The sequence below is a fragment of the Rattus norvegicus genome, chromosome 10, assembly GCF_036323735.1.
Source record: "Rattus norvegicus strain BN/NHsdMcwi chromosome 10, GRCr8, whole genome shotgun sequence".
In the NCBI taxonomy this organism is placed as follows: Eukaryota; Metazoa; Chordata; class Mammalia; order Rodentia; family Muridae; genus Rattus; species Rattus norvegicus.
In genome coordinates this window covers 61,540,249-62,022,500 of record NC_086028.1, presented here as the reverse complement: position 1 = coordinate 62,022,500, position 482,252 = coordinate 61,540,249, and the positions used below count along the sequence as shown (strand labels likewise).

At 47.6% G+C, this 482,252-nt stretch overlaps 10 protein-coding genes, 2 long non-coding RNA genes and 1 other non-coding gene across 39 annotated transcripts in view; 4 read left to right on the top strand and 9 right to left on the bottom strand.

The window, feature by feature from the left end:
• Window positions 1-3,220, bottom strand: part of Trarg1 (trafficking regulator of GLUT4 (SLC2A4) 1) — a 20,386-nt gene extending 17,166 nt beyond the window's left edge. Inside the window, exon 1 of the mRNA NM_001039163.2 lies at window positions 2,409-3,220. Within this exon, the coding sequence (NP_001034252.1) occupies window positions 2,409-2,786 (378 nt within the window). The 5' untranslated portion in view covers window positions 2,787-3,220. The remainder of the gene's footprint in view (window positions 1-2,408) is intronic.
• Window positions 3,221-9,592: 6,372 nt separating this feature from the next.
• On the bottom strand, window positions 9,593-10,714 carry Bhlha9 (basic helix-loop-helix family, member a9). Its single transcript, NM_001398811.1, has one exon. The coding sequence runs from the start codon at window positions 10,712-10,714 to the stop codon at window positions 10,022-10,024; it is 693 nt and encodes a 230-aa protein (NP_001385740.1). The 3' UTR covers window positions 9,593-10,021.
• A 34,664-nt stretch (window positions 10,715-45,378) lies between these two features.
• LOC120095144 (uncharacterized) lies at window positions 45,379-62,812 on the bottom strand. The gene is made up of 3 exons (XR_005490367.2): window positions 61,928-62,812; window positions 59,848-59,923; window positions 45,379-45,546 (listed from the first exon to the last, which is right to left on the bottom strand). It is a non-coding gene; the product is annotated as an uncharacterized LOC120095144 (long non-coding RNA).
• A 162-nt stretch (window positions 62,813-62,974) lies between these two features.
• Abr (ABR activator of RhoGEF and GTPase) lies at window positions 62,975-261,758 on the top strand. Of its 10 annotated transcripts, none has more exons than XM_039085523.2 (24): window positions 62,975-63,111; window positions 63,194-64,353; window positions 170,101-170,285; window positions 192,338-192,436; window positions 200,118-200,303; window positions 206,549-206,656; window positions 210,228-210,288; window positions 214,436-214,488; window positions 215,021-215,161; window positions 217,462-217,583; window positions 219,637-219,802; window positions 222,008-222,130; window positions 222,500-222,575; window positions 223,004-223,108; window positions 224,092-224,166; window positions 226,168-226,265; window positions 226,612-226,743; window positions 253,174-253,233; window positions 253,476-253,585; window positions 254,347-254,486; window positions 255,275-255,409; window positions 256,129-256,234; window positions 258,641-258,788; window positions 259,324-261,758. In XM_039085523.2, exons 2-24 carry the CDS (start codon window positions 63,315-63,317, stop codon window positions 259,411-259,413), a joined length of 3,558 nt encoding a protein of 1,185 aa, XP_038941451.1. In that variant the 5' UTR covers window positions 62,975-63,111; window positions 63,194-63,314; the 3' UTR covers window positions 259,414-261,758. The 10 variants fall into 10 exon arrangements, with proteins under 10 accessions (XP_038941451.1, XP_038941452.1, XP_038941456.1 ...); XM_039085524.2 differs by lacking the exon at window positions 62,975-63,111 and adding an exon at window positions 173,187-173,259 and having other exon boundaries at window positions 64,060-64,353; XM_039085528.2 differs by lacking the exons at window positions 62,975-63,111; window positions 63,194-64,353 and adding exons at window positions 64,988-65,011; window positions 173,187-173,259.
• On the bottom strand, window positions 216,095-216,176 carry Trnaa-ugc11 (transfer RNA alanine (anticodon UGC) 11). Its single transcript has one exon. It is a non-coding gene; the product is annotated as a tRNA-Ala (tRNA).
• Window positions 261,759-263,056: 1,298 nt separating the features above from the next.
• Window positions 263,057-270,815, bottom strand: Timm22 (translocase of inner mitochondrial membrane 22). Its single transcript, NM_032618.1, has 4 exons — window positions 270,572-270,815; window positions 268,070-268,266; window positions 266,899-266,971; window positions 263,057-264,343 (listed from the first exon to the last, which is right to left on the bottom strand). The coding sequence occupies exons 1-4, from the start codon at window positions 270,801-270,803 to the stop codon at window positions 264,267-264,269; spliced, it is 579 nt and encodes a 192-aa protein (NP_116007.1). The 5' UTR covers window positions 270,804-270,815; the 3' UTR covers window positions 263,057-264,266.
• Window positions 270,816-276,693: 5,878 nt separating this feature from the next.
• On the top strand, window positions 276,694-414,944 carry Nxn (nucleoredoxin). The gene is made up of 8 exons (NM_001399571.1): window positions 276,694-277,164; window positions 394,858-394,975; window positions 398,222-398,355; window positions 398,773-398,873; window positions 400,563-400,669; window positions 409,004-409,183; window positions 410,613-410,737; window positions 413,471-414,944. The coding sequence occupies exons 1-8, from the start codon at window positions 276,805-276,807 to the stop codon at window positions 413,651-413,653; spliced, it is 1,308 nt and encodes a 435-aa protein (NP_001386500.1). The 5' UTR covers window positions 276,694-276,804; the 3' UTR covers window positions 413,654-414,944.
• Window positions 301,335-308,790, bottom strand: LOC120095143 (uncharacterized). 3 transcript variants are annotated; one of them, XR_010055685.1, is made up of 3 exons: window positions 308,633-308,777; window positions 307,983-308,132; window positions 301,335-301,398 (listed from the first exon to the last, which is right to left on the bottom strand). It is a non-coding gene; the product is annotated as an uncharacterized LOC120095143 (long non-coding RNA). The 3 variants fall into 3 exon arrangements; XR_010055684.1 differs by lacking the exon at window positions 301,335-301,398 and having other exon boundaries at window positions 301,614-308,132; window positions 308,545-308,790; XR_005490366.2 differs by lacking the exon at window positions 301,335-301,398 and having other exon boundaries at window positions 301,614-308,132.
• Window positions 398,842-428,346, bottom strand: Mrm3 (mitochondrial rRNA methyltransferase 3). 8 transcript variants are annotated; one of them, XM_039086330.2, is made up of 5 exons: window positions 427,990-428,346; window positions 427,538-427,782; window positions 424,762-424,929; window positions 402,881-402,952; window positions 398,842-399,063 (listed from the first exon to the last, which is right to left on the bottom strand). In XM_039086330.2, the coding sequence occupies exons 1-5, from the start codon at window positions 428,301-428,303 to the stop codon at window positions 399,047-399,049; spliced, it is 816 nt and encodes a 271-aa protein (XP_038942258.1). In that variant the 5' UTR covers window positions 428,304-428,346; the 3' UTR covers window positions 398,842-399,046. The 8 variants fall into 8 exon arrangements, with proteins under 8 accessions (XP_038942258.1, XP_038942260.1, XP_038942255.1 ...); XM_039086329.2 differs by lacking the exons at window positions 398,842-399,063; window positions 402,881-402,952 and adding exons at window positions 414,528-414,916; window positions 417,344-417,477; XM_039086332.2 differs by lacking the exon at window positions 402,881-402,952 and having other exon boundaries at window positions 427,990-428,345.
• A 43-nt stretch (window positions 428,347-428,389) lies between these two features.
• On the top strand, window positions 428,390-446,731 carry Glod4 (glyoxalase domain containing 4). The gene is given in 9 exon segments (NM_001014227.1): window positions 428,390-428,514; window positions 431,190-431,239; window positions 432,465-432,585; window positions 434,140-434,284; window positions 437,762-437,898; window positions 438,286-438,372; window positions 438,965-439,078; window positions 439,162-439,248; window positions 446,173-446,731. Coding segments are annotated over 9 exon segments (897 nt in total). The 5' UTR covers window positions 428,390-428,424; the 3' UTR covers window positions 446,239-446,731.
• Window positions 446,732-449,714: 2,983 nt separating this feature from the next.
• Dbil5 (diazepam binding inhibitor-like 5) lies at window positions 449,715-450,727 on the bottom strand. The gene is given in 2 exon segments (NM_021596.2): window positions 449,715-450,156; window positions 450,608-450,727. A coding segment is annotated over 1 exon segment (264 nt). The 5' UTR covers window positions 450,111-450,156; window positions 450,608-450,727; the 3' UTR covers window positions 449,715-449,846.
• Window positions 450,728-450,735: 8 nt separating this feature from the next.
• On the top strand, window positions 450,736-462,329 carry Gemin4 (gem (nuclear organelle) associated protein 4). 3 transcript variants are annotated; one of them, XR_005489914.2, is made up of 4 exons: window positions 450,736-450,871; window positions 454,493-457,797; window positions 458,712-458,811; window positions 461,142-462,329. XR_005489914.2 is itself a non-coding variant. In NM_001109037.1 (2 exons), the coding sequence occupies exons 1-2, from the start codon at window positions 450,862-450,864 to the stop codon at window positions 457,657-457,659; spliced, it is 3,177 nt and encodes a 1,058-aa protein (NP_001102507.1). In that variant the 5' UTR covers window positions 450,837-450,861; the 3' UTR covers window positions 457,660-457,844. The 3 variants fall into 3 exon arrangements, 1 of the variants encoding a protein (NP_001102507.1); XR_005489913.2 differs by having other exon boundaries at window positions 458,712-462,329; NM_001109037.1 differs by lacking the exons at window positions 458,712-458,811; window positions 461,142-462,329 and having other exon boundaries at window positions 450,837-450,871; window positions 454,493-457,844.
• Window positions 458,972-466,308, bottom strand: Tlcd3a (TLC domain containing 3A). Of its 7 annotated transcripts, NM_001399011.2 has the most exons (5): window positions 466,057-466,220; window positions 465,682-465,765; window positions 463,002-463,203; window positions 461,186-461,281; window positions 458,972-460,534 (listed from the first exon to the last, which is right to left on the bottom strand). In NM_001399011.2, the coding sequence occupies exons 1-5, from the start codon at window positions 466,176-466,178 to the stop codon at window positions 460,265-460,267; spliced, it is 774 nt and encodes a 257-aa protein (NP_001385940.1). In that variant the 5' UTR covers window positions 466,179-466,220; the 3' UTR covers window positions 458,972-460,264. The 7 variants fall into 7 exon arrangements, with proteins under 7 accessions (NP_001385940.1, XP_038943275.1, XP_063124303.1 ...); XM_039087347.2 differs by lacking the exons at window positions 465,682-465,765; window positions 466,057-466,220 and adding an exon at window positions 463,960-465,130; XM_063268233.1 differs by lacking the exons at window positions 465,682-465,765; window positions 466,057-466,220 and adding an exon at window positions 464,261-465,130.
• Between the last annotated feature and the right edge of the window lie 15,944 nt (window positions 466,309-482,252).

Below are 482,252 nucleotides of genomic sequence, written 5' to 3'. Positions count from 1 at the left end.
AGGTCCTCATCTTGCAAGGAAAACACTATGCACCGAGCTTTCTATACATTTTTAAAAATTAGGAAAAAGTTTCTACCATAAGGAAAGGATCAATGGTTGAAGAGATATCTATGTTTAACCCAACTTAAATGGGACAAAGTGTAGAATATATGGAAACAGCATGTGGCATCTTATCCATGTGTGTAATTCTTGTGTGTTGTTTTGTTTTATTTGCTTGTATGTTAAGATGGGGTCTCACCATATAACTCTGGCTGGACTAGAACTCACTATGTAGACCAGGCTGGCCTTTAATTCACAGAGATCCTCCTGCCTCTGCTCCCTGCATGCTGGGATTAGAGGTGTGCACAAACACAGCTGGCTGGTTTCTGCTTTTCACTTGGGAGGGAGAGGCAGGCACATCGCTGAGTTCGAGGCCAATCTGGTTTACACAGCAAGTTCCAGGCTAGCCAGAGCTACATATGAGATAGAAGAAGGGGGCGGAGACCCATTAAACCATACACTTTAGAAGGGTGAGTTATATGATATTTGAATTACATTAATAAAGCTATTTAAAAAACCCATTAGAAGATAAATGGTGTATTAGCACACTCTTGTCGTTATAGCACTTGGGAGGCTGAAGTAGAAATAATGTGAGTCTGAGGCCAGCCTGGGCTATATTGCAAGACAGTGTCTCAAAAATTCAAAATTCAATAAATAAATCCCACAGTGGCTTCCCATCCCCCAGATGGGAAGTTCCCTGCAGCACTTAGTGTGACCGCAGAACACACTTAGGTTGGGCTGGGTCCTGCTCTTAAGCACCTGGTAAGGCCTCATCTTAGCCCCACTCCACTCTCTAATGCAGGCCTTGCGCTTCTGCCTGCCTCGCAGATGGATAAATGGGTGGGAGGCTGAGCCACTTGCTCCGGATGACTTAATCCCCTTGTGTTTGTGTCTAGCCTGGGCACTTCTTGCAGGATGTCGTAAGCGCCTGTTTAGAGGCGTCTCTGCCTGGAATGCAGCCCCCAGGGACTCAGTCCTAGTGTTGGGTTTAAAGTTGTACCCTTCCTCCTGGCCCTTCAGAGAAAGAAGAACCAGAGATCCAGTGGTCTCACAGTCTTCGACCCAGCTTCTTTTGGACAAGGACAACTTATTCCATCCCCAATTCCCAGGAGATAATTCTAGAATCTGTTTTCTCCTGAGCCCTTATGTGATTTCCCTTCTGTCTCTCTTCCTGGGGCCTTTCTCTGTAACCAACAACTCTGAAGTCAGCCCAGCCCAGAGCCATTAGCTACACCCTTGAGCCTGGCAAGGTTCCTGAGGGCAGTAGGCAGCATGGGGAGTTTAGATGGGCCCTGCCCAGGACCTGCCTAACCTTGTCTCTCAAATTAAGCCTCTTATACCTGAGAAGTTGCTACTGTCAGGTGGCTCTGGACCACATGGGAACCTAATGGCATGGACAGAGGTGTCTGAAGAAGGATAGGAGGAGTGACCACAGCTCCTAGTGTCAGGATAATCAGTCACTCAGTGGTAGTGACACTCCAAAGGAGACAGATAGTGTCACCCCACTCAGGTCTCTCCATCTGACTGGCCTGGTTTCTCCCCCTGGCCCTGTCCTATCCAGCCCTGTCCATCAGCACACATTCTCTGTAAGATCTTCTGTAAGTAGCCCTACCCAATGGCGTGACTTGAGGACAATGGAAGACAAACTGTTCAGAGTCCTTCAGAAGTGAGGACTAGCACGCATGCACCTCCTTGGCCAGGATGGTCATGTGACTTGTGTCCAGACCTCCAACAAAAGCCAGATAGTGAAATCTGGAAAATCGAGAGATTCATTGTGCATGTCCCAACCCCCAGCCTGACAACTCCCTCCCTTTCCCTCCCCATGTGCCCCAAGGGAAGCCAGGCCCCAGGGCTCCCAGGCAAGCAAGCAGGCTGCTGTGGTTCTTGGAAACAGAGGCTGGTAGAATGCCCAGGTGGCCTAGGAGGCCTGGCTCTCCTTGGGGCATTTGGAACCCTTGGCCCTGTTCGGCTAGTATTCTCTGTTGATACAGAACTACACTTAAACAGTCCCCCACCCCATCCCCACAGTTCAAAAAACAAAAAAAGCAATCAAGACAGCCCTTCCACAGACACACACCATGTTGGCTGTCACTCTCTTCTGCAGAATTTCACTCCGGAAGTACCCCTGAATCCTTCTGCCAGCAGGGGCAGCAAGAAGTCGACGAGTGGTACCCAGAGGCAGACACGAAGAAGGAGCAAACAGAGCTGAGCCTTAGGCTCCCTCTGGAAGGGAAGTCGGGAGATGAGAAAGGATTCCTGCCAAGGCTCCAACACCCGAGGCGTCTCAGCACTTTAAGCCCCTTCCCCGAGGACATGCCTGCCGCACTAAGGTGCCCAAACCCCTTCCCTGAACAAAGCATCGGGCTTACCATGATGGAAAAGATGAGGGGGATGAGGTTGAGGGGCCAGACGGGGCAGAAGCAAGAGGCAATGGCAAGGACCAGGTAATCTTTGGGGGCTTCTTGGTCCTGGGCGTAGGAGGTGGTGACGACGGAGGATGCTCGCCGAGAGCTGGCCCGGGAAGGGGAACCAGAAAGGGAAGGTTGGCGGTGCCCCTCGGAGATGACCTTGAAGGGTAGGCTGTGACCATTCTGCTCCAGATCCAGAGCCCCTGACAGAGACTTGGACAGATTCAAGGCTTGGTCATCCTTGTTCTCCACTTTGGTGAGAAGCTTCTCCATCTCGGGCAGATCCAAGGGTGAGGTGGAGCCTGGGTCTTGAAGCTGAGGCTGCACTGGGTTGGCCATGTTGACTTGGGCCTTGGGTTTTTTCAAGTCCCGATAAGGATAACGTGCTCCAGAGGGTCCTCAGCACCCCATCCGCCAGTCCAGATTTCAAACCTCTGGGTGTGTTTTGCAGAGGGCTAGGGGCTAGCTGGGTGCTGGAAGATTCAGAAGAGCTTCTCAAGGATCTCGGAGTCCACCGCTGGAGCCTGGAGCCGCCTGCTGCTGCTGCTGCCGCCGCTGCTGCTGCTGCCACTGCCACTGCCACCACAACCACCACCTTGGAGCTCTGAGGAAGCTAGAGGCTTCAGCTCCGTTTAAGTTTGAGGCCAACTTTGCTGGAGCTGCTGACTGCACAGATGGGCGGGGAAGCAAGAGAAAGCAGGGAGAGCAAAGAGAAGATTGCTCCTTTCCTCTGCTCTCCAGTGAGTGAGTGTGAAGACGCAGGGAAGCTCAGTGTGTGTGTGTGTGTGTGTGTGTGTGTGTGTGTGTGTGTGTGTGTGTGTGTGTGTGTGTGTGTGTGTGTGTATGCCACACAGCCTCCGTCCCTCTCCCTCCTCCTGGAAATATTTCTCTTTTTCAATTCCCTTCTCCCCAGAGAATCATCCCAGCAGCATCCCGCCTCTGCCCTGGCCCAGCCTAGCTGAGACCATAGGGATCTGGGCCAGCCTCTGGTTTCCTCTGCAGCCTAAGACCTGCTCTTCTGGGCCAAAAGCTTAGATGGTGTAAAAAACAGTAATCACAATAAAGCCTTCTGTTCCTCCTTAGGTGTGTGCTTTCTATCATCTGATAGCAATGCTGGTCCCTGTCCCCTCCAGATCCCACAGAGCCCTTCGCCCTCAACACTTGGGGGTCGAGGGGTTGGGGAGAAGAGACCTGAGGGCATGAGGTTCCTGGGACCTAGTAGGGCTCCCTGCCTGGGTTCCTAATCAGCTCACCAAGGCTGAGGAGGAGGTCTGCGGGGCAAATGCCTCTCTGTCTCTCTCCCGCCCGGCCTTATGGTGCTAAGCTGTGGGCAGAGACCCTCTTGGGATTCCTCCAACAGATGCCAGCTCTGAAGTGCCAGAGGCTCTGCCTGTCTCTCTTCTGTTTCTCATTCCTCCTCTGTTTCTGCCTCCTCGAGTCTCTTCATCTCGCTCTTTCCCTTACCTGTCTCCTTGTTTTGTTTTTCCAGAGTGACCTAAAGCCACTAAGGGGACACAGAGGAGTATGACTTGAACTGAGCACCACGGAACCACTGAAAATCCCAGGATCATGGAGGACGTGGGAAACCAGAGCGGGAAGAGTCAGAGACCATGGAGCTCAAATCTGATGTGTTTGTAAAAAGAAACAGGTCCAGGTTGGAAAGAAACATTAATCCCAGAATGTCATCTCAGAGAGCAATCCGTGGCCTATGTCCTGGGGCTGGTGTGGAGTAAAGCCGGCCATGTTAGTGTGTGTGTGTGTGTGTGTGTGTGTGTGTGTGTGTGTGTGTGTGTGTGTTTGGTTGGTTTTAAGTTTATTTCAGAAATGCTGCTTCTACCAAAGGTAGAAAGGGAGTTTGACTTCACTGTGAGCTGGCTGAAGGGAGGGAGAGACCCCCGTGCAGGACTGCCTGAAGGGGGGACTGCCTGAAGGGGAACTGAAAGCACACTTGGGAACTAGTGAGTTTAAAAAATGTTGGAGAGTTTAAGATGGCTTAGTGGGTAAAATTATGAGGTGTGGCACTCAGACTCACAACACCCACATAAATGTTGGGAGGAATGGAGGCCCACCTGTACCCCCAGCCCTCAGGAGTCAGAAATGGAGGATCCCCAGACTGTGAATCCTGGTTCAGAAAGAGACTCTGACTTATGATAGAAGGTGGAGTGTAACTGAAGAAAACACCCACCCACTGTCAACCTCTGGCCTTCACAACATACACACAGGCATGTATGTGCACCAGCACACATGAGCTCTCCCACAACACTCATGCTACCCCACCCCACATGCAAACACATAAAAAAGAATGCTTATTCAGTAAGGAAAACCATTATTTGCAAAAGGCAGCCAGTCCCCTTTTCTCCATCTCAGATTTCAGGGTAGCTCTCTCTATCTTTTTTTTTCCTTTTTTCTTTTTTTCGGAGCTGGGGACCGAACCCAGGGCCTTGCGCTTGCTAGGCAAACGCTCTACCGCTGAGCTAAATCCCCAACCCCCAGCTCTCTCTATCTTAAGCCATGAGGATGGCCAGGGAAGTAATCTCATGGGTGTCTTTGCCTGGGGACACTTAGCCTAGAAAATATGTTAATGCATTTCAAGTAGAACAAAAGCCTTCCAAGGCAAGGAAATTAGGAATCCCGACCATGCTGCAGGCTCTCATCAGTACACAGGTGCACAGATGTCCCTTAGATGAAGGACCAACCCAGTCTGAGATTTTCTAGCCAACTGTGGCTCTGAGCACTTGAAATGTGACTAGTCCAAATGAAAACGTGCTGGCGGGGTTGGGGATTTAGCTCAGTGGTAGAGCGCTTGCCTACCAAGCGTATAGGCCCTGGGTTTGGTCCCCAGCTCCGAGAAAAAAAAGAAGAAGAAGAAGAAGAAAATGTGCTGGCAAAAATATTTTGAGTAAATAAATATCAGAGGGAACCGGATATAAAGAGGCCCTTTTTACTTAATAAGAGATGAAAGAAAGAAAGAAAGAAAGAAAGAAAGAAAGAAAGAAAGAGGGCTGGAGAGATGGCTCAGCGGTTAAGAGCACCCGACTGCTCTTTCAGAGGTCATGAGTTCAATTCCCAGCAACCACATGGTGGCTCACAACCATCTGTAAAGAGATCCGATGCCCTCTTCTGGTGTATCTGAAGACAGCTACAGTGTACTTATATATAATAAATAAATAAATCTTTAAAAAAGAAAGAAAGAAAGAAAGAAAGAGAAGGGAGGGTAAGAGAGGGAGGAGGGGAGGGAGAGAGAGAGAGAGAGAGAGAGAGAGAGAGAGAGAGAGAGAGAGAGAGAGAGAGAGTCAAGCGGCTCCCACACTGGTCTGGGCAGTAGCAGGATGGTGCCTTGGATAGGCTGGGATTAAGGGAACCACCAAGTCAGGTTGACCAGACCAATGTAAAATTCTGGGTTTGTAGTGCCACCTAGTGGGTGATAGTGATAGGTGCATGACCACAGAAGTAGATGTCCCGGGTTTCCCACACTTAGTCCAAGAAATCCAACCTGAATGGTGGTACTGCATGCTGGTACACTGTGCTGTAGTCCCAGATAGGGTCCCATCCAGGTTGTACATGGAGGCTCATAGACTCTATTTACTCTACAAGGTGGACTTGGCCTACACAGTTGTGTGCGTGTGAGTGTAGAAGCCAGACACTGATATCGAGTATCTTCCTCAATCATTCTCAATCTTTTTTGAGCCAGAGTCCTTCACTGAACCTGTAAAGTGCTCATTGGCTAGACAAATGTACAGCAAGCTCCGGGATCTTCCTGTTTCTCCCTCCCCCATGCTATGATTACAGGGGTGTGAACACCTGCTTTACATGAGTGCTGGGCTCAGATTCCCCGGTGTTCACTAAGGCATCTCCCCAGCTTCTTTTTTTAAAAAAAGATTTATTTATTATATATGAGTACACTGTAGCTGTCTTCAGACACACCAGAAGAGGGCATCGAATCTCATTACAGATGGTTGTGAGCCACCATGTGGGTGCTGGGATTTGAACTCAGGACCTCAGAAAGAGCAGTTGGTGCTCTTAACCACTGAGCCCATCTCTCCAGCCCCTCTCCCCAGCTTCTAACACATGGTGGGTTTCTTCCTTACCCATCCCCATACCCTTCTATTCTTAAATTTATTTTTTATTACATGTATTTATTTGGTTGGGAGAACGGAGTGCATGTATGTGCCTCAAGAGTGTGGAAGTCAGAGCAACTTGCCGGAGTTGGTCCTTTTCTTCCATTACGGAAGTTTCAGAGACAAAACTCGGGTTGTTGGGCTGAAGATGTGAAGAGTACTGCAACGTTTTCATTCTCTGCCATTAGAAGGTAGCATCTGACAGGCTGAGTGATCTCTGAGGCAGGAGGATGGTGGGTTTCTGCACACCTTGGGCTATACAAGCAGGCACTAAAACCATTTAAAAAGTGGGCATGGTGGTGTGAAATTTAATCCCAGCAATCTGGAGGCAGAGGTAGAGGCAGGTGGATCTCTGTAAATTGAAGGCCAACCTTGTCTACAAAACAAATTTCAGGGGGCTGGGGATTTAGCTCAGTGGTAGAGCGCTTACCTAGGAAGCGCAAGGCCCTGGGTTCGGTCCCCAGCTCCGAAAAAAAGAACCAAAAAAAAAAAAAAAAAAAAAAAAGAACGCGCTAAAAAAACAAATTTCAGGCCAGACAGACTACACACACACACACACACACACACACACACACTCTAACAGGCTGGAGAAATGGCTCAGCAGTTAAGAACACTTGTTGCTCTAGTGCATATGGTGGGTTCATTTAGTCCTAGGGGATCTATGGACAGCAAACACGGACATGGTGGGCATACATGCATGCAGGCAAAACACTCATACAAAAAATGGATAAATTTAAAAAATACAAACAAACCATATGTGGGCTGGAGAGCATGTGCAGACTTGCAGAGGTCACCAAATTCAGTTCCCAGCACCCAAATTAGGTGACTCACAGCTACACTTAATTCTAGCTCCAGGGGATATAGCCCTCTGTTCTGGATTCTGAGGGAACCTGAACTCATGTGCTATACCCGCTTCACACACACACATAATTAAAACTCTTTAAAAATCCAGGCAAAAATTTAAAAGTACCAAAACTTCTGCTGCTACTAATAATAATAATTATATAAAAATATTTTAAAAACACAGGAGTCTCTTTGAATTTTTTTTCTAATCTTGCATAAATAAAGAACTTTGTGCATTTTTATATCTTTTTGACACAACTGCACTAATATGCATTTTAAATCATGCCATTGTCCCCCCCCCCCCTTTGCTACGTTTGAACAAATCCATTTGGTCTTAGTTGATAACCTCCATCTCTTTAATAACCTCAGATTTATCTTTCTTTTACAGGAATCACTCATCTAGGGGGATGGATAGGATTTGGGGAATCTCTTTCTTTTCTCAAAACTTGTGCAAGGTTTGTAGAAAACCTTTGTAGAAATATCATTCAGGCACACAACTGAGCTCCCTAAAGCTTCGGGGAGAGGAGGGGACTCCTTTTAGGTTGGTACATACATCACATGCATATATATTCATGCAGCCCATACATGTACGTAAGTATATGTATGTAATATGTATGTGCCAGAAGACCTCATGATAGCCAAATGCATATCATCATGACGACACTCAAACATACAGAGTCCTGATAAAGCCATAAAATGAACTGTGTTGCAGACTCCATGGCTTCCAAACACCTTTCATACAGTCTCTTAAAACAACCTTGTGAACAGGCTGATTAAATGGCTTTCAGTGAGTGCTTATGGAGGAGCTAAACACTCTGCCAAGTGCTTTAAATGTGTGCCTCATTTGGTCTGTACAGCAGCTCGTGATGTAACAACCCCGACAGTAGCCCATTATACAGAAAAGAACACAAAGGGGGCTGGGGATTTAGCTCAGTGGTAGAGCGCTTACCTAGGAAGCGCAAGGCCCTGGGTTCGGTCCCCAGCTCCGAAAAAAAGAACCAAAAAAAAAAAAAAAAAAAGAAAAGAAAAGAACACAAAGGTTCAAAGGTTAGCTGATTTGCTCACGGTCACTCAACTGCTAAGCTAGGAGGCAGGCCTGATTCAGCTCCTTCCTGTGCTGCATATCCTAATTCTACCCACAGGGGGAGCCATTGCTTTCCTCGGGTAAAGAATGTGATTGGGTGAGAAAATGTTTATCTTAGAATTTAGAAAAATAAGATTTGCTAGTTATTCATCATACTTCCAAGATCCCTGAAGGTAAAGATAAAGATGAAGTCTTGTCTAGGCTCCCCAAACATAGAAGTGGAGTATTTAAAAAGTTAACAGTTTATAAACAATTGCTGGGAATTCTCTCAGCTGAGGTGGCATCATTAGCCACACCAGAGGTGAAGTGGCAGGGAGGTCGCATCCCAGGCAGTCCCAGGTTCTCTCCTTTTCAGCGTCCATGTACTTAGGAGCCAGACCAAAGCTGGCGGGAGTCTCACTCCTGTTTAGACCAGAGTGGAAGCCTTTCTGCCAGCTGTTTCACAGCCTGACTGTGCAAACAGACAGGAGACATAAGGCTGTGACTGTAGACAGGATGTCAGAGAGCAGATAGCTTCAATTGTGGCCTTGAGCCTCATCTCGACTGTGCTGAGAAACCCTCACTCTCCCCGGAGTCCGTGCCTGTGGTGTCTGTCTGTCCAGTTTCCATACAGGGGTAAGCCACAGCCCAGCAAACACTGCCTTCAGTATTAGCACCCCCCAGAAACCCATCCTAAATGCTGGCCAGTTCTCCATAATTCTCAGGGAAGGTGTTCTGGCCCCTCCCTTGGCCTTGGCCTTGGCCTAAAACCACACCTCAAAATCTCTCCGTATTTCTAGTGTACCTCTCTACTGGAAACCCTGGTGCTCAATTGGCTGAGAGCTCTGCCTAGCACTGGGGGGTCCCGGACCCCCATCCTTGACCCTGCTCTTAACTTTTCTCCATGCAGCTGGCCCAGCCACACTTCCGGCAGCCTCCGATGCCACCATTAGCTTTCTTCAAATAGTGTCTCCAGCACACAGAGGCGTGTCTAGCCATTCCTAGGTCTTGCTATAAACCAGTGCCCGGTCCCTACCTGGCAGCTGTAGGCCCTATCCATCCTTCCTGGTTCTGAGGCTTTTCTGTCATACTAGGACACCGAACTCATTGGAGTCCTGATAACAGACGGAGAAGACATTTTTATTTGGTCATTTTCCAGGCCTCTCTCAGTTCAGCAGCAGCCCAAACAGGGGAAGAGGGCCACCGCATGGGCCTCAGATCATAGCAGCTGTCTACCCACCCAATCTCACAAGTCCCACTTTCCAAAAGCAGCAAGGGAAAAGAGCGTTCAGAAGCACAGGAAAGCAAAGGCCACTTTCCAGGAACTGGAGGTCGACCAAGTCCAGACTGAAAATCTCCCTCCTTTTTCACCACCCCAGACTGGGGTATGTGGAAGCTGCCCTGGGACCTGGAGTTCCTTCCCGAGGTAAGACAGCTTCCTCTGCCACGCAAGTCACAACCCCATTCAATTTTGTTCTATCCAGAATGACTTTTGCAATCTTCTCTTTTGTAGTCATCCGGCCAACCCCTCTTCCCCATGGGTGGCGCGGTCAGGAGTGTTGGTAGCCCAGCCCAGAGCCCCACCGCCACTGAATCGATCCAACAGGGGCAGCCCCAGGACATCGACGCCAGCTTCCCCCAGAGGCTTGGGCCAAACTGGGCACTTCGGCCATCATCCTGGGCCGCCCCAAGTGTGCGTTCGGGGAGCACGAAGCGCAGCGCGGTGCCGGCGGCACTAAGGGGCTGGCGGTGTCCCTGCGCGCTAAACTAGGCGCTGCAGGAGACAGCACAGACCTCGGAACACTGAAGCCGGAGTCCCCGGCGCTCGAGCCGTGGGCTGCCTGGCCATGACACTCCAGATGGCCGCAGGGCCAGCGGGGCGCCGGACTGGCGCGCAGGACCAGGGAGAGCGCGGTGATGCGGTGGATGGCTCTGCGCAGCGTGGCGATCTTGGAGAGCCTCTTGCCGCCCAGGTCGTGCTGCAGCGCCCGGCGCAGAGCATTAAACGCTTCGTTGTAATCCAGGATGCGCTTGCGCTCCCGCACGTTGGCCGCCATGCGCCGAGCCTTGGACCGTGCGGGCCGCTCACGCTTTCTGCCAGCTACCTCTTCTTCCTCGGCTAGACTACGCCTCAGCACTCCAAAATTCCTGCCAGCCTCCGGACAGGAGTGCCCCAAGTCCCCCACAGAATCCTCACCCCGTTTCAGACCCCTCAGGCCTAGTCCTGGCGTGCCTCGGAGCATGGCCTATGTCCTGGTCCTGAAGCTTCAACTATTCGGGTCCAAAAGGCTGCAGGTCCACTGACTGATGGCTCTTGCTGGCTGGACACTCTCTGGACAGGCCCTCTCTAGCTGGGCTTTATGGCACCACGTGGCTCCCTGCCCTCCCAGTCCATCCATCTCCCTCCTCCTGCTTTATTACCTGCCCCCAGGTAAGATGGTGAGGGGGGACCTGAGAGGAAGGAAGCAGGCAAGCAAGGAAGCATGCAGATTCTTGTACACAGGACCAGTTGGGCAGCCTGGCCACGCCCTGGGCGATGCTCCAGTTGTCACTTGCTGTGCTGCACGGACCCTCTCGGGTAACTGGGTTCTGTTTTCCCTACTCCTGACCCCAGATAGAATGCCACATTTGACCCTTGGCAAGACAGCAGATAGGCTTACAGAAGGATAGCAACTGCCGGTTTAGTGAGTTTTGAAAACCTCGAGTGCCTGAGAGATGTCTGACTGAGCACCTGCTGCCGAGCTCCATCCTGAACTGTGAGCAGCCAGAGTTGACCCTAAGGTAAAGCACGGCCACCACAGAAGAATCCAGAAAGGAGGTGCCTGCCGGCCCTGCAGGTGCTACAAGTAACCTTTCAGTTACCACCTTGAGGTTGGTCTGGATTCTAGGCTAGGGTTTGGATTGAGCCCAGCACTCCCCCTACTTTCTTTTGGCTCCCCTTTCTTCAGGCAGAGCCGGGCTGAGTCAGAAGAAAAGAGTGGTGAAGACTTTTATTTCCCTCACAATACCCATCAGGGAGCAACCCCTAACGTCCAGGGCCTTTGAGCAGCCCCATCCCACTACAGGGTACAGTCGGGTAAGGAATCCAGGGGACGATCCCCCTTGCCATCTCTGGGGACTGGAATTCCAAACAAGAGCAAGAAAGGGAAGGAAGGAGAAGAAAAAGAAGGAAAGAGAGAAGAAAGAAAGAAAGGAAGGAAGGAAAAAAGGAAGAGAGAAAGAAAGGAAGGAAGGAAGGAAGAGAGAGAGAGAAAGAAAAGAAGGAAGGAAGGAAGGAAGGAAGGAAGGAAGGAAGGAAGGAAGTTTTCCTGCAGAGGAAAAGAACAGGACACTGGGAAACAAACTGCATGCATTTACTCAGGGAATAACCTAAAGGCTGTGTTGGTCAGGACGGATTTCTCCAACATGTTCAATACATGTGGAATAGAAAAGAACTAGGGGTTGGGGATTTAGCTCAGTGGTAGAGCGCTTGCCTAGGAAGTGCAAGGCCCTGGGTTCGGTCCCCAGCTCCGAAAAAAAGACCAAAAAAAAAAAAAAAAAAAAAAGAAAAGAACTAAACCCTGCACGTTGGCGCAGGCCTGTAAGCCCAGCACTCGGGAGGTGGAGGAAGATGCCAGCCTCAGCTACATAATAGTTTGAGGCCAGCCTGGGCTACATGAGACCTCACCTCAAAACCAAAACAGAACACAAAGTTTAAAAAGTAGCTAGGAGGGTTGGGGATTTAGCTCAGTGGTAGAGCGCTTGCCTAGCATGCGCAAGGCCCTGGGTTCAGTCCCCAGCTCCGAAAAAAAGAAAAAAGAAAAAAAAAAAAAAAAAAAGCTAGGCGTGGTGACCCATGCTTACCGTCTCAGCACTCTGGAAGGCTGAGCCAAGAAGATCCTGCGTTTGAGGCCAGTCTGGACTGCTTATGGAGAGAGACCTTGTTTTAGGAGAGACAGGAGAGGGTGGGAGTGTAGCTCAGTGTGAGTGTCAATGCATAAAGCCCCAGGTTACAGGCCTAGCACTACAAAACAAAAACAACCAAACGAAGAAATGAACCAATATTCCCAGTGTCTGAACACTACTGCCTACCCTCATGACCAACGGGATGCCAGTTTAGATGGATCTCAGAATGGAAGACAGGGCAGGCTATAAAGCCTAGGCATTGGGTGCCTGAGTGTCACCTTCCGTGGCTACTCTGCAGTGTCTTTTAGGCTGTTGACGTCATGGTAGAGGCTGCTGAGTCACGGCCCTGTCCATCCAGGAGGACACTGGGACTCTGGGCCTCACCCAGCCTCTAAGAAAAGCCTGGCGGGGTTGGGGATTTAGCTCAGTGGTAGAGCGCTTGCCTAGCAAGCCCAAGGCCCTGGGTTCGGTCCCCAACTCCGAAAAAAAGAAAAAAAAAAAAAAAAAAAAAAAAAAAAGAAAGAAAAGCCTGGCTCCAGGGTGAGACACCAGAGCAGTTTGGTACCAAAGGAAGCTTGATGGTGGGAGTGCTCTTCCTCCCACTCACTGCAGCCAGCAGCTGTGAAGTCTGTCAGTCATCTCATCTCCAAGTCTAGGTTTCTTTTGTTTCATGTAGAAGAAGCTTTCTCTGTGAGAGTTTAGCCTGGGGGCTGGTGAGATGGTTCAGTCCGCAAAGTGCCTCCTGTACAAACAGGAAGACCTGTTCAGACCCTCGGCTCGCACAGAAAAGCTGGGCATAGCATCTGTAGAATCCCAGAGCTGGTTAGATGGAGACAGGTGGACCCTGGGAGCTTACTGGCAAGCCGGCCTAGCTATACTGATGAACTCGGGTTCAGTGAAGGAGCACATCTCAAAAGGTGGAGAACAACTGAGAAAATCACTTTGTTGAATTGGGGTGAGTGGAGGTGATATGGAAGTAAAAGAGAGCAGACGGCATCTCCAGAAGCAGAATTGTTCTTTTCATCACAACAACTAAAGGACCATGGTTTCTCCTCCATAGTAGAGACTGTTTACATAAGGCACAAGGAGTTTGGTGGTGGTGTGTGTGTGTGTGTGTGTGTGTGTGTGTGTCTGTGTGTGTTACAGGGTAGAAAGGGATTGAATGAAATATTCCATCTACAAAGCTGTTCCCCTGCAGTCTCAAGGTAGTAGATACCCACAACAGGTACATACTTTTAATCCCAGCACTTGGGAAGCAGAGGCAGAACTCTGTGAGTTCAAGGTCAGCCTGGTCTACATAGAGAATTCCAGGACAGTCAGGACTACCTAGAGAAACTCTATCTCAAAACAAACAAAATCGGTGAACAGGACGGACAGTGGTCTGTGGATCCTCTTTTGAGCCTAACAGCTCACAGGTGTTCTGAATCAAGTCAACCCTTCCTGTCCTGAGCGTCTCAGTCCACCTGGACTTTCAGGTCCTTAACCCTTCACACCTGGTGTCACCCTCTAACCTCTGCTTGTATACACACACGTGTGTGCATACTCTTGCCCACACACTAATATAGTATACACAGTCACACGGGGGGGGGGGGAAGAGAGAGAGAGAAGAGAGAGAGAGAGAGAGAGAGAGAGAGAGAGAGAGAGAGAGAAGACAGGACTATGTCCCTTGCCAGGCCAAGTGTGAAGCCAAATAAAAAGGTAGAGAGCCCTTGTTCAAAGTTATTAGGAACGTGAAGATGGAGACAGACAGCTTTTAACCAAACCCTGGTGTTTGAAGCACTGCATAGTTCCCAGACCCATGAGGATATGAAAAAGCTCCAGCACTGGGCTCATCTGGATATGTAATGTAACCTTCACTACAGCCAAAGACCGTGAGCCCTGCACTCCCATCACTGTGGACTGATGGAGAAGACCTAGCCAAGTCCTCCTTCCTCCTCCATCTCCAGGGAGCTTCCAGGAAGCAAGGGGAAGGTGCCAGTGGGCGATAAATAAGCCTAAATGGCTTCTGACGCCTCCCTTCCTCCAGTGACTCAGCATTTTAGAACTCACACTCCTCTATGGACACTATGCAGCCCTAGTAATAATTAATCATAAAAATAATAATCGTAATAGTACTGACACTGACTTCTGCGAAGTGTTTATTGTAGCCAAGGCATCGAACTAAGTGCTTTTAAGCATACATTATCTTAGCCTTACAACAATCCTATACGAAAGGTCTATTATTACAGTACCCATTTTACAGACTGCAAACTGAGACTCTGAGAGTCAAGGAACTTATGCCAAGCCAGTGAGCTGACCTGCATTGCACCTCCTGTTCCAACACTAAGGTCTTAACCTACTGGGCTGGGGCTGCACTGGGGCACTGTCTCAGGAAGTCCCCAAAGACCACCTGTGGCTATTAGAAGCACTTATTTGTCTTTTGAAATAAAAGCCAATAAAGAATTGGGGCTGGGGGGGTTGGGGATTTAGCTCAGTGGTAGAGTGCTTGCCTAGGAAGCGCAAGGCCCTGGGTTCGGTCCCCAGCTCCGGAAAAAAAAAAAAAGAATAGAAAAAAAAAAAGAATTGGGGTTGGGGGGGCTGGAGAGATGGCTCAGCGGTTAAGAGCACCCAACTGCTCTTCCAGAGGTCCTGAGTTCAATTCCCAGCAACTACATGGTGGCTCACAACCATCTGTAAGGAGATCCGATGCCCTCTTCTGGTGTATCTGAAGACAGCTACAGTGTACTCATATATAATAAATAAATTTAAAAAAAAGAATTGGGGCTGGGACTGGGTGGCAGGACACTTGCTTATCACATGCAAGGGCCTTGGATTCCATTCCCAGCAAGGAAATGGCCTAGGGCATGAAGGGACTAAATAGTTCCCTCTGGCCTGACAACACATACCTGCAATCTCAGCACTAGAAAGGCCAAGGCAGGAAGATTGAGAGTTCAAGGCCAGCCTGGGATACTGTGAGAGCTTGTCTCAATTTATTTATTTTATTAAGGACTTGTTGCTGTTTTGTTTTTTGAGACAGGGTCTCTCCGTGTGGCCTTGGCTGTCCTGGAGCTCACTCTGTTGATCAGGTTGGCCTCGAAATCACATAGATCCACCTGCCCCTGCCTCCCAAGTGCTGGGATTAAAGGCACCCTGGGCTACCACCACCCAGCTAAGATTCTCAACCACCAGGGGTTGGGGATTTAGCTCAGTGGTAGAGCACTTGCCTAGCAAGCACAAGGCCCTGGGTTCGGTCCCCAGCTCCAAAAAAAAAAAAAAAAAAGATTCTCAACCACCAGCTCCAGAGGCAGCCGACCTCTGAGAGCACCTGCATCACAGCAACCGTTTGAATGCTCAGAAAAGATTTGTTTAGAGTATGGGGGCAGGAGAGATGGTTCAGCAGTGCGTGAGTGTGAGTGTGAGTGTGAGTGTGTGTGTGTGTGTGTGTGTGTGTGTGTGTGTGTGTGTGACCCCAGCTCCACCGGAGGCCGAGGCTGAGTTCTAACTTTCATAATCAGGAATGGTGAAGCACACCTGGACTCCCAACACCCCAAAGTCAGAGACTTTGCCGCATGTCTGAATTTTGTTTGGTCCGCATAGCAAGTTTCAGGTCAGCCAGGGCTACACAGTGAGACTTCGTCACAAGCACATCAAAGTTTACCTTGCATGAAAATATTGTTCAGAGATGAGCATGGTGACTTTCGCCTATAATCCGACAGTCCAGTAAACTGAGACAGAGTATTGTGCAGCCAGCCTGGGCAATTTGGTAGAACCCTGCCTGTCTCCAAAGGAAAAGGAACGGGGGGGGGGGGTTCGGGAGGGGGCGTCAGTGGGGGGAGAGAAAGGAAAAGAAGAGACTGCAGCTGCACATCTGTAGCTCTTGGGACAACGCTTTCTTGATCACTATTGGCTACTGGGCGAGCACGTAGGGATCCTCGCAGACCACGGGGATCTTCAAAGCGCTTCTGCGGCACCTGCGGCTCTGGTCCCTGACGCCGCCCTTGCCCGAAGCTCTGCAGCTCCCCCAAGCCGCGGAGGAGGAGCCGCGGCTGGTGATTTAGGGCCGGGCGGTTCCGCTGGCGGCCGCGAAGGTGCCTATTATCGCCCAGGCCGTCCTGGATTTCAGAAATTCCTGCTGTTCTCTGGCGTTGTTCCCCCAGGGGAGCACAGGATCACACCTTGGAAGAAAACCGGGAAGCACATTTAGGAGTTGAGAGAAGGCGGCTGTGTCTCTGCCCTTCCAGATCAAGGCTCTCGCCTTGCCACCGAGACCATGGCTTATTATGGGACAACAACCCAGGCTCTGCTGCTTCATGCTCTCATTCAACAACAGGGGAAAACAAATTCACTACGAAGCCAGAGCACTCTACTACCACTGACCTATACTTCTGTCCCTGCCCCCGCTGCCAACAACAAGAACAAACTATTTTCAAAGGACCCAAGTTTGAGTCCCAAGACAAGGAGGCTGACTCACAACCATCTGTAATTCCAGGTCCAGAGGGTCTGAAACCCTCCTCTGGCCTATATTGAATAGACATACGTAAATGCAGACAAAACCCATACACAAAATAATAATTTTTAAAACTTTTTAGAAACTACTGGGTGCCTACTGGGGTTGTTACAGGTGGTTTAGAGAAGTGACTGGAATGTCCAAAAATATCCCATGGGAATTTGGAGAGCAAACAATAAGTAACTTGTGAATTGTGGGCGGGGGACGTAGCTCAGTTGAATGCTTACCTAGCATTCAGGAGGCCCAGGCTTCCATTCTTAGCACTACATAGACCAGAGAGAGAGCGAGAGAGCGAGAGAGCGAGAGAGCGAGAGAGCGAGAGAGAGAGAGAGAGAGAGAGAGAGCAGAGAGACAGAGAGACAGAGACAGAGATAGAGAGACAGGGAGAGAGAGACAGAGACAGAGAGTGTTCAACTAGAAAAAAAAAGTTAGTAGCTTTTTTTAAACCTAATCTTTAGCCTGTAGGGGTAGACGTTTTTATCCAGAGCTCAAGAGACAGAGGAAGGTGGATCTGTGCCTTAGTGGGTCCATGCTGAGGCATCCCCCATCCCCAAGTATAAAATGAAGTATTTAGTATAAAATGAAGTTTATTTGGGACATGGGTAGAGGGTCTGGGAAGGGAGGAAGCCAAGAAAGAAAGATGATAGAGAAGGTCAGAAAGAGAGGAGAAAGGGATGAGGCTGGACAGGAACATGTGGGGAGAGAGGAGAAAATGGAGATGGGGAGAGAAGTGGGTGGAGGACCCCTTTATATGTGAACCAGGCTCTTTACCTGGCTGTTGCCAGGTAACTGTTGGGTGGAGCCTAGAGGAAATGCTAATGGGACCACTGTGAGTTCAAGACCAGCCTGGTCTACATATTGAATTTCAGACCAGCAAACTACCTCATAAGACCCTGCCTCAAAGGCCAACAAAACACCACCACCACCATCACCAACAATAACAACAATACACACAATTAAACCATTATCTATTAAATAAGTATTGTCTAAACCAGCATAGTGGCACATAACTGCAATCCCTGCACCCAGGAGGCTGAGGCAGGAGGATCTCTTTGAGCTTAGTATCCTTCCTCCCTAGGACTCCTGCTTGAACTGCCTCCTCTGAGTCCTGCCTCTACTCCATGTCCACTGTGGACCTACAAGTCAGTCACCCTCCCTGGGACCTACAGCTCTCCTGCCACTGGCTCCTGCCCTGGGGGTGTAAACACACAGCGCAGACTGCTTTCTCTGAACAACTCCTCCTTTCTGCTATCCCCCTGCCTCAATTCTCAGCCCTTCTGAACCCTGAAAGTCTGGTTCTTGCAACCTCCAAACACCCCCCTCCCCACTCTCCTGAGACTTTATTTTCTGTCATTCACCAGCATTTCCTGACCCATTTAGTTGGTCACTGGGCCTTTAATTTCTGCCAGGACTTAGGTTAGGTAAAGAAGAAACATGGTGCATACTGTCCCTGCGTCCCTGAGCTAGCCATGAGTGGGAACAGCTGTGGTAAGTTCATCATGGCAGTAAGATTTGGAACCAATGCAGAGGACGGGAGAAGCTCTAAGGAGGCAGGGCAATGTTTTGGCAGGAAAGAAAAGCTGGAACCAGATTTCAAAGGATGAACTGAGGGATTGCAAAACAGTGACTGGAAGGGAGTGAAAAGGCATTAAATATTAAAAGAAAAATATGTACCCCATTCTAGCAGTATATGTCATGGTACAATAGTGTAGAAAAGAATACAGCTAATTGGTTTTACCAAACTGTGGAGAGGCCCAGGGATAGTATGAGGATGGGAATCTCTAGGGACAGGGTTGTGTGTGTGTGTGTGTGTGTGTGTGTGTGTGTGTGTGCATGACCCTTAGTTTTTGTTCTGTGGACAGCCACAGATTACATGCCTACTGAACTCATGGATAGCTCAGATTTACGGAATGATCCCAGCACTCTAGAGGTTGAGGCAAGACTTCAAGTTCTAGGCTAGCCTACGCCACATATTCAGAGCTTGCTAAATAAATAAACCAAGGCATGTTGTGTAATACTGAACCATAGCTGAGGACCTTTGAACAGCGGAGAATGGGTTGAACACAAATTTCTTAGGAAAAAGGGTTCAGGAGGAAGGGATGTCTACATGAGGCAGGGGAGGAGACAGGGCATTGGAGTTGGTGTCTGGTAAGAAAACAGAACTGCTAAGTGGTGCTAACAGAAGGGCTGCCTTAGCTCCACACTGTCCCTCAAAACTGGAGGCTCACCCCAGTGAGGTGGCACACACCTTTAATCCCAGCACTCAAGAGGCAGAGGCAGGCAGATCTCTGTGAGTTCCAGGCCAGCCTGGTCTACAAAGTGAGTTCAAGGCAGTCAGGGCTATGACACACAGAAACTCTGTCTCAAAAAACCAAACCAACCAATCAAACAAACCTGGAGGCTCCCGGCTTTTGAAGAAGTTGTAGCAGTCAGATCTCTGAAGTAGGGACGTGGGCATCTTTTCCTAGACGTCTGGGTGACCTCAGCATCACAGGTTCGTATGACAAACTTTCTAGGGTTAAGAGCCCTTGCTGCTCTTCCAGAAGACAAGAGTTCAGTTCCCAGCACTCACATGGCTGCTGACAACCATCTGTAATTCCAGGCCTGGGGGGATCCGATGCCCCTCTTCTGGCCTCCAAGAGCACCAGGCACACACATGGTATACAGACATGTATGCGGGCAAAACCCTCATACACACAAAAAATACAAATAAATACGTCTTCGACAAAATACTTCTTTTGTCCTCTTTCCAATGGATTGGCTGTCTGCATTCCAAGACTGCCAACTTCATGCCCACATTTGGCTCTGGCTACCAAGCCCATTTCCAGCCAACACAGCATCGCCCTTCAATGGGTCGCCACCTCTGAAGCCTCCATTCACTGCTTCTCTGGCTCAATGGTCTCCAACCATGGGGTGAGTTAGTCTTTCCCCTTCATTCAGCTCTACCATGCCCACCACTAGCTGATTTGGTCATTTTTTTCCCCAGCTCTACAGCCTTGGACGAGATGCTTTTTATCCACTTCAGGCTTCTGTTTCCTTGTCTGTCAAATAGGCAAAGGTAACATCACTGCCTCATCAGAATTCTTGTTAGAATTACATAGATGCTAATGGATCCGTGCTAATGAAGGGCTGAGTCCCCTCCCAGAGGTGTTCAGGGACACTGACTCTTCCTCCTCCTGAGTTTCCCCCTCCCTGACAGGCTGTAAATCACCCACCAGGAGCAGCTCCCTGCCCTACCAGCCCAGCACTCCTCACGCCCTCCACCCATTAATGACTGACAGAGCCCTTGGCTCCACCCACTAATGACAGAGCCCTTGGCTCCACCCACTAATGACAGAGCCATTGGCTCCTCGTTAAGTAAATGACAAAGAGGCCTCTGTGTTCAGCTGGGTTCCAATTTCCAGACCTGTCCTAGTAAGTGGGGATTAAGGCAGGAATGTCAGGTCTTAGGGAGCCCGCCTGGTGAGGAAGGAGGGCTCTGTCTCCAGAGAGAAGCAAAGGCTGCCCTGGCCAGGGCAGAAGAAGGTCGGAACCCTCTGGAAAGGATTCTGCTCTTTTCCCTGGCTCAGAAAACTGAGAGCCAGGCTTAGGCTCAAAGATGGTGACTTTTGCCCTCCTGAAGTCTGTCAAATGGCTAATGCTTACTTCCTAGGGTTAAGGTGAGCACAAAGGGAGGCGTGACTCAGGCCTTCATGAGTGGTGCTGGAAACCAGGTATCATTCTCTCAGCTCCATTTGCTGTCTAGTTCACTCTGTCTCCACAGGTGTCCAGTGCCATAGCACTCCATGTCACCATGCCTGTGCGTAGGTCATGGCCAGCTTTGTTCTTCAGAATTGTCTTTGGATAATTCTTGGCCCTTTACACTCTTGATGTTATATGTATATACATATATATTTATATTGTGTATTTATGATTTATATGTAAATATGTATCGCTGTATATTATATAATTATATGTTTGTAAAATATATTATGTAAATATACACAAATATATGTGTAATTAAAACTTCAGGATGGGGAGATGACTCAACACTTAGGAACACTGGCTGTCCTTCCAGAGGTCCAGGGGCTCGTCTCCCAGCATCCACGTGGTGCCTCTCGATCACTGCCTCCAGGTGAGCTGACATCCTCTTTGGGCTCTGAGGGCACTACGAGCTTGTGATGCACAGATATACATGCAGGCAAAACACCCATACACGTAAAATACATTTATAATGAAAACTTCACTGTAAAGAACCTTCGAGGAAAAAACATGCTAAGCAGACCCAAAGTCTATACATCTCAGTAGGCTTCTATAGAGTTAGAACAACCATTCTGAAGCTGAGGAAGCGCGCCCTGAATTTTACACTTTCTCTAACAATTATGTTTATATGTACTTATCAATGTTCGCGTGTGCATATGCGCATGCACACACAAATACACACACACACACACACACACACACACACACACACACACACACACGGAAACCTCTGTGACAGAGTAAAAACTAGAAAGCTAATTAACTTTCTATCCTCCTTTCTGACTCAAGTGTCCATCACCTGGACTCCGTTCTTCCTTATCCCTTATGGTTGACACCTTTAGACAGTCGAAGGAATGTAAGAATCAGTTCCATGACTACTGTGTGATTTTTAAAAGTTAATTTATTTATTATGTATACAGCATGATATCCCTGCAGTGTATGCCTGCAGGCCAGAAGAGGGCACCAGATCTCATTATAGATAGCTGTGAGCCACCACGTGGTTGCTGGGGATTGAACTCAGAACCTCTGAAAGACAGTGCTCTTAACCTTTGAGCCATCTCTCCAGCCCCATTGTGTGATTTAAAAATAAATAAAAAACTAAAAAGTTACTTGCTTAGTGTGCATACATGTCTCACAGGATAGCTAGTGGGGGTTGGTTTTCTCCTTTCACTGGGTGGGTCCCAAGGATCAAATTCAGGTCATCTATCAGATTTGGTAGCAAGCCCTGTTGAGTTCTCTCACTGTCCCTGTTCTGGGGTTTCTCTTTAAAGCCACTCCTATGTGGCTTTCTTTTTCAAGACAACTTCTCTAGTGTTGAGGAAAAGCCACAGAAATTCTAAAGTTCACATGCATACTCCAACATGCACCAAAGAGAAAAACCCAGCATCCACCCTCCCCCCTAAAATCTTGGCCCATAGAGCTAATGTGATTTTTTTTAAAAAACAACATTTACTTTTTTTTATTTTCTGTACATGAGTGTTTTGGCTGCATGTATGTCTGTGTACCACATGAGTAGTGCTGAGAAAGGCCAGAAGAAGACATTGGATCCCTTGGAACTATGAGCCAGCATGAGGATGTTGGGAATTGAACTCAGGTCCTCTGTCCTCAAGACAAGCCAGCACTCTGAACCACTGAGCCATCTCCCTGACCTCTTGTTGCTTTTTGTTTGTTAAGATGGGGTTTTGTGTAAATCTCCTACCTCTGTCTTGGAGTGTGGAGATGACAGGTGCACAAACATGCTAGACTTGCTTTAAACCTTTAGGTTTGGCAAAAGATGGCGAATCAAGTTTTCATTTTCCAGCCTTCTCTGCAGTTGACTGGCACATCTAGTGTGAGCAGAATCAATGGGTTCCTCCCTCCCCCATTCCCCTTCCTCCTCCCCTCCCTCCACACATACACTAGCTTCCCCTCTAGCTCCTTCCCTTTCAAAGCCACCAGCCATGCCACCCCAGCCAGCAACAGGAGCCACGGGCTAGAAATGACAGATCTACCAGACTGTGAAGTTCCAATTTCTTTTTTCTTTTTTTTTTTTGGTTCTTTTTTTCGGAGCTGGGGACCGAACCCAGGGCCTTGCGCTTCCTAGGCAAGCGCTCTACCACTGAGCTAAATCTCCAACCCCGAAGTCCCAATTTCTTGATGCCTGGAAGAGAATTGCCCAGGAGGAATTCCTGGCTAAAAACACTCATATTGGAGACTTAGCTATCACAGCACCTAAAATTCCTTGAACAAGGAAAATTTTTAAATGTTTCCCCTAAATTTGATCCTAGCCTCCTGTAATAGGTGAGCCAGCATTTGCCCAAGGGTACTCAGCCCACGGCTGGAGGATCCATGGAGGAAAAGGGAGCAAAGAGACAGAGAAGTCTCAAAATTCAGGGACAGGTGGCCAGGAGTATGAGTTTTTCATGAGTCACAGCTTACCAGTCAGGTGACTTCGGCATTCACCAGGACAAACCTCCAGTCTGTTCGGGAGGTAATATGCGTAAGACTCCTATTTGATAAATTAAAACAGTGTTGAGCACACTTGGCAGAAAGTTGCCCATTATTCCTGGTTAGATTTACTTCGTATATAAACATATTACAGCTTATTACTCTCAGGCTTGTCATTTCAACCTGGGATTTGGAAGCCTCTCAGGCCTCCGCTTCCCTCCTCCCCAGGCTCTCCCAGACAAGCAGGCCTGTGTCTTTGCTTACACCATAAATCAGGGACCACAGGCCTGTAATTATGGGACCACAAAGGCAGGCTGAGCCCACCCTGTCCCAGGGGCTTCCTGTACTCCGCCCCTCCAGAAGGGGAGAGACGGGCAGGGAGCTGGGGGGTCCCTCCTCAGACTCCTGATTTATGGCAGTCTGTGTGAAGGTGATTTATGAGCCAAGATCCAGACCTGGAACGAAGTGGAGGCCTGGAGAGCGAGGTGCAGGACACTTGGTGACCTGCATGGGTGTCCCGCACCAAGTGGGCTTGTGGAAAGGGTGAAGGCTGGTGAACCTACAGCTTCTGGCTCGTAGGGCATCTCTCCTCGTGCTTGGTGATTTTATAAGACATCGGTCTGTGCCCTTAGATATGTCACCTTTATATCATCAGATTTATCATCACTTTCAGATGAAATAAACAGGGGATGGTGATGCCCTGACTGTAAAGCTCAGCGGTCTCAGGAGGGTCAGCCTCCCTCCAAATTCTGCAAAATCACACTTACAAATGCAAGGACCCAGGCTAGGAGAGATACCAGCTTGGGGTAGTTCAGGGAAGGGAACTAAAGAAGACAGCCTCCAGGCCCTGCAGCGGCTCACTTAGATTTGAGTCCCAAAGGCTTGGTGTACTTTTTGTTTATTTTGTGTTTGGAGACAACGTCTGCTGTAACCCAGGCAGCGTCTGTTGCTGGCCTCAAACTGGTCATATAGCTTCAGCTAATCTTGAAGCTCTGATTCTTCTGCCTCAGCTGCTAAATGCTGGGATTATAGGATTGCACCACAAAGTCCAGCCTTCTGGTGTTTTCATACCATTTCATGGAAGTGGAAACAACTTCCAGGTGGTCACGCGGCTCAGTGAGGAGGTGTCTGAGTGACTTGGGGTGAGGTTGGAAGAGACTTGAGGTTACTGGTAAGACAGAATACATTGAAGGACACAATTCATGGAACCTCCTGGGAATTAAGGGCCTGAGGCCTGGGATATCGGCTGCAAAAAGAGGACAAGAAACCACCTAGCAGGTATAACCAGGTCTCCTTCTAGGAATCTGCCCAAGAGCCACATTTCTGGTGGGACATTGAACTGGCTGGTTTTGTGTGTCAACTTGACACAAGCTGGAGTCATCACAGAGAAAGGAGCATCCCTTGAGGAAGTGCCTCTATGAGATCCAGCTGTAAGGCATTTTTTCAATTAGTGATCAAGGGAGGAGGGCCCATTGTGGGTGGGGCCGTCCCTGGGCTGGTAGTCTTAGGTTCTATAAAAGAGCAAGCTGAGCAAGCCAAGGGAAGCAAGCCAGTAAGAAACATCCCTCCATGGCCTCTGCATCAGCTCCTGCTTCCTGGCCTGCTTGAGTTCCAGTCCTGACCTCCTTTGGTGATGAACAGCAAACTGGAAGTGTAAGCTGAATAAACCCTTTCCTCCCCAACGTGCTTCATGGTCATGGTGTTAGTGCAGGAACAGAAACCCTGACTAAGACAGACATAAAGGGGTTGGGGATTTAGCTCAGTGGTAGAGCGCTTGCCTAGGAAGTGCAAGGCCCTGGGTTCGGTCCCCAGCTCCGAAAAAAAGAACCAAAATAAAAAAAAGTTTCATAAAGAGAAAACATCTGACATTCTGCTCCAGTTTCTACACACTCATGCACACAGCATGTGCCCCAACAAACTCACATAGTGTGTGACAGACACACACACACACACACACACACACACACCCCACAAAGCTCACACAGAGACAAAGAAAAGTTAGGTGGCTCAAAAACACCACGTATATAAAAATAAAACTAAATCTTAAATAAATAAGCAAGGGGCAGAGGGAATGTCTGAGTTGTTAACACACTGGTAATCCCTGGTCTTAATGCTCACACAGACACATACATGAACGCACTTATTCATGAACATATGTACACACATAAAAATAAACAAGTCCCTTAGAATGCTCCTTAGAATGCAATTTTGCTTTTTACTATCTTCAAGTTTTTTTCTTCATTTTTAATTTTACATGTATGGGTATTTTGCCTGTCCCTGGTATATAGTTTATTAATTAAGAAAAAACAAGGGCTGGAGAGATGGTTCAGTGGTTAGGATCCCAGGATGCTCTTCCAGAGGACCCTGATTTGATCTCTAGCACCCACATGGTGGCTCATGGCTGTCTGCAACTCCAGTTTCAAGGCATCTAACACCCTCTTCTGACCTCTGCGAGTAGTAGGCATGAACCTGGCTCACAGACATACATGTAGGGGAAACACTCATACATATAAAATAATAAATAAATGTATTTTTAAGGAAATTGTAAAAATTAATTAGATACTAAAGAATTATTTTAAAATGAGTTTCTTTACAAATGTTTGATGTGTATACTTTTACATAATTATATACTCAAGATTGGATAAATTTTTCTAGGATGAAAAAAATGGTGAGAGGAAAAAGATTGGGGTGTGCACGTGGGGGTGAGGGTGGAGTGCATCGTTTGGGACAGGGGCTTGCTGTGTAGCCTTAGCTGGTCTCAAACTCACAGAGATCCACCTGCTTCTACCTTCATAGCCCTGAAGTTAAAAGCATGCACCACCGCACCCATGTGAGTGGAAAGATTTTAAACACTCATGTACTGGATGAAGTACTCAAATGTATAATTCCCAAGAGGGCCAGGAAGCATCCTGCACGCCCCCAATGCCCACTCTGCCCAGCCTATGGCCCACGAAGGCTAGCAGCCCAGTCCCGACTCTTCCTCTGTCTGTTCCTCCACAAATGTTCCAACATATATACTTAGTTTACTGCTTGCAATCAGTTAGTACTACAATGGATCGTGGTGGCACCTTTGAACCCAGCAATCCGGATGGGGTTGGGAGTGGGGGCGAGCGTGGAGGGGGTTGTAAGCCTCAAGCAAAAAAGGAATGAGAAGGAAGGAAGGAAGGAAGGAAGGAAGGAAGGAAGGAGGAAGGAAGGAAGGAAGGAAGGAAGGAAGGAAGGAAGGAAGGAAGGAAGAAAGAGACAGCTTAGCCCCGTAGCCAAGTAGACAGACCTCATCCAGCAGCATCTAAAGCTCAGAAGACTGTCGGTGTGAGTCAGCTACATCAGAGGATCTGTTCCCAACAGACAAGTACTCTTGTGGACTGCTCCTGGGTGTGTGGAGGAAGCAAAAAAGAATATGATCTAAGCACGAGTCAATTCTTTCTTTTCAGAACTGTCATATGGGTTGAGTCACAGAGTCTCCCGCTATTTAAACATGGATAACTCAGAAAACGTTTTATTCCTAAAATTGAAAGCTCTGGAACTTTGGAAAAGAGTACCTTGGAGAGGCAGAAGAAAATTGAGATGGTTCTCTTTCGCCCTCTGCTGGCCATGACGTGGAACTTCAAAGAGATGGACAGTTTATGGGCAAGCAGGCTTTGGGGGTTTGTGGCTCTCTCTCTGAGGTTATAGCAAATGCGAGTTTATGAGTTTATTCTCACATGTCGCCTAGCTCCTACTGCTGCGATGAGGGGCTTCTCCAATTCCTCATGCAAGCCCTCCCTTCCTAGCATGTTTAAATGTGTTTTTTAAATGGGGATATGGTTTTAGGGTTTTTTTTTTTTTTTTTTTTTTTTTTTTTTTTTTTTTGGTTCTTTTTTTCGGAGCTGGGGACCGAACCCAGGGCCTTGCGCTTCCTAGGTAAGCGCTCTACCACTGAGCTAAATCCCCAGCCCCTGGTTTTAGGGTTTTATCACACACTTTTATTTATTGTGTGTGCATGCATGTGTGTATGTGAGAATGCCACACTGCATGTGTAAAGGTCAGAGGATTGGCAGGAATTAGTTCTCTCTCCATCATGGCCATCATGGCCATACTAGGGATCAAACTCAGTTCATCTGATTTTCAAGCAAGTGGCTTTACCCCCTGAGCTATCTTCCTGTTTGGTTGTGGTGCAGTGGTGCAGTTAATCAAACTCTGGTTCTTGCCCACTTTTAAATTGTGTGTGTGTGTGTGTGTGTGTGTGTGTGTGTGTGTGTGTGTGTGTGTGAGAGAGAGAGAGAGAGAGAGAGAGAGAGAGAGAGAGAGAGAGTGATGAGGAGGCAGGAGTCAAATATCAGGAAAAGGCCATCAAGTGGGTACCAGGAATTGAACTCAGGTCTTCTGGAAGATCAACCAGTGGTTTTGTTTTTTTTTTTGTTTTTTTTTTTTTTGGTTCTTTTTTTCGGAGCTGGGGACCGAACCCAGGGCCTTGCGCTTCCTAGGTAAGCGCTCTACCACTGAGCTAAATCCCCAGCCCCCAACCAGTGTTCTTAACCACTGAGCCATCTCTTTAGTCTCTACCCTTTTATTTAATGTGGTTGTAAAGACTGAACCCCAGGCCTTAAGCAGAGTAGGAAAGCACTGTACTGCTACATTCCCAGCCTCTGCAGCATAGTTTTGCATATTAAATATCAGACTAGGTGAGGTAGCTCATAATTGCAATCCCAGCAGTCCAGTAACCCAGAGGCTAAGGCAGGGAGATTTTGAACCTAAGCTATATGAAAAGAAATTACTTCTCATAAAAGTAAAACAACCAAGCGAACAGAAAAGGCAAACACTGAGAGCCATGTATGATGATGCACTCTTGTACTTCCATCACTTGGGGGCCTGAAGCGGGAGAATCACAAGTTCAAAACCACCCTGAGTCACACACAGCGTTTGAGGCCAGTCTAAGCTTTATAGAAACACTATCACAGGAGCCTGGGGAGTAGGGCTGGAGAGAGAGAGAGAGAGAGAGAGAGAGAGAGAGGGAGGAGAGAGAGAGAGAGAGAGAGAGAGAGAGAGAGAGGAGAGAGAGAGAGAGAGAGAGAGAGAGAGAGAGAGAGAGAGCTAGCTCTTCAGTTTTAAAGCACTTGTTACTCTTCCAGAGGGGACCTGGGTTTGATTCCCAGCACCTCAAGGCAGCTCACAACCATCTGCAACTCCAATTCCAGGGGGTCCAATACCCTCTTTTGACCCCTTTGGGTACTATGCACCAACATGGTGCCCAGACATACAAGTAGGCAAAACACCCACACACTTTAAGTTGAAGGAGGAGGAGGAAGAGAAGCTACAGGTACATCAGTTAGGGTTCGAGTAAAGGAGCTTTCACATCAATCCCAACTGGGAGGTTGAGGCAGAAGGACCATGTTCTGGAGATCAGTTTGGGCTACATAGGGAGACCCCCGTCTCAAAAAAACAAAAAACAAAAATTAAAATAAATTCATAAACACATGTAAAATGCTTAGAAATATACAGGATAAGCATTACGCGGTGATCTCCAAAAGATGATGAGTGAAAAGACAAGCTGCAAGCACCCTACTGTCTGTGAAAAGGGGAGACAAGAGCTTATCCCTTTCTGTGAAGAGTGAGAAGCTCCGCCCCCCTTTGTCTTGCATCTCCAGCTGTGCTTCTAGAAAGAACAGTTACTATGTAAACTTCTTCCCTACCCCCCAACCTGGTATGAAACAGTAACAATAATAAAGGCAATATTTGCTGGGCTCCCTCTGGGATTCAAATCTGATGCTGAGCTCTTTGCACTGGTGCAGGCTACCATTGCCCTAATTTACAGATGAGAGAAAGGAGGCGCAGAGAGGTTTAGAGCCAACCAGAAGGTAGCTGGGCTGGGATTGAAACCCAGACATGTACACAGACCTCCCTACTCCTTTACCCAAATGTGCTGCTTTTAATAATTGTGTCCTATTCACAGGACCTGTTTTTGTTCTTTGTAAATATTTTTCTTGAACAATTTGGAGAAGGAAGACAGGCACCTCTCCTCCCAACTTCACTCTGACTATCCTTGAACAAAGACATCTTATACAACCCTAGTAAGGGCTGTCGGATGATGGTGGTGTTCTTTGATCTACAGGACACCATCCATTTAATAGTTGTGCTAATAATGACCTCAATACCTGAATGTGTGCCCTTCTGGGGCAGCGTCTGACCTGAGATCAGAGGTCTATGTGGTTGTCAGGTGCCTTCTGTCTCCTTCAATTGGAGGCCAGCTTTGTCAGCCTTTTTTGCTTTTGCCACACACCATCCCCTTTCTGCCTCCCCACTGTGACATCAAGACTACTCAAGAAACATTTAGGGGACTGAAAGGGTGGCTAAGCAGGTAAGAGCACTGGCTGCTCCCACAGAGGACCTGAGTTCCATTCCTAGAACCTATGTGATAACTCACAACCATGCTTAGCTCAGGTTACGGAGGATCCAGAGCCTTCTTCTGACCTCCAGGTACACCAGACACGCATGTGATACAGGTACATACATGCGGGCAAAGCACTCAAATATGTACACGTCTAAAAAATAAACAGAGATAAAATAAAAAAAATATGAATCTAAAAAACTTTTAAAGAAAATGTTATAGGGTCAGCAAGATGGTGCACAAGGTGCTTGCCGTCAAGCTGGGCATCCTGGAAAAACATGGTGGAAAGAGAACTACTACTGCAAGTTGTCCTTTGAGCTCCAAATGAGTGCCATGGCACATGCATGTACACACAGAGACCGAGAGACAGAGAAAGAGAGAGAGAGAGACAGAGAGAGAGAGAGACAGACAGACAGAGAGAGAGACAGAGACAGAGACAGAGACAGAGACAGACAGACAGACAGACAGACACACACACACACACCCCACAGGGGACTTCAGCTCAGTTTCTCATGCTAGTAAACTATGTCCCTCCTGTGTGTGTCTGTGGTGAGGTGGTTGCCACTGAGACAGAAGGATTGCTGGGGCTTACAAAGTAGCAGCCTAGCCCACGTTCAGTGAGACCCTGTCTCAAGGGCATGAGGCAGAGAGGACAGAGCAGAGCAGCTGACACTGTCCTCTGTGCATATGCATGTGCACATGCACCCAGGCACGTACACACTTTCGCATAGTGGGTGTGTGCACACATGCACATGCATGTTGGGGGGAGAGAGATAAGGAAGAGGGAGAAATATATTCAACACAATGACAGTTTCAGTATGAAAATAAAGAACCCTATAGGAAGAAGAAATGGCTCGGCCATTAAAGTGCTTGCCATACCATCTTGGGTCATGTAATAAAGCAGGCACACAGCTGTAATCCCCACACTGGGAAGGCAGTAACAGGCCTGGGTCACTGGTCAGCTTATCTAGTCTACTCAGTAAGGTTTAGGCTAGCCAGGACAGTCTGAAGAAAACAATGTGGACAGCTCCTGGACAAACAGAAGTTGTCCCGTCATCCACCTGTACCCGTAAATGGATACAGCGGCACACACTACACCCACACACGTGAACAGTGTGCCTGCAAAGAATCAGAAACTTTCCTCCACTCCCATGAAATTAAGGCATAACTGACATACTGTCGAGCACATCGATGCTGCACCAGAATAGCCTCTTAACAGCATGACAAGCCTGTGGCCCCAGCATGCAGGAGCCTGAGGCTGCAGAGCCTTGGATCCCAGAAGCCGGAGCCTGGGCAACGCAGCAAAACTTTCTAAGGAAGGGAGGAGGGAAGAATGGAGGGAGGGAGAGTGGGACAAAAGGGCAAAAAGAGAAAGAGGAGGGGCTGGAGAGATGGCTCAGCGGTTAAGAGCATGGACTGCTCTTCCAGGGATCCTGAGTTCAAATCCCAGCAACCACAGGGTGGCTCACAGCCATCTTTAATGGGATCTGATGCCCTCCTCTTGTGTGTCTGAAGTGTCTGAAGACAGGGACAGTGTACTCATTTAAAAAAAAACAACCTAAATATATAAATCTTTAGAAGGGAACAGGAAAAAAGAACTCAGAAAAGAAAGAAAAGCGGAGACACACACCTGTAATTCCAGATTTTCAGGAGGCTAAGGTGGGATTTCCAAATCAAGGTCAGCTACATAGAGAGACTGTGTAAAAAACAAACAAACAAACAAACAAACAAAAAACAAAAAGCAGAAGCGGGGTGAGGCATAGTGGTGCACACCTTTAATCTGGAGATGGCTTGGGCTCAGTCATCTGAGCAAACTGAAGTGTTTGCTATACTGTCAGGACCTGTTTAATTGGCACATACTTGAGGAGGCAGAGGCAGGCAGATATCTGTAGATTTGAGGCCAACCTGTTATGCACATTGAGTTCCAGACCAGCCAGGGCTAAACAGTGAGAGCCTGTCTTTAAAAAAAAAGAAAAAAAAAGGTAGGAAAAATTGCTACCCAGAGCGAAAATACTAGTGGTGACCAAGAGGGAAAGTTTTGGGTTCGGGCTTGTTTCAATTATTTTTATAAACAAATACATCCTTTAGCCAGTAGTTTGGGAACTTATTCTGTACCCCAGGCTGACTTTGGACTCATGACAATCCTCCTGCCTCTGCCTCCCAAGTTTTGGAATTGCAGGCTTACGGTTTTGTATCTTGGGGTTGGTTTGGGGTATCTGGTGCTGGGGTTTGAATATCCTGGCAAATGCTGTCTTAGCCTACACGTGTAACCTGTGCTGACAGCTCCTAGAAGGAGCTTTGGAGGTAGACGGCGTGTGGGAGAAACTGCAACATCTTCTCTTGCACAGCTGTGTGTGCCCAGGGCCCAGGGCTATGAGGTCTCCAACACCTATACCGGATGCCATGGCTGTGGGAAGAAGCCGGAAGCCCAAGAGGGAGGAGTGGCCAGGCCAGACTGGGCAACATAATAAGACCCTTTTTCAAAATCAAAACAAGACCCCTTAGAGTGTAAAAATTCTGACTCTACGGAATCAGATGTTTCCATGTCCTCAGAACGTCTGGAAGGCTGAAAAGATAGACCATAAAGCAAACGTTGTCAAAATGGCCTCCTCAGGGCTGGAGAGATGGCTCAGTGGTTAAGAGCACTGATTGCTCTTCCAGAGGTCCTGAGTTCAAATCCCAGAAACTACATGGTGGCTCACAACCATCTGTAATGGGTTCTGATGCCCTCTTCTGGTGTGTCTGAAGACAGCTACAGTAAGTCAATAACTCTTTCTTTAAAAAAAAAAAATGGCCTCCTCACCAGACACCAAACAATGAGAAATTGCCCCTAGGACCCCAAGGGCTAAAAACATTTGCTTCTGCTCCTGTTTCCTAATGGTAAAAACACCTTCTTTTGTAGTTTTGTTTGTTTAGGATCGGGTAGGCCACACAAGCTTCAAACTCTCCATGTAGCTGAGGGTGACCTTGAACTTCCATCCTTCCGCCTCTCCCTTCAGAGCTGCTGGCTAATTGACGGTTTGGGGGGGGGGGTTGTTTGTTTGTTTGTGGCTTTTTGGAGTGGTGCTGGTGGTTTGTGTGTGTGTGTGTGTGTGTGTGTGTGTGTGTGTGTGGTGTTGTTGGTTTTGTTTTGCTCTTTTGTTTGGTTTTCCAGACAGACACAACTTCTCTGTGTAGCCCTGGCTGCCCTTGAACTCAGAGATCTGCTGCCTCTGCCTGCCACATGCTAGGATTTTCGTTTTGGTTTTATGATACAGGGTTTCTCTGTGTAGCCCTGGCTATCCTGGACTCTGTAGACCAGGCTGGCCTTTAACTCACAGAGATCTGCCTACCTCTGCCTCCCAAGTGCTGGGATTAAAGGCATGCAGCACCAGCCTGGCCAATCATTATTTTTATCTTTTTTATTAAAAGAAAATTTGTGTGTGTGGCAGAGGGGGAGGGGTACATATGCACGCCATGGCATACAAGTAGAGACCAGGGACAACTTTGTGAAATTGGTTCTCTCCTTCCACCTTTATGTGGTCACAGGAACTGAACTCAACTTGAGTGGTGTCTTAGGGTTTCCACTGCTGTGAAGAGACACCATGACCCAGGCAACTCTTATAAAGGAAAACATATAATTGGGGCTGGCTTACAGGTTCAGAAGTGTTGGTCATCTATCATCATAGCAGGAAGCATGGCAGCATGCAGGCAGACACGGTGCTGGGAAGGAGCCAAGTGTTCTGTATCTTGACCTGAAGGCAGCCAGGAGAGGACTAGTGTCTCACACTGGGCAGAGCTTGAGCATATATATTACCTCAAAGTCCTGCCTCCACAGTCCTACCTCACCCAATAAGGCCACACCTCCTCCAATAAGGCCACACCCCCTCCAACAAGGCCACACCTCCTCCAACAAGGCCACACCTCCTCCAACAAGGCCACACCTTCTCCAACAAGGCCACACCTCCCAATAGTGCCACTTCCTGGACCAAGCATATTGAAACCACCACAAGAAGCAAGCATTTTTTTTTTTTAAACCACAAAGCCATCTCACCAGCCCTATTTTCGATTTTTTCAAGGCAGAGAGAGACTCATGCAGCCCTACCCTGGCCTCCATCTCCTGAGTCTGACCAACCCCAATGTGTCAGCATTGCTCAATGTGTCAGCATTGTTAGACCTCTAAACTTCTTCTTTCTATTTTTAAAATCATTTTTATGTGTGCGGGCGTGTATGTGTGTGTTTGTGTGTGTGTGTGTGTGTGTGTGTGTGTGTGTGTGTGTGTGTGTGTGTGTGCCACAAGTGTGCTGCTGCTCCTGGAGGCCAGAAGAAGGCATCAGATCCCCTGGAAGTGGGATTACAGGCAGTTGTGAGACTCCTAGTGTTTGTCCTAGGAACTAAACTCAGGTCCTCTATAAGATCAGCAAATGCTCTTCATCACTGAGCCATCTCCCCAGTCCTATAAACCTCTTTCATTTATAAAGGGAGCCCGTCTCAGGTATTTCATTACCATGATAAAAATCTAACACAGGCCTGGGTCTCAGGACCCCTATCTTCACTGCCGCAGAACAGACACACAACAGAGAGAAGTGAGACTGTCCGTGTCCCAGCAGAAACTCACAGCTTTGCAAGGAGGATTCTGAGATCCACCAACCTGCCTCTTCGTCGGGAGAACTAGGACTAAAGGTGAGGTCTACCACCCAATAAGCTAGTGTACTTCTTTAACCCCATGTACGAATGGAGGTAACCATTCAAGCCATGATCCTGGGATAGAAATACAACTGTCCTAGTTGGCTTTCATTGTCATCTTGAGACAGTCATGACCTGACACAGTCATTTAAGAGGGATGGCTCATCTGAGAAACTGTCTAGATCTGATTGTGGGAGGATGTTTTACTATAGATCGATGCAGGACGGCCCAGCCCATTATGGGCAGTATCACCCCTAGGCAAGTGGCCCTTTATAAAAAAAAGCTAACGACATGAGCCTGCTAGTCGGCCAACTAGGAAGCAGCATCCATTGTGTTTCCTTCCTGCTGTACTTTTTTGGGCCATGAGTTCATATCCTTGTCAGAGGTAGTGTTTCACAGACTAGCAAACAGTCCCTGTTGGGGTAGAAATCTCAGCTCGCATCCGGACAAATCACAACAGGCCAACATGGTTCCACATGGAAAGTTTTAGTGAGAGAAGAAGAGTAAAAGAGGAGAGGAGTAAACGCCAGCCATGAGCACGTGGAAGGAAGGGGGGAGGGGAATAGGGAGAGAAGGGACAAAGGGGAAGAGAGAAAGAGGGCAAGAGCAAGAGGCAAGAGAGTGAGCAGGGGCCAAGCAGCCCCTTTTATAGTGAGTCACGCATATTTGGCTGTTGCCAGGTAACTGTGGGAAGGAGCGTACCTGACTGGTGCCAGGTAACTGTGGGGGTGGAGCTTAGACAGAATGCCTACAGTCCCCACTTCAGGTTCCTGCCTTGACTTCTCTCAACAAAGGACTTATGACCTGGATATGCAAGATGATGAAACAAGCCCTTAGGTTGCTTTTGGTCACAGTTTTATCACGGGAACAGAAACCAGAACATCAGTGTAAGACTTGGAAACTGCCTCCCTGAGCCCAGACACTGCTCCCAAAACTCTAGGCCTTGTATTCTACTGGGTCTCACCTAGCAGTTCCTGCCTCAGCCGGAGGAGGGAGCCTTTGCTACTCTCTGCTTCCTTCAGAGTCCCCAGTTTCCTTCTTAGGACTCCAGAAAGGGGCCAGCCAGCCTTTGAGGCTCTCCTGCCATGCAGAATGAGTTCCCGCTGAGCCCTGGGTGGCACAGGAGACTGGCGTGAGCTCGGGCAGCGGGGGAGGTTCCAGAACACAAGGCTATTTTTAACCTGGCACAGATGCCCTATTCCCAGCTAGGGGAGGGGGTGGGGTAGGTGGGAAGCAATCTTGCCTCCATGATTTTCTATTTTATTAACCGCTTAGGATGCTGGATATGAGAGGCATCACCTGGTTCCGTGGCTCGTGTTCCTTGCCACAACTCCTTCCCGCTTCTTACTTCTAAGCAGCAATATCCCTGCAGAGGGCAGAGAAGGAAGGGGAGAACATGGAATTGACCAAGTCACGATGAATAAGGGTGAGGAAGGGGTAAACATTCTGTCTTGTGCTGTCAGCAGTGGGAGTGGGTCCAAAAAACCACTTAGCCCCTTAAATTGCTCACTTATCCTCCCTATAGTGAGTTTGCTCTAAATGGCTTGGAAAGCCATTGCAGCTAATCAAAGGCAGCTGGAAGAGGGCCAGGCTGGACCCAGCAGGGGTCTGAATTGAGCCTGGATCCATTGTAGCTATCTAGTCCAACATTTTAGTAGTGGGTTTTCGTCTGACTTCAGAGTGAGATGATTAGGTCATTATTTGTTAAATTATACCTTTTAATTAGTGGATCTATTAAAATGAAAAGCCTGAGAGAGGCACACACGCCTCTGGGTTTTTGTTTGGGATTTATAATTATCACTGTTTAGAAAAGATTAGTGGGGGGTGGGGGGCGTTAAAGCCTTTTAAGAAAATCCTGTGAACAGAGATGCCAGTAAGCAAAATGCAGACCTTGCTGTTGCAGCTGTCGGCATCATCACCATCAGTTTCTCATTACCGCAGAGAATGGAGGTGGAAAGGGCCGAGGTCTAGCTCAGCAGTACAGCAACTCTCAGCATCCTGGAGGTCCTGGGTTCCATCCCCAACATTCAAAATAATAAATCAAGGAAAAGATGATTGGGCTTGGCTTAGCGTTAGAACATTTGCCTTGTGAGTCCCCGAGTTCCATCCCCAGCACTGTACAAACTCTATAAACTATCACAAAGATCCTCCCCCCCGCCTCCCTCTGGTGTTGGGGATGGAACCCAGAGCCTTGGGAATGTCCATCAATACTACCGACTGATCCTCAAACCGAGTAATTCAATATTTTTCCAAAGAGTGGGTTCATTACTGGGACTGAGGCTTTAAAGATGATCATGATTTTGGCCAGTACAGTGCAGAGGTTTAAGCCACGGCTCATTCCTTTTAAGTTTTGGGTTCTTGGATGGTAGGGAAGTTGCAGGTGGTTAGGGGAGTGAGACACTGGATCTGTCTATCTAGACTTAAGCCTTTGGGAAGTTTCATTTTTGTCTTTGGGAGGAACCAGCAGGGATAATATGAGGAGGATGCTGTTTGGATTTGAGCTTCCTTCCTGTCGCTGTCCAACCTAGTTTTACAGACTCCGCTGGTTGCAGAACGGCCTTGGCCCAGCAGAGGGCGCGCCACCGCCGGTTTCAGATGCTCTCCCTCCAGGACAACCGTCTGTGAGAGCCCAGCAGCCTGGCTCTCTTGTCCCGCTGTGTTTCTTCTGTCTCTGCTAACAGCGAGGAAGCTGATCATAATCTCAGCACACGTTTGGCCTCGGACTATCAGAGGCCGCCAAGGCACAAGCTCTGGCCTTTTTCATCTTTTTACTTAAAAGGAGATCCTCGCTGCTAGCTGCACCAGGGGTATCTAAGCCACTTCTTAGACTTTCAGATCCAAAAGCCTTCCTTCCAGTTGCTCTGTGCTCTTCAGACCCCACAGACAGCAGGTGGGGTGCCTCTCCCCAGCTTGACATGAGCTCTTGTCCACTATTCCTCCTCCAACCTCCCTTAGACTTCATTACCATATCCTGTCTTGGATCACAAACCCCGCAGCCACTAGGGGCAGCTTCTGTCCTCTGTCTCCAGCCATCAGCGCAGTGTCTGACAGACACCCCAAAAGTACTCAATGAATGAATGCAGTCATGTAACTCATATAAATCCAAGTTTAGGCTTTTTTTTCCTTCATGTACCGAGCAAGTTCTCTGTACCAAGGACTGGGGAAGCAGACATAAAAGGCACAGTTCCTGTCCTCAAAGAGACTGTAATCAGTAGAAGGCAGACAGGAATCTGGGCAACTTGAATTTCCAGCTTCCTGTGGGTTGGTAGTTAATTTCACACCCGTCACCCAGGGAGGTGGCTGGGTGGCTGCACTAACACCCCCCGCCCCTGAAATTCAACCACAAGAACTTGACTCCCAATCTCTCCCCGGGTTCTATTACTTCGAAGCCCCAGCTTACACTCTACATCCGATCCTTCCTATGAAACCAGACCACCTCGCCAAGGTCACGCTGATGGTACATCAGGGTTTGTCTGAGTCTACTAGCCTCATAGGGGAAATGAGAAAATAGCCCGCTGATAGGTAGTTTGCATTCTAAAGAGAGGGGAGGAGGGGCGTTTGGAGTTGGTGTTCGTTGTAGTTTCTTTGGTTTGGTTTGGTTTGGTTGAGACAAGGCCTCACACCATATTCCAGAATGTCATTGAATTCATAACAATCCCCCTGCCTGAGCTTCTCAAGTGACCGGACATGCACTCAGCCTGTTGTTTTGATATTGCAGAATCCGAGTGTAGGCCTGGCACTTGCTTTCCACCATTTCGTCTTTATGCACGATAACTGCTTACAGGAGCGGTGAAGAGAAATGCCTGCTCCCTGAGAGGGCCGGCAGCACAGACGAAGCCCACAGACCCAAGTTGCTTTCAGAGGAGCAAATGTCAGATTCTACAGCTGAGCTTTGGATGGGAGGCAGAGCTATCGCGGTGGCCCGGGGCAACTCAGACTCATTTCTAGAGCAGGGTACACGTTCGGGAAATGATTCTATGCAAAACTACAGCTTCTGAAAAGGGCTGGAGCATGAAATGAATCAAAGAAAAGGCTACCGTGGCTCCTTCCCCCTTTACCCTTACAACAACAAAACCAATAATTTGATCTTCACGATTTCCGAGTATTGAATTTTTACCCCAACTAAATGCTTTGCTTTTGTGGTTGGCATTGTTTCCAACCACACAATTACAACAGCTACAGCTGTGTGCACTGGTGTGAGTCAAATACTATCTGTCATTTGTATTCTGCGTCTCCCTCCATAGCCCCCAGCCAGGGTCCCCAGGAACACAATTAAGCCACTCACTGGATGGTTCACAGAGCAATTCTATCAAACCTTTGAAAAGAGTGTAATACGAAGGATTGCTTAAAATGTTATAGACTACGGAGGAAAGAACACCTGAGCACAGGACGGATACCAAACTCAAGGACTTCCAACACTGTGACTGCCACTTACCTCACTAATAGCAGTGTAAAAAAAAAAAAAAGTACAAATGACCCCTCAGTGATGCTATAACATAGAATATTAAATTAATCTATGGCCATTATGTAGCATTTATCCCAGGAATTCGGGGATGGTTAATCACGGTGAACTGTACCATCGTCACTTGCCACTTCATCTGGTCACAGTAGACTGACTTATTTGGTATTTTGTTTCACTTTTGTTTGTTTGTTTGTTTGTTTTAGTTATTGTTATTGTTTTTGCACTGCTGTAATTCGAACCTAGGACCTTGTGTGCGCTGGGCAAGTGTTCTACCACTGAGCCGTATCACAGCCCACCTAGACAATTTACAAAAGTCTCTTCTATTCATGAAAGGTTGGGAATTTACTTCGGTGACTAGAGGACCTGTCATCACTTTTCCCAGAAATTTGGATACAGTTCTAAAGTATGTCGGATATAGTGCACAAGCCTGTACTCTCGGTACTCAGAAAGCAGGGGCAGGAGGAGTGTGAGTTCAAGACCCACCTCAGCTATATAATAAATTCATGGCCACCTTTGCCATCGTGTCTAATGACCTGAGTTCAATTCCCAGAGACCACATGGTGGAAGGAGAGAACTGACTCCCAATAATTATCCTCTGGCCACCACCTCATGCACACCAAGGCACAGGTGCAGGGGCACACACACACACACACACACACACACACACACACACACACACACTACATAAACTATATAAATAAATGTAGTTTTAAATTTTAAATAAATGAAGATGCATGGCAACAACAAACCCACGGTGGTGCTGGATTAAACGCAGAGGTTAATATTAAGAGTAAAGTTCTGGGGTTGGGGATTTAGCTCAGTGGTAGAGCGCTTACCTAGGAAGCACAAGGCCCTGGGTTCGGTCCCCAGCTCCGAAAAAAAGAAAAAAGAAGAAGAAGAAGAAGAAGAAGAAGAAGAAGAAGAAGAAGAAGAAGAAGAAGAAGAAAGAGAGTAAAGTTCTATTGTTTGCAGGAAAACAGAGCCAGAGGTGATCATATTAGTGAATAATCACTGTCTCAGAGAGGCACCGTTTTCTCTCATTTGTATCTTTTAAATTGTATATAGCTGCATTGATACAACGTGGAGGCTGAAGTGAAACTGTCTAGGGGGAAAGGGACTAAAGAAGGAAGGAAAAGGAACACGAGAAGGGAGGGTAGTGGACAGCGGGGGAGCGTGCTCAACACACAGTAAATGCGTGTATACAATCGAAAATTTAAAAAAAGGAAGGAGGAGAGATGGCTCAGTAGTTAGAGCTCTTGCTGCTCTTTCAGAGAATCTGATTCAGTTCCCGGCACCCACATCAGGTTGTAACAACTCCCCAAAACTCCAGCTCCAGGGAATCTGGTACCCTCTTTTGGCTTCCACAGACACACAACACATGTGAACATAACACAGAAATAAATACACACACACACACACACACACACACACACACACACACACACACAGATCCATAAATAACATCTTTTTTAAAAAGAGAACGGGACATGGTAGCTCACACCTTTAGTCTCAGCACTTGGAAGGGAGAAGCAAAGGACTTTCTGTGATTTTGAGACCATACTGATCTACAGCGTGAGCTCTAGACCAGCTGAGACTGCACAGGCAGACTGTGGTGGTTTGAATGAGGATGGCCCCACAAGTGCACAGGGAGTGGCACTATTGGGAGGTGTGTCCTTGTTGGAGTAGGGGTGGTATTGATGGAGAAAATGTCACTGGAGGAGGGCTTGAGGTCTCAGGGGTCAAGCCAGGCCCAGTGTGCCCCTCTCTTCCTGCTGCCTGCGGATCCAGATGCAGAACTCTCAGCTCCTCTCCAGCACCATGCCTGCTTGCACACACCATGGTTCCTGCTATGATGATAATGGACTAAACCTCTGAAACTGTGAGCCAGCCCCAGTTAAATGTTTTCCTTTATAAGAGTTGCCATGGGGGTTGGGGATTTAGCTCAGTGGTAGAGCACTTGCCTAGCAAGCGCAAGGCCCTGGGTTCGGTCCCCAGCTCCGGAAAAAAAAAAAAAAGAGTTGCCATGGTCATGGTCTCTTCACAGCCGTAGAAACCCCAAGACAGCCCCCCATAGGCTCTTATATATGAACATTTGGTTCCCAGTTGGTAGATTAGGTATTGGCCTTGGTGGAGGAGTGTGTGACCAGGGGTGGGCTTTGGGATGAAGTCCATGCTAGGCTCAGCCTTTCTCTCTCTGCCTACAGCCTGCAGATCCAGAGATAAGCTCTCAACTACTGCTCCAGTACCGAGCCGCCTGCTGCCACGATACCCACCCTGAAGATCACGGACCACACCCTCCCCCCCCCCATTAAACGTTTTATTCTGTAAATTTCGATGGTCACCGTGTTTTCCATGACAATACAGCGGTTACCAAGACTGAGACCCTGTCTCAAAAAAAGTAAAAGAAACAAAAATTTTTTTTAAAAGGAGGGATGAAACTTACTTGTATGTAAGTTTAAAAATCCCTAGAAGGATAAAATACTAAACAGGGCTGTGGCACCTGGGGACTGTGGAGAGCAAACAGTGTTTTGTTTTGTTTTTTTAAATGGCATACTTTGGTGTTTGAGTCCCGTGGGTGTCTTCTATTTTGCAGCTGCAGGCTGTGACCTTTTTTTTTTTTTTTTTTGGTTCTTTTTTTCGGAGCTGGGGACCGAACCCAGGGCCTTGCGATTCCTAGGTAAGCGCTCTACCACTGAGCTAAATCCCCAGCCAGGCTGTGACCTTTTAAAGCAGCAGCAGAGTGGCCATATTTCCCAGCAACCACACGGTGCTGCCCTGACACAGGCTCTCAATTAGCCAAAGGCCTTGATTGCTTTTTATCACCAACTAGGCTCGATGGCTCCAGGTTTATTGGTCTCTCTTGTCTCTAAACTTAAAAATAGTTTTTTGGCCGGGTGTGGAGGCACACACCTTCAATCACTTGAGAGGTGGAGGCAGGAGGATCTCTGTGAGTTTGAGGCCAGGCTGGTTTACAAAGCAAGTTCAGAATAGCCAGGGCTACACAGAGAAACCCTGTCTAATGTTGGGGTCTCATTGCATAACCTTGACTGGTCTGGAACTCACTATGTAGAGCAGGTGGCCTGAATCATACAGGGATCCTCCTGCCTTATTTGTGTGTATGGGGGGGGGGGCACACATATCACCCACATGCATGGGGGTCAGAGGACACCTTTCTAGAGTCCGTTCTCTCCTCCTAATGCGTGGGCCATAGGAACAGAACTGGAATTAAAGGCATGTGCTATTCTGCACCGTGGCTCTAAAATTTTTTAAGTTGTAGCAAATCACACATAGAGGCTGGGGATGCCACTCAGTTAAGAGAATACTTACCTAGTATGCATGAAGCCAAGTTTAATCCTTAGCACTAAATAAAACCAGGTCCAATAGTGTGAGTCTGCAATCCCACCACCTGGGAGTTGGAAACCAGAGGATTATAAAGTCAAGGCTAGCCTAGTCTACATAGTGAATGCTAGGAAAAGTTATTTACTGAGACCCTTTTCAAAAAAGAAAAAAAGAAAAAAAAAAGACATGCACTCTACCACTGAGCTCACTTTTAACCCTTTTTGAGCATACAGCATTTGGGAGGCAGAGGCAGAAGGATCTCTGAGTTTGAGACCAGCCTAGTCTGTGGTCCAGGACAGGCAGGGCTCCACAGAGAAAGACTGTCTTGGGAGTGGGTGGAGAGTGTACAGTTTGGTGACATTAAGAACCTTCACGATTCTATTGAGTTACTGCCTTCAGTTCTCTAGCCCTCTGTCATGGATCCCACACTGAAACTCCGGATTCTTTAAACAATAGCCCTTTTTCCCTCCTACCCACCCTCTGGCCACTGAGTTCCTAGTAACCATAATTTCTGGGGAAAAAAAAATGTGCTCATTTTAGGGGTTTCATGAAAGTGGGAATCACACAATGTCTGCTCTTTGTGTCTGACACATTTCACTTAATGGTATTCCGAAGGCTTGTCCACGTCACGGCACACACCAGAGGCTGAGTAATAGCCCATTGGACAGCCGTATTCTATTTCTTTATCCATTCATCTGCTGACGGGTATTCAGATTGTCTCCACTGTTGACCTCGAGTGAGTAATGTTACCGTGAATACTGATTCATGCTTGTGCGAGTATCTGCTTGATTTCCAACTTTTTGGGAAGAGGTGCATTTGAGAGTACAAGCACTCTGGCCTCCATGGTCACTGCAGGCATGTGCATGTGGTACATACAGATACACACAGGGAAAAAAATCAAACATATAAAATAAGTTAAAATGTTCTTTAAGTAAATAAATCTTTTTCTTAAAAACTCAATATTAAAAAATAAAATAAAATAAAGGGCTGGAGAGATGGCTCAGTGATTAAGAGCACTGACTGCTCTTCCAGAGGTCCTGAGTTCAATTCCCAGCAACCACATGGTGGCTCACAACCATCTGTAATGGGATCGGATGTCCTCTTCTTGTGTGTCTGAAGACAGCTGCAGTGTACTTACATATAAATAAATAAATAAATCTTTTTTAAAAACTCATTATAGGCTAGGGATGGTGACACGCACCTCTAACAGCAGAACTTGAGAGGCAGAAGCAAGTGGATCTCTGTGAGTCCAAGGCCAGCCTGGTCTACGTAGAGAGGATTCCAGGATGTCAGGGCTACGGAGAGATACTCTGTCTTTGAAGTAAAAACAAAGCACTGTAGCCTAGTGGCTCAGGCTTTAATATTTCATTGTTCTTTTGTTTCTACAAGCAAACCTGTGTGTTTGCCTCTCCTGTCAGTCTCCAACCCCAGGCCCAAGGATTTCAAAATCCACCTGACACCCACCTCTTTCCCGGAGGGCATAGGAAGAACAGAAAGCCAACTGCATCCACCTGTCAGTAAGTAAACAGTAAGCAGAGCCACGTGCCTGATGTCACCGGTTTGGTTGCCTTTGGCGCCTTGCGAAATTGGCCTGTGGGGACACCAAGATGGCTGTTTGCTAATGATTCTAGGAAGGACTGCAAGCTCAATGATATGCTATTACTTCTGACCTCTGAGGGGGCTTTTGGGAAGGGCACTGGTACTATCATGCTGAAAGAGCAGAAGGCTCGCTCACTCCACTCTTTTCACTGACGTCGGCTTCTCTCACTCAGGGCATTGAGCCTGGCTATTTCCACAGCTGCTTCCTCTAACCCTTTGTTCAGTGGGTCGCTCTTACATCTCCACTTTCAGTCACACGCCAGGCTGTCAAAGAAATGCCTGTTAGGTATGTACGTGGCTGCTCCACATGGCAGAGCATGGTTCACTATAGCATCGAGAGCTAGTATAAGGATGCTGTGTGCCCAGTGTCCCCTGCCTAGATCAGAGACAGACAGGAGTGAGCCATCCTGGTTCAACTCATACATTTTTATATTTATTTATTTGTGTGTATGTGGGGGGAAACACACATATCATCCACGCGCATGGAGATCAGAGGACAGCTTTCTAGAGGCTGTTCTTTCCTTCTATTGTGTGGGCCCCAGGAATGAAACCCAGGTCTTTAGTCCTGATGGCAAACACTGAGCCATCTCACTGGCTCCTAACTTACACGTTTTAACTTACCACCCTCCCCTTCCTTTGCCAACGCTGCCCTGGTTTCTCATGGAGGGAATTAACTTTACCAGATAATATGCCATACAGTAGAGGCACAGTGAACCCACCTTTGACTGTGGTGCCTGGTTTTTAAATGACACTTCAGGGGCTGGAGAGATGGCTCAGTGGTTAATGCCAAGGACAGGAGCTTGATTTGGTCCCCAGCACCCACATCAGTGGCTCTCCATCACCTGTAGCCCCAGCTCCAGGGAATCTGGCACTTCTGGCCTCAGTAGGCAATGGCATTCACATGCATATACCAACACACACTCACACACACACACACACACACACACTCTCTCTCTCACACACACACACACTCAGACACACACACATTCACACTCACACACACAACATTGTTGTTGCTTTTGTTGTTTTTGTTTAATTATTTACATTTACTCTTTTGAGGGGGTCTCACTGCGGAGCCTACGCTGGCCTTGAACTCCTGGCAATCCTTTTGCTTTGGCTTTCTAGAATTACGGTTTGATCCATCAGACCTACCTGCCAAGCCTTAGAAATATAGTTTTAAGTTAAAAGAAAAAAAAAAGAAAGAGAGAAAGAAGGAAAGAAAGGAGAGAAAGAAAGAAAGAGAAAAAGAAAGAAAGAAAGAAAGAAAGAAAGAAAGAAAGAAAGAAAGAAAGGAAGGAAGGGTTGGGGATTTAGCTCAGTGGTAGAGCGCTTGCCTAGGAAGCACAAGGCCCTGGGTTCAGTCCCCAGCTCCGAAAAAAAGAAAAAAGAAAAAAAAAAAAGAAAGAAAGGAAGGAAGAAGGAAAGAAAGGAAGGAAGGAAGAAGGAAAGAAAGGAAGGAAGGAAGAAAAAGAAAAGGTAAAAGTAGGCTGGAGCAATGGCTCAGCAGTTAAGAGCACTGACTGCTCTTCCAGAGTTCAATTCCCAGCAACAACATGGTGGCTCACAACCATCTGTAATGGGATCCATTTCTTCTGGTGTCTCTGAAGTGACAGCGTGCTCACATAAAATAAATAAAGAATTCGTTAAAACAAAAAAAGAGTAAATTGTGCAATTTGTCTCAAGATCTGTTTCATTGTTCAGCTTCCTCTGGGGCACTCAAATGTTCCCTGGGCTCGGGATCTAAAAGGACTTGTCAGTGCCCAGTACTGTCTCCAGCGATGACTCATTTGGAACTGGGCTTCATGCTGTAAGCAGGCCTCCTGACACATGACTGTCTGAGCACATTGCGTTCTACAGCCTTAGCTGTCTCTGTCTGGATGGTGCTGTCTATGTAACTCACTGTGGCTGTCTACAGAGTCAGCTCGAGATGCAGCTGTTAGCACTATAGGTTTCCTGTCACAGAGGATTCCGTCACACATGTTGGTACGTGCCTTTGATCACAGCGCTTGGGTAGTAGACAGAGGCAGGCAGATCTCTGAGTCCAAGGATAACTTGCTTTACAATACAGGGAGTTCCAGGCAAGCCATGAGTATGTGATGAGACCCTGTCAGAAGAAAAGGAGGAAGAGGGGAGGACTAAGAGGAAGGAAGAGGACTTCAATTTCCTCTGTGTACAGGTAAGGTGAGGCTCACATGCCACTAAGTCATACAGTCACATTTTTGCTTATTTTTTTATCTTTTAAAAGGTTATTATTTGGGCTGGAGAGATGGCTCAGTGGTTAAGGGCACCGACTGCTCTTCCCGAGGTCCTGAGTTCAAATCCCAGCAACCACATGGTGGCTCACAACCATCTGTAATGAGATCTGATGCCCTCTTCTGGTGTGTCTGAAGACAGCTACAGTGTACTCATATATATAATAAATAAATAAAATATTTTTAAAAAAAAGGTTATTATTTAATATCTGCTGTGTGCACCTGTGTGTGCACATAGAGGGCAGGAGAAGGCATCGGTGTTCCCTCCATCACGTTCCCCGATTCCTTTGAATCAGGATCTCTCCCTTAACCTACTGCTGTTCTCTCCACTAGGCTGAAAGCCAGCAAAACTGAGATGCCCTTGTGGAGATCCCACTTCCTGGGGTTACAAGGATGTGCAGGATTGGTGTGACTGCTGAAATCCACTCTGGTCTACACTATCACACAGCAAGACTGCCGGGCCATGTCTTTGGCTTCTGTCTGGTTTTGTTTGTTTGTTTTTTGTTTTTTGTTTTTTTCTTTTCTTTTTTTTTTTTTTTTTTTTTTTTGGAGCTGGGGACCGAACCCAGGGCCTTGTGCTTTCTAGGCAAGAGCTCTACCAATGAGCTAAATCCCCAACCCCTTGTTTTTTTCTTAAACAGGGACTCATGCAACCCAGGGAAGGTTGGCCTTGAGCCTTCTTGCTGCCCCTACCTCTTGCATATACCAACATGTGTGGAGACCAAGACCGAATGAAGCAAGCACTCAACCCACAGAGCTATGTCCCTGGCATGGTTTTGCTTTGTTTTTCCCTTTGCTTTGTGAGAGACACTGTAACTATCAAAGCTAGAGACCCTCAATCTACCCTGATAACAGGAACGCATGAGCTGTTTATGATTGCTGTGTTCCTCATCTGTTGACACTTTTAATCTTGACCACTTTGCTGTTGTTGTTGTTGATGATGATGCTGTTGATGTTGATGATGTTGATGTTGATGATGATGATGATGTTGGTGGTGTTGATGATGATGTTGGTGGTATTGATGTTGTTGATGATGTTGTTGATGATGATGATGTTGTTGTTGATGATGATGTCGTTGGTGTTGATGATGATGTTGATGATCATGATGTTGATGTTGATGATGATGTTGTTGTTGCTATTTTGGAGACAGGGTCTCACTATGGAACTCTGGCTGTCCTGAAAACTCACTATGTAGTCCAGGCTGGCCTTGAACTCACAAAAATCCACCTGCCTCTGCCTCCCAAGGGCTGGGATTAAAGATGTGTGCCACTACCCCCATCGACTGCATTCTTTTAAAGTTGATAATATTACAGTGCCTGTTTTACAAATGAGGAAACAGGCATAAGTCATGAAGTGGCTCCCTTTTTTTTCTTTTTTTCTTTTTTTTCGGAGCTGTGGACCGAACCCAGGGCCTTGCGCTTGCTAGGCAAGCTCTCTACCACTGAACTAAATCCCCAACCCCCTATGAAGTGGCTCCCTTAAGAACACAGTTAGTTCGTGTAAGCAATGATATCTGATCCTAGGCTCTCTATGGTTCGAGCTGCTGTGCTTTTCTGTTTCCCTGGACACCACACATGCTGCAGTTAGATGTGAGTTGGTTCTCTGGGGTGACCCTGGTTAGTTCTGGGGCCGCTGGGCCTGATACAGGAACCAGATGGGAAGGTGAGTAACTGAGCGATGCTCCCACTCCTAAACAAGGAACTCTTTTAAAAGTAGACTTACTATTATTAGTTCTGGGATTTTTTTTTTTCTTGAGACAGGGTCTCTCTACCTAGCCCTGGCTGTCCTAGAATTCTCTACATAGACTAGCCTCAGACTCAGAGATCTGCCTGTCTTTGCCTCTCCAGTGTTAGGATTAAAGACATGTGCCACCATGCCTGGCTCTTTTTATTATTTTAAGTGTGTGTGTGTGTGTGTGTGTGTGTGTGTGTGTGTTATAGGCAATTGTGAACATCCCGATGTGGGTGCTGGGAACTGAACTCTTGTTGGTCAGAACACTCTATGTAGATCAGGCTGGCCTACAATTCATAGAGATCTGCCTCCCTTTGCCTTGCCTGCCTCTTAAGTCCTGAGAGTAAAGGCGTGTGTCACTATGCTATATCCAGCTAAATGTAAATCTTTAAAAAATATATTACCTCATCCATCACCCTTTCTTTTTTTTTTAAGATTTATTTATTTATTATATATAAGTACACTTTAGCTGTCTTCAGACACACCAGAAGAGGGCATCGGATCCCATTACAGATGGTTGTAAGCCACCATGTGGTTGCTGGGACTTGAACTCAGGACCTCTGGAAGAGCAGTCAGTGCTCTTAACCACCGAGCCATCTCTCCAGCCCCCATCACCCTTTCTTAAAGATAAGATTTTGTTGTACAGCCCAGACTCAAGATCCTTGTGCCTCACTTCCCGAGCTAGGCGTACGCCACTATTGCTGATGTAACTAACAAACCACTCTTAAAATCTAGGTGTCGCCTGAAGTATCTCATGTACATGAGACAGAGGGAGGCAGATCTCTGTGAGCTAGAGGCCAGCCTGTTCTACATAGAGAGCTGAGGCCAGCCAGAACTACACAATGAGATAGTCTTTAATTAAAATAAACAAATAAATAAATAAGGAAATAAACAAACAAACAAATAAAGGTTTATTTGTTATTATTTTATGTGAATAAGTGTTTCTCCTGGATATGGGTAGAGATGTGTGAGCTCAGGACCTGCTGAGCCCAGAAGATGGTGTCAGATCCCCTGTGAGGGGAGTTGTAGACGGTAGTGAGTGATCCATCATCTGTAACTGGTGGAACTGGGAACTGAACCCAGGTTCTTGGCAAGAGCAGCCAGCGCTTTTAATTGCTGAACCGGGTTGGGGATTTAGCTCAGCGGTAGAGCACTTGCCTAGCGCAAGGCCCTGGGTTCGGTCCCCAGCTCTGGAAAAAAAAAAAAAATTAACTGCTGAACCACCTATCCAGGCCAAGGTAATGCATTTATTTGAATGTCCACTCAGCACATAAGCCTTCACATAGGCAGACAGCGAATGTGTCGTTGTTTGTTACACTTGTATAAGATACTCAATAAATAAACTGTATAGCCAGGGGACACATGCATAGGTGACTGGTGAGTTAGAAAAAAACCACACCGCACAGATGCCTGAAGTCTGGGAAGTGCTAGGGAACACACTTTAGGGAAGAGGCTTAAACCAGGCACCTGCCTAGAATGCAGACTTACCTCCCAGTTGCTAATTACCAAGGAAATACTAAATCAAACTTCACAGGGTGTGGCTTTCCCCCTGGCAGTTCACTTCAGAGTGTGTTCTCACTTCTGTGGTGGACAGACAACGCTCAGAATGATAGAGTGGGAGCCCAATCCTGGGCTAGGACAACATAGAGATAATGACATTTCGGGTAACTGCTGTGTGAGTAATTGTGCTGGCATGGCTGAGAACAAGAGCTCCCCTTTGAGCAGCGAAATGTGAGATTTTTTTTTTTTTTTTTGAGATTAAATGAAAATTCTCTCATCCTGAGTACTAACTGGAAAATTCACCATACTCTTGTAATATGCAAAATATATATTTTCTAGTTTGGTCTATTGAGCCAAACCAGCAGAAATAAACACCTCTATTCTCCTGACTTTAGCCTCTAAAATCCGTGTCTCGTTTAAAAAAAATACCCGGGTTGGGGATTTAGCTCAGTGGTAGAGCACTTGCCTAGCAAGCGCAAGGCCCTGGGTTCGGTCCCCAGCTCCGAAAAAAAAAAAAAATACTCAGGCTCTCTTGAGAATGGGAGATGTTTGGTCTGTACAGAAAATATACGAGATAAGCTAGGAACACCTTACCAAACCAGAAAGCCACTGTCAAAGCTTCTGAAAATAAAAAGGTGACACAAAGGGCTTTGAAAGCCAGTTTATAAAGCTTTCACTAGCCAAAGGTGGGACAATGCAAATTCTCATCATGAAAAAAATCACATAAATATATTGTAGTGCCAAAGTTGTTACTATGTTAAAAACAATTAGGAACAAAAGAAAACCTTACTGGGGGTTGGGGATTTAGCTCAGTGGTAGAGCCCTTGCCTAGGGAGCACAAGGCCCTGGGTTCGGTCCCCAGCTCCGAAAAAAAGAACCAAAAAAAAAAAAAAAACAAAAAAAAAAAACCTTACTGATTGCCTTTCAGGAATACTACTGAACCAATTCACTGTTTTTGTTTTGGTTTTTTTTTTAAATTTTATCTATTTGTCGTTCAAACCAATTTATGCATATAAATAAATGAGAGTCAGACTACGGTAATCTTTTTTGGCTTTGACAATTACTGTAGGGTAACCCCTAATCTACTCTCCTAACTGATAGCCTGGGTGCCTCCCCCCAGGGGTGTGCCCAGATACTGTAAGGGTCCATGATTCTCCGAAGAATACTACCCCAGACTCAAATAGTATGTAAACACAGAGTTTTATTTTTTAGAAGTCTAGCACGCTGGGGTCTCCCATTACTGAAATAGAGAGATACCCAAGTGAGACGCAGGCCTGATTTAAAGCACATTAAGGAATTCTGGGGCAGGTGACCTCTATGTTAATCTGTTGGGTCCATCTCTACAGACATTCCATTACCTAGGTGTGGAGACTAGACACTTGCTGGGGGAGATCTGGAGACTGTTACTGAGGAAGTCTGGAAACAGCTGCTGACCCATTGTCCTTGCCTCAGTACAGGTGGCAGGGCAGCTTCTGAGGCCTGAACTTGCCTGGAATCACCCAGTTCTTGGAAACCAAGATTTAGGCCTAGTCTCTTAAGCTGTCAATTTGAAGCCTGAAATCAGCCTAACCTCAATATTTGCTGTTTCTCCTGGCCGAGTGCTCATCACCCCTCCATCTCCCTTCATGGCAGCTTCCTCTCCCCTCTTCTTCCTGACTCTCCTCCAACCAGGTCACTCCAAACCCTCCTACCTCTAATCCCTCCAGTAATTGCCTCTAGTCAATTTTATTTAATCAATAGTTTTAAAATCAATGAACAAGGGGCTGGGGATTTAGCTCAGTGGTAGAGTGCTTGCCTAGGAAGCGCAAGGCCCTGGGTTCGGTCCCCAGCTCCAGAAAAAAAGAACCAAAAAAAAAAAAAAAAAATCAATGAACAAGTTTTGCACAACAAAAGCTTGCAAATATGAGAAGTTTCTCCTAGGCCTAGACCCCACCCCCCACCCCGCCCCCAGAATTCAGCATTACAATACGTAGCAACAGACCAAACCTCAACATTTGTTTGTTATTTAGGGTTTTGTTTTTTTTTTTTGTTTGTTTGTTTTTTGTTTTGGTTTTTTTAAAAAGATTTATTTATTCATTTATTATATATAAGTACACTGTAGCTGTCTTCAGATACACCAGAAGAGGGCATCGGATCTCTTTACAGATGGTTGTGAGCCACCATGTGGTTGCTGGGAATTGAACTCAGGACCTCTGGAAGAGCAGTCAGGTGCTCTTAACCGCTGAGCCATCTCTCCAGCCCAGGGTTTTGTTTTCTGAGACACTTACTCAGTGTAGCCCTGTATATTCTGGAACTCATTTTGTAGACCAGGCTGGCCTTGAACTCAGAGGTCTGCCTGACCCCGGAGGGACTAAAGGCATGTGCCACCACTCGGACTTAAATTTATTTTTTAGGGAAAGGGAATAGCATTTGAAATGTTAATTAAAAAAAAACCAATAAAATTTTTTTATAAGGCTACAAAGAAAAAAAGTTAGTTTTTAAAGGTTTCTTTATTTTTATTTTATATGTCTAAGGGGGTGGGGGACACAGAGACAGGAGCATCCCTGGAGCTCATGGACTAACCAACTTAGCAAAGGATTGCGTGTTCTTTTTCCCCCCAGAGCTGAGGACTGAACCCAGGGCCTTGCGATTGCTAGACAAGCTCTCTACCCCATATTACATGCCCTTAACCATTAAGTCATCTCTCCAGCCCTGGAATGCATTATTTAGACCAGATTGACTGGTTCAGAACCTGCACTAATCTTTCTTCCTCTGCTCCTTGACTGCTAGTGATTACAGCTGTACACCACTGGGCCCAAATCTTTCAATCTACATTTTTTTAAAAAGATTTGTTTATTTAATGAGTGCATTATCGCTGTCTTCAAGCACACCATTGAAGAGGGCATCAGATCCTATTACAGATGGTTGTGAGCCACCATGTGGTTGCTGAGAATTGAACTCAGGACCTCCGGAAGAGCAGTCAGTGTTCTTAACCACTGAGCTATCTCTCCAGCCCTCAATCTACTTTAAAACAAAACAAAGCAAAACAAAATGAAAAAACCTCAGTGTCTTATGTAGCTCAAACTGCCTTCAACTTGTGATCCTCCTGCCTCTGCTTCCTGAGAGCAGAACTCCAGACACCGGCTACCATGCTTGGTTTATGAGTGCTCAGGATTGAACCTGGGCTCCTGTGAGTGTTCTGTAAGTGCTCTGCCAAGCTACATCCCCTCCCACTTATGGGCGCAACAAAAATTATCTTCAGCTAAAAGCAGCTGGGGGAAAAAAAAAAGAACCAAAAAAAAAATATTTGGGGCTGGGGATTTAGCTCAGTGGTAGAGCGCTTGCCTAGGAAGCACAAGGCCCTGGGTTCGGTCCCCAGCCCCGGAAAAAAAGAACCAAAAAAAAAAAAAAAGAACCAAAAAAAAAGCATCTGGGGGTTGGGGATTTGGCTCAGTGGTAGAGCGCTTGCCTAGGAAGCTCAAGGTCCTGGGTTCGGTCCCCAGCCCCGAAAAAAAGAAAAAAAGAAAAAAAAAAGCATCTGATATTGGCAAAGATTTGGAGAGTTACTCTCTCTCTCTCTCTCTCTCTCTCTCTCTCTCTCTCTCTCTCTCTCTCATGACACTTTATAAGTGAGCGTTGCTGGGAATTGAACCTATATCCTTGCTCATGCTAGGCAAGCCCTGTACCACTGAGCTATAGCCTCACTCCTCATTCACCTTTTAGTTTGAAACAGGAGGGTCTTGTAACCCGCTTGGCAGGATAGGATATTTTAATTTAAAAAAGGTTTTTATTTTGAATTGTGGAGATATATATATATATAGTGTTGTGTGTGAGCATGGTGTTCACAGAGCGGGTATCAGATCCCGATCCCGTGGAGCTAGAGTTTTAGGTAGTTGTGGGTTCCCTGATGTAGATGCTGGTAAAGGACCTCAGGTACTCTGCAAGAGCAGTGCACACCTCTCTAGCCTCCAGGAGATGGGGTATTTTAAGGAGAAACTGTAACAGTGGAACCCCAGAGAATGATATCATCCAGGCTAGAAGAAGAGAAAGGCTTAATTCCTGTGCCCACTAGAAAGAACACTTGTCTCCCAGAATGGGATTTTACTCAGTTCTGACAACTGTCAGCTTGTAAGACACCCTGGAACCAGGACAACGATGGGTCAGTGGAGGGCAGGACCCCTGGACCAGAGCTGCTTAGTTTTACATGCCTCTTTTCCTTTATTGAAGTTTAAATCTCTTGTCAATGCCTGAAGAGACCTTGAGGGTCACTGGATCCTGTCCCTCTTCCTAATGTGGTCACTTTGAATAGACCTTTCCCTGAAGTGTTCTAGTGCTGCATCTTTAATTGTCATATTGGATGGGGCGGCTGAACCTAGCGCATTAGAGCTGTCCAGGCTTTGACACTAAACATGGACTTGTCCTGCCTCAGCCTCCAGAGAACTGGAACTACAAGCCCGAATTCCTTGTACATACTTATACACTTCTCATCACTGTTGATGAAAGTACAGATTGGTCTAGCTTTGGGGGAGGCAGGGAGGGAGCGCAATTTATCAATGTCTGTCCAAATGTCACAGTACATATTCTTTGACATGAGTTCTTCTTTGGGACATGTAACCTAAAATTATATGAGAATCCTGACAACGTTCTCTTTGTCATAGGGAACCAACAACAACTCCAATGTCTACAGACAGTGGAGATTGTAGTCAATCTCAGTACTAGGAGGGAGAAGCAAATATCTGTTAGTACCTGTCAATAAGGGACAGTAAATAAAGCAAGGTCCATCCACACCACAGAATTCCCAGTTACAAGAGGACTTTCCCCACCCATATGACATAATGAGAAATAAATATTTGCTCTCCTCAGGTGTGACATAGAATCCCGAGAATCCTTCGAATTCACTGAGCAATGTATGTTAATGAGATGACTTCTGGCTAGTTAGCTTCTGGATCAGGTCTGGTGGCCAGAAGAACCTCGCAGGCAATTAGGGCTTTAGAAGTGTCAGAACTCTAAAGCCTCAACCAGTCATGACCACATCATGTAGTTTTCATGAAAATTCCCAAAGAAGTCCAAAGAGTTTCTGGGTTGTTAAACACATGTAAGAGGGTGACATTTCGATCCCATGGCGACAGAAGATATGGTCCTCACAGACTTTGTCCTAGGATCCTCTTTATCTAGTGGTTATATTCCTTCAAATGTAGTGTAATTGAGACTATTGTGTTTTTCCGTGAGCCATTCTAGTGAATTATCCAACCAGAGGAGGAGAGCTGTGTGGGGAGAGCTGTGTGGGGAGGGCTGCTGGGCAGAACTGTGAAGGGAATGGGGACACACCATTTGCATCTGGTTTCTGAACGTATCAAAGACCAAGGCTGGTCATAGATATCTGTAACCCCAAGCTGAGGTGGGAAGACTGAATTTCAGGCTAATCTGGAGGAGGAGGGAAAGAAGGAGGAAAAAGAGGGAGTGAAGAAGGAAAGGTATGGGGGGAGGAAAGATGGAAGGAAGGTGGGAAGAGGAAGGAAGGAAAGAGAGAGAGGTGGGGGGCAAAGGTCAAGATATAGCATATGGGTTCATACACACATGCATGCATACATAGGTGTGTGCGTTTTGTTTTCTTGTTTTTTTCATCTTTATTAAATTGGGTATTTCTTATTTACATTTCAAAGGTTATTCCCTGTTGTTGTAAAAATATATAAAATATAAATGGTATAGTTGTCTTTTACCTCGCTAGGTCCACAACCCAATGCCCCAAGATATCTGCTAGATATCTTGGCGGAAACACATCCCGACTCCTCGGCGGCCCAGAGTCTCCTGCAGCCGCACACTTTCCTACACTCAAACCCTCACATAAAAGAACACACAACACAATAATCTTTGACCCAATTGATAAGATATAATTGCCCACTTAAACATACAAAGCCCGGTACCATCCATCCCTTAGGAACATTAATAACAACCTGTAAATACACAGAGCAGAATCTTTTCTTTTCTTTTTTTTTTTTCGGAGCTGGGGATCGAACCCAGGGCCTTGCGCTTGCTAGGCAAGTGTTCTACCACTGAGCTAAATCCCCAACCCCCACAGAGCAGAATCTTAACATCACCTGCCATGGCTTCTCACCCTCTTCTCTTCCTGTCTCTTCTCTCTCTCTCTTCTAGACTCCTCCTCTTCCTTCAAACATCTCTCCCGCCCATCCTTCCTTCTCCTCCAATGACAGGCATCCTTCTATCCTGTACCTGCCCCTCACCTGTACTTTACAAATTCAATGGGGAGGTGGTTCTGGTGAAGTCAACGGAGTTCTGAGTAGTGACTAGGCAGCTGTCCTAGGGGCAGTGGAATTAGCATCAAAATACAGATAACTTCAGGGCAAACCACAACAATTCCCTTTCCTTGTTTCCAGGCCTACATCCCCCTAGTCCCTCCCCCTCCTCTTCTATATGGGTGTTCCCCTCCCCATTGTCTCCCCATTACCGCCCTCCCCCCAACAATCCCGTTCACTAGGGTCCAGCCTTGGCAGGACCAAGGGCTTCCCCTTCCATTGGTGCTCTTACTAGGCTATTCATTGCTACCTATGCAGTTGGAGCCCAGGGTCAGTCCATGTATAGTCTTTGGGTAGTGGCTTAGTCCCTGGAGGTTTTTTGTGTTTTGTTTTTTGGAGATAGAGTTTCTCTGTGTAGCCCTGAATATCCTGAAACTCACTCTGTAGGCCAGGCTGGAGACAAACTCAGAGATCTGCCTGCCTCTGCCTCTGGAGTGCTGAGATTAAAGGCATGCACCACCACCGCCTGGCTGCCAAAAGAGCTTTTTTTTTTTTAAAAAAAAAAAAAAAAAAAAAAAAAAAAGGGTATAGTGGCACATGCCTTCAATTCCAGCAATCTGGAGGTTGAGGCAGGAGGATCACCATGTGGTTGAGGCTAACCTGAGCTCTAGAGTGAGATCCTGTTTCAAAAAAGAAAAAAGAAAATAAAAAAGGGATATAGCAGATTACATAGTTGGAACCCTACGATGACATTTTTGTAATCAGCATGCCTCCTGGAGCATAGGGGCAGAGCCTAGTGAAACACTACAGGATCCCCAGACAGAATCATAGTCCTCGCTTTCGTGGTTTGTTTGTTTTGAGGCAAGGTCTCCCAATGTGGCCCTGGCTGTCCTGCTATGTAGATCAGACCGGCCTCAGACCCTTATTTATTTTAAGGAAATTATAAGTAAGGTGTATTTTAAGGCGCACTGTTTAGAGTTCGGAACTTGAAGGGAGTCCTAACACAAAAACCTCAAGGTTTCAGACGTTCCGGAGCTGAGTAAGCACAGCTCATCTGTTGTTTCTAACGTCCCTGTCTGAGGCGTCTTCAGGAAAACAGCGCTACCGCTGTAGACGGTTTAGGCATTGGCACTTATATTGAAGTTGAAAAGGAAAACTCTCAGTTGAAAAGGAAAACTAGGCCCCAGGAAAGGATATGGTTTCCTCTCATGTCTCCTTACCTTCTTATTATTTTCAACCTTTCTACTTAATCTCATAATTAGCTTTCTCATCTATGTCTGGAGAAGCCTCACCTAGAGAACCAAAGCTGATAGGAGGGGCCTTTATCTGTGTCCACTTCTTCAGCAGCGATCCGGGCTCAGCCCAGCTAAGCTCCTCCTTCCATGTTTCCATTGCGTTCCTCTTCCCAGACCTTCATGGATAACCATGGCTGAAGCGAGGCCAAAAGCAGTTCGCACTGGCTGATAGCTGCAGTTTGTGTTTCCGTACTGGCTAGTTGTCTAAAGGTTGCCAGCAGTGCCTCTCACTCTGTCTACTGACATGTGGGAGTTTAAGAGTGAGGCAGGCAGAAAGGGTTCAGTGGGTAAAAGCCCTTGCAGGGAAACCTGATAATCTGAGTTGGATCCTCAGGACCCACATGGTGGGAGAAGAGAAACAACTCCAGCAAATTGTCTTTTGATCTACACACACACACACACACACACACACACACACACACACCAACCACAGTAATTAAAAAATATTGTGAGATCCAAAGCACCTAAGTGAGTACAAATAATCCATTTGTTTACTCTTCCATTCAGACATGAATGAGAGGTCTTGTTCACATCTTGTAGGGGCCTGGGGGGCAGCTGGAGGAATAAGAGGTGTTAGCTGGCCATAGGCACCTGATCCTTTATCCTCTGTAGGCTTGAGACTTGAGGACCAGAGGTTTGAGGAGCAGTGGATTTGAGGAACCAGAGAATCAACACAATTGGGACCAAGGTACCCTCTGTCATGCCTAACTTGATCAAGGAAAGGAGAGGTTCTAGAGAGAAAGTTATGGGGTGTTTGGGTTTCTTACTTACTGTCCTCTTGCTATGAAAAGAAAACTGTGGCTAAGGCACCTCTTATAAAAGAAAACATTTAATTGGGGCTTGAGTACAGTTTCGGAGGGTTAGTCTATTATCATGGCAGGAAGCATAGCTGCAGGCATGGGGCCCGAGAAGGAGAGGCAAGCTTTACATGCTGGTTTGTAGGCAACAGGCAGAACTAGGGGGTGGGGATGGGGAAGAGCCAGGAACATTTATTAACCAATGACTCTTTTCTTTTTTTAAGATTTATTTATTTCATGTATATGAGTACACTGTAGCTGTCTTCAGACACACCAGAAGAGAGCCTCAGATCCCATTACAGATGGTTGTGAGCCACCATGTGGTTGCTGTGAATTGAACTGAGGACCTCTGGAAGAGCAGTCAGTGCTCTTAACCACTGAGTCATCTCTCCAGCCCAAATGCCTATTTCATAAAAACTTCCCCATAGAAATTTCTAGCTGGACAGCTCTTGAGAACTTAATAATTTTAAGAAAAAAGCGAGGGCAGGGAACATAGCCATGTCAGCAATGCCTTTAATCCCAGGGCTCGGTCTGGGACATGTTTTTGTTTTCTATTACAACTATTGAGCCCACCAAGGGCCAGCATATTGCAGAAGTCTCCCCCAGTTAGTAAAACTTTCATGTAAATCTTTTATTTCCCCTGTCCGTAAAACTCTCTTTTAGACATCACCCCCTCCACTCCCTGAATTCCAGAAACTTGATGGCTTGGAGCTGTGGCTCCTTCCCCTTCCTTCATTTTCTTTTAAAATTAGCCACTCTGGAAAGACTGTGAAGTTGGTCTCTAGCTAATGGGGGAAAAGTCAGCAACCATGGGGGATGAAAACCAAGTGAACTTCCCACCCCAGCGTGCTCTCATTTATGCAAAAAGAAATGGTCTTACGTAGTTACTTTCATTTTGTCACTGTGTTCTGTTTTGTAAAAATATAAAAAAGTATTGTTGTCTTTTTTTTTTATCTGTAAACAAGAATAAATTTAATTTCTTTTAAAGATTTAATGATATACAAAACATATATGGTATAGTATCTTTAAGTAATACACCTTTTCTCTCCACATCAACTTTTATTGTTGTCTTTTTATCCTGATAGGTTCGCCCATAGTGCCCCAAGATATTTGCTAGATATCTTGGTGAAAAGACATCCCAACTCCTCAGCAGCCCAGTGTCTCCTGCCACTGCACACTTTCCTACACTCAAACCATCACGTAAAAGAACACACAACACAATAATCTTAGATCCAATTGGTAAGATATAATTGCCCACCTAAACATACAAAGCCCAGTACCATCCATCCCTTAAGAACATTGATAACGGGGCTGGAGAGATGGCTCAGTGACTGACTGCTCTTCCCAAGGTCCTGAGTTCAAATCCTAGCAACCACATGGTGGCTCACAACCATCTGTATTGAGATCTGATGCCCTCTTCTGGTGTGTCTGAAGACAGCTACAGTGTACTCATATATAATAAAATAAATAAAATTAAAAAAAAAAGAACATTGATAACAACCTGTAAATATACAGAGCGGAATCTTAACATCAGCCTCCATTGTCCTGCCACGGCTTCTCTCTCTCCCTCCTGTCCCCCTTCCTTTTCGTCCCAGTCTCCTCCTCTTCCTTCAAACTTCTCTCCCATCCATCCTTCCTTCTCCTCCAATGACAGGCCTCCTTCTATCCTGTACCTGCCCCTCACCTGTACTTTACAAATTCAATGGGGAGGTTTTGGTGAAGTCACCTGAATCCTGAGTAAGTGACTAGGCAGCTGTCCTTCTGGCAGCGGAATTAGCATCAAAATACAGATTACTCCAGGGCAAACCACAACTGCATTCCTTTCCATAATACCGAGATTGTTCTTTGTTTCAAATATCTGAAGGCAGAGGCTGGAGGATCTCTGGGAGTTCAAAGACAGGCTGCACTACAGAGTGAGTTTCAGACAGGACAGGCCTACATAGTGGGATCCAGTCTCAAACAGAAGAAAATAACCCCCAGCCCCAGTCCCCGCACCACAGCACACACACAGAATGTGGTGGAGGTTCACATTTGAGGAGAGGACATCACAGTGGCTGTTCACAACAGCTGCAGCAAAGACTCCCAGATAGATCAAGAGGAGGTGACATGGGACATAAAAACATCTGCCACAGAGAAGCATTCAGGTTGTGAAGTCTGAATTGGTGCAACAAGCAGAAGGCATTCAGGAAATGACATTGGGAGAACAAGCTGGCTTTAGAGTATACACAGGAAAGGATCTGGTGTACCAGGTTAGAAGGTTTAAATCTCCTTTGCCTGGCCACAGGGCCTCCCGGGTGCTCAGCACATCTTCCCCGGGAAAAGGAATGGAAGTGATGAATGCATCTGGACTTCCATACTGCAAGGCTGCTGGGTTTCAGAACCCAGCAGACTTGCTAGCTATGTGACCTCTCACCTCTGTGACCTCCCCTTCCCACCTCTGTCTCTGAGACAGCAACCATAACTCCTTCTTTATAGATCGGCTGTGAGGAATTAGATAAGATCAAAGCTGTGTGTCAACTAGAAATGTAGACCTAATAAACGTTAGCTATCCTGCACCTGTTCCCAGGATCACCAGGTAACAAGGCTGAACTACTCACCAACTAGAGACAATGAAGGCTGCTCCTGGGATCTGTTTACGGAAGATGTATGCTGCAATTCCCAGCTATATGGGTCCTAGTGGGAAAAATTAGAGGTTTCAGTAACAACTTCCTTGAGCCAAAAGGAAATCATAGCACTGCTTTAATTAAAGGACAGAGCTGAAAGTGTCCTCTCTGGGAGTTCAGGCATTCAGAAATTGATGTTTATAATAACTTACAGTTTTTCTCTGTCCTCTGTTTCAGCATACTTGGTGCAAGATCTTTGGATCAATAGCCTATTGACTGGGGTCATCCATCACTACAGGAGTCTTAACAAAGGCTGTGATGCCTATAGATTCTGATGGAAATGTCTCTGACCAGGTTGCTTGTAGGGATGGGGAGTGCCTCAACCTTCCCAGGAGACAACATAGATTGTACTAGCCTCTGAGGCTTTAGGATATGGAGCTAAGGTGAGAAAGAATGTCATTCCAACTAGGGATTATAAACTTAGTTTATTTTGAAAGATATTCAGGCCTTTAATCCCAGCATTCAGGAGGTAGAGGCAGGCAGATCTCTGAGGCCAGCCTGGTCTACAGAGTGAGTTCCAGGACAGCTAGTGCTGTTAGACAGAGAGAGCCTGTCTCAAGCCAAAACAAGATCTTCAGTTCTCTGTAATAGTCTCACAGGAAGACAAATGCCACGACAATCCATGCTAATCACCCGCTAAATCAGAAAAAAAAAGAAAACAGATGGAAGAAGGGACAGGAATAAAACCAGGAAACACAGACTTTGACGAGGAAGAAAATTCCAGAGTTGTAAGCCTCTGGGGAAATCACATTTGGCCCAGTTCTGAAGGATGCAAAAAATTAGTCATGCAGGAACAGAAAAGCATGTGTGTGTGCATGTGCCTGCATTTGTGTGTGCGTGTGTGTGTGTGTGTGTGTGTGTGTGTAGGTGTGCATGCATATGTATGTGTGTGCATGTGTGTGCGTGCATTCTGGCTGATCATTCCTTTCTTCACTCTTTCCCCTTCAACAATGATCAGCCATGTCTATGTCGAGCTAAGTAAGAAGTAACACAACATTGAAGAGAAACCTCCGTCCTTGTGTGCTTTTTCAGAGGAAGCACAAGGAGTCACTAATTGTAATGGGCTGTAGGAAGTCAAAGGCAGCCAGTCCAGGATCCAGTGGGGATGCAAACACGCTGGAGAAGATCTGGAGAGAGCTTCACAGAGCTGAACATCTTGAGCTTCAGAGAGTGTCTGTGTGTGTGGGTTTAAGGGGGAAAAACACCCAGAAAATAACTTTTATGGTGGGGGGAGGCTGACTTTGTTTTTAAGGAAGCTTTGGGGACAAAGAGTTGTAATTGAGCTTTTTTTTTTAAGATTTATTTATTTATTGTATATGAGTACACTGTAGCTGTCTTCAGACACACCAGAAGAGGGCATCAGAAAAAATATATACATACACACACACACACACACAATACACACACACCACACAATACACACACACCACACAATACATACACGCCACACAATACATACACACCACACAACGCACACGCGTGACAAATATCAGAAAAATATATACACACACACAATACACACACACCACACAATACATACACGCCACACAATACATACACACCACACAATACATACACGCCACACAATACATACACACCACACAACGCACACGCGTGACAAATATCAGAAAAATATATACACACACACAATACACACACACCACACAATACATACACGCCACACAATACATACACACCACACAATACATACACGCCACACAATACATACACACCACACAACGCACACGCGTGACAAATATCAGAAAAATATATACACACACACAATACACACACACCACACAATACATACACGCCACACAATACATACACACCACACAATACATACACGCCACACAATACATACACACCACACAATACATACACGCCACACAATACATACACACCACACAACGCACCAGAAAAAATATACACACACACACACACACAATACACACACACCACACAATACATACACACCACACAACGCACACACGTGACAAATGTTTCTCAGTACCTGGAAGTACGAATCGAAGAGGACTGAAAGGATAGCTGGACGGCCTATGCCCCAGGTGATCAGGAGATAGGTGAGTGGCAGGAGGCTGGAAAAGAAGTTCCTTCTGCTTTTGGCATCAGTTCCTAAAGGGAGAGATGAAAGGAAGACTTCCAGCTCAGTTCTGGGGTCACTTTGCCTCTGAATAGTATCAGTTTCCTCATCTTTGAAATGAAGGAACCCATGAATCACTGATAAGGTCTCTGCTCTCCAGCAAGCACGAGACAGGGTGTATCAGGACATCTTTGCAGTTGTAAACCTCACCAGAGAGGGTGACCCTAGAGTACCCACGTGGTCCACTCGTGCCTTCCTCCAGCTGCTGTTTTTGTTCCCCACCTTTAAGGGCATTGTCTGAGGCCACAAAGAGATGGTGGAGTGGAAGGCCATCTACTAGACCTAGGCCTCTGCAACTATGGCTTGGCTCAAGTCAGTCATGAGTGCCCTCAGCTTTGAGGTCACAGGACCATCACAATTTCCCTTCCGGAAAAATTTCTAGGGAGCAATGAAGAGAACATTTTAAGGTACCCAAACACCAAAGTCTTATCCCCAGTTTTGGGCTGCGTTCCTGTATGATCTTGAATAAGTTAGTCCAAGGCGATGAATAAATCCCAGCTCTGGGAAGCCCAAAGGAACTTTCCACATTGCCTTTCCCGCCTCTTTTTTTCCTTGGTCCCGGTGCCTCCTGACCAAGGGAGGGTCTTGGAGAGCTTGGCGAAGCTGGGTTGGGGTAGGGGTGTGGCGGGAGGCCTTGGTTGGGACCCAGAGCGCTCCGCGCGCTCCCTGGCCCCAGTTACTGCTTCATCGTGGCCGCGCGCTTGGGTGCAGGGAGGGGGCGCGGATCGCGCGCGGCGGCTGGAGCTGCGCAACAGGACTAGCCCGGAGGGTGTAAGCCCGCCGAGCTGTGGGCAGTGCCTGCGTCTCTGAGGTGGGCAGCCCGGTCGGTCCTCTCTGCAGTGGCCCTGACCCAGGTGCCCGCGCGGCTCCGAGGCGCGCTCGCAGGCTCTGGCCCTGCGCCACCGAGGCTCCGCCCCCGTCGCTGCTCTCCGCGCGCCCGAGACCACCGAGCCAAGCCGCGTAGCTGCGGACCGCGGTCTCGGCGCTAGCGGCCCGGGCTCCCGCCCCCGCAGCCCTGCGGCTGCTTACGTCAGGTAGGCGAAACCCAGAGAAGAAGAGGAAAAAAAAGGCACGAGGGCGGAAGGGGAAAAACTTTATTTTTTTTTTCTCCTCCAGGCCCTGAAGCGAGGGACAGGCGACTGCGACAGCGTGCGCTTCCGAGCGAGCTCCAGGACGCCGCCTCAGCCAACTGAGGCGCACAGCAGCGGGACCCGAGAGGCCCGACGGCCGGGCCAGTATGTGGGACCCGCAGGAGTTTGAACGCCACTGGCAGGCCGAGTTCCCCGGGGAGGAGGCTCCAGTCATGAAGTTGGAATCGGTGCCGGACATGGAGCGCGAGCTCGAGCGTTGCAAACTCAACCTGAAGCGGCTGCAACAGGTGTTGGCCGAGGAGAAGTTCAAAGTCTGGTACCTGCAGGCGGCCCTGGCTGGAGAGAGGATGGACCTACCCCGCGGGCCGCCGGAGGGCGGGGACGGCGGAGGCTGCGGCAGTGGCACTGGGAGCCGGGGAGCCTCGGTGGAGGAGCAGGAGCCAGCCGGGGCCGTGTGCGCGCCGCCACCTCACAACAAGGAGGGCGCATCGAGCCGCGACTCAGATTCCCCTGGCCCCACGCTTCTGGACTCGGAGGTAGCGACATCGGCGGAGCCATCCCCCTTCATGTGCCTGGACCTTCCTGCCTGGCCCGGGGCGGTGGAGGGAGGGGGCGCCGTGCGCAGTCTGACCGCTGCCATCCACCAGCAACTGGTGCAGCCTCGCCTGCTCTTCAGGCTCCGAGAGGACTGTGTGCCCCCGGCCCCCGATGGCACGGGGTCCCCTATACCCGGAGACCAGCGGTCCTCTGAGACCCGGGCAGGGCGGGGCTCGGAGGAGGGCGAACCGGACGCTTCGGGTGGGGATGATGGAGGCGACTGCAGTGACCACGACTTCGAGATAGTGGATTTGAATGAGAAATTCGTCCTCGGCCACCTACTTATGGCCCCCTGCCGGTTTGGAACCCGCGACGAGGCTGAGAAGCCCGCGCGGCCCTGCAGTCCCCATCGTTGGATGCACCTGATTTCCGGAGGCTGGCGGCACCACCGGCGGCGGAGTCGAGACCTGGAGCAGCTGGAGGCGGAGGATGAGTCTCCCAGGCGCGGGGCGCGGGAGCACCTCGCCCAGTGGGGGCGCAAGAGATTCCTGCGCGTGCCGGACCGGGATTCGCCCAGTCACAGCTCGCCTGAGAGAGGCAGTGACTGCAGCCACAACAGCTCAGACCACGAAGACGGCTTCTCCGCAGGTAGGCGTACCCCTATTCTAGGTACCTGACTGATCCATCCTGCTGGCTACTGGTACCCCGCCACGGAAGACCTTGGTGGTTCTTTTAACCCTAGGTACTTGGGAGCCCCACCCCACCCCGTAAAGCCATCTGTGGAACGCAAAACAAGAGCGTGCAAAGTGATTTTCGGGGTTCGGGGGAGTCTATGAAAATAAGCATGATGGTTGTGTCCGGAGTCTTGAGGAATGTGATGGAATGGCGCGCTTGCCTAGACCTTGGCAGGACCTTTCACCTTGGTCTTCAGTCCTCACTCCTCACAGGTCCTCCAGAGTCTTTTGCACCACCCTAACCGTACTCTCTGCAGAAGCTCCAGAAGTCCCCCATTTTCTCTGAGATTTCTTAGTGAGGAAGTCTTTCCCCAAATGCTTTCAAGTTATCTTGCTTTTCCTCCAGCCTGCATCTCATGCTGGGGGCTTAGTTTACTCCAGGAGGTGCTTAATGCTCCTCTTTGCTGACTGACCATTCTTTCCTAGAAAGCTACTCTGGGGTCCGTAGGCTTCCTAGGAGCCGGAGAGGAGGGAAAGGCTTGGAATCCCAGTTTTGAGCTGACCTGGTTGCTGTTTGACCCAATGCTTTCCCTGAGAAAGGAGAAAACTGAATCTGAGATGTGTTGGAACAGGTGAGCTGAGGCCGTCCTGTGTCTTTTGCTTCCTCTCCAATCTGCCATCTTTCTTGAGGACAGGGGCTGGTCTTAGTTGCCTTTGAGTCCCCTTGTGATCACAGTGCTCCATACATGAGGTCTAAATTAACAAGCAACTGCACTGAACTTGAAAGGCAGTTCAGCCCTGCATAGGTCAGGGAGTAGAACCAGGTAAGGAGAAATAGTTAACGGGGCTGTGGGGTGATATGCAGCTGCCCCCTTGCTGCATCATAAGTGCCAGGGTCCCCTCTCGGGCATGCGGATGGAATGCACTGGGGTTGGCATGCATTGGTGCCTGGGTTGATTGAGTTGCAGCAAGGAACTTAAAGATGCCTTCTTGCTCCGTGTATGGGGTGGGATGTGTGTGGGAGACACATCAGTGATTCTGGGACTGTTCCAGAATCTCCATTATTCGGTCTTGTCTGGGTGAGAGTTTGCATTTGAATGAGTAACTGTCCACTTTGCTAAAAGCACATTTGGAAGATCCATCGAGTCATCTGTTTTGATCAATTACACTTATTCATTAGCAGATATTGGCTGCGGTTCCCATAGGTAATGCTTCTGCCACCCCTGCTAAGAATCATTTTTTTTTTTTATGTTCCCCTTTAATTTAAAGCGAGAGTCGAGGATTTTTTTCCTCTGGTGCCTGGTTTCAAATGCCCTCCTCGGAGGCTAACGTTGCCTGAGCTGCTTTGGGGTTGGCTCCTGTCCCATTGCTCCCAAGACCCACATCAGTCATTCTGTCAGGTGAGCGCAGTGCTCTCTCTTCCCCAGGAGTGGTTGTTAATTCTGCAGGCAGTCCGTTCTTTAGCACCTTGATGCAAATTAGAAACCAGCACACTCTTGGGGCTAACTACAACGGTGCTCCTCGGGGTAGATGGATGATGGAAAGGTTCTCTTTCCTTTAGACCAAAGACTCCAGCCAGAGCACATGCTCTGGCACCCGAGGCCGTGCCAAAGCCAAGTCTCTTCTAGGCTCGCTTCACGAAAGACTCGTATAGGAAACCCCCTCACAGCTACAGGTGGAGATCCTGCCTTCTCTCTCTAAGAGCTCAGGGAGGATATGATAGAGAAGGCACACACATGCAAGCACATGCACACCATACGCAGTGACACATGTATGTACATGCGTTTGCAGGGTCACAACACACTCCGGCAGTCAATAGTTTTGTTCTGTTTTACACTGCAGAATAGTTTGCAGGCGGTGGAAGCATCGTGGGGTCATCTTTGCTTGCCTTTCCTGTAGTTCACATTGAATAAGCTCCTCAGACACTACTGTTTCGTGTACGCATCAGGTATCTCTCCCCACACCCAAGCTCAATCCCTGGCGAAATGGGACCTTTTTGTGACTCCATTTATACAGATGTGTCTTACACATACTAAGTTTCCTGGAAGTATTTGTTGAGTAGTGTAATTTTATACGTGTGTGTGTGTGTGTGTGTGTGTGTGTGTGTTTGCATGTGCTACAGTGCACACATGAAAGTCAGAGGATGATTTCTGTGACTTGATTCTCTCCTCTCATTGTGTGGGTCCCAAGGATAGAACTCAGGTCGTGAGGCTTGGTGACTAATGCCGGTGTCTGCTGAGCCATCTCCCTGGTGATATGTTAATTTTTGTCTTGTTGTTTGTTTTTGAGACAGAGTCTCATACTGTGCAGCTCTGGCTGATCTGAAACTCATTGTATAGACCAGGCTAGCCTGGAAGTGGTCTTCCTGTCTTTGCCTACACGGTTCTGGGATTAAAGGTGTGTGCCACCATGCCTGTCTCTCAGGGTAATGTATCTGTAACAGGTCACAACAGAATAGATAAAGGGAGTGTAGTTCATGGATAGGACACATGCTTCACATGCTCCCAGCCATGGGTTCAGCCCCCAGCAAAAGCAAGAAGGAAGGAAAGCATGGAGGAAGAGAACGCAAAGCATCGTAGCGCACGTTGGTATCGCTGCGTTAAAAGTGTGTTTCCACGATAGGTAGCACATGCTTGGGTAAAGTGTGTGCCAGAGGTGATGGCACACACTTGTAATCCCAGCACTCCCGAAGGCTGCGGCAGGAGGATGGAGAATTCCTGGTAGCCTCTGCTATATATAAAATGGAGAAGCTGTGGTCTCTGCATCACAGCGCCTGGTGGCACTGGGAGGAGTTCTTTGATGTCTCTTGGCTTACTTTCTCCATTAGTAAAACAGGACTTCCCCATATTGTTGAACAGATGCTCTACCGTCTCTAAAGAGCTTAGAACAGGCCCGAGGATGTAGGAAGCGTGAGAGTATATGAGCTGACTACGGCTAGAGGCTGTGCTCTTCAAATTGACTCTGCAAAACTTTCTACTTCCAGAATATTCTGGGTCAACTGGGCCCCTTTCTAGAAGCTTCCAGGCCACAGGGCAGGAGCCAGGGCAGAGCATTAAGCTTGGCTTAGGAAGGTCTTTGGGTTGGCCCCATGTGTTATTTCTCCATCTCTACCAGTGACCATATGCCAGAGGACATAACTGTGGGGTAGATTATATAGGATAATATAGCAGGCTTTGCCTTAGCCACAGGGTTTTAAGGAGAAAGGTAACATATAAAGTAACTAAGGGGCTCCCTCTCCCTGGAAAGGGACATTTTCTACTAAGTAAAGAACAGATCCATAAATCTAAACATCTTTTAGGGTTTTACTTCACACAGGAGAAGAAAATCAGAGTTTAATTAATAGGCAAGCCAGTTCACTTTAGTCATCGTTCCTTTTTTTTTTTTTTTAAGAATTATTTATTTATTTTATGTATGTGAGTCCACTGTAGCTCTCTTCAGACACACCAGAAGAGGCATTGGATCCCATTACAGATGGTTGTGAGCCACCATGTGGTTGCTGGGAATTGAACTCAGGACCTCTGGAAGAGCAGTCAGTGCTCTTAACCACTGAGCCATCTGTCCAGCCCTCTTCGTTGTTTTTTGATCATTTCTATAGTCTTGATTGGTTTGAGCAAAGTCTAGCTCATGATGACGTGGTTAGTTCTTGGTGTTTGGGAAAGGGCAAAGGTGTGAGTGGAGTGGAGGGCAGAGCAGAATCTGATGTGTCAGGTCATATACCACGTACTGTGAAGTTAGACTTGAGTCTACCTAGCGCCATTCTCACTAGATAAGAGGCCCTTGGTAGGTCACTGGCCTTTCCAGGTCTCAGCCTGTCTTTCACAGGCAGCAATAAGGAATAGCACTCACTTGGCCTACTGTCAGCTCCTGTCAAATGTTTATCCCTAGTTGTTAGTTTATGACATACAGCCTGGTGAGACAGAAACTTGAGGCTTGGGAAGCCTAAACGACACTCCACCAGTCATCCAGTTTACAAACGGAGTACACAGTCTGATTCCCAAGTCCATTGCTTTCAAACAAATGCTAACAACGTTTCTTTTTTTTTTTTTTTTTTGGTTCTTTTTTTTTTTTTTTTTTTTTTTCGGAGCTGGGGACCGAACCCAGGGCCTTGTGCTTCCTAGGCAAGCGCTCTACCACTGAGCTAAATCCCCAACCCCTCAAACAAATGCTAAGCTTTCTGCTACAAGTGTCAGTATGTACCTCCCAAAATAGATGGGAAGATTGAATTCAGGAAACTAGAAAGTTGTTTAGATTGGTTAATGGCACACTTGACTTATCATTACTGTGAAGTTCATGCATGTCTATAGCCTTTGCTATCACTGAAATCCCTACCAGACTTCAGACAATCAGGAGCTGGGGTCACCTTGAAGGGCTACCACAAGGGGCTCCTGTGTACTGGGCCTCATAGGTAGCAGGGTATATTGTTAGATTTCAGACTTCCCCTCAGTGGCCAGCCAGTCCTGGGCTCATATTGCTGAACATTCTTCATTGGAGGCCAGCATTTCTCTTGGATGCTAGCATGCTTCTGCACCACCAGTGACACAGAGTCAAGGGGTCTGTCCTCAGGGCTCATAAGTCCTTTCTGCAGTCTGTGTTTTCCCCTTTGTGTCTACACTGGACCCAGATACTGTCCTATAACAAAGCATGCAGGTAGCTTTTCCAAGTCCAGAATCCTTTTGACTGTTAGAAACTATTCAACTGATAGTCTGCCTTCAGTTCAAATGCCAAAGTATTTTGCTCAGTGGAGATAAATTCTCTCCACACAGTCTTCCTTTGCCTCTGATATGGGGATTGAACCCATACATGAAGGACCTTGTATATACCAAAGAAGCCCTCTACCACTGAACTGTAACCCAACCCCAGTATTCTCTATTTTTCTATTTTTTTTGGCTCTTAACCATCCATTCATTCATCCATCTATTGATCATCCATCCATCGATCATCCATCCATTCATCCATCATCCATCATCCATCCATACATCCATCCTTCCATCTGTCCATCATCCATTCATCCATCCATCCATCCATCATCCATCCATCCATCCATCCATCCATCATCCATCCATCCATCATCCATCCATCCTTCCATCTGTCCATCATCCATTCATCTATCCTTCCATCCATCATCCATCCATCACCCATTCATCCATCATTCATCCATCTGTCCATTTATCCATCCATCATCCATCCATCCATCCATTTATCCATCTCTCCGCCTCCGTCTGTCCTACTCAGCAAGCGTTTATCAAGGTCATGCTTCATGCAAGCTGTGTTCAGGACTGAGACTGCTCAGGTTGGTGGTCCACCCTTGAATTTTCACTATCTTTTTGCTGAGTAGAAACCTTAATTTTTAGATAAAGAAACATCTTTTTGATGAGTGACTACTGTTAAACCCCAAGTAAGGAACTAGACGCAGTAGCATATGCCTGCAATCACAACATGTGGGAGGCTCGGGCAGGAGGATCATGAGTTTGGGGCCACCATGGTCAGCGTGTTTCATAAAAAGAAAAAAAAAACAAAAAACAAATAAGAAATGCGAGCTGGAGAGATGGCTTAGTGCTTGCCCCTGACTGTGCAAGCCTGAAGAGCTGCCTTTGATCCTGGAACCCACGTAAAGGTGGAAGAAGAGAGCCAACTCTGCAGAGGTGGCCTATGACCCCCACATGTGTGACATGACACGCACCCCATCCCAATAATAATAAAATAAAGTACTAGCCTAGGCTAGACCTGTGTTCCTGTCTACCTCAGACAGATGAGAACCCTGGACCATAAGAGCAGCCTTAAAGTCACACTCAGGGCCCCAAGGAGAGCAAAGGAGCCAGATCTGGGCTGTTCCTGTTGAGTCTTCAGCCTTTTCCAGGGATCTAATCAGAGGCCAGGTGACAGAGCAGCAGGCCACCTCTGCAGATGGCAGTGATTAGTCCCATCTTACAGGTGCCTCTGAGGCTCTGAAGGAGCTAACCAGAGCTGTGTAGAGAGCTTATGGAGCTGGCACTGGAACACAGGTCTGTTCACAAAGCTGGCACATAGCATTCTGCCTGGATGCCATCCTGGGTGTTCAGGCCAGCTTCCCTCCTCTCCTCTCCTCTCCCCTCCCCCCCTCCCCTCCTCTCCTCTCCTCTCCTCCTCTCCCCTCCTCTCCCCTCCCCTCCCCTCTCCTCCCCTCCCCTCCTCTCCTCTCCTCCTCTCCCCTCCTCTCCCCTCCCCTCCCCTCCCCTCCCCTCCCCTCTCCTCTCCTCTCCTCTCCTCTTTTCTCCTCGATGTTTTGTTTTATTTTCTGACAGTGTTTCTGTGTAGCCCTGGCTGTCCTGGAACTTGCTCTATAGACCAGGCTTGTCTGCTTCTGGAGTGTTGGGATTAAAGGTGTGTGGCAACACCATCCAGCTCAGGGCCTGATTTCTATACCTGGAAGCCTGACAGCTGGTCTGATGGAGATCTTTTATTTCTAATCTTCAAGGAAAATGCATTTCCTGCTGGATGCTCATGTTACCTTGCTCGTTTGTAATTTGATGTTCTCTCTCTCTCTCTCTCTCTCTCTCTCTCTCACACACACACACACACACACACACACACACACACACACTCACTCTGTCAATGACTAATGAGATTGTTGCGCTGGGAGGAATTCCTTGCATTCAGGGATGTGTGTGAATAACTTAATTTAAATTGAATTTTCCAAGGTAGCTGTGATAAAATAATACTGTTCTAGTCCCTGTTGTGGAGAGATATTAAAAAACAATTTGTTTCTGTGCCAAGTGTGGTGGTGCACGTCTGTAATCCAAGTACTCGTGATACTTGGGTGGAAGATCAGGAGCTCTAGGCCTGCCTGTGCTGTCATGAACCCTGCACCAAAACAGAATTGCTTAAGACACACACACTGGTGATCTGTTGTGTTTCACTAGTGATGAGAGTTCACAGTGAGTCACTGACTCCCCAGGACTTGCTCCCTTCACCGTTCCCCTCCACTGTCTTGCCCTCATCATTAATAAGTGGGTCTGGTTAACCTCTCCACACAGGAATGGAGTGTGGCCAGCCTTGACACTGATTCCTCTGCTCTGTCTGGTTCTCTTCTGCCTAAGAGTAGTTTTGTAGTTGTCTCTAGAGCACAGGGTCTCAACCTGTGGGTTGAGACCCTTTTGGGGGTTTCCACCCTTTGGGGGCTGCATATCAGATAGCCTGTATCCTAGGTATTTACACTATGATTCATAACAGTAGCAAAAGTATAGTTATAAAATAGTAATGAAATAATTTTATGGCTGGGGTCACCACAACATGAGGAACTGTATCAAAGGGTTGCAGGTTTAGCAAAGTTGAGAACCCCTGGCCATCCCAGCACCCACATGGCAGCTGACACCTGACTGTAACTCCATGTCCAGGGCTTCTGACACGGTCGCACACGTGTGTGATATACACATATGCATTTTGCCTGCATGTGTATGTGTAGATCATGTACGTTCCTGGTGCTCATGGAACCAGAAGAGGGTATAGGAGTCCGTAGTTAAGGACTGTTGTGAACCACCATGTGGAAGTTGGGAACCGAATCCGGGTCCTCTGTATGAGCAGTAAATGTTCTTAACTGCTGAGCCCTCTCTTCAGACCTCACTTTACTGTCTTTTAAATAATGGTGTAAACACAAACACTTCTTTTTTTTTTTTTTTAATTTTTTTTTTTCAGAGCTGGGGACCGAACCCAGGGCCTTGCGCTTGCTAGGCAAGCGCTCTACCACTGAGCTAAATCCCCAACCCCCAAACACTTCTTAAGAATGGAGAGATGGAAGGAACCCTTTTTAAAAAAAAAAAACCTAAAAATCTTGAAAAATCTTAATTACAACAATGAGACAAACAAAGCCCGCTTCCACTGTCTGGAAAAGCATTGTATTTGGACAGCAGACAGGGCTGCAGGGTTGGAATAATTTCCTGGGATGACTTTCTCCAAGTTCCAGGTTCTTTATCTCTGAGATGGAGGTGGCAATAATAGGAGGATATCCTAGACTTGCTGAGATGCCCTACTGAGATGGTGTATGGAAATCACACAGCACAGCACCAGCTCACGGGATTAGCAGCTCTTAGATGGTTCCCATAACTGTTAAGTCCAGAGATTTTCAGTTGTCTGAGCGGACTCATATTTACATCTTACTCTCCCTCCCACCACCCCTTCCCTCTCTTCCTCCCTCCCTCTCTCAGTTTCTTCCTTCCATGTTGGACATGGAAGCCAGAGCCTGTTGCATGCTGGGAAAACATTCTGTCCCTAAGCTCCACTCCCGTATTTGCATTTCTGCACATAAAGGAGCTCTCAGCTCCATTTTGCTTTGTTTTGTTTGTTTTCCCTCCTTTCTTACTCAGTCCATAAATGTGTTGTTCCTTCAGAGGAGACCAGCCTTCTTGGTTGTTTGTGGTCTCTAGTCCTTTTCCTCCTACCCCAACTATCTGCAAAGCCAGCAGCTGGGATTTCTGTGGTTCCTGCTGTCCTCTACCTGCACAAAGCTAACATCCTGACACTGGTGCCATTTTATGTGCTGTTTTCTGGTGTTTGAGATGATTCCCCAAATCCCCTTGAGACCTGACTCTTCCTTAGAACCTGTATTGGTTAAAATAAGGGCTTGCTACATAGGACAAAGTCTTAAGTTGGTACTTAAGCAGGATGAGAGTTTTATTTATCTGTCATATGAAAGAACTCTGGAGATGAACACTCTGGAGATGGTGACTGTAATCATGAGGGATTCAGGCTTTTTCATCTTTTTCTATCATGGTCCAAAATGGCTGCTGGAGATCCACCCATCACACTTAATGCTCCAGGCAAGAATTTTAAGAACAAGGAAAAGAGGGAGTAGCAGTTGCTGGGTCTGCTATTTAAGAGGTTTCCTAGAAACTGCTCATCTCTCTTGACAGTTTCTGTTTTTAATCACATCAGCCTAGCTGTTGGGGAGGCTGGAAAATAGAGTTCTGTATAAGGGCATACAGCCCTCTCAAGTCAAATGGGGTCTCTGTTACAAGGAAAAAAATGGGAGAATAGAGAGTGAACAGGCAGCTAGCAGCCTCTGGCACGAGCCTTTCCAAGGGCTCCATTCCGTCTGTGATTCTTAGAGTGAGCCCACACTGCACAATTGTTTTTATTATTATACCATCTATCAATTCATTGACCCAGTGGACAAATGACAACAGAACCCCTTCTCTCTGCGAGGCATGATGCCTCTTATGTTCTGAAGCGTCGCTCTCAAGTCAAGGGTTGGCTGGCTCCCTGCGGGCAGGGACTAGAGTCTGTTTCTCAGCAGTATCTTTCCCAAGGCAGGCACTAGAAAAGCAACTGTCACAACCACAGGTGAGAAGCTCAGGGGAAAAACAAACCAAATCAAACCCCCATACAACAAACCCCACAACTTCTCTCCCTTAATTCTGTGCTAGAAAATTCATATGTTTTGGGTTTTGAGGGTGGACCATGAAAAAAATCGAAGTTGCTGCCCAGTTGTCTGTTTTGGACGCTGAGCTCTCTTTGCATATCAAACAAGATTTATGAGTAGAAGGCTCTCTGCCCACCCACTTCCCTTGCCACTGTTCTGCACGTAGCCGTTTCTGTCACATGAATCTCCCTTGTCATCTCTGCATCATATTAGCTGCAGAGAAAATCTGCAGTGTCTCCACAGTGAGAGTCGGCTTCCTTCCCCATCCTGCCTTCCTGTTTGATTCTTGCAGTCGTCTGCCTGACACTAGTCTGTCGGAAGGTGGTTTGCCTCGAGCTCATGGCGCATCTTGTGATCGCTGAGCAAAAGATAGCTTTAAAGGTTTATTGGCACCTAGGAGAGGAGGAACTAAAATATGCTTGGTGCCTTCTGTCGGTATGCACTGTCAGTACGGCGCGGCATGAAGCCCATTTTCCCATTGTCACTCTACTGCGCATGCCTGAAATCCCAGCCACTCTGGAAACTGAGGTGGGAGGGTCAGAAGCTTAAGGTCAGCCTGAATGGGATTCTGTCTCAAAAGAAAGCGGAGATTTAGGGTATAGCTCCGTGGCAGAGTTCTTACCCAGCGTGCAGGAGAACCTCTGTTCAATTCCCAGGATAACAAGTAAAAAACAAAAACAAACAAAAACCCCCGCTACCTTAGCTGTTCCACAGATGAGGGAACTGGCTGCAGTGGGTTAACTAGCCAGACCCCATTTCTCGGTGCTGCAGTTAATTTTTCTATTGAGAAATCATGTTATTAAATTGGCCTGTGGATTGCATTCAGTGGTGCGTTTTAGAACATTCACAAAGTTACGATGTTACCACTATATTTCACTCTAATGCGCGCGCGCGCGCGCGCGCGCACACACACACACACACACACACACACACACTGTGGAGGAGGACTTTGGTACATTTTGAGCACAGACTCAAACCTCAACTGTGCTCTGCCTCCCCCCTCCCCCATTCCATTTCCTCATTTGTCGTGTGCAGTGATTTAAAATACGTGAAGCTGGTCAGAGCCTGGGGCTATTATTCAGTTGGTAGAGAGCTTAAAACATTCACAAAAGGAAGGCAGAGGCAGGCGGATTTCTAATTGTGAGTCCAGCCTGGTCCTGGTCTACTGAGTGAGTTCCAGGATAGCCAGGGCTATACAGAGAAACTCTGTCTTGAAAAGCAGAACAAAACACAAAACAAACGAGAGAGAGAGAGAGAGAGAGAGAGAGAGAGAGAGAGAGAGAGAGAGAGAGAGAGATTGATTTTCACAAGACTATAGGCTCAGTTCAGTCCCCACTACTGGATGAATGTTAAGTGGCGTTTTATGGCCTGTGACCCCAGTCCTAAGGAGGTGGACTCTGGAGGATCAGAATTTCGAATTTCTCCTTGGCTACATAGTGTGTTTGAGACCTTGTTGGGCTACAAGAGATTTTCTGTCTCAAGAAAAAATAAAATAACAACCTGATACCTGGGAAAGCATCAGGACCTTTTGCTTTTGGGGATGACATATATACACAAAAGGGTTGTTGGGGACCTGGAAAGACAGGCGGGCCAGCAGAAGACACAAGTTTGATTCCCAGCACCCATGTTAGGTGGCTTACAACTACCTGTAAACCCATTTCCAGGGGATCTGAAGTCCTCTTTCAGTCTCTATGGGTACCTGAACTCACATGTCCACAAGCCTCTTACTCTAAATACACATAATTAAAAATAAAAATTAATATTTAAAAGGAGCGGCGGCTGTTAGCCTCATGAGTCACCCATTACTGCAGACCCTGGGCCTCTTTCTATTGATTTTTTTTTTTTTTTTTTTTTTTGGTTCTTTTTTTCGGAGCTGGGGACCGAACCCAGGGCCTTGCGCTTCCTAGGCAAGCGCTCTACCACTGAGCTAAATCCCCAACCCCCTCTTTCTATTGAATGGGACTGCCTTGATTCTTCTGGGTCCCGTTCTTCCCTGTCTGTGCTTTAGGGCTCAGGGCAGGAGTTTTAGTGTCCCATACATGAGGCTCCTCCCCTGAACACCATTTATGCCTTTGGTTGTGATTGTGATTGACAGGTGACCTTGTTCTGACCTATGCTGTCTGTGTTGTAGTTTCAGGATATCATAGTGCCTGGCCACATGGGAAGTGCTCAATAAATGTTTATGAGTAGCCAGAGGTCCATCATCCACACCCAAACTACCTCAAGGACCAATTAGTTAGCCTCTAGCCTTTCCTCTCCAGCTTTGTTACATTTCACATTAAAGATAAATGGTCGCTCTATGCTCCCAAGTCAAAATTCATACAATTATCCACAAACTGCAATGGCTCTCCATATACAGAGTGAGATCTGAGCTATCTGGGAACCCCCCTCCCGACTCTCACACACCTTCCTTCATACATGCAAACGGTATGCCCCAGCAGTACGGAGTTTTGTGTAGCTTCTTAACACGGAGCACGTGCTTCTCTTTCTGCCTTGGCTGCCCCTCTGCCTTGCCCTTAGGACAGATTTTCATCCATCCTGCAAACCTAGGATAGGAGGCTCCCTGCTCTGTGAAACCTTCTCTGTCTTCCCCACATAGAACTAGAACTTGGCTCTCAGTCAAGAGTTCATTTAGGGAGCTGGAAAGATTGTTCACCAGCTGCTCTTGCGGAGGACCCATGTTTGAGTCCCAGTATTTGCATGGTGGCTCACAGTTTTCTGTAACTCTATGTCCAGGGGATCCAATACCCTCTTCTGGCCTTCATAGGGACCGGGAATGCATGTGGTACACAGAAGACACACACATATCAAGGAACTGAAAACTCTCTCCTCCAGTGCTTACACTGTAGCCCTGCACCTCCACAGTAGCCAGGATAAGCAAAATTTGGTCCTCAAAGAGGCCCATATCCTAATTCCTGGTCCCTTGTATATAAAACAAAGAGACTTTGAATATAAGAGTAAACTAGGGACTTTGCAGAGAGAGAGAGAGAGAGAGAGAGAGAGAGAGAGAGTGAGTGTGTGTGTGTGTGTGTGTGTGTGTGTGTGTGTGTGTGTGTTGGGGTCAGGGTGATATAACTCCTTGCTATTGATTTTGAATATGAAGAAAGAAATGACTAGCCAAGAAACGTGAGTGGTATCTGGAAGCCACAGAATGCAAGAAAATGATGATTTCTCTGTTCTCCAGAAAGGAAATTGTCTCTGCCAGCACCACAGTGTGAGCCTGTAAGCCCTAGGCTGGCCTGGGCTACAGAGAAAGGACTGCCTCGGGTTTCCAAGGTACAGAACTGTAAGACAATTAAGTTGCTGTTACTTATGGACTGACCCTGGGCTCCATCCGCATAGGTAGCAATGAATAACCTAGTAAGAGCACCAGTGGAAGGGGAAGCCCTTGGTCCTGCCAAGGCTGAACCCCCAGTGAACGTGATTGTTGGGGGGAGGGCGGTAATGGTGGGGGTGGGGAGGATGGGGAGTGGAACACCCATATAGAGGGGGAGGGGGAGTGGTTGGGGGGATGTTGGCCTGGAAACCGGGAAAGGGAATAACAATTGAAATGTAAATAAGAAATACCCAAGTTAATAAAGATGGAGGGAAAAAAAAGTTGCTGTTACTTTACGTGCTAGGGATTTGTTTTCCTCACGGTGGGAGGACTGGCTCAGCAGGGACTTCAGTTTCAAATCCTCCCATTGTCTTACAGTGAGAAGATGTTTGCCCTCTTGCCTGTGACATCACAGTTTGAAACCTATGCTGTATTACCTTGTGTGTGTTTGGGATTTAAGGAGGGAAGGAAACAAAGAGTTCAAGCTAACCATTGGCTGGGTGTCCCTGTAAGAATGGAGCCAAGCACGGAGGTTTGTGTTCATAATCCCAGCGTCAGGATTGATCTCAAACCTGCCTGGGCTACAGAGTAAAACCCTGTTTTAAAACTAAATTAAAACAAACAAAAACACAAAAAAAAGTGTTCATGGAACTCCTATCTGACAACTCCTAATGTCACACTTTGGGACCGAGCTGGGTCACATGACCATCTTTAGCTGTAAGGGAAGCTGATCGGTAATCTCAGCTCTAGTTCTAGGATGTTATGGGCAAGGAACTGTGAGTGGCTTTTGGAAAACAGCCCAGTATTGGTTCTACTATCGGTCCCTGAACTTTGCCTGCTGGCATGTTAGGACAGCTATATAACTGTTTGTAAGTGGTTTGTCACCCTTTTTGCGCAGGTCAGCTTTTTAATTGCAGTATCACTGCCTCTTTGACAATGATGACATAACGTTCTTGTTGAACAGTAGAAGAATGGTTGTATTTTTTTGGTGGTTGTATATATTTTGAGGTAGAGCCTCATTATATACGCAAGGTTGGACTTGAACTCAAGATCCTCCTGTTTATGCCTCTCTGGTGATGGAACGGCATGAGCTACTGTACCTGACTGATCCTGTATATTCAAGTAAAGATTTATTTTTTTTTTAATTTTTTTTTCAGAGCTGGGGACCGAACCCAGGGCCTTGAGCTTGCTAGGCAAGCGCTCTACCACTGAGCTAACTCCCCAACCCCAAAGATTTATTTATTTATTTATTTATTTATTTATTTATTTATTTAGGTTCTTTTTTTCGGAGCTGGGGACCAAACCCAGGGCCTTGCGCTTCCTAGGCAAGCGCTCTACCACTGAGCTAAATCTCCAACCCCCAAAGATTTATCTTTAATTCATTTATTTTATGTGTATGGGTGTTTTACTGGTTGTCTAGTGAGTACCTGATGCCCAAGGAGGCCTGAAGAGGTTGTTGGGTTTCTCAAGAGTTACAGATAGTTTTGAGCTGCCATGTGGGTGCTGGAAGTTGAATCCTGATACTCTCTGTAAGAGGGAGAGTAGATGCTGAGCCATCTATTCAGATGCTGTTCATTTGTTTTTATTTATGTTTTATGGATGGCGTGGTGTTTGAATGAATTATCTTCTGAATAAGTCTCGGGTATTTGAAAACTTGGTTTGTAGATGGTGGCTGTTTGGGAAGGATCAGGAGATGCTGGGTCCCCTGAGACTGGTATTACAGATGGTTGTGAGCTGCCATGTGGTTGCTGGGAATTGAATCCCAGTCCTCTGGAAGAGCAGCCAGTGCTCTTAGCCACTGAGCCCTCTCTCCAGCCCTTCAAGTGAGGATTTAGTGGGATTTGGAATACCTAGGCAGGCTATTGGCCTCTAAGAATTAAAAGACCTTTTACTCTTCTCTTCCCCATGTTTTCATCCTTCTTTTCATCCTGCTTCTGTAGCTCAGTCTAGCCCCAAACTATATAGGGAGGCTCTGGGATCACAGCAATGTGTGATGTCATCTAGCTTCCCTCTATTATTGTTACCATTTTCTTCATCTACACTTCTCTTTTTTGCCCTACTCAAGAACTGGAATTTTCTGTTCCTCCTCTCCCTCCTTCCCTCCCTCTTTCCTTTCTTTCCTTCTATTCCTTCTTTTATTCTTTTGACAAGGTCTAACTGTATATGTAGCCTTGGTTGCTCTGGAACATGCTATGTAGATCACTCTGGCCTTCAACACAGAAATCTACCTGCTCCTGCCTCCTGCATGCTAGGACTAAAGGTGTGAGCCATCGTGCCAGGTTTGTGGTGAAAAAAAAATTTTTTTTTTTTTGGTTCTTTTTTTCGGAGCTGGGGACTGAACCCAGGGCCTTGCGCTTCTTAGGTAAACACTCTATCACTGAGCTAAATCCCCAGCCCCGTGGTGAAATTTTCTTATTCGACCCTTTTCAGGCTTTACAGCCAACAAGTTTCTAATTTATATAACTGTTCCTGCTTTTAATAAAGCTGCTGCCAGCTGAATATCATGGCACCAACCTTTAATTCCCAGCACTTGGTAGACAGAGGCAGGTGGACCTCTGTGAATTCGAGGTTAGCCTGGTCTACTAAGAGAGTTCCAGGACAGCCAGGGCTGTTATACAGAGAAACCCTATTTCAAAAAAATAGCCTCAACTACCCCCCACCCTCCCACCCTCCCCCCCAAAAAAGCTGCTTCAATATCAACTTGATGATCAGGATACACCTGCACCTAGATGTTTCCTTGAGCCCTGGGCTCTCTTGCCTGACCTCCAGTGCTGCGATTATGGGTGTTCCCCACACAGATGGGCTGCCGGCTGTATGCATGTGTATGTAAGAGGTGAGCCTAGGGCAAATGTGAAAAACAGTGTTACAAGTAAATGGCTAGATTGTTTTCTCTTTCCCTTCAACCTCTGCCCCATTCTCGCCTATTCCCAGTCTCTTTCTTCTCTTCTGAAACAAGGTTTCACTGTGTTGTCATTTTGTCCCGAAAATGTTCTCAAATGCCTGGGCTCAAGACACCCTCAGCTTCTACAGAGTTGGGGTTCAAGGCCAGTGCCACTACGCCCATCTTATTTTGCTGTGTTCTCATTCAGTGATTAGACAACTGTAAGAGTCAACAGAGTATTCTGATAACTGTAGGTTGTATACATGTATATAATGTAACGTTTTCATTTTATTATTTATTTTTTGTATTTTTTATGTAGATGGTTGTTTTGCCTGCCTGTATATGTCTGTGGGCCTGGTACTGTGGGAGGTCAGAGATGTCTTTGAAACTAGATATAATTTTGAACTGCAATGTGGGAGCTGGGAATTGATTCTTGGTCCTCTGAAAGAGTAGTCAATGCTCTTAACTTCTGAGCCATCTCTCCTGCCCTGGCCTGAGTTTTGGTAGTGTTTAAAGGAAACTGACAAGCCATATGTCAAGGCCCCTGGCTCCAAGTACAAAACCACTAAATCCCTAGCAGTGAGAAAGATCCTAGAATTTAAAGCCATGTAAATCTATTTTGAGCAGCTTGACATGGGTCTGTTGATACATGGCTTATTTGTGAGAGCTGAAGGCCTAAGTACCTGTTATCAGCTTGCGGTGAAATATGATTTTCTTGGGAATCTTGAATACTTGGAAGTGGTGGAACTCTAGAAGTGCAATGCAAGTGTTGGGGTCCTTGTCTGGTAATAAGATTTTTTTTTTCTGGAGCTGAGGACCGAACCCAGGGCCTTGCACTTGCTAGGCAAGCACTCTACCACTGAGCTAAATCCCCAACCCCAGATTTTTTTTTTTAAAGGTAAGATCTTGCTGTGTATTCCTGGCTGGCCTCGAACTCACAGAGATCTACTTGCTTTTGGACTGTCAGGACTAAATGTGTGTATTACCATATCTATCTTAGATTTTTTGGAGCCATTCTGGGCAGTGTTCTTATTGTTTACATCATTATTTCTAACTATAAAAAACAGACTTGTAAACAAAAGTATGAAGCTACTAATCTGTGAGTTAGGGACAGCTCACTATAGTATTGTTTAAGGTATATGTTATATGTATTTACTTTCTTTTGTTAACTTTGTTTCTCACTTGTGAGATAACCATTGATCATCTATAACTCTTGTCTGAAGTTCTTTGAGATGGTGCAAGTGGCCTTGGCCAATTGATGACTTACTCAGCTTCAAACAACGACCCGGAGCTAAGGTATTTTTGTTGTTTTTGATTGTTTGTGTGTGTGTGTGTGTGTATGTGTGTGTGTGCGCGTGTGTGTGTGTGTGTATGGGTGGTGGTGGTGGTTAATAGTAGTTCCTCGGGTTGGGGATTTAGCTCAGTGGTAGAGCGCTTGCCTAGCAAGCACAAGGCCTTGGGTTCGGTCCCCAGCTCTGAAAAAAGAAAAAGAAAAAGAAGAAGAAGAAAAAAAATTAGTAGTTCCTCATGTAGCTCAGTTGGCCTTAAACTTGTTCTGTAGCCAAGGTTGGCTTTGAACTTGTGGTCCTTCTGCTTGTACCTCGTGAGCCCTGGGATTACCATCATGAGCCACCATGGATGGTTTATGCAGCAGTAGGGATCCCACCCAGGGCTTCATACCTGCTAGGCAAATGCTCCACCATCATCAGCCCTCACCACTATTAATTTCTCCAGGCTGTAGGTCTGAGATAAGGTGATTGGACTAGATGATTTTCTAGTTATAAATTTTATGAAATCCAATAAGCTGAGTGAGTGGGGACTCTGAACCCTGTAAGGTGGAGCCTGGCTTTGAGCCAGAGGAACTTGAGCGTTCCGGTATAGACCTGAAATGCTCCCAACAGTTCACATTTGGACTTTCGCTTCCCAGCTGGTGGCACAATATGGGGGATGCTAGGGGATCTTTAGGAGGTGGGGCCAGGCTGGAGGAAGCTGGTCACTAGGGGCCGGCCATGTGCTCCTAGTTCTCAATAAGTGAAGCTGTATAAGTCCCTGCTGCCTTGGACTAAGATGTTCCACCATGCCGTCCTGTGTTGGACTGCAACCTTCTGATCTTGTGAGCCAGGGTAGCTCATGTCTAGTATAACTAACCCACAGGGTTACAGCCATGCCTTCTGTAGCTAGACATTTGCCCCACCAACTGAAGTACTTCACCTCTCTTTGAGACATTTCCTTTCCTGAGAGAAAAAAGAAAAAGGTATGATTCCCAATAACACACACACACACACACACACACACACACACACACACACACACACACACCTCTCTCTCAGTCTAAAGAAATAATGTACAAAAAGTAAGTATCACAAGGTGTGACTTAGAGTCAGAGCTGTGCAAGTGCAAACAGTCACTCGTGTGGTGGTCAAGGTCTGAGGCTATATTACTTAGATGCGAGTCCTAGCTCTTCCACATAATTATCGTGTGACCTTGAGTGAGTTTCCTGGCCTTTTTGTGTCTTGGTGTCTGTATCTGCAGACCAAGGAAACCATACTCACACAAAGTCAGTGTCTTAATTAAGTTGTGTGAAGTTGACACAGATTAGAATGTATTTATAAAGTACTCTGAACAGTACCCGGTACGCAGCAGACACTCACCGCAGGCTGGCTAACCTTGACACAGTCATTACCAGGGTGACCATGAGCATTGCTGAAACAGACTACAAGGTGAAAATAGTATTCTGCTGTCAAGGTTGCCTGGTCATACTCTTAATTGAAACCCGAGACTCTTGGAGACCCTGCACTTTGAATAATCTAAGAGCTGGAGCAATGAAGCGTCCAATTACAGATGCCTGTCAGCAGCCGAGAGCAAGGTGAGGCCTCCACAAGGCCTCTCTGGGTTGTGATCCTATTATGGAGAAAGCCCTGCTTTGTATGCATCTGCAGTGTCTTCGCTTGGCTGCATAATTGTGCCTTTTTGTCTTACTTTAAAGCATCTGGAGAAATCTCGAGTCCACTCCCACTGTCAGTAGTGAAAGCCACAGCATGTCACAGCTCTAATGAGTCTTGCTGACACTCTGACGGCCCCACTGAGGCAACTAGACCAGAGCAGGCTCACAGGCTAGGCTGGCATCCTTTGCTCCCTTTGAACGCAGATAGCCTCACCAGATTTCATGATGGGGCTCCCCAAGGTTCCCTAGGATCTCCCACTCCTGCTTTCTTTGTCTTAGAAGGGCATTTGGTTTCTTTCTGAATGTTGGACTTGTTGGTAACATTTGTGGGCAGCAATGCTAAAACAAATTAATTATTCATATCAGTGGACCTGAAGGAGCTGTTGTCAGCTAAGGGAACTCCCTGTGGTCTCTAGACCCACAGTCCCCACCAGAGACTTTTGGTCAGATGGGAAGCCGCTGTGACCACACTCCAAGCTCTGTACAGACTGGTGACCTGCCTTGTTTGAACTGCAGAGGGTTAAAATAAAATGAAATTGTTTCTTTAATCTAGAGACTCTTCTGTGAATGTGTGTACTTCTGTCTTTCTCTACAGATCATGCACAGGTAGAATAGATGGGATTTTCCAGTTGTTCTGACCTTCCTCCTTGACCCCCGTGTCTACAAGCACAGAGAGTATGGAAGGCAGTGGGCAGAGCAAGGCACATGTGTGGGCTTCTTGGCTTTGTGTCTTGCCTCCGCATAATTTAGCTGCATGACCTTAGGCAAATCATATAACTTCTGCAGGCAAATTACACAATTTCCCTAAAAAATGGGGTCTATAGTAGTTTATTTGACAAATGTGTGAAAAGGAAGTGGGTTAATGTGTGTTCAGACTGGCATAGACTAAGTGCTACTTAGATGTCAGCATCTACCGGTGTTACACAGCTGTCTAGTTGCTATAGGCATTTGAGGTTATATTTCTTGTGTTAAGGATTGTTTCACAGGCCACAAAAATGCCCTCCTTTCCTGGTGTGCCTCTAAGCTGTCTAATAAGCCCTTTTCTCCATCCCCCAGACTAGGTCTCAGACCTTGGAATGTAACAGTCGTGTTACTGGAATATAATAATTATGTTACAGTAACACCACCCCAGGTAGCCTGACTTCCTCAGTGTTCTAGTGGTTGAACCTCATATACAGATAGATAAATAGATAGATAGATACATAAATAGATAGATAGATAGATAGATAGATAGATAGGTAGATAGATAGATAGATGGACGGATGTATGTAGATATAGACGTAGACATAGATACAGATGAGGTGTCTTAGCTTGCTTTCTGTTGCTTTAATAAAGGCCATGACCGAAACAACTTGGGGGAGGAGAGGCTGTATTTTCTCTTATGCTTCTATGTCATAGTCTATGATTGAAGGAAATCAGAGCAGGAACCCAAGGCAAGAACCTGCAGTGAGGACAAAGGCCATGTGGGAACAATGGCTATTGTCTTGTTTGTGGCTTGCTCAGCCTACCTTTGTGTAAGTCCTAGGACCTCCTGCCAATAGATGATACCAGCCGCAGTGAGCTGGACCTGCTTACATCAATCACTAATCAAGAGACACCAGATAAACTTGTCTACAGGCCAGTGTGATGGCGGTAATTCCTTGGTGAAAGTTTCTTCTTTCCAGATTATCTAGATTTGTTTGAAGTTGGCAAAAGCAAGCACCACGCCAGCCTTCTGAACTCTTGTAGATCTGCCCTCTTGCAGGCCCTGGCATTCTCAGCTTTCAGAGAACAAATGGCAAACTAGGCTCTATCAAGTTGCGGGGAGGACTGGGCATGCATGCATTTGATTCAGGCAATATTTTATTTTTTAAGTGAGAGGACAAATACAGTTTAGCTACTATACATGTATACTTGATGCTAAATCGGGACAGAAACATTTACAACCACAGTTTTTGCATGTAAGCTATTAATTTTCTTATTTTCTATTATTATTTTGTTTGGAGACAGGGTCTTATGGAGCTTAACTTAGCCATAAACTCACTGTGTACCTCCCTGATTCCTCCCGTCTCCCAAGTTCAGGAATTAGAGGCCCAAGTTCTGTTATTTGAGTCTTTGAGAGAAGGTTTTAATTTGTAGCCAGGGCTGGCCTTGAACTTTCCGCCTGAGTGCTGCCGCCACGCCCAGAATAGGTCTAATCCTCTACACAGCTTTCCGGAAACCAAACCTAGGGCTTCAGGAATGCTAGGCCAACATCCTACCATTGAGTCACATCCCAGCTCCTACATTCAGACCATAAATCCCTGGCTCTTTTCTTCTTTTAAATTGCTTCTGCCTTACAGACATGTTTAGCATTTGGCTTTGTTAAGGTAGGTGATTTAGACTAGTTAAGGAGTAATTTACATATTTCCACTTAAATCAACTGTGGTGGATGGAGATTATACTGAAAGGAAGAAAAGGGAGAGGGGGAAGGAAGGAAATAGGGAATAAAGGGGAGGGGAGTGGCAGACAGAGAAAAGGAGGGGAGTGCATAGCAATAACATACTAGTATCATGAATTCTAAAAATTGGTGAACACCCCCTAACCCCCGCCTTCGAGGCAGGGTTTCTTCGTGTCTGTCCTTGAACTCACTAAATAGCCAGAGCTGATCCTTCTGCCTCCACTTTCCAAGTTCTGTGATTGCAGGCGTTTACCACCATGCCTAACTCCAGAAATTAATCTTTATTTAAAGTTGAAGAGCCTTGACAAGCTGATCATTGGGTTTAAGGCAGGGAAGAGGTGCCTTGAAAGTAGATAGGCACAGTGGTGTGCTGTACCAATGCCTGTCTGTCACTGCAGGCAGGACAGAGCTGTGCTGCAGCTTGCAGGTAACCTCTGCAAAGCTTGCACACAGGACAAAGAATGACCTTCAACCTCGGCCAACCCAATTCAAACTAAATGTCATGCCCAGTCACTAAAATGGTGTGGAGTAGGCATCCCCATGCTCTGAGGATGGTCCTCACCCTTGGTTTGCCGTTTGGGTCCCAGATGGACTGACAGCTTTCCGTCCCCTAAATCATCATCTAGGGGATCAATTCAGGCACAGGTTATGGAAAAACAGTCAGAATCTGAAGTTTCGTGTTCCTCTGGTTCCCATAGTGGCCTAACTTCCCCTCTAGCTCATTAAGAAATCAAGATGCTTTAGAAACTGAACTGCGGAAATGATTGGCCTCAATCTCTCGCTGAAGCTGGGAGAAAACTCTGTGCCGAGCTTAGATAGGGCAGCCTCATTTGTAGCTCCAGTCAAGGATTTGTAGAGAATATTATATTCTTTAAGTTTTTTGGGAAACAATAAAAAACAAAACAAACAAACAAAACAAGTCAAAACCCCTATCTTTCTATCTTGATTTAACAGCTGTTTCGTTCTGCCTTGCTTAAAGTTGGTAATGCACATAGGTCCTGGCTCCTGGTGGTAACTGCAGCCTCTGGAGCCAGGCTGCACACCTTTAAAACTTCTCTCCTGCCTATCAGTTAGGAGATTTACTCATTTATCCCTCTGTGGGTTGGTTCTGAGACAGGGTTTCCTTGAGGCGCCTAGGCTGCCCTCCTAATTCAGCCTCTCGAGAACTGGGACTACCTTTTGTGGTACCATGCCTGGTATACAATGTGCTGGGGGCTGAGCTCAGGGCTTCCTGCATGGTAGGCACATACACCATCAACTGAGCTACTCTCCATCCTCAGCTGTGCCTGGTTTTATCTGTGCAGTGGATGGACTAGTAGCTCTTTCTCCTGGAGTGTTAATGCAGCTGAATGTGAACCCTTGGGAAATCTTTGGCACAGACCCGATGTGCCACAAGCCATCTTTGTTTCCCCAGTATCTGCTGGAGCATCATTTACCACCCCTTGCCCTGTTATGTATTTGCTGATTAACCTGAAAGATGAAGGAAATTACGATACCATTATTGTTCCTCTACCTCTGAAATATTCTAGATACATGACTACAAGAGGCTGGAGAGCTGGCTCAGATGTTATCTATGCTTCCTGTTCAGTCTTGAGGACAGATTTCTGATCTCAGCACCCATGTAACAAGCCAGGGGTCTGGTGTACATCTGTAAGGGTGGAGGCAGGAGGGTCACTCACCAGAGCAAAGCATAGGCCCTAATTTCAGAGAGAGAGTAAGAGTGAGAGAGAGAGAGAGAGAGAGAGAGAGAGAGAGAGAGAGAGAGAGAGGCATTCATGTCATCTTCTGGTCTCCAAATTGTCTTTCTCTGTCTTTGTATGACTGTCTCTCTCTTTCACATACACCTGCACACACACCTACACACATATACACAAATAAATGACTACATTTAAGAAATTGATTGCATGTTAAATCATCTGTAAAAAGGTAAGAAAGCTGGTGAGTTAGGTAAAGGCACTTGCTGCCAAGTCTGCCAACTTGACTTGGAGTCCCAAGACTCATGGTGGAGGGAGAGAACCGACTCCTGCAAGTTGCCCTCCAGCCTCTGCATGGAACTTTCCCCCAATGAGTGAATAATGTGATTTATTTTTGTAGCAGCTTCCTAGCCAGGCATGATGATACACATGCTGCCTGTGATGATACACATACCTGCCTGTGACGATGCACATGGCTGCCTGTGATGAAACACATGCTACCTGTGATGATGCATACACCTACCTGTGATGTTACACAGGATGATACACACATATAATCCCAGCACTTGAAAGGTTGAGGAGAGAGATTTGCAGTGGTTTTTTTTTTTTTAATTTTTTAATTTTTTATGTTATGTATATGGGTGGGTTTTGCCTACAAATAAGACTGTGTATTGCATGCCTGGTGTCTGAAGAGACAACTTTCAAAGTTGTGAGTTTTGAGGCCAGCCTGGGCTACAAGTGAGGTCCTATCTCGAAAAACTGAATGAATGGACAAATTTCTTGTGTCTGGCCCCTTTGGAATGGAAGATGTGGAGTCTCAGTCTCTCTGTTTGTCTCTGTCTCTGTCTTTCTCTGTCTTGTTTGTCTGTCTCTGTATACGTAATTTTTTGGGTCAGGTAATTTTTTTTTATTGAAATTCTTTTCTCTTGTTACTTCTTAACTAGCTGGGCTTCCCACTGCATCACTGATGACGTCATCTATGATGACTGGTGTTACACCTTTAATCCCAGCACTCAGGAGGCAGAGACAGGAGGATCTCTGTGACTGTGAAATCAGCCTGGTATATATGGCAAACTCCAGGGCAGGCAGAGCTACATAGAGAGAACTCACAAAAAAAACAAAAAACACAAAACACAAAAACAAATAAAAACAAAACAAAACCCCAAACCGGTGTTGCATCTGTTGGTCAGTGTTGACTATCTCATCAAAAGTGATGGTTTTGGGGTTGGGGATTTAGCTCAGTGGTAGAGTGCTTGCCTAGCAAGCACAGGACCCTGGGTTCGGTCCCCCCAGCTCCGAAAAAAAGAAAAAAAAATGATGGTTTTGCTGTTTAAGTTTTTCTGCTTCCTTGTCTTTTTTGGTGTTTTCTCGAGGACTCTGATGATCAGGGCAGAGGCAGAAGGTACCACATCAGTCTGGGTCTGTCCTGAATGGTCACTTAACACTGTAATCCTTAGAGATGTCCATTTACTTGTTGCCCTGGTGATGTCATCACCTTTTTTTTTTTTTTTTTTGAGGAGAGAGAGACAGACCCCAGGGGACCAATCTAGGGGTCATGGTGGATGTGGCACTGGAAACATCTGTGCGCTTCAGCTGCATGACTTTGATCTCATTGTAGTCAAACTTGGATGGCATGGTGGAGGCAGCTGGGGTTGGATGAACCAAGATCTGGGACTACAGAAGAAAGTATGTGCCGTCTTTTCACCATGCGTGTCCTGGGATCAGGTCACCGGGAACTGAGCTGTCACACCGCCCTCCCCGAGGTTGAATGACTCTTCCTTTGTCATCCATGCCGAAGTCATCTTCCGGCCTCAAGAAGCCATTTTTTTCTGCGTCAGCCTTTTGAGTAGCTGGGACTATAGATAGGTGTGTGCCACAGCCCCAGGCTCTGGGTTTTCTATTTTTATCCAGCCCAAGGGATTCTGAATAGCCAGGTCCAGCCACCAGGGTTTGGCAGGCTTTCCTGAAATTGCCGTTAGGTGGTAATGAATGTCTAGTGAGTTTAAACATAGGTCCTTTTCTGCCCCCACAACGCAAAGGTTGACATTGAAAAGAAGCCAAGAAGAGAAAGAAAAAGAAAGGGCACCAATTTTCTTACGAACTTGAAGCATTCTAAGCAAAGCAGGGAGGGAAAATCCTATTTGAGTTGTGTGTGAGTCGATAAGACATTGCTAGACAGCTGATAAAGTGATCCATCTGTGTTTGGAGCCGGCAAACAAGGGGCCCATAATGACCTTTAGCTCCAAAGAAAATAGTGGCCCAAAGCTGAGTGGCACTTGGACAATGGCACTGGGTTTTTTCAGATTTATTGTTTCCAACCCCTTGACTGGTCAGGGTTTGACTCATGCAGCTGACCCTTTCCTGTCCCCAGATAGTCATTGTAGTATTTGACAGCCTCATGTTCAGCCTCTGTGTGGATACTTACTCAGTTTCCCCTGGCTGAGCTCCAAGGAAGGGGGCTCTGGTGTAAGAGTCAGATCTTTCTCTCCAGGTGACAGACAAGTGACAACCCTGGAGTGCAGATGTAACTGAGCATCGGATTTCTCAGTCCTTTATCTTCTGTGTCTGTGTTTTCCTCGTTCAGAGAAAAGAGTTTTTGTTAATTTAGATGTGGGTGGCATGGGACGTGTGTGTGTGTAAGTATGTTTGTGTATACTGTTCAGGAGTGGGGACCTCTGTAGTTAAGACTGCTTTGCTGTGGTTTCTAAGTTTGCTGAATTTATAAATAGCTGGGCACTCCGGCTGGACTTTGGTGAGTGGAACCTTTCCTGATGTTTTTAAAAACCATTCTGAAGTGCTTGTAGCCTTCAATCCAATCAAGCCATAAAAAGGTCCACAAAAGACTTTTCCTAGAGTTCTCAGCGTTGATGGAGGAGCCAAACCACCGTGAATCAGAAGGTTAAGAGAGAAGGATGTGGGCAGTAAAACACACCTTTCATGCAGGTCCAGAGAGGAGAACATTGTCTGTGTGACTTTATGACTCATGGGAAATCAATTCTGGGCCGCCATAAACCACTCATATCTACGAAAGGAATGCCGGCACCATTAACCCAAATATCGATCTTTGTGCCAAGTAGCACCCCAAGGGAAAGAGTCCAGCATTGCTTCAAGGACCGGGAGCCCTCCTGGGGATCAGGTTGGCAAATGGCACTCACTGCGTAAATGCTGACGTCAGAGACCATACTAAGGGCATAAATTCGGACCACAAGCTAAGGGCTGTCTTCTCTAACTGGCCTGCATGACTCAAGGTTCTTCTTTATGTACACCTGGCAACTGCCGTTGTTTAAATGGTGAATAGTGACAGCAAATGGCACACCTTAGCTGGCTGGTCAGTGGGCACAGGATGAGAGCACCCGACCCACCATCTCTCCCACATCCTTTGGCCTTTTGCCATATTTCCTCAGCTCCAATGCACATGCAGAAAGCCCAGCAGCCTCCTCCTGAAGCCATGTCAGGGCTGATATTCTCCTAGGTCAGCAGAGAACTTGATCTTGTCAATGGCCAGCCTCTTCCTGTCTGGAGGGTCCTAAGACTTCCTTTCACAGGCCAGCACGTTTTGGTGGCGTATGCTGTTGAGAAACCCAGCACAGGCCGCTGTTCTTAGAGAAAACATCAGTTCCTCTGTGCTTAGGTAGCTTGGACGCCCTGGATTTCTGCAATTTGCCCCTCTTCCCAGACTAGAGGTGCGGCTGTCTGTCAAGTGACAGGCTATGCAGGTCAGCCCAGCAGAGCAGCTCCTCACATCCACCTCATCCTTGGCACTTGGCACTCAGAACGCTCTCAGTGGACCTGCTGACATCTCTTTCCACGACAGAAGCAGGGAAGGCATTCTGACAGCAGTGGCCCCACAGTGGCTCGGCTTCTAAGAGGCACTGCCTAAGGAATTATAAAACCACAAGGTTACGCTTACAAGATCTCTTCCAGTCCCCATGTTCTCGGCGGAGAAAAGGCTCAGAAGGTAACTCTAATTCCTGGCAGGGTACCTTAGTTCTTATTATTCCAAACAATACTAAGAAGTATCCAGATGCAGGGCTGGAGAGATGGCTCAGCGGGTAAGAGCTCTTGCTGTTCTTCCAAAGGACCTGGGTTAGTGCCCAGCATCCACAAGGTGGCTCACAACTGCCGGTAACTCCTCTTCCCGGGGATTTGATTGTCTTCTTTTGTGGGCATCAGGAGCACACATGGCACACATACACACATGCAAGTGGATACTTACATACATGAAATAAAAACTACACCATTAATCCCATCTCCCAGGAGGCAGAGGCAGGCCAGCTTGGTCTACATATCGAGTTCCAAGCCAGCCAGGGCTACATAGTGAGACTTTGTCTTTAAAAAAAAAAAAAAAAAAGGAAAAAATCTAGATATGGAGTCACTAAGTTGAGAACACACATGTATTTTAAATATTGATAGGCGCAGTCAAACTGTCCTGTGAAAAATGATTAGCCGAACCTTCTCCTTATGGCTCTCGGGATCCACCTCAGGGCTGTGGGTGTGGTAGACAAAGTTTCTCCTATTGAGCTGTGTCCCTCCCAGTAAAGCATACCCTAAGAGGATCTGTTCTCAGCGTTACCATCCTGTGTCCCAGTGGGTAGCTGTGCACCATGGGTAGTTGTGCACTGTGGGTAGCTGTGCACTGTGGGTAGCTGTGCACGCTGGGTACTTGTGCACCATGGGTAGTTGTGCACTGTGGATAGCTGTGACTGTGGGTAGCTGTGCACTGTGGGTACTTGTGCACCATGGGTAGTTGCGCTGGTCTAATGGGTCCTGACTACTGATAAGACTTGGCTGTTTCTCCTACATCCTTGGCTGTTTCTTCTTTGTCGTATTCTTTGCCCACTTTCTGTATTTAATGTGCACATACCTCAGGCCGCAAGATTGAGGAGCACCATCATCATCAGTTGACTCAAGAAAGTTTCTTGGGGCTGGGGATTTAGCTCAGTGGTAGAGCGCTTACCTAGGAAGCGCAAGGCCCTGGGTTCGGTCCCCAGCTCCGAAAAAAAAAAAAAAGAACCAAAAAAAAAAAAAAAAGAAAGTTTCTTTATCTTTTTATTTCTAGTTTCCAAGAGTCATTTTTTTCTATAATTTTAAGGTAGAAATACATGCTGACTTTTAGCTTAAACATGTTAGGGTGTTCATGTGCTTTTTTTTTTTTTTTTTTTTGTCCTTAATCTATTAATGTAGATTGCACAGATTCTCAAATGTGGAAGTAGACTTAAATTCCTGGGACGAGGAGCTGGAGAAATGGCCCAGCAGTTAAGACCTCTGCTCTGCTCTTTCAGAGACCAAGTTCAGTTCCCAGCGTCCACGCCAGGTAGCGTAAAATCAACTCCAGAGGCTCTGACATCTCTGGCCTCCGTGGGCACCTGCACTCACCTGCACATACCCACACACAGATGCACACCTACACACAATTAAACATAATAAAAATAAATCTTAAAAGGGACCCAGCGGCCAGGTGTGGTGTCATCGTCCTTGGCTCGCAGCCCCAGGGTTGATTTGGTGAGTTAAGTGCTTGCTTTGCAAGCATGGGGACCTGAATGGGGGTCTTCAGTATCCATGTAAAAGCCAGAAGTGGCAGGACGAGCCTGTAACCAAAACTGGAAAAAGTTAAAATGAAGATCTTTGTTGTGGTTGTTTTTTTGTGGTTGGAGGCTGGACTTACTTTCTCCGTAATCCTCCCAAGTGCTGGAAGATCTGTTTCAAGACTCAATGTGTCGGGGCTGGAGAGATGGCTCAGTGGTTAAGAGAGCTTGATGCTCTTTCAGAGGATCCAGAGCAACCCGTTAGCAGGCAGTCCACAAATGCCTGTAACTCCAGTTCCAGAGAGCTGATACCGTCCTTGACTTCTGGGAGCACCTACATGTATGTGCATTCTCCCTCATACTGTTTCGTGCGCTCTTTCTCCTGACCCTCACTTAAAGAAAGCTAATTTTAAAATGCATTAATGGAGCTGGAGTGGTGGTTAAAATACTGGCCGTGTTGGGCAGTGGTGGCATACTCCTTTAATCCAAGCATGGCGTAGGTGGGTGAACCTCTGAGGTCCATCTGGTCTATAGAGTTTCAAGACTGCCAAAGCTGCACAGACGAAAAACAAAAACCAAAACCAAACAAATAAAAAGACATTGGTTGTTCTTCCAAAGGACCTAGATTCAGTTCCCAGCATCTACAGATCTACATGGAGCCTCACAACCACCTGTAACTGCAGTTCCTGGGGCTCTGACACCCTCTCTGCTTTTCTTGGGTACCACACACATACGCATGTGCACAGACATAGATGCAAGTACAGCGCCCATGCACATAAAATAATTTAAATTGTTTTTGTTTTTTGAGACAGAGTTTCTCTGTGTAGGCCTGGCTGTCTTGGAACTCACTCTGTAGACCAGGCTGGCCTTGAACTCAATTCTGGCTGCCTCTGCATCCCAAGTGCTGGGACTAAAGCGCATGCCTCCTGGCTGTTAAAAAAAAAAAAAAAAGTTTTTTTTTTCTTTTTTTCTTTTCTATTTTTCAGAGCTGGGGACCAAACCCAGGGCCTTGCGCTTGCTAGGCAAGCGCTCTACCACTGAGCTAAATCCCCAACCCCCCCCCCCCCAAAAAATGTTTTAAGTGAACATTTGACAGCTGTGGTGAAAGCCCTTTACTAAACACCTGTGTTATTTATTTTCAGAATAAAATATTCAAATATATACTAAAATTTTTGGAATAAAACATGTCAGTTCTCAATTCCTGTCCCTCTCACCCCAGGTAACTTGAAGTTAAAGTGTGTTGTACAATGTTTTTATCCTTTATTTTGTCCCTTCATGGCACACCTACAAGGATTTGTATCTAATTTGTGCACTGTTTGATTTATGCAAAACCATTGGGGACAATTAGTTTTGGTTTTGGTTTTTGAGGCAAGGTCTTTTAACAGAGTCCGGGCTAACCTGAACTCCCAATGTAGCATGGGCCAGGCCTTAAACTCCAGTCCTTCTGCCTCAGCTTCCAGAATGCTGGGGTTACCAGAGATGCAGTACCACCCTGGTGAAAGGTTTGTATTAGAAACCTGCTTTATAAAGAGAAAACCGAGCCCTGAGGTAATATCTTCTTATTTTGAAGATCTGGTTCCATTTTGAGAAATGGTCTGTAGCTCTTGCAAACAGATGAAGGAGCCTTGCTCACAGGAATATGTGGTGTGTGGCTGCCATGTGTTTTATCCACTTCCCAACAACTCAGAGCTGCCCAAGTAGCATAGTAGGCTGGTCAGCCCTCTGCCAGCACTGGGATTACAGACTCATCACCATGCCCAGCGGCTCTATAGTTTGTTTGTTTGTTTGTTTTAACATGGATTATGAGGAAGGAAGTAAGGAGAGCGCTAACAACCCTGCTCTCTCCCCCACCCCAGGAGTATAGCGCTTAAAAACTAAGATTGATCTGAGACAGAGACACTGGACAGAGCTGAGTCCTTCAACCCTGCGCCACTCTCTTTTCAGAGACCTGAGCTGGACATGGCCTTGCCTGATTTGAATTTCTAGCCAACCTTGCTTGGATTTTAGCCTTTCTCTTTTGCTGGACCATTTTAAGCTCCATGCAAAGACATTTTTTTTCCTAATGTCCTCCAGGGAAGATTATACAAGATGGTTTATTCCAGCAGCCTCTAGGGGGAATTGCAGATTCAGATAAGAGCTCACCAAGCTCTAGGAGAGAGTGGGTTGGCCCTGCCCCTGGGCAGCTAGACTAGGGCTGTGCCTTCTCTTTTCTTGACTCTGCTTAGGAATTTAGCAACCCACTTGCACTGGAGGCTAGATAATGAAACTCTATTTTAAAGCCAAAATAAAGGCTTAAGTGTGGTGTCATCTCCGACTTCAGTCAGCACCTCCTGGAATGCCTTGCTGCTGGCCTGCTGTTACCTTGGGAGGTGTCAGGGAGCACCTCAATGTCATATCTCCTTTCTCTGCAGCCCGTGCTTCCCTAAGAAGGCTGCTGCAGCTGCCTCTTAGGAAGGACCTGTATTTGCATCTCGACCACTAAACTCCACTTCCCCCAGAAGTGTGCAGCAGTGGGGCTTCTCATTTGATGCTAGACTAATCTTGCATGCAAAAGAAGGCAATTCTGCTTGCCCTCAGTCACCCACTGTGAGTACAGGATTTTATGTTCAAAGACCGCAGGCCCTTCACCTTCATGACCGGAAGGAACCTCCTTGCCTTGCTACTTTGTTAAGGAACCATTTGCTGGCCCTGCTGGTTTTGGAGGTGATATCAAGGAGTCCCCCTTGACCCAGTGACCCGACATTGACCAAGACAAGTGGAGAAACTTAGCCATGGCTTGCTAAGTTTAGCTCCAAACCAGCAATTTTTAGTTTCCAAACTCTACAATCTAGCAGGTTAGGAATGATGACCATGGGTTGTCTGTCCCTCCCTACCAGGATCATCAGATTTCATGGAATATTTACTGAGAGACAATACGTGGAAACAGGAAAAGGGTGTTTTGTACACTGGGGAGCACACGAGCTGGGGCCCCTTGGGAATCACACCTGTTCACAGAAGTGAGGCAGAGGCAAAGCCTGTTTGTATTTAAGGTCTGTTCACTGAGAGAAAACTGGATAGTCATTCAGTTTGCAACCAAGAATGAGTGGTCACACAGAAGTCCAGCGCAAGTACTAGAAATAGAGATTTTCTTGTGTGTGTGTCTGTGTAGTGCTGGGGATTGAACCTAGGGCTTTTACATACTAGGCAAGCACCTTACCACTAGGCAACATCCCTACCAGCCCCACCCCAGACCCCCTCCATGCCATTTTTTTTTCTTTTTTCTTTTTTTCGGAGCTGGGGACCGAACCCAGGGCCGTGCGCTCGCTAGGCAAGCGCTCTACCGCTGAGCTAAATCCCCAACCCCGCCATTTTTTAATAGTTAAGCAGAGTTTGGGTAAAAAGTCTAAGCTGGCCTTGAATTTGCTATATGGCTCCCCAGGTTGGCCTGCAACCTTAGGTCCTCCATTTCCCTATCCTCGGTCTCCAAGCCACCAGGATTACAGATCTGTGCCACTGTGCCACTGTGCCACTGTGCCACTGTGCCACTGTGCCAGAGATTTCCGTTGCATGTAAACCGTGGGCCCTAGAATAGCTGAGTCTGTTATCAGAGACATTCTTCTGGGACTGAGGTGTGGTGACGCGTGCCATTAATCCCAGTCCAGAGACAGAGGCAGCTGGATCTCTGAATTTGAGGCCAGCCTGATTTATAGAGAGAGTTCTAGGACAGCTAGGGAAACCCTGTCTCCAAACCAGACCAGACCAGACCAGACCAGACCAGACCAGACCAGACCAAACCAAACCAGACTAAACCAAACCAAATAAAAACCAAATGACCAAAAAAAAAGATTTCTTCTGTTTGAAGTATGTCCTTACTACAATGTTCAAGCCTATTCCAAGTTAATTACGTGTTTGGGGCGAGAGGGCAAATCCAGGACATAATGCATTATGAGCATGTGGTATAATATTGAATATAATACCCCTGACTTCCCGAGCCTAGGCTCTAATTCTAACTTTAAGGTTAAAGCAAACAATTTTACATATATATTTTATTTTATTTTATTTTATTTTATTTTATTTTATTTTATGTGTGTGTGGGTATTTTGTCTGCACATATGTCTGTGCACCATGTATGTGCCTGTTGCCCGAGGAGGTCAGAAGAGGCTGTCAGACCCCTTGAGAATAGAATTCCTGATGGTTGTGAGACACCTTGTAAGTACTGGGAATTGAACCCAGGTCTCTCTGTAAGAGCAACAAGTGCTTTTTAACACTGAGCCATCCTCTCCAGGCCCCCTTTTTGGTTTTGGTTTTGGTTTGAAGACTATACCTTGTTTCTGTATTTTGTTTTTTCTTTTTGAGATAGAGTCTCAATTTGTAGTTCTAGCTATCCTGGAACTCTCTCTGTAGACCAGGCTGGCCTTGACTTCACAGAGATCCACCTGCCTCTGCCTCAAGTGCTAGGCTTAAAGGTGTGCACTACCACCATTCAGTTTTAAAAAAAAAATTAAAGATTACTTTATTTTATATGTTTGAATGTTTTCCATGCATGGATGTATGTGCACCTCGTGTGAGCAACCATGTGGGTGCTGGACACGGAGCCTTGATTTTTTTGGAAGAACAGGAAATGTTTCTAACTCCTGAGACATCAATATGGGCCCCTGGCATTGAACTTTTGATCCTTTTGACTCAGCTTCTGGAGTGTAGGATTGCAGGCATATACCACCATGCCTAATTTCTGTGGTGCTAGGGGCTGAACCCAGGGTGTCACGCGTGCTTGGCAAACACTTTAATAAGCCCCTTACCTCCCCAGCCCCGAAGTTTACAGTTTTATAGGAAATTACTCTCTATTCTCTCTGGACATATTTAGACACTTCAAGTCTTTGGATTTCACATTTTGTTCTGCTTGGGAAGGGGCTTCCCCTTTAGCACCCTGGAAAAAATCACCTCTTGAGAAAGTTTATACTAAACTCAAATTTGTATCTTTTATTGTCTTTGAAATCTTGCAGAGACCTTTCTCAGTCTCAAGAGGCCCTTGCCTCTCTCAAACATGACAGCTCTGAATTTAAGGTGAAGGGATTATATTCTTTCTAGATGGATCTTTTCCTTATTCTAGGTCAGAGGCTCTCAACCTCCCTAATGCTTTGATCCTTTAATATAATTCCTCATGTTGTAGTGACCCCCAACTGTAAAATTATTTTAGTTACTGCTATATAACTGTAATTTTGCAACTTTTATGAATCTCAATCTAAATCTCTGCTTTCTGGTGATCTTAGGTGACCCCTGTGAAAGGGTCATTGACTCTCAGGTTGAGAGCCACTGTTCTAGATCTTCTTGAATACCAAAACAATTAGGGGGATACACTTAATAAGGGCCAGCAGGCAAGAGGCTCACAAGTTTGTAACTAGCTTCAACAAAACCCTACACAAAACCCAGGGAATTGTCGACATGGTCATAGACACCTGTAATTGGTGTGTGTGGCACGTACAGTGTGTCCCTACAGAGACCAGAGGCATTGGACACTCTTGGAGCTGGAATCACAGGCAATTATGAGCTGCCCTATGTGGATGCTGGGAATTGAACTCAGGTCCTCTGCTAGAGCAGTATGCATTCTTTGTTGCTGAGATATTTTTCCAGCCCCTATTCTGGTATCTTTTATCGGTACCTCTCTACCCTCTCAGTGAGCCAGCTAGCATTGTTATTGTGTGTGTGTGTGTGTGTGTGTGTGTGTGTGTGTGTACACGTATACACACAAGCCTGTGTGCATGTGAGTGCAGATACTCTTGAGACCAGAAGGGGTCAGGCCCCCTGGAGTTGGAGTTTCAGGTGGTTGTGAGCTACCCAACAGATTTTGGGAGGTTGGGTCCTGGGATGGTTTGAATGAGAATGGCCCTCATAGACTCACTCACATATTTGAATGCTCTCAGTGACTGCTCAACTGCCATGCCTGCCTGCCTGCCTGCCTGCTGCCTGCCATGCTCCCCACCAGGATAGTCGTGGACTCAACCTTTGATGCTGTAAGCTCCAATGACCTCTTTTTCTGTGAATTGCCTTGGTCATGGTGTCTTGCAACAACAATAAAACACTAAAACAGTTTCTCTGCAGGAACAGTATGTGCTCTCTTAACCACTGATCCTTAATCCTTCCAGCCTCCCCCTGACACTTTTGAAGGGGATATCTTGGTTAGGGTTAATATTGCTGTGTGAAACACCATGACCAAAAGCAATTGGGAGAGGAAAGGGTTTCTTTGGCCTATATATCCTGACTTACAGTTCATTGAGGAAGGCAGAGGCAAGAACTCGAACTGAGTAGGAATCTGGAAGCAGGGGCTGATGCAGAAGCCATCTAGGAATGCTACCTACTGGCTTGCTCCTAATGGCTTGCTTGACCTGCTTATAGAACTCAGGCCACTACCCCAAGAAGTCCCCATCCACAATGGACTGGACCCTCATACCAATCACTAATTAAGAAAATGTCCTACAGGCTTGCCCACAGCTTCATCTTCTGGAGGCATTTTCTCAGTTGAGGTTTCCTCCTGTTAGATGACTTTAGCTTGTGTCAGGTTGACATAAAACTAACCAAGTTGGGACATTAGAAGAAAAAGTACTATCCTCATTTAAAAAAATTGTTTTATTTATTTGTGTATGTGTGTGTATGCTATGGTGTGCATGTGGAAGTCAAAGAATAGCTTTCTGGAGTTTTGTCCTTCTACCTTTAAGTGAGGTCTGGGGATTAAACGCTGGTCATCAGGCCTTAGTGGCAAGCACTTTTGCCTGCTGAGCCATCTCTCTAGTCCTGTTATCTACATTTGACAGGAAATGAAATCAAAGTTCTGTTGATTTTACTTAGAGACAGCAGGTCTTGAGTCTTGATACATTGTTTCTAGGACCCACATCTGAGCTACACTGTTAAACTGCAGCAGCAGCAGCAGCCCAGCCCCTAGCTCAGTGAAGCTATTATACACAGCTGCAAGAGATGCGCTGCACCTGCTGCACCTGCTTTTAAGATTACAGAAAGTAAAAAAAAAAAAAAAAAAAAAAAAAAAAGATTACAGAAAGTAACAGTTTTTACCTTGGTACAAGGATTGTAAATTCCTGACTTGGGAGTGAGGATGGGGGAAGGAACATTTTAACAAGATGCCAGATGTCTGGCACAAACTGGGCTCTGGCATTCCCAGGCTATTAGTGAAGCTTTATCAGTAGCCACACTAGCAATATTGAGTCCTCCTGGCAAGTGTGTCCTATACCTCATTGTCACATGTGAGTTGGCTTAGACAAGGCCTCTTTCACTGCTGTAGAACTTGGGTAGCTGTGTTGGTGGATACTATTGATTGTATCATGATTGCGTGGAGACTTCTGAAATCAGAGTCCTGAGCTGGTTGAGGTAGTGTATACCTGTTTGAGTGTAGTGACACGCGCTTTTAAAAGCAGCATTTGGTAGGCAAAGACAGGCAGATCTCTGGAATTTGAGGCCAGCCTGATATGCATAGTGAGTTCTGGGCCTATCAGAGCAGCATAGTGAGACCCTGACTTTTAAATAAATAAATAAAGTAAGTAAGTAGGTAAGTAAGTAAGTACATGCCTGCAGCTCTAGAACTAGGGAGGAAGAATCAGGTGGATCATGAGTTTGAGGCCAGCCTGGGCTATTCGAGGCCCTGTCTTTAACAGGTAAAATAAGATAAAATCGGAAATGCTTATGAAGTTTGCAGCCAATTGGAATGACTAACTAGAAGCTCAAGGTTCTCTCTCCCAGAGTTTCCCTATGACTGTGCCTAGAATGTGTTGGAAATGGAAGACATAAAGTTCCTTAGTGTCATCTCATCTCATCTTGACCACTAAGAGCCTAGTCAACCTGAGGGTGTTTGTGCATGTGATGTCACTTCCTGTGTGTTCCTGTGTGTACCACAGAGTGACAGTCTGAAAGGCATCTCTACCTTCTGTTCCCCCTTGGGTTAGTACTGAGGTTTGTGTGGTGGGCCATGCCTTTTTCATAGCAATATTTCCTGTACCTTTCTCTCTTTTTCTACTGCTGAAAAGCTAATGCCCTGATACAGCTCTTCTTGGGGTAAGTTGATAGTCTTGACAAGCAGATAACAGAAGGCTTTCCCCAAATAAATGCTAAAACTTTGAACTTTGAACCCAAAGGAAGGAATGGCTAAGGCTCCATCAAGAATCTTGGCATGGTTGGGGATTTAGCTCAGTGGTAGCGCGCTTGCCTAGCAAGCGCAAGGCCCTGGGTTTGGTCCCCAGCTCCGAAAAAAAGAAAAAGAAAAAAAAAAAAAAAAGAATAGCTCATGGCTTCTTATCAGGGGACACTACAACTCAGACCTTATCCCCTGTGACCCCAGACAGCATTGAGAATCCAGCAATACTTCTCACCCCAAAGAGACCAGACACATCTTATGCTGTGAGCAAACTAGAGTTCCCACACATGGTCTTGTTTTTGTGTTTGTGGCCACACAGGCTCTGAACAAAGTGAGGTCATTTCTCATTCAGGTAGAAATCACCTTGCCTGATGGAATAGGATGGTAGGAGAAAAATGAAGGATGATGGATGGACCAGTGATCAGGCTGAGACACTCCAGGACTGTCTGCAGAACCACTTCAAGTGTGCACTGACTCTGTTGTGGGGTGGTGCATTTGAGTCACAGTTTGCTTTTAGTGTCTAAAAGACCCCCCCCCCCCACGAGTGGTAGGGCTTCATGTGTATTAAGCAAGCTCTATTACTGAGCTGCATTGCCACACCCCCATCAAAAGGAATTTTTATTGTGACTCAGTGACCTTTACAACAGAGAAAATTAAATTGCTATATAAACATGCAGTTAAGACAATATGGATGGGGTGTCTTGAGATGGCTCAGAGGATAGAGGCACTTGCCTGTTGGCCTGATACATGAGTCCTTGGTTCCCACAAGGTGGCAAGAGAGAACCAACTCCTAAGAGTTGTCCTCTGACCTCTGTGTGCACATCTACATACATACAAAAAAAAAAAAAAAGCAAGAATACACTTTCTTTCTTTCTTTTTTTTTTTTTTTTTTGGTTCTTTTTTTCCGGAGCTGGGGACCGAACCCAGGGCCTTGCGCTTCCTAGGTAGGTGCTCTACCACTGAGCTAAATCCCCAGCCCCAAAAAAGCAAGAATAAAATAAGGGGCTTGGATGTATAGCTCAGCAGTAGAGCATTTGTCAAAAGCACAAACCCACAACACCACAAAAATGAAAAACAATACCAAAAAAAAATAGCCTATATACTTCATACTCTCTGTGGCCTCCCAGTGATACATGAAATGTGTATAGAATGAGCAAACGACACGCTGCTAATTGTGGTGTGGCTTCTGAGCCAGCAGCTTGGGTGTTCTTGGTGGCAGGACCTTGACACATTTTATCCATCAGTCCCCCTTTCACTGTCCCTGACACTTGCAGAGTTGGAAACGGGTTTTGTTTTCCAAAACAAGGCATTTATAACCCTGATAGTTTCTAAGCCCTTTTTGCACCTTCAGTGGCTTGCTTAGAAGAATGAGGGTCTGGGTAGGGAACGAGGGTGTCTTGTGCTTGCACACCTATTTTGCTTGTAGAACTAGGTGAGTCATATGGAAAGTCAGCTTGTTTGTGTCTTGGGGGCCATCATACTCTTTGGCAAGAGAAGAATCTCTTCCTTTTTTGGTCCTGGAAATCTTCAGCAGCTCAGCTGTGGCCAGATGTGCCCATGGGTACTGGTGTTGGGGTTAGTGGTCTTTGCAGAAGTCAAGGTTCCTGTCAGGACTGGAAGGAAGTGTGGCCTATGTACGTGTGCAGCTGTGTGTGTGGCTCCGAGAGAATGAACATCTCTGTGGCAGCTTCCTCTTCTTGACTTAACTGTGGCGGGAGACAAAGAGTGTCTCTTTTACTTAAACAACCCTGAAACCCTAGTGAAAAACAGCTTCGCTCTCTCCCTGAAGAACTGACCCAAACATTGAGGCTCTAATCAGCCAGATGCAACAACAGCACATGTCCCTGTCTCTTCAGCTGCAGAATGCTTTGATCTCATGGTCTTAAGGAACATTTGCCCCAGCAGTTAGAGGTTGAGGGGAAGAGAAGGCTTGGAGCCCAGGTGCAACTGAGGATGTAAAGGAAAGGAACCTAGGAACTGCCTTCTGAACTGTCTGAACTGCCTGTGCTGCTCCCCCACGGGAGCCAAAGCTAAGGATGCTGGCTATGGAAAGACACCACCCACAGTTTTGAACTAGAATGGGATCCAGGAAAGGAGACTTCCCAGCATCCTCCCTCCCTCTGCTGGTGGCCTGTGGCTACCATCATGTGATAAACTCGTGGCTTCCTAGGAGAGAAGCTTGCACAATCACACAGAAATAGGAAACTGGGAGATAATCAAGTGTGGCACATAGAGAGTTGGGCAATGAGTTGTCTAGAAGACGTTGGGTTTTGAGAAGGGAGCCAGGTTTCCTCTGAATCATGTCTGTGTCTGAGGAGGCCCGAGAGCTTAAATTATCTGAGTGGTCAAGAGGCCAGGGTTGTACTGTCCTCTGCCTGTCAGATTAAAATTGGGCATCCGGCTGGCCTGCCCTGGCAGAGGCAGGCAGGGGCAGATTTGAGAGCCACCGGGGTTTTGTTTGTCTCATCACTCGTGAGCCCATCAGGCAGGGCCTGCGTCCTGATTGCTCCGAATTATCCACCTTAATAATGGCTCCTGCCCAGATGGCTCTGCAAGGGAACTGAAATGCCTCAGCCTTTGTGCCTCCAGTTCTTTCTTGTGTGGCATGTTCTCAGAAGCATGGCTGTGAAAGTGAGTCACATGGTGTTACCCTCTCCCAGGACGTCATGCATCCCTATTGAGAGCACTGAACAGAGAATGCTCCAGAGAGTTCAAGCTTTGGGTAACAGAGGCATGGAATTTGGGAAGGGGGCTGGGTGAGGCAAGATATGGAGCTATTATCTCAGTTTCCTCCTGTGTTCCCTGGAGACACCTTTCCTCAAAATGTTCATTGTGGGACTGGTGAGATGGCTCAGCACAAGTGTTTGCTGTGCAAGCATGATTACTTCAGAATCTACAGTGGAAGGAGAGAACTGACACCCAAATGTATGTGGAATCTCTGATCTCTGGAATGTATGGTGGCACCTGTCTACCTACCCACACATCATGCAGGCACATGATAAAAAACCCTAAAATGTTCCTTACAAAGACTGACAGTGTGGCTCATTGGTAGAACATGTACATAGTGATCCTGGATTCTATCTCCAGTAACAAAAAAGGAAACATTTTTTTTACTCTATAATTCTTTCTTAGTTGAGCCAATGTCAGTTTAGGGCTGCCTATATAAGAGAGATGCCTGAAGTCTAGTTAGCTCAAAGTCATTAAGTGCCCTTACCAGCAGGGACCCGCCAGGCACAGGCTTCATATCAGAAGACCCCAGAGTTTCATTTTAAGGAGAAAACATGGAAATCTTTCTTTGTTCCTTTCCAGCCCTGCTAGTTCCCTCGACAAACAGCTTAAGAACTCTCTGCTGGTGCAGGACATGGAGGCACATCCTGTAATCCTAGACACGGTGTCTAAGACATTAATCTTGGTGACCCTGGGGACATATTAGTTAAAGGACTTTTCAGTAACTGAAGCTGAGGCAGGAGGATTGCAGATTTGAAGCCAGCTTGGAAGGAGTGCCACCGTAGTCATGAGCACATAGCAGCAGTATATATCTGCACAGTCATCATGGAGAGAAGAGGTGCCCATGAGGCCTCATCCCATCCTGAGGTGCTATTTGTTTTTTTTTGTTTTTTTGTTTTTTTTTTTTTTTTGGTTCTTTTTTTTCGGAGCTGGGGACCGAACCCAGGGCCTTGCGCTTCCTAGGTAAGCGCTCTACCACTGAGCTAAATCCCCAGCCCCCTGAGGTGCTATTTGTTGTTAATGGTTTCTGCATAGTGGTATCATTTTATTAAATGATGTAGCCACTGGGGGACGAGACAGGAGGAAGAATATGTGCAGAGGAAAAGGAAAAGGGATAACAGGGGATTGTGGGAAATGAATATAATCATATACATGGTATGTATGCCTGGAACTGTCAGAAAATCAAAGAGAAAGAAATCATATAAAAGCCATGTTGATAAATCCGTATCAGCATCCTCTGCCTGTGCTGCCTGAAGTACAATTTCTCTCCAGTGATTACCAGTGTCAGCCAGACCACAGTGTGAGCTTCACTCTACCCTCTGCTGGAAGTATGACCCAGAACCTCTTCGTCAAAGTGGGGAAATGATTCTGTCTTCCACAAGGGGTGTCACATACTAAAAAGCTGAAAGCAATGTGTTTACCATAGTCACGGTGTCCAGGATATAAATCTTGGTGACACTGGAGACACATTACCTAAAGGGCTTTTCAGTAGCCGAATAGGGGAAATTGCTCTTACCGTCAGGCATTCATTGAAGAGGGAGAGGTCAGGCCTCTCCTAAGAAGAGCTGTGAATTCTGTTGATTTTGTTGTAGTTTCTTCTCTATTGCTGTGACAAAACACCATGACTGAGGTAACTTGTAGAAGAATTAGTTTATGAGGGACTTAACAGTCTCAAGAGGATGTGTAGGTGAAGATCACGGCAGGGAGTATGGGCCTGGAGCAACAGCTGAGAGCTTGCACTTTGAGGCAATAACCATGAGGCAGGGGGAGCTAAATGAGATTGGTGTAGGGTTTTGTATTTGTTTTTGTTTTTTTTTTTTAGCTGGGGACCGAACCCAGGGCCTTGCGCTTGCTAGGCAAGCGCTCTACCGCTGAACTAAATCCCCAACCCCTGGTGTAGGGTTTTGGAAGCTTAAAGCCCACCTCCAGTGACACACCTCCTCCAACAAAACCACGCCTCCAATCCTTCCCAAACAGTTCCACCACCAGGGACCAAGTATTCAAACAGGAGCCTATGGGACTCATTCTCATTCAGACCACCACAGGCCTCTAAGTTCATGCTAAGGCAACACTGTTAGGTAGCATGTCCTCTTCAGGCACTCATTGTCGTTCTTCCATCCTTGTTCTTCCTCTTCTTCCTTCTCGTCTGTCTGCTTCTCAGGCTCACCTCCAGCTTTCTATATAACAGAGGATTAACCTGAACTTCTGCTCTTCCTGCCTTTACCCACCAAGTGCTCGGATTACAGGTGTATACCAGCACACTTGATTTTATATGGTGCTGGGGCTCAAATCCAGGGTTTTCTGTATGCTCGGCTTGTACTTCACGAAGTGAACTATACCCATGACTTTTCTCCCATTTTTTTTTTTTTTTTAAAAACAGGCAATATCTCACAGAGTTGCCCAATCTGGTCTCTAACTCTGAGCACAAGTGATTCCTGCCTCAGTCTCCCAGGTGTCTGTGATTATAGGCATGCACCTCCATGTCTGTTCTTCATTTTTGCCTCTGCGGTCATTTATACTTCTCCCTCTCTCCCAGAATGCCTTGCCTCTCCACTCCTTTATTTGTACCAGGGAGGTCTTAATTCAAATGCTACTTCCTTTAGAAGGTGTGCTGGATAGTTTGTGTCAACTTAACACAAGCCAGAATTATCTGAAAGGAAGGAACCTCAGTTGGGAAAATGCCTCCGTTAGATCTGGCTGTAAAGGCATTTTCTTTTTTCTTTTTTTTTTTTTTTTTCCGGAGCTGGGGACCAAACTCAGGGCCTTGCATTTGCTAGGCAAGCGCTCTACCACTGAGCTAAATCCCCAACCCCAAAGGCATTTTCTTAAGTAGTGATTGATGGGAAAGGGCACAGCCCATGGTGGGTGGCACCATCCATGGTCTGATGGCCCTGAGTTCTATAAGGAAGCAGGCTAAGTAAGCTATGTATGTTGAGTAGAGCCTCTACATCAGCTCTTGCCTCCAGGTTCCTGTCCTGTTTTAGTTCCTATTCTGGCTTCCTTCAGTGATGAACTATGTTGTGAAAGTATAAACCAAAGAAGATCTTTCCTCCTCAACTTGCTTTGGTCATGGTGTTTCATCAAAGCAATAGAAACCCTAAGACAGAGGTGTTGGTTATCATCCCAGTTGGAAATGGTGACCACCGAACTGAAAACATACTGTCCAGGTACTCTCTGGGTCCACCAGGCATTGTCTGGCCTCTTTAATATTTTCAGGCATGTTTCAAACCTATAATCACAAATATAATGGGCAAATAAACCCTGCATTTAAAAAATTATTATTTTAATTTTATGTGTATGTGTGTTTTGTCTGCATGTGTGTCCATACACCCTATGTGCAGGCCCCTCCACAGGTAGAAGAAGGCATCATCAGATCCCCTGAAACTGAAGTTAAGTTGTATAGTGTCATGTTGGCATGTGGAATTGAACCCAGATCCCATGAACGAGCAGGCAGTGCCCTTAACTACTGAGCCACCTCTTCAGCATCCAAAGACCCTGTCTTCTGTAGGACTTTAGGGCATCTGAATAGATAATGAGTAACTTTTCCAGCCTTCAGTTCCGGGGTATGCTCAGTTTAATGTTCTTTCCCTCCTGCCAAAAAGAGACATGTGTAGGCATGTGAGAAAGAAGGGTGAGGGACAGGGGCATGGATTCCGGAGAGTCCCTGGGTTACTATGGTAGCTGGATGTCTTTGCATATATAAATTGTTTCCCGCATCACTGGGAAAACAAATGTACATATTTGTGGTTGTCACGTTATTGTTCCAGTCTTCTCATTGGCCTTTCATTGCTATAATAAAGTTCTGGAGGCAGACAACGTTATAAAGACGAGCTTTATTTGCCTTACAGCTTTGGAGGTCAGAAGTCCAAACAGTGTAGGCCAGGTTCTGATGACATCATGGCAGAGCAGATGTACATCTCTCTCCATGTTCACTCTCTCCTTCTTTTCATAAAGCCACTGGGATTCAATCGTGAAGCTCTCCCTTAATGACCTAATTATTCCCCAAAGTTCTCTCTTTTGCAGCTCTTTTTTTTTTTTTTTTTTTTTTTTCTTTTCGGAGCTGGGGACCGAACCCAGGGCCTTGCACTTGCTAGGCAAGCGCTCTACCTCTGAGCTGAATCCCCAACCCCCTAAGTTCTCTCTTTTGGACTTGGCAGAAAGATTGTCTGCAGTGTGAGCCCCTGAGTTCAATCCTAACACTGCAAACAAACAAGAAGACAAAGCAAAGTCCCTAGTTCAAAAGACCATCCGCAGATTGAGTTTCTGAAAAAGGTTTATATATGTATATGTCTCTCTGTCCCTTTGTCTCTGTTCATCTGCCACTGTCTTTCTGTCTCTCCCTCTCTGTCTCTCCCTTCCTCTTTCTGTCTGTGTGTGTTCATGCAGAAATATCTAAATGGCCAGAAGAGGATGTAAGCTGGAGTTACAGGTGGTTTGGGCTTTCACATGCAGGTGCTGGGAACCAAACTCAGGACTGAAGAGATGGCTCAGTTAGTTGTTAAGGGTGTGTATTGCTCTTGCAGAGGACCTAAGTGTCTACCCTCCTAATACTTTTAACATATGATTTTACAAATAAGACTTGATCATGAGCATGAGGGTACAGATCATATTCAAACCATAGCAAGGAGAGGAAAGATAGGACCTAAAGTGAGTAAAATACACCAGAACAGCCTTACTAGGTAGCAGGGGAGAAAATGGCAAGAACATCAGATTAAACCCCTGGAGGAGTGAGGATATAGCTCAGTAATAGAGTGCTTACTCTACCTGAAATCCTGTACCAACCTTTGTAACACCCAGACAGTCAGACACACACACACACACACACACACACACACACACACACACACACACACACCCCCCTGGAATATGGACCCTGATATCCTCAGGTAATTTTCTGTGGTAAAGGCTCAATAAATGAAACATTGCAGGCTTCCAACAGACTAGGTGAGTCCTACATTCTCTGGAACTTTATGGTTCACTCAAGAGTCCCGGGCATCCAGGCATACAGCATTACAGAAGGTCTCCTTAGCCCTGTCCTCCCACTGTTAATCAGACTGCCTGTAGACCCTCAAACTAGATCCTTGAGTGGGCAGGAGGCCAGAAGCAGGTTCCCCAACTTTTCCCATTACTGAGCTGAAAAGCAGGTTTCTAGTATACCTTGTTAAAGGACTTCGAGGGATGTGAGCACATTATTAAGTCAACTCTGGGGCGGGGTGGGGGGGTGCTTCCAGCTCTAGCCTAGGTAAAGCAGTTCAACATCACCCCAGCAAACAATCTTCTTCCACAGAGTCCAGGGTTTCCACCCTACAGAGAGTAAAGGTTTCAGGCCAAACAGGCTGCCTCGAGAGGTTATGTTCTTTCATGAAAGGAACAGTTCACTTCCCTACTCCCAAACCAAATTACCTTGCAGATTTGGGACAGGTCTAGGAGAAGGACTCCGGCTTCAGCAATGGAAATTCCCTCAGTGGGCTGAATCTTTTCTAGGTTTCTATTTTATTTCTATGTTGGAACCTGATTGGGTGAAAAAGAGCGCAGCATAGAATGTTGGCTGCTTAGCGGGGGAGGCTGTGCATTGGGGAGTTCTTAGTTGGGGCTTCATGTGAGCAGTTAGAGAATAATTAGAGCAGCAATTGTCCTGTCCCAAATCTGATTTTAGGTTCCTCTGGAGTCATTTCAGAGGATGTGGCCACATGTCAACTATCCAGCCCAGACAGTTTATTTCCAGTTGGTGGAACCTAGATAGCTAAATATCTATACTGCTTAATTCCAGGCTCTTAGTAGCCAGGAACCATTCATTCATTTGATCCACCATTTGAACAACATGCTAGGGTTTGCTGAAAAGAGAGCTCACTATCTAGTAAGAGAAGGCCCTGAATGGTATTACATTTTTTGAAAGCCTTTATTTTATGCATATGGGAGTTTTGTCTGTGGGTATGTCTTGACACCATATGTACCTGATGCCCCTGGAGGCCAGAAGAGGATGCTGGATCCTTTGGAACTGGAGTTACAGATGATAACCATCATGTGGGTGGTGGGAGTCAAATCTGGGTCCTCTGGAAGAGCAGCCAGTGCCCTTAACCTCCGAGCCGTCTTTCAAGGCCCTGAATAGTTTTTAAAGAGCACTAAGGAATCGGAGAGAGAGAGAGAAGCAGGTCTCCCTGGCTTGGTTGTTAGGGAAAGTCTCTTAGAAACAGTGGTATTTCAGTTTAACACCATAATGTAAGTAGGAGATGCTCAGGCAGAGTGGAGGAAGCAGTGTTGGGATTTGTTTTCCCGAGACAGGGTCTTAAGTCAGTCAGGCTGGCCTTGTGCTTACTGTGGTCTTCTGGTTTCAGCCTCTCACGTGCAGCAGTAATGGGTATGTGCCACCACGCCAGAATAGGAGCAGGGCATTTTCTTTAACTTTATTTAAAGATATATTTTATGTGTATGGGTGTTTTGCCTGTATGTATGTCTGTGTACTACCTGTGTGCCTCCTGGTGCCACAGATGTCAGAAGAGGATATCAGATCCCCTGGATCAGATATTTGTAAACCATCATGTGGGTGCTAGGAACTGAAGCCAGGTCCTCTGCAAGAACAAGTGTTCTTTTTTCTTTTTCTTTTTCTTTTTTTTTTTTTTTTTTTTTTTTTTCTCGGAGGTGGGGACCGAACCCAGGGCCTTGCTAGGGCCTTGCTCCTGCTAGGCAAGCGCTCTACCACTGAGCTAAATCCCCAACCCCACAAGTGTTCTTTTTTTTGCTTCTTTTTTTTTTTTTTCTTTTTTTTTTCGGAGCTGGGGACCGAACCCAGGGCCTTGCGCTTCCTAGGCAAGCGCTCTACCACTGAGCTAAATCCCCAACCCCAAGAACAAGTGTTCTTAAGCACTAAGTCAACTCTACTGCCTTGAGAACAGAACATTTTTTTGGGGGGGGGGTTCTTTTTTTCGGAGCTGGGGACGGAACCCAGGGCCTTGCGCTTCCTAGGCAAGCGCTCTACCACTGAGCTAAATCCCCAACCCCAGGACAGAACATTTTAACCAGCGGTGATGGTTTGTATATGCTTGGCTCAGGGAGTGGCAGGATTGGAAGGTATGGTCCTGTGGAGTAGGTGTGTCACTGTGGGTGTGGGCTATCAGACCCTCATCCTTGTTGCCTGGAAGCCAGTATTCTGCTGGCAGCCTTCAGATGAAGATGTAGAACTCAGCTCCTCCTGCACTGTGCCTGCCTGGATGCTGCCATGCTCCTGCCTTGATGATAATGGACTGAACCTCTGAATCTGTAAGCTAATTCCAATTAAATGTTGTCCTTATAAGAGTTGCCTTGGTCATGACGTCTCTTCACGGCAGTAAGACCCTAAGGCACTAGCTATATCATCTTGTGCAGGAAGTACTGTCAGGTAGGAAGGAGCAGGGAGTTGGAGTGTGCATGTGAAGTTATCCAAAGGGGTATGCAGGACAGGCCATGGGGCCTGACAGGCTATGAAAATAACAATGGGGTTAGAGTTTGTATAGCTCAGTGGAAGAACACCTGCTTAGCATGCCCAAGACCCAGAGTTTGGTCCCTAATGTTGCTAAAAAGAGAGATGGGGGTGGTGGAGAATAATGTGCCTTTCTCCAGATACTGCCATAAGTGTGCCTTAGGAAGAAGGGGATGGCATGTGAGAGTTCTCTTACAGCACGCTGTCTGTGGCTTTGAGATGCAGGGAGACTTCCATCAGAGCATCAGGTCGGTGACATCAACCTAATGACCCTGGGGCTGCTCAAACCAACAGACCCTTGACAACTCTTACTGCCTTGCTCCCTGCCTCCTTCTTTCTCACTTTCTCTCCATTAGGATCTGAGCCACGAGGAGAGGCAGGGGATCTTTCAGAGCTAGAGGCCAGGTTGGTTTACAAAGTGAGTTCTAGGACAACCAGGGCTGTTACACAGAGAAGCCCTGTCTCGAAAACCAAAGAAAACAAGAACAGTAACAACAAGACCCTAGCCTGGTCTATAGAGTGAGTGCCAGGACAGCCAAGGATACACAAAGAAATCCTAGTTCAAAAAAACAAAGACAAAACAAAACAAAAAACCACAAACAAATAAGAATAAAAAAGATGTTACCGGAGGGGCTGGAAGATGGCTTATCAGTTAAGGGCACTTGCTGTTCCTTTATAGGACCTGGTTCAGTTCCCAACACCTTCATGTCACTAGGCTTACAACTGCTTGTAGCTCCCAGCTCCAAGGGAATCTGTTCTCCAAGGGTGCATGCATGTGGCTGTATACGGGCACACACACACACACACACACACACACACACACACGCACGCACGCACGCACGCACGCACGCACGCACGCACGTACGTACACACACACGCAGGTATACACACACATACCTCCAGATAGATACTTAAGCATATACATAAGTAAAAATAAAAACTATTCTTAAAAAAATAGAGATGTTCTTGGAGGGTTTGTCCGACAGGAGAGTATTCTGCCCACACTATTCTTGTTCTTCTGGCTTTCTCAGACTGCTCACAATGGTTACCTGCAGCCCTAGATAAAGTCCGGTGGGAAAGCTGAGATTTGAGTCCAAGTCCTTGGAGGCTGCCTATCTAGAACACCTCGTGCGACTGAGGTGTCACTCTGACCACCAGATGGCACCCGAGAGTTCCTGTTCTCTGCCGCAGGACCAGTAGTAACAGGAATTGACTGCAGAGAGAAGTTGCCTTAAAAGAGGCCTGATCTTAAAGAGACACTGCCACATAGCCTGGGGCTGGAGCCTTAAATCTGTAGAACAGGACTCTCTCAGGACTGTCCAGGGTCAGTGGCTTCATTGCCTTTGCCTTCCTGGGTTTTGAGTCCATCTCCTGGATGGCTCTAAGTCACTGCAACAGTTCCTGAGCCTAAGAGGACTGGGCCAGCCGGGAAGGTGGCGTCAGAGCCCTGGCAAAGCAGGTTTGGAGCTGGGATGCATCTGCAGAACTCTGGCTGAAGAGTGGGAAGCACAGCCAGCTTTGGGGCAGTGAGGACCACAGGAGGACAGAGGGCCGGCCTGTGAGCTCTGACCTCTGCTGGACTTGATTCTGCTGCCTTGGAGCTAAGGAGATTGGAGCCTTTGGATTTGGTGACCGGATTATTGGGATTTGAGAATTCCTGTGTCTTCTTCAGGTGGCATCTTTCCAAATACTGATGGGGACTCAGAGGTAAGTAAATCGAAGGGGGAGGGTCCAGACTCTGAGGCGGGGTCTTTCTAGTGCCTGTAGGAAAAGTCTCCTGTGGACCCTTGGGTAGTGAGGGCTAAACATTGTTAGTTGAGGTCACTCTTGAAGGTCTCCTCAAATGGCTTTTGATTAGCCTCATCTAAGCCAGCTGCTCTACCTTGACACCTTTCTGGTGTCTGGCTATGTGGATCAGGCCTGGGGAATGTGTGTGTGTGGCATGTCCCTGCTGCTGTCTGTCCTTGGGTATTGTCCTGGTAGTGATATGAGGAAAGCATCTAGAGTGTGAATGTAGTTCTTTGCCTACACCTTGTCAGGGGTCCCATGACTCACGCTGACAAAACATACACAGGGAAATGAGATGGGGGCACTTGATGGTAGTTTCTGTTGTCTGTAGATCTCACTCTCTTCTGGAAAAGCTAAGAGGGCGGAAAGGGGCAGGGAGGAAGAGAGTAAAGGACAGAGTATTGGGCCAAGCTGTCTCTCTGACAGGCAACTCGTGGGATGCCTGGCCTGGGGAATTTTCTTCTTAAATTATTTTAAATCTACATTTATTCATTTATTATGTTTGAGAGACGGGGGGGGAGAGAGAGAGAGAGAGAGAGAGAGAGAGAGAGAGAGAGAGAGAAACAGACACATACACACACACACACACATACACACACACACACACACAGGGTCGGGGGGGGGGGAATGAGTGCCACAGTACATATATGGAGGTCAGGAGAAATCAGAGGACAATTTGTGGGGCGTCTGATGCCTACCATGTGAGCCCCAAGGATAAACTCATGGTGTTCTCAGACCTGGCAGTGAGCACTGTACCTACTGAGCCCTTCCATGGCTCTGGGAACTTTCTTCTTTCCAGACCTTAGAACTGAAGATGAATTCTGAGACCAGTGAATGCTGCTTTGCTCTACCAAGGGAAAGGAAATGAAGTAGGGAGTGAATAGGCTACCTGCCAGGCATGGCGACACACGTGCCTCTAATCCCAGCACTTCTCCGTGAGTTCAAGACCAGCCAGGCCTACATCGTGAGACTGACTCTATGTCAAAAAAATAAAGGGAAAGCAAACAAAAACCCAACCACACACATACAAGTACACACCAGGAAACGAAGTACCAGGCTACCCCAGGATCTCTGAGAAAGCCAAGTTTACAGTCTTTCAGGGCTAATAAGATACCAGGAGGTCCTCTACCTGATCTGCCTGGGTTCCACCTTCTGCACCTGGGAAAACTAAAGCTGGGAAAGCGTGAGCCCGGCCTTAGGCAGGCAAGCAGAGTGTCAGGATCTGGCCTAACACACTGTCATTGGATTGCTTTCCAGCTTGTCTGAGGGGTCACCTGACCTGTTGTAGTAGATGTGGTTTTCTGTGGGAAACAGTTCTCTTTTTACTTCCTCATTGGTGGCCCCTGGGAGTTCTGGAATGACACCATCTTGCCTTTTCATGTAGCTCCAGTTTCTCCTTCCCTGGGTTTAACGCTTCGTTTATGTATCTGTTCATTCCTAGGCTAGTATAGGACTACACACGTGGACTCTAGGTCCAGGCGTGATTTATTTTCAAGTGTCACCATCTGCTGGCTGGCCAGTGGCTTAGCCTTTCGTGCCTCCATTTCTTGGTCTGTGAAATGGAGCTAGTAGAGCACCTATCTTGCTTGCTCCCTGTGAGGATTAGATCAGAAGAAGCGTGAGGAGCTTATAGATCAGTACCTGGCAGTTAGGCATCAGTCAGTGTTTGTTATTACTAATTTTGATGGCTCCATTCATTTTAAAATATTTTTTATATTTTATGAGTGTTTTGCCTTCATATATATACACACACACACACACACACACACACACACACACACACACATATATATATATATATATATATATATATATATATATATATATATATATACCTGTGCATTTTTGTGCATGTGTCTAGCGCCTGCAGAGGCCTGAAGAGGGTGTCAGATCCCCTGGAAACCGAAGTTACAGATGGTTTAAGTTGGCATGTGGATGCTAGAAATCAACCTGGGTCTTCTGGAAAAAAACACCATCTCGCCAGCCCATCGTGTGCATTTTATTAGTTCATTCTCGAGTATTACATCCCAACTGCAGTTTCCTCTCCTCAGCTTTTTTTTGGGGGGGGGAAGTAGGACAGGAGTTGAACTCCTGCCTCAGCCTTCAGAGTGGCTGGAATGACAGGTGTGTGTACACTGACTGCTACACCTGGCTTTGAGTGCCAGTCAGCCGAGCTTTTGGCAAATACCTGGTATGTGTGAGGTCACATTGCTGTAATAGCACTTTTGGAAGTTTACATACACTGATGCGTCCTGCTTGGCCCCAGCAATAGAGACACTTTCATTTGTTTTGCTAGCTGTGACCACTGGATTATCAGAGACTTTTGTGGTACACAGCAAAGCTGAGAAAGGAAGAAGAGCGGAGTTGTATCTGTAACATCGCTGATTTCGCCTCCTGGCCAAGTAGTTGGTAGACTTGAGAGCTGATTGTTAGAGAGGCAATGAGTAATACACCCCTGAGAATAAAGGGGAGAGCTGCTGGTCTTCAGAATGGGGTATATCTCTCTTCCACTGAGCCCCTCAACTCAAGGTTGTGTAACTAAACTTAAATCCCGTGGTGAGTGGGGAGCAGGCAGGTAACTATGGAGATGGGGATAAGCTGAGAGCACAGGTTAGGGATATGGAGAATGCTGGTCCGTAGGACTGGACAGAATGGCTACTAGGGGCTTGGCAGAAGTGGTGCATCCAGTGCTGATCAGTGCCTTGGAGTGCTCCACCCATCTGTACATCCAGGCACTTAGCTGAATGGGGGACGGGGGTGTGGTGGAGATCATCAAAATCCACCTTGGTGATCCAATGGTTTTATTGGGGGTTATTTACAAGAGCAGAAATGACACAAAGACAGCTACATCATCAAGTCCCACCTGAGCGAGGGCGACAGTTCACAAGGCTGGGAAACCTGGAGCACACTGCATAGCCTTTAAGGAGCTCAAAAAGTTGGAGTGTCCTTTCCAAATGAGTCTGGTCTAAACCTCTTTTAGCAGCTCTGCTGGCTTCTCCTTCTTCCAGCTGGACTGGTCCGAGTGTTCTTTGCAGCATATCTTCCTTCTGTCTGAGTCTCAGCTCTTGTTGCTTACCCTGGCAAGGAGGAGCCTAGTGAGTTTTGTCAGTTTCTGGGACTTCCTGAAACTGTTATAAAGTGGTTTACCTTCCTGCTTAAGGTAAGCTTCCCAGCAGGATGGAATGTTTCAGTCTTGGAGGAAACTGTTAGACAACAGGTGGGCAGGTAGCTATGGAACGAAACTGTAAGGGCTTCCTAGCAGACAGTCTTGCACTCATGAACCAGCAAAGATTGCCAGGTGCCTTCAGTGACTTGGATTATCAGTGACCTGACAGTGAGGTGGCATGCCTAGGATCCCAGCCCACACTATGTGGTTGGATCACTGAGCTGTGCCTTAGTTTTTCTCATTTGGAAAATTAACAAAATAAGAGCTGTGCTTGGTAACACAGGCCTCTAGTCTTAGCTCTTAATCTCAATGTTAGCCTCCCATGACACCTCCTCTAAGACCATACCATATTCTCTAATCCTTTCCAAACAATTCCACTGACCAAGAACCAAGTGTTGGAATATATGAGCCTGTGGGCGCCATACTCATTCAAATGACCAAGTTGTCTCAAGGTAAAAGGAGACCTGGAGATACAGCTTTGTGGTAGAGTGCATGGGTGTGGTCCTGGGTTCTGGAGGAAAACATGGAGGATAAGAAAAGAAGGAAAGGGAATTAACAGTAGTGCTCATCGAGAGATCATCCTTGTGGAAAAGATCTAAGCCACAAGCACCAAGTATTCAGTGTCCGGTATTAGCACTGTGGCCTGCAAGATTGTCTCTGTTCACTACACTGTGTTGTGGAGGGAACAGTCCCGGGCAAGACTGGACAGAATGTAGAATAAAGCAAACTATAACATCTACATGGAGAACAAGCAACTGCGACGTTTTAGCTAGAAAAAGATGCTGAAAATAGCTTGCTCAAGCCTTTGTAGATAAAAATGTGAAATGTATGCAAATGTATGTGACTCACATAGAAACATATATCCATGGCCTCCTCAGAGTCAGCACCGGATGTGGAGACGAGGGGCTGTGGCCGGCAGGAAAATCCCTGTGGCTCATCATGTGGTGTATTGTGGGAGGGGTCAGTGCTGCAGCCTTCGAGGTTTTGTAGCCCATAGCTGTACCCAGGCATGTTTTCTCTTCCTCTTGGGTTCTATGCCTTCAGAAAGTGCTATTCAAGAATAAGGCACGCCCTTGTCCTTTCTCTGTCTGCTTCCTCACAGAGCTTGCTTGCTCCTTCTCCCACCCGGAACTCTATTTCTGGATAGTCTCGCTGGTGATGCACAGCCCCCTCCCTTGCCATGCTCCAGGTGTTGGCTTGGCCCTCCCAATTTTATATGCCAGGCAGGGGCGGTGGAGAGGGAGGGTAACAGCTGCCAGCAAGCCACAGAACCAGAAGCTTGAGTTAGGGCTGGGGTCATGAGTGCTAAAGGGGTACAGGAGGGCCTCTATCTGCTGCAGCCACCTGTGGGGGCTCCCCCACATAAGAGCATCTACCCTTGAGCCTCCCAGAGGCTCTATCCTGTGTATCAATGGCCTCTAGCTTTTCTTTTTTTTTTTAAATTAAATTATTTATTTATTTATTTATTTATTTATTTATTTATTTATTTTTACACTCCAGATTTTATTCCGCTCCCAGCCCGCCCTCCGACTGCCCCACACCCCATATCCTAAACCTCCTTGCGTCCCTCTTCCTCTCCCCTGCCCCCTGCGTCTGGGCTAGCTTTTCTTGAGCATCTATAGAAGCCAGTGTCCAGATAGCTGGGCAGTTTACAAGGCTGGGTACAAATTTCCTTATAGGTAAGGGTTTGCTTCTACCCCTCAAAACTGTCTGTGCTTGTTTGGGATGAGGAGAAGCCCCTGTGGGTACTAACCACACCTTAGAGGTAATAGAGGAGCTTAACCTCTGTATGGCTGGAGCCCAAAAAGGGCTTAAGCTGTGGGAAGAGAAGTGTTCCATTATTAGAAATGAAAGGTCTAACCCAGGTCTTCCTTGGTGGGCTTGATTGCCTCCTTCCCTGGGAATTCAGGAAACAGGCTGCAGCCTCTGCTGTCCTGGACCACCATCACCTGACTCCTTTCAGTCCAGTTCTGTCTCCAAGTCATTTGGCTCAAGGAAGTTGGGGAAGTTGCCATGGGTCCCTTGTCATCACTCCCCCACCCCCAAGCCTTCAGTGCTGTTGAGGTCACTGTTTAGAATTTTGTTTCTCTGAGGTATCTGACCCTCCATCTTCCTTCAACTCCTGTGTGATTGTGCTGAGGCCAAGGAATTGCCAGAGGGCTCCTGGAGGAATTGGGAGAGTCCAGTTGGGGCTTCTGTACTTAAAGGGGCACATGTGAGAGATAGGTTCTTCCTCTGATGCCAGTGATGACCTTGACCCCAGTGGTGCCGCCTTACTTCAGCCGCCCCCCCTTGGTAGGGGAACGGGTGCACTGTAAGATCAAGGTTTGGTAAGAAAACAATCCCTGGGTGGCCCAGCCTTCCAGCGGGGCGCAGGACGTTAACCCAGGCCACGCTGTGCTGCCCATGCTTGTCTAGGGGTGGGGCCTGGCAACTGCACCAGTCCCGAAATCGTGCTTAGAGATCCTGGGGTGGCAGGTGATGTCACCCCTGCGGGTCCATAGGTTTCCCTAGTCTGCGGGTTGCCAGAATTTATGCTCAGCCCAACTGGGGGAGGAGGGGGAGCCTCTGGCCCTGCGCCTCCGCCCGGAGACCCCGCGGGAACCCTGCGCCGGCTGGAGGCCGTCGGTGGGGCTGCGGGCTGCTCTCACACCCCACCGGCCCGCTGCGGCTGGGGGTGGGCGCGCTGAGCCTCGCGCGGATTGGCTGCCGCCTCCGCCCCCCGCCCCGGGCGCCGCGCAGCCCCGGGGAAGTTGCTAGTTGGCGCGCGGGCTGCGGGGCCGCGGCTCCCAGATCCGCAGCGGGTTCGCCGAGACTGCCACAGCTCAGCACTGAGCTCTCGGGGGCGCTCCCCTGTCCTCACCTTGGCAGCTCCGGCTTGCTCCTCCCTACTACCTGTTTCCCTGGCTCTCCCGCCTCCACCCTGAGCTCCACAACTTCGACCTCCGAGTCTGGCCGCCCCTCCCGGCACCCCGCCCGCCGGCGCCCTCCCTCCTTTGTTGTGCGATGAGGGTCGGGTTTCCCATCTGACCAAGGAGCCTCTGCCGCACGGAGCCGCGGGCATGGAGCCGCTTAGCCACCGGGGCCTGCCGCGCCTCTCTTGGATCGACACCCTCTACAGCAGTACGTGTGCCCATGGGTCGCTGGGTGGGGGACGGGGGCTGTAAGAGGGACACCCTGCACCCTCTGAGGAGCCTGTTGCCCTCGGGGTCCCAGGTGCACCCGGTCACGGGCGAGTGTTAGCGGCCATGGTCCGCCAGGTGTGCAGCCAGCCAGGAGGAGGAGGAGGAGCGGTATGGAGTCCTCAAAGCAGACTTAAAGGGGGTGGGGAGACTTAAACAGACCGGGGCTGGGGGATTGTGTCACCCCTCCCACCTGTTGTATAACCCAGCACTCTAACGCTCTGAGAGTGGGAAGCGTCCTTTTTAGGGCTCTACCTTGGCCTTCAGAATTGGCAGCTTTATTCCTCACATTGAAGCAGGAAGGCCATTTTGGGAAAAGTCTTTGGCTCTTTCTAGTTTACTATCTCGGGCATTCCGGTGTGTGATTCGGGTTGATGTTGGGATCAGGTTGGAAGAGACAGACTGTAGGTACGAATCTCTGTGGGGGCCATTTGGATGAAAGAACCAACCTCCTAGCTCAGCAGTCTTCCTTGCCAGCCTCATCACCGCCCCCATTCTCCTCACTACCACCACCACCCCCAAGAAAAGCAAATGAAGGGGGAAAAAAATCCCTCCAGTACTCCACCCCCTCATTCCCAAATCAGCCATGATCATGTGATTGCTCTTGTACTGCCTGGGGGATGTGTAGTTGATCACTGGGACTTACTCAGATGGGAACTATTCCCACCACCCCTTCCATGCCTTAGGTGGCACTGCCCGTGTCGCCCTCCCCGCCCCCTCTTTAGTTCATTGGCATTCTATGGTGTAGAGAGATGTTCCTGGTGGCCTCCAGGAAAGACCGTGGACTTGCTCTTACCTATGGAAATGCTGGGAATTCTCCCATTCTCTTTTAGCACACCCTAGCCCAGAGGCAGATACGACTAGGTAGTGACTGAACATTAGATGTCTAAAACAAGGACATTTTGAAGGGTCTACCTGGCTTGAGTTCCTTATTAACAGTCATATTCTAGAGGTTAGAGGAGATGATGTCTTGAGCTTGGAGGCCTTGCCTTGAAGTCTCTGCATTACCCAACACCCAGGCTCTGCCCTCTGCATCTCTTTTGGGTCCTGTCTCTGCCCTCTGCATCCCTTTGGGTCCTGTCTCTGCCCTCTGCATCCCTTTGGGGGCTGCCTCTGCCCTCTGCTCCCTTTGGGCTTGTACTTCTAATATTTTCTACCCAGCCTCTTGTCCCAGTTTTCAACCCTCCCCCCCCTTCTCCTAGGAGCTCTCCTTGTGATAGTTCATTCTGCTTTGGGTTTTCAACATCAAAGAGGCAAATCTGGTTCCCCTGGGTGTCCATCCTGGCCAAACCCAGCCAGTCCATCTGCTCTTTTCCAGTAGAGGCCAGCATGGTTGGGTGAAGGTCAGGACTCACAGCTGTGGGGTGTGTGTGTGTGTGCACATGTGTGTTTGTGCAAATGGGGACACACATCTGTTAAGAGGCCTGCTGCAGATCAGCTCCTGACTCAAAGGACGGATTAGTGACCTCTGCTTAGCTGTGCTCTTGCAAATCAGTCATAACAATGCCTCATATTCATCTGCAGTTTGTGCTCTTGGATATTTCTGGCTCTCTGCAAAACCCATCCCTGATTTCCTTATTTCCCAAAGCATAGAATCCTATGGAAGGCAATTTGTGGCTTTCTCTATATTACTAAAGATAATTCTATAACTTGACCATCCAAGTCCCCAGCCCCAGCCTGGAGTTGAGAAGCAAAATTGCCTTGAGAATTCTTGACTAGAGCAATGTCAGAGAAGGGAATTAGGCCAAGGGCCTCTTTGGGGGTGCTTTATAAACCAGTCCTCATGTTGACAGCTTGGCATCTAACCTATTATAAGACCCTGGGGCAGCTGGAGGGTGAGGTGGTGGGCAGGGGCATGGACTTTACATAGTGTACGGAATCCCTGCCTTGCTTCTGGAATGGCTTATTTGGGAGTCTGTAACAGAAGGCTTCCTGGGGAGGTTTTTATGCAGTCATATTTGGGCTGTTAGCCATCAAGTTTTCTTTTTGACAAGAACCTAAGTTAAACAAATACCCAGGCTGTCATTTGCCTGGCAGTGTGGTTCTGTGGTTCCCAGGGCAGTTCCTCTGCCTCTGTGGAAGCTTTTTGCTTACCAAACTCACAGGTCCCCACGAATGCTAGATCCAGGAATTGTAAACGGGGTACGCGTGGCAGCCAGTGCAACTCCCTAGAGATGTGAAGCGATTCAGTTATAGAGGCTCAGTGTGAATGACATTTCTGTAAGAGTACTCACAGCTTTTCCAGGTTGTGGAGCGTGTGCCAGGTACTGTGCTGGGTACTTTCTACCTCTTATTTCCAAACCTCAGAACTCTAAAGGGAGGTTGAATACACTTAAATAATTTAGTCAAAATCACATAGCCAATAAAGGACAGAGGGAATTCAGATCATATACCCTGGCCACTGAGGAGGACTTGAGTGTCCCCCAGTGTGTCTGAGCTTACTCAAGACTCTGTCCTATCATGCGGTGGGCAGTACCTCTCTATATAGAACTCTCCTCAGTGGTTGCCCTGAAATGATCCAGCAGGGTAAGTGGTTTTGATAACTTTGACACCATATCGTTCTGTGTCTCTGTAGGACCTTGGGCATCCTTTCGTAGTCCATGCCAGATTGACTGAGGCTCCCTCCTAACCTAGTAGTGGCTCTCTACTCCTGTCAGCTAACCACCAACCCTTCCTCTCGACTTCTTGTCATTGGTCTCTTCTCTCTGGTGTCTGCAGCTGTGCCAGAAGGTGTGCACTGATGGTAGATATATTGGTGGTTGTCACACACTCCTTGCAAAGGTGGTAGCAGTAAATCCCCTCTATTTTTAGTGGAGTCCTAAATGGCTGGGCCATGGAGATTTGTCAGAAGAAGTGGTAGATCCCAACTGCCCTCGTGATCTGGAACTGATTGGGACAGGGTTCTTGGCCCCAATAGCCTGAAGCAGCAGCTGAGGGTAAAACCACCTCAGCTCCTGCCTCTTGACTTCCCATTTTCCGTGTAGATGTAATAATGGATATAAAGGTCCTTCCTCAACGCTTTGTCTTGACTCCTTCCCAGTGCCTGGTTTGAGTCTCTGTGGGCTTGTTTTTGTTTTATTTTTTTTCTCATAATTCCTCTATGCCTTTTAATCAGTCACCCTTTCTGCTAAACACTGCTACCCTCTCTGCTGTACCATGGAGGGAGTCTGGACTAAATTAAGTTCTGTGAAGTAGCACAAACACAAGGACACTCTGAAACCCTGCCTGTCCCTCCCAAGTGGAAGCAGGCGTCTGAGCAGGTCTGAGCTAAGACACATGTGCGCACCAGGCAGCCTCATCACTTAGCTCCTCTTCAGATGGGAAACCTTTAAGTGCGTGCTCTAGATTGATCTAAAAGGGAGGCACAGGGCTACCTTTCAGGTCTCGTCCCTTGCCATTTTGACTTCCTTTATCCCAAGCAATATCGTACAGATCTCAAACATACCTACCCTACTGGGTCAAGCAAGACCCTGTGGTTTCCTCGGTTCTGTAGAAGGCAGAACATGACCATCTGTAGTTAACAAGAAACCCACCTTATAGAATCAACTACTCCAGTAGCATTCAAAGACTATCTGTTGTGATATTCTTATGCCCCCTATAGACTCAGCCTGTATGCCAAGGGCTGTGGGATAAGAACCCATTTCCAGATCAGCTTGAGCCCATCTCAGTGTCCCGTCCTGCTCCTGTGTTCACTGTGCATCCTAGGACCAAACTGCTAGCACTGAGTATAATCAGAGTAGCTCCCTCAGCCAGGTTCCATCCGATTGCTCCTTATGTCCCAGCCAACACCTGCAGGTTGGCGTTCTCTTCTGCCGAATACTAATTTACTCTTTCTCATCAGCACCAGTCCTTAACTGTTATGACAGTTGGAGTCTCAGAGGTAGGACTGACAGAATAATTAGGTCATCTGTTCAATAAAACTTTTTTTTTTGTTATGACCATTGCTGCTGTTATTTGGAAAAAGGAAGGAATGCTGGGAACATTCGTGGGGAATTGGCTAGAAGTTACGTCTTGGGGGTTGATGAGACTGCGGGGAAGATGTTGAGAAAATCCATTCTGCCTTTGTTCTGGGAGCAGGGTGGAATGCTTAGCTGTTGTCTGAGGCACAGTATATACCCTGGCATGATTCTGTACCTTCCTTGTGCTCACTCTACTTCTGTAAAGTAGCATCTCTGTTAACATCTTTGAGGACAAGGTGTGCCATTGAACTTCCTGGCTGTCCAGTTCGTCACAGTCTCGTTATTGAACAGGTTCTGTGAGAGCCTTACACCTGGGATTAGCACACTGATAGCAAGAATACTGTGCAAATGTTCTGACAGCTCTGCCCACTGTACCTGGCTAGTATAGTAGCTCATGCATAAAGCCTCAGTAGCTTTCGGTGGTGTGAGTCTGAGAGGGAGAGAATTTTTTTTTTCTCCTGTGTTTTTTGGCTCCTTTAACTTCTGATTCCACCAGAAATCCCAGAAACACATTATCTGGCCCATTCATTAGTTTCCTGACATGTGTGTTTGGTAATTGTAATAGTGTGTAGTGAATTTTGAGACCCTCCAGGGGAGTCCTATGCTTTGCCAGGGCCTGTGATTGGAAGGTTTCTCTGCTACGTTTGTGTTGCAACTGTTTGACTAGGCTTGAGTCTTTTGGGGGAAATCTGGAGCTAGGCTTCAAATGGCTCCAGAATAACCCATTTCCTGCACCTCAGGTGAGGCTTTGGCTATAGTGGGCTAAGATGATATGTGGGGGTGTGGCCCACTATGTTCTTTCAGCGACTTAGCACTTTTCTCTGAGGGTTGCCTGGATTTGTGAATGAGGAGTGCATGTAGGCCTGTCTGAGGCTGGCCTTGAACTCTTAACCCCCTTCCCCTTCCCCCCAACACAGGTATTATACAGTGCTGGAGATCTAAACCAGGGTTTCATGCATACTGTATAGGGGCTCTGCTAAATAAGCCTTATTTCCAGTCCTTCTTAGTTGCTTTGCTGTGTGACTTAGCCTGTCTCAACCTTGTATTTCTTCGGGACAGATTTTAGTCAGTTGGAGGCTTGAGGACCCATGGTTGGTAGCAGGAGTCTTATGTTGGTTTTGAATCTTGGGTAAAACCTTCTTTAGATCTTATAAGTAGGGAGGAAGAAGGAAACAGGGCAGTGGGCTGATTGTATAATACCCATTTGGAAGCTGATGATAGATGCTTAGATCCTGTTCCTGTGTCCTCCAAGGCATTTGGAAAGAGCCCTTTGAGGTGGTATCTCTAATGGTCCTGTGACTTTTTGTAGCTGGGGCAACCAGTTGTCTGGTCCCTATTCAGATCCGCTTTGGTCTCCCTCAGATTCCTGCCCTGTGCTTAACTGCTATCCTCTCTTCTTACTGCACATACCAGAACAAGAGATGAATCTGGCTTCCTGGGCTGTTTAGAAAACATCAGGGTTACCTGACCTTTGGAGATGAGGCTAGCTGGAGCGAGTTCTGTAGTGACCTAGTTGGTCAAGTCCAGTCCCCTCTTCCTAGGCCTTTATGTCCCCTTAGACCACATGACATGGAGGTGTCATTTTGCGTTAAGTGAGCAAGGTCTGCAGAAGGGGTTGGGTACCTGGGGAGCCTAGGATTGATGAGGGACCTGTGGGTTTGCTTGGGGCTTCTGGGGAAGGATGTGGCTGTAATTATCTTCATGGGATTGAAAGGCTGATCCTGTTAGTGTGCTGGGCTAACCTTTTCCTCCTGGGCATTACCTCCCAGGCAGCAGTCAGAGTTTAATGGATCGAGATTACACAGCATAAAGATGCGGTGTAGTTAGGCTTAGTTGCCTCCCTGGATGGGGGGGGGGGAGGGGACATCAACACAGCACCAACCAATTTCTTTCTTTGCAGATACCGAGGATATTGTTGGCTTATCCTGAGCATTTTTCTTCTCTCCCCTCCCACCCCTCTATCTTTCCTCTCCTCTCCTCTCCTCTCCTCTCCTCTCCTCTCCTCTCCTCTCCTCTCCTCTCCTCTCCCCTCCCCTCCCCTCCCCTCCCCTCCCCTCCCCTCCCCTCCCCTCCCCTCCCCTCCCCTCTCCTCTCCTCTCCTCTCCTCTTCGTTGAAGAAATAATTTTAAGAAAAAAGGCCCCTTTATGAAGTTTGATGTCAGGCTGGCAATGTGTTCTGTGATGGCACCTAGTGGAGGCCTCTTCAGGAAAAAAAGGAGTTCTGAAGAGAAACCTCTTCCTTGGTTCCCCGGATTACATGTTCCAATAAAAATAATCTGTGAATCTTACTGGACTCAGGGAAATTAGGTTTTTCCATTTGAGGAAATAAACTGAATACACGTGTGCATCGCGAATGTATACGGGCACGTGTGCTGTGCTTGTGAATGTATACGGGTATGTGTGCCGTGCTTGCATATGGAGGCTGGAAGACAGCTTTATGGAGCCACATTTCTTATGGATTCTGGGGGTTCAACTCAGGCTGGTAAGCCTGTTCAGCAAGCATGTTTACCTAATGAACCATCTTGTTAGCCTTCTGGTTTCTTTAGCAAAATTGGAAGTCGGGGCTGGCTATGTAGCTCAGTGGGTAAAGGGCTTGCCTAGGTTTCACAAAGGCCTGGGATAAAGCCAAAGCACCCCACAAAACTTGGGTGTGGTGATACCCCGGAGGACTGAAAGGTTCATGCTTAGCTGTCTAGGGAGCTTGGGCTACGGGAAACCGTACCTTAGAGGTGGATTCCTCAGAGGTGGATGCTGTAAACCCAGCAGCTGAAAACTGCAGCATGGTTTTGAGGCCAGCCTGGGCTACAGAGTGAGTTCCAGGATAACCTGGACTAGTGAATGAAACCCAAAGAAAGAAGTAAAGAAAACGTACAATTTAATTAGCCCTACTATGTGCCAGATATCTTAGACGTTTTTCTGTGGGTTATCTCTAAACCCCCCCCCCCCACAGGTAGGTACTTGTTTATCGTTTCCTGATAGAGAGGAGAACAGGGAGGAGCTGAGAGATTCAGCTTGCATTTGACCAGATCTCACCGCTCTGACTCCAGTGACCACTGAGCTTCCTACCGAATGTCAATACTACAAAGCTTTCCAGCACCTACTGTGTGCCAGCCCTGGCAAAGGAGTGTCGTGCGTCACCACTGCTCTTCTAAGCCTTCACTCATGTGCAGGTGGAGATCCTCTGTGTGATAGGGAGAAACCTGGAGGGTAGGGATTAGCTGGAGGCCGGCAAGCTGGAGGAGGCACTGGGTGTAGAACATAAAGTTAGCCTGACCCTAAAAAACATGCTCTACTTTCCACAATGGATCAGTGAGGGGCCAGTAGCTGCCCTTTCACTGAACTGCATAGATCTGGTTATCGCCGACCAGTGTGACAACTGTGAAGATTTTCTTCTGGAGTGTGTGTGTGTATGGATGGGGTGGTGGCGGTGCCGAGGGTTCAATTTAAGGCCTATGTGTGCTAGGCAAGTGCTGTACCACGGAGCTGTATTACCACTCCACCTCAACCCTCACCCTTTGTTGCTGTTTCAAGACAAGGTCTCTCAGTGTAGCCCTGGATGTCCTGGATGACCTGGAACTTGCTCTGTACTGCAGGCTGACCTCAAACTCAAGAGGTCCCCCTGCCTCTGCCTCTGAGTGCTGGGATTCAGGGTGTGCGCCCCCACTGCTGGGCTCCAGCCCTTTTGTGCTCTTTATTTTGAGCCGGACTCTTTGACAAGGCTGACTTTAAACCCTTGATCTTCCTGCCTCAGTTTCCCAGGTAGCTGGGACTATAGGCAAGTACTACCAAGACTGATTCTTGTTTCTCCATGGTGAGTGACTCATCTTCTAGGGGTTCTTTATGTGCCTCACCGACTGGCTGCCTTTTCCCAGGGATGGCTCCTCTTCCCCCAAGGGAGGATAGTTGGAACCCATATCCCTGCATGACCCCATTTTGGGGGTTATTGGCAAGAAATGATACTTGGTAATGAGAAGGGGGAGCAGGGGAGGGAGAGAGACTGACAGGCCATGAATCTAGGCTTGGAGGTGGGGCTGGGGTGTACTTAATGCCTTGTTTTCAGAGCACTTGGGGATAAGGGTAAAGAAGTGGGAACTGGAAGAGAGGACTTGGCAGAGCCACAGTGTGCTGGCCCTGCTTTTGGACCTCTTAAAATTCACCTCCACAGCCCCAGAAGGAGAATAAAGAACCCTCAGCCATAAATCAGGCCACTGAGTACCAAGGTTCTTTGCCCAGGCCCAGGGCCTGTTGGATGGAGATCTGGCTGATGTCTAAATTTACCCAGTGCAGCATGTTAATTAGGGGTGATGTGACTCAGGTGTAGTAGCCTCCAGCCCCACTTTCTACATCCATGGAAGTCCCCAGGCCCAGGGAGTCTCTTACTGAGGTGGTGGACCTCGGGGAAAGACTGAGCCTGGTGACTCGGACCCTTACCCACCTTTGGCTAGGGCCAAAAAGGCCCGGATAAGACTAAAGACCTTATGTTACAAAGGGTTTGTGTGTGGTGAGCAGAGGGAGGAAAGGCTGAGCAGAAATCAAAGGAGGAAGGCAGCAGCGCACCGCCCTCCGCCCCTCCCCCACCCTTCCACCCCTCCCCCTCCCCCTCCCCCCTCCATGCACACGGAATTGGGGGAGAGCTTTCCAGTCCCAGTCTCTTTCTTCCCCTTGGTGTTCAAAATTTCAAGGACAGCTCACATCCTGTATTGACTCAGCAGTGTTTTTTTTTAGGAACCTCTGCTTGCTGGAGTATAGGGATAGAGGGACGCCTGCATCTCAGGCACGTGTTTTTCTATGGGGACACATACAGAATTCCAGTTGTTCCTAAGGCCTTATTATTCCCTCCTGAGCCCTCTTCTTCCACCACTCTGCAGCAGCCTTCTTCCTGGGGTCCTGTTCTGTTCCTGCCTCCTAGTCCTCCCCCACTTGATTCCAGACTGTAGCCCGCAGAGACTCAGCCTTGCTACGTGGCTGCCTGCCCCTCAACCACCCAGAGCTTTCCTTTGCTCTTCCTGCCCTTTCCTGCCACTCTCTTCATATTCTTCTGAGGGAGCAGAGTCTCTCTGGGAAGACCCCACTCTAAAACTGCCAACTCTAAAAGTGATTCGAGGTCAGGAGAGCAGGTCCTAGTGATGGAGTCCATTCCTCCAAAATACACCCTCCCTTTGGTGCGTCTCCACGGGGTTGCTCTGTGAAGGTGGAAACAGTGATTCGAGGGAGCAAAGCAGGGTTGGGGAATACCCACGATTTAGTGTTCTGTGGCATTGTGTGTTCCTTATGTGTCAGCAGAGAAGAACCAGGGAGTTATGGGAGGTCTGGATGCAGCATTAATAAAGGAATTTGCTCATGGGTGGCCTGACCAAAAAAGTCAGCTCTATACCCTTACGATTGTTTTTTTAAGTATTTAAGGGATGAATAGTGTGTGTGTGTGTGTGTGTGTGTGTGTGTGTGTGTGTGTGTGTGTGTGTGTTGATGTGAGGGTGCACATATACCGTAGTGTGGGTAGGTGGGTCAGGGAGGTGTTGGGTAAGGTCAGTAAGGTCAGGACAACTTTGGCTTTTGTCCTCACCCTCCACCCTGTCCTTCCTGGTTGTCACTGTGCTTGGTACTCTAGGCTAGCTGCTCTGGACTGCAGACTAGCAGGCCCCAGGGCTTCCAGGGGATTCTTCTGTGTCTCCCCCTCACTGTAGGGCATGCTGGAATTACAAGTTAGCCCCTGTGTCTGACTTTTAAATGGGTTCTAGAGGTCTGAACCCATATAATCAGGTTTGCAGGACAAGTAATTTTCCCAGCCGAGCTATCTTCCTGACCCTCTTACCATTCCTTTTAGTGACTTGCCAACTCTGTGGACTCTAAAGCCATTACATAAAGTATCTGTTCTCGGTGTGAGCCAGTGCATTACACAAACTGGGAAAAAAAATTCACAGAACTGTTCATATTCCGTCACTGACTGTCCTTCCTCTAGCAAATTCACAGTGAATTCATATTTTTATACCCTCCTAGCCTTTCCTTTCCATTCCTCCCCATTTAAATAAGGAACAGAAGTGTTGGTCATGATCGACAGTGTTTAAAACAAAGTAATGGCACTGATATTAAAGGATTCTTATTAGCTGGGGAGCAATAACTCAGCCAACTGCGGTCATTAATGTGCTACTGCCATGGGGTTTGCCACATTTGCCCCGGTATTACAGATTTAATGTTTTTCTTCCATTTGATTTAGTGTTTTAAGGTATGACTTACTTAGGAAACAAATGAGAAATGCTGCATTTGTAATAAGTAAAAGGTTACAAGTAAACATACTGAAAACTCCGTGGAATTATTAGTGCAAGTTGCAACATTGTTGCTCTTGGAAGGTTCTAATTTTGGGCCTTTTCACTTCATTGTTGAGAGGGAGACGGAGGATAGAGACATTAAAGACATGCTGGTTCCTGTTGGGGTCTTTTCTCCTTACAAATATGGAAAGTTGATTTTCTTAAGGTGTGATTGGGCTTAACCATGCATTATGACTAGCAGGCAGACGCTAGCAAATGACCCCTCTGCATTGCCTTCTACTTCCATCTACCCCTAGTGTTTCCTGTAGCCAGGACAGAGAGGAAAAGAGATGGTTTGCTTAGGACCAAATGCCTGGGGTAGCTTCTTACTTTGTGCATTGGAACCTCCTAGGGATCATTTGAGCTCTATTCAGTAGGTCTTAGATGAGACCAGAGGCTATGCATTCTGACAGGTACCCTTGCTGTGCTACTGCTGGTTCACGGGACATCATTTGGGTAAGAGTACCCAGAATCCTTTATGCTCACCAGAGAGGGCTGACTAGATTCTGAACCAAGTCAGACCCTTTCTGTTCCTTTAGAACAGTGCTTCTTACCCTTCCTGATGCTGTGACCCTTTAATACGGTTTCTCAAGTTGCAGTGACACCCTCCACCATAAAATTATTCCGTTGCTATTTTATAGCTGTAATTTTGCTACTGTCATGAGTTCTAATGTACATATCTGATATGCAGGATCTGATATATGACAACCTCCCCACCCCCCAGGGGTAGAGACCCACAAGTTAGGAATAGCCACTTTAGATTCTGGGCAAGTAAAAATAACCCTTGGATTGGCATGGTGGCAAACACCTGTAATTGTAGCATAGGTAGGGGATTTCACAGAGTTTAAGGCTAGTTTGGGCTATATTGTGAGTACCAGTCAGGGTTGCATAGTGAGACCCTGTCTTAAGAATCCTCCTGCAACGCCCCCCCCTCCCAAAATAGACTTGAGCTAACATTCTCACACTCGTGATCTCTTTTAATCCTCACAGTCTGTCAATCAGTCTATCTTCTCTGTGACAAACACTTCACATAGATACTCCCCCTCAGTGTGTGTGCAACAGGGGATGGGGGTGTGGGGGTGTGTGCATGTGCCAGCCACACACCCCACACTGATAACTAGTATCGGGTGTCTTCCTCTATGGCACTAAACCTTAGTTTTTCAGATAGGTACTGGATAAGTGCTGTGTTAAGTCCAAGGACTGCAAAGCTGTTACATAAGCCGTACATTTTGCTTCATGACCAGGCTGGTCTTGAGCTCACAGAGATCTGCCTGCCTCTGCTTCCTGACTGCTGTGATTAAAAGCCTATGCTACACGTGTGGTGAGGCAGGGTCTCTTAATGAACTTGCAAGTCACTGATTGGCTAGATGGGATTTCCCCAGTCCCAAGGGACCCCCATTTCTGCTCCCCATCGCTAGGGTTACATGTGCATGACGCCGCAGTTTGTTTTCTAAGTGTATGCTGGAGATCTGAACTCAAGTTCCTGTGCTTACACAGCAGCTACTATATCCTCTGAGCCATCTCTCCAGTCCCCACATAAATATCTTAAAGTGGCTTGAGGTTTCAGAGCTTCAGTCCATTGGCCACTTGGCTTCCTGTTTCTGGACGTGAAGTGATGTTTTATGCTACTACTGTGTTTGCTCTGGGACTGGCTGTGCTACCAGCCCCCACCCGGCTTCCCTTTTGCTCTATCTGCCTTTGCTCTGGGAAGTGGGCTGCACTACCAGCCCCCACCTGGCTTCTCTTGAATACTTGGACAAAAGACACACACAGTTTGTTCCTTTACAACTTGCTTTCGTGGCATAATTGCTGGACGCTGGTCCCACCTACCGCTGTCAGACATCCCTGTCTGTAGTAGTGGCCACAGGCCCAGCTCTTCCCCTCCCCCGAGGCCTCACATTGTTGCTGTGCTCTTCTCCCTCCAAAAGCATGGCAGAAACTTCCTCTCTCTTTCCTTGTGTCTCCTTTACCTTGTGGGACCGGGAAGTTCTGTCTGTACCTTCTGCCCAGCAATTAGCCCCCAGCTTTTTTTTACTGGCAAATCAAGAACCAATTGGGGAACAAGACCTTAGCATCAGTACTGCCTCCTTCATGGTGAGGCAGGGCACATGGTAAGAGAACATGGCAGAGAGAAGCTGAAATGAGATACACCCCTGGTGGTCTACCTCCTGCGTTTAACCATTTCCCAAAAGCCATCAAGTTTTGAGTCCATCAATGGATTAGTCTGATCTTGAATTTAAAGCCCTCATGGTTTATTCACCTCCCAGAAGCCTGTCAACCAGCAACCAAGCAAGCCTTCATTCAGTACAGGAGTCTGAGAGACACATCATTCTACGGGAGGTTGTTGCTCCTGTTTTAAGGGTGAAAGGGGACCTGGCATTGTGATTAATCACTGCTGGTGACTTCTGCCTTGGGGGAATCTTCTGTAGGGGACACGCAGGGTCTCCCTCTTTTCTGAGTGGCAGCCACATAGGCATCTGGTCTTTATGAGTGTCTCTGTCTAGACATAAACCCATGTTCTCCCACCTTCATTTCCCCCCAAGATAGGCCAAGTATGGTGTTAATGGAGCAGAAACGGTTGTTAATTTTGTAGTGCATCATTGAGAGGGTTAATGAGAGACCATCTGGTCTTCTACTCAGTTGATCAAGTGGCCCTTCTCCCTTGATTCAGGCTGACAAGCATTTTGCTGACCCTGAGGCATCTCCTGAGTTAATGTTCCCTGACTTGGAGGTTTGAGGGGTGCGCACCTTGAAAGGCAATAGGAGCAGCGTTCCGTCCCTGGTGCAGAGCCTTCAGTGAATGAAAGCTAAAGTGCACTGACTTCTTTCTCTAGCTCCCTGGAAGGGAAGGAAGGAACACAAGCTTGCCTTCAGAGCTGTTTGTGGCCTGAGGACTCTTCTCGGGCTGGTTGTGGCTGGTGGGCTGTCTCTACAGCCTGGGCCTTGGAGCAGGTGCCTGCAAGCATCCTTTGCCCTTTCCTGGAGGCAAAGGCCTCAGACCTTTCCAGTTGGGTGTGCATTTGTGGGTTCAACCAACTGCAGATTGTAAGTATTCAGAGGCAAATGCATATCTTGAGCACATGCAGACTTTTTTTTTTCCTTGTCATGATTCCCTAAACTAAAGAAAGGAATAATGAACAAAACTCAACCCATCTGCCTCTGCTTCTCTCAGAATATTCAACAGGGCCATTCTGTCCCAACCGTATCTGGTCCAAACTGTCTCTAAGATTTCCCCATGCCTAGAGACCCCCTCGCTATACATTCTGACTCCCCGGTATCTCAGCATACTCTCCATGCTGTAACCAATGAGACTTCTCCCTGTCCAGCAACAAACCTGTGCTTCTAGAGAACTGCTCACCCCAGTCATCACCTCTTCCAGGAGGCCTCCCTGGCTTGACTATAGTGCTCCCCTTAACAAGATGCTGGCTGAGCTTCCCCTGAGCCACATCCTTTAGCACCTCCTTACCTATCGTGTTACAGTGTAGTTGTGTTTGTGTCAGTTACCAGTTCCTCTTTGCCAGATTCTATCCTTGGAGACTGTATTTGGAGGATGGTAGACACTGTTCTCAGCACTTCACAAACAATATCCCATTTAACTTCCCCTACCTGCCCAAGTACCAATCGTTCCTGTGCTTTTTAAATGGAGGAGGTAATCTGCTCCTCCTCTACCCATGCCTTCCTTAGGTCACTGCCCAGATAGCTTGGGGCATTCATTCTGCTTGCCCAGTCAGATTTGGAGATGGGGCACTTAGCTATTTAACTCCTTTTCCTTTCTACTACTCTTGTTAGGTGCCGTGGCTGAGCTGCAAATGCACTTGACATGAGACAGATGAACAGGCACAAAATGACTTTAATTCAGTGCCTATGCAATGAGTCCCACAGAAGATGCGAGAGAATGCTCAGATGGCTGAAGTGTGTGTGTGCATATGGCCCTCTGTGTCTGTGGCTTCTACATCCATAGATTCAAACCAATGAAAACACTCAGCAGAGCGGCCGGCATCTTTACTATGTGTCATGTGATGACAGTTTGGAGGACATAGGCCAGGACAGCCAGCATCTTTACTATGTGTCATGTATGTGTCATGTGATGACAGTTTGGAGGACATAGGCCAGGACGGCCAGCATCTTTACTATGTGTCATGTAAGTGTCATGTGATGACAGTTTGGAGGACATAGGCCAGGACGGCCAGCATCTTTACTATGTGTCATGTATGTGTCATGTGATGACAGTTTGGAGGACATAGGCCAGGACGGCCAGCATCTTTACTTTTACTATGTGTCATGTATGTGTCATGTGATGACAGTTTGGAGGACATAGGCTAGGACGTGGCCTAACTGCTGAGCTATAACTCTGGCCCCTCCCTGTGCCTTACTTACTTTTTGTAGTACTTGGGGTGAAACCCAGGGCCTTGGGAAGACTAGGCAAGCGCTGTGTGATGAGTTACAGCCCCACCTCATGCTGTTTTATACAAAGGATTTCAGCATCCAGGGGTTTTCAGATCCCTTGGGGATCCTGAGCTCCCCACCCCAACCCTCCCCACCCCAACCCGCTCCATATTAGTACGATTCCTGAGCTACACAAAGGAATGGAGGCCTTGGGCTTCTGGGGATGATGACAGCACAGGCTGGGGGTGGGAGTGGGGGTTAGGGCGCCTTTGTTTAGTGAATCCAGGTTATTTTGTTATGTGTTAGAATGGCTGAGGTAATAAATGGTCTGGACTAGCCCTTTTCCTGTCGCAGATGCTTTACTAACATAGATTTCCTTTGTAAATGTAAATTTATTTTAAAATGACATTTTTTCCCCTAGAGCTATTTCTTCATCTGAGTTGTCTTAGAATAACTAGCTTAAAACGTGCCAGAGGAGCCAGTCTGAGTTTATTCCCTGGACCCACCATGTAGAAGGAGAGAACCGAGTCCAGCAAATTATCCTCTGACCTTCACACACTGGTCGACACAGGCGTCTGTGCATGTGCACACAGAGAACAGATAAATGCAATTAAAAAAACATTTTTCTTTAAAAAAAAAAAACCCAAGAAATACAATTTGGGGTGGCATGTTCTTGGGAGGGGTGCCCCGAGCTGAGCAGGTGGGAGGTTTTGGGAAGCTTTGTGGTTGGTTGGGAGTGGGGGTAGAGCGAAGAATCACGCTGGAGACAGCGATCTGTTTTTCCTTTGGAAGCCTGTTTTTCTAGCACACGAGCATCCAAGAGAATTGTGAGCAAGAAGGATGGCAGGAGGAGGGAGAGCTGGGTGCCAGAAGAGTAGCGGGCCATTGGGAAAAGATTGCAGCACGCAGGCCTTCTTTGCCCTGGCTGTAACTCAGGGTTGGCCTCAACCAATGAGCGCTGTTAATCAGCTCAGTGTCCCGTGGAAGTGAGCACTCTCACTCTGCACCTGCAGGTTTAGCCTCCCGTTGTACATTTACAGAGCGCCTCCAGGGATGCCTCTGATGTCCACCCTAATCGAGAAGGACCTAGATTCCGAAACCCATCCCAGCAGTCATTTAGCCAGTGACCACCCTTTACCTCCCAGCTCCCCAGTCCCTGCAGGGTGAAATCTCAGCACTGTAGAGTGACGTAGGAAGCTAGCTCCGACTGCCTCTTGGCCTTTCAGCTGAGATCAAGTACAAAGGCTGGTGCCTACTCATCTCTAGCACAGCCTTTCCTGGTGCCCTGTCCACGTTAGGAACCTTTCACCTCATGGAGCAGACCCACCATGCATTTTGCAAATTCTGCTCTTTTCCTGTAACACTCATTTATGCCGTTCTGAGCCAGGCCAAGTTGAGTCTGAAGGTCACCTCAAGCAGCAACTTACTGGGGAGTGGGGTCTAGACCTTGATTCCTGGCCCTAGAGAGAAGCACTCCAGAAGTTTCTGGAATCCTTCCCTGTCCCTCTTCACAGAGGAGTCAGTCATAGACCCTGGGCTTGCAGGGAGAGGTGAAATCAGGTGACTCAGTTGTCTTTCTTTGAACATTTGTTGTTTCTTGACACCTCTGAATTAAAATAGAACTGAGAATGACTGAGGTGACATGCTGCCGTGGAGTCCTGGAGATCAGAGGTGGAGAGGTGTGGCCTCCTGGGGAAGGTGTGTGCCTGGCCCTCAGTGCAGGAGTCCTGAGCCAGAAGGAGCCTTCTGAGCTGGAGCCCGGCAGTAGTGGGCCTTGGCCTTTCTTGACGCTCCAGGCTCTAGAGCAGAACTGCTCTTGGCTGTCACTTTCTGTCTCCCCTGGAGAATGGTTTCAGGACTTATTGTAGGGATTCCTCTGGGGCTTTCTGAGTTTTCTCTTGGACTTTCTTTGTTTAGGTCCTGGCCTCTGGCAGGACTGGTTTCAGAAGAGCTTTGAGTACCACCCTGGCTATTCCACTATGAAGATTTTCTGAGAGTCTGGTTTGGGGGATCAGTAGCTCCTGCTCTTTGTGCAGGAGTTGAGGAGCAGGCTGGGGACACAGTTCTTTGCTTCAGCCTGTCCCCTCCTCTGCAAAGGGCAGGTGCTGTTGATGTGCACACATGGGCCTTGGGGACCTGCTGGGACTATTTCCTCCACTCTTGATTCCTTAGAGCATTCTTTATCTATAAAACGCTGAGGTAAGAAAAACATATAATTATCATGTTATCAAGTCCAGGAAAGGGTTGCTGAGGTTTTTAGCAAATAGAAAATAAGATGCTTTCAAGTTTGAGATCTGCTTAGACCATCTATTTGCCTTCAACCAGTGTGGGCAATTTATTGATTGATATATTGGAGGTTGTGAGGAAGAAGAAGAGAGGAGAGGAAAGGAGAGGAGAAAAGAAAGGCTAGCTATGTAGGTCAAGAGCAACAAACAAACAAAATCCTAGGATTTTAGATCAAGAATGCGGTGGTTGGTTTGTAGCCTGATTCAAATGGGAGTCATCCAGGAAGAAGGAAACTGAATTGAGAAATATTTCTATCAGACTGGCTTCTAGGTAATCTGATGTGGAAGGACCCAGCTCACCGTCGGCAGTGCCACCTCTGGGCATGTGGTCCTGGGTTATATAAAATGCAAGCTGAGTAAGTGATGGAGAGTAAGCCAGTAAGTGCAGTTCTCTGTGGTCTGTCCTTTATCTGTCTTCATGTTCCTGCCTCCAGCTTCCTGCCTTGAGTTCCTGTCCTGACTTTCCTCAGTGGTGGACATTGAAGTGTAAGCCAAATAAACTCTTTCTTTCCCAAGTTGCTCTCTGACAGAATGTGTTAGCATAGCAGTACAAAGCAAGTTAAGACAATAATGAATGGGTTAAAGAATGCTGTATCGGGGGCTGGAGAGATGGCTCAGCGGTTAAGAAGAGCACCCGACTACTCTTCCAGAGGTCCTGAGTTCAATTCCCAGCAACCACATGGTGGCTCACAACCATCTGTAAAGAGATCCGATACCCTCTTCTGGTGTATCTGAAGACAGCTACAGTGTACTTATATATAATAAATGAATAAATCTTTAAAAAAAAAGAATGCTATATCATGCAAAATTTGGGACATACATACATACTAAAAATCTATTTGTTATTTACCCAAAATTCACATTTAACTGTATGTTCACTTTTTATTTTATTTATTTATTTATTTTATTTATTTTAGTTTTTTGGTTCTTTTTTTCGGAGCTGGGGACCGAACCCAGGGCCTTGCGCTTCCTAGGTAAGCGCTCTACCACTGAGCTAAATCCCCAGCCCCTTATTTATTTTTTTTTAAGTAGCAGTCTCACTCTGTAGCTCTGCCTGACCTGGAACTTGCTCTATAAATCTGGTTGGTGTCAAACTCAGTGATCTGTCTGCCTCTGCCTCCTGAATGCTGAGATTAAAGGTGTGCACTACTGTGCCCTCATATATCAAGTTTAATCTGGTGTCCCTACCACTGGATTAAATGTTATACAACACTCTTCTATGTGCTATTCTCTCCTTATGCCCAGAGACCAAGCTGATAAAATTCTGAGAGTTGTCATAGAAATATTGAGATTGATTTTTGGAGAATTGACACAAAAATAGTGATGGGCTTTATGGAAAGATGCCATCGAAATTTGCTGAGCAATTTAGTACTTGCTGTGAGTCCCACATGTTTCCCAGGATTTATGTGTATGAAGGCCTTTATTCCCAACAGACCATGAAGGAGACACAGTGGGTAAGCAATCCTTGTTCTTGTTCTTCAGGTGTTTTGGTTTGTTTGTTTTTGATGAGCGGTACTGGGGCTAGAACCTAGGGTCAAGGCCTCTGGGCTGTCACTGAGCTAGATCCCCAGTTCTGTGTTCTTGCTCTTAACAAGAGTGCTGTATGGCTCTGTCTTGTTTGCCCAACTGTAGGAGTTCAGAGACTTCCATTGTTTTCCAAGGTCAAGACATGGAAAACAAGCGGTGGATTTCACAAAGCAGGTGGTGCACAGCCTGCTCCCAGGAGATGTGAGTTACTGCCTGGGTGCCCTGTGATCTTTATACGGAGAGGAACAGCCTGGACTAAGGAGCTGACATGGGAGATTATATTTCCTTGCCTAACACTCTGACTGTCATGGAGACGCCTGGAGTGTTAACCTATCCCAGGTGCAATAAGCAGTAGTCACTGAGAGTGTCCCGCGTCTCTCTGAAGTGAGAATCCCCAGCAGGCTGACCTCCAGACCTCTCTGAAATCTGTGCTGCCAAGTCCTGATGCTTGCTCCGTTTCAGACTTACTAATTCACAGAGACTTGTGCCACCCACTGTGTGATGTCTTCCTTCGAGAGACTCACAGTAATTCTCCAGGACAAAAAGTTTTCCCTTTAAGAAATGAGTTGCAGAGGGGTTGGGGATTTAGCTCAGTGGTAGAGCGCTTGCCTAGCAAGCGAAAGGCCCTGGGTTCGGTCCCCAGCTCCGAAAAAAAAAAAAAAAGAAAAGAAGAAATGAGTTGCAGGGCTAGAGAGAGAGAGAGAGAGAGAGAGAGAGAGAGAGAGAGAGAGAGAGAGATGGCTCAGCAGTTACGAGCACTGGCTGTTCTCCCAGAAGTCCTGAGTTCAATTCCCAGCAACCACATAGTAACTCACAACCATCTGTAATGGGATCTGATGCTCTTTTCTCATGTGCCTGAAGACAGTGACAGTGAATGCGTATACAAAAAATAAATAAATCTTTAAAGAAAAGAGAGCTGTAGCTAGGCATGATGGTGCACTCCTTTAATCACAGCACTGGAGGCAGAGGCAGATGGATCTCTGTGAGTTCAAGGCCAGCCTGGTCTACAGAGTGAGTTCCAGGACAGTCAGGGCTGCACAGAGAAGTCCTACCTCAAACAAAACAAAGGAAAACAAATGGGGAAAAAAAAAGCTATTAGGTAGGGGTGGAGATGATGAAGAACAGAACTCAAATATTCTGGAAAAAAAAAAAAGGTGAAGTGAGTGTGTAGAGTCATTGAAGACAGGATTACCCAGAGCCCTCCGGTATGGCTGCACCTCTGGCCTCCCTAGCCCTGCCTCCTAGTTTCTTCCCTGGCCTTGGTTACAAAGGAGCTCCTCAGGAAGTGATTATTAGGAGATTGGTGGTCCACTCATCGGGAGACTAGGTCCTTACCCGATAACTCACCATCTCATCCATGAGAGTGAGCGGGGAGCACCAGGCATAGTTAGATGGGGAGTGTGGGGGCTTCTAACAAGGACCGTGACCTCTGTGTGCTTAGGATAAGGGCAGGGCCTGGCCCCCAAGCTGGAGATAGAGACAGTGAGCTCAGGGCTTCTAGGAAGGAGCTGTAACATACAGTGGATCCACAGCCTGGGAGGCCACAGGGAGGAACTGGGAAGAGAACAGGATGTGGATCCAGGAAGCCAGCCTGTGTCTGGAATAAATTTTTCCCATCACTGTGTCAGTATAGGGCACACGCACCCACCCACAGTGCCCTGATCTGTGTGGAAACCAGCCAGGATGAAGACCGCACTGTTGTTTCTGCAGAGCTTTGTCCAGAGCACAGGATTATTGGGATTAGTGATGAGTGTTGGCTGGGTGCTCAGCTCCAGCGGATCTTAAACATCTCATTTCTGCCCGAGTGCCTATCACCTCCAGAGGATTGTAGGTAGAGGAGAGAGAAATCCCACAGCTGCGAAGCCGAGGTCCAAATCCCTGCACTCCCACTTCATGTCCAAGTAGCAGCATAAAGCAAGTGAGGCTGGTGCCTTCCCCCTCTCCCTCTCTCTTTCCTCCCTCCCTCTCTCCCTCTTCCTCATTCCCTCCCCCCTTCTTCCATCCGTCTGTCCGTCTACCTGTCTCACAGAGATTGGCTTGCCTCTGCTCTCCTGAATGCTGAGATTAAAGGTGTGAGCCAGTTCAAGCCAGTCTTTTAATGACCCTCTCTCTCACTGGTGAAACGCCCCTCACAAGGCTGGTTTGGAGGCTCAGAGCGGGATGGTACAGTACTATCTGGTGACAGATGCTAGTTGGAGGACACAGTGAGCCCTTAGCCCAGTTCTTAAAAAGCCTTAATGTCTAGAGCACTGGGGCTTTCTGAAAAATGCGGGTGCTAAACTTTGTGGGCTTCAGTTCTGTGTCCTTGAGAAGGGAGAGTCTGTAGAAGGCTAGGGCACAGCCACCTCCCGCCTTCTTCTCTCGGCAGTAGCGCCCCCTGGAGGCTGGAAAGTAAACAACAATATCTTTAACAGTATTTCTACTGTTTCCTACCCCACCACATCCAGAAGAGATATTGTATACCTGATTTCCTTCTTGAAGTCCGAATTTTGTTAAGTTTTAGTTATTTGAAGTGTACTGAGTGGGTTCTCTATGGCCTTCACTTTCTCCAAGGAGAATAATAACTTTATTAGCATGGCTGGATATTTTGTTCATTTGGTTCTTTTCTACCTGCACTTCCTGGGATAGTGTCTGAGACACAAGAATTACTTCTAGAGAGAAGGAGGAAGGGAGAGAGAGAGAGAGAGAGAGAATGTGGGTGGTTCCAGATTCAGTATTTTCCTTAGAGCCAGAGAGATGTGAGTATGAATATTGATTCGATGATGTCATGTTCTCATCAGTAAATTTGGGCTATAGTGTTTCCTAACTAGAACAGCTACAGGTTGACTCTGTTTCACTTCAGTTATAGCATATGTAAGTGCCAGCCCCTTGGGAGGCACCTGCTAAGTCATTTTCTGCCTTTTACTTGTGACCAGAGGTGCAAAGGGCTCTGTTCTTGTTCTCCCCATTGTCTTCAGTCAGGGCTTGTTGTGGGTCTCTGTCCTTGTAGCCCCAAGAGACTAAGCCCCCAGGACCCCACCCCTTTCCTAGGAGTGGCTTCATGCATGGACCCTAAAGTTCATGCACATCACCCCATCCTTGAGTGAGTCCCAGGTCTGAACTTGTACTGAGGATACAGAAAGATGTTTCCCCTTCATACATTTAAGATAGGGTTTCATTATTTCCTAGTGTTAGCCTTATGAGCATTCACATCCATGCCTTGATATACTCCTGATATTAATGGCAAAGTTGTCATTGGCTTTGTTTTTTGGTTATGGTCTACAAGTCTTATCGACTTAAATCTTCCCAACTTATCCATGACTAGAGTAGCATTTTAGAACTAATTCCTTTGTATGGTTATTATATACCTTATTCACTTACTCTCCCAAACCCTAGGGAAGAGTCTGTTTCTCTTGACAAACTGTCCCTGTCTGTGGCCTTGGCTCATTGTCTGAGTTCCAGGTTCCCTGTACTTAATCAAGCCTTTTTCAGAGCTCTGGGCCTGTGGCTATAGCAGTGGCTCTCACTCATATGGGAGGCATGGAACATGGGTGTTTTTTGTTTTGTTTTGTCTTGAGACATGGTCTTATTGTGCTACTAGCTGGCCTGGAACTCACAGAGATCCACCTGCCTCTGCTTCCTGAGAACTGGGATTAATTTAAAGCATGTACCACCATACCTGGAGGAAACCTGGGTTCTCTTTTTCTACCTCAGTCACTTGCTGGCTATGTGACCTCAGGGAATCCTATAAAAGCCAAGAGTTAAACTACCCTCTACATGTTTTCCATTGCTATTCTATGTGTGAAATACATCATATTTGTAAAAGTGCACATGAAAGGTCTGGCTTGGATTAATAGGGGCTAACAAGATGTGATAAGAGAACATTTCAGCCCTGAGAAAGTGCTGTGCGTCTGTATGTTTTTATTTGCTAATACAAAGCACCCCGGGCTGGGTGCTCACACAGATATGCCCTTTCACAGTTCTGCACACTGGAAGCTCAACATAAGGTATCAGCAGGGTTGGTTCCTTCTGAGAATTGAGACTCTCCGCTGCCTTGCAATGGCAGTTGCTGACCGTGTCTGTGTAGAAACCACCAGGATTCAGTGACTTTGTCTTCTTCCGGCTTTCTCTGTCTGTGTTAGGATTCCTCTTTTGTAGGACACAAGTCACACTGGATTAGGGCCTGCACGCAGGACCTCATGTCAGCCTCATTGCCAATATCGATAGCCTGTTTGCAAATCGGGTCACATTCTGAGGTCCAGGTGCCAGGGCTCCAGCATCTTTTTACCTACAGTGTTGCCCTAGCACACATTGCAGTTGAGGGAACTGATGTCTTGAATTTCATGTTTGTCATTCTTACCTTTATTCTACTACATAGTTATGGGTATATAGGTTATCATATATAGTATATTATACCATATATTATATGTGATATATATACATACACATATACATATATACACATACATACATATGTACAGAAAACAAAGCCTTACTATGTAGCCCTGGTGAGCCTGGAACTTGCACTGTAGACCAGGCGGTCCTTGAACTCACAGAGCTCTACCTGTCTCCACCTTCTGGGTGCTGGGAGTGAAGGCATTTACCACCACATTCCTGAATAATACATGTAGTTCTGTTTATAATTTTTATAAATAATATTATCATTAATATTATTTATATAATATGTAATTCTATAATATGTACTTTAATTATTTAATATGTAATTAATAGTATGTGATTTATATAATATGGAATATTATATAAATAATATATAAATAATAATTATAAATAATAATGATAAATAATATTATTTCTGTAACTTACCTTCTTTACCATTCAATTTTTTTTTTAAGGTTCATCTTTGTTCTTGCCTATAGCTCTAAATTATTCATTGTCAAAGCTGCCTAGAATTCTGTAGTAGGAATGTACTATGGCTTGTTTGGTGCTAATAATGGTACTCCCAACATGGTGGGGCAAAACTCCATTAGTACTCACTTATGTATCTATTCTCACGTCGTGTGCATATTTAATGTGAATGTGAACGGAGCAAGCTTTACAAAACAGTACCGGTGCATGGCAGGTAAGAAAGTGTTTCGCAAGGGTTGATGGTGTGTATAGTTCAATGGTAAAACGATTGCCAGTGAGGTGTAAAGCCCTGGGTCCTGTCCCCAGCTCCATGGCAGAAGAAATTCCTTTGCAATTCCTTCCAAAAAGCAGCCTCCCATATCAGTTATACCGCCCACTAATGAGCCAACCTGCTGTTCAAAAGAACTGAGGGTCGATGTACCCATTGTGTATCACGTGCCTGCCTGATGGCTCTGTGGGTCCCTGCCTGGCAGGTAAGCCGGGTCCATGGTCCTACTGGTCTCACCAGCTGTCTGTCTGCACACCCACTGAGGCGAGACCGCATGTCTGCAGGTTTTCATCCTCCCATCTGTCACCTTTGGCTTCTCACTGTTCCTACTGAGTGTGTTCTAGCGGTGGCCTTGGCCTTCTAGTTGCTGTAGCCCAAGAGATCACCACACACACACACACACACACACACACACACACACACACACACACACCCTACTCTCCCCAGACATTTTAGCTGCGTGTGCACTGTGACTGGCTTAGGTTATAAGCAGAAAGATCACATCTGGGGCTGCCTGAGGTCCTAACTTGGCCACTTAGCAACTGTGTGACTTAAAGGAGATAATCGGTTACTCTGTGCCCCAAGTTTTTCATCTTCATCAGATGGGGACAGTAATAGTGCCTATTCCTGCCTTAGCCAGAATCTGAAATCCCTAGCTCTTTGTTAGGTATCTCTGGACGCAATGGCTTCCTTGGACAAAGGTCAGAGTGTCAGAATGTGGAGGTAGGCAGAATAGCAGCTTCTGGATGCAGACTGCTGCAGTGGGATCCTGGCTCTAAGTGACCCGGCCACATTGCTTCTAGCAAGTTACCTAGACTTTTTGTTTCTAAGCGAAGGCTTCTGCAAAGTGGGGTGATAGGGAAGCTAGGTGGTTAACCCTTGAGAGGATTGAGCTCAGTAATGCACACAAAGCTTAAGGATAGTGTATGGCTCTGTCTGCTTCCACAGCTCACCCAGCCACCCTCAAGAGAGGTGGCTTTAAGACAGAGAACAGAAAAGCTTCCCTTTTTTCACAGGACACTGTGACCCTTGTGCAGGGGAGCAGCCACCTGGCCAATTTGATTCCCTTAGTAAAGGCTCAGTTCTCAGAGCTGTCCTCTTGAGAGGAGGCCTGTACTCTTTGCCACTGGACTCTTCAGACACAGCCTTCTTTCTGTGCAGGCAAGTGACAGCTGTCTTCATTTAGATTTCCACAGGGTTCATCGAGGATCCCGTAATTGGAGTTGAATCAGAGGTCATCCAGTCAGATATCTGTGCCCCACAGTGGGCACTTTTCTACTCTCCGTGGCTAGCGTTCTCATTACCCTGCCCTTTCTTTTCTGAGTATACCCGTAGATGGAGTGAGAAGACATTCTGCCCGCACATTGGTCATCATCTATCCTCAGTCTCCATGGTTAGCCATAGCTGCCCATCCCCCTCCTTTGCAATTCTCCTAGTTCTTATGCTTCCTTAAATCAAGGGTCTACTTGGCTTTCCTCCTTGCTTAAAGCCTTTAAGACCCACCTCTTTTGGGAGAGCCAGGCTTAGTAGTAACATGCCTGTAATTTCAGCCTTCGGGAGGGGGAGATAGGGAGACCAGGAGTTCATAGACTTTCTTGGCTACAAAGGTGGTTTGAGGCCAGCCTGAGCTTCCTGAGACCCTATCTCAAAACATAGGAAAAATAAAATAAAAACAAATTCTTCACTGGGTCTCTGTCAGAGGAATCCAGGTATTCTGCAGTCCTCTGAGCTTCATGGGTGTGACCTAGTCACTCATACATTGATAACTCAGTGTCCCCCTAACTCAGCACATCGCCTTCCCATTTTGTTTGCCAGAAGACCTTCAAGCCCACTTCACCACCACCACCCCTTCCAGCCGTTCCCTAATCCCTAGCACTCACTCTCTTTCTTTGTCTCTGTCTTCTCTCTCTCTCTCTCTCTCTCTCTCTCTCTCTCTGTGCGTGTGTGTGTGTGTGCGTGTGCGTGCGTGTGTGTGAGTGTGAGTTTCTTAGAATGGCTTACAGATTATAGTCTACCTAATCCAACAGTGGCTGTTTACCAACAGAAGGTCCAAGAATCCAGTGTTTGTTCAACCTGGATTTCTCAGATGGTCTTCAGTACATGCTGGAATCCTGAAAAACTAGGTTGTGATGGCACTGAAGGAATGGACTTGCTAACAAAAGAAAAGGCAGGAAGGCAAAGAGAGAGAGCTTTCTCCCATGTCCTTTCTGTAGGCTGCCAGCAGACTCTGTGGCCCAGATTAAAGGTGCATCTTCTCACCTCAAAGATCTGGATTAGAAGTGGATTTTTCTACTTCAAATGGTTTTTGTTAAGAAAAAAGATCACTCACAGGTGTGCACACCCATTTGGGCTTCAGTTACTTCCAGATGTAGTCAAGTTGACAACCAAGAACAGCGATAGCAGTGTTGAAGTTCATGTTCAGAACACAGGCTTGGAGCAGAGTGTCTTGGCTACACAGTTTTGTAGCTCTGTGGTCTTGGGCTAATTACCAACTTTCTCTGTGCGTTTTGGCCTCATTAATGACATCACTTGCTGGTTAGTTTTTGCCAACTTGACACAAACTAGAGTCACCTGGGAGGAAGGGACCTTAATTAAAGAAGTGCCTCCATCGTGTTGGCTTGTAAGCATGTCTGGCATTTCTTGATCGTTGTTACATGTGGGGCAGCCCAGCCCAATGTGGGCAGTGCAACCCCTGCGTTAGTGGTCCTGGGAGGTGTAAGGGGAAGCTGAACATGAGAGTCTGGAAGCCAGCCAGTGAGCAGCTTTCCTTTATGGCCCCGACTCTCCATTCTGCTTCAGTTCCTGCCCCTACTTTTTTCCCCGTGATCTGCTGTGATCAGGATGTTATGTTGTATCTCAGCAGTAGGACCCAAACTAGGACACATGGGAACTGAGAATTAACTGAGCCACCACCCATTTGGAGCAACTAATTAATACATTTGCTATCTGCCCATCATGAGAACAGGGATTGAGTCTTCGTCTCCCAGCTCTGTCCCTGTCACCTGGGACACAATGCACACCAGACATTTGTCGGTGGAAGGAAGGACCTTTCCTTTTTTGGAGAAATACTTCTTAGATAGCTTGTCCATTTCCCACTTGGGTTAGGTGTCTTTCAGTGTTGAGTTGTGAAATTTCTCTAGATGGCGCAGATTCAAGTTTCTTGGCTGAGGAACCAGATGATCTTTTTGCTTTCTTCATGGTGTCCTCAGAAGTAGAAGAAAAGTTTAATCTTGATGATGTACAGCTCTGTATTTTCTTTTACTGCTTTTTTGTCTTAGTTACTTTTCTTTTTTTTTTTTTTTCGGAGCTGGGGACTGAACCCAGGGCCTTGTGCTTCCTAGGCAAGCGCTCTACCACTGAGCTAAATCCCCAACCCCCTTAGTTATTTTTCGATTGCTGTGAAGAAACATTGTGACCAAGGCAATGTATAAAGCGTTCAGTTGGAAGCTTGCTTATAGTTTCAGACCATGGCGGCAGGGGGCAGGGCACTAGAGCCACAGCTGAGGGCTTACACATTGAGACTCAGCCATGAGAGAGAACTGGAAATGGGTTGGGTTTTTAAAACCTCAGAGTCTGTCCCCAGTGACATATGTCTTCCAGCAAGGCCACTCCTTCTTATCCTTCCTAGACAGTCCATCAACTAGGAACCACACATTCAAATATATCAGGCTATAGGGACAATTCTCATCAAACTACCACATTTTTGATATTGTTATCCAAGAATCCTTTGTTCTGTCCAAGGTCGTGAAGGGCCCCTGCTGGATTTTCTTCCAAGTATTTCATAGCTGCAGCTTTTATGTAGGTCTTTGATGCATGCACTCATGTGTATGAGTGTTTTTGTTTACTTTTCGCATGTATGTCTGTGCACCACATGCATGGCCTAGAGGCCAGGACGTCAGATCTCCGGAACTGGAGTTTCCGATGGTTGGGATTCACTCTGTGGGTGCTGGGAATCACACCCAAGTCCTCTGGAAGAGTGACTGGTGCTCTTACCTGGTGAGCCATCATCTCTCCAGCCCCCTTTAATTCACCCCCCCCCCCCAGTTTTTCAAATCAGGGTTTCTTTGTGTGTGCTTGGCTGTCCTAGAACTTGCTCTTTAGACCATACTAGCCTCAAACTCACAGAGATCCACCTGCCTCTTCCTCCTGAGTTAATTCATCTTTAATATTAAATGTTTTTGTTTTGTAGAGACAGGTTCATACTATGTAGTGCAGGCCAGCCTCAAATTCCTGCCTCGGCCTACTGAGTGGTAGGATTACAGGTTTGAGCCACTGTAACTGACTCAGTTAATTGTGCAGTTTTGTTTTCCAGGGTCTTACTGTGTGTCCCTGGCTGGTCTGGAACTCACTGCATAGATTGGGCTAGCCTTAAAGTCACAGATGGCTGTTTGCCTGTACCTCTCCCAAGAGCTGGGGTTAATGGCATGTACCACTGTGCATAGTCAAAACAAAAGCTTTTGGTCTGCTTTCCAGTGAGCTATATCTCTAGCCACGAGTTAAATTTTAAAAATTATTATTATTATTATTATTATTATTATTATTATTATTATTGTGTGTGTGCACATGTGTCGGCATGCATATGCTATGCTTTGTGTGGAGGTCAGAGGATAACTTTGGGGTTCTCTCCTTCCAACTTTACGTGCGTCCCAGGGGTTGAACTTGTCTTAGTTACCAGGCTTGTAGGAGACGTTCTCTTTCTGCCTGAGCCACCTTGATTGATGGCCCCTAAGTTAAGATTCTAAATGAGTTCCGCTTCACTGTTTTACATTTGGTAATTTAGCTGTGTTGGTACCATTTGTTGAAAAGTCTGCTCTTTCTCTATGGAGTAGCTTTGGCACCCTTGTCAAGATTCGATTGATGGGAGGCAGGGCTTTCCTCAAATGTACAATGTCCTGGGTTTAATCCCAGCACCAGAAAACAAACAAACAAAAATCAACTTGCTACCTGTAGTGCTCTGTTTGGGAGACCAAGGCAGAGCAGGTTAGATTTGAGGCCAGTTAGGCTATAGAAAGACTGAAAAGCTAAAGAAAAAAACCTCCTTGACCATAGCTGTGCAGGACTATTTCTGGACTCTTCAGATCTGCCCTGATGATGTTTATTGGAAGCCACCGCCAGCAGTTTTCCACCTCTCTGTAGTCCTGGAAGCTCCCGCAGGATGAACGAGTTACCAGGCATCCCATGGTGAATGCTTCTCCCAAGACACTCTCAGAGCTAATCACTTCCCGCTTCTGTCAGGGCGGCCAGGGAGGTTGCAGTGAGGCACCCCAGTGCAGGCCTCTGCCAGGGTGCAGGTCCCAGAGCAGGGCCTGTTTGTGTGAATACCAGCTACTGATTGGGTGGGTGCCCTGAATGCCCCAGGTAGGAGAGCTCCAAGGACCGGGTGGGGAAGAGAGCCAGCCAGCTGGAGGGAGGCATCCCTGGCACTACAGGCATTTGCACTGACATTGGCCTGCACGGGAGGGCGAGCCCTGCATCCATGGGTAGGCACTCGGAGGCTGGGGGACTCTAGCCTTGCCAGCACTCCTGCAAACATGGCCTTTGGGGGTGGTGAGGACTGGGTGAGTTGACCCTTCAGGTTTCCAAGTGCTTCTTTCCTGAAGTTGGTGTGGCATTGGTGAGCTAATGGGTTGGGTGGGACTCAAGAGAAGCTGGGAATCCCTCAGAATGGGACTGAAAGTTTGGCATCATGGGGACCTGTTAGCTTGCAAGTGAGTGCTGAGATTATGGGTACCTGATATAGAGTGTGAGAAGCTATGTGTCTGTTTCTGATTTGTTTGTTTGGTTTTTTTTGTTTTGTTTTGTTTTATTTTGTTTTTTGCTATCTTAGAGACAGAAGACAGGACTGTGTGCATGCTTAACAAATGCTCTACTCCTGAGCTGCACCCCCCAACCCTGCACCTGTTGACCTCTGAAGAGCTGGGCTGCCTGTGGGCCCAGAGAAGGGGTGGGGTTCAGAGAAGGGGTGGGCTGCAGGGTGCTGGGTCTGAAAGGAGTCTTCTGAGAGTAGAGCGACTTTCCTGATCTTCCACAGGTGGCATCCACTGCAGTGACACTGTTGTTAGGGGTGTGGGATGAGAAGCCCTTGCTCACTTCATGGTCTCTGTCTCTTGGATCCAGCTCTCCGATGGGAGTGGGAGCAGAGTGTCTGTAGGCTGCGCACCTCTCTTCCGAATCTGTTCTGCCCCCCACCCCACCCCCACCCCCCACCTCCCACCCCCCCACTCCCCCACCCCCGCTCCCTGTGAGAACAGAGCTGTGTGAGTGAGTCTGAGTTGCTCACTGCCTGAGAATTGCATCAGCCTGGCCTGGCAGGCTGGAGCGGGAGCCTGTTGCTATGGTGACTACCAGGCTTCAAAACAGAGGGAAGGATGAGGTAGTGGAGGGTGTGTTTTTCCTCACCTTGTGGCGTTGCAGTGTGACAGGCACCCAGTTCTGGTGGGCCTACATTCCCACCACTCCGTGGAGGTGTCATCTGCTTCAACAGGCAGGATGGGACTGTGCCAAAAGCTGGTGGGCATCGGTGTATTTAACCAAAGGACACAAGTGGCCCCTTCATGACTCTAGTTTTGGTGTTGGGGTGAGACTGGAATTTGACTAAGTGAGCTAGAATTTGGAGACAGAAAGGCCAGGGTGTCCTCCCATCTCCCAGAGCTCCATATCCGAGATGATAAACCTCCTTGGGCTGCCTTGTGTAGGTTTTCCCTCCCTCCCCCTAACAGAACACATCATCCGACTGAATATAACAGACTCGGGCAAGCAGTCAGAACTGTCTCTCATCTTTGTCATCAGTGGGAAAGGAGACAAAATTCTGTTCTATCACACTGAGCACCTGTAAGATATCAGCATCACAGGCGAGCTGCCTTATCCTTCTGACAGCCTACGCTCTGCTCTGGTAAGGAAATGCTACCCCTACATAGCAAAGTATAAGAGCTTAGCACCTTGCTCAGAGGGCTACATCACAGTTCACATCCCAGCTCTGGTTCTCTGTCTTGTGCTTTTCTGGATACCAGAGACCTCTCCAAGTCACAAACCCTTAGACTGTCCAGAGAAGATCACAACAGTGTCTCTGCAGGAAATATCCCCAGGTCTGTGTGGGGGATGAGACACTGTGGCTGCTGTGATCTGTGGACAGGAGTGACGATGTTGGGGCCTGCCATGGTGCAGCCTGGAGGCAGAGGACACCCTGTCAGGGTGGAACATTAGCAAAACATAAGCTTGGGCCAACCTTCAGGACCCTTTGCAGATAAGGACCAGTTGTCCAATAAACTCTCAGAAGTGATTAGGGGTGAATGAGATGGCTAGATCTGAAGGGCCTGAGCCTGTTAAGAGCTCAGAAATCGAATCTACCTAACTGAGCTTTCAGTCACAGCTGAAATTCACTCAGAGTATACTGACTCATCCCTTCTCACAGAAACCCTTTGCATTTGGCTGCTATTATTATCCCATTTTGAAGGCAAAATAGAGGCACAGAGAGGTTACAGTGATTTGCCAAGGTCACACAGCTGATAGGAGGTGGAGGCTGGGATTCAAGCCAGGCAGTCTGGTTCCAGAGCTTGAGTTCTTACCAAATGTTCCGCTGACTCTTACCTTCCAAAAGGATGACTGTGAGTCAGCTCATATGACCTCTCCCAACCCAGGAGAGGCAGAGGAAGGAGTGAGCACACAAATGCATGTTAACCTACCAGTGCTGGAGAAACGGCTGGGGAGAGTGCTGTGAGCCATGTGTGTTGGTAGCCATACTTTGTGCTTTTGTGGGAGTGTGGGGTTAGGGAAGCCACTGTCTGTGCACTTCCCACCCCTCCCCTTCTCCCTCCTTGAGTGGTTGTTTCCTGGTGGGGGTGGGTTTTGCATGGAATGCATGCCTAGACAGCTTGCCCAACTCTGTGGAAGGGCCCTGGGCTCTCAGGAAGGAGTCCAGATCTGGGGCTGGGAGTGAGTGGCAGCCACAGAGGGAGCAGGCTGTCAGATTGGGGAGTACAGCTACCATGTGTGAGGTCTGTCCTGTTGTGCCTCTGTTACACTTGGCAGTATGCTCACTACCCACACAGCATGCAGCTGGCCTTCTTGGGCTCTTTCCCAAGGCCAAGACAGTAAGAAACAAGAACAACAGTAACTTCAGTGAATATAATAGCCAGCCCTGTCACTTGTTACATGCCAGGCTTTACCTAAGCTAACCCATTCAGTGGCCACAGAAACTCTGAGAGTGTGAGTGCTGCTGTTATCGCATTTTATAAACACAGAGAAGTTAAGCCGTTTACCCAGAGTTACAGTTAGTGGTGAATTCAGGTAGCCTGGAAGTTTGTGTACTACCGTGTCCTCTTGCGGCTCCTGGAGAAATACCTGGGCATTGTAGGCTTCCTCCCACATTCATTTCTTTCTGAGAGGCTGGGATGTGTCATTTACCTGCCCATTTACCCCCATGTGTGAAATGCATTTTCATTATTAGGCAGGCTGAAGTTTTCGTGCCAACAGGGTCTGTCATTATCTTCATGGCCAGGCAGGGAAGGGACAGTTCTAGCTCTCTATGGAGCAGAGCTGGCTGACCTAGAGCAAGGCCTAGGAGGCCTGGTGTCCCTTGTCTCTTGGCCTCTTGTTCTGGCCTGTTGTCTGCAGCTACCCTTGCTGTGGCAGCCAAGCAGAGGCATTTGAGTCCTCATCGTGTCTGGTCTTGTGCTTGGTTCCTGATGGAGGCTACTGTCCTCTGGTTGTGAGGCTGGCATGTCTTACTGCCAGTTGAAAATGAAAAGATGAGGCTCTCCAGGCTGAGTGGGGACCTAGGTGCAATGAGAGAGGTGAGGCTCAGCGCCAGGGCAAGAGATGTCATGGGGAAGTCCTCTTCCTTGCCATGGCCCCTAGACCGCTCAGCATCCCCCCGGAGACACTGCCCACTGCCATCAACCTGACGTGGAGTTGGACTGAGCTCTGCAGTGGGAGCCTAGGTGCTGCCTGAAGAGAGAGGGAACACTGGAATTAGAGCCCACAAATGCCTGGCAGCCCTGCTTAGAGCAGAGCCAGGATGTCTTGTGCCAGGATGTTGATCACAAAGCACGATGCACTCAGCTAATGAAACCTGCCTTTGCCACTCGAGAGGGTATTCTTGCCCTGGTGCTTTTTTTTTTTTTTTTTTTTTTTTTGTAATTTAAGGTTTTTTTTATTCTTATGTTAATGCTATTTTTTTTCTGCATGTGGAGCACAACATGTGCATGCAGTGCCTGTAAAGGCCAAAAGAAGGCAACCCTGTGGGTATTGGAATCGAACTTGGGTCCTCTGCATGACTAGCAAATGTTCTTAACCACCAAGCCATCTCTCTAGCCCCTTGTAAGGGTTCTTGCCCCTGGTATTGATCCCTCTCCTTCTTCTTTTGTAAATAGATATATTTTATTCAGGCATGGTAGTACACACCTTTAATCCCATCATTTTTGAGAGACAGGAGGACTCTGTGAGTTCCAAGCCTGCCAGTTACATAGTGAGACCCTGTCTTTGAAGAAAAAAAAAAAGATTTTACTTTTTGGGTAGTATGATATACATGTATATGCCTTTTAAATGTGCCATAATTTTAAGTGCACAGTTCAGTGAGCTTAAATACACTCACATGATTTTATGACCACCGTGTATGACCATCCCAGGCTGTTCTCATTCTGCAGAGTGAAATCGTCCCATTAATCAGCAACATCCACTCCCTTCTCCTAGCACCAGCAACTCCTGTTTTTACTTTGCATTTGCACCATGGGGTGCCACATTTATTTATTGTATTTTATTTATTCTTGTGACCAGCTTATTTCATATAACATAATATCCCCAGGGTTCATTAGGACGATACCATGGGCCTGAATTTCTTTGCATCTTGGTGTGGAAGATACTTCATTGCTTATAGGTCACATTGTTTATCTTTTCACTCCTGGGGACCTTGTGTTGCTCCCACCTTTTGGGTCTTATGAACCTACTTTCCGGCGCCCTTCATCTGTCGGTAGACTGTCCTTGGATGTCAGTCTGGGCTGCTCTGTGGACCCGGCCTTCAGGAGATGGGAAAGAGTGTGAGTGCCATGCGTGTGGAGAGCCTGGGTTTGTGACATCAGCTTCTACTAAGCTAACACAAGCCTGGCGTGGCAGTGTGTGCTTAAATCCCATCCCAGGCAGGCTGGGGCATGAGGATCAGAGAGTTCAAGGCCAGCCAGAGCTACATAGCTTCTGGATAGCCTGATCTATATAAACCCCATCTCAACAAAGCAAACAAAGCAAACTCAAGATTTGAGGGCTCCTGGAACCAGCACTTTCTGAAGGACATCCCAGAACAAAGTGTTGAGTTCCTCATTTTCTCAGCAGGAGCATGTCTGTAGTCAACTACCGGGGGCTGGCTTAGGAAAAAGGGAAGCGTGGGCATGGCACCTGTGAGCCTGGGGTTGGCCAGATAGGTGATCGCATACAAGAGCTGGATTAGTTAGTGTCCTTGGTTATGTTATAGGACCAAGCTAACCCTTGAAGCTCTGACTTAACACAGGCAAGGCTGCCTCTTGTTGACAGGTCCTTTGCAGGTAAGCAGGGTCCTCTGCACCATGTGGTTAGTTGGGGACTTTGCCGGATGGAGACTTTGCTGTCTGAAGCCATGGCCTCCAAGGCTCACAGCCTCATGGTTTCTCTCTGCCTCAGTCTAATGTCCACTTAAACTTTGGTGGCCAGTACTACTCACAAGGCCTTGTCCAACTGCAGAACAGTTGGATAGAGTGGTCCTTGGTGGACCCAGAAGGAGAGGAGAATGGGATACAGATGAGTGCTAGTCAGAAGGCCCTCAAGCTTGCTTTGTGGCCAGGGTGGTCCTGGCATGTGAGTGTGTGTCACTGGGTGAGCTTTCTTACTGTCATTGTCTCATGGAATACTCACAATGACATTATCATTCCATTACACTGTTGGGAAAGCCACAGCTCCAGGCCACAGCCCTGACCAAGGCCACCTGCCTCAAGATGGTGGCTATGTTTTCTGGCAAGTGCTCACTTGTGCTGGAGCTGACCAGAGTAATAGATGTTAGAGGTGAGCAGGGCCACAGGAAAGAGTGGGGGAACACATGTGTGTCCACCTGTGCATAAGGAGATGGGCTTGGCTTTTCCTGGGCTCAGACCTTGCCTGGCTTTGCCTCTGTGGCCCCAGAAAGTGATGCTGGTATAAATTCAAGTGAGTTCTCTTATCTCTTTGAAGGGGTAAAATTACTGTTGTGGCATTGGGTGAAATTCGAGGGGCCTCTTTTAGTTCTACTCAGTAGAAAAAAGGTGTTTGAAGTGCTGGTAACTGAATTCAGGTGTGTGTGTAAGCTAAGCGCATGCTCTGCACTAGCCACAGCCACAGCTTCTGTGGTGGGGTTCTAAGGCCTGGGGGCTCCGGGTAGAGAGCCAGCAGCTGGAATGCCAGAGATACAGTGAGGTCTCCCGTCCACACTGAGTGGAAGTTCCGGGGTGGTGTGAGGTGTGCAGGAGTGTACAAGTTGGGAGTGCCTTTGTCCACTTCTGTAGGGAAGTATGGAAATGTGGAACCATTTACCTTTGGGGATTCTGGTCCTGGTGGCTGCCGGCCCACAGCATTGTTCTTGAACTCTCACCAACTCCTCTACACCTTGTGTTACTTTTCTCTGAGCTGTGCCTTACTGCTTCTCAGCACCAGATTGAGAGTCGTTTCATTTTTCATGAACAACCTAAGGACTTATACTTTATGGGAGAGGGCTCTGAGGAGACCGTTGCAGGCAGGTGTTAAGAGCCTTTGGATTTGAAGGATCATGGCAGTCATCCCTGTCAAGCCTCTGGCTGCTCCCCCTTTTGTGGCTTTGTGGCTGAACATTTCCTACCGGGGACAGGGAAAGACAGAAAAGGGCCTTAAATGAAACCAGTCCAGGTTCCTTACTTGTTATCAACCCCCGAGACAATTAGCGCTGACAAGGGTTAGAATTCCTGAAGATTGATCAGAACAGCCTCCTGGCCCCTACACCTTAAACAATCGAATCGGTCGTTCTGAGGAGAGCTTAGAAAGCTTTTTAGGGACTGGTGTCAGCCAGCCAGTGACTTTCCTGCACAAGTGCTGTGTGGATCCTGTCCTCAGTGCTAAAGTAACAGGGCTCACCCACCAAAGCTGTCTTTGCCCTCTAGTCTCCTGCCACCTAGTGGACAAACCAGAACATGCCAGTCAGAACGTGCCAGTGGAAGCAGACACAGCAGTTCACTGTACAGACAGACCCTTTACTGTCGTTGCTACTTTGGTCTCATTGATGAAATGATTTATTGTCTGTGAAATGTCCTCCTTATCGAGTGTCTCTCATTGTTCTCCAGGATATAATAGACACCCCAGTTACAAATGAAGAAGAGGAGGTGCCAAGAGAACGAACAGCTTGCAGAAAACATTGAGCTAGAACCTCATCTTCCAAAACCCTGGCTTGGCCTCAGTCTCAATAACCAAGTGATAGGCTCCAGTAATGGAGCTGGGGGTCAGCTCCTGCCCCTGCATTTAGCACGTGATATCTTAGGAGGTGTTTGTTGACTGGCCAGATTATTCACACGTCCAGTAAGCTTCTCCATTATGAAAGGAAGGACATGCATTCGTTTATATTATTCGTCTGTCTTATATGCTCAGTGCACATGTAACTGCCTTTCTTGCAGAGTAAGTGGGGTGGGGGTTTTCGTTTGTTTGTTGTTGTTTTTTTGTTTTTGTTTTTGTTTTTTGTTAGGCGGGATGTTGCATGCCTATAATCTCAGCACTCAGCAGGCAGAAGCAGGACAACCATAAAACCAAGTGCAGTTTGAGCTATATAATGAAACCCTGCCTCTACAGAAGAGATACAGGAACTGAGATGGCTCAGCGTGGTACGAGTGCTTGCTGCATATGCATAAGGCCCTGAGTTTGATCCTTCCACCCCTCCTGTAACCCTAGCATGGTAGTGGTGGGAGTGGGGTGGGGTGGGGATTACAGACAGGAGAATCTCAAGAGCATGGTGGCCAGTCTAACAGAAAAATGGTTAGCTCCAGGTTCAGTGAGAGACCCTGTCTCAAGGGAATAAGATAGAGGAGAGGATAGAGGTACACATGCTTGGGTACCTGCCTGTGTGTGTGTGCACGCCTACAGACACAGGCATATTTCAGAGAATTTAGGAATTTTAGTTTGCCTAAGGAGGAAATTATATCAAGCATAAAAAGAAATCAGACTTGGTTCAAAGAGCAGGCTTTAAGTTGGATTCAGTTGTTTTATTACCCGATGGCCTTGGCTGACACCTGCAATTTCTTTGAGCCTCAGTTTATGCTCCATTTATGTTCAAAGGGGTAGATAATGCAGGAGAAGTAGTGCTCTGACAGCCTGTCTAACTTGCAAGGATGCATTGAGCTCCTGGCTGTAGGCTTGCTGTGTACACTGGAAGTGGTGTGGATTCCAGTCAGTGTTCTGTCCATCCTCAGAGCCTGGAGACTGGTGAAGATGTTCCTTTTTCTCCCCTGAGCCAGTTGACACACCTCCGTCCTCATGTCAAGACCTGAGATTTCTTTAGTCTCTGACTTGGGAGCCCTGGTCTTCTCCAGTCGGCCACGGTCTCTGCCTCCCTTCCTTCCCAGAGGAATCCTGGAGGTGGATGATCAGATCACCATCCCCATGGCAACCAAAGAGGTCCTGCTGCACTCCCACAGAGGGCCTTGAGTCTGTTCCCAGCAGTGGGGGTGGAGCCAGATTGGAGAACTCTGGTGACATTAGCCACACACCAAGCAGTGAGCTGCCACGTGTCATTGGCCAGGTGACTAGATGTCCCTGTGTTCATTTAGTGATTGGATGAAGGTGGGAACCATTCTATGTTCCAGATAATTGCTGTATGCTGACTAAAGGGACCTGGGTGATGGGGCAGCTGCTGAGGCCTGGACTTGCCTGGAATCACCCAGTTCTTGGAAACATAGGTTTAGGCCTAGACTCTTTAACTGCCAATTTGAAGCCTGTCATGGACTAAACCTGGCTTTCTCACCTGATTTTGTAGTTTAAGACCCAGGAGATCCTTGAGGGTATTTGGTACCAGGGATGCAGTCAGGGTTGCACTGATAGTAGCTATGTTGTTTATTTAGTGCTTGCCCTGGGCATTGAATGTATTTTTCCCATAACATGTCCATGAAAACTTATGGCACTGGGTTTAGTGGTGTGCACCTAGAACCCCACCAGTTGTGATCATGGAGGCAGAAGGATCAGGAGTTCAAAGCCAGTCTTGGCTATATAGTTGTTTGAGGCCGGCCTGAATTACATGAGACTTTCTCAAAAGAAAAAAGGATCTGTATGTGTGTGTGTGTGTGTGTGTGAGAGAGAGAGAGAGAGAGAGAGAGAGAGAGAGAGAGAGAGAGAGAGAGAGAATTCACAAATTGGTGAAGGTGCTCTTTAAAAAACCTTAGGGGTTGGGGAGAGGTGGCTCAGTGGTTAAGAGCACCATTGTTCTTTCAGAGGACCTGGATTCAATTCCTAGCACCCACGTGATGGCTCACTGGCATCTGTAATTCCAGTTTTAGGTGGATCTGATAACCTCTCCTGACCTCCACTGGTACCAGGCATATACACGGTACACATCCATACATGTAGGCAAAATATACATACATATAAAATAAATCCTCAGTTGGTAGAGTGCATCCCCTGGGCTCAGCCCCCACCACCGTGTACGCAGATTGAGGCAGTGCATACCTGTAATTCCAGACCTCAGAAAGTGAAGGCAGAGGACCAGAGGGGCTTAAAGTCATTCTCAGCTACATAGAAGGAGATTACATGAGACCCTGTCTCGAGAGGAGAAGGAAGAGAAAAACCGAAGCTCATGAAGTATAGATATTGTTAACTACCTGTTTTACAGATGGGGAAACTGAGGCTCTGCATGGTTAAGTAGCTTGTCAAAGGTCCCCTGGCTGGTAAGTAGGAATATTGAGGCTAGAACTGGTATCCGATTCTGTAGCCGGTGCCCTTGATTACCACATTGTTCCAGCCGGCCCCCTCTCTCTGTTTGTGGGCATCAGGTACTGAGAGGACATGACTTCTGCCACGAGAACCCCTCATCTTGATGTTAGGCTATGACCAAGGGCTCTGAGTGGTATCATGTCGATCAGCATAGGCCCTCTGGGCTCTGCAAGTGTCTGCCCTCTACTCTCCTGTGCTACCTCAGCCTCTACTCTACTAAGTTCTTTAATGTTGTTCTGACAGACACTATTGTGTGGGCACTGTCCTTATCTTACAGAGAAAAACTCAAACTCAGGCTGTGACTCAAAGGAACCAAAAGCCAGCCAGCTGGTAATCTGCATCTGGTGTTTAAAGCCAGGCTCCCAGCTTTGTGGCAGCCCAGGTTTGGCATGGGCAAGAAGACACTACATTATCTGTGTGCGTTGGGAACTGGCTTTCCGTAAGGCTGAGGGAGCCAAGGACAAGCCAGTGGCAGAGGGGGACAGGAGGCTATGGAGATTATGCTTGCTTGTGACTCGAGGCTCCTATAAAGACTGTCAGTCTCAGAGCAGATGGTAGGAATGAGCTCTGGACACCCATGGGCTGTGCTTGCCCCCAGGAGGCTGTGGACAGAAGCCCACTCCTCACTGGGACTCAGAAGCAAGCCCTGCGTTCGGAGGACTGGGCAGACATCCAGAAGACACTGTCCATGTGGAGCAGTGTGGTGCAGGGGATTGTGGGCTGCTGGGTAACTCCTTCCCGACAGTCCTCTGCATCCCTGCCATCTCTGGCATCCTGGTCTCAGAATGGTGACTGGCCCAGATGTAACCTCTGGTTCTGACGTCCTAGACCCCTGTTGTGCTGTCCGGTTTCAGGACTGGGAAATGGCTGCCTCATTCAGCAGGAGGAATGGTCTAGCATCTGGCAGAGAACGAGTCTGTTCTCTGGGCCCTGCTCCATTGGTGTGGGCCTCAGTGTAGCCTTTTGGCTCTGCTTTATTTAGTTCACCCACCCTCAGCTCAGAATCTCTCCTGGCCTTTTTTGTGGAAGAGTCACACTCCTTCACTGTCTCTCCTCGTTCTCCTTGCTGATGAATTTGGCTTTTACTTCCCCCTCCAAACATGTTCCAGAATCCCTGGTGTTCCCCCTGTTCCCAAACCAGGGCACACATCCATCTTGATTCTCTTCTGGACCTATACAGCTCTTACTCTCCAGATTTCAACTTTATATAGCTTCCATGACAGCCATTCATTATCCATTTTAGTCCTCAGCAGCCCCTTCTTAGACTTGGGTATCTTCTTTGCCCTACTGACTCCCTCCTCCTTCATCTAGAGTGATGGAGTCTAGCCTCACCCATCATCTGTCTACCTTCTTTCTCTGACCTGTAGGCTGCTGGCACCTGTTCTCAACACATCCTGGGTCCTGACATTGTCTCCCACATATGAATAGACTAGAAATGTCCGGAAGGTCGGGTCTTTTTCCATGTTGGGATTATATGAGGATTCTCACCCTTTTTTGACCATTCATTCATTCATTTATTCATTCATTCATTCATTCATTCATGAACTCAGCATGTGCTGTGATAGTATTGTAAACACTGGGGAATAAAATGTATAAGAGTACATATCCTTCTGGAATTTACCTCCTCATCAAGAGGAGACAAGGAATAGTAAGAACCTCAGAATACATGATCTAACGCATTAGAAGCTAGAGTAAGAGGCATCAGGCCTATGGGGGTGGTTACTGCTTGCGATTTTAAACTGCATACCTGGTGGAGCTGCCCCTCAAAGATTTGATGTCACCAGGGGTTCACTTTGGAAAATTGGTGACATGCAGGACATGGTGGCTCACAACTGTAATTCTAGCACTCAGGAGGCTGAGGTGGTGGCTTGCTGAGATTCGAGGCCAGTCTGGGATGTAGTGTGAGACCCTGTCACAAAACAAAGCAAAAAACACAACAAGAATACATTGCAGGGACCCCGGTGGGGCTAGGCCATCTAGGTAAACAGATAGCTAGCATGCATGAGGCCCTTGGTTAATCCACGCAGTAAACAAAAAGAAAAGCGTAGGGTATACTGTAGGGGGAAGGGCAGGAGCAGGGAGACCCATCCAGAGGGCGTTTCTCTGAGAATATGTGTCACTCAGACTAGGTAGTAATGCCGAGAGGGTGACTGTTCCACAGGTGGAGCCAGTGGTAATTTCTGGAGTGGGTGTGGGTGTAAGAGAGGTGGGATGACTGACAGGAGAGTGATACCTCTAGGTGAGTGGGTGAAGATGTGGTATGGCACTTTGGTTAGACATTTTTACATTGGGATGCTTCTTAGACATTGAACTTGAGCAGACAGGTATGTCTATGTAAAGGAGGGAGACGTGGGCCAAGATTCATCAGTATGTAGAAGATATTTCAGAGTAGGAGACTGGATGAGGAGGAGACAAATTGGGAGAAGTCTAAGTTCCAAGTCCTGGGCTAAGGAGGCAGGAGCACTGTGCCCTGGTGCTGAGATACAGTATTGGGTAAGGAAGGAGTTACCACCCATAGAACAATTCCTGGAAGCCAAATGGAAGGAGGAGTGTTCACCACCCCCAGTGCTGCCACGAGTTAGGGGTGAGCGTCAACAGTGCTTTGATCCAAGTTCCTTTCCTCTGGATGGTCGGTGAGAGTTCGTGCCTGTTCTTCTTGGGCTCTAACTTGTTCCTCCCCAGAGCATGGGCCAGAGGTGAGGACTGACCCTGGGCTGTGGAACATTGTGGTTTCAGCCTAGTTTCCATCTGGTCTCTGACAGCCTAGCAGTTACAGTTGTTCCGTGTAATACAATAGGAGACTAGGATTCTGCCTTGTGTCAGGTCCATGTCTGATGTCCCATCCTGCTACTGTCATTCCAGAGCATATGATCTGGCTCTCGTGGCGTGTGTGGGATAGCAGCTGAGCATCTTCTGGTTGGTTCTGTGATCCAGGGTCTGGCTTTGCCTCTCCAGAACAATTATAGATTGGAGCTCTATGGGTAGGACCTTGCTTGCTCTCAGTCCATACCTGCTACACCCGAACCCAGGGCCTGTACCCAGGAACCTGTCCCCACTTCTGTCTGTGGTACCTTTAGTCATCCAAGCTAGAGGATCCCCTTCCTGGCTGCACTTTGTATAATACCTTCCACATCCGGTCTGTTTTTCCCGTGTTAACTGGCAGCGCCATGGGCATCTACGGAAGGACCTTGTTCCACTCCAGACCAGCCCCTCCGATGTGACTGGCTTACTGTTCCTGAAGCCACTTTGTTCCTTTGGCTTTAGTGGTTCCCTGATACTGACTAGAACTGACAGTAGTACAATCTGTCTCTCCACAGCCTGATCCCCCGGACCTCAGCTTTAGTTCAGTCCACTTACCAGTGCTTCAGCATGGGGGCTCTCCTTCTACCATTCCTTCTCACCACAGGCTCTTTCTTTATTCTTAGCCATCCTCAAGAGCTGTCTCCTGCTCGATTTTTCGTGTCATTGTATGTCCAAATCACATGGTGGAACAGCATTGGTCTCAGCATTAAATTGCCATGTTTAATCTACCTTGGACAACCATAAACTCCCTGTGCTGTTATTACCTCAATTGTAAATGGAAAAGGTACAATTTATGTAGTTCCTAAATTCCTAAAAATTTTCCTTAATAATTATTATTACTATATATTACATATATATCATAAAAGTATATATTACATATACTTATGTATATGTGTAATATACTATATATAATTACATATAATAATTTATTACTATTATTATTGTTATTATTATTTTGTTTTTTGAGGCATGGTTTATCTCTATAGCCCTAGCTGTCCTGGAGCTCACTCTATAGGCCAGGCTGGCCTTGAACTTAAAGAGATCTTATGACCTTTCACTTCTGTCTTAGGGTTTTACTTCTGTGAACAGACACCATGACCAAGGCAAGTCTTATAAAGGACAACATTTAATTGGGGCTGGCTTTTCTTTTTAAGATTTATTTATTTCACTTTACATATATGAGTTCACTATAGCTGTCTTCAGACATACCAGAAGAAGGAATTGGATCCTACTACAGACAGTTCTCAGCTATCATGTGGTTGTTGGGAATTGAACTCAGGACCTTTAGAAGAACAGTCAGTGCTCTTAACCACTGAGTTATCTCTCCAGCCCCAAAACCACTTTTTAAAGTGTACCAACCTTGGGTATCCAACTGAGTGAACATTTCCACGTCTCTTTATTCCAAGATGTGGATCAAGATAGGGAGTGTTCCTATCACCCTTGAAAGTTCGCTCATGCCTGTCCCAGTCAGCACACTCACTGCCTGTGTCCAGCCCTGGGTTTCATTTGTTCTTAAGTCATATGTGACAAGTCCAATGCTGCGTGCTTTCATATCTGACTGTTTTTGATCCACATAGTATCTGTAAGACGAACCTTTGTGGATGAAATGAAGTCGCCCCTCCAGTGTGTCACAGTGCAACACAGTGTATAAGTGTTGGTCACAGGAGCTCCTAGGGCCAGCAGGACGGCTCTCTGAAGACTTGATGTTGCTTTTGTCGGATTGATGGTTAGGTCTGTGCCATCCTCTATGCTTCTTCCCTGCCCCCACCATACCCCCATTGGTTTCCAGGTAGAAAATAACTTACTTATGGTTAGTCTTGATGTCACCCGTGCTGGGATGTCAGGACACTCTACACTTGCAGTTATATCCTGTACCTGCAGGTTCTTTAGGATCTGCAGAAGAGGAAGAGAGGGCCCCATCACTTTTATCAGCATCTGCTTAGAGCTTGGGGCACTCATTGTGTCTGTCTAGCCGTACCCATTGGTCTTTGGTTCAGGCCAGCTTCAAGACAAGATTGTACGCACTGATCTCCTGCCATTTGGGCACTTGTGAAAGTAGGAGTGAGGGCTGGTGAGCCACGCTGGTTTGAACTTACCTTTTGCTGGCCAGTTCTCTTCATTGCTTGCATTTGTGTTTGAGGGCCTGTCCTCTGGCTGATCTCAGTATATTGACTTCATCACCTGGTACTCCACATTCATGGGTAAAGTCTTCTCTGGGACACAGGATTATGCCTGCGTGCGACATCCAGAAGCGTGTGTCAGGAGGAGCTGCTGAGAGGCAGCTATGCTCTGTGACACCATGGCTGGGGTCTCTGGGCTAGCGGGCTGACTCAGCAGAGCTCCAAGTCCTGACCAACTTCCAGCCTGACTCAGGATCTAGTCTGTGCCCCCTTCTGTCATGCTGTTCCCCTCACCTCCTTGCTCACTCAGTGTTCCAGCCATGGCGGCTATTTATAGACCTGTAAGGGGCCCTGCTGTTTCATACTTGTCCCATTGCCAAGTCTCCTCCTTGCCTAGAACTCTGCTCACGGCCCCCACCCACCTGGCAAGCACCCACACATCGTTCAAGAGTTAATTAATAATATCAACAATAGCAGCTAAGATTTATTGGACCCTTACTATGTGCTAAGTGCTTCACACATATCATCCAGTCGAGACCTCCCAGACCTGGACCTCGCTCTCCCTGTCCATAGTCCACTCAGCCAAGCATCTGCTCAGAAGTGACTGCCTACCTAGTGCTGGGCACAGAGAGGCTGAAAACTGAAAGACAGCGGATGGAGTCTGTCTTCTCCATCCCATGCGCTTAGAAAGTGGTAATCCCTGGCATGTCTGGTCCCCTCACCCCTCTTCCCTGCTTCACCGTGCCTGGGAAGTTTTTATTGCATGCTAGACTTGTCTTCCTTTACTGGGATGTAAGGGTGTCACTTAGAAATGTGTGCGTTACACGTGGCAGAAACCTGATCTGCTAGGGCTCTCATTTCCTACCTCTGGGGAAGGGAGGCGCACCGTTTTCAGTTGGCTCCATAGCTCACAGCTCACACCGTTATCTTTGCTGCCTTTTCAGTTTTTCCTCGCAGCAGCAGCATGGCTGTTGTAGCTCCTGTCATCACAGCTAAGTTCAAGGCAAGTAATCAAGTCAAACGGAAGGCCTTCTCGCTGGCCAGAATGGTACTTAGCGGTCACTTCTTACAGGAGAGGCAGGGAAAGTAGGCATCTTTCTGAGGCCAAGGTTTGTTTCAGCTTCAGATAAAACCAAACCGATGCAAGCAGGGAAGAAGAGAGAATACTAGATAGAAAACGAGCGGGGTTTGCTACTTCCTGGGGAGCAGAGACACCACAGTTAATTCCTCTCAGGTTTCCAAACTATCATGCTCAGTAATGTTTGCTTTTGTTTTGTTCCTTGAGGGTGGGTGGGTGGGGTACAGGGTTTTACTGTGTAGCCCAGGCTGACCTTGAATTCTATGGCACCCAGTTTCTGTAATCATGCTGTGTGCTGTCTCCCAGCTTCTGTGTGCGTCCAGATCTTCCTGGTTTTTTTTTTTTCTTTCAGACATAATGCTATGCTACTGTTATTAATCTCCTGTTTGACTTACGTGATGGTGTATGTCGCCCACATAACATTGGCTGATTGTATATTAGTCTGTCTTGAAGATATATCCTAATTGACTCATTCAGTTCTCTATGCTTACTCATTCAGATTGTTTTAAATATATATATATATATATATATATATATATTTTTTTTTTTTTGGTTCTTTTTTTCGGAGCTGGGGACCGAACCCAGGGCCTTGCGCTTCCTAGGTAAGCGCTCTACCACTGAGCTAAATCCCCAGCCCCAAATATATTTTTGCAACCATAAATAGCCTTGAAAGTCTATTTTAAACAATTTTTTATTTACTTGTATGGGTGTATTTTTTGGTTGGTTTTGGTTTGTTTGTTTGTTTGTTTTATTTATGTTGTTTATGTTTTTTTTTTTTCAGACAAGGTCTCACTATTTGCTCTGGCTGTTCCAGAACTCTCTATGTAGACCAGGCTAGCCTGGAACTTACAGATGTCCACCTGCCTCCGTCTCCCGAATGCGGAGATTAAAGGCGTGTGCCACCACACTTGGCCTTGTATGGATGTTTTGCCTGCATATGTGTCTGTGCACCATGTGGATGCCTGATCCCTACAGAGGCCGGAAGAAGGGGTCAGATCTCTGGGACTGGTATGGTTGTGAGCCACCATGTGGCTACCAGGAGTCAAACCCGGGACCTCTGGAAGAGCAGTCAGAACTCTTAACCACTGAGCCAACTCCCTAGCCCTATACAAGTCTGTTTCCATGAGTATTCATAACTAATTGTATATTATTATCTCAGGGCACAGTTTTGAATTATGCTGGCTTCAAGCTGTGTTGACTGCTAAACTTTCTTGTACCGTTTACCAGATAAACTGAGCAGAGTCGTGGTAGTGAAGTACTTGTTCCAGGAGCTCCGAGAAAGTTCTCTGTAAAGCTTTGGACTTTATTAATTAACACTGTCATTTCGTGGTGCTGGCCTTCACCCTCAGGGCCTCGCGCATCCCAGACAAGAAGCCTACCATTACTTTTATGTTCTCGTTAATTTGATAGGAAAATTACACTAAGGGGAAAGGAGAAGTAGTTTGCATTTTCTTTGATTGTAGTGAGGTTAACCTTTAAAGAGAGTATCTCTGACCATTTGCCACTCTATTTTAGGCTTTCTTCTTCTTTTCCTTGCTCGTTAGAATATGGCATAATTATCTTTTCCTCACCTGCTTGTAAAGGTGCTTCATCCTGGTATCATGTGAGGAACACATAGGAGAGGGTACAGCTAGCTGCCTTTGAGGGCTAAAGAGGTCCCACTGATGGGCAAAGGGCTGAGCGCAGGGCTTCAGGCACCACAGCAGCAGGTGCAGTGGTGTGTGGAGGGGGCCTTCACATTATCACAGAAGTTGGTGGTTTAAAGCCAGAGAAAGTTATCTCACACTCTGGAAAATTATAGGCCTTGGTGTTGGGATGCACTTCCTTCAAGACTTCAGGGTCCAATCTTGTTTGAGCCGGTTGCTCACGTTCACAGGGCCTTCGCTGCGTCTTCCCTTCTGGTTCCTGGGTTTTCATCCAAGATGCTCTTATTTTGAGATCCTCAACTCGATGTCCTCTTCAAGTATCTTTTTTTTTTTTTTCTCCAAATAAAAAGGGTTTAGGAGTAGACTCTTTGGCTATCTCTTCAGACAACCGAAGAAACCTGGAGATGATCTGACTGTGCAGGGTGTTAAGAGACAACCATAAAGTGGAGGCGGATTTGGACTACAGAGATTCTTCAGCTGATAAATTTAGGCTGGTTGTACCATTGAAGTTAGTGGGGAAGTATGGAGTCTTAGACGGGGGCTAGGCATAATTGGGTTGTAGCTTGGCTGCTCTGGGGAGAAAACTGGCAAGGTGGGGATTTGAGGAGATTTCACTGAGAGTGGGAAGGAGGAGTCTGGAAAGACTTGGAAGTCTCCTGTCATCTGAACAAACCACAGGTCAAGAATGGGGATTGAAAGATGTGTGTGTGCCCAGGAAATAATCAGAGACAGAAATGCTGCCCACACCTCTCTGTGGAGCACAATAAACAAACAAAGGAAGCAAATCCCAGACAACCCTGACCCCACCCCTATCATTTTATTATGAGGAATATCAGACATGGAGAAAATGTGAGGGTCTCGCACACTGAGCAGCCCCTTTCCTGTTAGCTAGAGTCTGCACTCACCACTTCCCCCAGCTGCTCCCTTCACATCTATGCATCTCCCCACTCCACTCCCTCTTCTATCGCACGTATTTCAGAATCACAGACGATTCTCCTTCAGGCAGGCATATCATTAACAATTTGGTGAAGTGCATAAAGCTTAACCGTACTAAGGTTTGGTAAGTTCTAGTGAGTGCATCCGTGTATGTCAGATCCCTGTTAAGATAAGAAGTGATTCCACTGACCCAGGAAGTTCCCTTGTGTGTCCACACCCCATTCCCAGAGGCCAGTGTTGTGACAGTGTTTCCAAACATGGGTCAGGGTTGTCTGTCCTAGAACATTCTCCGAGCAGAAGCATTCAGGCCCTACACGCACCTCTAGCTCCTTTTAGTTAGTGTAGTAGCTTCAAGAATCTGTTGTATAGTTCCTTAGCGTTGCCTGGTGGCAGTCTGTCTTAACAACAGCAGTTTTTGAGAGATGGATGTCAAAGATTTCACCAAGGAGACAAAAGGGTGAAAGTGGTAGTGGTTCAGATAGCATGAACTTCTCTGTCCCCCAGCCATTTCTCCAGCCCCCTATTATTACTAAATTATATGTGCATGGCGTGTTGTATGCTTGTTAGCGTGTGTGTGTACGTGTGTTTGTGTGTGTGCATATGCACGTGCACACATGCCTGTGTGTGTCAGCCAGAAGTCCAGATTGAACTTTTTGTTTGTTGCTCTTCACTTTTCAATTTTTAAAATTTGTGCATCCACCCCCCGCCACACACACACCCAGAGTGCGTGTATATGCCAGGAAATAGCATCAGATCCCCTAGAGTTGGTTGTGAGCTCCCTGACACAGGTCCTAGGAACTGAACTTGGGTCCTCCTACTGGAAGAGCAGTGTATACTCTTTTCCACTGAGCCATCTCTCCAGCTTCACTTTTAATTTTCTTTAAAAAAAAAAAAGATTTATTTATTACATATAAGTACACTGTGACTGTCTTCAGACACACCAGAAGAAGGTATCAGATCTCATTACAGATGGTTGTGAGCCACCGTGTGGTTGCTGGGATTTGAACTCAGGACCTCTGGAAGAGCAGTCAGTGCCCTTAACCACTGAGCCATCTCTCCATCCCCACTTTTAATTTTCTAAGACAGGGTATTTCTGAACCTGAAACCCATCAATTTGGTTAGATTTACCGGTCAGTGAGCTTCAGGGATTGTCCTGTCTCCATGAACTCCCTACCTCACAGGTATGTGCTCCTGTCCCAGGCATCTTATGTGTGATGGAAATCTGGACTTGTGCCTTCATGCTTGTGTAGCAGACACTTTCCCAACTGAGCCATCTCTCCAGCCTCTGTGACCAAAGGCAACCATCTTCAAAGTCTCTATACATGTCCACCTAACACCTTAAGACAGGCAGGGTCTATGTACTGCAGGCTGGCCTTCAACTTGTAATGATCCTCTGCCCTGGCCTCCCATGTGCTGGGGTTACAGGTCCAGGTAACCAGACCCAGCTATCCCACTTGCTCATTAGTAAGGGCTTAATCACTCGCTACTAAGAAACGCAGTCTCTTCACTAGTGCATTTGTCACTAGTGCCACTGCAAATACAGTGGGATTTCTGCTACCGAGGGGGGAAGTGGAGCTGGCTGTTAGCAACTTCATTTCTCCCTTTCTTTTGTGGCCGGGTCACATCCACTATCCACTTAGTGTTCCCACCTGAGTCCTTGATGGACCAAAGCCTGTCTGCCCAGTGGGGTTCCTTTCCAGCCTTTCCTAGAGGGTTGCTTTCTCCTTCTTTTTCTGTATCTCTTCTCCTAATGGAAGTGTTCCAGACTCCCAGGATTTTATGAAAGGCAGGAACAAGAAAGAAACTACCTAGCCATAGTGCAGAGGGCACTATGCCAGTCCTCATGTCTGTATCCTGTGCTCCCCTCATTGGCTAACATGTCCCATGAGGGCCAAAGGTAGGTGCTGGGATTTCTTTAGAGTGAGATTCAGAAGGGACAGGACAGTCCTTAAAGACTTAGGCAGACCCAGGTTAGAGCCTTTCCACCATCTCAGGCAGAAGTCTGAGGCTCAGGGACCTCATCTGTGAGAACTGCCTTGGAGAGGTGCTTAGGTGGAGTGCACACCAGGGGAAAGGTTGGCAGAGACCTTCCTTTCCTGTGGAAGATGCAAGGAATTGCATTAGAGGCGAGCTAGGCTATCTTCCCTTCTGGTCTTTCTGTGAACCATGCCTTTGGGTAATACATTCATTTCTGTAATGGTACGATACAGGTCAGGCTAGCTGTTGGCTAAGGCAAGTTCTACCATAGTTCATTACCAACACCTTTAGCTTCAGCATGACCAAGGAGGCCCAGAGCCCCTGGAAGAATAAAGAGGTCTGTGGATCTTTATGTATGTGCCCTTCCTGAGGAGATATAGCCTGTGTCCCCAGATGGCTTAATGGACATCAGCTGAGCCCTGGGAGAGGAAGTCAGCAGAAGCAGGTGCAGAGAGCCCAGGGGAAGCTATCAACTGCCAACAGCCAGATTGGACTGAGTGTAGCCATGGCCTGGCGCCCCAGTGACCTGGTGACACCATTCTCAGGCTTCTGGCTGCCTGTGGGCCGGTGTGTTGTGACAGAGAAGGAGGAGCCAGGGCCTCCACAGAGAGCTTGACTCACTGGGGCCTGCCTGGCTTGGACCTCAGGTCTGAGGTGGATGGTGCATCTCTCTACTCATTCAGTCTGCCACTCCAGCTTTCTAAGAGCCTGCTGTACATCAGGGAGGCCCTGTGCTGCTGGTACTGTAAACTGGGTTCCGGGGGAACATCCTGGAGGGGGTGATGTCTGAGTAGATAATGGGACAGATTCAGCCAGGCTCTTCTGACATACTGGCCACCATCCCAAAACTAGGCCCCTTCCAAGGTTCAGGAACCACATGGCAAATTCCTGTGTTTTCAGCAAGTCCCATGTGCAGCTGGACACTGACTGCCACCCGTGGTTCCAAGGTTCCTTCTTGGCATTCCTCTGTGAGACATGGTGCGTGTTCCTTCTGGACTTTCAGAGGCTGTACCCACGACCTCTTCTCACTGATGACTCCTTCCCAGACCAGGGTTCAGGACGAGGAGACTCTTCCACCATGCTTGCAGCAACCTATACTCTGAGACAGACTGATAGTGGGCCAAAATGTTGGAGACAGTAGCACCCAGCTCTCTGGCCAGTTGCTGGCTAAGAATGATGCCCCAGGTCTTAGTAAGGCTATTCTCTGAGCAAAGCCTAGAGGTACCATCCTGTTCCATGGTGGCCTACCCTACTGCCCCCAGGAGGGTGTCTGTGTGGGCGCTGGCCCTTGTGTGGTGCTAGGAACACCGAGGGGTTAATACAGCCTTACTTCCTGTCCCCTTCCCTCCTGCCTGCCCTGAAGGAAGTTGTGTTGGAATTACAGACATAAATGCTGGCTTTTGAGAAGCATGCTGCTCACCAAGTCCCTGCCAGGCCTGGGCACAACCCTCTCTCCCACGCCTGCCTGCCATGGGCTCTGTCCTGCAGGCAGGTCTGCATTCAAAGGACTGAGGGCCTCCTAGGGTCCACTTTCTGGGCGCTCCCTACCCCAAACCTACCCTGTTCACCCCCCACGGATCAAGCTCAGTGTACAATGGTACCCAAGGAGGAGGGACCGAGGAAGTGACATCGCTTGGCCCGCCCCCACCTCCTTATTCCCTATAAAAAGCAAAATGGTGACTCAGAGAGAAGAGTTGGAATCGTCCTGCCTCCCGCTCCCACTGTTAATTTTTAGACGTGGAATTAGGCAGGAGGCAAAGGAAACACAGCTCCCCTTACGCAGCTGACATGCTATTAGGCGGGTGGAGACAGCAGAACCGCTCCTCCCCGACTCCCAGCAGCCTCTGACGGACTCAGCAGAGCCTGTGCCTGCTGGAGCTCCCACCTCCCTCCCCAGGCTGTATAGCCCCTGCCCTGGCCCAGGGTGCATGGTGCAGCAGGGACCATGGCAGCCGGGGGCCGCCGCCGGCGCCCACTGCGCTACCAGTCCCTGGCAGCCCTGGTGGAAGACTCTCAGTGGCCTTTCTTGTTCCTTGTCTCAGACTTCAGCTACGGTGCAGAGGACTACGACGCAGAGGGGCATGAGGAGCAGAAGGGGCCCCCCGAGGGCTCGGAGACCATGCCATACATCGACGAGTCACCCACCATGTCGCCCCAGCTCAGCGCTCGCAGCCAGGGCGGTGGGGAGAGCATCTCACCCACCCCACCTGAGGGGTTGGCACCTGGGGTAGGTACTCCTGTTTTTTTCTTCTGGGGAGGGGAGGTAGAAAGATATGTACAAGAAGTGGGCCAGGATCTGCTTAGGACAGTGTTGGCAGTGAGGCTGGGGGAGGGTGGGTCTGGACTTGGGTCTGGACTTCTGATGCCTGTCATCTAGGTCCTCCATTACCTGCTGCGCTGTGTCCCTCACCTGTTCCCCGCTCTGTCGGCTGTTTGTTCCTCTGCTTCCTGGATACTCTCGCTCCCTCTCAGTCACCTTGGTCTCTCAATGGTTTGCAGAGGGGGCTCTGAAAGGACCAGGCTTCTCTATCTGGCTGGATATAGATGGCCTGTGGGACAAGTGCCCCCACAGAGCCAGTACAGCTCTCAAGCTCCCTGTTTGTACATAATGTTTCTATAGTGTTCCCCAGGATGAGCGTCTCCAGCTCTGTTCTGTTCCACAGGAAAGGAATCGGCCTGCGTGCCTAACTTCCTGGCTGCCAGGAGAGGCAGGAGCTGTCCTCTCAGAAGCCTTTTGTAAGGAATATTAACTATGCGTTGATAGGGCAGGGAGACAGGGGTGTGTGGAGAATTGTAGTACTTAGGATTAGTGCTGTTCCTAGTGATAGGGATCAGCACTGGGCCCAGCTCATGAGTGCACGCATTTGAAATACGTGAGCAAGCCAGGTGGAGATTCCTTGGGGCTCTTTTCTGGAGTTGGGGAGAACCATAGCCATTTGTTTTGGTGGAGGGAAACTCAGTTTCATAGGTCCTTTTGGTCCAGCTTGAACAGGTGTGTGTCTTGTGCGGTTCTCTTTCCTCTCCCTGAAGCCCCCAGGGGAGCATCAGAGATGCTATGCAATGCATTTCCCTTCTCTAGGGCCTAATACCCCCACCCACCTGGAGGCTGCCTGGACTCTACCATTTGGAAGAACCCCTGCTCCTTCCCACCCTCTGCAGGATCTCACCCCCTCTTCACGCACTGGGGTGGCTGTTATAGCCTTTGGCAACAAGGGCCTTGGCAACCAGCATCCCACTTGGGGGGAAGCCACACTGTTGCCGTGGCAACAGAGGCCTAGACAGAGCTCAGTACTGCCAGGTGGTGCAAGTTTGAGAAGGGATGGTGGGGGGTAGGTAGGAGGTGGAGGGGATGGGTGTAGGTGTTGGCCAGCTTCAGGCTCCCCCACAGCCAGCATTCTTGGGTGCTTGATGCCCTAAGGAGGGGTAATGGATTAGAGACAGCCATTTTGACCACATATAGGCAGGGTGTTTGAATCAATGGGGGAGCGGTTGTTTTGGGACCTGGACTCAGGCCAATAGGAGCAGAAAGGAAGAGAGAACTCTGGTTCTCTATCATTGCCTTCCGGTTGTAGAGCAGTGGGGTTCAGATCTCCCCAAGGGACTTAGCCTATACCCCTCTGTAAGCAGTGCAGGATAATGCCCGTTGTAATCCCCATGTGGGGCCTGGTCTGTGCAGTCTCCCCCTTTGGTTCTACCTCTTGTCTCCCTTCCCCTCCTTCCTCATGCCTGCCTTCATCCATAGATACCTTATCCATAGATACCTTATCCATAGATACCTTCATCCATAGATACCTTCATCCATAGATACCTTATCCACAGATACCTTCATCCATAGATACCTTCATCCATAGATACCTTATCCATAGATACCTTATCCATAGATACCTTTATCCATAGGTACCTTCATCCATAGGTACCTTCATCCATAGATACCTTATCCATAGGTACCTTCATCCATAGATACCTTATCCACAGATACCCTTATCCATAGGTACCTTCATCCATAGATACGTTTATCCATAGATACCTTTATCCATAGATACCTTCAACCATAGACACGTTTATCCATAGATACTTGGGTTTCCTGGTGAAATATCCTGCCCGTGCTCTTTGTACTGCAGGGCCATATCCCTGCCTGGGGCTCTTAGCTTTGGGTAGCAGCTTCACTTTGTACCATTGTTCTTGATGGTCAGAAGGGAATAGCTTGAGTGGGAGATTTCGAAATGTTAAATATTTACAGAAAACAGTCCACTGGAGTACTTAGGGCTCTCAGCACTGGTTTTCACACCATTGATAGGTGGAGGGATTACTGATGCCAGTTAGGAATGGCTGAGGCAATTCTAGCTGCAGGATGCTGTCTGCCCCAGCTGCCTCCCCCAGCTATAACCCCTGCTGCCTTCCTGGAGCTCACAGCCTTTCTGCTCTTTCTGTTGGGTCACTGGCCCCACCTAGTGGACTCTGCAAGTATTGCTCTTTGCAATGGGGTGCCTGGATTGTGCAAACCCTGCTTCTGAGTTCTTGTGATGATCTGTTTCTGTCTTTTTAAAAGGTGCGTGTCTGTCTGTCTGTGGCTGTGTATGTATGGCTTGGTGTGTGTCTGTGTTTGTGTGTGTCTGTGTGTGTGTGTCTGTCTGTCTCTTTGTGCCTCTCTGTGCGTCTGCGTGTGTATCTCTGTGTGTGTGTGTGTGTTTGTGTGTGTCTGTGTCGGTGGGTATGTCTGTCTCTCTGTCTCTTTGTGTATGTGTCTCTGTGTGTGCATGTGTCTCTCTGTGTGTGTCTGTCTGTGTTGTGTGAGTGTGTACGAATGTGTGTGTGTGTGTGTGTGTGTGTGTGTGTGTGTGTGTGTGTGTGTGTAAGGGTTCCTGCTACGTAGCCGTGCTCGTTTGGCCAGGCAGTCTTTTCCCCTGCCAGGCTTCCTGTTAGGAACTTTGGAACAGAGGGGACTTTTGGACCAAATCAGACAATTGTTTTAGATATTCAGATATCTAGCTCTTGGCACAGCCTGGCAGCTAAACTTTCCACACCCAAACATGCAGCCAAGTTGTATCTGGGAAGGTCAAAATTTGGTTTATGTGTTAGAAAAACAATGCAAATGGTGTGTGTGCAAAATTCTGCTTTCTGGCTACAGGACACCAAACAGGGTCATTCAGTGGAGAGTCAACATTGTAATCCTAGTCCAAGTCCAGAGGCATGAAAATCAGGTGAGTCAAAGGTGAAAGATTCTAGGTGTAATTAAGCTCAAGAACACCTAGTGTTTCAGGGTCCAAAGTCTGGAAAAGACTAGAGTCCCAGCACTAGCAGGCGTATGCAGGTGGAGCCCCTCTGTTTTTATTTGAAACAGGATTCTGTTTTTGAGGCTGTCCTGGAATTTACTTTATCACCCTGGCTGGCTTGACACTCATAATCCTTCTGCCTGTGCCTCCTGGTGCTGGGTCATGCATGCACCACCATTCCTGACTAGAGAGGCAAGGCCAGCTCACCTTGGGGAGGGCATCTGCTTTGCTCAGTCTGTCGATTCAGATGTGAATCTCATTGAGAACCATCCCACAGACCCAGGATAATATGTAGACACCTCCTGGTCCAGTCGGGTTGGCACATAGAATGAACTGTCAGTGGCCTAGAGACCGGAGATAACATAAGCTTTGGGAAGATGAAATTCTGCATTCTGGCTATAGAACACTGAGTAAGGTCATACGTACAACGGAACACTATTTCCTCGGCTCCTTAAGGGAGCTCCTCTGAAGGGAGGCTGTGAGGAATGGCCAGGGATTGTTCACAGGGAGGGAGCCTTATAGCATTGAGTACATTCAGTCCCAGCACTCAGGAGGCAAAGGCAGGAGAATTGTGGTTTCTAGGCCCAGACTGGGCTGCATAGTAAGCACCTGCCTCAAAACAAACAATCCTCACAAAACTTCCGTCATGGGCTGGGACCCGGAACATTGCAAGGACTCGAATCTGATAAACACATGCTGGAACTTGGATCTGTTTGCAGCTCACCTCCTTTCTGGGTCTGTCCTCCCAAGAGTGAAAGCCTCAGCCAAGACTGTACGGTGATACTTTTTGTCTTGGCTTGTGCCCCAGGGGTAACAGATGAACCACAAACCCTGCTTTGCAGGTCTTTCCCAAGCATAGGCTAAGCATGATGTCCTGGCACAGGGCCAGGGTCACCTATTGCTGGTGGCTGAACTCAACTGGGAGTGTATAGTTTCCCTTGGGAAAGAAGGCGAGGACACTCCCATTCAGCAGCAACTTCCTGCCCTAGAACCACAGTCTGAACAGAAAGTCTCATTGCTATAGATCAAGTTCCTGTCTCCTCTCTGGATGATGTAGTCAAAGGAACCCCAAGGCAGAGAAAAGATCTGGGTTTTGTCTGTCTTCTACTTTGAATGTGTGCCATCCAAGGATGCCCTCTCTGACTTTACTAAATCAGTAAGTGGGAGATACTGAGAATCCTCTCTCCGTGCAACCTTACACAGCTCTCATGAGTCTGCCGTGAGATGTTACAGGCCGGAATGCTGTGTAATCTGTAAGGTCTGCATGGGTGCAGACCAGCTGGCATGAGGACCCGGAGGTCAAAACGGAGAAGACCAAGCTTCTCACATAGGGTGCTTCTTTTAAAATCCATGATGTCTCTGCAAGATATATGCCCTGCTCTCCTTGTATAGTGGGGAAACTGACCCCCAGGGAGTTGAAAGAATTCACCAGAGACTATTGGATCCAGTGGGGCCAGGGCTCTATTTCAGTCTGAGGTCTTGTGAAGCTTATGCTTGAGTGGCTCTGACAACCCAACTGGCCCCCCAGTGCTGGGGCGGGTGTCATACACAGTTCTTGGGGCTGATATCTGCCCTTCTAGATGGGGAACAGCATTCTTGGCCACCCCTTTGTGCCCCCCCTCCCCCCAGCTTCTGTGGTAAATTCCCAGTCACAAGTCACCTCTGGGTTCCTGATCGATATTTGGGATTGAATTGTGTTCTGGAGTGGAGAAGTCAGGGATGAAACTGGGCAGAACCACTGTCCTCCCTGCCCTCTTAGGCTGGGGTGTCAATTGGGGCTATGTGGAAAGACCTGGGTGCCCTGGTGGAGGCTCAGCAGCCTTGCTTCTGTTTCTGCCCTGCTGGGTTTTCTGTCTCTGCTGCAGTGAAGACAGTAACTGTCTCTTCTGTGCATCTATGGTGTGCCACCTGCTGCTGGAAAATACATGGCAAAACAAGGGCTTCTCGAGCCTTGGGCCTTGACAGGCTGGAAAGGAAGAAGATTAAGCACCTCAGTGTGACACTGGCTACTTACCAGTGAGCTCTCCTTACCCTCTCCAGGCCATGTCCCCCTTTCACACCCGTATTAGCTTCCTTGGTGTCTTCCCCAATGGACCACACCTGACTGGCCTGGCCACCCTGTGGTTTTCCCACCTTCTCCGATCTCTCTTCTCCCACTGACCTGCTGGGAGCACAGTTCATAAATCTATTTCTTACCTGCAAATAAGGTTATTCCCAAAGTCATATTTATTCAATAAAGGTATGCTAATCTGCAGATACCCAGGGCACTGTGGATAGGAGGGTGGGCCCAACCAGAACAGTTCTCTGCCCTGGATATCCTGAAATTTGGAAGGAAGTAGGGAGGAAGAAAAGAGGTGTCTGGTAAAAATAGTGATTCCAGTATGAAACAAGCGTGGTGACAGCCACCAAGTGTATCCTCAAGCTGGATGTGGTAGCCCATTCCTATATCTGTCCCTGAGTAAGCTGAAGCAGGAGGATATTTGAGTTTGAGGCCAGCTTGGATTCATAGTGAGTTCTGGGGTAGCCTGGACTAAATAGGAAGATAGTGGCTCCAAAAAAAAAAGTGTCCTCCTGAAGGACAGAGGTGAGCTACTAAGGTCAGAGGCTCTGCCTCTCTGCTTCCTCCCAGGGGCCCAGAAGGGTCCCAGAGAACCAGCAGGATCTTAAGGCTACATTATTTCCTGTTGTTACTGCGTTTCTCCACTGGTAGGTGCTGGCAGGGCCAGAGCAACTTTTCTTCCTTTCCGAGGGAGGAGGAGCTTACGTGACTGCCCAGTAGGAGGCATGTGCCAGTGTGGTGGGTGTCGGAAAGAGAGTAGTTACTGTGAAATAAGATTCAGGTTGAGCTACTAACTGTCCAGCAGGCCAGTCGTGGCAACGCATGCCTGCAATCTTACCAGGCTGGTCTGGGTTTCCTAGTAAGACCTTGCCTGTCTAGGCAGTGCGGGGTGGGGTGGGGGAGGATAAGAAGGAGCTAACACTTGGACAGGTAATGTGCCTCCTGTCCGTGGACGGATCCCTGTAGAGGCTGATGACTGAGGCAGAGAGGAGATTCCTTCCTTGGTAGTTTCTTTTGGGTTGCCGTTTGCCCTAGGGATGCTACTACTTACTTGGCAGAGTTCCATAGGAACCATTCTCTTAACCTGAGCCCCCACCTTTTACCTGACTCTCAGGAGACCCAGGGTTGTGGATATGCTAAACAAGTACTGTCACCAGGCCACACCCCAAGCCCCAGATTCCCCCATGAAGGCCGTCTATCCAACATCCTTAAGAAATGTACACTGTCCCCCAAGGAAAGTCATGTGACCTCAAGTGAGATCTTAGAGAAGGGATCATGGAGGAGTTAGAAGTAAGGGGGTTGTATAATCTGATGTGGGAAAGTCCCTATAGGCTTGAGAAACAGAATGGTCAGGTGTGGCTGGGTTCTTAGGTTGGAGGTAAGTCTTTGGTGCTGCCCCCCACCCCAGTGTGCTTCCCCTCACACCTGCCAAGCAAAGAAAGTGAGAAGAACTGGTGTTCACTAAGTCTCAGCTCAGTTCAGGTGCTGCCCTGTGTCCACCAGACGTTCCAGCAGCCCTAGAGAGGGTATGATACTGGTTCCTATTTTGTAGAGTCAGACTAAATACGTTTATACAACGAGACTATTCCCATTTTATGGATAAGGAAACCAAGGCACATTTAAATGCTTTGCCCAGTGTCGAAGAGCTTTAAGAGGCAAAGCTAGAATTCAAATCCAGAGTCCAATGGAGAATTCTCTCACTCCACCCCTTCCTGTGTGTGTATAAGTATCTATGTGTGTGTGCGTGCACACTTTCATAAGTTTATGTAACTGCATGTATGCAGGAGCCCATGGAAGCCAGAAGAGTGTTGGATCCCCTGGGACTGGGGTTATAAACAGTTGTGTGCAGCCATGTGAGTGCTGGGAACTGAACCCCTGTCCTCTGGAAGAGCAGTAAACATCTTAACCATTGAACCGTCCTTCCTGCCCCTGATTTTGTTAGTTTTTACCATATAAACAGTGTTGGCTTGTGCCCAATAGCTTTATGCTATTGAGTTCTGAGTTTTATTTTATACTGTTTGAAACAGTGTCACTGTGTAACCCATGCTAGCCTTGAACCTATAGCTCTTCTTGTCTCTGTCTCCCTAGTACGTGACACACGTGAGCCACCATGCCAGGCTCAGGTGATCTCTTGAGTGATGCTTGCTATGGTGGAAAGAGAAGGCAGAGGGGGAAACAAGGGTGCGGGAGTGGAAGAATCCAGTTTTTTCTGTGGCTCCTGTGACCCTACCTGCCTTGGCACTATTCCGGGGCTAACCAAGCTCCCCAGAGCCTGGTGCTGTTGCTCAAGCTTATGCCAGGAGAGCTGGATGGACATCTTCAGGCTAAGGAAACTGCATGTGGCAGAGGCCTGGAGTTGAAAATGTGCCTAGCCCTTTCAGAAGTTACTGTCACCAGTGTGTTGGTTTGAGTCATCAGTGAGAAGCCAGTGGGCCAGCTGCCCTTGTTCATCTGACTGAGTGGCTTGCTGCTGAGCACAGATCGAGCAGTGTTTTAGAATGAGTAATGTCATGTCAGATGAGGGATACACCAGGAATGGTCAGGTGACTTGCCTGAAATCCTTCCACACCTAACCTTTTGGCTATAATGGTGAAACCCAAAGTCTCCCGCTCTGCCAGACTCCATCACTCGATTCTTTGCCAGCCTCTGAAGCTTCCCCACCGATCTCCACCTAGAATAGTAACTCCACACGACTTGCCTGTCTCTCAGCTCCACCAGTATGACTAACCCATTTATATTTATTTTACTTCACTGTTTTCTGTGGCTTGAAGGTTGAGGACTTACTGTGAAGGAAGCTCTCTGCTACTGAGCCCCATTCCCCACCCTGGGCTTTTTGAGAGAGAGTTTGCCTAGGTAGCCCAGTTTGGTTTTGAACCTGTAGCATTCTTGACTTAGCCTTCCTAATGAAGTGCTAGAGTTTCAAGCATGTGTTACCATGCTCAGCTATGGCTGAATTGTAACGTCACGCCCCCCTAGGGAGACTGCTGTGACTTTGTTACATCAGTAGCACCTGCTTGTGCCCTCCCCAATTCACTCGAAGTCCCCCCCCCCCGCAGCACTGTGTGTATGTGTGGGAGGGGGCCTGGTTAAACAGCCTTGAGAATGCCAAGCACTCAGTCTTTGACTGAGCTACACCCCAGCCTCCACGCTTCTTTTTATAGCTTTATTTTCTCTGATTACATCTTCAAAATTCTCACTTATCAGAAATACATCATCTAGATCATGAAAGCTCACTTCCTACAGAAAACTATTGAGAGTTTCTTTCTCCTTGCTTTTTTCCATATGAAGACTACGTATTAAAAGAATTCCATACTATTGGCCAGCATGATATTTGACTCGGTAAAGACTGAGAGATGTCTTGCATATCTGAAATTAAGATCTACTGAATTCCTTTTGTGGTCTTCTTTTCTCTCTCAGTGCTTTTTTTTTTTTTTTTTTTTTTTTTTGGTGGAGAGGGAAGCAGTGCTGTGATTGAACCCAGGCCTTGTATGCTGGGTAAATACTCTTCCACTGAATTGTAACTCCAGTACTAATGAAGCCACTTTTTTGTGTTGTTTTAGTGTGTGTGTGTGTGTGTGTGTGTGTGTGTTAGACCACTGTATAACTTAGGCAGGCCTGGGACTCAAAATCTTCCTGCCTTTGCCTGAGTGCCAGAATGTCTAGTGTAGCACTGCACCATTGGAATCCAGTGTACCGTCAGATCCGGTTCCCTGCCAGGCATTTGAACTCGTAGCAGTTGGTGCTGCTTTCTCACGTCAGTGAACATTTTTATACATACAACCCTGTGCCCTTCTAGATGTGCTTTTTTAGACAATTCCCTAGGGTGGACTGCTGAGTCAGAGGGTGTGGACATTTAAAAATCACAATAGCTGTTTCCACGCTACTCTTTCTGGAGTTACACCTCAACAACACAATTCTAAAATGTGCCCCTCCCCAGGCCTGCCTTTCCGTTGGCACAGCCTTGGGAGTCAGTCACGTGGTCATTCTGCTCCGGAGACCATCAGCTCCACAAAGGGCAATGTCCCGTTTGTGACTACATTTTGAATATGAGCACAATGCCTGGCGTACAGCAGGCAAGTAATAAGTGCTTGTTGATTGAGTTGGTAAGGGAGTAGGAGGGTGCAGATGTAAGTGTAAGGAAAGGCCACATCCCTGTGAGTGTGTGTGTGTGTGTGTGTGTGTGTGTGTGTGTGTGTGTGTGTACACGTACATAGACAGCCCTCTGCAGGCTTTGAGATGTGGACCTAACAGGTGAGAACTTGAGATTGGTGCCCTATACTATAGGAAGGTCATGGTTCTTGTCCTTCATGCTCCTGTCTCAGCTGCCCTCTGCATAGGTATCTCCTGCTACTTTTTTCCTGTCCCTTTACTGCTTTCTGAACCTCCTTAAGAAACCATCTTTAGGGCTGGGATATAACATAGCTTATGCAAGGCCCTGGGTTCTAGCTTCAGCACCACCACCAAAACACACACACACACACACACACACACACACACACACACACACCAAAAAAACCCCAGTTTTGTTTTGCGCATTCCACCCTTTGCCTGGAAAGACCTCCCTATTTCTAGGTGCTACTGAGAAGCCCACCACTCATATCTCAGAGCCTGTAGTCATTAGCTCCCCACGCATGCATGGCCTTTTCGTTGTCTCTGCCTTCTACCCCCTTACTGACTTAATCAGCAGACACTCACTCCCCAGTGAAGTTTTCCTTGGCATGAATACTTTTGTCTACTCCATCCTATTCCTATAGAGCCCGCACCTCAGTGGATTGAGAGTACAGCAGTAGTCGGGGTTTGGTCACACATCCCAGGCTTCCTTAAGGTTTGACTGCAGCAGTAAGCAGGTTAGCTGGACAGACAAGGTGGAGAGCTCTGCGGTGTTTTTAGGGTTGTGTAGGCGTGAGGTGTTGCAAAGCCTGCTCGGGTTACGGTTTGAAAAAGAGAAAGATGAAGGGGTTGGGGATTTAGCTCAGCGGTAGAGCACTTGCCTAGCAAGCGCAAGGCCCTGGGTTCGATCCCCAGCTCTGAAAAAAAAAGAAAAGAAAAAAAAAAAGAAAAAGAGAAAGATGGAAGAAACAAAAAATTTGGTAGAAGGGATGTGTGGAGCTGTGGGCACAGAGAGCCACAAGGTAACAGCCCACTGATGGAAGTGGGAAGGCCAGAAGGGGAAGGAAGCTGGGGTGGGGAAGAGCAGGGACTAACTGGTCTGGATTTGAGGAGCTGAGAGTGGTTGCTGCTCTGACTTGCATGTGAGGAGAGTCAGCTGCCTGTGCAAGTCTCAGGCCTAGAAGTGACAGTAGGTCGCTATTGGCAGAGCAGTAAGATGGCATGTGTTTTCCAAAGGCTGGGAGCCTAGGCCTGTGGGACAGAGCCTTGAGCTGGGAGGCAGGAGGATCAACCAAAACCCACTCACTGTATACCCAGTCGCCTGAGGGATTTGAGAAAGGTCAGAGGACATATTGGCTGTTTCTCTGGAGAGGAGAGTCTGGAGCCAGGCTGAGCAGGCAGAGTAAGGAGGGGAGACCTAGGTCCAGGGCCTTCTTGAACTATTGAGAGGGAAAGGGAGGGAGCACCCGGGGGATTTATGAGTCACTTCCCCTCCAGAGGGAGGACTGAGGGCCTCTGAGTGGATGGCACTTCTGTGTCCACTCACTGGAATTTCCAACCACTTGGAGTGGGGGTGGGGCAGTTTACCCCTTGGATGTTTGGGGAGCAGCTTCTGTGGGGTTGAGGGGTTTAGGGAAAAAGCAGAGGAGTGTGGAGACATCCGAAAATTAGATGGCTCTAGGTACCTCATATTTTCTTAGGTTGGGAGTAAGGACACAGACCCTTGGTTAGTCCTCAGCTGCCTGCTGGTCTGATCCATGTAGGCCTCCATGCTGTGCATATAGAGTTGGCAGGGTGGAAGACAGAGGAACCTGTAGCACCCGGCCCTGAGTTGGCACACTTGTGCCCTAGGGAATGCCAAGCCTGGCTGTTCCCAAACCATGGGAACAGCCTTACCCACCCAAACCAAATGAGGAGTTGTGGCTTGAGAGGGCAGTTCAGATGTGCCTTGGCTATTTATAACTTGGTCAGAGCAAAACTGGACTGAGAAAAAATAGTGGATTATGGGTAGGAGATAATCTTTGCAGAATTCTGGTGGGACAGATCCTTGACCAGCCCAGGCCTTAGAGATCCCATCACACTTCTCTCCATCTATTTCAGTTTGGTGACAGGATGAAAAAGCCTGCTCCTGGTGAGGGCAGGTTTTCTATTACTGACAGAAGGGCAAGAGCTTCTCCCAGACTTCAGAGTTCCAGAAAATATTTTAAGGAGTAGGGTAAGAAACTACACTCATTCCTTTTAGTCTCCCTTCTCTCCTCGCCTTCTACATGCTTCTTCTCAGCTAAGGTGCCCAGAGGAGTAGAGAGGAGTTGTCACCGCATGTCCCCAGTAGGGATACTTTGCCTTCCTTTGGCAGTGGCCTCAACAGTTTGACTCTGCCCTGTGGCCATATGGTTGCCACTGACAAGTGAGTATGATGTTGTATGAAAGGCTGGTGTGATGGTTTGTATATGCTTGGCTTAGGGAGTGGCACTATTAGGAGGTGTGGCCCTGTTGGAGTAGGTGTTTCACTGTGGGCATGGGTTTTAAGACCCTCATCCTAGGGGTTGGGGATTTAGCTCAGTGGTAGAGCACTTGCCTAGGAAGCGCAAGGCCCTGGGTTCAATCCCCAGCTCCGAAAAAAAGAACCAAAAAAAAAAAAAAAAAAAAAAAAGACCCTCATCCTAGCTAACTGGAAGTCAGTATTCTGCTAGCAGCCTCCAGATGAAGAAGATGCAGAATGTTCCCGCCTTAATGATAATGGACTAAACCTCTGACCTGTAAGCCAGCCCCAGTTAAATGTTGCCCTTTATAAGACTTGCATGGGTCATGGTGTCTGTTCACAGCAGTGAAACCCTAACTAAGACAGCTGGTCATAAAAAGCACATGAAGTGTTGGTGGACATATTCAGACACTGCACCACATGGTTGGTGGTACCCGTTACACAAGTTTACGAGGATGACGTGGCAGGTTGGTTGATGAAGCTGAATTTTATTTCAAGCCAAATCTTCTAAGGAGATGGGGCACAGGGCACACCAAGGGGAACCTCCCCCCACGTAACCACGGCTAACAACCAGTTGCAAGAATAAAGGCACCGTGGCCATCCTTAAGCCTAGCTCTGAGCAAGGATGTGGTTCAGAATGTGTTGTGCTTTTTAAAAGTGTAAATTACTTGCTTTCATCTTAAAGTCAGGAGATTTTATTTAAGCATTCGCATTTTCCCTTGGGCATGGTGACACAGGACGAAGCAAAGGCAGGAAGATCCCAGAGTGCCAGGCTAGCCTGATCTACATAGCTGATTCCAGGATGGCTAGGGCCTCCCAGAAAGACCCTTTCTCAAAATCAATTGCAGAGCTGGAGAGACTGCTCAGCTGTTAAGAACGCTTGCTACAGCCAGGTGGTGGCAGTGCACACCTTTAATCCCAGAACCCCGAAGCAGGCGAATCTGAGTTCCAGGACAACCAGGGCTACAGAGAAAATGTGTCTTGGGGTTGGCGGCGGGGGGTGGGGTGGGGTGGGGGATGCAACCCCTCAGAAAGAGCATTTGTTGTTCTTGTAGAGAACCTGGCTTTAGTTCCTAGCACCGTCATTGACTACTGTTACAGGGGATCAGATGCCTTCTGATTGACACAAGCATGAGACACACATGTGGTACACACAAACACAGAGGGAAAACAATCATAAATCATACATGTACCAAAACATAAATCTATAAACAACAGAAAGAGTAAACAAGTCTAGCTTGATTATATTCAGAAATCCTGTCTCAAAACAAAACTGAAAACATAAAGGATACAGAGTATGCGAACTTGAGCCTGTGTTTCCTTTGGGGGACATTAATTAGCTGGAGCCCCGGGAGTTTCTTCAGTTCAGGACTTTTGTGCGTGCCTTACCTGAACTTTGAATGCGTGCTAAAGATGTGCCACAGTTGGCTTCAGTGTTGAGTTGTGAAAGAGTTCTAGCAGCTGGCCCTAGACTCCCCCCCCCCCCCCCCCCCCGTGGCAGTATGAGTGTGTATCTCTTAGGGATCAATCAGGGTTAGGGGACCAGGATGCAAGCCTCATCTTCTGCATGAATTTAGTTTCTGGAACATGGAAGATGCTTGAGGGAAGACTTAAGAGTGGAGGTCTGGGAGCGGTCAGGGTGGATAATGCCACCTGTCCTAGATTGTGTGTACTGGCCTCGTAGGCGGGTGTCTCTCCTTGGGCATTGCACAAGGAAGTGGCATTGCCAGCAGCACCTGACCGTGATGTGGCTCTCGGGTGGTCCATGGTGCCCAGTGACCCATGCTCAGGACCCTGTCTGGCACTGTGCCTCAGCTGGACATGAGGCAGGACAGTCCCCTCCTGTATAAATACAAAGCCTTGTTCACTCTACCGTGGTGCAATGGCAACTGCGGTTTCTCACCGGCAGTGGGCCTCCCCGCCGCAAAGGTGCTGGATGGAGCCTGAGGCCGAGGTGCGAAGGGGGCTCTATCTTGTGAGGACCCCACGGGGACCTGGACTGAGTGGGTGAAGGGTGGCTTCTCGGGGAAGCCACTTTCCGGGGCCCCCCCTTGCCCGAAGGCTCCAGCGAGAAGTTGTAAATAAAGCTTGTCTCTGGGAAGCAGACCTCCCCCCGCGCCCGCCCGGCCTGTCTGCGGCCTCCTCCCTCCCTCCTCCTTCGCTCCAGAAGCCTCCGCCAGCCGCTCGCCCGCCTGGTGACCACAGAAGGAACGAGCAGCTCCACCTCGCAAGTCAAGACGTGCGTTTCCTGTGCATTTGGAGCAATCGGGCCTCCGGGTCCAGAAAGGGCGGGCTCTGTGAGGCCGGCAGCCCAGCACTGGGGCGCCGGACGAGCCCAGCACCAGGCCTGGGGCGAGCGGAGTGGCCGAGGAAGGAACGGACCGCGGAGGGCGCTGGCTGCGGCCCCTGTCCGGCGTTCATCCCGCGAGCGGCTGCCCGGAGGCCCCGCTTCCCCTTTCTCAGGGTGGGGACGCGCGGGAGGCGGGCCCGCCGCGCAGGACGGCTGGAAAGCGGCAGCAGGAAAAGGTTCATAATGGAGCCTTTCATCGCGAGCCGGTGGCCAGGTGCCAGGACCGACTCCGCGGAGGCCAGCATGCTGGTGTAGGCCTGCCCTGCGCTCTTCCCCGCCCGCCTGTCCCCTGCCTGCCTCCCTGCTGGGGCGCGCGGCGGCCGCTGCTGCTGCTGCTGCTGCTGTTGCTGTTGCTGCTGCTGTTGCCGCTGCCGCTGTGTGGACCCTGCTTCCTGTTTGCCCTCTGCGGCTCTGGCTGCCATGGAAGAGGAAGAGGAGGCAATAGGCTTTTTGGACAAGGTTCTGGAGGATGAAGATGTTTTTCTCCTGGAGGAGTGTGAACTGGGAACCCCGACCAGCCCTGGCTCAGGGTCCCCCTTCTTGGTGGCCGTGAAGGTGGGAATGTGACACGCCCTGGATGCTTGTGGGGAGGGGGCAGGGATAGTTCTTGACTGATGCTGAAGCGGTGTTTGGAGAGGAATGGCTGATGCGTGCACAAGCCTCGTGGCTGAGTAGAAGAGCCTAACTCAGCATGAGATGGGCTGGTATGTTCCTGCCAGAGGATTGAGGACTGTGCTCTCTCAGCAGCTGTTCTTGAGGGAGAGGAGTGCCTGCTTGCCCTGCACCAGTTGTCCTTAGAGGCAGTGACTGTTGGCTTTCCCCTCAGTCAGCTGTGTTAAGGGATCTTTTTGGCAGTGACATGAGTCACCTGGTGGCCTGTCACTGATGTGAGCCTACTGCCCCCAGAAGAGCTGGCCGACTTGAAACTAGTGGGCAATAATTCATTGTTTCCATGGCAACCAGAGGATAAGGGCATTTGTGAAGTGTAGCCACGGGAGCTACCTCTTTTCCAAGGAGGAGACTGGCGACTTGGTGGGTCTTGACTAATGCAAGTGAGCCTTTAGGAAGATGAAGAATTTGAGGTCACTTGGGCTTTCTTGAAGGAAACTAACTGAATTAGCTGGAGAGGGGGTGGGAACAGCTGTCCGGTAGGTGAGCATTTTTCCCAAGGTGGGCATAGGCAGGAGCAGTCCACTTGTTCCAGGTCTGTAGACCTGCAGCAGAGCACCTAGAGAGGCAGTTAGGAGGGAATGGCTGTTGGGAATGCCAGCTCTGGTGTGGAAAAGAACCTCTCTTGCCTATACCTACCTTTAAGAACTCTAGCCTATCGCTTCTCTTTTCTGTGCCTGGAGGGAGGGCCTCTGAGGACTGTGGCAGGGAGTATGCACACTGCAAAGCCAGGCTACCTAACCACACGGGCCCTGGAGGGCGTGGTGTTAGGTGCCTTGCCTGGCTAGGTGTCTGAGACTCTGGAGTCTTCCCTTTGCATAAGATGATGATCACAGCTCTACTCCACCCACACCATGCTGTGGCCCCGAGAAGGAGCTAATGGAGACTAAAAATAGACTGCAGACCTAGGTTAGGTAGGTGGCAAATGTGCGGGCCTGGAGTGGAGAGATATGGCTGCAGGCTTGGGTGGGAGCTGCAGTAGGATCCTGGCACCTCATCTCTGTTCTGTAATCTGGTACTTGTTTAGAGCACCAGAGTAAGTTGCGCATGTCCTTCGTTGGGTCCACGGACACCTCTGCACTTATGCTGTAGCCAGTCTTCCCACCAGTCTCTTTATGATTCAAGGAGCATGCTGGGAGTTCAGCAATCAAGGGATAGCCAGTCTCTGAGGTTCTTGGTGGACCTGCTCTCAGGAGCCCTCCCAGCACTGGTATTAATACCACTCCTGCTGCATCCTGAGCATATCCTTTCTCTGGATCATGGTGTATAACTTCAGCATACTCTCTGCTGACCACTGAATGGTACTGGCTGCATGGCTGGGACTCGAGAGAACTTCTGGAATGTCTGAGTTTGTTGAGACACACAGAAGTGATACCAGGTTCCTGGCCTTGTTTCGTGTTAGAGGTGTTCTCAGGGAGTGGCACGCGGTTGCCAGCGGGGTCCCAGATACTTAGCATGCCTGAAATCATCCTTCCTCTGAGGTTCCCATGATGTCTGAATGAAGCCCTCCCTCTGCCCCTCTCTCCTCCCCTCTCCTGTGCTTTGGTGTTTCTGGAGTTAGCATCAGCCTGGGAGCTTCTTGCTCATCTGTAATAACCTCTCCAACACCTGCTTCCTCCGTCAGGCTTGGCCTTAGATTGCCCAGGGTTGCAGAGCAGTGCAAAGCATGCCCATCAGTTCATTGCTGTCAGGTTGTGTTCTACCTTAAGTGCTCAGCAAAGGCATCTTGGAGGAGATGTAAACACAGCATGGTCCTTTCTCACAGAGTCCCAAGTAAAGGATCAAGTTCACAGGGGACAGAAAAGTGAAGCAAGAAAGCAAGTAGGCCATGAGAAGCATCTGATCAAAGAATACCAGAAACCAGGTGTGGTGGAGAATGCCTGTAATACTACCCTTCAGGAGGTTGAGGCAGAAAGAGTACCGGGAGTTCAAGGCCAGCCTGAAATACATAGTGAGTTCCAAGTCAGTATGGGCTGTGAATGAGACCCTGTTTCAGAAACATATGAACAGCAATAACAGAGGCCCCTGGATTCAGAGGAGGAGGGAACCACTCTTAATTGAATCAGGGCTGGACTGTGTACACGTTTCCACACATGCATATGTGCAGGGACCAAGGAGCCAAGACGGTGCTCTCAGCGTCCTGGCTGCAGATGGTCTTGGCTCAGTCCTCTATGGCAGCTGGTAGGAATCCAGGGCAATTTGCTCTTTGCTATTACTTTACTTCAGAAGTACTTACCTTAAACAGTAGCTGTGTTGCCCGTGCGTTTGCCCAAACGCCAGCCCTATAAATCAATCCTGGTTTCAATGTAATTTCCGAGGTGCTTCGTCTTCCTAGGGGACAGGTGCAAAACTGGCTGGCAGTTTTCTCCATAGCTGGAGCTGTCTGCATCTCACAACCCAGTGTGCTTCCTTTGAGGAGTTAACGATCTGTAAACCCATAATACAGACACCGATAGCGACATCACATCCCATCTGTAAAACGGGGCATAGTCTTCCAAAAGATTTTCACACAATTCTATTTAAAGGTAGGTAGGGCTGACGAATGGAGCCTTGTAGATGCTGCTATTTCAAGGAACTCATTTGTCAGGAATAAAAAGCCCTTTTGTATTCCATATTAACTCTTCAGGTATCTGTGCCTAATGAGAATGGCTTGTCTGAAATGCCTCTATTCCTGTTTGACTGCTCAGGTCTCCTCTCTGCAGTGGTAGTGCTACCCATCACCCCACTGGTGTTTCCAGAAGTATTGGGGCACATAATTGGTGATTCGAGAGATGATTTTAGGTGACCCTTGACATATTTTTTTAACTTCTTTTTTTAAAAAAAGATTTATGTATTTGTTTTATGTAAGTACATGGTTGTTGTCTTCAGACACACCAGAAGAGGGCATGGGATCCCATTACAGGTGGTTATGAGCCATCATGTTGTTGCTGGGAATTGAACTCAGGACCTCTGGAAGAGTAGACAGTGCTCTTAACCACTGAGCCATCTCTCCAGCCCCCAGTTATATGTTTTATTGTAGGTATATGTTTTAATATATATGAGGAAAAACAGTACTCATCTATCATTTCTATGATTTGATACAAAACTTAGGATAAGACCATATAAAAATCAATATCGGCCAAGGAATGGTAGGACACATCTTAATCCCAGTACTTGGGAGGTAGAGACAGGAGGATCTCTGTGAGTTCAAGGCCGGCCCAGTCTACATAGTGGAAACTTGTAATATGCTGGTGTGGCAGCGCTATACTGGTGGGTATGGGCAACTGAGGTTCTTCAGCATATATGGAGTATATGAATCTGGCCAAAGCTTCAGAGAGCAGCAGGAGAAGAGGTACTTGGGGTGGGAGAGACTCCATGTACTGTACTCTCTTAGGTATGAGAGGGCCCAGCTGTCCTGAGGCTATGACTTGACTTGGGCTCCTGATGTGAGTACAACCCCACATGACATCTACTCTAATCCTGAGTGTTCCTTGCAAACTCGTATGGCCCTTGGGCTAAATTATGCTGCCTACAAAGCCTCAGTCCCTTGTCGGTTTGCTTCTGGCTTAAAGCACAGCTGGAGCTGGGCCTGCCTGCTTAGTCCTCACTGTTGCCTAGGAGAAGATAAGGGGCCATAGAAAGATTGTTTCTTGACTTGGCTTACAACCAAACCTTAGGAGGCTTTATTTAGCCCTCAGCTCCGCAGAAGGCCAGGCCAGAGATACGACCATAGTGACCTGGTGTGTTGATTTAGGGGCCTCCAGATGACAGACTTGCAGTAGTCTAGCAGATGTGTAAATTGGGGATGGTGGTGCCCACTGATTTATAAGCCCCGACTGGAGAGAACTGAGTGACAGCTTTTCTGCGTTGGGAAAAGACTAGCTGCGTGCATGGTAGAGCATTTGCCCAGGGGGTTCGATGCATGTGGGCATCTCTGGAAAACATGCTGAGAACAACCGTCTCCTCCTTTGTATTACTAGTGCCCAGCATGTAGCAGAGGAGGAACAAATGAATTCTCAGCGCTGGTGTTTTATGAAACAAACAAATCTCCCACAAGGACTGAAGGAACAGCCATGGATTTCTAGGCTTTGGTTTGCCTTTAAGTTTATTGAGTGCGCTGCAGGAGGATAGCGGCCAGGCCATAACTGGAGAACCAGGTGCAGCCATCTCCAAATTGTCCCAAAGCAGGAGCGTACATGATCTCCAGAAAGCCGTCACTGCTCGAAGATGGAAGGCTCTCCACTGCCAACTGAGCCACAGGCTCACGGGCAGTGAAATTCACAGAGCATCATTTCACATCATTAAATTCTCAGCTGCCCACACCCCATCCTAGCTTGAATTTTAGGAGTATAGCCCAGAGTGGGGACTCTTGGAAATGACTGACGATTGCTTTTTGAGAGAGAGAGAGAGAGAGAGAGAGAGAGAGAGAGAGAGAGAGAGAGTGTGTGTTAGTTCTCTCTTTTCAAAACGAGCCTTTGGGATAGGATTATGAGGCAAGGGTCTTGTTAAAATGGTCTTGCCCCGCAGTAGAGGAAGGCTTCTTCAGATCACCAGCTCTCCAGAGGCTAAGGAGAACCGCAGTGAAGCCCACCTCTTTACAAAGTGTTTGCCAGATACTCAGGTAAATCCTTGAGTGTGAGGACTGAGGGGCAGTGTGGGAGCAGTGCCCTGCAGCTTGGAAGGCAAACAGGTCAGGTTTGGGAGGTCACTGTGGATCTGATCTCAGAGCTGGAGCCCCACCTTCCTGGACTCCAGGGTGTGTTGGAGGCTGGGCTGCTCCCTATGCAGCTGGCCATTTGCACCCTCTGTGCCTCAGGGCCCGATGTTTATTATACCTACCAGATTGTGAGGTGCCCGTGAAGAGCACTTAGTACAATTCCTGGTACTTGTGAAGCCATCAATAAATAACTGTGCCCTTCCTTAATGTGGGGTTGTACTGGGTTCCTAATGCTGCCAAAACAAATTGCCACAAACTTATGGCTAGAAACAGCCCTGATTTAGTTTCCTGCATAGCTTCTGGATGCTCTCAATAAATACATTTATTTCACCTTTTCCCTATACCCCTTGGCTACAGATCCCATTCTCTAGCCTCAAAACCAGCAATTTAGCCTTTACACCCCCTCCACCCTCCACCCCCCACCCCCACCACCGCCTCATTTTACATGTGACTACTAAGGGCCCACTTAGGTAATCCAGGAATCTCCTCAAATCCCATCACACCCAAGAGGTCCCTTAGTCATGTGGACATCTCTTGGGGGTGATTGTTATCTTTAGGGTGAGTTAACACCTCAGAGTTGGGGACAGCAGCCTTCAGCCATTTGTACCATTTAGGAAAAGGTGTGAAGAATACGCCTTTGGAAAGCCTTCGGGGACACGGATGGGCTTTCTCTATGGCTTGAGAGGTTTTGATGGCTTGATACACTTTTCTGACTCTCACTAAGGGTATGCATTTGATGCCTAGAAAGGAGCTGTTTGAGACAGTAGTGTATGCACAAGCTTAGGAAGAGTGTGGGAGGGGGAGGAAATCGCCCCAAATTTAAAGGGAAGGTGAGTTAGTGTTGAGGGACTTGGGGTGGACCCCAGCTCTGCCTCTTTTAAGTCCCATGTGTTTCTGTTGTATAAGAGAAAATACAGAACTCACTTCAGGGTGGGTGTCGGAGGGCCGGAAAACAAGCTTGGAAGTATGGAAAGGAGTTAAAAGCCGTTCTCGTTCTCGGCGAAGGTCGAGTGTGACCCAGATGGAGGCTTGTCTTGGGGAAGGACAGCGTGATGCAGTTGTTGCAAAGGCCTGAGGGACATCACTCACTAACCAGGCAGGTTACCTCAAGCCCATGCAGGTCTCAGGTGCTAAGGCTGGAGGAAGAAGTGACACTTTAGCTGTCCTGTTAAGAAGAAGAGGTGTCACTTAGCTGAGGGAAGATCGTAGAAGGCAGCACCAACAGGAGAACCTAGCTTCAGGGCTGAGTATGACTAGCTTTGTTGGAAAGGCAGGAATGGCCAGGCCTTGGCCCTAGGAGAGATTCGGGTATTTAGTAAGATATGCTGCAACCCGAGTTACAATTTGTAACCCTCCTTATTTATTTATCTTTGTCTGTTTCAATGTTTTCCTCTCCTACTAGGCCATAAACCAGGTGACGGCAGGGGCTGCTTGCTTCCTATTATAACCATAGGGGCCGCTGAGCATTCAGTAAACATTTGTTGAATGAATAGATTAGTGAACCTAACTTTCCTAATTGAATTTTGCAGTATTTATATTAAGTCCTTGACCAGAAGGTGTTCTCGGAAGATTGATTTTTACTTCAGGAGAGGGGAAGAATTCAGAGGTCAGTTAGGAGAACTTGGGCAGGAGGAATCGATCCAGGAGATAGTCAAGGAAGCTTCCAGACAAGGCAGAGGGTAGGGGGGACGGACTAAAGAACAGCCAGGAATAAATCTTGGGGATCCTGCTCAGTGAAAATCACATGCTTTTCACTGAAGGTAAAATTTTAATGCTTCCTCCGTGCCACTGTGCCAGTCGTTGGCATCCAGGCTTACACAGGGCATGATCCTCCACCACAGGGGAGCAGGAATTCAAGAGTGAGGGAAATCTAGCGTGAGTCCGTGCCTTACACCATGAGGAATGGCTGAGGTAAGCGTGGGCGGCCCACAGCTGACACCTGTTATGGTGTTGAGCCTCTAGGACAGGAAGACCTTAGCACAAGTGGCCACAAGGCCAGGGCTCCCATACCCATTTCCGCCCCATTCTCTCCAACCCCATCTCAGTTTATATATCACTTCATCTGTGTGCGTGTGTGTGTGGGGTGGGGGCTATCTGTCCTTAGCTGTTCTGTCCCACAAAACCAAACTCAACCTCAGTCATAAAAGAATGTCTTTATCCCCGCTTCCCTCTTTAGACCAGATGTAAAGCAGGTCCTTGCTGACCCTAGTTAATGTTACAGAGTTACTAAGTAGAAAATGGTTGAGAGCAGAAAGGCTGGCAGAGGATGAGCAAGATGACGAGAAACAACAAACAACAGGAGATGGTAGCAGGAATATGGGTGGCTGCTTTTTCTTGTACGTTTTACTGTTTTCCAAAATTTCTGTGATACAATATCTGGCATTAGGCAGAGCATGGAGGTTCATGAATACAATCTCAGCATTTGATTGGTTGAAGCAGGGTATTGCTGTGGGTTCCAGACCAGCTTGGGCTACAGAATGGGATTCTATGAAAACAGACAATGATGTTGATAAGATGGCTTTTTATCACCTTTGAACGTGTTGGTTAAAAGAAGAGAAAAAAAAAAAAGCAAAGAAATAGGCATCTTGAGCCGTGGCTCCCTTCTGACCCACTGCCTGCTTTTGGCTTGCTTTCTTGCAGGTGGAGGCAGGGAAGGGCCTGGAGATGAGGAAGCTAGTTCTCTCTGGGTTTCTGGCCAGTGAAGAGATCTACATTAACCAGTTGGAAGCTCTGTTACTGGTGAGTACCTGGGGTAGGGGTGTGGTAGCTCCCTGTCAGCCAATGTCCTGCTTTAAAACTGTTCTTGGGGTTGGAGAGGACCCATAGAGGGCAGACACCAGTGTTCCTCTGTTCACAACTAAGCATCTGGAGAACTGGGTCAGTCACTGCCTCATCTCTGTGACCGTACTGTGACAGGCGGGAAAAGACACACTGGTGTGGGAGGACAAGCACTCTCATCAGTGGCGATGACTGTGACGTTGTAGTGCGAGTTGATACAGTGCTACATACTGGTGGGCACCTTGCTACTTCCCAAGCTCTGCAGTGGGTAGCATGTATCAGTCAATCAAGCTGAGACCCTTTCGTCAACCTTGGTCCAAGTCCTTCCTCTTCCCCAGGAAAGGAGACCATTAGCACCATCCTGAAGGCTCTCTGTCGGAAAATGTGAGATGGAGGATGTCTGTTTTTAAAAGTGCAATAGCTCTGAAGTGTTAGACCAGCCCGAGCTCTCAGTAAAGACGAAGGTGGTGTTGCATGAATCAGATCGGGTAGTGACTATTAAAACATTCTCCAGAGATAAAAGCACCACACAGATGCGTTAGCCTTTGAAGAAAGTGCTTATTAGATGCGTCTGGGTATTATGCAGAGTGATTGTGTGGTGTAAAATTCTCTTCTCTGCGTGTTGTGCAGTCAGATGGCATAAAAAAAAACAAAACAAAACTGTTTTTGGTGTTTTTTTGTTTTTTTTAAATCTGAGGCAGGAGGATCAACATGACTTTGAAGCCAGTATGGACTACATAGTGAATTTCAGGCCGGTCTGAAACCTTGTCTCAAAAAGCTAAACAGACAAACCAAGCAAAAGCCCCAGAGAATCAGAGATAAATGTAGATCGGTAGAGGATGGTCCACATAAGTAAGACACATGTTTATATGCTTGTCGTGAGATGGGATGTCATTCACGTCCCAGAGGCATTAACATTTATTACCCAAGGAGTGACTATTGAAATGTAAGCTGCTGTGAGGGGCACTGTGCTGAGCTCGGCTCAGCGTCCCCTTGGGAGTTTATTGGTAAGGCCAGTGATGATTTCCAAATAGGAGACAGTGGCAGACAGGAGTAGGACATAGTCTCACCCTGCTGTTAGTAGCAGGCCTAGTGCAGTGTTTCCAAATTGCACCTCAACCCCTTGCTGGGTTGTGAAAGTGTAGAGGTTTGAATCAGCGTTTCAAAATGAATTGAAAAAGATCATCAGTGTGCATCGTAAACAGTAAAGGTTAGGTGCTGTCAGAATGTGTGTATAGATAGTATACAGGGGCACTTGATCTTACCCCAGACGGGCTTTGAACTCACTGTGTAGCTGAGGCTGGCTTTGAACCCTGATCCTTTACCTCCACCTCTCAAGTGCTAAGGTTATACTAACATGCAGGCCCACTACATTATTTCTTAAATGTTTTGTGGATTCAGAAGCCACTGTTTTGCTAGATGTGAGAGTATGTGCTTGCAATCCAGGCACTCCGTAGGCTGAGGCTAGACAATCATGAGTTAGAGGCCAGCCTGAGCTGGATAATGAGACCTTGTTTCAAAACAAATAAGACCACTGTCTTAGAAAAGTTATGCGTAAGCTCTCCTCCAGTCCTTAGCTTTCTTATTTGAAGAGGATAAGTTGCCTCTCCCTTCAAGACCCATAACAGATGCCTGCAAAACCTTGGGTAGTATTGAATCCTAGATATGCTGTGTATTTTGTTAATGAGTACAAACTTATAGACAAGTTAGGCCCAATAAGATATTGGCAATAATGAATGAACACAAAAAAAGTCTTCTTTGATTTGTTCTTTTTTTTCGGAGCTGGGGACCGAACCCAGGGCCTTGTGCTTCCTAGGTAAGCGCTCTACCACTGAGCTAAATCCCCAGCCCCAAAAAAAGTCTTCTAGCAAAGCTACGTAGCACGTCCTCTGCCTCGAAGAGTGCAGACCACTGTTTTCAGAGCGTGGGTGACCACAGGCAACTGATGGTTGGTACCTCTTTCCCCTCTGGGTTGATCCTTTGGGACCTAGTACTGTAGAGCTACTAAAGATAAAAGGCAGACAGACCTGGGGTTGCTGTACCCAAGGCTGCATCACCAGTAGAGTGCAGATCTGAAAGGGACCAGATGCCTGGCTGAGAACCCCACTTGGCACCTTACCTTCATGTAGTGAGAAGACCTTGTCTCGTGCCTCACTTTTTCCATCTGCAGTCTGGGTTCACAAGTAGGACTCTGCATGGGACTGTAGTGAACTGTATACAGCTCCTGGGAAGGGCCTCAGTGTTAACTGTCATTGTTAATCTTTCCTACTGAGCTGAGCAGAGCTGAGGGCTCCTGTGTTCCTTTTGGTTTTGTTTTGAGCCAGGGGTCTTGCTGCCGTGTAGATCAGGCTGAGCCCAAGCTTGAAACTGCCTTCCTGCTTTTGCTCCTGCGTTCTAGGTGATGGTGGGTTTGAAAATCAGTGTCAAGTATAATGGAGTATGCCTGTAATCCTGGCACTTCAGAGGCTGCCGCAAGCTTTAAGCTTTTGTATCCTTGTCAGTACCCCTCCCCCAGATACCCTAAAGGAGGTGGGGGAGGAGGTACTCCTGAGTAGCGTGCCTCTCACGTTCCATTTCCTTCATCAGATGTTCTCATCTGGGCAGAGAGAGATTTAGGAGGTAGGACAGAGCTTCCCTGACATGCCTTCCTAAACAGCTCACTGTGCCATCTCACACCCCACCGCTCCCAACTTGTTCATTCTGGCCTCTCTGTGGAAGAGGGACAGGTGGGAAGAAGGTTTGTTGCTGGAAGGCCTAGGGAGGGAGTGGGGCTGGAGCCTCCCCAGCCTCTGGCTCAGAGGATAAAGCTCAAAGATAAGGGCTCAATCCCTCCACCAATCAGGAGGCCCCCCTTTTAGCCAGTGAGGAGCTCAGCTCTGCTTTTCTTGGGTGGTCTGGCTAAGAGGAGAAACTGTTTCCTTGCCCTTCTCTTTCCCTCCTCATAACAACAGATCCCTTATCCCCCAGGGAGTGACTTAAAAATGGAAATTGACTCTCAGTGCAAAGTGTCTCCTTTCCCCTCAGTACTTCCTGGTATGCAAAGGACTAGGCCTGTGTACTTAAGACTGTACACACTGGCAGAAACAACACACAGACAGGAAAGCCACATAGGGGCCTCTGTTCCCCGGCCAGCACCCAGGGGCCAGGTTTAGTAATCTTCTGGAAGTCTCTGTTCCTGGTAAGCTTCTGTAACTCCTCAGGTCCAAGAGCTCAGGTTTGGGGACCAGGGCTGTAAAAGAAAGAAGAGAAAAAACTGAATGGGTTGTAGTTCTGCACGTTGCCTAGAGTTCATCCCACCTTAGGGGTCATAGTTTTCCGTATGTAGCTAGTCCACTTGCCGCCTTCCCTTAGTCTTTCCTTTTGGCTGTTTCTATCGGAGTTCATAGTCCTAGGGCTTGCTTATTTATGTGATAGGCTAATTACACCTCCTCTGTGAGCTCCAAGAAGCAACCAAGGCTATGTCAGTAACCGTGCCTGGCAGGGCCAAGCCTTCAGGGGTAGGGCATGGAGGAAGTGGGCAGATTTCTTTCCCCTATTTCGAAAGGCTAGAGGACACAGCAGACATGACTATGTGAGGTCAGAACTGGCTAACTCCCATCTTCAAGTGAAGCCCCCAGGGTGGGAGTTGAGGGATTCTCTGTAAGAATTCTTTTGACAGCTTCTGTCTAATCCTCGTCATATAGCTTGACCAGGGAGGAGGACGGAGGTAGCTGATGTGCTAGCTCCCTGGTCCTAATAGCAATGTTGGGTCAACCTTTGAGCCTCTTTGGTCCAGAGGCCTGTATGAGAGTCTTCAGATAAAAATAACTTACTGAGGACCAGCCAGACCTTTCCCCTTCCCCACAGAGAATGGGAATGAGAGCAAAAGTCAGTCCTTCCTCTGGTGAGAAAGTTTCATGCGTCTAGTGCGAGGCTGGACCATGTGAGAGCGCTTTTCTTCCCCTTTCACAGACAGTGGGGAGTTTAGGAGGAAGCAGAGTTGTTGGGCCTGTCTAGGCGTAGGAGGTGGACAAGCATGTGCTTCCCCAGCAGTGGCTTCTGAGAAACCGTAGCCTTCCCGGGACTGTTCTGTTTCCTTTATTCCTTCCATCTGGGGACTGTGCCAAGGCACAGGATGAGTGGCTTTGAGGCTCCGTGGCAATTTGTACCTGTCCATTGGGTCTTGGATAGAAATGTTATGTCACGTCTGAAGGGAAGTCCCCTCTATCCTTCCACCTGGTCATGGGTGACACTGTGCCTGTCTCCTAGTTCCTCCTGCTCCCTTGCCTCTGCACTCATGCAGCTCTCCTGCTCAGACCTCACTGGCTTCAGAGGCCCCAGTACCTAAGCTTGTACCTCCTCCACAAAGCCTTTCTTTAGCTGCTCCAGTATATCCAACTTGGGAAATGTCCTGCCCCGTGCTAGCCACCAAATTGCTTGGTTCGTTTCAGTCCATTTTTCAAATAGAGTCTAATGTTCACAAGAAAGGAGATTATAGATCACCAAAATGATCTCCTGCATGCTGGACTTCTGTCACTCATGGCTCTGCACAATGCTGGGTCATTGCAGGGCCAGTCATGCTGTCAAAGCCGTACTCTTCTCTGCATAAACACACTCCCATGCTCCATCCAGCTCTGGTCAGCCCGCCCCCTCCTGTGTATGTACACTGTCCATAGGCTTGATGGCCTTCAGCCCTTGTCTCTCACCAAGCCTGGTTCTAACTCCAGTTCAGTCACCAAGGAAATCTTGATGAGTACAATTCCCTCTGGTCCCATATTTCTATCTCAGAGTAAGGGTCCCTCCCCTCTTTGGAGCAGCCATCTTACCACCCTGCCTTAGGTGGTCCCCTCTTCATTTTCTTTATTGCACTTACTGGTGTGTATAATTTCATGTCGGATCATTTTTCCTTTGTCTCCTCTACTACACTGGAAACCCCATGAGGACTGGGATTGTATATGTTCCAGGCACACCACTGGGTGCTGGGGGTTGGTCTTATGCTTTGCACTTGGTTCATTATTCACAGGATGAATAATAATATTGACTGTCTTCTAGATGCCAAAGTATGTACTAGAAACTTTATTATTTTTTAAAGATGTATTTACTATCTTTATCCATACCTGCATGAGTTTATGCGCACTGCAGGCATGCATAAACTAGAGGCAAGAGGAAGGCATCAGATCCTCTGGAACTGGAGTTACAGGTGGTTATGAGCCACCATGTGGGCGCTGAGGACTGATCAGGAAGCAGTCTTAACTACTAAGTCATCTCTCCAGCCCCAAGATACTTTATGTAATGTGTGACTTTTGAGATTTGATCTTCCTATTGGTTCTTTTTTTTTTTTTTTTTTTGGTTCTTTTTTTCGGAGCTGGGGACTGAACCCAGGGCCTTGCGCTTCCTAGGTAAGCGCTCTACCACTGAGCTAAATCCCCAGCCCCCTTCCTATTGGTTCTTTTGAGAAGGTAATACCACCTCAGCCCCACACATGAGCCTACTAGTGAAGTGATAATATACCCAGAAATGGGGAGGGACTTGCTCCCGACTAGTAAATGGCAGAGTTTGGCTCCAGCTCACGCTGCCTGGCCTGACCCAGATTGAATCCGATCCTGTTTTTTAGCAAGGACTTGGTACTAAAGGTTACTTGGTTCTAGTGCCAAGAGGGTCAGTGGGTCTTCTTGTGTAGACTGTGGAGGATGAAGAAAGTCAACAGTCGGACATTGTCTGGAAGTATGAGACTTCCTTTTGTGGACAGATTTGGACTTAGCCACTGTCAGAAGGAAGATGGAGTGCAGTTGGGCTGGAAGGCTGGCTTCTGCGACCAACCCAGGCTGGCTGTCATAGCAAAGAAGGAGCCAGAGGTAGCTCTGTTTCCCTTGGTGTAGGTGATCCTGCAGCCCAGCACCTCAGCTGTTGGCTCCCCCACTCTTTCCTCGAATGATTCTCTTGTTAGATGGGTCATCCTGAGTCGCTGATAGTTCAGATGAGTCCATGCTGACTCTTATCACCTCACTGCTCCCAGGTCTGCAGGGAAACAGAGGCTATTGGAGAACCCTTTCCACACTGCCTTCAAGTAAAAGAATAGTAATCATATCTAATGTAGGCTGCTCTCCTTTGGGTATGTGTGTCCTCCCTGTCCATATATGTCTATACCCTGTCTCCTGCTAGGCCATTGCAATATAGTTTAGCATCTTCTGAGAGTTTTTCTGATAAATTAATGCTTGTTATTGTATGTGACTTGTTTCTGTGATTTTGTTCTCTTTTTTTGTTTGTTTGTTTGCTTGTTTGTCTTTTTGTTTTTTTTTTTCTTTTTTCTTTTTTTTTTTTTTTTTTCTTTTTTTCGGAGCTGGGGACCGAACCCAGGGCCTTGCGCTTGCTAGGCAAGCGCTCTACCACTGAGCTAAATCCCCAACCCCCTTGTTTTGTTTTTGAGACAGGATCTCTCCATATCTCCCTGGCTGTTCTGGAACTCACTATACAGACCAGGATGGACTCAAACTCACAGAAATCCCCCTGCCTCTGCCTCAAAAGTGTTGGGTTTAAAGGTGTGCACCACCACACTCAGCTATTTACGTTAATTTATTTGTGCGTTCACTTTTAAACATTTGAGATGGGGTTCCTTTTTGTCTTCCTGGTTGTTACGAACACCAGGGTTAAACAGTCCTCTTGCCTCAGCCTCTTCAGCAGCTGGAACCACAGGCATGCACTGGGTGCTCAGCCTCTTTGTGGGTGATTTAGAAAATAACGAGGGTTCTTTCTAAAGAGAATTAACCCAAGCCCTATTACCCCAGCAGTGCTTAGGCTGGTGCTGACCTTCCACTGGCGGGCCCTGGTGATCTTGGTATAGATGAGCAAAGATGACTGGTTGCTTTCATTTTCATATCAACAGGCATTGAGAAAGAGTCTTGAGACTAAAACCACACTCAGTGGGAAAGATCATCATGCTCGCTTAGTAATGTCTGCCACGGATGTGGGAAGTAAGAGGGTGGCATGGGGTGTGTGTGTGTGTGTGTGTGTGTGTGTGTGCGCGCGCGCGCGCGCGCTCAAGTGTGTGCCTTCTTCTCCCTTACCACGTGACAGGAACTGAGGTATCAGTGAATCTGAGCTAGTATTGTTTTCCTTTTGAGGCTGGCTCTCGCTATGTTGCCCAGGCTGACCTGCAATACTCCTGCCTCAGCCTCTGGAGTGCTACCAGTACAGACCTGGCTTGAGCTAGTCTTGAGTCTCTTTTTGGTTTTACCTCCTGAGAACTGCCTTCTCTTTCTCACAAGGAAACAGCTGAGGAGCTGGCCTCCCAGACAACACTCTCTCCCGCTAAAGCATGACGAAGAGGCTTATGACTGGGGCATGAGGTCATTGTGGAAGAGACTAGGGACCTGTTAAACAGACCGGTGAACACATATGATCCAAGGGATGTGATCTAAGGTTGGGGAAGGGATGTGCTGTGGCAGATGGCTGCTGTCAGGTTCCCTGTCTCTGAAGATGGCTTGTTGGGACCCGTGATAACAGCTCTGAGAAATCATGTTTCAGGTGCCCTGCCTTCAGAGGCCCTGTCTAGGCAGGACTTGGGCGTCACTGCATGTTAATCGGTGTCACAATCTGCCCGGGACCTGCCAACACTCTGGTTCATTCATCACCACCTTTGCACTTTGTTCCTCTTCCTCTTTAGCCCATGAAGCCCCTGAAGGCCACAGCCACCACCTCCCAGCCTGTGCTCACCATCCAGCAGATCGAGACCATCTTCTACAAGATCCAGGACATCTACGAGATCCACAAGGAGTTCTACGACAACCTCTGCCCCAAGGTGCAGCAGTGGGACAGCCAGGTCACCATGGGCCATCTTTTCCAGAAACTGGTGAGTCTCCCATGAGAGCATATCTCCATGACAGACCAGCGTTAGAACTGGTCACTCTAGCCCTCTCAAGGCTTGAGTCATCTCCAAGCCCTGCGAGGCCAGTCTGTGGCTGAGTTCTTTGGGGCAACTGGATTTGGATCCTCAACCCCAGCTCCATCCTAGTGGAGCCGTGAAAGTGTTTCTAGGGATAGCAGTGGAGCCAGGTTCTGTGTGTGTGTCTGGAAAATGCTGCCTTTCCACGGGGTCCTCTGAGCACTGGAACGGAGCTTCCTCTGCCAGGATGCGGGTCTCTGTGTCACTCCAAGAAGAGTGTGACAGGCTGCAGGAGGATGATGCTTGCCTGATGTCTTGGGAGGCCATTGCATCCCAGTGTTGCCCTTACAAAATGAAGCAGTTGCACAGCTGTGGTCCTAACTAATGGTTGGTTCCAGAGCAGAGCGCACCAGCAGCTGGCATTACCTGCTACTGCTCACAGGAGAAGAGCACAGGCTTGATGTTGAAGATGTTCACAGAAGTCCTCTTGTTGCCAAGGCTTCTATGACACCCTCTCCCTTAGTTCTGTCTGAGACCTCTAAGACCAAGGCACTTCCTGACCTCTGTAGACCATGGCTTTATCTACATAAGATGGCCTTCCCCATCTACCGGCTTCTCTCCGTCAGTTCCCAAGTTGGAATGACCTCAGAAAAGCCTTTCCAAGCCCCGTGTTTGTCCCTCACGAACACTTATTTAAAAAAGCACCTGTCTTCCCCATCCTCACTGCCCACCCCCAACCCCGCCCCAATGTATAAACTCTGGAACAGTTTGTATTTTCTTCTCATTAGACTCCCAGAACTACCCAACTGGTGGATGAGTGGATATTCAAATGGATGGATAGACCTTGGTTGGGGCTGGAGAGAACTTGAGTGTTAAAGGATATATCTGTGTCCTGACAGCCATGTTTTTAAGGCCACAAGTGTTGTGGGGACAAGCATAACCGGAGCCAGGTCAGAGCTGGGTTTGAATCCCGGCTTTGCCACGATGGTGCTGTGATAGCTTACACTCCTGTTCTCAGCTTCCGCCCTTGAAGAGGGTCACCAGTAGCCAATGGATCATTGCAGGAGTGAGTCAGTGCCTGAAAACACCTGCTGCTGCTGCTGCTCTTCTCATTACTGCTGTTTTAGGAAGAGGTACTCACGAGGCATTGTTTCCCAGAATTCTGGTAGTAGGGGACCCAGCTGCTTCCCCTGGTGCAGAGATGGTAAACAGCCAGTGATCTTTCCCTGTCCACAGAAGTCTGCGATGATTGACATGGGGGCCGCCTCTACTCGACCCTCACAGATACAGAACCCAAGTCTGGTGAGAGGGCAGATAAGCAGAGCAGAATGGAAGGGCTCTCCGGTTTGGTATTTCTGTGGCTTTTGGTGCAGGATCTCTATAACCCAGACCGACCTTGAACTCGAAGCAATTCTTCTGCCTCAGCCTCCCAAGTGCTGGGATTACAAGAATGAGCCTACATAGTTTTATCAGTTCGTCTGTATCATTCTGACTCAGAGTCCCCTTGGTCTCGATCCACCAGTCTGGTTAGGAATTTGCTTCCCAACCCCCCTTCTTCCCAGCATCATGAGCTGCAGTCTGCCACTCTGAGGCTGCCTGCTCTGTGAGGAGCCAGGGCAAGCCAGGCATCTGGAGGCAGTTTATTTCGGCTGAAGTCTCTGGGTATTTGATTATCCATTACCAAGAGAGGGGAATTAGCATCTCTGCTGTTTGTTTTATGAGATCATTCCAGTGCCAAACTCCTGTTTCCAAGCAACCTGCGCTTCCCAGTTAATGACCCTGGCAGACTGGGCCCCTGGCCTTCCAGCCTCAGGTAACCATGGAGATGAAAGTACCTGGCATGACCCATGACCACTGCACACAGGTGGCTTCTGGGTCACAAGAGGGTAGCAACCCAGGTATCCATGCTTTGTCTTTCTCGTGGTGATAGAGGAGGCTACGACGACGACAGGTGGGGTGTAGGTCAGCTGCTTGAGTGTTTGCCCAGCTTGAGAAAGCCCTGAGTTCAATCTCTTGCTCTAAATAAAACTGGGTGTGGTTAGCCGCACCTGTGATCCTAGCACTTTGGAAGCGAAAGGCAGGAGGATCAGAAGTTCATGCTTGGCTAGATAGTGAGTTTGAGGCCAGGCCGGGATACAGGAGACCCTGTCTCAAAGAGAAAAGATAAAGAAGTCATGAGAATAGAGGGCACCAGAGCCCTTCCTGGAAGACTGTGATTTGTGCTGGTTTAGGAAGTGTCTGGGACATCTCTGTGCCTTAAGGAACTTATGGATAAGGCTCCCCTGGAGGGAAACGCACTTAGACCCTCTGCCCCTTCCTTCCCAGGAGCTTTTCCTTCTGATACTGCACTGATACTGCACTGCTTGGCCCTTTCTTCTCCACCCTCCTCTCTGACTTCCCTGTCCCTAAGGGCAGCCTCACCAGCTTCTGTCTCCTCCCTGGGTGGCTCCAGGGACCTGCCCCTGGCCTCTGCCCAGCCTTTCTGAAGGAACAAGGGTTCTTCAGGGAACCAATTGATCTTAAGGGGGGCACAGGAGCAGTGTACTTTGCTAGCACCTTTGTTGGAAGGAGAGGCCCCCAAGGAAGCCTGAAGCAGCTGTGTGGTGTTGCTATTTCACTGGGAAAAAATTTAAAGCAGGAAATCAAGAGGATAATGTAGTAGACAACTGTCTGTAGCTCTCAGCGTAACAGATGAGGGTCGTGAGAGAAATACCAAACCTCCTTTTCTCCATTATTTTTCTACTTCATCCTTCTTCCTCCTCCCCCTCCATCTCTCTTATAAAATCCGTCGTCATCATCATCATCTTCATCTTCATCATCACCATCTTCATCAGCTGTGCGTATGCAGGGTGTATATGGGTGAGCTGGGATGGGTGTATAAAATCCGCCGTCTCGTTCCACCGTTACATGGACTCTGAGGATCAAATTCGGGTTACCTGGCTTGTGTGTGTGGCAAGCACCTTTGCTTGATGAGTCAGTCATCTTGCCAGCCCCTCCCCTAGTTAGACTTTCTAATTAAAAAAAAAAAAAGTAAGTTTTAGCCAGGAGCCTGAGCCAGGAGAATTATAAGTTCAAGGCCAGACTGGGTAACTCAGTGAGACCTTGTCTCAAAATGGAAAGTAAAAGAAGGAGCCAGGCGTAGACCTGGTGGTGCACATCTGTTAATGCCAGCACTTGGGAGGTGGGGACAGAAAGATCAGGAGTTCAAAGTCATCTCTGGCTACATAGGGAATTTGGGACTAGCCTGGGCTACATGAGACCCTATCTCATAAGCAATAAACAAAACAAAACCCACTCCTGTCCCCTTTTCTCTTGGAGCCTCGCGGTAGGAGTTCGATGTGGGGCCGCATAGTATGCAGTTTGTATTTTTGATATTCTCAAGGCACTGAATGCACTCTTAAAATGTGCAAGTGTGTATATGTATACACTTTACAGTCTGGCCACAGTTTTTGCACCGATACATGTGTCCATTCATCCGAACTGTGTTTGTCCGAGTTCCTGTGCTTGAAAAACATTTCGTTCACCTCTTTTACTGTGGGGAAGAAATTGAGGACTATGAGACAGTGTCCTAGCTCAGATCTCCTTGGGTACAGGCACATCCAGGTTTTTCAAGAGCAGCACTAGCCAGTGGAAATAGGTTGTGAGCCACATATAATTTTCGATTATTTCATTAATTATTAATGTGTATGGGAGAGTGTAGATGGTGGGGTGCGGCCATGGTGCATGTATAGAGGTCAGAGGGCAACTTTCAGGAGTTGATTCTCTCTTACTTTGGGTTCAGGAACTGAACTCAATGCAGTAATCTATTTTACCCGTTGAACTGTCTCGCTGTATGTATGTATGTATGTATGTATGTATGTATGTATGTATGTATGTGTATATATAAATAAAATTTGAAATGTCCTAGTAACTACGTTTGTTTATTTTTTTTAAAACAGTGCTGGAGTTTGAACCCAGGGCCTCACACACACAGGCAAACTCCAGCACTGAGCTGTGTTCCCAATCAGGAACCACAGTTTTTAAAAGTAAAAATAACCAATTGTGGTGATGTGGTCGCTTCTCATGCCCAGCACTCTGGGTTTGATCTCCAGGAGCCCAGAAAAACAAATACAAGGTGTGTGTGGCGGTGCCTGCTTGTTCCCCTAGCTACCAGGAAGACTAAGCAGAAGGATCCCTGGAACCCAGCATTTGAGGCTCTCTGGGCAGTACTGTAAAACCAGAGAGAAAGGGAGCGGGGCACACAGACATGCAGAGCTGCTGAGGTGACTCAGTGGCTAATAGCTGACAGCCCGAGTTCAAGCCCTGGATGACATGATGGTAGATCTGACTGACTCCTGATTATTTTATGTGCATGAGCGTCTGCCTGAGTATATGTTTGTGCACCACACATCTGTCAGCTGAAGCTAGAAGAGGGTTTTAGATCCTCTGGGATTGGAGTCAAAGCCAGTTATGAGCCGCAATGTGGGTGCTAGCCTGGGTCCAGCAGCCAGTGTTCTTAACTACTGAACTGCCCCCGAAAGTTGTCTTCTGACCTGCCTGCTGCAGCACGGGGGTACTTAAACAGCCTGCCATCATATGCATACAGACAACACAATGTTTTAAAGGATTGGGGTGATGGCTGAACAGTTAAGAGTGCTTCCTGCTCATGTAGAGGACTCAGATTTGATTTCCAGTACCCATGTTATGTGGCTTACAACTGCCTATAACATGGTACATAGACATACATGCAGGTAAAACATCCACACATATAAAATTAAATAAATTAAAAAATAATTGCTGGGGAAGCTAGGTATGGTGGTGTGCACTGTAATTAGGACTTAGAAGGTAGAAGCAAGTGGATCAGGAGTTCAAGGACATCTTCAGCTACATAGCAAGTCTGAAGTCAGCCTGGACTACACGAAACCTGTTTCAAAAAGAAAATGAAAAAAATTATTATATGCAGGGGATAATTTATGTCCTCCTTTTTTATGCTGGTCTTTGGAATCCAATGTGGATTTGTTGTTGTTTTGTCTGTCTGTCTGTCTGTCTGTCTGTCTGTCTGTCTGTCTGTCTGTCTGTCTTGTTGAACCAGGTTCTCACTGTGTGTTCCTGGCTGGGGAAGTGGGTATATAAACCATATTGGCCTTGAGACCCATCTGCCTCTGCTCCTGGTGTGGAGTTTATACAGGTGACATATGTCAGCTTGCAGTGGTCACATTGTACATGTTTAGTGTTCGTATGTGACTCGTGGTCACTTTATTAGACAACATGATGTTGTGGTTTGTGTTAATGGTGGATTTGCCAAGCCATAGGCTGAAGTTGTGTCTATGGTCAGTTTGATTCGTTATTGATAAGTTAATTGTATTGACTTACACTATAGTCTGAGGGCTCGCACCAAAGCTCAGTGCCATTAGACCCTAAATTTTGACTCTTCAGATGGACAGATGGACGTGGCATCACACTTTATAGCTTTAATTTGTATGCCTACTCTTGGTTCTCTCAGGAGGAAATACTTTTACACAGCCCAGAGAAAGCTTGCCATAAATACTGAGGTAATTAAGTTAGCAAGCCTCAGTTTTCCTTTTAGAAGAAAGGGTGATAGACCCATCCTTGTGTCCTAGGGGCAGCGAGGCTTTTGCCTGTCGGGGCAAGTGTTAGGGTCCATTAGGTGGCATTAGGTGTATGGTGAGGCAAGGGTTCTGGCTCCTTGGTGACTGAGAAGGTGGGGATAGGACCTTAGGGACTCAGTATGGAGAAGGGGCTGAGCAAGTTATTTGTGCCCACCCTGCTGCTTTGTCTCCCTTGCTCTGTTTAATTACACGATGCAGAAAGCACCAAAAGGCTTCAAACCCTGGGAGACCTTGGTGGTGCTAAAGGGAAAACTAACAAAACACACACACACACACAAAAACCAACAGTACATAAAACCAGGTGTTGGGATAAGTTGAATTTCTGGCATGCAAACAAAGCCTGCCCTGCCCTCCCCATTCCCAGTACCACCTTGTTACCCTTATTGGCTGAGCCAGTTTCCATGGAAACTGTCAAGTTCAAAGGGATACTGTAATATGTTCATCTCTGCCTTTCCCTTGGTTTCCAGCGGGTCCTTTGGGGCTGAGTTAGAAGTTCTGAGTGCTAAGGGGGCTCCAGGAGCTTGGGGTAAGCTTTCAGCAGTTCACTAACCCTCTGTCCATCCCACTCTCACCCCCTACTCCTCGTCTGTCTCCTCCCTGCAGGCCAGTCAGCTTGGCGTGTACAAAGCATTTGTGGACAACTATAAAGTCGCCCTGGAGACAGCTGAGAAGTGCAGCCAGTCCAACAACCAGTTCCAGAAGATCTCTGAGGTACGCAGTTCTCCCCACAGCCACCCCATCCACCCTGGGCTCTGCTAACAGGGTGAGAAGCCTCTAAGTCTGGGCACCGCCTCCCTTTCTTGCCCCAGGGAAGCCATTCACCACAATAATGCCCTGCCTGACATTTGCTTTCTTGCAACTGACATTTTTCCTCTTAATATAAGAATATCGATTGGCTTGACTTATTTTTTCAGATTAGAAAGTGGAACGGAGGAGGGGAAAAAATAAGGGGGTGGGGGGGACAACATTCCCTGTGACTTTCCCAAGTGACTTCCTGACCTTTGGCCTTTGTTTGTTTCCTCTCCTGAGGAACGAGCTGTTTGGACCTGCCCAGCTAATCTCAGAACTTGGTGGGGGTGAGGTGGAAAGATGATGGTCCTGCAGTGAAAAGCTCCCACCGTCCTTCTCAAGACCTAAGCTGGGTTCCTGGCACCCAAGTTGAGTGACCGCTGGTCATCCCAGCTACAGATCTGATCCTTTGGCCTCCTCAGTCCTGTAGTTATGTGGACGTATGCACACACAGTTATACACGTATATAACTTTAAAAAAATTGCAGTATTTAATATGCAAATGTCCAGGCCCCTCCATTCTTGGAGAGCTCATTCCTTTTCTCCCTGAGCATCACCCACCCTCACCCCCTCCATCCCCGCTCCCCTATCCACACACCCCCACCCCTACTACCCCATCTCACTCTCTCACTCTGTGCAGCTCAGGCCAGTCTTCCTTCCTCAGTTTCCTGAGTTCTGGGATTATAGGTGTGTGCCCTGATGACCCGGATCTTCTGGTTCAAGAGGGGAGGGTGGGTCAGAAGCAGGAGTTTATATTCTGACAAGCTCTTGATTTACTGTCAGAAAGGGAAGTGTGAGGAACTCTGGACTAAGTAGTTTTGAAAGGTGGATACTAAGCATGTGAGACTGCAGTCTCACGGAGTCAGCCGGGCTCAGTTAAGAACAGAAGTCCTAAAAAGAACAAAAAAAAAAAAAAAAAGAACAAAAAGAACAGAAGTCCTAGACCCCTTTGGCCAGGAACATGCCTGCCCCCGCTCCGCCTTCCCCTCCTGCACATGCACTGCAGAGGTATGAAATCACCTGCCATTGGCCCTTCCTGTGTTGCTCTTGTTGTTTCATTTTGTTTTTGAGACGAGGTCTTACCGTGTATTCTTGGCTGGGAACTTACTATTTAGCCCAGGCTGGCCTCCTGCCTCTGCCTCCTGGGTGCTAGGGTTATAGGTGTGCATCTCCATGCCCAACTTGGCTCTGGCGCCTCTATCCAGGAAGTGGCAGGGAGAGGCTGGTAGTCAAGGATCCTTTCAGTTCAGCTCATTCTGTATCCAGCAGCTCCTGTGACACTGGCAAGCCACTAGCTTTGGAGGCAGCACCTGTTCAAGCTCAGGACAAGAGAGCCTTAGAGGGAGCTAGGGGTAGGGGGTACTTCTGTAGTTTTGGAAGTCCTGCCTTGAAGAACCCATCTCCCTTGCTTTGGTGCCAGAAAAGGGAAATGCATAATTCCTCAACTGCTGGGACTCCAAGTCATACCTAAGCTGCAGTCAGGCTAGAGATCGCACAGCAGATTGGCAGGTGGGGATGAAAATGTGATTATGAGTGCCTCTTAATGCCAGTACTCGGGGTGCAGAGGCAAGCGGGTCTCTGTGAGTTCAAGGCCGCCTGGTCTATATAGCCACTTCTAGGCTAGCCAGTGCTGTGTGTGTGTGTGTGTGTGTGTGTATATACATACACACATACAACACACACACACATATACACATACATACATACACACACAACACACACACATATATATACATACACATATATACATACACACACACATATATATACGTATACACACACACATACACACACACACACATACACACATATAGAGAGAGAGAGCCTGTCTTAGAGAGGGGGGAAGAAGGGAGGAACAGAGAAAGGAAGAGAGAAGAGAGAGTGTGTGTGCCTAAATAGATAAATAAAAGTAAAATTTAAAAAGAAAAAGGGAAACCGTGACAGTGTGATTATCAGAAAGCGCAGACCGGAACATGAAGGTTTGGTGTACAGGCACATGAAACTAGTGCTTCATCTCTGGAAGCACGCGCGCGTTCTGATCGGTTTCTAGAAGGACGGGAAGAACAGAGAGAAGGCTTGTGTCTGCTTCTTCTGTCAAACCCCTGGATCAGATGGCTGTGGCACCCTGTGGGAGGACGGGACAAGGGTGGGGACGTCCCTCTTAGTAAAGTCATGAGTCTGGAGAATTGGTGCTTCCTCTTAGCATCCTGCCTTCTCTGAGAATGAACTGGACTCCCTGATGTGTGCTCACAGTGGCTCTGCTATGGCCGCGGGTACCCAGAGGCTCCCCTCTTAGCCCGGCTGACTGCTTGTTCCCTGTGCACCTATGCATAAGCATCCCTGCCTCCACCCTGATGCATCTGTGCTTTAAGCTCCCCCATCCCGACCCCCAGAGCCTGTTCCAGAGGACAGAGCCAGACCCATGGCTCTCTGCCAGGTGGCTGCTCATCTTGACTCACTCAGTAAGATGACGCTGATGCTTCCTGCTGGCGCTGCCACTTAATTACTGCAATTAGGCCCTTCTCCTCTGCAGCAGCAGTGATTTCATACCTCTAGGCTGCACTGGAGGGGGTGTGGACCAAAATCCCTTAAAGCAGGGAATCCAGGCACCAGTGAGAGACAGACTCAGCATAGAGAAGCTGAGTTCTCCCCCCAACCCCCCACGTGCCAAGCTCAGTTCCTGGGGGTTTTCTCTCTCTAGAAACAGCTGGGGACGAGTGGGAAGTGAACTGCTACTGTGTGGACCTTGCCTTCCCCCAGGCAGAGCAGACAGTACCACCTGGGCATCTGACCTTGGCCTCACCTTGCCCCTTGTCTCTCAGGAGGACAAGCCTCTTTTAGGCTCTGGTTCAAACTGCCCAGTAAGGATTGCATTTCAGCTCCGATTACAGCCACTGTCCTGATGGCAAAGGCTGGGGTAGCTCTTCCTCTACAGCAGGTGGAAGAGGTTTTGATCTGACAATCCAAGTCTTTCCAGCACTCACTCCTGGGCCACGTGCCATAGGTTCCAGGCTAGGTAGTGAGGATTGGGAACAGCCCTAGGGGCTGGGTTGGTCCTTGTATGGGGAGGGGACAGTTTGGACTACCCTGTGGACTCCAAGCCCATCTCCTCTCTGCCACAGCTCAGGGGTGTTCATTCCCAAAGGTCAGCCGGCATACCTAGTGCATATTGACTTCAGTCCTGCCTTCCCGGGGCTACTGTGCACATCCCTGAGGAGGGGTTGGCAGCGAGAGGGTCTCTGTTCTTGGACACACTCATCCTCCAGAGGCAAGGGCATCAGAGGGTGGGTCTTAGGAGCTTTGTTTTGTTTTGTTTTTGTTTTTGCCATGGTACTTTCTAGCAATCAGTCCTGACTCTGGTTCTCAGAGTCTGCCTTCTTGCCTCTTGTTACGTCCTGGGCCTCAGAGTCCCTCTTCTCACCAAGCTCAGCTACAAGAGAGGGAAGCTAGGGGACAGAACAGGTAGTGATTTTTTTTTCCCCTCCCTCTCACAGGAACTCAAAGTGAAAGGACCCAAGGACTCTAAGGACAGCCACACATCAGTCACCATGGAAGGTACTTTGCGGAGTGGTCTGGGTTACAGTTGTCTTCCTTTGTTTTAGTGAACGGTGAGCTGTGTGAACGTGGTAGCCTCCCTGCCTCTGTGTGTGTGTGTGTGTGTGTGTGTGTGTGTGTGTGTCTGCCTGCCTCTCCTCCCTAGGCATCAGGCCAGCTACAAACGTGCTCCTCCTTAGGATGCCAGCAAGCTTTTGGTCCCTCCTCCCTCCCCTCCCTTTCTCCTCCTGCCTCTCCACGCTCTTGCCCTCCCCCTTGGATGAGCACTCGGAAGGAAGCGGCTGCTTGATTCTGGAGGTTGTGCAGCAGCAGCCAGCAAGGTGGCCGAGTGGCTGGTCTGCTGAGGAGAGCCAGGAGCCTGGAGCAATGGCTGCAGGTCCCTGCTGCAAGGATAGAGGTTGCCATGGAAATCCTACTCATCATCCGCTTCTGCTGTGACTGCACCTATGGTAACCAGGCACCCTCTGTGGGAAGTGGCATGCCTTCAGCCACCTGGGGGCTAGCTAGAACGGACTTCCATTCGGTCAGCAGGATTTAGGGGCTGCAGGGAAGGGAGGACGGTCGTGTTGTTGAGCCCACTTGCATTTGCTTTGTGGTCAGCCTGGAGTTGAAATCCAAAGGCTGTACTGAGTATCTTTGAAACGAAGGACCAGGCTAGAAAGGTCCAGGTCCTCCTGAGGCAGTGTGTGGGCCTGGTGGCTTAGCATGTGCGTGCATGAGAGGCATTGAGCAACTTCCTGAAGAGGCTAAGGAAAGTGACAGGCTGTCCCCTCAGGCTTGAGGGTGGGGCAAGGAGCAGCTAGGAGCAGGCAGAGAGGGATGGAGGGTCTGGAGAGCTGCACCTTGAGGTGAGAGGGTGCCAGCCTGGGCAGGAGGGAGAAGTTGGGAGTTTCTTTGTTTCATGAGCATGGAGGACGCTGGGCATCAAGGGTATTGTGTGCTCCGTGCACACGCTGCCTCCTCTCTGATGGCTTTGGGAGAGCAGGGAGGAGCCGGTTGGTTTCAGGAGCAGCATTTCCAGCCCCTAGTGACTCGACCTGAAGCCCAGGTCCCAGCACTCAGTGCAAAAGGACTGCATGCGAGGGGGGTGTGGCCGGCTGCTGCTTTGTGAAGGTCACACACCCACTTCAGTGGAAGGGACCCGGCACATCCTCTGTGCCACTCCTTCAGCTAGGGAGAGGAGGTATCCTGGGACAGGCACATGCTGTCAGTCAGGCTCCTTGTTCATAGGATACAGAAGCAGGTGCATGCAGGGAGTTATCCAGACCTGATAGGCCTTCTCTCTAAGGCAAGAAGTGCCTTAGGAGCCACCTCTGGTGGGGTACGAGGGGCTCATGTAAGCCCATGTGTGTCAAAGAGGCAGCTAGCTGGTTAAGGACCTTTCCTGTTCCTTCCTACCAGGCTCTTTGTCTTTACCCTTCTCAGTCGCTTTGCTTGCCTCCTATCTCCGTGGTAACCTGGGGCTCCTGTTACAGGAGCTGAGTTGGGGGTGGCAGTTTGCTGGAGGAAGGGTGATAGATGAGCTTCCCAGTTCTTTCTTAGAGGCCTGTATGTCAGCGAGCTGTTCAGGACCACCATCCCCCTCATCTTTACTGGCTTGTTCTGTGTCTGGTGCTCATGGTGGAATCAGCCTTTGTGCTGCCCTTCAGCTGATTCTGACAGGCTGGGGCCCAGGGAACTGTGGGACTTGATGGTCTGTCCGAGGTCAGGGGAGAAATGCCGGGCCTGGTTAAGTGTCTGTGCTGGTTTTCTAACACGGAGAAAAGAATCAGCCCTCTGCTCCCCCTTCCCTCCCTAGAAGGAAAAAGCTCTAATGAAGCAGGCCTGAGACCTGGAGTCCAGGGTCTCTTTGGTCCCCACGATTCCATAATCTTTGAAGTCTGCTTCAAAGTGGGGAGTAGCAAGTGCTCACCTGTGTGAGGGAGTCTTTCCCGGAACTCCTCCATGTGGAGTTCCATCGGCCACTCTCTCTTGAAGAAGGCAGTCCAGTTGTAAGTACGTGGGTGAGCCAAAATTCAAAATCCATCTACTTTTCACAGCTTTGTGATTTCAGGCAAGTAACTTGTGCCTGAGTTTCTGCACCATAAAGCTGAGTTAGTGAAAACTGTGTCCCCTTTTAGTGACAGGAAGCAGTGTGTGTAAGGCAGTTCCAGAACACGTGGTAAGAGAAGAGCTTGTTCATAATGGTGGTCTGACTTTTGGTGTTTATAAAGGTATGGTCAGGGAAGGCTTCCTGGAAGAGGAGGGAATGTGAGGCCTTTGATGGCTCCTGTCCCAGGAAGAGCAGGGAAAGCATGATACGGGAGCAGAGAATGGGCAGCCCTGCAGAGCCAGGAACACGGAAGGGGTGGCGGGGGCTTGTGGCACACAGAGGAGCACTCAGAACCAGGGGAACAAAGGCATGGGGGTGGGTACCCCTCTTTGCCTGATTTCCTTCCACGCACCTGATCCCCCTTGACCATGGAACACCAAGACTGTAGGATTCATTCCATGCCCCTGTCAGATGGACTCTTAAGGTGACTTCAGTCATATTAATAGCCCCCCCTGAAACCCGATCCACCATTTCTGCAGACTTCTGAGCTTAGAAACCTCTTTCTCCTGGGACCCAGAGAGGGCTGCAGAGGCTGATGTTTCAGTGTCAGCTTTCCTGGGGAGGGGACACTGGGCCCACCCCAGCCTGCGTCTGTTGACCTTGTGCCTGCCATGAGATCTCTCTCAGTGTTTCTACTATGAGTTCTCCCACTGCAGTGCAGATCCCTGAGCTACAGCTGGATGGGGTGCCTTGGACATCCTCAGAGGTGACACCCATGTGGATGCCCAAGCTTTACTCTCACTGTCACAGTGCACCCCAAACCCATGGATCTGCCATTCCATCCCCGTGGGCCATGGGGGTGGGGAGAGGGCTGCTAGAAATGGCTGGTTAAGAAAGAACGGGATTAAAACAGCATTCGTCAGCTGCTGATACATAGCCATCTCAGAAAAACAGCTTTTTTATCCTTTGGAGATCTTGGTTCAGTCGATGAAGTGTAGTGGGGGCATCCATTTCTTTTAAGAGCTTTCGTGTGATCCTAATGGGCGGCCAAGCGAACAAGGGCTACAGATAGGGCACTTAGCATACATCCTCAGAGCATGGGGTGTTCCCTGAACTGATTGCTTAACACTTCACAAGGTATCTAGGGCTTTGGGAGACTGGTTTGGAGGCTGTCCAAATGTGAGGAATTTAGGGTCTGGCTAGGTTCTATGGGACATTCAGTTAGGATCCTTTTTCTTCAACCAACATCCTGCCGTTTAGAGTACCTGTGACCGGAAGCCAGAAGTCACGGTTCTGGGATTTGAAGATCCAGGTGTGTAGGACCAGCCCTGAGTTAGGAAGAGCAGCCCACAGGAAGTGCTGGGCTGCTAACTGCAGCCTCCCTGATGCATCTGAGTAATCATCGTTGGCTGTCCAGGTCACAGAGGAGTGTGGCACATAGGACCTGCCTGGCCTTGGATTTTTTTCCAGCTTCTTTGGGGCTTCTGTAGCAAGACTGTACCCAGATTCCTTTAGGAAGCTTTTGCGCCTCAGTCTGCCTGCCGCTGGCTTGAGGATAGAGTGTTTTGGTGGTGATCTGCCGTGCCTCAAAAGGCCCCTCGGCCTATCCTGTTTTGTCAGCGGGCTTGAGGGCATAAAGAGTCTTTTCTCACAGAGCTGAGGCCAAATGTGTGAATGGGAATGAATGAAGCATGTGGCTCCCAGCTGGATGTGTCATTCCTGAGAGTGGAAGTGCCTGAGAGTGGCTGACAGGTGGGACAGATCCTTCTGGAAAAGTAGCAAGGGTCATCCTGAAGTCCCATGTGCTGAAGGGCCTCCCTGGGTACGTCTGTGTGGCTGGGGATGGAACCAGGGAGCTTCAGCTGTGAGAGCCTGACCAGCACAGGACTGGGTGAGGAGAGGAAGGTTCAGGTGGGGAGGGAGCCGGAGTGGACAGAGCTGTGTGTTTATTTTATTTGGCTTCTCCATGGAGTAGAGTTGCCGCAGAATTCACTTGGCTTCTGAGCGAGTGACTATTCATTTGGAGAAACAAAACAGGTTAGGGGTAAAAATCCTGTCTTCATGGTCCAGAGTTTCTACCTCATTGTCCTGTCTCCTTTCTCCGCCCTCCCACAGCTCTGCTGTATAAGCCTATTGACCGAGTCACTCGGAGTACCCTGGTCCTGCACGTGAGTGTTGTGTCCCATTGTGGGTTAAGAGTTTCATGTGAGGGCATTGAAGTCATTGAAACTCCATTGGGGGAACAAGGCAGAGGGTCCCTGGGCCCTGACTGCCAGCCCAACTGCCCTGTCCTAAATATAGCTTGGCTACTAAGCTTAATACTTAGCCAAGTACTCCTCAGGAGGCAGACACCTGCTGCTGCTTTGTTCCCTGCCTCTTATCTCCAGGGTCCTGGAACAGCTGTATAGTGAGTAGAGGAGGGTTCCCCAGCTGTTTGGTGAGGTATAGCTTCACTGGGCCATAGCCCCTGGGGAAGAGTCATGAGAATGCAGCAGAAATCAGAGGAACACTGAATGCCTCCGCCAGCATTCCTCAGACCCTGGTTCCATTCTGATTTCACAGGAATGGCTGGGTAGAGTGTGGGTCCTGGAGGTACCCCCTTAGAATTCTTTGGGGGATTGATTGCATGTTCCCCGCTGTCTTCTCATTGAACCTGAACCGTTTCCTCTTAGCTCACTCCTTGCCCCCACTGTTTCCCAGGATCTGTTGAAGCACACACCTGTGGACCACCCCGACTACCCACTGCTTCAGGATGCCCTTCGAATCTCCCAGAATTTTCTATCTAGCATTAATGAGGATATTGATCCTCGCCGGACTGCAGTCACAACCCCCAAGGGGGAGGTGAGTTCAAGGCTTTCACAGTTTCACACCTAGACTAGGAGTAAACAGTTGGCCAGATCCCTTGTCCCTGCTGTCCTTGGCCACCCTGATTAACTATAGCTTGTTGGGTCCTAGGTTAAGAACGTTATGACTGGCTAGGCAGTGGTGGTGCACACCTTTAATCCCAACACTCAGGAGGCAGAGGCAGGAGAATCTCCATGAGTTCAAATCCAGCTTGATCTATAGAGCACATTGCAGGGCAAGGCTACACAGAGAAACTCTGTCTTGAAAAAGCTAACTTCCCTTACCCCCACCTCCACCCCCCAAAAAAGAATTTGAAGACTATTGTCTCTGACTGGGGAGATGGCTCAGTGGTTAAGAGCACTGACTGCTCTTCCAGAGGTCCTGAGTTCAATTCCCAGCAACCACATGGTGGCTCACAACCATTTGTTTTTTTGTTTTTGTTTTTGTTTTTTGTTTTTTTTTTTTTTGGTTCTTTTTTTCGGAGCTGGGGACCGAACCCAGGGCCTTGCGCTTCCTAGGTAAGCGCTCTACCACTGAGCTAAATCCCCAGCCCCGGCTCACAACCATTTGTAATGGGATCTGATGCCCTCTTCTGGTGTGTCTGAAGATAGCTATAATATACTCATGTACATAAAACAAATAAATAAATCTCTTAAAAAAAAAAAAAAAAAGACTGTTGTCTCCTAGGTCCCTATAATAACCTGTTAAGACAATCTCTGAGCCTGGTACAGGGATCCCCAGATAAAAGTGTCAAAACTAGATTCTTTTTTTTTTTTTTTTTTTCTTTTTCTGGTTCTTTTTTTTTTTCGGAGCTGGGGACTGAACCCAGGGCCTTGCGCTTCCTAGGCAAGCGCTCTACCACTGAGCTAAATCCCCAACCCCTCAAAACTAGATTCTTTTTTTTTTTTTTTTTTTCTTTTTCTTTTTTTTTTTCGGAGCTGGGGACCGAACCCAGGGCCTTGCGCTTGCAAGGCAAACGCTCTACCACTGAGCTAAATCCCCAACCCCCAAAACTAGATTCTTAACTGACTGTCAAACTCCACACATTTCTCCCACCAGGAGCTGGACCTTCATAGAGCTCATTCTTGGTCCACATCCTTGCTCTGATTGGGATGATACTCTCTGGGAGCCCCAGTAGACACTTAATGAACACAGTGGGTAGGCTAGAGCTAGGCGACAAGCCCAACCACAGAGAATGCTAGTACTGGACATGGTTTAGCCACCCAGGCTGATGATATGTCCTCGGAAACACCCAGATGTGACATTGCATCTCCCCTGGGGTGGGGTGAAAAGCTTCCTGACGAAAGAGTGGGAAAGCAGTGTGACCAACTGGGGAGACTGTGACCCTCAGTGGTCAACAGACTGGCCCAGATACAGTGCCTTTAGTCTAATTGAGGTAATTAAGTAGCATTTAGGAGAGAAGGCTGACTGGGTTTATGCTCCTTTGTTTCATTTATGAGTCTCCGATGTCTGCTGGGAGAGGAAGTAATGAGGGACAGGGTCTGGAGCATGGCTAATGGGGCATGAGCTGTCTGTACGCAGTTTCCAGCCCTGCCCTGCAACATCCCAGAAAATGGCACCAGTGCATTTTACTCAGGATATCTGGGGGAAAAAAAATCTCTAGAAGTCAGAGAGCGCTATCAGTTTCGGGTTGTATAAATCATATCCTTTCCACAAGCTCACCCACAGACAATAGTGTATGTAGGTCACACAGCGTATCGCGCACACAGAGAAGGCTGGACTAGCTGGCGACAGCTCTGAAGAAGCCCACTAGCTCTGAGGGTTGCAGGGAGGAAGCGACTCGTGTCTCACGAGCACTGAGATGCTTCTCACTGTCCCCACCACTATAGCTCCCCTTGGGGAAACCCCAGGGCTTTCAACCATAGTTGAAGAATCCATGGAGAAGGGAGCATGGGCAAGCCTGAGTGGGTTGGCTGAGCAAGATGAGCTGAAACTAGATCAAACTCTCTGATGGGAGGGGATGTGAGATTGGAGGTGTTCATGGCCAAGGGTGGAGAAACCAAGTCGCTGCAGAAAGTTTTTCTTAATCCAGGGGAAGCTGCTGAGCGCTGTGGGGAAGGGTGCCCCTACTGTCTGTGAATTGCGCTGTGCAGTTCCACGTTGAGTACTGCTTCATGAGACAGACACCATTCTCTTAGCCACTCAGACAATAGGTCTGAGAGGAGAGGAGAGTACAGCTGAGAAAGGGCTGAATCTGGAGTCCAACCAAAGCCAATGCAGGCCGGGCCCTGAAGCTCTCCTCCCTCTGAGCAGGTGGGGGGTGCTCTCTCCCTCAGACTCGGCAGCTGGTGAAGGACGGCTTCCTGGTGGAAATGTCTGAGAGCTCCCGGAAGCTGCGGCACGTCTTTCTCTTCACAGATGTTCTACTGTGTGCCAAGCTAAAGAAGACCTCTGCAGGGTGAGGATGTGGGGTTTGGGATCACAGTGAGGGACAACTGGCTTGGGCAGTGTGTTTCTTCTTTTTCCCCTTTCAGAAAAAAAGGCATGTTAGCCAGGAGTGGTGGCTTATATCTGTAGGGAGGCTAACACAGAAAGATCACGGCAAGTTTAAGGCTTCCAGGGTTACAGTTCGAGATCATGTACACATATATTCAATTCAGTTTTACTATGCAGTCTTTTCTAGAAAGAAATCATGCATTGTTGTTGTTCTTATTGTTGTTGTTCTTATTACTATTAAGGTAATATAGGAAAAAGAACTTCCCTGAACCTAAGCTTAAGTTTTCTGTGACTATATATTCTTTCCCATTTTTTAAAAATGGTTTTGTGTTTTTTATTTTAGTTGTACTAACAGAGAACGCCCAATTTGGGGCTCTGCTTTTTGTTTTGTTTTTTTGTTGTTGTTGTTTTGGGTTTTTTTACATTCACATGATTATTATATATTAGATAGATCTCACTATGTAGCCCTGGATGTCCTGGAACACCCTATGTAGACCAGGCTAGCCTTGAACTCAGAGTTCTTTCTGCTTCTGCCTCCTGGGTGCTGGTGGATCAGAGGCATGCGGCCTCACTTTATCCAGCTTGGGCTTTTCCTGTTCTGTTCAGGGAGCCTTTTTCTTATAGCTGCTGAGTTGTTTCAAATACCACTTTACTTTTCTGCATGATATTAAGTGGCTATGCCATAATTAATTAAAGTATTCTCTCCTTACTAGACAAAGTTTTTGCTAACTACAGTTCCATGGGTATTCCTCACATCTGCTGCTGTTTGTTGAGGCCTTCCATCACTCCAGGTGCCATGGCAAATGTCTCATCAGATACATTGTTTCTAATCTTCCTATCACCCTCACAAAGTGGCTTTTATTTTCCCTATTTCATAGTCAGAAGCTAAAGAGGAGGCAAGTAAGTTGCCCAAGGTCACATGGCTAGAAATGGAGGAGATGAGATTTGAACTCTTAACTCTGAAGCTCCCTTTCAGCTCCTTTTCAGTAGTGTGGATCTGTCATTTATAATCTATTATGTGCTAAACATGTTGCCTTATACTATAGAGGGAGATCTTTGTGCCTACAGTAACATAAGGGACCAGGACTGGGAACAAATCTAATTCTCAGAGGAATTCGAAGAGAAGAGGTTCTTGTGGGCTTCAGTTGAGGAGGACATAACTCCCAGGAGCTAGTCCCAGAGATGCCAGTAGTAAGCTGTGTCCTGGGATTATGCTCCTGTGCTGCATTTATGAGTCCCCACTATCTGCTAGGAAGGGACGTAATGAGGGGTGTGGTCTGCAGCCTGGCTAACAAGACGTAGAGCCCCCTTCATTTTCAGCTCTTCTCCCACAGCAGATATTAATAATCAATCATAGCACCCTTTCCCAGTGGCTTAGATATAGATTGATTGATTGATTGATTGATTGATTGAGATGGAGTTTTGCTATGTAGCCTTGCCTGTCATGGAACTGTCTATGTAGACTAGGCTAGCCTTGAATTTATAGAGGTCCACTTGCCTCTGCCTCTGAATGCTGGGATAAAAGTCATACGCCACCACACCCAGCTTGGATGTAGTTTTATGACTCTCGGCCCAGGGCTTTGTATGCCCCCTGTGGATTGGAACTGACATTCAGAATCGAATCTGTAGCCCACCTGTACTATAAAGGACAATGATTGGGAGCTTCAGTCTGGATAGACTAGAGGAGATGGCGGGGTGTGAGGCAAGGGGGAGGAAAACATGAGCACAGCCAAGAAGGCTTCATGCTTGATACACAGGGATTTGGGATATTTAAAAGCACCAGTCCCACTGGTGAAGACTGGGCTTCACTGCTGGCTGACCAGGGCCTGGTTCTCAGTGTTCCTTCCACAAGTGTGTTAGGAACAAGTGCCTTAAGTTCCTCAAGAGCAGGAAGTGTTCCCGTCTCCCATGCATCTCAGCAGATCCCTTTGTGGGTATTTTTTTGCTCTGGGAGAGCACTTCTGCATTGAAGAGGCTACTTTGCCTAGCTCACGTCTCCCACTGCTTGCTTACAGAAAACATCAGCAGTATGACTGTAAGTGGTACATCCCCCTGGCTGACTTAGTGTTCCCATCCCCTGAGGAGTCCGAGGCCAGTCCCCAGGTACACCCCTTCCCAGACCACGAGCTAGAGGACATGAAAGTGAAGATCTCTGCCCTCAAGAGTGAGATCCAGAAGGAGGTAAGTCATGGCTTGGGGCTGTTTTGAACTGGGGATTCTAGGGGGGTGGAGAGAGGGGGCTACAGGCTTAAGAGTGTCGTGCGAGAGGCAGGATGCAAGAATGGGAGCCCCTGCTTGTGTAAGTGCTGAGGTGGGGCCAAGGACCAGTGCTAGTGGGTTTAATTATGGACTGTTTCCTCAGTAACCGTGTGTGTTGCACACTGTAGAAAGGGGAAGCAAGAGAGGAGGAATGAGAGGCTTTCTTGAGAAGAAGCACAGGAGGCCTCGTGAGAAACCGTCACCTCTAAAGGGAACTAAATAGGGAGAGGGGTCCTGGGTGCAACAGTTGGCCAAAGCATGTGCTAAGGAGGAAATCAGATTCTTGTCACACGCAGAACATCCACAAACAGTTCTATGTTGGTCCACAAAGTGAATCTCTGATCTTTTTAAAAGTTGGATAGCCTGTGGGTCATATTCACAGACTTCACTGTAGACAAATTATACAAAGTTAACTAGAAAGTTAGTATTTTAAGAAGGGGACTCAAAACTGAAAACAATCTAGCAGTGCATAAAAAATGAGAAGTACCAAGACCAAAACCCATGGAATGAGGGCGAAGCACTCACTGGAGGAAAATATGTAGCTTTACATTGGTGTGTTCAAAAGCAGTGGCTTGGGAAGGTAAGGTGTCACTGTGAAGAAAAGCATTTGCCACCAAACCCGAGGACTTGGGTTCAGAACCTAGGCCTACCTAATGCAAGAGAAAGAGTCAGCTCCCTCAGTTTACCCACTGAGCCATCTTGCTGGCCATACTGATAATTTTTAAAACTCAGTAGATAGTGTAAAAGCAGTTATCACCTCACATCGTTAACAACTTGAAGTGTGTGCATGAGCGTGTGCGAGTGTGTGCACTCGTGTATGTGTGTGTGTGTAACTGGACCACGTGTCCTGTGCATTTAAAGGGTCTCACAGAACTACACCTGGAATTCTGGATTGTCTGATCCCCTTCAGCAGCCGCATTCTGCTCAACTGCCAGACATGTACTGGGTGTTTAGATTGTTCCTGGTTTGTTCCCTGAAGGAGGCGGGTTTAGAGTGCACATAGCTTCCTTGAGTCTCCACAAGTGACATGGCTGGGCAGCTGTGTGCATTCAGTTAGAGCCGCCTCTGAGAAACTTGTTACCTTCTTCTAACAGGATGTGAGAGCCACTGCCACAGAGCTGGCTGTGAGGTTGGTTAGAGTCTTGCCAGACTGACATGTTAAGTGTTAGGGAGATGGCTCAGTGGTTAAAGTGCTTGCCACGCAAGTAAGAAACCACAGGTCAGATAAAAAGAACCCACATAAATGCTGGCTGGATGGGGTGGCCATCCTGTAATTCCAGCACTTGGAACCCCAGTCCAAGCTGGCTGTTGAGACCAGCCCTGTCAGCCAGCTCTAGGTTCGATTGAGAGACCCTACCTCAAAGAATAAGGTAGAAGAGGGATCAAGGAAGATTCCATCATCACCTTTGGGCCTACACTTGAGTGCTCACACGTATTTGAACGCACACGTGCACACCACACACATCCATGAAGGGGAAAAGATGAGGCTAATACAAATTAAAGGGCGCGGGGAATTCAGTGGCGCTGGGTTTGAAGCACAGGAAGCTTCCTTGATGAACTGGGAGGTTGGAGCGTTGGAGAAGGCTCCTTGTGCAGTGTGGAGGTGAGCAGGGCAGGCTTGGTAGCGTATGGGACCACAGGCCAGGCTCTGAGGCTCTGCAGCAGACCAATAGCTGGGGCTCCATGCTGAAAGCTATCTGATGGTTTCTGGCAGAGGCGATTGAGTGACAGGGTAGTCTCACTTCCTTACCCATGGTCACCTGAAAGCTTCAGGCCTTGTCCGGTCCTTGGGTTTTCTGTGGTGAAGCAGAACAGAGGGAGTACTCAGGACTGGGGTAGTTCCACTACTATTGGGGGTTGGGGCTCTGGGTTTGGGGTGGTCCAGTTGTCTGGCCTGACCTTGGGTATCTTTAAAGGGGGATTTGGGCTGGGCCTTAGGCTAGTTGCATGTGAATACTGTACTCACAGGAGGACTAGTTAGGAATTAGCTGGGTCCTGGGAGGTGCAAACTTCATGGACTATAGCAAATAAGAACCTGATTGGCACACAGGAGAATGTTGTGCTTAGCACAGCTGAATGAGATATGAACTCCGTATGAGGGAAAAACCCATGTCTCATCTCCTGCAGAAAGCCAACAAAGGACAGAGCCGAGCCATTGAGCGCCTCAAAAAGAAGATGTTTGAGAATGAGTTCTTACTGCTGCTCAATTCCCCAACGATCCCATTCCGGATACACAATCGGAATGGAAAGGTCAGGGGGAGCAGGGTGGAGGGTCACTTGGTCCCTTAGTGCAGGGTTGCCCACTCCCTATGGTTTCTGGCGCTGACCCATGGGAATCAGGGGCAGGGGCTGGAAACCCCATTTCCCAGTCCTCAGCTCCAGTCCTGGATATGCTCGCCCAGCTGCAGTGAGCTACTGCCCTCTGCTGGCCACCATTGGCACTGCCACCACCACTCTTGTTACCTGGCTCCCTAAAAAGGACAGCCCCCAAACCCCCCCCCCATGCCCCCTCCTTCAGTTTCAGAGGGCCTGATTGATTAGGCTTTGATGGGGCACCTAGAGGGTGGGGTGCACCTTTCCAGCTGTGGCCACTGCACTGAAGTTTGCCTCTCCCTCCAGAGTTACCTGTTTCTTCTGTCTTCTGACTATGAGAGGTCGGAGTGGAGAGAAGCGATTCAGAAACTACAGAAGAAGGGTAAAATCCTGCCCAGCTTCATACTGCTCTGAAGGTGTCCTTGGCAGCAAAGGGCCTTGTGTCCTTCCAAGCTTCTTCCCTCCAGTGTCTCTTTAGCCCTCAGAGTCACCTTAAGATGCCAGGGAGGTGGCATTCTTGAGGTGTTACTATCTGTTGAGGTCCAATGAATTCATAACACGCCACCTAGGGCTCTGGGTTGGGTGTCCTCTTGCTTCCCCCCCCCACACACACGGGCCTCTTTACTTACCGCTTTTGCCTCTGGCATGCCACCGCTGTGCTCACGTGAATATCTGCGGGACTTTCCCTTCGCCCAAAGATCCAACTCCAACACTAGTAACTGAGCTGAGTTCCAGAAGCGTCTGCAAGAAGGGCAGTAGGTTCTTGTGGGCCTATAATGAAGCTCCCTCTCCACTTGGCTCCCCCCACAGATCTCCAGGCCTTTGTCCTGAGCTCTGTGGAGCTCCAGGTGCTCACGGGATCCTGTTTCAAGCTTAGGACTGTGCACAACATTCCTGTCACCAGCAATAAAGATGGTAAGATTTGGAGCTGCCCAGCCAGCAGGTCCAGGCTCCCAGGGCATTGCTAGGGGTCTTCTACAGGGACCGAGGAGGCTAGGCATGGCTGCTAGTGGCTGATTCACTGCCCGGTGTGGCTGAAACTGTCCTCTTGCCAAGTATACAGAGACTGTAAATGGGACATACTCTCTCAGGGGCTCAGGTAATTCTTTGCTCGCTCCAGTTCGAGTGAAAAACCTGCATCGTGGAGATGGTGCTGGAACTCACCCAACCAGAACAGAAGAAGGCTGCAGGATGGGGCAGGGATTTGCTAGGGAGCCATGAGACGGTAGGTAGACTAGAGAGGGATAAGAGAAATCAGGCCGAGTGTTTCTGGAGGTAGATTTGAAAGGCGTTAAATGCCAAGCAAGGGGGTTTGGAGGTGGTGCCGTAATTCCAGGAGCCTACAGGAGGCTTCTGAGCATGGAGGCTCATGCCGAGGCTAGAAACTCGCCCAGGGTCTGCTCCCCTAGTGCTGCATGGCATCTGCTCTGTGGCCCCCTAATCTTCCAGTCCCTGCCTTCTCGGTAGTGCTGGGATTTCAGCATGTGCCACCATCCAGGCCATGAAAGGAGTTTTGAAAGCCAGATTCCTTCAGGCCCACTCGGAGACCTTCGTGTCCCAAACAAGGGCCGAGTCTTCCCTTGGAGCCTTGCCTTTTCTATTAGACAAAGTGATTCATTTTGAAGGATTAGGCAGAGGAGGGCAGCCTTGGGATAAGCCGCGATCAGAGAGAGGAAGATTCGGAATGCCTGGCCTCAGACGTTTGTTGTAGCTCGCGGCTTGAGCAGAGAGAACTCCTTTCTTGAGCTGCACACATTGTGGGAACACACATGGACTTGTTTCCCAGATGGCCAGTAGGTGGCGCTGTGGACCACAGTCCCCTCCGCCTTCCCACCAGCCCAGGGTGGAAGAGCTGGCGAGTCTCCGGCACCTCTAGCCTCCTCTTTGCTCTCTTGCAGACGATGAGTCTCCAGGACTGTACGGCTTCCTTCATGTCATCGTCCACTCTGCCAAGGGCTTTAAACAATCAGCCAGTAAGTACCTCGTGGCCCCCAGGAAGAAGTTGTGTGGCCACTGTCCATCTTTCATAGCGAGTCCCTGAGGGCCCACTAGGCAGGGCTCTTTCCTCAGCTGCTCAGCTCTGACTCCCCATGCGGAGGCCCTGCCTGAGTTGTAAGATTCACCCTCCTGGCAGGGAAGCCACCTTTGCTATCTGTCTTTAAGATCTGCTTTCCTTCAAGCCTTTCCTTACAGACACCGAAGCTCAAACTCATGCCTTGCGATTAAACTCTGTGATCCTAGGCAGGTTTTCTAACCTTTCTGAGGCTCTCAGCTTCCTTCTCTATAAAAGGCAGTCGTGGGCCTGGACAGAGTGCTCCATGGTGAATGGTGCTTATTGCTCCGGCAGAGGACCTGGGCTTCGTTCCCAGCACCCACAGGGTGGGTCACAACCATCTATCTCCAGTTCAAGGGATCCAACACTCCCGGTCTCCACAAGCACCGGGCACACAGACACACACGCAGGCAGACGCCCATACACATAAAATAAACCTAAAGCATCTTTTTTTAAGAATTTTGTTTGAGACAGTCTCTCTATGTAGCCCTGGTTGTCCTAGAATTTCCTTTGTAGGCCAGGCTGGCTTCAAACTCACAGAGATCTACCTGCCTCTGCCTTCTGAGTACTGGAATTAAAAGAGTACACTACCATGCCTCAAAAAGAAACTACGACAGTTGCATTTGTCTTTACTGGCCTAAAGCTGGGCTTAAATAGTATTGTGTATGTATGCAGCGCATGGGGTGCTGGGGATGGATCCACATTCCCTGCACGTCCTAGGCAAGTGCTTTACCACTGAGCAATACTCCACTTCAATTAAACTTTTTTTTTTTCCCGGAACTGGGAACCGAACCCAGGGCCTTGCGCTTGCTAGGCAAGCGCTCTACCACTGAGCTAAATCCCCACCCCTAAACTTATTTTTTAAAAAAAGACAAGGTTACACTATGTAGCACCTTGAACTCTCTTTGTAGATCAGTCTGTCCCCAAACGTACAGAGATCAACCTGCCTCTGCCTCCCAAGTGCTGGGATTAAAGGTGTCCACCACCAAACCCATCTTCAATTAAGCTTCTTTTTAATATTTATTTATTTTATGTATATGAGTGCACTGTCACTGTCTTCAGACACACCAGAAGAGGGTGCCATATCCCATTACAGATGGTTGTGGGCCACGATGTGGTTGCTGGAATTGAACTCAGGACCTCTGGAAGAGCAGTCAGTGTTCCTAACCCTAAGCCATCTCTCTGGCCCTCAGTCAAACTTCTTATTCTACTTCTTGTCTAGTGAGTTTATAGTTCCTGTTTGCCAGAGAGGAAACTGAGTCACAGAGATGTGACATGACCTTATATAGCACACAGACTCAGAAACTCAGGACTCCTGGCTCCTGCCTCTTCATACCAAGTTCACACTATTAGCCCCTAAATAGTCGTTCATTCGGTCAGCATTGCTGAGAAGCCTCTCTGTGCTTCTGGGGTGAACAGCTCTCCACTTGGTGTCCCTTTCACACTCAGGGTCATTGGCACTGCCGTGCTATCGTGCCATGCCACTTACAATTTGCCTCTCCTGCTGTGGGCACTTCAGAGACAAGAAGCAGGTCTCATTTGACCCTGGATGATTAGGAGCTCAAAAGGGCTGTGTGACACTAAATTTACAGAATGCCGACAGCATACCGAGAAAAAGATCAGAGTGGCCAGTGCCTTGGCATCCTCCAGGCCTTTGCAGCCTCATCACCTGCGCTGGTCTTGTGGCATCTCCCTGTGGTCACTAATTTCTGCTTGTACAGGGGAAGCTGAGGCTCCAGGGATTTGCCCAGGCTGCATAGTCCATAGAGATGCCATAGGATCCATGTACCCTTGATACTAAAGCTTAGGTTCCACTCCTCAGAGCCATACCCCTTCCTTCCCGAGCCCTTGACTACCCGTGTCCTGGCCCCATTCCTAGCCTGTTTAGGCCTCATTGGTATATGTGTCCTTCCCCCTACAGATCTTTACTGTACTCTGGAGGTGGATTCCTTTGGCTATTTTGTCAGCAAAGCCAAAACCAGGGTGTTTCGGGACACGACAGAGCCCAAGTGGGATGAGGTAAGTGGAGGAGGCTTGTGTCCCAGTTTGTCATCGAATATAGCTCTCTCTGCTGAGGGTGACTATGTCGCTGGCTGGACCAGCAGTATCTCCCTAAGCCCTTACTTTCACTAGTCATCTGCCTGAAGACCAGTGTTTAGGTCGATGAATCCCCATCCCCACTCCACCAGCCACATAGAGGCCTCCAGGAACTCCAGAAAGTTCCAGTGCCCCTCTTTGTCTTACGATGTGGTCCTCCTGGGTCCTGCCCACCCCAGCCCTGCAAAGCCACGACCCATACTTATTGGGAAAGCGGGAAGCCACAAGTCCCATCTTCAGGACCCTTGCTCCTTCCATCTCTCGCCAGGAGTTTGAGATTGAGCTGGAGGGCTCCCAGTCCCTGAGGATCCTGTGCTATGAGAAATGCTATGACAAGACCAAGGTCAACAAGGACAACAATGAGATTGTGGACAAGATCATGGGCAAGGGGCAGATCCAGGTAAGGAGCCAGGGCGAGACCTGGAGCTGTGGGCCAGGGCTGTGGACCTAAGGAGCCCTTCTCACTCGTTGTTCGGTCTTTTCTGACTTTGGCTCAAAGCTAAGGCAAGTTCCTCCAAAGTTGGCCCCTTGCTGTGTCCCAGTTGCCCTGAGATCCTGGGTCTCCAGGCAACCATACCTGGCCCAGATAGACCACCGTGTTTGCACAAGGTGGACAGATATGGAGTAGCTGCCTCTGTTGTCCCAGTCACTTTCTGTCCGTTGGTGGTTTTTGTGTGGTGCTGATGGGAAGCATCCCGAGGCTGTCATAAGCAGGAAGAAATGTAGATGTTTGTAATGAGCCGTGTCTGCTGCAGGCGTGAGACAGAAGGGAGTCACATGTTCCCCCGTGGTTGCCATTCTACCACAAGGGTTTAGGATAAGCAGGGCTGCCGGGCTCCAAGTTCCTGTACTGTTCTTACCTGTGATGGGAGCCACTGACTTGGAGGAGGTGGGGGTCAGGGGGAGGGGGAGGATATCAACAGAGTCAGAGCCTCAGTGAGAGCACGCATTTCAGTTGCGTTTCTTGGTGCCCTGAAGATGGACATGAGGAAAAGGGTCTGCGTGCACTTGCGTCTCTGGAGCACTGCGCCAGTTTTGAAGAAGGCTGCTATCTACTTATCTTCCCGGGATAATGTTCAGCATGGAGCCATTCACACTGCCACCTACCCTTGTGTGGTCTCACACTGAAGACACAGTGTGTGTAGATTCTGTGACCGTGCAATCAAGGGAGATGATGGCAAGGTTGGGCCGCAAGCACAGATGTGCTGGGTTTCTTGACCCCAACCAGAGGAGGGTGTTGTATCCCCTGGGATTAGAGTTAAGGATGGTTGTGAGCTGTCACGTGGGTGCTAGAAACAGAACCTGGGTCCTCTCAGTGGTCGTAACCACTGTGCCATCTTTTTGCAGGAAATGGTTGTTCTCTGGTACGTGTTGAGGTTGAAGTTTTACATCTGGTGTTTTACGTGGGGCCACTGGGAAGTGTGTGGGCATCCCCAACCCCCACCTGTCTTGGGTTCCGTATCAGAATAGAGGGGTGGTACCCTCCAGTCCAGGCCCAGCCATCTGCCTCATGGTCTTATTAAACACAGCTTTCCTGATGCTGAGGGACCTGTACCCTGCTCCTTGGTGCCGTCGCCAGGGAGACAGTGCTGCTAGGCAACCATGTGCCAGCCCTTCATTGTTTCGGAAATAAGAATGACATAAAGCTCTCTGAATCCAATCCCTTTCACATGTCCTCTTAAGTAGCAAAAACCTCATCTCTACACCCTTGGGCAAGGCCCAAGCAATGGGCAGGGGGTGAGTTCTAGGCTGGCCTGGCCAGTCTTAGCAAACACACAGCCCAGAGATGTAAGGAGCTGCCATGCTGCCTGGGCCATCAATGGCTGTGAAATGGCAGAGTGAGCAGGGCAGCCATTGAGTGAGCACTGCAGCCCATAGCCTCTCTGCACTCAGATACCAGGGCCAGGAGTCTCCTGCTGGATGGCAGCCCCGCTCCCTTCTGCCCTCACTCTGCTGCTCAGGTCCAGAGGAAACACCATAAATCATCGACTCTTGGAGACAGGAGCAGATGGAAGTCGTGGGGGAGGGGAGGCTGCCAGGTTGTATTTGGCAAAGCCGAAAGCACATTCTGCTAAGGAAAATGTTTCTGGTTTTAGCTTCGAAGAATGTTAAATGCCTGGGAGTTGATATTAAAAGAAACACAAACGTTCCTGCTGCCAGCTGACCAGGCCAGTGAGTGGGCCGCTCAGAGCCCAGGGCTGTGCTCAGGAGGCCTTTGAAGTTCTCTAGCACTCAGCCTCCTGGGCTCTGAGCCATGGGTTCACCTCATCATCTCCTGTGCACTGGGAAGGGGGTGCCCTGGCTCTTCAAGTCTTGCACTGTAGCTGGCCAGGCTGGATGGATAGTCTACACTGGACAGTCCCACATAGCCAGACCCCACAGAGCTGTGGGACAGCCTGTTCCCATAGCTGCCATGCATTTAAGGTGTCTAGAGTTCCTCCTAACTCTGAACCCCGGGTTGCTTCCCTTCTGTGGGTCCTGAGAGCTTGGTGGGAGAGGAGGTGGGACCTAAGGAATGCTTGATAGGCAGAGGGAGAGATCCCTCCACTCAGCACAGCCAGGATCAGCGAGGGGCCCCTCGTTGACTTGCTTCTGTGATGGCTTGCTCTCTTGTAGCCATGGTATAGCAGAGCATCTGGGGCTGGAGGCTGGGCTGTGTGTGATATTCAGTGCAGACAAATGGTAGCACTGGTCACTGCCGTGTGTGCCCAGTATTTGTGCTCTTAGAAGCTCATACCCAAGTGCTATCCTGCTACAGCTCTGCACGGAAGGTGACCTCTGTGTCATGCTTCACAGAAGGACATTGAGCCCAAAGTGCCTCTGCTGACAGTATGCAGGCAAAGCTGTGCCGCCATATCCTTGGTGCCGTGTTTCTGTATCTCAGGCCTTCATTAAGAAGTCTTGCAGTCCAGGTGAAAGACCTTGGCGTTGCTAATGGTCTGCTGATGGAGCTGGAGCGGTGTTCTGCTGCTGTCTTGCATAATAAGACTCAGATTCTATTGGTTGGAATAGTGTCACCTCTGGGCATAAAACATTTCTGCGTAATGCACCTAGAAAGATGCCAAATGCATGGAAAATAGCCAGGCAGGTTATAAATTTTGGGGGAAGGGTGTTTACAGTACCTCTACAGTGAGTACCCAGAAGTGTAGGGTACCCTGTCAGATTGAAGGGCTAATATTCCACTACAGGCTACCGGAGAGCAGTACAAGATGCTAGCACAATACTGAGTAAGAGCCCAGCATTGCAGAAGCCCTCAGCTATGGTCACAGGGGCTCTCCACAGTATCCTGTGGGCAGGAAGGGTCATAAAGATTAGGCAGTGAGAGCAAATAACTTGTCTAAGTTCCAGGGGTGAAGTCAGGAGAGCCAGCGGCCTAACTTAGAGCTAGCCTCTGCCACTGACTTCGAAGCCCATTGCTAGGGTGCTCTGTAGCCCCCGCTGTTCTGGATAAGGAATGTGGTGGAAAGGAAGGTCATGTGGCTGGAGGTAGGGAGGCTTCCAGAAGGATGTGGGGCCAGGGGGGTCTGAGAGCACTGAATCTTTAATTCCAAAAGCAAGGTTTGTTTGTATGAAGAAATTGGAGTCATTGTGAAGAGCCTTTGACAGTCCCCAACCCTCTCATCGAGAGCCCCACAGCCCTTTACTATGTAATTCTGTGCCTTTTCCCCTCCCTTGGGTGTGTACGCTATTATGTAGGCTTAATCATGGTGTGTGTTTTGTGTATTTTCTCTATTTTCACGGCATTGTATCATAAACCCCCTGTTTAGGCCTGTATATAGTCTTTAGATATACATTTTAAAAGCACATTATTAAAGTACTTTTAATCAGTTTATATAGTACCAGGCATGTAATGGCTCTCTTAAGGGTCTGTTACTTTAGCAAGTGGGCAGGCACTGGATCAGCAGAAATACGGCAGGAGTTTGGGGGAGGGACCCTCATGTGAGCTCAGAAGAGCAGGAATGTGCAGGGAGTGGGGCAGGAAATGGAGGCACCCAGCTTGCTCTGGATAGGAGGGGCTGTGCGCCAGGCAGGAGGGCAGGAGGCAGGAGGGGAAGGGATGAAGAAGATGGCCTGTAGGGTCTAAGGCCCGTCCAGTGCTGTCTTGAGGTCAAGAAGACCAAGACCACAAAGGGTGAAGACAGGCCTGCCTTCACATACATAGGTTGTCTGTGGTTCAGGGACCTCCATCCAAAGTTGGAGAAGCTTTTGATTGGCTACTGGACAGATAGTAAGTGACAGTACTCACGGGAAGTATGGCCTACTGAAATTCATTAGAACACCTTACCAGCTTGTTCCACCTCTCTTGCAGGCTTTGGAATTATCCATTTCTTTCCAGACCCTCAGAGTCATATCTTGTGGATTTTCTGTACAGTCACTGCACTATCTACCTCTCCCTGCCGGCTTGCCCAAGCCCAGCTCAGCCTGAAGCATCCTCCATTAGCTTGCTTTGGTTCCCTGTTCCCAGGGGGACTCCTCTATGTTTATCCTGGTCTATTTCTAACTACACCATTCCAGACTCCAGATGTGATCTTCCCAACAGTTGTCTGATTAGCATATTCCCAGGGTCCAACCAGTCAAAGCTGGCTGGGTCTGGAGGGGAAAGGCAAGCTAGGGTGATTTTAGGGCTGGGCCATTTAAAGAGATCAGAGCTCTTATAAATAAATGGAGAAAGTCACAAAGGCCAGTCTCTATCTACCTCCAGTGCCCAAATCAGCAAATCTAGTAGTATTTAAACACTCTTAAATCCCCCACCCCCATATAGGAGCTCATATAGCCCAATCTGGCCTCAGATTCTCTGTGTAGTCGAGGCTGGCTTTGAACTCTTGATCTCTTGCATCTATCTCCTGAGTGTAGGATTATAGGAATGTGCCACTGTGCCTTACTCAGCCCTCTGTATTTACACTTATTTATTTGTTTTGTGGAGAAAGAAGGGTTGGAGGGAGTGCTCATGTCGAAGCACACCTGTATAGGTCAGAGGACAACCTGTGGAGATCCGTCCACGCATTTTCTTGTATCCATCACCACCATGCGGCTTTGGAACATTTTACTTTCTCTGGCAGCTTTATACCTATTAAATGGGAACCGCCTTCTCCCCTCCCCCAGCCTCTGGCAACCACCATTCTCCTCTCTGTACTTGACTGATTATCATAATGCCTTCAGGGGTCATGCATATCCCATTTGTCTTTCCCTACTTTCCTTTTCAGAGCTCAGTAATATTCCACTGCTGTGGATATATCGTATTTTGTTTATCCGCTTATCCAACTGCGGACATTGGTGTTTGCTCCACCTTTAGACTCTGATAATTTCAGTTGGAAAATAAAAAAGGGCAAACCCTAGCCTTTGGAGATGGAGATTTCAAAGTCTGCTTTCCAAGCTTCATGAGCTTCACATGGGCTTTTTTTACTTCCCGCTGCAAAAAGGCAGTAGAGCCCCGTGACCCCAGGTCACAGCGAGGAGCTTGGTGTGGCTAAGCTGACTCTGATCTTCTGTCCCCTAGGGAGCTTGTCTGGCTCCTTTCCTCAGCTCTCCTGTCTCTCCTCCTCCCTTGGACAGCAGTTGTTGAGTGTGGTATCCAGTGACTTGAGACTGTGGGAAGAGCCCTGGGTTGTGGATCTTCATCAGTTAAGTGGGAATTATTCTCCCTTCTCACTGCCATCTTGTAGGATGCAGGTTATGGAATCTACCCAGAAGGGCAGGTCAGAGCTCCGTGCACACATCCATTTACTCATGTTTCCCTCTTTATCTGCATTTGTCTGCCGGGCACCCTGTAAGTGACAAGCACTGAGCAGAGATCCCAAGAGAACAGACTTCCCAATGTAGTAAAGACACCATTGAGAGGATTTGTGCCTTCAGCCTGCCTTGAAGGGGCTTTGAGGCCAGACAGATCAGAGGTCTGTCTTGCTCCTTCTGTTCATTATTTGGGAGAATGGGGCGAGTTGTTCCATCTGACTCAGTTTCTTGTACATTGGGTTGTGATAAGAACTGAGTGTGAAAGTTCAGGAGGCTCTTGGGACGGGGCCTGGAACAGACTTGGGGGTGAGGAGGGCCCAGGCAGACCCAGCTCCCCACTCCAGGAATTCTGGGTATACCTTGTCAAGAAGTCCCCTCCTAAGGCTGCACCTGCCAGTGTCCTTTGTGTTTGAGCTGGGGTGCCACATCAGGCTCTACTGTCTTGAGGTGATAGAGTTAGAGCAGCTGTGGTAGAGGATCTGAGGTGGCCCTGCCCTGCGCAGAGCAGCTGGGCTCTTCTCCTAGAGCTGCTCTCAGCTGGCTCAGGGCACTGTATGAGGAGCCCTGGAACAAGGGACTTTTGTCAGCTACAGGAGAGCTGCTTCTGGTCTCAATTACTGTGCAGAGTGGGAGAGCTTGGAGGGAGACTGGGTCAGGAGCCTGCTGGAGCAGGAATGAAGACTCCCCTCCCCAGCCTCCTACCCTCGTGTCCCCACTTAACTCTCCCTAATGGCCTGTGAGCCAGTTCTTGCCCTGGTTCTGGGACATTGACCCATGAGACCTTTAGTCTCTCTCTCTGAGTAGATGACAAGGCTGTTAATGGAACTCCTTGACTCTTTGTCCTGTTTGTCCACTAGGCCTTGTTTATAAACTGAGTGACCACAGCCAGGTCCCTGTTCCCTGGTAGAGGGCATTTTTTTTTTTTTTTTTTTTTTTTGGTTCTTTTTTTCGGAGCTGGGGACTGAACCCAGGGCCTTGCGTTTCCTAGGCAAGCACTCTACCACTGAGCTAAATCCCCAACTGGTAGAGGGAATTTTTAACTAATGGAAGTTGGTGGGGGTGGGGAAGACTGGCCGGTGGCCCTTCTTCCCCTTCTTCCCCTTCTCCCCCTTTCCTCTTTTTCGTTGTTGTTGTTGTTGTTGTTGTTGTTGTTTTGTTGTTGTTGTTGTTGTGTTGTTTTGGTTTTTCGAGACAGGGTTTCTCTGTTTAGCCTTGGCCATCCAAGAACTCTCCCTGTAGACCAGGCTGACCTTGAACGCACAGAGATCTGCCTGTCTTTGTCTCCGAGTGTTGGGATTAAAGGAACACCACCACCACTGCTTGGCCCTTTCGTTTCCTTTTATCCCACCGCCTGCTCTAGAACACAGACAGGGGTGGCCCCTCTGAAAGATCGACTCCCCTTACCTCCAGCCTGTACCAGATATGAGTGTCCAGGGGTTGGTGTCTGTGAACGTCTGCCCCACTGCTCTCAGTGCTGCCCCCGGTGGGATGCTTTTCTTTGCCATGGTCACTACCACCCGACAGTCCTGGAGTCACGTGGGGAGCGAAGGCTGTGGAACAGGCTTGGTTTCTCCTCCGATGGTCTAGGGGAACTGGGACCATTGTCCAGGCAGGAGTTCATTTTGCTTTCGCTAGTGCAGACTTTTCCCCACCCCAGTGTCTCTGCTGTCACTTTCTTTTGTCTATCCAGATTTTTATTTTGTTCTGTTTGTTTTTATTTGTTTGAGATAGGGTTTTTCTGTGTAACAGTCCTACCTGTCCTGGAATTCGCTTTGTAGACCAAGGTGGCCTCCCGAGTACTAGGATTAAAGGCGTGTGCCACTGTACCACACTTGGCTACTGTCACTCAAGGCTGGTCCTGATGCTAGGCATGGAGTGTAGGTAGAGGCACATTTGTCTTGGGGGCATGGGCAGGCCTGTGGGGGCGCACGCCTCAGCTGAGCTGCCTCCGTCGCCCAGGTGTTCCTGATCTGGGGAACCTGGACCCTACCAGTCTGTCCTGGAGACAGAAGAGACAAGATGCATTTGATAGGAGTAGATGGAAGCCCCCTTCCCTGCTCCTCACTATGGGATTCCATCTTGGCACGCAGGCTTGATGCCTCTCCTAGGCCCACTCTGCATGTAGGAGACACACTGAGAAGCCAATCCAGGAAGCATTCTGCTACCTGCTCCCTTCAGACCCTGGGAACACCCAATGCTGTGCTCTCAGCTCTGGCTTCTGGACCCTAAGGCTCAGAGGCAGAAGACAGGTTTGATGCCAGCATCTGGCCTTGGCTGCCTCCCACAGCATGTCTTCTCAAACTGGATGAGCATCAGGAGCCTTCTTCAGGTGGGAGCTGCTGCTTTGCCTTCCTAGAAATCTAAGTAACTGATGTGGTGCCTACTTTAATTTGTTCCAAAAGCTTTAAGAAAAGGACCTAGATAAATTCCAAGGGAGTTATAGCTGAGACTGCCTCTGTGTGCCAGCACAGGGTATCTATCCATAGAGCGGCATCTATCTGCTGCCTTCCCCAGGGGTAATGAGGGTGTGGATACTGTGCATGCTCTTGGGTTAGTCCTCACGCTGTGAAATTAAATACCTGGTTGCATGCTCACCACATGCACCTTGAATTAAATACTGGGTTGCATGCTCACTGCATGCCCCTTGAGTTAACTGCTGAGCTGCAGCAGCTGCAGGGCAGACCCCAGAGTGACTTGAGTACCCAAGATGGCCTAGAAAACACCATTCTGAATGAATGGACGAGATGAGTGTTAGCTCACTGGAAGCCACTGGGAGGTAAGGGGCACTTACAGTTTTCCCAGAGTGAAGTTAAGACTTGAGTTCTGAATCAAATATTCTACTTAAGAATAAAAGCCCCTTGGAGAGATGGCTCAGTGGTTAGAGCACTGACTGTTCTTCCCGAGGTCCTGAGTTCAATTCCCAGCAACCACATGGTGGCTCACAACCATCTGTAATGGGATCCGATGCCCTCTTCTGGTGTGTCTGGAGACAGCTACAGTGTACTCACATACATGAAATAAATTAATCTTTTAAAAAAAAGAATAAGAGCCCCTAATCTGGGCAGGGCATGGTATTGCCGACCTGTTATCCCAATACTCAGGAGACAGAAGCAAACAGATTTCCAGGACTTCAAGGCCAGCCTGGTGTACATAGTGAGTCCCAGGTTAGCCACCAGAGCAATAGAGTGAGATTCTGTGTCCTAAAAGAAGGGGAAGGAAAGTTCCTAATCTCTGAAATTCCCCATCTCTCCTACCTTGAGCGGGAGTGAGGGCCATTGGCTGCTGTCAAAGGTAGCTGCATCTGTGTGAAGAACTGTTGTCTCTGCTCAGCTTTGGACCACAGACACTGGAAAGGAGATCTAGGGCTCCCGGTTCAGCCCGTAGAGCTTGAGGGGTGCATGGCCCGAGATAGGTGAGGACTAGGGGACAGAGCTGTGGGTTCCCTGCCCAGTCTCAGTCAGACTCAGCACTCTGCTTACTCTTTTATATGATTGGGTGGTAGAGAGGCTGGAGCATACAATTTCGTTTGATAGGCTGGAGAGGGCTCAGCAGTTAGCAGCCCTTACTACTCTTGCAGAGGATCCGGGTTCAGCTCCCAGTACCCATGTGGTAACTCATAACTGCCTGTAACTCGGGTTCGAGGATATCCTCTACTGTAGTGTGGCCTGGGAGGCTCCCTGTGTCCAAAACACTCCTGGAGTCCTCTACCACTGACAAGGAGCAGGCAAATGGTCCATGGGGGATTGTGTCTTTGCATACTCCTGGCTGCTGCCTGTGTCCTGTCCTGGAGTCATGGAGTAGATGGACATGTAGAGATGGAGTAGGTGTTTTTCTACCCCATCCCTGGGTGGATTTAGTTCTGAATGATCAAAATGTTCCCAAAGGCTCAAGCGGATTTTCCACCCTTTCCATGGTCAAATGTGCCGTGAGAAACACAAGGGATTGCCAGGGACATGCTGTCCACCCAGTCTTTGCACAACTCATAAGCTCTTAGGCTATTTCAGCCTCTCCTGTCCACTGGGAGCCCTGGGAACAGCCACCTGAGGTGGTAAGGCAGAGTGAAGAGGGGCTGCAGGGGCATCAGTGCTTTGGACCATGGCCATCTAGGAACCAGCACAAGCTTCTGAGGAGACAGCAGGAGGGCAGGCCACTTGGGTGGGCTGGGAAGTTTTTTCATCTTAGCTACAGTGTGTGTAGTGTTTACACTTGGGCCCATCCTGGAACCTGCTCCCAACCCTGGACATCTATCTATAACGACCCATACCTGCTTAGGAAGGAAGGATTTGAGCTTCCAGAGCTGAAACTGCTATAACCCCTTACATGATGTTTATTGGGCATGAGAAGGGCTCTGGGCTTTGGAGCCCAGGAGGGGAGCAGGCTCCCTACTGAGCCCGGATTTCTTCTATTGAGTCAAGGCAGGGGGTAGTCACTGGGGAGTGGCCAGGTTGCTGTTAGGCTGAGTTCCCTTTGAGCTTCAAGAAAGCCTGTGCCCGGGCTCAGCGGTTAAGAGCACCCGACTGCTCTTCCGGAGGTCATGAGTTCAATTCCCAGCAACCACATGGTGGCTCACAACCATCTATAAAGAGATCCGATGCCCTTTTCTGATGTATCTGAAGATAGCTACAGTGTACTTATATATAATAAATGAATAAATCTTTAAAAAAAAAAAAAAGCCTGTGCCCAGCATGTAGTCAGGATTTATTTGGCGGTGAATGAGTAAATGAACCAAAAGGTGGCTTCTTGGCTTCTTGGCTCCTTGTTGTTGATTTGAGCTAGGAGTTTTCCCGTATTGAAGGCCTGAATGAGAAGATACTAAGGACTTAACTCCTTGTTGTTGATTTGAGCTAGGAGTTCCCGTATTGAAGGCCTGAATGAGAAGATACTAAGGACTTAACTTAGTGGGTGGTAGCCTTAGAAAGAACTTAGAAAAATCCTTTGATTTCTCAGTTTGGAAAGACCACTGGCTATCAATCAGCATGTGTGTTTAGCTAGGATGGTGTGTTAGTGTTACTATCATTGTGATAAAACACAATGAACAAAAACAGTTTAGGAAGAAAAGGGTTTATTTGACTTACACTTTCGAATTGCTGTTCACTAAAGGAAGTCAGGACAGGAACTCACATGGGGCAGGAACCTGGAGGCAGGAGCTGGTGGTGCAGAGGCCGTGGAGGGGCGCTGCTCACTGGCTCATCATGGTTTGCTTTCTTACAGAGCCCAGGACTGGGGCCCAGGGGTGGCACCACCCTTCACGGGCTGGGCCCTGCCCCATCAATCACTAAGTAAGAAAATGCCCCACAGGTTTGCCTGCAGCTGGATCTTATGGAGGCATTTTCTCAGTTGAGGTTCCCTCCTCTCAAATGACCTTAGCTTGTGTCAAGTTGACATAAAGCTATCCAGCACAGACGGGTACTTATCAAGATGAAAACACAGGACTGCAGGACCAGCAAAGCCATCCATGTTGAGAGGACAGGACCCTCTCTTGGTCCCCCGTTTTCCCTTGTGTTGTACCATGTCATCCCTGTTGGCATGGCCTCCTCATAGGACCTGGTCTCTCTGGACTCAATGCTTATCTCCAACCCTCTTCTGTACTGTAGCCTCAGCCTGCCTCCATCAGCATCTGCCTTCCAGGTCAGTTCCTTTGGGCCTCTGCCATGCTGCTCTCTTCTGAGATTCAGAGGCTCCCTCCCTACCCTTATTCCTCCAGGCTCCTGTGTTCTACCTGGGATTCTCAGAGTCTCTCTTTGGGGGAGCTTCCCCTGATCACTCTTGAGTAGGGAGAGCTGGCATCTGAGCTGTAAGACAAGGCAAAGATTGGAGTTCCAGTCGGGGATGGGGGAGATGAAAGTCGTTCTGAGAAAACCCGGTAACTGTAGAGAGGCAGACTACATATTCTGAGGTTCTGAGAAGGAACCTTCCTCCTGTGTTCATGGGCCGGGGATTGGGGGAGGCTCGCCTGCAAGCTTTCCTTGGTACAGCTCTTGGCAGGGAGACCCTGCCTCTCTGTGGGCAGTGTTTCAGGCTGGGCATGAATCCCTGTTGACCTCCTTTGCCTCAGCAATGCCACTGCTGACCACTTAACCCAATTTTGTCTCAGTCACATCTGCGCTGATTAGAGGGTGCCCCCTCTCTACATATAGCCAGGGTCCTACCCTTCCCCCCAGGGACAGCCACTCTTTGCTCTGGCCAAGAGCCAAGGGAAGGGATGAAGGAGAATGTGACAGTCCACCAGAGATGTTTTCAATTCGGGGGCAGTGACATCTGTTCATTTGTGAGGGCCTTACCACCCAAGCTCTGTTTATCCAGACACAGGAGGGGCCCTGAGTATCCTCGGAGGCGGTTCTGCCAGGTGTGGCTGAATGGATAGGGAGGACTCGGTGGGAGGGGATGTGATTACTTCCTGGGTGGCCAGCCTAGTGTGAGCCTGGCCTAGCAGAGATGAGGACCATCTGATTGTCTGCAGAGACCACACTATTCAGACTGCTGCTTTTGAGGAACTTGCTGGGACATCATCATCTTTCAAAGCTCTTCCTCCACCCTGCTCCTAGGCCACAGGTTTCAGGAAGGAACGAGTCAGGCTTGGAGAAGAGACAGCAAATCTGTGCTGTCCCCAGAGGAAGGCTCCAGTCCTTGAGGAGGAAAGGAAATCTCCGGGGAAGAGGCTCCCAACTCAATCATCCATCTGCTAAGCACTTTTATCACCATGGAGACCAGCTGGCCAATGCTCATCTAATCTGAGCTTGCCTTACCCAGACGAGTGTTGAGCCTGGGGTGTTTAAGACAGACAAGTGTAGGACTTTGGGAACAGGATTTATCCTGCCCCCTTTCTCCCACACACCAGTGGTTGGGGAGCAGTACACGGTGCCCCAGACTGCACTCTGTCATGTGACCCAGCTAGAAGGACGAGAACCTTAGGAAGTCAGTGTCAGCTGTTCTGAAGTTAACCAGCCAGCGCCAAATACCAGCTGTGTGTCTGCATCAGGTGCATTAGGTGAGCAGTTAATGGTGCCTTCTCAGCTAGTTACACCACCAGCCATTGCACCTTTGTGAAGGGACGCTGAGCAAAGCAGGGACCTGTGGAAGGGATAGAATGACTTACCCAGGGCTTATAGTGCCTCATCTCCACAAAGCAGCCCTCATTCCCTCCAGCTAAAACTGATCTTTCTCTCAGTTTCTACAGCACTTCCTCCTCACTGTCCTGGTGGTATAACCCCAGGAGAGGACACTTCTGTCCTCAGACGATACATAGTAGGTCCACAGAAGCTCTTCTGCTTCCTGTTAACAGTTAAGTTCCATTTCCTCCCTGCCTACCCTAGGCTGGCAGTTGTATCACCACTGGATTTTGGTTCATCTGATTCCTCAGCCCCGACTCTAGGGTCAGGCACTTAACCAATCCCTCCTCATGGAACCCAAGCCCTTAGTCCCAGGTAGAACTCAAGAGTGTCACCCGTACCACTCCTAGTATCATTCCTTCTAAGTGAGGAGGGCAGAGGTCCCACACTAACATCAGTCTACTATAGTGACTCCATTTCCTCAAATGTAAAGTGGGAGCGTTTGTTCTTTGTATGGTTGGAGGGACGGTTTTAGTCCATACAGAGAGAGGAGAAGAGGGTCAATGTGGTGCTAACCACTCAAAACAGCTGTCCTTCTCATCAGTTCTTGGCTGGCCCTGACGTTAAACTATCCCTTTCCCAGAAAGGTGCCCAAGGCAGAAACAGAAAACCTCAAGGACTGTCACTGGTTAAGACCCAGCAGGGGTATTCAGAGGGCCAGGACTGATTCATGTACCCCCATCCATTACTTTTCCCTGAATCCTGAGAACTGACCGCACTTTAGCCAGGCAGAGATTGTGAAAGCCCCATGCAGGGTACTTGGCTCGTGGTTGGCACTGTCTGATCCTGGTTTGCTTCCTGCATGTGCCCAGCTTTGCCGTGGTGGGATGTCCAGGATAACTGGGTCGCATATACTCTAGCCATCTAGGGTTCTAGCTTTTCGCTTGACTCTAAGTATCACACTCTTTAAGTAAGTTGCATGGTTAGCTTGAGAAAGGATTCTCGTTCTTCAGTTACGAGAGCTTGCTGGACACGATGCCACACACTATCTAGCACTAGGGAGGCAGGAGCAGGCACATCTCTGAGTTTGAGGTCAGCCTGGTCTACATTAAGAGATCCTGGCTCAGAAACAAAGAAAGAACAACAAACCCCACTCACTTACTAGTTGTCTTCCAAGGTTCCGCAGTTGCTCCTGTGCTGTTGGACATCCTCTGCCCCTTGTAGCAAAAGTCTTTGTGGTGAGGTGTCCAGGGCTGTAGCTGCAAACAGCAGTGGAGGAGCATCTCTATGTCAGTCATCCTTGACCAGAGTCACATTTGTTTTCACAGAGTCCTTGGTGAGGGTCACACGGACCCGATTCCGTCTGGGGCAGCTGAAGATGCTGCCCTTTATTCTGTGTTTGCCATAGGAGACTTGGAGCATAAACAAGTGGCTAGCCCTGCCACCAACTTTGGGACTGAGGAACTTGCCTCAGGGCAGGAATTAAGTGGGTAGGGAAGTGGAACTCCAAAGCAGTCCTTTGCAAGGGAGGTGGGCAGCTCTTCATGGCCAGATGCAGCTTTTACCCAAAACAGTGCCCCCTGGAAGTCTCTCCACTAGATTGGCCTCAAGCCTCCTTGATACCTACCCAAGCACCAGGAACAGTCTGGTGGTGAAGGAGTTAAAAGTAACTGGCTTGTGTTTAGCTTCCTGACAAACTTTATTTAGTAGAGACTAGAAGGAGAGATAGAGGGTGGGTGAGGAGAAACCCCAGCTTGCCAAGAGTTAAAACCCCAGGCCTGCCTGGTTTTGGAGGGGGCAGCTCCAGAGCCCGTTTTGAGTCACTTCCCTCAGTGGGGCGGTAATGTGTGCACTGCCTGCAGCGGGCTGTGGCGCTCTCCCGGTTCGCACTCCGTGTCCCAGGATCTGCAGCTCACAGGAGAGGGCAGCAGGCAGCCTGCGGGAAGGCACTGGGCCCTAGTGGTGCCTCAGACTCTGCTGCTTCCCGGCTGCAGTCTCCAGGGAGGGGGAAGGAGGAGGAGGAGGAGGAGGACGCAGAGGGAGGGGAGGAGAAACCGGAGGCCCACACCCGCTGCTTTGGGACTGCTCCACTAACAGCCCGGCTAAGCACTCGGGCACAGACAGCAGCTCTCTCCAGAGCCGCTTGTGCGCTTCTCCGCTTTTCTGCCTGGATCTGGCCCGGCAGGCTGACCGCTGGCATGATGGACATCCTGCCTCAGCCCGACTGCAGCCTGAAAGCAGTGTGTGAATCCCTGGAGCACTGCTGCCTGGATCAGCTAGAGGAGCCGGGGAACAAGCGAATGCCCAATACAGGCGCCCGGCTCTGGGGCAGAGTGCGCAGTAAGCTGCTTCGCCACAAGGTGCTAACAGGGGCAGGTTGGGGTGGTGGGGGGCTAGAGCGGCTTCGGGAGGTCTAGGGGCTGCTGGGGACTCTGTCTACCTCTGCATTACTGCTCCTGCTGGGTCCCAGAAGTCCCGGGACAGGCTGGAATATGGGTATGCTTTAAGTGGCTTGAACTTAGTGATGAATGCTAGTGGCAGCCCCCACCCTAGCCCTGGATGCCTTTTCTGCATCTGTCCCTGGCTCATCAGAAAGGGGTTTGTTTTCTGTGCAAGTGGACTCTGCTTGGCTTCCTTCTGAATATACACTGGCAGAAATAGAAGTAGATAGGCAGCCTCACTGGATCTCATTGTCTACCCGACAGCACAGCCAGCACAGCCATTCCCATCGTCTGTGGTATCAGTTCTCCATCCCTTTGCTGAGGAGCACCTCAACATGGTCTGCCATGTAAGCTTTTTCTGTGCCAGCTGAAAGGCTCTTGGCCACCAGGGAGGGACTGGTGGTGGCGAGGGAATAATGTGCTAAGTCTGGGGGCTATAGAACTGCTTCTTCGGGGACCACCCAGACAACTGCTGGACTGACACCAACTGGGCATCCAGCAACTCACTCAGCATGCCAGGGGGTTCCTGACCAAGCTATGCTAGGGCAAGCTGCCTGTAAGGTCTGGCCTACAGTCCCGGACCTGGGATTGTAGTTGGGATTAAAGTCTGAGATAGAAGCTGACTGTCCTACATCTGGGCAGGCTGCCTTGGAGCTGGCTTTAGGTCCTGGCATCAGGCATCCAAGGAAAAGCCAAACGCAGTACCTAGCACACAGTAAGTGCTTGATACTGCTGTAGATCAGTTGTTACAGGATGATCCTGGCCCACCCGGGCCTTCATAATCCTTCAAAATCCTTCAACTTAGTGACTGATGTGGAGTCTGTGATGGGGCTTACAAGTCTCCCTGAAGCTCAGGCTAGACCCTTGGCCAGGATCCGTGCCAGCCAACACTTGCCAAGAGGGGTGCTCTCAGGCCCATTGGCTCCTGTTTGGTTTGATCTCTGGCCAGTGAGGCAGAGTTGACCCTGGAGAGGTGACATCAGTCTTGGAAAGCGCTGGGTAGAGAAGCAACCTGAGCTATCCTGCTTGGGCCCCCGTGTCACCTTCAGTCTCCCTGGGGACCAAGCAAGCTGAGCCCTACTGGCCCTGGCATCTACCAGAGCCCCTCTGTGCTGAGGCAGCTGTTTATTGCAGGCAGCTTGGAGCCATCCCTATCCCCTCTCCTAGGTCTTGCTGAGGCCAGCAGACACCAGCCCAGAACACATCATTCCCAAACCCCAAGGTTGGCAAGAAACTGCCAAAGCAGGTTCCTGACCTAAAACTAGCCAAAGTGTTTGCAGCCCACCTGCTACCCTGGGTACCTGGCAGGTAGGGTTAAAATTCTAAACCTTGAAATCCACACTTTCAGTTCTCCTTTCATCTGTGTCTGGCAACACAGAAGCCACTTTAGGAACTCATTGGCTGGCTTGGCCATCAGTGGTATCTCACGGTTTCTGCATCTCATGTGATCTCTGGCTGAGGGTGGCCGGCCAGCCAGGTGCGGGACGTCGAGCTTGTTGGCGTCAGTGCAACCGCAGGGTGGCTGCGGCACAGGTCTGTGCTTTGTCGTCAGTGATTCAGTCCCCAAGCACATGCTGTGTGATAAAGTGTGTCAGTGTCATGGACACTGCAGGTAACAGAGGGACAGAGGGACAGAGGGACAGAGGGACAGAGGGACGGCATCCTCCTGAGCCTGCCTCACTGCATAGGCCAGAAGGTGGGGGCAAAGCCTGCTCTTCCCTTCCTCCTTCAGCCTACTTATTTCAAGGTGGCTCACTGCCAAGCTGTGGGTGCTGAGATTCGGTAGGACTTTAGGTGGGGTGGGGGACAGGTTCTGCCCAATCTGGCAGGAGGGGCCACCTTATTAACTCACTAAGGATTTGATGTGATGAATGCCAGGATACTTCCTTCCTGTTCCCGTCTAACTAAAGCCATTAAAAGCCACAGGAGGGGGTGATTCATCTGGGACCCCACACTGGGGCTGAAGAGTCTGCTCTCCTAGAGAGGTCCTGGTATTAAGAGGGAGCTTTTGAAATGATGTGAAACCTGTTTGCTGGAGGTGCAGAGGAGGAAGTGCAGGGACTTTTCTAGGGGCAGGGCTGGAATAGGTTACTTTTGTCCCCATGATCAGTTCTGGGGCTGAAGCCTCATTCTAGGCCCTGGCTTGGCAGTTGGTTTGTTGTGTAAGCATTTAGCAGGGGACACACGTGGCATTTGGCTTTGTGGGTTCTGCCAGGGCATGCAGTATTTAACTTGCATTTCAATTTGCCTTCTTCTTTTCTTTTTTTTTTTTTCCCTCCCTCCTCCAATCATGTCCAAGTAGAGAAGACTGAGGAGTTTACCCTTCTTCCTGTCCTGCCGGGGATAAATTCTTAGGTTGAACCTGTGAGGGGAAGGGATTGAAGGAAAAATTCCATTTCTAATCCTAGAACAGCTAAAGGTTTTAATAGGGCTCCTTGTGGGAATCATAGAGGCAAAGTAAGAGGCCCAAACCAGGCCAGGCCAGAGACATTTGTCTAGTGAGGAAATCAAAACTCTTACTGTTTCTCTGCACCCAAGACAAAGATGCTTCTCATTCAGACCAGGCCAGATGCTGGCCAGAAGTGGAGATTCAGGCTGAAGAAGATACAAGGGAGCTAGGGAAAGCTTTGGGGCCTTTATCTCTCTCTGCCTCAAAGAATAGCCGTGTGGGCCTGAGAAGCCTGGGCTTTTGAAGAGATTCTCTTGATAAGACAGAGGCTGATGTTGCTAAACGTACCTGCCCTGTGGTGGCCATTACCTTGCCCTGCTTGCCTAAAGGGTCAGAGGTGGTCCCTGAGAAAGGATGAGATATAGGGCACCTTGAAGTCATTTGTCTGGGGGACCTTAGAGCTTAGGAGGACAATAGAGGGTTTCCTTGTCAGCTTGAGTGGCCCCACAGAGCAGCTCCTAGTCACCTGTAGAGAGTCATTTAGCTTGACAGATATTTCCAGCAGAGGTTTGCATATAACCTGTACATCCCAAGACATTTACTTGGCCATTTATTTGACTGTTCCTGCCATTGAGGGTTCAAGGGTACTGTGTATAAGATACACATGTGTCCTGGGTTCATTCATTCATTATAGCTCTGAACATCAAAAAAGACCTTAACATTGCGTGTGGTGGCACAAGCCTGTAATCCTAGTTCTCAAGGCTGAGACAGTGAGACCACTACATGTTTGAGTCTAGCCTGAGCTACATAAGCCGCCTAGTAAGATCCTTTCTGGGAAAGGAGAAAAGATATTTATTAAAAGACTTTTGCTAGACACTCCTCCCTGGCTGTGGCTGTCTGATGGTCTACCCTGCTGCGGTCCTCCCTAAGTCTTATTAGCAAAGAGAAGGAACTTGCATTGCGTGCCTCTGCCCTTCGCAGACCCAAACACATCCCTGTAGTATTCCTTCAGCAGTAGACAAAAGAACAAGAGCACTCCCCCCAAGGACTAGAGACTCTCACCACAACCCTCTATCCCCTAGATCTCTGTGGGGCAGGAGCATAGTTGGACCAGCAGGTAGGAAGTAGGGTTTTGTATTCATACAGCCCTGTGCTTCCACCTCCTGGAGTGACTTCTGGGACCATGTGAATAGTCTCTCTTTTTTTTTAAAGATATATTTATTATATGTAAGTACTCTGTCACTGTACTCAGACACACCAGAAGAGGGCATCAGATCCCATTACAGATAGTTTGAGTCACCATGTGGTTGCTGGGAATTGAACTCAGGACCTCTGGAAGAACAATCGGTGCTCTTAACCGCTGAGCCATCTCTCCAGCCCGTGAATAGTCTCTAAACTCCACTTCTCCCATTTTTCCACTGAGCTTGACTCTGCATATTTGATGTTCTGTAGCCCCACTCAGATGTAGGGCCATCCTGTATACAATGTGCTGTTTCACAGGATTCGTGCACCCAGAGGCGAGAGTCCTCTTTCAGGGGAACTTGTCAAAGTGTTTGGCACCTAGGATATCTTAGCTCTGAGCACTGTATGAGGTAAGTGCCAGGCCACTATGGTTCCTTCCAGCATCTCTGAGCTTATACACAGGTTGGCCACTTGGCCCAGCTGGGCTTAGTGCCCTACATTTAGATGGTCTTGGACCAGGGATTCCTGAGCCTGCCAACCCAAATGATTCCTCAAAGGCCAGAACTGGCACCCAGGGCTGTAGTAGCATCCAGAGATAGTGAGACCCCACGCTCAGGAGGTCAGAGCTATGGAGGACTTTAAGAAGGATCTCAGAAACATCTACATGTGGTATCTGGGGTTGTTGCCACATGTTAGTAAAGGGCACTCTTGTGCAGGGACTCGGCCCTCTGCCAAGTACCCCTCTGCTTAGCTGGCAAGGGACTATTTGTCTTCCTTTTCTCTGTTACAGCATGCTGGGGACAGGAAAGAGGCATTTGTGTTCTGTCAGCTCCTTAGTGGACACATACAACCCCCCTTCCCCTGGCTCCTGGGACCTGCCCAGAGCTCAGAAGAAAGCCAGTATCAGTCTTTAGATTCTAGGGTCTTTAGACCATCTGCTTTATCCTTGGTCCCACAGGAGCACCATAGGAGCTATTCCTGAGCTTCTATAGGGAGTGGGGGTGGGGGTGGGGGAGCCCAGCATAGCTTGAAACAGAGACAGAACCTAGAAGCATCTCTGTCCAGGACAGCGAGCCTTACTACAGCTGGTGCATCAAACAAATACATCCCAGGCAGTGGCATCCACAACGCCCATTCCATCAGGTGCTTGAGTGCTGCACTCACACTCCAGGAAGCCCCCTCAGAGCACCCCCGTACTCATGTGACACAGACTTCACAGGAGCCAAGGGACTTCATTTTTTTTCAGTACTTGAAAAATGGCTTAACTTGCTGTAAGACCTTTGATAAATCTCTGCTGTCTGCCCTCAGTGCAGTGAAGGGAGTGAGTGAGGTGATCTCTGTGAATCCAGCTCATATGATGGTCCTGGCTAGGACCGAATTCCTACCCCTGAGCTTTAAACTCTCCATACATAGGAGAGTTCACATGGCCAGCCATTCATTCACTGAATATGGTAGAAGAGAGGCAAACTGGAATATGTGACTCCTGTCTTGGAGGAACCATAGTAGAAAACTATTACTGGCTCCATCCCCCACATCCCAGAGCATGGGTGTTGATGGAGTGAGTACCTCTTGTGTTCTGGCCCAAGGGATATGGAGGGGCCAGGGAAGGGGGCCTGATCTAAAAAAGTCAGTCAATAAGTAGGGTCATTTCAGGCTGGGTGATTTATGAAGAAAAGAAAACTGGGTAGTAGATTAGAGAGGAAGAGTTGGGAGGCTTAGCTGGAGTTTTGTTTTTTTTAGAGGGGGGATTGGGGAGGGGGAGGAGAGGCGTTGCTTAAGACAGGGTTTGTGGCAGTCCTGGAACTTGCTTTGTAGACCAGTCTGACTTCAGACTCAGAGATCTACCTCCCTCTGCCTCCCAAGGGCTGGGATTAAAGGCATGCACTACCACTCCCAGCTAGATAATTTAAATGATGAACTTTCCTGGGTTTTACCACAAAAGATCTGGGGACAGTGAAGTCCAGACAAAGAAGCATACGTGGCAGAAGCCCTAGGAGAATGTGTTCAAAAGCAGAAAGGCTGTGCAGAGTGGAGGGGACAAAGTTGAAGACATAAGGACCTGTCAACATCAAGAAGGAGGCCACTAGGGCTGGAGAGATGGCTCAGCGGTTAAGAGCACCCAACTACTCTTCCAGAGGTCCTGAGTTCAATTCCCAGCAACCACATGGTGGCTCACAGCCATCTATAAAGAGATCCGATGCCCTCTTCTGGTGTGTCTGAAGACAGCTACAGTGTACTTATATATAATAAATGAATAAATCTTTAAAAAAAAAAGAGAGAAGGAGGAGGCCACTAGAGCCTTTCAGCACCATTTAATAGTGTTGCTGTGCCTTGAGCATGACCTGGGTGCCGGGCATCAGTCTGTGAGGTAAGTGCTAGTGTCATCCATGCACCTTATATACCAGAATGGAAGCCTTGAGAATGACCCAGATGATGTTGCGTGGTCCTTAGGAGAGGAGCTGCTTCTTAAATCCAAACAGCTTGTCCCCTATATATAGGCTCTCACTCTACCAGCTGCCTTACATGGCCTCCAAGGAGGAAACCCAGCACTTGCTCAGGCCCAGGGGCTGTTTCTCAGAAGTCCAGTTGTCAGGGTTGTGTGGTCAGCGGATAACCTAGATAGGAGCTTGTGGAGGTGCAAGGTCCCAGCTGCCTCGTGGATAGGGCGTGCCGCCTGGCCCGATAGAAAGGGCCCAGGGATGCTGTTGAGACTCACAGCAGATGTGAGGTTTGGGGGTGAGTCTGCTCAGAGCTACACAGTAAATTGCCAGTGTTCCCATTTTCACTAGCAATGAGATTTGTACCTAGAAAGTCTTTCTGGCCAGGGCGGGAAGTAAAGTCAGTTTCAGAAAAGGATTTTATAATTTTTATCAAACCACTGCAAGGCAAAGCCTTTGAGCCTGTGGTGGTCTTCCAGACCCTTCACATTCCGATGCAGCCAGCATGGAAGGATCCTGGAACGCCTACTGCCTCAGGCAGCTGAGGTCTGCCTCTGCTGCTGTGGCCTTAGCCAGCTCCAGACTGGGCTGTTGCCCCTGCCCTTGCTGCCCTGCTGACCCCAACATGGCCCTGGGCAAGGGTAAAATACTTGCCTTTCACTTGAAGCTTTGCCCTAGGGTAGAATCCTCAGGCTGGCTGTGAGTAGGGAAGGCCTTGGCAGAGCCGCAGGGCCTGAAGCAGTCCAGTTTTGAGTTTTGTCTGTCTCTCCTTAAAGTTCAGCCATGCCCAGCCAGAGCCCCAAGAGTGTGGTCTACACAGTATAGGCTGAAGCCCTGGATGGAGCGCTGGAAAAGTCAGGTTGCCGGGGAACTAAGAAGCTAACCTGGCTTCAATAAAGGCCTCATTCAGAGCTGCTAAACCCCTTCCATATGTGGGCCTTGGGAACTTGAGAGTTCTTGAGAGGGGGAGGGGAAGGGAGCAGAGGCAAAGGGGCCTCACCCGGGTGTCCTAGACTAAGGAGTCAGCCTAGCCCATCTGTGACTGGTTTGGGAGGAGAGGGGCAAACTTTGCACAGAGCACCTTCAGGGAGGGCAGCCTGGCTGGCCCTGCTGTACCTGTTCCAAGGGCAGAGAGCTGGAAAGCCAGAGCCGGCTGGGCTTTACAGAACGGCTGCCAGGCCACTGGAGAGATGAGGTGACGCTTTCCTGAGTCTGACCCTGGTCTTTTCTGACCCAGTTGCTGAGCTGGAGGGCAGGATGGAAGCCTGCCCTTCTGCCTTCCCTGAGCTCAGCGGCCACGTTGACAGAATCTTAATGCCCTACTGCAGGAAGGCGAGGCAGTCTCTTGGCAGATCCCTTTCAGACTGCCTGCCCTGCTGTGCCTCTCACGCCTGTGGTATGTCCCAATGACAGGCTGGCTTAGTTTCCCAGAGGATCCAGCCCTAAGCCTGTGACTGCTTGGGAAGACAAGGTAAAGTAGCCCAGGACCACCACTTGGCCCTTGGTGTCAGAGTCATACCATAGGAATCATACCCACAGCACACACAGTACCTAGCTGGGGTAAAGATCTCCAGAAACATCCAGACTCTAGGTACCTATCAGTCTGTCTTATTGAGTCATGTGCTGCTTCTTACACAGTAGCTTTAGCAAGCTGGATTTACTGCCCTTGTTAAAGAACATGTCACTTTTATAAATCTCTAAACCAAGCTGTAGACTTTGAGGAGAGTCTGTTCCTTTCCAGAAAAGGGTAGTGGTGGGTCTTAGTTCAGCAGGCCAAAGGCAGAGTAGACAGGAATGGTAGGATGGTAGGATGGTAGGAGGCCTTGTGCAGGAGGCTGGGCTCCTCACGCCTCTGCTCTCCAGTGCTGTGGCAATGGTAGAGGGTTTATCCTAAGAAAGGGGGTTTCACTTTCAGATATGAGGACCTGGAGCCCTGCTGAACATTGTCACTGGGGGGATGGGTCATCCACTGAGCCACTGGGTGTATCCCAGGGCACTGCTTGCTGAAGACTGCTCCTACCTCTGTCTTCCTCTCCACTGAGACCAGAGGTAGCTGGTTTTGACTTTCTGTTTGTCCCCAGCTGCTCATAGGCAGGCCACTTAGTGAAGATTAAACAGTCCCCACGAGGGCATGTCCAGAAGCTGAAGCAACAGCAGTCATGGTTCCCAGAACGCTGAAGGGCTTGTTGTCTGGTAGAGGACATGTGTCATAGAAGAGTGTGGCCCAGCAGTCAGGAGAACTCAGCTTTGTCAGCTGATAGAGAATAGGAAGCAAGACGACAGTGGCAAGAGTAGTACACACTTGTTTGTGCCACAGGGAAGTGGCCAAGAAGTGATGGGGTTACCTACCTGGGTTGGTGAAAGCTGGGCTTGGTAAAGAAGGACTAACACACCTAAGGATGTTCTCAAAACTCACACTGAGTGTCCTTGGAACCTTCCCCTTATATGACCATGTCGGTGCTTCCTGTCCTAAATATGGGGTCACTTTGGTCTAAAAAGAGTGACAGCCAACTGGGATTCTAGCAGAACCCCTGAGTTATGTAGCTCATGGTCTGGTGTACTCTTGGACAATAGTCTAAAGGCCTCTACTTCTTTTAGGAAGAGGGCTGAATGCATGGCCACAATGGGCCTAAAGCTAAACACAGACAGTTGAGTTGCTGTGTGTCTGTTTGACCACTGCTTAATAACTCCCTCTAAGGTGTTTTAGGACCTGGTTCTCTCTTCCCTGAACCCCACCCTGGAAGAGCCCCACTGTGAAGGTATGTTACCTATGGTTCTCCCCATCCAGCCCCTCACAAGCCCCACCTGCCTTTCTCCTTCAGATGGTCTGATACCTGCTTGTTCCCGGGACCCACACATGGCACCTGTCTTCTGGGAGGTTGTCCCCTCTGACTGACATCCCAGGGGCTGGCTCCTGCACCCAGAGCACTAATCTAATCAGGAAATAGCGGAGTCCACAGTTCCCAGGGGTTATAAATAGTCACAGCAGCTCAGGCAGCATCATTTCTCTGGAAAATGTGCCATGTCCCTCTCGGCTCCCAACCCTCCCTTCTCTGTATTTAAATGACATCCTGAAATAGACTTGGTTTCTCAAGGCTGCTGGCCTCCTGGGAAATTGAGCATCATCGTCAGGGCACTGAGAAGCTGGGCAGGTCTTTTAAAGTGGGCACTAGGGGCACCTGTGGCAGGAACCAAGGACATGGCAGTGGCGGGAACTCACAGGAAACAAGAAGGGCACCTTACCTGTAGCTGTCCTGAGAAAGACTGGAGCATGTAAACACACACGCAGCAAGTGGCACCCAGCAGGTGGTAGACAGTGTGGACCACAGAGTGGAGCTTGTGGTTCTCCATGAGGGCTTTCTGGAAGAGACCTAGCACTAGCAGTGGCTCTACTCATTTTAAAATCTCCCAGGGAAACAGACATGGGTAGAAAACATAGTAAACAGGAAGTTTGTGCTAGAAGCAGCTAGACAGACTCCACACCAAGAAGTCTGGTGCCTCTTTTTTGAGTAAACCACGGGCCAGCAGCCACTACTCCAAAGCACAGGTGCCAGGTTAGGCATGCAGCTTAGTATCCTACAGATTTAGTAAAAAGAGCTTAAGTCAGAGACGGGACTACCCAGCACACGTATCCTGGGTCGTGCAGGTTCCTTGCACTGTTTAAGTCTCCATGTCCACATCTCCAGAATGGGGATAGCTGCGAAGCCTTAACCAACACAGGTGGGTTATGTCAATTAACTGAGAAGTGTGTACAGCGGGTTTGTCAAAGTGTCAGACTTACACAGAATGTTCAAACTGTGAGTAAGCCAAGGCTTGTCAGTAACACACCCAAAATCATGAGGTAGAACAGGAGACTTGGGCCAGCCTGACTACTGATCCTAACATTTCCAAACCCAGGCTCTGCCCAGCTGACACTCGGGAGTCGGAGACCACTGGCTCTGTGAAGAGGAAGTGGCAGGTTATAGGGTGCTAAGATAGGGGTGTACGGTGATCTGGCTAGGTGTCAGGACCATGAAACAGCCCGAAGCTTCTGCTGGTACCTAGAAAGACTTTTGAAAGAATTGGTGATAAGTCAGGCATGATTAAGTGCATCTGAAATCCCAGCACTCAGAGGCAGAGCAGGAGGATTGAGAGTTCCAGGGTAGCCAGGGTGACAGAGCAAGGCCCTGTCTAAAAATCTCCAAAACCAGAGGTGCATCTGTCTCAGTCAGCTGAGGAAGGGCAGTCGTGGTCCCTTGATCGTGTGGGTCACCTCTGCATGGGCACCGTGTAGGCAGGCAGAATCAGGGCTGATAGATGCCCTGTCTCTAAGACCCAGCAGCCTAGATGCAGTTAAGGACCCATGAAAAGGCAGGCGGTGCTGTAGGTCCAGACCTGGAGACAAACGTGGAGAGAGAAGGGAGGTTCAGAAAACTAAGTCAACGTTGGGGCTTCTGTCGGGACGAAGTAGACTCCTTGGCCTCCAGCATTCTCGATGAGAGGGCCTAGGCAGCATCCGTGCTGAGAACTATTTTGTTGAAGGCCATCCTGTGGGCAGGGGCTCTGCCCAAGGAAGATGTGTGTATGTGGTTTGTTCTTCCTGTGCTGCATTCTCCTTATGACAAGGGAGTGACTGTTGAACACAGGGCTTGAGCTTCTGTAGACTGGATGCAGACCCAGCTAGGTAGAGCCCCGGACCCTATCAGAGGTGGCAGACACAGGAAGGTCCTGTGTTCACCCCCATAAAGCTTTTTTTCTGTGGGGACAGTAGCTTGGTTAGAGGCACACAATACCCCTCAGCAGAGACTTGCTGAGGATGAAGGTGGTGAGGGAAAGTTGAATCAGCTCTGATCCAGGAGAGGGAACCTTCTGTGAGACTGTGTCCATCACTCTGTGCTGGCTCCTGACTACCACATCGTCAGATGGACCTTGTCACTTCAAAAGATGAGCTCATTCTTGTGTTTAAGTGGATGATGGTGGGTGTTGAATCACTATGGTAATTAGATTCCACTGCATATACTTAAAGAATGATGTCACCACTTTACGATGTCAATATTTACATTATTCTGGAAATGATCTTTACGGCTACTTAAACTTGACATACAAGTGTTGAGATGTTGACTTTAAAATGTGCTGGGGTTGGAGGCTGACTGGGATACATTGGTGATAAAGGCACAGCAAAGTTTGAGTGTCTCACTCTTCTGCCTAGTGGGTGCCAAGGGCTAGAGGCCCGCAAGGAAATTGGGAAGCCCTGGTGTACCCCTCCCCCCTCTTAAGTGTGTGCTGTGCATGCGCTCACTTATGTGCAGTTGTTGCATCTGTGAAATTTAGGTGACAAGGCCCATCTGACTATGTAGTGGTCAGGAGCCGGCACAGTATGATGGACACAGTGTCATTGAAAGTGTCCCTCCTCTTCAGGGAACCAAGGGTCCTTCCCTTGGGAATGAGGGCTGTGGCTGAAGCCACTTTTGAACAGATTGATCTCAGAATGAGCATCTAGGCCTCTCTCTGCCTTCCTGACTCTTCACCTTTCTTGTAAGCGACTGCTGACCAACAGAAGAAGCTGGCCTCTGACCCGTCTTCTCTCCTTCCCTCATGTTCCCGCTCTCTCTGTCTTTGCAGCTGGATCCACAGACAGTAGAAAGCAAGAACTGGCATACGGATGTGATTGAAATGAATGGGGTAAGGACATCTGAATCACATGCCATCCCTCCTGCCATCCTTCCCTGGGTGCTAGGCTGCCTGCACCTCCCTCAGACCAGTGTTCTCCTCTCTTTGGCCACTTCCTTCCCCATCCCAGCTGCAGGTGCGCATGGAGCCCTGCCAGCGCGGGGTAGCCCTGTTTGCAGTCTTGGGGAGAGAGACCCTATGTTTGGTGATACTCATTCCCTGGGGGATTTGTACCTACTCAACCCCCTGACCAGATCAAAGTGGAATTCTCCATGAAATTTACCAGCCGTGACATGAGCCTGAAGAGGACTCCATCCAAAAAGCAGACAGGTGTCTTCGGAGTGAAGATCAGTGTGGTGACCAAGTAGGTGCTGCCTTGGAGACTAGCCCCTCCCCCCTGCCCCCTGCCCCCTGCCCCCTGCCCCCTACCTCCTGCCCCCTGCCCATGCCAGCAGCTTAATCTGTCAGTACCACAGGCAGCCAGTTTGGAGGCCAGGAGTGGCTCCCGGGACACTTTAGAAATAAGCAGACCAACATGGTAATGGTGGACGGTCCCAGGGGGAAGCCAGAGTGTCTGTTTCCTGCAGTAAACAAGGAGTGACAGTGACTGTGCGTCCAAGTTTGAGCTTGGCAGCAGTAAGCTGGAGTCAGAGGTTGGCTGACTGGGAAAAGCCCATCCCTTTTGGGTCACCCTGCTCCTTTGGGTGCTCTGTTCCTAGGTCCTGACCTACCCTGGTCATTAGCTGCTTAGCCTCCCTGTGAACATTTTGTTTGTTTATTGCTTTTCCTTTCTCCTTGAACATTTTTATTTATTGCATTGCCAGGGCTTAGACCCAAGGTCTCCAATTGTTACAGAAGTGCTCGGCCACTGAGCTACCCTCACTCATAAGTGTTTCCATCCAGTGGGATGTTCTTCCCCCAGTCTTTGAGCTCTGTCCCTCCCATGCTGTACCTCAGCAAGCAGGCTTTAAGGAATGGGATAGCCTCTTCCCCGGGCCTTCCTTGCTTTGCCTTCTGACCCCAAGGAGCTAAAGCTGCACAAGGCTGAGGAATGATGGGGAGGAGATAGAGGGCGCAGCCAGTGTGAGAAGTTCCCTCCATCTCCTCTGCACCCATGTCCCGCAGGCGGGAGCGCTCCAAGGTGCCCTACATAGTCCGGCAGTGCATAGAAGAGGTGGAGAAGAGGGGCATCGAGGAGGTTGGCATCTACAGGATATCAGGGGTGGCCACGGACATCCAGGCCCTGAAGGCTGTCTTTGATGCCAGTGAGTAGTGAGACCCAATGGGTATGGGTGGTACCCAAGCAGCTGGTGGAAAGCAGAGAGGCTTTGACCTATGCCCTGTAGTTTGCTGTGGCACGAAGGATCCTGTCTCTGAGTCCCCTGACAAGGTTACATGTTCTGGGTCTTGTCATTTAAGTCTCCCTCAGTCAAGTTTCTTAACCACTGCTACAATAAGGATGGCGTTCAGAGAGGTTGGGTCACTTGTTCTGGGTTACCCAGCTTGTATGTCTTTGTACCTGAACTTAAATTGAGACCTTTTGGCTTAGGCCCTGTTGCATGTGGCAGGTCTCTTCTGAGGTGGGTCGTGGCCTTGAGTTTCCTCTTTTCCTGGGCTGGGCCAGGCTAAGGCACTGGTAGTTTATCTAGTGCTCAGGATGCCTGAACAAGGCAAGCAGCCATGAGTCCAGATAGGTAAGGATAGGCTAGGATCTGAGAGCATGATGGTATATGGCTCTCTAGAAAATGTGATTAGGTGTGTGCTGTGTGGTGTAGATATAGCTCTGGTACTCTGAGCGACTAGTCATGTCCTTCCTCTCTTCTGAGAAGTCATAGCAGATAGACCCCAGCCTGTCCCTTGCTGCCCTTTCCCACAGATAACAGCCACATTGATATACCGAAGAGCTTGTGGGCACCATCTATGCCCTACCATCCTAGGGGGAGGCAAAGGAGTGAAGTGGGAAGAGGTTTAAGGGACAGATCTAAGGATCTGAACTGCCACTAAGATGTCTTGGAGGTCAGTGTAGCCTCTGACCTTGCCCCCTCCTGTACAGATAACAAGGATATCCTACTGATGCTGAGTGACATGGACATCAACGCTATTGCTGGTACCCTCAAGCTCTACTTTCGGGAGCTGCCTGAGCCCCTCCTTACAGACCGACTCTACCCAGCCTTCATGGAGGGCATTGGTGAGGCTTCTGTGATCATGAGGGTTGTTTGGGCTGAGTCTCCTAGACTGGTAAAATGAAAAGCAGGAATATATGCACCAGGCATTCCTGACAATGGCTTGTCCAGAGTCGTCTCTGTCCTTCTTGTGACTGAAGGACCTGAGAATGCAGCCTGCTGAGGCTGGACTCCTTTTCCTCTGTCCCTCTACCCCTTACACACTGATCTGCTTCCTGGAAACACAGGCATTTATGGGAGAAGGCCCTGAGCTGGCAGGACCTAGGACTAGAGAGGAAGCTGGCTTAAGCTGTAGTATACTGGGGACAACTGTCCTAAGCCCCACAGAGCGGCTCTCCTCATTGCCTAGGTTCTAGCTAGTGGAGCTCCTATGAAGCATCCAGGGGCCGCTTCCAGACCTAGCATAGCGCTCCCTTCTCCTGAGGCAGATACGACTTCAGATCCTGTAGAGAGTGGGAAACCTAGGGGAGGCTGTTCAGTCTAGTCACCAGCTTCAGAACTGTTGGACAGAAAACATCCCCACCCCTAGTAATGGGTGACTGGGGTAATGGCCAGCGCAGAAGGGAAGAAGAGGCTGCTCCCTCAGCCTACTTTCTACCCATGTTGAGTCTTGGCGGGCATCCTAGGGGAATCCACAGGCCACACACAGGTCAGGCCTTCCCTCTGTGGTCCAGGCTTCTGGCCTTCCAGCCAGGCCCTGCCCTAGCCCTTTCTCCTCCTGCAGCCCTGTCAGATCCTGCTGCCAAGGAGAACTGCATGATGCACCTACTCCGTTCCCTGCCCGACCCCAACCTCATCACCTTCCTTTTCCTGCTGGAACACTTGAAAAGGTAAGGAGGAGAGGCAGGGCCCAGCCTAGAGCAGCTACCTGTCCCACCAGACCCATTGTCTCAGCTCCGCCTCCTGGGTGCTGGCCCTTTGCAAGGCCACCCGCAGCAGCCTGAGCTCACACCATGTTGTTGGGAAATTGGCTCCTAATTGTAGCATAAAATAATTGGAGTCAGGATGCTGAAGCAGGGGGATTGCTTGAACAATCAAGAATGAACTTAGGAAGTATAAGGAGACCCTCTTGGAATGGTGGGGTGAACCACAGGGCCTCAGGTGAGTTTTAATCTGTGGGCCCCAAAAGCAGCCATTTAGTTAGTGTAGCTTTTTTTTGTTTTGTTTACACTTATTTATTGTGTGTATGTGTGGTTTGCATGTGGAGGTCAGAGGACATCTTGTAGAAGTCGACTCTTTCTGGTATGTAGATTCTGAGGGCTGGACTCAGGGCAGGAGAATTAGCAGCAAGGACCTTTAGCCACTGAGCCATCGCGCTAACCCAGTGTAGTATTTTTTTAAGTGAAACAGAAAGGGCAGCAGAAGGGTGTGCTCCAGGCAAAAGGATTGTTTGTTCCATTACTTGTAGGTGTGTGTCCTGGATTGTTATATTGTCCACTGTGTTCACTAGGAGTCAGTTAAGAATTCGAAGCATATTGGTCTTGGCCCATATATTATGAAACAGGGAAACTGAGACCCTAAGCCCAACAGGGACTTGCTTGGCTTAGCAGTAAAATTTTACTTAATACCCACAAATCCTAAATTAAGAGCCTTTTCACCTTCCCTTATCCCCTCCTATGGTCAGGGCAAACTAGAACTATTCAAGCTGACGTCACTCTTTAGTACTGAACTTAGTACTGGCCTGTCCTCATCACTCACTTTTTAGCCCAGGACTAATTACAGACACCAGTTGGAAGGAAGTCACTTGGTGTTCCTTAAATCCACTTGCTACCTTGGACCAGTGCCTCCATCCTCTCCTCTGGGTGCTGGCTGTGGTTCAGGCAGGCCAGGCCCTGGAGGGCCAGTGGGGACCTAGTCACAGCTGGCACCAGTGCCTTGTTTTTCCCACTATGAGACAATGTCCCTCCCTCTGGTTTGGCCAGGACCAAAGTCCCAACCAGTTCCCAACTGGTTTGGTGAACACTGTGAGAGGACACGCTGAGGATTGGGAAGGGAAAATTCATTAGGTTTTCCATCCTGGGAACTGGGCCCATATCTGTGTGTGTGTGTGTGTGTGTGTGTGTGTGTGTGTGTGTGTGTGTGTGTGTGTGTGTAGTGGCTAGCCAGCTGCAAGGCTGTCTGCTGGCGCTACATTTGCCTATATCTCTCTCTCTCTGTGTGTGTGTGTGTGTGTGTGTGTGTGTGTGTGTGTGTAGTGGCTAGCCAGCTGCAAGGCTGTCTGCTGGCACTACATTTGCCTATTTCCAGAGAAGTCAGCAGGCACATTTGTGTCTCCTGCCCAGAGGGCGGAGTCATGTTGGAGAACAGAATGAGAGGCCCTATCCAGGGTTTGTGTGTATGGAAGCTTCAGAAACATTTCCTAGTATGGAGTCGGGGCGGGGGTGTGTGTGTCCAGAATTTCTTGGTGTGTTTGGTGATATTGAGCCTCCCTCGACAGTAGCCACAGACAGCAGCTCACACTGTCACTCAGGGGACATATCATCCTAGTCTATTACATAATAGAAGGGAAGATCTGGAAAGAGTCAGAGCGGGCCCATGAGCAGGCCCTTCAGAGACAATGGGGAATTCAGCCCCCAGACTTGCCTGTGGTTTAGACTGCTCCTGCTTCAACACAGCCTGTATAACTGTGGGCTCAGCTAGCAGCTGCTTCTGGGCAGCAGGTCCTCCCTGCTCTGCCCTCTCCACTGTTGACTTCCCTCCCATAACTGTACAACTGTTGGGCTCTGGAGAAAGAGCATAAAAAGGGTGGCTCTCGGGGAGACTGCTCATTATTCAGAAACCAGCTCTCACACCTACTAGCTGTGTGACTGTGAGGAAGTCACTAACCCTCTCTTATCTGGTTTCCTCACCTCTACAGTGGGGATGCTAATGATACCTCGAAATGACTGACAGCATACAGTACCACAGGAAGAGTTCTTAGACCTGTAGTGTTTATTCTCCATCTCACTGTAAGGTTTTTATCTAAGTCAAGAGGGATGGTGCTGGTAGTTGTTAGTTCTTAGGCTTGGCAGTTTTCCATCAGCTTGGCACATAGCTTAGGAGCTAGGGGTATGTTACAGCAATCTCCAGGATGCAGCTGGAACCTCAGGCCCTTAGCCTAATGTCCTTCCCACCTACAGGAAGGGAGGCTAGGTGACTGCTGCCTTGATGTCCCTGAGGGAGCTTCTACAAGTACCTTTATCTTCCTGTCATCCTGGGGCTCCTGAGGAGTGACTGTTCTCCTTCCTTTCTCTTAGGGTTGCCGAGAAGGAGCCCATCAACAAGATGTCACTTCACAACCTTGCCACAGTGTTTGGCCCCACGTTACTGAGACCCTCAGAAGTGGAGAGCAAAGCACATCTCACATCAGCTGCAGACATCTGGTCCCATGATGTCATGGCCCAGGTACTGCCAGCACTGTGTAGGCCTCTGGACAGTTCAGAGGCCCCATCTCCCCCACTAGGCAGCTCAATCAGTGGTATATAGGATGCCCAAGCACTTGGCTACACAGCATCCTCCCTGCTCAAGACAAGAATGTATGATATGAGTCTACACAAAGGTTGAAGAGTATCTGTCCCAGGTGTTAGCTGCTTGCCTGAGTGCTTCAGTCTCAGAGACAGCAAATTGAGGGCTGGAGATTGACCTCGTGTGTGAAAGCCCTGGGGTTGCTTTGAGGGTCAAGGGGCTTACCTTCAACACTCAGGCCAGTGCTGAAAGTTTTTGACTTAGACAAGAAAGTGGCTGTCTGACCCTTGACCCTACAGTACCCTCTAGTGCTGTAAATGAGCAAAGGGATCAGGGTTCCAGTAAAGGGGAAGAACCCAAAGTTAGTTTGGGGAGTTGACATGGTTGCAGCCCAGCAATCATTTCTTTTCAGCTTAGCAGGTAAGGAGGGTTTGGAACACAAGGACCCCAACTCAGTCTCCCTATCTCCTTACAGGTCCAGGTCCTACTCTACTACCTGCAGCATCCCCCCATTTCCTTCGCAGAACTGAAGCGGAACACACTGTACTTCTCCACAGACGTGTAGCCTGGGGTGGGCAGCTGTGGGGGTGGCCAGCGCCAGCCCTCCAGCCGGGGCCCAACATAGACTTGAAAGACTGCAACAGAAACTCCCCAGCCTAGCACTCCAGAGTCCGGGGGAAGCCACCTTCCAAGAACTGGAACACGTGCATCTTTTGTGCCACCTTGTACAAAGCCAGCTGACCAGCCCCCGCCTCCTCACCACACCCCAGCTCCTTCCCTCCGTACCTGAGTGTGTCTGATGCTCCGTGCTGTCCAGGAATTGTTTTATGTATATTTGTCATTGCAGAAAAGGTAGTGGCCGAGCTGGTGTGGGCACAGACAGCTTGCTTTGTTCTTTCATTTCTCCCAACTCTTCTTTCTGCCTGAGTCCAGTCCAAGGACTTTTACTTTGCGCTGTGTAACTGCTGCCAGCTTCTCCTCTCCTGGCCCTGCTCCCAGATTGCAGCCTCCCTGCAGTGTCTGCCCTCTCCACCTCCCAGCCTGCTGCATGCATGTGCAGCATGGGCTTTTGCTCCATCACTGCAAAGTTCTGCAGGGGCCCTGGGCAGTGCTGGCCTGTCTGATGTGCTGCCCCTGGCCTCCTTGCTCTCCACATGTGGAAGCACATCTGCTTTCCTTGCTGTCTGTGCAAATGTTGAACAAGGAGACAGACACACACTAATCCTCAGCACAGAGCTGGAGAGCTCATTTCTGGAATGTTCTATTTGAGAATTGCCATTTCTGGGGTTTGTCTGTTCTATCTCCTGCCTACCAGTACGGCATCTTCAGCTGTTTCTTCTATGGCTGAATTTTCTGTTCCTTTTCCCTGGTGTTCTATTTTCTTTGAGTGTAATGACCTACAAGTGTCCTGCCATCATAGAGGTCAGGATTGCACCTGAAGGGTATGGTGGGCACCCAGGCTGTGAAGGAACAAGATGGGTGGAGCAGCCAGCAGTGGCAAGTCAAGGGAAGCCAGTCTTCACACTAAGGACCGGCAGAGGCTATCCTAGTGGAGTACAGCCTCCTGGAGGGCAGCTTCTGTGGCTGAATCAGGTGTCCAGGTGAAAACAGGAACCTGGAACCACACATACCTCGTGGTATTTTTGCCTTAGATTTTACACTCTCAACAGCCAAGCACTGCCACGGGGCAGCCACATTGCCATGCGTGCTCCAGAGCCTAGGAACAGCAGATAGAACCCAGTGGAATGCTTCTACCCTGGCTTCTGAATCCAGGCCTGTGGGTAATCCCAAGCATACAGAAGTTGTGGAGTAGGAAGCCTCTCTTGTCAATGAGTTCTGCTGGGGCTGTAGGGCATCAGGTCAGCAGGTGTCATTCCCAGCTGTGACCCATTGCTTGGTACTAAAAAGGAGTTTTACTCCCAAAGTAAGGTTTCCAGCCTGAGCAGGAGCTACCAGCCTGTGGCAATTAGCACGGAAAGAAAGGTGCTCCTGTCATAGGGGCTTGAGCTACCATACAGCTTCCTGTTTCTTCTATATGGCAGAGTTCTTTCATTCTTGGCCCTCAGGATTGGGGAGACCAGCTCTCATTGTGTGTGCTCAGGGCTAAGTCTAAACAAGGGTTTGCTGGCCCCCAAGCTGTTGTTTGCTAGGTGAGGTTAGGTAGGGCTCTCCTGGTCCTGTTCATACCTATTGCCTTTGACAGAACGGTACAGTTTGTTCATGCAGGAGGAAGGAATGCCAACTTCCCAGCTGCCTATTAGCAGTTTAACAAGGAGCCTTGCTGTCTCAAACAGGTGAAAGAAAATGCTGTGTGTAAAGATCACATCTGCCACTATCTTGGCGCTCAGGTGTGGGTATGTGGTGTTCTTGCTTCAAAGGATTGATGGTAACAAATTATCAAAGCTTGACTGGAGCTGGCTGCAGCTCAAAACAGTGCCCCCTGCCTCTGTAGAGCAAAGATGTGGGCCCTGCATCAGCTGCTACAGCCACAGCTTATTTAGGCAGTGACAGCAGGGAGGCCAGAGGAGCTGAGGACTGTTAAACGTTCCCATTATTTATAAATTCCACCCAAAGTGGACAGTCAGGTGCCAGATCTGAAGTGCACCAAGGAAGTACCTGGTGGTTCTCCGGAGACGGGCCATGCAGCCCAGAACCCCCGCACCGTCAGCAGGGCACCAGGAGACAGGGTCCAGGAATCCGGGTATGCCTGTACTTGCTTGTGCAACGACTGAGGGCTGCCAGCTTTTGCTGATGAGGTAGGATGGGACTCCCAATAAGTTGGTATGGATATATTTTTTTTTTGTCTCTGTTCTGTTTAAACTTATGTAGATTATTATAAATTGATGTAAACCACGTGAGAGGGAAATGTTAATAAAAAAATGCAAAGCCTCAACATTTGCACAAAACTCAGCCCCATGGTGTGGTTGTTTGTGTTCTCAGTAGTCCAGGAAAGACCACCAATCTAAATATTTGAATCCTTCCAGCTGCACCCAGATGTGTTTCCAGGAACCTGTTTATCTGTCTAACCTTGAAGCTCCCTTCTGACTTTTGGGGGCTGTGGCAGTTGCAGGACAAAGCTGCCTTCTCTCCCTGTAGGCGTATCTAAGTCACTTCATGGGGTGTTCACTATAGACCTGGCCACCAGTGTGCCTGGAAACAATGAAAGGTTGCCAATGGTCTTCCACTACTTTGGTTTTCCTCAAAATTAGCATGTCTCTTATGGCAGCCTTCTGTTGAAGCTGCTTGTCAGAGACCTGAGCCCCCCACCAAGAGCCCACACTCCTTTAGGAGACCCAATAGGGTTTGTGTGGGACTTCCACCAGCTGAAGCCATTGGACACTGTTTATTCTAGAGATCGGGACCAGATGTGTCTACCAATTGCTGTTTGGTTTATGAGTTCACACTGACCCCCAGCCATCTAAAACAGGAAGCTATTCATCTCCTCTTGATTGAATGGTCCACGTGGACAAGGCTTGGCTTGTTCAACTGATGCCTACTGACAGCTGAGGCTCCTCTTTGCCAAGGTAGTTGTGATGGCAGCATTTCTTGGACTGGGGCACATGTGGAAGAGCAGCTGGTAAAAGACCCCAGGCACCTGAGCACTTTGACAGGTACCAGGTAGAGTCCATCCCTGCATCAGTGTTCCTAGGTGACAGATTTACAGACAGTATGAGAAGCACTCCGAAGCCTGTTTCCAGAGCTCTGGGGTAGGCTCCAGCTGTCTTTAGTACTGAAGCCTTGTGCTGATGAAATAGGGCAGGCATCATACAGAAGTCACTGCAGGTTAGAAGCAGGGGGATTGACTAATTGAGTACTTGCCTAAGCATGCATAGAGCCTTGGATTCTTTCCTTGGCAAATGAATGAAAAAGATTCAGCAAAGAACACGAGCCTGGTGCACTAACTCACACCCATTCCAAGGAGACAGCAAGAGGTGTTACTGTGGATCTGGTATCCTCATACAGATACACACCCAGATGACTAATGCCAACTGTGAGTCTTTGAATTCTGCTTAGGTTCAGTAGAGATGAGGAAGAAAGCCAAGGGGAAAGGGTTACTATATGGCAGGGAAAAGACTGAACGCTGGCTGGAGGAAGCCGCTTACAGGCCGCGGCTGAGCCTCCTACACAGCCGACAGGAGGTAAGGCCTGAGCACATTAGTTCCACTTTCACTCACACGTACAGTAAAACAGTCCAGCAGCACAGCCCAGACATAAAAGGCTCGTTTTCTGCCATGGTATAATTAGGCTGAACTGTTGAACAACAACAAACCCCACCAAAAGCCAAAGAAAAGCTTAATGGAGAACAAGGGTGGTGGCGAACAGGCCTTCACCACTGATCTGGGCCAGTAGCTACAGTATGACTCAGCCGCAGGATGACTACAGCAAGACACACATGGACCTTTCAACTGGGCCGGGGCCCGAGACTAAGGGGTCATAAGCAGTAGAAATGACCATCAGCCAACCCAATGCCTCTGAGGAGGCAGAGGAGTTACCAGCATGTCGCAATACATCCAGGAACATGGCTAGACTTTCTAGGGAGAGGCCTAGCTGAATGGCTGTGGTAACAAAGACAGTTTCCACAGATGCTGACAGCAGCACTCCTGAGTTCCTTTGAGGTTTCCTCATCTTTCCACTGGACTTATCGGTCTTTGGGCCAGTTGGCATCTTTTGACAGACGTGTGAAATCTGAAAAACTAGCTCCTTATAACAGTACATATGCTCTTAAAAAAATGGGTATTTTGCGTGCAAGTATGTATGTCTGTGTACCACTCAGGTGCCTGGTGTCCTCAGAGGTCAGAAGAGGACCTTAGATCCCTGGAACTAGAGTTACAGATGGTTGGAAGCCACAAAGTAGGTGCTGGGAACCAAATCTGGGACCTCTGGAATAGCAGCTATTAACTATTATTAACTGTCGAGCCACCTTACCAGCCCATATACATATTTTTAACAAGGACAGCAAAGATACTGGAATTACATAATCGCCTGGGTGGCGTGAGTTTACTTTGCCCTGTCCTGGAACTCAAGATGGATGCTTGCACAACACAGTTTGAAGGAAGAGGTGGCTATGGGCGAACACTGACACCTCCCTGTTCACAGCTGGAGAGTTGAACAAGGTCAGAACTGAGCTTGGTTCACACTTAATTCTTTTAACAGTGCACACACTGCCTCCTGATCTGTTCACTGCAAGGAGACAATTGCGCATACCATCTCTCCTGAGAAACCTGGTTGGAATTCAGAAGTAGACAGCATGGTTGCTCAGATGGCTGGAGAGAGAGAGCAACAGGAGTGTCCCTCCCACTGCCTACTGTAGAGGGAAACAACTGGCTTCACCCCTGAAGCAATGGCAAGTGTGCAGGAACTGCTCCAAAGGACAGCCCTGAAGGTGGCTGGCGTCCTCTTCCTTTCAGGCTATTTCTTTCACCGTAGGTAATAATCGATTGCAGCAGAGAAAGCAGCAAAACCTCCACAACCTATGGCCCCGGCCTTTACTCCAGCTGCAAAGCAAACACAAGCAGCGTTACCACCGTGGCAGGTGCTGAGTTGGGACTGTACTTGTAAGTTTGTACCACAGATGCAAAGAAGCCAATTTAAGAGCATTAAATCATTCAACTGTAATGCCTCATTAAGATTTCAATGAAGCGGGGCTGGGGATTTAGCTCAGTGGTAGAGCGCTTACCTAGGAAGCGCAAGGCCCTGGGTTCGATCCCCAGCTCCGAAAAAAAGAACCAAAAAAAAAAAAAAAAAAAAAAAAAAAGATTTCAATGAAGCGGGTCTGGAGAGACGGTTCAAGCAGTTAAGAGTGCTAGCTACTCTTCCCAAAGATCTCGGTTCAATACCCAGCACCTACATGGCAGCTCACAACTGTCTATAGGTCAAGTTCCAGGATATCTGGCACCCTCATGCAGACTAATGCACATGAAATAAAAATAAATCATAAAAAGATTTCAATGAAGCAACATATCCCATCCAAACCAGTGTGCCTTATCCAATTATACATTTGCTTAGCTTTTCTCATTCCAAACAGTTACTGTGTCTAGTCATATGGAACTAGCCCTTCACAGTCAGGAAACTGGTTAAGGGAAGCAGCCCTTGGAATCAAATGAAAGCATATGGCCTTATACCCTGATCTGTTTATGGAATAAATTCCTGGGAAGGTGATCAAAGCAATCCTGGGGGCTGGGGGGCTGAGCTCACAGCCCTGAAGAAGCTACACTATGGAAGGCCAAAAGAGAAGCCTCTCTGCCAACCAAACAAGGCTGTGAGGAGCTAGTGCAGCCTTAATGACAACAAATCACTGGCTCTTAGAAGATGAGAGGCTTTTGTTCTGGGTAACTCAAGCTGTGAATGATGGAGAGTGGCCCAGGAATACATTCTGCCTCCAGGAGCACTCAAGTGCTTGAGGCCAATGCTGCACACTTGAACAGGGATGGGGTGGGGGATGATTTCTTTCTAGCTGATGACCTAACATTCCTAGGATATCTGCACTTAGCTTTCTTCTGTCCCGTCCTCCTTTTTCATCTATACTTTTTTGTTTTTCTTTTGTTATTTGAGACAGGGTTTCTCTGTGTAGCTCTGACTGTCCTGGAACTTGATCTGTAGACCATGTTGGCCTCAAAACTCACAGAGATCTACTTGCCTCTGCCTCCCGAGTGTGGGAGCAAAGGCATCCACCACCACCACCCGCGTCTGTGTGTGTGTGTGTGTGTGTGTGTGTACACATGGGTGCCTCTGGAGCTGCAGGTACAGGTAGCTGTGAGGGGCTCTGAGAACTAATTGCAAGAATAGTACATGCTCTAAACCTCTGGGCCGATCCACCTCTCCAACCAGCTGTATTGATTTTCTGAGACAAGGTCTCTTAACTCCTCCTGAGCACTGGGCTAATATGTATGTACCACCAATTCAGTGTGCACTCAGGTTTCAATTAATAGAAATCTAAGAGTCCCCAACTACAGAAAGACCCAGCTATTAAAATTCATGTACAAAATTAAACCCGAGCTGGGGCTGTAGCTTAGTATGAGAACTCATGCTTAGTGTTTTCAAGGTCTGGGTCTGGTCCCCAGAACTGTAAAACAAACAAACCCCCCAACAAGTGTATAAAATTAAGAAAAAAAAAGATGTTCAGACACTTGCAATGCCATGAAATGAATCTCAGCACATCTGAAAGTGTGGACAAATAGACTCTCAGGCTGAGTGACCTCGCTAGGCTTCCATGCTATGTACACACCGACAGCATTCACCACGAGCACGTCATCTCACACACTCAATATGCAAGCTCTTTCTCTAGGAAAGATCAGGCTCTGTGGTTAACTATGGGTAACTTCCCCATCCCAGGGGGCTTCTGACACAGCAGGAGACACTTTAGCTTTCCGATCTGAAGATTCTATGAGCATTCAGCCAAATGCACATGACGCTATTCTACACACCAGAAAGATTTACCTGGAGGGCTAGAGAGAGCTCAGCAGTTAAAAGAGCACTTGTTCCTTTCTCAGAGGGTGCAGGCTTGGTTCCCACCAGTCACATGGCTTACAACTGTCTGTAGTTCCAGTCCAGGGGACCTGATGCCAGACACAGATGTGGGGCACAGACATATATACAGGCAAAATGCCCATACAAAATAAAGTTTTCTTTAAAAAATAAAAATAGAAGGCTGGACAGAGATGGCTCAGTGGTTAAGAGCACTAACTGCTCTTCCAGAGGTCTTGAGTTCAATTCCCAGCAACCACATGGTGGTTCACAGCCATCTGTAATGGGATCTGATGCCCTCTTCTGGTGTGTCTGAAAACAGCTACAGTGTACTCATACATAAATAAATAATTCTTTAAAATAAATAAATTAAAAAAACAACTTTATGTGCTTATGTGTCAAGGATGAGAAAGCCCAGCATGGATGATCTGAGATACTAGCAAGAACCGAGTTTACACAGAAGCAGCAGGGATTTGTCAGAGGGAAGGAATATCAAGCATCCTTAGAACATTCATGTTGGGAAATGTCAACATCACCACTTTGTCCCAGACCACAAAAGAAAAGCACTCGAGAGCTGTTTACCGACCTCTGAAGCCGATGGCTCCACCAGTGATGCAGCCGCTGATGACGCTGTTCTTCCAGTCTGACTTCCCCCGGTACTGTGGGGGGAGAAACGCTGTTTAGAGCCAGGGGACTGAGCCAGACAAGGCCGAGGAAGAAAACACAGCGCTCCCAGCTGCCCAGTTTAGTCCTGCTCAAACCTTTATTTCAAAAGGGCTGTTCCTAAATTGTATGTGCTTATACATGGTTCCTGCAGGTGGCACCAGAGAGCTAAAGTCAAGTCTAGCATTTGGGAAGCAAAATTTCCGTATATTCTCCAGGATAATTTTATTAATTACAATGACCTGAATTGGGGATGTAGTCCAGGTCAAGCCCTTGCCTAGTATACATAAAGCCCTAAGTTCAATCCCCAGTACCAAATAAATAAGATAAACAAAACAAAAACCCACTTGCCTACAGAAGATTTTTAAAAATGTGCAAAATCCACATAATATGTAAAAAGTTCACATTAGGGACTATTTTTTGGATGAACAATCTAGATTAAAATTGACATTTTTAAATGTTTGTGTTGAGGCAAGGTCTTTCCAGCCCAGCCTGGTCCAGATCTCATGATCCTCCGCTTCAGTTCCTGAGTGCTAAAGCTGCAAATATGGACCACATTTCTGATAGCATTCTGAAGGAACACCTCGAACACCGCTCTTTTTAAAAGCTGTGCAATGGGCTGGGTGTGCTGGCACGTGCCTTTAATCCCATCCCTGCACTCAGGAGATAGACAGGAGGATCTAGTGAGTTCCAGCCATTCAGGGTTACACTGTAAGACCCTGTTTCAAAAAAGGAGGGTGTGTGGCTGGAGAGATGGCTTGGTAGTTAAGAGCACTGGCTTTTCTCCCAGAAAGACCCTGGTTCAATTCTCTAGACTTACATGGCAGCTAGCAACTGTCTGTAACTCCAGTCCTAAGAGACCAGATACGCTCCTCTGGCATCCTCAGGCCCCAGGTACACGCATGATGCACATACATAGCAGGTAAAACATTCACATTCACATTCACATTCACACACACACACACACACACACACACACACACACACACACACACACACCCAAGCGTTTTTAAATGATTTAAAAAAAAAAAAGATAATTAAAAAGTGTACAAGGGCAACAGGAAGAGCTTTCTTAAGAAGCAAGAGGCACTTACAGACTCTACCAGACACTCAGTACAGGAAAACATGGCACCCACAATGGCAAAATTTTTGGCATAGGACATTCCTCTCTGTCCCATGTCCTTCAGGACTTCTCTTGCAGTTGGTGTCCGGTAAGGGTCCTTGGGGTCAAAGCCCACGTTGGTATCAATGCCAGCAGTAAAGACACCAAATGCGCCTCCCAAGACAAATCCTAGAGGTAAGCAGAGATAAGAGTTCTTTTGCACATTCTCTAGTTTACCATTTGGGGATGGTAACTGAAGATGGCCTTTCTGGTCTCTTGGCACTCGGTCCTGATCCGGCTTTCCTCACAGTACAGTCGGAGTCTACCCCCACAACTCCTCTAGGATTTATGCCTTTCAGCTTTAACCCTGTTCTTCAGCTACCAACGTTGTATATGACCTGTAACAACACTCATACAGTCACTCAGTAAGGAAGCATCATGTCCCCGCTACTCTGGAATATTCCTTATTTTTCATAGTAACTTGTGAGGTAGATGTTACTATCTCCCCTTCCTGGCTTTTCTGTTTGAGGGCCTCACTACATAATCCCGCTGGCCTCGAACCTGACACTGTAGAACAGGCAAGCTCCAACTCCAGAGGTTCATTTGCCTTTGCTTCCCAAGAGCTTGGATTAAAGGTTCTGAAACCACCATCCACCCTGCCTCTCTAAACCAAACCCTGGAGAGGTTAAGTAACTGTCTTCAGAGTCACATGAATATTAAACATGGAATCCTATGTTTCTGTCAACAAATGCCTTGTCTGAGCCTTCTTTTGTCTGTGAGTGTAGGCCAGAGTGGGTGCCATTCCTCAGGAATTACCCACCAATTTCTTTTTGTTGTTGTTGTTTGTTTGTTTGTTTTCTAAGACAGGGTCTCTCTGTGTAACAGCCCTGGCTATCCTGCCTCTTCCTCTCCAGTGCTGGGCTTAAAGGCCCCATAGCCTCACCCAGCCATACCTGGCTTTTTTACATAGATGCTGGGTTCTGAACTCAGACCTTCATGTTTGCATGATAAGCACTTTACCAACTGGGCTTTCTCCCCAGCCATTTCTGTATGATGTCTTTTCAAGATGATCACCTCAAGATCAATGTAAGCTCAATGAAGCTAGACCCCTCCTCTCCTGGTCTTGCTTTCTAATCACTTCAGCTCCAAAACTCTATCTCTTCTTTCTACTTATTTGTTTGTTTTGATTTTTTAAATATTTATTTATTTATTTATTTTATGTATATGAGTACACTGTAGCAGACACACCAGAAGAGGGCATCAGATCCCATTACAGATGGTTGTGAGACACCCTGTGGTTGCTGGGAGTTGAACTCAGACCTTTGGAAGAGCAGTCCATACTCTTAACCACTGAGTCATCTCTCCAGCCTGGTTGTTTTGGTTTTTGAATTAGTTTCTCAGGGCTGGAGAGATGGCTCAGTGGTTAAGAGCACTGACTGTTCTTCCAGAGGTCCTGAGTTCAATTCCCAGCAACCACATGGTGGCTCACTACCATCTATAATGAGATCTGATGCCCTCTTCTGGTGTGTCTGAAGACAACTACAGTGTATCCATATACATCAAATAAATAAGTCTTAAAAAAAAAAAAAAGAATCAGTTTCTCTATTATGTAGCCCTGACTTTCCTGGAATTCACTCTATAGACTAGGCTGACCTGGAACTCTTGAGATCTGACTGCCTCTTCCTCCCCACTATTTAAGATTTGAACTCCTGTATTTTTAAAATGTTCTTCATTCTTAACGAAATTTAAACTCATCTACAAATAAACAACCTTTTTACCTGTACACTATAAGTATGCTGTACATTCTCAAACCCTGGAAGATTAATATGTGTATGTGTGTGTGTGTGTGTGTGTGTGTGTGTGTGTGTGTGTGTGTTGTTAACATCCATCCCAGCCTCACCCCGACTAATCACACTGGCCTTCGCTGTTTTTTGTTTTTGTTTTTGTTTTTGTTTTTTTTTAATTCTGAGACAGGGTGTCTCTATGTAGTCCTCCCTGTCTGTCTGTCTCTGCCCACCACCACCACTCCCAGTGCTGGGGTTAAAGGCTTGGGCCACCATCACCCAGTAATAATTTCCAAACTCCAAACTCCTGCCTTGAGGACCTTTGCATTTGCAACTCTACAGCATTCTTCTCTTTGCGTCCTAATATTCTCCTTCAGGGCTCCTGTCGCTTTCATCCATATTCCTTCTGCCGGGCACCTGACCGTTACATAGTAACAACTTAATGAATGAACGAACGAACGAACGAACGAACGAACGAACGAATAAAACGAAGAAAAGAAAGCAACAATTTAGGAACCTGCAGACCCTGACTGTGAATGTTAATCTCAGGGTCAAGAGCGGCATCTCCGGGTTCAAGGAGTCAGCCAGCCCGGGAGCGATCAAGGTCGAGATGCACAGGTTCCTCGCCTCCCAGGCGCGTGGTCTTAGCAAGGAACCTTAAAGTTCTCCAAGCCCTCAGCCTCCCAAGGGTCCCACAAGCCTCGCCTCACCTCCCACACAGGCCAGCACAGCCTTGAAGGCGCAACTTTCCATCGCCCTCTCGATCATCTTCTGCTCCTCGCTCTTGGCAGGACTCGGGATCCCGCCCAGACTGCCAGGCTCCAGAAGCCGTGGCTGACGCTTGTCGCCCACCAGGTGCTGAAGAAGAAGGCTGTACTGCAACGGAGCTTCGGCGGAACCCGCCGCCTCAGGAGCTGAAGCCCCAGCCTTGGCGGCCGCCATGACTGTACGGGCTCTAGTACCTTTCACGTCGTATTTCCCACAGCCGATTCCACATGCTAACCGAGGAGTCCGGCCAGCCTAACGACAACGGCAGATTCGCCACACTGAGGAAGCTGTAGAAGCAAGAGTCAGCCTTTGCATCAGCGTCGAGGAAGCTATCACGTTTCCTCAACGCCTCTTTAAACAGTGAACCAAGTTTGTAAGGCATTGCTAAAAACTCTGACAAGGTTTAGTAGCTCAAGAACACCCCTCAACTAGGGGCTCCATTGCGGTGCGTGCCGGGATTTGTAGTTCTAATTCGAATGTCCAACTGTATTTCCCAGAAAGCCGTGCGCACTCGCTGGCTTTGCTACTTCCTTTGAAAGCTCGTCTGAGAAGCGGCCGAAGAGAAGTCGGATCCTGTTAGGCTGCAGTTCGTCGAACTTGCAGCAGGGGACGCACGTGTCCGCTTTGTTGCCAGGCCATAAAGCAGAGCTCCAGCTACTACAGTCACTAGAACCACAGACTGGTTTACATTCTGAGATCGAATGTACGCCCTTTGTATGAAAGTGTTGAAACATGACATAAATGTGTTCAAAAAGCATTTTATTACATATTTATTAAGCCTTTAAGGAAGAATAAAGAAGGCCAACAAATGTGAGTGGTGGTCTAGCACGCCTTAAAGCCCAGACAGGCAGATCTCTTGAGTTTGAAGCCAGCCTACTAGTCTACAGAGTGAGTTCCAGGGCAGCTGGGGCTCCACAGAGAAACCATTAAGGAGAGAGAGAGAGAGAGAGAGAGAGAGAGAGAGAGAGAGAGAGAGAGAGAGAGAGAGAGAGAGAGAGAGAGAGAGAGAAGAGAAGAGAAGAGAAGAGGAGAGGAGAGGAGAGGAGAGAGAGAGAGAGAGAGAGAGAGACCAAGTACAGAGTATTGCATAGGGTACTAATGGCATACGACTATGGTAACAATGGAAGATGTCAAACCCCATGGCTGGTAGTTGCCGGGTGTGGTGGTGCACTTGGAGAGATCTGCCTGCCTCCAGAGTGTTGGGATCGAAGGCGTGTGCCACTACACCAGGCAACTTGGAATCGTTAATGCTTTGTGGTTTTTAGTGTTAGAGAGCTAAGTTTGAACTTTTTGAAACTCATTTCTTTCTAGATGCCATCCTTGTTTGTTTGTTTGTTTGTTTGTTTGTTTGAAGCAGGGGTTCCCTGTGTAGCCCTGGCTTCTTGGGGAACTCACTCTGTAGACCGGGCTGGCCTCAAACTCAGAGGTCTGCCTTGCTTTGCCTCTGAGTGCTGGGATCAAAGGCGTTGATCACCAACCATCCTATTTCTAGATGCCATTCTTGTACCTCAGTCAATGGCCAAGTGTTAGAAAATGTTGCTCCTATTACATCTTCTTTTTGATCCTGGCCTTAGTAGTGGATCTGTGATTTCCTCATTGAGAAGAAAAGATTTTCTGGGCTGCTCAGTGACAGATCCTCAGATTCTAGCCTGTTTCTGGTGAGTGGTCCAATATTCCTGGATCACATTTCCTATATGCCAACATTGCCGGAGAGTTGTTTTTTGTTTTGTTTTGTTTTTTTTTTTTTTTTTTTTCCGGGGCTGGGGACCGAACCCAGGACCTTGCGCTTCCTAGTCAAGCGCTCTACCACTGAGCCAAATCCCCAACCCCTGTTTTTTTTATGTATGTGTGTGCACACACATGGGTGTGCAAGCGTGGGTGTCTGTGAAGGCCAGAAAAGAGCGCTGGATGTGGTACACACCCCTTAATCCAAGCACTTGGGAGGCAGAAGCTGGCTAATCGATCTCTCTTAGTTAGAGGTTAGCCTGGTCTACTTATCAAGTTACAGACTAACTAGGATGACATAGCAAACCTTATCTCAAAACAAACAAATACATGAAGTGTTTTTTTTTCTTGTTTAGATTCTCTTCCGTTCCATAACAGAATGCTGATGGTCCAAATTAAAATATTTTAAGACTTTTTAAAAAACAAGCCAGCGTGATTCCAATTTTTAAAAAAGATTTATTTATTTATTATACATAAGTACACTGTAGCTGTTCAGACACACCAGAAGAGGGTATCAGATCCCATTACAGATGGTCGTGAGCCACCATGTGGTTGCTGGGAATTGAACTCAGGATCTCTGGAAGAGCAGTCAGTGCTCTTAACCGCTGAGCCATCTCTCCAGCCCTATTTATTTTATTTTATATGTGTTTTGCCCACATGTATGTCTGTGGGCCATGTGTGTGCCTGGTGCCTGAGGAGGTCAGAAGAGGGCGTTGTTCACATCGAGTAGACTCAAGAGTTTGTTACCCTCTTTATTCAAAGATTTAGTCTGATGTAAGGAAGACATGCAGGTGCCACAGTGACAAAGGACAGACTCGCAACGGTTAATTTTATGAATCATTTGAGTAGTTCATGGAGATCTCAGCTCATTGGTTCAGCTTGATTCTGGGTATTGCTGTGAAGGGTCTCTTGGGTCAGATTAACATTTGAGTTAGATTGGTGGACAGATTAAAGCTAGTAGCCTCCCCCTGTGAGTGGATCTCATTCATTCCTTCGGAAGCCTGAATGCGACAAAGAGGCAGAGAAAGGGAAGTTCCTCTTTGATATTTAGACTTGAAGTCTGAGGAATTTACACCATTGGCTAGATTGGTCTCCGTCTGTCTAGCGCAGATCTTCTACAGACTTCTCTGATTTTGTGATGAGTCAGTTCCTAATAGTAAGCCAATCTCCCTCCTCCTCTCTAGTTCTGACTTATAGAAGTCAGTTCTTTCCAATAACCAAAGTTATCAAGTGATTGATGTGCCATAATTTAATCATCCTCATTGACACACAAGTAGGCTTTTCCTGTTTTTTCCATTTACACACACACACACACACACACACACACACACACACACACACACACACTATGCACATGTGTTAGCATACCTAAAAGCCAAGAACTGTGATATATGAATCATTTAAAAAAGTTTTAAGGGGTTGGAGAGATGGCTCAATGGTTAAGAGCACTGACTGCTCTTCCAGAGGTCCTGAGTTCAAATCCCAGCAACCACATGGTTGCTCACAACCATCAGTAATGAGATCTGATGCCCTCTTCTGGTGTGTCTGAAGACAGCTACAGTGTACACAGTATATATAAATATAACAAACAAATCTAAAAAAAAAAAAGTTGGATGTGGTGGTGCATACCTTTAATGCTAGTGCTTAGAAAGCAGAGACAAGGGGCTGGGGATTTAGCTCAGTGGTAGAGCGCTTACCTAGGAAGCGCAAGGCCCTGGGTTCGGTCCCCAGCTCCGAAAAAAAGAACCAAAAAAAAAAAAGAAAGCAGAGACAAGTGGATCCATGTGAGTTCAAGGCCAACATGGTCTATAAATTGAGTTCTGGGACAGCCAGGGCCACACAGAGAAACTCTTTGTCTTGAAAAAAAATGTTTTTGGAACAAGATGTTACTGGCCCTGAACTCAGGATGCCCTGCTTTGGAGGATCCTCCTAAATGCTGGGATTACAGGTGTGTGCCAGCATGCTGATATATGGATCTTTAGTTTTCAAAAGTTATTTTATGTGTATTTTTCCTGCATGCATATCTGTGTACCACATGTGTGCCTGGTATCTGAGGAGACCAGAATAGAACATCAGGTATCCCTTGGAAATGGAGTCACAGACAGTTGTGAGCCACCATATACGTGCTGGAGATTGCACCTGGGTCCTCTGGGAGAGCAGTAAGTTCTTTTAACTGCTTAGTCACATCTCCAGACCCAAATTTTTAGTTTAAAAAATGTGTGTGTGAGTATAATGTGTATGTGTGTGCATGTATGATGTGTATGTGTATGACGTGTGTGAGTACAGTATGCGTGTGGAAGTCAGAGACAACTTTGTGGTATCAATTGTCTCCTTCCAGTTTTACATAGGTTCCATGGATCAAACTCAGGTGTCTAGCTAGGCTCACATGGTGGACTGGCTAGTTTTATGTTAACTTGATATATGTTAGAGCATGTGGAAAGAGGCATTCTTAACAGAAAATGCCTCCATACAATTGGTCTGTAGGTGCCAGTCGGTGCTGGTGACTTTGGTCTGACTGGAGATGTCTATCTGTCTGACATGCTTTCAGACCTGTGAAACCACATACCCACTCAGGGACATTTCAAATGCGACTCAGGTGGGAAGATAAAACATTTTAACTCACTTTTAGAGTTTATTTTGAAACAGAACCTCCCTCTGTAGTACAGGCTGGCCTGGAATTTAGGATCACCCTGCTTTCACCCTCCTGACGGCTGGGATTACAGGAACACACCGTCACATTCATACATTTAAAAACAGGGTGCTAGGAGTGCTGGAGAGATGGCTCAGCACGGTTAAGAGCTCTAGAGAATTCATGTTTGGACCTCTATGTTTACATGGCGCACAATGCCCTGTAATACCAGGCGAATACACACACATGAATAAGACAATTTAGTGTTTTAAAGCAGGGTGTCATTGTGTAAGCCTGGCTATTGTAGAGCAGGTTGGCCTCAAACTCATAAAGATGTGCCTCCTGGGAAGATTGTCTTTATGACTTTCATTGGTTTACTTGATGATATTTTACAGACCTGAAAACTTACACAATATTTCTGTCTACTGTAAACACATTGAGAACTTCGGGGCATTTCTACTAGAAGCCTGAGGTTATATTCTGAATGGTCTTGTGTCATACACTTTGTTCTCTCTCTCTCTCTCTCTCTCTCTCTCTCTCTCTCTCTCTCTCTCTCTCTCTCTCTGTTATAGTAGAGGAAGCCCGTGTAATTAAAGCATTCTGTTGCATTCACTAATCTTTTGCGTCTTATGTGTTGGTAGAAGTTCCTCTCTTTCATTCTTCCATTAGATGGCGGCAGATACGAAAGAAATAACCTGCAAAGCCATGAAGGATAGCCAGTGGTTGGGTTTTCCTTTTAAAATGTCACTGTTTTTAGTAGCTGAACTGATACACATAAATGGTCCTTTTTTTTAAGTGTGTGTGTGTGTGTGTGTGTGTGTGTGTGTGTGTGTGTGTGATAGTATAGTTTGTCCTGTGTTTGTGCCTAGGAGACTTGCCACAGACCATTTGTTTAATCAGAGTTCTTTCCTTCCTAAGCATTGGAAAGCATCTTTCGAGATGGGGTAAAAAATTTTAGAATTTTCTCAACTACCAACAGACCTGAGATAAGCTATGAAGTCAGGAGAGCAGCCAACCCTGATTTGGAAACGCTGCGCCATCTGTTGCATACATTTACGGAAATGGAAGAGAGCCATTTCCCATCGGGGAATGGTTCCAGAGACCTGTGGACTGAAATCCCACACTGTGACTTGTAATCAGCCCACAAGTATTTATGAATTCTCTCTCTTGTGCCTGGCATCAGAAACAGAGAGGTGGCGCCCACCAGTCTACTTATAGTAGCAAGCACAAAACACACACATGACTGCTTGAACAAGACCTGGCCTGATATAGTGACATTGGGCGGTGATGATATTAAACCCTACAAGTTTTATACGAGGTCATTGGGGTTCAAAATCTCTTAGGGGTTAGTATTGGGAAGGGAGTAGGAGAGACTGGAAAAGAACAAAAATTGGAGAACTCTCCAGTGTGGAGAGGGTTTAGAAGTGGAAGGCGAGAGGAATTATAGGAGTAGGGGTGCAGCTTCGCACGGTTTGGAGCCTCGGAAGCGCCAGTTCGGGTGGCGGGGCGGGGGGCACCGTTCTCCGGCCTTAAGTCCAGGCATTCTGGTCCCGGTGTAGAACTCGGGTCAGGTTTCTTACTTTAGCCACGTACGGGAGGCCCGCGCCAAGACGCCAGCTGCTACGGACCTGCCTGCGCAGCGCGGGCCAGCCACGGAGGGGGCGTGGCTATGGAGGGGAGTGGCTGGGCGGCCCGGTGGGCGGGGCTCCCCTCTCAGCCTCCGCTGCCGCCGCTGCCTCCGCCCGCCGCGCGGACCAGCGAGCCGGGTAGCTGTCGCGAGCCCACCCGCCCGCCCGCGTGCCGGGGCTGCGGTGGGCCAGGATGTCGGTCTTCTTGGAGGAGCTGCTGGGAGACAAGCTGGTGACGGGCGGTGGCGAGGAGGTGGACGTGCACTCGCTGGGCGCCCGCGGCATCGCGCTGCTGGGGCTCTACTTCGGGTGCAGCCTGAGCGCCCCCTGCGCGCAGCTCAGCGCCAGCCTGGCCGCCTTCTACAGCCGCCTGCGAGGGGACGCGGCGGCCGGGCCGGGGGCCGGGGCGGGGGCAGGCGCGGCCGCGGAGCCAGAGCCCCGGCACCGCCTGGAGATCGTCTTCGTGTCCTCGGACCAAGACCAGCGGCAGTGGCAGGACTTCGTGCGGGACATGCCATGGCTGGCGCTGCCCTACAAGGAGAAGCACCGGAAGGTGAGTAGCGCGGGCCCCGCGGCGCCCCCGGCCTTCAGGCGCGGTCCACGTTCCGGGAGCCAGCTGCTCGCTGCCCTCACCGGCTGTCCATAGGCCTGCCATCTCTATCTTGGCCGGCTCCCCCGTCTTGCCCCATCCAGGATCCTGTCGGGTTGGGGCGCTCGCGGCAACTCCTGGGTGCCTGTACCGGGCTGAGCCCACGCTGGGAAGTTTGACACCCCTCGGGTCCACGCAAAGGGAATCGCGTAGGAGTGGCGGTGCTCTGCCCTCCCCACTCTGCGACCCCTATCATCCTCCTCTAGCCACTTGACTCCCCGCAGATACCTGTGGTGTGGGGGGGAGGGCACTAACCCCCTTCCCATAATGCCTACACCAGGAAGTTTCCTTTCTTTCCCAGAGAAATCTTACCTTCCTGGGGCCCCCTCCTCTGTGGCCCGGGACCCGGAGGCGGCTGCTGATCGCGGCTTCAGCAGAGAGGGGAGCTCACTCCTCTCCCCCTTTCTTTCCTTGCCCCCGCCCCGCCCCCTGCGCTGAGTTAGTGGCCACCAGGGAGCTTTTCATTGTCTGGCTGTCCAGCAATCTTCCCAGGCCCAGAACAGCCCGCGGTCCTTGTAGATGCCATACTTTGGTGGTGGGCTGACTTGGCATACTTCGAATTAGATGATGAACTGATCCCATCGGTGCAGATGAATGACAGCAAACGGTCTACCAGTTTGCTGATGGAATTAGTTCGGTTTTCTGGGTGTATCTGTTGGGTGAAGACGTCTGTTTCAATAAAACAAATTCAAGACATTTTGTAATGAATGGTAACAGGAAAAGTTTTGGCGTGCCTTTGCTTAATTCGCGTGCCTAATGCAGCGTAGGAATCTTGCTCTTTCGTTTTTCGGAGGAGCATCTTATTTTATGGGGCGCACAGGAGAAAGGCTATTCCGGGGCATTTAGGTTCCTCCAGGGAGAGTGGTAACACATGCCACGTGTTCCTTTTATGTGTACAGAATCATGTTGAGGCGCATGATTTAGACTTAGAGCAAAAGGCTTATAATTTGACCCCAAGTAAATCACTCATCCCAAACCAGTGTCAGACACAGATGTGAGATTTAAAGTTTGAAATATAGTTTAAGAAATACAGTTGGTAAATTTAACATTGGGAAAACATCGGCCCGCTAACCACACAGAAGCAAGACTTTACGTCTTAGCTATTTTTTTTCAAGTTATTATGCCCCTATTTGATTTATATGTCTGCTAGGATATGAATATGCATGACGACTACTTTTTTTGCTTAAAAATATGGGAATCCTTTGTTTTCTTTTTGGTGGTTGTTTTGATGATCTTTTGGGGAAGGAATAATGTTCAGAAGTCATTTATTGAAAAAGTATTTCATCGTCATGGCCTTTTTCTGTTGCAGACTAAAATCTGTTTAAAATAATATCTTTATTGGGCAATATAAATGATTTCTAGCTTTTGAATATTTGCAACACATGGCAGAATGTTCCAGACTTATGGCCTATTGTAGTTCTTACAGAAGGGGAAATAAAATTGTTGGGCACTAAACATAGGGAGCAAACTGAGATGTTTTAGAAACGTCTAACGTCTTTTGCCTCCCAAATAGGAGTGTATTTGATATGACAAATGGTTTCTTCTATCTCAGCTAACCCCTTTGCATGAAAGAAAGTGTTCTGTAGCCCTAGACTGCCCCGGCTGGTCCCACTCAGATGAACATCTGGATGACACAGGCCAGCAGGCTCTTATTTGAAAATATAGTTCAGAATGCTGCCGGATGTGCCTAAATCACAAGCCAGCATCTTAAACATTTATTTTGGTTTTATTAATTCACTTACATATGTATTCATTTATTTATATATTTTTGTGTTGCTATGCATGAGAGCTTTGCATATGCTAAGTAAGCCTTCCACCACCGAACTTCACGTCCCTAGCTTCCCAGATTTATTTTTTGTGCTATTTTCCCGAGTCACACCCTATAGTTTGCTTCTTTTTTTTTTTTTAAAGATTTATTCATTTATTATATATAAGTACACTGTAGCTGTCTTCAGATACACCAGAAGAGAGAATCGGATCTCTTTACAGATGGTTGTGAGCCACCATGTGGTTGCTGGGAATTGAGCTCATGACCTCTGGAAGAGCAGTCGGGTGCTCTTAACCGCTGAGCCATCTCTCCAGCCCAGTTTGCTTCTTTAGAGACCAGTTTCAGAAGCCCTCCCACGGTGGAGAGTAGGCAGCTCAGTGTCTGACCCCAGAAATTGTTTCTGTTTTGTGGTGATATGTCAGGTAAAAAGGCTGCAATGGATTTCTTGAAGAGAATGTACTTGGACATGGAAAAGAGTGTCCTCACTGTGGAAGAGACTGTTTCCCACCTTGAAACCAAAGAGGTGTAAAACACATTCCCTTTTGTAACCAAGTTTTTGTCTTCTGGAGCTTGAAATTGGGGTGCACAGAAATCGGTGAGTTCGCAATACCAATTTTACCCTAAGAAAAGTGAAAAGAGAGGGTGCCCCCATTCAGGGCACCTGTGGGATGGATCTGGCTAGGCTGTTTCCCCAACTATAAAAATATATTTAAAGAAGGGCATTTTGTTTTATACTGAAGGGAAAGTGAAGTTCCAGATTACCTTTTTTTTTTTTTAAGTTCTCATTAACATTTGGTCTTTAAAAGCATTTGTGTGTGTCTTCCCATTGGGGAAACAAAGGATATGGTTCTAATTAGTTATTGGCTGGCATTTCTCTACAGAAAATTGAAAAATTATGGTGGGGATAGAAAACGCTGTGTGGCATTTCTCTTTTTCTTTTATTAATTTCTCCTTTATATAGTAAAAAAGTCTGGGGATGACCATATATGTTCAGCCTGCATTTGGCCTAGCTCCCTCACCTCCATTGGAGCTGCGAGAAGCCATGAGGTACTGGTGTTTTCCCCCCTTCCTCTTTAATTCTTTATGGACGTTGTCTTTCCTCTTTCAGTTTCTTTTAGTGGTAGGTCTAAAGTAATTGAAGCTTCTCTTCTTCCTTCCAGAACACACACATTATTATATAGTTGTATAGAAATTGTAATTAGATGATAATCAAACTTTGAGTGGATTTATGGGAGTGGCTCAGTCAGGAAGCCTGTAATCCTGGAGCTAAGACGGTTGGGCTTGTTTTAATAAGTAGGCTAGTGGACATTTTTCAGATTTCTGAAGAGAGAGAACGTGATGAGCAGTTGGAAATTGGTGATGATTTAGACTTTCGGATTTGAGCTGTCTCTTTGGATGAATAAAAGTTCATTGTTGAAACTGGAGAATCTGGCTTCAGGATCAACTTAACCATGTCGAGCATGAACACCAGTTTTGGTTTTTAAGTCACAGGCCTTGGCTTTGCCTGGGCTGGGTGTCTAGTGGAAAACAGTTGCTCATGGGTGTGCTGTCAGGGGGTACAAACCACTGATGTCCCTCCACATTGGGCTTTGACTTGGTCTGTAATGTTCTGAAGTCAGGATGGGAAAGCATTAGGGTTGGGTGATGACCCTGGCCCAGCTCTTTGGTTACTTGTTTTGGACAGGTAAATGGAGTCTCTCTGCAGCTGTCCTGTGTGGGCTGCTTGCTCTGGCTGTTCTGGGTGGTTCTTCTGGTGTAGACTAAATCAGAGTCATGACCTGGACTTCTCTTGAATCATTTGGACACTTTGGAGGTGACAAGGTCTGGTACAAACCCAGTCTTCAAGCTTCGTGTCCTCTGGTCTTCCTCTTCCTCTGCCTTAGGCCATGAGAGAACACCAACATATGATTCTGGCCTTACTTCTTACTCCCTTTCAAGACAGTGGTGCAAGATGCCAAGAAGGATGTGGCTTTGAATGTTGGAAGCTTTTGCCCTGTTCCTGAAGAGTCTCAGCCAGCCAGGACAGGCTCTCGCCGGGGACTATGTTTCCGTTTGAATCCGTCTAATAAACGACAACAGTAACGGTAAAAGCAATCAGAGCTGTATTCTGGAGAGACTTTTCCTGTCTTTCATTATTTATAATGTGTGTTTAATCTTCTCCACGTAATGAAATAGTCTAGTGGCTAAAAATCGAAGTTCTTTTGTCTTTTTTTTTTTGCCTGAGATCTGTCATTAGTTAGCTGTGTCCCGTGCAGGACACTCTGAAGCTCTGTGCCGTAGGTAGGTCTCTCATTGGTAAAATTAGGATAATAGTGCCTGCCTCATAGGACTGTTGTGGGGTCTGTGTGATATGCATGTGCCTGACAATAAACGCTGCTATCATTTATTAATAATTGTTGTAACATCAAGTAATCCATTATACAGCCTGCCTCTGCCTCTTTGGAATATATTTCACCACAGGATTACAAGCCTGTTGTGAGGGCTTTCTTTTTCCTCTTTCCTGTTTTTTTTGTTTGTGTGTTTTGTTTTGTTTTTTGTTTTTTGTGTTTTTTTTCTTTTGTTTTTTGGGTTTTTTGTTTTGTTTTGTTTTGTTTTTCAAGACAAGGTTTCTCTGTGTAACCCTGGCTATCTTAGAACTCAGTAGACTACACTAGCCTTGAACCCACAGAGATATGCCTGACCCTGCCTCCTGAGTGGCCACCGCTACCTGGCATCTCCTTTCTTCCTTTCTTAGGATCTCACTGTAGCCCAGAAGGGTCTTGAACTCACAGAGTGGTTAAAAAGGACTTTGAAGTTCTTACCCTCCTGCCTTGGCCTCCTGGTGCTTGGGATTACAGGTGAGCACTACCCAGCCCTGTCTATGTGGTGCTAGCGAGAAACGTGATGCTCACTGCATGCCAGGTAAGCACTCCGCTAACTGCTCCATCACCTCCTATGATGCATTTTTTAAACTTCAAAGCTATTGCTTATACTATGTAAGGGGGTACAGTGAAGGAGTTCAAGGAGCTGCCCTACACAAGCTAACAAGTGAGGAGAAGGATTCGGATAAATGCAGAAGCAAATGAGGGTTTGATAATCCCGGAGAGCGCCATAGCCTGCCCTTCTATACCTGCCAGCAACTGGGATTGGTCCTTGCAGCCAAGCTCAGCAAAGGCTGTCAGCTCAAAGACGGCCAGGCACAATTCTGGAAGAAAGCATGAATGTTGTAACTGTTTCGTGACTTGCCAAAGCTCTCTGGCTGACTCTAGTCACTGAGTCGAGGCACTGTGAGGATGTTCTTTCAAGTGGGAAGTGGACAGTGGGCCTCTGAGCTGTAGAAACTCACCCCTCCTGGGCCGTTCTGGAATGCTGTAGGAGAGCTTTGCCCATTGTCCTCTCTATGGCTGGATTAGCCCCATTTTGCAGGTGATGGCTTGTTAATTGGTTTGTCTTCCCGTTCGGCTTGGAGCGTGAACCAGAGCACAGAGCACGGTAGTAGATGCTGAAGTTAGGACAACTGATTTCGTTCGCCCTGGTTTCTCTTCAACCTTCCGTCTCATGCTTCCTTTAGGTAGGAGGCATGTTTTAATATTTGCACCAATTGGTAGAGGGATGCTCTGTGCTGTTTATAGCTGGGGCAGGGATGAGAAGATCCCTCGGGAATCTTTTTTTTTTTTTTTTTTTTTCTAGTAGAGCTTGAGGATTCTGGGGCTCCAGCTGCCCCTGTTCTGAACGAGGTGTGGCTCCTGGCCTCATGGCTTCATGTGGGAGAGAGTGTAGACTTGGCCTAGGCTGTGTTTTCTTTCTTCACAGCCTGAATTCCCAGTGGTACCCTGTGTTAACCACCAGGGTGCTTAGTTTTCTGCATCTCATTAATTTGTCATTATGCGTATTCAAAGGCACTCAGGGAAAATGGCTCTGAATTTAGAGTCCTGAGAACCCTCAAGTTCTCTCGTATTCTTGTATCTTGCCATGATACAAAAGTCGTGGAGAGATTTTGAATGTCCAGAGTCACTCTCTGTTATCTTCTACAATTCTAGGCACCGGATCTAGCTAATCTGATCTGTTGAGTAGCTGCGCGCTCCAACCCCATCTCTCCATCCCTGGATCACTGGGTCCTGAGTTACTTTTCCTGTGGACTATTGCCAACCAGTTGCCTTCTCCGGGACTCTCAGCCTCTAATCTCAAATAATTTTCCCAATCAGAACATTTTACTTGGTCTGTGCATTCATCCTTTAAAAAATACATTTCAGTCATCCATCCACTGATACATTGCCCTGTGTCACACAATGCATTCTGGGTGCTGTCCTGTTTAACCAGATGAGACCTTGGACCACTGACATGTGTGCTGCTGCTTTGCTGAGGTGTGATAAGGTTTCTAAATGTCAGCTCACTGTCTCTGTACTGCACCTCTTTCCACAGCCAGACTGCTCACCTCTCACTCCATGGTGCCACAGAACTCTCTGTCTTTTGCATTTCTGGGCTCTGCCAAGTTCTTCTCCCATCTGCTGGGTTTGGGGATTCCTGATTCCCCTGCTTTTAGAAGCTTCCCTATCTCTGTCAGCTTACATTGACGATCTTTCGGTACACTTGGTGGCATGTGGAAGGCAACTTGCGCCAGTCGGTTCTTCCTCCCGTTGTGTGGGACCTGGGGATGGACCTCAGACCGGCAGGCTTGTGGTGATGGCCATTACCCTCTGAGACATCTTCCCAGCCTTTATTGTGCTTCACTTCACGAAGTTGTCTCTTACCAGTTTCTTTAAGGTTTTCATTTTCAGTCAATGAGTCTTACAGGTCTCCTCATCACGGTCCTCAGCAGCTCACTTAAAATCCCACCGTCACTGGATGCATGCGAGCCCCGGCTTCTCTGTGCATGCCTCATTACTTTCACACGTGTCTCCACAAACATGTAGCAGCAGCAGCACATGTCTGTGGGTGTAGGCACTTCCTGTCACAGTCCTAGGTAGACTGTTCTCACAGGGATTCAGCTGCCTCTGCTTCCTGAGTGCTGTGAGTGAAGGCGTGTGCTACCACTGCCTGGCTGCTCCCTTAGATCTTACGCCTTTAATCCCAGCAGACGTGGGGCAGATCTCGGAGTTTGAGGTCAGCCTGGTCTACAGAGCAAGTTCCAGGACAACCAGAGCTACACAGAGTACACAGAGAATGTACTCTCTACAGTTTGTGGGTGTTTGTTTGTTTGCTTGTTTTTAGCTTTTGTTTTGTTTGTTTGGATTTTGGGTTTTTGTTTCTTTCTCTCTCTTTTTTTTTTTTTTTTTGAAGGAAAGGGCTCACTCAGGCTGGCCTTGAAATCTGAATTCTCTTGCCTCTGCCTCGTGGATGTTGGAATTCCCATCTTAATCTTTTTTTTTTTTTTTTTTTTTTTTGAGACAAGGTCTTACTGTGTAGCCCCAACTGGCCTAGAACCTACTGTGAGCTGTGAGGACCAGTATGGCCTTGAACTCACAAAGATCAGCCTGCCTCTGCTTCCTGCCTCCTTCGTGCTGGGATTAACGGTGTTTACCAGAGTATGCAACCTTTTTTTCTAATTTAAATTTTTTATGTGTACGGGTGTGTGTACCTTAGTGTGTGTATGCTGTACACCATGTGGACACAAGAGGCCATAAAGGTCAGAAGAGGGAGGGCATTGTGTCCTCTAGATCTGGAGTTATAGACAGTTGTGAGCTGCCCTGTGGATGCTGGGAATTGAACCAGGTCCTACACGTAACTGCTCTCCTAACTGTTTTGAGTCATAATGAGCTTTAAAGTGTGTATGTATATGTGTGTGTGTGTCCAGAGGTCAAACCTAGGGTCTTGCTCATTCTAAGCAAATAGTGCCTTTGAGCTTAATAAGGAGAGTCAGTAGCTTCTTGTGCCCTGTAATTCTGTGTTCAAAAATAGGAAAAAGCATGACTCTCCCTTTTTGAAATGTTGACTCAGTGCATTAAAATACTCACATACACAGACCTGTCATTTGACACCTTTCTGTTTCATAAATGTGTTGTTTCTCTATCGCCCTTCCTCCCAGGAGCTCAAAATGTGTGTCTAGTCCCTCCGCTAGCTACTAGTAATCAGTGTGGTTGATGTTCAACTTTACACATTTCCAAGTACGTTGAGAATCAGAGAATTTAAGTAAAGAGAACCAGCGACAAGTCCTGGGGTCTTCGTGCTGGAGCTCCTGGGTCTCGGTGCTGGGTGAAAGTTTGGCTGACCTCTCTTAAATTTCGGCTTTTCCTTTCTGTTTGTGAAAATGTATCTTGAAAAACATTTACATCAAACCTGCTTTATGGCACAGGAAGAGTGAGGCTGGTGTCTTCCACATGAGTTCACTCTGAGCGTACACAGAGCACTCCTGCGATGAGACAGCAGCAGTCTAACGACTAACCACGTTTGCTACCGGTTGGCAAGGCAGGAGAGCCCAGATGTCTTCTGCCCTTTACATGGTGGTGATTTCTAAGCCCCCTCCTCCCCCTCTCTTTTTAATGATTGGGTTTTTTTTTTCCACTCAGCCAGTGAAGAGCCCCAACTCTCCTTCATCCTATGCAAAGCCTGCGGGGCTGCCGTTGTGCTTTTGTTCAGTGACAAAATTGAACTTCAGGTGTCCTGTGGAGATCTAGGACTAAATCAGTCCTCCCCTTTATGAAGCTCTCAGTAACGGCTGTTCCAACTTCCAGTGAAATCTCAAACATGTGCTCTTTGCTTTATGACAAGGGAGAAGTATAGTAATTACACGGTGCCCTACACAGTTCGTCTGCAGGGAAACCCTGCGATGGCGATGTTTGTTCTCGGGCATCTCTGATTAAAAGCAAAATGTAAATATCCTGCTGCTCACTGGTCTTAACGCTCGGACCAGAAAAAAATCCTTTTTCAGAAACAATTTAAACGTAACATTCGGCTTTTTCTTTCTATTGACTATCGCCCACTCTTCCTGTTCTCCACTCGACTTTCTATGGAGATGCCAATTACAGATAAATCTAAGCAACATTTCCATGTTATGGTTGCTTTCGTCCTGGATTGGTCTTGAAGAGTCCCAAGGCAGGGCATTACCAGGGCTGCTGGACTGCGTGTGGGAAGGCTCTTTGCTTTCTTTGGAGAGTTTTCTCCATGTCCACTCCTCTCTACCAGTTTTATTTGTCTTTTTTTTTGTGGGGGGGCAGGGTGTCAGTATCCCTGTCATAGAAATCTGAATGGATCTAGTCTCCTCAGAATCCCAGAGATGTTGCCTTCTTTCCCTTTAAACAGAGTCAGGTCAGAAGAGTTTTCACTGGATTGGGCTTCGTCTGTTACTCGTTTTTCAGGGTTTGGGCCAAACAACTCACAGCAGGCCCTGAGTGCAGGTTTCCCAGCTCCAGGCATTGCATGCCTGTAAGTTCCAAATCCATTTGCACCCATGGACATTCAGAAATGTCCCGTCATTATAATTATTTAAAATATAGTACCTAGCAAGTGAAGAAAGAATATAGACTCAGGATCCAGGGTCCTTAAGTCTATGTCCTGCCTTCCACTTGCTAACTCAGTGGCTTCAGAGCAGGTTACATGGCTTCTGTGTCTCGTTTCCTGATCAATGAATGCAGGTAGCTGTACCCATTGGGTACATTGGGGGTGTTTCTGAGGCTGAAATGAATTAATGTGCAAAGGTGGTGGGAACCGTGGCTAGCGCCGAGTGGGTGCCACGTGTTTGTCCCAGGCACTCGATAGCACATTTTACCCTTTATGCTTAATCTGATTCTAGGAGGGTGGGGTCTCAGCCTTTGTCTTTCTTTAGACGCACTTCTTCCTTCCAAAGCGTCTTTCCTCCTTCCTTTGCATCTAGTGGTCTCTCATGTTCCCTAGTTTCTCTTTAGTTTCTTTTAAGGCTTGTTTCTTGTTGTTTTGATGGCATATTGCTATTTTTGTGCATGTAGAGGGACTGGACTCAGGGCCGCATTTGTGTTGAGTACAGACTGTATACTTGGCCTCTATTTTTTTAAGGAGATTTATTTAATTTTTATTTACATGTATGTGTGTCTGTGAGTTGCACTCAGACGCCAGAAGAGGGCATTGGATCCTCTTGGAGCTAGAGTTTAGGCAGTTCTGAACCCATGGATGATCTGGGAACCGAACTCCAGTCCTCTGGAAGGGCCACAAGTGCTCTTAACTGCTGTGCCATCTAGCTAGTACTCTGTATTTATATTTCAAATTTTGAACGTGACTGTATTTCCAGATCATGCCTACGATAATTCAGTCACTCAGTTCTATTGAGTGGGTCTTTTTTTTTTTTTTTTTTTTTGCTTCTTTTTTTCCGGAGCTGGGGACCGAACCCATGGCCTTGCGCTTCCTAGGCAAGCGCTCTACCACTGAGCTAAATCCCCAACCCCCACTGAGCTAAATCCCCAACCCTGAGTGGGTCTTATTTTCTCTTTCACACTGGGAATGAGTAGAAGAGGGTCTGGGCATTTCCCTCTTGTTACTTATTTGTAAACTTTTTAGCATAGCAGTCTTCATACATCACGTAGGTAAGAGAAAGTGGTTCTGGAGAGATGCGGAAGCGCTTGCCTCATATGCACAAAGACTGGAGATCCTTAGCAGGCCCACACACAGCTGAGGCTGTGGGCGTTGGCTGTATTCCCTGTGCCAGGCAGGTGGTTTGTGGGCCAGCCAATTAGCAGAATTTGCAATTCCCAGATTCAGTGAGAGACTCTCTCAAAAAAATAAGGTGTTGAATAATTGGGGAGAGCACTAAATGTTGACTGCTGCCACACAGCAGTGTGTGGATGGAGACACACACACACACACACACACACACACACACACACACACACACACAAAACAGGACAGTGAATTGTCATGTCAAAAAAAGTTTTGGGGCTGAGACATGGCTCAGTGGTTAAGAGCACTGGCTGCTCTCCCAGAGGTCCTGAGTTCAATTCCCAACAACCACATGGTGGCTCACAACCATCTGTAATGGGATCTGATGCCCTTTTCTGGTTTGTCTGAAGACAGCAACAGTGTACTCATATGAAATAAGTAAATACATCTTTAAAAAAAAAGTTGTGGGAGTTTTCATTGTGCGTACTCAGTGTGCATGGTATTTATTGTTGCACAAGGAGACTCCACACATTCATCATACTCCGGTCTCTCCCCCTCCTGTTAGTCCCTTATTGTATACGCCATTATACTATAACACTCACCCACCGGGCAACCTCCCCAGCTCTTGCATTGCCTCTTCTGATAACCATGTCACACTGGTGACCTTTTAGTCACCCAGGATTCTGGAGTCTTCTCTACCAGTCAGATGCCTGGATAAATGAGGATACAGTCCAGATTCTCAGAGTCAGTTTAGATGTGGTCCATTCCTATAGTCTGCGGAGATCATTATGTTTGTTGATATGCCCACTACGATAATCAGAGCCCCTTCCCAGGTTTGAATTCTGTGTGATCTGCCTGGGAGATAGACTCCCGGGGCACAGGGACCCTCCTCTAGGATAACTGTGGTCTGTCATTTGTTTAGTCATTCTGACCCTTCCTTGGTTAGCTTGTCCACTGTGGGAGAGCTTAGGAGTTCTTAACCTTTCCTCTCGGTGTGAAAGGCTTGTACCTGGTACCCACATTTGCTCCTAAGCGATCCCCTCTCCCACACAGTCAGTGAATAAGCTGTGGTGAATCTGCTCAAGGACAATGTCAAGTTCGCCAGCCTGCGGTTTGCAGGACCTGCCCTCTGGAAGGTCAGTGTGCCTTCCCTCTGTTGGTTTCAGGTCACAACAACGGCTGGCAACCTCACTGCACCTTTTCCTTCCTCTTGGCTCTAAGTCTACGGATCAGCATTGTGAGGGGCGTGTAGGCCACACTAGTAGGTTTGTTCGTTTCCTGTAGAGGACCTTGCACCCAAGTCCATGCACACTTAGTAGTGGCATGCAATGGAGGGCGCTCCATTGTCAAGGAGGCCCAGAGCCTGTGCTTTCTGAGGAACATGTGGCAGCACAGAGTGCCTTATCCCAACCCCAGACCCCTACTTCATCTGCTCATTAGAGCTCTAAAGAGCCTGAAGGAGCCTTTTGCTCACTCCCCACTCCCCTGGATGAGAATCCCACTGGCTAATTAAGTGTGGCATTTACTGTGAGCTAGCAGTAGATGCCAGGACTTAACAAGGAGATCTGGGGCCCTGTTGTAGAAAGACTTGTTTTTCTTAATATTTGACTTTTTAGGACAAATCAGTCCATTTATTTTGATAATTTTTATCTTATTTTGAAATGGATTTATTTCCTCCATATTTGCCCATTTATAATTGCCCATATAATCCCAGTGTTTGGGAAATGGAGGCGGAAGGAACCAGAGTTAAAGGCCATGGTAAGCTACTTAACAAAACTTTTTTTTTTCTCCGCTAAAACAAAGACAACAGAAAAAGATTACACAGGAGTCTCTCAGATCCGGTAGAGTTTGGCACTGAAGACTCTTGACTGCTCACGTTAGGCCTGGGACGATTTGGAATTAAGTGCCCCAAAGCACTTTCCAGGAAAATAGAATTTCCTCGGTTTGCACAAGGCCCCCAGATCCCACCCTTGGACACGTTGTTCTAAGCCTGTACAAATGTTCTTAAGAGTAAAGTACTACTTAATACCACTTGGACCTACCGCTTTTCTCTAGGACTTAGGGAAAGCATATGTTTGCAGAGAGCGTCAGAATGCTGGCTTTGCAGCGATTCCGTTCCTGGCATCATCCAGTGCACTCTGCTGCAGAGCCAGACTCCGAAATTCCGGGCCAATTCCAGGTCTCCCTAGGACTGAGACCTAGTTTGCCTTGTGAAGAAGATTGGGTTTATCCATCTGTATCCAGCACAAATAACAGTCATTCTGCTGACTGTGACATTAAAAGCCACTTACATCCCCTGATTTACTATTGGAACTTCTTGCCATTGGCAAGGAAGTGTGAGCATTTCAGTTTTTAATCATAAAATCAGACTTTTCTCCCAAACAGGCAATGACGATCGTGTTTTGCACTCTTCCAGAAAAAGCTTACACATCTATGCCTCATATAGAAATGTGTGTGTTTATATGCTTATGCACACTGGGTTGCATTTGGAATCGATCAGTTTTCTCGAAGGCAACTACATTAAAACATTCTGGTCTTGGGGTGTTACTCTCTGGTAGGCCTCTTGGCAGCCCTGAATTCATTCAACCCTCAGTAGCACACAAACAAAAACCATGATAATGGCGCATAAAATCTGCACTAACTACAACAATAGCGCTAATCACAATCCCAATACATGGAAGGGCATGTAGGGGCGATCTCAACTGTCACTGCTGACCACAGTCTGCCTCCCCCATGGCCATCACCACGATTGGTGTGTCTCTTCTTCACTGGCATTTTGGACATCTGCAAATAAGTGTAAGTACACGAAGCTTTCCTATGCATCCTTTTGATTAGTTCTCCTATACTATTATTTATTTATTTAGAGGCAGGCTCTCATTATGTATCCTTTGCTGGCCTAGAACTTACTATGCAGTACCAGACTGTCTGTCTTTGAACTCACAGAGACCCATCTGCCTCTGTCTCACAAGCAATGATAATTTTTTCCCAGTTTTCTTTCAAGATAGGGTTTCTCTATGTCACAGCCCTGGAGGTCCCGGAGCTCACTTTGTTGACCAGACTGGCCTCAAACTCAGAAACCCACCCGCCTCTGCCTCCCAAGTGCTGGGATCAAAGGTGTGCACCACTGTTGCTCAGCACTGTTAGAAGTTTTGACTGCACCAAGAGGTGGTCGATGGAGACACAAAGTGAGCCCTGTGTAGCTTTGATATCTGCCTGGGCACAGACCTGCACACGAACCGAGGCACAGAGCCCCAGAACCACCACTGCGATTAGTAAGACACCTGGTGTGGCTTGCTTCACCCACCGGTATAACGGCTGGAGTGCCTGGAAGACAGCTTTCCACTCTTCACCAGGGCCCCTCCCCGACTGACCCCAAGCAGTGAAACTCCCACCGCCAGTGCGGATGAATTCAGAAGTTCACTTTCTAAAGCTGTCAGTCTTCCCTTCTAGAAGCATTCAGATTTATCCAGGAACAAAAGATTTCCCCATGCTGGGCACTCGCATTATGTCTGGCCTTCTGTGGCAACTGGTATCAGGTAGCCTGCATTTAATCCAAACTTGATGTGTTAAAGTGTACTGTGTTTTCAGAAAACCCAACACCCTTCAAATCTGAAGCTTTGAAAGAGGAAAATGAAGGGGCACATCTTTCCGTTATTGAAGGCTCTTGGTTTTAGGGTCTGGTGCTCATATCCGCTCAGAGCCCTCTCCCCTGCCGTCTTAGGAATGTATCTGTTGCTTTGAGGAAAAAATGTACAAGGATTACATCAAAGTCTTTTTACGGAAGATTGAACATCTTCCCCTTTCCCCGGAACATTCCTCGTTCTCTTCTGCATGAAGTAGCTGAGAAAAGCTAAAATTAATTTTCTTATGGGTCACGGAGCCAGGTTGCTTATGAAAGAATGAAAGGGTTGCTCTGGGAATGTTTATTAAATAGACAGAGAAGAGCAGTTATGAAAGGTGAACTTTGCAAACATCCAGTGAATTGTAAATGGAGCGCGCACAGCAAGCATGAGAATCCGAATTCATAGCCCCAGCACCCCTTAACTGCTGGGCCTGGTGGCCCATACCTGTAGACGTAAGGATGGGAAGAGTTAGTCCTGTTATTCTGAGCCCTGAGTGCATATTCGTTGTGTAGCCCAAAGGACGGAACAGAATGGGAATGGTACTCTCTTCGGCCTGCTCTAACTCTAGGACAGCGTTCCTCTGTAAACAACAAGACGTTGGAAACAGTCCAAATGTTCACCAGCCACAGAGTAGCTCCGTAAGTCACCATACCTCAGAATGGTGCAAAACAACCATTAAAAACAAAGACTTTGCTGGACTGCGGTCTTCTGTGTTGTGCAGAAAGGCAAGATTCCAGATTGCACATATAACACGATTCCAGCATGGTATTAAACAGATACTTTAAAAAAAAATTGAAGTAAATATGCCAGACAGCTTGTTATCAAGATAGTGGCATCTATGGGCAGTAGGTCTCTGATTTCCAGATGTTCTGAATAAAACTGGTTTTATGATAAAAATCCTTGTTTGTGAAGAAAGTAAAGTGTTTCTTGCCAGAAAAGGCTGGCATCTCGTTTGTGGGGTTTGGCTGTAGCCGTTTGCTCTTTTCCATATAGTTAGCGGCTGAGTAGCCACGTTCATCCTTGCCACTTACCAAGGGATCATGGGGGCACCAGGATGGAGCACCAGCTTGAAGCCACGGACTTCAAGAAAGCCTTCTGGAAAGAATAACTTGAAAGTGACCTTTTCAAATGAGGGGGAGGGTAGTCCCGTGGATTAAGAAGGAAAGATGTTCCCAATATAAATAACCACGTGGGAACGGAGAGGAAAGCTGAGAAGAGAAGGTTCATCTGATCCTGGTAGACAATGTCCATCCGTGGTGGAGGAGGCGATGGGAGCTCGCAGACTGCTGAGGGACAGACCGCTGAGGGACAGACCGTCTGCCACCAATGGGAACAGTTTTACCTTCTTTTTTTTTTTTTTTTTTTTGGTCTTTTTTTTGGAGCTGGGGACCGAACCCAGGGCCTTGTGCTTCCTAGGCAAGCGCTCTACCACTGAGCTAAATCCCCAGCCCCCAGTTTTACCTTCTTAAGGAAGCGTTAGCTCCTTTGTCAGAGAACATGTGGGGAGGTGTGGTGTTTTGGGGGTGAGGAGTCTCTGAAGCGGTGGTCCTTGCTCAAGGCCTGTCTGAGGCTTAGTTTTGGGCTTAGAATAAGAAGGTCTGAATTGCAGATGCACTCCAGAGTAAGACACGGGTGCTTTTTGGACCAAGGAGACCACCCTCAAGGGCTATGGAGATGGCTTAGTGAATAAAATGAAAGCCTCAGTTCAGATCCCTCTCACCGTGTCAGAGCTGGGGTTAGTGACAGACCTGTAACTTCAGTGCTGTAGGGCAGAGACAGGCAGATTTCTAGAGCTCTGTGGTAAGCTGGTGACCTCCCCAACCCTGCACACATACACGCAAAGGGGAAGACCTAACTTAAACCACTGAACCTTGACCTGAGCCAGATTGCAGGAGTGCATTTTTTTTTCTTTTTTTTTTTGGTTCTTTTTTTCGGAGCTGAGCTGGGGACCAACCCAGGGCCTTGCGCTTCCTAGGCAAGTGCTCTACCACTGAGCTAAATCCCCAACCCCAGTAGTGCATTTTTTATAAACTTCCTTAGAGTGTAATGACTGCACCGTGTTAGTAGTGAATTCCATTCATTAAATAAAACAAAGAAAGTACTTTTTAAAAATCGGTGCATAGCGTGTATGTGAGCTCTATGGCGTGCTTGTACAGGTTAGTGGACAGCTCTGAGCAGTCCATTACCGCCTTCAACCTTATGTAGATATTGTCGTCAAAATATAGAAATATTTATGTATCTATACTGTAATATATATATATATATACATATATAATATTCCCTGTTAGTGTTTCTGTATCAGTTCAGATAGAGGTGCGGTTGTCAGGGGAAGCGTCAGGAACCCAGTGCTACCTGAGAAGCCACCTTCTCTTAGATCCATCCCACCCACAGCTCCTCTTCTGTAGCTTTCAGAGCTCAGCCAAGATTTTCAGAGTTCCTGCCTTGATGGGCTGCTGTGGAGCTGTGAGCTGATGAAAGACAGAAAAAGCCAGTCATACCGTGCTCGCCACCACAGGTGATGGGAACTGTTGTTTGTTCTTCTAGACTAGGAAGTGTCCTGAGGGTGGGGACCTGGCTCCTCCTCATTATGTCCTTTTTTGACTCATTTGTGTTCTTGTCCCAACCCCCACCACCACCCTCCCACGAGCCCCCCTTACACCCTCACCCCCCTCGCCCTCCTCACTGCCATCACCCCCATTGTCCCACCCCCATTCCCCATTCCCTCTCCTACCCTCTTCTCCCACCTCAAAGGTCACTGTGTAACCCTTGCTGGCCTGAAACTGTAGAGACCAGGCTGGCGTCGAAACCCACCCCCTCCCCCAGGATCCATCTGCCTCTGTCGCCGCATGCTGGGATTAGAGATGTGTGCTACTGGGACAGGCATCATCTCTTATTAGTAAATATTTGTCATAAGTACTTGTTGAAATAAAGAATGAAGGATTTGGATTGGCCTTTAGAGGACCAGCGGGGCTGAAGTGGAAGAAAAGAATAGGACTATCATAGCTGAATGTGGTGTGTGTCTGTAGTCCCAACTACTTAGAAAACTCAGGGAGGAGGACTACTTGAGTTTGGGCTGTGTAGCAATCTTTTATTTTAATTAATTAAGTTTTTTTTTTTTTTTGATAGAGCTTCCTTGTTTAGCCCTGACCATCCTGGAACTCGATTTTTAGACTAGGCTGGCCTTGGCCTTCCTCTGCCTCCTGAGGTCTGAGGCGTGGGTCAGCACTCCCATACAACGCTCTGCTTTTGCCAGTGAGGAAACTGAGGCTCAGAGAGCAGATGGTGGCCGCCTGGCTAGGTCCTGGCTCTTCTTCTTGTCTCCTCACTGGTATTGCTTAGCTTCTGTCCTAATAGCCCTTAAAAAGAATAGACGCACCCGGCGTCGGTGAGCCGTTGCCAGATTTTAGTTTGTTCACAGGCTAGAGAGATAAGCACTCTGAGAGGAGGGAAGCGCCACGGGGCTCTTTTCCCATGTGAGTTTATGTGTCCTGGTCTCTAGAAAATGGGACACTTTCCTGGTCCCAAGAGCCTGTTCCTGAGAGTGCAGCGGCCTTCCTGTGGCAAGGCCAGGGTCAGGCTGGGGACACAGGTCAGACCTCCTACGTGGAATGCCTCAAGTGGCTGTAACTCATGCAGAGAAAACAAACATGTTTCCGCTCTGTACAACAGCGAGGCAGCGTTCTTCAGGACAGAGCCCAGGCTGTGAAATGGGAGGAAGGGAATGTAAAAAGAGCCAGGTGCTTCACGGTGGGCCCAGCGCATCGGAGAGAAGAAATTCCACACAGATGGCCCAGTGGCCAAGGTATTTTTTCCTGTTGGCCCATCAGGAAGGGAGAGGATACACTATCCTGCTGCCTGTCCAGGCAGTTTGCACCCTTCCCGTGTTGTGTTGAGAGATAGCTGCGACCCAAGGGAGCCCTTGGCACTGGTCCCTAGGCCCAAGGTCACGGGAACTTGGCCTGTTGCTTCCAGGAGGTCTTTCCAACCTGAGCAGGAACATAGGAAAACAGGAATTTAACACATCATTGGCTTGAACTCAGGCCTTTAAAAGGGGGAGGGGAGCTGTGGGGGTTACACTTGTGACTTTATGGGACATGAGGGATATAGATGTTCTGAGATTTAGGAGTTCGAATCCATTCCAAAGCCAATTCTCATTATTTTATTTGTAGATAGGGTCTTAGGTAACCCAGGCTGGCTTCAAACTTGCCTTGTAGTTGAGTATAACCTGTGACTCCTATTACTCTTACCTCTGCGTGCCAAGCACTGGGATTACAGATGTGTGCTCTTATGCCCTGGTTTATGTAGTGCTAGGATTCGAACTCTGAGCTTCACGTAAGCCAGGCAAGCACTCTGAGTTTCTTCTCTGCTTCCCTAAAGCTAGCTCTTTGTTTCTTTTTAAGATTTTTTGGGGGGGGGGATGGGGGTGGCTAAGCATGGTGATGCATGCTTTAATCCCAGCACTTGGGAGTCAGATCTCTGAGTTCAAGGCCAGCCTGATCGACATAGCAAGTTTCAGGACATGCAGGCTATGGTAGAGAGACCCGATCTCAACTCCCTCCCCCAATTATTTTTAATCGTGTGTGTGTGTGTGTGTGTGTGTGTGTGTGTGCGTGCCTTGCCTGTGTCTGTGTCTACGTGTGTGTGAGTATGTGCACATGAGTATTTATTCCTGCGGAGGACAAAGATGTCGAATTTCCTTGGAGTTGGAATTGCAGGTGGTTGTAAGCCACCTGTGTGGGTGCTGGAACCAAACTTGGGTCCTCAAGGAAGAAAAGTGAACTAATCCCCGAGCCATCTCTCTGGCCCCTGCAGCGGGCTCTTGTTCGTGAATTGGCCTAGTTCCATATACTCAGTGAACCCCTAAGACATCTCCTTGCAGTGTGCGTTGCAGTCTGCTGCACAAAGAGGAAATAGTCCGAAGCTACAAGACTACTGTGACTGTGGCCGTCTCCCACCAGATTATTATGTTGGCAAAGTCATCTTTCTCTATTTCGAATTCTTTAGAATGGGCACTAATCCCTTATAATGTAATATTTACAACCAACCAGTTTGTAGTTGACATCCACACAGGTTAACAACGTTTGTAGTGTACAGCTGGAGAGTTCTAACAGGTTTACTTCTGGGTGGCATGAAACATAAACTCTTATCCTGGTACTCATGAGAGATGGCTACCAAGGAGGTGGGGGGAGAGGCTGGTGAAGTAACTTGTTCTGCTCATGATGTTGGGAAGTTAGTCCCAAGTTGAAGGGTGCTGTTATTGTTAGCGTTATCCCTCACTGAGCTCCTACTACGTTCCAAGGACCCTGTTTACAAGGTGCCCCTTGTGTATTATCTTTCTAATAGTCCATGAAGTAGGTACAGCAATTCTTCCTTAGCCACAGTTCTGCCTTGCATGGTTTCAGTTACCCATGGTCAGCTGTGGTCTGAAAATGCTAAATGGAAAATTTCACAGATAGACAATTTGTTAGTTTTAAATTACATGCTAGGGGGCTAGATATATAGCTTAGTGGTAGAATACTTGCCAAGTACACATGAGGTCCCAGGTTCAACTCCTACCAAACAAAACAAATTACATGCTGTGAGCTGAGAATAGCATGATAAAAATCTCTCACTGTTCCTCTCTACCCAGAATGAGAATCATCCTATTGCAGTGTATCCATATCCTTTGCACAATGTATCCATATCCCTTGTGTAGTGTATCATATCTTTACACAGTGTATCCATATTCTTTATGTGGTGTATCCATCTCTTTTGCACAGTGTATCCATATCTTTTGTGCAGTGTATCATATCCTTTGTGCAATGTATCCATGCTGTATATGCTACCTGCCTGTTAGTCACTTAGTAGCCTTCTTGGTTATTCTAGGTAGAACTGAGCTGCCCTTTTGCTACTTCCGTACTGTATTCAAATAACTCTTATTTTACAATTCCCTGGGAGCACAGGAGTAGTGGTGTGAAGGAGGGTCAGGGCAACCCACATAATATATATAATATAAATGTAAGATTGAGTACTATCTGCAGCTTCAGGCTAGAGTCTACAAGTGTATCCTTCGTGGTTGAGGGGCCTACAGAAACACACATAAAACAGGTTATATATCGACCAATTGATGACAGCATTGTGAATAGAGTTCCCAGGACCCCAACCCTGAGCATCCCCTAGGAGCAATGCTTCAGCGTTTGCTCATTTACCGTTGCAATGGCTTTTCAACTATCCACTGTGAATGAGGCAGTACTTACTGTCCTTACTTGTAGCGGAGGATGTTGGGCCCAAAACTTAGGTGACTGGTTTGAGTGAGAACTAGATTTTTACCCATGGCTGCTACCTCCAAGGCCAGCCCCCCCAGTGTCTCTGCACCCCACACTGTTGTATTCTGCAGCTGTGCTGCAGGCATTCCTACACCCCGGCTTTCAGGCAGGGGCCTGCTTGGGAATCCCTTTGTCCCCACGGACCCGGGCTCAGCATTCCACCCAAACTGTATTGATTTCCTTTTCTCTCTGTTGCTCTGTGGCTTCCCACATTATGATCTGTGAAACCGGGGCACAGTTGGCTGTTGTTGGTCATGTTATTTCTGTCGTGTAAAGTCCTTGCAAACAGCGACTTAGCTTATACTCCTAGGGGATGCTTGCTTAGGGTTCTGGGAGCTCCGTTTAGTGTCTTCATCAGCTGCTCAAATATAGCTTTGCTTCACGTGTGCTTCTGGTTGGACACTTTAGTCTCCCAGCTATACATTTCACTAAAATAAAAATTAAGTAGCCTAAATTTTATATTCAAACTTTATGTAAATTATTCACGTGTATATAATTTATTAATATTGAGATGATGAGCTCATAGCCAATAGCATTATAGCTCATGATTGAATAAAAGTTATCTATGGGGCCAGTGAAAAGGCTCAGACGTAAAGGGGCTTGCTCTGCGTCCCGGATGCCTAAGTTTATTCTCTGGTATCCCGGTGAAGGTAGAGAGAACCAACTTCACAGGGATTGTCTTTGATCTCCACATGTGTACTGTGGCACATTCACCGGCATACACATGCTATATACATGTACACATATACAGTACTAATTAAATTCATTACTGGCTAATAAATATTAATTAATGACTAGATGGGGAAGGTGTGGTTGGAAGGCATGGGGTGAAGGGATATTGGGGTTTGGGCCCTCATGAGGGAGACTGAGGAGACTGGGTAAGTGTAGCACAATACACTGGAGCCACCCCATCAGGTTGAGTGTGGTTCCCCAGTACTTTGCAAGGCTGGTTGTGATTGGGGTGTGCCGTGATAATTGCATACCAGACATCAAAGACTTAGTGTGAGAATAAGAATATAAAGCACTCATTAGTAGTTTTTATATTAATTACATGTTGGCACAACAATCTTGTGAAATTTTGGGATATTGGATTAAGTAAATTCCAGCTCCAAGACAGGCTTCCTTCCACTTCTCTCTCTTCTCTTTTTAAATGAGACAGTATCTCTCTGTGTAGCCCAGGCTGGCTTTGAACTCATAATCCTCCTGCCTCAGCCTTCTGAGTGCTGGAATTAGAGATATGTGCCGCTTTTCCTGAATACTTCCTAGCTTTCAATGTAGCTATAAATAGAATTTCAGGTTGCACAGGGTCCCCGTGGATAGCACTGGATAGAGAGGAAAGAGGACACGCTGCCCAGAACAGGGATTGGAGAGAGGGAGTGGGCTTGAGAACTTTTGGGGCATATGGTGGGGATGCTGAGATGTGGCACTAATGTCCCCAGCTGAGGGGGTTTGTGGGGTAGCTAGGGCAAGATCCACAGAGAGGTAGGTCTCTGCCTGAGAATGATGTCGGTGAGTCTTCAGGAATGGAGCCCTGGGCCGGGCTGAGAGCTGCAGAGGAGGTGACTGGAGGGAAGGCTGCTAGGGAATGTAAGCAGGGCCTGGGAGCAGACGCCAGAGGCCAGGCCAAGTCTGGCGCTTCACAGTGCTCCCTGGTCTGAATGTGGGCTTCAGCAAAGCTTGGAGACATCACTGCTTCTATTTCTCAGTGTGAGTGTGGCAGAAATCAGGAAGCAAGTTGCTTGCTGGTTTGTTTTATTCTGGTTTTTGTTTTGTTTTGTTTTTTTTTTTTTAATCTCATGTGGCCCTTATTGGCCCTTAGCTGAAGATTATCTATTTTTATTTTTTATTTATTTATTTATTTATTTCTTTTTTCGGAGCTGGGGACCGAACCCAGGGCCTTGTGCTTGCAAGGCAAGCGCTCTACCGCTGAGCTAAATCCCCAACCCCAGCTGAAGATTATCTAAACTTAGGCTCCTATTCTCTCCACTGCTAAGGAAACAGACATGGGCTAGAATCCACAGCCTGGTGCATGGTGAGCAAGTATTCTACCAACCGAGCCATACTCCCAGCTTCCTAGAGCAGCCTTTGTTTTACTGTTTGTATGTATGTATGTATGTATGTATGTATGTATGTATGTATGTATGTATGTATGTATGTATTGAGTCAGGGTTTCTCTGTGTAGCTCTGGCTGTCCTGAAACTCACTCTGTAGATCAGACTGGCCCGGAACTCATAGATTCGCCTGCCTCTGCATCCCGGGACTAAAGGTATGTGCCACTATCGCCACTTATTGTTAATCAGCACCTGACACTATACTGTTTCTACTTTGTGCCCGCCATATCTCTAAAGCCTCACAGGATAAACCCTCTGCCCCCATTGTCATCAAGTGCCTTGCTCAGAGTCACCCATCAGTAACACTTGTGGGGCTCAAACTTGTATCTACTGCCGCCTGGCAGCTTGACTTAAACTTTCTGGCAAGCCTGAGACGTGCCCTGGCAAGAAGTAACTGCCTCGAGTTTCTCAGACCACAGAAACAAAACAAACCAGAAGCTACCCTTCTTAGAGCTGGCCTTGAGGGAGTTCTGGTGATGGATGGCGAGTTGTGGAGGATTCTGCATTCCAGGGGGCTGAGGTCAGTGCGCATGCGCGCGAGCTGCAGGGCCTTGCCTTCCAGCACTCAGCTAGCGAGGCTCTTGCACCTAGGTTTAGACCCTCTGCGTGTTGGACACCTTCTTGGAGTATTCTGCGCCCTCATTTTTCTGCTTTTTTTATTTCTGCCCTTGCAGCCTTTCCACTGAAGAGTTCTCAGTTCCTCCAAACAAGGGAACCCTGTTGCCGACCCTTTTGGTCAGTTCAGGCCCTCCTGGAAGGAATGCCACCCCCACCCCCCAGCCCCCATCAGCCTGTCCAGACTCCTGCCTGAGGTTTTACAGTGTGCGTCCACTTCCATACATGGAAGGAGCTCGCCAGCTTGCAGAAGAGCCTGCAGCAGGAGGCTGTTTCCCCACAGCTGACAACCACTCGGCTTACATTTTAAAAAATGTATCGATCTTAAAAGGCCCCAGCTCTCACCGCACGTGTCTATAAAGAGAGAACTCCACTAGCTCACAGAGAGCAGGTTCTAAGCGCCGCAGGTTAGGCCTGAATCCTGAACTTGCTGTATTGACCAACTGTTTGGGGCTCTAGAAAGATTTGCTGATGTGAGAGGCCTTTTGGAAGGAAGAAACAGTCTCTCTCTCTCTCTCTCTCTCTCTCTCTCTCTCTCTCTCTCTCTCTGTGTGTGTGTGTGTGTGTGTTTATCATGTGCGTTGTTACCATGCATCATATACACACTTGTTTTCCTCGGGGGGTTGGGGGGCACTCACATGCCGTGTCAGTACTCTATTCCATTGGTGTCCTTTTGTTTTGCCATTTGATAAAAAGAAAAGATCTGATAGACTCGCTAGAGGGATGTGTAGGATGAAATGAAATAGTTAAGCCAGCCCAGACCTAGACCCAAGTCTTCACGTGTGCAGACCATGAAATCGCTAAGAAGTCTCTTGTTTGTTTGAGAGCTTTGGTTTTTCTCTTGATTTCCTAGGCTGCTGTCTTTACCGGTAGGACGCCCTCACGCCGGGATTGTTCACCATGCCATCTGGTTCTTTCTCCTGCTGCCATCTTGGGTTCAGCCCTTTCACTTCATTTTCTGTCTAGTGGCTCAGAGCCAGTTAATGGTGATCTCTGCGCTTCATTAGAGCGGAATCTGAATTATTTAAAAGCCATCATTGAAGACTGCAATATTCGGGAAGTACATGGCTGAACTCTGCTTGGAGGGTAGTGGGGGGTCCCCTCTAACCTGATGTTCCTTTTTCTGGGTTGTCCACTCAGACACCAGCCGCAGTCTCTGCCTTCGATAAGATCTTGAAAAGAAAACCATACCTGTTAGGCCTTTCCCATCGCGATTTATTTCGAGCTTAAAATAGCAAACCTTAAACTCTATCTCTCTGCCTGCTCCCTTCCCCCACCGGATCCTTTCTTTAATTGTATAAAAAGATTTTGAAATTCTTCCTTGATTCTTCCTGCCTCAGGGGAAAGGGTGAAGCTACCAGCTTTACTGTGGGATGTTGATCTGACACTCTCTCTCTCTCTCTCTCTCTCTCTCTCTCTCTCTCTCTCTCTCTCTCTCTCTCTCGTTAAAAGATTCCCCGTGGTGACAGGTGTGGATTGAGGGCCTTGGATTTGTAAGGTGATGGGCCTGCTTCCTGAGTTAAAAGGCTTCTTTTCAGCAATCTTTGTTTGTTTGTTTGTTTTCTTCCTTCCTTCCTTCCTTCCTTCCTTCCTTTCTTTCTTTCTTTCTTTTTTTTTTTAAAGAAATGACTCCTGAAGCCTCAGGCCACCATCAACCTGCTGGTTGTTTTAACCGTAAGCAGGGCCGTTACTTGGGGCAGATCACTTCTGGCTCTCAAGACTCTCCCCACCACAGAAGCTGCGGGCCAAATGGCCATGATCACAGGGTATGTGGCCTGGTTGCCAGAGCTGAAGGACAGATTATGTCTGCCTGGCAGAACCCCGGTAGCCATAACTAGGCTGAGTCTTGGGTCCGGAGACTGGCCAGGGAGTTGGAGGCCCTGCTGGGCAGCTCCTCTCCAAATTCACTGAGGGAAGTGGGATCCCGGCGGAAGGAGGCCAGAGGAGGAAGGACGAGGCACCCCCTACCCCCCACACATTTGCTGTTTCTCCCAGCGTCAGGGTGTGACTTTAACACTAGTGTGGCTCAGCCACGGAGCCCTGCCTAAGAGGTAGGGAGCCAGGTGGGGCGCCTGCTCTGTTTACCTTAAGTGCTTGTTCCAAAGGAAATCCCCACTGTTATTCACCCTGACTGAGAGTCAGTGCACCCCGGGGAGCTGTTAAAATATGCATTCCCAGGCTGCTGGTTCATTGTTCCTTGCCCAGCTTACAGCACAGTCCCAGAGGCCCTTCACACACGAGGTGGCAGCTCAACCGTCCGGGTGATTACCTGTGTTTCTAACAGGCTCCGGTGCTTCCTGCCCCAGAACAGGGCGGCGTCAATGAGGTGGATGCTGAGAGTAACTATGCAAATGAGTGTGAGCCAGGGGGCTCTGCCTTTCCTTGGCTAGGCTCTCCTTGCGCCGACCAATGCCTCATATGTACTAGCAGTCTGCACACAGCCTCGGAGTGAAGCAGTGTCGGGCTGATTATTTTTGCAGTCATTCTGGCAAATGTTGGAGCCAGGATTTGAACTCTGGCCCTGAAGCTGTGCTGAACTGTCTAATTGACTGAGGGTATCATTAAAAGAATCTCCTTCGGGGTTGGGGATTTGGCTCAGTGGTAGAGCGCTTGCCTAGCAAGCGCAAGGCCCTGGGTTCGGTCCCCAGCTCCGGAAAAAAAAAAGAAAAAGAAAAAGAGTCTCCTTCAGTGTGCTAGGCACTGAGCCACAGGGTACTTTACATACATGGTCTTACTTATCATAAGATCCTAGTAAAGTTAGCATCTCCCCATTTTATGGAGAGGTAAACGTAGGATCAAAGAGATTAAGAGGTATGCCCACTGAGCTAGTACATGGTGGAGTCACAAGGCTGTGGACTTTCCCTCCACATCTTGTTCTTTTTTCCCTAGGCACTGCCATGTCTGGTGGGGGAGCATGGTAGCAATGTATTCAAGAAGCCAATATAGGAGCTGGAGAGAAGTTGGAAGCTCTATCAGGGGACCTGAGTTCAGCTCCTGCCACCCATGTCAGGCTTGTGGCTCATAACACCTAGAGCTCCAGCTCCAGGAAGTCCGATGTCCTCCTCAGACCTCTGTGGGTGTATCTGCATCATGTTCACACATTTAGAGACACACACATGTAATTAAAATTCTTTAAATCTTTGAAAGATAAAAAAGAGAAGGAGATACGTGGCCCCTGTGTTTTGGCGAGGGTTTCTCGGCCACGGTGTAGTGGGAGCAGTGGAGAAGGGTAAAGTGTTCCAGGGATTGAGAGGGCCAGACTCTTGCCCAAGGGAGTTCAGGAAAGTGACTCAAAAACCTCAGTTCCCTAAAGATGGCTACTATGTTGTCAAAGGCTCCTGTGCTGGTGATGTCCACAATGCAGTGCAATTGGGCGGTGGTAGAACTTTGAAGAGGCGGTTCCCAGTGCAAAGTAATGAGATAGTGGGAGCAAGGATTACTGATGGTCTCATGGGAGTGAGAGTGGGTCGTTATAAAGTGAGACCACCACAGCATGCTTCTGGGTGCTTCTCCATATGTCTGTTTCCTTTTCTGTCTTTCTCTGTAACTGGACGGGGGGGTGTCATCAGAGTTTGCATCTGCCTGATCTTAAACTGTAAACCTTTTTTCTGTAAAGAACTCAGCCTCCAGCATTTCGTTATGGCAACAGAAATTGGACTAATACAATGGCCTTCTGAACTTTCAAGCTCCCAGAATCCATCAGCTCCATGTCTTTACTTAGACCAGCTCCCTCAGCACATACCACCTCTCCCTGCCCTAGGGAGTGTCCCTAGCAGCAAAGAAAGAGCCCTTTGAGCAGCCACCAGGGTGAAAACAGCCAAGGTCCCAGGACCCCAAGGACATTTCCAGGTTGTGGTTTGCCGGCCTAATGTAAAGGATCTCCTGATTGGCTGTTCATGGCTCCCAAATTAGCATTTCTGTGCAGAGGCAGAACTGCCAAGGTTCAAGTGGGAGAGAGGGCAGCAAGGTCAGATGGGAGAGACTTGCCCCTAGAGCCTATGGGAAGAGGCACAGGAATGGCTGCGTGCTGCTGTCACCGCGGCCTGCTGGACCCAACCGTTAGGTGGAGTTTAGAGGTATGGAAGCCTCCACCCTTGATATGTACTCTTGTTTTAAAAGATTTAACCAGCACCACCACCTCCTCCTCTCCCCCCTCCTCTCTCTGCTCCTTCCCCTCCTCCTCCCTCCCTCCCCCTCCCTTACCCCCTCCTTTTTAAAGACAGAGTTTCATGCCTGCCAGGCTGGCCTCAAACTGCTGCGCAGCGGAAGATGACCTTACATTTCTGCCCTCTTGCCACCTTGGCCTACGTAAGCTGGAGATGGAACCCAGGGCCCTGGCATGCTACACAGACACCCCATTCACACCCCAGCCCAAGGGTTTAACTTGTAAGACGCACTTGTCCGTTCTGCAGAATTTCTTTAAAGACCCTCTGGTGACTACAAGGCTAACTGCACAGGGCACTGTGCTTCAGACACTGTCACCCCAATGCATGAACCCTGTCAGCATGCTGGCACAGGTCTTTGTGAGCTTATGGAACAGGGCAGTGCTGTCTTTTTATTAGTGTTATTCTTTTCTGGAAGCAGACATTCTTTTTAGTGACTCTTCTGTTGTCTAACCTTTGAGGGCAACCCAGGGATAAAAAGCAATTCACTTGTTTAACTCTTCTGGCAAACTCATCGATTGGTAAGTCGGGGGCTGCTGGGGACTGTGGGTCTGGGGCAGACTGATGGGAGGGTCCTTCATCCCTGGGAGAAGCTTACAAGAATGCAGGTAGGGATTGGTGCAATCTTCTGAGATGCTTTTTAGCTTTTTCTATGTATTTGTGTGTGCACATGCATGTATCTGTGTTTGTGGATGCGAGTGGGCAAATAACAACTTTTGGTGCTATTCCTCCTTATTTGAGGCAGGATTAAGGTTTGTTTGTTTGTTTGTTTGTTTTCTCTTGTGTTTGCCAGGCTGGTGGGGGTTTGAGGTTCCCGGATTCTTCTGCCCCCCCCCCTTCCATTTTCCCAAGGAGTTTTGGGATTATAACTGCTCGTGCTGGCCTGGAGAGATGGCTCAGTGGTTAAGAACACTTGACTGCTCTTCCAGAGGTCCTGAGTTCAAATCCCAGTAACCACATGGTGGCTCACAACCACCTGTAATGAGATCTGATGCCCTCTTCTGGTGTGTCTGAAGATAGCTACAGTGTACTTATATGTAATAAATAATTTTTTAGAGAAACCTGCTCATGCTATATGCCTGGCCTTTCTAGGATCTGGAGATTTGAACTCATGTAGTCAGGCTTTCGTGGCAAGTGCTTAGTATCCCCCACTGAGCTATCCCTGACAGCCCTCTGAAGGACATTTGTATGAGATGTGAAATCTGATTTCTACGTACGGACAGCCAATTCCCATTTCAGACACAGTGCTCACCAGGTAGCATGTTTAAGGTCCCAGCTTTTTCCTTGGGTGGCCCAATTGTGGTTGCTCCCTTAAGCCCTATTTCTGAGTTTGTACCCAGTAATCTGAGATCTGCACATGCTGGAGTTGGGTGTGGTTTCCTGGGAGTTTATGGACTCCCTTACAGAGAAAAGGCTCAACCTGGTCAGGGAGACAATAAAGAAGGAGTAGATGGCTTTGAGCTGGGTATACAGGGGCTCCTGCCTCGCAGGGCAGCAGAAAGGAAGATAATGTTCTAGAGAGATTCTAGCTGTGAGCTCACAAGTGGCCTTAACTGTACTGTGGCTAGGACTTGACTATTCTCAGAGTTTGTCCTTGCCCAATTCCTGAAACGACGCTTTGCACAGAGGAACGCTGCAGAGAAGTTGGGGATATAGCACCCCATAACCTGCACCTACAACAAGGGCTTTACATAGTCTCTTCTGCCAGATTCTCCAGTCTTATGAAGTGGGTGATGGTGATCTCCTCTTCTCTAGTCTGGTAGCTGAGGACCTAAGGAATGAAGTGAGTTACCGAAGCCATGAAATTAGCAAGTAACGGAACCGAGGTTTAGTCCCAGATTCATCTTAAAACCCAGCAAGCTTTTGTCATAAAAGCTCAACGGACCACCAAGGTGGCCTGTTTAGACCTAGGATCCAAACACAGGTCCCAAGAAGTAATTTTCAGGGAGGAGAAATAGAAGAACACATGGAAGGCGGGAGACAGAGACTTGGAAAGAGGCTTTAGCCCTGTGGGTGGCTTTAGCAGCTGTGAGGGCCTCGAATACAGGGTCTGAGACGATGACTGTGAATGTGAGGAGTATCGCTGCAGTTCTGTCAGAGGAATAAGACTGTTTGGGGAGGTTAAGGAGAGGGTGGGGCTCACCACAGGATGAGACCACAGGCTTGCAGGACAGTTTAGAGAGACACACTTGCTCTTCTCCCTACAGATAGATCACACATTGTTTGCTGTGTGTATTGAGAATGCAGTTCTTAGTGTTCTCCTCTGGTGAATTTTTGGACATCACCATTTTGGAAAAGCCTGTTTCTTTTCTTTCTGTAAAAAAGATGTTTTTATTCTTTGAGAATTCCTTTTTTTATTTTTAAAAATTATTTTTAGAAGCCAGGTGTGGGGATACATACTTTAAATCCCAGCACTGGGGAGGTCAAGGCAGGCAGATCTCTGTGAGTTCAAGGCCAGCTTGGTCTACAAGGTGAGTCGAGAGGAGCCAGGGCTCTGTTACACAGAGAAACCCTGTCTCTTTAAAACATATACACATACACATACACATACACATGCATATGCATATGGATACACATATACATACATATACATATACATACACACATACATATACATTCCTTTTAATTGGGACTGCAGAGATGGCTCAGTGGTTAAGAGCACTTGTTCTTCCACAACCACCTATAAGTTCGGTTCCAGAAGACCCAGTGCCCTCTTCTGGCTTCTGGCTTCTGCAGCAGTCCTGACATATTGAGAAGTCACTTTAGCTTCAATCCTTCCCAACTCAGGCTCTTAGGATCTCTGTGCTCTCTCTTCCAAAGTCCTTTAGCCTTTGGGTGTGATAGATGTCCCATTTGTTGCTGAACACTCTACCTACTCCTTATTTATTTATTTAAACTTTAGCATCTTTATCACAATTGTTAAGGACTCTCTTCAGTGGCTTCCCGTCTGTCTGCACTGTTTCTCTTTTTGGAAGCAGGAGAGGTTGTCACAGAAGCCTTCAACGTCTCTCATTCTCAATTATGTAGTCATCGGTACCACTGCAAAAGAAGCTTTCTTGCCCATAGTAGCTGGCAGCAGCATGAACCACAGACATCAACACAGCCAGCCCCAGCAGCAGAGACCACGGAACTCAACATGGCTTCCAGAAGCAACACAGACCGTGGACATCAACATGACCTCGGGTGGTAACAGGGCTCACGGAAACTAGCAGGGCTCCCAGCTGCAGTACAGACCATGAGGTCTTTTGAGAAGGCTTCATCCTGAACTATTTCTCACATGTCTCACATGATCGTGCCACTGGGCACATGTTCAGGGTAGAGCCTGCAAGAACTCCATGCCGTTGCACCCCACCCTGCCAGCCCAGCCCTACCTGGAGACTCCTTTGTCGCCAGCAGCCTCACTCCCATACCTGTCGCCGCCACTGCTTCTCCCGTTCCACCTCCTTCTGCTTCCTGCATGCACTGCTGGGTTCTGCCGTCTTTCCCACTTCTCCATCCCACATTCATTTGCTAGAGTGCTACTGCGAACTGTTGTGTGCCACAGAATGCTTTTTTTTTTTTTTGCCCAAACAGCTTTATATGTAAATACTTACTGTAATCCATGATCTGGTTCAAGTTTTCTGGTAAATACTGGACTACTGCAGAGACTCATCTTGGATATCCTGTGGTTACCCGGGTCAGGGTGATCTTGTGGCTGGGCAGGATCCGGATGAGCTCCAGGTGTGGACTTTTTATTTGACAACCTGAGGGTTTCGGAATGAGCATATTTCTCCACCCACCCCCCTGTAGGGTAACTCCAATTCAACTCACTTATGATGGTCTAAAATTGTCCCCTTTCCCCACACCCTTAGCCGCAGTTCCTAGAGTGCTTGGGTGAGCCCTTTGGGTAACTGACATCATTTAAGGAAAGTCTGCTTTGATTTTAGACCCATTTTTCTCCTCCTGGTGTGTTTCACAGTTGCCAAGTGTTTTGTTATTGCTAACTAAGAGTTTCCCCCAGTGTTGCCCCTGCTTAGAAGGTAACACAGACATTAGTAACTGTAATTTTTAGAATGTTGACCTCTGCCCGGACTTTTCTGGATTTTTCTATTGGTTTTAGTGTCTTAAGAGTGAAGAATACTAGGACTCCTAAGGTAAATAAGTAACATTTCTTACAGAGCACATGTGCCCCTAGTGAGTCCTAAGGAGGCTGAAGCAGGAGGATCATGAGTAGAGTAGCAGAATATACATGGCGTGTTTTAACCTGTTTTCAGCTTCTGGTTCCCTCAGGCTGGCTTTGAACTTGCAGCCCTCTGTCCGAAGCCTCCTGAGCTGGGATTAGAGGCATGTCCAGCATAGTTTACCCACTTCTTAGCATAGTTCTGTGGCGTCTGTAGCTGTCCCCATTGTCATCCCCAGGGTGTTGTCACCATAGCAACGGGAAGCTTTACTCACAACAGCGACCTGCCATTTTCCTCTTCCATTCAGCCCCTAATAATCACCACTGCACTTCCTAGGTGTATGAGTTTGACTGCTCTAAAAACCTCAGACAACTGAAATCTCACACTACTGGTCTCTTCAAAGTTTATGTTGTAGCATGTATCAGAACTCTTTTCTTATGGCTGAGTAGAGCTCCACTGCACATATAAGATGTATTGTCTTTATCCGATGTCTGTTGATATAATATGGACCTGACTTTTTTCTGGGGATCAAACTTTGACCTTCATGTGTGCTAGGTAAGTGCTCTGCCACTGAGTACTTTCCGTCTTCCAGAAAGAAACAACGTTGCTTTGTGGCATTTACGAATCAGTTTTCTTCATAACCTAATTTTATTTTTTCTGTACATAAAATGGACTAGCAGTGAAGTACTATTTTTTACTTAGTTTTTTATTTTTAACAGGAGGATCTTAGAGATTCTTTAAATTTTTTAGATTTATTTTATTCATGTATTCGAGTGCTTTGCTTGTATGTATGTGCAGCACATGCATGCCCTGTGCCCACGGAGGCCAGAAGAGTCTGTTGGACTCACTCGGACTACAGTTACAGGGGGCTGTGAGCCACCTCGTGGGCGCTGGGAGTGGAACGCAGGTCCTCTGCAAGGGCACTAAGTGCTCTCCACCGCTGAGCCATCTCTTAGCCACTCCACCCTGCTTTAAAACTTTACTTTTAGACTGTACGTGCTAGTGCCTGCTAAGGCAGGGGTGGGCATGGGTCTGACATGGCTCCTGGGAACCAAACCTGGGGCCTCTGAAAGTACAGCAAGAGCGAGCCATCTCTCCAGACCTGCTTCTTATGTTCCGGGTGTGTGTGTGTGTGTGTGTGTGTGTGTGTGTGTGTGTGTGTGTGAACTAAAACAATTGTAATCACCAGTGTCTGAACACTGGACAAGGCAGTGTGGAACGTGTATCCCGGAGGAGAAGAGTCTTGCTGGGAGAGGGGTGGCTACTCTGGACCCTGCCCCAGCATCTTTAGGTCTTCACTGAGCGCTCAGGAACCCCTGGCCAGCACGTCTCAGTAGAGCCTCCCTTCCCCTGTCTGTGACTTCTCTTGGAAGTCTTTGGAATCAGTTAGTTAATACAGTTGTTCAGTGGGTCCCTTCACACAGGACAAATGCCTCAGTTGAGAGATGTAAAATCTACAAACATTTTAGTCAAGAGAGAATTATGGTGCCCAAGGAGACGCTAACCCTAATATTTACCTTTAGAAATTGACAGCTTATTTTAAAGCAGTGAAGTATGTTTGGTGCAGGGCAGGGAGGATGGGGTTAGATCTGCTAACCCTGGAGTAAATCCCAGGATGGGAGGTACATGCCGTGGATTTACAGCCCTGCCCTAAGTCCTGTCTAAGGTTCTGAAGAGTCTTCAGGGGGCTGTCAAGTGAGGCAGGCTGTGAGGGGCCGTCCCACACAGGGAGGGTGACTGGTGGAGGAGTGTCTTCTGGAGAATCCAATCCTGATATTTTGCCGACTGATTCTCAGTAGACCTGCTGCATTTTAAAGTAGCCCCAACCTCTTTCCCTCTTCTTCATTTTTTAAAATAAAAGCATTTATTAGGATATTTGCCTTAAAACAACAACAGCAGCAAGACAACCTAACATTGGCATAACTAACACAGCACAGTTAAAATGCGGCACTTGGGAGGCAGAGGCAGGAGGAGCTCTGCAAGTTTGTGGTAAGCTTAGATATTGAGTCCGAGGCCATGTGAGACCCTGTCTCAATACAAAAAGAAAAAGGAAAGAAAAGGAAGGAAGGAAGAAAGAAAGGAAGGAAAGAAGGAAGGGAGGGAGGGAGGGAGGGAGGAAGGAAGGAAGGAAGCACTAACATCAGATTACTGAGGAAAACTGAAACTCATGCATGTGTCCACACACATACAAGCACATGTGCACGTATGAACTGTGGACCTTGTTAGAGGTAAAGCGCCCTCAGCTTTTCTTTACGTGTATGACCACATGTGTCTTAGAAACTCAGAGTGTCTTTGGATTCTGTTTCCACACAGGACTATATTCTTCTGAAAGATGCTCTCTGATGACTACAAGGTGTTTTACCACATAAACACACTATGGTTTACTCAATGTTTTTTCCATGAGGGAAAACTAAAGCCGCTTCGTACCTCGCTGTTGTCATTGGGCAAGTCACGAACATCTGTGTATACGTTGCGTGTGTCTCCCAGTCGCAAGGGTATGCACCTAGGCGAATTAGTGCATCAGAGATTCTGGCGTGTGCGGGGCTCTGGCATGATCCCAGCACTGGGGAGAAAGGATTGTGATGCTGCTTTCTTTCCTGTTTCCCTCTTATTTCCTTTGCAGTTCATCTTTTTTGTTAGCATTGCTTTAAATCTGCCCCTCCCCCGACGCTGTTAACACTGTTATTTCTTGTTGTGCTGATTCTTGTAGGGCTTTATTACCGTTGCTGCCTGGTGGATGCTAGGCAGGCACTCTGAGTTACATTCCAGCCTCAGCTGCATTTTATTGCCTTATTGACCATTAGTCCCTTAATTGTATTTGTCTTAAAAACATTTTTTTTTAGTGTACAAGCAAACATACGTCTTATTTTCTTAATTTTCTGGTCTGCTCTTACGTGCCTCGTTTCGACTTTGTTTCCACAGCTTCAGACTCTTCACTGCTTTTTTTTTTTTTTTCTTTAAAGGAGAAAGTTTTGTCAGGTCCTGGGTTTGCCCAAAGGCAGGGCGTACCTCTTCCTCCTCCCTTTCTGCCTTGGTACCCAAAGACTTTTAGCTCCTCAGAGTCCTGATGGGAGCATGCGTGTGTGTGTGTGTGTGTGTGTGTGTGTGTGTGTGTGTGTGTGTGTGTGTGTGTGTGTGTGTGTGTTTGGGCACCTCAGGTCTGTGCTCTCATCCTTCTGTGTTTGTGAACGCCACTGAGACAGGATCGTGTCAAGCCTTCACACTGACCAAAAGCAGTGATGGTGACCGCTTGGCTGCTTGTCGCACAGATACACGCTCTTTGCCCACCTGTAGCCACATTTTCATCCCATGCTTTCAAATACTGCTCTCAAGAGCAGACGCATTAGGTGAGCGATGTGCCTGCTCCAGCAATTCTTGCCCCTCCAAATAAGGGGCCTTTGGTAGGGATCCACTGGTGTCTCTGTACGTGGCTGTGACTTCCCACAGGTCCCTTCCGAGCCTGGCGACTTTCCAATCTGGTCCCAGCTATGCTGGTTTTATCTAGCAGCAATTCCCTTTCCTTCCTCATGTCCTTAAATCAAGCTCGAGATTTCTGGGTTATTACTTAGGGAGGAGAGACTGCCCGTAAGCCAGTGTTGGATACCTCTGGCTTTTTCCACTGAATGAGCATTTTTCTTCCCTGGCTGTCCTGTCACTAAGTGCTGCTCCGGGCCTTGTGACTTCAAAGCTGTTTCCTGCTGTCCTCAAACTAAAACTAAAGCAAGAGACATTTCTGAGTTCCTTAAATAATAATAGTGGTAATGATAATAATAATAATAATAATAATAATAATAATAATAATAATAATGATAATAAACAGGAATAATAAAGCACCCTGTGTCTTCTCAGCTTTTCATGTGGCTTCTAGCGCTCCCCTGCCAGCATGACCTGTTTTGGGGCTGCCAGCTCTCCTCCCTTTGATGTCTGTCTCCAGGATACCTCCCTGGAATCTGTTCTGAGAGGAGGGAAATTGCTGCTGTGAGTTGGGGCTGGGGAAGGAGGGCCAGGTGGGGGGAACCCAGGAACTTTGTGGATCTGTGCCGAAGGAATTCAGATTGAACTGGCAGTGACCCCGGAGGAGCGGTGTCCTTCCTGATCATTGGGAATATTTCAGTTCTTCCCTCCCTTTCTCCATCCACCCACATTTGCCTTAAGCTGCTGTTTATGCTCACTGTGTAGAGATGAGCGCCTAGCGACCCTGAGTTAGTCTTTGTCTCCCAAGTGTTTCCAGGCAGCGGTGGGCTCCTCTGTTTGCTCTGGCCACTAACGCCGTGGAATGCTTTTAGTTATGCACTCCCTCTCCTTTCAGTAAAACCTAAATTTTTGTTATTATTACAGAGACTTTGATATACACATCTAGCATCTCTTATTTTGAAAGACTTAGAGCCAGAAGTATTTCGAGTTCTGTTTGTTTGGTGTCTGGAATACTTCCATAGACTTGACTGCTTGCACATCCCAGATCAGAAAAATCCCAAATTCTAACTATTCCAGAGGCCAAAACTTTACAAGCCCAGAAAGGAGATACCCAAAAATGTTCAGAGTTTCAGGTTTTCTTAGAGATGTACCATCGTCATGATCATGGTGTGTGTGTGTGTGTGTGTGTGTGTGTGTGTGTGTGTGTTATATGTATATGTGTGTGGTGTATGTGGTACATGTACGTGTGTTGTGGTGTGTATGTATGTGTGTGTATGGGATATATTTACATGTGTGTGGTATGTGTATGTGTGTATTTGTGTTTGTGGTATATATATGTACTTTGTGTGTGGTACATGTACACGTGTGTGGTGTGTACATATAGTATATAGTATATATACTATATATGTGTATGTGTACAATGTGTATGCTTGAGATGTATATGTATCTGTGGTGTATATATGTACATTGCATGTATGTGTGGTGTGTATGGTACATGTGTGTGGTGCATGTATATGGTGTATACATGTACAGTGTATGTATATGGTATATTGGGACAGGGTCTTTCACTGAACCTGGAGCTAAAGCTGGCAGCCAGCAAGCCCTAGCAATCCTCTGGTCTCTGTCCCCACCTCTCCAGTGCTGGGTTACGGATATAGCAGAGCCATGCCTGGCTTTTTCCATGGGTTCTGGGGATTCAATCTCCGGTCCTCCTGCTTGCTCAGCAAGTGTTCTTGCCGGCGGGGCCATCTCCACAGTCCCTTTATACTACTTGATATTCATATCCATCCTGTGGATTGGATATTACAGTCAGGCAAATTAGCCTATACATTATTTTCTGTAGTGACCTTCTTTTGATTAGCTGTTAAATCATATTTGTCTTAATTAATCTTAAGCCTTCTTCAACTTGAAGATGAGAGCTCTAATTAAGTTTCATATCAAGTGAGCCAGAAAAGTGCAGCGAAGGGCAGGATATTGGACTCTACAGAATGTCAGAGAAACCAAAGCAAGGTGCGAAAGTATGGCTTGGCCATTGAGAGCTTTCACCGTGCTTGTCGAGGACCCATGTTTGGTTCCCAGCACCCATGTTGGACAGCTCACAACCTCTTCTAACTCCAGCTCCAGGGGACCCGGGGTTCTCTCCTGGCCTCCGTTGGCACCTGTACTCACATGCACACAAACACACACAGGCCACACTATTTAAAAATAATAAGAATAGCCAGGCATAGGGCACACACCTTTCATCCTAGCACTTGGGAAGCAGAGGCAGGTGTCTCCTTTTGAGTTCTAGCTCTGACAGCAAGTTCCAGGTCAGGTAGGGGTACATAGTGAGGCCTCGCACCAATAACAAAACTATAATATAATAGCAATAAATTTAAAAAAATCACCTAAAGCATGAATTCACATGCGTCTCAGGCAGACAGCTCTGGCTGGAGCCAAGCCTGCCTCTCCTCAGGCCTGGGAGGCTCTGGAAGGTGTAGTTTGTTTGCTCCTACATATTTTGTTGTTGTTTCTCTTTTTGTATTAAACTTTTATCTTATGCACACATGTGTCTAGTCAGAGACATCATCAGGCCTTCACAGCGCATGAAGGGGACTTGGTTGAGGGTCACTCAAGCCGTCTGGGAAGCTATCCTCTGTCCCTTCTCAGCATGTGTTGGATCCAAGTCCTGCAATTTTGGGGAGATACTCCAAATTTCTAGAATTTATATCCTTTCGGTAAAAACGGTTATAGGAATCCAACTTTAATTTGTTTATATTTGCAAGTTAGGGGGAAAAAGCCACTGTAAGCCACACGTTCTGAAAACCTATTCAGCCTGTAGCTTTGATGCTTGATTAAAGGGTAAAAAGCTGCTGTGGTGTGTGTGTGTGTGTATGTGTGTGTGTGTGAGTGTGTGTTCACATGTGTAAGTGTGTGCATATGTGAGTGTGAATGAGAGTATGTGTGCATATGTGAGTGTGAGTGAGTGTATGTGCACATGTGTAAGTTTAAGTGTGTGCATGTGTGAGTATGAGTGTGTGTGCATGTGTGACTGTGAGTGTGTATTTAGTATGCATTAATTTGTACCACAGGGGTGGGGCAGTTAGAGGGCAAGTCCTGATGTCACCCCTTCTATTTCCCTTCGCTCCTGCATATGGTGCTTGCGTGCTAAGCTGGCCCATGAGTGTAGGGATTCTGTGCCTCCCATCTTGCCATGGGAGTGCTGAGATTACAAATGTACACTATTGAATCTGGCTCTAGGTAGGTTCTAGGATTTGAACTCAGGTCCTTACACTTGTACAGCAAGAACTTTACCCACTGAGCCACCTCTCCATGCTTGTACCCCATACTGGTCAGGCATCTGTAATATTCTTCTTTCTTGGCTCTTTGTGGAGTTGGGGTTAGGAGTGGTGACACCCCCATTCTCCTTGCTTTTATTCTCCTTGTATCTCTCACTTAGGTCTTTTCTTCCACAGCAATGTACTGTTTGTTGATTTTTAGGACCTGGGACATTTGGATCTCTGAGCCATGAGTGCCATGCAGAACATAGCATGTCTGGTTACAGGAAGGACTTTTTCTGGTACCAGTGCTGGACTTGGTGATGCACTGTGTGCAGAAGCACAGAAAAGCTGCCCTTGCTATATGCGCAGCCACTCAGCAGGTCCTTGCAGCTACAGAGCCTCAGGCAGAGCACGGCCTTTCCAAAGGAGGTGCAGGAAAAAAGATGAGAAATGGAAAAACAAAAGACTTTGTCTTTTGTGAATTGTGCACGTGCATGTGTGCATGTGTGCATGTGTGCATGAGTGCGTATGTGTGCATGCACCCCCTCTGCCTGCATGTGGAGGTTGGAGGACAACCTCAGGGATCTGCCACTTCCTTCCACCTTGTTTGAGACAGGGTCACTTTTTTTGTTGTTCGATACTGTATGTGTCAGGCCAGTTGGACTATGACTTTTAGGACATTCTTTTGTCTCTGCCCCATCTCATGGCAGCAGTCCTGGGATTGCAGATGTGCCCTGCTTTTTTGTGGGTTCTGAGGAACTCAAGTCCATGGCAAGCACTTTATCCCACTTCTCCAGCCCTTGAAATTTGTTTTGTGTATAATAGAAAAAGATTGCTTTAGCTAATCCCCCCATGACAAATGTTCATACAGCTTTGACACCCCAATGTGCGACTTCTGTCATAGGCTGAATTGAGCGACACGCTGATGATGGGGGGCAGGGTGGTGGTGGCGGCAGACTCTAGTCATCCATCGGAAGGGAACAGATGTAAACAAGAGAGAGACACCGCGGCCTGGTTTTCTCTGGGTGGGTTTGAAGGATGTAGCTGTTGTGGAGTGTGTGACGTGGTGTAGAGTGGCTTTGTTTAGAAAGATCACCACAGTCAGTGCCAAGCTGGGTCTCTATCTCTCAGCTCCTTTACACAGAGCTCTTTCTGTAGCTTACCGGCACCCAATAAAAGATGCTCAATAAACTCAGCCAATGAGCCGGCAGGCAGTTCACCTGCAGAGGGGCTGCTGTTTCCCTTTGATGGGACTTGTTTTCACCATCTCAAATCTTGCTTTTCCTGCCTTACCCAGCAGCCTCCAGGTCTTTCCAAGCCTCCTGGGCCCATCCACATCTTATACCCTGACCCGACTTCATAGCTTTCTATCCCAGAGCTGCCCTTTCATGGACTTCCTCAATGGTTGTCTGACCACAAGTTGGCACTGTCCTAATCCAGTTGGCACCCCCAAACCCCAGTTGTCTGACCATAAATAGCCTTTGGTTGATGCTGTCGTAATCCAGTGGTACCCCTGAACCCCTCTTTCCAAGACTCTGGCTTCTCCACAGACCACACAATACAGACGAGGTGGTAAGTTTTACAAGAGAATCCCCAGAAGCTTGGGAATTGGTGTGGAGTCCTGCGGTGGTTTTAAAAAACACAGCAAAAAAAAAAAAAAAAAAAAAAAAAAGACGTAATGATGAGTGACAGCCAGCAGCAACGCCATCCAACTCTGGAACTGGAATAGAAGAATGTTCTTCTAACTTGGACTGGAAGTTGGCCAGCTGTGGGATTTTATTGACCATAAGTTGCTAATTCAAAGGCTTTTCCAGCCATGACCCCTGGTTTTCTTCTTACTGCACTTCCTACATTTCCCGGAGTCTGCATTTATGACTTTTATCATCATAAAGTTCAAAATGAAATACCTACTTAAAAATTAACTGAGGCCCGTGAACAGCGCGTCATTTGTTAGTGTGCGTAGTGAGGCTTGCCCGCCCTCCCATCTCCTCCATCTGTTTATTTTGTGATTAATAAAAGGCAGAGCATGTTTGTGCTCGAGGCCGAAGATCTTGGCTGCCTGTGTTGGAATCTGTGAATTTAGTCCAAATTGATACTGCCCTGGTATTTGTGGAGGCTTTTATTTATTTATTTTAGGAAAAGCTGCTTAAATGAAGGCACATTTCCCCCCCTAAAGCTGACCACATAGAGTTCAGGATAAACAGCTTTCTAGTAAGAGGTTTCCGAATAATAGGGCTGTGGATTTACTGTAGGGGTCTTGAGTGAGTTTTCAAGGCATTGTTTTAAGTTGGTGGGAGGCCCAGATGAAAGGAGAATTTCATGATAAGCCCCTCCGTGAGTCATTTCGTGCAGCAGTGAGGCATTGAGACACTCGGGTTTGCTTTCAGTCCTCACGCAAGAAGTTCTTGCTGGCAGAAGGCTACTGAAGGCCACGCTGCCCCGCGCTGCAGAACCGGCCCTCATTGGGCTGGGGTTTTAGAATAGTTCTGCTGTGAACCTCGTACCAGAAAATCCGTCCTCCCTCCCCCATCTCCCCTCTATGCCTATGACAGGGTTGGCGTCAGGTCTACCTTCCTCCTTCCTTTGTGCCTTTTTTCCCTTCTGTGAACAGTCACTTAATTTATTCCTTGCTGCTTATCATTTTAACAATCAGGCTTTTCTCCCTGGGCTAGGCTCTTCTTCAGAGGCTTGCCCTGCCTCTGTCTTACAGTGTGCGTTCACCAACAAGCGTCGGCTTCTATGCTGGCAAGCACAAAGCTGGAGAACAGAATCAGAAAACCAGAGTTGTTAGAGTCAGCTCCCTGGGAGCCCTGTCATGCTAGGCTCAGTGTGCCAATCGAGGGGTCAAGTAACAGACACAGAGAAAGGAGATTGATCCGGTGTGCCACATTGGGAAGAGGAACAAATAAAGGGGTTCAGGGGTCCTCAAGTCCATCTTCGGGGTCTTGACATGAGAGTTAGGTGTTCAAGTAGAGGACAAGAGGAACGCTTAGAGGAGCCATCAAGACGTGGTGCTGTCCATTACTGTCTGGGCCATAGTCTCTCTCTCCTGCAAGGTGGTCTGGTAGTATCAGAACTTTGAACTTGTTTCCTGAGACACAGTTTCCGGACCTTACTAACACTAGGCTCAGCCTTTCCGTTCTCTCAGCTTGAGATTCCTGGGAAAATTCCAGTCTCCCTGGGACCGTTGTTTCAGCAGTCTGATATCAGGGGGCGCGGCACAGTGTCCCTGCCAGGACAGTCATACCTGGGATTCCAGACACTAATTGGTCTTGAAGATTGGTTAGGCCTCTCTGCTCCTCCTTACAGTCTTAACTGTTTCCTCTCAGTGGCAAGACAGTGTTCACTGTGTGCTAATAAATGTTTTCCTCTTTAAAAAGGTCAACCAGGAATGCCTGCTCCCCTGGCACTCTCAGGTACTGGGAGACTAAAGCAGGCGGATCATGAGTTTGAGGCCGTCCTGGGATGGATGGGATGGTAGGAGACTCTTATGGGGAGTTGGAGGGAGGATGAAGGAGAATGGGAATGAATAATTCTTGTTAAGCTTCAAGTTTTTATGGAGAAATCAGGCTGTTTTATATACATCTGATGGCAGTATAGATGGGCAGACAGATAACGGATTGCCAGGGGGATTGACCCACTAGATTATGGGGGTTGAAAAGACTCCTGAGAAGCTTGAGAAACTGGTCAATATTTATGAGGTCCTAGAATCCAAAGACAGGACAACCTGGTGCTCAAACGTCCAAAGACCAGGAGAGATGGAGAGAACTTTCTTCCCAGTCAGTTTTTATCTCTGTCAGGGCCCCTGATTGGTTGGTACCTGCCCTCTCCGAGGGTGGCTCTCTCCCACTCAGCTCACTGACTTGCACACCAGTCTTCTCTGGAAACACGCAGACATGCACCCTACTAGTTGTCTCCGTGTTCCTCCGTGTGGGATGGCCACAGAGCTAACCCTTCTGAACAATGCTTGTGATGGGTTATCGATAATTGTCAGCTTGACAGAAACCTAAAATAACTTGGGAGATGGGCCCCTAAACAGGCAGGGCTATCTTGATCATGGAGACTAAAGTAGGAAGACCCCGTGTAGTGAGGGTGGTGCCATTCCCCTGAGGCCCTTGACTGTGTAAATGGAGAAGGAACTGAGCAGAGCATGCATTTGTTCTTGACATTGGATGCAAGGTGACCTTCCAGCAGCTGATGCTGCCTCCTCACCATGATGGACTGTACTTAGAGCTGTGAGCCAAGACAAACAACAACAACAACAACAACAACAACAACAACAACAACAACGACACCAGAAGCCAAGCCTTCTCCCCATAAATAGTTTGTTATCAGAGTATTTTTTATTACAGCCATGGGGGAAAGAAGTTAAGACAATGTTGAAAAGGAGTGATGAGAACAGCACCGGGGACAGTCATTTCAGAGGTGCTGAAGTAGCTTGGGATACAGGATAAAAACCACAACACTTAACAGTGGTGGCTGTAGGGTACTGGAATCCCAGCATTCAGGAGGGGAAGGGAGAAGGAGCAGGAGTTAAAGGCTAGCTCGGGCTTCATAGAACCTATCTGAACCCCACCCTGTCAAAATAATAGTGGCTTTGGGGAATGAAAAGAAGCAGAAAACCATTTCATTTTGTTTTATACTAAAGCTTTATAATAATAAATAATAACTAAATTAGACTTTAAAAATACTTCTTTTTAGCCTGACAGTGGTACACATCTGAAGTCCTGGTCACTTGAACCCAGTAGTTCAGCATCAGTGTGAGCAATTCACTAAGACCCTGTCATAAAACAAACATGCCCTTGTCACAGTAGGTCCTGACCTCGAGTTCCAGGCCACACAGAGATAGAACACCCCTTTACCTCAAGACCCAAACCAAATCCAACGACCAGAGCAACAGGCAAACAGAACATTTTAAATCCGTTTGGAAGCCTCCTAAAGAAAAGAGACAAGAAGGATGGGCTGACAGTCCATCAGCCTCTGTGGCAGATGCGTGGTGCTGATGCTGGGAAGTGGCTCTGAAAGCCCGCACCAGCAGCACCGACCACTGAGAATCTATTAAAACCGCACATTCTTGGAGCCCAGCCCAGTCCACCTTCCCTTCTGAATCAGAATCTCTGGGTTGGCACCCAGGAACATTCATCTGGACAGGCACTCTAGGCTTCTCTTCCACCCAAGGTGTTGGGGGTGGGGGTCGGGCTCAGGCACCCTGGGCAAAGTGCTCTACACTGAGCAGAAGCCCAGCCCCTCTAGGTGACTCTGATGCAGATCCAGCCTGAAATAAACAAAGAGATCTCAAGCAAAATAGAAAAGGAAGTTTCCCACAACAACATCATGTTCCCATGTGTTAAAAGCTTTGGATCCTCCTAAGAACTTAGGGTCAGTGAAATGGCTCGTGACCACCCGAGTTTGATCCCTGGGACCCACCAAGTGGAAGGAAAGAACTGACTCCCCAAAGTTATCCTTTGACCTCTACACATAACAACACCCCGGCCTGTGTACCACACTCACCTGCACATATGCACACACATATACATATAATTTAAAAATTTAAAAGAAAATATAAATTTAAAAGAATCTCTAAAACAGCTACTCTAGGGGTAGGACCAGAGAGAAACACAACCCCTATGCAAGAGCTGAGGGGACCAGCAGAAGGGGAAGAGACTTCTGGGAGGTACCTGTCTGCCACAGCCAGGTGGTGCAGTGAGTGGGCGGGGTGACCCTTGGCTAAGCAGCTGAATGGCAGGGAGCGCCGGGCTGTGGCTGGCTTCTCATAGTCATGCGCTATCGTTGGGAAACAAAAAGCCCTTTGCCTGTAGCCTCTGACAATGCTCAGTGTGGCTCTCTGATGTCCTTTGGCTATTTCTAATCTAAAATGGATAAACGTGGGGGCAGGGAAGCCATATCTTGCCTCCTATGTATCTTGGTGGTGGGTTCTTGAGGTCTTTAGCAAACATGGCTTAAGACCCCACCCCTGCTTCCATTTGGAGCTGACCAAGAGGATCAGAGTCCTGTTGGGTGGCAGTCTCAGAAAAGGTAGAGGCCATGAGACAACCGCCACCATCTCCTTCTGCAGAGTGGACAGTAGAGATGGTAACTAGACAGCCTGGGTCCTCACCACAGCTTCCAGAGCCACAGAGTATAATTGGCAGGCGAGGTGAAATTTGCCACACCCGCCCTGTACATCCAATTACTCTGTTATTAGCAGAGGCCCCAAACAACAGCGAAGTACCTAGTGTCTTAGTGGGAACAGCTGCTGTCACTGACGACTTAGAATTCAATTCGTGCTTTCCTTCTTAGGTAACACATTCCCCACGTTTATTACCAGCGCCATGAAATAGCTGAGCAGTGTTAGAAATTACAGTTCCCTGATCTGTAGACAGACCACCAATAGCATACCCAATAAGGAAAGAGGACTAAAGCCTGAAGTTCTAGAAACTGACTTGAAACTGGTCTTCCCAAGAGAGCAGGTAGAATGTTTGACTCCCCTCCTATGATGTGCTTACCATACTGGAGAGAGAGCAAAATGAAAAATACAGACTGGGGTCCACACTGGAGCTGAAAAGAAAATAACCATAGAGATGTCCCTGCCGAGGGACCTCCAAGAGCTCTAGAGAGGATTTTGTGGTGGTCACATGGACCTGCTTGTTCAGGTGCAGAGGGCATGCTCTCCAGGGGGTAGGAAGGACCTATACTGGGTTCCCTGGGGAGTAGCTTGCAGGCCAGGGTGCCCTCTGGAGAGCACAGTGAAGAGAAAGGAAGCTTAGCAACATGGAGCAGTGCAGACGGCTTCAGGAGAACTCTTGGGAGTTTGATGGCAAAAGTGTTTGAGAAGGATGAGAGCCACGATGGAAGAGGAGGAAGCCCAAGGAACTGCAGCAGGGTAGACAGATTGTGGTCTTTCTAGGGTAACAGTCAGGTGTGTCTCCCCATCTGCCTTCAATACTTAAACCAAACTTGGCTCTCCTGCCCGTTTGCTGTGACTGTATTGCTGTTCATAGTTTTCCTGGCTATACCTGTAGCGCTTGTGGGCATGTGTGTGTGGTGCGTGTACACCATGGGTGTGTATGGTATGGGAGCCAGATGAGACTATTTTCCTCTACTACCTTTCCCCTTTCCTCTCTGTTTGTGAGACAGGGTCTTACTGTGTAGTCCTGGCTGTCCTGGAACTCACCGTGTAGACTAGGCTAGCCTCAAACTCACAGAGATCCGCTTGCCTCTGCCTCCCAAGTGCTGGGATTCAGGGTGTGCCACCACACCTGGCTCTACTTGCCCTTGTTTTCTTTGACGGTGTCCCTAGTCCCCAACACTTTGGTATTTTGAGAGGATCCCTCTTTGTAAGGGGGCTGGCCTCGAACTCATAATCCTCTTGCTTCTGTTTTCAAGTACTGAGATAGCTGTGTGCCATCATGGCCGACTCTCCCCCAGAACTTAAAATTCAGCAATGTGTACTACCTGGTCCCCTGGGACCTTCAAGGCCTCCAATGTTCTAGATTGGACCTACCTGCTCACCACAGTGCTCACCCTGGAACTCTCCGGAGGTGACTTTCCAACAGGTTCCATTCCGACGCCAAGTCACTGATCTGGTTCAAGCATTTTCCTTTATTTGTTTTTTTTGCCCGAATACTTAAAAGCGTTACTAAGGAGACCTTACAGAACAGAATGCATCTTTGAGTGCAGAACTTTTAAAACGTAGTGTGTGAGTTCAGCATAGGTTTAATGTAAATGAGAATCAGCTGTCTTTGGACGAAACACTACTACATGGTTTTGTTTCTCTTTAGAAGATTAGAAACGGAAATGAAGCAAGGATCCCAAACATGGCTTTTCCCAGAGTGGCCCATCTGCGTTCCAGGCTGCATGGCTGCCTCTTCCGCTTGGGTCACCCTGGAATCGGAGCTGCCTGTAGGGGCTGAGGGGCACAAGGTATGGTGGGAAATGCTCAGATCAGGATTAACCCAGATCTGGGTTGAAATCCTGGCTTTGGTTCCTGCTAGCCAGTTGATCTCCCTCACACTGCGCACAGAAAGCCCAGCCTTCCTGCACTGTCAGGAGGATTAAGCTAGCCAGAGGCTGGGTAGACAACAGGGCAAAGCTGGGACAATGTCTGTGGACAGCTCCTCACTGTGAAGCAAAGAGCAGAGTAAAATCTGTAAAAGCCAAAAACTGAGAGAGAATGGAGCTGGATTGTAAGGCTCAGATCACATGAGTAGTTAACTGGACTCATTTCACATCGACAACCAACATGTTACTACAGGGCTCACCAACTCACATGCCAATGAGAGGGCCAAGTGGTCCCAGAAAGTGCATGAGGGTCGAGGTCAGCCCAAGGGCAGTCTTCCTGGCACTCACCTGCAGTTGATTGCTGCAAGAACCCGTGATGTAAGGTCCCCTCCCCCTGTTGAAGCATAAAGTCTGTTCTTGTTTTGTTTTCAGATGTGCAGTTAATATTTACATGCTGTTGTTCAGGTTAAGATCTTTCTTAGCATCGTGCAAGCCAGATGAGGCACATAGAACGGTTCACCAGTGCGCGGCCTCAGTCTCACTACATGGAAATTAAGTGTGAATTGCAAACAGACCCTAAGTATGACTCTTCGTTGCATTTACACAGCTAGTTCTAGTGCAGGGTCAAAATGATTTGCTCGTCTCCTGGTTTATGGGTGTCTGCACAGTAAGCCACACACCTGGAACCTTCTTTCCAAGGGAAAGTAAGAGTAATGTTGAGGGCAGTGGTGGGCCACACCAGTCCCAGGACTCAGGAAACAGAGGCAGGTGGGTCTCTCTGAGTTGGAGGCCAGCTTGGTCTACAGGGCAAGTTTCAGGACAGCCAAGGCTACACAGAGAAATCCTGTCTCAGAAACAAACCAAACCAAACCAAACCAAAAAGGAGTACTGTTAAGCTAGCTAAGCAATGACTAGAACAAAACCACAGTGAGAAAGTTCCCTCAGTTAATAGACAGATTTTTAATCTGATGGTGTTCAAGGATGCATGCAATTCAGTAACTACCAGCTCATCCTGCCTACTGGTCCAGAGGGGCTCGCTGGGAATCTTCATTGCCAGCTTCTTTTATGAAGTCAAATGTGTCAAGAATCCTGCATGCTTTCAAGAGTAGTTAGATGTCAGTTGTAATAGAAGGATTGTTAATACACACACACACCATCACATGCACGCATGTACACACACAGATGTTCGCACATAGACACACACATATACATACACATGCACACATACTACACCACACCCACACATACACACACACACATACACACACGCTACACCACACACAGATGCTCGCACATAGACACACACACATATACATACACATACACATACTACACCACACTCACACATGCAGGCACACAGACACACATGCACTCACATGTAGACACACACACTACACCATGGGCTCATAAACACACATTTGTGCAGTGCTTCACTCGCAGAAACTCCTCGTGTGTACCCTCCTCAGCCCCTCCTACGGTTCTCTCTGCATTCAGCCATTCTTCCAGGGGTTTGGCTACAGGGTACTTCTGTGGTTTTTCCTGACCTGTGCGGTTTATCCACACCTCCCCTGCTCAGTTACAAGCAGCTCAGCTCCTCAGAGAAATTAACTGTTAACACAAGCGATGGGGTTGGTGAGACTCAGGGTGATGAAGGATACATGCAGGAGTGACCACAGGGAAGGGGGCTGGGAAGGGGGCTGGGAAGGGGGTTGGGAAGGGTGGTGGGGCTGACGGGGTGGGCGGGGCTGATGCTACATTATTTTCATCATTTTATTTTTTGGGCTGGGACTGAGGCAGGAAGCCTGTGCTGAGAGCATCTTGTTAAAGTTTTGTCTTCTCTCTTTTTAAACTGCTTTCTTCATTTCCCCTTCCTTTTGTTCTCTGCTTCCAGGAGCTCCAAGCCTCGAGCCTCCACGGACATGCTGAGGGTCTGTGGGTGCAGCCTGCCACCCTCCACAGAGCACAATTAGCCATTATTTCTTTTTTATTATTTTGCTTTTGCTTTGTTTTTAGACAGGGTCTCTTTGTGTAGCTTTAGCTGGCCTTGAACTCGACAGAAATCCACCTGTCTCTGCCTCCCAAGTGCAGGGATTAAAAGGCTGTAGTTTAAAAATTCTCTCTCTCTCTCTCTCTCTCTCTCTCTCTCTCTCTCTCTCTCTCTCTCTCTCGATGTGTGTGTTCCCATCAAGGCATGCCTGTGGAGGCCAGAGGATAGCTTGCAGGATCTCAGGGACTGAGCTCAGGCTTGGCTGCAAATGCATTTCCCACTGAGCCATCTTGCCTGTCCCTGCCCTTCTTTCTTTTACCTTCTCTTTCTGTGCCCCTTCCAGCCCCCACCCCCATCAGACATGCCTCGACCTCCTATAGTCTAGGAAATTGTTTTCTTACTGCAATGGGGAGAATCTGACCCAGCACAACTTTTCATTGTTCATAAATACCAGGAATTTATGTGACCATGCTGGTGTGTGTGTGTGTGTGTGTGTGTGTGTGTGTGTGTGTGTGTGTAATGTGCAGTCGACAGCTGTGCCTAGATTCTGCAGCTGTAACACTGTCTTGACTCTTTAAGAGCCTCCAGCATTCCTGAAGGTTCCTGACAGGTAGTCATTTGTAATTTTGCTGAGACAGGTTTGAGCTGCAGCTCTGTTGTAACTCCTAAGTAATTAAAACCTCCGTGTGGAAAACGGGCTCTTTTCAAAAGAGAAGATGCTGCCAGTATTCAGTGTTGAGGGTCCCGGGAGGGGGGATGGGAGCAAAAATATTCAAAGAAATGATCAGTTTCAGCCAGAAAAACAGTGTTTGGGACACACTGAAGACCAGAATGAAGAACTCTGCTGTGTTGGGTACTAGACCCAGCCTCATTCAGACTCCCTGGGGAATAAAGGCATTCATCAAATCTGTTGCAGTGGCTGGAACCAGGGCAGAACTGACTGTGGGGAGCAAGGTTTAGGAAAGTGAACATGGGGCTGACTTATGGAATATGAACATACTAAAAACAAATCAGTAAAAGGTGAAAGATGGCTAAGTTCTGAAGAGAAGGGGTTGAGGACACAGGGTCATCTAAACTGGGCTCATTGGGGCTCACAGAGGCTGAAGCAGCCATCAGGGAGCCTGTATGGGTCTGCACTGGGTCCTCTGCATGTATGTTATGACTGCATAGCGTGGTGTTTGTGTGGGACTCTCTCGCCTGCTCTTGGGACTCTTTTCCTCCTACTGCGTTGCCTGGTCCAGCCTTGACGTGAGGCTCTGTGCCTGGTCCTACTGTATGTTGTCACGCTATGTTCACTTGATCCAGTTTCTGAAGGGAAACTGAGGGGGAGTGGATCTGGAGGAGGGGGAGGGGGGAGTGAGACTGGAAGGAGTAGAAAGGGGGGAAATCGGGTTTGGGATGTATTGTATGAGAGAAGAATAAATTTAAAAAAAATCAGGATGCCTAAGCTACCACTCAATGATAGAATTCTTGTATAGCATACGAGAGAGAGAGAGAGAGAGAGAGAGAGAGAGAGAGAGAGAGAGAGAGAGAGAGAAAGGAGAGGCAGGCCAGAGGTCTCTCTCTACACCTTGCTCAGAATGAATAGATTTGGGGACTTCCGAGGCTGTTTGGATGCACCCTGCTTGGGACTGTCAGGCTCCGCTTACCCCTGTCACTGGACATGGTCGGGCAGGTGCAGTGTGGCTAGCTGTCAAGGGTACTGTGCAGGAAATTCCCGTTTTTGAGTTCTAAGAGGCCACAGGTCACTGACACTTAACTTCCATTTTTTTTTTTTAAATTTCTGTCCTCTTCTGTCTCTCAAGAGTATGTCTGTATTGCTCAGACTTAAAACCAGGGATGATTTTTTTTTTAGATTTATTTATTTTATGTGAGTACACTGTTGCTCTCTTAGGACATGCCAGAAGACATCAGATCCTGTGAGCCACCATGTGGTTTCTGGGAATTGAACTCAGGACCTCTGGAAGAGCAGTCCGTGCTCTTAACCGCTGAGCCATCTCTCCAGCCCCCAGGGATGGTGTTTTACCATTGAAATATACACCATTCCCTTACCCCTTTTGGTGCCCAGATTAGCCAGAGGCAGTGTTGGGTAGAAAGCAGCAAGGGCTCATGGTCCTTACCTGAAGGCCCTGGCTGTTCCCATTTCTCGTCTTTCCATCTCCTTTTAAAGCCCAGACTGCCACACTCACTGGCTATCCACCCCATGCAACTGTAGCTCCTGCTTGCTTAGCTCAGGCAGTCCTTTTTGAGTGATGGAAGTTTAGCAGGTGAAATTAATTTACGCCTGAAGTGCGAATGAGCCTTGGTCTTTGAATGTTTGCGTTTTAAAATGAAATGAGGCTTGAGGGTTGCCAGGGGCCAGGGAAGCCAAGGAGTGGGGAGTTAGTGTTTAATGGGGATGGGGTTTCCGGCTGGGAAGATGAACCACTCTGGAGCAGATGGCAGTGTCGCTGAGCTGTGCAACAGCCCAATGGCGATGACGGTGAAATTCACATTGTGTCTATTTTACCACAAAAATATTAAAAAACAGCCAGGCACGGTGGAGTGTGCCTGTAATCTGGCAGGAGGGTTAGGAGTTCTAGGTCCTCCTCAGCTAATAGTGAATTTGAGGTCAGCCTGGGATACATGAGCCTCAAAAAATATATATATATTTTTTTGAGGAGTGAGCGAGATCACAGAATTGTGGGTAGGCAAGCACTCTTCAAACACCAGTTCCTAGCAATGCGCTCCCCCACCCCCGGCACTGAGCTGTGGAGGTGTGCAGTAGAAGCAGCAGCCAGGGCAGCCTCTCTTAGGAACTCACAGGAACTGTGCCAGCTTCCCATACCCTGACCCTTGGCAGCAGCCAGCTTCACCACCCTCAACCTCAGATCTGAGATCCTGGCCCCTCAACAGCTCTCTGGACTGCTAGTGCTGAGGGCCTGCCGACTGTCCTCTCAGGTCTTTTCTCTCAGCTTTCCACTCTCTTGCTCTTGTCTCTGCTTTTGCCTTCTTTCTTCATGCCTGCCCATACATACCTGAACTGTCGAGCTGTTCCTTCACTTGTGAGTGGCCACTGCTAAGTAACAGTATCTGCCTCTGTTGGGACAGCATTTGGGGGTCAGGATACTAGGGAGCTGTTTGGGAAGATGCCTGGATTTTTCTGATGCAGGCAACCCACTGGGAGGAGAGCCCCTGTGGGTAGATGGATCCTCAGAAAGAATCAAGCCACGAGTGTGGTGCCGGACAGACTCAGCTGAGTGGGTCAGAGGAGGACAGAGGCTGCTACCCTTTAGCCACTGAGCAGCTGGCCTGGCCTCTGCCTCAACGATTCTTTACCAGGAAAACAGTGCTTACTTGGGAGTCAGGGCCTGGAGCTCCAGGACTGGATGCTGGTTGCAAGCAGGGCTGTATACGTGTGACACTTGGGTGCAGGCACTTTTACCCACTGAACCATCTTGCCAGCCCTAGCTTCCTTCACTCCAGGGCCATGTCCAAGTGGGCCTTCCCACCTCAGTTAACAATCAAGAGAATTCCTGCACAAATCTGTCTGATCCATTGATCCAGATAATTCCTCATAAAACTCTCTTCTGAGTGATTCTAAGTGTGTCAAGTCGACAGTAGTTAAAGCTCAGAACAGACCTGATGCTCCCAGCATAGAAAGAGTGCCTGAACCCCACCCCGCCCCCAGCCTAAACAGCCTGCTTATGTAAGCCCAAGAAGGGATGTTTGGACCAAATAGCCTTGTGTTGTGTCCATAGTTTTGCATCCAGCACCAATCACAGTAGCTTAAGGCTTGTGTTGTGGACCAATCATGGCCTCACTATGAGTCATGGTCCTCGCTCGGCCAGGGGGAAGCACTCCTCTCCAACTAAAATGGACATGGCTCATGTAGGCTTGTGGTAGTCAAAGGATGGATTGGACTGTTTAGACAGTCCTGGCTGGGGCCGGGCTTTCAGGAGCCAGAACAATCAACTGCAGCGTTTTGCACAGTTGTCTCAAAGCATTGGTAGAATGTTCCAGATGGCTGGTGGCATAGGGTAGCCTGACTGAACTGGTAGACTGATAAGCCTTACTCTAGATAGTTTGGGAAGGAAGGAAGAGTTTGTCAGCTGCTGTCAAATAATCCAAGGTTTTCCTTATCTAAGGAAAACGCTCATCAGGAGTGCTTTCAATATATGCTTAAGAAGCATTAACAGCTATTTTAACAGATTTTAATGATGTCTTAGCAGGGCTTAGCACCTGCCCAGGACCAGGGAGAGTCCGGTTGGGCTCACCACCATTCTCAATAGTGCTTCTCTGGAAGCCAGACCTCCAGCACATGGGCCTTTGAGAAGTCATCCCACATCCAAGCTTCAACAGTGATTCTTTTTAAAAATTCAAGAACAGAGCTAAACTATACAACCAGGACATGTTTTTGTCTACTATACATGAATGCTATCCTGAATCATGAAATATGTATTCATACCATTAGTTTCAGCAGCCTCTCTGCATGTCCTTGTTTATGATTTCAGATAAGATCCGCATCCCAGTGTTGGGTGTACCCTGAAGTCTCCTGGAGAGTTCCTTCAAGAGCTTCTAGTTGTGTGCTTGGAGAGAGTCTAGTATGTATCTCTTTATGAGAGTGTAAATTCTTTGAAATAGGCTGCGTGTGTTCCTAGCTCTCCATTTCACCCCTAGGGTACCATGCAGTATCCAGAAGGCTGTAGGTTCTCAAACAGTGGATTAGAAAACATTGTTGAATGTCCCATTTTCTGATTTTCGCTCAGATACAAGGTCTCTTAAAATTGGGCAAATTCACAGTTGTTCCTTAAAATTCCCAAACTGGGGGCTAGAGAGGTTAACAGTGCACCCTATTCTTCCAGCAAACTCAAGCTGGATTCCCAGCACTTACATCCAGAGACTGACAACACCTATTACCCCAGGTCTGGTGGTCTGATACTCTGTTCTGGTCTCCAAGTGTCTGAACTCACATGCATGCTGTAGTGTGTAGTTCCTGCTACCCCACTGTAAGCTCCAGGCAGACCCGTGCTACCATCCCTGCCCCAGGTTCCCTCAGATCTGCAGATGAAAGACACACACACACACACACACACACACACACACACACACACACACACACACACGTGCACGCTAGCTTATTTTTGATATGTTTTAGCTCAATGGCCAGGTTCGTCTAAGCCTTCCTCAGCTATCGCGCCCTTCTCTTCTCTCCCAGCTCAGCATCTCTGAATCTGCCCTCAACTTGGGTTGCTCAGTTACCTTTGGTCCTAGCTCAGCAACCTACGTCTACCTCTCCCGCCTTCTACCCCAGGCCCAGTCGGGGAAGTGGCCAATGGCCACTCCACCCAAGATCTCACATGGCTGGTGACTCTTTCTCCCACAGAAGCATGGGAGAAATCTTTTCCTCTCCTGCCTCTGCTAGCCTGCCTGCAGGGAAACTGAAAGTCCTACTTCTTCTGCCTAGCCAGTGGCCAATAGAATCTTTATTGATCTATCAAGAACCAATTGGGGAACAGGACCTTCAGGGTTCACAATCAGAATCACCCCTGACTGCACATATTCACTCACACACAGATGCACACATAGACATAATTAAAAACAAACAAGAGATATAGTTTGAAAAAAAATCTTAAAATTGGCCATCATGGTACATATCCAGGAGAGCAGAGGCAGGAGAATTTTGAGTTCCAGGTCAGTGTGGGTCTTAGAGTATGGGCATATTTCACAACACTATAAATAAATAAATATGCTAAACATATACAATTACATGTCAATTACAAATAACTATATGGATAGATGTAGTGGCAAATGCCTATAATCATAGCACTCCAGAGGCAGAGGTAGGAGGTCAGGGCTAGCCTGGACTACATTATGTATTCTAAGACAGCAGATCTTTCTAATCTTTTGTAAGAATTGTATGGAGGCACACATTTTAATTCCAGCACTCAGGAGGCATAGGCAGAGATGAATCTCTGTGGGTTTGAGACTAGCCTTATCTACTTAGTGAGTTCCAGGCCAGCCAAGACACATAGTGAGACCTAGTCTCACAAAACAAGACAAAACACATTAATTTTATTTATGTGTATGGCTGTTTTATCTGCATGGATGGATATATATATATATATATATATATATATATATATATATATATCATGCATATATCTGATACCCATGGAAACCAGAAGAGGGTGTTGAGTTCTCTGGAATTGGAGGTACAGATGGCTATGAGCTGTCACGTGGGTGCTGGGAATCAAACCCAGATCCTCTGGAAGAGCAGCCAGTACTTTTAACCACTGAGCCATCTCCACAGTTGTTGTCATTGTTCCCTACCCCCTGCTATTAAAACAAGCAACTGGGGCCAACGAGATGGCTCAGTCGATGTGAATGCCCACCATCAAACTAATGGCCCAACTCTGACAGAATAAAGGACAGAACTGACTCCTTCAAGTCCTCTTCTGACTTCCTTATTTACCATGGCATATATAGCACATGCATATGCATGTGTACATACCCATATAAGTAAAGAAACCAGTTGTCTATAGAAGTACCTCTGGACTGAAGAGATGGCTCCATGGTTAGGAGCGCTTGTTATTCTTCCAAGGGACAGGAAGCTCAGTTCCCAGCACCCATTATGAGGTGCTTAACACCACCTGTAACTCCAGTTCTAGGGATCCAACACTAACATGTTACTTACACACACACACACACACACACACACACACACACACACACAAATAAAAGGAATCTCAAAAACATGAAAGTTAAATAAATTTAGTATGTTTTCAATTTTTGAAATACTACATACTTTCTGTAGAATTTTTTCTGGGTTTTAGAATAATTTAAATAGCATGATAATTATTATTATTATTATTATTATTTTGGTTCTTTTTTTTTTCAGAGCTGGGGACCGAACCCAGGGCCTTGCGCTTCCTAGGTAAGCGCTCTACCACTGAGCTAAATGCCCAGCCCAGCACGATAATTATTGTTCCTTAGAAATTAGCAACTGTCCATGAAACTGCCTGATCTCAGTGCCTTTTTAAGCAGGTGATAATTTGACAATATACAGATAGTCTGTGAATTTTTGTCCTCAAGTTTTTTTCTTCCTAAGTTCATTTTCGTTCCTTTAGAACTTCTTTGAGGTGATCCACTCATCCCAAATGAACTCCTGATGGTAGGATTTTGAGAACTTTGTTAGCAGGGTTTTCAGGCATAACCCGGTCATGAAAGAATGATTAACATGGTAGTCACTAGGAGAAACAAAGGTGGCCTGTGGTGTAGAAACCTAATCGGGAGGAATAAAAAGTAGAGATGTGGGGCTGGAGAGATGGCTCAGTGGTTGAGAGCACTGATTGCTCTTCCAGAGGTCCTGAGTTCAATTCCCAGCAACCACATGGTGGCTCACAACCCTCTGTAATGGGATCCGATGCTCCCTTCTGGTGTGTCTGAAGACAGCTACAGTGTACTCAGATACATGAAATCTTTTAAAAAGCAGCAATGTATTAAGCAAGCATATGCATTTAGGAACCTGAGAACCTTCTGGAAAGAGATGCTGACTATAGTAAGACTGTAGTAAAGCCATGTGTGGAAATGGCCAGGTACTCCCGTTTCCCTCACAGCCCTGGCCTTGTCTAAAGTTTCCTTAAGGGCTGGATTGCAGCCATCACTGCTATGCTATGCCAGCCTGGCATTTGGGAGCAGGTACCATGCTGCTGGCCAGCCTCACTTAACTAAGTCACCTGGGTAATGGGGATTGGCAGTGCCCACCCTAGGGTTCTCAGGATTAAAGACGATGGTCCTGGCAACAGCCCTCATACCCACCCGTGGTTATTGTCATGATCTTCATGTGCTGAGTGCTGTAGAAGTATCCATTGGGGGTGTAGATTGAACAGACTTGACAGAGGCTGTGCTTTAAGGTGTCATCACATATGGGGAAGCCAGGGTTCTGGGAAGCCATCACTTGGAGGGTCTCTTGAGTGTGAGCAGATAGAGACAGTGGGACAGGATAGGTCCAGGAGAGTGACAGTGTGACCCATGAGCGAGATCGAGAACAATCCAGGTATTGTCTGAGTCTGGAGAGCGGATGAGCTCAGCTTTAAATAGCAAAAGGCCAAGAGTGTCCCCAGCAGCCTCTGCATTCTAGGACAGGCAGAAGGACTGGTGTGGGAGCAGGAGGGAGGGAGAGGTTTCCTGGAGAGCTGGAGGATGGTAGAGTGGATGACGCCATGAGGTGGCATTGGCAGCCTCACAGAGAGAAGACGGCCGTGGGCCACAGCACTTAAGAACAGAAGTCCACCAACAGGGAACTGAGGAGTAATCTGGGGAGAGGAGAGGCTTCGAGAAAGCTCAGAAGAAAACCAGAGGACCCAGGTTACGCCCGTGATTTTATCCCAGCATCGAGTTTTCTCTGCGAGCCGCATTCAGGGACCCTTTAGCTGCCATCTCCACTGGAGTTCCTCCTGATGGAATGTAACAAAAGAAAATAACCTTAATCAAGACCAGACGTCTGGCCCTGGGTTTGGCATCTGTGTTTGTGGCATGAAAGACCAGGTCCAGCACAACCCCGCTTTCATTCTCTGATTACAAAACAAGAAAGGGCTCTGGTGTTTGAGGAGAGGTGAGAGTGTTTTCTAGTGACTTGCTTGGTTGGCTTTGGCTCATCTTCTGTAACTATTTACTGATTTAGACACAAAACTTTGTTTCTTAAAAAATGATAATAAATATTTCACTTATGCTATAAAAGAATTCCTTTATGTGCCAGGCCCTTTCCGTGAAGCAAGAGCTCCATAAACGTCTTATTATTCCTGAGGGGTTGGACTCCAGCATGTCAGCAACATGCTCCTCCGCTAGCGTGTTCCTCCCTTTTTCTGGGATGTGAGTTCCACCCTGAGACTTAGCTCAGCCATCATGTTCTCATCTTAGCTCAGTTCATCATGTTTAGAGCCAGCCTGGGCTAAAACAAAAAATAAAATAAAATAATATTTAAGAAAAGGAACACAAGTCCCTCCTTCCTGTAACACCAGCAACATTTTCTTACAGAGGTGGGACCTGAGGCTTTTTTTTCTCTCCAGGACACCGAACAGAGGAGGAAAATCCTTGTGAAGCAGATGAGATAGTGAGGTGGGTTGGTAAGTGCTGCAGCCATCAGCACTTAAGCTCGGAGAGGTTGGAGAGGGAGGACGGAGCTAGAGTAAGATGGCAGGATGACCACAGAGTAGGGGCAGGCTCCCGAGGGCGGGGAAGAGCCGGGCCAGCTGCCACAAATGCCACCTGTGGCTTGACTTCAGTTTCAGGGATTCAGAGATTCGGAGCCACAGACATGGAGTACCCCCTCCCCACATTCACTCACACACAGACCAGCCATCCCGTTGGAGGCAAGGCCTGTTTGATTTGTTACTCCGGCACGTATCACAGAACACACTGGAGTGTCTAATAAATGTGATTAATGGCCAAAGATAAAGACCACTAAAAAGATCTGCCTTCAGCTTGGTTTGAAAACTTCGAAAGCAGAGCTTAGAGTGGCGAGCGGCCTTGACGCCTGTTGGCTGCTCTAATTTATGAGCATCTTTCTGCAGCGGTCCCCGGCAGCGGAAACTGGGGAGTCTTTGGGCACTTACAGTAGCTAAGGTAGCTGGGGCACAGCTTCGCATTCACTGGGGTACTGTCTGCCCACACCCTGACGTCCTCTCAGTTGTATTAGACCTGTATGGGCATAGTCGTAGAACAGGGCTGAGACCTTAACCAAGGGCCTTGCGCATGCTAAGTGAACTACATTCCTAGCCTTCCTTAGCTTTAAAGTTTTGGCTGTTTGTTTCATTGTCTGCTTTTTTTTTCCAGCTCAGAAAATCTGAAATTTAATACATTGGTTTTTACTTAAAACAAGAGAGTTAACCTTTAATCATTTCCAAAAGCCCTCTGCAAGGGAAGGCTGCGTCCTAAGTAATTTCATTTTCAGTGGGGTAAGTAGAAAAGGCTAAAACACATCCCGAGTCACGGGAACCTCAGAGCTTATCACTCCTTGCGGTTTCTCCTGTTTGATACCGTGCTTTCTGGAAGATACAATTTTCTGCTTCCATTTCTGTTGTCAACATGCCAGGGTTTCCAGCAGAGTGGGCCTCAAGTTTAGCCCGAGGTTACTTTTCTTTGGAAGCAATTCAAATAAAATCATCATTCTGCTTTCCCCTTTCATTTGACATTTGACTAAAACAATGCTTTGGCAGCTAGACAGGGGCTCTTAAGAGCCTCAGTATTTCTTCTCCCAATCTTTGCCTTTCAAGAAGTGCTTTTTAAAAATGTGGTTTAAAATCGAGCATAGAAATAAAAACACAGAACTGATTGCTTGGAGACCAAAAACTCCAAGGGAACAAGGAAAAAAGAAGTTGGGGGCCGGGGATGGGATGGGCATTATGGGGAGCCTGGAAGTCAGCTCCGGCCTGTGAGTGGTCGCCCACTTGTGTTTCATGTCCGTGTCTTGGACTCCCTCACCCCGCATAGCTTATTGCCACGTCTAGTTTCCAGCCCCTGGAGTGCCTGTGTTATCTAGCCGGGATCAATTTCATGTTTCCTCAGGAGGCACTGTCTATTAACCGTATCCTGGGATTGATCTCTTTGATTTTATGTTATAATAGTACTGTAATAAAGTCCAGATAGTGGCAGACACTTAGGAAAATTTCCTTAAGTAAGTAAGGAAAATTGGGAGTCAGGGAGATGACTCAGTGGGTAAAATGGTTGCTGCTCCACATGAGGACTTGAGTTTGATTCCCAGTACCTGTGGGAAACCCATGTGTGAGCCTCCAATCCCAGTGCTGGGGAAAGGGAGACAGAGGGATCCCGGAGGCTTGCTGGCAAGCTGGTCTAACCAAATCGTGAAGGCCATGTTCAGTGAGAGATTCTGCCTCAAAAATAAGATGAAGGGGCGCATCAAAGCTGACTCAATGGAAGGCCAGGCATGGTGGCATATCCCTTTAATCCCAGCACTCACGAGGCTGAGACAGATCTCTGTGAGTTCAAGGCCAGCTAGGACTATGTAGTGAGACCCTGTCCAAAACAGGAGGGGTTTGGGGAGAAGATGGCTCAATGGTTAAAGGTACTTTCCATTGATCCTGACAACTTGAGTTTGATCCCAAGTCCTACAAGGTGATTCCTGTGTGCACACGCCCTGTCCCTTCCTGTGTGGCTTACTGATGAGTCCGTCTCTCTATGAGACTAGAGCCCACCTCTTTAACTACACTGGCAGGCCAGGGCCCCCCACTCTGTGTCTACTACTTCACACTAGGATTTCAGCTAAGCACTGCCTTACCCTGCAGGGCTCTGGCCCAGCTGGAGCAGCCAACGAGCTGCAGCTCTCCAAGTGGGAGCCAGAGACAGGCTGCTGGGCCTCTTCTGCGGCTGGCCACTGCTGCTGCCCTGGAGTCGGTGGCAGGCGGGCAGCATGATGCAGCCGGCGGCTAGGAGCCAAGGTGGGGCCACCGAACAGCAAGGCTGTGGCAGGCTTGAGCGGCTTCCAGAGACAAAAGCTTTGGGAGAGAATACGGTCAGACGATCTTTGGAGAAATACCTGGTGTGTCTTATTCCTTGTCGATAGGGTCTTATAAACATTTGGGGGTGGGTTGGGGTCTAAAGGCAGATGCTTCGTATCGGCTTGGTGTGAGCTGTGAGCTTGGGATGCCTCATCTGCATGTGGAAGGGCTTCAGGTATTGTCCTTACATGACCGATTGTCACAGTCCTGTCTATGGGGTGTCGTGGTTATGTGTTCCAGGACAGAAACCTGGTTGAGAATAGACCCAAACACCTACCGGTCACAATTATGAGATTCGCCAGGGTTTCTCAATCTGCTCGACCTCCCAGGTTTTCAGTCTGGTGGCACCAGACCACACCAGACCTTACATGGGTTCTGGGGATCTAAGCCCAAGTCGTCATGCGTCTTCCTAGTTCATCATCATCATTTGCGTGGAAGTAATGTCTGCTCTTCTACTGAAGGAAAAGATGCCAGGCCAGAAGAGTTCTGTCCTCATGGCATGCCGACACCATAGGGATTAGAGTGTCCTCCTCATTCTATTCTCTCCTTTGGTTTCATGCTGAGCCATGGTATCTCTGGAACACTGACCAAATCTTTCTTAACCAGCTGCACCAGTACAATCTCTGGAGGCAGGACCAGGGCCAAAAGCTTTATCTGTGGTCACTTCTGTTTTGAACCAGCTAAGGATCAAGGCCTTGAGGCAAAGAGGGTACTAGAAGTCAGAAAGTGGATAAGCGTATGGACATCCAAAATGCAATAAGGAAACCTTGCTGTTCCAAAGGTCTGCAGATATTGGGTTTTGTTTGCTTGTTTTCCTTCTTATTTTTATTTTTATTTATTTTTCTTTTCTTTTTTTTCGGCGCTGGGGACCGAACCCAGGGCCTTGCGCTTGCTAGGCAAGTGCTCTACCGCTGAGCTAAATCCCCAACCTTCTTATTTTTAATAGATAAGGTCTTGTATAGTCCAGACCACAAACTTCAAATTCCCTATTTAGTTTAGGGTGGTCTTGAACTTCTGATTCTCCTGCCTCTACCTTCATGATTGCAGGTATTCTACCATATCCAGTTTTGTGTAGTACTGGGAGATTGACCCCAAGACTTTATGCATGCTAGGCAAGCACTCTGCCAATGAGAGCTATATCACAGCCTTTAGATACCCTATTGATGACTGGCTTTGCTGGGTCCTGGCAGTGGTTTGACTAATAACTGTTTTCTCTTCCAGGTTTTACAAAACTAGGGGAAGGGTTTTTGGCGATTCTAAATTTTCTGTTCAACCACATCTTCCTGAAAAGAAATTAGTGGGAGCAGTTGGTGTACTATATATGTAGACTTCACATTCCTGGATTCAAACCGATGTCAGGCCAAATATATGCAAGGGTTTACTGAAGGGCCTGGTAGCCTATGTCTGTGATCCCAGAACTTGGGAGGCCGAGGCAGGAGGATTGATGCCGGTCTACTGCCAGCCTGGCTACTTAGTAAGTTCTAGACCTAGGTCCCTGTCTAGGAAAACAAGCAAAAACAAAAACAACCAAAAAACAAGACAGAACAAGCCCAAAAAGATATTTGGGCTGGGCATGGTAGCACATACCTTACTTCCAGCCCTCATGGGAAGAGGCAAATGGGGCTCTGTGAGTTCTAGGACAGCCAGGGCAATGGTGAGAAACCCTGTCTCAAGAAACAAAGCAAAAGCTATTTGGAGGGAAATTCCATCTGCACAGCACATACAGGCTTTTTCCTTATCAATATTTGTTCAACAATAAAACCACATACATAGCATTTGATATTGCATTAAGTATTATAGACAACCCAGGGATAATTAAAGTGTTTGGGAGTGGGGAGGGTGGGCGATGTGAATGGTGTGTGAAGGCACCATGCCATTTTATGTGAAGCGCTTGAGCATCTGAAGCGTTGTGTATTCTTACAGGCGTCTTGGAACAGTCCTCTGTGGATACTGAAAGATGCCTGTTTGTGTTTGCGTTCAGGAGATTCATATAGATTGTTCTGGTGACCATAAACGAGATAACTGCAACATAAAACTTCCATGTGGTTGAGAATGCAAAAAACAAACAAGCAAGCAAGCAAACAAAACCAACCCAGATCAAATGACAAACTGAGGGCTGGGAAAGATACTTCTAATATACGTGACAGAGATTAGGGCCATTTGGGTTTTTGTTGTTGTTTTTCTTTTCCTTCAGGCATTGAAGGCTTTTAAAGTCAATTTGAGCAAAGAATTTGAACAGACAAAGAAATATAAACATATTTATAAAAGATACCTGGTTCCACTTAGAATGAAAGAAGTGTAACTAATGAAATACAATATGTGACTATTGGATGGGCAAAAGGAGCACTTGATGACATCCAGTGTTGGCGAGAGTGTGCAGAGACGGGCACACACGAGCAGAGGGCAAATGGAGGAGGAATTTAAAGTATATGTAATCTGAACTACTAGTCCAATTTCTAGGGATTTATCCAACACATCTTACAAATATAAACAAAAGTGTCTACAGCAATGTTCATAGACGTGGAACGTTCAAAAGTGTTTACTGAAGCAACGTTTGCAGCTGCAACAAAATGTGAAACACACATGTCTGTTAGTAAAGGATTTGTTAGTGGGTCAGGGATGGACCACCATGCTAAAGCACTTTCCTCCGACGCAGAAGGCCCTGGGTTGGATTGCCACAGCCAGAGAAGAAAAAGAAGTCTGTTTACAGTGTGGCCGTAGAACGGAGTCCTGTTTGCTCATTATAAGATGTGTCTCTCAGCCTTAGATACACACTGTGTTGCCTGACCTTTTTTTTTTTTAAGTTAATTTCATTTGTTTGGGTGTTTTGTCCTCGAGTGTATGAATAGCAAACACATCTCCCTGATGCCTGAGGAGCTGAGAAGAGGGTGTTGGACCCTCTGGAGCTGGAGCTGCAGATGCTTGTGAACTGCCATAGTTGTGCTGGGATTCAAACCAGGGTATCTCTGCAAGAGCAGCCACTGCTCCAAACCACCACCTCTCCAATCTTGGATCTGTGACCTGTAAATATTTTTCTTTGTCAGCTAATAAGTTTAAAAGGGTGAAGAGAATGATTTATGTAGTGTGTGTGTGTGTGTGTGTGTGTGTGTGTGTGTGTGTGTGTGTGTAGGAGCAGCTATATAAGAGGCCCGTGAGGGGTTGCTTCTGAGTATTAGACTAAGATCTGGGGAGAGAAAACAATTTTGCATGAAAATATTTACCATGTGCATGCATGCTTTGTGTTTATAATTGGAAAAAAAAGTGAAAGTGTAGTTCAACATTAGAAAAGAAAAACGACGGCCAGACAGTGGTGGTGTTAGCCTTTAATTCCATCACCTCGGAGGCAGAGGCAGGAGGATCTTTTGAGTTTAAGGCCAACCTGGTCTACAGAACGAGTTCCAGGACAGCCAGGGCTACACAGAGAAACCCTGCCTCAAAAAAACGAGAAACAAACAGAAAAAAAAATAAGTTTAAAGTGCCACTGGGGAGACAGAAACATAATGTTCATCAAAAAATGCCTTGAACAGTCACAAAGCTATACATATCAAATGCAGTTATAAAATTGAACACACATGTACTGTGGGAACTTAGAGTCCTTTGAGAGTATGCAGAATGGAGTTAACTGGCAAAACATAACTTTTAAAAAGTTTTTAAAGTTGAAAAAGATAAACAAGAGTGAGAAGGGCTCTTTCTTAAGGCCCAGAACCTCCCAGAACTTGGAAACTGGCCTCTCCAGGGCTTCTGAGGGGCTGGAGGGAGTTCTGAGCTAAGCTGCACTGTGTGAGCCAGCAGGAAAGCCCCGCCTACATTGCCCACTGAACACCAATCAGAAGGGCTCAGGTGTTAAACACTCCCAGTCCTGTTTCCACTTGAAGAAGCCATTCTGAGTTTGCAAGTGACCAAAGATAGAGTAATCAAGGCCAGGTATGATTGAGCTGACCGGCGCAGGCAATCGTACTGCCAGAAGAATCTGGAAATAATACTGACCACGTTTGTTGGCATCCGTTCATAGAAGTAATAATGCTGTATGTATGTAGAAAGTATTTTTTGAAAAAAATCGTCAATTCTGAGTGTTTGTAGCAACTGAATACTTAACTTGGAACCAATGGTAAATTCTTTTAAAGAAGCAAAGGCAGCACCAGGCTCCGGGCCTTGGAGACACCCCCACGGCATTTGGAAGACTTTGTACCGTCCCTCTTCGTCACTTACAAAGATTAGCCATGGAGTCGGGTTGTTTGATTTAAAAGGTGTGACACGGTTACAGCCTCATACTAGAGTCTATAGAATGAAAACCGGCTTTCGTACGTCTTCTCCGGGAGCCCATCCCCAGTGAGTGACTAAAGCAACATTTAAGATTTTTCCCATGGTACGGTGGGAATGTTTCGCAGGCATTCTTATGCAGTATCTCTGGGTGTAGATGTAGCTATTAAATGGGGCATCGCTTGGATAACTCCTAAGACAGATGTCATTTGCTGTGAGCTGCTTTATGGTAACCCTCTTCATATGCAGAACCCAGGGGAGTTCACGATCCGAATCCTTTGGAGCACAGACTGTCAGACCTTTGTGTTTCATCTCTGCAGAACCACAGCAGGAGCAGAACAGAGTGCAGTCAGTGTCATGGCGGTGGCGGGGGTGGGGGTGGGGATGTTTGTCAGTATCTTTATTATTTCTCTCATCAGTGCAGGGCTGTCTGAATCTTCTTTAGAGACTGTTCTCAAAGGTACACAATGATGGGCTCCGACTGATCTTCCAGAGGTCCTGAGCTCAATTCCTAGCAACCACGTGGTGGCTCACGACCATCTGTAGTGGGATCCGATGCCCTCTCCTGGTGTGTCGAGGACAGCTACAGTGTACTCCTATAAGTAAAATAAATAGATATTTTTAAAAAAGGCACACAATAACTCCATCTCTTTGGTATCCCTAGAAAAAGAACACAATGTCTTCTACTCTTTGGTACTGAATAGTGGTACATTCCAGAAATCTAGTAGGATCAGGAGAGATTGTGTTTGAGAGCAGTTTTATTGTTATTTTCTGGGTGTTTTGTTCAAGACACGGTCTCATGGTACAGTTCTGGCTGGGCTGGAGCTTCCTGTGTAGACCAGGTTGGCCATGAACAGAGATCCTCCTGCCTCTGCCTCCCAAGTGCTGGGGATTGAAGGTGTGTGCTGCTCAGGTTTTGGCCATGTTTTCAGGATCCTCCTGTCTCTGCTCCCAGGGCACTAGGATTACAGGGAAGGAACATTTGCAATATTAGATTTTATCACGCCATATGATACTAAAACAGAAGGACAAAAATCCAAGACATTTTAAATCTGTGTGTGTGTGTGTGTGTGTGTGTGTGTGTGTGTGTGTGTGTGTATGAGTTCTCTTCTTCCACCATATGGGTCCTGGGACTGAAGAGGTCATCAGGCTTGGTGACAGGCACCTTAACCTGCGGAGTCATCTTACTGGTCTCAAATCTGAGACTTGTACCTTATTTGTTTGTTTATTTGTTTATTTAGTTATTATAACTTAAAACTATTTTGAGATATGTTCTCTTGTGAGGAGGGATTACTTGCTGGTAGTATATTCATTGGAAGCTCTAGACCGGTTTACAGTTTTTAAAACACGATTTTTTCCCCCTTTGGTTTTTCAAGACAGGGTTTATCTGTGTAGCAGTCCTGGCTGTCCTGTAGACTAGGCTGACCTCCAACTGTTGGAAATCTACCTGCTTCTTGCCTCCCAAGTGATGAGATTAAAAGTGTGTGCCACCCACTTAAAACTGATTTAACATCAGAAGATTTTATAGCCCCTTTAAACCCCTTTTCTAATGGCAGATGTGCTTTTGAGTTTTGGTTTGCACATAAGTTTTGGTTCCCGTGTGGCTGTGGCTGAAGGTCCTTCCGGCTGACCCTGCAGCCCTGGAGCCCCTGGCCAGTATTTGGGAACCATTGTCCTGTACTATTTACCTGTGATGGCTTCTCCCCAAAGGTGTGTTAGACAGCTTTTTGTTACTGTGACAAAACAGGAGAAAAACAAATGGGAGAAAGAAAACTTATCTTTTGGCTCACCATTTCAAACCATTCCTGTAATGGTCATTTGGCCCTGCTGCTTTAGGGTCTGATGTGTAGCAGCGTGTGTTTGGGGGGAGGGGTGCGGCTTGAGTGATGGAGGCAAGAACCCACCTCCTAACTGCAGGGAGCGGGAGGGAGAAGGGTGAGGTGAGAAGATGTTAGATGCACTGTGGAACCTTTGGGGGCTGGGGGGAAGACCTGGCCCCTGGAAGGAGGCTATTAGGGATAGATACAATGTGACCAGCTGCCTCATCTTCCTGCCACCATGCCTTCCATTAGGGACTGTACTCTCAAACTGTGAGCTTAAAACAAACACTTCCTGAAGTCGCTCTTCTGGGGCCTTTTGTCACAACAGTGAGGAAAGTAACTAAGGGAACCCTTAACAAGTACCAGATGAGCCTGGAGAGTTTCTGCTGATCCAGGAAAAAACTTGTCTGGATGTGGAAGTTGTATTTCTTCTTCCTCCCCTCTGTGAGGCACCTGTGAGGATCCTGTGGGCACACGGTAAAGAAAGCAGAATTTAGCTGTGAACTAGGGGTTCTGTTCTTGATGGTCTTCATGACCTCCTCTGGAGCCACTGTGCTTTGTCCTCCTAGAGTAGCGTTAGCGTCAAATACTGCACATGGATTTGGAAACAAAAATGTGTTCTCTGGCTAGTTTCTTTTTTCTCTCTTGTGGGGGCCCCTGGTGCATGCTGGGCAAACACACTACAGCTAAACTCCACTCCAGCCCTTCAATTAATTCTTGGAAACAAAAGCGTTCCCTTTTCCCTTTAAGTCGCTCTTCATAAAATGATCACCAGTCACTTAGTCACGTAATTGCCACTCCAAGCTCGCATTGTTGTCTCTGTTCCATGAAAGATGGGGAGGGGATAGTAGGCCTTTTGTTCGGCAAGAAATATTTAGACATCAATTCTCTTCTCAGTCCTAAAACATTGCAGACAGAAACAGTCATCTAGATCAGTAGATGATTTTCTGGATCTCTTAGGATGCAGAGGCAGCAGGGACAGGATGGGTAGGGGTGGGAGCAGATATTAATTAGCTCCATATATATTAATTAACTCTTTTCCCACAAGTCCTTTGTACCTTCACATTCCCTTGGCTAGCTCCCTCCAGAATTTGCTGACCATGACCAGTGGTATGCCTTTCAACCAAGATACTATTGTTCTTTTTTTTTAATTAATGTATTTTAAAATCTACATGTATGTGTGCATTCCTGCTTGTCTGCATGTGCACCGTGTGCATGCAATGCCCTGGGAGGCCAGAAGAGGATGGTTGAGAGCTTCCCACTGCAGGTGCTGGGCTCTGAAACCAGGTCTTCAAGAGCAGCACTAACAGCTAAGCCATCCTTTCAGCCTCTCCCTCCCCACGTTCATCCTTCCTTGGTTTGTTGGTTCATTTACTTACTTTTTGAGATCAAGAATCTTGCTTTGTAGCCCTGGCCTGCATGGACATTATTATGTAGACCAAACCAACTTCATATTTCTGAGGTGCCTCTGCCACTGTCTACCAAATGCTACCATGCTCAGCCCCCAGGGCACTTACAACTATCTATGACTGAAAAAACCGTTTGAGTATCTCGAAGAAACCATAGTGGAACTTTTCTCATAGAGTGAGTTTCTGACTTCTAATATGGCACCAACACTAGGGATTTGTTTGTTTGGCAGGGTCTTACTAAGTTGCCCAGGGTGGCCTTGAACTTGCTTTGTAGCTCAGGCAGATTTTGAACTTGAAAGCCTCCCCTCCCCCTGCTGCCTCAGGACTCAGGCCAGTGTTTCCAAGCCTAGCTTGCTAGGAACTGTTGATGTCAGGTCTATTTTTATGCTTCAGGGAGGGAAGAGTAGGTGTGTGGGAAGTGTTTCTAGATCCTGGGGAAGGTCATTGCTGACCTGTAAGGATGGCATTCTTTCTTAAGGCAGCCGTGATAGCAGTCATCGGCCATGCACAGCCCCACGTAGAGCACCTGTGTGGATGTTACAATGTATGTCCCACGCTGGAGCTTTGAGCATGAAGCTGTCTTGGCAGGTTTTTTTCTCTCTCTTCCCTTTAGCTTTGCATTTGAAGAAGCTGAAGCCCAGAGCTGTTGAGTAGCAAATGGTAGGGATGAACTGGAGATCTTGTTCTTTTTGGGTGTGACGGCATGCACTGGGGGCAGGCGGTGCGGCAGGCAGTGGGTTGGGACTTTGGGAACCAGACTGACGGGAGAGTTCCTTGGGTAGGCAGGAACTATAATCCTAGTACTCAGGAGGTGGAGGCAGGAGGATGGCGAGTTTGAAGCATATCTGAGCTACCTAGAGAAACCCTGTCTCAAAAAGAAAATTGAGACCCCTTTTGTTTTTGTTTCTAATCCAGGCTTTCGCTGCACAAGCACCCTGCCACTGAGCTGCATCCCGGCCCGGTCCTGTCACAGAAGTATAATTTCTGTGATTTGAGTACCATAACCTTCCAGGATCATCCAGTGCATACTGTTCGGGTGGCTTCCTCTTAACAAAATGCCACTGCATGGGCCTCTCCACCACCGTGTGCTGTACCAGAGCAAGAGAAATGCTGAAATGACCACATTAAAACAATACTTTGCACCCACAGCTGGGGGCAGAAAGCCTGGGGAAAGTGTTCCTTTTAGACCTTTGTCTGAGTGTTCCTTGTCACCCATAGCAGCTGTGGCACAGGATGCAGCCAGCGCAGGTGTTAGTCCACAGAAGGCTGAGGTTGGGTAGATAGAAACGGGCAGGTGCCTTTCAGGACTGACCTCCAGAGCCATGGCCTTCTCCGGGTCCAACCTGCTCTTTCTCAGGATCAGCAGAGTTTCCAGGATCACTGTCAGATCAGCAGATGTTGTTAGGCATGTAGGGACAGAGTTTGAGCTAATTCTGTCTAATTATTAAAATTCTTGGCAGGAATTCTATGTGAATCACTTCCAAAAAAATTTACATTAAAGTTAATGTTACATGTCTGACTTGAGCCCTCAAAACTGAGAAAACTTGGAGCTCTGAGTCTGGACATGCAGCCTTAACCCCTCCTCGTCCAGGGAGAGCTTACTCTTCCACAAATGAAGAGATGTAAATTGTACCAAGTACCCGTTTTGGCGGGGGGGGGGGGAGTTCTGAGGGTTTACCCCAGGAGGGAGTTATAATCTTTGAGTTAAGGCAGATGCCAGACTCCATGAGTGTGGAAATAGTCTGGGTTCATATCTTGCCAAGCCACACACAGGCTGACTAGTCGGGCCCATCATTCTCGTCCTCCTCCTCTTCCTCCTCGTTTTGTGATGTCTGGGGGCCCCGTGCATATCCCAGGATGCCCATTAGGTTTCTTAGCATCTTTGGACTTTAGTGCTCAGTCTGAAAAGTGGGACTCAAGAGTTGGCCTCTGCGTTAAATGACAGCTATCATACAAATACTGGGGACTTGGAGAGGTGGCTCAGAGGTCAAAAGCACTTGATTGTCCTTACAGAGGACCCAGGTTAAATATCTAATACATACATGGCAGCTCACAACTATTCATAACCCTAGTTCCAAGGGATCCAGCATGCACACATGTGGTGCATGCACATACATGCTTGCAGACAAAACATTCATACATATAAACACTTAAAGACCTGATAGAATGGGAAGGAGTAAGTGCCCAATGACCATGGTGCTTTTACTGTTGTTAGGTTCGTATTGTTGTCTAAGACAGCCTCAGCTAGCCTGCACTCACTGCGTAGTCCAGGCTGGCTTCAAGCTCATGACAATCCTCCTGCCTCAGCATTGTGAATTCTGGGATTACAGGCAAGCCTCCACATTTAGCCTTATTGCTGTTGTCCTTGTGGTCATTTATCATGCTGAGCTATTTAGGGGAGCGCACACAGGCTGTGTGATGGAGGGGTGCAGTGTTCGGTTACCTGTCTCTTCCTCCTTCACTTCTCTATACACAGGCGTGGAGGGAAGATAGACGCTGCGTGACAGTTGCCTCTAGCCTGTACCCACGTGTCGGGATAAGCCAGGGAAAACTGCCTAGACAGGCGGTGTCTTTTCTGTGCTTACTTTTCCTCCACTGATATGCCTGTCTCTGCTACACATGGGCCTTCTTCCACTGAAAAGAGCAACCTTGTGGATATTAGAGCTTGTTGTGAAATGCATGTGCATGTGTGTGTGTGCATACATGTGCATACATGTGTGCATACATGTGCATACACGTGCATGCGTGTGCCAGAGGACAACATTAAGTGATGTCCTCAGGGACACTGTCAACTCCTTTGAGATAGGTTTCTCACAGGCCTGGAGCACAGGAATTAAACTGGCCAGCAAGTTTCAGGAACCCTCCTGTCTCTCCCCCATACCGTTGGGACTACAAGTGTTTATCACTATGCTCAGCATCGGGTATGGGTTCTGGGCGTTGACTTCAGGCCCCTGTACTTGGGAGGCTCAGTGTCAGAACACTTACCAAGTAGATGTGAGGCCCTGGGTATCATCTCTGACACACAAGAAGCAAACTTTCTCTGTTACCTTCATGGTTCCTGAGTTACTGAGCAGAAGTTGAGTTTTACACTGGGAATAGAAGAGAGATTTCTTCTTTGTGTCTGTGTGAGTGGTGGATAGTTTATAGTCAATGAGGAGTGGGTTTGTGGTAGAAATACTTTCTTCTAGTTTCCGGTTTAATCTTGACTCAACACCTAGAACTGAAAACCTAGGGATATTTTGGGAGATGGCAGAGACGAGCCCGAGCCCCCACTGGGTACCACCGTCCAGCTGGAAGTACTTGGAGTACCGAGTCCAGGGCAGAACTTCATCCTGAATGTTTGGAGGACAGTGAGTTGACTCAGACTGAACTTGGTGTGTTCACAACTTATAGGCATTGTTCTGGCTTCCTCTTCAGCGTGTGCCCTTGAACACTGTGCCTGTTGCTGAAGGGAGGAACTGCTCTGTGTTTTAGCATCAGAGAAGGTGAGCCCAAGGAATCTTGTGTGCAGAATTACAGAGTCTGGCAGAGCTGGCGGTCTCCGTGAGAGGTGTAAGTCAGGCCAAGGTTCTTCCCTGGAATAAACTGCAGAAGGAGAGGAGCTGGCATCATTTAATTTAGATGCTGTCCCCTGCTGGGTTTCCTGGGTTTTATAGATGGTGAGGTTGGGGCTTGAGGTTAAGTAAGCAGGAGCAGCAGAATGAAGACACACACACACCCTCTCTCTCTGAAGTCAGCACATGTTCCCATCACCTCTCAGAAGATTGTTCCAGCCCAGCGGCTGGAGCCCTGTGAACACCACTGCAGAATGAGTCTGAGTGTTTAAACATCACAAACCTCTTTGTCCTTGAAGAGAAAAAAAGGCATGCATTCGTTGGCCACCTTCTTTATAGACATCAGTTTTTGAGTGGTTTTTTTTTTTTTTTTTTTTTTAGCTTTGTTAATAAAGTGCTAATGTGGAAGCCCTTCCCAGTGGCAAGAATTTGGAAAATGAATGCCATTTGGGTTTTTTTTTCTCCTTGAACTAGCGGATTCATCTCGTTTGTGAATAAACTCACCACCTTCCCTTTCCCAAGGAGAATCTCAAGTGCTACCCATGGCCTGCCAGCAGTCTTCTTGGGACCAAGAGAGTTTCCCTGAACATTTTCCCCTAGCCTGTGTCTGTTTCTGTAAGAGACAATAAAGTGTGGGGAGAAAGACCAGGACTTAGCTTGGCTGCATGGCCATGAGAAAATTGTTGTTCCCAAGCCTTTGTTTCCCTATTTACTGACTGCCTTATGTATTTAAAAATGTGTGTGTGTGGTGTGTGTGTGTGTGTGTGTGTGTGTGTGTGAGCGAGCATGGATGCCAGTGGATAAGTGGAGAGGTCAAAGGACAACTTTTCAAAGTCTATTCCTTTCTCTGCCTCCTTGTAGAATCCCGGGGTTGAACTCAGGTTGCCAGGTTCCTGCATCAAGTGCCTTTAAGGGCCAAGCCATCTCACCACCTTCTTTATTTTCCTTATTGGCCCAATTAATAGCCACCGCTCTCGTATACTATTGTTGATTGAGCCCAAGTGTCCCCAGCACTTCACAATGTGTTGAGCTAACAAATGGGCAGATGAGATATTACATGAAGGATGGAGGTGAGGGTTATGCTGTGACTGAGGTGCTTTGACAATAAAAGCAGGTGATGAGCCAGGTGCAGAACCAGGTGCACACACAGGGCCAGGTGCACACACAGGGCCAGGTGCACACACAGGGCCAGGTGCACAGACAGGGCCAGGTGCACACACAAGGCCAGGTGTACACACAAGGCCAGGTGCACACACAGGTCCAGGTGCACACACAAGGCCAGGTGCACACACAGGTCCAGGTGTATAGAAGGTATCCCAGCCCTGCTCGTCTTTGGAAGGGAGACTGGAAACAAAAAGCTGCCTTTCAGAGGAAACAACTTGAGAACCAAAGATAGGACCAGTGCGTCCCAGGCACTAGGGGACTGGGAGGAGTATGTTTTGCTAAAAGAACATAATGTGCAGAACCAGGTCAGAGCCTCTCAAGTTGCCCCTTGAGGATATTTGTCTGGACTCTGGAAGGCCAGAGTGATGAAAGACAGAAGAGCTAAAAATGTCTGACAATGTACAGAGAGCCACCGCCACCAAGACATGAGAAGCCCTGAGCCATGGGCAAGAGCAACAACACCTCAGAGAGGCTTAGAGGGGGACTGATGGGCTGATAGGCACAAAGACAAATGTCCAGGAGGGAAGACACTCCTGTCAGTAGATGAGTGGCTATTTGAAATTACATACTGCCCAGTAAGCTGAGCACCCAGAGAACTTTCTAGATGCAGAGTGTCAAGTTGTCCTTAAGTAATAGTGAACGAGGAATTCACTTAACACCGAGTGGAAGAAATCGTTGCTGGTCACCAGGGACGAGGCATTAGGAAGCTAATAGGTTGGACTGTCGGTAATTTCTCTATTTCCTTTCCATGTCAGCGGAAGCATGCAGAGTATCAGTGAGGTTGCCTGGCACTTCTCTTCCTTCCCTTATTATATTAAGTGATTGCTTTTCTCTGTCTGACTGATAAGCTAAAATTGTGGTTGACCCTGCAAGGGGCTTTTAAGAAGAAATTAAGCCCCCCTCCCAATCATGTGATTTCTTTTGCTAGCTGTTTGTCCTTTGTTAGAAAGCTAGGCTACCACTGCCTGTTATTGTCCCCCCTGCCTTTCCCAGTCAGAGTGACAGAATTTGGATGTGGACTCTTGCACACTGAACAAGTACTCACCCACAGAGCCACCATGCCACAAGCCCAGCTCAGTACCCAGGCCAATTCGACATCTCCAAGTCTCCTCCCAACTGCTTTTCCCACCAGAAGCCTCACTTGTACCTCTCCTTCCCAAAGACTGAACATTCTTGCTCTAAGGTGAGCCGGGCTTGGGCTTGCCTCCAACCTGGCCTGCCAGAAGCTGACGGTCATTAATTTCCCCGGGCACAGCAGCCCTGGGGTCCCTTGGCTTTCCTGAAAGCTCACGTGTGTGTGATCAGGCTGCAGTTTCTATTATCAATCGATTGGTATTTACCTACCATGGGGACGGCTCCATGAGAGGTGTAGGTTAGATAGTCAAGCCTAGGAAAGAACCAGCTTGAAGAAAAGGAGCGACTGTAATATGTGGCATTTGGAGGTCACCAGGCTGTGTGAATAATCAGCACGGGTGGGTCCATAACATTGTCTCAGAAGCCTGGGGAACTTCCAGCGTCTGTCGGTCAAAGGTATAGCATTTGAAACCAGATAAAAAATTCAATCACCGGGAACACGGCGCTCTGAACACAGTTCCGATTTCCATAGAAATACCCATTACCTGTGTGAGCGAGGTGAGGTAGAGGCCTGAACAGCTCAGTAACTTCAGATTTTAGCTGGAGTGGAAATGCTAACAGCCAAACCAGCTGGGCCTGTTCTATGTGTCAGACTCCATGTCCAAAGATATATAGACACAAGCCAACAATCCTCCCAACAGCCCCGGGAGATACCAGAACAGCCTATACAGGCCTATGACCTAAAAGTTCTGCATCGGCAGAGGGTGTTGACAATGTTGAAAAAAAGAGTGACGTTGGAGATTAGTTATTTCAGAGCTGTGCGTTTTTTCGTTGCTGTAATAAAATGCCCAACAGAATCAGCTTAAGAAAGAAAGGTCTGGGGGTTGGGGATTTAGCTCAGTGGTAGAGCGCTTGCCTAAGAAGCACAAGGCCCTGGGTTCGGTCCCCAGCTCCGAAAAAAAGAACCAAAAAAAAAAAAAAAAAAAAAAGAAAGGTCTGATTTGGAATCATTGTTAGACAGATTTCATTCTGTGATCAGCTGGCTCCGTTTCTGGTCCTGGAGTGAGTTTGAGGTAGAGCATCCTGGAGGAAGGGTGAGGCAGAGGGAAAGTCCTTAGGGCAGCTAGGGAGCAGAGTGGGTGTGGCTTTGCAGGTGGGCCTCCTCCTCCTTTCCCTCCAGTCCACAGTATGGGTGTGGGTGTGTGCTGGCCCACATTCAGGGCTGGTCTTCCTCCCTGGAAATGCTACCACACCCACACACATCTCTGGTATGCCTCATTCGCCTGGGTACTACTCAGTGCAGTTAGGCTGACAACTGGGGTGAGCCATTAGGAGCTGGATCACTGGTTGTAGCCACTTTAGGTAATGTTTGCTGCTCTGCCCTCAGCCTTGCCTTGTATGGTGGTTCCCGACCCTCGGAGTTTCTCCTGGGGTGTGTGCTATTGTATCTCATTTTCCTCCTTCAAGGAACACCATTCTTTCTTTAGGGGAGGTGAAATTACAAAGGGCTCCAGTAAAGAGTAGGAAATCAGGCAATTAGGAGAATGGAAGTTTGGGGACAGCCCTCAGGGCATCTGTTTGGCTGCCAGTGGGGACGCAGCAGATTGATTTGAACACACTGTAATCACATCTCAGCTATGCATTCTGGTGGAAGGAGTGTGTTCAATCAGATTCTACAAAACAGGAGTCTGTTTGTTGGGGTGCCTGTCTCTCAGTCTTTGCCAGAGCCTGATGGCAACTCTGAACACAAGGCAAGCCCTCTCTTTCTAAGCTGTACCCCTAGTTCCGTTTTATCTGGAATGTTCCCTGGGGGCCCAAGGGTTAAAGGCTTAACCCCGGTTGGGAACTCTGGGATTGTGGGGAAATCTTTAAAAGGTAGGATCTAGGTCATGGGGTGGGGATAGAGCAGCCTTCAAGAAGATCTTCTTTCTCTAGCCCCTTCCTTTTTAACTCTGGCTTTCCAGACTTCACCAGCTAAGCACTTCTGCACTCTTCACTCCCTCCATTAAGTATTGACTCCCACAGACCCAAAGGCCAAGGACCACCTGACCATTGTGTAAAACCCATGAGCCAAAGTAAACCTTTCCTCTTTTTAAGTTGATTATCTGAGGTATGCTGTTACAGCAACGAGTAGCTGATACAAATAACGAGCTCAGTATGGTAGTACTCAGAGACGTGTCACTGTTAACCACTCACGCACCTGTCACCATGTTTGGGTGTCACAAAATGTCACAGAATCCCGACTGGCTAGAGGACAGAGATGATGCTAAGAGTGCCATAATGCACAGGACAGCCTACCACAGCACAATGTCCCCAGTGCCAAGACCGGGAGACCTTTCAAAGTAGGTGCTTGCCCAGGAGGGTTGGGTGCATGGTGGTTGTGGAAATAAGGAGTGTGAACCTCCAGGATTGGTAAGACCACCTCAGATCTCAGGTGTCTGGATTTTGGAGGAGTGCATGGAGACAGATGGGGGCGTCATCCAGAGAAAGTGACTGATTTATGGGTAGCATCCCAGTCATAAATCCACCACACATTCCTCTAAAGCTGTCCCTTAAATTCAAACCTGAGGTCCCGGTCTAATTAAAAGACCCCCAAATTGTAATCGTTGAGTTGTGCATGATGTTGTTTCTTGGGTTACTCTCAAGTGAAATGCACTTGAAATCCAGCCAGACCCAAAGGCACAGGTCCCCTGTGTCCAAGCGTCCTGGTTACCGTCTCCTTACTCTTGTTGTCTCCATGCGACTACCTCCTCATGAGTTGACATCTGGAGTGTATGACCATGGACTTTTTGTTGTCTTGAGACAAGATCTCTCTACGTAGACCTGGCTAGCCTGGAACTTGCTAGTTGCCAGATCAGACTGGCCTGGAACATACAGAGACCACATACCATCCCCCCCCCCCAACTCCACCCCCAGTGCTGGGATCGAAGGCGTGCGCTCGACCATTTACTTTGATAGTACCAGCCTTGTGTTGGGCAAGGTCTTGATGAGTAAAGAGGTAGCAGTTCTGTGTTGGAAAGTGTGTTAGACGTGTGAGTGGAGCACTAAACTATCAGATGGGTGCTGTTAAACAGGGTTAGACTGGAACAGTGCAAACCTTCCAAGTCAGCACTCCTTGTTCATGGCATGCCGGGGGAGCCAGGGACCTCAGAATCAGTCGTGGATCTCTCATGGCACCATAAATCTTGTCGAATGGGAGCAAGGATTCCAATCCCCTGATAGGCATGGAAAGAGAGTACAGAAAGCAAACTGACTCCCTCAGAGAATGTAAATACGAATAAAGACAAATAGTCCTTTTCATAAATTACCTCCTCCGCCCTCATCTGTCTCGTCAGAAAACCCCAAATGGAACCAGAAAAACATTCTTTTGAGAGGGGGAAAAAAAACCAAACAAAAAACCCAAGTCCTTTCTTTATGGGTTCATCTTTAGACAGGGAGGGAAAAGCTTTGCGAGAACAAAAAGGTTCCAAGTGAGGCATGTAAAACAAGTTTTATGAAAACTTTAATTATCTCCCACCTGCTGGCGCCCTGTGACGTTCACAGGGAAAGGGGCAATTGAGAGCCGCTTCCGGTGAGCACGAGACTCGCTGGGCTCTTCGCTCTTCTTAAGAGGGATTTGTTCTTAATCAACTTTATTTCATAATAAGCTAATCAGGTCTAGACACCGAGTTCACGTCGGCATGTTTGACACTGTTTAACGAAGCCGCTCTGCACACAAGGTGTTGACTTCTGTTGTTTTGAAGTTCCAGTCTCCCTGGAGTGTGGGGCATTTAGGGAGAAGGCTCACAGGCAGGCCATGTTCCTGCATGCCCTTTGTATGCGTGGGGGAGCGTTGTGTGTTTTATGTGGTATATGGTGGAGTGGAGACAGAACATGCTGGTGCTTTGCTCCTAGATGGCCTTAGACTTGGAATTGCAGGCACCACCCTCCTGCGCTCTGCAGTCCTGCAGATGGAGCTGCCTGTGTCTTTTATCTCTGTCCTCCCAAAGTCTGTCTTTTTGCCCCGAATTGTGTTGTGGCTCAGAGAGACTCTGAAGCAGCAGCAGCAGCAACAGCAACAACAGCTTCCTCTCTAGTTCAGCGTCCGTCTGCCATGTGTGAGCACCGGGCTCTCACTGCCCTATATTCTCACCTAATCCTCCAGAGATGCCTAGGGTCACCTTGCCGGGGTGTGGTGGAGCTGAGACTCAAACCTGGTTGCCAACCAGAATCCACCCATCAGTTGAGGCTACAGTGCCTTCCTCTTTGTGCTCTAAGATGCAGAAAAACTCCCAGCCTTCTGGCTTTCCATGTCTTTGGTTTTAATTTCCTTGCATCTGGAATTTCAAATGGATGTCAGTGTTTGTGTAAATGTCAGTTTTTCTGAGAAGTCCTCTGGCCTTTTGGTTGTATTTTTCGGTATGAATGCTCATAGAATACTCTATGGTTTTCTTCAATGTTTTTCCTTTAAGTTAAAAAAACAAAAACAAAAACAAAAAAAACCCCAGCAACAACATCTTTTTTAAAAAAATCATGCTGAACTTCCCTCAGCCCCATCCTGTTGTGAGATGAGTTCATCCTGCTTCTTGCATTTTAGACCCAAACCCTGTCTCTTTTCATGAACCATGCTATCCTTTACTTATCCAGGGAACCCAAGTTGAGTCACTAAGACCATTCCTAAGTACAGACGCTGAGGACCACTGCCCAGTTACCTCAGCCACCTGAGTCAGTTACAGATTCAGGGCTGATTTGTCAATGAAGGGAGTGGATGCTTGGAGCAAGGGCTCAAACCCTGGCCTCCGTGGGATCAAAGCCCAGGCTCTCTTCCACCCTACTTTCTTTCTGCTAAGCAGAAATTGGGTGAGAAGGAAGCCTACATCTTTTCCTTAGGGAAGAAGGGGTTTATAGGCTTGTAGCAGGGAAGCCTCCTCTCCAGGCAGAAGCAGTTGAGGGTGGCTCACGACCATGCCATGAATGGAAAAACTGGGTCACAGCTCAGCCAGAGCCCACATTCCTGCTTTAATTGGCCAGCACATGCTTTCTTTGTGTTTGTTTACCTTATGACCAGTTCTGACAAATAAGAACCCGATTCAGCTCAAAGTGTGTGTGTGTGTGTGTGTGTGAGTGTGTGTGTGTGTGTGTGTGTGTGTGTGTGTGTGTGTGTGTGTAATTGTTTTGGAGTAAGGTCTCATTCTGTAGACCAGGCTGGCCTCAAGATCACAGAGACTGGCGTGCCTCTGCCTCCCAAGGGCTGGGATTAAAGGTGTGTGCCATCACCCTCACCCCACCCCAGCCACCAAGCCAAGGACTTTTAGTAACAGAATAAAGGACTGACAGCTTTCTAGGCATTAGGAGATCTCCAAGTAGATGGTGAAGAAGACGGCATTGTTGACTTTGGTGACAGAGCACACTCTGCCCTGTTACTGTACAAGTTTGTACTATCTTCTGCAACCCCCTTACCTACCCTGACACTTTCTGTGTCTGTTTCCTGGAAAGGTCCTGCCAGTCAACCAGGGGGGTGGAGCTTTTTCTGAAAAAAGTTACGTTGTTATAGCCAAATCACCAGGCAAAAAACCTTTCGTCCCTTTTCCCACTTTGTCTTGTCTCTGTCTTTGTCTCTTACTCTTCCCTGTTCTGGGGAGTGGAACCCTGAGCTTCATGTGTACTACCGAGCCCCACCCAGCCTGGTGGTTTAATTCTATATTCTGTCATACTCTTTTAAGCCGTATGAGGATCACTGGAAAGGGTTTCAGCGTGCCTTCATGAACTGAAACTTTGAACAGCCAGGATCTCCCTTCAGTCTTTAAGGTTGCTATTCAGGTGGGGTTCCGTTTCCTATCACCCTCTTCCCTTCCTTCTGTTGATGTTTCTTTCCCCTGGTGTCCCTTAGCCACTGTGTCTGCTGGTAGCTTAGCAACCTTGATTCACTTGTAGCACAACCTCCCTGGGCACTGCTGGCCTCCCAAGGAAAAACCATGTGGAAGTGTCAGGTATCCAGCAGGCTGTATCTCCTTGGACGGAATATTCCCGTTGGCTCCGTAAAAGCCAAACCCTTTAGTTCAGCCTGGGTCTTAGGGGACCTTCTGCTTGCTTTATTTATTGACTTTCTAAAGCCAAGGCAATGGTAGCAGAGCCAAGAATAATGTTGGCAAGATTCTGGACAAGACCATAGCCTTGAATAGTTTTCATGACTGCAGTCGGCTCAGCCTTACTTGGGGGACCGGGAGCTGCCTCAGTGGGGAAGTCAGATACTCAAGTTAGGTGGGTTCTTAACGCAGAAGCTTTAACTTGGGATGGGCCCTCGCCTTGTCCCTGCCTCTTCCTGCTTTCATGGGATCCTGTGCCATCATTTTGAGCTATATTTGCAGCCCTGATTTAAAACTGTCCAAGGGTAGCATTATAGTCCTCAGGTAGGCAGAAAGCCTTTTCTTCAGAATGCAGCATAAGGAAGAGCAAAGGAAACAGCCTTCACTTTGAATGATAGTTTGTGTCTTAAGAGGTGAACAGGTGAAATAGAGGATTGGAGGATAAAATGGGCTGCAAAGTTTGTAACTCTTTCTAGAAGCTTCCTCCCACTCTGATGCAAAAGCACTGGATGTGTACCTTGGTGAGAAGCAGGTCATAGAACAACACTTGCTTAGCATGTTCAAGGCCCTAGACTCTACCCACAGCACCACACACTCCGAACAAAATAATAGCAGAGGTGAAGTTATGCATGCCTCGCCTTTGTGCAAACCTTGTTACAAGTCATGTCATCTTGAACAAACTCCTGCTCCCAGAATTCTCTCCCTTGTCCCTTTTCATCCCACCCTGGAGACCAGAAGTAGTGCTGCTTGGGCATAGCTGTCCCTCATCCTTCATACACCTGTCAGCCATTCTTACGGTCCTCAGCTAAATGTCTGAGGATCCCCATGAGCCTTGCCCGTCCCTGTGGCTTATAGATGAGCAGTCAGAGCACTTACGTTTAAGAACTGTCCCCTTTCTAGACACGTGTTTGAATAGGACATCCAGGGCCACTGAGACACCTGGGCCAGACATGAGTGGGTTTAGTTTTATTAGTTCTTGTGTGCTGATGGCGGTGTCTCTCCTTTCTCTGGTGTTCCTCCTCTAAGACATCACATTTCCTCTTTACTTAGGTAAACTAAGGACCAGGAAGAGCTAGAGAGACGGTTCAGCAGTTAAGAGCATTGGCTGCTTATCCCAGAGGAACCCAGTTCGATTCCCAGCACCCACATGGTGGCTCACAACATCCTGTAACAATTCCAGTTGGACCCAGTGCACTTTTCTGGTCCCTGTGGGCATGTCATACACATACATACGGGTACACAAAACACCCATACACATTTTTTTAAAGGCTTTAAAAAGAGGGGTGGGAGAAGGAAGCAGAAGAGGGGGAAGGAAAAAGGAAAGAGAGAAAGAATTGGGTATGGAAGCACATTTCCTGCAAATCCCAGCAGAGGAGAGGCTGAGCAGGGGGACAGTGAGTTCCAGGCCAGCCTGAGCTAGTCAGAACCTGTCTCATGTACTACTCCAGAAGGAAGGGAGGATGGAAAGAGGGGGGAAACGAGATCTGATGGATAGATTCCATCCTGCATGTCCCCTGCTCGACCGACTCTCCAATGTGAGTCCCATCCGTGCTCTTTAGAAGTGTTACCTCTCCCTGAAACAGTGCCCAAGGGGTACCTACAGGCAGCTGGACAAGCCAGTAGTGTCTCACATTTCACTGACCATGTCTGCCAGCAATAGCAGCACCACCTTGTTTGCCTCTAGTGGCCTTGTTCACAGAGGAGGCCATGCTGTTGTGACTTTACTGACTATTTCAGTACACTGACCTTTGCGGACACTTGCCACTGTGTCTTTGGCAAGTGTGCTCCTCTGGAAGTTTGTGTCTGTGGACACTCTCCAACTCCCCGCCCTGCCTGGCTTTACCAGGGAGAAGCACTCAGGAGAGGCATTGCCTTGACATAGTTGGCCTGGCTGGCCTGCTCCCCTCTCTCATTAGCCTGAGGTCACAAAGGTGGGGTAGGAGGGCTGGGATGTAATGGAAACTTCAGGCCTGTGCTGTTTAAACTCCAAGAACAAAGGCTGCTTATACCACAGGCAGCAAGGAGCAAGCGGCCTCTGCCAGGGTGTTAAGGGCAGGCAGGGAAAGCCTGGGCCAGGAAGTGGTGAGGGGGAGTCAGCCTCCATCTTTTTCCTTCGAGGCTTTGCCTCACTGGCTTCTCTGGCAAATCTCCCTAGGGAACAGGAAAGGTGTGCATGGCAACTTCGTGGTTTTGTTTTGTTAATTTTTAATCCTCTTGGTCTTTTTTATTCAGAAGAGAGAAGCGTTTTGTTCAGTAGTTGGACACAACCAGCACAGTTGTCCAGGAGGAGGCTGGACCTGACTGTAGCAGTTCTCACCACACCCTTCCTTGGGAGAGGGGAAGGGTGGGACCCACACGCCCTCCAGTTTTCTCCTAGTGCTGTGTGGCCCTGGGGATCCTGATAGCTTCCATCCTGTGGTCCTCACAGCCAAGCAGAGCCCATGTCATTTTCCTCCCATTACTATGGACCTTGAGGCTCTGTGTGCCCTGGTTTCGCTCCCATCAGCACAGACCTCTCCTTCACATTGCCTATCAGGAGGCTCCAAACCTATTGCCGTCTCCTAGATGGCTGTCAGCTCGGCTTGAGCTAAAGGCTTCCTGCAAGGGTCTTCCAGGTCCTGTCACTTTGCATTCTCTCTCTGCAGAGTTGCCTGTGGCACATACGCATGCCCATCACCCAGGGCAGCCTTCACATAGCACACAGCACATAGCACATCCTCTATGCTTTTACTGCAGATTGTGTCGTTTTTAAAGATTTTGTTTCGTTTCATTTCGTTTTTGTTATTTCAATCTAGACTCATTGGAGATTATAAACACACCATGGTCTTTGTTCCTGTTCTGAACATTCAGACCAAACCTTCCCTTTGTTTGAATACTCCTCCCACAGAACAGGTCTGAGCAGGCGACAGCATGGATTGTGCCATCAAGTGTTTGAGCAGATAGCAGGTCCCTTCCTTCATTGCTGGCAGCTCTGTCCTTTGTCACCTATGTGGCACCAGTTCTGCCTTCCTGGCTATGTGAACCTCAGTTTTACTTCCCTGGTTACCTGGGTCCCACTAATGCCTCCCCACCTGGCTTCTGTTCAGGTCTGTTTTATACAGCGATGAAACGCTTCTGGCTGAGTAGTTTATAAAGCATAGAGGTTTTGAGGCTGGGGAGATGGCTTCGTGAGTTAGAGCACTTGCTGTGCTGGTGTGAGAACCTGATGAGGAAATGACATGAGGAGGCAGACTGGCAGGTGCCAGCCCAGGCTGCCTCTCCAGTCTCTCCGCCAGCCCAGGCTGCCTCTCCAGTCACTCGTTGGTTTATTTGTTTGAGACAGAATCTCGGTGTGTAGCCCTTGCTGGTCTGCAGCTCTCCATGTAGATAGACCAGGGTGGTCTGGAATTCACAGTGCTCCTGAATTCACAGGCATTATCCCAGCCTTTCCCTTCTGTAAGTGTAACCCCATGTCTGACATTTTCTTCCTTTTACAAGCCACAAGTCCATCAAGGATGCCCTACCCTGATTGCCCTGTGGTCAATCAGTGGTCACCAGCATATAAATTTGGAGGTCAACATTCTAGCCTACAGTTTGGGGTATATATTCCAGCCATTGTTGATCCCCACCCTGTGAGCAGTGGCAGTATATGTCGATATAACAGCAAACACACACTATCAAAACAGCAAGGAGGAGGTACATGGGCTTCTCTGGTGGAGGGCAGCTCTCTTATCTACTCGGAGTGATTGACGGTTCCGATGCCGTCATCAGAGTCCTTTGGCCTCTCTGAACTTCAGTTTCCTCTCGTGTGAAGCTGAGGATGATGGTGATGATGCTTCCTTTGGGGGACCCCGGGGATTAAATGATATTTTGCCTGAGAGGTCAGCTCAATGCACTGTGTACGGCAGGTGCTTCCTATAAGGTGGTTAACCATAAAACTAGAGAGGAAATTCAGGCAGTTGAGATGCTGGAATAACCATCCCTATGAAATACTTTGGATACAGTGGGTTTTGCCAAAGTCTTCTGGGTAGAACCCTCGGTATGGAACCTGGATGGCTACTTTGCTTATTGAAAAGAAAAATGAAGTGCAGGCCATTCTGTGCCTTAACCACAGCGACCCTCATTCATCCAGCAAGTATTTGTTAAGCTCTGTCACCTGCAGTCTTCCCAGTGTCTGAGGAGATGCGAGGGAAACATTGAGCAGAGCGAGTGGTCTATGCTAATGATTTAGGCAAGAGGCAAATAGAAACCTGGTCTTCACTCTGCAGAGCGAGAATTGCTATTAAATGAGCTGACACATGTCATATGCTTGGACCCAGAACCTGACCCTGTCACAGAAAGCCATCAGTTAAGTGTGTGAGCCCTCTATCAAGTGAAGGGGAGGGAAGGAGGGAGGAGGGCTGAGGGCACCTAGGAGAGGGACTTCTAAAAACAGGTCATTTGATCCAAGTCCTAAGGAAGGTGACAATGTAGGTAGGTGTGTATGGGGGTGAGGGGAGAATAGTGGGGGAGGGTGGTTGGAGGGTACTGTAGACAGCACGAGTGCTTTAGCAGAGCTGCTTGCTATGGAAAGGGAAGGCACCGCCTTTGAGCATCTGGCTGAGGGGTTTGGTCATTATCCTCGAACTGATGGAGAGCAACACCAGGACCTTAACTGGGAGGCTGTGTTGTGTAGGACAGATGGTTAGGAGGCAGGGACAGCAACTCAGGTCCAGACTGGGACGAGATGAAGAGTGGATTTAGGAGCTGTCTGTGGGATTGCAGATGTGAGGAAGAGGAAAGCAGAAGGAATCCTAATTTTCTGGGCTGGGAAACTGGGTGGAGCATAGTTGTCATTCACTGAGACAAAGAGCAACAGTGAAGACAGACCGCAAAGGAGGTGGCATCCCCCGTGGGAACAACTCCCAGAAGACAGGCACCCTGCATAGAGTCTGGAATTCTTAGTTACTTTTATTCTTAGAGGAACAAATGGTTTTGTTTGTTTGTTTAGATTATATTAAAGGCAGGTTTATTGGGAAGCTGCTCTTGGGTGAGTCCACTGCCCACTAAGGGGAGGGGCAGAGGGGAAAGAAAAAGGGAGAAAGTGTGCCTGCAAGAAAGAAGAGAAGGGGGTTGGGGATTTAGCTCAGTGGTAGAGCGCTTGCCTAGGAAGCACAAGGCCCTGGGTTCGGTCCCCAGCTCCGAAAAAAAGAACCAAAAAAAAAAAAAAAAAAGAAAAGAAAAGAAAAGAAAGAAGAGAAGGAGAAGAGTGGCTGGGTTTTGAGACAGGGTCTCACGATGTAGCACTGGCTGGTCTGGACAGGCTATGGAGACAAGGCTGGCTTTGAACTTGTAGAGTTCTACCTGCCTCTGTCTAGTGCTTGGATTAGAGGTCTATGCCTTGCAAAATCACAGCTCTGCAGTAGGGTCATTGTGTTCAGACAACTGGTCTACCTACAGGACTACCCTCCTAAACAAGATACTAAATGTTCCAGCCAGCCCTCTGCAAAATCCCCTCATGTTCCTTTCCAGTTACGTGAAAGACTTGCTTTGAATCTCTTTTCGTAGCTTGTGACCATCTAGAGAGAAAATAGCCATTCATTACCTTCCCTGTCTGCTCTTTGTCCCACTGCTGACCCCCATGTGTACTCAGTAAGCATAGGGGGCTCAGCTCCATGACATCTGCAGGACAGAAAGGAAGGAGAGCTCTGAGCCACCAGAGCTTGGTCTAGGCAGCCTCTGGAGTTTAAGCCCAAGCTGTGAGGTTCATACATAAGAACCTCATTTTGACAGTCTGTTCCAACCCCACTTGCTTTCAATGTGAAAGTTACCTGCCCTTCACAGTCAACTTATCTATCATTCGCTCACTCCATCTCTGTCTCTATCTCCGTCTCCTCTTCCTCCTCCTCCTCCTATTCCTCCTCCTACACCTCCTCTTCCTCCTCCTCCTCCTTCCTTCTTTGCTATCTTTGTGGGAAAGGGCCTTGCCATATAGTCCCAGCTACCTTGAGACATACTCCCCTCCTGCCTCAGCCTCTCCAGTGCCGAGATTATAGGCTTGTGTGGCCATGCTTGCCACAGTCAGCCCTAACTGTTGGGCCCACATGATAGTCTGCTCTCAACCCTTGGATCAACAAATGCCAGAGTTCCACCCCTTCAGGGCACAGACAGCTGCTCTTCCTTTCCCTTTACTGGCTGCTTCCTTTGCCTTGAGTAGGTGTTGGGGTCAGGGGAGGAGGTGTCTGCCAACTCAGGGTCACGCCTTAGAGTCTGTATTTCCTTTTGGTGGCCTCTCTGAGTCTTTAACCTTAATCAGAAAAATAAACACTTACTTTTAATTTTCTTCCTGGACTAGCTAGTTAAGCTAGATTCAAACTTTTTCTTTTTTAAACTCTTCCACATGTGAATGATAGAAAATGTCGTCCTGTTGGGGAAATGGGTCACTTCCAAGATTTTCTCTCAAGGAAAAGTGTAATGCATTAGTTTACTAAGAAAGGCTTAAAGGACCGCAGAGAAGTAATTATTAGGGTCCTTTTCTTCCTTCAACGCGTTCCTAATCAGAGCCCAGTCATGATCCTCAGCCTTGGTAAGCAGTTCAGAGTTACTTCCAACATTTTATATTTGAGGATGTAAAGAGACCCTCTGCCCCAGAAAGAACGACTAAGGACTTAGGATTTGTGCCCTGATGAAGCTGAAGACATTTTGGTGTTTGTTACCGGAATCACTTCTTGGGTTAGGGCGTTGTAGAGCATTTGCCTGTGTGCAGGGTTCCACATGAGCGCTGGGGGAAAATCACTTGAATAAAACTCACGGATTTTTATTTATTGGATTTAAAAAAAAATCCTTCAGAGAAACCTCACCCTTGAACTTGGTACTTGTGAAAATATGTTTGGAACGGAAGCGGAGTTCCTCCTTCGCCAATCAAGCATAACTGGGAAGTTCTTGAGTCAGCGTCAGTCGTTCTCGGTGTCTCTCTTCAGCGCGCTCTTCTTGGCTCCACACAGTTCATCCCCGCTATGGGGGTTGTGGTTGGATTCCATACCTGTGAGAAGTTTCTAGAACTTTTGGCTTGGACCAGTCCTGGCTTAGCCAGGCTCTCTTTGAGTCGTTCTTTTTGCTGCCCCCTGCTGGTTGTCAGGAAGAGGCACCTACAGAGAGTCCCTACTGACTCTAACCAGGAACCAAAGACCAACTTCAGCCCACTCCAGCCAAGCTTAGGTGAGCATTTCCTGTTGGCATTCCTGACATTAGTGAACAAGTCGTGTCTTGTCTGTTTCACAAAGGAACCTCAAGTGTTTTGAGCCCCAAACTAAAATCATTCCCACCATTTCTCCCCTCAGGATACTTTGCTCGCTTCTTCCCTCCTCCCTCCCTCCCTCCTTCCATCTTCCCTCCCTCTCATTCAGAAATATATGAGGTTTTGACCAGTGGACTGTTGAATTCTTTTGTTTTTGATTTAACCTCTATTTTTGTGCATATGGTTATTTTGCCTGCTTTGTCTGTGCACCATGTGCTCGCAGCTCCCATGGAGGCCAGGAGAGGGCATTAGATCCTGTGGGGCTGGAGTTACAGATGGTTGTGAGCTGCCGTGTAGATGCTGGGAATCTAACCCTGGCCCTGGAAATGTAGTCAGTGCCTGTCTCCAGCCCCTGGTTATAACAGTGATGCACTGGTGCATTAGCAGAGCTACAGACCACACTGTTTCTCAACTCCCTTCCTCCTGACATAACTAGGTCAGGGCCCAGGTCATTCAGTAGTCCCTTAATGCACCCACCAACCTCCGCTCCCACCCCTACACACTATTCCCAAATGACCTTTCTCTAGTGCCATTGTCTGCTCTGTTGCTTGACACCTCTTTCCCTATGATGAACTTAAATACCAACCTCTTGGCGTGGACTTACGTTTCCCACCACCAAGCCTTCCTGGCTCTCCGCCCGCTCTCGCCTTTACACCCTATACTCAGCCTGCTGATCTGCTCCAGGGCTCCTGGCACATGCCACCCACTCTCGCACCTGTGTGTGAACAGATGGCAGTGCCATGAGGTTATGATGTAGTGAGTCGCCCTTCAGATGTCCCTTCTCTGTGAGACCTTCCTTCCACTGTGCGGTTGTCTCCTGGCTGCCACATTCATCATGACATCTGTAGTTTTGCTTTTTGTTTTGTGTTGTTATTGTTGGAAACAGGGCCTCACTGTGTCACCCAGGATAGCCTCAAACTCATAATCCTCCTGCCTCTGCTTCATAATGCTGGGGTTAAAGGTGTCCACTTTGCCCAGATTTATTTATTTATTTATTTATTTATTTATTTATTTATTTATTTCTCTCTCTCCCTCTCTCTTTCTTTCTTTTTACTTTTCTAAAAAGAAAAACTTAAAACCTGCATGTATCTTTAATCTCAGCACTCAGAAGGCAGAGGCAGGTGGATCTCTGTGAGTCTGAGACTAGTCTGGTCTACAGAGTAAGGTCTAGGACAGCCAAGGCTACACAGAAAAACCCTGTCTCAAAAACAAACAAACAAACAAACCAAAATAATCAAACAACAAAACCCCCTATATTTATTTATTGTTTTATGTGTGTTGTATTGTATGTATATGTACACACACATGCCACAGCACATGTGTGGAGGTCAGAGGACAACTTGCAGGCATCAGTTCTCTCTTTCTATTGTTCCAGTCCTAGGGTTAGAACTCAGGTAGTCAGATTTAGCAGCAAGCACCTTTAGCTGTTGAGCCTGCCCACTGGATCAGTTTTTGACATTTCTGTCTTTTACTGCAGACAGTGTCCCCAGGCTCCAGTTCAAGTTTTCTGGGCTAGGTCTAACCTTGTTTTCTAGTAATTTCTAACAACAATGCCACAAATTAGAGTCGAGGTGGATAGATCATACAACTCCTGCCTTGCCATCTCCCACAGCTCCCCTGCCCTTTCTGACAGTACCCTTTTCTACAGTCCTCAAAGTTTATAGCTCTCCAAATGCATGGGGCTCCCTGCTCAGACTCGGACACCTCCCCCTTCTCTTTCCTGCCTCCCAATCAAATCCAGCTCATTCCCGCAGAAGCAGATCAGATGTTGTGGCTTCCTTCTCGATTGCTCTGACTTGCAAGGAGTTTAATAATGAAAATAGACGGTGCCTCCGTAGCATGACTCATAAGCCCCAGACGTTGTTCTCGGCATTTCGGGAATATTAACTGATTCCTCTTGCATTATTACAGTATTATAGTGCTTACAATCTCCCAAGTCCTAATGGTTTATTCACACATTCTTCCCAACAGGCTCAGGGCTTCATAAGGGCGAGCCCAGTGCATCAGTTGTTTTATGACCCCAGCCTTTAAGCACAGAGCTTCACATGTAGATGGAAGCCAGAAATGGTGGGTAAAGCCAATTTTTAATACAGACCCTGGTCACCATGCCCTTGTTTAGCATTGAAAGAAGTGGTTCTGATTATGCAGAATATGCAGTGGGCTGGAGTTATCCCGTTCAAGTGAGGAACACAGGCATAATCAGCTGGCAGGAGGTGCCGCTGTAGGCCTAGGCAGTGAAATCGATTCCCGGGCCTAAGACGTAATGGCAGAAGACACAGCTCTTATTTCCTATACCCAAGGACCTTCTCTATGAAAGGAGAGATAGGCATGAAATATGTTTAGAGAATGGGACACGCGGTATGTGAGCGGTGGCCAGAATGAAAAGTCCTGAAGAACTAAACGAAGGTTGGATGGAATGCAGGTCTGGAGCCTGCTCGCCTGGTTTAGTGTCTCAGCGTTCACTGTCTGTCTGAGCCTCTCAACTCTTGTCCGAAGTTCCCCATCCCTATGAAGGCTGTTAACCCTGTGTTTGCCTGTTGATGTTTGATTTCCTCATGCTGCCTTCATAGTTTCACACAGACTGGCTTGCATTTAAAGCTTCCACTTGAGTTCTGTGACCCACTGGTGCAAAATAGTTGACTGTGCCCCAGGAAGAGGGGTTTCTGGGAATGCCATTTTACAGACAGTCAGTCAGAAGCACAGGTAAAGCAGTGTGGGGTTCTCAGATGGCATGAAGGGGGCAGTCAGTCATATTCATTTCTGTCTCTCTCCCCGTCTCTCATGGTTCAGTATCCTATCCAGGAGTGTTTGTCAGCAGAGCTGAAAGGCTACACCTCAATGCTGGAACTTTCTGCCATGCCTGGCTCTTCTGCTTGCAGCTGGTATTACTTCAGGCCTCCTTTGTTCTGTATTAGAACCACAGCTCGCAACTCATTCGCTCTCCCCCGCCCCCCCGGCACACATGGCATATAGAATTCCATGCATAACATACCTCTATGGGCATGTCCAGATCTTCACATTCCTCTCTCTCATACCCCCACCCCCAAATATCCCAGGAAATAGAGCAAACACTGCCACAGATGCTTTGAGGCTTGTTGCTCGGAAAGGCATTTACAAGCCTGGGGTTAGGATGGCTGGCCAGGCTGGGACACGATTCCAACTGAACCATTGCAGCATTCACTTTCCCCAATCTAAGAAGCTTCCCCAGAGCAAGTGCCTGCATTGGGATCTCTCCGAAAGGTCTACAGACTTCCCTTTAAGTGATGTGTCTTGCCCATCCTTTTCTCATCTCCTCATTCTGCTCTCTCGTGCTTGAGCTGCAGACGCCTGACAGGTGTGTACTCCTCCGGTGATGGTGGCTTATGTGTGGCTGTGAAGATAGCTGTGCTTAAAAATGAAAGCACATAGCCTGAGAAGGTTGTTCTCCAAACTGTTTCCTCTGAAGACCGAGGGGAGAGGAATCTGCATCCATTCGGCCCTCCCCATCCCACGATGTTCCTGCAGGATGATAATAAATAATTAAAGGGGAAACTAGTGAAGCTGCCTATGTGCATTTCCAAAATTGTGAGGAAATTCAAAAGTGCTCTTGGAATCACTCATGTACACAGGACCAGCCCTGGCTGAGAAGACTTCCCCATTGTTTCCCTGGTCTATTATTACTAAGCTGTCAGACTGGGATTAAGAAGTAATTGTGGGCAGAATGGACCAAAACTTCCAGAAGCTTAGTGATGCTTTTGAACCTTAGCACTGTTGACATTTTAAACCAGATGATTTTCACTGCAGGCCCCGTGCTTTGTTGAATGTTCCCCCGCACCCCTAATTTTGCCTACTACACGCCAGTAACAGCCCCATCTCCAGTTGTGGCAACAAGAAATTGCCCCAAACATCATCAGATGTCCCCTGGAAAGCAAAATCACTCCATCTGAGAGCCAGTGGCCTAAAGTATGCACCAAGTCCCCTCTCTCATCCGGGTCGGCCAGTCTGCCAGGGACGTTCACACGACGCTTGAGAGCAGGGCCTGCCAGTTCGTGCCTGAGATCAAAAGGTGAATCATGTGCTTCCAGAGATGCTGAGAGAGAACAGGAAGGACTCAGAAGTCCATTGTCCATGGAATGTAAAAGCCAACAGAAATTAAAAAAAAAAATAGAAGTTTGGTCTCACCTGATTAACAAGTTCTCTTCCTTTTCACAAATTAGCCCAAGTCATTCACAGAGCAGGGTCCATTCCAAGGAGTGTTTCCTAGTGGTCTCAGGGTTTCTTCTGGGATCTGCACATGTTAGTAAGTCTTAGGGCACTGTTCTAAAGAAAACCATTCAAATGCTGCAGAAATGGACCCCCGAGAATAAGACATATGGACGTGAAGAGAGGCAAGGCGTTTTGTCAGAACTCCTTGAACACATGTCCCATTGGCAGCTTGGGTACTGGAGGTTCCCACCTGCCTGTAATCACTGTGTGTCTGCGGCCCCCACTACTGCTACTAAGTTGTATGGGCAGCTCCCAGACCACTGAGCATGAGCTGGTACCTGGTGAGTCTCTCCTGGGTCCGTGTAAGGAACCACAAGAGCAGCTGCCAGTGTCTGCGCTGGTGGCCCCTGCAAGGCTTTCTGGCCTTTGATGTAACCCCGTGTGCCTCATGACTGCCTGCCCTTTAAAAAGAAGCAGATGTGTGCTGGCTGGAGAGTTAACAAAAGGCTAGGGTGGGGAGAGAGATGAGAGAAAATGAACTGTTAGGATGGGGCTCTCCAAATGTAGACACTGTGTGGAGGCCAGACTTGGCCGATGCCTTGCTTCTGGAGAGACCGAAATGGGCTTGGCAGGACCTTCCACTTCCGGCCTTTGATGCAGCAGCTTGGGCCTGCATGTTCTGTACCCTGAACTGACTGCACTGAACATTGAAACAAAGGAAAGCATCTTCCTGGTATGTCCTTTCCCTGCGCATTTATTCCCAACAAGTGCTCATACCTGCTCTGTGTCAGCCACAGCCCCTGTCTCCAGTTACAACCAGAAATTAGTCTCAGACGTTGTCCTATGTCCCCTCAGCAGCAAAATCGACCCCTATTGAGGCCCAGTGGCCTAAAACATGCCCCCAAGTGCCTGCCTCCCTTTCTCCCTCTGGAAGACTTCTTCCCAGGTGGTTGGCTTGGATGGTGAGCCCCACACAGAGCCTGCCTGCTCGGCCACTGGGATGCCTGCTCTGCAGAGGATGAAGACTCTCGGTATACAGGGCTCCCTAGTGCAAGGACCCTCACTCTGCTGGGTGGTGAGAGTTTAAAGACGATGTGAAGTGGGATGACCCTGAAAGTCTCCTTAAGTCTGGAGGAAGAAGGGAGGGCTGGCAAACAGGGTGGGGCATTTAGGAAGAGGACGACAGAGGGAGACCCGAGTTCTTTGCTTTTTGTTTGCATTTTATTTCACCAAAGTTCGTCCACCTCAGAGGAAATGGCCTGCAGAGTCCAGCTGTGAGGCTCCGAGAGCCCTGCCTGTAGCATACACACATCCCCACAGCGTCCTCCAAAAGGGTCAGCTTCCTAGAACTCTGCAGGTAATTAACAACCAGATAGGATGTTCACCTGTGCAGTTTATTTGTTGCTCGGGCTGACCTTTAACTCAGGATCTCCCAGTCTCCACCTCCTAATGCTCAAAGTTCCAGTCTGCATCACCAACCATGTCTAGGTTCACTTGTGTCATTCTTTTGGGGCGTTTTGTTCTGTTTGTCACAGGTCAATACTAGGTGTCTTCCTTGATTACTTTCCGCCTTTTAAAAATAATTTTAATGACTTCTTTTTTCTTTTCTTTTTTTTTTCCGGAGCTGGAGACTGAACCCAGGGCCTTGCACTTGCTAGGCAAGCGCTCTACCTCTGAGCTAAATCCCCAACCCCAATGACATTTTTATTATGACAGGCATGTTGGCACACTCCTTTAATCCCAGCCAAACTCTATGAATCCAAGGCCAGTCTGGTCTAGAGTTCAAGGTCAGCCAAGGCTATATCATAAGACTTGTTTCAAAACGACAACAACAACAACAGTACTTATTCTCTGAAGTTTTCATACATGTATATAATGTATTTTGATCTTATTCATTCTTTACTACCTCTCCTCATCTCCCCATAGGAACCCACCCATCTCCTTCTCAAATCCACATGGTGTGGCCTTTTTTGTTTGTTTTGTTATACCTGGCAGTCCTGGAACTCCATATGTACATCAGATTGGCCTGGGATTCACAGGGATCCACCTGCCTCTGCCTCCAAGTGCTAGGACTAAAGGTGTGTGTGCCATACTTGGCCCATATCTTCTTTACAAACCTTTATTATTGTTCTGACAGCCTCCTGGATCCCATTAGTGCAGGGCCACCCAAGGAAACATGGGTAGCCCACCAGTAATTCTCCCTCCATCAACTGCTACTTCCTCAGGAGTGGGGCTTTGGGAGCTCCTCTCTCATCCGTGTGAAACTTTGGTTTGATCGACTTGAGTTTGTGATGCTGCTGTGTGGCGATGCGTGCACCACCGTGTCCCGTCCCCTGTTTCATGGCTCTCCCTCCCACTCTCTGGCTCTTATATGTTCGGCCCCTTTTCTGAGATGCCCCCTGAGCCTTGGATAGGGAGGTTGATGGAGATGAGCTATCACTGTGGAGCACCTGCTCACTCACTCAGTGCGCTGACCAGACACGAGTCCTGCGTTAGAAGGACTTACCAAGGTTGAGCACAACTCCGCGAGTCCAAGCCTTGAGAAGGCGGTTTGACATATGGCCGTTTATAGAAACAATACCGGTACGTTCCCTCATAGAGCCTATGATCTCCTAGGTCATGGGGTCTTGGCCAGCTTCATAGGACTCAGCATTAATTCCCTCCTGTGCAGCAGGCCTCAGATCCAATCGGAAAGTGGTTGGTTACCTTCATAACCATCATGCTATGATTGCGACAGTGGGGACAACCTTCTTGGCATGACAGTATGGTAGCCTTGCAGGGTCCAGTACTCAGACCCTTCTCTCCAAGGCTCTCCCTAAGCCCAGGTTGATTGGGAAATCTAGAAATTCCCCTATCTTCACCCTCTCAAGGCTACAGATGGAGACACCCAGCTTTCACAGGGGGGCTGTGAGTCTAGACTCAGATCCTCTCGCTTCCTGCACAAGTGTGTAACTTCCCAGAACAAAGGTGTCCTCTTGGCAATGACCTTGGCACGTCCAAGACCTAACATTACATGAAGGTCTGTCGTCTTGAAGAATTGACTACATTCTAAATTTATTATGTCGTTCCTTTGACATTAGATCAGGTCAGGTGCTTTTATTTGTTTTGTTTTTGTCAAGAAGACAGAGGGAAGCCCATCCTGGCGGTGCACACTCTGCTGTCTCAGCACTTGGAAGAATGAGACAGGGTATGAGTTCCATCCAGGTCAGCTTGAGCTCCCTAGTAAGGTCTTGTGGGTTTGTGTTTTTGTTTTTTAAAAGGCAGGGGCGGGAAGGACTTTAAGCCATAAGAGTTATTCTAGCATTTAGGATGCAGAGGCAGGCAGATCTCTTGAGTTCCGGGATGGCCAGAGAGAGCTACATAGTGAGACCCTATCTCCAAAATACAAAGTGCTGCAGAGGTGGTGTGTAGTTCTACGGAGGTGGTGTGTAGTTGTACAGAGGTGGTGTGTAGTTGTACAGAGGTGGTGTGTAGTTCTACAGAGGTGGTGTGTAGTTCTACAGAGGTGCTGTGTAGTTGTATGGAGGTGGTGTGTAGTTGTACGGAGGTGGTGTGTAGTGCTACGGAGGTGCTGTGTAGTTCTCCAGAGGTACTGTGTAGTTCTTACTGCATTTCTTTATCCATCAGGCAGTAAGGTCTTGGTTGGGGTGTTGTGTCTGAAATCACAGGCCATAGGCACCAGATACTTCAAGCCACTGTAGTAGTTCCTTCCCAGTGTGATCCTTAATCTGCTCTATGTTGGTAGTTGCAGGATGTTGGTGTTCCCACGCTCTTTGGCCTGCATTATTTTACAAGGTCCCCCCTCCCCCTCCCCCTGTGCTCCCTAATTTTTTGTACCACTTCAGTTTCATGAATTCTTTTAATTCATTTTCTATAACCCATATATATTTTGCTGCTCTAATTACCTCAGATTTGATCAGATGGCATCTTTTCAGGATGGCCCCTGAGCATTTTAACTTGTCCCCAGCTGTCCTGAAGCATCTCTGTGCTTTTCTGTCACCCAATGGCATGTACTTGTCCTTTCTTTAGTCGGGAATCAACTCTTCTTCTAAGAGGACCTGTGCCATTTGTCGAACTTGTCTCTAAACCCAGGAATTCATACGAAAGGGGCTCGTTGCCTGGTGTGTCACCACTTCCAGACAGGAGAGAAAGTGCCAAGAAGACCGTCCTGAGATGTCTGGTTCAGAACCAGCACCCCACGGGCTCCTAGCCTCCCTATTCTATGCTGTGGGCTCCTTGCCCCATGATGAGAACCTTGAACACCTTCAGTAGCCCTACCACGTAAAGCTCCTTGTGCTAACTGTCTCATAAGCTTAAGGGCGAGAATTAGAGCGGTGTCGGAAAGAGCTCGGTTCTCGTGCTGCTCCGTGGTGGCTTTCAGAGTCAGGTTCAGAACATGCGGCTCCTACTCGACTCTGCAGCTCGCTTTTCCCACTCACGATCTCTCTTCATCTTTATAATTCTAAATACATACGATATTCAAAAGACAAGGGGCTGGAGCGAGGGCTCAGTGGTCAAGAGTGCTTGCTGTCCTTCCACCCAAGTTCAGTTCTCAGAACTGACATCAGGCAGTTCACAAACTGCCTGTAACTCCAGCTCCAGGCTAGCCAGTACCTGTCACGGGCATGTACACATCCAAGGCCTCCACACATATAAGCATAAATAAAAGATTTTAAATCTGTTGTTGGGGGGTTGGGGATTTAGCTCAGTGGTAGAGCGCTTGCCTAGCGAGCGCAAGGCCCTGGGTTCGGTCCCCAGCTCCGAAAAAAAGAAAAAAAAAATTGTTGTTGGTTTTTTTTTTTTTTAAGTCGAAACTGCTTACAACAAAATGCTGATACACTAAGAGGAATCTCACTTCTTCTGCTGGGTGCAGCCCCCATGCTTAGTTTCTGTCTTATCTTTGGTGGCCCCATGTGTTGATCCTTGTGTGCATTGGCCCATTTTTTATGACACGCACAGGTTCATAGGTGACCAGAGGAAACATGCTAGAAGCAAACGCCTATGTTTCCCCTCTCAGTCTGTAAACTAGTCTTAGTAACTGCTTTGTTTCCTAAAAAGGCAAATGCTGCCTGGGAGACCATCCCGCAGGACAGTTGGAGAAAGTCAGGCAAGCACTTCAGGTAGGGCAAAACTCCCTGGGGCAGGTTTGGAGGATCTCTTCGGTCCCCTCTGGTGAACTGGCTGACATGGCTTAAGCAGGTCTGGGAGCCTGGTAATGGGTTGTGCCTGAGCAGGGAAATGGCTTCTCCACAGCTGCTGTTTCATGCTTGGAGTGATTTGGGCTTCTCTTTCCTCCCCCCTCCTGGTTTTAAAACACCTAGTCTTAATCCTTTCCTGCCTAAGTGTTGCAAGGAACAAATTTTTATCTTTTGAATAAACATCTCAGGGAAGTTAACTTCCACGTTCTTGTCCTTTATTTGACATCTAGGAAGTCTTACAAGCAATTAAAACCCAAGAGAAAACTCTCCTAAACTCCAAGTGACCTCGGTATTAAACTGCCCACCTTTTCTGATCCCAGCTCCTTGGGTGATGGTGAGGATCTCAGTCATCATGTGATGCTTCCGTTAGTCCACGGGGCTGTCTGCATCTAAACGGTTCCCTCAAACATGGTTTGGGGCCAGCTGAGCGTAGTGGTGCATGCCTTTGATCTGAGCACTTGCAGGCAGAGGCAGGTGGATTGCTGAGTTCAAGGCCAGGCAGGTCTAACTTAGCAAGCTCCAGGGCCAGCTAGGGCTCTGTAGACTTAATTAACTTGAGTCTAGGTGAATTTGACCACCTAGAGGCAGGGCAGCCTCGGTCCTGGAAATGGGACTTGCCACAGAAAGTCACACACTTAGCAGTATCAATGGAGCTGTACTTAAGGACCTGGTAGGTTCTACAGTGACTTTGGACTCTTCCGAAGACAAGTCCAGTCAGAGTCCCAGGCTTCCGCAGAGCATCTTGTGTGGGCCTTGTGCTCACAAAGCTGGGACCTTGAGTTGTCCATCTACTCCTGGTCAGGGTTTGAGGTCTTTCCAATCCTTAGCCATCGAGAAGAACTTTGGCAGATGCAGGTGAGGTAGGCCCTAGTGTGTGCATCTCCCAGAGAAGCAGCCCTGACGCTGTCTGCCTCTACGACAGGGATCATGTTCCCTGGTTTTGATTGAGCTCTCTGGCTCGCTGGATAGATCTGTTGTAACACACACATTGCCCCTGCCAAGGTACACAGTCTGTAGGCTCAGAGGCTTGTTTTACGATTTCCCCCTCCCAAACTTAATTTATTCTACATATCCCACGGCAGAGCGAAACATTTGTGGGTATTCTGTCTGCCAGAACTGGTGGTGGATCAGATGGGAGCAGGCCTGTACTTGTTGAGGAATGAGAGGATTGCTTCCTTCTAGGGCATGATTTCAGAGAGAAAGAGACAGACAGACAGACAGAGAATAATTCAACAAAGCTATGGGATCAGGAGAAATTCTATCCATGTTTCTGTCTTGAGTTAATAGGCATGTTTTCACGAGCATCTGAGAAGTTATCTTGGGATAGATGGAAAATGTTCACTTTCTTACTCCCAGGTCACTACAGGCCACTAAGCTTGATTATACTCACTCTTTCCAAAGACCCCAAAGCCCCTTAGAGCACAGTAGTCAGACTGGAGATAGTCAGAGGATGTCTCTCTTCTTGTCCTTCTAGCTTAAACAATGCCTTAAACTCTTGAAACCCCCGTTCAGGTGAGCGTGGGATTCAAACCCCCTCCAGAGTAGGGTCCTTCTCTCAGGGACTTGCTGTCACAAGGTCTTTCAACTACCCCAGAGCCTTCCCGAGAACAGCGAGGGATGAGTGGGCATGGTGGCTACAGAAATAGGAGGATCACAAATTTGAGGCCAGTCTGGGCTGCTTAGCCAAGGTCCTGTCACAAAATTCAAGTTTAAGGAGCCGGAGAGACAGCTCAGAGGATTGCTGATCCTGCAGAGGACTTGGGTCAGCCCCTAAGATAGCACACAACTGTAACTCCTACTGGTGATCTGACACCATCTTCTGACCTCCTCTGGCACCGGGCAGGCACATTGCACACATAAATATGCATACATAAACATGCATGACATGTAAAATGAAAAAAAAATCTTTGATAAAAAAAAGGTATAGATTCAAATATGAAGCAAAATTTCCACTAGGAGTGATGGCCTTTAATCCCAGCACTCAGGAGGCAGAGGCAGGTGGATCTCTGTGAATTCTAGGTCAGCTAGGTCTATACAGAAAATTCCAGGGCTACAAAGTGAGATCCTTTCTTAAAAAGAAAATGAGAATTTTAAAAGGGCTGGGAAAATATAGAGTACTTGCTAGCCATGTGAGACTTAGCTCGACTCCCAGCACTTCAGAGAGGAAAGAGGGAAAGAGGGCGGGAGGGGCAGAGTGGAGTAGAAATGGCCTCTGTGGATTCTTTTATCTTATAAGCAGGTATTTTCACTGCCTCAGTGGCCTTGGGCTGGAAGCTAAGATACATGGGTGAGGAAAGGATCCTCACAGGGTGCGGTAGCCTATCAAAGAAGACGCTGGTCCACAATCACACTGACACAGTAGCAGTAGAATTGCTACAAACAGTAGATCCAGGCCCTGTTCATGGGAACTTGATCTGACTCAGAGAAGGCAGTAGGCACTCAGAGAAGGCGTTTCTGATCTCCGGTCTTCAGGATGAGTGGAAACTAACCAGTGGGCAGGAAACCAAGGACCACGAGAGAGGCCATGCACCAAAGCCTGTGGGGCTCAGACTTAGCAGTTCGGAGACCCGCCTCAGACCTCACTTAAATTTTATAATTTCCAAGCTTTACCATAGTTCGAGAATGAGATTTAGTGGAGCTTAGAAATCTGTGTGCCCCATTCCTGGGGATTCTGATGCAGGTACCTCTATGAAAATACAATGTTAAACATTGTTTCTTTCCTTTTGTGTTAGGGGCGGGTTTTGTGGTGTTCAGATATGTGTGGTGTAGCCTCAACTATTCAGTGTCTGTAATCCCATCCTGATCCGGCTGCCTTCCCTTCCTCTCTCCTCAGCCTGCTCCAGTCCTGCTTTCTGCTCCATACACTTCCAATTTAGATACCAACTCTAAGTTCTCGGAGCCCACAGAGGGAAGAGAGAAAGTGGGACTTTTGCCCCTCAACCTTTTGGACTTCAAATAGCAGTTGGTCCAAATCTATGAGATTTCTCTGGAGGTAGACAGAACACACAAGAAAGTGTTAGGGACTAAGAAACATCTGTGGAGAGACCCTGACCCACTTCCCGACAGGGGTGAGTTAGCCAGGTCCCTTTATGGTTACCTGACAATGTCTGAGGCTTTTGGTGTTGGAATGCCCCAGACAGGCCGAACCCAGACTGAGCCTGCAGGCTTCACCCCCAGCCAGCCTGCCAGACTCTCCCCCTTCACCATCGGCTGGCACCGGGCCTCAGGAGGGTAAAGTGGAGGGCTCTAAGTGGGGTTGGCACCCCTGCCTGGAGCACACATGCTTTTTCCACTCTGCGTTTCCAAGTCTGGGCCTTTATCACCAGGAAATCTTGATGGGTTGCCTCACCATTAAATCCCTGGAAAACTCAGCAATCTCCCTACTTCAGAAAGGCAATTCCAGCACCTTCTGCAGGCCACAGGGGCCAGATCAAACTCCATAACAGAGGGAGCTCTCCTATTCTTAGGTTGACAATAACCCTCTATTTGGGATAGTGGTGCTAAATTTTTTTGGGGTTTTTTTTTGTTGTTGTTGTGTTTTCCCCAAATAAATTCAGCATTTTAGAAAGAGTCTATTTAAAGCAAAATAAGCAAGTGAGAATCACAGTGCAAGCTGTACATGGCTGTTCCAGGGCACTGGGGGGGGGGGGCTGTCTGGAGTTTGCATCTGGTTTAATAGGCACAGTAAACCTGTGAGCAGTGATGGCTTCCCCAGCTGATGGTGGGGGGGTGAGAGGGGCACATCATGTGACTGGGGAAGTGAAAAGATATTGAAGCCGGGTGACTTCAACCCTCTGTCCTCCAGGCTGCCCTTCGTGGAGTGGGGACAAGGGCTAAGTTTTGTTTATTTTAATTTTTAATAGACTTATTTGGTGTGTGTGAGGGTTTAGTCTGCACGTATACATGTACACCAGGTTCATGCCTGGTGCTTGCAGGGGTCGGAGGAGGAAGGTGTCAAAGCATTTGGAACTGGAGCTATGGATGGTCGTGAGCCACCAATATGGAAACTGGGACAAAAACCCAGGTCCTGTGCAAGAGCAGCAAGTGCTCTTAACCACTGAGTCATCTCTCCAGCCCCTCTTACTGTTGTCTGTCTTTCTTCTTGCTTGCTTGCTTTTTCTTTTGTTGTTGTTGCTGTTTTTGTTTGTTTGTTTGTTTGTTTGTTTGTTTTTTGAGACAGGGTTTCTCTATGTAGCCTTAGCTGTTTTGGAAATCACTCTGTAGATCAGGCTGTCCTCAAACTCCATGATCTATCTGCCTCCTCTACTCAAGTGCTGGGATTAAAGGAATGTGTCACTACTGCCTGGTGTTGTTGTTGTTGATGATGATGATGTTGTTGATGTTGATGATGATGTTGATGATGTTGTTGATGATGTTGATGTTAATGATGATGTTGATGTTGTTGATGATGATGTTGTTGATGTTGTTGATGATGGTGTTGATGATGTTGTTGATGATCTTTTTTTTTTTTTTTGGTTCTTTTTTTTGGAACTGGGGACCGAACCCAGGGCCTTGCGCTTCCTAGGCAAGCGCTCTGCCACTGAGCCAAATCCCCAACCCCATTGTTGATGATCTTGATGATGTTGTTGATGATGTTGTTAATGTTGTTGATGATGTTGCTGTTGATGTTGTTGATGATGTTGATGATGTTGTTGTTGATGTTGTTGATGATGATGTTGTTAATGTTGTTGATGTTGTTATTGTTGTTGGTGGTAATGGTGGTGTGTTTTTCAATCACAGCCTCCCTTGTTGCTTCCAGCTTTCTAAGCTCTTCTATGGAGGCCCATACAGGGCATATCTCACCCTGCTCCCTGCCTGTCTGCATTGCCATCTCAGCCCGAGAGCCAGGAGCACAGAGGCTCCCTGTTGTTCAACCGAGAACAGAACTCAAGGGTGCCAGAGGCCGGTTTCTCCACCTAATTTTCCTGCTTCTGGACACAAGGCTCTAATATGGGTGGTCTGGAGACCAGTCTGAAATGTGTTGACATTTAACAGTTCGGTTCTGCTGAGGGCTGACAGGGTCATTGTGCTCTTTAAAATGGCCAGCATGTCCCAGAGCAGCAGACCACCTCATGGAGAACTCATTTGTGTGTGGTTTCTGCTCAGAGAAGAGCTACAGCACTTTGTTTGCTAAGCAGCTGATTCGAGGCAATATTCAAGGTCTGATTCCCGGGGACATCTCTCTCGTGGAGGAGAAAGTCGCTTCTGTCTCAAAAGCTCTGTGCTGCCTGTATGGATTCTGTGGCACCCGTGCCTTCTGGGACCAGCCTATAGGAGGGTACTAGTGCAGCTGGCCGGGGACCTTTGTTTAACACTGAAGTTGGGGATCTGCTGTGCCTGCTGCTGGATGTCACACATTGGGAACATATTTGGCAGGGGGTGTAGCCATGGAGTAGAACACACTCATACATGCGCAAGGCCCTGTCCTGTGTTCAGTGAGCATCACCACAGAAACCACCCTGTTAAGGATGTGCACTTACCACATCATAAAGGACATAAGTCAATTTGTCTGATAGTTTGTTGATGACAGGTTTTGCTAGGTAGTCCTGGCTGACCTGGTACTCACTATGTAGCCCAGGTTGGTCTTGAACTCATGGTTATCCTACCATGTCAGCCTCCTTGAGTTGCTGGCATTATAAGCACATGCCATCCTGTTTCTGTTTGTTTGTTTTCCTTAAACGTCTCTCCATCTTGTCTGTGGGAAAAGCCCCAGCCTTTCCTCCCTCCTCCCTCAGCATTGGTGTGGCACACCTTGGAGACAGAGCTGTCTGGAGGAGGGGCCGCATTTGGAGAATGCAAATGAATAGCTTTTCTTGGCAAGTCGGGGGTTTGTTCACAGCCACCTTCCCTTGGAGCCACAGTCCTGGAAGCAGACTGGCTCTTCTCACATCTGCATACATACGGCATGCAAATCGTATTTTCAGCTTACGTTTTAAAAGTACTGCATTTTCAGGGCTGGTGTTGGCAGGGAGTGAAGCAGTCCCGGGACTAATTTGTTCTGTCCTTTTAGGCAAGTCATCTTGCAGCCCCCAGGCTGAGGAAGAGTGTGTGCCTTAGAACCCCAGGCATAGAAGAATAACACAGTGGTCCCTCCTATTTTTGGTGGTCTCTAGTTTTCCCTTCCATGCATTTCAGTTACCTTACACGGAGAATTGTAAGTGAAACGGCTGGTGGGTTTTAAGCTGCGCGCTGTCCTGAAGTTGCAGGCATTTCGTACAATCCCATCTGTTATCCTGCGTATCCACATTGTATATGCTACCCTCCCATCAGTCTCCTAGTAACCGCCTTTGTTAGTGGACAGATTGTTGAAGGACAGCAGTGCTTTTGTTCAGTTAACCCTTACTTTAGTTAATAATTGCTCCAAAGGACAACAGTTAGTGTGGTGGTAGCAATTCAGACATGCCAAGGAGAAGGCGCAAGATGCTTCTTTTAAGTGAAAAGGTAAACAATTGTTAATAAGGAAAGAAAAAAATGAATATCAAAGTTGCCAAGATCTACTGTATGCGTGAATCTTCTGTTTGAAATCTTGAAGGGAAAAGAAATGTATAGTGGTTATGCTTTGAACCTCAATTGCAGGAGAAAGCCTATGATAAGTTATCAGTTACTGTGGAAAGAGCTCTAAATTTGTGTACAGAAAGGAAAAAGATAATAGGGCTGGGCGTGCTTAGGACATGTCTGCTGTGGATGGGGGATGCGCTGGGAGGGAGAAAGGCCTTAGAGAGCACCAGGAGTGTCATGGTTTTGCCTTTTTCCCCCTTCACTTCAATGTTAAGCAGAAAGGGCTTCTCCCTACTCCATGAGTCTGAGGAATTGTTTACGAGGAACAGAAATTCACTCAGGCTGGCACAAGTAGATTGAGTTAGACTCAAAATAGTCGTTAATCCCACAGGACTCCAGAGCCGGGAAATGGAGTGCAGCTGGGACCCAGCAGGACCAAACACAAGGTCTGGTTTCGGAAGCAGCTTTCCACCCTCTAGGGTCTGCAGTCTCTGTTCTCTTCCTCTCCGAGGTCTTGATGCCACCCCTTTCTTCTGCTCTGTATCTCTCTGTTCTAAGCCCAACAAATACTTGTGCTTGCCCTTGACATGAGTGTTTGGCCCGTCTCCCTCTTCCCGGAGTCTACCTTGTTCCCATCCCCATTACCCTTAGGAAATGATCACTGTCTCTGGAAATAAAGGGGCAAAGTCTCTGGCTACCGGAGCCCAAGAGCTTGAAGGGAGAGGTTGTCCCAAGGGCTAAAAGGATGGATGTGGGTGGCCTACAATACCTCTGTGGTTGTTTTAATTGTTGTTTTGCTTTGTTTTAGGTTTATTTAGATTGGTTTTATGTGTTTGAGTGCTTTGGCTTTGGCTGCATGTATGTATGTATGTATGTATGTATGTATGTATGTATGTATGTAAGTATATCACCAGCAGTCAGAGAGGGTGTCAGGTCTCTCAGAACGAGTTGCAAACAATCGTGAGCACCATGTGGGTGCTGGGAATGGGGAACTGAATCCAGGTCCTTTAAGGAAGTGCTCTTAACCACTGAGCCATCTTTCCAGCTGACACCTCCAGTCTTACTCCAAGAGAGAGAATGATCACATCCAAGGCCAAGGGCCTATATGTACCCGCCTCCGTCACCTACGGCCACAGGCTGGAGGTTGGAGAATCTTGATGCTGGGCTTTCAGCTTCTGAGATGTGAGTGGGGGCAGGGAGGGCATCTTAAATAGACTGACGGAAAAGGAAGCTGACTCGCATACTTACTAGGTTCTGCTCTCCCCTTCAAGGCAGAAAGGCCTGTCTTAATCTCTCTGTCCCACACCATCTGGTGCAAACCGTTGGATTTAGTTGTTCATTAAGTGCCTATTGATGACATGACAAACCAGCGGGCGTGTTCATGGCGTGGACTGGAGTTCGTGCCTAACTGCATCCTGAGATGTGATACTTGGCCATCTAGGTGAACCCAGTCCATTCTTATCACCTCTGTAACAAACCGAGAGAAGTTAACCCGGCCGAACGGGCTACCGACGTTCCTTTCTCCCCGTGAGACGCTTGGAAGCAACTGTGTGCTGTTTAGAGGTGACGCACACACTAATGCCGTGCTGTAAAACTGGCTTTCCCGCCTCCGTCCCGGATGCCCGTGTTTTGATGGAAATGCCCATCTAAATTTCCTGCTTGATCTTTTTCCTTAGTGGCCAGGCATGAACTTGGGAAACACTATTCTTTGCATCAGTGCCTTTTAAAGATTAAAAACAACACTCAGTAATTGGAAATAAATTGTTAGGTGGTTGACATCCTTTTGAGAGTGACAGGGACTTCAGACAGCCTCTGCTTCATTACTAGTGTTTCTTCATGGCTCTTTCTCACACTCGGTTTAATGATGGCATTATTTAGCAGAGAGAGAGAGACTTGATGTTTCTTTGTGAGAAGAGGGGAGAGTCACACTGCACCCCACACTTACTCCACACTTACTCCTGTATTTATTTCTGTATTGCGTATGTCGCCCTTTTTTCTTTTTTCTACAGGAATCCCTTGGATGCATCAATTCAAGGACATATGTTTGTGGCTCACACACATCTGTCTTGAATTTCATCTTTTCCACCCTGTCTTCTTGGTTTCCAAACAATTTACCTCCCTCTTGGTTTCCCTGCTGTTCCTTATTTCACTGTGCCATGGAATCCTTTCGAGGCGCTGGTAGAGGGGACAGTGCAGGCCACTCTCTTTCTGTACAGAAGTATCTTGGGACGTGGCGATCACAGCTTCTTAGGATGAGATCCGACTGCTTTCACACCAGACACAGCTGGCCCGTGGCAGTGTGGCTGATGCTGTCTCCAGAGCCGAGAAGGCGCCTAGCACCCTGGCCTCCCGGTGAGGTGATGTTACCATTCTGGACCAATCCAGTCCAGTTTATGGAGGGCCTTCATGTGCCAGGCTCCTTGCAGACCCAGCACTTAGGGTTATCTTTGATCTCCACCCCCCAGGCTGGGAATTTCTCACATCATTGTAAATGTTTCCTCTCCTTATGATTTGGCCAGAGCTCAGTGGGGACTTCCTGAAGCAGGAAAGTGGTAACAAGGGATTTATAACTGGGCACTCAGAAAGTCCTGCCAAGAAAACAGAACTCTGTATGCAGCCAGGAAGGGGAGAGGGGACAAATTTTGTCTCCTGATGAAATAACAATCAAGAAGGAAATTGGGAAGAGTGCTGCGCTGGGTACGTGGTGGGACAGGTACGGGTGCCACTGACAGGAAAAACATCCCGCCATTCTCACGGACCAACTTCCTGCTCTTACTTTCATTTTGGAGAGCAGTCATGGAAGAGCTGGGCCTTGTAATTCATAGCATTTGGTTTAGGAGCCTTATGCAATCACGTTCCTCATCTGCTGGAACTGCACAGCTCTCTGAGGCTATCCGCTGCATTTTCTGTTTTCGGATTGCAGCTTAACGAGTGGCTGTTTAGGAACCACAATGGCCGTGTGAGTGCTGCAGTAGTGGCTCACTCAGTCCTCATGCTTAGTCCGTGGGTCACGTGTGAGAGCAGCCAGCTCACTCTGTGGGGCTGAAGACAGAAGGTACCCAAGATCCAAGTGGCATAGGGTTTGGTTCCCTGCAGGGACTCAGTCAGTGTAGACTGAAGTGGTCTTCTGGTGGCCAGCCCTGTGTGGTGGTGGGCATTCTGGAAGGATGGAATTCCCTTTCGCTGTCGACTCGGCGGATCACATCTAAAAACCATCATGTCCACCTTGTCCAGTCATCGTCTCTTTCCCGTTGGTGCCGGGTTAGCAGACGGGCTATAGAGTGTGAGAAATGGATCCTGCAAGTGCCCGGCTCTTTGAAAGTTCATAGGAAATCAGCCTGAAGCTGTGAGGCCCTAGCTTGTCAGCCTGGTGAGAACTGAGGAGTCTGGGGGAGCCCTTCCGTCCTGCCTCCTGGGCTAACACTGTTTCTGAGAGGAGACAGATTGGGTGGCTGTTCTCAGATACAGAATGAGAATGTTCCTTGGTATGGTTTATTTTTCAATGTAAAATGCTAACAGAGGAGCTGGACAGATGGCCCAGCAGTTAATCGCACTGACTGCCCTTCAAGAGGACCAAGGTTTGATTCCCAGCACCCACACGGCAGCTTACAGCTAAGTATCCAGTTGATACCCAGGCACACACGTGGTTCTCAGTCAAAATACCCTTATATACAAAATAAAAATAAATTAAATCTTAAAAAATTATTAAACAGAGAAACCTCACTGGCCCATTTTTGCAAAGCCCCTTTATCTGTTCTTGTAAGTGATTGCCTTAGACTACTATGGAGCAAGAAGAGCTGGGCCAGTCGGGGTGAATCAGTTCCTCTACGGTCTTCCAGCTAAGGGGGAGGGAGGTAATATTGCTCAGACAAGCATGTACTCTAGCAGATCCCCAGATCTGCAAGGCATGGTGCGCCTTCAAAGTGGCTGTCACTCTTAGGCTTTCTTCCTCTGGTCCCCTCAATTTTTCAAGGCAGGGTTTCTCTGTGTAGCCCTGGCTGTCGTGGAACTGGCTCTGTAGACCAGGCTGGACTTGAACTCAGAGATTCACCTGCCTATGCCTCCTGAGTGCTGGGACTAAAGGCATGTGTATTCTCCTATACACACACACCACCACCACCACCACCACCACCACCACCACCACCACCACCACCCCCCCACCCCCAAATTCTGCTCTTCTCTTTTGTTTTAGCCTTGTGGATGCTGTCAGGATCTGGTATAGAAAATCTCCCTCTAAGTTATGAGCCCAATGCTGTGGATTGAAAACAGGTGACATGTCTCTCAAAGGCAGCCACAGAGCAAGGTCTTTGTGTTTAAGCAAAAGGGTATGGCTTGGTGTGAACATGGGGAAATGTGGACACTCTTCCGGCTCTGTCAGCAGATCCACAGTGACACAAGTCATAGACACTCTGTCCCCCACTGGACGTGACTGCCTTTGGGGTTGGGACGCCTGTCTCTCAGACTCCAGACCCACACTGGCTATTTGTCCCGCCATCAGAGGAAAACTCACAGCATTTCTTTAGCTCTGCCAGTCTGTTATTACAAGGCTCTTCCAAGCCACTCTGCCCGGCGGAGGTTTTGGGACCAGATGGGCTGTAAGCAATTCCTTTGTCAGCTTGTGGGAAATACAGCGAGGGGAAGCCCGGCCACTTCCCCTAGGCTGCATCTGTGGTGCTGGCAGGGAAGATCCTGGAAACCATAAGCCTCTTTGTAGTCTCAGAACACTGCTCATCTCCCTAGTCATCGAACCATTCAGGCAGGAAATCGAACAGCTTGGTAAACGATCCTCCTTAAAAGGGTGCTAGAAATCATACCATATTCCAAGCATTAGGCACTGAGGTTCCAAGCCAGCCCTGGACTAAATGAATTTGGAGGGTTCTTGAACTGTAGCATTTGTAAAAGTTGTTTGTTTGTTTGTTTGTTTGCTTGTTTGTTTGAGAAGGGTCTTCCTATATAGGCTGGCTGGCCTGGAACTTGCTGTAAAGATCAAGCTGGCCTCAAACTCACAGACTCCTAAGTGCTGGGATGAGAAGTGTGTGCCACCATGGGAACTTGGCATTTTTAGATCACACCGATTTATACTTATTGGTGGAAACCAGTCTGAATACAAGGCTTCCTGGATAGATTTTTGGTAACTAAGCTGCTTTCTCATGTGACTTGAGAAAGTATTGTTCTCAGAGCGTGCTTTGTTCGCCTCCTCAGGTCCCTCTGCCTACTTCTTCCATTTCTAGGATACACTTTCTCAAGCTCATGCCCTGTCCTTGCTAGTATCCCACTGCGGCCTTCCCCATCAAAGAAACCAAGGCTGATCTGCCAGGTATGGGAGCCCACTCCTATAATCATAGTACTTGGGGTACTCTGAAGTACATAGAAACTGGGACAGGAAGATCTGAGGTTCAAGGCCAGCCCGGGCTACATGGTGAGACCTTGTCTATGCAGCTGGGTGTCAGATACAGACACACAGAGATCTGCCCCTGTACTTTGAACTTCTGGTTCCTACCTGTGTGGTACCCATTAGATAGATCTTGTCTCTGGTTGTGGTTGTAACTAATGACCCCATCTTAGTGACTCCCCTGCTGTGAGACAGGAAGAACAATGGGTTGGAGCCTACCTGGAAAGAGTCTTCATGTCTGTAATAAAGACTGGGTTTCCAGTGCCGGCTGCGGTTTTACCCATGCACGCCTTTTGCTCCACTCAAAGCTACCACCATCTCCCGTTTTTTTCTAAAGGCAGGCTACCACTATGTAGCCTCACTTGTCCAGCAGCCTCCCCACCCCGACCCCCACTTTCCTGATCTGAATCAATGTGCCTACCCTCTGACAGAAAGTCCCTCATAAAAAGGGGACTTATGTGGATGGTGCTTTGTCCCAGGCCTGACAGGACCAGTGGCACTCAGGTGACCTAAGCATCCAACACTGGGCTGCCTCCTCAGTGCGTTTGAGTTTGAGGGCCACAGGCCCTTTGCCCTAGAATGGATTCCAGAGAGACCATGTGCCAGAGACACTCCTGAGCACTTCCAGTGTGGGGGCCACAGAGCCAGCTGGTGGCTGGCATAGAGCGAAGCATGTGGAGGACAATTTTCCCAAGGTGGCAGAGACAGTGTCCAAACCCCAGAGCCTGTGTTCCCATTCCCTGCCCTCTGGTTCCAGTCTCGATGACCCCGAAACAAAAGATGCCCTTGGAGGAAGGGTAAGAGGCATTGGTTGCTAAGCTAAGCCCTTGCCAGGAGGTATGACTATGGAAGCAAAGCTTCCATGCACCGTGTGGGAGACTGGCTGCCAAGGACGGAGAAGAAATGAAGCAGCTTGTGAGTTTTCTCCTCCTTCCAGCAGCACAGTGCCTCGTTACAGAAAGTGTCTCACAAGGGAAGCCAAGCTTTGAGACTTGAGTGCTCACACCCCAGGCAGAGAGGGCCTGGCCTTTACCAGGTAGGAGTGTCACCCTATCTGTTGTGTCTGATGGATACAAGGCCTAAGAGGTCCTTCCTTCCCTCCCCACCAGACTAGGAACCTGCAACTGAGAGAGGTGCTAGGCCAAGGTCAAAGGAGACTCATAGTCGGTCTAGGAGAACCAGCAGTGGTTTGTTTTTTTTTTTGTTTGTTTGTTTGTTTGTTTGGTTGGTTGGTTGGTTGGGTTTTTTTTTTTCCTTTTTTCTTTTTTGCTTTTGTTTTTATCGTAGTGCTGGGGATAAAACCCAGACCCTTGTGCACAAAACCGTAGTGTAATCCTCAGTGTGGTGTGAAGCAATATTATGATCCCTGTTTTTCTCCCGAGGAAGCTGAGGCTTTGAGAAACAATGTGATAGATACAAAGATCACCCACCCAGTGTACTACAGGGTCAAGGCCTGAGCACAGGCTAGACCACTTTTACTGTTCCTCCCACAAATTGGGTTCAGTTTAAGGATTTCACGGATGAGGACCAAATCACTGTGTGTAGGGTTCTAGTGACTCCCCACACACCCTCCTACAACAGAGGTGGTCACGTGTAGGAAGTTCATTTATCACGCAGAGCCCTGGCATAGTCACTTAATTAAGCCCGTCTTCCTTCTTGTCCCCTTTGCTTGTTTCTCTGCCAAGTGGCACCACCAACTTCATGGTGTGTGAGCATATGTGGTCAAAGCCCCACAGAGTCGTCTTACATGCTCAAAAGACTAGGACAGGAAGATCTCAAACTCAGAGATAGCCTGGGTTACATAGAGAGTTCTTGATCAGCTTGAATGAGACCCTGACCTCCCCTCTCCTCCCTCCAAATCCTGTGTTTTAATTGCGAGGTGGGAGGCTGCTGAGTTCTCATAAGCAGTGATGGATCTGACCATCTTGGCCCAATCCACATGCTATTTTGTTCTCTGTGCTGACTCCAGTGAAAGGAGGGATGGGAAGGGGGCAGGGCATTATTAGATAAAGGGAGAAGAACCCTGATCTCACTGCCACTTGAAGCAAATCATTTATGTGTGAGTTAGAATTGCCCCCGCCCCCCAATTCAAAGAGCCTGGCTTGATTGTTTGGTTAGGTGCCTGGTCTAACTGACCCCCCCCCCACCCAATTCCATTCCCCCACCAATCAGTTTACCCAGCTTTCATGGACTACGTAAGACACTTGGCCAGCAGCTCCACCACAGTCATGCTGCAGGAGCAAGGGGAGCAAACGTCTGGTGTGAACTCTGGGATAAGAACAAAGCCTCCAAGAGCGGCTAGAAGGTGGGGATGCGTCTGTGGTGACAGCAGTGAGATGGGTGTGGGAGCCTTCATCTATCGCACATCTGCTCACCTGAGCCAGGCCTTAGTCTAAGCACCGGGAGGACTCATCTGCTCTTCCCCCACAGTCTTTGTCTGTAGGGTCTGTTACCCCATTTTACAGATGAAGGAGCTCGAGGAGAGGTTAGCTCTCTCTTGCTTGAGGTCACTGAGTGGCTGATGCTGATTCAGACACAGGCAGTCTGGCTGGAGATCCTGTAAAGTATATATTGCCTTGATGTTGGAGGCAGGAGGAAGGGTTTTTTTCTCTGGCTCTCTGCAATGGTGTGGGCTGTTAGTTTAGGAAGGTGGGACCCACTCAAGGGCGTGGTTTTGAGTGCCTTGCACAAAAGGGGTGGTTTGTGACTGTAGTCAGCGCTGGATGGAAGGGCAGGGGGCGTTTGCCTGAGGGGGCTCCGGCTGACCTGGCCACGGAGCTTGCTGATTAATCCTACATCTGTGTCAGCTTTGGCTTCGTCCCACAGATTTGCAGCAGCTGTTGAGAAATAAAAGCTTGGCCCCTCTGTCAAGCGCAAAGGCAGTTAGCCTGGGAGCAGATCTGGGGTCACACTCAGGAGTTAGGCTTTCTCAGAAATCACCAATTGCATTTCCCAGAATCGTCTGCGGTGCTGGCTAATGGACAGCGTGGTTTAGATGTTCTTTGCTCTCCGCTCGCATCCTCACAGCTCAAAGTTCCCGGCCTGCCCCTCCTGATAGCTGCCGAATTGCCTCATGGCTCACCATGAGGTTTTCTGGCCAGCATTTCTGGCTTGATAGTTCCAACCACAACCTTGGAACCAGAACCTGCCATCAGGCCCAGGATAGGAATTTTCTAGAAACTGGATAGCCTGTTTAGTCATCCCTTGTGATTTCTGCCAAGTTGAGCTAATGTCGCCACCTCCTCTTTGTTTCTTTCCTGTGTTGCCTTGCTTCTGAATTTGGCAAACTATTCATCAATATTTGTTTATTTGTGAGTGGGTAAGGATCAAGTCCACAGGTGGTGTATATATTCGTGGGAGGAGAGGGTTGCATGGGCCTCTGTTTGCCTGCTCATGAGTACATATGTGTGTGTGCGTGTGTGAGTGCGTGTGTATGTGTGTTGGTAGATAGGTAGGGAGGTAAAACAGAAAAGGAAGTAAGGTCTCCTGCTGTTTTTTGTTTTTGTTTTTGTTTTGACTACGCTGGTTGCTGAGACCCAGTGATCCTCTGTGGACCCACCATATTGAAACTACAGCTGCCTATACTCACTCCACAGGGTACTGGGGGAGCCCCATCCCAGGTCATCATGCTTATGCAGCAAACACTGTTACCTAGTGAGCCTCCCCCCAGCCCTAACCATTCATATTTTAACATTTAGATCTAGTGGTGTTAGGGTTTGCTGTGACACTCTGTTGCAGTCACCTGGCCTTTAGGAAGCTGGAAGACAGAGGTCCTGTGAGTGACAGGTGCCGTCAGAATTAACCCTGGGTAGACTCTTTGCCAGGATGTCACTGGAGAGAGGGTGGACGTGGGCGTGAAAGACCCTCACACTTTCCAACCGCAGCAGTGGCTGTGTATGTGACCCTTTTAAAAATGCATAGGCTGCCCCAGTGATGTAGCTCAGGGGTACTGGTGCCTGACACATCAAAGCCCAAGTTTGACCCCAGCAGCACCTTAAAAGATTAAAACGCTAACTTTGCCATTGACCATTTCCAAAAAATCTCTCTCGTCCTCCATCCAGTCTTGGGGTTCAAAGGCAGCTGGATGTGAAGGGCCTGACTCAGCAGCACCTCCCTCCCACGCCAGCCTGAGGCAGGCCGTGCTGAGTTTCCCAGTTTTTAGTCATTCGAGCCAGAGGCAGGAAACCAAGCAGGAATTCTTCCAGAGTCAGATATGGTGTCAGGGTTCTCTTAGCAAAACCCACAGAGGCGAAAGCAGAAAAGCCCTGCAGCAGGGTGTGAGGACACATGCCACGCGCCTGAAGTCCTAGCTGCGTGGAAGGATGAGGCAGGAGGATGACTGAGACCAAGGCTAACCTAAACAGTATAGTGCCACTCTGTTTTCATATACATACATACATATATATGATTTTTAAAAACATGTATAGTATGTGGTGCTTTAAATATATATTATATATATGTGTATGTGTGTGTATATATATATATATATATATATATATATATATATATATATGTATATATGAATGAGATTGGAAAGTCAGATCTGAGAGTAAGGGTAAGGAGTTAAGGGGCAACCGAAAACAAATGACATGAAACAGGGTCTTCAAATGCCTAGCTGCTCATAGCAAAAAAACTGTGTCGAGAAGGAAACCCCCATTCCATAAGTCATCTCATTTGCAGCCTGCTAACTGTGCAGCTGATTGATTAACTGTAAAACAAAGCTGACATGGAGACAGTCTTTGAAGAGGAAGACAAGGGGAAGCAATCATAAAGTGGATCCCAGCATTAATGAACCGTCCCGTGTGGATGTGGCTTTGAAAACTGAAGTGTTTCCACACGTGACACCTTCCTTAGGCTCAAACACCCTGCAGTGGGTGTTACATGCTCCGAGTGGCCTGTCCACGGACGTCTAGTCAGGCTCAGGCCAAGATGACAGCCCAGCCCCTTGGTGGCCTGTTTTCTTTCTATGCTGACATGTTTCCTCCCAGATGAATCTGAGGATTAAATGTGGGGGTCTGGGGGTTGTTGGTAGAGAGTGCTTGCCTGAAACGCATGAGGTCTTCATTTCAGTCCTCAGCATCCCTGAAAAGTTCCACTGTTATACCGAGAAGAATACAAGCTCACTTTTGGGGGTGGTGGATTTGGAAACAGGGTCTCTCTGTGTAGCCCTGGCTGTCCTAGAACTCTGTATAGACAAAGGCTGGACTCAAACTCATAGATCCACCTGTTTCTGCCTCCTGCGTGCTGGGATTAGAGATGTGCACCACCACTCATGGCTGCTGGGGGTGCTTTTTAAAAATAGCACTTAGCTCGCAGCACAAAGTTATCTAGATATTACCACCACCACTAAAATGAAGGATGATCTGGATGCTGTAGGAACCCATCAGCCTGGAGGGACTCTGGATGCTGGCAGCAGGACCTCGGCCCACTCTTGCTGTGCTGCGTCTTAGGTTCTGGGCAGATGCTATTTCTGTTGGACATTTGAATGACAGGCGGAAAGGTGGTAGGTGTCCCAGCTTTCCCTATTGAGTCGAAGTCAAGATTAGCATATGTGAACTCTTGAGCAAACAGTCTTTATCTGGGACCCCAGCACGCTGCAGTTCTGCAGATCCCACTCGTGGGCCTCAGGCTTCATGAACTCCATAATATCACACACAGACTTTCTATAATGTACACTGTTCTATGGCAGGAATGTATGTGTGACCCCCGAATGGTTAAGAAGCCTCATTTTAGGGCCTCTGGGAGACTTCAGCAGACTTTAAGACAGCGTGAATCACTCTAGAAGCACAAGCCTTTCTCATAGCCATTCTGTGTGATAGAGGCTCTCGGCACAGGCAGAGATGACCACTTCGTTCTGAGGGCCAACTTTCTGGTTTAGAGAGCAAGATCTGACTGAGGTATCGGGGGACAAGGCACTGGAGAGACGACACATCGGTTAAGAGGGTATCCTCCTCTGCACCTGCACACAGTAGTGTACACTCACACAGTTGTGTATATTTGCATGATTTTTTTAAAAAAAGAAAAGAACAGTTAGAGAGATGGCTCACAGTTAAGAGCACTGGCCGCTCTTCCAGAGGACCCAGGTTTGATTCCCACACCCACACCCACATGGCAACATACAACATTCTGGAACTTCAGTTCCCACAGAGCCAACACCCTCTTCTGGCCTCCAAGGGGAATCAGGCATACATGTGGTGTACAGACATACATACACATAAAAGTAAATAAGAGCTTTAAAATTAAAAAAGAAAAGGTCAGAATGACTGTGTCTAGGTCTTCCATGCTGTTTCCAAGCTGAGTCACCCTGATCTACAGCCTGAGAAATGTGCGCCAAGCCACAGACAGAGCTCTCTGATGAATAAGTTCCTAAATAAATCATTGTCATGAAATTAGACCATAATGTGTTAGACTATAAAAGGAACAACTTTTCAGTGTTCCTCATAAGCACAGAAGCAACAAATGTTGTCCCCTAAGCCAGTAGGCCTGCCTATACTTGGAAACAGAGATCCAGCGACCAAGGGAACCATGAGCCATGACTTGCTGTCCTCCTGAGACCCAAGGAGGAAGAACCGAGCATTTAGAGCCCAGGTTGCCAGACACTGACACCATCATTTCCTCTCTTTCATTTCTTTTCTTTCTTTCCTTTCCCTTTCTTCCTTCTCTCTCTCTCTCTCTCTCTCTCTCTCTCTCTCTCTCTCTTTCTTTCTTTCTTTAACACCCACCCTTAAATAAATGCTGTTGGGATAGGGCTAGGGAGATGGTTCAGTAGTTGAAAGCACTTAAGCAAGTTTCTAGCACTCAGTTTAGGCATCTTACAACCACCCATAACTCCACTTCCAGGGGATCTGATACCCTCTTCTGGCTTCTGAAGTTTCCTGCATATACATACAGACACACATATACACAAAAATAAAAATACATTTTAAAATTAGGGGTTCATTAATTCAGTTGATCAGTCAGCCTGTCTATCTATTCATCCATCCATCCATCCACCCTTCCATCCATCCATCTGTCAGATACATACATACATACATACATACATACATACATACATACATACATACATAACCTGTCATTACCACTGAACTACAGCCCTGACCCCTGACCCTGTTTCCTTAAAACACATAGGTAAGGGAATAGGGCTATAAATAGCTCTGACTGCATACCCTCTGGCCTTAGCAGCCAGCCTTCTACCTTTTGACAGGTTCCTTGGGCTGCAGGTGACCTTCCCCGTGCATGCGACTTACTTCATTGCATGACCGAAGTCTGTGTTCTCATGTCATCCCTCATAGGTGTGTGCTGTGCACATGTGTATGTGTACGAATGGAGATGTCCCCTGCTGCCTACCATTAAAATGTGGGTCATTCTTCTAAGCATGACTTTGCCTTTTCCCTGTGAGGCATTCTTTCTAGTTCTTTATAAACGTCTGAAATTATTTTCCATTTTTATTCTTTTTTTTAAAGATTTATTTATTTTATGTATATATTGTCACTGTCTTCAGACACACCAGGCATCAGATCCCATTACAGATGGTTGTGAGCCACCATGTGGTTGCTGGGATTTGAACTCAGGACCTCTGGAAGAGCAGTCAGTGCTCTTAACCACTGAGCCGTCTCTCCAGCCCCTCCATTTTTATTCTTATTTATCATCTTTCTTTCCATGAGAGCCGAAGTTCTACCAGAGCACTAGATTCATCTGCCTTGTTGTTTCTTGTTGGTTGGTTGGTTTTTTCTGTTGTTGTTTTCCTAGACTGGGTTTCTGTGTTTAGCCTGCCTGTCCTCTGCCGCCTGAGTCCTGGGATTAAAGGCGTGCACCAGCACTGCCTGGCAGCCTTGTTCTTTTCTCATGCCTCTTGTGTTTAGACGAAGCACATAGTAGGCACTCAGTTTATAGCCGCATAGTGAATCTCTGCGCTTGCAAGTTCTAAAACACATTGAAGGAAACCCAACGTGTCGTCAGCTGTGTGTGTGCTTACAGTGTACTATTAGCTGTGCACGCACTAACATCAGTGAGGGTGAGGGAGCAGTGGGAGTGAGGTGTGTCTTCCCAGTCAGATCGGAAAAACTGACATTAGCGGTGGCATTGGCAAGGGAGATGGAAATGAGCTCTCGCTGCCGGCCGGGGTACAGCGTGATTTCAGCCTTCCCAGGCAGCAGATCCTGGGTTACTCTTTGCATTTTTTGTGATTTTATTGTTTCCCAATGTTTTCAAGTGACTACTTTTCCCCCTCTAAAATTACATTTAAACAACAACAAAAATTCAACTCAATGATCTTAATCTTCTTGTCTAAATTGTTTTCTTCTTCCTTCCTTCCTTCCTACCTTCCTTCCTTCCTTCCTTCCTTCCTGTGGTGAAGGGGAGGGAAGAGGATGAGGAGGGGGAGGGAGGGGGAGAGAGAGAGAGAGAGAGAGAGAGAGAGAGAGAGAGAGAACATAAGCACATATGTGCACACACAGGGAAGAGTGTATTGCGTGCCCTCTTCTGTGGCTTATTTATTTCTTTGCAGCAGGGTCTCTCTCTCTGCACTCAGGGATGAAGTCTCAGCCAGGCTGGGAACCAGAAATCCTCAGTTACCTTCCTATTATTTCTGTTCCTGCTGGAACTAGGGTTACAGGCATTTAAGGGGACACTGGCTTGTTTCTGTGGGTAGTGAAGCAAGTACTCTTAATTGCCCAGCATCTTTTCAATGCAAAAACCTCCCTGCACCTCAGACACCCCCTTAAAGTAACCTGGATGGACTCTGGCACAGCAAATTTAGGTTATCCATCCCAGTGGCACGGAGGGCTTGTTTGTTGTCAAACCTCTAAAGAGTGTCTCATCAATATGCCGGGCACTGGTGGCACACAAAGGTAATCCCAGCACTTAAGGGGCCGAGGAGGTAGGTGGACCTCAGAGTTCCAGGCCAGCCTGGTCTACAGAGCGATTTCCAGGATAGTCAGGACTACACAAAAAGGCTGGGACTGGTACAGGAAGATCAGAACTCAAGGCTAGCCTGAGTTTCATACCTAATGCTAAGAAAACCTCCATGGTGAGACCTTGTTTCAAAACAATAACAATAAAAGAATGCTTGATCCTGAGCCCAGGATCAGATTTCTGTGGAATGATCAGCCATGGCCCCATCACAGCCACTCACAGCCACTCTTGTTAAGAGGCTGTTTTGTGAACCCACCGGAAATGTGGGGCTGGTAAGCAATGGAGCACGGCCACCCAGTCTGAAGCAGGATCCAACATCCCTTCTGCCAAGCCATGTGCCTCTATAGGCTGAGAAGCCTCAAGTTTCTTGGCAGATATTCTAGAATTGAACTAAATACCATTAGAGCCCCATCCACATATCCTTCCCCTCCACTGTGTGTGGTTGCATCCTGAGGCTTGTTGCCCCGTTTGGTCAGGGGCTAAGCCCCTGGCCTGGACCCTCAGGTGCCTCAGAAAGGAGTCTTGCACCCTTGTGGAGCTATCTTCTTCTTCTTTCTGTGTAGCAAGCCCAACATTTCCCTTCATGGTTTTGGTGCTAGGGCTTGGCGGTTACATTTCAGAGCACCCAGTGGCTCACCAAATGGGTGTTCAGCCCATGGCCATGGGGGAGCAATAGAGCCTGTGAAAATCTGGCTTCTTGTCCAGGGCTGTGATGTTCCCAGGTTCTCAGCTTCCTCCTTAGACCCTGGGCCTCTAATAGTTTGCACTGCCAGCCTCAACACTGCCAGAAGCCTGGAGGCTGTTTGAAGTGGCGGTGAGGGCTGAGGGCTGGGGCAGGTTTGTTGCCTGTGTTCAGCAAGATAAACGGCACACGTGCATAGCAAAGATGCTGTTCCCATCACAGGCCCGGACAAGTGTGGAGAGGGGCACATTTAATACTTGTTCTTGTTGGAAAGCCTCTCCCTCCTCCTTGGCTGCTGGCTGCGGCCTGTGGCCTGCTGCTGGGCAGAAGAAGTACTTCTCTCCCTTCCCAGGCCAGCTGGCTAAGGTCTCATTGCACTCTAAAGATGTCAGGTCTTTATCGGAATTTTCAGGTTGTCCCCTGGGGACTGGCAAGAGACTAAATGTCCCTCTACCATCCACCCCTGTCACAACATGAACCTTTCTAGGACTCAGGGTCCCCTACACACTACAGTGCCGCAGAGGCACGTGGGGTTGTAATGAACCCTATTGCTGGGCAGCTCTGATCTGAGTGAGTCATTCCCGAATTGTTCCATCTCTTCCTGGGCCTGGGGACGCGGAAGAGCTCTGCGATTGGTTTGGTTTGGGTTTAACCGCCTCATCGTACTTTCCTTTTGCAGCTTAAACTTTGGAACAAATACCGAGTCTCCAACATTCCATCGCTAATATTCCTAGATGCCACTACTGGGAAGGTCGTGTGCAGGAACGGGCTCCTGGTGATCCGAGATGACCCAGAAGGTGAGGCTTGGGTGCGCCTGACTCCCTCCCCTCCTGAACCTCAGTACTAATGAAGTACTGTAAGCAGCTTTACGTGGCTGGAGAATATTGTCTTGATAAAATTACTGTATTCTCCAGGTCATGGTTAAGAGTTTTAAAGGCTCAGAATGTCTCTCCAGGGGCCATTAATTCTTGGGCCAAAGCAGATGGGATTTGGGAAGGAATGTTCGGCTCTGAGGGCTGCAGAGGCTGTTGGGAAGCAGCAAGAACCAAGATACCAACTCTAGTGTTAGTTCAGCAGCAGAAGCTGCCTGAACAATAAGGGTCTGCTCTGTGTGTGTGTGTGTGTGTGTGTGTGTGTGTGTGTATGTGTGTGTGTGTGTGTGTGTGTGATTATCTTTAAAAGTATAGAGGATCTGAGTGTGGTGGTATGTACCTTTAATCCCTATACTCAGAGGACAGAGGCAGGTGGATTTCTTTGAGTTCAAGACCAGCCTGGTCTACATAGTGAGTTCCAGACTAGCCAGGGATACACAATGAGACCCTGCAGCAATAGAAACAAAAAGTATACACAGAGGAGAGGGCTGAGAGCCCAGGGGCACCTGCTGCCGTGCCTGACAACCTGACTTTTTAGAACCAACATGGTGGAAGGAGATGACAACTCCTTCCAGCTGTCCTCTGGCCACCATGAACACAATAGAGAGAAGTAAAGGAAAAATAAAATCCTTTATCCAAAGCGTTCCTGGATGTGCAGCGGGCACCTTTGCCTGCTTGGCGATCTCGCTGGCTCCCCCAGTGAGTTCTCATGTGCATTTACAGTTAAGAGTTGTGGTCTGGTAGGTTGGAACTGAATCCCTCCTCGTGGTCCTGAGGCAGAGGACTAGACCCCATCCTCCATTGGTGTGGGAACAGGAAGACTTCAAAGTTTCAAGTTTCACCGCCTGAACATCCTCAATCCCCAAACCTGAAACCTTTTGCTTTTATTTATTTATTTTTCTTTTGAGTCAAGATTTTACTATTTGCCCAGGCTACCTTGAAACTTGCTACATAGCCCAGGCTGCTCCAATCTGGGCCTTTTCCTCCCTCAGCCTCTCAAGTGCTGAGTCCTGAAATCTATAATTTCATGACTGTCAAAAAAGTTTGAATTTGCCAGGCAGTGCTCTGACTTGTCTGGTGCAGTTTACGTCCCAGTTCCTGATGGCCTTGCTCATGCTGACCTGGTGGCTGATGGCTGCATACTGGGAAGCCTCCCCAGACCACCTTCCCTCTTGCACCAGAGAAATAGAGTTACAGGGTTTTCCCTGGCCCCCTTGCTTACTGAGCCAACTGGAGGATTCATACCTGATCACAGACACACACACACACGCAGACACTGACACAGACACAGACACAGACAGACAGACAGACACACACACACACACACACACACACACACACACACACATACACACACACACTCAGAGTTGGATGTAGTTGTACATACCTGAGACCCCAACGTTCTGGAGGCTAAGAAGGTTCTGAGTTCAAAGCCAACATGAGCTACACTCAAAAAATGGAAGGCGGGCTGGCGAGATGGCTCGGTGGTTAAGAGCACCGACTGCTCTTCCAGAGGTCCCGAGTTCAAATCCCAGCAACCACATGGTGGCTCACAACCATCTGTAATGAGATCTGATGCCCTCTTCTGGTGTGTCTGAAGACAGTGACAGTATACTTATATATAATAAATCTTTTAAAAAAATCATCAAAAAACAAAACATGGTAAATACTATTAAAAAAAAAAAAAGGAGGGGTTGGGGATTTAGCTCAGTGGTAGAGCGCTTGGCAAGCGCAAGGCCCTGGGTTCGGCCAGTATGGTGGTACACAGCACTTGGGAGGCAGAGGCAGGCGCTGTATAAACTGAGGCCAGCCTGGTCTACTTACTGAGCCCCAGGTTAGTCAGAGATACATAGTGAGACCTCGGAGAGAGGGAAACAAACCAACTAGAAACAGATGAGACAGAGATTGAGACTTCCTATTAGAAGGATTACCCTTTATAAAAATCAGGACATGGCGAACTCACACCCCACCCACTCCCAAGATCGTTAACATGGCCAGCCTAGTGACCGGTCTCCAGAGTTCTGTATCCTCTGGTTTCCCGGTGGGCTTGGCCACCTGCATTTTTAACTCATCGCTGGCCCCTCAGGCGAGTTTGAGGCAGTGGGCCATGGACCACCCTGTGAGAAAACAGTGTGTCGATCTGGGAACAAGTTAGTTCCCCTTCCTGCTGGGAGTCCGAGGTCATCAAAATGTGACCATCTGGGTTTTGTGGATTTTCATTTTATTATACTTTAGCCTCCCTTGACTCCCTAGGCCCCAGCCCTGACCTGTTGCTTTTGAATCTCTAGGGGTGTGGCCCAGCAGCATCCCACTTGAAAAATCCCACAGTGGGTTCTAACATGCATTCATGGCTGGGAACTGTGGACTGGCAGGATGAGACTGGATTGCTATCTGTGTGAAGTAATGTCCAACACAGGTAGAGCCGCATCTGCCAGTTACCAAGGTGGTCTGCTCTGGCCCGTCTCCTCTCTATTCTTGCTTCTGCATCTGGAGAGAGGCCTTCTCATCACCTGGGCACTGCCTAGGAACCACTGCCTTGGTGGTATGAGGCTATCTGTGCCACAGATGAATTTTTCTTTTACATTTTCTTTTTGTTTCTGTTTCTGTTTCTGGGGGTTTTTGGGGGGGTTGTTTTGTTTTTGTTTGTTTGTTTGGTTTGGTTTGGTCTTTTTGCTCTTTCAAGACAGTGTTTCTCTTTGTATAGCCCTAGCTGTCCTGGAACTTACTCTGTAGACTAGGCTGCCCTCAAACTAACAGAGATCTCTGCCTCCTAAGTGCTGGGATTAAAGGTGTGAGCCACCACCACCCAGCTTTTAAGTTATATTTTCTAAAAACTTGCTGTGTTTGTGTGTGTGTGTGTATGTGTGTGTGTGTGTGTGTGTGTGTGTGTGTGTGCCTCAGCATATGTTTGGTGATCAGAGGATACTCCTTCAGAATCTTTTCTCTCCTTCCTTTACACATCCCAGGGGCCTGGCTCTAGACACCTACCCACAGAAGGGACCACCTCCATAGCCTGAGTTCTTTTGTTTCTGTGTTGACTGCAGATCCTGTGGCTGGGCTAATAAATTCTGTATGGTGACAAAATTGTGCCTAGATTTCTGGAGACTCCCAGGTCCCAGGCCGTCATAAAGTGCCATGCTGTTCAGACCCTCTGTGGCCTGTCTATTTCAGGTCTGGAATTCCCTTGGGGACCTAAACCCTTCCGGGAAGTTATCGCTGGGCCCTTGCTTAGAAACAACGGGCAGTCTCTGGAAAGCAGCAGCCTTGAGGGGTCTCACGTGGGAGTCTATTTCTCTGCACACTGGGTAAGTGTTTGGCCTCTCCTTGGATTAGACTGAAGGGAACAACAGTGTCACCACTGTGGCTAGAGGACTTGACTTCTGGGCTAGGAGGCTGTGGTGGAAGTTCCCTGGCCTTGCCTTTCCTTGCTCACTGATGACAGTAAATGCTCATGCTGTCAGTGATGGCAACAAGAATACATCGTCTCTTCAGCCATCCATCCTGACAGGATTTCTCCGGCTCCGAAAGGGAAGGATCTCCCTGCCGCCTACTACATGTAGCCTAGGCTGGGCCTCGGCTGTGCACACTGATTACCATGAAGACTCACGAATGCTTATAAATTGCATAAATTGGGTTTTGCTGTCCTAGTCTTACCTACCCAGTTCTTCTCACCTGGCCTCCAGTGGCAATGGCTGGAGGTAGAGCAGGCTCTTGTCTTTCAGTGTCCACCCTGCCGAAGCCTTACCAGAGTGCTGGTGGAATCCTACCGGAAGATCAAGGAGGCAGGCCAGAAGTTTGAGATCATCTTTGTTAGTGCAGACAGGTACAGTGTCAGCGTCACCTTGAAGCACACCACACTACTTTTCCAGTAACGTCCTACACGTGTGTCTTTTGCCTCCTATGTCTTCCTCAGTGTGGGCCAGGGAGTAGGGCTTGTGGGAGACAGCTCTGGGATGTTAGCTGAGGTAAACCTTGCTGCAAACACAGAGGCCTTTCTCAGTGCACTTCAGGATCTGTGGAAATCAAGATGCATTTTTGGTTCAGTTTTCTAGATTGTGAAGGGGAAATACAGGGTGGAGGACGGAGGGGCCAGAGCCTGGCACCATGTGACTGTGTTTTGCATGAATCTGGTCATGCACTTTGTCTAGGACTACACCATTGCACGTGGATAAGAAATCACACAAGCGGGGCTGGGGATTTAGCTCAGTGGTAGAGCGCTTACCTAGGAAGCACAAGGCCCTGGGTTCGGTCCCCAGCTCCGAAAAAAAGAACCAAAAAAAAAAAAAAAAAGAAAGAAAAAAAAAAAGAAATCACACAAGCCCCCAGCTCCGAAAAAAAAAAAAAGAAATCACACAGGCGAGTGTAGTTTTCCTCTCAGGGCCCTGTCCCTCTAGACTCGGGGTGTCTTTGCTTCTCCTCATTCCGTCATCACTCTCAGCAGTCTTCAGCTTAGAACCCCAGCCAAGATCCAGACTGAGAGAGCAGGAGCTTCTGTCTCCCTAGGCCCTGGACACAGAAGCCTCTCAAGATGCCACACTGTAGCTTTGATATTGTACTTCCTGTGCTATCTATTGGCTCATGGTCCCACCCCTCAATTCCCTGTCTCAGTGCAAGGGACCAGAGACCAGCCTGAAGACATTTAAAGCTTTGTTGGAAACAGTATCACCTTTACTGAAACACAATTTCTATATAGGAAATTGCATGTTTTGTTTTTTTCATCCAAAAAACTCTGTCCCACGTGTTTACCATGTCATTATTGTCATACAATCAAGATACAGAACATTTCCATCACCAGAAGGTTCCTTTGTGCCCTCCCTGGTCACTGTACATCCCCATAGCTTAGCCCTAACGTGCTCTCTGTAACTAAAGCCTGCTCACTTTCCCTGTGTACAGTCATAGGTGGAGGCGTGGTGCCAACTGCGCAGTTCTTTACACACCACACATACACAGGGAACACAAGTGACGTGTGTCCAGGCCTGCTGTAAAGGTCGGACCTGTTGGGGCTGGAGGGATAGCTCTGTGGTTGAGAGCACTTAGCTCCGTCAGAGGACCAGGGTTCCAACTCCAGCCCCTGTACATCTCGGGAGCAGCTCACGAACACTAAGTCACAGAAGTCCAGCCACAGCGGGTCCAATGGCTCTTTCTGGCTTTTTCTCCCCTCCCCCCTGCACAGAAACACAAGCAGGTGAACACAAATCGAATCAAATCTTTTAAAAAAAAAATCTCATGTGTCCACGCTGGTGATATGTTGGGCATGTAAAATTGGTAGGAGGCATGGCCTGGCTGCCATCTTAGCTTGGGATCCACTGGGTGGATGGGAGCCATTTGCTTCTTGATGAGCAGCAGAATGGGTAGATTAGCAAACACCCGTAGCCTGGGGCCTGAAGAGCTAGTCGAGGACCTGAGTTTAGGAACCCCAACCCCATGGGAGCCTGTACAACTTGGTAATAGCGGGAAGCACCAAGGGGTGATGCACACAGGATAAAGACATTTTCTCCGCATCTTTCTGCAGGTCAGAGGAGTCTTTCAAACAGTACTTTAGTGAGATGCCGTGGCTCGCTGTCCCCTACACTGATGAGGCCCGGCGGTCTCGTCTCAACCGACTGTATGGGATCCAAGGTAGGCATCCCAGACCTGGACTCTGTGTGGCCTGGATGGAAACCTGCCCACTTGGGCTTTCCATGCCCCTGGCCTCCTTTTAGGAAGAGAGAGAACATCTTTAAAACAAGGCATAGTGGTGCATGTCTGTATGTCTAGCACCTGGGAGGCAGAGGCAGGGATGTGCCGGTTCCATGCCAGTCTGAGCTGTACGGGGAGACCGTTTCAGAAGGACCAAAGCCACCAAACAGACAAACAACTAGACTTTACTTTTGTGGGTGTTCATGGTCCTGACATTTTTTAAAAATTACTTGGGCCAGGCAGTCATGGTGCATGCCTTTAGTCCCAACACTCAGGAGACAGAGGCACATAGATCTCTCTGAGTTCAAGACATGTAATCTACAGAGTGAGTTCTGAAATAGCCAGGGCTACACAGAGAAACCCTGTCTCAAAAAATCAAAACAAAAACCAATTTTTTTTTCTAATTTGGGGCCTGGGGACTAGAGAAATGGCTCAATGTTTAAGATCTCTGACTGCTCTTGCATAGAACCTGGTTTGTTTTCCAGAATGCATGCCAGGGGGCTCATATGACCTGTAAGTGCAAGAGATCTCATGGTCTCTTCTAGTTTCCTTGTGTGTACACGCATGCACGCGCATGTGCACACACACACATGTACACACACACACAAGTACACAAGCACACACATAAACACTTTTAAAAGTAAAGTAAAAATAAATCTTTTAAAAATGATTTGGGGTGATTTATTTGGTTGTTTTTTGAGACAGGGTTTCACTGTGTGGCCTGGCTGTCCTGGATCTCACTCTGTAGACCAGGCCGGCCCTGAAGTCACAGAGATCCACCTGCCTCTGCCTCCCAAGTGCTGGGATTAAAGGGATGAACCATCATTGCCTGGCTCTTGGGGTGAATTTTATGACTTGTGACGTGACTTACACCTCATTACAGTGGTCGTGTTGGAGGTTTGGGGTGGGCTCGTTGTTTTTAAGTACTTGCTCTGGTAAGACAGCTACTTCTCCTCCCCTTTCAGTGGCCTCTGACATGGACGGCCTGTAGAGCATGTGCTTCCAAATCCCTAGACCAGAACCTTCCAAGGTTTCACTGTCATACAGACTAAAGGATCGCCTTTGGTCCTATCACCTGGAGTGCTTGAGCCTCGGTTCCTCCTCTGCAAATCGCGCATGTTGAACCTCTGACAGAAAATTGCTAAGAAATGATATAGATGAAATGCTTCATCCACGTGTGTTTGTGTGCATGTGCATGTGTTGCAGTCCTACTACCTTTCAGTTGAGGACATTTCCACAAGAGTCGACCACCAGAATTGCATGGCAATGATGTTCAGAAATAAAGAATATCACAGAAACATGCTAGATGCTCCCTTTGTCAGATGGGCGCACACGCACACACACACATACACACACACACACACACACACACACACACACACACACACACACACACCTGCGTCTAGCCAAATGGGCTCTTTCTTGGGAAAGTACTTGACTGGCAGTTCCAGAGTTAAACTGGAGGGTAGGTGCTTGCTTAAGCTCCATCCCTGCCCTACAAAAACAAACGGAAATACGTGGGGTTGTGCTCTGACTTTCCCACCTGTGGGATTAAGTTTCCTTGCTCTGAAAGTGACTTAGTGTTCTACTTCAAGGAGACATGACTGTCTCTTTGTTCAGTGGACAAGAGGTTTCCTCCAGCATCACAGTCTTCAAGGCTGTGCCCCAGGCTCCCGAGTTGGTGACTAAAGGCCTTTCAAGCTACCACAGGCAAGACACACTGGTAGGCTGGTTGAGAGCCAGGGCTCTCCTTTTTATACTTTGTCAGTGCCAGCCTCTTCCGATGACAGTGGGTTTTCCCTCTTTACCTGTGTTAGGCAATGTTTCATCACTGCGATGCTGTTCCTAGCAGAGACAGCTTGAGGGAGGAAGGATTTACCATGGGCCACAGCTTCAGAGTCCTTCAGGTCTCGGCTTGATGGCTCAGGAGGCAGGGGGAGGGGGGTGGGGGGTGGTCTGCAGACTTCTGCCCTTCTTCCACTTTATTCTGTCCTGGCCATAGCCCATGGAATGGTCCATCCACATTCAGAGTGAGTCTTTGCCCTGAGTTGGGCCTCTGTAGAGATGCCCTTCCAGACCCATGGAGAGCTGCGCTCTGCATCTCCTAGGTGACTCCTCGCCCAGTCAGGTTGATGCTGAAGACAACCTTACCTGCCTTTAGCCGTCTGAGTTTTTGAGATTTCCTGTTTCTCATACACAGCAGTGAGTATGCATATATACATCCTTAAAAACATAACAGGAAATTAGAAAAGAAGAAAACCGAGTTATAGGGATTTATCCATAGGAAGTCACAGCACCACACAGAAACTGAGCTCTCAAGCAGGTAGTAACTCACAGTATTATTAAAGTCTTATTGTTATTGTGTGTATGTGTGTATTTTGCCTATATGTGTGTCCATGTATGACATATGTGCTTGGCACCTTCAGAGGCCAGAAGACGGTGCCTTATACTCTAGTTGTGAGTTACCATGTGGGTGTTGGAAATCAAGTCCGGGTCCTCAGTAGTTACAGACAGTGCTTTTAATTGCTGACCCATCTCTCTCCAGTCCCTTGGTTGTTTTCTCCTGAGACAAGGTCTCACTCTGCAGCCCAGGCTAGACTGAAATTCACCTTATAACTCAGGCTGGCCTAAATCTTCTCTAACCTCAGCCTCTTGACCTTCCCAGTCCTGAGACGATAAACACAGAGCACAATGCTTTTTAAATTTTGAAACATTGGCTGGCCTGGAACTGGCTTTGTAGACCAGGCTGGCCTTAAACTTGCTGTAACATTCCGCTCGCTCCTGCCTCCCAGGTGCTAGAGTTACAGGCACAGGCTACTATGCTGTGCAAGGCGATGGAGTGGTTTTACAGAGAAGTTCTAGGACCATTTCCTGGCCTATATCTATATCCAGGCTGAGCTGCCTCTACCTGGCCGTTGGACCGAGAGAGAGAGAGAGAGAGAGAGAGAGAGAGAGATGATCTGACAGTCACCTGGCCCTCCCTGAGTGAGGACATATAATGCAAAGAGAATGCATTCTCTGAGTATCTGGGATCTAGGCCCAGAGTGCCCTTGTGCCTGTTTCTCCCTCCAAAGTGGCCTTACCAAATGCTGACAGTTATATGAGGGCTCATAGGGAGTGAGTCACCCGTCACAGGGTAGCAGGTCTTAAGGACAAATTTGCCCTAAGCTAGGGGGACCAAAGTCTGGCAGCTGCCAGGGGCCTGGTCACTGGCTCCTGTTAGGGGCCCGGGACTGCGCCCTGGGGTTATGTGAAACTGTAGTCGTCATAGGGCCACCCTGGCTTGCCGAGGATTTGGCATTTGGCTTCCCTCCATCTCCTTTGTCTCCCTGAAAAGCCTGCTTCCCTGCAAGCCCTTCCTCCTATCAGTGCTTCGTGCAGACTGGGGAATTTGCGGCCCTGTAAGCTGTTTAAAATGCCTTTCTAAGGGAACCATTTAGACACACTTGGCAAAAGGCAAATCTCATTAGCCATTGTCTAAGTAACCCCGGGCTGCTAGAGAGTATTGGAGAACACCCTGTTCTTTTGCAAGGAGGCTTAGGGGCCCTTCTATCTTGAGCGAGGGACCCACGCTCTTTGTCCTTCCTCTCTTCTTCCCCAGCCTGTGGGAGGGTAGAAGGTGGCTCTGGCTGGGCAGCTGTAGTGTAGAGTCTTGCTGTCCCCAACACAGAGATTTCTGTTTCCTTTTCCTCTTGCTCAATCTATGTTTCACTGTTTCTTCTGCCCTGCATTCCCTACATCCCTCCTCCCTCACCCTCCCTCCCCTCTCTGCTTCTTCATTTGCCCACTTCCTTAACTTCCTTCAGAAAACGGACCTGAGGCACTCTGTAAAGATAAAAATGACACTTTCAGAGCGTGTGTCTTTTCAGTCAGCAGAGAGCAAGTAGCCGGGCGTTTTATTCCGCAGACAAACCTCTGCATTCAAAGTGCTGGCGCCTCTGTGTAGAGCTGCCTGTCTGATGGCGGAGGGCAGCCAGCGAAGCCTGGGAATCCACTGAGTGGCCTTGAGTGGCCTTGCTGCTCTATTCTGTTTGTTGCACTTAATTGTGAGCACGTAAAAAGAAGGGGGAAAATTACAGGGAGAAAAAAAACAGAAAATAACATAACAAATACCCATGCAGTTACACCGGGAAGATTTTTTTTGTTGTTCAGATATTTAAAACAGAAACCAGATCCTGTGAACACTCCTAGGCACACCCAACTTCCAAAAGGAAAGAAGGAAGGAAGGAAGGAAGGAAGGAGGGAAGGAAGGAAGGAAGGAAGGAAGGAAGGAAGGAAGGAAAGAAGAGTAATGGAAGCAGACAAACAAAAGGCCCTTCACTCTCTGCCTTCCTTCTCCCAGGGGAATCGCCACCATACATTTACTGCGTAACTTCATAAGCCGCTTCTGTATTTCCCTGCATGTATATGAACCCATGAATAATGTATCCTTTCCTTGGTTTGTCTTTTAGAAGCATACTTTAAATGCTGTCATAATGTAATTTTCCCTCCTGAGTTTTTCCCTTACACGCTGGTTTGAAATGTATCCCCACTAACACTCATGTCTAGTTCACTATTCCCAGGCCTGGGAAGTGCTCCGTTGCTTAACCGCCTGACACATCTGCCCCTCTTGATGGACAGTTAACTGTGCCATCAGATCTGCTCCACTCTTGATTGACAGTTGGTTTCTGGGTCTATAAGAAAAACATGGCCGTGGATCGATATCTTGGTGCAGACTGGGTAGCTATTGAGTCTTCGGGCCAAGTCTGAGTTGGTCCAGACCCCTCTGTCTGACCTCGGTTGAGTTTTTCTGAGTTTTGCCACCTAAGTCGGCTGCTCCCATCCTTCCTCTGAGCAAAGGAAGGCTTTCGGGGAGGGCGCCACAGGAGGAGGGTGAGCCGGTGAGCAGAGCTGGCTGTTTGGTTTCCCCAAGGCATTGGCTTGCGTTTGTCATCCCCACCCAGCCCTGGTGCCCTTGGGTTCTGATTTTCATCTTATGTTAATCCACATATTACATCGCTTAAAATTCCAACTTCTCCATATCTCGTTTCAAATGTATTCCTATCCTCCTCTACAACTGTTCCCACTTTTCTGGTCCCCTTTGGCCACTGTCCACATGCTTACACAGAGCTGTAATGTAGCACTGTGCCAGCCGGGCTTCCCTCTGAGCACTACACACAGCCCTTCCCAATAGGCTGCGCCCTCCCTGGTGACCATTGCCACATCTCACAGAATTATGCCCTGCAGTGCACCTTGGCTTGCACTTCCTGTCCCACGATGTCCTCCTTCAGTTTCCCTTCCCGCCTCCCATTGGTCTTTGGGGACTGGGCGCCCCTGAGGATGCTGCCATCTGGGTGCAAACAGCTAGCTGGGTGCTACTCCTCCTGGCTCCTTTCTTCCTCAAGTGCCTGGACCAGTTCAGCTTCTTTGTCCCACACCTACCCTCCTATCCCCAAACTGTTCCCTAAACTGCAGGGCGGGCTCTATTTTTTTTTTTTTTTTCAGGTTGTTCTAAACCACTAGTAGGTGTCATCCCGAGGGAAGGGGTTTGTTTGGCACGGGCTTTTCAAACCCCATCCTTTCTCTGTGCTTTGGAGGAGATAGGGGAGGGGACTCTGGAACTGACAGATACTCTAGCTCCCTAAAGCTGAAGATGCAGGCTGTCTTCTTTGGGAATGGGGGCGTGTGTGTAAGCTTGGGAAGACGGGCGTAGAGCGAGGGCTGACCTCTTACTTGGCACACATTACCATTTGTGGGGCTCTCCTCATATCCCCCGTCCCTTAGCTGACATTCTTCGCCTGGCTGAGGTCTCTGCTGCACGGCTTCCACCTTCTGTGCCTCTGCCTTCTCAGGAAGGACTTTTCCAAACATGAGTAATTTATAGCATTTTCCTTTCACACGGACAGTATCCCCAGTCCTCTGCTAAAACATTTTACATTTGCATCTCCTTCTTCCACCCATTATTGAGAACGATAGAATCTGACATCCCCACTTGGCAGAAGTTAGGGCCTGCAGGATCTTCCTTAAAACTCGGAATCCACACCTTTCCCCCTTCCCCTTTCCCCCAACCGTCCCAGCTGGCTCTGCTGGGAAAGAAGTCTGGCTGGGCAGAGATAAGCTGCCTTTGTTGTTCCTGCAAGACGCCCCTCGCTGGTGTGGAAGGTATGCATGACTGCATTGGTGAGACATTTGCTGTTCCCTTGACGTTTCCCGAGGCTTCACCCTGTTTTCTCTGAAGTATTGACTTTGGAAAGCCTGCTTCAGGGACTGCATACTGGGGAGGAGAATAGGGTAATGACACCTTCAGCCTTCTCTGCCACCACTCTGGGGAGGGAAGCAGAGAGAGGAAAAAAGCTTGACAAACTGGTTCTGGGATGTTCCTGGCCCCAGCCAGGTGCCCAGAGAGTCCTTGGCAAAGGTACTATCCTGGAGACAGAGCCACAGCCCTTGCAACAGACAGCCCAGTGTTCCTATCCAGTTGTGACTGGCTGGTCTGGTGGTCCTCACACCTCACAGGTGGCCACTGTGCTGTGCCTGGCAGAGCAGACGGTGCAGAGGCAAGCTCCCCTTTTTGCCACCCTCTGATTCAGTACCCTTCGAGGGTTCTAAGGGTAAATCCAAGGTCTCCTGAAGGGAACGGTGGACCCGGGGAGCATAGATACTCTTCAGTTCCAGGTCTGATTGTGTGTGTTTCATGCACTGAAGTCCCACTCCTGACACTGCCCTATCCCTGTGGGCCTTATGGCCTTGGGTTCCTAGACATGAGCTCTGGTGCTCAAAGCACTGAAACCAGGAGAGGAAGACCTTTTAGTTTTTCATAGCTGAGGGGACGGAGTGGAAAGAGCCCAGGCAGAGGATCTGTGCCTCTGTGGAGTCTTCAGTGGACTCCCTGGCAGCCATCTTGAGTGCTTACTGTCCTGTCCTGGTCCCCACAGGACTCAAGGGAACGTCAAATCCCCTCATGGTGATTCAGTGGAAAAACAGAAGAACTAGACTCCCTGGCTGACCGACATGAAGTCACTTCCCTGAGCTCTGTGTCTGTCAGTCCTTCCTGCATCCCCATTTAATCCAGGCTAAAAACTGTGTATATTCACAGCAGTGGGCAGGCTCAGTTTGCCCAGTGCTCAGAATTGCCCAGTTTCAGAAGCACTGGTTCAGATTAAAGGACTGTGCCAACGCTTTCTAGAGATGGGGACGTGGCAGTGCAGTCTCTGTGTCCCAGGCTGCCCCGTGTAGCCTCTAGCCTGAGGCTTCCTTTGGGCTGCTGACATAAGGCCTGTGTGTGGTGACACAGCCAATATGGGTTCAGGCCTCCGGGGGGAGAGGCAGTCAACAGAACAACTTCCCAGGTCTCCTGTTTAAAACTGAGCACATCTTAAAAGTCCATGGGAGTCGGGGCCAGGGATCTGGGTTCTTTTCACCTATCCTCTGACACACCCATCCAGCTACTTCTAATAGATGTGAACAAAATGGAATCATTTATTCCTTTTGAAGAAAGGCCCACCACTGTGTGCCCACTGGGCCCACCGCCACAGCAGGTTACAAAGCACCAGGGTCATACCTCTGGTACCTCACTGTACCCCCTATGGAGATGTAAAATGTCAGTGGAACAAATTACTGACCAAATACTTCAGAACATATAAATATTAAATTTCTCTGGCTTTCCTATAAAATCCAGGCTTTGGTCTGCTCCCAAGGGGGGGTACCCAGAGAGCTCTACTGGGGAGGGGACCAGCTACCAGCGGAGAGACAAGTGTCCCCAAAGGTCAGGGCAGAGGCTGACTCTGTGAGTGGCAGCTCTGGCCGGAAGAGAAGCAGTAGGGAGTGGGGTGCAGAGAACAAGGAGGTGGCAAGCCCACTGTAAAGGCCCTACCCTCCAACCCCTCCCCTGTGTTCACATGGGGATTTGTACTTAGAGTGCATGTGCTGCACGCAGATGCGTGTGCACACCAGGATTGACCCCAAGCCTTGTGCACATTAACTGAGCATTGGTTTCTGTGTTCTGTCACTCAGTTGCTGATGATGGAGCTGGATAGATGTGGGCTCCAGCTCCTTCACAGTATCACCCCAGAGAACTCCAAGGCCCAGACTCCCTCCGCTTTCTGTGGGGTGACTCTACACAGACCCAGAGTGGTTCTGCATCTAATCAGCAACTGGGTTTAGTTTTAGCCCAGGGCTTCCAGACCAGACCTGCCCTGGATCCTTACTGTGAGAATGTGAATGCCCCTGATTTGGAAGACCGGCTCTACCCTGTCTCAGGACAACGGCCAGCTAAGTGTTGTGTCTCTCTTGCAGGCATCCCCACGCTCATCGTGCTGGACCCGCAGGGGGAAGTGATCACTCGGCAGGGCCGGGTGGAGGTGCTCAATGACGAGGACTGCAGGGAGTTCCCATGGCACCCGAAGCCCGTGCTGGAGCTCTCTGACTCCAACGCTGTGCAGCTCAATGAGGGTCCCTGCCTCGTCCTTTTTGTAGGTATGGAGCTGAGGGGGAAGTGGAAGACAGGTCAGAATGGACCTCTCGTGGGAGGCAGATAGTATTCCCTGCCCCCAGCCCCTTTCCATCATTAACAGTGTTGATCTGGGGTCTTTGTCTCCCCAGCAGCCTTGCTTTTGACCCCAATGATTTATTCATCCCCCTGCAGGCAGGCAATGACCTGGAGCAGCTCCTGCCATCCCTGTGTGCTGCTTCTGCTGCCAGCTGGGCAACAGGTCATGCAGGAAGATGCCCTCAGCCCCCCATGAACAGAACCTTTGTTGGGAAGGGAGATGGGAGGGCGCTGCTTGCACAGCAGCTGTAGGGGGTGGGGCCCCCTCAGGCTAAGGCTCACCCAGGCCTGCTGCTACTTTCCTATGCTCTAAGGAACAATTCCAGGGGCCCACCAGAGCAGGCTGGCTCTACCGGTGGAACCCTGCATCCTCCACCCTCAGAAGCTATGCCTCTTGGCTAAGTAGAAAGACAGAAAAGTAACCCTGCAGACTGTGGCCTGACTCAGGGTGCTTTTGCAACCTGTGGCCAAGAACCTTGAGACTTTGTTGGCCACCTCCAGCTGAACTGCTCTATTTGGTTCATGGTTAGAGCGACCCCCACCAACTTCACCGAGGGCCTGGGGAGCACCCTCAGCACCCTGCTGCCTTCTCTGGGGTCTGGTTTCGGGACCTCAGCATCAGAACTGAGAAGCAGACTGATCTGGTCTTGGATAAGAAGGCCTGTCATGGAGAAGCAGCCTTGAAAAGTTTTCCCTGTGGGGCTGTCCTGCCCCCTGTACAACATCCTGGGGTCGGTTTGGAAAGAGCTCTGAACTTGGGGACAATTAGGAACCTTTTGTCCTTCTTCAGAAATGTAGAAACCAAGTCCCAGAGAGACAAAACAAGTTGGGTAGCATCACAAAGCTAATTAGATGGGGGTGTCCCCGGAGTTTGTCACCATGAGCCTCTTGGGCAGTATGGCACTTCTGGACAGACTCCTATACCCTCTGTGCTTTACCCCTTGAGGATCTCGTGCTGACTCTTGACCACAGGCTCCAGCAGCCTAAGCTTCCTTGTGTTTTCCTGCAGATCTGCCCGCCAGGTGGCTTTGTAGCAGCTGTGGTGTCCCATCACCACCAGAACTGCAGAGGGGACCAGGGTCCTCAGCTCCTCGCAGCATTCATGGTTCTGGCTCTGTTACTGGGAGAATGCTCCTAAGGGCTCAGATGTAGGCATGGGAGCAGCACAGCTCCCCGTATACGTTTGTGACGAACTTCGTGACAGGGTCTGTGTGCTGGTGGGTAGGGTTCGAGCTGCTCACTGAGCCTCTGTGTCTAGCGAGCCCAGTGTGCCTCAGGCCCATCACTCAGGTCCATCCCCGCTCACTACTATTTGACAATTTAAAGTTGCTTGTCCTTTTCTCTTCCCCGCCACAGACTCTGAGGACGATGGAGAGTCTGAGGCAGCCAAACAGCTGATCCAGCCAATAGCTGAGAAGATCATCGCCAAGTACAAAGCCAAAGAAGAGGAGGCGCCGCTGTTGTTCTTTGTGGCCGGGGAGGTGAGTGCAGAGGACGGGCCTGGTGTCCTGGCCAGACTGGCAGTAGGGACTTTCAGGACATGAGTGATCTTGGCTTCTGGAGGTCTGAAGGGACCTCTGGGTCTGAGCTGATTGTACCACACAGAGATGTAAGAGGAAAAGGTGTGTCCTTAGTCATCAGACACCGCTTCCTATCCCTGCTGTATCCCCCAACCCCCGCCCTTCCTTCTCACTCAGCAGCCCTCAGAACATTAGGAAACCCTCCTGGGTCTGTTCCCCGTGCACTGCTGGGAGAGCAGCGGCAGACATCAGTCAGCCACCCTCACTCCTATCTGTGGTGCTGGATCAGAACCAGCCCCCAGTGCTTTGCAAAGTATCCGCCCATCTAGTCCCACTGTACCAGCCTGCAACACAGGCTTAGCCATCCTGACTTAAAACACAGCTGAAGACGCTTGGGGAGGTTGGAAGTTGCGGCTGTTCCCCAGCTGTTGAGCCCAAGGCCTAGTTCTTGAAGACCCTCACTGTGCCAGACTGAGTAGGGGACATCCTCCAGGTCCTTAGAGTAGAGATGCCTTGTGCAGGCGCCTGACCCCCCAGAAAGCTTGGGAGCCTGCATCCTACAGGCACCTGCGTTCTGCAAGATGGCCGAGATCAGCAGCGCAGGCGCTCTCCTGGCTCCCTCTGCACATGCTCATTGCCTCTCTACCCCACCCCAGCACCCCTCTGAGGTTCACATCAACAGACTCTATGAGGCCTCCCCCCCAGCTTTTCCTGCAAAGGTCATAATCTCCAGTTGGCCGGAGCCTGTACACTGGATCCCAAGAGAAGCACAGAAGGACAGACGAGAGGCCAGACACCCTAAGCCACCCATTCGTCATCTCCTCAGTAACCACCCTGGCTGCCCTGCTGGGCCCCTTGCAGGCAGCCCCTGTTGCCCTGCCCAGCCCTGGGGTGGAGGGGAACAAAGAGGGTTCACAGGCTCCTGCAGGGGGATGGGGGGCTCCCAGCCGCCCCACACAAAGAATGGCAAGGCAGCTCTGCATGTATTAAACTCTAACCCCTAGAGAATAGCTCCTAAGAAAGATGGGTGCAGAAGAGAAAGGGCTGGGCTGGGGGCAGGGCGGGGATTCAGGAGCACAGCTGAAAAGCTTTTGCAAGTTTCCTGTACCCTAGGCTCCTTGCCAGGAACCTCACCTGCTGGTCTCCTTTGTCCCTCACCCTCTCACTGGGAACAATGCTCATTATCCTGGTTCCTAGATGAGGAACGTGAGGCCTTAGCTGGGAGCACTGGGGGCTGACTACCTCTCATAGCATCTTGGGTGTTGGGGATGGCACCTGGGCTCCATTGATGTCCCTTGCCAAGGCCATGCAGAAAGTAGGTAGCAAAAAGGAACTGGTGGGGCTTCTGTGACTCCAGGGTCAGGGCTCTTTCTTTTCTGACAGATGGGCCAGTTCATGTCTAGAAGGACAGACAGGTTTGGGGCTGCTGTCCATGGGTCGGAAAGCTAGGCAGAGCCCTGTGTCATCCATTGCTTCACGGAGGTTCCAAGTCTTGGCAGCCTTCTGTCCTAATGCTCAGAAGCAAGATAACCTGGACGGCGGGGGTGGGGTGGGGGGGTGGGACATGGACACTGATTAACTGAGTCCAGCCGTGTACCCAGGGCTGGGAGAGTCTTTTTATTCTTGTTGTTTTCCTTTCCCAATCCAGTCCCTTGGGACAAGCAGTGGTTAATCTGAAAGCCTTTGAGAACATTAAAATTCATCTCTCTGGTTTGTTCAGGGAGAGGCATCGAGCTCTTGGCTTGGTCCAGGCCTCCTGAAGGGATAATATGAACAGTGTTTGTCCGGGTGCTCTCCTCTGTTTACCATGAAGGGTCTATTAACCCGTGAGGAGGGCTGGACCTGGTGATCGATGCCCAAGATATAGAAGCGTCTGGCTTTACAGGAGGAAGATGTCACTTACACACCCTCCTTAGTGTCAGGGAATATAATAGATTTTTGTCTGGGGAACCAGTGAGCTTAAGTTTCATGCCTTCTGTCTCCCACCCCTGTTTAAAGCCAGGAAGACCCCAAGCCCTTTCTCTGCAGGGCGACTCAAAACCTTTCATTAGAATTAGAATTAGAAACAGAAATATGTTGTACGGTGTTTAGTGCCATTTCCCAATAGTCTCTAAATGAGGTCTGTCCCATAAAAGGTCACTTCAAATAGTGGCTTCTCCATAAAAGTTTTTCCTTGTCTTTGGCCCTGTTTTTTCCTGTTTGATGAGGAGTGTTTGAGCTGAGGGAACTCACCAGGACAGCAGCAGGGAATGCATGGCAAGGCGCCAGCTTCTTAGACCAACACAGTGGAGGAGCGTTCCAGGCTGGCTGGGCACCTCCTGCCTTCACTTCACACAGGGCATGGGAGACACTAAGCTGTTTTTGTTGGAAAACACTCCAGAGTTGAAGTCCTGACCAGCCTCAGATAATCCACAGTGGGGCTGCAAAGAATTGAGAGCTGGTTGCAAAACCTAGCGATCAGGACTTAAATCATAACCTTAAACGGCAGAGGGCGTGTTAAGGTCACCTTCATGCTCGTGAAGAAACTTGGCTTGCCTCCTGGGTTGAGGGACGCAGGGCAGGGTCTTCATCCTTCCGATAGAAGCCCATGTCCCCAGCATGCTGATAGTCCCCTTCCCATGCGCTCTAAGGACTGGGCTCAGGAGACTCTCGTGTTAAAATTTACTGTTTTCTTGCCCTTCTGGTGATTTCCAGGATGACATGACTGACTCCCTGAGAGATTACACCAACCTCCCCGAGGCGGCACCTTTGCTCACCATTCTGGACATGTCAGCCCGGGCCAAGTACGTGATGGATGTAGAGGAGATCACCCCAGCCATTGTGGAGACTTTTGTGAATGACTTCCTAGCAGAAAAGCTCAAACCAGAGCCCATCTAGTGGGCTCTGGCCTCCTGAGACAGTATTTAACACAGTCTTCTCCCTTTCCTCCCCTCTGCCCTTGGACTTTTCCAGCGTGTCCTGAATCACACAACCCAAGTGTCCAACCTCTGTGGTGCCTTGTTTCTGCACTAACAACTCAGCTAGCACCCAAGGGTGCACATCCTCACGGTGGCAGCAGATCCCACCGTGTTTGGAGACGGCTTGGGATCCGTGAGGATGGCATGACCAGCTAGCACCAAGACTGCCACCTCTCCTGGCTCCTGGTGGAGGACCTTCCAGGGTCTTCTGCAGAGAGAGCAAGTGAGGACAATGGATTGAGGCCCTACTCTGACTCTGGGATCAGTACACACAACCCTAAGCCAGAGGGAACTCTCCCGTGACACCCGTACCTGTGGGAGTTACAGAAGGGCCATGGCCTCAGCAGACATCAGCTGAGAGCTGTCGGCGACTGCTTTGTAAGGACATAATCTTTCTTGGTCTAAGGGAAAACCAGCGCATCAGTGGGTTCTTGGGCGGGGGACCTCCAAATCTATAAGGAAACTGTGGGTGTTTGTTTTGGTGGGAAAATGAATAGCCAAGCTAACAGTTCATAGAACGCTTACTGTGTGATTAGTTACTTCATCTTATCTTTCTCCCTTACTCTTGGCCATCCCCAGGTTTCTACCCATACAAAAACCTCCCACTGTCCTGGAATTTTAGTAATGAATTCTCCCCTTGGACACCTTCCCAAGACTCAACCCTGAGTCCCCACACAAGTGTTGCCTAGCTGCTGGGGGCTTCTCTGTGGGCCAGTTCTATGCCAGAGGCACCTGCAGTCTCGAGTTCCGTTTTCTTTTCAAACTGGATCCAAAAGGCGATGAGCCTGTAAAATGGGCTGTGCTTCAGAGAGCAGGGAGGGCACTGGGCATGACAACCGGAGTTGGCCCTGACCTCCTTTGCTTGGCCCACGTAGCTGAACTGACAATGGAAACACCAGCCATGCTCTTAGGGTCTGGGCTTTGGTTTAGGGATTCCCAGGACTTAAATCTGTCACAGTCTGGTGTCAGGGACTTCAAAGCATCTGGGCCTCACCCTCAGTTCCACCCAACACTTTACAAGCCCAAACCATTTATTTTGCAAAGCCCAGTTGTCCCCTCAAGCCCCCAACAAGCTATCGACACTGCTGCTCCTTGCTGAATCGGATTGTTGGCTTGTAGTTCAGAGGAACAAAATTAGTTGGTAATCACTCTATTGGGTGTTGCCAGCCTGAAGTGCAATCACCTAGAAAGAAATAAAACAGAAAAAGCAGGCCTCTCGGACCTCACCCTTTGCTTGGGTCTTCCTGTCCTCAGTGATGAGTCCTTTTCCCTTTAGTGCTCTATTTGGGATGGGGAGGGAAGAATGTTCTAGGACCTCCAAGAATCTAACTGAGACTGGGAACAGAGTTTGGTTGTAGGGGACACAAGGCCCTGAGTTCAAAACACACACACAAACACACGCACGCACGCAGGCGCATAGCACACAGCACACATGGCCATCTATTTCTCTTGGTTTTCAGGAGGTAGGAAGCTCATTAGAGGCTCAGTCCTTAGACTGAAGACCTTGTGAATTTTGCAATGACCTTGTTTACTGGGAAGCTGAGCACTGTCGCCTCCACAAGGAGACATTAGAATCACCATGACCTCACTTCAAAGAGTAGGGCAAGGAATGGGATATCCAAGCCTAGCTGTCCTAGGGTTAGGGACTATTTTGTCAGTGTCCCTGAGAGGGGGAAAAAGGACCAAGATGAACTCCCTCCCTTGAAAAATGACTAGGTTTCTGTCTGTGCCCTGTGTGTGATTGCTTTGAAGGAAAGGATGGTGTCCCTCTTGGCAGCTAGCTACCTTGGAGCGGTGTGGCGGGGAGCCAGTCCAGAGGTGCAGGATTGGATCCATGTCATATCTCAGTGGCCTGCCCTGGGCTGACTCTCCTGTCAGATGGATGCACCTTTTAGAGTGGATGTGTGGGTTAGTCAGGACCCTGTACAGCTGCTACAGTTGGAAAACGTGCCTCGGAAGGGTCTTTCCTACGAACCAGCGAACAATCCCTAAAGGTTACTGCAGCAGACCAAGTGGGTGGTGTGCTAGCTCCCACCAAGCAGCTCCAAGATACCGTCCAATTCTCCTCGCTAATTGGAAACAGGCTAAAACGCCAGCTGTGACATATCCACAGGCTTCCGGCAGCAGCATGGGAAACACCGTGCCCTGCAGATCGACGTGGGAAGGTAGCTATAAAAATGCCACTGTAGAATCCCCAGGTTTGTGTTCAAAATGACCTCCAGACCCCATTCCCACAATAGAGATGCACTTCTTTAAATTTTTTGAGACCAAGTCTTACTCTGCAGCCTAGGCTAGCCTAGAAAGCCACTGCGTAGCTGGCCTCAAATTCCTGCTTCAGGCTCCTAAGTATTGGGACTAGAGGCATAAGCTACAAGCTACAGTGCCCAGCAAGATAAGATTTTTTTTCCACCGGCCTCCACACAAAAGATCAAAGGATAGTCTGGAATCCTACACTAGGGAGGGAGGAAGGAGGGTCATAGGTTCAAAGCCAGCCTGGGCTTCATGGCAACACTGTCTCAAAATATCAAAAGTAATAAAGCCATACAAGGAAACGGACATCTGTTGGGCTAATGATGGAAATGGGCAGATGGGAGCAGCTTCCTATCAGAGTCAGGTGGTTGCTGCTCTGTCCTGCCCACCATGTGTTCTTAAAACCAATGGCCTTCACTCACTCCAGCATACGGAGCCAGCACTGCTTTTTTGGCAAGCTTCAAGTGGTAATTTCCCACCAGACTTTGTTTTATCCTGTTGCCTAATTAAAGACACTAAAAAGCTGTTCCCCCTCCTGCTCCCATGCTTATGGCAGCAAACTGAATCCAGCAAGGAGACAGAGGAATATGGCTTGGGCACAGGTCTGTGGGACTTGCAATGGTATTTTTAAAGGGAGCAAGGAGAGAACATGGGCACGTGTGGACACGCATGTCAAAACGCTGCACGCAGAGTTAACAGAAAGTGGTGTAAGCTAGCATCTGGTGCCACATACTGAAGTGGTCACATTCTGAACAGAGACATTTCTTCTGCTAGCCTGGGCAAACCTGTGCCTGCTTCATAGCATCAGAACACCAATGAGGTGCAAAAGCCAGGGTGGCGAGGTTCTGCAGAGGTTCAAGAGTGTCCTCTCCACACCCACTGTCTTGTACAGCCCATAGCTGACCTGAGAGCCCTGATGCCACCAAGACCTTACAAAGTTTGTCCCACAATGGTTATAAAAGGGGTTACTTCATCTACATCCCTTGTTGACAATGCCTCCGAGCAGGCTGCCTAGGGGACTTCCTAGGGGACCACTGTTCACTGTGATTCCATCATTTTTTAAAAAGACTTATTTATTTATGTACATGAGTACACTGTCTTCAGACACCCCAGAAGAGGGATCAGATCCCATTACAGATGGTTGTGAGCCACCATGAGTGTGCTGGGAATTGAACTGGAAGAGCAGTCAGTGCTCTCAACTGCTAGGTCACCTCTCCAGCCTGTGACTGCTGGGCCTATGAGCATATGTGGCAAACTTTCCAGGCACAGAAGGCTGTATATGGAATTATATAGTGGTTCTGCTCTGTGGCTGCGAACTCTGCTGCAGGGGAATCAAAACATAAGGGTGTTCTCCACGTACCTTATGGTGAAAAGAGGAAGTGTCTTGGTTTCATTCCTGTTGCTCTGAGAAAACACTGACCAAGCAACTTACTGGAGAGTTCATTTTACAATTCACAGTTCCAGGGTGCAGTCCACCAGAGCCAGAAGTCACTCCTACAACACAGGATCCCATGCTGCTGCCCACAGTGGGCAGGGCTTCACACCTTAACTAAGTAAGCAAGATAATTCCTCGCAGACTACCCACAGGCCAACTCATCTAGACAGTCCTCTGTTGAGATTCCTTTCCCAGGGATCCTAGAGAGCATGAAGCTGACAATTAAAACCAACCACTGCTGTGTGGGTCACGCCTGTAGTGTTTTGGGGTGCTTCCCGCGCCAGGGAATGCATTAGTCCATGTGGGTAGAACTCCTGAAGAATACTTGAGATTTCCTACAACTCTGAGAAGCCATGCTGCCCAGAGTAGGCTTCAGTGGCCTCAGGGCTGGGCTCTGGACGCTCAGACCTCAAACAACAATCATATGGACTAGAGCTAAGAATATACATAGTCTGCCTCAGCTACTCTGGGGTATCAGTGTGTGCCTCCCTCCTCATCCCCATGAGAGGCCAGGAGAGCGACCCCTGCTGCAGTTCTTGCTTCCTCCCAGCTTTTGTTCCCACTCATCAAGCAGCAGCACTGGTGATGGGTCACCCCAACTCTGAGGTTCCCCAATATAATGACACAGCTGGGAACCACTCTACAAAGCGGAGGAAGTGCAGGGCCAATCCCCACAGCACCGGGCGCTGAGCACCGAGGGTGCCCTCTGGGAGCTGAAATTGGACCTCAGCTGTGGCCCCAGCTGCTCAGATGTGACTCGGCTCTGTTTCGAAACAGTTCATCGGCTAATTTGGCTCCTAGTTTATTTTGTTTGTGTATTTGCTCCCTCCTGGAAATAAAGACCATGTTGTAGTTAAAAGCAGTATATTTCTCGAAAGTAAAACAAGATGAGCCCAAGTGGCAAAAATGTCACTGAGCGGCTGGGGAGGCAGCTGGGTAAGTAGGAGCCCCAGGACCTAAAGCACAACCCATGTTCAGAGAATCCTAGCAGACACAGCTGCTAGAACTTCGTGTGGCCTGGGTGGCAGAGACATCAGAAGTTGCTGTAAGCCCTTTGAGCAAGCGGTAGAAGATGTCAGGTAGTATTTGGCCCCACGTGTCTAAGTGACCAGGATTCTCACCAGTTAACAGCTGGCTGAGGTAAAGGACCAAGCGTGCCCTGAAGCACTGAGGAGAGCTATGTGTGTAAGCACCCTGGGGCAGGGACACATTGGGACATCGGTGTTCTCCCAGAGGCTGGACATGGAAACTGTGTTAGTGTCCATAAAATTCTCTTGAATTTCACATTCTGATTTCCACTGAGCTGAGGTACACTCCAAGTTTGCAGTGCCCCTTGGCAGAGGGAGCTAGGATTCCATTTGAACAACTTAAACCCAGGGCAAGCCCCAGTTCTCTAGTGTAACCATTTCTGAGGTGAGGCCTGCCACCTCGTGGCCAAAGCCACTGCTACAGCTGGGCTCCCTGCAAAGCCAACCAGGAGCCTTGGCCAGGTTCTCCCAGAGCTTCCCCTCCAGCCATTGGAGGTCCATAACATGGACTGCTCGGTTTATTCCTGTTTCCTGGGGAAATGGTGGTCAAACATTCATTGTTCTCAAAGGTGAAAATTCATGATAGCGATTTTCCATTTTCGCTCAGCAAGAGCATAGCCACCAGCGCTCCCCTGTAGTCAGTCACTTAAAGGACAACTTGCGCACCCCCAACCCCCAGGTTAAATTCTAATACTGGCTATAAAGCATCTGACCAGTACACCCGCTTCACCCAAGATGGCAGAGGGGCCTTACACTGCACCAGGCCAGAGCAGTGTCACTGCACAGCCATTCTTCTGGAGGATGTAGGAGTCCTATCATTGATTTTCATTTTGTAACACAATGCAGGAGACAGAGACCAGGACAGTGGCTTTACACTGGCGAGATAGGCTTGCCTCCTTGTGGTGCCTTCTGTTTCTTTAGCACTTTCTGAGGTGTGGAAGGAGAGACTAACTGTCAGCAGGCTCAGTGCTGTGGTGTGAATTCTCTCCAGCTGCCTTCTAGACCCGGCCTGCTGTGACAATCATTATAGTCCCCCTCGGCTCACACAGTGTTCTAGCCTTTGGGGGCAACAGTAAAGAGAAAGTTTTGGGCTGAGCACACGCCTTTAATCCCAGCAGAAGCAGGTGGACCTCTGAGTCCTAACCCAGCCTGGTCTACAGAGCAAGTTCCAGAACAGCCAAGACTACATAAAGAAACCCCATCTCGGGACTGGGGATTTAGCTCAGTGGTAGAGCGCTTACCTAGGAAGCACAAGGCCCTGGGTTCGGTCCCCAGCTCCGAAAAAAAAGAACCAAAAAAAAAAAAAAAAAAGAAACCCCATCTCTGTCTGTCTGTCTTTCACACACATTACCACCCCCCACCCCCCGCACCCCAAAGAAAAGCCTTTGGGCTCTTCTGGCTTTTTTAAAGCTGACTAGAGACTGAGAATCTCAAGAATCTGTGGACTACCCACATCAAACCTTTGTGCAGTATCCTGGGCAGGCGAGCCAGTGGTCATCCTGAGAGGACACAGCCAACGAAACAGAAAACTACCAGTACTCTCTCCTAAAGCACCCCAAAGCCATGCCATCTCGTACATGAACTGCTGGCTCAATTGGTTCTCCCAAGAGTCTTACTAGAGCTGAAGGAACAGAAAGGGAAGGAGTTGGTGCTGTGGTTTCCGTTGCACATGCAACAACCTGTTCAGCCTCCCCAGGATAAGCAGTCGGAGGAATCCTAAAGGAACCCAGTCATTGGAGCCGCTGTGCTTGAGGATATAGTACAACTACTTTCCTTGGAACCTCAACTCTAAACCAATTGTTTGTGGTTGCAGAAGTAGTGTTTAGAATGGATTCCAAATCCCAGCAGTCCCACTCCTTCCCATGCTCACTCAGCAGGTGCAACTACCTGCTTTGGTCTTCTCCAACCTCACTGTGTTCTGAGGGGTTAATGGTCCCTGGGGAATATGATTACAGCCTCAGCACTCTGACCTTGCAAGATCTTTACCTCACAACACCCAGTGTTGCTTTCTGATTTAAAAATGAAATGTTCCTTTTTTATTTTTAATTACATGTACATGAGTGCGTCTGTGTTTGTGCACATCTGAGTATACACATCTGAGGAGGCCAGGAGATTACTTGGAGACAAAGTTAAAGGTGGTTGTGATCCATTGAATAGATCGCTGGAAATTAAACTGGGGTCCTCTGAACTATCAGTTAGATGCCCTTACCTGCTGAGCCATTTCTGCAGCCACTTACAGCCTCATCATCCTCGTTATTACTGTGTAGAGGTCAGAGGGAGACTCTGTGGGTCTGTTTTCTCCTTCCACCTTTATATGGGTTCCAGGGGTTGAACTCAGGTCACCACACTTGGACAGCAAGTACCTTTACTCCCTGGGCCATCTTGCTGTCCCCCTAAATCATAGCATTTAATAGTGTCACAAGACCCACAACTAGTAGCGAGGAGCTGGTGAGCAAGCTGACACCTCCAGCACAGGCTATGTTGCAAAGTAGACTCAGGGTCTGGCCTTTACTCATACAGAATCCTCGCAAAGATGCCTGGAAAGCCAGGCATGCTGGTGCACACCTTTAGTCCCGGCACTCTGGAGGCAGAGGCAGGTGGGTCTCTACGGACAAGGCCACCCTGGTACATATAGTGAGTTCCAGACTGTCCAGGGCTATAGCGTGAGACCCAGTCTTAAAGCAAACAAACAGCACTGCAGAGGGGCTGTGCTAAGAAGGCATGATACCACCTGATGAACGGCTTCTGTTGGTCCACCGCAAAGGGGGAAAATACACATCAGCTGCCTGTAGAACTGAAGGCCTGAACACACCAGCCCAGAGATGCTGCAGAGAAGACCAAAGAACAGCTGGTTGCTGGACGCCATGCCCTGCAGCCCTCAGCTTCTCAGGAGACACTAAGGTGCTGGGAATGTGGCTCTGGCAGAATGCTTATGAGGTACACACAATCTCAAAAACAGTGGAGAAGGGAGGTCGTAGGGAGAATTTTGATGGGGCTGTAGAGCTGGCTCAGTGGTTAAGAGCACCTGCTACTCTTCCAGAGGACACAAGTTTGGTCTCTAACACTCACATAGTAGTTCATGACCGTCCCTAAGTCTAGTTCCAGGGTATATGACACCTCTATTGACCTCCACCACGTACCAGGCACCCTTGTGGTGTAGCGTACATACAGCAGTCAAACACTCATATAAGTAAAACAAAAAAGAATCTTCACCTTTGTTGTTTAATAAGGAACAACAGAAACTCCTCTATTTTTCACAGCATCACAAAATGATGGCAATGCCTACCTCCTGGCTCCTGAGTTGTCACCTTGGCCAGCCTCCTAGCAGCAGTCCAGTAGAGCAGGGGTTGGAGGCACCCTTGCCCTCCCACTGAGGATTCCTGCAGCAATCCTTCAATGGCAACAACTGTCCCTGCTCAAGTCTCCCATCTTTATCCTCAGCTGCCTTTTCCCTTCAAAGAGCAGGATGCTCGCAGCCATGGCTGAATTCAGACTGTCCACACCAGGTACAACAGGGATCAGCAGTCTCTTGCCACCAGTACTCTCGGCCAATTGCAGGGACTCCAGGCTTACCCCATGCGTCTCTCCGCCTATCACCAGAGCTGCTGGTGCTTCAGTCCAGTCCAGATCATAACTCTGGACCTCAAGTTTGGGAAGCCAGTCTTTTCTGGCTTTAGTGTCTAGGTCCACTTCATTCTTATGGAACTTTAAGAATCGGCGATCACATGCCCAGTCACGGTCACCGGTTTTATTAGACATCTGAACCTGGGCATAGAGGCCACAGTTGTCTGCCACATAGACTCGGGTGTCAGGGGGCAAGTGATTGGGCACTGTCTCCCATTCCACATTGTTCACAATGGGCACCTGGAAATGTGCCCCCATGCCTGCCCGGAGCACTTTAGGTTCCCAGGCATCCACACAGCCTAAAAGACAAAGGATACAATTGAGACTTTACAAACCTTCCTAGACCACAAAAGGAATGATGAAGTAAATCCCTTGAATTCTAACCAAGACATAACCCAGCAGTTTTTCCATTACAGTCTTCTCCGCTGCTGGGACCAAGAACCTCCCATCTGATGACACTGACCAGCAAAGGGTCTGGAAGACTGATTGCTGCTAGTGCTAAGATAGATTTTGTTAATTGCATCTGTACACAGGGGCCAGGCATTGCAGAGGATGTAACAGAGATTAAAATGCCACCATGGATCTGCAGGAATGCAGGTTATCAACTGTGGTACTGGAAGAACATTGAATCAGATGACCGCAGTATCAACAGTAACTGATGTAAAGGAAGCACGAGCAGGAAAACACTAAACATCTAAGAGACTGTGACACTGAGCTGGCTCCTAAGGGACGAGAGGATCTTGCTGGAGAGAGGCCCAGGTAGAGGACAAAGGAGAGTGAGCAAGCATTGCCTGCTGTGCGACAGGTGGGATGACTCAGGAGGCCAAAGCAGGCAACGGCCAACATAACAGAGTGAGTACTAAGCTGAGGTGCATAGATTTATCAAGAATATTCACTGGAGGACTTAAGCAAACCAATGACCAAATCTGACTTTTTTAGAAAGACCAATTTGATTTGAGTGTCCATCTGGACTAGAACAGTCTCCCTACACTAACGAAGGGCAAACCAAGCAAGAAGTTCATGCAGCAATCTGGGAGGAAGCAGGAGCCCAACTAGTTAGTCCTCTGTCCCTGCCAAGGCCTTCCTTCATGCTGTAGTGAGAAGGCTAGAGGTACCCACTCTGACATAGTCACATCTAGACCTTAGGGCCCCTGTGCATTGGCTGCCCAGCAGATACTGACTTGTCCATATGCCTACTCTCACCACAGGCAAGTAGGAGGAAGGCATTTCACCACGAGTATCACAGGGCTACCTTATGACAAGTCATTTTAAAGCTTAGGGTGGTATCTGTCAGACCGACAGAGATTGTACTAATGCCCAGACACCCCACCTATAGGCTTTCCTAAGCACTGCAGGGAACCAGAGATGGGAGCGGGCTTTGGCCGAGATGAAGGAAAGGAATAGATGGGTCTAGATCTGTGTCAGCAGATGTCTAGTCTCACTCCTTCAGCTAGAGAGGAGTAAGGAGATGAGAGCTCCTTCTGCCACATGCATACCAACTGTCCTACTCTTTCCTGACCTCTTTCACACCAGCCAGTGGGAACAAGTGAAAACTACACGTCCTCGGTGATGTGAACACATTTCCAAAACTACACTGCCATCAAAGCACTCAACAATGGAAGGGTGGGGTACTGAAAATGGAGCCCCAGAAACTAGGTCTCACACTGTCATTCCAGTACTTGGACAGAGTGTATCAGGAAAGAGTTGAATGGAGCAATTTAGGCAAGTCTCAGCAATTGTTCCACTATGAGTTTTTATTTAATAGTAGCTTACGTGTCTCTGATGAGTGACATGCTCCCTCCCCTCCGCTCCCAGGGTGTAAAAGGCATTCTAGACATGTCTCAACTGCTTGCCAGGTACGTTTAGAACCAAGCCTATTAATCCCCTTCTGTGCGAAAAAGCTCAAATATAATAAGGCTAATTTGTGTATCGCTGTGTAACTACATTTCCCTGAGGCTAAGAAAAATGTACCAGAACACATAATCACTCTGGTGACAGCTTTCCTTCCATGGGATTCAGAACTCAGGGGTTTAGGAAGGACTCATATACTCAACACTTTGAGAACTCAAGATAAACAAGGATCTTAAACCAAGTCTTAACTTTGGCATGTAAATAATTAGTGTATATCCATAAAATCTCATAAAATGGGAACCTATTTCTTCCCTTTATTGACCTGAAATTCCAAAACAGCTTTTAAATAATTTTAAAACACAAGCAATAGTTACTGAACGCTTCTTTGCGACATTTCAAGTAATCTTGAAAAAAAAACAAAGACCAACCATGAGGAAGATTCTTCTTATTCCCACTTTAAAGACGAGATATTTGACATTTAACATGTTGTTTATGGATATGCAGTTACCCAACCCGGGGCAGATCAGAGAGTCAGACCCTGCATATCTGTCTAGAACCCTAACTCATTTGAAAACAGCCAATGAAGCCACTGGGGAGGAAGTGCTTTTCCAAGGCTAGAGAAGAGTGTACACTGCTCTTATAGAGGCCTTACAAACTGGGGGGGCTGACTCCCAGAACCCACAGTGGGCAGCTCACAACTGCCTGGAACTACAGTTCTGGGGCATCCTGAATCTGACCTCTGTAGACACCTGCACTTGTGTGTGCACACATAGACATACACATGTACACATAATTAAAAATGAAATTAACCTTATTTCATTTAAAAAGAGGTATTCTTACCTTTGGTGAGTAAGACTTTACTGCAGCCTGCTCCAGCTGCAGATCTCAGGATTGTCCCCAGGTTCCCAGGGTCACGGAGATTGTCACAAATCAACAGTAAGGGCAGTGAATGGTGAAGCTGAGTCTCTGGATACGTCATCTTAACAGGGTCAGGTTTGGCAAAAATCCCTAGGGAAACAACACAGAAGATTCACTAGTCTGGACTGTGCATGGGAATGGCTTGACTTTTTTGTTTATTTATCATTCTTTATGTATTCACAAGTACCTAATGAAAACAGGAGTATATTATGGCTACAAAACTTCAAACAACAAAAATTCTACCACTACTAACCCCATCTGCTTCCAACCCTTCTCTCTGAACTCTGTTCACCCAACTATATCTGCATACTTATCAGTGCTTGTCAACACTGACAAAGCCATTGTGGGTGTGGTGGCAAGTGGCTGGAAGCAGGAGAACTGAGAGTTTAAGGTCATCCTGATCTACATAACATGGTCACACACAAATCCACCAGGGTTTGGGGTATTCTCAGTGGTACAGCACTTGCCTAGCATACAGACAGCTTTGGGTTTTAACACTTCTGAAAGCAATAAAGACAGGACCTGAAAGCAAATGAAAGACATATAGGAGCTAGAGAGCTGCCTCAGCAGTTTAGTTGACTGCAGCTCTTGAGGACCTCAGTTCAATTCCCAGCACCCACACTGTGGCTCTCAAGTCCAGCCTCAGGAGATCTGAGTCCACCCTCTTAGGCATCAGCCACACACATGGTGCACGTATATGCAGGCAAAGCACTCACATGCAACATTTTAGATTGTAAATCTAGCATCTATATAACCTATATCTATAAGCGAATTTTTAAAAAGCTCATTTTGTGACCTGCTTATCTCACTCAACATGTCTTTACAAGTTTGATGTCAGTATATTTGCAGCTACTATATATTTCTAAGCGTTGTAATATAATGTGCCAGAGTTTAGCTCTTTCCAGTCTTTTGTTTGTTTGTTTGGTTGGTTGGTTGGTTTGGCTTTTTCGAGACAGTTTCACTGTATGTAGCCTTGGCTATTCTGTAACTTTTTCTATAAACCAGGCTGACCTCAAACCCACAGAGATACGCTTGCCTCTGCCTTCTAAGTGCTAGGATTAAAGGCGTGCACCACCACTGCCCAGTCCTTTCCAGTTTTGTAATTGACAGTTAAAGATTTAAAAGTTTACCCATTACAAACAAACAAACAAAAAGAAACAAAACAATGCTACACTAAGTGTCCACAGCAGACTCTGTAGATGTCTGAATACTTCTCTGGGCCAAATTCCTGCAAGTGAAATGGACGAACCGTGTTCATATACTCTTAATGTTAACAAATGCCATGGGACTGCCCTCCTCGGAGGCTCTCCAGCCATGTCTAGAATGATAAATATCTGCCTCCGAGCTCAAAGCCTGCTTATCAGGGGACATGTTTACTTTCAGTTTTTACCACTCTGATAGGAAAAATGGCATTCCCTTATTTCCCTTTGTACTTCCCCAGTACTAGGGAGATGGACATCTTTGCATTCACCTGACTACTTGTGACCCCTTTACATTTCTGTCTTTGCTTCTGCTTTCCTTTCACCAAACTGTCTTGATGCTACAGCCTTTCTCCATTTTCCTGGGTTTTTGTTTTACTTAATGTGTAGGCTTAACCTAAATATTTAAACAATAGCCATATAGCTCTCCTTCACTACTTGTCTTAAAATTGAAAAAATACCCCCAGGAAACAAAGTCATCAAAATTCTCAACAGCCTTGCCTAGAAATACTACACTGAAGACATTGTCTGCAAGGGTTCATACTGAAGGAGTTATGGGGTAGTGAGGAACGTGTCATTTGTAAGGTCTCTTGCTGAGGGTCAGAATCTCGGCAAGTTTGAATGAGCACAGTAACACTTACCTCGTGACCCTTCTATCCTCAATCTAATCCAATACACACAAATCGGCTGGGGTGCTTGGGAAAAGTGAAAACACAAAGTGGCGTCCTTAATGAAAAATCCTCTCACTTAATAATCTCTACAAAACATCCTAAAGCACAGTTTTCAGGGCAGTATCTAGGGGGAAAGAGAGGAACTAGAAAGGCAGCTAAACGTGAACTTGTACCTGCTGCCATGCCTGAGATGGATGCCCGGGACTCACATAGCGGAGAGGGAAAACTGATTCTCACAGAGTGTCTTCTGACCCATGCATGGTTACGCACAAAATAAGTAAAGCTTTGTTCTGAGAAAGGGTTTCACTATTTGCTCTGGCTGTCCTGGAAGGCACTATGTAGACCAGGCTGGTCTCAAACTCACAGAGATCTGCCTGCCTCTGCCTTCCGAATCCTGGAATTTTAAAGGTTTGCATTACTCCTGGCTTATATAAACAAACAAACAAATGAAACAACAACAAAAAACTGGGCCTGGGTTTGTTTTGTTTTGTTTTCCATGTTTCCTTCTCAGCAGTAAGAAGTGCAAGCAGGAACGTGAGTAGTTATCCTCAGCTACATACAGAGTTTTAAGCCTGCCTGAACTACAATTGTCAAAAACAAGCAAAAGCCCCACAATTAAATATGAATGAGAAACTGAATCAGTTGCCAGTAAAAAAAAATACTATTAACCCGAGAAGTCCTATTTCATTTTAGACACTAGTCAATAACAATTTAAACTTGATTCAAATAAAATCTGTTACCTTAAGACAAGTATGAACAAGAAAGTCTAGGATACTACACTTGTATGAAACAGAAATTCTAGATATCGATACATCGTGTATCACTGACCCATTATTCCTTGTGGCGTTACCAGGTCCGACCAATCCTTGATATCCTCAAATTTCACCTTAATGAGGCTGACACCTTTCAGCTTATCTACTGGCAACTCCTTGATGTACTCCAGTCGGCTAAAAAAGAACATTTTTGGCACAGCTCCAGCCTTGAGAGCATCTGCAATCAGCCTGCGACCTTCCAGTAGGATCTTCCCTTGCTTTTCCCGAAAAGGCCTGGACTTAACTATTGTCATCACACTGCTGTGGGTGCAAACAGAGAGGGGATGGTTATCAACATTCTTGTCATGTAGGGATACATGTATTTCTAACAGACACGCAGAGCTTGGCGGAAACACAAGCCTCAAAGAAGGCATTTATTTTACACTGTAGAAACAGTAAGAATCAGAAGCTCCACAGTGAGGCAAGAAGGCTTACGGGAAGAGATGACAAGTGTAAAGAACACATCACCTTAGCCTCCTGTCCCCGGGACAGGCCTTATCGTAGCGAAGCCCTGCCTCTTCCCAGGTGTGAGGGGTCTGGGATGGGGATGTCTCAAGAGGTTGTTTCTGTTGCTGTCCCTGGGAACTGGCCTCAGGGACCGCCTTGCGGGGCTGCTTATCAGGAGCACGCTTCCGTTCCTCCACCTGTCCCGAGGGAAACAACACTCTCACCGGGCTTCGCCGCAGCGCCCGGACCCAGCGCCGAGCGTCGAGGTCCCGAGTCTGGACCACCCGCAGCAATGGTCCCAGGGAATACCACATGCCCTTCGCCGGCGCTGCCATCTTTGCTCTGGAGGTATCATCGGAGTGCGCGGTCGCGTGCTAGTGACGTCACTCGACGGTCTTCCTGGTCCTGTGGGCGGGGTGGCCTTCTGTCTGGGACTCGGTTTTCGTGGTGGAAGTCATGGTCACTCGTCGAGCTCTGCATTTCGTTTTCAAAGTGGGGAACCGCTTCCAGACGGTGCATTTCTTTCGAGATGTCCTGGGGATGCAGGTGCAGACTGGGGCCGAGCGGGGCTGGCGCGAGACTTCAATGCGCGGCCGGGCCGCACCTGGGGAGGGAGGACGCCTTGGGCGTGAGGCCACCTCAGCCGCCGGGCCCTGGAGTCCGGGTCGCTACGCCGGCGTTTTCAGCTTTTGCGAGCCCCCCGCTTTCGGGTTGGGAAGGCTTTGAGAGGGGGCTGACCTACCAGATGAATTATCTACGCACGTTCACCTACCGCCCTTCACAAATATTTGTTACACTTCTAGCCTGGGGAGCCTGCAATGGAGGAGCATGGATAGGCAAAACGTTATAAAAGCCTCTTCCAACTGACGACAAAGCGGTCCCCTGGTTCGAAACGTTTGGATGTGATCAGCAAATTTCGTCCTCCATCAGGGCTACGGATTTAAAGTTTAGGCTGTGGGAGGGGAATCCATGGCCTTTCGCATGCCAAACAAGCACTCCACTATCGCATTAGTTGAACAAGCCCTGTCAGGACAAGTTGGAACGGTCTCCTTCGTAGGTACTCAGGCTCTCTGTGTAAATCTGTGGCTCTCCTCTAAGCAGCCCAGATTTAAGTATGAGATCAGAATCAAGTTGCTTTCCTAGTACCTGGAAACAGTTTGAGAAACTGTGATTCTAAGGGGGTCACTTAGCTGAAAGTGCAGCAGAGGTTTATTGAGGTGCTCCTAGTCATCCAGGGAGGTAGGGAACACACCACTGCAGATTTTTTTTTTTTTTTTTTTTACAGACTTGTAGCAGTCCAAATCCAGCTTAGTTAGAGATGGTACAGAAGGAAAGGAGTGTAAAGGGAGTTGCACAAGTCAGTCAACACAAATTAATTAGTCAGAAATATCTGCTGTAGTAGGGGCTGGAGAGATGGCTCAACCTTTAAGAATGATTGCCCTTCTTCCAGAGGGTGTGAGATGGGTTCCCGATGTTGAGTGGCTCCCAACCATCTGTGAATCGAACTCCAGGGGAATCTGACTTGTGGCAGGCATGCGAGCGCGCGCGCGCGCACACGCACGCACACACACACACACACACCTGCTGTTTGAAGTTACCATGCTAAGGTTAGGTAACAAGCACAAATGACTCTGGTACGTATTCCCATTTAGATCATGTGTAGCAAATTAGATTTATACCTAACAGTTTAGTAATGCTGGGTGTCACTATTCCATTTCTTCATTGATCAGAAGGTTGTTGTGAAGATGAAGCATGTTACCTACCATACAGATGGTAACTGATTCACAGGTAGTTTGTGTTCTGTAAAGTAGTAGCTACTTTTATATTAAAATTACAAAAGGAGAGATTTACCAACCTAGTTTCTTAGGAAATAATTCATGAGAACCTTGCATAAATTAACCCTGCAAAGGAGCATTTCCACGGACCAGGATTAGAGGGGAAAAGTATTCAAGGAGGCCTGAATAGGTGGAGTGGAATTTGGAAATTGACACTGATTTTTATGTGCATTTGGCTAGATGAAGAGATTGGGATGTGAGAACGTTCAGGTTGGGATCGTTTCTGGTATTGTCTTGGTTGCTATGCATGCAAAGCTATTTGAGTTTTATGCTAAAGTAAGGGGGCACTTATGATATCATCAGAGCTATGCTTCAGGAGTATATTTTTAATGATGGTATTAAGGAAAGAAATCAGTAAGTTTTGTGTTTGTTTTGTTTTGTTTTGTTTTTTAATGTGGGGGCAGGGCCAGTAAGTAGCTCAGGTTGGCCTTGCACTTGATATGCTTCTGCCTCAGTGCCTCCCAAGTGCCAGCATGTCCAGCTAATAAAGTTGATTTCTGTAACCTTTGAGGGAAGTAATGGAGCTTCAGTGGAGCTAGGAAGGAAAAATGAAAACAGCTGAGTGTGGTGCTCCTTTCCTGCAATCCCAGCGGTTTGGAGGCTCAAGGCCAGCCTACACTACAGCAAGCCAGACTGCTGCATAATGAAACTCTGTGTCAGGAGAAAAGAGGTGGGGAGCAGAGACTAAGACAGGGAGAGCCTTCTGTATTCTGTCTTAGGTGTCTAAACAGGTTATCCATTTTCACCAACAGAGGTGTTGTCACACTCAGTCCGAAAGAGAGCCTGAAAGAGCTTGTTTCAGCATTACTCGCTGCAGTCCGACTTCTCTGGTGCTAAATACTCTTCTCTACCACAGGAGGCTTCCTACCCTAAAGAGACTTCATACCTGTTTAGGAGTGCAACTCTTTTGGGGGCGTCGAGGGAGGACAGGGTCTCATTATGTATTCTCGACTGTCCTGGAATTCACTGTGTAGACCAAGCTGACCTTGAACTCACAGAAATCGATCTGCCTCTCTAAGTGCTGATATCAGAGGTGTGTGCTACCAGGCCTATCTTAAGAAGTTCTTACCTCTGTTACACGTGGCCTAGAAGGTCTGCTTGTTTCTCTTAATAAAACTGACAAAAGGTAATGTTTATGTCCTTTTAACATTTATTGTATAAATGTGCTATGTGCAATACTAGTGCACCTGAAGTCCCAGCATGTGGATGGCTGAGCCAGGAGGACCATAGTTTAAGACCAACTGGGCTACACAGTGAGACTCAAGTCTTTTAAAGTCAAGGGCCAAGAGGGTTGCTCAGCAGTAGAGCGCTTATCTAACACAAGTCCTTGGATTCCCCAGTACTCCAAAAGGTAGAACTCTATAATTTATTCTATTCTCTTACTAGGTTCTGCGCCATGAGGAATTTGAGGAAGGCTGCAAAGCCGCATGTAATGGGTAAGACACCTTGTATCTTAACAGCTTAGCTTCTGAGTAGCTCCGAGCAGAACACACTCTGTAAAGAATAAATAAAAGTAACAGAAAAGAGGCAAGAGATAAGAGAAGCTACTTGAATAGCAATGGGGAATCACCCTTTGTTTCTCCACACTGTCATGCCGGCACTTCAGACACAGCAAGCAGTTCTCCAGGACTCCAGGTTCTAGCCAGGAATCTGACGTTAGCTCAGTTCCTTGTCTGTGTGGAGCTGTGTGAGACAGCTACAATCCTAGTAACCCCTCCTCCTGACCTCAGGAATGCACTACTGACATTTTTACCGGCTTATGAGGAAGTCAGATCAGGAGGAACCAGAAGAGCAGTATGCAGAACAGTGTGGAAGAGAGGAGGGTGGCGCTTCCAGTCGCTTCCGTTATCCCATACCTCGTGGCTGCAGCAACCCACAAACTGGTCAGATCTTGCTGAATAGTTTTTACACAGATTTATAGAGTTTACTCTCTCATTCCTTTTCCCCCTCTCAGAGGTAAGGGTGGCTGGGCATTCTGATCTTTTGGTCTTTTTGGCAGCCAAGCAAATCCTCAAGCTATCCTCACCTTCAGTCAGCTTGCTATTATCGTCAACCGAGGTATTCTAAAAGAGGTTTAGGAATACAAGGTCCACTTAGCAGGAAATTCCAAGGTTTAAGGAGCTCAATGCCAGGAATCCTATTAAAAACTGAATTTTTTTTTATATTTTAATGCAAGCACAAATAAATACCAGCAGTAGGGAAAGCAATTTTACTAAGTAATAGTAATACTAGCAATACTATACTAAGTAATAGTAATACTAACAATACTATACTAAGTATTACTAAGCAATAGTATACTAAATAATAGTAATACTAAGCTTAGTGTTCATGGCAAGTTGGAAACTTCCAAGGCCCCTGGAATTTGCACGCTTACTGACTGATAGGCAAACTATTTTGAAGTTAGACTAGAGAACTGTCTTTAGGATTCCTTCTCCCACATTGTTTTTAAAGGTAACTAAGTCTTTCCTTAAGTAAGTGCCAAATGATTGGTGTGTGGAGCATGTAGTGGGGGTGCTGGAGCTCTGTCCACACTGCTGTCAGAGGTCATCTCATCCTCATTTAGAATTCATGGGACAGCAGGGACAAGCCACCATATGTGCTAAAGGAGGGAGCAGATTTTCTCCTCTGCTCACTGAGTTCACTTGCTCTCGTCTTTTTCAGGCCTTATGATGGGAAATGGAGTAAAACAATGGTGGGATTTGGGCCTGAGGATGACCATTTTGTTGCAGAACTGACATACAATTACGGCATCGGAGACTACAAGCTTGGCAATGACTTCATGGTAAATATCACTGTCCAGTGTGTATCTGGATGAGGTGACACAGTTATAATAGTCCAGATTAGAAACAAAGTTGGCTTTTAAAAAATGAAACACTGTATTATGAATATTCTGCCTATATGTACGTATGTGCACCATGTGTGTGCAGTATCTGAAGTGCTCAGGAGAGGGTGTCAGATCCCCTTGAACTGGAGTTAGGGATGGTTGTGTGCTGCCCATGTGGGCCCTGTGCAAGAACATCTAGCACTTTTAACTACTGAGCCATTTCTCAGATCTAGACGGCTTTTTAAAATCTGAAATTGAGGGGGCTGGAGAGATGGCTCAGTGGTTAAGAGCACCGACTGCTCTTCCAGAGGTCCTGAGTTCAAATCCCAGCAACCACATGGTGGCTCACAACCATCTGTAATGAGAACTGATGCCCTCTTCTGGTGTGTCTGAAGAGAGAAACAGTGTAGTTATATACAATAAATAAATCTTTAAAAAAAAAATTTGAAGTTGAAGATGACAGTTAGTGGGACGGTAACAATGGAGCAAGAGTTCAGAGGAGGGAAGGGAGCCTGTGCAGCACGTGGATGGAGGAGGATTCTAGGTGGAGGAGAACTGGTGGGGGACCCAAACCCTGCTTGAGAGTCATAAGAGCTGAGAGGGGAGGGGAAGATGGTAGGAGAGGGATAACAAGTGACATGATAGCTGGGTATGGTGGCACATGACTAATCCCATCATTTAAAAGGCTGAGGCGGGAGGATTATAAGTTCTTGAGCCCAACCAGGGCTAGTATTTAAGACTCTGTCTCAAAGGGAAAAATGTGTTGGGCCTTTTAAGAGCCATCAAGGGAGAACAAAGCCTGTGGGCTCCTTGAGAAGCTGCAGGATGCCTTTGTGAAACATTTACTCTGCTACAAAGTAGATGATAGGTTGGCAGGTAGAACAGAGGCAGTTATGGTAGTCCAGGCTCAACAAGGCTGGCTTCCCAGAGGACAGAATTATATACTATTGGCAACTTTGATTAAAGAGTGCCTTCATAGTTAAAGTGTTTGTGCTTAGAATCCAAAAGGAGACTGTGGATATAGCTTAGTGGAAGAGAGCACTTACTTAGAATAAGCAAAGTTTCAGGTTCAGGGTCAGCCTTATAAATGAATGACTAGGGGTTGGGGATTTAGCTCAGCGGTAGAGCTCTTGCCTAGCGAGCGCAAGGCCCTGGGTTCGGTCCCCAGCTCCGAAAAAAAGAAAAAATAAATAAATAAATAAATAAATAAATAAATAAATAAATAAATGAATGAATGAATGAATGACTAAATCCAAATTGTCTCAAATGGATAGCTCACCAGTCCATGTAAGATCAAGATTTCTTTGGTATTGAATGGATTAAATATCATAGATATTTTAATTTCTTTGCTGTGATTTATAAATGTCTGAATCTGGAGAATTTGGAAAAAATACCTAATACTCTTTTTTTGAATGATTATAAGAAAATGCTAATTAAATCTTAGGCTCTGGGATTCCTTACCTTGTCCCACAGCTCTGCTGTAATGATTTGTGTGGATGTCATTTGTCACAGGGACTCACGCTTGCTTCCAGCCAGGCTGTCAGCAATGCCAGGAGGCTGGAGTGGCCACTCAGTAAAGTTGCAGAAGGGGTTTTTGAAACTGAGGCCCCAGGAGGATATAAGTTCTACTTACAGGACAGAAGTCCATCTCAATCAGGTAACTAGGCCAGGCAGAGCCTGTTTAAAGGCACATTTGATGAAGATGGAATGGAGAGGGTGCTGAGGTGGAGTTCTTCCTGTAATGTAGCTTTCCTATGTTGATGGCTGTATATTTCCCAAGCCAGTGTTCTTACCTGTATGCTAGGGAGTTCTTCCCTTTTACATACATTAGGTAAGTGTTGTGTATTAGTACCTAGCTGCAGAGAATCTACACTGGTTCTGTTCTACAGATAATATATCTCTTTAGGATTTTTTTTTTCAGCCGCAAATGACAGCAAACCCAGCTTAAACTAGTTTGAACTCTAAGAGCATGTTTCCAGTTCCCAGAGCAGGTAGGAAGACTGAGAGTTCATCAGCTCAGCCATATGAAGACCCCAGATTTTCTCCTTGTGTTGTCGTCTCATGCTGTTAGAGCTAGTTCCCACACTATGCTCCGTGCTCCCATATACACTTTGGAAGGAGCCTGCAAACAGACTTTTTAAAAAACAGAACAAACCACTGGAATCTACCAGATCACTCACTGGTCAGATTTAATACACTCTGTTTGAGTATCCTATTCAGAATTCCAAAATAGCAGATTAAATTTTTTTATTTTGTTTTATTTAAGACTTTATCTTAGGGCTGGGTATCATGACATGAGCCTTTACTTCCAGCACTAGAGGCCAAGGCAGGCAGATCTCTCAGTTCTGAGATAGCTAGGGCTACACAGAGAAACCGTCTCAAAAACAAACAAAAAACAAAACAAAACAAAAAACCCAACCTGTGTTAACACACAGTATAGGCTAACCAAGAACTCAGGGATTGCATTGCCTCGACCTCCAGAGTTCTGTACTTGGATTCTAGTGTTTGGATTTTCAGATTAGGGATTCTCAGCCAGTAAAGTCCATGCAGTTTTACAAACTGAGCTACTTCTGTTCCCAAGCATCTTATGTAAGAGATACTCAACCTGGACTTAAAATAACAGCAAGTTCCATGGGGTTGGGGATTTAGCTCAGTAGTAGAGGGCTTGCCTAGCAAGCACAAGGCCCTGGGTTCGGTCCCCAGCTCCGGGGAAAAAAAGAAAAAAAAGAAAAAAAGAAAAAAAAAATGACAGCAAGTTCCATATTCCCAAGATGCTTTGCCCTTTCCGGGCTAAGATCTCTGAGGCATCCGCTTCCTGCTGGTCTGGTTCGGCCTGCACCTGCGACTATCCTGCAGGCCTTCTGACTCTGGGGAGAGTGTCTGCTGCTTGCTCAGTTCTGGGGAGTAAAATTAAGGTCTCTTCTGTCACTGATCTCAGACTCTGGACGAACTTGAATTTGATGATTTTGCCATCAGTGGAGAACAGTAAACTTGAGTTTCCCAGGAGGAGTTCCTGTGAGCAGCACCATGGTTTGTTGCTGTAAAATAATAGATAAAATGCTGTCTTACTCCCACTAGCTCCAGGACCCCACATCATACTGCAAAGGCCTCTCTCTGAGCCTGGCAGCAACCTCTCTACCCATCCAGTTCCCAAGACAGGTAACCACCATGCCAGACATACACATGTCTCCAGCCACCACACACGCTCTTGAATTTAAATCGCCACATGAAAGAACACACCACACAATAACCTCTGATCCAATTGATAAGATGATTGCCCACCTAAGCATACAAAGCCCTGTATACATCCATCCCTGAAGAACATTCATAACAACCTGGAAGGTACAGGGTGGAATCTTAACATCAGCCTCCATGTTCTCTTGGTGGCTTCTCCCTCCTGTCTCCTTCAGTTCCTGTCCCTTCCTCTTCCCTCAAACTTTTCTCCCACCCTTCCTTCCTTCTCATCCAATGACAGGCCTCGTTCTATCTTGCCTTCACCTGTATGACATCATCTTACAATGGTTAGTCTTGGCATTGCTATCCTGCAGATGGGATGGAGGTGATGGAAACTGGGGAAAACCCCAAGTTTGTCATAGTCAGATGAGTCAGATGTGGTTGTACAACAGCTCCTTACAAAGTTACCTTGGCCACACCCAGTGGCACAGACCTATAATCCCAGCTAGGAGGAGGATTTATACACTAAGGCAAGGAGGCCTAGTTGGACTAAAGAGCAAGGCCCATCTGGGCAACCTCTTAAGAGCCAGTCTCAAAATTAAAAGTGGCCAAAAAGGTTCAGTGACAGAATGCTTGCTTAGTGTGTGTGAGGTCCTAGGTAAAGTTTCTATATTGCAGTAAATAAAAAAGAAAGATAAGGGAAGAAAGAAAAAGAAAAGTGTTTCACAGGCCTGGGGCTACCACTTAGTGATGGAGTATTTGTCTGATGTGCAAGGGCCTGGGTTCAGCCTGGTTGGGGGTGGGAGGGTAGGGGGGTTGCGGTGTCAGACCACCAACTTACAATATGCATGCTTCCGTTATATTCTAGCTGCTTTTAGTTGGCTTTTGTTTTGTTTTGTTTTGTTTACGTTTTTGTTTTTCAAGACAAGGTTTCTCTGCATAGCCCTGGCTATCCTGGAGCTCTCTCTACAGACCATGTTAACCTCAAACTCAGACATCTGCCCGCCTCTGTTTCCCAAGCATGCGCCACTACCACCTGGATTTTTTTTTTAATTACATTTATTTGTGTATGTCTGTCTAGATTTTTTTTTAACCCTAGAAAAAAATTTTTTAACATATTGCATGTACAAGAGGAAGAGGAAGCAGAGGAGGGGGAGGGTAATGAGAGGAGGAAAGTAGTACCCATGTGTCTAGAGGTAACGGCCGTGAGCATTCCAGAGTATTTGAGACCTTTTATAGAAAACAATACATGCACACATATAAATGTGCCCTGCAGAAGCCATTGCAGGAACTCCACGGCAGCATTTCTCTGCAGAAGATAAGCAGCCTCTGTTGTTGGGTGTTTTCGTTGTTCCTAGTGTTTCATTGTTCTGGGCAACACTGGGAAAGGCCTTTGTAATAAAAAGCCCTTCACACAGCCACAGTTCCTTTCTGAACTGCTGAGACCGGACTTTGCTTTTTCAGTACATTTTTAAAACTTTTGGTACATTCTGTCAAATCTGTGCCCACAAACTTTCTAAGTTACACTCTATTGTTTTAATTTCTTTCCCTGCAATAAAACAGTTAGCACTATTAATTTGTCAAGACAATAAAATTAAATAATGAAAAACAAATTACTTGTACTTACTTTCTTAGTTCATTCTTTAAATTTCATACTTTAACCCCACAGAAATACATTTTGCTGTTTAATTCAAACACATAGCTTTTCTCACCAAATGATTATTTTGCTGTCATTTCTTTGCCTCATGTTTCATTTCATGTTGGTTTAAAATGCTTTCCTTACAAACTAAATTCTTTGGATAAAAAGAGAGTTGCTGGAAATGAAATGGAAACCTTGTACGCGAAGCACACACTCCCCCTCCAGCCTTCTAAGCTAAATTTTTATTGTACACTCAAGCTTGTTGGGCCTTTTACCCCATTCCACTGAAGCAACTTCACACATTGGTTTTCTTACCTACAGATCCTGTATTAAAGGTGACTCTAGCAGTGTCTGATCTCCAGAAGTCCTTGAACTACTGGTCTAATCTCTTAGGAATGAAAATTTATGAGCAAGACGAGGAAAAGAAATGGGCTTTGCTGGGCTATGCTGATGACCAGGTGAGTGACTTGCATAGGAACAGCTTGTTAGCTCCTTTGTGTTTGCTTCATAAGTCAGGTTAACGTGAAAGTGGTCCCATGCTTTCTTCACAGTGATTCAGTGATTCTAGATGAAGAGAAGGAAATAAACCCACTAATAACCACACTACTCAGATACCTCCTTGGTTATCGCTCGTGGTTAGCTGACCTGTAGGCCGTGGAGTTTCTCCTGACTGCCTCCTGCCACACTGTTGGGATGGTACCACAGCCAGCTTTATGTGGGTGCTGGGGATCTGTACTGATGTCTTCACACTCGTGTGGCAGCTCCTTACCAAACACTGCAGTTTCGTACCACACACATGTGTAACCCGTCAGAAAGCATCAGCCCACTCTCCTCTTTCTCTTCAGTGCAAGCTGGAGCTACAGGGCATCCAGGGTGCAGTTGATCATTCAGCGGCCTTTGGAAGAATTGCCTTTTCTTGTCCTCAGAAAGAGGTACTATTTGATTACCCTGTTTTTAAAATTCATTATTTTTAATTATATGTATGTATGTCTCTATGTGCCAGTGCACATGCCTGGGGTGGGGACAGTTAGATCCCTCAGAATTGAACTCACAGGGAGTTGTGAGCCCCTGAAGTGGGTGCAAGGAACCAAACTCAATAGAGCCATCTCTCTAGCTCTTTTCTTTCTTTATTTTCTTAGAGTGTGTGTATTGGATGCATAAACATGAATGCAGGTGTCCACACTGGACTCACCCTGGAGCTGGAATTACCAGCATTTATGAACTCACTGACATGGTTGCTGAGAATGAACTTGCGTCCCCTTTGAGAGAAGTACTCGCTCTTAGTCGCTGAGCCCTCTCTTTAGCCTATGATCCTCTAAGTTCTGTCACTATCTGGTTTCAACCCAGCTAAGAATTTTGGATTTCCTGTGAGTTCATTCTGCTTGTGACTTTGTTTCATGCTTACCCATTCTTTTAAAAACCACTGAGATAATAAAATCTATCCAGTGGTGCCTTGGTCAAATGAGGACTGTTCCAGAAAATACTATGTGAACCTTGCTGACTTGCCCTTTTGTGTTTTTCAAGTTGCCAGACTTAGAAGACTTGATGAAAAGGGAGAGCCAATCGATCCTGACTCCGCTGGTGAGTCTGGACACCCCAGGGAAAGCAACAGTGCAAGTGGTCATCCTGGCTGACCCTGTAAGTATTGCTTAGAGAGGACTACCATCTCAAGGATTTCTTCAGGGATTTTTTTTTCACATTACTTTTCTTTTTTGATGTAGGATGGACATGAAATTTGCTTTGTTGGGGACGAAGCTTTCCGAGAGCTCTCTAAGATGGATCCAAAAGGAAGCAAATTGTTGGATGATGTGAGTCTTGTTTCTACATCGATATCATAGTGAGCCAAAGCAGGATGGTATAAAGGACATATAGGGTCCAGGTGCTGTCAAGCATGTCCTTTCCCTGTTGTGATGACTTTTATTCAGAGACGTGTCTCAATGTCATCTACCTTACCCCTTACAGAGATTAGCATCTCCATCTCCCCACTGCCTCAGGCTAACCAACCATTCTTCAGCTTAGTGGATGAAGTGCCTAGGTTCTGTCCCCTCTTGTTTCCTTGGCTACTGGGTTATCCGGTTCCCTTTTGACACCACTCTCTTCCTTCCTACTTGTTCTCATATCATACCAAGAGATCCAGGAGCTCTCGTCTTCTAAACTTTTTCTTGGGAGACAGAGGCAGGGGCTCTCTGTGAGTTCAAGGCCAGCTGGTCTTCATTGCAAGTTCTAAGCCAACCAGGGCTGCATATGAGACCTTGTCTCATAAAAACAGAAAATAGTGGCTACAGACATGGCTTAGTGGTTAGGAGAGCTTACTCTCTTACAGAGGACACAGGTTTAGTTCCCTGCACCCATGTGAGGGTTGAGTACTGCTTATGACTCCAGCTTCAAGGAATCTGATACCTTCTGGCCCCCAAGTGCTCCTGCCTGCACTCTATAAACATACCACACTCGGGCACACAAACACCAAGACCAACCCCTTCCCATGCCGTGTTCCATCTCCAGATATCTGTACATTTGTTTCTTCGAGTTTGAGATATGAGTCTGTGTCTGCAAGCTGAATACAAGTTAGTGATCCTCCTGCCTCATCCTCCTAAGTGTTAGGACTGTATCATTAGGTTTCTTTAATTAGATTTCTGCTTTAAGATCTATTTGCACACAGTTTCTATTTCTTGTCTGAAATGCATATTTCATCTCTCTGTACTAGATCTTGGCAGCAAATAGTGTCTGTGTTGACATTGGTGGGGATCTCATCCTGCCAAGTGCAGCAGGTTCTGTTCTCATCACACAAACACAGCATGGAGTAGACATTCTCTGAATACTTTAGACTTTGCAGACAGGGACTCTGTTGTCCTGGTTGACCTCAAGTTCCCGGGCTCTAAGGACCTTCCTGCTTCAGCCTTCCGTGTAGATAGGATGGTAGGCCTGACCACTGGGCTTCTGTCACTTCTGAATACCTAATTGAGTGATTAAAGGAATCAGTTTATCCTGGTTCTAAACTTTCTTGATCTGTATAAAGTGACATGTAACCAACTTGTTAAAATTCTCTGAACTTCTAAAAGTTCATTTAGAACTTTATCTAAAAAGGTAAGAAAATAAAAATATTGGGATTATAGTATGCTTTATGGAAGATAATTGTAGACATAACTGTAGACATATCATTGGGAATTAAAGGAAATATGTAGAAGATGGCCTTTAAAGCTTTATCATTCAGGAAAAAAGACTGTTGAGCGAACTCTGGGTTAGCAGATACGCTGCTCTTTCTTTCTTTGTTCTTTTGAGTGCTGGCAGCCCCTCCCCTCCTTTATGGCTCTGACACTTCTTCCTGGCAGCCACTGTTCGGGTTTCTGGTGCAGTAGGTCTATTTTGTTTGTTCTAGGATTTCAAACAAATGAATCCACTTAATAGGCACTTTGCTGTGATTGATTTCTTTCAAAATATTTTGAGATTCCAGCATGGAAGTACATGTTTTGCTTTTATTAGATAATTTTTTTATCTATTCCCGTGAACATTTAGATTGATTGTAGATTTTTATTTTATGTAAGGGAGCAATTTGTGATGGTAGCATTTGTGATTAGATCTTCTTGCAGCCACGTTTCATGGATCTGAGATCCATACCTAGGAGAATTGCTTTACTGTACAGGAAAGGGCAGGCAGCTGACAAGAATAAATGTACAGAAGTGAGTCTTCCTTAGCCAGTTTCTCTTTCCATAGTTTGTTATGTGCATTTCTGAAAGTCTTAAATGTAAACTTCAGAAACGAGTAATTCACGTATTTCAGACGTGCTCTGCTCTGAGTGGCATGATGAAATCTCTTGTTCTGTTGTTCTGTCACTTATGGCAGGAATTGTCTCTGGGCAGTGCATCACGCTCTACACAGCTGAATACACAGCTGCCTTAGTCACTAAGTAGCTATCTTGTTACTAGATTAGCTCTCAGTTCAAAACCTTTATTTTTCTTACTAATGGCTCAAAAGGGCAAACATAGCAGTTTGGTTATAACAAAGAATAGCTGTGGGCTGGTGAGATGGCTCGGTGGGTAAAGGTCCTTGCTGCCAAGCCTGACAAAACCTGGGTTCAGTCCCTGGGACCCACATACTGGAAAGAGAGAGTGGATTCCTGGAAACTGTCCTTTCGTCCTCCCCTGCACAGTGGCATGTGTGTACCTACACACACTACACTCCATAAATAAATAAATACGTGGGGTGAACTAAAGGGGAGCCAGAAAAGTACATCTCTTAGGTTAAAAGATGAACATTCTGGTTTAATAAACCAAAGACATTGGAGTATAGTCACATTACTCTGGACAGCTGATTTTATTTTCATGTACAGTAAATGCTAGGTTGTTAAGATCAAACATAAGAACAAATCTAAAGAAGGAAAACTATGTCCTGGTTTACTGTTGCACTGCAGAACCTGGAAAAATAGCTCATGGCGAATCCTTAGTTAAGACGAACAGTGGGGCTGGGGGAGACACAGTAGACAAGCCCCTGCCCAGCAGTACAGCCCCATTCAGTCTTTACTTGAGGCACCTGATAGTAAAGTTTGGAAGGTGTCAAACTCAGGCTCTCTGGAACGTTGGAAGTTCTCACTGGGGAGCTTGGGGATTCCCGGGTCTGTACAAAGGTCTGCTTGCGTACATTTTCACTGCATTCTTACTGTTGCTTCCTTGATTCTGGTAGCTGTTCTAAAAATGGCGAATACTTTCTTGTTTTGGTTTTAATTCCCAATGACTAATGGTGATGAGCACCTTTGTGTAAACTTATTGGCAATTTGTTTCTTTTATAAATTAAATATTCAAGTCTTGTCCATTTTTTGCATAGTAGTTTTGATTTTTTGATATTTCATGAATTAAAATTTCAAATATACCCCAAACAAGAGAGTCCACTGTGCTTCACATGCTGTGGCATTGCTTTCAGTGTCCCTCCCTCCCACATCACTCTGTCCCTGCTTGCCTTCTTTCTTTTCGCTCAGGGATTCTCAGGCAAATCTCTGTTCTTCTTACTTCCACCCTTCTCCGCCCTTTTTTCCCCACCCTTTCAACCCTCTAAGTCATGATGAGAGAAAAAAGGATAGAAAGGAAAGAAATCCCTGAATAAAGTTGGGGGTAGGAAAGTGTGCAACGTTAGACTACTTCCCACTGATTAGGGACATCAAAATTCTTGGGGCAGGTTTTTGATCTTCACTGTCAGAATATCTAATTTCTTCTTGCTTCTTTTCTTGCATACAACTACTTAACAAACCGCAACCAACAACAATGAAACAACAACACCCCCCCCCCCGATTTCTTGGGGCCTAGCATTTATATACCCTCTGAAAAGTCCCCAGAATTCCAAACATCACGAAAATCACAGAAACTATTTGCACCTGGCAAAACCACACCTCTGCTAGAGCACAAGGCAAGTCCTAGTCAGCCCTATACCCCACACCTGGGATTAAAATGAAAGCATATTTTATAGATTATTTCTCCTCGGTGAAATGAGCCAATTTAGGACAGATACAGGGCTAGAGAAATGGCTCAGTAGGTAAGAGCACTGGCTGCTCTGTCACAGGACTAAGGTTCAATTCCCAGCACCCACCTGGCAGCTCACAGCTGTCTTGTAATTCCTGTTCCAGGGGTTGCAATAATGTCACAGACATGCATGCAAATAAAACACCAATGTATATAAAACAAATAAATCATTTTTTAAAAGAATATATTAAAGGTAGGTTTATTGGGTTTCTTGGAAAGCTGCTCTCAGATGAGTTTACAGACCCCAGGACTCCCCAGGCCAGAGAAGTCAACATGGGGAGAGAATGGGGGCGGGGGACAGAGAGTGTACAGAAAGAGAGAAAGGAAGAGGAAGAGAATGAAGAAAAGGAGAGAGAAGAGAGATCAAAAATCAAAATATCTAGATTATATAGATTGGAGCCCCTGGGGGAAGGGCAGCCCAGCCCCCGGGCTGGAAAGTTTAGGGTTGGGGGGTGAGTATGCCAGGTAGGAACTGAGGGATGCTGGGAGAACCTGGAGGTCAGGTCTGCTTTGATACCTAAAATATACACTTTAGTCTCTTGTCCCAGGGTCCAAAACCAAACAATATTCTTAAAATATTTGTGGGTTTTGTTTTTTTTTAAGAAACCAAAATTCCAGACTTTTCACTATACTCATGATATCAGGCATTTAATAAATGGGAGAGACAGACACTGGGATGGAGGTCTTTCAGGATGCCATAATTAATTCTTTTCCTTTCTCTATACCCTGGTCCTTCCTGTGGGCAGAAGAGTTCTTGCTGGGTGCAGTTCTAACACTTGTGAGGCAGAGCCTGAGGATCTCTGCAAGTTTGAAGCCAGCCTGGTCTACATAGCTGTTCCAAAACAGCTAGGACTACATAGAGAGATCCTTCCCCAAAAACAAATAAATGAAAGAAAGGAAGGAAGGAAGGAAGACAGACAATGTTATCTCGGACTGTCCTGCTGTTCTAGCCAGACTCCTCCGAGCTGTTCTTTGATTTGCACTGAACCCACTTTTACTTTACAATGTTCTATTCTTTAGAAGATTGTTACATTTTATTCACTCACCGCATGGCCTGTGCAAGCCATGGCCTGTCAGTGGAGGTCAGAGACAGCTTGTGGGAGTCAGTTCTCTCCCTCTACCATGTGAGTCCTGGGAATCAAACTCAGGTTGCCCATTGGCCACAGTGCCTTTACCTGCTGAGTCATCTTGCCAAGCCTAGGGTAGTTTTAGGTTTATAGACACATGCACTTTAACATGGCTTTTTCTCATTTATTTTGATTTCCTTTTAAATTCTATTAGCCATTATTCACCAAGAGCTGAGTTCTACTTCTGAGATATCTCAGGTCTTTTAACACCACTTTTGAAATCTAGTGAGTTTTAAACTAATCTCCTAGCTCTATTGACTCCCTGATACTTTCTTCACTGACTGAGCTTGCTGCCCTTATCTACTCTGTGGCCTGTCTTATCTCTGGAAAGCTCCCGGTCCAGCCTTTCCTACTCTACTCTCACCACAATGCTTATAGTAACAAAAACACAGCTTCTTGTCACCACCCAAAGTGGTTTTTTTTTTTTCTTTCTCTTCTTAACCTGGTCCTTCAAAACGAAGAGGTTTTCTTAGATCCTCCATCCCAGAGTTAATTGTTCTTTTCTCCATTCTTCATGGTTGCTAAGAAAGAGACATCTCATTCAGTTCTGAGAAGCTGTTTCCTAATGCTGCTTTAGGTCCTTTATGTCTTCATCAGCATAGCAAATCAGGTAGCCCCCAAATTATTACTTATTTAAGGCAAAGATTTATGAAGTAACCTAGGCTGTTCTAGAACTGGCAAATTTCCTATTTTAACCATTGAATGCTGGTATTGCATGTGTCCACCACCAGGCCGGCTAGGTCTAAGCTCGTATAATTGAAACATAGTCATGTCTTGTCCCATTTCTGAAGCACACTGCCCAGGACTTCTGCCTTCACTAAATCAAATTATTCCTTATATTTTTGTTATGTTTTCTAATGTAAACATTATCTTGTGATTTCCTCCAGGTGGAGACGAGTATTTCTTATGTTATTACTCCAAATATTTAGTTGTTCCTTACCTTTTAATTTGGTAAAACTTTATGAGGATTTTTTTGTTTGGTTGGTTGGAGTTTTTTTTGTTTGGTTGGTTGGTTGTTTTGTTTTTCAAAACAGGTTTCTTTGTGTAGCTTGTCCTGGAACTCACTCTGTAGACCAGGGTGGCCTTGAACTCCCAGAATGCCTGCCTCTGCTTCCCAAGTACTGTAATTAAAGGCATGTTTAGCCTTTTCTGGGTCTTTTACACTAAATACCTCAAAACAAACATGCTGTCTTGTGAACAGTTACTTCCTGTGTGAGTCCTTAGCTGTTCATTCTAATCCCCAAAGCCCAGACTGTCACTTCTGTCATACTAGACCCAGTATAGAACCTAGTACATGATAAAAACTCAATTTAAATCAAAGATTTATTTTTATTTCTGTTTCTTTGTGTGGTGTTACTATATAACATGCATGTAGGTGCCTTGTGGTGCAGGAGAAGGTGTTAATTCCCATAGATTTATGGTCATGGGCATCTGTGAGCCGTAGATGATGGTGCCCTAACCCGGGCCCTCTGCAAGATCAGTCAGTACATGTGCTTAACTGCTGAGCCACCCCTCTAGCCCCAAAACCTCACTTATTTAAAAAAAAAAAAAGTGTTACTATATCTTCTTGTTGGCCGAATAAAAGTTTTTCATTACCAAATGGCTAAATGATTTATAGAGGCAGATGTTTTGGTTTTTCAAGATTTGGTTTTCCTGTGTATCTCTGACTGTCCTGGAACTTGCTCTGTAGATTAGGCAGGCCTCAAACACAGAGATCTCCCTATTTCTGCCTTCTGAGTGCTGGGAGTAAAGTGTTTGCCAGGCTGTTTAAGACACTACTTTGGTGTTGGTACTGGGGTGTGGACTGAAGGTAAGCACTCCACCACGGAGCCACATTCATTCCGTTTGCCTTAGACTGAGCTCATAAGCCCTGAAGGCTCCTGTCCTCCCGAGGCCTTGGTAGTCACAAAGTCCCTAGTCTGTCAGCAGCAGCCAGGCTCTCTTGCTAGCTATATGTGCAAATCACTAAGCAACTGCTTAGTACTCACCAGCTCTCCTGTTGGTGAACAACCTTCTCTCCATAGACGAACTGCTTTAGTGTTAATATCATGGTGGAGAATGCAGACTTGGAATAACATCTGTCTCTCTGTTTCCTTAGGCAATGGCAGCAGACAAAAGTGACGAGTGGTTTGCTACAAGAAATAAACCAAAGGCTTCGGGTTAATGGAAGACGGGTTAATGACGAATGGCACTTACAACTCCGGTCTAGTCTGTTATCAGGATGGCATTTATCTGCTTTGATAAATGCTCCCCCGACTTGGTTGTGTCTTGCATAGGAGGTCTGTGTGGTAGTTTCATTCTTCAAGGCTCTGTTTTGTTTTAAAAAAGAAATATTTTTATCACTCTTGGGAGAGGCAAATTTCTACTGTGTGTAATTGAATTAAATTTGGTAACAAATTTTTTGTCCAGACTGAAACAACTGAATGGAACATTACTCTTGGTTGGGTCTGGAGAAAATTTGATTACCTGTTAATCATGTAGATAATATTGAAATAAGTATCAAAATGAAGCCAAATCAGCTATGCATGGGGGCACACTCCTCTAATCCTAGAACTTGGAATGCAGAGATAGGAAGATCTCCGAGTTGGAGGCCAGCCAGGACTATAGAGACCTTACCTCAAACATAACAAAACAAAATAAAACAAAAGCCAAATCTACTGCTTAGAGTGCTCATTTCCTGGATCTGATGGTAGGATACTGTTCTAATATCTTACCACAGAAGGTCTTGGCATTTAAAGAAACTTTTTTGCTTTGGCTTTCTGAGACAGTCCTCACTGATAGCTCTGGGTAACCTGTCACTTCACCATGTAACTCAAGGTAGCTTTTAACTTTTTTTTCCTGTTGAGACAGAGTCTTATTCTGTAGCTCTGGCTGACCTGGAACTCTTGTCAGCTAGAATGGCCTCAAACTCAGAGACCCACCTGCCCCTGCCTCTTGCTGGGATTAAATGCACAGGCACCATACTCGGTGGCTTTGAACTTTTCCTGCTTCAGCTTCCAGTGCTAGGATTCTAATGTATGCTACTCTTCCAGGTGTGGTTTGAGCATGGTTGGCCCATGGGGAGTGCATTATTGGAGGAAGTATAGCTTTGTTACAGGAAGTGTGTCACTGTGGAGGCAGGGCTTTGAGAGCTCTCATATATGTTCAAGTGTGGACAACGGCAGTCTCCCCCTGACCGCTTTTCGATTAAGATATAGAACTTTTGGCTCCTTCAGCACCAAGTCTGCCTGCCATGTCTCTGACCATAATGATAATGGACTGACCTTCAGAAACTATAAGCTAGGCCCAGTTAAATGTTTGCCATTTTAAGAGTTGCTGTGGTCATGGTGTCTCTTCATAGCAGTAGAACCCCTAACTTAGACACCGGGCTTGATGTTGTTACTTTTTTTTTTTTCTTGAAAGAATATTTTTTGACCATGTATGGACAGAATCCAGCTCCTAGCTGGCTCATCATCACTCCTCACCTAAACTCTGAAAAACCTCCTTGCTTTAGCCTGGATGTGTGACTTCACTGATCCCTACCTGTGAGATCAGTGAACCTGAGGGCTGCCTCCTAATAGACCTGCCTTTATCGACCATGATGGTGAATAGGTAAACTGCTTTGAACTCCCTTCTGTCGGGTGATCCAGCCTTTAGCCACTTGTGAGAGCTTTCTAGATTCGAGAATAAAACACACACACACACACACACACACACACACACAAGCTTAATTTTTAATTTTAACTTGCTCAATGGCTGGGCACTTCCAAACCTCCCCTTGGCTAGCACACATTCCCATCCAGCATTCCAGAGTTGACACTCTCTAAATCACTATTTTATCTTTGCTGCAGTTTCCTTCTTTCCTTTCCCATGGATCCGCTTTCCCTATACACGTGCATTACTAGATGATTTCTCTCCTGCACCTTTTAAATCTGACATCTGCCTGTTTCCAAGTCATGGCTATTCTGCCTGTTCTTCATCTCCCTCCATCCCTTGCCCAAGCAATCTAAAAGCCCAGCCTCCCTCTCCCTGCCCAGCCATTGGCTCTACAGCAATTCTTCATTACAAAGCAAAGCCATCTGGGGGCAGGGACCCTCAGCATCTGGAAAAGAGACTTTGGGGAGGTAAATTAAGACAAAGCATTAGAATTCCCAACAATCTACTTTTAACCTGGTCTAGTCTGGCCTATATCATAGGATCCGCAAAGAGCACTGTAGGTAAAGATGCTTTCCAGGAAAGCCTAGCAATCTGAGTTTGATCCTGTGAATCCATGGAAAGGTTGAAGGAGAGAACCAACTCTGAATTGTGTTCTGACCTTCACATGCACACTTGGCACCCTCACACACATAGTGCACACACAACAAAAATTATTGATAAAATATATACTTTACAGCCATCATGGTTGCTTATACTTTAAATGCAGCACTCAGTAGGAAGAATTAGATGGGTCTCTGATGGCCAGCCTAGTTTACACAGTGAATTCCAGATCAGCCAAACCCCATCTCATAAAACAGAATAACCAAAAAAAAAAAAAAAAAAGCCTATAGAAGCCTATAGAAACTTGCTGTTATATGAACAGATTTACTAGAGACCAAACAACTCTGGAGCCTCACATGTGCCCAGCAAGTGCTACTTGCCGAAGACAGAAGACAGATTTTGATGAAAAATGCCATGCTAGTGCAGTTTGGAATTCTACTTTAACACTTCATTTGCCAGCTTCTGGGCACATTAGCACCCTGATGCCTCTGTAGTAATTAACAGAATATCCTGGTACTTACATGAGCCACATGTGCATGCATATATATACTGTCCATCACAGGGCCCCAAGCAGAAACTTAGCTTAAGAACAGCAGTCCTACTAGCATTCGTTTGGGTTGCTAAGGCTGATGAGTGTTCCAGGCAGTGACATTAGGAAGCCATCATGCTTCACTGTCCCTCAGCTGCTGCTGTAGCGTAATGCCTGAGTTACTTCAACGCTGTCGCTGAAAGTTTCAGTTGCATCAAAATCCTAACTTCTCTGGACCCCTGTTGTAGGTGAGGGCTTTTCTCTGACTTTAGCTCTTTAGAAGGCAGAGTCCCTTTCTCCTCTATACTGTTGGGTTCTTGGTGAGTTGATACTCCCTGATAATACAGATCCAAGCCCCCACCCTCCAATCCTGGTTATTTTAGTAACATGATTCACCCCACCTATCTGCTCTTCTGCCAAATATCCACACAGATTGTGGGACTGGGAAGACTATTAATGACAGTGTTGTGTTTTATAAAAAGATAGAAAAGGAATATGTTTGGTAGATGTGCAGTCAGGTGTGGGCTAAGGGAGTACCTCTGCGGGCCCATGCTGAGGCATCCCTTCCCCTTAAGGGGCCAGCCACACCACGGTATAGTATAAAACAGAGTTTATTCGGGGCATGGGAAGGGGAGTTCAGAGGGTAATAAGTAGAGACAGAGAAAGGCAGAAAGAGGGGGAGAGGAGTAGAGGTTGGCCATGAGCAGAATGGGAAGTGAGGGTAAACAGGTGGGAGAGGACAAAACTGGAGCAAGAAAGCAAGAGAGGAGGGGCCCTTTTATAGTGAGTCAGGCACATCTGGTTGTTGCCAGGTAACTGGGGTGGAGCCTAGACAAAATGCTAATAGTCTCTTTTGCAACAGACTCCACTCTCATGCAGTTCGAATGATTTATTGATGTTTCTGCTAACCCTGCTACCCTTTCAGTGTGTTTCAGCCGTCAGGAACTCTTAAGCCCATCCCCTACCAGTGGAGCCATGCTACTTCCTTGTGTCTGCCAAAATGTTCTTTAGCAAGTTTCGTTTTTCTTCAGCTCTTCCACTTTGGCAATGTAGATCCTCATGGCATCCATCTTGGACATCCCTTTGTTTACCATCCATGCCTCCCATTTGGCCTTTGCTTTCACATCTGTGGCAGGAGGGACAGGGATGTTACAGTCGCCCTGGGTGGCCTGTTTGTAGAAGCTGTACACCAGCAGTTTCTCCTGATCACTCAAAGGACCCTTCAGCTGCTTGAGTGAAGCGCAGGCCATTTCAAACTCCACTTGGCTCATTGGTATACCAGAAGCCGTGCCTCTGTGTTATAAGTGATACCTGGTACTAGAAGAAAGTTGGAAATAAGCAAGTCAGGTGATCATTAGGCCTTGAAAGAAGGGACAAAGAGATAGTGTGTGTTTGATAACGTACAAGCTGTGGACCAGGAGTCCATTCGATTGCTCCTGCTCCACAGTGCTTTTTCCAGTATGACTGCCCTTCAAAGTTATAAAAGCACCTATGAGCTCTGAAAGTTGACTATGCTGTTGCCCGTAGAAGGCAGTACAGCATGAAAAGCATACAGGGCATTTGTGTATGTCTCAGCGTGGATGGGAAGAAGATAAATCCCGTGGATCCGCTGCTGGTTAGTAGACAGCCCAAGGAAAATTATTCCATATGGGTGAATCATGGGCGGGAGCTGCCCGGGGTTCCTGAGGGTGAATGAAGAGTCTGAACTAAGGGATTCGATCTACTGGCCTCTAGAGGCCAGGTTCCACTTGGAGACGGCCAACGGTACCTGTGAGTAGACGGCTGGAAAGCCTACGCCGAGAGAGGGCGCTGTGGGTAGGGCGGCTTCGACGCCGCGAGCTTGTTGGAAAGGAGTACGCGTGCGCCCTGGACGGCAGCGGATAGCAGAGTACAACACGGAAGCGGAGACGCTCTGTGGGCGGGGCCTGTGACGCGCCTGTAGCGCCGCCCTTTGTGCCGTGGCGCCTTGTTCGCGGCCTTGGAATAGGAGGGGCGGTCTAGCCCGCCGCCAGCGTCGCCGCCATGGACCTAGGTGGGTTCCTGCTTCCCTACTCTGGCCTGGGCCGCGCCCCACAAAGTACCTCCAGGGCGGGCGGAGGCCCTGCGCTGCTTCTATGGCGCTCTCTCGAGTCCGCTCGGGAGGCTGGGGGCTTGAGGAGTTTGGGGGACCCGCAGCCGCGAGGCCGGCCTGCAGCCCTGCCTCACGTTTGTCTCCTCGATTCCTCCTCCGTCCTTCGTAGTGTCTTCTCAGTGGGAAACCGCGAGCGAATGTAGCCTTGGTTCTCCTGGAAATGCACAGGGCTACTGCACGTGTTTCGGAAATGCGGCTCTGGGACGGACGGACGTTCGGACCGTTCTTCCTTATTGAATGACCGCCGAGTTAGTGAACATGTTTCTTAACAGGTTTCCTAGTGCATTTCTCCCAGAGGCTTGGCGTTTTCTCTGCGACCACGTGCATAACAGCACCCCCTTCGTTGACTTACACGCTGTGGTGCCCTTCAGCCCTCGCTTGCGAGCAGGGGTTGTGCAGCCTGAGATGGCACTTTTTGAATCCGAATTCGAGTGCTGCTTGGTTTGCAGTATCCTCCTAGGCGAGGTCTGGAAGAAAGGCAGTTGATAGAAATCTGTGGCCATCTGCCAACCCTACCCACCCTGCTAGGTGTGCTCTTTAGAGGGTAAGACGAGGAGGCCGTCCTGGGAAGTACTCCAAGATTTGCAAATAATACGCTATGGAGAAATGTCTTTGTCCCTAGCCAGCTCTTCAGTGTGGAATGGTAGTTTCGTGCCCTGCAGCTGTAAAGAGTGCTGCCACGGCTTGACTCCCTAGTTGACACCCTGCAAAATTGTGTCTAGGTCTCTAGGTTCCCATCTCTAAAACAGAAGTGATAATCCTTAAGAAGTTAGTTTGATGATTAAATGATTTTTATAGGTGTAAAGCTGGGTGTGATGGCTTCTGTCTAACTAGCACATTGAAGGCAGGAGGAGCTCAAGAGTTCTAGGCCTGGCTGGAGAGATGGTTCAGTGGTTAAGAGCACGGACTGCTCTTCCAAAGGTCCTGAGTTCAATTCCCAGCAACCATCTATAATGGAATCCGATGCCCTCTACAGTGTACTCATATAAATAAATCTTTAAAAAAAGAGAGTTCTAGGCCAACCTGGTCTCTACATTTTCAAGCCAATTCCAGGTATGTAACAAGAGCCTATCTCAGAAAAAAAAAAAAGTATGCCACCAAGCCCAGTGCCTACCAAAGTAAGCAGTCACTTCCTAGCACCAGCTACTGATAAAAGCCTTTGAGTTTCCTGTAGCTATGAACCGAGTCTGGGACTTTCTCAAGCCACATGTACACAGTGCCTGAAATGCACATGTTTGGCAGCAGACATCTGCTCAGCTAAGCTGATGTCTAATGCAATAAAATTTAATTCACAGTTATAAGGAAATGTGTTTGGGGCAGGCAGAACAACCTAAGCCAGAAAGAACCCTAGCTCTGTGAGCCTAGCCGCTGCTGTGGAAACCAAGCTTTCAGGCTTGAGTTTTGTGGGAATGCTGATCCTTGACTTGGGGTGGGTGAGCAGTGACAGTAAATGGTTGGTGGCCAGGAGATTCTGTAGTTGCCTGGAGTCAGTCATTTTTTTCTGGGGGTGGGAGAAGTTTGAGACGGTGTCATGATGCAGCCTTGGCTAGCCTGAAACTCCGTATGTGGACCAGGCTTGCCTCACAAAAGTCTGCCTCATTAGAGCTGGGACTAAAGGGATAGGCCCCCCCACAACTGTCCACTGGAGGGGGTATTTTTGCTATTGACTCTGTGGCCTATGAAAATAGGGCAGACATGCTTCTGGGAGCATAGAGGACTGACTGAGCAAAGAGCTAGGCCCTGGGAAGAGGTAGAAGTTGTTAGGAACAGTGACCATGACAAGTTGTTGCAGTCTTAGTTTCTAGGCCAGATTATGCGCTTTGAAAAAAGACCTGTGCCCGTTTGTTTCTGCACTGGAGGAGGCAAAATGCTGACACGACTACTCCTGCCAACAATTGAGCATTTAAATCAGGTGCTCTTGGTGGTCTGATTATTGTTAAGATGGCTTATATAACCTTCCATTCTTCCATCCCAAGGAGATGCTTCAAAAAGGTATCAGTACCAAAATAGTCACAAAGTGCCATTAGTGGATGTCGTATGTCATGGGATTCTCACAGTTATACCATCAATTATATTCTCATGTATGCAGACGGGAGACTCAGTGATGTGTGTAAAGTCCCATCATTTTTTTAATGACTGAGCTAGAATTTAAATCCATTGTCTTGGTTAAACCCCCATATTGCCTTCCTTTAAATATCTGTATCAGTTCTTAGCTCAGTGAATGAATTTCCTGATGTAATATTTGTTGTGTCCACTTCCTGGTTCTTGCCAAGAGCCAGAACCTTCACTAGCTTGTTCTTTTTGACTGGAAGAAAATGCTGAGTGAACTTTTTCCCTGTAAGGTACAGAATGTTGAAGCTTGTTAGCAGGAGTGTGTTTAGAAAGAAGGCAGGCAGGGCTCGGGCTACAGCTCAGTGGTAGAGTGCTTGCTCTAAGGCTCTGGGTTCAAAAACAGGCTCAACTGGATGTGGTGGCACAGGCCTTTAATCCCAGCACTCCAGATGTAGAGGCAGGCAGATCTCTGAGTTCAAAGCCAACCAGTTCATCTATCTAGATAGGCAGTTCTATCTCAGACAACAGCAACAACAAAATAAAGTAAGACAATAAACAAAACCTCCAAAACAAAGACTGTCTGCTGTGTCTTCCGTAGTCTGCCATCACTGAGCTCAGTTTTGTTTAGTTTTCTAATTATTACATTGTTTGCGTGTATGCATGTATGCAATGGTGCACAAGTTGTCTGCCATATAGGGATCAAACTTAGGTCATCAGGATTGGTGGCAGATGTCTTTAACCACTAAGCCATGCCACTGGTCTCTCTCTGTCATATCTTCTAATGCATACTTGGTAGCACAGTCTCCTAATCTACCCACTGTTAACTCAGCAGCCAGTTGTCCTCTTAACACTTTGCTGAGGGATCTTAGTCACTTCCTTAATTTTTATGGACTTCTCTGTGTTGGCACTGCCTATACTCATATCAGGCCTTTTCTCCTTAACTCATTGCCTTTGCTGAAGGACATCACTAAATGTTCTACCTCAGACTCCAGGTAACCAGAACTTGAAGCTTGTCCTGCCTGAGGTTAAGAGCAGATTTGTTTCTTGTAGACTAGAGTTGAGTTCCCAGCAGCCACACCAGCAGGCTCAATGACCCGTAACTCCAGCTCCAGAGGATCCAGCATCCTCTTCTGGCCTCTGTGGAGATTGCATTCATAAGTATAAACCCCCACAAATACAAACACATAATTAAAATATTTTTTAAAATACTTGAAAGCCTATTCTGAATCCCTCTCTGCCTCCTATTTCCAGAGAGGTACCATTGTCCTGATATCCAGGCCAGATATCTTGGAAACCAGTTTTTGTTCCTCAGCCAAGTCCAGGTGACCCCAGCCCTTTTGGAGCTCTTACTAACCTTCCTCCCCTGCTGATGTCAAGGTCTTCTTGATAATGATAACCATCTGACGGCTGTTTCTCCTAGCTTCTCTCACTATTCCAAAAACTTCATTAACTCTTGGCTTCTCTGTGCAGGACCCTTGAATATCTGTGAGGAAATGACTATTCTGCATGGGGGCTTCTTGATGGCTGAACAGCTATTCCACCCCAAAGCCCTGGAACAGTTGACAAAGTCTGATTGGGAACACGTGGGACAGCCCATTGTAGAGGCCTTGAAGGAGATCTCCTCAGCCACAGCACATTCCCAGCCATTTGCCTGGAAGAAGAAAGCATTAATCATCATCTGGGCCAAGGTTCTTCAGCCCTCCCCTGTCAGCCCTTCTGACACTGATACTCGGTGGCAGGAAGATGTATTCTTTTCCGTGGGCAACATGATCCCTACCATCAACCACACAGTCCTTTTTGAGCTGCTTAAGTCCCTGGAAGCTTCTGGACTCTTCATTCAGCTCCTAATGGCCCTGCCTACCACCATCGGCCGCTCAGAACTACAGAGCTTTCTGGAGCACATGACTATTGACACTTCTTCCAAGGATGTGGCTTTCTTCCTAGATGTCTGGTGGGAAATGATGAAGCACAAGGGTGATGAACAGGACCCCTTGCTTTCCCAGTTCAGGACGATGGCCCATAAATACTTGCCATCCTCAGATGAGTTTTCCCATCCTCCGAAGAGGTTTAAGTCTGACCCAGATGTAGGTCCCACCATGCCACTTTTGGCTATGCTGCTTAACGGGCTGAAGCAGATCCAAAAGAGAATCCTGTCCCTTGGAATGAAGTGCTGTGCATTAGCTAACTTGGCTGACATGCTGAGCGTGTTTGCATTGATGGAGGATGACACCCAGGAGGTGTCTGCCACTGTGTACCTAGACAAACTAGCGACGGTGATCTCTGTGTGGAATTCAGACACCCAGAACCCATACCATCAACAGGCCCTGGCAGACAAGGTAAAGGAGGCAGAGCGGGACGTGAGTCTCACCTCACTGGCTAAACTCCCCAGTGAGACTGTTTTCATGGGGTTTGAGCTTATGTACAACCTGCTGCAGGAGTGGGGTACAGAACTACAGGACATGCTCAACAGCAGTCAGGGGACAAATTATGACACCTACCGGCTGTGTGACAGTCTGACTTCCTTCAGCCAGAATTTGGAGCTCTACCTGGATACTGCCAGCCTGCCCAAGGAGGAGAGGGAGGTGGTCTTAGAACTGGCTAAGTGTGTCAGGGACTTCCTGAGGAAAACCAGCAGAATGCTGAACGACAAGGGCCTTGAGGACATCACTGCCTCCATTGCTATGGCCATCATTGAACAGAAGATGGACCGGTACATGGAGATGTGCTACATTTTTGCCTCTGAGAAGAAGTGGGCCTTTTCAGACGAGTGGGTTGCCTGCCTGGTTAACAACAGGTGTCTCTTCAGAGAACCAGACTTGGTCTTGAGTCTGCTGGAAACAGTGATGGAAGTCATAAACTCTAATAGGGTTATCCCCCAGACTCACATCAAGCAGGTAATCTGCTTGACTCTGGAATGCTATGAAGACCTCTCTCTACCAGATAAAAATAAAGTCCTTTCTGGTGTCCTGCATTATTTGGGGCCAAAGGGCCTCTCAGACAGGTTGTCTAATTACTTGGAGGGTTTTCAGGAAGATCTCAATACAACGTTTAACCAACTCGCACAGAGCACCTCTGAACAGGGCCTGGCTAAAGCTGTGGCCTCTGTGGCCCACCTGGTGATCCTGAACCCAGAAGTTGTGGTGAAGAAGATGTGTAGCCTCGCTGTGACCAACCTTGGCACACATAGGTTTTTGGCTCAGATTCTCACTGCCTTCCCTGCCCTGAAGTTCACAGAAGAACAAGGGCCAAATCCATATACCAGTTTCATGGTGTCCTGCCTCAAAGAAACTGTGTGGACCAAGTTCTCTACACCCAAAGAAGAGAAGCAGTTTCTGGAGCTGGTGAGCTGCCTGATGAATCCTGTGAAACCACAGGGGATTCCAATTGCTGCTCTTTTGGAGCCAGATGAGGTGCTGAAGGAGTTTGTCCTGCCTTTCTTGATGTTGGACATGGAGGAGGTAGGCCTGAGTCTGAAGCTCTTCATCCAGACCCTTGAAGCCAATGCAGGCTTGGAAGAGTATTGGCTGCAAACTTGCTCCCCATTCCCACTGCTCTTCAGCTTGTGCCAGCTCCTGGATAGCTTTAGCAAGTTCTGGCAGCTCCCCCGGGAGAAGCGCTACCTCACTCTGGACAGCAAGGATCTTGTGACCCACATTCTGGAACTCCTGTGTGAGATCGTTCTAGCCAACATAGAAACCTTCTCCCCAGACACCTGGGCCAAGTCCCTGTCCTGGCTCCACCGCAAATTAGACCAGCTAGACTGGACCGTGGGCCTCCGACTGAAGGACTTCTTTGAAGGCCACTTCAAGTGTGAGGTGCCAGCTACCCTTTTTGAGATCTGTAAGCTCTCTGAGGCCCAGTGGACGTCACAGGCTCACGAAGGATATGGGCCTGGTACAGGACTTCTCGCCTGGATGGAGTGCTGTTCAATCTCCAACAGTGTCACTGAACAGATGCTTTCCCTCCTGGTAGTGAATGTGGGCAATCCTGAGGAGGTCAGATTGTTTAGCAAGGGCTTTCTGGTGGCCCTGGTACAAGTCATGCCTTGGTGTAGCCCCCAGGAGTGGCAATACCTTCAGCAGCTGACCAGGAAGCTGTTGGAGAAACAGCTTCTTCATGTCCCTTACAGTCTAGAGTATGTTCAATTTGTTCCCCTGCTCAACCTGAGGCCTTTTGCCCAGGAGCTTCAGCTCTCTGTTCTTTCCTTGAGAGCTTTCCAGTTTCTCTGCAGCCAGAGCTGTTGTAACTGGCTTCCTTTGGATGGTTGGAGCCATGTGGTCAAACTCCTCTGTAGCAGTCTGACCAGTGTCCTGGATGCAGTCAGGTTGATTCAGTCAGTGGGTCCCTGGGCCCAGGGACAAGAAGGGGATCTTACTCAGGAAACCTTGTTTGTCTATACCCAAATGTTCTGTCACGTTCTGCATATCATGGCCATGCTCCCTCAGGAGGTCTGTGAACCCCTCTACGTACTGGCCTTGGAAATCCTTACCTGCTATGAGACCCTAAGCAAAACCAACCCTTCTGTCAGCTCCTTGCTCCAGAAGGTAGATGAGCAGCGCTTCTTAAAGTCTATTGCCAAGAACATTAGCCCTGAGGAGCGGCGCCAAACCCTGCTACAAAAGATCAACAACTTCTGACCTGTGGAGGGCAGAACAAAGCTACGCCTCCAACATGGTTTTTCTGCAGGGCCCAGAGCTAAGAACAAACCTTACAGTTATATGAGAATGTACACAGTGAAAGGAATACAAGAGCAGTGTAAAGAAATAGTTTCTTAGGTATTTGTCATATACTACTTCAATAAAATTCTTTTGGGTTTAATCTTGTCTTGAGCCTTTCTCAGAAGTTTGGGCTTAAATATGCTCCAAAGTTAGGTTTCGGTAGTCTTTAAGATCAGGTCAAGCCAGTAGGACAGGTGTGGGAGCGCACACCTGTAGCATCAGCCTTCAGGAGGCTCAGGCAGAGGGTGGCAGCCTGGACTACACAGGAATATCCAAAAGTTAAAAAAAAAAAGTCCAGCTGGGGAGGAACATGCTTGTAACTGAAATTCTCCACCTAGATTTGGCAGTAAGCCCAAAGGTGGAGCTATCTAGTAGGGGAAAAAACAGGCTATATGTTCTCTTTAGTGAGGCCCTCTTGGAGTCTTTTCAAGTAGGCTTGGTGGTAGTATATCCCTATAATCCCAGCATTTGGGTAGCTGAAGTAGAAGGCTCCGTTCAAGGCCAGCCTGGGCTACTAGCAAGCATTTTCATATTTCATCTTGTTTCCAAGGTTATCTCAAAAAAGGGCAGATGAGACCTGCCCCTTTGTCAGATGACTGAACCAAGAAACACTGAATGTTAAGGGGGTAGTAACCATCCACTCAGCACACCCAGGAGAGGCTGTGCTAAGCCAGGGCTGGTGAACAGCTGGTGCCCTTGGAGGGTGGGTATAATTGCCTTCTTCCTGGGGTGGGATCATCTTGGTTACGATGAATGAGTGGCATAGCCAACAATGTACGGAAGCATAATAATGAAAGCATAAGGTTTCTAGGATAGTATTACACAACTCTTAGAACTGGTTAGGGAGGTATTATCTAGGGAGATGAGAGAAAAGGTCCCATCACCTACTACTGATCCACACCCTCATCTAGAATGGTTTACTGCTCTGGTACTCTTCTCCCCCCTAATGTAAACTGTTCTGTGATCAACAGGCAGGCTTCCACCCTCCCAACTCCTAACTGGGATCCACCAGAGGAAAGAAAACCTGAAGTTATACGTGAACACTGAGCTTGAACTCTGGGCACCTACCGTGTATCCTTTGGTACCTTGAACCAACATGTTGGACTAAGGTATGAGTAAGACTCGCCTGGAGGCCATTCGCCTTCCGTGACCAGACTAGGAATCACCAAACATAGCAATCAAGCTGGGTCTTGGATGGTTTGGGGAAGTCCGCGCCAGTGCAAGTAACAAATAGAGAATTTAGTGCAATTTAATCACCAGGTGGATGACTCGTGGATACAGGGACAGTAAACAGGACAAAAAACACAAAACAGCATTTTTTTGTTTTTTAAATGGCACCTATTAAAGACTGAAACTCAAAATTTGAGACAAAACCATCCAGTCCTTTAGAAGTCCACAGATAGTGAATTATAAGGCACTGTAGTGTTTTTGCTGCCACCTGAGGTGGTGGCAGCAGGTCCTCTCAAACCCAGCCTGTGGTGAGGGGTGATCAGTGCTACACCACATCCTACTGCACACAGCTAACAGCATTGGTCCACAGGACATGCACTGGCCTGTCTGGCTTCCCCCGTTCTCTAGCTTGCTATGGCTAAATGGCTGTACATTCCATACAGAAATGGGTCTGTCTTAGCAGGAAGCACTTGCAGCACTGGCCTACATGATACTTCAGAAGCTCGAGAGCAGACATCTGTATCCATTTTGTATGAAAGGGCAGTGTCATATGGGATTACCCAGTAAGTGACTATAGAAGCCATCACTTCACTTTGTCCCTGGAGTTTCAGACCAGCTTTTTGTCTATGTGGACAGAGAAAACTGGTCATGAGAGGCTGTGCTAAAAAGGAAATAGTGTAGGTAATGACTTGCAACAAGCTCACAAGTTTGATACTGGTCTCTACAAAATCAGCCTGCAAAGATGCTGGCGCCTCTGCTGGCCTCCTGACCTACTCAAGTGCTTCAGGTTCTCAGCCCTGCCTCCTGACCTTTGTCAGTGAGACCCTCTGACTAGAAGTCAGCAGGCATGAGAATTCGTTGTTGATGTACGGATGAGGACAAGGGCTGCCTAGTAAACAGTAAAAGACACACCCACAATGTCTTTCCTAGTATTGGAAAATGACACTGTTTCAAAAACTAAGTTGTCACTTGCTTCTGGCCCAGTATGGGTGTTGCCCTGAGTGGGTGGAAAGGGGGAGAGCAGTGCTTCACCTTCCAGAACTCTTGTCACAGGCCCAAGGAGGGCTCCTTAGGCTTGCATTAAAATTACTGCAGTGGAGGTTTGACAGGATCCAAGTTATCACCACAAAACAAAACAAAACAAAACAAAACAAAACAAAACAAAACAAAACAAAAAAAAGTGCTTTTGCAAAAGGCTGGTTAGAAGGGGGAGGTAATGGGGATTTAAAAAAGAAAACCACAAATCCAGAGGCTTATCAACATCCCGAAGGCAGAGACTACCCCAGGCATGATTTGGTCCTTGGAATACTGAGTAGACAAGGCAGCGAGCGTGAGTGCCTGACCCTGAGAGTAATTAACCATCCTTTTTGGCTTTGGCCGTGTCAAAGAGCCTGGCTGCCTTCTTGCACAACAGTGAGAACCAGTAGAGCTGGGGAGAGATGAGGATGGCATTGGCCACGTTGCAGTGTAAAGGGATATTAAATGGCACTTGGAGCAGGCTTAGTCCTTTTTGTTGGCCATAGGACCAGTACATGAACGGGAAAAGAAGGATCCGGCAGAACAGAAAGGTGGTCACCGTGAGGATTCCATTGACCTTGTAAAGAAGCGTATGCTGCTGCTTTAACTGTAAGAAAAACGGAAGGATAAGGCAAGGTTACCAAGAGGATGGGTGATTGGAGTACGGAGCCCAGCCTCACGACAGTTAAGCAGGTTCTTATACAAGTCAAGACCTACAGTGCTAAATTGCTTGGCACCTGGACACACAAAAGCATGTTTCCATGCATCTGCTTGTGGCGGCCAGAAGATGGTAGGTTGCCTTCATCTTACTCTCTTATGACAGGGTCTCGCTGAACCCGGAGCTCACCCTTTCAGCTAGGTTGCACACTCAGCCATGCCAACCTGGCACTTGCTTCCGGCCCAGTATTTTGGCTGTTACCCTGAGTGGGTACTTGTGCAGCAAGCTGTCTTGCCCACTAAGCTATCTCCTGAGTCACAATATATAACCTCATAATTTTACCAAAAGTCACCTAGGCCACCACCCTTATAGGTGTATAAAAAGATTGATTAAACTGTGCCCAGGAAAATAATGAAACAGTGTGTGTGTGTGTGTGTGTGTGTGTGTGTGTGTGTGTGTGTGTAACTTGGGTCAGATCAAAAGTCTTACGGTTTGGATGATGAAGTAATATATCAAAGAGTCTCCTTACTCAGCGCTATGCTCCTCCAAACCCCAGTCTGTTTCCTCCTTCATTGCCTCTGCCGTTTCACACATACGCACCTGGATCAGAACTCTGCCCAGTGACACAAACGGAGTACTCAGTTCTGCTGTGAAGATGCATCCGACAAAGAAGTCTCCAAGTTCTCCTCGGAGCTTCTGTAGAGAGAAGAAAAAGAAACGAAGATGTGGAGGGGGAAGAAGCCACTGGAAGGGAAATCTAGGGCTATAGGAAAAAGCTAACCATGAGACCCTGAAGGGAGAAAAATGTTAACAGGCAAGTGGCCATCCAGTTCTGTCCTGTTGCTTCCCTGGCAACCACTTCTGGGGAGGATCCAAAGGCAAATGGAGAGAGGCTACAGCAGGCCTCCTCTGATTTTAGAGACAGTAGGAAGGAACTCTGTAGCCTGCTTCTGTATGTCAAAGACACTGAGCCTGTTCAACTTAACAAATGTGCTAGAAGGCAAAGTCCTTACTGAATGGCTCCTGGTTTTCTTCCTGAGATAACAGTCTAGCTGATGGAACACCTGCTCAATAACAGGGATAAGGAAACTTGGGGCAAAAGAGATGGCAATGACCTGTAAGTCCGGTGACCTAAGTTTGACCCACCTATAGGACCTGTGTGATGGAAGGAGAGAACTGACTCTTGCAAGTTGTCCCTTGGCCTCCACACTTGTCCCCATACATATACACACAAAGTAAATAAATAAGAGAATGATAGAGTGCTGAAGTCCATGCTTTAATCAACACACAGAGGAAGATTTCTAGAGGGTTGAGAATAGACAGGGTCTATACAGTGAGACCCTGTCTTAGGACATAAATAGGGCTGGAGAGATGGCTCAGTGGTTAAGGGCACTTGCTGCTCTTCCAGAGAATCAGAGTTTGATTCCTAGCACCTGTGTCAAGCAGTTTAGAACTACCTGGATCTCTAGCTCCAAGGGATCTGATGCCATTTCTGGCCTCCACAGGTATTTGCACATCCACATGAGTAGATAATCTCTAAAATAAATAATGTTGAGCCAGGTGGTGGTGGTGTCACTTTTAATCCAAGCACTGAGGAAGTAGAGGCAGGCAGACCTCTGAGATTGAGGCTAGCCTGGTTGTATCTAGAGAGTGAGTTCCAGAACAGCCAACACAGAGAAACCATGTCTTGAAAAACCAGAAAAAAAAAAAAAGCAAAGAAAAAAAAAAAAAAAGAAAGGAAAAAGAATGCTGAAGCCTATTGGTGGTATAGGCTTGTAATTCTAGCTACTTAGGAAGCTGAGGCTTGGTGACAAGTTCAAGGCTGAGCAACTTAAGACTATTTGAAGCGCAAGGCCCTGGGTTCGGTCCCCAGCTCCGAAAAAAAGAACCAAAAAAAAAAAAAACAAAGACTATTTGAAAAAGTAGAGAGAGCTGAAGATACACATGTGTGGTAGACTGCTTTCCTAGCATCGGTGAGGTGCTACCTTAATTCCTGGTACTGGAAAAAATAAAACAGGACTGGAAATAGAGCTCAGCAGTCATGAGCAATGGCTGCTCTTCCAGAAGACCCAGGTTTAATTCCCACATGTGGCTCAAACTATCAGTAACTCCAGTTCCAGGGACTCCAACACTCTTGACCTATGCAAATCCCTCCAGGCAAGCAAGGGGTACACAGACATACATGCAAGCAAAAACACCCATACACATAAAACAAAAACAAATCTTTTAAAAAGTGTTGGCTAGAAGCCACAAAAACAGCGTGGTTTCCCCCACTACTTGCATGGGAGTCCAAATTCAATGAAGCAGCAGAAAGAGGGTGCACATAGTACCAAAGAGAAGAAACTCCTAAGAAGTGATCAAGACATATACAGTTCAATGGCAGAGTGCTTAAGGCTGCTGTCCTGAGAGACCATACCTGTGAAATAGGTACAAGGAAAAACAGAATGACCGCATGATGTGTGACCATAAGGCGGTTTTCAATCAGGAAGTTTCGGATAATGGTGACACGTCTGAGGTTCTGGTCTTTGGTTCGGCACCACTCACAGAGGTACATGGCATAGAAGTCATAGATCATATATGGAATCAAAAACCAGACATATTCTGTGGCAAGCCAGTGCCTAAAAGAAAGCACAGAGACAAGCTCTAAAATAACCAGGGACGTCAATGATGCAGCACAAAGCCAGTCTCTTCACCGGTTCCCTTCAGTTCTGTCTTCAGCCAGCTACTATCACTCTGAACACTTCAGAGTGAAGAGGGTGAAGCTGCTGAGGAGAGTGTCTCTAAATTATAAAGCAAATGTGCGAGGGCCAAGGTTGAGAAGCAGGAACTCATTCTGCCTGTATATACAGATAGTTTGCTATAACTCTTTGCCTGGTTCAGCTATTTATCTGCAGTAGACTTCGAGCATTTTGATAGAAACTGACTCTGATGGAGATAAACTTCCAAATGATTCAGCAGCTCCGCCAAGGAACTGGTTTGGAAGGTGTTCTAAATCACAAGTCCAACCTTTCCAGTTTAACTCCTCAGTTGCTCAACAGCTGGGAGTTCCTGAGACCTTCTGGATCTACACAGTTTTTTTCTTGCTTCTCCATGCCCCGTTGTAGACGGTTTACGGGAAGCAGGCCTGGCCATGTTATTTTCAATCTATAAGTAATCCTGGGTTCCATTCATCCATAAAAATAGATGGTCCAGTGGGTTAAGATGCTTGCCACTAAGGCTGATGGCCCCTCAGTTCAATCCCCAGACAGACATGACAGACGCAGAGAATCAGTTCCTGCTAATTGTCTCACTTCCACAAACACAGTATGGCATGCATGCAAACACACAATGAATAAATTCACTTTAAAATTCTTAAAAAGTGTCTAGAAGTTTACCTGGACTTCAAGGACCGCATGACAGCAACTAAATACCAAGAGAAGCCAGGTCAAAAGATGTCCATTTCCTGGCCTGATTTTGGGCACATATCTGTTCCTATTAAGTTGCCCGGTAGAAGTGAAACATCTGGGCCAAAATGATGGTTTGTTACCGTTTCTGGCATACACAAGAAGTTCATCTCTGCACTCTTCCCCAAAAATTTCATACAGAGAAACATTTACATTGGAATTTGCCCTATGTTGGGAGGATTAGCCTCACTTAGTAAGTTTTTGAGCAGCTGTGTTAGAAGAGGAAACTCACTGTATAGTTCTCAAACTGCTCGAGCATCAGAGTCACTGAAAGCTTGGAAAGCACTCTGCTCCCCAGAGACCAGCTGTGCCTAGGATCAAATTTGTACTTTCCACCTGGTCTCGGGTGATTTCCCAATCCACTGAACAGCAGCACCAGGACGCTAGAAAAGGCACCATGTGAGACTCTGCTCCTGAATAACTCCCCATTTATCACAGCATGGCTCAATTAGAAAAGAACTAGAGGCAAACAAGTAACAATGGCACACATGATACACACATAGGCAAGTCATTTAGCTCGCTGCTGCTATCTGGGCCAAGAGATCTAAGACCTACTGCCTATCAATGGACTCATTACTTACAGCAATTTCAAGTAAACTATCAAGGGTGGGCATGGTGGTGCACACCTCCTATCCCAGCACTGAGAAGATTGAGGCTGGCGGATCTCTGAATTTGAGGCCAGTCCAAACTACCTAGTGAGACCCTGTCTCAAAAAGAACAGACATACGAGAAAAAAAACATGAAATGGCGACAGTATGATCAAACCCAAGTAAGATCCCAGGCAACTGTGAGACAGTCTCATTCTTTCCTCTGCCTCTTCTTCCAGTAGGGGAAACAGGATGAGCAGGGCAGGAAAATCAGGAGAGGCCAACCAACTTTCTCTGGGCTCCTGCCTGGCGCCCGTTAGCTTCTCTGGAAGAAAGAGTGGTTTGAAGAGCCCAAGTGGAAAGATAAACAAGAGCATCTCAGTGCGGTGGCACATCTGTTTGTCATTCCACCCTTGGGAGACAGGTGGAGGAGGAGTGTCACAAGTTCCATGGCAGTCAGGTCCACAGATAAAAAGCGCCACCACTACCTATGATGTCTAAACAGCATAATCCATCCTGGTCTTAATTTACGATTTGTCTCACTGAAGTGCCATAGATAGCACTTTCTGGCCTGACTTTGTGCACAAACGTTTCAGTTTTCCGAAGGCATCTCCTCCTTATCTTGAGCAAAGGAGAAAAGCAAGAGCAGCATCTGCGGGAAAGAGAGGGTGGACTTCTGCTGTCAGAAGTTGGTCACAGACACTGCTACTACCTCTGCTAAAGGATGTTCCAGAGGGAGAACCCAGTGAGAGCATTTAAAAGAACCAAAAGCCATACTCCCATTCATAAAGAGAGACTGTCAGAACACACTACCCTCTAAGTCGGGCTCAGTTTCTTGCTCTATAGCATTTTTTCCACTTTCCCCTCGGTTCTCCTAAGCTGGGATGTTGGAAGCAGCAAGAGGAAAGCACTAATTAGAGTGCCCTGGCTTTCCCACCCGGCAGTCACATACATCATAGCATAACAAAGAATTAGTATCCGTGAGCCACTAAAATGTTAAAATTTGGCGGGAGGGGGGACCCCTCAGCCCGAGTATTTGTACTTCCCAAGTGGGAAGGGCCTTTACCTGTCTGAGACCACGTTGCTGCAGGAGGTGATGACGGTGAGCCCCGCCCCGGTGGCCAGCACTGCCTGCACGGAGGACACTAGCCTGAGGTGGGGCGGAGAAGAGAAACCAAAGAAAGCGTTCTTACTCCAGGACTACCGGCAGCACAAAGCACGACTCTCCAACCTGCATTTCCCGGGCCGAGGAGCCCTCCAGGGCGGCCATGGCGCCGCGATGTCCCGAGCGAGGGCAGCAGGCGGGAGAGGCACACTCCCTGCCCTGCCTGCCCAGGCCCACCGCGCACCGAGGAGCGCTTCCCGTCGCCCCTTTCCCGCCCGCACCCCCACGCAGGTCCTCGGCGGAGGGCTCCGCCCCGCAGGCGGCGGAGTGGGATACCTGGTGCCGACCGTCAGGCAGTCGTCGTCTGTCCATCCGGGCCGCAAGCGGCGCAGCGCCCAGTTGCTGAGCGCGAAGAGCCCCGGGAAGAAGAGCGCGCCGCTGGCCAGCGTCAGCAGCATGGATGCGGGTGCGGCCGCTCGCTGCGCGGCGTGCTCGGGGCTGGCGGCTTGGCCAGCTCTCCCTATTTCTAATCTCCACCGGCCCCGCCCGGCCGCCGCCACTCGGGCCCCGCCGGCACTGGCCGCCAGCCCGCGGCGCTCCCCCGCGTGACCAGCGCGCCGGCCGGGATAGGCGCTGGTAGGAGCTGGGGCGGGGTCTAGCCGTGAGGCTGCCTGGTCCCCTCTCTGTCCCTGCGGACGCGGGCAGGGGCCTCCCTGCAGGACGTGCACGATGAGCGTCACGGAGCTCAGGTCTCTGGCCGATGGACCCGGCCGGTCGTACACCGAACATTGTCGCTTCTAAAGGGAGCGACCATCACTGGGTGGCTTCTCAGGAATGAATCCCCAAGGAGGCTTCAAAGCCTGTTTCATCCCTGCTCTGGAACTTAAGAACCTCTCGGCTTTGGGTTCAGATACTACCTGAGTCTTGGAAACTGTGCTGAGGATTACAGCTGTGTCCTTATTTAACAGTTCTTGGGCTAAGTGATTCCACCTTAACTTAGCACCTTGAAACTCTTCTCGGGAAAGAAACTGCTTTGGTTTGTAGCTTCCTAACTTAATAAATGTGTGAATGTGTGGGTAGGTGGGTCTTACAATTCATTAATGCCCAGTAAAATGGAAAGGTATTACAGGTCTCTTCAAATCACCCGTTTGAACGCTGCTCTGCAAAGTCTCTTTAGAGGGCTTTGGCGGGAACAGCTGGGCTCAGCCATTCTGGGCCACGTATTTCCTCAATTGTGGAAGGAGGAAGCTGGATAAATGCCCTTCAAGGCTTTTCCAACTGTGAAGTCTTTATGATTCTGGGACCGCTAGAAAATAACATGGTTTCTGATAGATGCCAATAAATTAACATTCGGTTAATGGTATAGAAATGTAAGGAACACAGCTTTTGCTTGTTTCAATTTGTATATAATTATTGAGTCAGATTTTCTAAACTTTAATGGGTAATCCTCTTTTTATTGTATTTTTACTATTGCTAGGCTGTGATCCCTTTTGGCTGAAGACAGCTCTTCATATCTCCCTATATGTTGCTAATGGAAGTTTAGTTGAAATTAAGGTAACCACACTTAGGGCAGGATGCATCTCTGCCTCCCCAGTTCACAGCTAGCGTAGATAATAGAATGAAAAGGACTCCAGTTTGGTAGCAGGGTGACTCACGAATAAGACTCTCATGTCAACATCCAGCTGTAAACTTTCCATTCTCTCCAGAAAACACCTTTCTGCATTCTGCTTTCTATCCCCTGTGCGTGCGTCCTGGTCACCTCCAGCTCTCTCTGTGACAAAGTGGTCCTAAGTCCTGTCTGGCTCGGCTAGGAGAGATCAGCAACATGTTGTAACAAGCATGCTATCAGTGTCCAGTGGCGAGGACCACGCTGCACAGGAGGCTGTCCACTAAACTTTCATCAACAGATGCCTCGTATATAGAAATAAAAGAAAACTCAGCTCCCAACATTATACCCAAAGAAGGCACCACGATGTTTAGATTGAGTCACTGTAACGCCAACAAGCATAAATTTGAACTTGTTTTTTCAGGTGATCAAACTCCTTTGGGAAAATAATAAGGCTGAACCAAAAGCACCAAGCCTAAGGGAAGGGGAGGAGGGTGCACTGAACTAAAATAAAAAAATAAAAATAAATGAAAGTCAGACGGTGGCCATGCCTTTGATCCCAGTACTAGGAAGGCAGAGGCAGGTGGGTCTCTGGGTCCAAGACCAGCCTGGTCTACAGAGTGAGTTCTAGGACTGTCAGGGCTACACAGAAAAACTCTGTCTCGAAAAACCAAACCAAACCAAGACAACAACAAACCTGTTTATCCTTCAAAGGATTTTTCCCATGTTGAGTATCCAGCCCACAGCCTTATACTTGTCAAGCATGTGTTCAACTACTGAGCTACACTCCCAGCCTACTTCAAGCCTTCAAGCAAACATTTCCTCCTCCACAAAGGTTTTTCTGTTCTTCCGGGCAGGTTTATAAATTCATTTTCTTTTTTTAAAAGATTATTTATTAGATATAAGTACACTGTAGCTGTCTTCAGTCACACCAGAAGAGGATATCAGATCTCATTACAGATGGTTGTGAACTACCATGTGATTGCTGGGATTTGAACTCAGGACCTCTGGAAGAGCAGTCAGTGCTCTTAACCACTGAGCCATCTCTCCAGCCCATAAATTCATTTTCTAATGAACCTTTTTTTTTTTCCATAAGGTCTCTAAAATGTGGCCCTACTAGCTTGGAACTCACTGTGTAGACCATGCTGGACTCAAACTCACAGAGATCTTGCCTCTGCCGTCTTTATATTCTATATCTCAAACTGGGCATGTCACCTTTCAAGGGTTCAATAAATGATATTTTAAAACTGTATGTCAAAGACTATGCTACATGCTAGGCACTGCATCAGACACTTTTTGCATGAGTGAATTAAATCCCCACAACAGATCTGCTACTGTGTGAGAGAGAGGGAAAGGGGAAAAGGGAAAGGGGAGTCAGACCAGAGCAATTGAAAAACTACCCCAGGCCACACTGCTGGCAGCAGAACTGGGACTGAACTTAGTACTTTCTGCCTTCAAGGGCAATATGTTTAATGAGTGTATTGCTTTTAAACTTGATAATGAAGAGTAATACTCTTTTTCAATATGGTTTCAGAGTAATAACTACATAATTACTGTTCCTCATTGTTCACTTGCAAATTTTAAGTGTGGGAGTTTATGGGCTTTAATGCTTTTTGCATGTGTAGTGTGTGTACGTGTGTAGTGTGATATATATGCAAATATGTATATATATATATATATGTATATATTTGGCCAGAGAAACAACAGATTCCTGCTCTATCACTTCCTGCCTTATTCCTTTGAGTCTGGGTCTCCCAGTGAACGTGAGTGAGGCTGGCTGCCAGCAAGCTCAGGAACCACCACCCACCCAGCCACCCTGCATTCCTAGCCACCCTGGGGTTAGAACCACCCTGGGGTTAGAACGTCCACACCTAGCTTTCTGTGTGGGTGCTGAGGATTCAAACTCAAGCCATTATGCTTGCACAGCAGGCACTCTTAGACCCTGAGCTTTGCCCCAACCCTGATGTTACTAGTAACACTAAAGATAAACATAGTATTACTTTTCGCTCACAAAGAAACCTCAGTGTGAACCGGAAGCTGACTTGCCACCCTGTGAAATGAAAGGATTCCAATTAAAACCTGGGCCTCCTGATGGGAGTTCTAAGGTTATTTCAACTGCTTTCCACCACAGTGGTAGGATTTCTGAACTTTACAATGTGCTAATTGTATGGGTTTCCAGAGTGAAACTTGGGTCATATGTGATAGTCCACATTTGTAATCGCACTTGGGTGGGTTGGGGGGGTGTGGAAGGCAGGAGGATTGCAGTAAGTTCAAGACAAGCCTGAGATACATAGCAAGTTCCGGGTGAACTGGGCCATTCTGTTTCAAAAAAAAAAAAAATCTGGGGTGAAACTTGGGTGCTAATTGCTAAGACTCCCTTACTGGACTCAGATTCTCACCAGCACTGGGGAGGCCACTTGGTGAAATATGAAGCACCTTGCATACTCATAAGGACCTGAATCCTGTCCTCAGAGCCCTGTCAAACATCAGCTTTGCACAGTGTAGAGCTTGAGACCTCAGCTCTAGAGAGACAGGGACAGGATCTCCCTGTGACTTGGAGTACAATCAGCCTGGCCTATGGAGAGCCCTGGGCCAATGAGAGCCCCTGTCTCAAGAATGCAAGCTGAGAGGCACTTGAGGATTGAAACTTGAGGTTGTCTTCTAGTCTACACAGACACAGACAGATGGGCAGACAGACAGACAGACATGAGTCCCGCTCTTTGAACTGGAAATTCATAAAGATCCAGTTTGGGAAGGCTGAGTGAGGAGTCCACCACTGAAGTATGTGGTCCTCCTCTTTGGTTCTCTCCCATCCCCCTAGGCTTCCTGGGCATCGTTAACAGACTGGATACAGAGGCTTTCCCTGTGACTGCTTCCCAGACATAAACTGAAAATATCTTGTTTCCTTGTGAAATATTTGCAAATTCCCAGGGGGCTACCATATATGTGCTGTGTGGGCTACTCCCATTCATCAAAGAGACCAGCTTCCTGCCCAGTAAAGGGCTTCTACAAGGAAACAATTGAGATTCACACGCAAGCATCTTTATTTTGAATTTGGGAGTCTCATACACTCATATGCTTTAAAAATCCTGATAGAGAACATGAAATCTTGAACTCAGTTATTTTGTTTGGGACCACTTTTTTTGTCACATTAGGGACTGATGAAGCAGAAACCTAGTTGGAAGGAAGGCCAGAAAATAAACGAATAGGAAGGCAGGGGAGAGAGACACAGGAGAGCCAAGTGGGGTTGGAGAAATGACTCAGCAGCTAAGAGCACAGACTACTCTGGTAGAGGACCTGGGTTCAGTTTCCAGCATCTACATAGGGCAGCTTATGGCAGCCCGTAACTCCAGATGCAGCTCTTTTGGCCTCTGAGAGCACCTGTGCGCTCTCTCTCTCTCTCTCTCTCTCTCTCTCTCTCTCTCACACACACACACACACACACACACACACACACACACACACACACGTACACACTAAATATATATTTTTTTTTCTTTTCTTTTTTTTTTCTCGGAGCTGGGGACCGAACCCAGGGCCTTGTGCTTGCTAGGCAAGTGCTCTACCACTGAGCTAAATCCCCAACCCCTAAATATATTTTTATAGAAAGACCAAAACAGTGTTTTAAGGAGTAAATCAACATCTACCCTAAACCAGGGGCAAATAGACACAGAGATACAAATTCACAGAGTGACAATTACAACAGCTAAGCCAGAGAAAAGGATACAAGACACCAAGGAAGATGCAAGGAGGCCTGCAAAAAGGAAAAGAATGCAGGCCTTTTCCTGGACCATTGTTTCCTTTAGGTGAGCACCCACAAAAGTCATGTGGCAGAAATAAGGAGGTGACTTGCCATTGGGGCTGAAGGTATGGCTAAGGAGACAATCACCCTCCTCCTACAGCCCTGCACCAATGAAGTATGGCCTGCTGTTGGCACCAGTGGCAGTGACTGACTGGGAGGCAGTCATTGCAGACAGCACTGAGGCTGGGGATTTGCAGCTTACCACTAACTCAAGCATAGGGAAAGCAGCTTCAGCTCCATGAGCAGGAGCGGGCAGTTCTACCTGCCTCGCAGGGTGACTTGAACAGCCGAGTGAGTCACGAATCAAAGCTTCATGTTAAACTGTGTGCAGGGCATGACGAGTGATATTGTTCCTTATCTTGGCTGCCTGCAGCACAGTTCTCTGCTGATAAACTCAGTAAGTACTGGAGTTTGAGCGTGGAACACCAGGAGAGCTCCTGTGTGGAAGGCATGGTACCTAGGGCAGGAATGCGGAGAGGTGGGGCCTCCGCTCTGACCTCATCCGGGGATTAGTCCATTGATGGGCTCAGAGTTTAATGGGCTACTGGGTGTGGTGGGAACTTTAGGAGGCAGGGTTTAGTAAATACACTGTAAGGGTGTATTTCGTCTGTATCTCCCACCCCCTTCTCTCCCTGCAGCTTTGTTCTGCTGTGTGCTATCTGCCTCTCAGCAGGCCCAAACACTGGTACCAAATGACCACGGATGGAAACTCTGAAAGCGAACCAACATGGATCCTCATTTACGATTTACACTGTCCTTTTTTTGTTTTGTTTACAGTGACAGAAAGCTGACTAACAAAATAAAGATTAAAGAAATCCGTGACTAGCCTTAACTAGCCTTAACCAGCTCCAAACTTCAGTTTTCCTTGGTTCTATCCTGGTCTATTTGCAAAAGCAAACTGTGGGTCCTCTAGGAAGTGCGGTCACACCCCAAGCACATGGTTTCTGCAAACAGTATTCACAGCCACACACCACAGGGAAGTCTTTGCTCTGTGCACAGTGATAATGATCTTGTCAATAAAACCATAATTTACACAAAGGGCTGATTGTAAAGCGCTTGCCTTTTTTATTATTTCATATTTCTTTAGACTCACATGCAAATTTCTTTTTTCGAAAGCAAAAACTTTAGAATGTCTGTAGGTCATAGTGACCTAAAGGCAAGCATTTCTAAACTCGTGTTTTACAGCTATTCAAGGACACAGAGCCACTTGGGAAATTACTTTGAACCGAGTTTACTGTGAATAAACTCAGCTGCCTTCCTAAGTTAGAAATAAGACCAGCAAGATTTGATGTCGTCATGTCTCCTAGTAATCCTACAAAAGGTTTACTGCTTGCTTAAGTCAGATGACTTTTTGTATTGTTTTCTGATTATAATTAAAAAATAAAACATGCCCATCACAGATAATAATAATCACAAATAGTAATGCTATATTTTGGTAGAATACTCCCCAATCATCTTCTTCATTTTATTTATTTTATTATTTAAGGCAGGGTCAAGCTATGTAGTTCTGGCTGGTCTGGAACTCTCTATGTAGACCAGGTTAGCCTTGGACTCGTAGAGAGCCGCCTGCCTCTGCCTCTGCTTTTGGAGCGCTGGGGCTAAAACCCAGAAGTAGGATGATAGGCATGCGCTACTGTGTCCAGTCAGCACTTGCAGTTAGTACAGACTGGATCGAGATATTTAAAGTTACAGTACTAAAACTTCTAAGTACTTTTGATGTTTAGAATTTCACAAACTTCACTGCTATTAACTCATTAAATTTAGTAATTTGACATTTGAGTTTCATTACTATGAGTTATATAATTTAAATGCTAATTACTATAGATTATTACTACTATCTTTCAAAGAGAAGAGGCAATGTTTCTACTTTTCTTTTGTCATTGTTTTTGTTTTTGAGGCAGGGAGGGTCTCACTATGTTTCCCTGACTGGCCTGGAACTTGATTTGTAAACCAGGCTAATCTCGAACTCACTGAGTTTGCCTCCTGACTGCTGTGGCTTTATTTTGGGTTGTTGCTTTGTCTTTTACTTTTTAAAAAAACGTTTGGTTTTTTATTTATTATGTGAGGGGGCAGAGGTCAACCTCAAGCTGCTACCCCTGGCTTAGGGTCTTTGGAAGCAGGGATCTCTCTGGGCCTCAGGGCTCTCCGCTAGGCTAGGCTGGCTGGCAAGGGAGCCCCAGGTATCTGCCTTCCTCCACCTCTCCAGAGCTGGCATTAAGTGTGGACATACACCTGGCTCTTTTCTTTTTTAGAAACATGAGTTCTAGGCCTAGACTCACGTCCTCATGTCCACACAGCAAGTGTGTTACTGAGCCATCTCCCTGGCCCTGTTTGTTTTACTGTGTAGTTAGTCAGGCTGGCCTCAAACTTGGTTCTCCCTAATTAGCTTGCTGAGCTCTACCATTCTGAGCTGACTGGCTTCTACATTTATACAGACCAACAGAAACAAGGCTTTTTTTTTTTCCTGGTAACTTTTATTTTGAAAATATCCAGAATCCCATTCTTATTAGCACCCAGCAACCACAGTATCCATAGAAACCCAAGCTTCTTTTTAAGTACCTGATTTGTTTTTTTTAAATTTAATTTTATTTATTTAATGTATGAGTGCCCTGTTGCATATACATCCGCCTGCTTGAAGAGGGCACCAGATCCCATTACAGATGGTTGTGAGCCACCATGTGATTGCTGGGAATTGAACCCAGGACCTTTGGAGGAGCAACCAGTGCTCCTAACCGCTGAGCCGTCTCACCAGCCCCTGATTTTTTTTTTATACAGGCTGAACTTCATTAATCTGTAGTGGATAAACATTATATTTATTGTGGTACTTAATATTTAATGAAGAAATGAAGAAAAAGCCATTCTTTGAAAGAAGTCTATGACTTTACCATACAGTTTATTTCAACTGTAAAAATCATATGTTAGCAAGATTGTAGATATATGGCTCAAAACTAAAAACAGGGCTGAGAAAGCTGACTAGTGATAAATACTTAAACATCTTATTTGGGGAGGAACCAACATACAGGGCAACATGAACCTCAGCAGCAAGGTCACCACTCTGATGGGTCTGACAAGTATTAGTGATCAGTCTACAGAGTGAATTGTGAGTTGTGGGCCTGGCTGAGACACCCTTACCCTACAGGCAGAAAAAAGTCCCCAAATTATTAAGTAACATGAGGGAGCTGCCTGGCAGAGGCTTTAGAAATATCTGGAAAGTTTTAAGTAGTAAATGTGCTAGGCAAAGGCCAGAGGGCAAGCACTAATCAGGAGGTTCCTGCTCTCCTCCCCCGTGTTATTACATTTCACTCTGAGGTGTTACTTTTGCCTTGATGGTACTTCATGCTGTCCTATATTCATCATGACTGTGTGTATGTGTGTGTGTTTGTGTGTGTGTGTGTGTGTCTGTGTGTGTCTGTGTGTGTGTGTGTGTACACATGCTCATGTGGAGGTCAGAGGGCAACTTTCAAGAGCCCATTCTCCTGTTCTACTGTGGGGTCCAGGGATGGAACTTGGGTAGTTAGACTTGTAAATACCTTGTCCACTCAGACATCTCACTGGTCCTTGTATGTGCTCTTCTGTGTTTACTCTCAAGTGCAGCGCCCACCCCATCGGCAGCTGTTTAATTTCTACTATTAGCACTTTTGTAACTATTATAAAACTATTGTAATCTCTTTTATAACAGCACACAAAGAAACTCTCAAAAGAGCAACAACATTGCAAAGCAAGAAAGGCCCGTTGAAGTTACTGTTTTCTACTAATACACTAATTTAGTAAGAAAAATGAAAAAATAGTTGAAGTGCAGTAGGATATGCTAATTTTAAGTGGTGATAGATACAAGATCAGTATACAAATATAAGTGTCATTGGGTGATGACTATCAATTAGAAAATATAATGGAAAAAGGATTATTTAAAACTTTGTTTGTTGAACTTAGTGGTGTAGGGCTTTAATCCTAGCACTCAAGAGGTAGAGACAAGCAGATTTTTGTGAGTTTAAGATCAAGTTCCAAGGCTTGACAGCAAGGGCTATGTGAAGACACCCTGTCTCAAAAAATAAACAAAAAAATTGTATAAAACTATACAGGTATTGTAGCACACACCTATAATTCCAGCACTTGGGAAGGAGAAGCAGGAGGAGCAGTATTTCTTGGGGGGGAGATTATAATAGTTAGATTTTTCTCCTCTTCTTTCTTCCCTCCAAACCCTCCTAGAGATCCCTCCCATGCTCCCTCAAATCCATGGCCTTTTTTTTTCTTGGAAGATAAACATCTTAAGGTGGTTATTGCCTACATGTTGGGTTGAAAGCTAGCCTGAGGTACCTGAGATACTGATAAAATAACACCAGTAGTAGAGATACTGAGATAATATAATTTAAGGTGGCTACATACAAGAACAATATACAAGTATAAGGGACTTTGATATGAGCAATGAATATTAATTAGAAAATACAACAGAGAAAGGATTACATATTATAAACTATTATATATGTGTGATATATATGCATACACATACCATACATATGAATAAAATGGATAGTTTAGGTCTAATAAGAAATATGCAAGCATTATATGAAAGCAACTATATACCTTTACCAAAATGCATACGTGCCTAAGTAAATAGAGTGCGGCTCTCTGATGGATTTAATATTATAAATGTTGATTTACCCTAAGTTGAAATATAAACTCAATGTGATCTCAATTAAAACCCAGATAGTATTTTTTTTTTGGTTCTTTTTTCCAGAGCTGGGGACCAAACCCAGGGCCTTGCGCTTCCTAGGCAAGCGCTCTACCACTGAGCTAAATCCCCAACCCCTCAGATAGTATTTTTTAAAAAGCTACAAATACTTGAATTGACTAAAAGGGCATGGGGAGAGAGAAACTGTTTTTCTGGAACACATCAAAACACTTTGTAACTAATCATAAGGAAAGCAGTAAGGAAGAGACAAAGGCATCAGGGGAACAATACAGCCTTCAAGTGATGCTGATTTGTTTGTTTGTTTGTTTGTTTGTTTGTTTGTTTGTTTGGGACAGGGTTCTGTGTAGCCCAGGCTGGCCTCCGACTAACTGTGTAGCTGAGGATGGCCTGAGGATCCTCCTGTTTCTGCCTCCTGAGTGCCAGGGTCACAGGCCTGGCCCACTTCACTGGTTTCTGGCCAGCACTCGACCATCTGGATTACATCTGCTGCCCTGGTTTTGTTTTTTTGAGGTTTAGGATCTCACGTGGCTCAGGTTGGCTGGACGCACTGTGTAACCAAGAATGACTTTGAACTCCTGATCCTCCTGCCTCTACCTCCTGTATTACAGAAGTTAAGTCTGGTTTTTTCCTCCCAGCCCCATGTTCACAGAAATAAGACTCAGACTCAAAGTGTATTTACAAATACCTTGGCCTCCAAAGAAGGCTACACATGTTCTTGTTCTGAGTGTGCATTTATGATTATGGAATACTGGGGACTGCTGCATTTCCCTCCATTTACTTCCATGATGTATGAGTTTTTCCTATAGAAGTGCATTGCTTATCATACAAGTAGGGGGAAACATAATAGGCACCTAAAAGTGATGGAGCTAATTGTTAAACCTGCAAGATGCTATAAAATGCTGTCCTGTCCAGGTGTTTTGAAATCTACTCAGAACATAGACTTTAGGGGGCTGGAGAGATAGCTTAGTGGTTAAGAGCACTGACTGCTCTTCCAGAGGTTCTGAGTTCAAATCCCAGCAACCACATGGTGGCTCACAACCATCTGTAATGAGATCTGATGCCCTCTTCTGGTGTGTCTGAAGACAGCTACAGTGTACTTATATATAATAAATAAATCTTTTTTTAAAAAAAAAGAAAGGGGGGCTGGAGAGATGGCTCAGTGGTTAAGAGCACTGACTGCTCTTCCAGAGGTTCTGAGTTCAAATCCCAGCGACCACATGGTGGCTCACAGACCACCTGTAATGAGATCTGATGCCCTCTTCTGGTGTGTCTGAAGACAGCTACAGTATACTTCTACATAATTACATAATAAATAAATAAATAAATATTAAAAAAAAGAAAATAGACTTTAGTGCTGTCAGAATAAATATATGCATATCACGTGCCACAAGGGTGTCATCATTTTCTCAAATGTCAGAACATCACATAAGTGCTTACTAAGCAATTTATCTGATTCTTCCAACAGAACTGTAATAGGACACTGGAGTCCAAAGAGTGGACTCAAACAGGCACACAGTCAACCCTGGTGTGAGGCCCCTCATTTTATTGTCCTGTCTCCTCCAGGACTATGCTAAAGACTAAGGAATAACATACACATGTACAAAATACTGTATGCAACCATGGTATTGTATTGCTTGCTAAAACCATTTGATCTTGTAGATTGTATAAGGTAGTGTGGTTATTGTATCTGTCCACAGGCTGCCAAACTCTATGCAACATATTAAGTGTGCAAGGCGAGGCAAGGCAAGGCTGGCCTCAAATTCACGATGTAGCTGAGGAACCTAGAACTTCTGATTTTCCTGCCTCTCCTTAGATTATAGGCAATTGTTACGATTCTTGGCTTTATGGGTTACTGGGGATTGGACCCAGCTCAAGGGATGCATCAGAACCTAGCAGACACTGGGCTGGAGACATAGCTGTTGGTAGTGTTTACCGACCTATACGTAGAGGTCTGAATTAGATCCCCAGTACCCCATAAAACCAGATGTGGTTTTGCAATCTGCAATTCCAGCACTTGGGAGGAAGTAAAAGCAGGAAGATCAAAAGTCCCAGGTCATCCTCAGCTCTATGAGGAGTACCAGGTCAGACTAGGGTTCATGAGATACTGTTTTATTTTTCTGTTTGTTGTAATTTTTTTTTAAGAATCCAACAGGTAAGAAAAGAGCTGAAGTAACAGGGAAAAAAGCCTGGAAGTAGCTATAGTATTGGTAAGATATTTAAGGGCTGGTTGGTTTGTTTGGTACTGGGGATAGAACCCAGGACCTTGTGCATTCTAAGCAAGTGCTCTACCACTGAGCTACCTCCCAGCTAGCTACCTGCCCACCCTGTACGTGGTTTTTGCAGGGGAAATTACTGGTAGCTATACTGCAATGATTGTACTAGTTAACATCAATTTTATGAAGCAAGTGTTTTTATATTTATCAGTATACAACTTCTACACAAGGGGCGGTCATCCTCAGCCATACAATTGTCACTTGATTGAGCAAGTGAAGGGGGTTATGAAAGGTGATCCCAATATAGCCAACAAGAAGGCTAAGTTTGAAGCATCTGGGAGCTTACATGTATGCATGACTGAGTGCCTCGCTGTGACCATGGGAATGGGAGCTGCTGAAGCTAACTGGAGATTATGATCTGCTTTGCAAGAATGGGCATGCACAGTGAGGCACAATATCAATCAAAACAAAACTGGTGTCTAGGATGTAGTGAACATTTGGAACCATCCAAATGTCAATCAAAACAGCAAACACTAGGGTTACAGTCGATTCAGAAATGAAGGACAGAAAAAGAACCAGTCATCATGAAAAGCTGTGTGCTAAAACAGCCTGTAAACAAGCACCAAGAGACTGACCAGGCATGATGGGCTGGGCATGATGGCTCACACCTTAAGTCTCAGTATTTGGGAGGCAGAGGCAGGCAGATCTCCCTGAGTCCAAGGCCAGTCTGGTCTATGTAGTGAATTCCAGGATAGCCAGGGTTACATAGTGAGACCCTGTCAAAAAAAAAAAAAAAAAAAAGGAAAAGAAAGAAAGAAGACAGAGAGGGGGAAGAGAAGTCTGGGAAGATGGCACAGAGGTTAAAGAGTACTGGATACTCTTCCAGAACACCTTGAGCTCAAAACTCAGCACCCACATGGTGGCTCACAATAACTCCAATTCCAGGAGATCTGATGCCCCCTTCTGGCCTGTTCAGCTACTGTATGGACATAAACACATGTAGGCAAAGCATCCACACACAAAAATACAAACAAACAAAATAGTAATTGAGATTAAGATTTGACACAGGAACTAAATACAATATATTCTTTCACCTTTTTGTTTCTTTCTTTTCTTCTTTGTTTCTTTCTTGTTTGTTTCGTTCTTCCTTTCTTCCTTGGTATCTCTGTGTAGCCCGGCTATCCTAGCCAGTTCTGTAGACCAAGCTACAACTCAAGAGATCTAACTGCTTCTTCTCCTTGAATGCTCGGGTTAAAGGTGTGGGCTACTGTCCTTGCTAAATATATTCTAATCTAAGATGGGAACAAAAATCTGAGTATGATGACACATACCTGTCTTCTAGGATGGAGGCAGATGGATTATGGATTTTGGTCAACCTGGATTATACATCAAGTTGCAGGCCAGGCTAAACAATAGGGTGAGACTCTGTCTCAACCAAAACAAAACACGATGTTAATAGCATCTATCTCTAACACTGATATAGCCAAAGGCCATTCCACACCCCCCCCACTTCCAAAATGGTCCTAGGGCTCTTAAGCCCAATCATATTCGATCCAGTTGTTCTGGGTGACAGCAGTTTCACAGAGATCTACCTACCTCTTCCTCCAGCGTTCTGGGATTAAAGGCATGTACCACCTGCACGGTGAGGAGATACTGTTACTGTTTAATGGGTCTAGACCAGATAATTTTGACATCCTGCAAGTTTACTCACTTGCTAGTTTGTATTGCTGGGGATCAAATCTTTAGGAAGTTATAGACAGGGGAGCCAAAATGGAATAGCAAGTCTTAGTCAAGCCTAGCAGTAGAGGACCATAATTCCAAATACTCGAGAGGCTAAGGTAGAAGGATCACAAGTTCCCGGATTGAAAGTGAAATCAAGGCCAGCCTGGCAACTTAATGAGACCCTGTCTTAAAATAGAAGGTAAACTTAGAGCTGGGGTGTAGCTCTGTGCCGGAGTAGTTTCCTAGCATGTACAAGGTTCTGCATTTAAACCCCAGCATAGACACTACAGTTCATTCTCCCCCTCCGTGAGTGTGTTTGGAATGTATGTATGTAGTGTGCATGGTTGCACATGGAGGCCAGTGGAGTGCATCAGGTAGCCTGCTCTATCACTTCCTGCCTTATCACCTTGAATCAGGGTCTCTCACTGAATATGAAGCTGAACACTTGATGATCTAGGCTGGCAAGGCATGGAGCGCTCAGTCTGACTGCTCTATCCCCTCCACGCTGTTACCTGCATGACAGCCATACCCAGCTTTTTACCTGGGTGCTGGGGATTTAAACCCAGGTTCTCAAGCTTGCACAGCAAGTGTTCTTACTCACCGAGCCATCTCCCCACCCCAAGACCCTGTCTTGATCTTATGAAAAGGACATAATCTGCACAGTTTCTACTTAGCATCTTAAGAGTTCAGTTTCCTCAAAACAGTAAGAGTTAGAAACAGTAAATTGGCAGAGAGGGTTGAAAATTAACTCCCCAGAAGACTGTTCAAATCACTTTAATCTCCACTATGTCCTTAACACCACTTTCTCTTGGCACAGCAAGAGAGATATAGGGGTTCCTCATTAGGGATTTCTGTTTTTTTTTTTCACCCTGTTCTTTGTTTCCTTAGAGATGGACCCCATGTGGTTCCCTCATAGCCAGCTAGACCACCTCCCTTTATTAGTTTCCTTTTAAAATGTATTTATTTTTATTTTGCCTGCATGTGTTTGTATGAGGGTGTCAGATCTTGGCGGTGCAGGCAGTTGTGAGCCGCCATGTGGGTGCTGAGAATCGAATTTGACTCCTCTGGAAGAGCAGTTAGTGCTCTTAACTGCTGAGCCATCTTTCCAGCCCTTAGTTCTCTTTCCTTTGAAATGGGGTCTTACTATGCAGTTCAGACGAAGCTCAAATTGCCATCTTCCTGCCTGAACCTTTCAAGTGCTTACTGAGGTTACGGGTGTGTGTCACACCTAGCTTCCAGTCATAGTCAAAGAGTATATTCTCCAAGATTTATAGTTTTGCTTCATTTATTGTCTTATGTATCCAAGATTGCCATTAAATTCAGTATGTAGCCGAAGATGACCTTCAACCTCTAATCCACCTGTTTCTACCTCACAAATGCTGGGGCCACAGTCAAGTACCAGCATACCCAGTGTGTGCCATGTTAGGGATCAAACCCAGGGCTTTGTGCACCCTAGAAGCACATCACCAACTGAGCCACACCTCCAGCTCCAAGGGATCAGAGATTGAACGCGCACCCTATGTGTGAGATCTCATGTTATCAAGGTCTGTGTAATATTTTGTATCATCTATATACACCCATGCGGCAGAATAACAAAATTGTTTTCAAAAGCCCAGTTCATTTGTGAGACTATCACATGCTCATTTTCATATACAAATTATTCTTATCTGTAAATATCCACATTATATTTATCTTAAAAACATACCATCTGTTTTTCTCCAGCCAAAGGTATTTCCTGTTTTGCTTATTATGAACAGCTTGGCCTATTGTTACTTATCCTAATGCATTTCTAAAATTACATTTATTTATTTACTTATATTGTGTGTGTGTGTGTGTGTGTGTGTGTGTGTGTGTGTGTGTGTGTGTGTGTTGCTCCCTGAACTGCATATCAAGACCCTATTCAGTGGACTCGCAGGCAGTTAGGGAACTGTGTGCAGCCTGTCTCTGAAGAAATATAAGAGTGAGGTGGAGGCAAATTATGATATTTGGTTCTCTCCTTTTACCATGTGGGTTCAGGGACCATACTCAGGTCACTAGGCTTGGTGGCAAGTGTCTTTCCCACTGAGCCATTGGCCACAACAGTTTTTAAATCTAGGGTCTACCTGTGTTCTTTTAAAACAGCTTACTTTTTATTTTACAAACCCCCTACATTGAACTTGCATTTGATATTATTGTTAAAGACAATCTAATGGAGAACTTCAGAGGGAAGAGTGGTTTCGAGTTGTAGCAGATAGTGACCGCTAAAAATGGATACGCAAAAGGACAACCAGCAAGAACTAGACTGTGAATGTGGGTTGGGCATGGTGGCCTTCATTCCAGGCTCTCTGTAACAGTGCAGGAAGCTCAGAAACAGAGAAAGAAAAACAGAGGACCCTGAGCTGATGACAGCAGTGAACCTGGGTCACCACTCCTCACCTAGTCCTTCAGAAGCTATCCATTTCCCTATGACAACTCAACACTAAGCATCCGGCTCCACCCAATTCTTTAGCCTCTGCTTGT

Excerpts from the sequence above, each read along its gene's own strand:
- Bhlha9 (NM_001398811.1), bottom strand. The coding sequence starts at position 10,714 with ATGCTCCGAGGCACGCCAGGACTAGGCCTGAGGGGTCTGAAACGGGGT.
- Abr (XM_039085523.2), top strand. The coding sequence starts at position 63,315 with ATGTGGGACCCGCAGGAGTTTGAACGCCACTGGCAGGCCGAGTTCCCC. Across the intron at positions 256,235-258,640 it reads CTGCTGGAACACTTGAAAAG|GGTTGCCGAGAAGGAGCCCA; the intron begins GTAAGGAGGAGA and ends CCTTTCTCTTAG. Across the intron at positions 258,789-259,323 it reads CCCATGATGTCATGGCCCAG|GTCCAGGTCCTACTCTACTA; the intron begins GTACTGCCAGCA and ends ATCTCCTTACAG.
- Timm22 (NM_032618.1), bottom strand. The coding sequence starts at position 270,803 with ATGGCGGCCGCCAAGGCTGGGGCTTCAGCTCCTGAGGCGGCGGGTTCC. Across the intron at positions 268,267-270,571 it reads TGTGCTGGCCTGTGTGGGAG|GATTTGTCTTGGGAGGCGCA; the intron begins GTGAGGCGAGGC and ends GCTTACCTCTAG. Across the intron at positions 264,344-266,898 it reads TGGAGCCATCGGCTTCAGAG|CTGGAGTAAAGGCCGGGGCC; the intron begins GTCGGTAAACAG and ends TTTGCTTTGCAG.
- Nxn (NM_001399571.1), top strand. The coding sequence starts at position 276,805 with ATGTCGGTCTTCTTGGAGGAGCTGCTGGGAGACAAGCTGGTGACGGGC. Across the intron at positions 398,874-400,562 it reads ATCTTTGTTAGTGCAGACAG|GTCAGAGGAGTCTTTCAAAC; the intron begins GTACAGTGTCAG and ends ATCTTTCTGCAG. Across the intron at positions 400,670-409,003 it reads CCGACTGTATGGGATCCAAG|GCATCCCCACGCTCATCGTG; the intron begins GTAGGCATCCCA and ends TCTCTCTTGCAG.
- Mrm3 (NM_001108282.1), bottom strand. The coding sequence starts at position 428,303 with ATGGCAGCGCCGGCGAAGGGCATGTGGTATTCCCTGGGACCATTGCTG. Across the intron at positions 427,783-427,989 it reads CCCGGGGACAGGAGGCTAAG|CAGTGTGATGACAATAGTTA; the intron begins GTGATGTGTTCT and ends TTGCACCCACAG. Across the intron at positions 422,370-424,761 it reads TAAAGTCTTACTCACCAAAG|GCTGTGTGGATGCCTGGGAA; the intron begins GTAAGAATACCT and ends TTTGTCTTTTAG.
- Tlcd3a (NM_001399011.2), bottom strand. The coding sequence starts at position 466,178 with ATGCTGCTGACGCTGGCCAGCGGCGCGCTCTTCTTCCCGGGGCTCTTC. Across the intron at positions 463,204-465,681 it reads AGCAACGTGGTCTCAGACAG|GCACTGGCTTGCCACAGAAT; the intron begins GTAAAGGCCCTT and ends GCTTTCTTTTAG. Across the intron at positions 460,535-461,185 it reads TGGGCAGAGTTCTGATCCAG|TTAAAGCAGCAGCATACGCT; the intron begins GTGCGTATGTGT and ends TTTTTCTTACAG.